The 576,716-nt window shown below is 39.0% G+C and overlaps 14 protein-coding genes and 1 long non-coding RNA gene across 25 annotated transcripts; 9 read left to right on the top strand and 6 right to left on the bottom strand.

Moving 5' to 3' along the window:
- The first annotated feature begins 120,992 nt into the window (after positions 1-120,992).
- Positions 120,993-136,229, top strand: LOC117306769 (metabotropic glutamate receptor 3-like). 2 transcript variants are annotated; one of them, XM_033791269.1, is made up of 5 exons: positions 120,993-121,014; positions 121,329-122,858; positions 123,459-124,531; positions 126,511-126,709; positions 132,656-136,229. In XM_033791269.1, exons 2-5 carry the CDS (start codon positions 121,496-121,498, stop codon positions 132,739-132,741), a joined length of 2,721 nt encoding a protein of 906 aa, XP_033647160.1. In that variant the 5' UTR covers positions 120,993-121,014; positions 121,329-121,495; the 3' UTR covers positions 132,742-136,229. The 2 variants fall into 2 exon arrangements, with proteins under 2 accessions (XP_033647160.1, XP_033647161.1); XM_033791270.1 differs by having other exon boundaries at positions 126,511-126,758; positions 132,656-132,746.
- A 53,840-nt stretch (positions 136,230-190,069) lies between these two features.
- LOC117306791 (metabotropic glutamate receptor 4-like) lies at positions 190,070-240,300 on the top strand. 3 transcript variants are annotated; one of them, XM_033791301.1, is made up of 8 exons: positions 190,070-190,881; positions 220,865-221,084; positions 227,062-227,355; positions 229,189-229,329; positions 233,420-233,617; positions 235,026-236,083; positions 236,581-236,830; positions 237,651-240,300. In XM_033791301.1, the coding sequence occupies exons 1-8, from the start codon at positions 190,387-190,389 to the stop codon at positions 237,692-237,694; spliced, it is 2,700 nt and encodes an 899-aa protein (XP_033647192.1). In that variant the 5' UTR covers positions 190,070-190,386; the 3' UTR covers positions 237,695-240,300. The 3 variants fall into 3 exon arrangements, with proteins under 3 accessions (XP_033647192.1, XP_033647194.1, XP_033647193.1); XM_033791303.1 differs by having other exon boundaries at positions 236,581-236,858; positions 237,744-240,300; XM_033791302.1 differs by having other exon boundaries at positions 236,581-236,858.
- An 11,509-nt stretch (positions 240,301-251,809) lies between these two features.
- Positions 251,810-252,925, top strand: LOC117307430 (gastrin/cholecystokinin type B receptor-like). Its single transcript, XM_033792176.1, has one exon. It carries the CDS (start codon positions 251,810-251,812, stop codon positions 252,923-252,925), a length of 1,116 nt encoding a protein of 371 aa, XP_033648067.1.
- Positions 252,926-262,040: 9,115 nt separating this feature from the next.
- Positions 262,041-263,255, top strand: LOC117307428 (gastrin/cholecystokinin type B receptor-like). Its single transcript, XM_033792174.1, has one exon. It carries the CDS (start codon positions 262,041-262,043, stop codon positions 263,253-263,255), a length of 1,215 nt encoding a protein of 404 aa, XP_033648065.1.
- A 9,183-nt stretch (positions 263,256-272,438) lies between these two features.
- On the bottom strand, positions 272,439-275,814 carry LOC117307080 (phospholipase A2 inhibitor-like). Its single transcript, XM_033791733.1, has one exon. It carries the CDS (start codon positions 275,790-275,792, stop codon positions 274,356-274,358), a length of 1,437 nt encoding a protein of 478 aa, XP_033647624.1. The 5' UTR covers positions 275,793-275,814; the 3' UTR covers positions 272,439-274,355.
- A 172-nt stretch (positions 275,815-275,986) lies between these two features.
- On the bottom strand, positions 275,987-276,620 carry LOC117307426 (biglycan-like). Its single transcript, XM_033792172.1, has 2 exons — positions 276,176-276,620; positions 275,987-275,991 (listed from the first exon to the last, which is right to left on the bottom strand). The coding sequence occupies exons 1-2, from the start codon at positions 276,618-276,620 to the stop codon at positions 275,987-275,989; spliced, it is 450 nt and encodes a 149-aa protein (XP_033648063.1).
- An 11,293-nt stretch (positions 276,621-287,913) lies between these two features.
- LOC117303737 (filamin-A-like) lies at positions 287,914-408,364 on the top strand. 8 transcript variants are annotated; one of them, XM_033788060.1, is made up of 45 exons: positions 287,914-288,125; positions 302,698-303,089; positions 330,899-331,162; positions 331,559-331,656; positions 332,206-332,334; positions 333,335-333,547; positions 334,436-334,598; positions 334,765-334,965; positions 338,566-338,703; positions 341,690-341,956; positions 342,621-342,814; positions 343,946-344,209; positions 345,162-345,279; positions 345,774-346,016; positions 347,430-348,305; positions 351,812-351,988; positions 352,530-352,853; positions 353,593-353,766; positions 353,980-354,103; positions 355,873-356,029; positions 356,782-356,971; positions 358,310-358,411; positions 363,341-363,588; positions 378,616-378,730; positions 387,523-387,612; positions 388,432-388,503; positions 389,108-389,281; positions 390,881-390,976; positions 391,654-391,719; positions 392,309-392,500; positions 394,556-394,696; positions 395,213-395,341; positions 396,267-396,440; positions 396,759-396,911; positions 397,198-397,401; positions 397,873-398,166; positions 398,965-399,129; positions 400,154-400,255; positions 400,899-401,036; positions 401,815-401,930; positions 403,073-403,205; positions 404,003-404,179; positions 405,027-405,245; positions 405,790-405,984; positions 406,513-408,364. In XM_033788060.1, exons 2-45 carry the CDS (start codon positions 302,717-302,719, stop codon positions 406,698-406,700), a joined length of 8,370 nt encoding a protein of 2,789 aa, XP_033643951.1. In that variant the 5' UTR covers positions 287,914-288,125; positions 302,698-302,716; the 3' UTR covers positions 406,701-408,364. The 8 variants fall into 8 exon arrangements, with proteins under 8 accessions (XP_033643951.1, XP_033643960.1, XP_033643942.1 ...); XM_033788069.1 differs by lacking the exon at positions 287,914-288,125 and adding an exon at positions 295,809-296,008 and having other exon boundaries at positions 389,111-389,281; XM_033788051.1 differs by lacking the exon at positions 287,914-288,125 and adding an exon at positions 295,809-296,008.
- On the top strand, positions 379,127-385,778 carry LOC117303771. Its single transcript, XM_033788124.1, has 7 exons — positions 379,127-379,513; positions 380,240-380,401; positions 381,088-381,219; positions 381,827-381,862; positions 382,628-382,777; positions 383,963-384,058; positions 384,577-385,778. The coding sequence occupies exons 1-7, from the start codon at positions 379,384-379,386 to the stop codon at positions 384,669-384,671; spliced, it is 801 nt and encodes a 266-aa protein (XP_033644015.1). The 5' UTR covers positions 379,127-379,383; the 3' UTR covers positions 384,672-385,778.
- Positions 408,365-412,384: 4,020 nt separating the features above from the next.
- LOC117307424 lies at positions 412,385-417,387 on the top strand. Its single transcript, XM_033792170.1, has 3 exons — positions 412,385-412,735; positions 413,415-413,851; positions 415,162-417,387. The coding sequence occupies exons 1-3, from the start codon at positions 412,385-412,387 to the stop codon at positions 417,371-417,373; spliced, it is 3,000 nt and encodes a 999-aa protein (XP_033648061.1). The 3' UTR covers positions 417,374-417,387.
- Positions 417,388-420,460: 3,073 nt separating this feature from the next.
- Positions 420,461-422,251, bottom strand: LOC117303480 (cytochrome b561 domain-containing protein 2-like). Its single transcript, XM_033787702.1, has 3 exons — positions 422,033-422,251; positions 421,354-421,391; positions 420,461-421,004 (listed from the first exon to the last, which is right to left on the bottom strand). Exons 1-3 carry the CDS (start codon positions 422,193-422,195, stop codon positions 420,486-420,488), a joined length of 720 nt encoding a protein of 239 aa, XP_033643593.1. The 5' UTR covers positions 422,196-422,251; the 3' UTR covers positions 420,461-420,485.
- Positions 422,243-448,216, top strand: LOC117303470 (GATOR complex protein NPRL2-like). Its single transcript, XM_033787691.1, has 11 exons — positions 422,243-422,420; positions 429,247-429,338; positions 432,576-432,744; positions 433,325-433,433; positions 436,523-436,659; positions 438,469-438,566; positions 439,973-440,009; positions 441,679-441,772; positions 444,483-444,603; positions 445,399-445,512; positions 447,907-448,216. Exons 1-11 carry the CDS (start codon positions 422,343-422,345, stop codon positions 448,019-448,021), a joined length of 1,164 nt encoding a protein of 387 aa, XP_033643582.1. The 5' UTR covers positions 422,243-422,342; the 3' UTR covers positions 448,022-448,216.
- Positions 425,070-427,140, bottom strand: LOC117303489. Its single transcript, XR_004520509.1, has 3 exons — positions 426,704-427,140; positions 425,820-425,883; positions 425,070-425,521 (listed from the first exon to the last, which is right to left on the bottom strand). It is a non-coding gene; the product is annotated as an uncharacterized LOC117303489 (long non-coding RNA).
- Positions 448,217-466,757: 18,541 nt separating the features above from the next.
- On the bottom strand, positions 466,758-544,431 carry LOC117307423 (extracellular calcium-sensing receptor-like). Its single transcript, XM_033792168.1, has 4 exons — positions 543,522-544,431; positions 479,529-480,196; positions 469,844-469,967; positions 466,758-468,777 (listed from the first exon to the last, which is right to left on the bottom strand). Exons 1-4 carry the CDS (start codon positions 544,429-544,431, stop codon positions 467,765-467,767), a joined length of 2,715 nt encoding a protein of 904 aa, XP_033648059.1. The 3' UTR covers positions 466,758-467,764.
- Positions 544,432-547,775: 3,344 nt separating this feature from the next.
- LOC117307421 (tyramine receptor 1-like) lies at positions 547,776-549,110 on the top strand. Its single transcript, XM_033792166.1, has one exon. It carries the CDS (start codon positions 547,776-547,778, stop codon positions 549,108-549,110), a length of 1,335 nt encoding a protein of 444 aa, XP_033648057.1.
- A 5,372-nt stretch (positions 549,111-554,482) lies between these two features.
- Positions 554,483-572,003, bottom strand: LOC117307215 (S-adenosylmethionine sensor upstream of mTORC1-like). Its single transcript, XM_033791902.1, has 5 exons — positions 571,911-572,003; positions 559,960-560,130; positions 558,432-558,636; positions 557,167-557,281; positions 554,483-556,011 (listed from the first exon to the last, which is right to left on the bottom strand). Exons 1-5 carry the CDS (start codon positions 571,993-571,995, stop codon positions 555,388-555,390), a joined length of 1,200 nt encoding a protein of 399 aa, XP_033647793.1. The 5' UTR covers positions 571,996-572,003; the 3' UTR covers positions 554,483-555,387.
- Between the last annotated feature and the right edge of the window lie 4,713 nt (positions 572,004-576,716).

The raw sequence follows: 576,716 nt of genomic DNA, 5'->3' as shown, positions 1-576,716 counted from the left end.
ACGCAAACGTATAGGGGAGATGGGAGACTGAATCTGAATCCAGTTGACATAAAAAACTCATGAGTTTGACCCCGTTGTGTGCAGACGAATATGGCCTGCAATATCAAATCACAATCAGTACAGAAAAAGATAAGCTCATAATAATTATAAGATGACCCTTGGAGAGGGACCTGGAGCCTGGGACCTGGGACCGAATCGTGCGTGGTTTTCTATTCTCGAGGCACTTCTTGTACCAACGAACCATTTTAGTGAAGGTCTACTTTTTCGTTTCGGCCCTAGGCCTACGAGAGAACAAATTGCATATCAAACAAGTCACCTATCTACGATAAACATCATAATGTATACCCATCTTATATATTTGCTTTAAGCGAATACACAATTTCAACCCGCGGTTGTCTGTTTTCGAGGCACTCCTTGTACCATCGAACCAATTTGATGAAGGCCGACTTGCCTAGAATGTGCTTAGCAACAAATGTTACAATCCCAAAACACGATGACATTCAAATTGTTAAGACCGGTGCCGCACTTACACCTCCCTTCCCCCTGCTTAACAAGTAGATGTAATTTGGCCCCGTTATTCAACACTGCTGGATATCGAGTGCTGCCAGTCGAGCACCACGCACACATAATTAACCGTAAGAAATATTGCCGGTTAGTGTAACTTAGCCATCCTTAGATGTGTCGAGTTTTTCCTTCCTTGAATAACTTAACCCCGTGATTAGGTATTGTATAACGCTGGTCTAACTTGAAATGAGTTAAACGCCAATACACCATCGGTGAAGGACCATGCTATGGTAATTACTAAAAGCAGAACGGAAACTTTGTTGTACCTTAACAATCTTAAACTGTATTCTCATATAAAGCACACGAGCAAAACACAGAAAAACCCGCACTATGACCCTAGTCCCAATAAAAAGAAACCCCGCAACCCTTAATAAAGAGCGAACAAAAAAAACCATAGTTTTTCTCAAATATCTGTATTAAACACGCAGTGTATCCCAAGGCCAAACACCTTCTAAATAAAAGTGAACGTGAAGGTGAACGTGATTGTGAACGTCAAAAAAATTGCGTCGTTAAAATTATACGTACAATTACCATTTTCACGTCAGATAGTACACACATCATATGCTAGCATGCAGTAAGCCAAAGTCGTGACGTCACCTTAAAAAACAAAACTACTGTGTACGTTTGCATTGTTTTACATCACAGAGTGTGGTCAGTTACGTCATGTGCAATCCACCAATAGGCGCATCACTTTGACGTATATAAAATATCACCTACCGCATGATATGAGATTGAGGCATCCCATTTTAATACTGATAATTGTTTAGGCTGGTTTAAAAATAGTCCAATATCACGGACTTGTCCGACGACCGTACTGACTTGGGAAAGAATAATACATCACAACTGCTAAGAGTAAGCCCCGTAGTTAAATCCCCCGTATAAAGGCTGATTCAAAATCAATACCGAAATAGTTTTTTTTTGTTAACGGTCATTTCTCTTTTTGTTCTGGCTTTAGAGCTCTCTTTTATCGCGGACCAAAACTAAAAAGAGTTGTATGACAAGGGTATTGTCCGTAAGGGGGAATCTTGCTGCAAATGAAATATAATGCTGTTTGTTATTGGTAGCAATAGCCGACGGGCATTAACACATGTCATACTGATTGAGGCACAAAAACAAAAACACGTTAAGCGTCCTCAAACGCTTCCTTTAATATAACAAAATGAGAGGAAAAAAAGAGTGGGATTTCAGACGAAATTTTTTTTTTTTTTTTGAAGAAAACAAACACACAAAAAAAACCCACAAAAAACGGTTGTCTTTTGAAATTTAGCGGGCGGCTATTCTAGAAGAAAGGAAAAGAAAAAAGGTCCGCCTTCTTCCCTTTTTCAAAAAGGCAAGACGCTAAACATGTTTCTTTTCGTTTTGGCCTTATAGTCTGGTTCCAGGGCTTCTTTTCTTCCATAGTTTATTTGAAGAGACAATGAGGACGAAACCACCGGGGTCAGAATGAACTATTTTGGACCGAGTTCTTGAAAATGATATCCATGCGTTTTCTATAATATGTTGACTGACCGGTTCAGCCTCGATATCTCCTTGTTAAAGGTGTAATACAATACACCCATTCGGTATCTTTTCCCAATAGATAAACCCATTTTAAATAGAACTGAAGTGATCCACCTAACAAGCGAAACTCTTAGTCCGCCTTTCTTCTTTTTTTTTCTCATTTTTTTTCTTTTCTAGACAGGTACTAAAATATTATTAAACGGAAATATTTCGAGACTGTTATTTTCCCAAGACATGTGCCCAAGATAGTTTAGTTCGATTTCACTGAGATGCTGGTTCCACAATACGAGTTGGGTGCGGACACAACATTGTTATCATTGAGCATCTTACTGCAAGTTCAAGGCAGTGGACACTATTGGTAATTACTCAAAATAATTATTAGCATAAAACCTTACTTGGTAACGAGTTATAGGGAGAGGTTGATGGTATAAAACATTGTGAGAAACGGCTCCCTCTGAAGTAACGTAGTTTTCGAGAAAGAAGTTATTTTCCACGAATTTGATTTCGATACCTCAGATGTAGAATTTGAGGTCTCGAAATCAAGCATCTGACAGCGCACGACTTCGTGCGACAAGGGTGTTTTTGTTCACTTTTATCTCATAACCTCGATGACCAATTGAGCTAAAGTTTCCACAGGTTAGTTATTTCATGCATATGTTGAGATACACAAAGTGAGAAGACTGGTCTTTGACAGTTACCAGTATTGTCCAGTGTCTTTAAACAAAACAAAAACTATAGCAAAATTAGAAGAAAAATCATTCAACACAATTTTTGAACAGAAAATTTGATCAGCATCTCTCGGTATGGAACTTTATAATAATAAAAACAAATTAATTTATATGCTTGAACTGTTTTATTCTATTATCATTTATATTTTTATTTAACTGTTTTCTAGGTTCGGTGTATTTCAACACCAACCAACGGGTTAGAAAACACTTATTCCTAGACCAAAACCAATATAATTTCCTCGATTCAAAGACGCAACTAATTCACTATTAGACGGTGAAACTACGTAATTAAGAAATCGATTTAAAGAGAATTTAATTTTACAAACATTTCTTAGATAGCTCTTGCATTAGTGGAATTACAGCCTTTGATAAATTACCCGGATGATGACGTACATTGGGTGCTGAAAGGAGATAACTCAGCAAAAGACAAAAATTGCGTAGGCAATAAAATTTGCCCACTGTCGTCTGTGTGTCCATGGACGAGACGCACTTCCTATTGGCTTTTAATTTCCTCGTACAAACAAAAAATGGCGTGGCTATATTTAAAAGTGGGGTCAAAATGAGGAGATATCGAGCAATACGATACTTTGGTCCGGTCAAACCGGCAATATTGATACCGCAAAAGGGAAGACCGTGTGCGTATGGAGGGATGGAGGGGGGGGGGGGGGTGCGAACTACCATACAGAGACGAAACTGACGTTCACCTTTTTAATCTACTCACTTGTGGAGCCTCAATGCCATTGCTCCAGTTAATGTATTTTTTAATGTTGGTGATAATGGTAATACTGACGTATGTTGTGACTGGTATCCTGCTCACTTCTGCTAAGCAGAAAAAAGTTAAGCAATATTTGTTGCTTAGGCAGCTCTAAGTGGGCCCAGATGGACAAAGTATGAGGAAGATTACTGGGGTATATTGTATTATATTCCAAAGGGTATACATAATAATTATTATTGTTATTTTAAATCAAATTACACACAGCAGAGATACAAAGATGTGGAGAAGGCAAGACGGAGAAGGAAAATGTGAATCTTCCTAAAACTATAAGGTTCATTCTGCCATATCATCACAAACAAGAGACCTTGGCAGCCATGATGTTGACATAAGAATGACATCATATTCAATATTGATGTTATGCTAAACAGGCAGTGGTGATCATCCCCCATACGTTCCATTCAATGACATAATGGAGCGAATTCAGACTTCAAACCTTGCCCTTGAGATCGCTGTGTTTACCAGCGCTAACCAAGTGGAGTATGATTGTCAATATACATCGATCTGACAGTCTGCAGGTGCGAAATATAGTCCTAGTCAAAAGCAACCCAAGCCAGTCTAAATAAACCAAACGTCTCATGCCAAAGGCCTAATCTAGATGCATGCTGGATTACATTGGTTCCCCATAAAAGGCAGTTGTGACTGGGGGGAAATGTAGGCATACACATCGATGATATTTAGCTTTTTCCCCTCTCAAATGATTGATGTTGCATTTTTGGTAATGCCTTTTTTAGCCCTTACCCCCAAAACCTGACTCAGTGATGAATTGCAAGAAAGAAGACTGAACTGCTCAAAGCTCACTTATATGTTAAATGTTATTCCTTCATTGTTTTTTTTCCCCAGGGCTGTGATCAGTGTTGTCTAGGTGTGCGCATTATTACAAGTGGTGTGGGGAAAAATACCGGTGAGAGATCGAGGTGAGAGCGGCAGAAGATTGGAGGTGAATTGAAGACAATTAACCTATAACAATCAAATGACTTTAACCTGTAAAATCGCAAACTGACACACTAACTAGGCACTTGGATTGTTCATATGCAAGTTCACTTATACAAACGTGTCTTGCTGGTGTTTTAGTCTTACGTGGGGCCGCCAGCTAACTAGGAAAGGTAAACATTTCGACACCGAAAATGTTTGCAAGATATCATATACCATTTCCAATCGTTAAAACCCAACGTTAATGGCATGCGCTCATAAACCGTGACTACTATTGTGAAGTACCCCAGGGGCAAAGTAAGAGATCGCTATGAATCGTGTCACCCCATGGTCGGGGTACCAGTCTAACTATACCAGGACACTGACCTCAGAGTGTGGTTTGCGAACACGCTTTATGTGTTGAAAAACGCATGCCATAGGCAAAGCAATGCAACGATATACAACTGTGACGTAAGCGGCAGCCATATTGACCGAGTTTCTCATGCTCGGATCTAATAACATATGTTGGTTGAATTGGAATAAAATTTGGCCGAAGGGGACAGTCTATTTTTTGCCACCCTGCATCAGCTAAGTATGATGAAATTGTATGGAATAAAAGAAACAGATGGAGAGGGTGTTCTAGATTCCCACCCAAGTGAGTCCAGTATCCCAATCCAATTAATGTCAACATAATTATAATCTAATTGTCCTGGCAGAAATAAATAAATACAACTTTCCCCGTTAACTCAGATCTTGTTTTTATTGAGCCAAATCGATGCAGTCTTTTTTGGTATTTTAACTATCACATACAAAACACAACACGACATTCTCTGTTTGCTGCAACCAAAAGTCATGCCAACAGGTTGTCGCATTTGTATCATTGTTTAAATGTTAGGCTGAAAGCTTAAAGCAATCGCACAACATCGGTAAACAGTATTGTCCAAAGGCCCACACTTCGTGTATCACAACTTATATATAAAATAACAAACCTGTCAAAATTTAGGCTCAATCGGTCATCGGAGCCGGGAGAAAATAACGGGAAAACCCATACCTTGTTTCCGCACGTTTCGCCGTGTCATGACATGTGTTTAAAATAAATCCGTAATTCTCGTTAGCGAGAATTGTTTTAATGTTTTCTCAAAAAGTAAAGCATTTCACGAAATTATATTTCAAGGGAATTCTTTCACCATGACCTTCTGTAAACACTTAAATTATTTGTAAATCTGTGAACTTTTAGTTTTTGTTCCGTGCAGAAACTGTCCAATGGCTGTCCACTCAATTGGTCATCGAAGTTGCAAGAGTATAATGCAACAAAAACGACACCCTTGTTGAAAATTGATGTGCTCTCAGATGCCTAAAATGTGTTCAGGCTTAAAGTATTTTAATAATTTGAGTGAAAATTATCTCTTTCTAAAAAAAACTATACTAATTCAGGCGGAGCCGCTTCTCATAATGTTTTATACTATCAACAGCTCCCCATTGCTCGTTACCAAGTAATATGCTAAGAACTTTCTTTTAGTATTTACCAATAGTGTCAGTGTCCTTTAATGAGTATGAAGCTCATAGTAAAACCTTGTTAGTGAAAGATTTCCTTTTGTAAAAGATAAAGTCATAAACTAAAGGCACGTACATAAGCGTGTAAGAAACAAATCATAGACGTAACAGAGTACATTTTTGCGTGTTTCTTTTGCACCGAAACACATGTTTGCTTATTGTAGTAATGGAAAACTGTGACCCGGACTTTGCTTTGCCAGAAATCAATCATATAATCATACTTTGATGATAATTGAATTATCAATGCTTACCCCATACGGCACGCGAATCCTGCTATTTATGGCAAATAGACCGATTTTTAAAACACTTTTATGTAAATGATTTCAGTGTCAGATACTGTGAATAATATCATCACGCTGCACGATCAATAATAACGTCAATTATAAAGATGCAATCCGGCGTATCTTACAAAAAAGACTCAAGGTCACGCTAACAAATACAGTCGTGGCGTTAAAGTCATGGACACTATTGGAATTTACTCAAAATAAATGTTATGCATGAAACTTATACTTGGTAACGAGTAGTGGAGAGCTGTTAATGGTATAAAACATTTAATGAAATGGCTCCCTCTGAAGTAGCGTAGTTTTTGAGAGAGGTAATTTCTGAAGCCTTTTACCATAGCCACCCGAAAGCACAAATTTTTACAGATTGATCATGTTGATCATATGTTGGGATAAACCAAGTGAGGACACTGGCCCTTGACAATTTACCAAAGGTATCCAGTGCCTTTAATACTTGCATGTGACGCAAAGCTCACGGATGGAGTAACATTTCTGTTCGGACGATAACGTGTTGATAACGAAGCAAGGTTGGTCAATTACTGTATACATGAAAACAATACACAGACAAACTCAAGTGCTTATTTCCTGTGGTAGGGACAACAACATACGACTAGGCGACTATGGATATAAAGAGCATGTTTGGGAGACATCTATCGTGTGAAGTTATCCACAGTGGGCTTGTGAGAGATGTTTGACCCTTTTGCAAAGTTCCAAATTTTGTGCACGATTTCATTCGAAGAAAAAAAACCCCATCAAACCTTAAACATCAGCAATTTTGCCTAAAATGCTTACTTACTCGCATGAAGAGATTATATCTCATTTTACATTCGCTTTTCACTCAAAATTACTTTATTGAGATTAAATTATACTTTATAGTTATACTTTATCTTAGACAACATGTTGGGTAACAAAGCAGCATTTTTCATCAGTTATTGTCAAAAAATAGGGACAACATGCAAATAAGGGATTTGGGGAATTAAGAAAGAGCAATTTGGGGGAACTGTTAATGCGTGAAGGGCTTTGAGAGAGATCGGTACCTATTATAAACATCAACATTTTGTGAGATGATTTCATACGATTTCAAAATAGAAAAGAAACAAAAAGGAAAACTAAAACATCACTTTCTTCGCACAAGTACTCACTGTAGTGTAATCTCATGATTAAATCTCAATTTAAATATTATTCGATTTTCATTCAAAATGGCTAGGCCTACCTTCTAGCATAATTTGTTTGTTATACTTAACGAAACAATCTTTGTCAAGTACTGTACATGCAAACAATATACTTGGAAAGCTCGAGCGCTTATTTCCTGGGGTAGGGGACAACAACATTGTGATTAGGAGATTTTGGACAAGAGCAAGTTTGGGGAACTGTTATCGCATAAATTTATCCGTATAGTTTAGGGTGTATGGTAGAAGTATAGGTGTAACTTCAAAGGAGATATTACATCTGGAAAGACCTTATGCATTGACGTCATCCAGCCGCCATCTTTGAGGTCAAACGGTGACGAAACAATCGAAACGCACATAGATTGGCCAATGAACAATCTCCTTATGACCTCAAGGCGAGGAAGCCGTACTGAAATGACGTCATGTGCATAAGGTCTATTTATATTTTCGCTTTCATTCAAAATGGCTATACTGTGAACATAATAGTTTGAAATATTTGTTTGTAATTATTGCTTGTATGAACAGTACTTGACAAGGATTGTTTCGTAACACTATGCCAAAAAATGAATACCCATGATGATTTTTGAAATTGGTGCACTGGTTATACATTTTGTAATTAGCTTTTATGCGATAAGAATCTTATTTCAACACTTAGGCATACACACAGGAAGCATGACTTGCCATTGTAAGCATATTCTTATATGTAAATATATCAACACCCTCAAGTAAAAATACATGTTGACCTCTACTCTTCCAGCAAATACAGGCTGATTGCTTTCCATGAAAAAAGAAAACCTAGGGTAAAACAAGTTGGGAGGAAATAACCTTTTGCCGAGTAAGAAAAGAGCAGTACATGCTCTCCACATGTTATTATATACCGCTTAAAGTGCACTTTCACCACTTGGTGTGCCTTGGTGTATCAGGCCTGGAGGGTCTAACCCGTCTTAGTTCCTGATTTGGCGACCGAGAGGGGCTTTTCGTGGCCACCTTACACCGCGGCAAACGTCGATCCGATCGGTAACTCTTCGTTTGGGTAGCTTGGAAGCCCACCAGCTCCCATTGATCTCTCGAGAGCCTAGGGCTTCCTCCGGAATCATTTACCGTGCATCGTAAGGCTGATCACGAACACCCCCTGTAGGGGTTGCAAACGGCTTGGCTTAGAACTTATATTGATTCCTGCTTGTGTAGACGGATAAAAAAATAAAACAAATAAGAAAGCATAATCAGTCGGCAGTATACCAGCTTAAAAACTAATTGTGTGTTTATCGTTCAAAGTAGAAATACTTTACTGATCAAACTCGATAGTGAAATTGGAATGCTAGCAGCGATTTTTGACCACAATAAAGCTAGCTAGCGTGGAACGGCAATGAGTGTAGAAACGCAGGCAAGGCATACAATCCAAGTTAATAGTTACAATTAATAAACTGTGTTTGTTTACAAGATTGGTTAATCATTGTTTACAGTTTTGCGCTTGGCCCATCAAAGCGATTTGATCTTTAGGTCTCGTTTAGAATATTATAAGTATTCAATTGAGGGTATAAAATGTTGAGGCTACATGAGGGTAAGGGAGTGAGGCTAATGAGGCTTTGAGGTGAAAGTAATGTGACGTTCAAGGCGATTGGAGTGAGTCAAAAATTAGTGCAAGACTTGGTTGAAGGAAAATGAATGAGGTTAGATCATGATGAGGCAAAGGACAAGTTAGTGTGTAGGTAATAAAGGCAAACGATTTGTGGATATGTATAGAAAAGATAAGCCGAATTATGGTGAGGATAAGGATTGGTTTAAGGGTGAGGTTAAAATTTAGGATTAGATGAGGACGAGGCTAGTAAGATGGCAATGATTAGTTTGATGGTATGTTTCAGATGAAACCGTTTCTCACAATGTTTTATACTATCAATATTTCCACTGCTCGTTAACCAAGTTAGTAGTTATGCTGACAATTATTTTGAGTAATTACCTCTAGTACCCCTGCAGTGCCTTTAAGGTTACTAATGTATGTGGTAATGGTCAAGTCCAAGGTTATTACGCACAGCACGAGTGTGCGTTTTTGCCAACGATCCAGCAAATTTGTTAATCTCCACACCAACGATGTACACGCTCTGTGCGAATGCATTTTGTGGATGGATGACAGCCAATATTGCACGCCGATCAATGGATGAGTAGCACGCACGCAATACGATCAAAAATCGGCGGGAAAGGAATGACAAGCTCGGGTCTGCACTGCACTTTTCGGGGATTTCCTGAAAACTGCGTCAATCCTCAAAATCCCAATGGTATAACCAGCGGAGTTACATCTATTCTGTGTTTCCTCAATTTGAGTTATCACAGGATTGTAGAATTTTGACCACAAAACAGGCTATTCCTCCAAAGCTAAGACCGCATGCATTGTTGAATGTGAAATCCACCCAGTAGAGGGAAACTTGATTGGGCAGGAAAATGTGCTGGCGTACTTTAATGCTAGATGGATAAATACAAGGTAACAGCCCCAGAAAATATAGTTAACACTAACATGCACACAACCCACAATTTTTTTTAAAGAAAAAATAATACCACACAACCACCCTCGCCGACAAACCACACCAAACTACCAAGGATAGATGTGTCTAAACCACAATCACTACAACCTGAACCTTACAGATCTAGTTTGTTGGGTCCTGCATGCTATTGTTGTAAATTCCTTTCTAAAGAATGTATCTGTTGGGTCCAGGTTAACATAGAAATCCCTTGTGGGGTACATTGTTCCATGTGAACAATACCCCACGACGGCACTACCGTACGGGTACTTGTTTTTGTATTAAAACAAAACTGTGTTAAAGGCAGTGGACACTATTGGTAATTGTCAAAGACTAGCCTTTACAGTTGGTCTATCTCAACATATGCATAAAATTTAGATGGTTGATTTCGAGGCCTCAAGTTCTAAACTTGAGGTCTCGAAATCAAATTCGTGGAAAAATTCTTATTTCTCCAAAACTATGGCACTTCAGAGGGAGCTGTTTCTCACAATGTTTTATACCACCAACCTCTCCCCATTACTTGTCACCAAGAAAGGTTTTATGCTAGAAATTATTTTGAGTAATTACCAATAGTGTCCACTGCCTTTAATTTATAAAGATGAGAACAACTCATGCTATACAAAATACGTAGTCTTTAACGTGGAGGAAACCCATATTGGGTTTAATTTTGTACGTATTTCCACAATTAAGTGAGCACTGTACATTCGATACCATGCGCATTTTGAGATATCATTTTGGTTGCTAGGCCGTGTCCGAAACGGCGACATCGGCTACAGCTCCGGCTAGATCAGTGCGTCTGCCAGTGTTGAAGAATAGGCAGACGTGCGCGATCTAGCCGTAGCTGTAGCCGAAGTTTCGACCACGGCCCTATTGACGGTCGGTAATAGTACACTCCCAAGAAGACCGTTATTTCAAACGCAAACATGTTTGTATCCAGAAAGTATGTAAGTAAATTATATTAATAAACTCAGGTAAAGCGATTCCGAACCCGTCATCAAATCTAATTCCGCATAATTCTCCACAGTCAATCCTGGCCTTTTATATGAGCACTGTTTGTAAATTTGCTTTTTACAGTCAGCAAATTTGCAATCACACCTTGACTGAGCTAGTTTTACCTCGACCCACATTATCCAATTGCTCCACTGTGCCATGTTCACTTAGGAGGAAGTGGCCTTTGCACGCAATTCAGCACGAGCAGAGACTGCATCTTTGTGTGCCCGTTACGCTTTCAAGGATGCAGGGACGAGGCTTCGGCTTCAACTTCCGATGGTTTGCATTGGTCAAGCTGGAAGTGGATACATTAATTCTATGTGGTAGGGGTGTGAATGTACGGAATGCACTAAAATTTTAGCAGACAAACCAGTGACAAGTCACGTAAATAACATTAGTTTTACACTTGGTAAACCAAAGCATTTCCGCACGGGCAGAGTTTGCATCTTTTGTATCCGTATTCCTTCAAGGATACAGACGAGGCATCAGCTTCACCTTCCGATGGTTTTCGTTGGTCAACTTGGAAGTGATACTTCGTGAACTAAGGTTAGCAGACAAACCAGTGTCCAATCAAAGCACATGTAAATAACTAGTCATACACTTGGTCAACCCAAGGAACCGATGAAATGTGGAGTATACGAGCCGTCTCAGATTTGACGATTGTGTAAAGCCAACAACATCAACGATCTTTGGTCAATACTTCAAGACTTGGATGCAGCAAGCAGAATTACTTGACTCAAATCAATATGAAAAAATACTAAGCACATGGCAGGGCGAGCGACAACTCCAAAGCAAGTACTACTAGCTAAAGGGAAGACTTAGTAACGAGCATTGGAGAGGCGTTGATAGTACAAAACATTGTGGGAAACGATTCCCTCTGAAGTAACGTAGTTTTTTAGAAAGAGGTAATTTGTCAGTAAAATAATAAAAGACATTAGCTAGAAGTATTTTATTCTTATTATCTGAAAGCACATAAATTTGCCCAACAAAGGGTGTTTTTTCTTTCATAATTTTCTCGCAACTTCGATGACCAATTGAGCCCAAATTTCCACAGGGTTGTTGGTTTTATGGTTATGATGGTATACACCAAGTGAGAAGACTGGTCTTTGACAATTACCGAACGTGTACATTTCATTTACCATAAAATAAGTGTAACAGTGACGAATACATCGACCTAAGACGAAGAATTAAAGCTTGATGGTGGGCCTTTGGAAGATACAGCACCCTTGTGAAAGATAACCTCATAATGTTCATGGGAAACCCCTTGGGCACTAATATCAAAAATGGAACTAAAACTGGCACCAACTCACCACAACTTGGAAAAAAAATATTAAAAATGACGTATACAAGGAGAGAAAACTAACACATAGATGGGGAGCAAGTAATGACTTGAAAATAAAACTTTGGCGGCGTAGAATGAGGTCAAAGTTGAACTAACCAACTCCTTAAGTGGCCGTTGCCTCACTCCTGCTAGCTTCGGAGCTGTATAACGTAATATCGTTGAACCAGCGGAAAAGGCACTAATTTCAGCACACCGATATACGTTCCAGGGAGTTTGCGTTTAACTATTTAACACCCTGCCTTGCTATGTCAATTACATTACCCATCTCGGCGTGGTAATCAGTATGACTTCGGGATTGCAATATGGCTAAGTATCGCAGCTGAGGGTGTCAAGGTTTATTACGGACTGACGATATTAAATCTGGAAGCTGATCAGGAGCAAGTGGTATTACTTCGACTTGGCAACAAAATCAAATGGGTAGGGGATTTGTCAAATTGAGCCGGGTTGAATTTGTTATGCAGAGGTGGCTAGGCTTCTAATGAACCATGTATATGACGGAAAACCCACAGATATGTGGACTTAGAGAAAGATTAGGAACGCAGGGAAAGGTTGAGAGTGCAAGGAAAGGGTGGATGCTTCGAATTGAAAAGTAATACAGTGCCATGCACAAAACAATGCTTAAAAGCACTGTACACTGTTGGTAGTTGCTCAAAATAATTATCATCCTAAAACCTTACTTGATAACGAGTAATGGGGAGAGGTTGATAGTATAAACAATTGTGAGAAACGGCTCCCTCTGAAGTAACGTAGTTTTTGAGAAAGAAGTAATTTTCCACGAATTTGATTTCGAGACCTCAGATTTAGAATTTGAGGTCTCGAAATCAAGCATCTGAAAGCACATAACTTCGTGTGACCATGGTTCGACAAGGGTGGGTTTCTTTCTTTCATTAATATCTCGCAACTTCGACGACCGATTGAGTTCAAATGTTCACAGGTTTGTTTATTTTATGCGTATGTTGCGATACACCAACTTTGAAGACTAGTCTTTGACAATTACCAATAGTGTCCAGTGTCTAGAAATCCCGGTTAATACTTCATGTGACTGTCGTATTAACTTCGTAACCATTAATTCGTAGACTAACAGTTGAAAATGTGATCTACTCCCGTGAAACATTCGCAACGTCAAAATTCGTATCGCATTCGAGTATGAACTGGGCCTACCTGTTTTACAGTGACAATATGAATTTGAAAATGATGTTGATTATTATGCTGCCTAGTTTTCAACGAACCCGTAGAAGACAGTGGACACTATTTGTAAATTGTCAAAGACCAGTCTTCTCACTTGGGGTATCTCAACATATGTACAAAATAACAAACCTGTGAAAATTTGAGCTCAATTGGTCGTCGAAGTTGCTATATAATAATGGAAGAAAAAACACTCTTGTCCTACGAAGTTGTGTGCTTTCAGATGCTTGATTTTCGGGGCCTCACAATCTAATTCTGAGGTCTCAAAATAAAATTCAGGTAAAAGTACTTCTTTCTTGAAAACTGTGTTTCTTTAGAGGGAGCCGTTTCTCACATTTTGTTTTACTATCAACGGTTCTCCATTGCTTGTTACAAGTAAGTTTTTATGCTAAAAACTATTTTGAGTAGTACTACTAATAGTGGCAACTGCCTTTAAAATGGCGCCCTTAAAAGCAATCAAGAATCTCCGTGCGAGCAGCAAATCTGTGATTAGCTTCAGACTAAACTTTGGTATCGTTTTCGAGTGGAGCAGTCGGCCAGGTCTCATTGCTTTCGGTAATTGTGAAAATCCCTCACGATTTCGCTATGGTTGATAGTCGAATCTTACGATTGCATCTGCAACAGTACCCACTCACCGGACTATTTATATTTTGCGTGTTTTTAACTTTTAAAAATAAATTAGGTTTGTCAACCACCGGTTCTTTTCACCACCAACACTTCTTTACAGAGATTTTTACATGGTGCTACTGAAAACCTCACTTAATTGTATTTCATAACGACTTTTATGCAATTACTTTTAGACAACAGTTTTGTGTGCCATATGAAGCATTAATAATTTTTTGATGACTGAACGATTACAAACTAATAACAACCAACAGAGTAACTAACCACAGTAGCATGGCAATGACAGTCAATGCTAATAACAATTATACAGCGCTGGAAAGACAACCCGACCACGTATCACAAACCGTCTCAAACAGTGACAGGTGTCAAGAGCGACAAGATATAGTTCCTTATAAAATGAGGACTATTACAGTTTAAAATATTCTGCAGGTCTACATCAATTCCAGCTGAACAAGCGCTTCCTGTCTGTGAAGACACTCACACATTATTTGAAGCTGCTTCCATGAATTGTAGGATCTGTCTTCATTATAGCTAAATTTAAAGGGGTGTAACAAGTGTATCAATGGGTGCATAAGGGCGTCATCAAAGACTTCATCTGAGGCAACGGGTGTGTTTTTATTTCATTATTCCCTTGCGCTAATTCGATGACAAAATGAGCCCAAATGTTCTCAGGTTTGTTATTTGATGCATGTTATATTAGGATACACAAAGTGAGGATACTTGTATTTGACAAAACAATTACCAAACGTGTCCGGTGCCTATATAGGATTTGAGGCATTGCATGTGGTGAGGTATCAATATATTTGGTTTGCGGTAACACCATGTGTGTACCTACTTGCCAGGTGGAGTTTGTTCTTCGAGAACTGTCTTGCTTTATTCTACTACCGCGGTGTTAGATTGTTCGGCTGTTCGGGAGCCTTCTCAGTTCTGAAAAGAACTGTCCTGCCTATTAATTATTACCTGCGGGCGGATGGTCCACAGTGCCCTAATAACTTGCAGTTGTTTTGATTTGGACGCATATGAATAATAACAATGTCATGTTTCCATAATCACACATTTATTTTTGTGATGAAGGAGAGTAAACAATAGTAAGCTAATAGGCAGCCTTGCAGTACATTAACCATTGGGACAATTTTAAAATTGTTCAGCAGATATGTTGTTATATCTGTTCGCTAAGCATAAATTACCAGGGTACCGATCACAACAAGGTTAGTTGCTTACTGTTCATAATGGCTCGGGCCCTCTCTCATCGGGTAACGATTGTCCCGTGCTAGTATACAAAACTGTTTTCACACGTCTGGCTCGTCCTAGTTCGTCATATATGAAATCAGTTCATATTGTCACAATCATTGTGAAAGAAAACAAGTCCACTTTGTGTGGGGAATTTATGTCTAGGGCATTAGTGAGTCACGACTTTTAGAAACTGGCGCACAATCCATTCTGTCTATTTGTCTTTTTGCTTAAAATCTAATCACGCCAACGTTCAGTCTATCTGTAGGGCTCTTTGATGTTATTTCACGCGCTCAGTCACCGTGCTTCTCAAATTGCAGTAAAACACGGTAGGTCTCACAAGACTTGGCAGCATACACCGTTACCTTTTGTTAAACAGCGAAGTGAGTAGCAGTCAGCCTATTTTAATCAAAAAGTCAACAGTCTTCAATCTCTCCCGACGTACGTATCCCCTTCTCCTCACGAATTCAGAAGGCTTTTTTAATATCCAGACAAGCTCTGTACAAACGTTCGTATGACAATATTGCAATAGTATGGGAGTAGAATACCCATCGTGTGAAACGCATGTTTATACAGCGAGTGCCACGGGAGTCTAGTGGTAGGGGGCCAGACGGGTTGGCCGCACTGCTGGTGGACAACAACCCGTCTGTTTCCGAGCGTTCGTCCGCAATTCATGCTTTGTAAGACCAGACAGACTATTTGATTCAATTTGGACCGTGGGGAGAGTTAATGAACTTGGTTAAACCTTACGGTTCGATTTCTTTACCCAAAAACTATAGTGCAATAACTAGCTTGAACACTGGTTTATTAGAATACTCGTTTGATGTAAAGGTATAAGGCAATTTTAGTAGAGCGCTTTATGAAGTCGGTATTGATCACGGTGTACTGGGGTTGCGTGACTTGTCTGTTGTGGAGTCTCAGATTCTACTCATAGATGTGGTTTATGATTATTGAATTCTGTACACGATTAAGGAACACCCGTTGGTGAGATACAACAAGATTCTCGTTACGTTTAACCAAACCGAGAAAACGATCCCAACTATCAGGCTTCCCCCACTACCTCAACCTCGTTCCTATGAGTGGGCGATATCACAGCATGCCTTGCTCGCTCATAACCCCCTGGAATTGGTTCATATATGCCAGAATTCGGCACATTTTAATAAGGTATGCGCCCGATCCACTCTTCGCTCAAGATGGTCCCCTCTTTATCTTCTTTGATCTTGTGATATGTCTAACGCAATGCATTTAAAGGTGACGTCATACAAAAGCATAATTTATTTGGAACTTATCGCGGCAAAAGACTTGCATTTTGATACGCGTGTACTGAGCGCACGTTAAGTAGTCACTTTTAGGAGCCAATAGATGAATTGCATATGACGTCATTGAACACCATTTTTGATGTCAACCAATGGAAAAAAGCACGCGTGTACGCTAAAAACGTGAGTTTTTAAGACACATTTTTCTGACGTTCACGTTCACATTGCTCACGTAACGTGCGTCTAATCCTCCCTATAGTGATACATGCATTGCACAACGCGCGGGACCAACGGCTTTACGTCATGTACGTCCTGTACACCTCTTGAACAGCCTACTAAACAACACCAGAACACCGACAGCAGTATGCCGCTTCCATTATCCACACAACCTAAATTAATCATTCAAACTCAATTCAACTGACACCGTCTTGGACTGGAGTACACTTGACGTGCTGGCATTCACACTAGCACTCTCAACACACTTTCACATTGGTATTCCCTACCTGCCACAGTCATGGTTCACTCTAATGTATTATGATGGGGAGCAGATCTCTATAAACAGCAATGTAAATTAGCACAGAGCTGCCTGATCAAAGAGTCCATCCGTTACTTCCATCGGCTGTATAGGTCAGTCGTCTCTTACTTTTGTTGGACATTATGGATGTGTTTGCTGGTTGGATACGACGTTGTATTCGCCTTAACTTCGTGTTTACAATTCAGGAGACGGTAATGGTGTCTAACAGGTTTTGCTGTTACATTTCTCGGAGTATGGGTCAAGCGAAGGGGTGTCAACAACTCAGTGGCATTCACTCCCGTCTCGAAATACAGTGACTTTTAGACTATTAATAAGAGTGAATACAACTAGTGTTTTGTTTAAGTACTATAAAGAAACAGTTCACCGTGTGTACTGTCGTTACATAATATATTCACGACATCATTGAGAGAGTTTGAAGTTCTTTCACATAATAAACTCCTGGTTCAGAATTAGCACGGGTTCCGGGCACCAGGGAGGCCCTGACCCATGTATGGGTGAGACTGACCCAGAAAGTGGTCACATATGTTCAACAAATCTTGTTTACCTGTGTTTCACTTGGCAATAAATGATTGTTTGTTATTTTAGAAACACCCCGCAAATGTGTTCAGTGCTTAACGCCCCAACCCATCACTGAGAGAATTTGGATCTATTTCTACACTCTCCCGGTCAGGAGCCACTGACCCATATCCGATTAAGGCTGACCCGGAAAGTGGTTACATTACGACTTAAGCTCCGGTGTTGCTAATTCTTACACCAATTTTCTGGGTCTGAAAGGCACTGGACACTATTAGTAAATACGCTGCCAAAGTTTTGTTTGTAATTCATTACTTGCTCCTCATCTATGTCTTTGCTTTCTCTCCCTGTATACGTGATCTTTAAAGGCAGTGGACACTTTTGGTAATTACTCAAAATATTTATCAGCATAAAACCTTACTTGGTACGAGTAATGGGGAGAGGTTGGTAGTATAAAACATTGTGAGAAACGGCTCCTTCTGAAGTGGAGTAGTTTTCAAGAATGAAGTAATTTTCCACCAATTTGATTTCGAGACCTCAGATTTCGAACTTGAGGTCTCGAAATCAACCATCTGAACGCACACAACTTCGTGTGACAAGGGTTTTTCTTCTATTATTGTTATCTCGCAACTTCGACGACCGATTGAGCTCAAATTTTCACATTTTTTTTTTTATGCATATGTTGAGATACACCAAGTGAGAAGACTGATCTTTGACAATTACCATTAGTGTCCAGTGTCTTTAATGACGTAGAATCCGGGTCAAACTGACTCACAAATAGATCAGGTCCCACGGGACCATACACCGTTCATTTCTGAACGGGATGTTTGTACACTACAATAATCAAAATACAACGAAAGACACAACAGAACTACACCAATCCAAGAGCCATAAGTCTACCCTGGCCAATGCATGCATCATTGCCTTGGCGACAAGATACACGTCTAAAAAACAAAGCTCTTGTTAAGGGATTGTAAATATAGGTCTATTGCAAGCTCCTTGCCTTTCTATATGCTATTTCTGATCACCATGTGTGCATGATTGCCAGGCAAATCTGATAGACGTAACAGAGGTAGTGCAGTAAAAAAATAACACAAAGAGATTGTCTCAACGTAGTGATTACGCTTTACCAGTTACCAAGGCAACGGTTATTCACGCTCTTCATCGTTTAGACAAAACGCCAGACTTAGGATTTATTTTTTATTTGTACATTTTTCTCTTCTCTCGCCAACGAGCCTGCAGGCTGTGTGCTGGGTTGCATTACAATACAATGGCAAATGAACGAGTCATTCTGTCTTGTTCATTCAAGCGCGATGTAACACGAGAATAACTCAAGATGAATTGGATATAAGTTTCTTCTTTTTTTGTTCCTTCCTATTTTGATAGTGGATTCAGAATGTCTTTAAGTATATACGTTGGGAAAATTGAAGTCGCGAAAGATGATTGCGTAAAAGAGAAGACAATTTCACTGGGTGTTGTCCACTTTGATCTTATACAAAGGAAAAAAAGTGCAATATGAATTACAAAGTATCAAAGTGCCTCTGCTTTCAGTATAACGAGACCGGGTGCACTATACTGCACTTTGTGCAAACCTCTGGATAAGAAAGCCGGATGCTCTTTTTTAAGGGATACCTCCTGGTAATTACTCAAAATCTTAAGGGCAGTGGTCACTATTGGTAATTGTCAAAGACTAGCCTTCACAGTTGGTGTATCTCAACATATGCATAAAATGCCAAACCTGTGAAAATTTGAGCTCAATCGGTCGTCGAACTTGCGAGATAATAGTGAAAGAAAAAAACACCATTGTAACACGAAGTTATGTGCGTTAAGATGGTTGATTTCGAGACCTCAAGGTTTAGTCTGAGGTCCCGAAATCAAATTCGTAGAAAATTACTTCTTTCTCGAAAACTGCTCCACTTCAGAGGGAGCCGTTTCTCACAATGTTTTATACTACCAACCTCTCCCCATTACTCGTCACCAAGAAAGGTTTTATGCTAATAATTATTTGGAGTAATTACCAATAGTGTCCACTGCCTCTAATGACCATACAAATTAAACTAGAGAGATGTTGATATTATAAACAATGTAAGAAACGGCTACCTTTGTAGAAATTTAGTTTGAATGCACACAGTTTTTATGCAACAAGGGTATTTAATTCTTTCATCTTTTCCTTGCAACTTCAATATTACCAATTGAGGATAAACCAAGTGAGGATATTTTGGGTTTGACATTAAATTACGTCAAGTTATACACTGCCTTTATAAAGGAAAATCAAGAAAATAAAAATTAAAAAAATCTGTTGTTAACTTGATCGATTTAAAATCGAGGAAATAGCATCAGTAGACCAATCAAAGCACGGTTAGATTGCCTGTTTCGATTTCCAATTGCAATAAGCAAAGGCTTACTTAAAAACAATTCCCCAAAAACTAAAAACAAAAGAAAAGAAGAAACAGAAAACAGATAAGTGCGCCACAAAATCTATATTACTATTATTACTATTACTAGTATTATTAAAAAGAAGAATTGGTATAAGAAGAAGAAGAATGACATGGCCGTTATTCTCCCACAAATAATTTTCTCATCCGTCACGTCATATGACACTTAATGCCTTCAGCAAGCTTATTGGGTCTCAACGAAATTTTGCCTTAGGGAACCAGGTTTTCATTTCGAGTTTAAAGGTATCAATAGGTAAAGGCATATTCACCTTTCAGTCTGAACACTTCAAGGGACTTGAAGATTTGTGATTGTCATGGGAGCTAACTATTGATTGTGTAAAATCCTGCCGGTTCAATGACGTAACATTTTCTTTGGGGAAGAAGTGGGGGCTAAGAGACGAGTCGAATTATTATTTTCTGTCAATCGTTCGATTAGCCTGCTAGGTGTATCTTCATGTAACTGGTTGGGTAAGGTATATGATGATCGGAGCAGTGGATCAAATTTAACTTTTAGAGAAACGTCCCCCAAGGCTCAACGACAAACCATGTCATGACCAAGCAGTTAAGCGCACCGGACTCAAGCTCCGGTGTTTCTGATCAGCAGTGTGGGTTCAAGTCCCAATCATGACACCTGTATCCCCAATTAAGAGATACACTTAACCATTGCTTCGTCCTTCGGATGGGACGTAAAGCCGTTGGTGATGTGTGTTGTGTAACGCACGTAAAGGAACCAAGTGCGAAAGGAGTAGGTCTCATAATTCAAACGTAGTCCCACATCACATTAGGAAATACCGTATGTTACAGCGCGTGGGGCGTTACATAGGTGACGATTATGCATTATGCGATATTATTATTAGCCAAACCGCCCCACTTTGAAAAGAAACCAAAAGAGCAACAAAATAAAGAATTCTCGAGATTGTGTTCGGCAGCCAACACAAATTACTTGACCCTCGCCTCGTATAACACAACGAAGCCAAACACCATGAACTAAACCTAAATCTAAGAGAGGAGTGTTGTTCGTAAGAAATTTGTAAGCATTGTAAGATCTACACCACCGACACAAATCAACTCAATTTGAAATGGCTGCACTTAACAGCGAAATAATATCTTCACGATCTGAAACACAGCGGTTTCATAACACAACGGTCAAGATCACACACTCAGGATCAAAATAAGACAATCCACTGAGCCAGAAACAACAAACCGGACTAAAAATAAACCGCTAACTGAATTACTTGTTTTAACCTTGGCAAATAGCGGACAAAGGATAAAATAGAAACAACCAAGGACGGCCAAGAGGATAGGAGAAACTCGTTTTGTGCCTGCTTGATATGGATTTATATTACGGCCAAGAGGATAGGAGAAACTCGTTTTGTGCCTGCTTGATATGGATTTATATTATGCCGGAAAAAAACATGAAAAGGATTGGCACGTTTGCTTTCAAGACGTTGGTGACTTTGGCCTAGTCACGTAAAGTAGAACAAAGATTCGCCATGGTATCGGCGTGCCACGTCAATGAGACACTAGTGGTGTGTTGTCAACCATATTCGTCGATAAAATGGCCGTCTTATGGTGTGCGGCACCATAATGTAGCCCGAGCCCTAAATGTAGCCTGGACCTAAATGTAGCCCCAAACATGTACCTAAATGTAGCCCGGACCTAAATGTAGCCCCAAACATGTACCTCAATGTAGCCCGGACCTAAATGTAGCCCCAAACATGTACCTAAAAGTAGCCCGGACCTAAATATAGCCTCAAACATGTACCTAAATGTAGCCCGGACCTAGGTCAGGCTACATTTAGGGCTCGGGCTACATTATGTTGCCGCACACTCGTCTGATTTATGGTATTAATAGTACGCGGGTTTGTTAAAGTATTTAAGTTGACATTTATATAGTTGGTGGGATATATTTATTTAGACGCGAGTACAATTCACGAATTTTGGTTGTACTTATGGTATCACTATGCAAGAAAAAAAACTTATTAATGTTCACTAGCCAATACAACTCACAGACCTGTGCAAAGTCGACATTGAAATAACAAATACAATAGATATTCAGACACAATATGGGCGCCGATGGCGACTTGGCACTTGTAGTAATTTGGTTGAGACGTCATAACGTGTCTTAGAGTCGCGACACTCAAACAAATCTTCTAACAGGGGGTGTCTATTACACTACATGGACGCTCAGAAAGTAAAATGTTACAAATCCAATTTCGCAATTTCGAGAGGGACTTAAATATTGAGGTTAGACTAAGAAGCATAAAAAGCTGTTTATTCTAGCGAAGAGTGCAGACAAGTTTTAATATATTTACCCGAGAGGTAAAACATGAAAGCGTTACATGTACTATGTCGTGCAAACATATTGGAAAGGAGATCTAACCCAATAATATAATCTGAACTAATCTATAAATCTTGTCATCTGTTGTTTTTGTGTGCTGCACAAACACTTATCTCATCACACTGTACAGTCGCAAAGAAACAAACAGTAGAACTACCAGTAAACAGTATTACAAAGGTCTACGTTTTTTTTAAAGCTACTTTATGTGCTTCAACAGCTCTACGAAATAGGGCCCTGATGTTCAAAGCTCGGCAAAACAAAACAACACAGATTAGTTTTGTCCAAGCAATAAGTGTTTGTTCCCCCTTCCATGCCCATGCATTTAACCTTTACCTAATGTGCCCCCCGCATACAATTTTTAATTGCATACAAAATATTGCCGGTCACACACCCAGACTTGAGGGGGTCTGGGGAATAAGCAATCCGGTGGCTCCCTTGTGGGAGATCTTGCCGCAGATTATCGATTAGAGATACACACAGACGAGATTCACATGAGTGGGCTTATCGTGTCCCTTAATGTGCTGAAATTGATATCGTTTGTGCATATTGGATTTTGGTTTTGTGGTTGAGTCGTGCTGGAAAAGGTGGGCAGGACGAAGGATAGGGAAGGATGGAAGTGGGGGACAAAAGCTAATAAAACAAAATCAGGAATTCATAAAATCACCCAAAACAAAAGAAGAACAAATAATAACAAACAATCAAACGTACACCCGAACGAGCCCCCCGCCCACCTCCAAATAAAAACACCTTATGAAACACAACACTAAACAATAATATTTCAAGTTAAAAAGACGTGTGGGACGGTGTGTTACATTATTGCCACATAACGAGTAAAAAATGCTTCTGAAATACGGAAGATGAACTTGCTTTAAGAGGCAATAACGACCATACCCAAGATTTGAAACACAAAAGATGATAGGTAATACCACAAGGTAACGATTGAAATGACTTTCGTACACAATCGTACAGAAAATATTACAAAGACAGCCCGAAAATACTTGCAACAAAATGTGTTGTGTTTTGATCGCAACGACGTTCCTTTTCAAGATAGACCATTCGTCTTACATTTATTTGCTTTTTTTTTTTTGGGGGGGGCGTGTGTTTATTTGTTGTTTGGTGTTGTTGCAGTCGTTGTTCTCGATCTTTTTGTTGATTTGTACTTAACCCTTTAGTCCCTGCACCGCCCGAGTTTGCTGAAATCCAATTTCTCAAGATTCTTGCAGTTAATTACTGGAATCGTAGTTCAAATTTTAAAAGATAGCCACGGCTTAATGTGTATGCACAATTTTGTACCCTTTCGGTAATATTTGTATAAAAGTACAAGTTCTCATGGGAACAATAAATGCCTCTTGTTAAACGGCTACGGTAATTTTTATGGCGAATATTTTTGTGCACGGATAAAATGATAGCTTTCAAGTCTTTTGTCTGGCTCAATGCTCATACTAATTATTTCGTCATCATTAGCTTCGACAAGTCAACTGTGAAGGGAGAATTAATAACGATCTATAACAACTAGATATAAAACAATTACAAATGCGTGGACCTACTAATGACTATCGAGTTTTCTTTTGATGTTCCTTTTTTTCTACAAACACGCTAGCGAGGTTTCCTCGTACCGCATACAGTGTATCGCTATATGCGGCTGGGCGGTACAGTGGCTAAATGGTTAAAACAAAATTAATTTATCATTCTTATTATTACTATGATTTTATTTTTTTTTAGGGGGGGGGCTGTACTACTTTCCAAAAACTGTTTTTTATTTATTTATTTGTTTTTATTTATTTATTATTCACCAGACAAGACAGCCAGAGCAATTTGCGCTTTGGCAATAGTTGTCTTTCAGGGGAAGATGTATTTATGAACATGTTTTTTTTTTCTTTCCGTCGGCGGAAAAACAAAATCAGTTCAAGTGAAAGGCAACTGTTTATGAGTGAGTTAATCGCATTAGGGAATCAAAGCAAAAGCATGGATGAACTGAGCTGATTGGATACATTGCAATATGTGACATGATTTTCAACACGGTGGGCTGATACAACGTTGTCATTTTAAAGGCATTGAACACTATCGGTAACAACTCAAAATAATTGTTAGAATAAAACTCACTTTTCCGGGCCATGGAGAGCTGTTGATAATATTAAACATTGTGTTTTGACCATCAAAGGTGTCCATAGTGTCTTTCATGTGGATTTAATTTCCTTGTTGATGTTATATGATGGAAGGTAACCACGACAACATGACATTGTTTAAGCCATTTTTGTCACTAATGTCCGGGTTGATTAAACTTTTTTTTTTAAATTAAGAACGTTTAGTGTTCTCACCGAGAACGTCCAACAAAAGGAATCTCACACTAATCCAGTCTAAACTCAGGACAATTTTGTTAAAGCTTAATCTGACGATTATATAAAACAGAATGTTCAGCCAACAAGAGCATCATCAGCCGCCATTGTTGCAAATACACCAGCCAAATGCGAAGGTCGGCGACTATAAATGTAATTCAATTTCCTTTTTAAAAGGATAACAAAGAGAAAGTAGCACTTTTCTTGTCTGAAGTTGAGGGAAACATTGAAAGCTTAGTCTGACAACGATGTGAAAGAATGTTTAAAGACACTGGACACTATTGGTCATTGTCAAAGACTAGTCTTCACAGTTGGTGTATCTATGCATAAAATAACACACCTGTGAAAATTTGAGCTTAATCGGTCGTCGAAGTTGCGAGATATTAATGAAAGAAGAAAAAAAACACCCTTGTCGCACCATGGCCACACAAAGTTGTATGCTTTCAGATGCTTGATTTCGATATCTCAAATTCTAAATCTGAGGTCTCGAAATCAAATTCTTGGAAAAAAAATTCTTTCTCGAAAACTATGTTACTTCAGAGGGAGCTGTTTCTCACATTGTTTTATACTATCAACCTCTCCCCCATTACTCGTAATCAAGAAAGGTTTTATGAGAATAAATATATTGAGTAATCATGCAATAGTGTCCACTGCCTTTAACAATGAGGCAACGAGTTACAATTCAAACCGAAACAAAGTATAGAGACATACTGAACCATGCCCTGAAATCATGACAGTATTAGAAAATGTTTCATTTTCATTTGGCGCCCCTTTGAAAAAACACAACCGAAATCAATCACGTTCGTGACTTTGAGTTTGTTTCGGTGGTCATACTTTCCTCTTTGCATGTCCTTGAACAGAACTTTTTTCATGATGCATGCATCGACTTCAATCAAATGTGTTTGTGGTAAAACTTGGTATCATCTCACGATTTGCTTGCACGCGGGTACGAATATTATTTCACTCCACCATCTAACACTATCTTTCAAAGGTTTACTATACATAAAAAGAAACAAGGTGTACAACTGCACTCGTCCCTCTACAAACATTTAACTTGGTGGGCCCTCTTAAGTATGCAGTTTCAATTGAAAGGCTCACGGAGGAAGGCAACCTTCCATCACCGGGGGGGGGGGGGGGTGATTCTGACCCTTTTTTGTTCTTAAATTAATTGAGATATTTAAAATATAAAAAGAATATAAAATGTAAAACATAAAAATGCTTACATCGGGGCCATAAAGATCGATTATGACTAACTATTATTGTTTTACCTTCCATCGATGTCTAATGCATCACATTTCACTGAGATATATTTCCAGGGGTCGATTTCACAAAGAGTTAAGACTAGTCCTAACTTAGGACTAGTCCTAGGAGATATACAAAGTGTATGCGTAGTCCTAAGTTAGGATGAGTAACTCGTCCTAACTCAAGATAAGACTAGTCTTAACTCTGTGTGAAATCGACCCCAAGGTCCTTTGGTAAAAACAAAACAAAATCATATCCATATCAATTTTATAACTGTTACTCTATATTTGTAAATTCATGCGATTTACAACAGTCTTAATATATATCATATTTCTTGTTGCGTGAAATGTCCCTTTAGCTATTTTATAGATGTTTTTATAGATGTTTTTTTGTTCCTGCGTTGGGTATATAATAATAGTTTAGTTTTGTTTTTGTCTGTATCGTTAATTATAAATAGCTTTAAACACTTCCTGTATATATTTTTCTTTCCTGGTTGTGGTTTCACCTTTCCCTATCAATTATCTTGCAGTGATTGATTTTTCCGAAGTACCAGTATAAATTCCATCATATCATCAGTTTTGAAGTATTGAACACAAGCTGCCTTTAATATCTAATTGAACAACACGAATGGCTCGGCACCCAGCACAAATGATTAACGTTTCAAACTGAGTCCAGCCAAGCGAAGTCAAATATCAGATTTTCTGCGCCGCCATGGAAAATACCCAACGGAGAATTCTAAATGGTATTATTTTATCTTTTGTAAATCTGCAACCAATGCGCTTAACTCGGCGGTTTATACAAGATCGGAAATGTCAAAAAAATATTGCGCTATTAATATCACCCGAGCGCGAGACACTTCATGCCACGGCGGGTAGCGGAGGCCGAGATTGTATCAGATCATAGCATATCGTTATTGCACATTCATGTGGGTCCAGCAGCAAACTGAGATCCTTGTTTGTATTTTAAAGCAAAGTATACCTCTTTTTGGGGCACCGTTCGATGGTTTTAATCCTATATATATAAATGGAAATATATGATAAAACCATAAAACTAACCTGTGACCATTTTCATTTTAAGTTGGATTACAAACAGTGCATGGTGTCAGTTTAACTAAGAGAGGTTTGCGGTAACATCATTATGAATATCTCTTTTTGAGCAGTGTTGTTTGTGAAAGACGGGTACCTCCTGAAGACGACCAGAGAATACTGATTGAAACGCTGAGTCGTTAGCCATCGGTTATTATCAGAACGAACACTACCCAAACTAGATAATGTGTTACCGCAAAACTCTCTTAATTTAATTTCAAAGCCGTTGGACACTTTCGGAACAGAACAAAAATTAAAAGTGCACAGATTTACAAACAACTTACAGGGTTTATAAAAGGTAATGGTGATAGACTTCGCTTGAAATATTATTCCATGAAATGCTTTACTTTTTGAGAAAACATTAAAACAATTATCAATTCTCGGTATAGAGAATAACGGATTTATTTTAAACACACGGGCGGAAACAAGGGTGGGTTTTCCCGTTATTTTCTCCCGACTCCGATGACCGATTGAGCCTACATTTTCACAGGTTTGTTATTTTATATATAAGTTGTGATACCCGAAGTGTGGGCTATTGGACAACACTATTTACCGATGTTGTGCGATATTGCTTTAAAACGTGTTAGCGTTTTTGAACAAATGCAGGAGGAATAATCCATAACTGGGATACACAACCTGACAAAACGTTTCTCAGATTCAGTTTTTTGGGGGGGATAAAAACTGATGTTTTTATTGTTACTTTTCCACATTACTCCGAAGTGAAATGGTTCTCGGAATGATTTATACATATCGAAATCTGCTACACTTCGAAAGTAAAATGTTCATGTCATTAATTTTTAAAGGCAGTGGACACTATTGGTAATTACTCCAAATAATTATTGGCATAAAACCTTTCTTGGTGACGAGTAATGGGGAGAGGTTGATGGGATAAAGCATTATGAGAAACGGCTCCCTCTGAAGTGCCATAGTTTTCGAGAAAGAAGTAATTTTCCACGAATTTGATTTCGAGACCTCAATATTAGAATTTGAGGTCTCAAAACCAAGCATCAGAAAGCACACAATTTCGTGTGACTAGGGTGTTTTTTCTTTCATTGTTATCTCGCAACTTCGATGACCGATTGCGCTCAAATGTTCACAGGTTAGTTATTTTATGCATATGTTGAGATACACCAACTGTGAAGGCTAGTCTTTGACAATTACCAATAGTGTCCACTGCCTTTAAGAGTATTTATACCAAACGTTCTTAAATCCCGATAAAAGAATAGCGCTGTTTAATTTCATTTTCCTTGTTGTGACGCGGCTTACAGATGATCATGTTTCTACAACGACATTTGGAAAACTACAACATACACCGTCATTTAGTTTTGTAAACCATTAGGTGTTACATTGGCCTGTCTTTGAAACGTATTGTGTAACTTGCTGTTTATATTTTGTTATGTCGTTATTATGATGACTTATTTTTTTATTTTATTTTTTAACTCATGAATTGAAAGGAAAAGTGTAAGATTTCAATTGCGATTTTGTCACCAGATGTGCTGTTGAGTGCAAAATATTGTGGGTCCAATCAGATGGTGGATTCTTATACGTTGCATGACAAACTCAAAGCAAATTCAAACTCATTTATAAGGCACAAACAAAACTATATGCCTGTTGTAAAAAAACAATTCCAGAGTGCTTTGCTAGAGACGAGTAGCCGGTTTCACAAAGAGACAAGAGTGCTGTTATCTTATCAATATAAATCACCATGGCAATAACATCGTCAACACACCTTAAGATGCATCTTCAGTGCTTTGTGAAATTGAGCCCAGAGTATCTCTTGAAGCGGACGGTAAAATTTGTTTGCTGTTTACTTCTTATATTTACAACAACTTCATATTAAAGGCACTGGACACCTTTGGTAATTGTCAAAAACCAGTGTTCTCATCACTTGGTGTGTCCCAACATTATCCTTAAAAATAACAAGTCTGTGAAAATTGACTCAATTCGTCATCGAAGTGTGAACAGCTTCAGTGCTTCTTACTAAAGAAGTCATCAAGATCAATAAAATAAATCAATTAACAACTCGGTGAAAAATTAGACTCGTGTGGTCATCGAAGTTGCAAGAGAATAATGAAAGAAAAAACACCCACAATTTGGTGTGTTTACAGATGCCTAAAAAGACTTCCGGCCCGAAGACTTTTAACATTTGAGTGAGAAATTACCTCTTTCCCCATAACAACGTTACTTCAGAGGGAGCCGTTGTTCATGTTGTTTTATACTATCAACAGTTCTACACTGCTCGTTACCAAGTAAGTTTTTATGCTAACAATTATTTTGTATATTGACTACTATAGTGTACAGCGCCATTTAATGCCCAATGAGGATTCAACCAGCTTTATACAACACCAGAGCCCTCATATAAGCCGTCTCTCTCCATTGTGAAGTATAAAGTCATATGTACTTTGCAAATTTGAAAAACAAGCAAACTTTGCAGGCCTATAGTCACTCTAAACATAGTGAATTTGTCAACGACAAGTTGTCATTGTGCACAGAACTTAATTAGCGATAAGAATAGAAAGTTGAAGAAAACAAGTGCTGCTCACTCGGGAATTTTCAATTTCCACAGGGAAACGCAGAGATTGGCCAAAGCAGGGATAGCTTATAACAAAAGCCATATAAAAAACATCTTCAGATCAACAACATTTTTTTGTCAATAAAACAAATAAAAACAAGTGGTTTGTTTGGAAACTCAACCATATCAATGAAAACACAGCAAGCTTAATATTAATATTTATTGTATTGGTACAAAAGGATACTTGCTTCATTAGGAAGATCTACCGAGAACCGCACGGCTGTTGTTTGTGAGTGTAAACCTCTAAACAAGAGGACACACATGGACTATATGTAGCATACACACTGTGGAGATCTAAAAACAATTATATGCACTAACAAATCCCACCAAAATCGTTAACTCTGTAAAACAAAATAGTGTTTCAAGTCCCTACTGTGTGGACTTCCTTTGTTCTCAAGTCCACACTTCATATTGCCCCAACGTGCAGTCACACACAACCTTACTAATCCAGTTTGTGGGGTTCGGTTATCATTTTATTCTTCCCCTTTCTTATGAATTCCCTTGTAGGGTCCAGGTGGAGCAAATTAAATTCCCTTGTGGGGTCCGTGGTTCTACTATGTAAAAGACCCCCGCAATGGCACTTCCGTAGGCACACGGTGTTGCACTCAGTCACTCTGTCGAAATTTCTTTGCTCTTTGCACTTAACAACAATCCTTATCTTCAACACAGTAAAACACACTGTGTGGACGTGTGAAAGTCCACATAGTGTTTCAAGTCCATACACTACGTAGACATGTTTCGTTCCCAGGTCCACACTTCATACGCAGTGTTAAAACAGGTGCACAATGACCTCTAATCTTAGCCCTCCCTTGCTCAACCCGTTGTCCTGACAACAATGAACCCCATTGTTTTCATTTGCGCACCAAATGTTCTTTCTATTAAAGGTCACTTCAGGTGCACACAAAATAAAATTAAAGGAATAGAAGTTCAGTTTTGTTGATTCTTTGCCTGTCTGATCATTTTAATAATCTTTTTATACGATTGGTTCCAAATCGGATTTGCTGTATTCGTGTATGGAAGGGTAACATTTAATAAGTTTACACGAGAGAGAAACGGCTATATATAGTTATCCCATGGTAGACATGCCAGCAAGCATTAGTTAGTATCTATATATATCCGCCTGTCAGAAATCATAGCTACATGTCCCCACACCAATCCAGTTATCACTCCCAAGTTTGATACTTTTGGCTGAGTTTATAATCCTATCTGCGTCGGCGAGTGCCAAGCTCTCAGATGCTTTTAGTTGAGAGTGAAATTTTTATCGTGGTTGGTAACCATGTTATGAGAACACAAGGGGCCCAATTAAACTGACCGCTGGACCAAAGGTTTTAGAGCTAGGCATATCTAATAAATGCATAACCATGACATTGAACTAATTACGCTGTGACGCGGAGAGAGGACTAAACAATTCTAGTGTGATTTTGAAGCCTTAAGATTCGAGAGTACTTCCTTTTGTTATGATAACATATGACGATATGCGAGCTGTGCCTGTACAAATGTAACCGCTTGAATTTTGTATCTTATGAAACATTGGAGTAAACATATTCAATACCTTTGCTTGGGTATGTAAGAACACTTATAAAACAAACCACTATGCGAGTGAACCTGACCCAATTCCGGGACAGGGCTGACCCGGAAAATGGTTTAACACTTGGTTTTTAACTAGGTTTCAGGGTCAGTTTGACCCATTACTGATATATTATTACTATACAGATTCCGGGTCAAACTGATCCAGAACATAGTCAGGCCCCATGAGACCCGGATCGGGGTTATCTCTGACCCGGAAATTTAATGAGTGAAGTATCCACGTATCCAATGAATTAATATAGATCAGTTTCAAGAATGGGCTGGGTTTACAGTTTGGCAATACAGTATTGAATAGCAAGGCTTAAATTTGGCCAAGTTTTACGAAATGTCTAAGTCATTATATCACCTTGTATATATTATGAGTGGGTTTACAAATTCAGAGCAAACACACAACAGGCTGTATATCAGTCACCATAGACTGGTTTACATTATAGATTTACACTTAAAATTAAAGGCAGTGGACACTATTGTTAATTGTCAAAGACCAGTCTTCTCACTTGCTGTATCTCAACATATGCACAAAATTAGCAACCTGTGAAAATTTAAGCTCAATCGGTAATCGAAATTGCGAGATAATAATGGAAAAAAAACCACCCTTGTCACACAAAGTTGTGGCTTTCAGATGCTAGATTTCTTAATCTGAGGTCTCAAAATCAAACTCGTGGCAAATTACTTCATTCTCGAAAACTACGTCACTTCAGAGGGAGATATTTCTCACAATGTTTTATACTATCAACCTCTCCCCATTACTCGTTACCAAGTAAGGTTTTATGCCAATAATTATGTTGAGTAATTACCAATAGTGTCCACTGCCTTTAAATAACAAGTGGGGATAAATTACCAGACTGGTTTAAGCTACGATATAACTTGTCGTTGAGTTTTGAGCTTTGAGCCTACACCAAGGCTATAGACCAGCTTACATTATGGGTCAGTTTACACCTTGAGGCAATGGGGGTATATCGGTAGTAATAAATTACTAGACTGGGTTACGTGTTGAGTCTGCTAGGTTAAACATTGAACCAATATACCTGACAGGCCCACGCTATTTGAGGTATCTGCGAAAGTCCCTGACCAGTTTACTTACACTATGGGTCAGCTTACACCTTGAACCAAAGACATAACTAGCAAGGATCCATACAAGGATATATACACGGTAGTTATACCATGGAGGTAGGTTATACATTACTGCGAAAAGCAACTTCTTCTTAATATAGTTAACGATAACTAGCAGCTTTATGAACTTAAATTGACATAATGACTCAATATTAAATTGTTAAGGTTATAGATGGTTATTTTTCTTTTAAATTTCATTTATTGACTAATTATGAATAATTATTAAATTATATTATTCAGTAAATAAACTACATATTGAATATTGCTTATTTATCTATTTTCAAAACTCATGATTATTTATGTATTCTGTTATATGTATTCTTTTTGTATGGGGCACACCCTGTACAATCCTAGGCTTTCTGTCTGCGACGTCCCCATACTGTTATTAAGTTCTATAATTAGTTTTCCCTTACATTGTACAGTACATGTATAAATGGTATGGAAAATAAACCTGACCTGAAACCTGACTTGCTAATGCATTGTGGGTCAGACCTTGAGCCAATGACACAACACGCCTATTTGCTGAAGCATCCAAACTTACATATCAGTTGTCAAAACAAAAAAACCGCCGCGATTGCAGACAGGGTGCCATACTAGACGCATATCGAGTTGTGCATTTTGGTCATCGAATTCGTCTTCGAGTTTCGGAAAGTCATTTATGATTTTGTGCTGCTTATGGTTCAACTATTGCCTGAAAATCACTTGTCTGGCTTAAGTACAACTTCAAACAACAGAATAATGTGGTGATATATACCACAGCAACATGCCCAGACACCTGACACACACAGATGGTTAAAGACACTGGACACTATTGGTAATTGTCAAAGACCAGTATCTTAACATATGCATTAAATAACAAACCTGTGACAATTTTAGCTCAATTGGTCGTCGAAGTTGCGAGATAAAAATGGAAGAAAAAACACGCTTGTCACACAACGTTGTGTGCTTTCAGATGCTTGATTTCGAGACCTCAAATTCTAAATCTGAGGTCTCAATATCAAATTCGTGGAACATTACTTCGTTCTCGAAAACTATGTCACTTCAGAGGGAGCCGTTTCTCACAATGTTTTATACTATCAACCTCTCCCCATTACTCGTTACCAAGTACGGTTGTATGCTATTAATTAGTTATTTGGAGTATGTACCAATAGTATCCACTGCTTTAAGAAAACACAATGGTCTCACTTACAATGACACGTAAGGCTTGAAATTTGTTTCCCCTAAGTTCAGCCAAATGTATTTTGCTAACAATTAATGGCAATTTCGCTACAGGTTAAAGAGAACGTCTTTAAGCTTAATTGAAAAGATCGATATGGACATTTGCATGCTTCAAACTGGAAATGATGGACGCTTTCAAATGAAGAGTCAAAATCACTTGAATTACGGATGCATATAAGTTAAATTGGCCGCTCATTTGTCGAAAAGGACGGGAAAAGTCGAGTTCTGATATTTAGCAGCGATTGCAGTTTGGGTGTATTCCCTTAAATTATTTTAGTTGACAATGTTTCACTCATTGGACATCAATCTGCCATTAATGTTAAGAACTGTTATTATTATTCTCATGCTCAATTTCAAAGGACCGCATGCAGCAAATTGTTTTTAAATTGTAAAAATCACTCGCAATTTATTCGAGCAAATTTGATAGGAAATAATTGTTGTTCTTTTGAGTCAGTGCGGCCGACATTTTAGTATGCTATGTTCTACTGAAGACGAAGAGGCCCCGGGCGGCAGATGAAATTATTCTGCACCATTTCACAATTTCCTGAACATCACAAGAAAATGAAATCAACCTCGTTATTTTGTTTTCCTCCTGCAATGCACACTGCTGATACAAACTTGAAGTTTAATTTTATGGAGGAAACGAACTGATTTGAAATGCATACTTTTGTAATCGACAAATGAATCACTATACTACTCTAAAAACAGAAATGTCCTAAATTACCCGGACCGTTAAATAAATAAAATTCCACAGACAGAAAATCTTCTCAGATTTCTCTCTTGAGAGTGTGAGAAGAAAAAAAAGACAAATAACATGAACATCGCGTGTGGCAAAAGTGTCGCTTTCACAACAATCCTTCAACATTCATGGACCAATTGAGTTCATCGAATGCTAAAAATACAAACCTTTTAACCCCATTGTCACAAATAGTCATTTCAATCTCAGCAAAGTGGTTCATTCTATAACGGGTACCAGGGAAAATGCAACAAAGGAAACCGTACTCGAAACATCTTGTCCTACGATACTGAAAACAGTGTTTGATCTATATTTATGGCTGTGTAATTTCTTTTTAATCGCTGGGAATTGTTCAGTCTTATTTGATCATTTCTGGGCAATTTGATTATGCTTTTCCCACCACGTGTACTTGTTTTTTTTTTATAGTACACTCAATTGTTAATTGATTTTATTTTATTGAGGGGTATCATTGCAAACTGGAACATCGATCCACGGATATTGATCCCATGCGTCAAGCTTCGGTCACCGACGAGCAATACCTCGGAAACTAACACAACCACAGGGAAATAAAGATTCCTGAGCCCGAAGCCCGCGCCGAACCCCATCAATAATGTTTTCAAAATAAGTTTCAAACACAAAAACGGCTACAAATCATTTCATAATACACATCATCAAACGACTATAATCCAATGTCAAAAAGTAATCACTACAAATAAAGAAATGCTTTAAGCTTATTTCACACGTTGGGTTTGCATCACTTTATTAGCAATTCGAGACAGTCTTTTCAACCCTGACCCGTTAAACCCTTAAAGCCATCAGACACTTTCTGAACAGAACAAAAATTAACAGTTCACAGATTTACAAATGACTTACAGCGTTAACAGAAGGCAATGGTGATAGACTCCTCTTGAAATATTATTCCACGAAATGCTTTACTTTTTGAGAAAACGTTAAAACAATATCAATTCTCGATATCGAGAATAACGGATTTATTTTAAACACATGTCATGACACGGCGAAACGTGCGGAAACAAGGGTGGGTTTTTTCGTTATTTTCTCCCGACTCCGATGACCGATTGAGCCTAAATGTTATATATAAGTTGTGATACACCAAGTGTGGGCCTTTGGACAATACTGTTTACCGATGTTGTGCGATCGCTTTAATGACGTTATTGTTCTGACTAAAATAAATACACTCGTAAAGCCGTTGGTCCCATGTGTTGTGTAACGCATGTAAAAGAACCCAGTGCACTTATCAAAAAGAGAAGGGGTTTGGCCCAGTGTTCCTGGCTGTGGCTGCTTAGTGCGCAAAAACACCTTGTAAACCCTTATAAGGTGCTAACTAATTGGGTCTCAAAATTCATCACTGCAATAACCTATCCTTCTGAAAGTTTGTATATACTCAGCGCCTTGAGTACCTTGTTTGGTAGATACGTGCGCTATATAAGACTTCAATATTATTATGTTTGTATATACAGCACGTTATCGACTACTAACGAAAGCTCCGGAGAAAGGGTGACGTATATACGGAACACAATTTCACAATCTAACAATTTGCTCAACAAGGCATGCTTTTTCCACGGAACTAACTGATAGCCCGAGGAGTACCCCTGTAACCGCAATTCATACACGTCCATCAACAATTATAGGATGAAAATAAAATAAAACACACCGAGGCGTTTAGTCTTCTTCAAAAACACACACAGCACACTTACTGTCACTGTGTGGACAATATGCTCTGACACCTAAATGCAGGACACTATTGGTTTATACTAAAAATAATTATTAGCATAAAGTTTACTTGGCAACGAGTAATGGTGGATAGTACAAAACACTATGAGAAACGGCTCCCTGTGAAGTGACGTAGTTTTCGAGGGAAGTAATTTTCCACGAATTTGATTTCGAGACCTCAGAATTATGATTTGAGGTCTCGAAATCAAGCATCTGAAAGCGCACAACTTCGTGCGACAATTAAGGGTGTTTTTTTCTTTCATTATTATCTTGCAACTTCGACGACCAATTGAGTTCAAATTTTCACAGGTTTGTTAATATGCGCATTGTTGAGATACACCAAGTGAGAAGACTGGCCTTTGACAATTACCAAAGGTGTCCAGTGTCTCTAAGGAAACTCCTATTCTTCAACACTGTAAATAACACTGTGCAGACGTGTGTAAGTCCATTTTCAAAGTCCCGCCTACATCACGTGGACCTCTTTTATTCTTAGGTCCACATTTCGTATGTAACGTTAAAACACAAACACGGATTTACAAATGGTGTGGACCGAGAGCACCCCTTTGATCTCCCATTGTTTTGACATTTTAGTGATTTCCCCATTGTACAGGAAAAAGCAAAGCGAGGACGTCCTCGATAGGACATTTGTTTTCCCGGATCCCTTTTGTTAAAGTCCTCGGTTTGATTGCGTAGTCATGCCAAAGTTGGATCAAAAGAACAGTGTTTAGTTTCAGCCTTTAAGCCTTAAGTTCAAACATTTCACAACAGTTCAAATTATCTGAAGAGATGTAGTTCCGGTCGGCTAGCTTTAAAACGAACAATTTCAACCCCTCACCAATAATATCAGTTGCCGCAGTCGAAGACTATGTGAAAGTGCAAAAAACAAACAAACAAAAAACATGAACACTGTCCATTATCAGTTGTTTAAAAAACTTATATCAGGAAAACTCGATTCAATGAAAATTTGACAGGTTTGCTCTACTGTGTCTTGTTTGAAAACTAGACAATTAAAATAAACTGCATCTTTAATCGCGGTTGAGTTTCTTGAACTGGTCTTAAAGACTCAATGATCGGAATGATTGCACTATGAAAAAAAAACCTAATGACAGTCAAACACTGTTATGTCACAAGCAATACCATGATGTCATGTTTCAGCGCGTTTACTCTTGCTAATATTTCTCACAGCAGTTGCACAGCATGCATGCAATGGCGGTCAATGATGTAGAAAACCCATTTCAAGCTTTTCCATGTTTGCCGCTCATATGATAATGGCTGTCATGCTTAAAGGCAGTGGACACTATTGGTAATTACTCAAAATATTAATTAGCATAAAACCTTTCTTGGTGACGAGTAATGGGAAGAGGTTGATGGTATAAAACATTGTGAGAAACGGCTCCCTCTGAAGTGCCATAGTTTTCGAGAAAGAAGTAATTTTCCACGAATTTGATTTCGAGACCTCAGGTTTAGAACTTGAGGTCTCGAAATCAAATATCTAAACGCACACAACTTCGTTTGACAAGGGTGTTTTTTCTTTTATTATTATCTCGCAAGTTCGATGACCGATTGAGCTCAAATTTGCACAAGTTTGTTATTTTATGCACATGTTGAGAAACATAAACTGTGAAGGCTAGTCTTTGACAATTACCAATAGTGTCCACTGTCTTTAAGAGACTGTCGAAGAAAGCAAACCGTGTAACCAAGGAACTAACGAACATCAAAACATTATAGTTCAATCACCCCTGTCCCCACTTGACATTGATAGCAACCAGGCAAAGTATTTACAACTATCCCAAGTCTCATGACGATGACTAGAGCAAGCTAGTCGAAACGTTGAGACCAATTTAACAACTCACTCCGCAGCAGTGCAGATAATAACGATCAAAAAAGCTGAAGTAGTAGTCCAAGCCAATTTTGCTTTACCTATACCACCAAGGTAGTAGTTAAAAAGCAGGACAGTTTTTTAAAAGAGCTTAGAAGTCTCCCGAACAATCCGATAAATCTACTCCACGGTAGTAGAACATACAGCTACCGGGCAAGTAGATACACACATGGTGCTACCGCAAACCAAATACCTCACCATGAAATGCCTCAAATCATATAAACCATCCCAAGTTTATGACATATGTCATTTCTTTCACGGAGATAAAGATGACATGACCCTTGTAGAGGGAAGAGGGTTGCACTTTGGCAGCCGCCAGATCAAGACAAGTGACAGGAAACATTCGTAAGATATCAACATTCCCCGAAGATGTAATTTATCATCTACGTTAATAGATGACTTCCAATCCGAAGAAGTGGCAAGAGTGGGATGTCTATCTACTAACTGCACGTTAAAGATGCTATGTCAGATTTTTGGCCCCAAACATTAAAAAATTGATTTTTTTTGGAGTGAATGGTATTTCAAAGAGTATCACCCGCTCTAAGGAAAAACAGTTTAACTTTTACTTTTAATGGTCAGGAACCATGACAAAAATTTAAAACGTTTCTTATAAAACACATAAAAATTGGTCACGTGATATATTGTCGGGATCCCGACAAAAACTAATTTTGAGCACTTTATTTCACTGCTACTAATAATTGGCGGATTTTTTCGAGCAAAGGCTCAAATGAAAGCTTCTAACTTTCTCGACCCCCATTGGCCAAATATCAGACATAGCATCTTTAAACTATGCTGAGATGAGTTTGAAAGTAAACAGTTACAACAAAATAACGAGTCACAACAACGATTTGTCTTTTAGATAAGCTTAACAAGACGGGTTTAAAGGCACTGTATTGAAACTGTTGGTAATTACTCGAAATAAATGTTTAGTTAGCATAATAAAATACACTTTCTTGGTAATGAGCAATGGACTCGGAGAGCTGTGGATAGTGTAAAACACTGTGAGAAACGACTCCCTCTGAAGTAGTTTTTGACAAAGAGGTCATTTCTCAAATACAAGGCATCATCTGAGGTATTTTATTATGCATCTGAGAGCACACAAAGTAGTGCAACAAGGGTGTTTTTTTCTTCCATAAATTCTCTTGCATTCTTTGAATACCAATTGAGCCAAAATGTTCACAAATTTGTTGTTGTATGCATATGTTGGTAACACCAAGTGAGAATATTGGTCTTTGAGAATTATCGAACGTGCCTTTAACTTAGTAGTGCAACTATTCAACCGCAGAAAGTCCACTCTAGGATGATATTGTGTTGCGACAGGAACCAGTCGGTATTCGGGGTTCGGTCTGGCCTAGCTGCCCTTTTTCAGAAGATTGTTTCCAATTCGTCCAGAACACTTAAACCTCACCTCTGGTATTTTCAAGCAGAGGCATCCCAGGCGTAAATGAGACTCCCATGAGGTCAGTAACCTGCCGAGAGATTGTCCATGATCGACCGTCGCGAATGTTTGAATCGTGCTCACAACAATGCTCCCTGATATGACGTCAACTAAAACAACGCCCTCGCTGTGGTCAAAAGAAGATTCACTGCCGTTTACCGAGCTTGCCTTTAACAACAACTGAATTTAATTATGCGGCTCTTTATGCGTCTGTTTAGTTTGTTTTCTTAATTTCTTCTGAAGGCCTCAAATTATTTTCATACAGACAACGGTTTCAGTATTTTTCAAACAAATTTTATTTTAAGTATATTTTAAATATATTACAAATCTTTTACGTCCTAAACCAATTTTGATGTGTCACTTTTGTAAACTGTGTCATTTATTATCTTCTTTTTAAGTTGTGTATCCTCTGTATATTTTCCTGTAATTTGACCATTGATCGCCGTGGGAAGTTTGTTCTAAAAAGAATAAACAAGAGTGAACAAATGAATGCACGAGTCGGCATCCCCTGCCGTTTTGCTCGTGGCTGGAGCAACTTGCCTACTGACCTTGTTAACGATTTCATATGTGCCCCCTTACAGGAATTTTTATCTAAGCTCAAAAACCATTTTGATGTATCGACTGGCTTTTTAAAGTTCATGTTTTGCTCGTTTGCCTTTTTTGTTCCTTGATTTGTATCATGTTCTATGCTTTTTAATTATTTTTATAATTGTTCAAATTGTTCCACCCCCTGCAGTTTTGCTCTTAGATAGAGTAACTTGCCTGTTTACAATGTCATTTCATATGTGTCCCCTTATCGGAATTTTGTTGTATTGCTCTTTAACCATTTTGATGTATAGACTTGCTTTTTTTACGTATATCATTTTATGTGTGTTTATCTGTGTATGTCTATGCTTGTCTGCCTTTTTAAATTGTTTAGTGTTTTGTATTATCTTCTGTGCTTTTTTATATGCCCCCTCTTGCCTTAATGTATTTTTAGGGTTTTAGGAGACATACGCCTTTTGGCGACAGTTTTTTTTTAAACTTTTATGCTCTCCTGGGCACCCCACTGTTGTTTTACTTTGTTTTCTTAAATATTTTTAATGTGTGTACATGTGCTTGTAAATGTGATTGCCCGAACAAATATTATTATTATTATTAATAAAATTCCAGTTGAGCCGTCAAATGTATTCTAAAAACATGATTGATAAGAAACCGGTGAAGATGAACAGCGGAAGGAAGAATTGTGGATCAAGACGAGCAACATTTCTCATAAGGGCAAGGATTTGTATTTAGGCATATATTTTCTTTTTAGAATAAAGAAAACAATCATCGTAAAGGCAGGTTAATATTTTCTTGTCATTTCCATCTATCGCAAAATAAGAAATGTTTACTGCCAATGAAAAAACAAATTCCAACTCGAAATGTTCGCAATTTGGACAAATCTTTTGGTAATTTTGACATATAATATTCCATACTGACACCAAAATTATCGTTCAGACTGAACGATAACCGAGTTGTGAGCTCGTTTACGGTTTTAGTTATGACGTCAGAAACAATTATTGGTTACAGCCGCCCCTGATGTAGGCTTCTATAACCAATTGTTTCTTTTGCTAGTAATTTTGAAGACACTAGACCAGTCTTCTCTCTTGGTGTATGTCAACATTATGCATATAAAATAACAAACCTGTGAAAATTTGAACTCACTTGGTCGTCAAACTTGCGGGAGAATAATGGAAGAAAAACGCCCTTGTCGCACAAGTTGTGTGCTTTCAGATGCTTGAAATCGAGACCTTAGCTGAGGTCTCGAATTCAAATCAAATAAGACAAAATAACCTCTTTCTCAAAAACTACGTTACTTCAGAGTGAGCCATTTCTCACAATGTGTCATACTATCAACAGCTCTTCATTGCTTGTTACCAAGTAAGTTTCCATGCAAACAATTGTTGTTTGAGTAATAACCAATAGTGTCCATAGCCTTTAAGGGTAATTACCTTCCCTGGAAGGCTTATAAAGGAGATGCAGAGTTATGGGAGGCACGCGAATTAAGGAAACGGTACGGGCAGGTGGTTAAACAACCGCTTTTTCATTAAATCTGTTAAAATTGCTACGGAAAATAAAGCCGACGGTCAATGTAATAAATCAGTAACTCATAGCCGCTTCCCCCCTTAGAAATTGGACCTGTACTTTCATCGTTGCAACGTTGTGTCTATTCAATTAAACAAACAATATATCTTAATGAAAAATGATCACAGTGCTGCTAAAATGCATAGCAAAACTCTTATTTTATAGTTTCGCTGTCATTGTTTACCTTGCAAACGGTTACCGTTGGCAAGACTGTAACAGATTACTGCCAAGCTATTAGCGTTGGGTCACTTAATTTAACATTAGAGACTAAAGCATTTTAAACTACCTATTGGCTGTAGAAAATTAGTCAACCTCACTAGATTTATCTATTTTTTAAACACAACCACTTGACACTAGTGGCGTTGTCAAGGATTTCCTGGGCTATATTAAGGTTGGTTGGCAACGGCGCCACACTGCAATAATGCGGCAATCAAGCCGAATGAACGCCGCTCACAAAAATTAACAAACCAGCATCCCACTGTATTATTAAATATGCAAAGATATTATAGCTCCACGCACTCGCAGTAGCTTTGAACAGTCGCAGTTTGAGTACATGTATACAGCACGCTGTGTGTCGGTGAGCGTATACGCCACTGTGTGTGTACACAGCAGCCTACCATAGACTGTTTCGTGCAGGATCTGTTCTGTCGGCTGCTATCTACTGACGATAGCTGATGAGTTCTCTGACCAGTCGCACGAGCCGCGCTTCGCTTCCACTCACACACCCTCTCTCCCAACTAGGCGTGTTTATTTGCTCTATGGTGGACAGGAAAAAAGGATACGGACTTGAGTTAACTGAATAAAAAAAGCATCTTTGGTAACTGATGACTTGACGTTTGGTTTACCCGGGTATCACGCATGGAGTACGAAGGTAAGTGCCCTTAAAACAAAACTGACAGTGGATGTTTGAAGTTTTCTTAGCCTTTGCGCGCGACACTTGACATATAAACGGGCCAAATATTTACTTGACAAATCAATGAATCATTTTTAAAACAAAATTGCTTTTTCCCATGTTGGCGAAAGAGATCTAGTGGTCGTCTAGGATCCGTACGCGTCTCGAAATGTGTTCGTCGCGTCACATTTTGTTTTTAATGTCTCAATTTTGGGAGTGGGTTGAGTTTGGCTAATTGCTTTAATGGTTCGGCGCAGCATGAACTCAAGTCAAATTGTATCGCATTGTCGTTAATCGTTTTTTAATAACAACCGAAATAGAGACAGCTGTAGTTCGTCCAGACATTTCGTTTGTAGGAAAGCACTCAGACATTGCCATTGTTTTCCAATTAACTAGCGTCCATGCTTGAATAGTTTTACGGCGATAATCAGTAATGAAACCGACATTTAGATAATGGGAATGGAGATTTGGGTATTGGTTCTAAGCAAACAAAGATGTATATTTCTTTATGTGGGTGACATTTTATGATCCGTGACCGCTATTTGCATTATGGTGACCAGTGATCTTTGAATACACACGTTTGGAAATATGCACATAAAAATGTTATCATTTGTGCCATTGACAACTTTTTTGAGGAGTTCGTTCAGTCGTAATATCAGTTGAGTTTGGTTGCTCTTTGTATATAGTATTATGAAGCTCAATGACAACAAAAACTATAATGATTCTGTCGAACATATTGTTACAGTCGAGTAGCATCTGAAGGTCCGCACAAATCACCGTTGGTTAATTCGATTGCCATAATAATAAAAAAACTAAAATTACATATAAAATCCAATGTTAACATGCACTCTCCTTTAATATTTGTGAGGCTGGATATAATAACAAAGCAATTACTACCATGTCACCTGTGTATAAGCTTTCTGTAGCAAGTTATCAAAACAAGACATTGTTCTCAGTTGTATTACGGTGTGTTTGTAAAAGCAAGTCCATTTAGATACACAGCAAGCCATTCCGATATCAATACGATCCTACAAACTACGTCAATTTCGAGCTCCACTCTATGAAGTTTGACTATTATGCCCATTACCCCAGGCAATCGATGAATGCAGTACTGTGCGCATGGTTTATTCATTTTTGTCCCCTTTGTATCTTGAGAAAATATTTGCGAAATGAGGGTTTGTTTTATTACAAAGCTGACGTTTATTCAACGTAAACAATTACTGCTCTTTATGTTATAGGCACTCCTTTAGGTCCTTATGCCACAATGATTTCATTAGCAAGTGTCGTTGCTCAATCTATAGGCTGGCTTATAGTTGGTGCTTAGTGTTTATTCATTTCGTTCCCCTCTGTGTCTTGAGAACATATTTGCAACTTGAGGGTTTGTTTTAAAACAAACCGGACTTTTTCAACGTAACTGCTCTTTATGTTTAGGCATTGCTTACACAGGTCCTTGTGCCACAATGCCTTCACGAGAAAGTCTCGTTGCTCAATCTAGGCAGGCTTAATGGGTGCATTAGACACGATCATCAAACCATGTTTTGTCAACTTGTCGACCTTAAGCTCAAGCTACATTAGCTGTATTGAATGCATACATGCTCAAATACCTGTTAAGAAGGGTTTTGTTGGTTTTAGTTAGTTGAGGGGAAGTATGAGAGCCATGTACGACTGCAATGTGTCACACTGTTATTCTGTGTGGCGCAATGGGTTTTGTGGAAGTTTTTTTGTTTCGTTATAAAACAAATAGCAATTGCAAAACAAAGCGCGGGTTTTAGATTTAAAATGAAATAGAAACTCCATTAATGTTTCACGTTCTTATTCTGTCTGATGACACATTGGGATTTTGTAGAAATTTGTGTCAAGACAAATTACAAATAAAACCTGGATTTCTGGCTTAGAATGAACTTGAAGAAAACTTATTTGGTCACATATCTGCCACAACACGATTTCGTATCATTATACTTTTTGACTGAGAAGTGGACTTCAGGCTAACATTGATTGTTTTGTTTTAATGAAGACGTTACCATCATGTATCTGAACTGCGTCCGAAATAACTTTCACGACTGTGCGGCACCTAAATGTAGCCCGAGCCCTAAATGTAGCCTGACCTAAATGTAGCCCCAAACATGTACCTAAATGTAGCCCTGACATACGACAGAAGTAGGGATTTTTTTGCTGATCGAAATGGTGCTGGTCGTTACTCATTATGATGCAAGAAACAAACCGTCTGCAGTAAATAAATTGTCTACAACAAACAAGTTAAGAAAGTTTAGAGGGGTTTGCGTTAAAGACACTGGACACTATTGGTAATTGTCGAAGACCATGTCTTCTTACTTGGTGTATGCATAAAATAACCAACCTGTGAAAAATGAGCTCGACTGGCCGTCGGAGTTGCGAGATAAACTATGAAAGAAAAAACGCCCTTGTCACACGAAGTTCTTTGCTTTCAGATGCTTGATTTCGAGACCTAAAATTCTAAATCTGAGGTCTCGAAATTAAATTTGTGGAAAATTACTTCTTTCTCAAAAACTACTTCACTTCAGAGGGGGCCGTTTCTCACAATGTTTAATACTACCAACCTTTCCCCATTACTCGTTACCAAAAAAGGTTTTGTGCTAATAATTATTTTGAGTAATTACCAAACGTGTCCACTGTCTGTAACATGCATGTGTAAATTTCTTTGTGAGTAGTGTAGGTTCAACGCTTCTATCGTCTACAAAACACACTCAAGCGGATTACGCTACTCCCTAAAACAATGACCACATTAGTCATGGCAATCTAAAAAGTATGTGCTACATTACGCAAGGCCGTTTAATACGTGTGTTCCTATACGAGATAGAAATTGAGCATCCCATAAAGGGCACTGGAATTTTTTTCAAAGAACAGTCTTCTCACTTGGTGTGTCTCAACAAATGCATACAATAACAAACCTGTTAGACCTTTGCTTAATTGGTCATCGAATCAATGTTACGCAGATTTATGTGCTTTCCGATGCATAATATTAATAAAAGGCTGCAGCTGAAGTCTTGAGTTATTTTGAGTATGAAAGTACCTCTTTCTCAAAAACTACGTTACTTCAGAGGGAGCCGCTTGCAATGTTTTATACTACCAACAGCTCTCAATTGTCCGTCACCAAGTTAAGTGGTTTTGCTTACAGTTAATTTCAGTAATTACAAATAATTTATAGCTATTTGCCAGGTAAATGATGTTCTTTAGAGAGAACTGTCTCGCTCTATATTCTACTACCGCGGAGTAGAATAATTATCGGATTATTCGGGAGACTTCAGACTTCTCAGTTCTAAAAAGACCTGTCCTGCTTTTTGAATACTACCTGGACGGAAGGTATAGAAAATAACTACCTCGCCATACAATGCCTCAAATTCTATATAATTACCAATGGTGTCCAGTGCCTTTTAAATCAAGTAAATTATGAGATGTTAAATTTAAACCGGGGATAAAGAACATTAATTTTGGTTGTTACCCATACACCGATGTTTGTTAGCACTGTTTACTCAGTACTTCCCCGAGTCAGTACTCAGTACTTCTTGAGTAGTGCTCTAGAATTGCAAGGGTCGTGGGTTCAAATCCCACCCGAGTAACATGCATGTGGTATTTTTCCACAGGACTCGGGGAAGTACCGAGTATACAGTACTAACAAACATCGGTGTATGGGTAAAAACCAAAATAAATAAAGTAGATTATGTTTCGAGTAACATTACTCCAAGATAGTTTGCCTGCATATGTGAGGAGGTAAAAGGGGCTAGGGGTGGTTGGTGTTATTAAACCACCAACATGATTTATGCCAAGAAGCTTTTTACTGTATAATGTTTACCGGTCATGGTTAACAATGGCTGTGTTCACTCACTTTGCTTTGGCCCATTGCTTGTCATGAATTAAAAATGAAACCGTGTCAAGGTCTTCTTGGTCATTGGCGCTGTCTGCTGATTTAGTGGATTACGAAAGGCACAGTCATTAGTGCACTATTATGTACATTGTATTGTTCAGAACAAAATTTGCATAAATTCCTACTAACGTTGTACGGAATGGAACAGAATTTGCAGTCATTTCTATAGTACTCATTTGCAGTGTATAGTTTGCAATTGCATAGTTCTGCTGAGCACAGTTTGATGTTTAGAGCAATAAATACATGGAGTGCTTTAGTGCTACCTAGTACATTGTATTGTTTCAAACAATATCGACGCAGAGTCTTAGTTTAACAGAGTAAAAATGTTTAAAACAATGACTTCGAACAGTGTCATTAGAAGCGTAAACCTCGGACACGACATAACATGACTCTACCTTAAAGACAGTGGACACTATTGGTAATTGTCAAAGACCAGTCTTCTCACTTGCTGTATCTCAACTTATGCGTAAAATAACAAACCTGTGAAAATTTGAGCTCAATCGGTCGTCGAAGTTGCGAAAGAAGAAAAAAACACCCATCCATTTTATTATGAATGTAAAACCCTCCTCTTTTTTAATAAATTGACAACCATTTCTTGGCTGAACAAACACTGTGCGTAAAATTGAATGGAGATACCATGATTTCATTATAAACACGATGAATATCGCATGTTTTAAAGATAAACATCCATAACGACACGGTGGCATATTCCAAAATTAAGAGCAAAACCACTTAATGTGTGGAAGAAACAACCGTTTGAGAGCAACCCGGAAGACCGAAATTCCTAGTGTTGACGTTGCTATGGCAACCAACTAACAGTTGATAATAATTATGGACATGAAGTTGTACAATCAAGCCAGGGTATTGTTAGCCGACCTTCTTCAGTAATGTATTCACATTCCTTCTTGGTTTCGGTAAGAATGTCTGGACATTTTTTGTTTTCCTAGTTTACTTTTCTCTCCAAATTTAGTCGCTGACCTTAAGATCTCAATTCAGTTTTACTATAAACGAACAAAAAAGGAGGATTCGCAATTACGGCAATTTCGCAATCAGCCTAGATTTGAAGGCATACAACATTCTGACTTCCATTGAAGGCTTTCCAAAGTGAGTCTATTGTTCTTATTTGCACTCAAATAAGAGATCCAACTATAGTTTCTCTCAGACATCTTTTCTATGTCAAGGAGAGACAATCCTTCATCTTGTTTACATTATCCGAATAGAGACCGACCTACTGCAGGAAATCACTTTTTTAAGATCAAAAATAAATCTAATAAGAGGAAATCCCTCAGTTCCTCTCTGTAAATCGGCTGGCTCTCCCCCCCCCCCCCCCATCCCCCCCCCCACTTTGAGTCTATAAAACCATTTCATCGGTTCAATTCTGATCGCTGATTAATCAGGTGACATCCATACCGCTCTGGGACTCCGTGAAGCCATCTTTACTGACTTGTGGTTAGACTTGACTCAAGTCCCAATCCCGTGCCATCCCCACGAAAATGCGGTTTTGTGATGCTCTGCGTTCCAAAACCTGTTCCGCATGCGGGACGGGGGTATATGCTTAGGGACCTCTTACACGAGAATGGGACTTGAATCAAGTCTAACTTGTGGTGGGTTGGCTTATTTGATTCGCACGTTCAACCTTCTTATTATTCACATCAAACCGTTTCAGGTTTCCTAGCAATAAAGAACGGAATCTCGTTTTCTTCTTCTTTCTAACGGCGTAGGGCGGGGGGGGGGGGTCGGGAGGTGACATGAGCAAAGTACAACTGACTCTTATTGACTTTCACCGCAAGTCACATTCTACAATATTAAATATAAGCATTTTTTTCATTCGTTAATTGTTGAAACTCTATATGAAAATGCAGGTGAATGTCTATTTTTAGGTAGATGCCTGCCTGATTCTGTGTGGATAAATCGGTTAAAAACGATTTGTAAAGATACGTACACAATTTCGTACTCATTTGCATTTGGACATAAATATGCAAAGGTGCAACGACGGCAAAAATCATGGCAGCGTCACAGACAATATTGTTTGCAACAATGATGTTAATTTTGCCTGAGTGACCGTGTTTGACCCCAGGGTTGCTTTTTTTATACGCGGCTCAATGCTTTTAAAGAAGGGATACGTTTTCTAATCACTCTTAAAATGAAGAGCAATAAAAACCTTTGATTCGAAGCCTTCAGCAGCTTTTGATAGTATAATTAAGCAATTTGAGGAGCATTTCATTTCTTGGTAACAATAGCTATGTATACAGGATTTGAGGCATTGCATGGTGAGGTATCAATGTATATTTGGTTTGCGGTAACGCCATGTGTGTATCTACTTGCCAGGTAGAGTTGTTCTTAGGGAACTGTCTTGCTTTATTCTACTGCCGCGGAGTAGATAAACGGAGGTTCGGGAGACTTCTCAGTTCTGAAAAGAACTGTCCTGCTTTTTAACTATTACCAGGGCGGATGGTATAGAAATTAGACTGGACTACTACTTTAGCTTATAGGAACGTAATTAACTGTACTGCCGCGGAGTCAGTTCTGAATTGGTCTCAACGTTTCGACTAGCTTGCTCTAGTCATCGTCAGAAGACTATAGCTATGTAAAAATATAATCAGATTTTATGCCCAAAACGGATATTCTTCCTATATATGTGAACGTTATTTGGTCCAGATTCTCAGCGATATCTCATAACCGCGACCACCTCTTAATTTAATAATCACTTAGCTGTAGTGTACAATATCTACATATAATTAAAACAATCGGACGGTTCCAAAAGCCAAATTTATACTTTGCCTTTAAAGCCAAAAATTAAAAGTTCACAGCTTTACAAATAGCTTACATAGTTTACTGAAGGTTAGGGTGAAAGACTTCCCTTGAAATTATATTATTCCATGAAATGCTTTACTTTTTGAGATCAATTCTCGATATCGATAAAAAAACGGATTTATTTTGACACGTCATGACACAGCGAAACGTGCGGAAACAAGGGTGGCTTTTCCAGTTATTTTTTTATATATAAGTTGTGATACACGAAGTGTGGGCCTTTGTACAATATACAGATGTTGTGCGATTGCTTTAACGGTGAATGTTGTTTGATACTTTTTGCTTATGTGCATTCACTTTATTAAATATGATATTAGTCAGGTTAGTTACTTGTCACACTACGTGAGGATAGCAATCTGTTTTTGGTTCGTCATAATGTTTCCCCGTTTACTCCAGAACATCATGAATCCAAAATTTCAAATCAGCGCAATCTTTTACCCACGCGTTTAAAATTACCGATTATCGAATTAGCTCAATCGGTCGAAATCACCATTGCTATAAAACTGCAATCGAAACAAAGAGTATAAGTAGTTCAAATAGTATTGACTGTTTTCCCCCGTTTCATAACATTTAATGAATCCAAATTTCCAAATCAGCGCAGTCTTTAATCAAACCGTTCGCACTACAGATTTGTTTTAACTAGCTCATTCGGTCGACGTCACCATTGCCGCAAAACCACAATCGAAACAAGAGATAAGTATTTCAGATAATATTGATTTAACATGTCGACTGCTGCTCCGGTCACACAGCAGGCAAGAGTGTTTGATCAAACATCTTCACCCCTTCCGTTGATTTACAAAGCAGTGTAATCAAACACATGCTCCACGAGCACCTAGCCTAGATTTACCTCCGATTCGTTCCCAAGTTGTTTGCTCTTTACACACACACAGGCTTTATGAATATCTGATCTACCCTGCAATCACGCCATACTGCAAATTAATTCCCCAAACTGACGAAGCGCTATTCTTTGGATAATCAGTTAAGACCGGTTTATAGTCGGTCGCGCGATGGTTGGGGGATGGATACATTGTGCGCGATTCTAAGACTGAGGCCTAAAACCTCTGTATTTTAAAGATTGCGCGTCAAGATGTCCATCGCGCGACCAACCGGCCTTTAAGATTCTATACAAAACCCATGTACTTTCACTCTTGACTTAAGGCAGTGGACACTATTGGTAATTACTCAAAATAATTATTAACATAAAACCTTACTTGGTAACGAGTAATGGGGAGAGGTTGATAAAACATTGTGAGAAACGGCTCCCTCTGAAGTGACGTAGTTTTCGAGAAAGAAGTAATTTTCCACGGATTTGATTTCGAGACCTCAAGTTTAGAATTTATTTTGAGGTCTCGAAATCAAGCATCTGAAAGCACACAATTTTGTGTGACAATGATGTTTTTTTCTTTCATAGTTATCTCGCTACTCCGACTACCAATCAAGCTCAAACTTCCACAGGTTTGTTGTTTTGTGCATTATTTTGTAAGGGCATCACACTCAGACCAGCAACATGAACATGGATTCATTCCTTAGAGGTCTTGTTCTACATCATTGGTGTCAGTTAGTTCAAAGATGCAGTATTCCTTTGGCTTGTTTGAACCTAACGATCGTTTTAATCCTATATCAATGTAAATGAACGGCTATTATTTTGTCTAATTGGAATAATAAATTCTGCCACTCACACGACAGCTACTTCTCTCAGATTCAAACTTTAGGCCATAAACACTGATATATTTTTCCATAACCACATAATTACTTCGAAGTTAAATGTTTTATGACAGGGCTTTGTGCCATCAACAGCTGCAGCAGGCGTCTAACCAAGTCAGTTTGATTGCCAATAAGTTTAAGAGTGATTACCAAACGTATACATCCCCTATAATTCTTTATCAATGTTAAGGTTGTGTTTTTTTCTCCCTGTTTAAGCACATACAATTTATTATCCGGTGACCAAGCCGTCTTTATACGCGCAAACACGAAATAATAAATGATGCAGTTTGATAAGTGCATCTGCCCACTTAAGAATGACTTGGTTCCTCACCAGAACACGATTAATGACACACAGTGGGGGTTTCTGCACTAAGTCAATAAGCAGACATGAGATTGTGTAAACCATTTGTTTATAACATCTCAATCTTGGAGATTTGATAGCTTTGAACTTGCACACAAACAGATTGACATACTACGTAAGTGGGTTTACGTGAAATAATGGTACCGGTGTGAGCTGATTTCAATCACTATGGGGGATCGTACTTGAAACTGACCGTTTTAGGAAGAGTCGATGTATCCGGCATTATAACAATATCTTGACTCAATATCAGATATTAGGCAACCACATCTGCAGAGTACAGATCAAGACTTCAGCTTAGCGATTGCCAGCCCCAAACACTGGGATATCATGTGCCACTTTTAATTTTTTAAAGGTTATGAGACAAAATAAACACTCAAATTTGCCCCAATTTTCACAGAAGTTAGTGTTATTATATAATATAATCTCCATTCTATATAGGATTAAACCAGAATCGAATGGTTCCAAAACAAAAGCTTGTAAACGTTACCATTAAGGAAAGGTTTGGGACTGTAGTAAACAAAAACAACAGTCTGTTTTTCTCTCTCCAAATTGGTACCTTTTATACTAGACCTTATACGACACTTACCCCTGTCACTACGAAACGGTGGTCAGTCGTTCACTTACCGCTGACATGGCATGGTCTGTATGAGAGGAACGTTCTTGGTTAAATCTTCCCAAGCCACTGATTGACAAGTTACATTAGTGAGCTAAGGAAACACTCCTTGCTCATTGATTAAAGGCACTGGCTGGACACCATTTTGTAATTGTGAAAGACCCATATTTTCACTTGGTCTATCCCAACATGTGCATGAAATAACAACTTTGTCATTTGTAATTGTGAATTTAATACCAGTATTCTCACTTGGTCTATCCCAACATAATTATACATGAAATAACAAATTTGTGAAAGATAAACTCAATTGGTCATCGAAGTTGCAAAAGAATAATGAAAGAACAAACACCCTTGTGGCACAAATTTGTGTGATTTCAGATGCATAATCAAAGGCTTCGGGCCTAAAGTCTTTATTTGAGTGATAAAAACCTCTTAATTTCTAAAAAAAAAACATACGTTACTTCAAAGGTAGCCATTTCTCACATTGTTTTATACTATCAACAGCTCTCCATTGCTCGTTAGGAAGTAAATTTTTTTGCCAATAAGTATTTGAGTATCTACCAATAGTGTCCTGTGCCTTTATTTTATTTGCCATTGCAGCTATCAAAAAACGCATAAGGCCGAGTAAAAAAAAAAAACATGTTTCACGTCCGGGTTTTTCAAAAAAAGGAGGAAGAGGGGCTTTTTATTTTGTATTTTTTAATTCAAGATGGCCACCATTCTTTATATCCATTGTTTTTTCTACTGCTGAAATACACAAAACATAAATGAAACAATTTAGTCAAGGCATTCAGACAAGACATTTCAGATTGTTGTTGCTGAGATCATTAAAAATAACCCTATTTAAAAAAAAAAAAAAAAAAAAATCACAATCTTGCAACGATAGAAACCAAGAGAAGAGCAAGTCAAGTCTTTCGCGGTCACTCGACCCGTAAAATCCCCACCCAACCTTTAAATATTTGCCTTTCAATTTCAAAGTCATTAAGGAGGGTAAGCTGATGATGGTCTTATCACTTTACCATCTGGAACATTAATATCGTAAGAAGACAACTTAAAGGTCAAGTTTGAGAAATGAATCTCGTTTTTTAAATAGTTATACTGGTGAATACCTTAATGTTATTTGCAGGTTGTTGTTTAATAGAGATAATACTGTACCTATTTGAACTTTATACTAACAGAGTTATATTAAATAGTGGAATGTTGCAGCATATAGCATACATTGAGTATACGCACTGCAGTATGTGTTTTCCCCTTAGCATTAAAGGATTTGGGTACTTTTTGTAACACAACACAACAGATTTACATTAAACTTACACAGTTTGAAGATAATGATAGTAGAAAGCTTCCCTGAAAATATTACTTGCTGAGGTGCTGTAGTTTTTGAGAAATGAGTAAAACAAAAATACGTTTTTACATGCTAAAATATTTTTCGTCTCATGATCAGTGAGACGAAAATTATTTTCATGACATTGTTTTACTCTTTTCTCAAAAACTACAGCACCTCAGCAAGTAATATTTTCAGGGAAGCTTTCTACTGTCATTATCTTCAAACTGTTTAAGTTTAATGTAAATCTGTGGACATTGTGTTTTTTGTCCTACAAATAGTACATAGACCCTTTAATGCTACGCCTGACTTGTGATTGCATTGAGCATAAGCCTGCATTGGGTTGCAGGTATCCCGTTTAATCACATGATGAACGTAGCTATAGGCTTTCATGCACTGGGTCACATTACCAAATATGAATGTTGCATTCATGCCAAATATTTTACAGTAGGCCTATTCAGAATTCATGTTTTATTAATAAAATAATAATATTGTGGTTTGCTTATCATTTAATTTTTTTTAGCAATTCCCTGCAAGTGAATTGGCACAATATTCACAAAAATAATAACGAAACGAACTAGCGTTTACAGAAGATAATACCAGTGGATATAGTGATAGCATCACTGTGTCAAGCCTTGATTTGAAAAGCTTTGATTTCAAACCTTAAAGCCTTGATTTGAAAACATTAAATCAAAGAGGGGTAATGCAAAACAGGTGTGCAATAAAGCAATGCATATGAACAGTGTTTAGGGTTTTCTCATGTATCTTGGCACAGTAATTAAGCGTTACATAAAAAGTGTGGACCTCCGAACAAAAGAGGTCCACACAGTGTAGGGACTTAACAAACTATGTGGACACACGTCAACACAATTTGTGTTGGTAAAGTGTTGAATAACGGAACATAACCGAATTGGTTTTGCTAGCAAAATAGTTGTTGTCAGTGTAAGCACTATGTATAATGCACCATATACATAAACCATATCTCTATGCATAAGCTGACAAACCTGTGGAAGTTTGAGATCGATCGGCCATCTGGGTCACGAGAAAACAGTGACAAAAACGATTACAAATTTTGCATTGCATCCGATGCCAAAACAAAAACGAATAAAACGCTCACTGAGCGATAAACTCCAAACGCGAAATCATAATATTTATTTCTCATCAAATACGACATTTCAGACAGAAATATTCCAAGGGATGTTTTCTACCATCATCATCATTAGACCGTGTAAGTTTTATGTAAATCTGTGATCGTCACGATTTTTGTTTCTTACCAATTCTGTATAAAGAACGACTGAATATCTTTCTACAGAGTGTATGTCTGTGTGTAGCAGACTGTTGGGGGGGGGGGAGCACGTGCAATCCTAAAGATTACATTATTCTGATCGCATGATGAAGTCAGTTCAATTGTTAAAGTGCAAAACAGAGAAACTGAAAACAGGTACAAATGTTCAAAATGTTCACTATGCTAGTGAGTGGCAAGGAGGGCAAGTGACCAGCACCTAAATAAGGATACCCTTCCACACAAATTCTCAACAATGACCCAACCGTCAGATAAAAAGAAAATCACTCCAATTCGACAACAGGGGAAACATCAGTGCGACACACGAGCACAAACATCATCTGCTAAGAAACCAGAGGCAATTTTTTTTTTATATAAAACTGTAAACTCTGAAGAAAAAAAAATGAATGAACTGCACTCTTCCGGGACAACAAATTATAATAAATGCAACAAAAAGTACTCGGACCAAAGACAATATCATCAGATTATCATCAGATTTTTCACAAATGAATGTACTCTGTTAAAGACAGTGGACACTATTGGTAATTACTAAAAATAATTATTAACATAAAACCTTACTCGGTATTGAACAAAGACAAGATCGTCAGATTATAAATTGTACACTTAAATACATTAAGATAAGATCTTGCAGGTTTGCGTATCACGTGGGGGAATGTGAATAATTCACACATATTAAAGGCATTGGAAAAGTTTGGTAATTGTCAAAGACCGGTATTCGCAATTGGTGTATCTCAACATATGAAGCCTGAAGTCTTTAAACATTTGATTGACAATTTACGTCTTTCTCAAAGATTACGTTTATGCTTCCGAGAGAGACGTTCATCACAATGTGTTTCCCAGTGAAAACTCTCCATTGCTCGATACTAAGCAGTCTTTACGCCAAAATTGATGTTTGAGTAATCACCAGTGCCTTTAAGGTTGAATTTTGCAGATTTCTATTCATTTATTTGTCTGCGATGTGATTTTAACATAGAACATTAACCTCTTCCGTTAAGAAACAAGTTTCTGAAAAACAAGTCCGTGTATTATGCACATTATCGATGTTTCTTGAAAACACGTGCCTCCACCTATCAGCGAGAAACACTTAATTAACCTGCAGTCATACAGAGGTGTTGATGAAGGGAATAAATTAATTCAACTCAAAATTCAATCAACTTCATTCAAGAGCGTTCTGTAACACTACGTTTGATCGTAAACAGCTGCTGCTCAAAGCTTCCCAGACCCCCCCCCCCGCACTACACCACCACCAAACATAATCAAAGAATAGAACACTGTCAGACTAAACGCGTATAAAGGATACCAGTGTGTTTTTATTGCGCTTGATAAACATTGGCAAAGAAATTAATTAAACAACTCATTAAGTAACCAATCGATATCAATTAAAATAATGGAATTGAGCGTTGAGGTTGTTTCTACAGTGTTTGAGCACTGACAACACAGACACATTACAAGGACTGGCAACTCGGCGCCATTTTTAATTTCTCAGGTGCAGTTTTTATTTTACTATTATGTTAAGTCCAATGTTCAAACTATGAGTACCTCACCATGCATTCATTATTAACCCACAACCCTTTTAGGCCTATACCAAGTCAACTAAGTTCACTTTTCGAGCTAGACTGGTGATATCTTGAAGAGACAAACTGGTTGGCTGGGGTGATTTAGGGCAGTCAAGGAACCAGACGTGTTGTCCGCGACTGTACTTTCGGCTTAACATATGCATGCAATCACATAGTAAAAACAGGTGGTATGAATTGGGCACGGTTGAGGTGAAATTACACCCGTGGGACATACCTATGAATTATGCAAGTACTAATGCAATATCAAAGTGTATTCAATAACGTAGGGTTATTGAGCATTTTGATAAGTACAAAGCAAAGGAACCCCTCTCCCGTGTGCAGTCGTTTGAGAACAAGGCAATGGTCTACATGTAACTTTTTTGAAAAGTTTGGTCTAAACGAGTTGATATGAGGCTACTATATAAGAAGCAAATCACGAGGCATAAATAACTTCTGAAAGGGTTCATGCTCTGCTTCATATTTCCATCCCAATCGCCAGTGCAATTAGAACTTTAGAATTTCAAGGGTCGTGGGTTCGAATCCCACCCGAGTAACATGCCTGTGATATTTGTTCACAGGACTCGAGAAAGTACTGAGTATACAGTGCTAAACACACATTGGTGTATGGGTAAAAACCAAAATAAATATTCTTTACCCCCGACACAAATTAAACATCTATTAAATTACATCCATTTCCTTGTTTTCTTTCATACAGGGCCTGTATAGTTTTAATTGTGATGTTCTGTATGTAAATAATATTATTTTCATGCAGTTTTGTATACTTTTTTTTGTGAGGTTGCCCTAGATGGCATTTAAAACCTAAATATTACAACTACATGCCATTTAAAATAACGTTAAAGATCCTGTCCAGTCGTCAACATATATAGTTGTGAACAAACTTAAACATACGTTGAAAGGAAAAAAAAATCTACCACCAACAACAAACAAAACATTGTGTTTCTAAGCTAAACAGCATAATTTCAGCTGTGTTTCATCCAGATGCCACATTGTCAAACCGAATACAATTGCAGGTTTTTGTTCACCTGTCACATTAAATACCGAATACAATAGCGAGGTTCTATCGCCAAAGGCTCCCGTCTTTATTTCCAGAGTTCATTTTGAGTTTACTGTTTAATCGATTCAGATATCGATGTTCAAAACGTGTCTGGATCGGTTACCAAAAATAGTTGCGTACACGTCCTTAAACTAGATCCAAATTTAGTCAACTCGATTGATTTAATTACAAGAACCAAGGACACTGTTTTAAAAATATATTTTTACTCATTATGTACTTATATGTACCTTGTTTGTGTACTTTTAGTATTTTTAAAGTTTTAAATTCAAAATGCATTTCGGTTGATGGACTGCAAGTTTTCAGTGAATATTTTTTATCGAGCCATAATTATACCATAATTTTTTTTACCAATTTTGGGTAGACATCCACTGTACAACGTTATATGAGTGTCCAATATCTAATATCCAATATTAATGTAAAGCGTTCACCGTAGAAACGTACGTGAATGTCCATTTTCAAATATCGATGTACAAGGTAGAAGTTCACTGTATAAACATACGGTAATGTCCAATATCCAATATCGATGTATACAAGCTAAACATGCAGTGTACAAGCCCACGGGAATGTCAAATATCCAGCATCCAATATTAACGTACAAAAAAGCACGTGAGGGTCTATCATTTTAATATTAGATGTACCAGGTAGACATTCAATGTACAAACATAGGTGAATGTCCAAAATCCAATATTTTAAAAGCAACATCGACATTTGCCGTGCAAACATATGCGAATGTCCAACATCCAATATCAAACTAACTTAATTGTTATCATTCATAATGAGTAAATTTGGCCACACGATGGATTGGACTGAAAAGAAAGGGGTGACTGGAAACGTTTATTGGCTTACCTGCAGCAGATGCTTCGACCCCGTGTTTCTCTGTTCAGTCATGCGCAGTAGGATTTAGGTGCTCCTCGTTATAGCACTTACTGATTTGCATCATTTTACCAGATACATCTCCGTCTGTGATAACCATTTTTGGTTGAATCAACATCTGGCATGCACATCTTATTACACCATTTAAATGAACTGCCTGGTCAGATCGTGATACATAGTTTTGTGGTCAGGTGCAATGGACGGGGAAGCCTCTCACACGAGGCTTCTGTTGATGAGATACTAAAGTAGACAAGACAAACATAACAAAAAGCTAAATTATATAACAATTAATGATATTATAGACAATTATATAATATTAAGAAAATTTTGCAATACCGCATTTGGACTAAAATTTCGAATTTGCAAGAGAATAATGAACACAGTTCTTGCACAATAATGTGTGTGCTTTCAGATGTCTAATAAAATGATTCCGGCCTAAAGTATTTGAACACTTGAGTGAGAAATTAATAAAATGATTCCGGCCTGAAGTATTTGAATACTTGAGTGAGAAATTACCTCTTTCTCAAAAACTTGCAGAGGGAACCGTTTCTCGCAATGTTTTTTTTACATACATGTAGTAAGGTTTTATGCTCACAGTTATTTTGAGTAGTTTCCAACAGTGTCCAGTGCCTTTAACGAATACTTAAATTACTGATACGAATAAAGACAGATATGGCAGTTGTTACGAGCAACAAAGGATTCTCCTCCATCGTTAGACTGGCAGCATCTTGTCTAAAACTTTAAACCCTGTCAAAAGCGAGATAGAAACAACGTCTAGCATTGCTGCATATTTGAGTATGATGGATATCTGGCTTATAACCCGTGTCATACATTCATAAAGTTTAAAGACCCTGGACACTATTGGTAATTGTCAAATACCAGTCTTCTCACTTGGTGTATCTCAACATATGCATAAAATTAAAAAAAAAAGTGAAAGTTTGACGTTGATTGGTCGTCGGAGTTGCAAGATAACTATAAAGGGAAAAAACACCCATGTCACACGAAGTCGTGTGCTTTCATATGCTTGATTTCGAGACCTCACATTCTAAACTTGAGGTCTCGAAATCAAATTCGTGGAAAACTACTTCTTTCTCGAAAACTACGTCACTTCAGAGGGAGCCGTTTCTCACAATGTTTTATACTATCAACCAAGTAAGGTTTTATGCTAATAATTATTTTGAGTAATTACCAATAGTGTCCAGGGCCTTTAAGCTGTGTGCATTACGTCGTGTCGTTTGAAGACTGGCATCGCAAGAGTGATATTTGTATGCAGGAATAGGCCACTTCAATCAGCTTTAAATGGGAGTAACAAAGCTCAAATTAGAAATATTGAACCATAACTATAGTAAATAAACTCGTGTAGGAAAATGAGGGTGCTTTTGTTACTCAGTTCATTGTCATTGCTGTGACTTAAAAGGCACTGGACACTAATTGCGTTTTCATTTAGCAAACAAACTATTACGTTTTCATTTAGCAAACAAACTATTGCGTATTCATTGACAAACAGGTATTCATTAAGCACACAAATAAATTTAAACAGGCAATATCTGCAAACAAACACACTAAGATAACCTAACGGACAACGTAGCGTTTGTCCCATCAAAGTGACTCATTTGAGGTATTTTTTAGAACTACTCGCCACTGGTTGCAACCAATCAACGTCTAGCACTTGATAACAAATCTAGAGGTAAAATAAACTGCAACACATAGTCTCCTTACGATGAATTGAGAAAGCTGGTCGAAACGTTTAGACGAATTAAAAACCCACTTCACGATAGTGAAGTTTCTAATGAGAAATCTCTGCGATCCACTACAACTAAAGAAGTAGGCCCGGCTGGTGTTCTACCTTCCGCCGTAATAGTTAAAAAATGAGACAGTTCCCGAAATCCGAAAGTCTACCTCGCGGTAAAAGAATACAAAAAAGAATACAAAGCGACACAAGTTCTTAAAATAGACACACGCACATGGTGTTACCGCACACCTAGTAATATTTTGATACCTCACAATGCAATGCCTAAAATCCCATAACTACACCATGTATTTGTCTCAGGCTCGATACCGTACGTAATATTTGCAGATAGAGGGGTCAGTGATATCCGATGCTTGGATGTGCAGCTGCATTCACAGCACGTACAGGCAAATGGCATTTACTCTCTAGTGTAAGATTTACTCACATTCCCTTTCAGGTATGGACCGCCGCCATCGGGGCATCAAAAAGACACATTTGCCTTATTGGGTATTGCCTGGCCCGATAGCGAGGTCAGTATACAGGGTATGACGATAAAGTCTACGTCACCAAGCAATCACACAACTACTTGAACTCATGCAAGCATTTTGTACCACGCTGCATAAGATAGAAATAAGACGAGAGGGAGAACATTGGTGCTAGTTGACAAAAAGGCAAAAAATAGTATGTATAGAGGAGTTTCTTTAAATGCTGTGCATGCATGACACAAGATGACACAATATAACCTGTTCCGCATCCGCATATTGCGAATTTCACGCACCCTTTCAGCACTGCAGTTAATTATTCCAGCCCATTACACATGGATGACAAGTCTTGCATTTAACCAATGGTTTTCATTTTCCCCATTTTGTTTTCATAACAAAATTGAGATGCCTGTCATGAGAGTTTTACCCCGTGACATACTTTTGCCTTGGAAATGTCAACTATACTCTACTGTATTGATTTAGTACTGTAGTCTGAGCGACCAACAACTAGCGATTGGAAACTGGGGGTGAATCGGTGCTATATATCTGAGCATATCTGAGCAGCGTAATCATACTGTCCCGAGGGGAGCGCAAGACAATGTTCCCAAAGGGCCTAACGTAATTCATGCACTATGCAAACTGCACTGACTCGAGCATCACGGAGCAATTAGCACATGACTTAATTTCCTTTTAGAAAGCGCTGGAAACCAAGTCTTAAAAAGACAGGAAAAACTCAACCTTTAAAAAGAAAAGGGAGAACAGCAACAACAACCACCATTCGCAGCAACAACATCTGCAACAAACGAACAACATCAACAGCAACAACAAGAGATACTGCAGTAGCAGCACAACCACCATCAGCAGCAACAGCATCAGTAACACCAACAGCTACAGCAGCAAATCAAGCAGTAGCAGCAGCACCACCACCAGTAGCACCACCACCAGCAGCAGCGACGGCATCAGCAAAATAAACAGCAACATCAACACCAACACCAACAGCAACAACAGCAGATACAGCAGTAGAAGCACCACCAACATCAGCAGCAGCAACAACATCAACAACATCAAAAGCAACACCAAAAGCAACAGCAGCAGATACAGCAGTAGAAGCACCACCAACATCAGCAGCAGCAACAACATCAACAACACCAAAAGCAACACCAAAAGCAACAGCAGCAGATACAGCAGTAGCGGGACCACCACCATCAACATCAACAGCTACAGCAGCAGATATAGCAGTAGCAGCAGCACCACCAGTAGCACCACAACCAGCAACAATAGCATAAGCACACAAACAGCTGCAGCAGCATATACAGCAGTATAGCAGTAGCACCACCACCAGAAGCAGCAACGGCATTGGCAAAATAAACAGAAACATCAACAGCTACAGCAGCAGATACAACAGTAGAAGCACCACCAACACCAGCAGCAGCAACAGCATCAACAACATCAACAGCAACAACAAACAAATACCCCAATCGAAGCATACTTTCTTTCTCCATAGTGCTATCATTATCACACAGCACAAGTCCACAACTTGTAGTGTTATTTACGACTTAATGACTAATGCGACCATTAGCCTTTTTGGAGTATACCTAGGACTGCTATTACTCTGGCGTAGTGACATTGCCAACGTCAAGATTAATGTACTTACTACTGCTAATAATAATGATAATAATATCGAAGTCTTATATAGCGCACGTATCTACCAAACAAGGTACTCAAGGCGCTGAGTACATACAAACTTTCAGAAAGATATGCTATTGCAGTGATGAATTTTGAGACCCAATTATGTAGCACCTTATAAGGGTTTACAAGGTGCTACGGCGCATACAGCAGCCACAGCCAGGAACACCGGTGCGAACCCCTTCTCTTTTCGAAAAGTGCACTGGGTTCTTTTACATGCGTTACACAACACATGGGACCAACGGCTTTATGTCCCATCCGAAGGACGAAGCAATGGTTAAGTGTCCTGCTTAAGGACACAAGTTAGTGTCACGGCCGGGGATTCCCAAGAGAGCATCCACTTCAAGAATAAACACTTAACTTACACACATTACATCATTTTATAGTGCCATTGTGTTGTGAGACTGACGGGGGGGGGGGGGGTGCAATTCATATAATGTGAGATCATGGCATATTCAGTCCTTTCATTTTGTTCCCCAACCCGTCAATATCTTGACTCCGTTTACGGAGCAGCCTTTGGGGTATCCCCCCGTGAATACCATTACCCACGCGGCGAGCCAGTCCAGTAAACGTGGCTTGATTGTCGTTTAGCTTCCAGCCTAAACGTGCTCCCGCTATTTGTGTACATATTTGATGTACTAAATTGTACCATGAACATTATTGTCCCAACGAAATTTTAAAGAGGTTAGCGGTTAAAAACAAAAATCGATTTGACTCCTCATCTCCTTCGAACTAGAAAGCAATTTACCAAAAGGTACTTTACATGTTATCTGAGCTTCATGATTGTTCAGTGCGGGAAATAACCTTTTACAAAGCAAACAGGTACACATAATCAGTACAATATCAGCAGAGGATGGTCGCAGTTCTAATGTTGAGTATGACTGGAAAACAGTTCGTCGGAAATTGAACCGGAGACTATCTGCTTTCGAGTATGTTTACCACTCATTTAACTGCTGAACGGTTAATGATCACACTGAAAAATCGTACGGGAATGTCCAATACCCAATATTGATGTACAATGTAGACATTCACTGTACAAACCTATGAGAATGTCTAACTCTCGATAAAAAAAAAAAAAAAAATCAACATTGATCTTTTCTGTACAAACATTATTTGAATAATCAATATCAAACTAACTTTACTGTTATTGGTTTATGCACGGTCCTCATATTCCCATGGTGATGCTGGATTTCAAGATATCAAAGTTGTGTTCATCAACAAAAAATCATTGGTTAGGTGATCATAAAGCGATGATTATTACATTAAAACCTGTAATGAATCTCATTCATTAAAAAAAAGAGCTGTGTACATTAAAAGTATTTGATCTGCCGCTGGATATAAAGTACATTGCCCAGCCGTGATTATCGAGCGCGGCCCCCACAGTGTAAGGTTATTCCTCGCATAGTTTCATCAACAGCCCAAACCCTTGCTGTGTCATATAACACATAGCTGTCGCGATAGGTGAGATTTAGTCACACGAATGGTAATGAGGTTAGAGTTTAATTAGGACACTCATAGACGCTGCGGTGGTGGGAGACTTTGCTTGTTTGGTTGCAGGGGGCTCTTTTTTCGAGCCCCCTCCGGGGGATGATGAGGGGGTGATATAGGCAACTGGCAATTAGTCAGTTACACCGGCCAATGGGTTTATTGGCTACAGGAAAAGAGAAAAAAGTAGCAGTGTGTGGTGTTTGGCGAATCTTGGCTTTCTCGGCTCAATGAATGTGCTCCATGTTCCCGTATTGGATTATATCTTGATCTAGATACAGACGTGTTTAATGTGTCAGGGAGAGGAGCATCGTTAGAAGTAGAGCGCGATGGAACTCGAAATAATTAAAATCCTTTGACTGGGGCGAGTTCAATCAATGCTGATGTACCGTACACCATACTGATTAAAGGAACACGTTGCCTTGGATCGGTCGAGTTGGTCTTTGAAAAGCGTCCTGTAACCGTTTGTTATAAAATTGATATGGTTAGAAAGATGTTGTAAAAGTAGAATACATTGATCTACACAAGTATGCCTCGAAATTGCGTGGTTTTCGTTTTACCTCGTCGACAAACACGGTCGGCCATTTATTTGACTCCCATAAATGGCCGACCGTGTTAGTTCGCGACGTAAAAGGAAAACCGTGTAAATTTGAGTGATACTTGTGTGGATCATTATATTCTACTTTTAAAACATCTTTCTAACCATATGCATTTCATAACAAACGGTTTCAAACGCTTTTCAAAGACCAACTCGTCCGATCCAAGACAACGTGTTCCTTTAATATTAGGTCTACAAAATTTACAAATAAAGCAGACCAACAGATAAAATATCCGTGAAAAGTTCATCTTGTTTAATGTATTTTCAAATTGTCATTTCAAGGAAAAAATTGCATCACTTAAAGTGAAGTTAAATTCGGTATTGGCAATAACAACATGTTCTGCTCACTACGAAGTATTGTGGTAAGCCTATGTAAAAAGATGTCAGATTTTATGCCCCCCCCCCAAAAAAAAAAAATATATATATCATTAACGTAAACATTTAGAAAGAAAATTTTCACATTTTATAAGATTTATTGTTTACAGCAATGTAAAACTAAAACAAGTCCAACGGCTCAGAAAAGTCAAAAGTATCCGTTGCCTTAAGACACCACTTTCGGACTTATTGTTAAGGCAGTGAACACTATTGGTAATTATCAAAGACTAGCCTTCACAGTTGGTGTATCTCAACATATGCATAAAATAACTAACCTGTGAAAATTTTAGCTCAATCGTTCATCGAAGTTGCGAGATAATAATGAAAGAAAAAACACCCTTGTCACACGAAGTTGTGTGCGTTTCGATGGTTGATTTCGAGACCTCAAGTTCTAAATCTGAGGTCTTGAAATCAAATTCGTGGAAAATTACTTCTTTCTCGAAAACTATGGCACTTCAGAGGGAGCCGTCTCTGACAATGTTTTATACCACCAACCTCTCCCATTACTCGTCACCAAAAAAGATTTTAAGCGTATAATTATTTTGAGTAATTACCAATAGTGTCCACTGCCTTTAAATAGTTTTATTTTCATTAGTTTAGTTTTTACTGTTTGCATCTTAAAGGTTAGCGATATCTTAAAGCTCTGAACCAGCAAACTAAAGATTCTTGTCGTGAATAATAATCACAATTTCATCGATTCGCTTGCGACAAAACAAATGTGATTTCTGTAAGGGCTACCTCACGCAATGTCCCGAAGATGTTCCGATTTAAGCAAACATTTCAAAATGGCGCCGTCGAGTCTTGGTGCTGCTTCGCCAGTGCTGTCCGGCAGCAAAACGTCTACATGTGGGGCCGTGCATGATGAAAAATGCATTACTGTACTACGTAAATGATGTATGGTTGTCCGCTTGGTGCATGATCAGGGAAGCTTGTTCGTGTGAGCTGAGTAATTAACGTTTGATTCAATGGCACAGATTTAAAACCGTGTATGATTTATCTCTGTATAGCTTGTCATTTTTTTATGCGAAGAAATATACTGCCAGTCAGCTTTCTACAAAATTTATAAAATTCATAATTAACTGCTATACATTAAATATGCCGCAACGTCCACAGAGTAGCCATGCATACAAAGACAAAACGTAGCAGGCAAAGAGAAATAAAGAATAAACCTTTGTAAAACATAAGCATCTCATATTTATTAAATGTGAAATATTGCAACAACAAAAATTATAAAAGGTAGGGCCTAAATTTTCTTTTAAACTAAATTAACAATTCGAATAAGTGAGGCGATCTGGTTTCAGACAGGATTTGAACCGCGGCCCACCTTATGCAGGAAACATGCCAATATGCCGACTCGATCTCCAAATAACATTTCGACTTTTATTGATAAAAAAAGAACTATGAAGAAAACACAAAGGTGTGGCAGTACTCGGGTGTTCGCAAGGTGTTGGAAACACCTCGATTAACGTTGAGCGGCTTGTTAGGGTAATGACGCTTTCATCATTTGAGAAAGAAAAACGATACTTGAAATAAGAAAACGATCACAGGAAATAAAATAGAACGAGCACAAGACAAGAAGAAAAAGAAAAACGCAATCAAAGTTCACTGGAGCGTGTTATTAAGTCAAATTAACAATGTGGCTCCGGTACGTGAGGTTCTGAAACGCATCCACGTGTGGCCAGTGATTCCACCCTTGATGTGAGTTAGAGACAGTTCTACCCTCCTCACAGTTTTAAGATATCAAGACGTTATGTCGAGTTTCCTTGTGGATGTACTATTTAATGGTGGGGTGGTAGCCCCCAAAATATTAGTGGTTCATTATATAGCGCCCATGTCCTCCACTCAGTGACGCTCAAGGTGCTTCAACAATCAGTATTTTGTTGCTGCGCATTATGCAGCCACTCAAACCAGAAACAAGCTCTCTTTACGATAGGTGCACTGGGTTCTTTCATGAGCTTTACACAACACACGGGACCAACGGCTTTACATCCCATCCGAAGCACGAAGCATCACGGTTAAGTGTCTCCCATAGGGTATGTTCAGACAATGTACTAAGTTAGACCCGAACCGGTTTAACTTTTACGAGCAGCAGGGGGTTATCTTAAAAATAAAACCCCTTTGCTTTCAGACAGCACTGAGTTAAACCCGATCCGGTTTATCTTTGGTTTTAGAGGTCAAAGAAAACGCGACCCCGTTACTCTAACATCCTGTTTATTGTCCTGTTCATTGGTCACCGTGTGTTTACGTAATGATTACGTAATGATTACGGAGGTCAATGGGTCGCCTGTTGTGAGTTAAACCGGATGTGGTCTTTTTTATTCTGTCCACACACAGTGTTAAAAGATAAACCCGAAGCGGTCTAAAGATAAACCCCCTCCCTGGACGGTTTATCTTTTGTGGGTTGAACTCAATTCGGACTAACTTTAGATCCGTTCAGACACACTGAGTTGAACTCGATCGAGTTGAACCATGAGTTAAACCAACTTTAGTACCGTGTCTGAACGCACCCTTAAGGACACAGGTGTCACGACTGGGAGTCGAACCCACACTATACTGATCAGAAACATTTAAGCTTGTGTGACACGCTAAATAAAACAAGATTAAACGTGTACACTCTCATCAGCTAAAAAAATTAACACTACGTTCTCCTCAAGTGCGTGCGGGCATTGTAAGACCACCAGGCACGTCACTTTATACCTGGGTACCCCACTGTCATTTAGTGGCAGTAACAAATAACGTACAATGCTCTTCCTCAATTTGTGTTGCCTCAACATTTCTTAGACCTCGATCCTATCTCAAGGCAAGAATTCCACAAGTCTTGTGCATAATTGGTCACTGACAACAAACAACATTCATAAGGACCTCAATCCAATAGCATTAAAAGAAAGTGTTAATGGCACGATCGTAACTGATCCGTTGTGCAATGTAGGTCAGTGTATAAGAAGTAAATGTTTCAATACCAGATGACAATTCCAGACGGCATTCCATTGGAATATCACTGAGTTCTGATGAACCTTCAAAATGACTTAAAGACACTGGACACTATTGGTAATTGTCAAAGACCAGTCTTCTCACTTGGTGTATCCCAACATATGCATACAATAAAAAACTGTGAAATTTGAGCTCGTTTGGTCATCGGAGTTGCGAGATAACTATGAACGAAAAACGCCCTTGCCACACGAAGTTGTGTGCTTTCAGATGCCTGATTTCGAGACCTCAAATTCTAAATTTTAGGTCTCGAAATCAAATTCATGAAAAATTACTTCCTTCTCGAAAACTACATTACTTTAGAGGGAGCCGTTTCTCACAGTGGTTTATACTAACAACCTCTCCCCATCACTCGTTCCCAAGTAAGGTTTTATGCTAATGTTTATTTTGAGTAATTACCGATAGTGTTCACTGCCTTTAAAGATATATGCGAGTTGAATGTGAAATATGTCTTCCTCAATGACTCGACAGAACACAAATGAACGCCCATTGTACATTCCTAGGACTTAAAGACAGCTTTGCTACATTACATGGTTCTTGGCAATAGTTTGCATAGCTACTCCCACCAGATGGGCAAAACCCCGGTGTAACCTTTATGTTCTCTACATACTTCACTGGGGGATTGTGTAATGGATGTAACTCATGTGCACAAGCTCTTCTTCAGTCGAAGGAATCCAAACTGAACGTCTCAACATTCACAACCACTTATAATAGAGAAGGTCAATTCTATACCCCAGACATTGTTCACAATCTTAAACAAACGGAATATATAACATTATAAATTGAGTTTTACATTCATCTACTGGATAACTTTCCGTATGGCGCCACCACTTTTTCATTCAATATGAAATAATATAGTATCTAATTTACCTCAATGAGATATCCCTTTTTGTAAAAAAGGGTGAAAAAGTGGTGGCGCCATACGGAAAGTTATCCCATCTACTGTGATCCGATACACATGCTATACATGAACCCGGAAAGGTCTTGGAAAGGTCGAACCCTCTGCAGCAAACCCTCTTTAAAGGCATTCATACAATAAATAAAATATATATGTTGTTGGATTGCTTACTCGGTAGCCTCGTTGTCTACTCGATAATCCATCCATTTACCTGCAATCCTGCACCAGCATCTCTCTTTTATTAACACACAAGCGAGAATCAAGTGCGAATCCTTCTTCCAAAAGTGTCTGCAGTCCACCGCGTCTATACTGCTTGAATATAAAATAGGCTTGTAAACGCGTAGTGACACGAAGACCAATATAACTCACCCATTGGACAACCAGGTTTCAGAAAGCAATGTGACCCCAAAACCCTCCAAACCCAATCGGTTAATGGCACTGGACACCTTTTGACAAATACAAGTATTCTCACCCGGTGTATCCCAAAATATGCATAACAAACCAAATCTTTGTTCCTAGACGGTAAGGAGGCATTAACAGCGTCAAAGATACATTGACAGTTTGACTTCGAAGTGTATTGTGGCATTCCGTGTGCTTTGTACAGTCATCCACCTATTCAACTCAACCATTTATGGCTATAAATGACGATAATGTGAAATGCAGCGTCAATTTAAACTGTACACGTGTGCATTGTCTGAAACCGGTTAAACCCTGAATACGAGCGGCAATTTACTTGCACGCGCAATGACCCCTGGTACATCCTTGTCGAACCGTTTTGAATTAGATGTTCTCCTTGGTTTTACACCACTAATTGTCACCTCACGTGAATACTGGAACATTGGTTGCCCCCAAATTCCATGTAAAAGTTGCCTTGTGTGACAAGGCCCTTACAACACTGTTATCGTACGTCTGGAAAACAAGCAGAGTAAAATCCATTTCTGATAGATGTAAAATTTGCATCGGGGATTAATAATAATAATTTTTTTGTTTAACCCATAATTTTTTTTTATAGTAAAATTATCAATGGATGTAAGTGCATATTACACGTCATACACCCCTGACATACCTTTTTTCTTTTTCTTTTTTCTTAGAAAGTTGCTTAAGTCTTACGATCCCTTCCACATTTGCGCTAACACGGGAAAAATACCTAGGGCCTATACAATAATGCATTACAAGTTAAAAAAACAATGTGTATAATTATATTTGTTCTAAAACCTAAAAAGGACGAATACTAGTATACTTGTGCCCAAGCAAATATTAACACAAAGTACGTAGTGCATGGTACATAACCGTTGGTAGCACAATTTTCTAACAATGTCTTACGATCCCAAAGAAAAATATTTGAAGATGCCTATTTGAAGATGCCTTTCCTCTTGGTCGGATGTTGCCTGGAACTGGTTCCATGTAATATGCTAGTTTGACAATAGCGACCAGTGTTCGCAACTAACCCGTCAGTCTTTCCCTTTTTGGTCTGGCCATCAGGCAGACTGGAAATAATTACAGCATAACCCTGCCTAAAGGGACTGGACACTATTGGTAGGTGTCAAAGAACAGTATTCTAACTTCGTGTATCCCAACATATGCATGAAATAACAAACATGTACAAATTTGGGCTCAATTGGTCATCGAAGTTGCAAGAGAATAATGTAAGAAAAACACCATTGTTGCACAACTTAGTTTAATTTCAGACGCATAACAAAAGGCTTCAGCTGAAATTTTTAATCATTGAGTGAGGATTTTTTTTTTCCTTTTTTTTTTTTTTTTTTTTTTGGGGGGGGGGGGGGTTACTGCGCTTTGAACACCCAGCAGGATGGATATGTGCGCATTACAAGTCTTATTATTATTATTATTATTATTATTATTATTATTATTAAACTATGTAACTCCAGAGGGAGCCGTTTCTCACAATGTTTCAAACTATCAACAGCTCTCCATTGCTCGTTACCAAGTAAGCTTCTATGCTAACAGTAATTTCGAGTAATTACCAACTAGTGTCTAGTGACTCTAAAACTACTTCCATAAATTACATTTTTTTTGTATGTTGGCGATTACCCCTGATCTTAGGAGCCGTCAGGTTAATTGACAAATCCACTTCAAATAAAACCAACAACGACCACACAGGCGCCAAAAAAAGGGATGCACATTTCCCCAATTTTTTTTTTTTAAGTCTGGCAATTTAACGTACAACTCATGCAATAAAACATCAAGATGTATAGATCGGTACTTTTCATGATGATTTGTAGTCCCAAATCAAGACTTGAACCCATTATTTTTGAGGATTTTGTTATGTGTTGCCATTTTGTATGTCCAAATTTATCATAGGCCCTGTTGATATTAGAAATTGTGTCACTAACCACAGTACTTCAAAGTGAAAAGTTTCTCAACAAATTCATGAAACTATCCGAAAGACATGTAGGCTTCTAGTGAATTAAGAGTTATGTGTAACAGTGAAGTGTTCTCACTTGGTGTATATCAACATATGCTTAAAATAACAACTCTGTGAACATTTGAGCTCAATTGATCATCGGAGTTGGGAGAAAATGATGAAAGAAAAAAACACAATTTTTGGACGAATTTGTGTGCTTCCAGAGAGGAATGAAAGACTTCTAGCTAGAAGTCTTTTATAATTTTAGTGAGAAACTATCTCGTTACCAAGTCAGTTTTTAAGTTAATATTTGTTTTGAGTAATTACCAAACGTGTACCTTCCCTTTATATTCAAGAGTGTTTACCAAACGTTTACCTCCATTTAATATTTATGGTAAATTAAAACACTGCAATAAATACAGTTGGCAAAAATATATATTTTTTTTTCTTCAAAAAAGAAACATCATGTCGATCACGAGACATTCTCTCAATGGTGAGGAGTAATGTTTCTTATAATGCATGGATTGCAATCAGGGGGGATGACCTTAATGTAAAACCACACATTCTCTTAAAATGCAAAGAGTGAACATCTCACTCTTGTCCAACTGGTGTCAATTTCATTCTTTTGAGAGTGGAGATCAGTGTGTGTCACTCTTTATGAGTAAAATTGGGACAAACTTCACTCAAAATTGAGTTGAGTTAAAGCACCCGTCTTTCACTCAAAAAAAGGTTGTCCGCCATATGGCTCTTTGCAAGAGTGGTATGGCGGACAAAACTCGCACGTTTTGAGAGAAGACTAGTTTCTGTGTGTGTCCTCATGTGAAGATATTAAGGCAATTCGCAAGTCATGTCCCGCAGGACACGAAGCATACCAATAGTCTTTCAACAGATCGCTTTCGTGTGTCATAATAACATACTATGACATTCATACTGAGTAGGCCTATACATTTATTTTAAATCAAGCGAGTATTATTTAAAGTAAGTGAGACAAATACTGCTCACATGGTCTCGAATTCGGGACATCTAAACTCAAAGGCTCAAATTACTATCAACTGGATTCGAACCCCAACCCCTTCACAAGGTGATAAAAGGCGATATGACTGAAGTACGGATAGTTTGGTTTAAAGACAGTGAACTCTTTTGGTAATTGTCAAAGACCAGTCTTCTCACTTGATGTGAGCCCAGTCGGTCGTCGAAGTTGCGAGATAATAATAAAAAGAAAAACACCCTTGTCACACGAAGTTGTATGCTTTCAGATGCTTGATTTCGAGACCTCAAATTCTAAACTCGAGGTCTCGAAATCAAATACGTGGAAAATTACTTCTTTTTCGAAAACTATGTCACTTCAGAGGGAGCCGTTTCTCAGAATGTTTTATACTATCAACCTCTCCCCATTACTCGTTACCAAGTAAGGTCTTATGCTAATAATTATTTTGAGTAATTACCAATAGTGTCCACTGCCTTTAAAAGCCAATATCCTTTGTTTGTGCAGAATGTTCAATACTTGTGTTCGTGATGACCCCCCCACCCCACCCCCAGCAAGTTTCAGACTCACGCCCTTTCTGAAGCAAACTGCGGCCTTTGGGTTATGAGAGTCACTTATTTTCAATTCTCACCACTTGCTTCCATTTCTAGGTTTATGTCCGAGTATAATGCAGTCTATTAGATTTACAGATGCAGCCAGACAATCTTTTCTTTTTGCAATTTGGCACAAGTGTGACTTCAATGACTGAGCCCACAGGCGTCTTATGGCGCGCCACAGATCGGCAGTCGACTGGTGGGCGTGGTATGTAACTTCTCTATACATTTTAGGACAGATTAGGTAAAACGAAAGCCACTGCAGATAAAAACACAATCCAAGACATCAGATCTGTGTAGATCGAATCTTCAGAGACGAATTCTGAGAAATTAGACATAGAGGCCTTTTCCGTCTTAAAATGCTAAATGGTTAAGGATTTGGAAGGTATAGTGATTGCATATTTTGTTGTACATGTGTTATACAATTTACCAGTTAGAAGTTTCAGCGTCGTTAGTCGTCAAGTTCTTGAGGAAAAAGGTGAACATCATAGAGCAGTGTGCTCAGTAGAGTCGCACAAGTCCGTTGTACATGCTTAACAATTTTCGTGAAAAGGTTTTACTCGTTTTTGAAACACTGCCGCACCTCAGCAAGTAACATTATGAGGGAAGCTTTATACCACCATTATCCTAAAACCGTGGAAGTTTAATGTCAATTTGTTGACTTGGTGTTTTGTGTCGTACAAAAGTACCCCAAAACATTTAAAAGGATTTGGGTACTTTTTCAAAATGCCCATAGATTTACATTAAACTTTACAAGGTTTGAAGACAATGATAGTGGAAAGCTTCCCTTCAAATATTACTTACTGAGGTGCTGTAGTTTTTGAGAAATTAGTAAAACAATGTCATGAAAATACGTTTGTAAATGCTTGAAATAATTTCCGTCACATGAGACCAAAATTATTTTCATGATAATGTTTTACTCATTTCCCAAAAACTACAGCACCTCAGCACGTAATATTTTCAGGGAAGCTTTCTACTATCATTAACTTCAAACTGTGTAAGTTTAGTATAAATCTGTGGACATTGTGTTTTTTGTCCTACAAATAGGTTATTTCGTTATATTGCATATCGCTTCATGTGACAGAAAGATGCTCCCAAATTTAAGCATTCCAAGCTTCTGTATTACCACATGAACCAGTCATTTGTCCCCGTGGATGAACATTCAACCAAAACCAATTTGCAAAACAAAATCGCTGCATACCCCTCGATCGAGTCGTGTCGAGGCATGTTTCGGGACCCCCGTCGGAATGTTCCGTACATCGCCCCTTCAAACTCTAATCTGTAAACTTAAACCGGGAGAAGACACCTTATATGAACTGGGGGAAAAAACCTAAGTTGTGAGGAGGCATCACAAGGGACTCTCGGCTTGGGGTGTGTAACGTAACACGTCAAAACGCTAAGCATCAACGATGGGTCTATGTCGCATAGTATAGTGGATAGCCAATGGGTTTGAGAACGCATTTACCGTAATGCTAGACTATTCGATACATTATATAGCCTAAGTCCGACTGCAAAGCAGTAATTCTCGCGTCTTGATATTGACGAAAGAGGAATACATTTGAAGCCCGTATTGTCGCGGTATTTCTTTAAGTGTTTACTACAACAACCGGAACTGCTGGCCTTATTGAACCTTCGCTTTTTAGGGGAATATTCCTCCCGGGCTTTAATTACGAAGCAAACTTCTTTCTCAATACAGGCTTTCCACAAGGTGTGACGGTGAATATTAAACAGGGTAACAATTTGCAAGTGTTAATCTTCTGGCAAGATGTGTATTTTGACACCCTGCGATTCGGTTTCGGGGTGAGTTGTTGCACCGAATCACCGTGTAGCTGTGCCGAGGAACTGTTTCATTAAAGTTCACACTAAAAAAAACTTCGAGTCTGTATAGACCCGGTTCAGGCTCCTGTGAAGATTGACCCACTTCTGGGTCAGAAAGACCCAGTGTCTTTTGACAAAATAACCCATAAACTGGGTTTACGGACGCAGAATCTTTTAAACCCGGGTAGGCCTGACCCAAAAAGAAACAGGCTCCTGGAATCTTAACATGGGTCAATTCTATAGTATGTGAGGTTGTGTATCAACTAATATGCACAGGTACGCCTATACGACGATTGTTTTCTTTGTTGACTTATCTACACTGCAAAAAAACAGTCACATGTTTAGATTATTGTGTGTGTTTGAATCATCCAAACACTTTGACCAAGTGTCAAAATTACAAGCATAATATTTAACATTTGAACGTGGACACAACATTTGTGTTTATTAAACTATACACTGTTTTTAGAGTCTAGTTAAACCTGAGTACCCAATCAAAGTTCCACATTAATGTTCCAACCATTGACTACTGATTTATGCTTCATGTTCACTGGTTGATCACCTCTATCATTGATCAGGTCGAGTTACAGTGCATCCGAACTGCATGACTGAGCATTGTACTATACACAACACATTCCTGGGATATTAGAGTCTGAATTATGAACACAGTCATTCCTTAGGTTTCATGATGTATGCTGTTTAAAGGAACATTACGGAGTTGGTGAGACAAAAAACCGTGAAGCTCACAGATTTACATAAAACTTCCACGGTGTAATTATGACGATAGTAGAAAACATCCCTTTAAATATTTCTGTCTCAAATTGAATATCTGATGAGAAATAAATAAAACTACTTCCCCGTTTAGAGTTTATCCCTCAGCGAGCGTTTTGTAAAAAAAAAAATTTAAATCGATGTCATGCAAAATGTGGAATCGATTTTCAATATTTTCGCGTGACCCAGATGGGCGATCGATCTCAAACTTCTACACGTTTGTCAGCTTGTAATTGGGTAGATTACATAAAGTGCTTACACTGCCAGCAACTGTTTGGTTAGCAAGAAAAACAATTCTGCAATTTTCCTTTAAGTCATGATGAAGCCTCAGTCTCGCATCACTCTCTTCACATATCAGTGTTTGATAAATCACGTTGTATGTCTGAATCTGAATATCAAATGAAGTTTGGGTTAATTTGCAGTTGGGATTCACAAGGGGGGAAACGGGCAGTGACACCACTATGCTGTTTACTGATTCATAGGCTATGGGCAGTCGTGTTCGTCTAATGACATTGCCCCTGGATCACATCCTCAATGTTTGGAATACCGCCTCCATCAAGCTGATTATTCGCATATCAATGCAACTTGTACATGTGGGACATTCCACCAAGTTGAGAAACAGTGTGGTTTTTGTGCAAGATTTGTCCATGTTAGGGAAAAAAAAAACATTTATTTGACTCAATTATTTCATGTAGTATTCTCATTTGTGTGTGAAAATGTTTGTTGAAGTGTAAATTGTTTTACGGGATTTTAATTGAAATTATTATGACTAATGAGTGGTTTAGTTGTAACACGGACATCGTGTCCGTGTAACTGGAGTTTTTATTTTCTCTTTTTTCTCCTCTTTTTTTTCCATTACTAAAAATAATACATCACTGTGCAAATTAACTTCGTGCACTAATTACAAGGTACAAAATGTACCATAGAAAACATTTGTTAAGATAGTCGGTGATTAAATGCAGCAAAAATAGGGCAGGACTATAATATCGCACACGTCATACGAACGTCACAAAGTGTGTCCCAACTTGGTGGAACGATCCGTAATTTATACACCCTTTTTTTTAAAACCAGTATCGGGACACGGATCATCCCATCACAGCAATAAAAAAACTCTTTTTGCAGAAAGTCTTTCTAATGATGACGGTGCAAAGTGTCAGAGTTGATTCGTTGATAATTTGTGTTTAATTGTGTTAAAGTTACTTTTTCGCGATAGTTTGAATTCCTCAAACCTAGTGTTTGTAAATGGTTCGCGAAATGCGGCATTTCTGTTTACATCACACGATTCACACGTTTACGTCACATCGAGTGCGCAAGAAACGCCCCGTTTAACTATGTGATGTTAGGCATACTTCGCGCGCCACCCTCATTTTACTATGGCCATGGTATTTAAGAACCCCCGCCCTTTTTTGTATTTTTTTCATTGAACAGTCTTCTTATCTCTTGATCGCCTGGAGATAACCTTGATCAAATAATGGTTTAATTCCTTGAATTGAGATTTACTTTTTCGAGGTTTGCCCGCGGACAATTTAAAAATATGAGGGTTCCTTCAAAATTTGTGAAGAATATACCCGAAATGAATATACTATATAAACTAAGGTCGTCACTGTCGTTTTCATTGGGGAAATCTTAAAAAATAATATACACATTTGGAACAATAAAACATCGATGAGTAGCCGTGTTTCTCCTTTTTATAACAGCTGAAGATTGGTGTCCAAACAATTTGGTCAAATTCTAATCCCGATTGCAGTTGTGTCCAAACTCTAATGGCCACATTTTTTTGCATTTTGTTTTTTAAACATCAATTTGCGTGTAGAACTAATAATATATTCAGTCCTAACGCGTGCATTCATCAGCTCTTATCCGTTTGCATTTTTAATGTATTATGTTGGGAGCACACGTAAATAAATTAATACATCAGTAGGGGATTTAATGCATTCATGTATTCATGCCGCGTGGTATCCCCATCGCATCATCAGCTGCATCAGAGCGGGACCGTCTTCAAGACAACGTCAAGACGCCGATGCCTTCCGATCCACGGAAGTTATTGACGAGCCCCACCCTTCGGTCTGTCGACACGGGTGTAAGATTGTAAAAAACAAAAATAGAGAAACTAATGCCCGGGGTTACACCAGCGTCTTGACGGAAGCAATAAGGGGCAAGTCTAATCAATGGTCTGGTATAATTCCACGAGCAAACATCTCATGAATGAATTAAACTTGCTGTATACGTCTGAAGTTGTTTATATATATTTTGCCGTAATTTAATCCCGGTTATTTTGTTATGTGTTGATCAGTGTTGGAGATGTCGTATTTGGTACTCGGTCTCGAGTATCCTTGTACAGGGAAAAAAAACAAAAAAAAAAGAGATTTAGCCTATACGTTACAACTGGTCATTTGCAAAAAGCTTAATCCAGATATAGATGCTGAATGAAAACGAAGCAAGGAGTAGGCCTTTTCAAAAACCTACAATATACTGAAAGGCTGAAATTAGCGAGGTTTGTCTGCACGTTTAATACGCAAGCAAACACGTGAACGTAAAAAGTTGTGGTGTTTCTGGGTGATGTCGCCACTTTGAGCTTATTGCATGCTCACGTGTGATATCTACGCGCACGTACGTACCTGACGTGAAAAATGGTAACTTCACGTATGCTGAAAACGTTAGGTTCTACCGACAAAATTTTGCTGACGTTCACGTTCACGTTCACGTTCACGCTCACGTTCACGTTCACTTTCAAGTTCACGCGGAACGTGCAGAACGTGCAGCTACACCTTCCTATTATTCATGCACGATGCAGGTTAATAATACTAAAATTGGCGAACTGGCGGCTATACCAGCTACGGCTGTTGCTAACGTGTTCACGTTACTGATGTCATACTTCAGCATACAGTGACGTGGAAAACTAGCCGTAACCCGTTCTATGCTTTTAGTTATTAGCTCTCACACGATCCACATCCGTTTGTAATGGTCCCCATTTTAATGCATGCTCAATGAGGGGCTACACGTCTCCCCTTTAATTAAGCAGCCTGATGATATAATTGCAGATGTACATGTCTTTGAGTGAGAGCTATTTATTTAATTATTTATTTCCTTTACTTACCCATGGTGAGTCTAATCAGTGTAAAGAAATTGTTTCCATTTGAAAATTATACTATGCGTGAACATGTACGGAGAATATGTCAACGAGCAATTAAAATCATAATAAACAAATAAGAATAATAAAACAAATTACAACATGTGTGTTATATATCACCGATTCCTCAATGCAACTGACAAAAGCAGAAGAAACACTTTCCAAAAACCTAGACAAGGTATCAAATCAGATTGAATAAAAACCATGTTGAAGCTATCCCTTTGCGGCTGCCTATTCTGATGAAGGCTTAATATGAAGGAAATTTGTATGCATCATAATCTATATGAAAAAGAGGTTTTAATAACAAAAATAACTCGAACAAAAATTAATGGAAAGAAAATCCCATTGTTTTTTCAGCTTTGATTGATTGTTATGGAATTAATTAAATACGACCCTGACCCAAAGATCAAACGCGATCCTTGAAATTTCAGTCACTCGTTATACCCGCAAACTATCATATGATACCTTATAATGGAAAGGGGTTGAGTAGAATGGCATTGTATATGCCATCACGTATAACCCTTGACATTCACAGGTTATAGCCTTTAATAAAGGACGGTACCAGCCTTTTCCCGCAGTTTGCTCCGAATTTAAAGACACTCAACGCAATTTATATTATTAAAAAAAGACTACGAAACAGAAAAAAAAAAAACACTGGACACTATATTATTAACTTAACTCATAATCATTGCTCGCATGTATACAAACTTACTTGGCATTAAGCAATATAGAGCGGTTGATAGTATTGTGAGAAACGTCTCCCTCTGAAGTAACAATTTATTTGAGAATGAAGTAATTTCTCACTCAGATAATTAAATATTATGCATCTGAAAGCACACAAAGTTGTGCAAAAAGGGTGTTTTTCTTTTATTGTTCTCTTGCAACTTCGATGATCGATTGAGCCCAAATGTTCGCAGGTTTGTTATTTTATGCATTTAGTTGGGATACACCAGAAAACTGGTCTCTAGCAATGCCAAACGTGTACAAACTGTCAAGCAGCCGGTTTCACGAAACACTAGGATTAATCCTAATTCGAATTAGTATGATAAACCCGTCCTCACTTTGGATGGGTTCAAGATGTCCTGAAGTCTTTGGATACGGAACTGAACTCGTTTTATAAATGCTAAGGTTAAGAGTTTGGTGAAATCGACGACTGCGCCTTTAAGTGAAAGATTGAATCGCAGCTTCTTCGTCTATCAAGTTTACCACGGCCAGCTAGCCCGGATAATAATTAAGCTCATCCCAACTCCTCCAGTGTTGACACGGTGTTACTTACTGCCCACTTAAAGTGAATTTGTGTACATTAGCCCGTTCCTAATGTGATCAAACACTGTTTTCCTTTGCCCCTTAATCCGTTGCCCCTTTTTCGCGCGCGCGAGGTCTATGCCCGCATTAGGTATCCTTTTTTTCGCAGTCGGTATTTAATTTCAGGCCCCGTATTAGAGTTAGTTGTGGGGACAACCGTGGGCAAGTTTAATCGCCTTAAAAGCTACATTACAGATTTATCCACTCATCAAAGACCCTTAGTGCCCCAAGGTCACTACCGACTGAAGGCTCGTCAGCCATCCCACAATTTGTATAGTGATACACTAGCCCGGGGCTCAAATCATCAATACATTGAGTTTTTATTCTCCATCTTTACAGCGGGTCCTACAACTTACGCCAAAGGGTACTAGATCACATTTTGTTTAGATAAAACTCAAACTCTTATGCGATTTGTCGTATTCGGGAAACTTGCCTCACTAAGTAGAAGAAGATGGGTTTTTTTTTTACAATGTAACATTTGAAAGAAAAGGTAATAAAAGTGAAACTTGAGTGCGAGAAGAGCAATTTACACGTGTTTCAAGTGCACACTTGCAATGTAGAAAAAGGGACTATTTTTTGAGCACTCGGTTCTTGAACAGCGGAACTTCAGCGTCAAAGCAACATATAGACCAGATTCCCTTCCAACTCTTAATTTTGATTTGACAACTTACAGGCAACCAGAAGGAAGAAAAAGCTCTCGGCAAACCAACGACCTCGCGTGTCATTTTATTATGACAGGATAGCTGTTCCATTGCGAGGTCTTCGCGGATCGAATATGTTTGTGTCCACTCGGTCTGAAAATCAATCTTTTAAACAAATATCTTTACAATAATTGTATTTTTTTTTTAAGGATTTGCTTTTGAAGTCCAGTTCGAAACCAACTTTTAAGTTGCTCCGCGATTTAGGCTTTACCTTAACAAAATTTAGATTTTTCTTTCATACTTCATTTACTGAGTTTTTTTTTTAGTTTTATTTATTTGTTATTTATCATGTGCAACTGATTTACGTGAAACATCGCTCTGTGATTCCCCCCACATACTGAAAACTTGTGAGGCTGAAACATCTACAGGTAAACTATATTACCACATCTTCATTCACAGTGAGTAGGGATTCATCATGACCAAAAAACTTGGTCCACAAAAGGTATCAGAACCCTTTAATCAATTTACAAGTTACTGACCAACGACATTCTCCGTCCTCCAACTATCTTCCACAATTAAACATTATTGATTCATACATTTTAAACTATTTCCTTAAAGAGATTTATTTGAGTGTTAAAAAACACAAGATTTCTCTTGAGTGCATGTTCCAAACAGTGTCACAAGGGAGCCATCTTAAACCACGAGATGAGCAAACATAATCCATGTGTCTTTCTTCTTCAGTCGTTGACATCCATAGGCTTGGCCATATAGATTGAAGGAGAGAGGGAAAAACTGCCTGGGGCTTCAATATAAATGCCAAAACCATGGAAGACAATCCCGACCAGAACAGCAAAAAAGAGAAGATGGCCCGGGGGCACAATTTCAGCCACTACGCATTAATCATGATGGTTCTTGACAACAATCAACTTAGTAACAATCGCAGGTCTCAGTATAAATTGTCATAAATAATAACGACTACTATAAAGAGTTTTGTCAAGAAAATAGCAGCAAAAAGCACGATCTACTCACATTGTTCCCATCCACCACAAAGAAATTGAATTCAATTGATATTATATGTTTTCCCGGTTGTGTTTCCACAGAGTGTTGAGTTGAATCAAAGTGAAACAAATTGTCCACACGACAAGCTTAAGCCTCGAGCCTTGCTTCTGGGGCCAATAATACCGATAAATGGAAATTTTGTGAAATCACAAACACTAGGTGTACGCTTTTTTTGATAGAAGACTTTGGAGTTTTGTCCTCTTTAATGCCAAGATTCATCAATTCAACAAAGATTGATAACTAAGGGAATCGAAGGCGGTGAAGAGGTTTTCGACTAGTGGTTTAAACCCGCTGAGGCCTGGTTCTTGATAATTTTACCGAGACGAAGTCGGGGGGGGGGGTTGATCTATTTAAAACACGTTGATGATTTTTAGATTGGGCTATTCTGTCTGCCGTTTCAGACAGCCAACTCAAAACATTTCAAACATGATGAACACATAATGGCGAGAATGTTGGAGCTACCCTAGTAGGCAAGACTTGTGTTTTTGACATGTATTGGTTTAACTGTCACAATACATATAATTAAAGTAAGACGAAGTCTAACCTCAAACTGAGCGCACATTTTCGTTTTTAAAAATGATTATAAGACCGAAAAGGTACCACTCTTGATCAAGTTGGTCAGCAACACACAGGGCCAGTCACAGACCCCTACCCCCTTTAAGAGAGAAGGCCTACACTATAGTTGCGCATCTTAAAGGCATTATCTGCGTGTCGTTATATTTACACTGGTCTCTTTAATAAACGTAGTTTTCGACCACTAACAAGCACAATCTTCCAAGAGAGTGAATTCGAAATCTTTAACACACCTCACATTATGGTATTAAGTGGTCTAAAGCTATACAAACTCATACAAGAAACAAAATTACTCTATTAACCCAGTTTCCTCATATTGACGCATCTTTTTGTCATCTTGATCTTGATTTGGGGGGGGGGGGGGCACACCAACAAATAATTACCCTATTAACCCACTTTCCCAAAGATTGACGAATATTTTGTTTAGTCATGGTCTTGAAAGGGGAGGGGGAGGGACGACGCGTGTGAAAGGGACTAAAACAGAGCTAATTCATGAAAAAAATACTCCACGTAGGAATTCAAGGTTGGTGTAAATTCTGCATGTCCATTAGCACTGTAAACGTGGGGAGGTTACTCTTCATACTGCTCGCAATTCGTTAAATGAGAAGAAGTTTTCAGATCGTCTCTTCCTCCATGTCGACCATTCCAACCGACCCCCCCCCCCCCCGCCCCAAATGAGTTCATGGTTGAAAATCAGTGGAAATCAACTATTGATTTGGGTCATACGGATCTATAATATTGTGCAGTGTCTTCCTCGGTATGCTATCATGTACACACACTATACCGGTATACACATGCAACGAGAGTTTAACTTAAAGGGTGATTGTAACTTTTTTAGGACAAATAACACAATGACCACAGATTTACACTACACTTACACAGTTTGAAGATAATGATAGTAGAAAGCTTCCCTGAAAATACTACGTGCTGAGGTGCTGTAGTTTGGGGGAAATGAGTAAAATAAGGTCATGAAAATAATGTTCGTCTCATCATGAGACGAAAATTATTTTAAGCATTTACAAACGTATTTTCATGACATTGTTTTACTCATTTCTCAAAAAAAAAAAAAAGCTACAGCACCTCAGTAAGTAATATTTGGAGAGAAGCTTAATGTGTAAGTTTAATGTAAATCTCATTTTGAAAAGGTACCCAAATCCTTTAAAGGGAGGGTAAGGGTATTCGTCTGGTAGTTACTCCAAAAATTAATGAACATCCATCTTTCTGGGCAAGATGCAGTTGTTGATCATGTATATTGCGAAACATCGCCCTCAAAGAAATCTGGTTTTAGAGGAGAGGGGTTTTAAATAATAACATGCAAATCTGGGAAGCAATTCTGAATAAAACGTTTCCTAGATTGTGCACTCCAATTGACATGAATGCTCCAGAATTTCGGCGAAATAGCAAAATACCGCCATTTTTTAAGGCAATTTCACATTATTTTGTTTTGCAATGTAGGACATGAACGAAGTAAAGGGATACAAAAGAAAAACAGTTTATAAAATGTAAACTTACCAGCTTACTAATCTACACAACTGATGCGATGTGGTCTAAATGAAATGGCGCTGTATAAAAACCCATTGTATTGTATTGTATTGTATTGTACCAACACAATGCCGGTAGGTCCCGGTATGATGTTTCCTACTACTTTTAATGTGTGAAATTAAATGAACAGTTTATTTTACTCGTTCATTACGAGGCTTCTTTTTTAGTTATATATGGTTCGTGTTTGAACCAAGGATCTCACCACTGAGCGAGCTATATTGTTTTAACCAACAAAGAACTATCTATGCACTCGAGCAATCACTAATGATTTAATTGGTGTAAACAGAAGCCCAGCCAAAATAACATCCTAAACTTAGCCAACCCTATACTAAAATATGCTAGATATAGAGTCTTATTCATGACCAGTTGTGACTACAATCCCGGCCATATCTCGTTGGGCCCCCCCCCCCCCCTGCCCCCTTTCAATGTTGCTCCTAATTTAAAACAGGAAAAAAATTACGAAATTAACTCAGACAATCCCGGCCATATCTCGTTGGGCCCCCCTGCCCCCTTTCAATGTTGGTTCCATTTGCCGACTGTCTTCCGAATTACAATCAACATTGAGCGGGGGCGGGGGGTGCAAATATCTTGAATGTGAATGTGAATGGGAAGTGCACAGGGAACTGTTGTATCAGGAAAGGATGGCCCAAGCATTTTGGCCGGGATTGTAGACTCGACCTTAAATCCAAAGTGTGTCGACCGTCCTCGATGTCTACTTGATTTCATAATTATGTACCACTCCTTTCAGACACAAAACAAACAATTAATTATATCATACGTGTAAATAGCATGTTTATATTACCAATATTTGTGTTTTCCCCACTGTTCATCCATCTGACCTGACACAGTCAATAGAATGTCGGCTCTGTGCTCTAAAGTCGTTAATTGCAAATTCATACACACACAAAACACAATGGCGTAAAGTGGGGGGAAAAAACGAGAAAAAAAAAAACATGAGTACGTTTTAAACAAATAAATCAAAATCCAGAAATAAATGTTTTTCTTCGAAACTGATGTATCCTTTTTCAAAACAAATACTTTGAGAACCCCCCCCCCCCCTCTTTGTCCATAAACTCCGTTTACCAGCAGCTCCAATTCAACAGGAATTGTGTAAAATCTATGCAAACTGCAGCAACGACCTAGTCATGCGCACACAGAATAGAGTTTCAACTTAAAGCCATTGGACACTTTCTGAACAGAACAAAAATTAAAAGTTTACAGAGTTACAAATAACTTGCAGGGTTTACAAAAGGTAAGGGTGAAAGACTTCTCTTGAAATAATATTCCATGAAATTCTTTACTTTTTGTGAAAACATTGAAACATTTATCAATTCCCGATATCGAGAATAACGGATTTATTTTAAAAACATGTCATGACAAGGCGAAACGTGCGGAAACAAGGGTGGGTTTTCCCGTCGTTATTCCGACTCCGATAACCAATTGAGCCTAACTTTTCACAGGTTTGTTATTTTATAGAACAGTTGTGATACACGAACTGGGGCCTTTGGACAACACTGTTTACCGATGTTGTGCGATTGCTTTAAACTCAATACCCAAGTAGTGTGGAAAGATATGTCAGTGTTTTTTTGTTTTTTTTACACATGGCAGAGAACAAGGTATGTGCATAATATGAGAGAATAGGTAACTCAGTTCACAAACATGCATTGCAGTAGAATCAAACGTTACCTCACAAGGGAAGGGGACAAATTATTTCGAAGTAGTAGTATTGAGAGATGTTTCAGTGTTTGTCCTAAACATGGGCATATTTACGTATGAGAGGAGGTATATACAGCCCTGCAGTTCACAACCATGCATAACAGAAGAGTCAAACGTTACTCCGAAGGAAGGGAACAATTTATTTCGTAGCAGTAATGAAAGATAATTCAGTGTTTTTTTTAAACACATGACAGAACAAGGTCTCTGCATATTTACGTATGAGAGAAGGTAGCCCCAGTTCACACACAAGAACAGAGAATGTTGATTTATCCATGAAAGACGGAAATGAAAAGTAAAGAAGAGGTAGAACCCTAGAGACGGCAAGATGAAAGTAGGATTGGACGAAAACAATAATATGAAGTCAGCTTTAACGAGACCTGTGCTCCTCGGACTAAATTGTGCTGGGCTTAAGGGGAAGGAGGGGGGTCAAATATCGATATACATACATATTTATGACAATTCTAGTAATGTCATCATTTTAGTAGTGTTTGGGGGGAATTATAAAATAAGTGAATGAATAAATAAGAAAATAGAGACTCCAAGCTATTTAACCCTTTTTCTCATGAACAATTATGTACGATCATAGTGTGTTGTTGGGGGAAACATTTTAGGCCCATTAAGTGAAAACTGCTTTAGGGCTGTCATTGGCAAATTAGGCTGGCTAAACTGAAGTACACCCCCGGGTTAGAATTGAACCCCGGGGAGCTTGACTCATTTCTGGGTCAATGTAAACCCGGGACCGGGGTCAAAATGAACCCAGAAATGGGTCAAACTGAACCCAGACTCTGAGCTCCATCTTTTGACCAATTACTGGCTCAGCCTGACCCAGACATTTGATTAAGCCCACTGGGACCCGGGATAGACCGGGAGGTTTCAGAGTGTACATATTTATTTTAAAGGGAGTGTAGCCTGTTTTGGTAATTTCTCCAAACATTAAATGACCAAAACAACTTGCTTGGTTGAATTTTGAGAAGCAGTTTGTCTAGACTACTCCCAATATTTATAAGTACTTAGAACACTCGATCGCATTTGTAACTCTGAACTTCAAAGCATTAGTGTGAGCTTAACAACATTCCGTGTTACTGTCATGTTACCATGAGCTAAACATGGCGGCGCCCTGTGCGTGTTTCGTGACGTCACTTAACAACCAATAGACTTGTGCAAGTCCCAACATCAATACATTACACAGTTCCCTTCAAAGGAAGGTGGTTTTAATACAGAGAGGGATTACAAATTACAAATTATTTCAATCTGGGAGACGTTTCTGCATGAATAGTTCTCATTATTTGGTATTCCAATTACGGATTATTCCTCTTGCGTGCTGGGCGCTACCGCACCTCAAAATTTCAGGCGATATCTTAAACAAGTGACCACTATTGGGCATTACTCAAAATAATTATTAGCATAAAACCTGACTTGGTGACGAGTAGTGTGGAGAAGATGATGGTATAAAACATCGTGAGAAACGGCTCCCTCTGAAGTGCCATAATTTTCGAGAAAGAAGTAATTTTCCACAAATTTAATTTCGAGACCTCAGATTAAGAACTTGAGGTCTCGAAATCAATCTAAACGCACACAACTTCGGGTGACAAGGATGCCTTTTCTTTCATTGTTATCTCGCAACTTCAACGACCAATTGAGCTCAATTTTTTTACAGGTTTGTTATTTTATGCAAATGTTGAGATACACCAACTGTGAAGACTGGTCTTTGACAATTACCAATAGTGTCCACTGTCTGTAACACTAACGAGCGGTTCCAAAAACCAAACTATTCTATGCCTTCAAAAGCCCCTGTTGTCACTGGAATCATAGCATTAGTTACTTCGTTTTATTTTAAACATTCTCGCACAAACCTTTACAAAACTAAACAAAAGTCTTATTCTTTCCTTCTTTCCAGTTCGCATACATGCAACAGTCGTCACTACGGTATATCATATTACGAGAAAACGGCCAAGGTATTGAAGGTAATTGCTTCTTTATTTTTTTTCTAATTCAAGATGACCTGCAGTTTCAGACGTCACTTGCTTTGTTATTTGTTTTGCAACGCTACCGTTTAGAGACATCGGAAGAGAAACAACCCACCTACGCAAGGAATTTGACATGCTTGCATTGTTCTTGGCTTAAAGGCAAAATCTTGTTTTGCCTTTTTCGATTAATGAAGTCCTATATTAATGTAGGCGTTTACAATCAAACTCATGCGTGAACATTTAATTTCAAAAGGTGGAAGCGTTTTTGAGATACTGCCGAAAAACTGGAGCGAATAATTATGTCCACACAGGGAGAATGCCCCCCCCCCAGGAAAACATTATCTGAGAAGCGTTACAGCCGTCTCGTTTTTCAGACTACAATTTGGAACAGATATTTTTTGTACATAACCACATAGCTTCGAAGTTAAATGTTTCTCAAAATGCTTTATACTATCGAAAACTGATGTAGGCTTTTAACCAATAGTTTGCATTAACATTAATTGAGTGATTATCGAACGAATACCTCCCCTTTAACTCGTATGTGCAATTTTAGGAGGGTTTGTAAAATTTGATTAGATTATTGTGACAACACAGTTTGAATTATGACTGATGGGATTCTGTTTCACAACGGTAGATAAATTACTCTTACTGTAATCCATCTGTAATGAAAATGTTTATCTCGATCATACTTAATTTTATTGTACCCAATTTTTAAACAGCCTTGAAGGCAGTGGACACTTTTGGTCATAACTCAAAATAATTGTTATCATAACACCTTTCTTGATTATGATTAATGTGGAGAGGTTGATAGTATAAAACATTTTGAAAAACAGCTCCATCTGAAGTGACATAGTTTTCGAGAAAGAAGTAATTTTCCACGAATTTGATTTCGAGACCTTAGATTTAGTATTTTTTTTTATTTATTCATTTCTTACCCTGGGGAAACCTCTCATGAAACACTGTTTTTCAGAGGTGCCCAGCAACTACATACACATTAAAAAAATTAATTGTATTAATATAAAAAATATCTTTATATAAAACGTTTGAGGTCTCGAAATCAAGCATCTGAAAGCACACAACTTCGTGTGAAAAGGGTGTTTTTTCTTTCATTATTATCTCGCAACTTCGACGACCGATTGAGCTCAAATTTTCACAGGTTTGTTATTTTATGCTTATGTTGAGAAACATCAAGTGAGAAGCCTGGTCTTTGACAATTACCAATAGTGTCCAGGGTCTTTAAATGATAAACATGCTTATCGTTGTGACACCTGCTCAAATTAATGTACAGTCAAACACACACACAGTCTAAACATGTTTTTAATAGGAGTGTACACTTTGGTACAAAACTTAAGCTGAGACAAGTGTTGTCATTCTAAACACTGTTTTTACAGTGTGTCATCCATGTTCTGTGCATACAGATTCCCAAAGAACACGATAAACAGAAACCATGGAGTTCCTTACGCCATGCAAAACATAACAGTACATCATAACTAACATAATGATGTTCATATTCAAAGCCAGATAGAGCTTTCTGCCGCTTTTTTCGCAAGTTAACACATTAAGTTCAAGGCTTGTGAAATGCACGCGTGTAGAGATGCTTTGATGATTAATCAAAGAATGGTATTTCTGATGAGGCCAATTACAAACAATTGTTCATTAGCGTCCATCAAACAAATTCCCCAGGGTTTATCGAATGGAATGAACAAATAAGCCTTCATTAACATGAATTATGTTTCTATTTTTAGTTTGTTTCCTAATTAGTGAAAATTCAGTTCGTTAGTTTGATCATGGGTTTGTTATCTGAACATTACGGAGATTATTTTCTGATGTACGTCTTTTCCAGATGCGTTGTGCAAGGGAAAGATAAATCGAATATTTTAGTAAAAATCTAGAACCTCCCAAACACATTTAGCCCTTGATTTTTTTTTTTTTTTTAAAGCTGCTATTACTGTCCTGATATTTTAACGAATCCACGACGCCTGTCATCAGTTTTTTTTTATACGTTTTCTCGCAACAATAATAATACAGAGTCGTTCCCTCGCAAGAATATTTTGAGGACACGAAACATAATTTCGAGGGGCCGAAAAACAACACCATGTCCCTATAATATGAATAATAATTTTAAAAACCTCCCACACCGATTCACCTCCAGTTTGTCTTTGTTCTATTAAGTTTTGTTTGTTGAAATATCCGGATATCTCTACGAAGCCCGTCTGTTTGTTTGTTTTCTCGAAAGAATGGTGTCGTCCCCTCGCAATCTTATTTTGAGGCAACGAAACAATGTTTCGAGGGACCCAAACACAACACCTTTATATATCTTTACGGGCTCTGTAGAGCTTTGAATGGATTCTTGTGAACAGTATTGTCCAGGTCGGATGCGTTGTGCAGAGGATAGATAAACCAAATCGTGATTTAATAGTAAACAATTCTAAAACAATTTTGTAGATAATTATTTAAAAAGGCGTCTTAAACAAATTCACCTCCCCTTTGTTAAGTTTGTTTATACCTGGCTAGACATCTTCACGGAGCCCGTAAAGTGGGCTCTGTTTTTCTACTCTCTTCAAATAACATTCTCGAGGAAACATAACAAAATTTCGAGGGAACGAAAAACAACACGTCTTTGATTGGTGACCTGAGATAGCATCCACTTCCTACACTACATTACGCACTGCTCCTAACAGCCCCAAACCTGTACAAAATGACTGTGTCCAACCTTACCTACTTGATAGCATTAAATCCACTTATAAGGTGGTACCATTTGTTTTCAGAGCCATGAGCTTCATCAAGGTTGAGCCTAACTGCCTGTGCTTGACTATAGCATTGCCCCTGGCCAGGTTTTCCATTCTTGATGTGTGGGTTTTGTAGCTCCAGCAATTAACCCACTCACCCGGTTGCAATGGCAGCTCGCGAGCGACCAAACCGTGCAATAAGAGAATTAATAGCTCTTTAAAGGCCCGCGGTCGATAGGCTGCAAGCAATTTATATTGGTAGTAGGCGCAAATTGAAGCAATTTCTGTTTGGGAAAAAAGGATACCTGTCCGGGAAATCGCAGCGTGGGTGAGAAGAGAGCTTGCTGATGTGAATTCAAGTGCGGACGGGAAGCCAGCCTGGCAAATTTGCCGTCAATAAAGAGGCTCTTTCCACGTTTTGAAATTAAAGGTTTAAAATACAAGACAAACCACTCCGATTTACTGACAACAAATCTATCATTATATAGGATTTGAGGCAGTCTCCTGACGATGACTAGAGCAAGCTAGTCGAAACGTTGAGACCAATTCAGAACTGACTCCGCGGCAGTACAGTTAATTACGTTCCTATAAGTTTAAGTAGTAGTCCAGTCTATTTACTACACCATCCGCCCTGGTAATAGTTAAAAAGTAGGACAGTTCTTTTCAGAACTGAGAAGTCTCCCGAACCTCCGTTTATCTACTCCGCGGCAGTAGAATAAAGCAAGACAGTTCTCTAAGAACCAACTCTACCTGGCAAGTAGATACACACACGGTGTTACCGCAAACAAAATATACAAATCTATCATTAAGAGTGTAAATTAAATCGAGGAATTTGTGTGCTTTGTCGGGGACACACTCTCATGGACAGTGTACTGTTTCCATTGCTTAATACACAGTGGATTGAAACAGTTTTCAACAAAGATCTATGCGTGCACAGACCGAATACATGTACAATATTTTAGACGTGTCTGTTATGCGCCATTACTCTTGAAATGGACCATTATGTCAGACAAGGTCTGTTGGACATAATGCACCTAATTGGCTGTTAGGCATGACCTTCCATAACACTCATCGAATATAAGCCGAAAACGCTGCCAGCTCGCAGTTTCCAAAGAAAACAATATTTAGGAGATTATTTTACTTTTTTGAGAAGTTGGTAGCATTTCTGAAAATGGAGTAGATTTAAATCGATATTGAGTGTGAAAATTGAAAAGGTTTGTTAATAATAACAGTAATAAAACGTCATATAGCATCCACATTATGCCGAATTAAGACTTATTTTACAGACAATAATAAGGTACAAAATACTTAGCAGATACCAATGTAAAGATATCAAACATAAAAATACTAATGTTCATCGCTCAACAACTCATCGGTTTCAAATTGGAAATGAAATTACTCAGCTGTGTGTTAGTTTGCGTACATAAAATTATCATAATTCCATGTAAACCACACACCAAAAATTGCTTGAAATAAATGCCCAGCTTAAGTCACACCATGAGCGTATTCGTTGAACACAGTATAATGAACTCAGGTGAAACGTCAACTGGCCTCTGCATTGACTGACGTTGTGGTTTGTAAATTGTAATATTATACCTCTTTTGGCAAGTCCCTTCGCTCTGCCTTTGTAGCGCTCTAAGGTATATCATTACGGGCTTACTTTCTCAATGAGAACAACCAATGACGTAGGTAGGAAACAGTCTAGCAACGCCCCCCCCCCACCCCCACCCCACCCGAAGGATCCGTTCCATGGCTGAGGACACTCTGCCTGTCTCTGGGTCTACACCTGCCCTGGATCCACGTTGTGATCAGCCCTTCATGCACAAGATGAACCTTGCGTTAGGGTCCACTATAATAGTATTGTGTCAAACTGAGTGGGAATAAGAAGTAGGAACCCCCCCCCCTTCTTAAAGGCACTAGACACTATTGATACTCAAAATAATAATTTGTTACCATCAGAACTTACTTTGTAACGAGCAATGGAGAGCTGTTGATAGTATAAAGCATTGTGCGAAAGGGCCCCCCTGTTATAAGTAACATAGTTTTTGAGAAAGAAGTAAATTCTTGCTCAAAATTTAAAATACTTCAAGCTACAGCTCTTTTATAGGCATTTGAAAGCACACAAATTCGTGCAACAGGGGTAGTTTTTCTTTCATTATTACAACTTCGATAACCAATTTAGTCAATTTCACAATTTGTTATTTTATGCATATGTTGAGATACCTTTAAGTGTCTGCCAATAAATAAATAACTGTCTAGCAGTATTGCCGTTTGAGCATCCATTACGGTCTCTTCATTAGGGTCCACCATTAGTATGTCATAATTACAAAATAAATAAGAATATTAGGAAGAGCCCCCCCCCCCCCCCCCCCCCCCCACATCCAACACCCACCCTTAGGAAAATAAGAATTCGTTTTAAACAAAGTCAGGTGTTCCGGAAACAAGTTCATTTTATGACCAAACACTGATATTAAGTATCTGACAATAAATACATAACTGTCTAGTGTCTATAGTGACTTTGCCCTTTGAGCAAACTGACTTTGAAGTAAAACATCTGCTTGGGATCAACGCATATGTTGCCAATAGCAAAGAATAATAAAGGCATGGTTCATTTCCTTAACAAAACAATCACCATAATAACAACTTAATGATATCAGTATAGTATTATTACTGACAACACACTTTTTTTTAATTAGGGGATTGAAGCGTTGCAGCATACTGCAAGCTTATTTACTATGTGAAAGCTTAGTGCCAGACCTTCTGAAACTGTCTCTTTAGTGTATGCCATCGAATAAGCCGCTAATTTATCTTTAGTCGAAACTTAACAGGGGTGAAAAACAATGCAGCATGTATAATGAAAGAAGATAAGTTCAAGGTTGTCGCCTGTTCAGTCAGTCGGTTCGATTACACAAAAAGGATGGCCACAACTCATGACTCTGCTCACTGAGGAACTATGCGCTTAGCATAGGTGTAGGGCAAATGGGCTGTAAGCACATAATTTAGAGGTAAGCAGAGGCATGAAATTGGGCACTGGTGACCACAAAAATTGAACACAAACAAAAGCAAAAAACTCAAAACAAAACACAACAAACAAGGGGGTACAGACCATACGAAGTTACCACATTATCTACAACCTTTGCGTTTTGCAGAAAATAATTAGTGCAACTTAAAGGATTTGGGTACTCTTTCTTACACAAAACACGATGTCCACAATTTTACATCAAACTTACACCGTTGAAGAAATGATAGTAGAAAGCGTACCTTAAACTTTTAGATGCTGATGAGGTGCTGTAGTTTTTTAAAAATGGGTACACAATGTCAAGAAAATACGTTTTTACATGCTAAAATGATGTTTAGTCTCATGATCACTGAGACGAAAATTATTTTCAAGACATTGTTATACTCATTTCTCAAAAACTACAACACCTCAGCAAGTGCTATTTCCAGGGAACCATTCTACCGTCATTATCTTCAAACTGTGTTAGTTTAATGTAAATCTGTGATGGACAATGTGTGTTTTTGTCCTTCAAAAAGTAGACATGGCGAAGGTTTTGGATTAAAGCAGTTTGTTTCATTCGCAGTTCTCAATTATTATACTACTCATACAAGTAACAAACCACTCATAGAACAATTCTCAATTATTTAAAACAAATCATTAACGGGAAAATGAAGTATGCTGCTGCAATCGTTTTTGAAAGCTAAATAACCAAACAAAAAGGTGCTCTAAGAAAGTCTTTGCTAGGGTCGAAACTTCAGGCCATTAACTATTTGTTATAGAAAGGTTTGCGGTAACACCATGTTATATCTCGAATGAGTTGAGGTGGTTCTGAAAAAAAACGGTCGATTTCAACGCGACGTTTCAATCAGTATGCTCTGATCGTCTTCTCCAGATCGTCTTCTCAGAGCATACTAATTGAAACGTCGAGTTGAAACCAACGATTCTTTTCAGAACCACCCTAACTCATTAGAGATAGTCATTACCTGGTGTTACCGAAAACCTTTCTATGTCGTATTTCCACCATGCAAAGTTTCGAATCCTACTTAACTATTGCAAAACGAATACAAGTAACAACCACTCACAGAAACGTCCAAAATACTCACTGCTCACTCAAGACTTAGATTGCCGCTAACATTACACGCAAACACACACAATCCATGACACTGGGCGAGTTTTTTGCTCTTCTCCCTCAAACCTGACAACTTAATTATATAACAAATTGTCACATGGTGGTTGAATTGTGCGTTTTTATTGACATCTTAACTGGATGGAAATGTATTTTTTTCTCCTGGTTCGGATGACCGGAAGCATACAGGGGGGAACTCTGTGTCAAAATTCCCTAACGTAATCACGCTAGAATTATCTGAGCCATCTCTTTTGGAGTTCCTTGACGTGCATATTCTAAAGCATTGACAATCAAGTATTTAGGCCTATAAATAAACACACCCAGGGAGACAGGAGTAGACAAATAAATCCGGCAGACGAGCCACTAGCCACCAATTTGTAAAGCTGTTTATCCAAACATTTTAGTTGAATCTGTTTTTATGTATGATACTTATATCTTGCTCAAGCAAAGCTGGGAACCAGACACATTTTTCATAATTTTCACAGTATTTTAAGCAGGGACACCTCCAATATAGGGCTAGATAGCTCAGTTGGTAGAACGCCGGCACGTTTCCGGAGGTCGTTGGTTCGAATCTCACTCTGGTCAATTCTTTGCTCAACCCCCAAAATCAGTACTTTAAGCTTGTAACTTTACTCTGCTGTGCCAAACAAACGCATAATAGGAGCGCGTTTTGTAACGCTGCATATGAAATGTGGACATGAGAACAGAAGTGGTTCACAGGTACCAAAAACACTATGTGGACGTATACACGTCCACACAATGTTTTTAAATTTTGGAGGATAGGGTGGGGTCGCCAATGTCATGGATTGTCATTCATAAAATGTCATTCTTGTACAAACATTTAGTATTCCTGTTTTATCCGGGGGGGGGGCAATTGATCGGGGAGGGGGTTGGGGTGCAAACTACAGCTCCGGCCCTCTAGCTACACCAATGCTACTATTCTGCTATTACATATTATTGGCCTACTATTCTAGAAGTGGTAATCAGAGTTAGTTAGGAGTTAAATAGTATATGATATACAAATATGCACATATGTATACACCACTGTTTGCAACGGGATCACGAGTGGCTTGGTTGTCATGATTTTATAAAGAAAACCATCGCTCGAAAACTAACAGAGTATGAATAATTCCTCTCTTAATAATCAATTTAAATCCACTGTGGTTAATAACGGGTTATGCAGATATTAACATAAATAACCGCATACACTGCCCTTTAATTATTGTATTATTCACACGCCACTGGCAGCCAACAATAGCTATTTATAGGTCAAAAAATAGTTGTTATTTCTGTCCACTTGTCTCTATCCTTGTCCACTTGTCACTGAGTTTTGTTTCCTTGGTTAGTGCCATAATGCAAATTTACAAAACTAATATAATTTTGAAGGGGAAAAGTCTCCATTTGATGAAGACCTTTAATCAAGAATGACTAGAACTGTGTCAAGGTTATTTCATATGTGCTAGTCTCGCGTGTATCAAAAAAGCGAGAAAAACAAGTCAAATTATAATGATTTTGTGTCATGAAAAAATATATTTTTAGAAAAAATTCCCAGAGAAAAAAATATATTCACATCATTTTTTTTATAATAATTTCAATTGTTGTATTATTGCTGGAGAAAACAAACTCATGGAAGTATAATGTGGTTACACATTATATATTATAATATTATATTTTACGAAATATAACCGCTCATACATAATGCACATTACGTTTGACGAACTGAAAAATATTATACGTAGCCCCAGAAGTGCCACATCACATAGTTACCACATGTTTATTCAATTCGCCAATTCGACTTACTGGTTTAGATCGTAACTCGATTTCTTAGATGGCACTCAAGGACATCCGTAGAATTCATCGCTACCATAAAATTGCACCGAACCATGGTAATTTGTGTCAACGAAAAGACCCTTTGTGAATTAAAGAAGCGCAATAACGTAAAATTGATGTTAAAACTACAGTGCTTAAACCCTATTAATTGGCAACAACTATTATTTATTGTTCAGATTTTTTTTCGAAGAGCACTTGCTCAAAATAATTGTTAATACAACATTGTTTGTTGATCGAGTGTCAGACAATGTCTACACCAATATCGCTTTCAATAAACCCAACGATCAACAGACCTCTAAAAATGTCATAATATTATAATGGGCCCGTTCAATGAAACATTTAATAATGGCCGCTGTTTTGTTACGAAAATTAGGAACGTTTCTCCTATGTAGTGTCTGTAATTAGCCAACGCGTAGCCTTCAATATTATGTGTTCTTGACTTTGATATTAATTTTAGACGGTACTTCTCTGGCGGATTGGTACTTATATGCATTTCATTATCGGTAAACTGTCAACTTGAAAATGGTTTTGTTGTTGTTGCACAAAACAGATCAGTTTTACTATAATGCCTTGCTTGAATTTTTGTTCTTGAGCGTGGATAGTCGTTAATCACATGTTGTAACGATGGAAAATGAAAGAAAAAAGACAGCACCTACACAAGAACCGGGTTTTCATTATAAGCCAAACTATATCGTATCGATGAATAAACTCTGTCCTATCACAATGGTAAGTGTTTATCCAGTCGGGTCAGAATTGATCCTGAGTCGGTGTTCAAGGGAGCCTGACCCATTCCCTGGTCAGGCTGACCCACAAACTGGTCAAACATGGGATGTCGACTCAGATTCTGCATTAGTTTTACCTATTTCCGTGTTACACAGTATCCAAGTCATACTGACCCAGCAATGGGACATACTGACCCATAACGGGTCATGCCTCACGTGACCTGGATCCGGGTCAGTTCTGACCTGGCAGTTATTGGAGTGTAAAAAAACCCAGCCCGCTGTCGAAAAAGAGAGATATCAATGACTAAATCTAACAAAAATCATATAATAACACGTGGAAATGTCATAAGCCGTTCATATTCTGCCTTCCTCGTTGGACACTGAACAAATAGGTTATCATAAGTGATATCTTTATGAAATTATTTCGGAAACGCCTCCACGTTTAACTTCATACCCACATCTCTGAAATGACGCTTTATGTACAGTCTGTCATATAAAGGCCCACCCTCTGGAAGTACATCATCCTTTTAACCCACATTGATGGTTATCACTCACTGACTTCGGCAGATTTACAACAAAGTATTGAGCATTGCTTGATTAAATGATAAATACATTGACGGGTGTCTATATTGAAGCTTTTGTTGCCGTACATGAAACAGCCGTCTGTTAGAACCCTAATGGTTCTTAGTTTGGAATACTAGTTTGGAATCCAACCTTAGTACACGCCTGGTATTCTTGCTTAGAGGAAAGTGAATAACGCACTGATTTGGTATTCCCCTATGATATACCAATTGCCCAGCTTTCGGGTAATAATTAGATTGAAAATAAGTTAACCCTTTTAGATAATAACTAAACTCATCTCTTCAGAGTTTAGAAAACAGCAAAAGGGTTAACCCAGAATCGTATACAAACAATAATAATATGAAGGATTATTATTTGTTTGTTTCATTGTCAACATTTCTCCTATCCAAAGTTATCAAACAAAGGTTTATTTTATCTGGGGAAGATAATTTCTTTCAAATATATTCTGTTTATTTCTTTTTCATCCGAAATATAAGTTTACTTTTACCACACACTATAACAATAAATTACCTACAGAAGGCCTCTGCATATACGAACTATAATCTAACTTTCAACAAGAAAATCTACGCGCTGAGATTTCGCGCCAAAGACCGTCCGTATGTAGGAGCAGGCTTCCCGTCATAACTTGTCGGCCCATCTAGCCAAACTCGAATATTTAAGAAATTTAATTTTTGAGAAATTAAGTTATTATAAGTGCTTTTTTTGGATGCTAGTATAAAATGGTCCTACATATTGCCTCTTTTCACACTTTCATTCAATTTTCATGCTTGTTATAAATTTTCATCCCGTTTATACAAAAACAGCTTATCTCTGTTACTTGGTTTTCTAATTTTTTTTTTTCGAGTAAGAGGGTTTTGCCATAGAGCCGCGCTAGACCCCAAGCTTGTATGTGGATAACACGGACATCGCGAAACTATCACGTAATATATAACAAGTTCATTCGTTAATAAAATGGTACTCGTTGACCAAGGGTCGAGTTTAGAAAAACACAGTACTTCAACTTAATAAAAGCGATGTGGCATTTGGTGATTCAATCTACGTTTTCATTGTGTGGACACAATTGTTCCCAATATATGTCATTGTTTGAGGAAATTGTGTCACTGGATCACTGTACCATTTGTACTATTCTTATTTTTATTTGTACAGAGTAGGCCTCAAATGTATAGATCAAATGTTTAAATCGAATTGGTAAGAACAGTCTTCTCACTTGGTGTATCCAATCATAGCCATAAAATAACAAGCCTGTGAAAGTTTGGGCTCAATTGGTCATTGAAGTTGCGAGAAAATGACGACAGAAAAAACACCCTTGTTGGACGAATTTGTTTGCTTTCAGATAAAAATAAAAGACTTCTAGCTAGAAGTCTTATATTATTCAAGGGAGAAATCACCTCTTTCTCAAAAACTACGTTACTTCAGAGGGAGTCGTGTCCCTCAATGTTTTATACTATCAACAGCTCTCCAATGCTCCTTACCGAGTCAGTTTTTAAGTTAATATTTGTTTTGAGTAATAACCAAACGTGTACCATCCCTTTAAAACAGGAACCTTCAAAATACCATATTTTACAATCTAACAAAGTCAAACAATCTGCAGAGATATATGGCAAAAACATATACATGAGAACATTGATATTTGTGTAGACCATAGACTTTAAATTGTGACAGTTTTATTATGAATCGTTAACTAAAGTACAGTGACAAGTGAACACACTTGAAAATGCATCACATTTTCTGTACGGCAAATAAATCCTATATTGCGTTGCCCTGTAGCATTCTCCCTTTGATTGCGTTAACTATATAAAATATAGTCTATAGTTTAATATATATATATATACAAAATTAATGTCAACATTATCCAATTGTTTTGAGCTTTCCTGGACAACAATGTCACATGTCATTTTAAAGGCAGGTGGTTGTATTTTATAATATTTGTATAACAAAAAAAACGTATAGATGGATCTGTTAGTCGTATGGAACTTGGTGTCACTATAAATATAGTGCAATGTAGATGCAGCTGCATTGGCAGAGACTAGTGTTTTTGTTCTGTTTAAAGGCAGTGGACACTATTGGTAATTACTCAAAATAATTATTAGCATAAAACCTTTCTTGGTGACAAGTAATGGGGAGAAGTTGGTGGTATAAAACATTGTGAGAAACAGCTCCATCTGAAGTGCCATAATTTTGGAGAAAGAAGTAATTTTCCACGAATTTGATTTCGAGACCTCAAGTTTAGAACTTGAGGTATCGTAATCAACCATCTAAACGCACACAACTTCGTGTGACAAGGGTGTTTTCTTCTTTCATTATTATCTCGCAACTTTGATGACCGATTGAGCTAAAATTTCACAGGTTTGTTATTTTATGCATATGTTGAGATACACCAACTGTGAAGGCTAGTCTTTGACAATTACCAATAGTGTCCACTGCCTTTAAAGAAGACAAATTCTACCTTACCCTGTTATTAGAAGAAAGCCATAGAGACAGATTGCTTCAAAGTGTATCGCATCTTATTTGTTTTAGAAGATACATGAGGCAGTTTCTTGGGAATGTCTTACCAAAAATAAAATACATCTGTCTAATGTGTGTTATTAGAGTATAATTTCTGCTCTCGACCGTCCAGAAGATGTCTCCACAGTCTTCTTAGATACACACATTTAAGCTTTGTATTTCCCAGAATTTTACATCCGTAATGTGCATTTTCACTTCAGTACAAAAGGGGGGAGTAATGTGCCGTCGTACTGTTTAAAGGCAGTGGACACTATTGGTAATAATTATTAGCATAAAACCTTACTTGGTGAAGAGTAATGGGGGGAGGTTAATAGTATAACACATTGTGAGAAACGGCTCCCTCTGAAGTAACGCAGTTTTCGAGAAAGCAGTAATTTTCCACGAATTTGATTTCGAGACCTCAGATTTAGAATTTGAGGTCTCGAAATCAACCATCTAAAAGCACACAACTTCGTGTGACAATGGTGTTTTTTCTTTCACTATTATCTTACAACTTCGACTAGTAAATGAGCTCAAATGTTCACAGGTTTGTTATTTTATGCATATGTTGAGATACACCAAGTGAGAAGACTGGTCTTTGACAATTACCAACAGTGTCCACTGTCTTTAAAGCCCCTGCAGGTTTTAACGCAGTAAACCGGTTGTTTTTAGGGCCCAGTGTAATATCTTTATCAATCTATATTAGTCATTGGGAACGTGGTGTCTATATAAATCTATTATAATGTTGCTGCAGCTGGATTGGCATGGATTAAAATATGGCCTTTTTACTTATATTATTATTCTGAATCCTGTGACAGCCATAGAACCAGATTGTTTCAAAGTGCATCACATTTTATTTGTTTTGGAAGAGATACCCAGAGCAACTTCTTTAGGAATGGCGCGCAAATATGTGTTAATATAGTATAATTTCTGTCAGTGGACGTCTGTATTAGATGTCTCTAGTCTTCTGAGATACACACAAGGGATTTGGATTTTGGGAGTCTTTAAACAGCCAATAAAGGATGATCTCAAATATATAGATATTACAGTTTTCTCAGGCTGCAGTCCATCCAGGAAACATAAAAAATATAACGAGTCTCTTACCTCACGTTAAACATGGTAAGCATGGGTTTTTCTCCAGAACGCTCCAAGCCAAGTTTCTGAAAAACGTGTGGTCAAACAAACCCGCGCGAAAAAGGAATCGTGACGTCAGTGGCGGCTATTTGGTGTGGAAATGCCATAGCTGGAGAACTGTTGTCAAAACCAATAGGGGAAATTCGTCACTGGCGTCCAGGGTCATTATAATAGATAAGCCGTTTTTGACTCTCGGCTGAAAAAGCCGCGCGGCCGGGTGCATTTTTGACTCGAGTTATTTATTACTAAATGCAAATTGTGAGAGTAAAATGGTTATTAACGGGTATCTGCGATGTCTATTTGGCCATAAAAAGGTAATGGTTGACATTATTGAGATCATCCTTTATTGGCTCTTTAAGGGACTCCCAACATCCAAATCCCTTGTGTATTACTCATACAAAGTGAGAGTAACATACCGTTTTGAATATGCTATACAAACTAACTGGTTGTTACACTGTAAACCTGTCGTGTCCAACCAGGCCAGTTTCAAAGAACTTCTTTAAAAAATGGATAATTTATGTTTATAGTAATGACTCTGAAAATCAATAGCAACAAAAACTTAAGTGGTAGGAAATACATCAGTGCTATCAACATCTCTCCTTTGCGCGTCACCAAGTAAGTTTGTATGCTAGTTTTTAAAATGTTGGTAATAGTAATTACCAATGTGACCAGTGCCTTTAAGAAACGTATACGGAGTCCGAGAAACACCACCCGGGTTTACACTTCTCTGACCAAAGGATGACCATGTCTGATATTAAGTCGGCTAACTTCTCGCATAGACTCTTCGTCTACAAAGCAAGGATAAGTAATTTTTCTTCAAAGTTGTTTGCGCTGTAAAAAGCAGTCAATATGAACATAATTATTAGGGTATCACAATGGTATGTTTGGGCATGGACACTTTTTCCGAGAAGATTTTTCCATTGCGGTGAAAACATAACCTTTATGATGGTAAATTAGTTTTCAAAATTAGGGGTAGCCTACAACCATGTTTACAACTCCTTTCAGAGAATTGTTGGCTACGATAAAAATAGCCAGTGTGGTTTGAACGTTTCGAGTTCTCATGAGAATTGTTCGAAACGTTGAGGTCACTATTCTCTGAGGGCACTGTTCTGTCGTGGCCAACAAACTATACTTTCCATGATGATCCACACTTCCACACTACAAGAAGGTCGACATTTGTTCAAAATGATGATTAGTGACTGTTACATGTGAACAGCCCTGTTAAAATGTGATGCATGACGGGAAATAAACATTAGACTTGAGTCAGTCTGCTAAGAGCATATTACTACACAATCCATGAAAAGCTTCAAACATAACTTGTTATTTTTGTATCAGTTTTTGGAAAAGTTAACTAAAATAATTATAAGAATGACAAATAAAATACACAAATATCATGAACTGCACCCACTGATTGTGTATCTCCATAAATTTAAAGAAATATGTTTTATGTGCTGTAAAATTTGTTGAGTCTGTCTCAGGACACTCAGGCATGTGGACACTATTGGTAATTGTCAAAGACCAGTCTTCTCACTTGCTGTATCTCAACAGATGCATAGAGTAACAAACCTGTGAAAATTTCAGCTCAATCGGTCATCGAGGTTGCGAGATAATAATGAAAGAAAAAACACCCTAGTCACCTGAAATTCTGTGCTTTCTAATGCTTGATTTCGAGACCTCAAGTCCTAAATCTGAAGGATTGACATCAAATTCATGTAAAATTACTTCTTTCTCGAAAACTACGTTACTTTAGAGGGAGCCGTTTCTCACAATGTTTTTTACTCAGCCTCTCCCCATTACTCGCTACCAGTCAGTTTTTTTGTTAAAAATTATTTTGAGTAATTACCAATAGTGTCCACTGCCTTTAAACATTTCAATTATCTATGGTATTTAGGGCGTTTAAACAAGTATACACCACAAGACCGATCTACGTCCTCTGATAACGGCGTCTTATGACGTCATGCGGTTGCTCGTTCTATCTTGTATGCTGATGTTTGATTTAAAAGCCAAAGTCAATATACATGTACATCCTGCGTTTGAAACAACTCAAGTGGCAGAAATAAATTTTAGGAAAATTAAAATTTATAATGGCTGATACTCTTGATGTAGCATCATTCTTTTGACACTGTTGCAGACAATATTATTAGATTGTTTATGTCAATAAATTCCGGTCGATAAGTACGTCAGTTAGAACTAAATGCATTGCGGTAAATATTGTTGCTTATTATTGTTGCGGTTTCAAAATTACATTAAGCTGTTTCTAAAAATATGTATTTAGCCTCGATAAAACCTGTTTCCAATCAGCTGTAAGTGGTTCTAATTGCTCATGTTAATCAATCAATCAATCAATTATGTGTTCATGCGTGAGTAGTTAGTCGTTGATTAAAATCGTCGTACTTCCCACTCAATCATACTTTGCATACAGCTTATATTTTACATCATTCTTTAGTTATGTTAAAAATCGTTTATAATTATTATGTCTTTGCTTTAGTTGAAAACAAGCAAAACGTTGTTGATACAGATAGCGGGGCTTCGAAGGACTCTAACTCAAATATTCAAGAACAAATGAGGTCTATGTTATTACTAAATTACTGCAATGTCAATTAAGCCTAAACGACTAAATTACCGTCTGATCAGGACTATCACAGTCGTTAGTGAAATTTGCAGGACACTCGAATATTAAAAGACCTCAGTCCTGAAGCCTTTTGGTTTTATTAGGCATCTGAAAGCACACACATTGTTAAAACAAGTGTTTTTTCCTCTTATTTGATGATCAACTGGTTTTTTTCCACACATTGGCGATTTTATGCATTATGTTTGGTTACACCAAGTGAGAATATTATAAATCTTTGATATCTACCGAGGATGTTCAGTGCCTTTAAAGGATGGTAACCTTTGGTATACAACTTGTAAGAATCATCACTTTTGCTGTTCATTAAGTATATCATTTTATGAAAAGATGGGTGCGGCTTTAAGAGAATGATTCAAAAACATTTCAATCTGAGAAACAACTCGTTGAGTGTGTATTCCAATGGGAGACTTTCTGGGACGATAGAGGGCAGCAGACTTACCGGGTAAATCCATTGTTATCAGAATTATGCGCATGTTCAGAACTACGTAAACAATGGAAATTTACCCGGTATGTCTGCTGCCGCCTAGCGTTGGAAAGTCTCCTATTGGAGACTTTGGAACGCTAGGTGGCAGCAGACTTATTAGGTAAATTGCAATTGTCTGGTAGTTCTGAGCATGCGCACATTCCCGAGAACAATGGATTTTACCTGGTAAGTCTGCTGCCACCAAGCGTCCCAAAATTCTCCCATAGCAGATTATTCTTCCTAGTTGGACATAACCGCTCCAGATTTTCGGCAGTATCTCAAAAATGCAACCCCTTTTGAAAGGATATTTCCACAGGTTAGTTTGATTGACCTTGTATATGTGTACATCGATTAAAACAATCGAATAAATAAAATAAAAATATTGAAAAATGTAGACTTTGCCTTTAAACACAGTCCGTGGACACTGAACTTCTAACAAAATGTTTGTTGAAATCCACACGTTTCTAAAACACACTTCAAGCGCACTGCTAGGACCTGTAACAAAACATTGTTAAATTTATTACAACATCAAGCTTATATTTATTTTAAGGTTTACGGCTGCAGTGAAACTAGACACCTGTTATTTGATCGCGAATAGCTCGCTCTAGCCTATTACCTACACGCGTTGACATCTATTTCAAACATTGTTCCGGTGGACGGCAAGAAGTCATTGCACTGTGGTTATAATGCATTGTGTACTTGATAAACTGTCGATACCAAAGTTCCGGGATCGGTGCGGGTAGTTCACGTCTATTTTTTACCCTTTTAGCGGCTTCACCCTCCCCTGGTGTCACGTCACCGAAGACGAAAGCGTCAATATGTTTTCGATCTGTATGTGTGCTCAATGTCTATGCTTTATCACAAAGGCCGTATTACGGGCGTGCTACCCTCTTTGGAAAGCGTCATGTCTTGCGGTAAACAGTCCGTGTGTAAACTGTGGGTTTCAAGTTTCAGAGAAGACAGTTTCATATTAAGTATGTATTTCTGGTTTCATGCGTGTTGAGTGACTATCGTGGGTCTAATTTTAAGCTTGGCTGCATCGGTGACAATGAGTCAACACGATTTCATCCACTGGAACTTTAAACACTCCCCCACGAGCCCTGTTCAAATAGACCTACATATAATATAAGAGCACACACTTGCAGAAGCTGTTTTAAATTCATCAGACTTGATTATCAGACTCCCTTTTAGGAATCAAGTATCAGACGACTTAAATTCCCGCAAATAGACACTGCTATGAAAGTCAGATGACCAGGCGTACCCTGAGCTGGTGCCCTGGAATGCATTACACAGGCCCATTTCGATTTGTATTTGAGTCCATTAGCACGTAGAGTCACATCCACAATATGGGATTTATGGGCTTTACCCTAAATGGCTACTACCCGAATATAAAAATCCAGCGACCGGAACATTAAGTGCTTGTAACCAAATTATATTTAATTCCGAAATGTGACACTTAGTTTGATGTTGTTTAAGGAAAACCCATGGATTTCAGGGGGATTCGTCGCATGATCCGGGGGGATTAGAGTCACCCGATCAAGCATTAAGTGCTAGTGGCGCTATGGCGCTCTGCCGTTACGTCCATCAAGTGACGGGTGCGTCATCCGTTCTACGAAGATCATTATTCGAGTGCTTTGCATTAATGCAAACCCCATTGGATGCACGGACACTGGATGCGTAATGGAGTGTTCGGGTATCCTTCTCTATTGCAATGGTATAACGGTCGATCGAACCTCGTCTCGGGCACCCTACCGGAAGAACAATTCACCCTAGTCCTTGAAGTATTTCACTTTACGCCTTATAAATAAGAGATCTTGTTTACACAACGGTTATATAAGGGAAAAATGTGGGCCTATTGAGTGGTCAAATTTGTTGATATACTGTGAAGGTTACAACAGTAGCCACGTCGTTTCTACACCGACCAAAAAAATTAACCAACGAATTGAAATTCGTTTTTTTTTTTTCCATTTTCGCAAAACGATATTCAAATAAAATACGCAGGCCTGGCGGTGTTTCCTATGCTTTACGTCACTCTCGCCGGGGCACCCTGTTTCTTTTATATTTGCATTTTTTTTTATATGTTATCACCTTTTATAGCCCGGGAACGTAAAGAGAACGTGTTCTAAATCCCAGTGGTACATGTCAGGCCTTAGATGCATAAACAATAGGGAGAAAAACCCCGCCAGAAAATCAACTTCATGCACTCAGACGTGAAATCGTCAAACAGAGGCGCCGGGGACGTTACTGCTCGCCTGAAACTGAAACCTTGAACTATAAAATATGGTCTCGGAAATTTAATACAGAATACAATTTTTCGCCCCAGGTGATGCCATATTTGATTTAATATTTTGTTATTGGAATTCTGGGCTCACGAATTTAAAGAGAGCAGTTCCAATTTTTTTTTACAAAGGAATCACCGAAGCATATTCATATTGCAGTTTTTATAAACTTTTAAAAGCACGTGTGTAATTTGTCACCTGTGCATTCTGTATCTTAGAATTTTATTATTTTCCTCGCCGTGCTGCGTAATACAGAAAATTGAAAGGATTTGAGGCAAATTGTGCATCAAACGTGCCAGTCAATAAGCTATCCGGTAAAATGTAATTCAAAAATGGGAGAAATGGTCGATATTCTTAACGCGTGTGTGGCGTTAAGACGTGGTGATATTTAACGGCACACGGTGTTCACGCTTTAAAGTCACTCTGGACACGTTTGGTAAATTGTCAAAGACCAGCATTCTCACTTAATTTATCCTAACTTTTTGGTCATCGAAATTGCAAGAAAAAAAACACCCCTGTATGTTGTACAAGTTTGTGTTTATAACAAAAGTCTTCCTAAAGTATTTTAGTATTTGGGTTAGAAATAACCTCTTGAAAAAAAAAATACATTTCTTCAGAGGCAGCCGTTGCTCACAATGTTTTATAATATCAACAGCTCTCCGTTTCTCGTTACCAATTAAATAATGCTGACAATTATTTTGAGTATATTTTGTAATAAGGAGTTGCGAACAGAGTGTTCAAACTTAATTTAATGACTCATTTAGTACCAGTCATCAATCGGTCGTTGGCACAACTGTCGTTCCTTTAGTTTGCTTTCCCTTCACACGTTACAAACAAGCTATACGTGGTAAACCGAGGTTTCGGCAAAATAATGTGTAAACACGAACCAACAGCCAGAAGGTCTTTTCAGCTGAAACTTGGGCCTTTTGTCAAACAAATGTTGATTTTTCGCGCTAAAAATTCCGAAACTATTTGAAAAGAAAGCCCAAGAAAACATCGATTACAGTGGAAAAAAAAAGTATGATTGATTTGGAATCCACGTCCCACGTGTATTCAAAATCAGAGCACCTAGTTTGCTGCCACTTTAATATCAATAATATCAAGACACATTAATGGTGTGTGGTGATAAGTTAAGTAAATTTGATAAAGATGTTAGTAACATGAACACATTCAAACACATTTTCAAGTAAATTGCGGTTTTTTAGGAAGAAGTTTGCCCGAGTTGAGTGGTGCAGTTAATGGCCAAGTATGCAACCAAAGAACAGTCTGAATTTAAAAGAACCAAGAACTCGCTAATCTAGACACCATCAATTGACCCAGTCTTCCACTCGTGGTTTAAAACGTGACACCCCCATTTTTACCTTAATACAAAGGAATACAAACCCAACCTAGAAGTTCAAGCCAAATTTGTCAAGTTTAGTGTACTTCAAGAGTTCCCGATTGCAAGAAAATACCTTTCCGTCGAGATACTTCGTCTCTTTACATGAATAAATGGATTGCACATGACGTCACTGACCACCATCTTCGATGGACAACAATGGATAAGTGCACATGTGTACGCGCTGTTCATGGCATCAGCCAATGATAGCCTTTCACGCGTGCACGATCCATCAAAGATGGCGGCCAATAAAAGAGGTCTTTGGTTAACAGCGTACTCTTCACAGTGGAGGTAACGGTCTTAGTTTGATTTTATATCCATTAATTTATACACGATCACGGTAGCTACTGGTTCACTGTTCGCAATTTTCGACAATTACAAATCACACGAGGGTTAGTAAAGTGCACACCAATAGGGTGAACATGAAGAACAGAAGTGTCTGCACTTGTTTTCAGACATGCGAGAGTCGTCCATGAATTAATGAGCGGGGTCGACCACAACATAATCACCTGTAGAACACTTAAATTTCTAAAATCAATTCTTCAAGAGCGATCCATTTTTAATTTTCTCTCGCATCACTTTAACGTAATGCATCAAGGCCTCCGAGGAAGGACAATGTAAAGAGTGCATATAGAGCCATTGACTTTATCAAGTAATGGAAACGTTGTTCACTCTAAAGCCCCCTTCACACGAGAGTAAGTTAGCAAGGGTCCCTTGCCAACAAGGTTGTATATTTCTTTTCACAATTGTGTGACAAGACAACAACTGTGTTCTTAATTCATAAGCCCCCTTCACACGATAGCAATTTAGCAAGGGTCTTGTGCTAAAATGTAGCAAGGTTGGATTTTTTTTCCCAAAAATTATACCTCGTGTGAAAAGACAACATTTTCGGTATAGTGTTCAATGTCCCTTTGAAATATTGTCCGCATACGCCGCACCTTATATTGATTCATAGAGCGTAAACGATAAAAGAGCGGTTGCTTTACCACATTGAGCACAGGCACGGGTGCTGCGTAAGAATGGCTTCATATAGCATTCATATCCGTCACTCAGTGACGCCCAGGGCACTTCAACATTCAATATCCAAAGATATATGACTATGTTTGAATTTTCAGACCTACTCCTAAACAACACCGTGTCATGGCTTGGACAAGGTGCTGTGGCGTAATAAGCTGTGTATCAAACAAGAATACCGGGGCAAACTTTTACGAACGTTAAACAAAACACGGGACCATCTGTTTTACGTCCCATCCGAAGGGCGAATCATTATGGTTAAGTGTTGTTTGTCACGACTGGGACTCGAAACCACGCTCAGCTGTTCAGAAACACCAGAGCTTGCGCCCGGTGCTTTTAACCTGTCGGCCATGACACGCCAAAAATAAATACTAGTAAATACCGTCAAATATTATGACTTGTATGGAATCATCACAATAAATGTACATCAATCAAAGACGTTTAGGTTCTGTATATATTTCCCACGCATTGTTTCTAATCCCCAATATAGCCATTAGTTATTACGTGCATCAAGACGAGACGCAGAGCAGTCTAAGTATAGCCACAACACAATATTGGTTTTGAACCAGATTCTCCAGAGGCCTTATGTAAATTGCTCATGTGCCATATTGCCGCCGCAAGCCACTACACATGCAAAGTGCTTTCAGAGAAAGGAAAACAAAATTATGAAGAAGTTGGATACATTATTTTTCCCCGTTTAAAGGGAATGAGCAATACCCCAGCTGGCAATTTGTTGTTTGTGCAGGGATGAGGATTAAAGTTTGCCCACTCACTAAAATCAGTCAAAACATCACATTTTTCATGTTTTCTAACTTGTTACCATTGCCCCACAACACTGGGATTAGTCTCCAATATTTATCAGGATAGAGTGGGCCCCTTCATAAAAATTGCTCTAAAGGCAGTGGACACTATTGGTAATTACTCAAAATTATTATTAGCATAACTCTTGGTTTCTTCAAATTGTGTGTCTCGTCACTACATACATAGATGCTGCATGTCTTGATTTTACATCTCATCGTGTACCAGAAACCCCTTCAAATCAAACCTGAATTCGAAGTGGTAATTTTCTTCCTATCTTTAAGGGAGTTCTTCAATCGGAATCCGGCATTAGTGGTAACTACACAACTGCTACAAAGGGAATAAAAACAATTTGCTACAACAACTCACGAGAGACAGTAGCCGGGTTCGGAACTTGTAAAAATTACATACTCGAAGATTATTCAATGCGTGCTCGCATTGGCATGTAACTTTTAAAGGCAGTGACACTATTGGTAATTACTCAAAATAATTATCAGCATAAAGTCTCACTTGGGAATGAGTAATGGGAGAGTTTGATAGTATAAAACATTGTGAGAAACGGCTCCCTCTGAAGTGCCATAGATTTTGAAAAAGAAGACATTTTCCACGAATTTGATTTCGAGACCTCAGATTTAGAATTTGAGGTCTCGAAATTAAGCATCTGCACGCACACAACTTCGTCTGGCAAGGGTGTTTTTTCTTTCATAGTTATCTCGCAACTCCAACGACCAATCGAACTCAAATTTTCACAGGTTTGTTATTTTATATGTTGAGATACACCAAGTGAGAAGACATTTACCAATAGTGTCCAGTGTCTTTAAGCATTGGACTGTCTCTTATATATGTATATGAGACATAAATAACAAACTTTTTACATTCAATGTAAGATGGGACTACAATACTGTTTTCAACGCACATCAATTTATTGTAGAGTAAATTCGTTTTGTTTGTTAGTAGGCTTGAATACAAATACCATGAAATGAAACAAATAATTTACAATAAATCCATATATATTTGTTTCCTACTCGGCCGTAATTGTTGTGTAACTTTCTGCATCTGAGACTGTCAAAGTTTGAGACAGCTGCGGGTACATACAAAATTATTTATTTTTTTATAGGCCTATCAATTTGTGAAAATAACGAGCATAACATGGTAAATGCTTTGTGATATTTTTAGCTTGCTTTACATCTAATCAAATTTGCCTCAAGTAAATTGCGTGCAAAATACAAACTAAGTTTGTTGTTTAGTCCAAACATGCCTGTACATCAAGACAATCAAGATTGCATGTTATTGTTCTTATAATTCAATCAAAAAGAGCAATAACCCTGCAGCATAGGCGCAGTCTAACCGTCTTAAAACATCGTTCCCGACCAAAATATAATAAAAGTACAAAACATACACAACATGAAGCCGTCAACAGAGACATCTATTGTTCTTTTAATTAAATCAACAGTATTACACCGAGCGTATAGGCGCAGTCTAACTGTCTTTAATATCATTCTCCACTCATTCTTAAATTGAATAGTTTTACACAAAAATACTATAAAGTACAAAAACATACGTAACATGTAGACGTCAAACAATACTTCTTTGCTTCTTCTAACTAACTCAAGAGTACCCTTCGGCTAGGTGCAGTCTAACTATCTTAAACATCCGTCAACACCCAGGTGCAGTATCTTAAACATCCGTCCACACCCAATCTCGAAGGAATAGATTTGGACCAAAATATAAAAAAGTATAACACATACGTAACATACCAAAAAAGGGCCAATATTACATCAAGATGTTCGCGAACCTTCTGTTATTCCCTCTTGGGTGGTAAGATCTGTTGATGAAAATGTTTTGCACATTAGTGCCGTGGTGTGCACCCCTAGGTGAACAAAAAATCAGCAATTTCACGAATTGAGTTTTCGAAATTGGATGCCGCAGACAAGAGTAAAGAAACAAGTTTATGACGCCATATGGGCAAGCGAAACAAAATAAAAAATACTTGAAATGAAAAGACGAGCGGTCATTCCCCACCACACAAGCTTACCAAAGTGTGCCCTAAAGGAATTGCAGAAACGAAATGGAGAACGGAGACTTTTTTTCTTGAAATGTTCAAGATCGTGGGGGTGTGGAAAGTGAGTTAGCACGGACTGCAGATTGTATCGGAAGGCAACCCTCGTATCGCAACTTCTTTTAAGCAGCAATCAAACATCTGGGAAGCCGATGGCGGTTGATGGTATCGTAATAACGCGTATTCAGAAGCGCAAATCGGACCCGTTCGTGGAGGCATACGAACACAACTGACTGAAAGTTAATTATTTTCATGTTCTTTGCGCCCAATTTCTGGTTCGTACCCAATCATTGAAGTGAAATCACTCCACTGATTAGGTAAAGGTGTTCTGTCATGTCCTTGTGCCCCATTGTTAACTCGCACCAAATCATGGAAGTATATAGACACCACTGACCCTATCATGTCTTTCTTGCCCAATTCTGATTTTTATCCAATTATATGAAAGTATAAACTCAAAACTCAATAGTAGAAGTTGATAGTGTTTTGCCATGTTCGATGTGCCAATACTCTTCACACCAACTGAGAAGAGTATTCTTTGACATTTGCCAATAGTGTCTACTGTCTTTAAACTTTACAACGGTTTGGTTTTTCGTTGTTGTTTATGCTTCAAGCTCTTGCTTCGAAAAGCAGTTGTATTGTAGCCTACACATTTCGCAGAGTGTAACTTTAGTGCTATAACCAGTTAGGCTATATGCTCTTAGACTATACGAAGGTACGCAACGACACAGGATTGATGGTTGAAGTTACTTTTAATATACGACTGTTGGCGGAGGCTCTCACTGTCCTCAACTTGAAATTACACGGGTTTATAAAGCAAAGAGCAAGATGCTTTCTTACACAAATTGTAACCATATAAGGGATTGTTTCCTACTTCATTAAAGGGACATTTGAGTAATTATACATACAGGATTATGTTTGGCTGGATTAAGAAGGGGGCCGTACTAAACAAATGAGGGTGTGGACGATTGCCCCATATTTGGACTTGTCTGTGCACTGACCACTACTTCTGTCATTGCTTAGGAATGTGCAAGGTGGTAGAGTTGGCCCTTCCCAGACTGGCCTCACACTCACTCCATTATAATGACTAAGAACAAAGAACTGATTATAAGGTGTATATGGTATAGAAATACTGCCACCAGAATATTAAAATTTTACATTAGTTTATAAAATGGCCCCGGTGATAGTACTCGTACACTTGACCCAAGGGAATTTGGTTGTACAAAACATGATTCAGCCTACACTGATGTCATCAAGTTACGCGCCTAAGCATTTTGTACAACTATTTTGTTTCTGTACCGAGTATTTCATCTCCTCTAAAGATCTCAGAATGTTCGCCGTTTTTAGTTTGAAAGATGACAGGCTGTAAAAGATTTTTTTTTTAATTATTACATTTTGGAGAAAAACAAAATTTTAAATCCATGTGCACTTTGATAGAACTATGATCATGCTAGAAGCCTACGCAGGCCCGGGTGACTTGCTATTGTGTTTGTTATCAGCCACATATATATTTACGTTGTAAATAAAAATCCAATTTAAAGTGCATGCTTTCAAGACTGCACTTTCTTTTCATAGAGGACAAACGCAGAGTGTTTACGCATAAAGTAAATTGGTACTTTTTACAATATTGCATCTTATAGGGTACTGGCAATGAATTACCAACTGCATAACGCACTTGAAATGCAATTTGGCGAATGAAGAAAAAATATGTCCATAAACTATGTACAAATACATAAATGGCTCTTCAGACCATCACATTCCAAGTGAAAGTACTTTAACTGAGTCGTGCGTCCACATCTGAAGTAGCATCACAAGCTCGCTAATAATTATCGGGGTGACGAAAGAGATTGCGCGCTGGATAAATAGGAGCAAAGTCCAAAATATACATTCATGACCAATAATAAATCTTGAGCAGAAAAGTATAAAGGTGTTTGACGCTCCACGCTGAACGTGCTGGGTTCATTGTTATTTTAGTGTGTGGTGCAGTACTTAACAATACACGAGTGTTGTTAATTTTCACATGAACGTAACTAGCTGTAAGTGATACTTGAGCGTTTTGTGTAACACCTTGTAAGTAAACATAGAAGGCTGGATAAATGAAAATAATAACAACATTCATGGAGATGATTTAATTACTGTTGTGTTATGATGCTTGTTGATAGAGCATTGACGTCACATTTTGAGTTGAATTGGTTTATATGCAGACATGGTGCTTGAGTAAAGCTGTACAGGAAGATGTTGACTACACTGTCAACACTCTGATGGTTATCCAAGCCAATGCTGAAACAGACCGCTTTGATTGACCGTGAATCAAAGAAAGTTAATTAAACACAATTAATTAATACCTCAGACAGTTTCGCTATTCCTATTGGAGGAGAGCGCGTCACGTGGGTGTGTATAAACCTTTGTTAATGGCCAGTAAAAAGTGTTGAAACATGGGCGCGACACGCGAGCAAGCACCTGTGCTTATAAGACAGTTTCTTCATTCTTATTGGTCGAAAGCAACGGCCGGGACAATTGTACCACATCACGCGATACGCGCGACGCGCACAGCAATCTCCTTATAAGGAGTTGTTTACCCGAGGGTATTACCATTTCATAGCTGGAGGGGTGTTGTGTTGAAAGAAATGATTGAACAATTATAACTTTTGCATATATTTTACTTTTTTACCAAAATTTTTGATCGAAAGGGTGTTTATGAATGGTAATCAAGGTGTGTTGAACTGGTTTCCAACTAGTGGTTTAACCCCGCCGAGGCTTGGTTCTTGATAGTTTATCTCGACCTCGTCTTGGTAAAGTTATCAAGAACCAGGCCTCGTTGGGTTTAAACCACTAGTTGAAAACCTCTTCACCACACATTGATTCCCTTATTAAAGAAGTATACTGTACGAGAAATATAGGCTGTGATAGCGTCTCACTGTTCCGGATACTGGGATGGGAAAATTCTGAGGTCACAGGAATGTGTTCGAAGAGATTGAACCTTCTCGAAACCGGAGTCAGTGACACTCTACTAATACTTTCCAACATACATGGTTGGAGGTGGCAATCCTTTGCAAGAAACGGGGTTAAAGTAATGTTTTCCCCCTTTTTTTTTAACACAAGACCATAAAGTAATACAGTTCTTGTTCTGATTTCTGTATCCTGTATAAAGATCTTTAAATAAATAATTAAACAATTAAATTTTGGTTTCCCCAAAACAAAGACAGAGGGATTCAAATTTTACCGAAAACCGGGTCAGTTTGAATCCGTTTGAGAAACGGAAACCGTTAGCGAAATGAGATCAGAGGGAACCCGAGTAACTGACGTTTCCCCCGAATGGCCTGGTCAGGCTCTGAGATGTTAACCTTCTCGAAACCAGAGACGGGATAACCTTCAGGATCATAGCAACCTCTGCCCTTGCTCAAAGATTACCCTGTCCCGACAAACACAGTAGAGTGTAGTAATACTTTGCTAGAAATTGGGTTAGATTCCTTAAAACAAAGACAGACGGATTCAAACCTTTCCAAAAAACGGGTCAGAGAGAGAGAAGTCTGGATTCCTGGAAAACCATTTGAGAAACGGAACCATTGAGTTGAGTTCAGAGAAAAACAGATTGATGCGGGGATGATCTGCTTCCACCGGGGACAGTAAGCAATGATCTTACGTCTCCCGAGCGGCTTGATGCGGTTTTCTGACCTTTTAAGAACAACCAATGGGTGTTGGAGCTTAAGATGCCTCAAGATGCCTATTGTCACGGCCAATCAGCCGCTAACCAACTAGAAATTGAGCCAGACACAGATATATAGAAATGGAATCGGAATTACATTTCGGTTGACCTGGTCTTGTGTCTTGTCTTCGATCAAGCCCGCTGGAATTTAAACTTTAATATTTGATCAAGGATTGCCCAACGGTTTGGCACTGTGCTGTCGTTCACGATAATAAAGAACAGACAAAGAAGATGAAAAAAGGCATTAGATTGTTATTTTTCTTTTTAAATATCAATGACTGTTCGGGAAAGGTTTATATTTGTGAGTGCATTTCCCACAGTTCTCACTCGATCAGTTATGATCATTATTAGGCAGATACCATATGCACCCAGTAAGTGGATTAGGCCCTAATCCATTTCCCCGTGTCCCTCGTGGCTGTTGCTCGCTTAATGAATCGTCATGGTGATAGAAGGGGGCGTGGCCATATCTATAAAGTCACATGACTGGGAACGGTTCTCGATTTGAGAGTGGGTTCTCCCCCTCGCTCTCGGTTTCGATTTACTAGACCACAGTATATCGCTGCGTCCGTACAAATTCTTTTAAGGCCTGCTCCAAGAAAAGTCAAGTACAACCAAACCGGAACTGTGGTGGGCACTTTAAGTTGGGTGCACATACATCAGCAATGTGTACAACATACCTCAGAAAGGCTTGAGTTGAACAGAAAAGGTAAACGTCATGAAGTCTGACGTCCAACTTCAAGGCCTGGTTAACGCCCGGCGACCTTGGAGTTTGCTGATTAGCAAATTAATGTAAACGCAAGTTGTGCGTGTATCCGTCACACACGCTCAATTGTGTTGCATCAGTCATTGAATGTCTACCCAATACAGCCATTGAATTTGTCAAACCATAATCTGACGGATAAAGACAAAAGACCAGTCTCAGGTTTTACTTAATTCCCACTATTTTGCCTCCCGTGCTTCTATACCGAGGGCGCCCTCTCTCGTTGATGGTGCGGGCTATGGTGGGCGAAATGTAGGTCAACATGTTCTACTTCACTGTATAGGTCACTGCACTAAACACTTAAACAAGACCATAAACATTATAGACTTGATTGGTTTTAAACATTAATGTTGTCATTTTGCAATTATTAAATTTAACTATAAGGCTCTCACGGAATTATGACCCTCCTATGGAGTATGGGTGACTTTTTAATTATAAACTCAGAGGGCGGTAAGTACAATAGCTTTTGGCTCCTCGCATATACAAGAAAAGTCGCTGTCAAGTGCAATTAGGTTCAAAAAGAGGAACGCATTGTGCGAGTACGACAGCGTGAATGGATCGCGCGGCATGATTTGTTTTGAGACAGTAGCGTGCCCTAACCACATAGGAGCCACACCAAAAAATAACAGACGAAACAATCTCCAGGCTTTTCGAAGAAGTGTCTTTTCCCAATGCACTTTAACTTGAAAGCGTAGCTAAGACATTATTACCATCTTACAAAGTCTGACCAGTACATGAACTGTATCAGCATAAAATCTTGAGAAGTGTAGTGATATATTTGAATTACTCCACACGAGAATGCAAGACCACAATAAAGAAAAAAGAAACACATTAACCACATAGCCACACCAGACGAACAAATCCCCAGGTTTTTCGAGGATGTTTCTTTCCCCCCCCCCCTACTTGGAAGTGCAACAGCGCCAATTTTACCATGTTACAAAGTCTGTCCAGCACATAAACTGTCTTAACATAACATCTGGTGAGGGAAGGAACGTAATTGAATTACATGCAGGAGCATGCAAGACTACAACAATTGAACTTTTTAGAAACATCTCAACCACATAGGAGCCACACCAAAACAGCCGAACAAATCCCCAGGATTTTCGAAGAGATATTTTTTTTAGCCCCCTGCGATTTACTCGGAAGTTCGGCAAGGCTATCTTGTACCGAAGTCTGATCAACACACAACGGTCTGAAAATGAACTATTGAGATCAAGAAGGAACATAATTGAATTAATCCACACGAGTATGCAAGACGACAACTGTACTTAGAAACACCTTAACCACATAGGAGCCACAAACATAACATTTGAACAAATCTCCAGGCTTTTCGAAGATGTTTCCTTTTCCATGCACTTTTACTTGAAAGTGTAGCAAGGCAATGTTTGCCATCTTACGAAATCTGATCAACACATAACATAAAACACTAAGAAAAAAGAACATACTTGAATTAATATACACGACGTGCAAGACTACATGCACATTTTGTACATAAAAACACAGGGGAAACATGACAAGTTATGGAGGTCCCATATAGCCATTTCAGATTGGACTTCAATTTAAGTAGATTTGTCTTAAGGAGATCCAAACACGTCCATCTGCTGTTCTGTTCTCACTTAAACAAACTTTGTTTAATATGACTTGCATTTTACGTTTCACTGTATGTGTGTACCTTGAAGGTAATACAACACAAATAAAATAATTCGATCAGCACAGAAAGAAATGAACATTTTTAAGGATTTGACGCAGTGATTTACTGTTAATCCATATCTATAAATATGTATTCATAAATACATTAGACAGTTTCGCTATTCCTATTGGTGGAGAGCGCGTCACGTGGGTGTGTATAAACCTTTGTTTATGACCAGTAAAAAGTGTTGAAACATGGGCGTGACACGCGAGCTTGCACCTGTTCTTATAAGACAGTTTCTTCGTTCCTATTGGTTGAGAGCAATGGCTAAAACGGTTGTGCCACATCCCGCGATACGCGCGACGCGGACAGCATTCCCTTATAAGGAGTTGTTTACCCGGGGACGGCGGAGGGCTTTACCATTTTATAGCTGGGGGTGTTGTGTTGAAAGAAATCATTGAACAATTACAATTTGTGCATTTAGTTTACTTTTTGACAAAAGAGTGTTGATGTTTTTGACCGAAAAAGGTGATTATGAATGGGAATCAAAGTGTGTTGAATCGGTTTTCAACTAGTGATTTAAAACCCGCCGAGGCCTGGTTCTTGATAATTTACCTCGACTTCGTCTCGGTAAAATTATCAAGAACCAGGCCTCTTTGGGATTAAACCGCTAGTTGAAAACCTCTTCACCACAAATTGATTCCCTTATTATACTATGGCCTTACTGGTGCAAATTGACACAATTGTCCCTTATCAAATTTAAGATCGCCCTTAATATTGGCTAAATGCCACTCTCGGTAAAGAAGACGACCAGAAGACGAACATGATTAAATTAACTCAGGGGAGCTAAAGGTTCTCTTACAAAGGTCTAGATTGTGGAATGTAGGAAATTATGCACCGACAAGTTCAAAGCTAGGCGAATCGCTCTTTTGTTCAATGATGTACGGAATAAGCTGCTTATATGTCAAATGGTGCTAATTTAAAACTAATCTGGACCTACAGACTGCGTTGGGTCACGGTCCGAATCTCGTCTTTGGTGCTCTGAATTATTAACCACGGTTGACCTGTGATTTTAAAGGGAGGGAGTACCGTTGGAATTTACTCCAAAAATCTACGGCCATAAAAAGTAAATTGGTAAAGAGAACTGGAGAGCAGTTGTTAGTAGAAAAGAATTGTAGAAACGACACCTTTTGGAGTAATAGGGTTAGAGGTAAATTTCAAGCCAAAATAGAACCCTAGAAAGGCTCCAGGCATGAAGCCTTTTTTATGCATTTGCACGCATTAATAGTGGAGTGGAACATTGTGGTATTTGATGGTATATAACATTGTAAGAACGAATTCCCTCTACATTAACATACTATTTTTGAGAAAGGGGTTATTTCTCAATACAATATTTGCACCTGAAAAAAAAAAACTCCAGGCTTAAAACTTTTCTCAAGCATCTGACTGGACTTAATTCTATATGGTTTTTTTTCTCCTTTCATCATTTCTTGCAACTTCGATGACTAATCGGAGACTTTTGGGACGCTTGGTGGCAGCAGACTTACCAGGTTAATTCCTTTGCTCTCGGTAATTTGCGCATGCTCAGAGCTACGTTAACAATGGAAATTTACCCGGTAAGTCTGCTGCCACCTAGCGTTCCCAAGTCTCCCATTGAGCTCAAATGTTCACAGATATGTTTATGTCAAGATACACCAAGTGAAAGTATTGTTCTTTGGAAACTTCGCCATGCCTCCGGGCTGCAGCCAGTCGTGCTTCAGACAGGCTTGCTGTAGCCAAAGAGTAATCTCTACAGCTGTCGACAATGCTTTTAATAATGTCAATCGATTGCAAATCTTAATATGAGGGATGTAATGCGTGAGGGTGGATTGTTTATGCTGTGTTATCATTCAATAAAATGCAATCAACTGAAACTAAACTTGCAGTTTCATCTGCTGGTAGTTTTCAATCAGCGAGGGAAAACATGGCGGTCATTATATGACATTGATGTTGCCATAATGCAAATAAATATTGTTTATTTGATGAAAGTCTGTGGACAATACAATGCACGGTTGTACATTGTATGTTATGTTGCAACTTTATGTTGCAAGCAATTACAACATAAAGTTCCAATTGCAAGAAATCAACAGAAAAATAAACCAATGACTTCTCCCAGTCCTCCATTGCTTTTCTGCACAGAAGAGAACCAGGATTGTACTTGGTTTGACAACGGCCTGAATCATATGCCAAGAATTCCCGACGTCTACGGTTAGACACACTCACATTCATTTTACGTGGACATTTCATTAATATGTACACTTGTGTTTAGGTCCACATAGTGTTTCATAGTGTTTCAAGTCCCTACAGTATGTGGGCCTCTTTTGTTTTCAAGTCCACACTTCGTATACAGCTTTAAAACACACGCGTGTGAACCATAATATGGTTTGTGGGTACTGCTATTATTAATATATGTTAAATGATTGCTATCATTGTTCTATCATTCCATGTTGGGTCCGGGTTTAACGAAGAACTATATAATGGGGTCCGTTGTTCCATTGTCTAAAATACCCCACAGGGGTGTAAGCCTACACATGTTTGTTGAACTAATAAAACGAGGACTATTCTTTGTTCTCCCATCGCTTGTTACACGAAAAGGAAGCGAAGACGTCCTCGCTCTGTCCAAACACCTGGATCCGTTTAGTTATAGTCGACGGTTGCAACTCCCTTTTCCTTTTTTTTTTGGAGGATATTCATTATCCCCTTATATTATTGACCATTTGGAGATTGGCGTATAAACACCGCCATGAGTACATGTTTTAGTCGTGTATTATATCAAAATAATAATCGTCCAAAAGTCCGTCAAACATAGAATTATGAAGACACGCTAAAGTTTTCAAATACATACTCAAAACTCTCTGCACTTTCCCCCACTTGCCCCTTTTAACAAAAGTCAGATGCCTCAAGCAATTGGAATTCTACTTGATCAATTTAAGACAAGTGTAAATCGCTTCCATTTAAAAGTTAAATGTCCAAATTGAGCGGTTTTCCCCCGCCATGAAAAGCCTTTTAACTCCCAGAAGTAAACATACACCGATACTGTGTGCTGCCTAAAAGAGATCAATTATTCGACACAATCCTTTTGCCTAGACGATTTCGGTTTTAAGAATGTTCACCGGACCTTTACAGTCTCTCTCTCTACGATCTATAAAAAGTCCCTGAGAATAAAAAAAACTGCATTTCCTGGAGAAGCAAGTCCCCGGACTCCTGTATTTATATTTGGCAAGTTATAATCAATACGGGGAGGAAACTGTAATATTTCAGCGGCATAGAGACAGGTGGCGACCCAGTCTGGCTAAACAGTCGATTTCACCGCAGACATATTTTATACTGAGATGCATTTTCAAAAACGACAGCTGTGATAAGATCGCGGAGACAAGACCCGTTTTTTGAATAAGTGATGAGAAGTGGAAGATTGGATTATTATTTTTTTCTTTTTTGTGATTTCATTTCCTTTCGGTATCGAATTGGCTGTGAGGATTGGAGAGGTAGTATAGGCTGAACGTTTTGGACCGGGGGCCGGGGAGGGAAGATGAGGGACGGATGAGGAGGAATGACGGATCAGTTTGCGGCGCCCCCTCTCTATACCGCTCTTTATCGCTCCATTCCACCTGCCTCTTTATCTTCTTAATGGTTAAAGTCAGTTTTACTTTGAATAATCGCACATCTTCACTCGTTTACTATTCTTCAATGGACTGCTAATGCTCGACTTTCAATCACTGTTGCTCATTACCTGTTTGACATCTGCAGTGAACAATGCACCTCAATCACTGTAACATTGTCTCCAGACAAAATAATGAGATATGTGTCACTCGTCATTTGTAAGTTACTTTAATGAGGAGGTACACAGTGGACGTTAATAGATACCAACGTTAATTAATTGATGAGTGGTCTATTAAACACAGACAAAGTGTCCATTTACGAAAGCATTACGCCGACTACAATTCTCGGACCGCCATCATTAGTAAACTCGGTTTCATGTTATAGCTCGGAGCCGCCAGTTATCATTAGCGAGATATACTCTTAGCACCAAACAGCCTTTAAAATAACCCGACAGGTGAGGTTCACAATCTGGTTGTATTGTAAACACTCATTCCAGATGAATATTTGGCTAGACTCACATAGGCTTTGCGAGAGAGGCCGGATGCCGCCTTTTTATTGTGTTTATTTTGAACACTATTTTTGTATTGTTATAGGTGAATAATTCACAGCCCAGTAGATGCAAATGTTGCATTCCTTGCTCAAACATTTAGAGGATTGGCTGTGATACATGTTTATGTTGATGTATTCGAACAGGTACAGGTATCTATAAACGTGTATGATATAAATAACATTATATTGATGTGTTTTTCTCTTTTCCTCTCAACACAGATTATGAGTGGGATGAACTTTAGTGTGTGGAGTCCTTCATCGATTTGGTGAATGTCGCAATTCCTTCGCTTAATGTTGTTTCTCATAACGGATTTAAAATGACATTTGATGGTCGACAACTTCCATGACGGCCTCTTTGCTAATAATTAAGAGATAGATGTAATACAATGGCCACAGTTTGGAAGTACTTAGTGGTACCACTGACAGTACTTCTGATTCTGTGTTACGCTGTGCTAGCCGCCTACCCGGACCTTACGGGGAAAGTTGCCGCCGGGCAAACACTGAGAGTCGACGGGGACATCGTGCTCGGGGGCCTGTTCCCCATCCACGAGAAAGGTAAGAATGAGAGTATCTGTGGAGATATTAACCAGGATCGTGGTATCCAGAGACTGGAGGCTATGCTTTTCGCAATTGATCTGATCAACAACGACACGAATATCTTGCCCGGAATTGAAATCGGTGCCGAGATCCGAGACACGTGTTCCAGCGACACGTACGCGCTGGAGCAGTCTCTGGAGTTCGTCCGGTCCTCCCTGACTACGGTCACTTTGACTTCGCCGGAGTGTCCACCGGAACATGTGCCTGTTAATCACACCGCTAATCCGGGAGTCGTGGCCGGAGTGATAGGCGGTTCGTACAGTACTGTGTCCATCCAAGTGGCCAACTTGCTCCGGTTGTTCCAGATTCCGCAAATCAGCTACGCATCGACAAGCTCGGAGCTCTCAGACAGGAAGAAGTTTGAGTATTTTGCAAGAACTGTCCCACCTGATAAGCTGCAGGCGAAAGCTATAGCAGACATTGTGGCTTCTTTCGGTTGGACGTATGTCTCAACGATCGCCTCAGAGGGAAACTACGGCGAATCGGGAATCTACGAGTTCCAGAAAGAAGCAGCATTGCGAAATATCTGTATAGCGAGAGCAGAGAAGATACTCTCTTCGGCAGACTCTCAAACTTACGATAAAATCATCACGCGGCTGAAGAAGAAACAAAATGCAAAGGTTGTGGTGTTGTTCACAAGGGTAGAGGACGCCAGGGACCTCTTGAGCGCCGCGATGCGAGCCAATCACAGCGAAAGTTTCATCTGGCTCGCCAGCGATGGATGGGGTGCACAGGAGACCCCCGTTAAGGGTAGGGAAATCGTTGCTGAAGGAGCGATAACTATCGAACTACAGACTCGAAAGATCAGACAATATGATAAATATTTTCTCAATCTTAATCCCACGAACAATGCACGGAACCCATGGTTTAAGGAGTTCTGGGAACAGAAGTTTAAATGTACTCTCCCGCCGGACGGCACGGGGAATGCAACCCCTGCTGAATTGAGGTGCCTGGAAAAAAGCCTCGACGACGGGTCGCATCTTCAGGAGAAGAAGACACAGTTTGTGGTGGACGCTGTGTACGCGCTCGGGAACGCGCTGGATCGCATGCATCGCTCAATCTGCAACGAGACTTCGGAACTGTGCGAAGGGATGGTGCCTATCAACGGACAACGACTGTTTAAGGAATACATCTTGAACATAGAATTTCAAGGTAAATTTACGGCAATGTTTTTCAGTATACATACTTGATATAATATAGGCTTCAGAAGATGTAACTGGTAATACCTGGTATTGAAACAGGCGTAATGCTTTGAAGGTGTGAATTGGAACTGGTCTCCATTTGCGGCATGACATGTAATTATTTGGTAATCTCATTCAAATATCGCAAACTGTTCTCGCATGAATGGTTTAGTCTTCATCAGTGAGACAGTGCGACTCTTATTTCCTCTGCATTTAAACTCCAGTTGTCTAAAAATGAAAACAAAAACAGAAGAATGAAACAGAAGAAGGTACCAGAAAGCGGCACATTACAAATATATATTGCTGTCTTGCTTTGGTGCTCATCGTACAATTGACCCTTATTAAGGTCAAAGTCAACTCTCACCGGTTAACTTTTACCATGAATGGTTCTAAATTCAATCTGGGGTTTCCCCTTTTTTTAATCGGTTGGAATGGGTTTATACAATCCTGTCTTAATTGTTGTGGGGATTACCAACATCCTAGTGGTGACAAATTTAACACCAGCTGTGCTATGCAATGGAGAATAGTAAGTTGTGTAATCAATATACATTCCTATGTTCTAACATTTCAGATATAGTTGGGTCTCTAGTCAGCTTCGATGAGAAGGGCGATGGTTTGGGCCGCTACGACATCTTCAACTTCCGGCGTGGTAGCGACAACCATTACAGTTACGTCCGAGTAGGGGAGTGGCACGGGGAGCTCGGGCTGGACCCGAACTCAGTTCAATTCCACCCATCGGTTCCGGTTCCATCGACAGCTGATCTGCCCATGTCACAGTGTAGTCTTCCCTGTAAGCGAGACGAGATTAAGAAACTACAGGACGACGACGAAGCATGTTGTTGGTTCTGCTCGGCCTGTAAGCCCCACCAGTTCGTCAAGGATGAGTTTACATGTACGGATTGCGCGCGTGGCTACTGGCCGCTCAGCAACCTTAGCGGCTGCTACAAACGCATGGAGGAATACATGGACTTCGCCTCCCCCTGGAGCATCATACCTGTGGTGTTCTCCCTGCTTGGGATCATGGCGACTTGCTTCGTCGCTATTGTGTTCGTAACCCACAACCAAACGCCGTTGGTCAAGGCGTCGAGCAGGGAGCTCAGTTACATCTTATTGCTTGGGTTCGCCTCCTGCTACGCCATGACGTTCCCGATTCTCGCAAAGCCGTCCGAGACAACGTGTTCTATACAGAGGATCGGCCTGGGGCTATCGTTTTGCGTATGTTACTCGGCACTGCTAACAAAAACCAATAGAATTGCTAGGATATTTGAAAGTGCTTCTCATTCAGCCCAAAGGCCGAAGTACATCAGCCCCAAATCGCAGCTGGTCATTTGTTTCGTTCTGGTCAGTGCCCAACTATTCGGGGAACTTATGTGGCTCATCGTGGTGCCGCCGGGAGCCAGTGTGCAACTGTCAAAGGACCGGTATCACGTTATACTCAAATGTAACATAACCGATACATCATTGGTGGTATCTCTAGCGTACAATATGTTTCTTATCATATGTTGCACTGTTTATGCATTTAAGACACGGAAGATTCCGGAGAACTTCAACGAAGCCAAGTTTATCGGGTTCACCATGTACACCACGTGTATAGTGTGGCTGGCGTTTGTTCCACTTTATTTTGGCACAACCGGCGATTTTAGGGTAAGTTCATCCGTTTGTATCTAACAACTTGTATGGATATACTCTACGCATAATGACATAAATTGAGTAGGGCGCCCTCCCTCGCCTATGTCAAAAGGAGGTTGGCCAATCACTAGAGACGTGCGTACCATTCTGCGCCTTACTGTTGTTTCATAATCGGTTCCCCTTTTAGGAGGAAGCTTGATGACGTCATGCATCGGGTATATTGTGTTCAACAAAATAATACTCCATTTGCATTCAAACAAAATCTGATGTTGATAAATGGCTACATTTCAATCATTGTTGAACAGTTGCCCTATTAAAAGGATAATCTATAGTTTATCGAATCCTACTAAGGGGCTTGGGGTACATAACATTCAAGTTGAACATTCAAGGAGTTATGAGCATAAAACAAACAACAAATTGAACCAAATGTTGTTTTTACCCCCCCCCCCCCCATGTACCGAGAGTGGCTAGTTGTTCATGAAAACCAGGGATGGAGAAATCGTTTAAAAATGTGTTTCTATTGGAAGTGTTACAAATGCAATTTACTGCAGAGGCCCCCGCTATCCGAGACCTTTGAGCGGCTCGGGTTGCAGACTAAAGCTGGTCTAAAGAAACACCTGCTGCTGAATAGGGTATGCGGATATTCCAAAGAGCTCAAAGTCTATGTATAAAAAAAGCTAGCTGTACAGTGTGTCAATTACTGTTGCAGCCAGGCAAAGTGTGACGAGTCGGTACATGGTCCACGCCCTATCTGACATAGCGCCATCTTGTGACATGAACATGACTTGTTTCCCCTTGTAAAAATAGAGGGCAGCATTGCGGAAAGTAACTCATCTACTACTACGCCGATAGTGAAGAGTAACCAACAGCCAGTGTTTTATTTCATGGTAGCTGCTGATGAAGCACAACAAATAGCTAGGCCCAACAACATTTTGCTTCAAAGTAAGGCTACCAGCCAAAATACCATGTCACATAATATACAAATTGTGGTGTCCTGCTCATTTCTGCTAATCAGAAAATTGTTAAGCAGTTGTTAAAGGCAGTGGACACTTTGGTAATTACTCAAAATAGTTATTAGCATAAAACCTTACCTGGTTACGAGTAAGAGGGGAGAGGTTGGTAGTATAAAACATTGTGAGAAACGGCTCTCTCTGAAGTGGAGTAGTTTTCGAGAAAGAAGTAATTTTCCACAAATTTGATTGCGAGACCCTCAGGTTTAGAATTTGAGGTCTCGAAATCAACCATCTAAACGTACACAACTTTGTGTGACAAGGGTGTTTTCTTCTTTATTATCTCGTAACTTGGACGACCGATTGAGCTAAAAATGTTCACAGGTTTGTTATTTTATGCATGTATTAAGATACACCAAGTGAGAAGACTGGTCTTTGACAACTATAAATAGTGTCCAGAGTTTTTAAGGCTTGTGGATATCTACATCCGTGTCAGGATTGAGGATCTTAGCTGGTGCTTTATTTAGGCAAAGGGAAACTGAATTTGGAGAAGTATGCCTTTGACGGTGCAAGTGCGAGTATGCAATTTGGCACACAGCCAGAGTATGTCACGACGAGACTGGTGTTTGCCTATAGGGCCATCATATAGGGTCACAGAGTCTCTGTGAGACTAGACTTGATTCAAGTCCCATTCTCGTTTGAGAGGTCCCTTAGCATAAAACAACACGTAGCATACACAGTACATTGCGCCGCTCGCCGTCAAAATGTGGTCCCGAGAATGGGACTTGACGTGGTCATTTTTTTACTCTGCACGTTGTTATTGGAACGGGTTTTGGAATGCAGAGCATGACACGGGGTTGGGACTTGAGTCAAGTCTACTGTGAGACAGAATCTCCTTCCACATCGATCCTTCCTCGTTGATAAGAAAGTCATTATTCGATGTGCGTAACGAACGTAAAAGCATCATACACAGAAATAGGAACAACTTATGTGCTAGGAAACGAGTACTAAACATTGATCTTTCCTATTTTCTTCCCGTTTTAGATGCAGATAACGACCCTATGTATCACAGTCAGCATGAGCGCCACGGTGGCCCTAGCGTGTCTATTCACTCCAAAAGTATACATCATTGTCTTTCAACCAGAGAAAAACGTCCGGAGGCTGAACACTACGTCCACCAGACGATCACACTACGATGCACCGCCTCGTGACATGGTCAACAATCATGGTCAATACCCACGAGGTAGTAACCTATAAAAGGGAAATGTCCACATTGGTACTTTTACAAAAACGTACGTTCAACCGAATCAAGTAATAGCTGTCAAAAGTAGCATATAGCAAGATTAAACCAATCATTAATCATTTTGGAAAAGAAAAAAAAAATCACACACAAGTATAGCCGTGTACTTTGCCTTTTGCATGCATCAAAAGACAACATACAAGAAAGTATGTTCAAAAAAAAAAGCTTACCAGCAAACTACCAATGTTGAGCCTTCCCGCTTTGAGGTCAAGTTTGTGTAACTTTTATCCAGATTTGAACTCAATGTAAATCCTCCCAAGGCACTCACAGAAAGTGTCGACGTTTTCTTGACACTTGACCACATATCTTCTATTGGAGCCATTTCGCATGGCTTAACAACTGTTAGATTTTCGCCCCAAACAGACTGCCTTAGAAATCGCTATTGAGCGATTGAAATGCATTGTATCACGCCCTCTATCGAAACTTTTTTCCTGGAGAAGCCTTTTTCCTTGGCGTTACAATTGAAATCACGACAGTGTGTGGCGGAATAGAGTTCAGCATTGCACCTTGTGATGGTGTAATCAAATTAATAAAACCGAAACGATGCCAAATGGTGAATATATCCGAATCATGTAGTTTCGCCACCACCAATTCTTATGAAAGAGAAGGGCCTGGCTTTATACAAAAATCACAATTGAATGAGTAAAGATGAAAATTTATTTTTTTTATTTTTTTTACGCGAGAAAACTTTATGTCAAATATAACACAGATAGAAAAACCTACATCAAGGAACCTTTAAAAACAAGTCTAGCCTGCGTTTCTTCACATCGGTCAATCGTAACACGAGATGTCATTTAATTAAAGTCAGACATTACACTGAGACAGACATGTATTCCTGAAATATTATAACAAGAAAAACGAAAACGAAAGTAATTGAACACCCAAAGTCTCAGTACCCCTCGGGCATTCCATATGATCATATCTCCAGTGTTTTTAATTGTAAAGTAGGAGCGGTTCATAATCTGTCTGATTCTCACTCAAGGACCAAGAGCAGCACTGTGGTTCTACCTCACGGTGTTGGAAACGACTACATGTACCGGGGAAACACATTACATGAATGAACCCATTTATTGTGTACAATTCGTACCAACATTCCTGTACTATTGACAAACAGAACAACAATTTGAACAAGACGTTGCTGGGCAACTTTAACAAGACGTTGCTTGGCAATTTTAACAAGACGTTGCTGGTGAATTTGAACAAGACGTTGCTGAGCAACTTGAACAGGACGTTGCCGAGCAAGGCATACGAAAAAGAAGGGGAAAACAGAAAAAAACAAAACATTCAAGATTTAAACAAAGAATTTCACCTTACTTCCTATAAGTAAAATGTTTGCATTTTTCTTCTTTAAGTCATTGTGGGGGCAAACCGACTGAAGATGTACACATTGAAAAGAAGATTGGTGCGGGTGGAATACTTGTTATGTCATCCATTTACGAATCCAGAAATCAGGAAATCATTCCATTTCCTCAAATTTTGGGAGTTCTTGATGCGGTCAATGGTTGAAAAACGTTCAATTGATCGTCTTAAAGCCACTGGACACCTCCTACTGTCAAAGACAGTATTCTCAAAATTTGTCATTATACGGCCGCAAGATTCGTTTGTTCGATTCGTTTTTTCCCAAAAGTGTAATACGCAAAATGTCAACGAATCAAGTATAATATTTCAAACAAATGTTTGAAATGTGTAGCCCTTCTTCAAGCTTTTACTTTAATTTAAGAACCCTTTTTATGAAATCGAGCAGATGAAAGTTTTCATTTTTTAGTGTTTACCTAAGATGACATCCTCGACCTTCGCTATGCATACACCCTTGTAGAGATTCATCACATCCTGCATGGTAATGGCACACAATCAGTTACGAGAGATAAGGAAAGTGGGTCAGTGTCAGGTCTCCCATAGTCACTGATCGTCCCGGCACAAACTGACGTGACCCTGAACAATTAAAAGTTTAAAATACGATTTCAAAATGAGTGTCATAGATGCGGACAATCAGAACAACGAGACCAAAGCTAGTTTCGAGTTGAGCCGACTCGTGTAACTCTTCTTTTTGGTGGAGAGACCGACGCTGCAAGTCCTGACCATAATACTTGAACTTCCCGGGTAGCAAGTTGGTCCCAACCATTGAGTTTTACGTGCACAGGATTCTGTTTCTGACAAAACTTTGGTTTAAACACAGTTCATGGCGACACAAATTATATAACATTGTGTGGGGAAGTCAAACTTAGCCATGGAATACAGACCCGAGAATCAGACTTGACCTCACTTTATGGTTAAGAATGATGTCTACCTGCGGTTCAAATTAAAATTCCACAACAATTATTGTGTAGTTGGCATATTTAGGTTTAACAAACATGTTTTTAAAGTTGTGTCTAGCACATGAAAACGATACTCATGAATATAATACAAAGACGCTTTGTGTATTAAAGTCCCGATAGATTTATCCTTACTCGAATGACGGTGTCATATCGATTACGACTCATTGAGGGTTGAGTCTACAACGTTTTTACTAGCCTGGGTAGACATCTTGAATTGGCCGCCAGCGCAAAGGTCAAACGAAGGCAACGTTAGGGGTATGCTAACCTGAACATCTGACGTCACACTTCGAGGCTCGTAAATAACGCCAGAGACCGGCCTCAAAAAATCGCAAAACCGGCGTGTAATTTAACCTCTTCTCGGTCATTTCACATAGAGATGCGCTGTCAACTTCTATTGCGGACGACAGCAGTGACTATTTGGGCATCTATGTCACTGCACGTTTATCAAACAATGATTGTATCCAATGAAATCAATGGATCTGACAGCGGGGATCTGTCTTTATCCTTGCGGATAAAGACAGAACCCAGTCTAGGGGTGTGCATGCCATTCGTATGTCTTCATTTACCTCAATGAGGGCGTTGTTTGCGTCTTCGGACGGATTCTATTGATTACGAGATTTGACGTAAAAAGGGGTGTGATCGTAAAGCAAATCATACCAAATACAGTACAGGGGAAAAAATGGCAAACCGACCGGACCCACACACTCGTTTAACACTCTTGAAACGTGACAAATAAACATACACGCGATGTACCTCCGTTTTGTCGTTGGTGCATATAGCCTACTCGTTAGTAACCCCCCCCCCCCCCCCACCACCACCACCACACCCCCTCATCCATTCACCCAACCTACTTTCGCGGTTCTTTAGAAATCGATAAAAAAAGCATCATGGTCATCATTTTCGAATCAAATTTATTTTGCGAATTTATTTATAGAAACTGTGACCTTAATTTTGATGATTTATGGATGACAAAGTGCGGATTTATGGATGACAAAGTGCGGACAACTTTATTCAATTTCCGGTTCAGTAACTGGGATTCAAAATACAGTGCGCCACCCAGCGTTTGACTAGGGATAATCTCTTCCCACTTAACATATCAAACATAACAGACGAGTGCACGATAATGTACACATAAATTCGATCTTATTATACAGACGGAGTTCGCTTTTGGAGAACGGGGTCTTACAAATGTTTTTCTGTAGGTAATGATGACATCTCTATGCGGGGCTTCTCAGAACGCTGTCTCGGTGCACCCTGAACTTTCAACTCTTAAATTTTGGGTTTATTGTTCAATATTAACAAAACTGCAAAAGTTAAACTGCGAAAGCTTGTAAAATTTAAATGACAACACAGCAACAACGCCATGAAATTAGAGTAATACTGCAGAGGAGCCAGGCACTACAGCACACAAACATCGTACAAAAATTTCGTTTGTTGAAATTAGTAATTAAGAAAGGGACCCACTGAACTTGTCAGCAAGATATATCAAACTTCTCGAAATAGCAATAATTCGGGTAAAATATATCTTTGAGATGTTACCGTTGTCAGTCATCAAAGGTGCATCCGACTCAACACCTTATGTGTCTACACCCAATGATTAAGAACAGCGCTGCCTCCAGATAGTTTTGGGGTTTCAACATCCATCCGCTCAGAATTAAGCAGTTCGTCATCGCAACGTCGGATCCAGGGTCCGTAGAAAGTGTAAACGAAGAGTAATATTAAAGGCAACTACTGGTAACTTCTTAAAAATAGCTCTTAGCAAACTTACTTTGGTAACGAGCAACGGAGAGTTGTTGATATTATAAAATAATGTTAGAAACGGCTCCCTCTATATAGTAACGTAGTTTTGTGTGAAACGGGTAATTTCTCACTCAAATCTTAAAAAACTTCAGGCCTGAAGCCTTTTATTATGCATCTAAAAGCACACCAGTTGGTGCGACAATGGTGATTTTTTGAATTTTTTTCCATTATTCTCTTGCAACTTCGATGACAAATTGAGTCCAAATTTTCACAGAGTTAGTACTTTAGGCTTTATGGCATGGGATACACCAAGTGAGAACACTGGTGTTTAACAATAATTACCAAAAGTGCAAAGCGCCTGTAAGGGGGCACTTTACACAAACACTTGCAGATCTTGGTAAATTCTATGCAATGGTGTTAAGACGAGGACATGGATGTTCTTGTTACCATCCTGTACACATCCATCGTCGACTTATCGTGGGAGGTTGGAGGGATTACAGATCTAAGCGTTTCTGACGCCTTGATGGATCTTAAAGACAGAGTGGGCGTGGTCAGATCGCATCAGCATTGCCTTGATTTCATGGCTAAACAAAAGAAAGAAACAAGACCCCAAAACAAATTCGCATAGAAGACTGATGATTAAGCTTTTGTTTAGAGATATGATATTACTAATGAGTAGGTGTTTACATCAAATACTTTTTATTTCCGTCTTTACTGTTTTGAAGCAATGATGTTTTTTAATGGATTGGTTGCAATTAAATTAATAGCAGAATGCCAGATAAAAATAAACAATTAGTTAAGGCATCCTAAGTTTGCACAAAAAAAATAATTAAAAATACTTAAACCGATCGTGTATCTCTTATTAGAAATAAATCATTGTGTATTTGTGTATTAAATAAAAATACACAGCGCGGAAATTGAGAAATTTGAATTAGCAGCACAAACTTGTTCACCAACTAAAATAACTTATCGTATAAATGCAAACAAAAAAAAGAAAACAAATTATCTGACGGGTTGACCCTTTGCTAACACTAACAGGTATATCGGTGTAACAGAAACACCAAAGCGTGAAAAATAAGTCCAAGATAAGAACTAATGTAGTAATAAAAATAATACTGTATTTATTTTAAAAACAAACAAAACAAAACAGGCATCCCAACGCGTGAAGCGTCTCGTATTGACCCACTCACATATACCCTTCCATTTTGATTGAGCAAACAGAAAAGTCATTTGTAGTTGTTGGTGCTGGAGGGGGGGGGGAGGTGTTTGTTGTCTTTTACACATCTTTGTTTTTATTTGGTTGTTTGTTTTATGAGGCATCTTGATCAAACGGCAACATGAACTGAAATTAGCATAATTTAGAACCGACTCTCATTTTACGCGTGCCTGGACGTTGTATTCACTCAAACATCAAAACGTTTCCATTAATAATCAGCTAGAAGCGATACAAAAATAAAGCCCACATCGCTCTTCCCTTCTCTAAGAAAATATGAGCTCCAAAAAATACCAGGGCAGCCTTCCGTCAAACCTTGAGTGTAATGATACCGTTATGGCCTGTGACGTTCTTACCCATAACATTTCATCTTTTCAAACTCCCCCGGAAGGGGGCAGGACAAAGGACAGAACAAATGTATGGCAGAAAAAAAAAGATGAAAGTGTTCACGAACAATTATCAAGTACCACCATTTACAAATTGGAGTGTCGATTCCAGAGAGATGCAACAATGACCTCCTTTGGTTTGCCTGTAACTCAATTGCTAGTGTTTTGTCCTTCCTCGTTCCTACGTTAACATCCCGTTTGTCTTGTTTTATTTTTCCTCCTTGTATGTCAACAGGAAGATACATCATGAGATTTAACAACCAGACGACACAGTACGACAGCCAAGATACGGAGGCCGAGACGAGCCAAGCATTTTTGTAGTCACGTCTTTTGTTTAAAATTATTGGTAAAACAGAGTTGCACATTCAACACGCAATAGATAGTTAAACGTGCATGTTGGTATGAAAGCTCAAAAACAACGACGACTATTTTGTCTCTGTTTTCTTGTAACTGTTATTTAAACAATGGAATCTACGAATATGTTATTAATAATTTGACACGATGATATTTGAGTTACAGTTGTTCAGAAGCAGTTTAAAGGACGTATTTGTACACAAGAAGCTTATTACAATACACCTAAAGTCAGAGTGGAGTATTTCCTTATTGCGGAACTTGTTACTGTAAAATCTTAGAAGTAGAAGAAAAAAAACTAGAAACCTTTAACATGGTGCAGCCATCTTATGTCCCCTCACGTTAAAACAAAACCGAAACCGGACTCCGAATGCACACATGCCACGGGGCAATGCCCTAATATTATTTGCACGTTTGGTACAAAAGACTTTTGACCTTCACTGAGGTCTAAAAAGACAGTGATTTATTTGAATAAAAATAAATCAATATTGTCATCACTGTTTATACCAGCAAGGTCTCAAACTCTTAACGCCCGTAGACACAAAACTTGCAAAGCACAAGTATTGCTAACAGAAATAGATTACCACTCATATTAAACAAGGTTGACATTGTAGTGACTGGTGCCCCACTCAAATGTTGCTTAGCAAAGTAATTTGCCAAGCAATGTGGGCACAGGGTCTAATTCCATTAAGCTTAGTATAACCAACTTGCTAGGCACAAAACAATCTTGCTTAAAAGAAACTGATAACCACTCAAAGTGTCGATAAGGTTTGCATTGTTGCAATATTGTGCCCCACTCGCTTGTTGCATATAGTAAAGACAATTGCCAAGCAGTTTTTTCTATACACCCAACAGCTTTATGGTATAGGGTCCACGTCTCTACCATTAGTTTGTACTATGGTGCCTTTGTCTCGGTTTCGAATCAACCCCGACCCCACCCCACTAAACTCACCTCTCCCAATATGTAAAGGGTCTTTGTCCTGGCATCCCCACTCCTCATGAGTTGGCCTCGCTCTCGATCTGGTTCCTAAGTGTCGAGTAAGCACTGGTAGAAGTTATTATGCAAATTGCTACCCGATCGTCCTAGGGGGAAAACAATCAGCTGATTAGTAACTTTTCCGTAATAGGAAGTGAAATCGGATAGTGATATGGTTTGGGGGCATAGGTTTTAGTTAGAGTCGATTTTAAGTCACTGGATATTACAAATTATTGAAACTACTCCAAACTCTAATCATAGTTGTCGGGCAGTACCTTCTTCTCTATTGGTGTTGTACCATCAAATCAGAAAAAGTGTTTTATTTATTAATTTATGTTAAATAGATTACAAAACAAAACATTTCTTTCTGTATCACAGCATATCTTTGCAAAAGATAAGCTGAACGGACCTACTAGAGTTGCTACAAAGCCTCGTGTGATTATTGACACGCAACATTGTTTGTATCTTCATTTTACATTATGCCAACTAATAAGCATGATAAAGGAACACGTTGCCTTGGATCGGACGAGTTGGTCTTTGAAAAGCGTTTGAAAATGTTATGAAATACACAAGGTTACACAGTTATTTGAAAAGTTATTTGAAAAGTAGGATATAATGATCCACACAAGTATCACTCGAAATTGCGTCGCGAACTAGTACGATCGGCCATTTTATGCTGTCAAAACTTGGACTCCACACCAATTGGCCGACCGTGTTTCTTCGCGACGTAAAAGGAAAACCGTGCAATTTCGAGGCATGTTTGTGTGGATCATTATGTTCTACTTGTAAATTATCTATCTAACCATCTAACGCTTTTCAAACACGATCTCGACCAATCCATGGCAACGTGTTCCTTTAAAGTGAACCAACAAACCAATGCGTTTGAAAGGATTTTGAGGATAATTCATGTCAAGGGTTTCTTCTGTCACAACCCATGCAGTGGCTCATTTTATTAAATAGAAAGGTACTCAATTAAAAGTTTGTAACAACTTAATCCGTGGAAAAATACCAAGGTTTCATCAATCTTTTTAAAAGTTAGTTTAGAATGCCCTCTTTTTGTTTGACTCGATCCACTTATGAATACGAGCAGTTTTACGTTGTTTATTTGTAGTTTATGATGAAGCAAACAAAGCAAGATGCTGTTGGAACGCCGGTAAAACCACGGCGCAGCCAGGCAATTACGTAATGTATGCATCTTTTCGTTCAGTTTTATTCGGAAATTTAGAATTCAAAAGGTAGTAAACATTGTGGAGTTCAAACAAGGACCTGTTTTTAAAAAGTCGGCTACATTTATAATGATGCGGTTTGAATTACGCTTCGCCTGCATGACTTATTTGGGTAACCTGATGCACATAACCTACGATACGTCATTAAAATCCAACCAATAAGAAAGTGTTCCAAGCACATACGTATGAATTATGCAAATTTTACCAGTCAGTACACATCGGGGGCACTTCTTATTACCACGCACTAACCTTTTTAGAATTTTAAACAAATAGATTCAGTTTAAAAAAAAACATAAACAGTATGACAGACGGACATTAGTTCATTAGAAATGATTAAAAATCCCGTACAGTGATGTCATTATCATGAGTGATGTCACTCATAACTCGCTTCGGTGACCCTTCGTCGGTCCTTGTCGTACCAGTGATTTGCCCAGTGGTCGTCTCTTACAAATCAATGAGTAATAAGATAATTAGTACAGACTCTTAAGGCACTGGACACTATTGGTAATTACTCAAAATAGTTGCTAGTAAGCATCAAACGTACTTGGTGACGAGTAACATAGAGCTTTTGGTGACACTTTAAGATAAACGGCTCCCTCTACTGAGAGGTGGCAATTGTTCACTTAAAATTTGTATTCACGTAAAAGACTCCAGGCCTGCAGCCTTTTTTAGGCAACTAACAAAAATTGGTCAAACATTGTGATTTTGTTGCTTCATTATTTTCTTGAAACTTCGATGTCCAATTCAGTCCAAATGTTCACAGATTTCTCATATTTATTAGCATATGCTGGGATAAACCCAGTGAGAATACTGGGCCTTGACAATTACCAAAGGTGTCTAGTGCCTTTAAGTGACAGTGACATTGACAACACAGAATACGACGATGACACAGACAGTGACAATGTTTCTTGCAATTGTCGATGATTGTCGATGATTGTCGACGATTATAGACATACGGGTTGTTAACATAGGCTGAAAATGCGACATGCGACAAGTCGAGTTAACGTTTTAAAAAAATGGGATAACTTATTATAAAGAAATTTATCTCGCAACATTTTTAATGTTTTTAAATTCGTTATCTGTTCTGTTTTGGTGAAGAAAATATGCATCAATTGCAACGACATTTGATGTGACTTTTAAAAATCAAAACACAAAACATTGTAACTTGTTAACATTGTATCCCTATACAATTTTTTAAACAACCCTATTACCGGTAATAGTTATGTACATTAAATGTAATATTGTATGAAATTTAATTAACTGATCACTTTAATACTTCATTATTAACACAAAAGCCGTCCGCTAAGTTTTGGTTTTGCCAATCAACGTTTTTATTGCAAGCATTTTGAAGCTTGTTATCGTTAAATTTGGGTTGAAATTTCACAAAGGGTTTGTGTAAGCACTAGAGTGATTGCCGTACGCCTCATTGATCGCCATGTTTGATGCTAAACAATGGACAAGTGTAAGACTCTCAGCCAATGATAGCGCTACACAAGTCATCAAAGATGGCAGCCAGTGACGTATATTGCAATCAATTTGCATGCAACGCTGCTGGAATGTTGAGGTCATGCGCATGTTCGACTTTAAGTGAGGACGCTGTTTTAGAATGTGACGTCATATGGGTCAATGTCTTTAGCCCTATGAAGGGCGTGCGTATTTATCGAATCCACGGGAAAATACCGACACCGTATGATTTAGCTTTGTGTTTCCTCAATTGTTCGTATCCGTTGCAACTGCAAGAGTTTGAGGAAGGCGGGGGAGGGGTGGGGCTGGAGGGGGAGGAGGCAATCAGAATGTTCTATATTGTACCATTGGTGGTACTGCAAACCTCTTTCCGTTATACTTCCACCATGCAAAGTTTCAAATCCTACTTCATACAGCAAAGTTTTCATTTACAGCGTCTTGCACTCAATGTTGAATAAGACGTTGAACTGCTTCGACTCCGAGCTCTGGTAAAATGTCATGGTGTGTTAAAGTTTACTTACTGGTATAATGCATGAATGCATGTCTAGTCAAATGAAAGGAAGATGATCAAAGATTTGGTTGGAATTCGATCGGGTCTGCAGTCTCTTTTCAGCCATTCCTTGTTGACGAATACGAGACATATCAAAGTGCATACGGCAATTCACAGAGCGGTTTCCTGCACAACCAATACCCAGTGTTGTACATTAATAACATTCAGGCGGATAGGTGACATTGTCGTGGATTCAGGGGTTTTCACAACTATCAACATCATGTAGCTAATCTTTAAGATGCATTTGATGATTTATTTGTTACGACAGCTAGAGTAACACCTTAAGATTCTCAGCTCAACGTTTATTTACCCATGCCGTAACAGGGTCGCTTAAGAGCAGCATCACCGTGGGCAGTGCGCCTACCGCCATGCAATGTTTGAAGGGGGCCTTTAATCAATTTGATTAATTTTGTTTTGCCTTCCACTTATGTGAAATATGAGACATTCTGAATTTATTACTAGCAAAGTATGTGACCCTGGGTGTTTTCATTTTGATAACCCTTCTTTCGCTGTTGAATTAAGCAGAGGTTGGGATGGGAAACGGGGTTTCTGGCTCGCCTGTTCCTGGGCGAACAATCCGATTAATATGATTGGATACGTCTAGCTGTGCGTCTAATTGAAACAGACGTTTGCTGTTGAGGGGGTAATAGTTTGGAGCATGGCATCCCGGTTATCACTCCAGATTATCATAAAGTGTGCGGATGGTATTGGCATGTTGTTCTTAAAGGCACTGGACACTACTGGTAAATTATTCAAAGTAATTGTTAGCATAAAAACTCACTTGGTAACTAGCAATGGAGAGCTCTTGGTAGTATACAACATTGTGAGAAACGGCTCCCCCTTAAGTAACCTAGTTTTTGAGAAAAAGGTTGAAATTCTCACTAAAATATTGGGCTTCCGGCCTATTAAAAAAAAAGTCATCTGAACGCACACAAATTTGTGCAACAATGGTCTTTTTATTTCATTATTTTCTTGCAACTTCGATGACGAACTGAGTCCGCATTCTCACAGATTTGTATTTAATGAATATACGACATTTTAATTTTTTATACACAAAGTGAGAATACTCGTCTTAGATAATAATTACCAAATGTGTCCAGCACCTTTAAGGGTTTTAAAGATGTATATGTAACATGTCGAAACAACCCGCACTTAACTTATATACATGAAAGCACGTTGAATTAAAAGGTATGATGCATTATTTGGTTTCGTGTGATTGCATTCCATATCATCTTTACATTGAAATGGAAACACTAAAAGCAAACTGTGATCACTGGTAACATCATTGCAATAGGTTGTCAATCTTTTCGAGGAAAAAACACCAAATAACGTTTTCTTAAACAGAACACTTGAGTGTGTATAATACGTTATATAACGTGCTACTAATAAAAGAGGACACGCGTAGTTGGACTGTGTTCACCCAAACGTCTGTAACTTTAGATGGAAATATCTCTAGGAAACCGTCACTGGTATTACACAAAAAAAAGTTGTTAAATCGTCAATGATTTTGTTCTCACATCATATCCAATCTTGAATCATACATTTTAGTGGCTTGCATTTTGTTCATTCAACCACAGCTAATAAGCCTTTTCGAGGTATGGCGGACGTGATTGGAGTGTTCTGTTGGTTTGGGTGTACACATACAGACTTAACCAAACCTTATAGTGTTGTAGCATTGTGTCCGCCATATCTCAAAAAGGCTTATGGAGATTGCTGTCCAAATTAATTTAGACTGGTTTTCTTATCATTAGTTTAGCTTTGAATCCGTGATAAAATGGTTATATTTAGTTATGTTAAAAGCAAGCACAATAAAAGGGCTTTAAATGACAACATGATTTCATTGAAATAGATATAAGTTCACCCGGATCTGAAACCTCTATTTGTTGAAGAATGTAACATGATATTGGTTTTTGAAATTGTAAGACCATACATCGATATGTCGGTGTCATTTACTTCACCTTTCGATAGTTATTTTAGGTATAAGTAAAGCAACTTACAGGAAAAATTTGTGACACTTTACTCTCAAAGACAAATAACATATTGATGACTTAAACTCAACGGACCTAAAATACCAGAACGGACGGATTGTGAGACCAAAAAGACAAGGCAAGGCGTGTCATACAGGAAATTACAACACTCATCATTTTTAACATAATGTCACCGTCTTTAGTTTTTGCCAAACAGAGCCAGTCTACCTTGCAACCGTCTTGTAGATCATTATTTCGAATGTTTATATCACATCTACATTAAAGGCGGTGTACACTATTGGTAATTACTCAAAATAATTATTAGCATAAAACCTCACTTGGTAACGAGTAATGAGTAGAGGTTTGTAGTATAAAACATTGTGAGAAACGGCTCCCTCTGAAGTGGTGTAGTTTTCGAGAAAGAAGTAATTTTCCACGGATTTGATTTCGAGACCTCAAGTTTAAAATTTGAGGTCTCGAAATCAAGCATCCGAAAGCACACAACTTCGTCTGTCGAGGGTGTTTTTTCTTTCATTGTTATCTCGCAACTCCGACGACCAATCGAGCTCAAATGTTCACAGGTTTGTTATTTTATGCATAGATACACCAAGTGAGAAGACTGGTGGTCTTTGACAATTACCAATAGTGTCCAGTGTCTTTAAGGGAAATGATGAGTTCCTTAAAACGTGAGTATTCAAGATTTTATCTCAAAGGAGACTTCCTTCAATATGGCAATACTATACTGTTCACTTAAGTAAGCCGCTCTTGTACTGATTTGGTTTGAATGAGTCTTTTTAAATACAATAGAACGTTTCCCTTTTTGAAATTATATTTTAGTTTGAATTGTTCTTGTTTTATCCAGCCGTAAATTTGTTCACTTTCGAAAAGATGTGGATTATTGTTTAAACCTAAAGTCAAACAGCACTTAGAAAAGCAAATAAATAAATAAACAAACAAACAAAACAACGAAATGACATATCAAGGCTTTTGCAAGTGATACGAATAAACACATGGCCAATCTACTTAACAAGAACAGCAAGGACAGCAACAACAACAACAACAACAACAACAAACAGACAAACAAACAGACAAACAAACAAACAAACAAACAAACAAAACAACATCTCACAACCGACAAAGCTTTTCAAGACTTGCCGACAATTGTATTTAACGTCATGTACATGTAGATGGACAGACAAACAGACAGACAGACGGACCAAATTTAACGATAAAGTTTAAAATAAGTATCTGTAATCATGTGATTGTTTAACAATAAATAACAAACAAACTTTTTTGTATCCAAATGGAAATAATTTCGCAGCCGAGATATTGATGATTCATTGTCTATGAAATAAAATAGCAAACCCGATCAGGAGAGGTACATTGCGTTGGTATTCAGTGTCATTGGTTGTATCGAGCGTGTCATTTGATACGTGATGAGAATATTGCTGTCACTGCCCCGGGGGGGAGTTGGCCATTTAAATGCCAGAGGGGGGTATCAGTTGGCGCACAGCTTTTCTAATTATGACCCCGTTCATAGTATCAGACAACAGTTGTTTTCTCAGCTCGGTAAGAAGTTAATGCCATAACGTGTGTATTAATCCTGCTGAGAGTAGGGATTTATCACTCACACTTATTATTTCGACTGTTCGTTGATATTAAAGGGATTATCTGCAGAATTCAAAGTAGTAGCTGTCTGCTTTTCTATATAGGTAGGTCCTACGTGCATTTTCCAGATTTTATTTTCATATTTTTCTTGATATTCTGAAGACCTGGGCAACTCATTCGTGAACAAAAATTAAAAAGACATCAAGCAAGAATGCGAATTGTTTCTCCTGAAGACGAGCGGAGTATACTGATCGAAACGTCGGTAACGTCAACGGCTCTTCTCAGCAGAGCCAACACCCCTTCCAGTAATGCACATGGTTGTACCCGCAAGTTCATATATATTTTATAAGAATGCAAAAGCCAACATTTTTTTTTTTTATACAATAACATGTTGTGTACCAATCGAGTTTCACTTTTGGGGTTTTTAGAAAATGGAAAAGAAAATGCAGCCAGTGGACATGGGCAACTCATTCAATACATATACTAACAAAATGTGAGGAGAACGCAATACAAAACACGTATGCTGTGTGCCAATAGTTTTGCAAAACCAATGAAGCACTTTTTAGTTTTCAGAAGAAAAAAATGGAAAAGAAATTGCAGACAGTAAAAAAAAGAGAGAGATGGCAGCGATGTTGACCTTTTACTATTTCAGGCTGAACTCCCCCAATCTCTCGCGAGTCACCACTCGAGCTGCCTCCCTTCCCTACCTTGCAATACACGAACGACATTATGTATTTTATTCATCCAAAGTAATCAAAGATGGTAATAAATGCCGCCAGTCGGATAGTATTCCTCAATCGAACTGGGGTCCCCACAGGAGCCGTCCTCAAGAAAAAGAAAGGGCCTCAACTTAAATCACATCATCACCCAAGACACTCCTTCATTGCCTCCTGCATCCATCCCCCAGTCACCCACTCGGCTCATCTCAATCTACCTTCTGCCTCTCCATGGTTTACCAAACCCTTAAAGGCACTGGGTGGGTTTCACACAGAGTTAATACGAGTCTTATCACGAGTTAAGTTAGGACTAGCCTTAAAGACAGTGGACACTATTGTATATGTATAGACTAAAAAACCTGTGAAAATTTGAGCTCAATTGGTCGTCGGAGTTGATAGAACTATATGAACGAAAAAACACCCTTGTCACACGAAGTTGTGTGCTTTCAGATGCTTGATTTCGAGACCTCACATTCTAAACTTGAGGTCTCGAAATCAAATTCGTGGAAAATTACTTCTTTCTCGAAAACTACGTCACTTCAGAGGGAGCCGTTTCTCACAATGTTTTTTACTATCAACCTCTCTCCATTACTTGTTACCAATTGAGTTTTTTTGCTAATAATTATTTTGAGTAATTAATATAACTTATAAGTCTTAATATAATTTATAGGACTAGTCCTTACTCTTTGTGGAATCGACCCCTGGACACCTTTGGTAACTGTCAAAGATCAGTATTCTCACTTGGTGTATCCCATTATTAATTACCAACTCTGTGAAATTTTGGACTCAATTGGGCATCGAAGTTGCAAAAGAATTATGAAAGAAAAACACCCTTGTTCCACAAATTTGTGCTTTCCAATGCCTAATAATAGGCCTCAGCTGAAGCCTTTTAGCATTTGAGTGAGCCTCTTTTTCAAAAACTACAGAACTTTAGAGGGAGCCAATTCTCATAATGTGTTATACTATCAACAGCTCTCCATTGCTCGTTACCATAAGTAAGTTTTTATGATAAAACAAATTTATTTTAGTAAATACCACAACTGGCCAGTGCCTTTAAAACAGAACCTCCCCTCCCTCCCTCTATTGCTATTTGTTTCTCTTTCTCTAGTCGAGTCAGTACGTTATTGTGCTAAAAATTATGTTCAGTAATTTCCAGCAGTGTCCTGTGCCTTTAAGCACATTCTTTAGTTTTAGAGAATATTTCCCCCGCACCAAGGTGAACTGAATATCGAGTCGCAAGTCCTGCGCTGTATTGATTCAATGTTGAGGTGGCCACATCAAGATTCCGACGACCACCATGCGAAAGGAAACCGATTAAAGAATCAGAGTTAAATTCAGATGTCACTATACGTGTAGCTAATGTTATTTAAATTAAGACTATAGCGCGAGTCCTTGAATGGAGGAACTGGAATTCGAAATGTACTGCCCTTGGTGCGAGTTTCACCTGAAGCCTGGCAACGCCCTCTATGTCAAGATACTGTATAGTCTTTTCTATGATAAATACGCCTACAAATAAAATAGACTGGTTCCCTCAAGGACAAAGACAGGCACTGGTTGTATAAGCCTAAAGATTTCATCTGGTACATCGATTTCATTTGATAAACGTACAGTGATGTAAGCTTTCCATATATTTGTAATGATTGGTCATAGATTATGTAATTTGTCAGCATCTAACGTGCACATATAAATGCTTGTACATCATGTAATGCTGTTGTATTCACTATGCGTTCATACGTGTGAATTGACTGCAAATCTCCGCCTAAAACTACTGCAAGGTCAATCTAGCAGCAAGCCAGGCAGATACCTGACGTTATCCTAGAGCCTCAAACTATGACGTAACATGTTTGGGCTACCTTAAACCCAATTATGCCAAAACCTTGCTGCGTGACCTTTTACTTTTCATGTTCACACTTATGCTGTATCTGTCAGACTATTAGCCAAGGACTACGTGTAAACATGGGCCTGCCTGCGTGCACTACATCCTTGACTTGAGGTTCACCGGAACAAATTTGATATTAAGTATGCTGAACGTTTCACAAAAACTACCCTAAGCGTTGCCTAGTTCACATCTAGGCTGTATCTGTCCGACTTTTATTATAGCCCAGGACGACGTGTAAACATAGCATTTTATGCATATGTTGAGATACACCAAGTGAGAAGACTGGTGTTTGACAATTACCAATAGTATCCAGAGTCTTTAAGCATTCCTATCAGGTATGGTTCAATTTTTAGTAGACATTATAAGCACACAATTACATTGTAAAGAAAAGGAGTCTTTGAATAACCACGTGCATCCGGGGATCCAAAATCTTGGAAACTATTCAATTGCTATTTACAAACCAGCCTAATTGTTATCAAATTGTTCACTCCTTTTTGATCTCCAATCGAGCAGTGCAGATCAGTTGACCATCGATACAAAGACAAAGGACCATGTACGGCCTACTGCTAGTTTCCGTGTAAAGCGACTGGTTATGGAGACTAGCAAGGAGAAACTGATATTTTAGTCAATAGATGCTGTTTTGATATCATTGTGTATCGAGTGTCTATATCAGTTTACATTGAATGGGGATGAGTCTGAGATTTCTTATGGCAAGACTTTCCATGTCAATTGTATATTGCTCCATGATGGCATTCTCCATGGCTACCTTTGTCAGCTTGCCGTTTCTTATTTTTTTCACATTTGAATAGGCTAGACCTATAAATAATTAACATTTAGTGCAGGTTTTGTTGCTGAATAGCAATTTGTCCCTGTAATAAGTGAGATTAGCTGAGTGGATAATTGAACTTCGGTTATAAAAAAAAGATAAATTAAAAAGAAAAGAAGAAGAAAATAAACACCCTGACAAAGCAAACAAACACACATAATATATGTTTGTAACCAAAATGTACTAGTTTACGAATATACCTTTCTAATAACAGCACAACATTCCTTTTTGACATATTTTCTTCTGAATTTACTAAATAGGTTTCAGGAAACTATTTCTGTTTTTTGGGGCATTAATGGGGGTCTACGTTGGTTTTGTTTTCACGTTACTGTGGCTTTCCTTCTATTCTGCGGAGCTACCAATTTGAGTTTTTCAACCAACATCTTAGACTATGGAAATCCTGCCATCGTCCTCACTCAAACATATACTAACATACACTTCAAATTAATGCCCGGGTTAAAGTTTTAAGGGACTTCGAAGGAGTAATGTGTTTCATATTTGCCGACAGAATGAAAACAAATATATTGGATACGATTTGACGTTTTGAATAGTCAAGAGGCGATGTAAATGACACAGAAGTGTAAACTGGTGGCTCGTGTCTACCCGTTGATATCGAGGACTTTAACAAATTAAGTGACAGAGAGAGGACGTCCTCGCTTCGCTTTCGTGTACAAGACAAATGGGGACGGCGCTAAAATAAACTAAGTCCATAAACAGTGGGAAAAGCAAGAGAAGTCCTCGATTAAATATGTTTTGTCAGATGTAAAATTCAATAGAATTGAATCGAGAAAGTAACAAGCTTTCATTTGAGCCATTGCTCGAAAAAGTCCGTAAATTATTAGTAGCAGTGAAATTAAGTGCTCAAAATTAGTTTTTGTCGGGATCCCGACAATATATCACGTGACCAATTCTTATGTGTTTTATAAGAAACGTTTTAAATTTTTTGTCATGGTTCCTGACGATTAAAAGTAAAAGTTAAACTTTTTTTTTCGTTAGAGCGGGTGATACTCTTTGAAATACCATTCACTCAAAAAAATATATTTTTTTAATGTTTGGGGCCAAAAATCTGACATAGCATCTTTAACAGGATTCACAATCATAGACTTGTGCTCATTATTGGTACCTAATGGAGAACGATGGGGACAAAATTCAAAGGGAAAATAAAAGGACTCCAAGGGGAAATTCTGTAGACTGGGGTGCTCCACAGAGAAAATTTGTTTACAAAGTCTATAGAAACAGTAAATGTGTCTAGTGCAGTGAAAAAGGAAATAACACAGGCATGTGAGTAACTATCCATGAAAAAAAAGAGGAAAGGAGAAACCCGGGCAAGAAAAAAAAAAGAAAATATTATATTCCTATACTTTTGTACACAGAAAAGAAAGTAAAAAAGAGGAAAATCAAAACCAAACAGAGGAAATCAGCTGAAAAGAGGAAGTCTCACATGCCTGATAACAAAACAATTCTCCACAGTTTTTGAGAATGTGGGTGTGTGTGTGGAAGGGAGGGGCTCCCCTTTGCCACCTTTCCACGTTGCACGCAACCCCAAGGGAAAACCAATCAACCACAAATCTAATCCCGAGCATCAGAACCAAAATCCACACCACACCACGAAGCATTACTCGCTCAGCCTGATTGACACGTATACTGCTTACACCAATCACATATCGCAATGTCAAGGACTAAATCATTATTCATCGGCTGGTATCTGTGGCCATATTATTTATAATCAGATGCGTCGATTCCAGGCGTGATATCACAGGTATAATATTGTGAGAATATTTAATTTATCAAACTTTGTGGTTTGTAATTTTTTCTTTATATATAAGCGCAACAGGTAATTGGGCGACCACTGGTAATATTTCCCTGTATTGTTTAAACAATTGTATTTTCTGTGTTTTTGACAAAATAATTTTGCAACATATCAAAATTTGCGTCTTGATTATAAAAGACTGGCAGAAATGAATCGTTTTAGATGGGTTTCTTTTCCCAAGAGTGTTCTAAATATTGAAAAATGTATAATATAAAAAGAAAAGTAAGATAACGATTACTATAAACTTTCTTTTGTTAAACGTTCTTGCAATTATGCAAGTATTTATGTAAAAGTGTTTGTGATGTTGATTTTTTGGGGTGGGGTTTGTCGCGTGTATAGCAACAACAACAGCAACACACATAAAAAAATATAAAAACATAATATTTTCTCATATATTTTGTTTGGTGCTGCTCTGCTGATGTTGTTGATGCCATTGTTGGTAATGTTGAATTAGCTGTTTTTGTAATTATTAATGACATTACAACTTGTTATTTTAACATAAAGCGCCAATTCCTTACACTTTGTTTGTGGTCAAATAGTCAACGAGAATAACTGACAATTCACATCTTTAAACCAACACTACCTCTGCAAACTCAATCAGGAATTCATAATTTCTGTCATGCTCTATACCGCTGCTTTCACAATCTTCAAATTGAGACCCATCTATCAAATTTAAAACAGCTACTTATTCTCCCCTAACGTCATTTAGATTCCCAGTTTAAAGGTAAATATTATTCTTGAGCATACTCTTGAAGAAATTCTTCACGCCAAATTGTAATTTAATTTTCTTCGCTGAGAGGCACTCTGACAAAAGCTGGCAATCGCTGGCAATTTTGTTTATACAGAGTTTGACTTCTTCATTAAAATTGAAAGATGGACTGTCGACGTCAAGTAACCGTTATGCATTTTTGTTATGTACTTATTTATTTGATTGTTGATTTGCTTATCAATTTTACTTAGTATTTTTTTTGAACAAATTGGTCAAAATTCTTTTTATACAAAAGTGCAGGTCACGCTGTGCTGAAAAGAAACAAAATAAGTTTTAATAAAGACAAACATTGGGATTTAGGAAAGTACATGAAGGACACGGCAGAAAGAAAACTGAAGAACATTGCTGAAATAAACCCAACACTTGCATTTTTTGTTTAAGTCACTTGTCTTTTAAATAATATGAACAAAATAACATAAATTAAGTATAACACCAAATAAAAAACAAACAAAGACTAAAAACACAAAAACACCCAAACAGAAACACACCACAAATGAATTCAGCGCAATCCATGTAACGATTGTTGGGTTGGGGGTCATTATGTGTGAAACTCAAGCCGAAGGATGGACCCAGTGTTGCTAATGGTGAAAGGCACATGATCAATACCACCACGGCTTGTATTCCAAGTCGTCTATTCCGCTTCATTAAAGGGACACGTTACCTTGGACGGTCGAGTTGGTCAGTGCAAAGCGTTTGAAACAGCTTGTTACGAAAAAGGCATAGGGGCAGTAGAAAGCTGTTTAAAAAAGTGGAATATAATGATCAACACAATTATGCATCAAAATTGCTGGGTTTTCCGTTCACGTCATGAACTAACACGGCACGCCAATTTGTTTCAACTGGTCAAATTTTTGACTCCACAAAATGGCCGACCGTGTTAGTTCGCAAAGTTAAAAGGGTACAACGCAATTTCAAAGCACATTTGTGTGGATCTCTATATTCTACTTTTAAAACATCTTTCTAACCAACGCATTTCATAACAAACGTTTTTCGTATACCACTTCCCCCGATACAAGCAAAATGTCCCTTTAATGAATTCAACGATGACGATGGACGCAAACGGGTGTCCCTTGTTTTTTCCTTCATCCCCGCCCGCACTGCAGGGGGATCTTGCCAGTAAGAGCTAGGGTTAGTACTTTCACAACGAATGAAGGGGAAACAGCGAGTCAGTGTGGAAGTCTACATTAGGAACTGCAGACTTTGAAGCTTGCGAGGAGAGGAGGAACTCAAATCAGAATTCCCAAACTGAACTTTTACTCGGAATACTTCTTGCTTTAAGTTGGATGGATATCTTTAAAATCGACTGGTCTAAAATGAACGGTAAGTCATTTTTAGATGATGGTGTTTTTGTTGTATTGTGTACTGGCATGCGACTGTACAAGCAATGAGATGTTATATCTGGTAACTTTCCAGAAAAAGGATGGGAAAGAAGTCATTTCCATTGCTTGGTTTCACCAACTCATGTTTAGATAAATTATACCACATTGAATTGTTTTGTGACATCACACATTGCTTAGCAACTGCAATTGATTTGCAGTTAAAATAATCAATCGCAGCTCTTTGTGAAATTGGCCCCCGGTTGCAAAACAAAACAAAAATAGCGTGCAAGACAATGTAGTTAAATTGTATTTCACTTGTTCAAAACGACAATTAATAAGTTTCACTCTCGATGAGAAACGTTAAAATCCTGCACAAACAGATTTAGACTAAAAATATAACCCTCTCTATAATGCTCCAATATAAATGGGTTCATCTGAAAGGGTATGTGTCATTTGAACGCTTTTGTTTCATACAAACTTTCAAAACGCTTGCTTTTTCTACGGAGTATTGTTTTCAAGATCATTTGTATACTGACGTTTGCAGTTTTTCAAAAGGATGGACTACTTTTCTAAGTTAATTAATGCATTGCATAGCCTGTCCTAGTGGTTGACCATTCTTCTGCAAAGTGTTTAAAAAAGTTTCACGTCACCCTGCACTAAGGTTTTCTTAGGAAATTCATGTCTTTAGGTAAGTAACAAGTTTGTTGTTTAATTATGTAAGTGTTTTAAAAGACACCCCCCCCCCCCCCATTAAGGCAAGTTGATCGTTTTGGAGATTTCTCCATAGGATTTCACTTTACAATTCATTAATTTAGTGACGTTTAATTAAATTCATTCATGATTTCATAATGTAATTTTGCTAAAAATTTAAAATTTTCTTTTACATTCACGTTTATCCGTGCTGCTGCTCTTCAACGTCTCTTCAAGGGACAAACCTCATAATTTGTGTTTTAGGACCCATTTAATAATAAACGGTACACGGAAATTGGTATCATTTATAATTCAGTTTGTATAACCATGCCTAACTGGGTGAACTACATATTTAAAAAGCACGATATTTCCTTCCGAGAAGAAGTCATTTTTTTTTAATAACCCTACAAATTGATCGTCTCGCTTCTTACAAACTGGACCACGATACAGTTACATTATTAAAATGTATTGATTAATTTTGCCTGTCGTTCGTGGGCAAACATTTTCTAAAATGGCGATACAGCGACTGTGTCAGTAATGTAAAGAAAACGTGTTGGATCGCAAACTATTTCACAAGATGTTTGTCCGAGTAGAGTTTGCTCATCCATAAAAGTCTAGTTGCGCTCGTTAAAATGTTTGATAAAATAAGCTTGTTTCGAGCCATTCCCAGAAACGACTGCAGATCCCCGATTGGTTTCAGCGCATTAATCTTCGGCGTTTAGACAACGTCAAAAATTTAGTTTCTCACCCGTGTTTTAATCAAGAAGAAATGTATATTCAAGTCTGTCAGCTACCAGCCGATAAACTGTTCTTGTTTTGTTCCCCTTTTTCCGTTTAAGCTGTATACTATAGCTATTAGTACTACACAGTTTTCTGATATGGTTGTTGAAAACAAATCATGCTTTCCTTTATTTGTTGTGCCTTTGCTGACCCGGGCAAAGGCCTGGCCCGGTTACATGTGAATTGTTAAGACTGGGTCAATTACTATCTGGGATACACGCAAGGTTTGGAAAACATAAAGTATAATTTGTGTGTTTTTGGTTGAAGTCAGTAATAGCCGTAGTAACGGCTTTACAACCAACGGTCATTATTGTTAATCATCAAATTAAATGAACTCAATTTTTTGATTGCTTTGTTAGGGGCGATTTTAAGAAACTTTCTTCAATTTGAAAACCGTTGTAAGTCTAAGGCTTCACACCGAATGTAATTATTGTTAATGATCAAACCAATAAACTTATTTTTTTTTACATTTTTTTTCATCGTACTTTATAAACTTTCCACACTATGAGAATCGTTCACTCTAAAAGGAAGTCTAACAATTTACTAGCATCTTTGAGAAGGTAATTTGTACCTTTTTAAGTTGCATACAAAAATTCACCAGTGAAAGCAACTTATGTGTAAAAAAAAAAAAAACATTTTCCTCGCTACAGGAACAAGTTGAAAAACCCAGCTAAAACAACAGCTAAAACAACAGAAAAACCAACAACAATGACGACTACAACTACAACAACAACAGCAACCACAACATCAAAGAGCTGTTGTGTTGTGTCTTCAGACTTTTGAGATTATACATATCCAAATGTAGAACACTCAAACGTCAAATTCACATTGCGATTTTCCAATTCAATGAGCCCATCATTTACGTGTATTGGTGTTCTACTACGAACACCATGTAGTGAATAATTAGCAGTTAATGAGTATTGTTGTTCTTTCGACTACCAACAAGTAATACATATCAATTTATCACAATCTATTTTTCCGGTTTATACTTTCTGCGAATGTGACACGAATTTTGATGTCACAAAGTCGCCACGGATAATTTGCATCAGTTGAACTGACCTCAACTCCTGCGATACGTTTCGCTGCGAAAACAATGTGCTGTCGAACTTCTCTTCGATTTCGCATGATTCGCAGGAAGTATTTTAATCGGGCTTTACTATCTCATTAATATGCATATCTGCATTCGATCGTCACACAAAGACAGCGGTATCATACTTGAATCTATAGTGTTTGCAATCGCTGAAACCGATGTGTCAATGTTTGTCAATGTTCTCAACATGTCACGTTAGAAAGAATTACTAGACCAAGATCTTGTCGGAATGCACACACAGTAATTTTAATTTACGTTTTCTCATTTTGGTTAAACATCTAAATGACGCTGATTCACCTTCATAGGCTGTTTGATTCACAATTCAGTCTTTGGATTAATGATCTGTAGTCATACCAACTTGTGAAAAACTCATTAATAGGGCAGTGATTATATTTTCGAGTAAATTAATGGCTTACGTTTTGTCAGGAATTGTGTGCAAAATGATACATGTTTCAATGTTTGAAAGTCATCTGACAAACTCATGTGTTAAGTAATTAATGGTTTATCAGACCTTGGGAAAATAATATAAGGTATACCACCCGGACTTATTGTAGGGTAAAACAATGCGATATCGTTTCGTAAACGAGGAACCAGACTATTCGAAAACGCCTATCGCGTCTGGTGGCCTTGGTCACAATGCTCACGATGGCTCCCTTTGCACACGGCGTTTCGAAAACGCCCACCGCGTAGCCTTGGTCACAACGCTCCTGATGGCTGCCCTTTGCACAAGGCGTTTCGAAAACGCCCACCGCGTAGCCTTGCCCACATTGCTCACGATGGCTGCCCTTCTTTGCACAAGGCTTTTCAAAAACGCCCACCGCGTAGCCTTGGTCACAATAGACCTTATGCACATGACGTCATTTCAGTACGGCGCCCCCGCATTGAGGTCAAAAGGAGGTTGTTCATTGGCCAATCTATGTGCGTTTCGATTGTTTCGTCACCGTTTGACCTAAAAGATGGCGGCTGGATGACGTCAATGCATAATGTCTATGCTCACGATGGCTGCCCTTTGCACAAGGCGTTTCGAAAACACCCACCGCATAGCCTTTGTCACAATACTCACGATGGCTGCCCTTTGCACAAGTTTTGTTATTCACTTATAGCTGTATCGAACCTTGACTTTTAAGTACACAAGAGTACGCTGCCAGTTGCTAGCAAGTTGGCACACCCCCCCCCCCCATTTTTTTTTAGAGACATTACTGTGCATGCCTACGTGACGCTAAAAACATGTAAATAAGATGTATTGGTAACCACATTAATCAACTTTAAGCACATTTCAGGTACATACAAAATAAAACTGTTATTTACAAAATGCCAACCCTTCGGGCACGCCATCTTTAAGTGTCAATATCCTATTGTTCCAAAACCATTGTTCGTGAGTTTTAGACGTGTCTGTAATTAAAATACATGTAAGGCTGGTTTTAGCCTGTGTGGACGTTTTGTACAAGAGGCAGTAAGAAGCAGACTCAGAATGGACGCAACGAATGATGACGTCATTACTATTAGTCAGGGCACTCTTTGCGAGTAAATTTTATTGATGCATAAGGAAACGGAATACAGCCGACAGTCTGTATTATACCAAGTCAGATTGCATTATGTTTCCCGTTACACAAGTCTGACTACCGCCTCTCGCGCGCGCGTCACTCTTGCCAACGGCACGACGTACACTGTGTGACGAGTAATCCGAATCATTGTCAATACTACCCCCCCCCCCCCCCCCACTCCCCCTTCCGCCCCTTGGTCGGCCACTTTGTTTTAAACCAAAGGCTGTGTCGTTCTTGGTTACTATATCCTCCCCCTTTCTCTCCGCATGCACTTGAATTTTATTCAAAAATCGATTCTTTAACCTTTAAGGTAAATAGCTCTGTCCGCGGTGCCGGCACGATCCTATCGGTGTATACGGAGTTTTCTACAGGAAGCCATTTTTAATTTGATCAATAACTAGGGCAACTCTGATGGTAGTATATCCGTATTGTCATTACCCACAAGTACACTATCTTGTCCAATGCTTTTTATAGCAGTCACATCTGAACAATACACGTAATAGAATCTAGGCTGGAATACTTAATGGAATAACAATGGCGTGAAACGGCAGATATGATTTGAATTGTTTGATAAAGGAGAGTTCGTCTGAATCAAAAATAGTAACTTTTAGCGATGGCCTCCCCTCTCTCCCTATAGATTCTGTGTATTGTTATTGATACCATTTTAATTGCTATTTCTATTTCTATTATCTAACAATAGCAGTATAAGTGCTCTTCATTTTAAAGAGCACCAATTTAAAGAGGTTCTGCTTATAAGGAGTACAATCTGAAGTCCCCACTTTGATTTCTGCGTTGTGTTTCTATGTTTTAGTGTCCTCATATAACAATATCGTTCCTTGTGTATTGTCTTCATAACATAAATGAATTGTGATTGCCATCGCTTTTGCCGACCTCGGTTTTGCTTTTATTGTGCTGTTAAAGGCTGTGGACACTATTGGTTATTACTCAAAATAACTATCATCATAAAACCTTTCTGTTGATTTACGAGTAATGGGGGTGAGGTTGATGGTATAAAACATTGTGAGAAACGGCTCCCTCTGAAGTGACGTAGTTTTCGAGAAAGAAGTATATTTCTACGAAATTGATTTCCAGACCTCAAGTTTAGAATTTGGGGTCTCCAAATCAAGCATCAGAAAGCACACAACTTCGTGTGACAATGGTGTTGGTTCTTTCATTATTATCTCGCAAATTCGACGACCGATTGAGCTCAAATTTCACATGTTTGTTATTTTATACATATGTTGAGATACACCTACTTTGAAGACTAGCCTTTGACAATTACCAATAGTGGCCAGTCTTTAATCTTCACCTTCCATTGCATAATATGCTTTTGATGGAGCACGATCCCTAGTTTTCCCCCGTTACATCCCCCTTTATCTTCCTAAAAGAACCACTCCCCTAATTAAGTTCCATTTCCCTCCAAATTTCCTGCTCTTTTTTCTTCTTCTTCCACTGGTCCTTTTTCCTCTTTATCTGTATTTTTGCCGCCCACTCAGTTATCATCCCTTCCTCTTTTTGTTGGTGATATCATTGGTAAATAACACACAACCTCCAGCTATATCATATTGCAAGAAGAAAACAAGGTTTTACCAAGCAGTTGCAGGTTACTAGTTTCGAGTGTTCGAAACTGGTTCCCCAATCTCAACTGGTTCCCCAATCTCCTTTTACCGGAGCTAGTGGCAAAGAGCCGGTAAGCACAACAACTCGCTCAGTACATAGTAGTATTGCTTGGCAGAAGCAGGATTCCAGCCCCAAATTACATTAAGTTTGCATTGTTGTACCTGGTGCCCGACTCACTTTTACTCAGCAAAAATCAGTGTTTTCTGCTTAAAGCCATTATACACTTTCGGGACAGAAAAGAAAGAAAAAAGTTCACAGATTTACAAATAGCTGACAGGGTTTTCAGAAGGAAATGGTAAAAGACTTCTCTTGAAATATTATTCCATGAAATGCTTTACTTTTTGAGAAAACATTAAAACAATTATAAATTCTCGACAACGAGAATTACGGATTATAGTAAACACATGTCATGACACGGCTAAACGCGCGGATACAAGGGTGGGTTTTCCCGTTATTTTCTCCCGACTCCGATGACCGATTGAGCCTAAATTTCCACAGGTTTGTTATTTTATATATAAGTTGTGAAACATGAAGTGTGGGCCTTTGGACAACACTGTTTACCGAAAGTGTATAATGGCTTTAACAGAGTTATGAAAAATTGCCCAGCTAATGTGAAATTTGAACATGTGTAGAAAATTATATTATGTTTTGTTTTGATGTGGAATTGTAGACTCTAGACTGATGCTTTATCAGATTTCAACAAAACATTAATAGTGAATGGACAAATAATCGAACTTGATAGTCTACGATATTTCGAATAGTCCGTGCTGTACCATTATTATACACACACACACACAAACACGTTTTACTGTTTAAAGGCATGGACACGTTGGGTAAATGTCAAAGACCAGTCTCCTCACTTGGTGTATCCAAACATATGCATAAACTAGCGAACCTGTGAAAATTTGGAATCAATTGGTCATTGGAAATGCAATAAAGTAATGAAGAAAGAAAAAAAACAGTGTTGTTCAAGACAATTCAATTTAACTCAATTGCATTACTTTGTGTTCTTTCAAAAACATTCTAAAACGCTCAACCTGAAGTCTTTGAATTATTGAAACAAAATGTACCCCTTTCTAAAAAAAAACTACGTTACCTCAGGGGGGGGGGCGTTTCTCACAATGTTTTATATTATCAATAGCTCTCCATTGCTTGTTACCAGGTAAGTTTGTACACTTCATCTATTTTGAGTAATTACCAATATTGTCCGGTGCCTTTAGCTGAAAGTTGTACTATTAAAAATGCCTTTATAATAGTTCTGATCAACCAAACATTCAACGAGCCAGCAATCCTATGGGATCAGACCAACCCCTCTGCCCATGCAATAACATGAAGGGAAAAACACATCACTCTTCAACCAACATTGAGATCGTTACATATTAAATTTCACACAGACACACTCGGATCAATTTTCAAAGACAGTAACAAAATATTTTCATTTCTGGAATGAAGTGCGGACTAGTAAAATGTGAGCAAGCGATACCATGTCTTGTAGCGCCCTGTTTATGGTACTCCATAATTAGAACTAAGTGCCCCCCTTCCGGTGAAATCATGAAAGGTAGATGAGAACGATAAAACAAAATGGAATACAACCCTCATTTTTTTATTGAATGTTTTTCAATGATCTAGGGCAACTTCTTTTATTTTTGCTTTCCCTTTTTGTCTTTTGATTAGTAGTAAAACAGACGCTCGTTCAATGTAGGCTGTTAGATGAAGTGTTGAGTGGTGTGAACATGTCACCAATGCTTTAGGGCGAATCGACCACTATTGCATCACTTTTGTCGAGTACCCTTATTCCAGGAAGGTTCAAAGCATTGTTTGAGTTTTCCTTCAAAAGAATAACATTTGTTGCCTTAATTATGAGTCAATGCAGATTTGCGTACACTGGTTATGTTGTTTGGAAGTCAACTGACAAGGAAGGTATATAGCTTACGTTAATTTGTTGTCACTCAAACGAATGGCAATTATACAAACTTGGTTAGAAGTATACAGCCTCTTTCGATGGTAAGAACAATTTCAGAAAAAAAAGTCGTTCCGAAGTAATGCGGCACGAATAGATACATAAGTTTGTAACCCCCCGTTATTGTCAGACACGTTTCACAGACTGTGTATTCCAATCACATTACTGACTATATTGCTCCTGCGTGGTCACAGCCGGTCCGGATTTTTGGCGATATTTACCAGAAAACCGCGACCACCTTTTTCAACATAAATTTGTACAGGTTAGTTTTATACTGTGTAATCTACATTGAAACAGGATTAAAACAATCAAACAGTTCCAAAAACCGAAGGTGTCCACTGCCTATAATTTCAAAAGTTTTATTGTAACCGTAATGTGTGCAATATAAGAGTAGCACCCTGAGATATTTTTGTAACATAATATTAGAAGAAGCTTCAGCATTCCCCCACCCCTTGGGAGGCTTTTTGCCAGTAGCTGTATAATCGTGTTTGTAAGTGTATCCCTTTCCATGCATGGAAGAGACGGGTGTCGCTCTTTATTCCATCATCGTCACTAAACAATTTACCGTTACGGCCGGGGAGTTTGTTTAATCGTTACCGCGGCAGAGGAGCCGGGGCAAATCAGCCGGCCCCTCTCGGATCGAATTCTCGCCAGTCATGGCGGGGTCCTGTTCCCGTGGATATGGGGTGGAGTTTCAATGTTCCCAGGCAAGCCCGCCAATTTGAAGGCATGATGGACAAAACAAAAAACCACGGGGAGATAAAGGCTGGCAGGAAAGGATCGATACAATAGGAAGCGGCTTGTAGTGCCGTGTTGCTGACATTTCGGGAAGAAATTGTGTAACTAGAAAATATACACTACTAGCGGACAAACTGCTTGGCTCCGTCTCTTCATGGGAGATCTTTGTTTGGTAGGAACACTGTGGGAGAGGAACTGCAGAATGCAGTATTCAAATCAGGGGTTCAAGGGTTGTACACCTTCAGGATAAGGAAGGTTGAATAGCAAAGTAGTAAGTAAAAAAAAAAATAAAAAAAAAAAAATCAATCGTTCACAAGTTCACATGCACTGCAAAACTCTTGAACTTCCAGTCACCAAGCAAGCCCAATCAAGGTCGAGCCAAAACAAGAACGGGCCCGATCAAGGTCAAGCCTACTCAAGGTCAAGCCCAATCACAGTCAAATCCGTTCAAAGTCAAGCCCAGTCAAAGTCAAGCCCAATTAAAGTCAAGCCCAATTAAAGTCAAACCCAATCAAGATCCAGTGCTATCAAGGTCTTGCCCAATCAAGGTCAACCCAATTAAGATCAAGTCCTACTAAGGTCAAGCCCAATCAATGTCAAGCCCACTCAAGATCAAAGCTCGTAGAAGGTCGAGCACAGAGAGGTCAAGGTCACCAGACCTATGGGCATACGCATGAACACTGGCTTTGTGACAACAGAGAAAGTGAAACATCTACAAGCAAGTACAGGGGAGATCTGAAGACACTTCTCTCGTGACGTCACTGGCCGAGGCCACCACGCGACAACCCCTTGGCAGAGCTTGTGCTCTGTGAGCCTAAGCAAGATTGTGCCCAAAGTGGTCAAGGTCGCCTGACCTGTTTAGACGTAATACACGGAGACATTGGCTTTGAGACTACTGATGAAAAATCTATACATGAATGGAGGAAAATGAGATATGGGAACACTTCTCGTGACTCGGTTGGGGACAACACTCGACCCAGAAGAAGAAGGTTTTGGCGAGCCTGTCCGTCGACGTTCAGGAGTACAGTATATAAACTTAATTTGCAGAAGTTTAACATTAAGACAATGTCTTTCCGGCAACTTCAAGACAATTAACGACCGCTGATGATGTAGCTTGAATGTTAACGGCAGTCTATCCAGGACACTTTAATAGAAGTGTGTTGACCGTCGCGATGGAAGTGCTGTCCGTCGGGCTGAATGTCTGTCTGTCGCAATAGAAGTGTTGTCTGCCGTACTAGAAATGTATGTTGACTGTCGCATAAGAAGTGCTCTCCGAAGTATGCACAGTGTGCCTAACAATGTTGTTCGAGTTGTCCGTCGCAATAGAAGTGTAATTGTCCGTCGCCATAGATGTGTTGTCCGTCGCTATAGAAGTTGTCTCTGTCGCATAATATAAAGAAGTGCTCTTCGAAGTGTATACACATGTGTCTCACCTACCGGCGCCGTAGAGGGCATACAGCACATCGTATCGGTGCCCAAGGCAGGCCCGGCAGTCAGCTACACGAAAACTGTTTTGCTCGTAGCAAGTCTTATACGTTTCTCTTCGCTAAACAACTTAGGCGACAACAAGCGGTATAAGTATATAAGCCGTAACAAAAACATCCTAACTTCCAACACTGCTCGTGAAAATGGAAACATACAGTGTTAATGTTACTAACTAGATCCATATCTTCGGAAATGAACATCAATTCTTATTGTAGAGCGACAATGTAGGCGTTCCCCAGGTTTTGTATATCATACAAATTCTTTAATCTTTTATGCTACCCCACAATGTCAAAACACAGCGCAGTTCCTTCCCACATTATACCCCACAATGTCTTATTTGTAAGCGCACACACCTCCACTCTTACGGACAGCATGCACTTCTATCGTGACAGACAATACTCATTTTGCAATAATTCCAGTGTCCTTTATAGAACACCGCATGAATGCGGCAGTTTGCCTCCTGAAGGGGAGTAGAGCGCAGAGTTTTATTCATGAACTCACTTGTTACGAGAGGCAGGGCAACATAAATCACGTGACAAAGAGTCCGGGAAATTCAAATTGACACAGAGACACGTGGACCTTTTATAATTGATTGATCGCGGACTGTTCACTCTGGACTCGCGCACAACTTAAAGCCAAACACATTCTGCAAGTCGTCTTACAAAGAAAGATAGTAAGACACTGGGCACTATTGGTAATTGTCAAAGACCAGTCTTCTAACTTCGTTGTCTCTCAACATATGCATAAAATAACAAACCTGTGACAGGTTGAGCTCAATTTGTCATTGAAGCTGCAAGATAATAATTAAAGAGAAAAAAACACCATTGTCACACGAAGTTGTGTGCGTTTAGATGGTTGATTTCGAGACCTCAAATTCTAAACTTGAGGTCTCGAAATTAAATTCGTGGAAAATCACTTCTTTCTCGAAAACTACGTCACTTCAGGGAGAGCCGTTTCTCACAATGTTTTATACCATCGACCTTTCCCCATTACTCATCACCAAGCAAGGATTTATTCTAATAATTATTTTGAGTAATTACCAATAGTGTCCACTACCTTTAAAACAAGGATAGCTTAACAAAGAAAATGAACATTATATCAATGCGGTATCAACATGTTGCCGGGGTATTGAATGTAGCCCCAGCTGAATGTGACTCGACCTTATTCAACCCAAACCCTGCATATAGATCTAGCCTAGGGATAAGTCCACACTTAGGCTTCGGATTCAATACGTTCACTGGGTCTCGGCTTTATTTAGTGCCGAACAATCGGGGTGAATTGTCCTATAGGCACGATAGCTTTAAAGGCAGTGGACACTATTGGTATACTCAAATAATTATAATAAAACCTTTCTTGATTACGAGTAATAGCGAGAGGTTGATAGTATAAAACGTTGTGAGAAACAGCTCCCTCTGTAGTGACGTAGTTTTCGAGAAAAAAACAAGAATTTTCCACGAATTTGATTTCTAGACATCAGATTTAGAATTTGGAAATCAAGCATCTGAACGCACACAACTTCGTGTGGCTATGGTACAGTGGTATTTATTTTCTGTCATTAATATCTCGCAACTTCGACTACCGAATGAGCTCAAACTTTCACAGGTTTGTTATTGTATGCATATGTTGAGATAAACAAACTGTAAAGGCTAGTCTTTGACAGTTACCAATAGTGTCCACTGTCTTAAACCATAGAGTTTTGTCAACAACGATTCAAACTGAAGGGATCATGGGTTGGCTTTGGATTAAATTAACAAAACAAGACTAAGCTGCTTTAGCTTAGGGGTTTCATGTCATGTAAGTCTAGCTTAGCGTAACTTCTTAACGTACTCTATAAATTCTTTTGACTTTTCTATAACAGTTGGCACATAAATCGGTATAACAATGTCATTAACGAAAGTCAACACAAGCACAAAATTGCGCAAACAAGCCGCGAAGTCAATCTAAAGACCGCTTTCTTAAATTTCGGATGAATGTTCCGTAAAAAGGTATGTTTATAGACAGAAAACAGAGCTTCATTTGAAAAGCACAAATTGGTCGGATCGATTGGAGCGTCTCTCCTGCAACTTCTCGTCGGTATGATCACGGGGGTAGCGATCGATAGACAACGGCAAAGAAACACACCGGTGGCCTTCTGGATTCATTAATGATGCGAAAAAGACATCATTGGATGTTTATACACAGGCTCGGTTTCTTTCATAGCATCGTTGCTTTGACTTTTTGTATATTTTTATTTTATTTTACAGAAACAGACATCAATATCGCCACTAATTATACATGTCTCTTTCATTCGGATGGTACATTTGTATTTGACCAGCCATCCACGTAATCTGATATTGGCAACTGGCCATGATACTGTGTGAAGCAGGTGGATTCAATTGCTTTAGTTTTGTCATTACGAGATGATGAAATAGATCGAAGTTTGCATCGGGGATAAAGCATATTAATTTTGGTTTTACACAATAAAAAAAAAACCGATGTGTATTAGCACTGTTTACTCAGTACCTACCCGAGCTCTGTGGAAGAAGGCATATTACTCGGTGGGATTCGAACCCTCGATCTTTGCAATTCTAGAGCATGTCTTACTAGCTATTTAGACCAAAGAGATTGCCCGGTGAAGGATGACACTTATACAATAAATCCAGTATCCGGATAACGACTACATGCTAACCGTCGAATATCTTGTGACACTCTCCTGCCCAAATATACAGTAGCCGACCCCTTACCTTATAACCCCTGAGCAAAACAACCCTGTGCACAAGCCTATCCTAACTTAACCCCAACCGGGATTCGAAACCCACCAAATCTTATACTACGTTACTTTCATGATCTATAGTGACTGGATAGTTTATAATGTCATGTAACCATATCAATTTAGACCTCGCTGTCACCAGATACGAGGCGTACTGCAACCGAAATAGCCCAGTGGCGCCTCAATTTAGTGCTAAACTGAATTACTCCCTAAACGTCAGCGATGGTCAGTAACAATTACAGCGACACACAACCTTAATTTCTGCCATAAATAGACAACCGACTTGCCGCTTGCATCAAAACAAGGAGATGTAAAACCTTTTCGGGTGTTGGGTACAGAATGCTTCCCTTCCCTTGTGATTCAAGAGGCAGGATAAAAAAAAGAAAAAAGGGAATGGCTCCGATTTGGCTCATGACTTTGTTGCACCATACCTTGTTCCTAATTCAGTACTTCCGTTACCCCGTTACACTGAGGGTCTCCATCAAACAAGCTTACTTTTAGGAAACTCCCACCAGTTAACAGGGAAGGTACACGTTTGGTAGTTACTCAAAAACAAATATTAACTTAAAAAATGACTTGGTAACGAGCATTGGAGAGCTGTTGATAGTATAAAACATTGTGGGACACACAACTCCCTCTGAAGTAACGTAGCTTTTAAGAAAGAGGTAATTTCTCACTAAAATAATAAAATACTTATAGCTAGAAGTCTTTTATTCATATCTGATGAAAGCACACAAATTCGTCCAACAAGGGTGTGTGTTCATTCATCATTTTCTCGCAACTTCGATGACCGATTGAGCCCCAATTTTCACAGGCTTGTTATTTCATGATGGGATGTACCTTCCCTTGTATCATGACATTGTATATAAAGTACCATAAGGTTGACCATGTTGTAAGCCAATCGATTGAGTGTGAATAAATTGAACTAAGCAGCGCCGCACAACGAAGGAGCTGCTATGTAGACATTTCTGTTAAAATAAAAACTAAGAGGCGATACAATAATTTGACTGGAAACTGCGTAGATTCTGTACTACTTAATTAGTTTCCATAAAAAAAAAATTAGAATTGATATCAAACTAAAACATCTTATATTTAACGGCCAATTGGTTGATAATGGTTTACTGTTTCCACTACATTATGATTGGTGTTTTTGGTCTTTGTTATAATTGTTCAAAATTCTGTGAAATCAGAATAAACTAAATTCTGTAAAATCAGAATAAACTTTCGTTACTGGTGATATCGAATCGAATCTCGGTCGTGACACTTATGTCCTTGAGCAAGACACTTTACTGTAATGGCTTCTCTTCACTCAGGGGTATAAATGGGTACCTGCGAGGGTAGAGGTTGATATTGTGTATGAAAAAGCCACAAGCGCCTTACAGGCAGCTCAGGGCTGTATACTCCCAAGGGAGCTGAGCAACATTACAGGGATGTTATTGGCCACATGACCAGGGCACTAATGTAAAGAGCATTGATACGGTTATTGTGAAATGCGCTATATAAGAACTTGTTATTATTATCAAATCACCTGTTTCCATTGAGCTGATAAAATAGTAATAACTGTATTTATACAACGCAAAATTGCCAAAGCGCAAAATAAATTACCAGAGAATGGTAGCAACAGAAACCGGTCAAATTAAAATAAACTTGACCACCAAACTTGTCTTCATTTACAAAAGGATGGTCATCCTAGTTCATAGATACAAACACCAATTACCATGGGGGAAACCAGAATGTCAAAGATCAAACAAAGAGGGATACGTATAGATTGTATCACCAAAACGGAGGCAATTATAGGGGGCCAAGTTCGCGGTAATTGCACGGGGTTAAACCCGCCAACGTTCGGTCTCTAGTTACAAACTCCGTAATTTGGGAGGTAAATAGCGAAAGGAATCAAAATGGGCGACCGTGTTCAGATTAAAGAGGCGACTGTGGTAGACGTGGTTGACACTCTTATCGTAGTTCCGTCGATGGAACGTGATATGGTTTGACACCACCTAGAACGGTTACTCTCTATGCACCAATGTAAGGAACGAAGGGTGTGGCATTGAAAAACAAAAAGAATTGTTACCATTTGAATCAAGATGGTGCATTTTAAGCAAGATAGCATTTAAGTATTACGAGACTGAGTCCATTGTTATTCTTAGGACAATCATATCACCGGAAATAATGTTGTCATCTGATGCTAAAGGCAAGGCGCACAACTGTCAACTTGTCGGAATTGGAACTAAAAATACACTTTAGTTGCAGTGTCCTTAATAAATTCCCAGTACCCCAAACTTGAAATATCGCACTTTGATGTCACAAACTTCTAGAAGAAAGTGAAATTATTCAAAGCCTTTACGTTAACAATGTATTAGTGTGGGTTTTTTGCTTTTTTATGTTTTTTTTACGAGCAGACAATGTTTTCTTTGTTTGCGTCCTCTAGATTATCGCACACAATAAGAAGGATGCGCTGCAAGAGACCATTTAAAGAACAAAACAGAAACTACTATTTTAATTGGCCAGAGGTGTCCCCCCCCCTCTTCCCAGGATATTGAAGCACCCTCCCCCCAACTTGTGCCCCCTAGAGATTTATTTCAACTTGGCCGCTGCCTGAGCCTCATACATGTTGTTTTGTTTACTCAATAAACCCATATCTTCACTTAAAGACACTGGACACTATTGGTAATTGTCAATGACCAGTCTTCTCACTTGGTGTATCTCAACATACATAAAATAACAAAGCTGTGAACATTTGAGCTCGATTGGTCGTCGGAGTTGCGAGATAATAATGAAAGAAAAAAATACCCTTGTCCCACGAAGTTGTGTGCTTTCAGGTGCTTGATTTCGAGACCTCAAATTCTAAACGTGAGGTCTCGAAATCAAATTCGTGGAAAATTACTTCTTTCTCGAAAACTACGTCACTTCAGAGGAACCCATTTCTCCCACAATGTTTTACACTATCAACCTCTCCCCGTAACTCATTACGAAGTGAGTGTTTTTTATGATAACTATTTTGAGTAATTACCAATAGTGTCTACTGCCTTTAATAAAACCCTATCTTCACTTAACCTTTACCCAGGCGGTCAATTCACTTTGTCCCCCCCCCTCTAAGGTCACCCAAATGCCATTTTAAAACAGACTTCCCCTCAGACATTAAGACTGGGTATCTCCCATTGATATTCTCTTCGTTGCGACACAAACATTTCCAATATTTGTTTAAGAGTAACACCACAAAAAGACATTTGGATGATTTGAATAGGTGCAGAGCGTGAAATTCAATTAGGTAAAAGATACATTGGAATTGAGGAACCAAGCTTTGGGGGTTCAGGTGTTCATTGGAATCCGTACGGGCTAGTTATGAATTAAGAAACGAACTATACAAGTGTGTCAAGACTCAAGAAATGAAAACACGTCACTCTGGTTATGTTATGCCTAGTGGTTTACAAGCAAGAGCTAGACATGCTTAATCAAGTTAGTCACAAAGTCAATTAATACTTCGTATTGAGCCGGGAAGATATTTAGATTGCAAAAGTACATAGTCTCCGTTTTGATACAGTAATGACACATTGATTCACAAGCATGTATTTTGTTGTTATGCGTTGGGCTGTAAATACCTATTATTCGCGCAGAAGAAAATAAGACATCGAATGTTTGAATGATTTGCGGTCGTTCTGTCAGTGAAAAAGACAAATCTAAATTCATTTTGTATTAAATTTTGTACTAAATTCAGTTTAGTTTTTTCTTTGGGTACCAAGTTTTTGTCGTCCGTTGTGCCTTTTATATTTACACGTATTTTTATATTTGTAGCATATTTATTCTATTAATTAAAACACGTATTAAATTCGGCCTCTTCCCGTGACTTTTGGAATGTTTTAAATCACAACACTTTTTTTTAAACACACGTGCTCCAAAAATATATATATAAATAGGTAAGTACATACCAAAATGATGTGCTGGTTTTTTTTTTTCTTCTTCAAAGTGAAGTAGACGGATCGCCGGTTAAAAAAAAGCCCTCGAAACTATTTTAATTGGAAATGGGAACAGCAATCCACACGGGCACGTTATGTTGTGTTGTGATACACAGCGTCGTGTCCCGTCGTGTCGCGTTGCGTCGCGTCATGCACTATTGTGTTTTCTTGCATATAAGCTTTGCTGATCTTTGACGAATGGAATTGCGCAGTTTCTAAATTGCTCCACTTAAATAAATAAATAAAAATGTTCAAGCTTGCAAACATTTGTTGGCAAATTGAACAGACGTTTTGGTACTGATCTGGTGACCAGTCGTGTTTCTTTATCGTTGTCTCCGATTCTGTGCATTCTATAATGTGTTATGTGCTTTTGTTCATTTTTTTATATATTTGAAACAAATTTGTTCGTGATCTTATTTATTTAACTTTTGTATGACCAGTTGTTGGGGACGAATCTTTTTGATGACAGTTTTAAAACATGTTGTATTTTCCTGAAATACTTCTGGTCAATATGTCTTAGTGTCAGAAATAAAAAATATGAAAAACAAAATATAGACAAACATCATACTTATTTATTAAATATTTTCAACAAACTATTCCCTTAAGGAAATCCTTTAGGAAGTTTTGTTCACCATGTGCAAATAGTGCCACGAAGACATTCAGTTAAAAACCGTTGTCTCGTTTCTTCAAAGCAACTGCTCCAAAGCCTATACACAGAATACATAGAAAGCATAACTGCATGTCTTGCAGTGAAGACAATAAATCATAAAGTCATACAAGGCTAACGCCACTGTGTAAAGTTCATGGATTATTTGGGCCATCCCATAATACAGCTGTCTAGTAAGCCGAGACCTCGTAACAAGACAGGCTTGTACGGAGGCTAATTAGTCATCAGCTGACATGGCCAGATGACCTTAGAACCCCCCCCCCCCCCCCAATGATGCTAGGTCGTACAGCTGTGCCCTTTTAACTGGTTGGATGATGTCCCCTGTTTACCTCTAAAGGCACTGGACATAACTATTGGTAATTACTCAAAATAATTGTTAGCATCAAAACTTGGTAACGAGCAATAGAGAGTAACACATTGTGAGAAACGGCTCCTTCTGAAGTAACGTAGTTTTTGAGAAAGAGGTAATTTCCCGATCAAATATTAAAAGTCTTTAGGCCTAATGTCTTTGCTAGACACCTAAAAGGACATTTTGTACAACAAGGTTGATGTTTCTTTCATTATTCTCATGCGCAACTCAGATGATCAATTGACTTCAAATTTTGACATATTTGTTGAGATACACCAAGTGATAATACTGGTCTTTGATACAAAATTAATACCAAAGATGCCCAGTGGCTTTAAGACCAACCTTGTCTGGCACAAGAGAGCCTTTAAGACCAACCTTGTCTGGCACAAGAGAGCAAGATTATTTTTCACGCCAGACGTAGTTGTGAAAATGAGATAGTACCGATTTCTGTTGTGACGGGATAATGTTCAGAATTGAACAATCCATGTATAGTTCTCACATAATTACAGTTCCCGGCGGATGAACAACTCAAGGTTAATTTCTGTGGAAATCTCTCCTATGTCTATGATGTCGTCATGTAATGACAGCGTATAGGCCAAGACACTGATACAGTGAATAGACCAAGACGAGCCATCCACTAATTACGTTACTCCCAAACGGTAGATTGATGCCAATATTGAAAAACGTCGCGCTGGAATTGAATGATGTACGTCAAGTGCGCGGCAAGAGGTCTAGATAAAACCGTATTGCAGAGTAGACCCATTGCGAGAATCAAAATCATAATAACTAAGTTTTTCTGGTGAATTGTTATTTTAATCAGCTTTTACTTGACTGATTCTGTCGTACTTAATCGTGGTTGATTTGTTCTGTCGTTGTATTGCCATAATAAGTACGGCTATCTATATTTCATGTTTTGTTTTCTTTCGTATATATTTGTGTGTTTTGTGTTTGTTTTTATAAACTATAAATATTCTTATATGTATAATAACAAATAATTAAACAAACTTAAGGCCTCTGGCTGCGATGACGTTTTATTTATAAATAAGCCATTTTATATACATGAATTTAATTTCAATTCAACTATCGAGAACACGAAAACCTATTCTCATCGCAATGGTCGGTCTGATTGAAGATATCATTTATATCAGTTGTACACCAAATATCAGAGACGAGACGACAAATAAATATTCAATATGAAAAGAAAAAATTGTACATTACTGCGATAATAGTATCATAACTGCACGAATCATAACTGTCGAGAATAAAAGAAACACTGCGGCTTATTCGGTCTGGTTTTTATCTATATCAGTTGTGCACTCACCAGAACCTTAAAATAACACAGACGAAAATAAATGATCACTAAAAAGACAAGTACATTTTGGTCGTTAAAAATCACAAGAGAAACTGACTGGGATTGGGTAGAATGTAAACATACGGTGTGTATACATAAGGGGACAAAGATACGGGAACCAACTGGAGTGGAACTGGAAGAGTGAACAGCGACACGACGACTTGTTTATCAAGTTCCCCTTAAACTTCTTACGAGGAAAGGAAATATTGAAAAATGGAAGACAGGGAGAGGGCTTTGAGCTCACACTTCAGTAGTTATACTCTCCGGAGGAATATGTTGCTTTTCAGTCAAATTCATCTTGGAAGCAATCCCACAAATCATCGGTCCTTATTTGCTCTTACTGTATGTGGATACTCAAGGGTGGTTTCTTTTGACACTGCTTTAAGTCTCTGATAACAACTCATTTGTTTGAAGCTGCTTATTTTGTAATCTGCTTACTTGTAATATATATTTCATTCCTGGCAAATTTCATTGTTCTCTTTATGCGCTTAGTGGTTTTTGCCTTAGGCACTTTACAAAAAAAATGTCTTTGTCATTTGTATTATATATTATTTCAATATTGCCGAAGTCGAAGTATTAAACTTGGTTGTTGGTGTTGTTTAAAGCCATTGTTGACTTTCGGTAAACAGTATTGTCCAGATCCCACACTTCGTGTATCACAACTTATATAAAATAACAAACCTATGAAAATTTAGGCTCAATCGGTCATTGGAGTCGGGAGAAAGTAACGGGAAAACCCACTCTTGTTTCCGCACGTTTCGCTGTGTCATGACATTTGTTTAAAATAAATCCGTAATTCTCGCTATCGAGAATTGATATTGTTTTAATGTTTACTCAAAAAGTAAAGCATTTCATGGAATAATATTTCAAGCGAAGTCTTTCACCATTGCCTTCTGTAAACCCTGTAAATTATTTGTAATTCTGTGAACTTTTTTTCCCTGTACCGAAAGTGTAGGGCTTTAAGTGTTCGGCCATCACTTGGTGTACCTCAACATAATTTTATGCATAAAATAACAAACCTGTGAAAATTTATACTATCAACCTCTCCCCATTACTCGTTACCAAATGAGGTTTTATGCTGATAATTATTTTGAGTAATTACCAATAGTGTCCACTGCCTTTAAGCACGATAATAGCTTGCTTATTTTTTACACATGTTACTGGCTAAATGTCATGCCACATACATTGCTTGTGACTGATATTTAGCTATTGTTTACTAAGCATAACAATGGGAGACTTTCTGGGACGATAGAGGGCAGAAGACTTACCGGGTAAATCCATTGTTCTCAGAATTATGCGCATGTTCAGAACTACGTAAACAATGGAAATTTACCCGGTATGTCTGCTGCCACCTGGCGTTGGAAAGTCTCCTATTGAGTCAAGTCTGGGCCGGCAATCTGATTTTACTAAGCAAGGATTTTTTTTGCTTAAGTAACATCCTTTGCTTCAGTAGCTCTATGTTTGGGCGCCAACCATTGTAGTATTACAAACATATTGTGTCGATTTGCAAAACAGTGTGCATTGGTTTACCTCGACTGCACGCTCGTAAAACCTTGTCCTTTGTTGGCCTAATTATCCTGACAAAAATCAGAAAACATAAATTCACTTTGAGATTTCAGTGGGCAATTATCCCCTTTAAATGTGACCACATTTTTCTTTAAACCATTAATTTAAAGGAAGCCGACGATACAAGTGAAACATTACAGTGTTGTTATCGCAAGATTATTCCCTTTTCAGTAGGCTGTAATCACCCATGAAAACAATGTCGGTAACAAAAGTAATTAATTAAAAAATAGCCATGCTAATTCATTTCGCCCTTTTTCGCGTGTTATGTTATCGATTACGGTCATGAATGTGGGGTGTTTTTCATATCATATTTATAACGTTTTAAATTCATCGATTAAAGTACTGAGAACTGGAATTGAATTATTTTGGGTTTTTACCCATTATACACTTATGTGTGTTGGCACTGTATACTCAGAACGTCAAGGAGCTCTAAAAAAAGAAATTATAGGCGTATTAGTCAGGTGGGACTCGAACCCACGACCTTTGCAATGAGCAGTGTATTCACACCCGGTAGAAGGTACTAAAGAAACGTTACAGAATTGGTAAGAAACAAAAATCGTGAAGATCACAAAGTTACATAAAACTTACACGGTCTAATGATGCTAATAGTTGAAAACATCCCTTGAATTATTTCTGTATGAAATTTCATGCTGATGAAAAATAATTTCGCATTTGGAGTTAATCGCTCAGTGAGTGTTTTATTCATTTTTATTTTTGCATCGATGTCACGCAAAATGTGTAATAATAATAATATCAAGGCTTATAGCTCACGTATCTACCAAACAAGGTACTCAAAGCGCTGAGTATATACAAACTTTTAGAAAGATATGTTATTTCAGTGATGGATTCTGAGACCCATCGTTTTTTTTCACTATTTTCTTGTGACCCAGATGGCCAATCGCTCTACAGCTTCTACAGGTTTGTCAGTTTATGTATAATATAGCGGATAACATAAAGTGCTCACACTGCCAGCAACTTTTGTTGCTAGCAAAACCTATTCTGTAATGTTTCTTTAAGCATACTGTGCTAATAAACATCGGTGTATAAATAAATATCCTTTATCCTCATGCAAATGTCCATCTACTTAAATCGATGCGGTACCCGCTGCTAAAATATAGGATTCGAACTGCCTCTAGCCACCGGGCAATCTCGGTAGTCTATTCGTTTAGACACTGCTCTAGAATTGCAAAGGTCGTGGGCTCGAATCCCACCCGAATAATATACCTGTGATCGTTTCCACAGAGCTCGGGACAGTACTGAGTATACAGTGCTAACACACATCGGTGTATATGGCTAAACCAAAATTAATCTGGTTTTGTATCCCCGATGAAAACTTCCATCTATGGAATGAAAATGTCAGTCTGGTAAATTGTTGATTACATCATAGACCCAAGTTCGTGGGTCTTCGGGGATAAATTACCGAGGACAAAACCAGCTACACAAAAACAAAAAGCTCCCGGTGCATTTTGCATGCAGGTAAAGAAGAGGTTACCAAAGACACTATAAGTAACGCTCACCTCGCAGCGTATAGGACATTAGTGCAACCGCTAACCCTTGTAATACTATATGCACCATTTCAAGGCAAGCATTCTAATTGAACAATGAAGAGCCGTGGCTGGTAGATATACGACACTCTACAGCTTTCAGTTCTAGAAACTATCAAATACAATATTAGAATCTAATTAAATATAGCCTGTATGGATACATACACTTGAAGGGTTTTGATACCTTTTGTATATCAAGTTTTTAGCCATGACATGAATCCTACTCACTGTGAATGAAGATGTATGTAATATAATTTACCTGTAGAAGTTTCAGCTTCATAATAGCCGTCAAGTTTTCGAGAGAGAAAAAAGGTGACCATCACAAAGCAATGGTTTTAGGAGAGTATGTTAATACGTTGTACATGCTAAACAAATGTTTGACCTCGCGGACGAACCTATTTCTCGTGACGCTACCATATTTGTGTTTTGTGTCGCATAAAATGTACCCAAACCCTTTAAAGTGTATGCATGTTGGGTATTATTGTTTGTAACGGCCATTGAAAAATCCTGTAAATATAGGCATAGAGACTCATGATAAATATGTTAGATAAGATCTCTTATATCGTTGCGGTATCCGCTGCCAAAAACATAAGATTCGAACTGCCTCTATCAGCTACCGGACAACCTCAGTAGTCTAGTTGGTAAGACACTGCTCTGTAATTGCATAGGTCGTGGGTTCTAATCCCACCCGAGTAAATATTTTGTTCTCAGGACTCGGGAAAGTACTGAGTATACTACAAACACACATCGGTGTATTGGTAAAAAACAAAATTAATACCCTATTTGTTCTTAGGCATAAAATTAACACTTACAGCACTGGGTAATTTTCAAGCAACTGGTTTCTTTCAACGAAAAAAAAAACATGCAGCTGACGGCGCTACTATAGTTACAACATTTCCCCCATTCGTCATGGCAGTTTTTTTCCCCGCGCTTTCGGCAGTTCCCTTTAAGGTGAGTCACTCTAAACAAGGAACCCTGGATAAAGATGACTGTATTTGGCAACGGAGCCTAACAAGTCAACACAGAGTGTCCCCTCCCCTTCCCCCATTCGGATAAAGAAATGACCGTACGGGCCCCGGGTTGTCCCTGGCTTCTATGTATGGTTCTGAAAGGAACTATGTGCCGGTTTACTCTACCTCTCATTTTAGTACGCTTCGGTGCAAGTGTGATGGACGGTACGCATTTTGACTAGGAAAGGACAGTAAAAGAAATGAAGTTTTGAAGAGCTGCTAGGCAGAGTTTTAAGAGAGGTAAGTGATATTGTGTCAAATCTAGGGGGACTTTGAACCGTTGTTAGCCGACAAGATCGTATTGCCCTGCATCTCCTTAGTACGGTGTGTTTGCAAGCGGCTGGCTAGCTGCGATCGTCCTCCCTAAAGCGCTGTTCACACGACCGCAATTCAACATGGGTCCCTTGCTTTATGTCTACCATGCTAGAAACACTATAACATTGCTCATAATGACACTGCTCTAGAATTGCAAAGGTCGCGCGTTCGAGTCCCACTCGAGTAATATGCCCGTGATTTGTTTCCACATAACTCGGGAAAATACTGAGTATACGGTGATAACACACATTGGTGTATATGGGTAAAAACAAAATGAATATTCATGTTAAAAAAGTTTGAGAGCAGCCAAAATCAGTTGTACATGCAATTAAAGTAGTACAGTCGCGGACTGTAGGAAATTGTCTTGGTGTGAATATGATTGGCACACTACGTCCATTTATAGGTAAAACACAAAAAATAGGCGGGAAACAGACCTTGACCATGCCGCCAAGGCGATGAATCTCAGCTGCCGACTTTGTTTTAATTAAAATAATTCTACGTGGAGCGTTTATTACAGGAAAGTCAATGTTGGCTTTCTACAGGTTGGATGGCAATAGGTGTTTGGCATAGCTTAGTCACAATGTGTTGTTTGGTGATTTTGATGTCCACGATGCAGGGACGACAATCAGCAATGCACAGTCAAATTCATTCCCTTTGATGTATAAGGTCGACTTTGTAAACATTAACTTTATTGTTCCTTAATTAAAGTCATTGGTCACCTTAAAGAGAAGTCTTTCACCAGTACCTTCTGTAAACCCTGTAAGTTATTTGTAAATCTGTGAACTTTTTTTCTGTTCCGAAAGTGTGTAACGGCTTTAAAAACCTATGCATCTACAATCAGTGTGCGTTGGTTTTGAAATTGAATATGAATTATGTTCGTTGAGCCGCTCGTACTGGCTGTGGTATGGTCATTTTGTAGATCGAGTGTGTGCAGTTAATAACGTACGTGTCCTTTTACAGTTTAAATTGTTCTACGGTGTACACAATTAAACCAAAGTAATAGATTCCGATGGACATATATTTCTTTGTTGGGCCAAAATTCAGTTAGGCACCAGTCACAGCAATTTAAACGTAGACAATCTTTGCCTGGTAACCTGTTTCTGTTAAGCAATACTTTTCTTTGCTAAGCAAGTTTGTGTGCTTAGACTTGACCTGGTTGAGACTAGCCCCTGGGTTGAACGAGGTAAAAGGCACTCGAGGAAAGTGCACTTTACGTCACCAAACCCGCTCCACGCAAACTGATACTTCCCTTTGCCTCCCTCTTTGTTTGTCCCCGTTTTCATTTTTTTTATTAAAGCGTACTCGACAATCGATCTCTTCTTTATATGAATGTGTTATTTTCAATCCTTTGCTCTGTATATAAACCTTAAAGGCATACATTACAGCATTCTTATGTTATGTCTCGACCATGAAATGAGAAAATTTAGGTTTTGCGTGTAAACTGAACTGCGTTAACTAAGGTGGCAAAATGTAGACCAATAGCGCGATGTCCCTGAAATGACATACCGCTTTTCTTCAAAGTGAGATCAATCAATAATTCTCATTCCTTCATCCATGGTCATATATGCAGGGAAAAAAATACTTATGGAAGAAGAGAAAGCAGAGTAAACAATGTGAAGCACTGTTGATATAAGGCAAGGGTTTTGGAATTCATCGGTTGAATCAACAATTAGGATTGTTATTTTTTTTCAATTGCTGTTTTTATTGTGTTATTTCTCTTCATAAATTCAATAAGATTATACCCGAACGATGTTATTGATTCTATGTTATGTTTGAAAGTGTCACTACTATTTAATCTTTCATATACTTGTATGTTTCATTGCTATTGTCAAAAACACACGGAGAAGGCTAGGCTAATGAGGACCATTTAAAATGGTTCAGTCTACCGATAGCAATTTATTTATTAAAGACAATGGACACTATTGGTAATTGTCAAAGACCAGTCTTCTCACTTGGTGTATCTAAACATAAAAAAATACATAAAATAACAAACCTGTGAAAATTTGAGCTCAACTGGTCGTCGAAGTTGCGAGCTAACTAGTCAAAAGAAAAAAAAACACCCTTGGCACACGAAGTTGTGTGCTTTCAGATGCTTTCAGATTGTGAGACCTCACATTCTAAACTTGAGGTCTCGAAATCAAATTCGTGGAAAATTACTTCTTTTTCGAAAACTACGTCACTTCAGGGGAGCCCTTTCTCCCAATGTTTTATACTATCAAGCTCTCCCCATTACTCGTTACCAAGTCAGGTGTTCGGCTGATAATTATTTTGAGTGATTGCCAACAGTGTACCTGCCTTTAAAGCTATCAGACACGCAATATACATGTACACAGAGGGACAAGGGTATAATAAGTTACACATATTAACAGCTCAAAAGTTTGAGTTGCGTGGGTTGAATCAAGGCTTCTGCTTTGAATAAAGAGACATAATATGTCAAACGACGGATAACGATGGGCAATGCGTTCCACAAAGCAGGACAAACTATGAAATAGGGAAAACTTTAAGCTCCATCTAGATGGCAAGAACTTTGTAATCAGGAATAGGTTAATATTAATTTTGGGTTTTACCCATACACCGATGTATGTTAGCACTGTATACTCAGTACTTCCCCGAGTCCCGTGAAAACAAAAATAGCACATGCATATTACTCGGTGGGATTCGAACCCACGACCTTTGCAATTCTAGGGCAGTGTCTTACCAACTAGACTACAGAGATAATAAGTTGTTGTTATTATTATTATTTAAAAAAATTACTGATACGGTGGGTAGTTTCTTTGGATGATGCTCTATGACCTTTTAAATTACACTGGTAAGATTTTACCCAGATCTGCGTCTTATGGGGCCTGACTATTAAATTGGTCAAAAGGGACCCATATATGGGTCAAAACTATGTATAATCCCAGTTCAATTCAATTGAATCAATATTGATTTCATATAGGTGAAAAATGAAGAATAATAAACAAATTTAGTACAATTAATTAAGTCAAAGAAAGTCATTAACAGATCAAGGAAAAACAATAAGTGAAATTCATAAGGTAGTGGAAACGGAGCAATTATTTACAGAAGCCAAAAATGCCTGACAAAGCCAAAACACAAGAAGTTGAAGCAAAAACATTGCAATTCATTTTCACCACTCTATCTGTGACAGTACAATTTGAACCAGGAATCCGGGTCAATTCTGACCCGGATGTTTTTAGAGTGTGGGTAAAATATTCCCAAGAACTCACCAAATAGTCAGTTGATCCAGTTTCGAAAGATTGTTCATGTTATTTATAGTCGTATTTGTACTTTATTGTTTCAAGTTGTTACAGTGTCAATGACGTATTTCCGGGTTTGTCCAGTGATGGGAAGCCTTTTGCGCATGTTTAGAAAATAAATGTTTGAACTACACTTCCGGTCTAAAGCTACGTCACATTATGACGTTATGGATCGCGTTGAGGGGGCCAAAGCGTTTACTCTTCGCCATGGCTCGAACGCACCGTGAGCAAGTATCAACCCCACGGGAGAGCGTGGGTGATGATTGCAGCCGCAGCCTAAAGCAAACTGGACTCTCTCTCCACGGACCCCTATCCTTTTCCATCCATGCCATAAAACTAGCATCCATTGATATGAGAACACTGCACCCAGTTTGCACATTGATCAACCTCCCATGAGTCTTCTCCCTTCTGCCGGGCCGTTTCTAGGCAACTGGGTCATATAAATTCGATAGGGGCAATGGGGACGTTATCACACATTTTAAAAACAACACTGAAGGCTCCCCTTGACACCCCTCGACCACAACATGATGCAGAAGAGAAAACAACACATTGATGACCTAGCACGTAGGCTACGCTGTTTTTATTGAATCAGTTTTGTATTTTTTCCGTGCTGAGCGAAAAGTTTGAGTTATATCAATGAGGATTGTACGCGAACTATTTACGACAAAAATAAAAAATAGTGAATCGATTTCCGTGTCCACACATTCTGGCATTCATAAAAGAAAATTTGCAATTACAGTTATGGTACTTTTAAGAGGGGTGGGTGAACAGTAATGCGACGTTGACATTTTCACGAAAGTTCACGTCGTCCCAAAATGATTCGGGTCAATGGGGGCATTGGAGAACACAATCTCAGAAGCGTTACTGCCAGTAACGGTTTTCATAGTTTCTCAAAAATGCTCTTTACTACCTACAGTTGCTGATTTTCTTACCCAAAAAACTTGTGTTGCCCATTATTTTCAAAGTGATTACCACACGTATGTCTTCCCTTTAAGTGATGGAGTGTCACTTTAACCACACCAAAGCTCGGTCTTCCCCACAAACTCTTTCGATCAATTCCCCTAAATTATACAAAACTGCCCAACGCCTTTAAGGGAAAACTTGCAAGTTTATGAGCAATCGCTGTGATAACGTGCATTTTTACGTTATTAAAAGTATCGCATTGCTACATTGTTGTGTTCCTATCTCCAATCTCAGTTAGTCCACGGTTGGTCTGAGGGCAATGCTGTGTTTTGCACAACTTAATTTAGGATGCAGAGATTTGCGGTGGTGCCCCTAGCGTGTAACGCTATCCTCGTGGGCTGGGCGCGTTCGCTTAAAGATAGATATAGGACAACATTGATTACTATCGGCACATTCTTCAGTCAAGTAAAAAACTCTATCGATGAACAGCCATTTGTTTTTTGTTCAATGGTGCATGCAATAATTAGTAAGGGTAGTTTCGAAATCTAGGGTCAATCGTTTTTTGTTGCTGAAAGGCCCTGGACACGTTTGGTAATTGTCAAAGACCAGAATTCTCACTTGGTGTATCCCAACATAAAATAACAAACCTGTGAAAATTCGGACTCAACTGGTCAAGTTGCAAGAAGAAAAAAAAATAATAGAAAAAATACCATTTTTGCACAGTGAAAGACAGGAAAGTGACAACATAGTCTTGAGCCTTGAATGATCAACATCATTGAAAAGTGGTGGTTTTGTCAAGTCAACCTCTGTTGGCAAATGTGAAATGTGAAATGTGGCATTGACTGCAAAACTAAATTAATGTAATTATTATCTCTACATTACAAATGCTCTGAAATTGCCCGTATCCCCCTGGTGTTACTGATAAATAAATTGAGCTCACTAAAAGCAAAACGGACACAGAATGATTCACTGTAAAAGAGGCTTACAATTTGGGTTCATTAAAAAGGGACAAATTTGTCTACGACGCCAAGTTTCAAATTTCAGTCTAAAAGGGTATCAATTAAAAATACACTAATTGTACAGGATTATACTGGAAGTTTATTTGTAATTTATCCCCACTTTAAAACCAAAGTCATCCATTGGGAAATGAGTGTATCACAAAAACTGAACTAAACCTTGGAGACGCCTTTGAAGTTGCTGTGTTTAGACCTGATTTATAAGGGCACCACTGCATTTTTTCATTGAAAGGGCACTTTTAGAGGAAATTGTACCTTCCTCTTGAAGTATATCAAGGGCACCAAGGCAAATGACCATGGGGCATGGAGGCAATTGTATCGTTGCCTATACGTGAAGTATCACTCAGGCATGGTGAGGCTGTGCACATCGGAAATAGCAATTAAGATAACACTTCCAATGTCGTGACTTATCTTGAGCAGAGGGAGGAGTAGTAGGTAAGGGAACAGCAGCTTCTAACCTTTACAATTGCTCAGTAGCTTATCTTAATTCAAAATGGGCACTCGTACTATTAACATGATTTCCTCAAATGTTACCAATACGCCGGTCGCTAAGTTGTCTGTTGTCTCAATTATGAATAATTGTGGCCACATTATTCGAAGGTATCAGGAATGATCCTGATCTTAGAAGAAAGTGATCAGGTTATGTGGTTTGTTTACACGTCTCTCTCAGACATTTCATACAGCTAATTAAAAATGTTTTGCTTAGTAACAAATAAACAGAATACCTGTCACAGTTTGCACATGATGGTATTTTTGGCTGGTAAGCATACTTTTGTTTTGCTTGGCTACTTTTGTTCTGCTTAGCAAAAATGAGCAGCATACCAGTCACAAATTGCAAGCGTTGTTACATATTTTGGCTGGTAATCTTATTCTGGTAAGCATAGTTGTGCTGATTGACACAATGCTAACAAGGATAGGGTTACCAGCCAAATTTGCATGTTATATGTGCAACCTGTAAATGGTATCCTTCTTGTTTTTTGCTTGGCAGAAGTACCGTGAGCACTATTTTCTGCTAAAGCAACTCTGTAATTTGGGCCCTGATTAAGTCAGTTGCCTAAATGGAGGCTCCCCCCAATAAATCGAATCAATGTAGATATGTGGTAGCGGTGTTTCCAAACATACGTGTCATAATACATTCGTGTTTCATAAGCTGTTTTTTCATAACCAGGAACATAACTATTTAGATTAATTTCGACTACACGCTACTTATGCTCTACGTCATACTTACTTTAGATTACACACATTTTTTCTGGGAACGCCCCCTAAGGTTGTAAAATAATCCCCCCGCGTACCATCGGCGAGTGATCTTAATCGAATCCACCACTGAGGTGGACCGTGGCGGTATACCCTCAAAAGATTTCTGGCGCAAGAAAATAATATCTTAATAATCATCGAGAGTGTGACTTGGAAAAAAGTATAGTTTGTGTTATAGGATGACAGAGAACGAGACAACACCTTGGTGCGGGGTGGGTGCGATCGATCGTTGCAGCGGTCCCTTTTGGCCTGCAGACGGTAGGGGCGATGCCTCCGAGTCGGTCTGTGCTAGAGGTATCTCGGTCATGCCACACTAAGCGGAATTGTTTATATTAAGGCAAAGAGTTGCAACCGTCGTACCTTCTTATTCTTTACAGATTTTTTTTTTCTTCATAACGCAGCAGCTATTTGTTCCAACTTTAAAGGGTTTTGATGTATTTTGTAGATCAAGTTTTAGACCACGACATGAGTCCCTATATGAACTGTTTACCCGTAGAAGTTTCAGCTTCTTTAAGCGTCAAGTTTCGAAGAAAATAAGTGAAAACCACTAAGCAATGTTTCCAGGAGAGTCGAGTAAATCCGTTGTACATGCTTACTGAGACAAAATATATATTTTTGACAATGTTTTACAAGTTTCTCAAAAACTACAGCACCTCAGCAAATTATAAAGTTGAAGTAAAAGCTTTCTTTCGTCATTATATTTCAACCATGTAAGTGTTGGTCCGGAAGGACTAAAATCATTCCCGTTCTTTCGGTTTCACTGATTGACACACCATCAAAACCAACCTCTGTAAAACTCATTAAGTGTCGTTGTCCTGTTCATTGAAAACAATTAAAGGAATCGAAACGAAACGAGAGGAAAAAATTCCTTGAATGTTGTACCGAGTTCATTAAGTGCACGATTGATTGGTGCAATCCGAATGAGTCATGATAGTTTTGGGGCTGCTTATACGTTTTCTGTTCACTCGGTTTACGGACGGAGTTATTTCAATAGTCCTGGTAGGTTCTTAGTCCTGGTATGAACTTTTGTAACGACTCGACTGATCCTTCAAATCCAAAATTACTGACAATACCTTGACGTTAAGAATAACACCACAGTTAACACACCCGGGTTCCCGGATATCTGGTCACTGACTCGGATACCCGGGTCAGAACTGACCCGGATCCGAGTCCTAAGTGGCTATTACCCGGAAACTCGTCAAACTAATGCTGAGTCAGTGTGAAAGGCAGTGGACACTATTGGTAATTACTCAAAATAATTATTGGCATGAAACCTTACTTGGTAACAAGTAATGGGGAGAGGTTGGTAGTATAAAACATTGTGAGAAACGGCTCCCTCTGAAGTGACGTAGTTTTCAAGAAAGAAGTAATTTTCCACAAATTTGATTTCGAGACCTCAGATTTAGAATTTGAGGTCTCGAAATCAAGCATCTAAAAGCACATAACCACGAAAGAAAGAAAAACGCCCTTGTCACACGAAGTTGTGTGCTTCCAGATGCTTGATTTAGAGACCTCAAATTCTAAATCTGAGGTCTCGAAATCAAATTCGCGGAAAATTATTTCTCTCTCGAAAACTATGTCACTTTGTTTGTTTGTTTGTTTGTTTTTTATTTTCCAAATATCACAAACTTTAGAGGGAGCTGTTTCTCACAATGTGTTATACTTTCAACCTCTCCCCATTACTCGTCACCGAGTAAGGTGTTACGCTAATAATTATTTTGAGTAATTACCAATAGTGTCCACTGCCTTTAAAAGGGAGAAAGGTGCGGTTATGGTGTGATGTATAACTAACTTACCGTTTACTCTTCGTTTCGATGAACCCACTACCATTAGGATGCTATATCGAAGAGATTCCTTGCGGTGTTGACGATGTGTCTGTACAAGAAAAAGTGATAATATTATTGGAAACTGTTAATTACAGAAAGGTATTTTAAATCATCTGCATCCATGAACTCCAAGTAAAAGGCACTGGACAACTTTGGTAATTGTCAAAGACCAGTACTCTCACTTGGTGTATCCCACCATCAAATAACACCTCTCGGAGTGTGGTCGTTTTGACTCATTTGCTCCATTCATAAGTTGCAAGAGAAAAATGAACACAAAAGCACCCGTGTTGCACAAATTTATGTACTTTCAGATGCCTTAAAGGACTTCATCCCGAAGTCTAATAAACATATTATTCGAGTGAGAAGTTACCTCTTTCTCGAAAACTATGTTACTTCAGAGGGAGCGGTTTCCCACAATGTTTTATTCTATTAACAGCTCTTCATTGCTCGAAGTTGTTGTGTAAGTTGTTGTGCTAACAATTGTTGTGAGTAATGGCCAAAAGTGTCATATATGCCTTTAAGATAATGGATTGTTCATTTATATAAGAAATTCTATGCTTCCTATTGAAATGATTTACTGGCATCGACACATATCATTATATGTGGAGTGAGTTCTAGATTAAGGTGATCAGTTACTTTCTTTCTCTCCCACACCCTACCCTTTCAAGCCAGGTGAAACATACCCGATACTTGTCATATATTACTGTTGAACACATTTCATATTACATTCTATAGATATTACCTTCCATGAGCGAAATGTCAAGCTACAGTCAGCACTCAACAGTGTCATATCAATATCTGAATTATAATTAGTTCGTCTTGGAAAACTACATTAAAAATAACATGTATCAATAACCCCCCAAAAAATAGTTTTAACTTTTAAGCAGAAAGACAAACAAATTAATCGAAAATATGATTTTGATTTGAAGAAACAGTAATTGTGAGAATGCTAGCCAAAACGTGTTTATATCTGTTAAAAAAACATTGTGAACTTATTGCTCGTGCATTTGGGTTCTACTTTTTAAAGACAATACATGTCAGGAGGGAATTTTCGCAGCTCCGCTATCTTTAAGAAAAGCTTTTTAGGTGATGATTTGTCCCCAAAATCGCTGAGAGGTAATTTGGGGGTGTTCACACTTGTCAATATCTGTTAAGAAATAACAATCATCTTTGTCTGGCCAATCACACATCTCTGTAGACAACTGGAAGACGACGACAGGTTTATATATGCCAGGGATGAAGGAATTGACGCCCTCGCAAAGGTCTCAAATGACTGCTGTGTATGGTTTCACTTAATTGGTTAGTCAAGAGAGATGTTCTAACTTCATGTTAAGAGAGATTTCCCGCCCTCCGGTCCGGACCACACCATAAACTTAACATATTAAATATTTTATAACATTCTCTGGTCACTGTTTTATATATTTATTTCATTAGTTTTTATACCGACTAATTAATAATATCATAGAAACCTATGTCAAATGCAAATAGTCAGGATTAACTCGACGCATTTTTAGAGGTCGCACAGCCTCATCAAATAAAAGACAAAATATTTAGAGACATTTTGAATCATTTATTCGGTTTAACCCTTGGAGCGTTAGCCCATCACAAGAAAAAGTTGTCGTTCCTTGCTGGTGTTTTTTTTTTAACCTCTACACGATGTATTATTCCCGAAGGTATTATTTGTGTTCTCATATTAATTACGTCTGGTGAAATAGAATCGAATAGTTAATGTGTGTGTTTTTGACAGCTTGATCACACTGATGGTAGACTTGACTCAAGTCCCAGTCCCATGCCGTCGCCAGAAATCTACTGTTTTGTGATGTTCTGCATTCCCCCAACCTGTTCTCCCATACCAACATTTGACGGCGAGCGCGCACTGCTATACGCGGTTTGCTTGCTAGTTTAACGGCAGTGGACACTATCGGTAAGTTTCAAAGACTAGCCATCACAGTTGGTGTATCTCAACATATATGCATACAATAACTAACCTGTGAAAATTTGAGCTCAATCCGTCATCAAAGTTGCGAGATAACAACGAAAGAAGAAAACACCCTTGTCCACACGAAGTTGTGTGCATGCGTTTAGATGGTTGATTTCGAGACCTCAAGTTCTAAATCTGAGGTCTCACAATCAAATCACCTCTTTCTCGAAAAATATGGCACTTCAGAGGGAGCCATTTCTCACAATGTTTTACACCATCAACCTCTCCCCATTACTCGTCACCAAGAAAGGTTTTATGCTATTAATAATTATTTTGAGTATTTACCAACAGTGTCCACTGCCTTTAACGATATGCTTAGGGACCTCTCACACGAGAATGGTCTAAACTGATAGGTACCTCAAGGCTCTCAATATCTGCGCGACAGGTGATCACAGCTATGTTTTGAACTATGAGGAACATTTAGGTGCCATTCCCGATATACGGAGAGCATATCAGTAATCATCGAAGCATAGTGCTGTGGGCTGGATTTCACAACGAGTTAAGACTATAACCTTAGAGTAATAATAATAATAATAATAATAATAATAATAATAATAATAATAATAATAATAATAATAATAACAATAATAATAATATTAATAATTTCGAAGTCTTATATAGCGCACGTATCTACCAAACAAGGTACTCAAGGCGCTGTGTATATACCAACTTTCAGAAAGGTAGGTTATTGCAGTGATGAATTCCGAGACCCAATTATTTAGCACCTTACGAGGGTTTACAATGTGTCTTGCTTAAGGACACAAGTGTCACGGCTGGGGATTCGAACCCACACTCTGCTAATCAGAAACACCAGAGTTTGAATTCGGTGCTCTCGCGTTAGGTCGAGCCTCATTTAGGACTATAGCCTTAGTTTTGAATAACCCCTAAAGAGTCCAAGGGCTAGGTATAATTGAGGACTATTTTTGTGAAATCGACCAGCTCTCTTAAAACCACGAACTCAAAAGAACAAAGAAGAGTTTTGCAAGATTTTCAACATTTTGTTCGCAGCCTCAAAATATTTGTAATATTTATTACGGAGCTTGAGTTGCATGCATTATGAGGTTGTGTTCAGACACATCAGCACACATATTATTCAGAAGCAGGGTAAAGGTTGAGTTGTATGCAGGGGTATAAACAAATATAAACTAGAAGAAGGGTAAATGTTTTTGTTTTTTTTACATCCTACAGAGGTAGACAATAATATCCAAATCATTTTCAATATTACGGAGCTTGTGTTGCTGATATCGTTCGAGGATTTGCATACATAATTATCAGCATATTAGCTCTGAAGAAGAGTAAAGGTTAGCCAAAGAGGTCTTTGTCCCCCTTCGTTTGGCAACCCAAGTTCCGCCACTGTATCGATCCCAAAGAAATACTGAGTCTCCTGTCCAACACGCCGGGAACATTCATTCCGAATTGTTTTGCTGCATGTCGTGGACCACACGTCCGTTGTTGCCCTTTCCAATTCCCTCTGACAGCTGAAACGGATGTTTTCCTTCGTCTTTGTGTAAGGAGGTTGTGAGCACTTTTTCTTCACATGCAGAGAAATGTGCCTTTTTAAAGGCCCTGGACTCGTTTGGTAATACTGTCAAAGACAGCATTCACACTTGGTGTATCCCAACGTATACATAAAATGACAAAACCTGTGAAAATTTGGGCTGAACTGGTCATCGAATTTGCAAGAGAATACTGAAAAACAATAATCCTTATTGCATAGCTTTGTGTGCTTTCAGATGCAATGATGCATCACATAAAAGCAGAGCTGAATTATATTATTTTTTGAGTAAGAAATTACCTCTTTCTTAATACTATGTTTCTCACAAAGTTTCTTGCGATCAACTGCTCGCTATTGCTCATTTCAAGTAAGTTTTTATGCAAGCATTTATTTTGAGATGTTGCGAGTAGTGTCCAGTGCCTTTAAACCACCGAGGCCTGGCTGGCTGGCTGCTGCTGTAGTGGTTAGGGGCAGACAATGTACTGGCATTAGATGAAGGACTAAACAAGTAAAATGTTACCGAAATACAGAACGAGGAGTCCATTTCTCTTGATGTGATGTATGCTTTTAATGGCGGCTGTCTCTCTTCACCCGTGCATGGTGGCGAGATGTCCTTCAGCATGTTCTCTGTTTTCCAAAAACCAAGGGTTGAGCATTGCTTAACCACAGTGCGATGGGCGAGGAAGGATATGACTTGTGATCAAGATGGTGTCGAGGACCTGGCAAGACGTAATACAGCTACGACCCATGGATATATGTTGAATGACTGCTATAAATGAGATGCAGTGCTGCGCTGGCCTAATTGCTGAAAGACATTTTTTAACCAAACCTTCGACACGTCGCGACGTCTCAAACAAATACAGGTTCGCACAATAAGTCTTCGTGCGTTTCCTTAGAAACAACCATGGGGACTAAGAGGCCTGTTAAATTATGGCAAAATATTACCAGAAATAGTTTTACCAGAGAAGCTAGATGTCATATTCATATCTCTGCGCAACTACTATTAACACAAACATTATAAACACAACAAACAAATCTATGAGCACGCATGCAGATTACAAACCATGGTGAAACCAGGCTTCGATTCAAATGCCCAACCTCAAGTTGCATGTCAAAAACATAACAAAATCTGTTTTGTTTTTTGTTTTGTTTTTTATTACTCCTTCGTTCATCTCCACGTATTTTTTTCTTCACTTTTATATAGTTTGTCTTGGTCAATAATAAAACAAAGTTGTTAAATGATACAAACACGTATTGCTTTTAAGGGTTTGGTACTTTTTGTAGATCAAATCGTTGGCCATTTCAATGATGTCACGAATCCCTACTCGCATTGAAGAAGATGCATGCCATGTAATTCACTTGAAGTCATAAAGTTTTTGAGAAAAAGGGAAAATTACAGCGATGTTCAGGAGAGTTGACTAAATCCGCTGTACATGATGAATTATTGTTTGTCTCACTGAGACAACAATTTAACTGTTTTACTCATTTCTCAAAAACTACAGCACCTCAACAAGTATAATATTTTAAGGGAAGCTTTCTATCTTCACTATCTTTAAACCGTTTAAGTGTAAACATAAATCTGTAGACGGTTGTGTTTTGTGTCTTACAAAAATGACTCATTATGACAAACCTTTTATGTCAATTTCAAGCCATTTGTCTGCGATTGCGATAAAGTTAGGGTTAAGACAATAATAAAATCTAAATCATTGTGAGGTGGACAGGAATAAATGACGTCTACCCATTACGAACATTCCCACCTGCCTCTAGGCAGTTTAGCAGGAAATGGGGTTTTTTCGTGCACGGTTTTCAAATAATGACACTCGAGCATTGGACACAATTATGTGAGAAACTACTTCTTTCTTAAAAACTACGTTTTCTTTAGACGGAGCCGTTTCTCACAATGTTTTATACTATCAACAGCTCCCCCTTGTTTACTCAATACCAAGTAAGGTTTTATGTTCACGTACTGAACCAAATTTCAGTACATGATCTTTAATGTTTATTAATTATTATATTTTCTTATAATAATCTTTCAGCACATTTTTTTATTAAGTTTACACCAGCATTACAATTGCGCAGAGAATGATTTCATTCTTACCTTTTTCTGTGCGTGAGAAATACATAGTCTCCAATCGCCCAGTCCCTATTATATGTTTGCCAAATTATAAACACACTGAAATAAAAACCTGATCAAACATAAGCCAATAGTCAAAGCTTTGTTGAAAACGTGGGCACCTAATTGAATAATGTTCTTAAAGGCACTGCACACTATTGGTAATTACTCAAAACAATTTTTTAGCATGAAACCTTACTTGGTTACGAACAATGATAGCTGGGTTGGGCTACAAATGTAGCTACGGATTACAATCTCGAGCTGCATTTACATAGGGTTGGGCTATACATTGAGATCAAGGGCACTGTGGGGTAAGCGATGACAGTTAAAGCGCCACATTTTGCACATCACATGCGATGTCTTCAAAGTTCAAATCGTACCGGTGTGCTCAGGGAAACGGTTTCTTAGATCATGGAAGATGCGCCTTCGAACTTCCTCGGATAGAGAGGGCACATTAGAAATGTAATAAGTTATTATCAATTATCTGTTTACTCATTATTGAAAATAACAATTTCAATGGGACAAATCAGCTGTCAAACGTTTGAATGCTTAAAATCATTAAAAGTGGTAATTCAAATAAATAAGAAAAATAAACGTTATAACTTACTCAAAAGATGTGTATGCATTTTTTATTAATGGTATAAGCAAACGCACTCCACATCTTATCACGCATTCATTTCCGTTTCTACCTTTATATAGCGCTGCGTTAGAAATCAACATTAATAGTAATGCTAATAATTTTAGCTCAACAACCGGCGTCTTCCGTGTGTTTCCCGCTCTAAATGTCTGCGTTCATCCCCCGGAGCCCTTTTGACTCGACCAGAGCAACGAAAGAAAGAAAAAGAGCAAGAGAGAGAGAGAGGTTCTGTTTTAAAGGCGCTGGGTACTACTGGTTATTTCTCAAATAATTGTAAGCAAAAACTTACTTTGTAACGAGCAATCGGGATCTGTTGATAGTATAAAACAGTGTAAGAAACGTCTCCCTCTGAAGTAACGTATTTTTTGAAAAAAGGAGGTAATTTCTCACTTAAACAAAAAGACTTCAGCTGAAGCCTTGTATTATTCCTCTGAAGGCACACAAAGTACTGCAACAAGGGTGTAATTTTCTTTCATCATTCTCTTTCAACGTTCGATGACCAAGTGAGCCAATGTTCACAGGTTTATTTATTTTGATGTAGGGATACACCAAGTATTAGCAAACTGGTCTTTGACAATTACCAAACGAGTAACTCGTCCTCGCTATTGGGTTCAATGCGTCCTCCTGGCGTCTATTGATACTCGTCCTAAGATTAATTCTAAAATTAATTAGGAAGAGTTTGTTGAAATTGACGGCAGTATTATTGGCACCTCGTACATGATGGGATTGATCGATCAGAAAGCTTTTTTTTTGGGGGGGGGGGTTGAGAGAGAAACTGAAGTAAAACATGTTTCGCAAAATAAAATAAAAACCTGTGTCGAGATTGCTGTATTTCAGCTACCGCTCCATAAATGGCTGTGTCGAGGATGAATCATGGGCTACTATAATAGTCACCCAATAGTGTCACTTAAGTTATTTCCGTTTTACGGCGAACCGAAATAGCTCTCGGAGTAGCGTTGCGGGGTAGAGTTGCCATCCGTTCTGGCCCTGGTTCGAGTATATCAGTGGCACCCTGATCGATGTAATCATAACACAACTTCATATAGTGTGTTCTGGCTGTGGGCTACATTTAAATGGTGCAGTCGATTCGGATGGGTACCGTTTCAAAGTGCTGCTGGAAGAGAAATATTGCTTAAAGGGATTTTGTTTCTTTTACTCTCTCTCTCCATCTATCTTTCTACAAGTGTACACTTATTCTAGAAGTTCAGAACTTAGGTAACACGTCATTAAATTGTGCATGTGCACGTTTCATCGACTCGCTCAGAAGGCATTTTGAAAACCCAAATGTAACGGATACATTTGTTTTTGTTTTCAATTAAAGGCAGTGGACGTAATTACTCAAAATAATTATTAGCATAAAACCTCACTTGGTAACGAGTAATAGGGAGAGGTTGATATGTATGGAACATTCATTGTGAGAAACAGCTCCCTCTGAAGTGGCGTAGTTTTCGTGAAATAAGTAATTTTCCACGAATTCGATTTCGAGACCTCAGATTTAGAATTTGAGGTCTCGAAATCAAGCATCTGAAAGCCCAAAACTTCATGTGACAAGGGTGTTTTTTCTTTCATAGTTATCTTGCAACTCCGACGACCAATCGAGCTCAAACTTTCACAGGTTTGTTTATTTTATGCATATATGTTGAGATACACCAAGTGAGAAGACTGGTCTTTGACAATTACCAATAGTGTCCAGTGTCTTTAAATGTGTGAAGTGTATTGACTTTGTTATCTTACAGCAAAGTAAAATATAAAGTTGTAGAAATGAAACCGTCATCTTAAGACACTAATTATTTTTCTGGAAAATAAAAATAGTTCAAAGTTTTGAAAAGTTAATGGGAAAAATAAAGTATCAATCAAAGATCAAAATGTAAAAGATTTAAACATAAAATCAAAACCCAACCTGAAGACCTAACTTTTTTCTCGTTTATGTGCATTTAGTACCCGACAAAACAATACAAAGGAAACTTTGTTATGACCATACGTTCCGCCACATTCAACACATCAACGCTCTTTAATATGCCCACCGTGATGTTGGAATCATGTGCTTGTCACTGGACAAATGCGCAAATAAACGAAAACGCAAATTTGAGCGCGCAGTCAACTGGAATATTTTAAGTAGAAAATGGCACGTTAAAAAAAAAAAAAAAAAAACATTTTAATTGTCTGGCCTTGGCAACTGAAATGTGATGTAATGTTTAACAACTATTTTTAGACTCTCTCTCTACCTCGTAAATCCTACTCTCTTCCTTTGGGACTTCGTTTTCGTTTATGGAAAAGCAAATTCGTGAAAATCCTCTAGCTTTCGATAAATAGACCTAAGGCCACATACAACAAAATTGTTGATCGTCCCCGCCCGACCGTTTTTTAAATCATTAAAAAACAACCTTTTCAGCTGATATTTTGTTCAAAATGTACAGGTTTAAAAAGATGTTTGAAGAAGGTTTTTATTCATGTTGGCAAAACAAGAAAAACTCTTCAAATATTTACTTGAGCTACACTGCGCTTAGTTGTTTGAAAAAGTTTACAGAAAATGTCATCTAGGAGTTAAATTTGTTTGACAAAACTATTGATAACATCAAAAACACACAAACCCTCTGTTTTATAGTGATTGTGATGATTTCCTTATTCTTGATTTCATATTTGGCATGTCAACAAAACTGTATAATAAAATAAAACAAAAATTAAAAAAACCTCCCTCCCTCCCCCCATCCGCAAAAAAAGGACGATCAACAATTTCTTTTTTTATGTGGCCTTACAACAACCTGTGAGATTGTTTTCAACATTAGCTTGTGAAGTACAGTGAGAAACGGCTCCTTCTAAAGTAACGTAGTTTTTGAGAAAGAGGTATTTTCTCACTTAAATATGTAAAGACTACAGGCCTGAAGCCTTTATTAGTCATCTGAAAGTATTTCAAGTGTGTTTTTCTTTCAATATTCTCTTGCAACTTCGATGCCTTTTGAATCAAAATGTTCACAGGTTTGTTATTTTATGCATTGTTAGGAAAGTATTTCAAGTGTGTTTTTCTTTCAATATCCTCTTGCAACTTCGATGCCTATTGAATCAAAATTGTCACAGGTTTGTTATTTTATGCATTGTTAGGATAAACACCACGTGAGGATACTGGTCTTTGATGATTATCAAAAGTGATGTGTTTGTCGTCACGGACACCAATGAAAATTGAAGTGAATCATATCACAAGTGTATTAAAGGTTATTTTTAAAAACAATTTTGAATAATCTTAAATGTAGTTTTGGAACTGGGTCACTGGTACCAATTAGCTTTCCGTGATTTAATTTTGCTAAACAAACAAATTAAAGAGGAGTTGTTTATTTTATTAATTTCTAACTTGGTCGACCTTCACGGCCGGAATTGGAGCAATGTAAAATGAAACCAAATTGAGAACGAGAAACGCTGTTTACGTGGACAAAAAGTGGCCAATTCCTGTTCGTTTTTTTTTACTATGATATTACAATCCCATTGATACTATGATATTACAAGCTCTTATGAAAACCAAAACACTGTGAACTTTGTTTTGTAATGTCAAGTATTCTTTCCCTGCCTGGGGAAAAGATTACGAAACCACATGGATAGGCAAAAGAAAACCGCATTGAGGGGGGGGGGGAGGTAATATAACCCCCAAACAAGATGTTCTTTGTGAATATTTTGTCCTTAAAGGCAGTGGGCACTATTGGTTATAACTCAAAATAATTATCAGCATAGAAACCTCACTTGGTAACGAGTAATGGGGAGAGGTTGATAGTATAAAACATTGTGAGAAACAGCTCCCTCTGAAGTGACGTAGTTTTCGAGAAAGAAGTAATTTTCCACGAATTTGATATCGAGACCTCAGATTTAGAATTTGAGGTCTCGAAATCAAGCATATGAAAGCACAGAACTTAGTGTGACAAGGGTGTTTTTTTTTTCATAGTTATCTCGCAACTCCGACGACCAATCAAGCTGAAATTTTCACGGGTTTGTTATTTTATGAATATGTTGAGATACGCCAAGTGAGAAGACTGGTCTTTGACAATTACCAATAGTGTCCAGTGTCTTTAAGTGACAACTATAACAAATTAATTGGAGCATGTAACTGTCGGACAAAAATCCATGACTTGCAACACCGTCAACGCGTGTGGTGTATTATTACATGTAAACGTGTTGATGTGCAGTGGCTAGTATTCTATTAGTTATCATATCACATGCAATGTACTCTCAAAATAGTCTGTATTTTTTAATTTAAATGAAAACAACATTTCGGTAAACTACCCATGCCTTGTCATTTCACACAGGAATCGGGTGAAGCTAATTTGCGTGAGTTGTAGCAGGGCCTGGCTGAGTGAACACATAAATACACCCGGAGCTTCTGATGACGACGACGTCGAAACCCAACGAGCCTGCTGTACATATCTGATGAGTTCACTACACCGTGAAAGGGACAGATGCGAGTGCGGATCTTAACTAGAAACTGACAACACACACCACTGGCGCGCACGGCGTGTACGACGAAAGGGATCCTTGTCTCACATCGTAACATGCCGTGGGGAGAGAGGCACCACCGGTAAGAGAACTCTCCCGCAATCCTGGGGTTTCACTACAGACTGCGGTCCGTCAAATGGCGCGTCCAGTCATGGGGGTTTACCAAGAGTTGTTGATGGTCCTATTCACGATCTATAACTTAGGGATTGGTAGGCACACCGTTGTGTCTATGCCTGTGGAGAGTGTACGCATCGATGGGAACATAATCCTGGGAGGACTCTTCCCCGTGCATGAGAACGGGATCAACGGGTGCGGGACCTTCGATCTGGGTGGATATCAGCGATTAGAAGCGATGGTTTACGCCTTGGAGAAGATCAACAACGATCAGGAATTATTGCCTGGTATAAACATTGGAGCTTTGATTCTAGATACGTGTAGTAGAGAGACTTATGCACTGGAGCAGACCATGGAGTTTGTAACATCTACGATGACGAGGATTGACTTAAATGCTTTCACCTGTCCGAATGGGAGCACACCGGACTACGAACCCCCGCAGCCAACCATCGGGGTGGTAGGTGCAGCGGGGAGCCCGGTGTCCACCATGGTGGCCAATATCCTTCGCTTGTTCAAGGTGAGTGAAGTGTAAACAATTCACGTTAATCCGGAAGTCGTTGGTTCGAGTCCAACCGTAGTCACCTTTTCCTTTGTTCAACCCCACAGCACATACAATTTACTAAGTCAGTTTCCCTAGTAATTTATAATTTTTGATAATGATAAAAACAAATAATCATCTCAGTATAGACGAGTCTTACATAAATTGATATGCTTATAAATCTAAGCTGTCGGTCGCCCGATAAAATAAGAGGGTGTGCCTTTTTTTTTAAAGTTGCCACAGTCTTTCAGCACTTGAATCTTTGCCATTACGTATTTTATTAATAATGTTAATAATTATTAATCTAATGTAATCAATTGTATGTGGGATAAAGAATAACTGTAGGGGGTCACTATACTCCGGTGTGTGACCAGTATTTGTCATGGAGTGTGTCACGGAGTAGTCACCACCAGAAGTGATATCGAAACAAAATGTGTCGGCCAAGTGAGCAGACACCTTTAATGTAACTACGACGTGAGTGTCACGTAGTTTGCAGTTGCAATGATACACACAAACATTAAAATCCTCTTGCGTACAACATGGAACCTCTGACATCGCATGTTGTCCAAAAGAGCCACTTTGCCTGGGGTCGATTTCGGTGGATTTCACAAAGAGTTAGGACTAGTCTTATATCGAGTTAGGACGAGTTACTAGTCCTAACTTAGGACTAGCTGTACGTTTTTGATATCCCTTAGGACTAGTCCTAACTCTTTGTGAAATCGAACCCTGCATGGATAGTCCTAAGTTAGGAAGAGTAACTGGTCCTAACTCGAGATAAAAGCAGTCCTAACTCTTTGTGAAATCCACCACTGGACATCCTGCCAGCAGATGTTGAACATTGGTCATTAGAAGAACATATACAAATACTTGCATTCCATGCAAAATTAAAATCACCTCGAAGCCGAAAATCTGCAAATGCTACCTTGATTTGATACGATAGTTTTGATACGAAAGTTTAACTAATACAAAACAATGGGTTTTTATATAGCGCCATTTCATTTAGACCACAGCGCTTTAGACAAACAATAACAATGCAAATAGTTCCACATTCTCAATAATGACAAGTGTGGTTCCTTGCCTGCCCGAAAATGTCATGGAGAGTATGAGGTAGGTCTTCATATGTGACTTTGTCTAATTGGACAATCTCACGATTAGTTGGTTTCGTACACGACATTGAAGACACAATTGTGGGATGGGCAATTCGTGTTTAAAAAAAAAAACAAATCTGGAAGCTCAATAAAAGTTTTAAAAAGTAGTATACGAAAAATGAAATGAGGAAAATAATAGAAAAATTGTATTTAAGTTGTTGGTATACTGTTCAGGTTCAAGAAAATGTGGAAGCTGAATAAAAAATAACAAAAAATGTGTAAAATAAATAGGAGACAAAAAGTGTTTGCCGTACTGCAGCTTAACAAACATAGCATTGGAGATCTCCAAAATAACCCTTGTTTTTGTCATAATGTAGTCCATGGATCAGCAAGTATTTCATAAAGCTGTTAAGCAGAAAATACCAATTGGCGAATGTCTTTGTTGAGCAATGTAAGCTTCATGAAATTATGGCTGGGACCTAATTATGTGTAGCAATAAATGCACGTGCTTAGCAAGTTTTTGTGCTTACATGCTTTATGGCATTGAACTCTGTTCTGAGTGCCAGTGATGCCCATGTCCAAATTTGTTTGTTTTCGCTCCGAGTTCATTCATGTGTGGATACGTACATGATGTGTGACCATTTGAATTCCTGTGTGCATGGCTATACGCCTTTGACATTTCCACTCCAGTCGATACATGTCGAGTTTCCTGCCAGAGCAATCTCTTGATACTCATGCAAGTTGGAAACTTCAATAACATTTGGCGAAACTACCCCCATTTCAAAGCGACTGGCCACACAATTGATTTTGACTTTCAATTATTGGCTATGCTGTAACGCGAAGCGCGACGAACCGCAATATGAAAGCAGTTGAGCATGCAGAAATCACACGTTGTAACATACAATGTAGCTGACATAATCTTTCGGAAATGATAAATAACAAGGGCATACTTTCTTTGAAAGCCTTGTATAATAACAAACCAAGGACAGAGACTGGCGTGAAACGCTGGTTTGTTTACCATTAAATCGCGACTTCCCATCGTAAAAAAGGCTACTGGCAAATGCTCTTCAATTTCTAGACACAACGGAGTGGAACTTGGAGTTAAGGACAAACGAGAGTTGAAACTCTACTGTAATGTGGTTGAGGTTTGTTCAATAGGCCTACAGCATTGATTTATTATCTACAATAACCTTTGACTTCGGGTGCGTTCATTTAGCTTCTCTGGGTCGACCCCTGGCAATCATGTGCTATTTAACCAACAACCTTGGATCAAAATGATGTTCCTGGAAACACTTCCGTTTTGTTTTAGCACACGATCGATTAGGTGGTCATATCACGGAAATTAAGTATATTGTAAACATGACATTTGCTCAAGGTCCTACCAACAAACAATGCACGCAATTGACAACTACATTTGGGGAAAATAAAAGCAAACTTTGTTTTCTCCCCCCATTTTTTTAGGGGTAGTTGTTTTATTTAACACAGTCACTTCTTTGAGTGGCAAAACTTCACTTTAACGATCAACTAGTTTATTGACCTAGTCTTTATCCCCCACTTGCCCCCCCCCCCCCCCCCCCATGTGAAAAATGTCTGGTTACGTTACTGCGGCTCGACAGGTCCTTGGTAAAGGCCCTGTCACACCATGGCGTATCGCGATTTTCAAAATGAGCGTGTTCAAAATTTCTCGGCGTACTGAACGTGTGCTTTATACGTTCTGCATAAGTTCCCCGTAAGTTCATGGTACGATAGACAAACGTTGACATACGCCGGCATACGTGAGAGGAACGTTACTCGTAGGTTGGTATACGTTGATGTACGTCGGTGACTATTTCTACTGTAAGGTGTTACCACTTTAAAAATCCACGAACAATATTTCGTTTATATCTCACTGCTTAGGCTTTAGGCAAACGTTACTCGTACGCTTGCATACGTTGTGATACGCTGTCATAACTTCGTTATTAGTTAGTGAAACGCTATCAATGCGTTAGTCATACGCTATGTATACGTTCAATACGCTATGGATACGCTATGGATACGTTCTTTCCAACACCGATGTCGACTTTTTCGAAGCAATTCGTTGGGAAGTTGGACGTTCTTGGACTTTTGTTGGCATACGTTCAGGCGATACGCCATGGTGTGACAGGGCCTTAACTAATGTAATGTGAATGTGTAATTATGGACATGGATTACTTCCGGCATGGATTACTTCTGAGTGAATTTTGTTGTGTTTTCAACATAGATTAGCTTTCGTTAATCAGTTTGCTAATTAAACTTTCAAACCGAACTTAGCTAATGAGATCGTTCATATGTTCTTGAAGACGAAGCAATAATATTGTATCCGGAAAACTATTGAGCTGCCCCTGAAATTCAAACTAAGCTTAAGATACACCAAACGGAAGGTGCGTCACTGCGTGTCATGATGCATCGAATTTAACCATATTGACAAAATACTAGAACTGCTACAGTTCCATCCTTAAGATAAAAGGCAGAGGATTGGTGAGATCGTGAGATGTGTTATACTTAGCACAAAAACGTACTTCGGCTCCCTTTAAAGTAACGTAGTTTTTGAGAAATATCTATAAAATGGTCTGCCACAGCATGTGGTTCTACAGGCGAGGTAAAAGAAAAACACGAATTGTTGAAGCATGTTATGTTTGGAAAGTTATATGTATATATTCTATACCTTGGAAAATCTTTCCAACAATATTCATTAAAATTTCAAACGCCTTTAAAATACCCAAATCGACAAATCCGACGGCAACGTGGTCCCTTTGAGTGCACAACGAAATTATTGTCCACAGAGTGCATGCAACCATGGAGCAACGTGCAACACTGAACTTTCTTTCAGAGTGTATGTGGGAGGGGAATGGTCAAGTATGACTCATATTTCGGTACCCTAGAAGACACAACAAAACGGGAAAAACAAAAGGTTTTCATACGGGAGTTACAAAGCCAGGGGTCCTCCACAAGGAAATTAATTTTTGTTCATATGGGAAAACAAGTAAATGACATAGGTTAATCACATCAGAGACAAAGGGAAACGCCAAAACGTCTCCATATTTTGTTTGAGATGTGTTGTGGGGGAAGGGGAGGGGGCGAGTACGTGCTCACATTCGGTTTCCCCCTGGAGACCGAGAACCAACAAAAAGGAACAAACAATATGCCTCCATACGGAGTTATAAAGCCTGATCCTCCACAAGGAATATTATGCAATAAGTTTATCTGATATAAAGTAAAGGAAAGGTGGTCAAGTACAGGGACAAAGGGAAATGCCAATAGAAGTCTCCACATTTTGTTAGAGAATGTGTATTGTGGGCGGGGGGGGGGGGGGGGGGTGTGCTCCTAATCGGTTTCTTTACGGCGGCCGAGAACCAACAAACGGAAATCAAAACAACTCCAAACGGGAATTCGAAAGACTGGAGGCCTCCACATGGAAATGTATGTCTGAAGTTTATAACCAAATTATTAAGGGAAATGGGTTTAGTTCAGGGACAAATGGATAGAAAACAATAAATCTTCATATTTTTGAGAATGTGTGTGGGCGGGGGGAGGGGGTCAAGATTGTTTCTGTGTCATCAGTAAGGTCTGCTAGAACAACCTTTGTCATATATCATTTCTCTTACTGTCTTTGTCTGTCCTCTATTCTCTCAAATCCATAATTGTTAGTATAACCACCTTGTTTTTAACCCGTCCTCACGAGTGCGTTCCCTCGTTAATAAAAAATTAAAATAAAAAAAAGGCGGACCTGTTGGGAAACACACAAGTGGGATTATGCTCCAAAACTGGGTTTTTAGACTCCCAAATGACATTAACGGCAGCGAGCATCCGTTTCAGTTATTTTTCAATCGGCCAGTCATGATGTAATTTAGCAGAAACGTGACTTGCATGTAATATTTGTAAACTGGGTCAGCAGCCGGCAATCAATTTATACATTGGAGAGCGCCACATTTTGTCAAAAGACATGGAGGATGTTTTTCTCAATTAAAGTGTCTGGCAGATTGTGGGGAGAGGCATCATGAATAGCTTATGTTTCTTTATTCTTCTACCCCGTTTTTAAAGACACATTGGTGATTGTCAAAGACCAGTCTTCTCCTTTGCTGTATCTCAACATATGCATAAAATAACAAACCTGTGAAACTTTGAGCTCAATCGGTTATCGAATTGCGAGCAGATATTAATGAAAGTCACTCCTTACCTAGAAAGGTTTTATGCTGATACTTATTTTGAGTAATTACCAATAGGGTTCACTGCCTTTAATGATGTAGTTTGACTATTGTTTAAACCAACATTCTCTTCCTCTTCTCCAGTGACGTAACTAGAGGGTGGGTTGGTGTGTGTGTGTATGGGGGGGGGGGGGGGGGGGGGGTGGGGACAGGGATGGGAGATGGCACGTGCCATTTATAGTGCCTACTCCCATTTGAAGTCTTGACTTTTGAGATTGAACATATCCAGACCTTTACAAGGGTCTGTATATATTTGGTATAATAACTGAAAGTCAATGGCAATACAAACTTATTTAGATAAGAAGTACAGCAGCCTTGGGTATTGTAATTGTATGTGTTTGGTGGTTCGACTTGGCACCAATAGAAGACAGCTTTCATACGGAGCTGATTTTACCAAGTATAAATAAAGTACAAATCAATCAATAAAACGGATTATATAAAGGTTTCTCGAAAGAAACAACCCGCAGCTACCATTCTATTGGCTGGAATGTGTATTGAAAAACGGCATGAGTTATATCTCTTTGTGTGTAGAGTTACCGGTGGTTAAGAACCGGTTCGAACCAACACTAATCAAAAAGAGATATTCACATGTTGTTACCTCAAACCTCTTTTAGTTATACTTCCACCATGCAAAGTTTCAATTCCTAGACTTTAGAGCTTTATCTGCATCCGTAAAGTCTTGCAAAGGTTAAATGTACTTTCTGATGGGTTCATGTTTAACGTAAACTGACCGTGCCGCCTACATATTTGAATCCAACACGCATAGAGCTAATTGATTGCGACTTCAAAGAACATCTATAAACGAAATAACATCAGGAAATATGGCCCTTTCATTAAGCTGTTATAAGCACAATGTTGCGCAGATAAATCTGTTAGAAAAAATGGGACACCGGTTAGAGTATTGTGTGTTGATAACAAACACATTTCAGGATGGAATTTCAGCTACTGATGAAGCCAACCTTTTATTTTAGTGCATGTGCTTGGTTAAAGACACTGGACACTATTGGTAACTGTCAAAGACCAGTCTTCTCACTTTGTGTATCTCAACATATGTATAAAATAACAAACCTGTGAAAATTTGAGCTCAAGTGGTCGTCGAAGTTTTGAGATAATATTGAAAGAAAAAAACACCCTTGCCACACGAAGTTGTGTGCTTTTGGATGCTCGATTTCGAGACCTAAATCTGAGGTCTCGAAATCAAATTCGTGGAAAATTACTTCTTTCTCGAAAAATTCGTTACTTCAGAGGGAGCCGTTTCTCACAATGTTTTATACCATGAACCTCTCCTCATTACTCGTAACCTATTAAGGTTTTATGCCAATAATTATTATGAGCAATTTTTACCAATAGTGTCCACTGCCTTTAAAACATACATGATTAGGGGCCATTAACGTAAGAATCTGAGACTTAAAAAGGTGTCGCTATCGTATTTTCAACCTATAATTTAAACTATGATATAAGGAAGGTATACGTTTGTTAATTACTTTTAAAATTATTGGCAATAAAAACTAAGTGGTAAATAAAAGTTTCGCTTTCGGCTGTGTTAAAACATTCAGTTTTCACAAAAAGCGCTTTACATTTTGCACGTGTGTTTCCCCTTTCGTCTTCGCCATCAGGCCCAATTTCATAGATCTGCTAACCACTAAAATTCGCTTAGCATGAAATTTCTTCCTTGACGAAAACAGGATTACAAACCAAATTTCCATTTGTTGCATATCGCTTGTTACTGGTATTCAGCTGTTGTTTGCTTATCATGAAAATCACGTGGAAATTTGGTTGGTAATCTTGTTTTTTGTCAAGGAAGAAATTTCATGCTAGGCAAATTTTTGTGCTTAGCAGCTCTATGAAATTGAGCAGCTCTATGAAATTGGGCCCTGAGCATGCAGTTCAGACGGAACTCTGTGTGTGTGACTAGATATTTTGCCCAATTCCAATAAGATGTTTAGCGGTAAGCGAACTTATGTGATTACAAGAGCCGTTATGAAATAATGGTGGTGTTTAACTCGTATATTAAATATGTTCACCTTTCGCAATAAATATAATGATTTTGATTATATTGACGCTATTTATCGAACACTACTCATCTATTTTCGGCGGCAGCTGTTTCCATAGCTCCCGCCTACTGACGGCATTTGATTGTTGTTGTACAACAATAGAAAGTGCCATATGTTATTTTGTCGTGTTTTACGACGTGTCACGAATAACACAATATAACCGATAATTCTTTGGTTTAAGAATCGAGGTTACTCTTGCAATAAAATGGGTTTCCGGATGGTGTAAAATCCTGCTTTTGGCTTTCAGCGTACAACCATGGTTTACACCTTTGTGCCAATATCACTGGCTAGGCCAGTCCCATTACAATACAATACCCTCTGTGCTAAGTACCAGATACCTTATGCTCATTCAAGTATCTTAAAGGCAGTGGACACTATTGGTAATTACTCAAAATAATTATTAGCATAAAACCTTTCTTGATTACGAGTAATGGGCAGAGGCTGATGGTATAAAACATTGTGAGAAATGCTTCCTCTGAAGTGACGTAGTTTTCGAGAAAGAAGTAATTTTCCATGAATTTGATTTCGAGACCTCAAGTTTAGAATTTGAGGTCTCGAAATCAAGTCCCATTCTCACCACACCACACATTTCTTTTCTAGGCGAGGCACCACACAAACACCACACAGTTGGTATCGAAAGTTTAAAACAAATAAAACAAAAACATTTACATAACTGAACAAAATAACAGCTGAACCAATTTCTGAGATGTGGCTCTTTTCTCAAATCAAGACACTGCAGTCTTCGTAAAATTTATTGTCAATCGAGATACAGTATACAGTGCAATTTCTTAGAAATTGACACTCTTTTTTATTAAGCTCACAAGAATTATTAAAGACGTATCGTGTCTGGAAGAGGGACCTCAGAATAAGTTCACGGAGTAGTGCATTTTTCCCAGCAAAATCTAGGTCGAGCACACTCCTTTCTGGCGTGTGGCCATAATCAATCGCAAATAAACGGTTTACTCATCGGAAGACTTGAGCCCAACTCGGACGAGAGACAAAATTAATATCCGGGGTTCGGGATTTATAGGGTGGCTCTGTGAGCTGTATATCTCGAGAGATGATTGTAGGGGAGGATTGGACGGTGTGGTTAAGAAGTGTTTATCAACTGAGATCTTATAAATGTTATGGCCAGGAAAAAAGGGGGGCTACTTTAATAAACGGCAATTGATGTGTCAAGGAATGGACTGTAGGTTTTTATTTTTGGTGCAATTAATTACTATTTCAAAATTGCTACCTCCATCGGCTCTGACAAGGAGAGTAAAGCCGGGGGTAGAGGTGTGGAAAGGTCGGCGGGGTATAAGACATTAACCCGCACACCCTCAAAATGAAATGGATGTGTGGACGATACCCCCCGATACTGTACGGTTAGGACTGACTCATCGAGAGAAAGGTGAATGACATCAGTGATTTCACCGTGGATAGTTGAAAGATGGAAGTGACAGAGTTTGTGTATTCTGAGGTCAACTATTCCTTAAAGTGGTACATCAGAAATTTGACGCTCGCAGTCGACACTACTGAAAAGATAGCAACTGACTGAAGGAATAGGGGAGATGGCAAACAGGATGGAAGCGTTTGAAATGTGGTGCTGTATTGATGGTTGTTGGGAGTTTCGTGGTTAGAAAATGGCAAACATAAATAAGATAAGATAGGAAAGGATAAGAATTTTGTTATAGAAAGACAGAAAGAAAGATTGGTAGTTCTCAGCATTCGTGACGGTAAACCATGAAGGCTGTCCAGATAGATTATCGAGAACCTATTTCGGGTAATGAACACTAGTGGATGTCAAGTCGACCTGTCAGCTTTTACTGAAGTTCTCCACATGTTTTAGCCTTATTTAATGATGTGTTTAAAGGCACTGGGTACTATTGGTAAATTCCTCAAAATAATTGTTAGCGTGAAAGCTAACTTATGGGGAGCTGTTGATGTTTTAATACATTGTGGGGCGGCTCCCTCTCAAGTAACGTAAAAAGACACCAGGCCTGAAGTCGTTTCAGGCATCTGAAAGCACATTTTGTGCAACATGGGTGTTTTTTCTTACACTGTTCTCCTGCAACTTCGATGACTAATTGAGTCAACCTTTCTCACAGGTTTGTTATTTTATCAATATGTTGGGATACACCAAGTGAAAATACTGCTCTCTGAATCACCTGAATTGTCCAGGGTGGATTTCACAAAGGTAGTCCTAACTAGTACTAGTCCTAGGCAATGCTAAGAGATAGGACTAGTCCTAAGTTAGGATGAGTTACTGGTCCTAACTTAGGACTAGTCCTATCTCTTAGCATTGCCTAGGACTAGTCCTAAGTAAGGACTACCTTTGTGAAGTCCACCCCAGTGCCTTTAAAGGAGCACGTTGCCTTGGATCGGACGAGTGGTCTTTAAAAAGCGTTTGAAACCGTTTGTTATAAAATGCATATATTGGCTTGAAAGATGTTTTAAAAGTAGAATACAATGATCCACACAAACATGCCTCGAAATTGCACGGTTTTCCTGTTACCTCGTCGGCTACCACGGTCGGCCATTTATGGAAGCCAAATTTTTGACTCCCATATAACAAACGGTTACAAACGCTTTTTGTAGACCAACTCGACCAATCCAATGCAACGTGTTCCTTTAAGTTGTACACCAAACGAAAATGCTTGAATGTGAACAGAACGAAGTTCAAGTGCAATGGGATTGTAATGAAACACTCATGGGAGATAGAGCCATCCTTCCGTTGTAGATAAGGTTAATCCGGAGATCCGGCTCTGGACTTATCTTAGCCGGGTCGTGTGTCTTAGCGGGAAGGGACTGACTCTTTTTCTTTAAGGAAAGTTAGGGATCGAGGTTGCACGCAGTGGTGTAAACAGAGTAAAGTGCCAAGGCATATTATACACGGCTGATATAACACAAGTTAAAACCATGTCACCTTGATAACAAAGTACAGAATCCCAGGGTTTTCCCCAACAAGCGGGATTATACTGTTGTTTAAAAAATATGAGAAGTTTAATAAAAATATGAGAAGTTATATGATATTTCTTACAGGAACTTCCTCGTAAATGAAGTAAAATGTGAGTAGTTTTCAATAAGAGCTTAGAGCGCTTTATAGCTTCTTGAAACTTTAGTTACTCGACGAGTTTATGATTTCTTCAAACGCTGAAATATCCGGTAAACAACAGTGACAGGCTTCAACAACTAACCTACGTTCTTCATCACACAACCTCTTTGGGTAACATGAAAACACTCACGCTGTAGACCGAGCCTTCTCCAATGCGGGCCCTGTCATGTGGAATTCACTTTTATTGACTGGCAAAACTTATAGCATTATTTAGGGGCATGCTAGAAATGAATGTGAATCAATTTGGCTTTATGACTAAGCTGCTTGGTGTCCAAAGATATTTCCATGTGCAAAGATAGTGAGTAATTAGCAAACAGTGTGTTATCACTGACGTCACGGGGCGCTTTAAGTAAGAGCAATCGCCAAAAAGTATATGAATAAATTAAAACCTCTTAGTATGCGTATTAGAGCAGATATGGTGAGTAATTAGCAAGCATTGTCTTAGCCTGAACATCTGACGTCACACTTCCAGCCTTGAGCCTTCGTCGAGATCCTGACGGTCACGCTGGATGTATGTACCGCTAATCTCGCCGTCATATTGCAGTCAAATTTGACATACGTATGAAACATCATGATATAGGCCCTCGATGTATTTTTTTGTTTTTATGCAATACGCCCAACCCAAAACAAGGCTTAAAGCCACTCTAGGTAAAGGGCTACAAGGAAGAAAACATAGACATGCTGAAACTCAGTGGAGCTGAAGGTAGGAATTGATATGCCTCTTCAAAGACTGCAGATCATAGGATGAAGGAAACATGCACCATGGCAAGGAGTTCCAAAGAGATGCAGTGCGAGGGAAAAAGCTACTTTTTGTAGACTTAAATGTACTGTGTAGTACGTTTGTTGTATCCAATGTTGTATCCAATGTATCACTGGTTCTGTAAAACCAATACCTGCCTAGTAATTAGCATGCATTGTCTTCCACTGACGTCACTCAATAGAGGGCGCTTTAAATAAGAGCAATCGTTAAGTAGTCAAAGTATATGAATAAATGAAAACCTCTAAGTAATACGTGTTGGAGTGCACGCTTCCGTATTGACCGTCATCATCGGTAGCTATCCGCTGCAGGAAAACAAAGCCACGTAATTAGGTCACAGTTCTGGAAATTATTGACGTTTATGGCAGCGAACCAAAAAAAAGATAAATATGACAGCCTGCATTCGACTAGATAAGAAGTCTGTTATTAAAAAATACTGTGTATTGTTTACAGGCGTGTTTCCGTTAGATGCACGTGTTGATGCGTGCATTGTTCCTGTTGGCTGTGGTATTGATTTCCTATACATATAGGCCTATAAAAAGGCCTATACAGTTCTTCTTTTTTCCATAATTAATTACGTGCTCTATCCGGGCAGACAAAATAAAACTGTAATAGTGGATTGTTTGTGTATTCTAACCACACCAGTACTAAACATGAAATTAACGTATAGAGAGTATACTAAACATATCATTGCGATGCTAATGCTGTACCTTATCTTGATTCATAGAGATTTTCTGTGTATTCTAACACCACCGATACTATACATGAAATAAACTTATAAAGAGTATACTAAACACATAATTGCGAAGCTAATGCTGTACTTTATCTTGATTCATTGTCTATGTATTCTAACACCACCGGTACTATAAATGAAATATATACGTATAGAGAGTATACTAAACGTAATCATTGCGATGATAATACTGTACATTATCTTGATTCAAAGAGATTGTTTGTGCATTCTTACACCACCAGTGTAAATTGGCACAGAGAGTACTACACATACTAAATGCGACGCTAACTTATACATTATCTTGATTCATTACGAATAAACACACTAGTGGCTAGACCCATTGCCAAAATTGCTACTTATGTGGTTTCGCCAAAATGAGAAAAATACACTCATCAACGCAGTTGTACTTTTTTTTCCTTTAAACAGCAGCATTTTTGTCCGCTTCTATATAGTACCGAAGAGGGTTTTTGAACTAAACACAAAAGTCAAACCAGTGCTGATGTCGCCTGTGCTATTCATTGCGTGCTTTATTTCAAGTCCATCAAAATATCCAGACTTTGACAATCAGTACTATTTAATGTTTTTTAAGTCTGAGATCTCAAGTGGGGTATATCGATTTGCGACAATGGCGACAGTCTAATACTCGTATGACAACAAGACGCCCGTTTAACACTTAGACATATCCAGTGTAATTTTTTGTATTTTTTTTTTTTTTTTTTTTTTTTTTTTTTTGGGGGGGGGGGAATATACAACGACAACAACAAAAGAATACTCTTTTTTGCCGAACTCCCCCGTCCCACTCGTTTGTCTTAATGGATTAGATGGTTTCACTGATGTGCAGTTTCCAACAAAAAATTGCTTGATATGAAACTGGAAGATATGACAAATCAAACATAAAGGCAGTGGACACTATTGGTAATTACTCAAAATAATTATTGGCATAAAACCTTACTTGGTGACGAGTAATGAGGAGAGGTTGATGGTATAAAACAGTATGGGAAACGGCTCTCTCTGAAGTGCCATAGTTTTAGAGAAAGACGTAATTTTCCACGAATTTGATTTCGAGACCTCAGATTTAGAACTTGAGGTCTCGAAATCAACCATCTAAACGCACATAACTTCAAGAGTGACAAGGGTGTTTTTTTTTTTTTCATTATTATCTCGATCAATGTAGCTCAAATTTTCACAGGTTTGTTATTGTATGCATATGTTGAGATACACCAACTGTGAAGGCTAGTCTTTGACAATTACCAATAGGCATACACGGAATGCGCACAAGGTATCACAAGCAAGTAACTCTGTGTTCTATCGACCACTAGATCGACGAAATGTTGAAAGGTAGGTTAATATAGGTGGTGAAGTTATCGCAAGCTTATGCACTCTTTCAAGAAACTAGAAGTCAAACGATCATGTATTAATTGTGACTCCACGGCCACGTGTGCGTACCGTTCTTCCAAGTTAACGAGTAACCCCTTAAAGGAACACGTTGCCTTGGGCCGGACGAGTTGGTCTTTAAAAAGTGTTTGAAACCGTTTGTTACAAAATGCATATGGTTAGATAGATATTTTAAAAGTAGAATATAATGATCCACACAAGTATCACTCGAAATTGCGTGGTTTTACCTCGTCGACTAACACGGTCGGCCATTTATGGGAGTCAATTTTTTGACTCTCATAAATGGCCGACCGTGTTAGTTCGTAAAGTAAAAGGGACACTACGCAATGTCGAGGCAAATTTGTGTGGATCATTGTATTCTACTTTTAAAACATCTTTCAAACCATTATGCATTTTATAACAAACGGTTACAAACGCTTTTTAAAGACCAACTCGACCGATCCAAGGCAACGTGTTCCTTTGACGATACAAGATCTGGCACATGTGCTCACCTACGAAGTTACCAAGTAACCCCTATGCAAGTAAACAATGTGCACGTATGCTTACCTAATTTTTTTATGTAAGGCATGATTGTGGACATAATGTTCACATAGTCTTTGAAGCTACCCATTATCATGTAAGACAATATTGTGCACACTGCACTATCTGTGTTCGCGTATAATGTTGTTGATCCTATACAAGTTATGGTTGTGCACAGACGGTTTGTTACCAAAATGATCATAAGGACATTTACAGGGTGCTTTCTTTTGTTTAGAAATGCGTCAGTTATCTTTACGGCAATCACCTCTAATACGATTTTTAGCTATCTCCTTAGCTTATCAATACTTTCATAAACATAATTATTGAATAAGTAAAAAGAGTTATTGAATAATATGTTTTTTTAAAGATTGTGGATGATATCAAAGGATTACAATAACACAATACTTCAAACAATCCAAACACGCGGCAAAGAAATCCCAACGATCCCCCCTCAAAACAAATAACAGGCACGGTATTTCATCGCCTCGGAGCGGATATAGTTGTTTACTTATCCGAGAAAAAACAATTCAGGTAAATATTTATAATGGCAGCATCCTTATTAATACAGCAGCGTAATACACCCGATCAATCTCGAATACCTACGGGGCACAAGACGGGGCAAGACCCCTGTCTTCCTCTCCCCGCGCTCCCCGAAAAAACACACACCATAACACATAACAAACCCCTCACAATGATAGTGTGCTTGGTTAGTAAATACAGCTCTGTGCTCTCATCAGATAGTCCCCAAAACAATCCCCCACTTCTCGATAGAAGAGGACTCTACTCCAGGGTTCTAATTGGAAATATGAAGACACCAAAACAATGTAAGAGAAACCACCTTCAATTCCAGTCTGGCATCCACAGTAATTCCGGGTTCACACTTTCCAGGACGCCTCATGTGTTATATTTCCTAATTCTGAAGCGTCAAAGCGTCGGGGGGAAAAGTAAAATATTGTGGCAATCTCAGTCCGAATGGCTTGTAAATAATTGAAATGCACAATGCTAGGGTAATCATTATTTTATTTCTTTGTATTGTATTGGCTCCTAAAAGTGTCTGTGCGCTATTACAAAATTCCCTCTCTTGGGACTGACGTTTGTTAGAGGAGACTACTTTATTTTTTATTTTTTTACGTCAACCAAAAAGAAGATGAACGCGGGACGTATCGATAACACATTGATTTACAGTAAACAGGGTACTACGGAAGGGCCATACAAAAATCACCGTCATAATACAGACTCAATGCTCTTAAAGGCACAGGGGTCGATTTCACAAAGAGTTAGGACTAGAGTTAGGACTAGTCCTATGGAGATATACAAAACGTGTGGCTAGTCCTAAGTTAGGACGAGTAACTCGTCCTAACTCGAGATAAGACTAGTCTTAACTCTTTGTGAAATCCACCCCAGGACACCTTATAGGTAATGGTCAAAGACCAGTTCCTTCCCGTGTGTATCAAAACGTTATGCATTAACGTAAATAAAAACTGTGAAAATATTGGCAAGAGAATAATACAAGAATTAACCCTTGTTGCAGACCATTGGGTGCTTTCAGATGCCTCACTAAAGGCTTCGGGCCTCCTGAAGCCTTTTAATAATTTGAGTGAGAATAACCTCTTACTCAAAAACTACGTTACCTCAAAGAGAGCCGATATAACAATGTTCTTTACCACCAACAGCTCTCCATTGCTTCTTGTTACCAAGTAGCTTACAATTATTTTGAGCAATATTCAATTGTGTCCAGTGCCTTTAAGTTTGCATTAACCATAATACAAAGCATCAAAAACACTAAGTAATTTTTTATCTCCACACAACCTTGGAACCATATTTTCCAAAAAAATCTGCAATATCCATGAGAATAACGAGTCCGACCTTGCATGATGTACATATGTTACACATTATCTCGTACAATGGAGCTACAAGGAAAAAACATGCAAGCGTGAATGAATGGCAAAGATTGTAACGAGATCTTTTTCTTACATCCCAATAAGCCGACGAGCTTGTATTTCTCAGATACATAGTGTGGGTAATTATCCAAGCTGGACACACTCGCCTTTTGTATCAATCTTCTTGATGCCGTCTGAAAATCACTTATGACTCATTTTTTGTACTCAATGAAGTGAGTGAAGTGAGGAGGCACCACGCTGTTTAACACAACTGGAACTCTCGATAACACAACTGGGACTCCCTATTTCTGATCGAGTGTGGATTGAAAGGAAATTAAGTCGTTCCAATATTCTCTCAATATGTAAAATAATGGACACACTATTAGTAATTGTTAAAGACCAGTCTCTTGCTGTATCTCAACATATGCATAAAATAACAAACCTGTGAAAATATGAGCTCAATCGGTCGTCGAAGTTGCGAGATATTAATGGGAAAACACCCTTGTCGCACCATGGTCACACGAAGTTGTGTGCTCTCATATGCTTGATTTCGAGACCGCAAGTTCTAATGTTCTAAAATCTGAGGTCTCGAAATCAAATTCGTGGAAAATTACTTCTTTCTCGAAAACCACGTCACTTCAGAGGGAGCTGTTTCTCACAATGTGTTCCACTATCAACCTCTCCCCAGTACTCGTTATAAAAGAAAGGTTTTATTATAAGTTATTTTTATTGGCTATTACTGTTGTTGAAATTGTTATGAAAACTGGAAATAATATTTTGAAATTCAAAAAGTCAGTCTCCACAACAGCAAAAAAACAATTCAGATCTCAGTAAGATGTGGGAATCAATACCATCCGGCACCAAGGCTAGAAAAAACCCGAGACCTGGTGAAAAAAACCACGTGAAGAGTGCATCAGTTGGCAACAAGGGAAGAGCACTGAGAGTGAAGAAAATAGCAATAGCCAAGCACGGGGCTATGTTTGCAACCCAAACTCTCGACTTGGGGTAATATGCAGGCCTGAAGCAAATCAAGTGAACGAGATGATGAAAATTAGGCCCGTGAAATGAGAGCAACGACACACGAGACCGCCTCTCGCTCCCGGGCTCTTTACTACCGGGTGCAGGGCAAGACGGGCCCTGATGTGTAAGCACTGATGATGTATAGATGAACTCGCAAACATTTCCAGTCGAATTAGGGATTTGATGATTAAACTTGCGAGAGTGAATATTTCTTCTGCAAGACTGTGTTGCATATGGTGGATGGATATTAAAGATAGTCCAAGGTGCATTTTACTTCCACAAATTAGAGGTTGGCGAAACTGTATGCCGTCATAACACTGTGGTCCGTTTAGCGCCATCGTTCTTCGTCTTTCAAATTTAACAATAGACATCAGATAGTGCACATCACCGTTAGGTCCCTATGCGCTTTAAGGGGGAGAAAGAAATATATTGAAAAAGCCAGAAAATAATGAAATTTACTGTGAGATATTGGTGTTAAACCGGTTATGAATTGAACATTAGTTTCAGCCCGTTTGACACTGTTTGAAACTGTTCCAAGTGCATAACAGCGCACTAGAACTATTAAACCATAGAATGGGAGACTTTCAGGAAGCTTGGTGGCAGCAGACTAACCAGGTAAAATCCATTGTTCTCGATAATGTGCGCATGCTCAGAACTACGCAAATAATGAAAATTTACCTGGTAAGTCTGCCGCCACCTAGCGCCTCAAAGTCTCCTATTAGATCCTGGAGATAAGGAAGGTGCTGTACCATGGTCTGTAGGCCCCGTAAATTAGTTGTCTTAGTTTCCTCTTTACAACAATCCGCAACCCATATACAAATTATCATAAAACAGCCCCGTGACGTTTCTGAACGAATGGTTTCATGTTTCCTGCAATTAGACTTTGCACGAGACATTACTGGGCCTGTGTCTCTCGATTGCTACTACATCGACGCCATGAATAACCAAGAGGGCGCAATATAAGCAGTTTGAATTGTTTTCGGTGGATGTATGTTACTGGTTCGTATACCTTGACTGTAATCATCACTATACATTTGGTTTGCGGTACATACACAATGTTGTGTGTATCTACTTGCCAATAATATGTTCTTTTGAGAACTTGTCTTGCGTGATATTGTACAACTGCGGAGTAGATTTTCGGAAATCGGGAGACTTCTCAATTCTGAAAAGACCCGTAAGGATTTTACACTACCTAGGCGAGAGGTAGAAAATCGGCCGGGACTACTACTTCAGCTTCAGTGTAACGAGGGGAATTCTCGTTTAATAAACTGCTCTATATAAAATACAGCGGAGTGAGTTCAACACATACGCACCGACGTCTTTTCTTCTCTGAACTGATTTCCAAAAACATTACTGCAAGTGGGCTCAAATGAAGGAGTCAATGTTTGATTAAAGACGACAATTAACGCGAAATAAGGAGGGTTATCTCGTGAATCGAAATAAAGTTCTACATAAATCATGATTTACATAAAACAAAAAGGAAAGGAGTCCACGTTATGAAAAGCTAAATGTTGTGATGAAACTTGAGAACAAATATGTTTTTAAAGTGTATTTCATATGTATACGTTTTACAAGTGCACGTCACCATCTGTTTCTGACTAACGCATTCGGCACTTCGTGATGAAACATAGAGAAGTCCTAGAGAGCCACGGTGTTCTATGTGGCAATAGGTTCAATTAGCTTAGGATTAAAAACCCTCCAATATTAAAAGTATCTCGTGATTGTTGTGCATGGTTAAATCAATACAATTCCGTTATTGGTTAAACTTGTTATTCCCTGCGTTTGCGGTCAGTTATCAATATTTTCCACTGGATAAACCCTCTGTGAAAATAGTTTCAGATTAAACTTGTGTTTTTATCACCTTCGCCTTCTAAGATCTTGAATCATTGGATATTTTACGGTTTCCCTGTGGTGTGAAAAGGGGACAAAATGGATGGGCACTCTTCACTGACCCGAATTATAGGACCCAGTGGCCTTGCTGGGTCAGAACTGACCCGGATTCCAGGACCCAGTGGAACTTGACTCTTCTCTAGGTCAGAACTGGCCCGGATTCCAGAACCCAGTGGAACTTGACCCCTGTCTAGGTCAGAACTGACCCGGATTTCAGGACCCAGTGGAACTTGACTCCTTTCTGGGTCAGAACTGACCCGGATTCCAGGACCCAGTGGAACTTGACACCTATCGGGGTCAGAACTGGCCCGGATTCCGGGACCCAGTGGAACTTGACTCCTTTCTGGGTCAGAACTGAACCGGATTCCATGACCAGTGTAACTTGACTCCTTTCTGGGTTAGAACTGACCCGTATTCCAGGAACCAGTGGAACTTCACTCCTTTCTAGGTCAGAGCTGACCCGGATTTCAGGACCCTGTGGAACTTGACTCCTTTCTGGGTCAGAACTGAACCGGATTCCATGACCAGTGTAACTTGACTCCTTTCTGGGTTAGAACTGACCCGTATTCCAGGAACCAGTGGAACTTCACTCCTTTCTAGGTCAGAGCTGACCCGGATTTCAGGACCCTGTGGAACTTGACTCCTATCTGGGTCGGAAAGTGGTTTTCAGTTTGATCCGTATTTGAATCTTGTTTACTTATAATGCATTTTTGATGTTGTTACCTTTCTATGTTCCGATATTCTCATAATTAAAACATTTCCCACAAAGAGTATAACGGAACAAACGTCAAGATGAATGGAATTGAATTGAATTTAATTAAATTGAGTTGAAAACCAAAAACGAGGAAACGATTGGCTAAGGCGATTGGGTTCCTTAAGGCACATACAACTAACGACACACCAGAGGATGAATAGTACACGCCAAACTAGATTGTTGTATTTGGTATCATCGTGTTTTCATTGTATTATTACATCTTCTCGCTTGGGATATTTGGGTTTTGACGCGACGTGGCGCCGAGTGTCTGCCATCATAGACACCTTTATAGCAAACTGAGCTGGATTCAAGTTCATTGTTATAACAGTATAACATTCCAAATGTATTTACATCCAAGTAGACCAATTTTCTGTCTGTATGTGGTTTTACAAAATCAGCTCTTGGGAGACACCACGTATTATACTGAGGCGATTAAATCAGTTTTTTAATGTTTTGTCGTCCACTCCATCCTTCGTGCATGCCCCTTTAGGGGTGCGTACTTAATTGGTTTAAATTCCTCCAGGCGATCCCAGCTAGAAAGAACTACTGCATGTTTTAAGATGGCGGCATCCCTCAATAACATACTCCAGACCAATCTAAGTCACGAGTATATCTGGAACTCAACCAAGCGCATACCTCGGCTCGGCTGTGTCGGCCCCCCTCGCTTTCATGAACAAATAATTGCGACACATTACTTCACCAGGCGATGTGATTTCCGCGGGCAATTTTATCTATTACTTACCACGCTGATAAATGAGGGAAATATAATTATATTAAATACTTGGGGTTACTTTAAACAGATTTTTGTTTGTGATATTGTTATATAAACCGTGTGGGTTTAAATCTGATAACCCTTTGGTCGAGAGACGCTAATTTACACCAAGTTGTCTAGAAAAGGGATCGGGGGATATCGCATAAAACGAGAGATTAACTTTTACAGTATACTTTCGAAAATGTGTTATACATGCAAATGAATATTTGTTGAAAGCGACGGGCGGATGATTATATTTACAAAGGGACAAGAGCAAACATGGCGGGCTATGTTGTATTGATTTGACGTATTCCGTGTGTGCCAAATTGTTGAAATTGATGTTTGTCGGTGCAAATTGGTAATACAGCTACGCAGGGACTAGTGTTTTCGTACGCGTTTTGTAAATAAGAAGCAAGTTTCAACAGCTGTTACGCTTTGTAAAAAAACTAATAATAATAATAATATAAAATGACATCATAAAAATGGAATTTGAACATTTTTATTTTTATTTTATTGTTTAAGTACCCGAACTCCCAAAATGAAGAGATTTTCACCATTCCATCTCAGTTTCTGATTGTACTAAAATGACAGAAAAACGTAACAAGGTTTGCTCATTCGGGTCATACACGAAACAAAAGCACACTTTCTTCTTCTGGTTTCGTTTATCCTTTATGTCACCACTGAAAATAAGATGATTTGCACGTCAGCCTAATATCGTACAACCTCCCTTAAACTGAAGCAGCTATTTGCAATCGGCGATTTTTATTTCTCCAAGGTAAAACAAAACGGTCGTTTATCATTTACCTTATTGATTTAGCGAATAACAATGTCAACATAAGCGTGACATTCAATCCGTTTGGCCCTGTGATTGTTTTATGAAGTGAAAATATGCACAGCAAATCTGAAGAAGGTCTCTACGGCACTATTTCTATCGAGACTGGTTGGTTTGAATAACACTCTCATAAATCGCGGGTCAATGCAGTCCATTCGTTGGTTTAGTCTGCCAGTGAAGTACCCAGCGCCTCTAACGTAATTAGCTAGTTTGCATTTACCTCTAATAAATTAAATTGTTGTTAATTCACTGTAAAATTGCGTTCGTTCGTCAAAACACGTGTGCGTTTTGTTTTGTTCATGTTGCGTAATTTTCCTGCTTCCAAATCTATGGTTTAGTGTGGTTATAATTGTATGATGTTTTGCAGTTCTGCGCACATTTCAGTGAATACAAAAAGTGTGAGTTTTTTTTTGTGTAGTTTGCATTAACCGTTAACCAATTAAATTTGTGTTGGTTTTCTGTAAAATTGCTTTCGCTCGTCAAAACACGTGTGGGATTTTTCCTTCTTAGTTTTGTGCAATGTTTTTACTTCCGAAAACAATCTAATGACGAGTTCAAATCTGAAGATGTTTTACAGCTCTCTGCAGGCCTTGATTTTTCATCTTTGAAAGGGCAAGGCCATTTTCCTTTTGCAAAGGGCACTTCAATTGCAAAACCTTAAAGTCAATGAGAAACATTTGAAGGGGCAAGACCAGGGCCCAATTTCATAGAGCTGCTAAGCACTAAAATTTGCTTAGCATAAAATTTCTTCCTTGATAAAAACAGGATTACCAACCAAATTTCCCTTTGAAGGATATTGCCTTTTACTGGTATTCAGCTGTTGTTGGCTTATCCTGAAACCACATGGAAATTGCGTTGGAAAACCTGTGTTTATGAAGGCAAAAATGTCATGCTTAGCAAATTTTTGTGCTTAGCAACTCTATGAAATTGGGCCAAGGGGGCAACGGGGGCTATGACCTCCATGGCCTGCGTGTAACTTAAAGCCTGGCTCTGCACCCTGTTTCAGTGAAATCAATAGCACACTCCAATCAAATATTTTAGTTTTATTAAAACGGTTTGTTAAAGCCATTGGACCCTTTCGGTAAACAGTGTTGTCCAAGGCCCACACTTTGTGTACCACAACTTCTATATCAAATAACAAACCTGTGAAAATTTAGGCTCAATCAGTCATCGGAGTTGAGAGAAAACAACGGAAAACCCCACCCTTGTTTCCGCGCGTTTCGCCGTGTCATGACATGTGTTTAAAATAAATCCGTAATTCTCGTTAACGAGAATTTATATTGTTTTGCTGTTTTCTCAAAAAGTAAAGCATTTCATGGAATAATATTTCAAGAGAAGTCTTTCACCATTGCCTTCTGTAAACCCTGTAAGTTATTTGTAAATCTGTGATTTTTTTTTTTTTTTCTGAAACAAAAGGGTCCAATGCATAACATTAAAAACATTTTAATTAGTAAAACAGCTTCACAAAAAAAAATCTTCATACACACTGAGTAAAACGACAAAAGGTTTCAAAACCATTTTACACGTTCGAGTGATCCAGCACAGCTGGTCATTTGGGGCCATCCATCAAATAATATGAACATACATCAGAGATAAAAAGAAAAATACAGAAAAGTGACAACTGGTTGTGGTAATTTGTGTTTGTATATATGAAAATGAGGAACCATGAATGAAATTTTATTTTGTATTCTATGGGTTGTGATTCCAGATTTGGTGCGACGGTCACTGTTTTCACTTGGTTAAACAGATCATTGCATTACTGTTGCTGTTTTGCGTACAGTTTTGTAATCAAGGTTTAATAAAGTGTGACAGTTTCTCACCATCAGACGATGTGATCGATCGCTTGAAGCGAACAAACGCGATGTTTCTAGGGTCAACACTCTCATTTCCCTCCCGACGAGATTAGCAGATGATTTACCAGAAGGAGTTATAAGGAAATCTATCACCACGGTTCACAAACTTTCGATTCCTAGATCATTACAAGAACTCACAATATAGTTGTATGATTATCAAAGCTTGATTTGATGATGGCATGCATACCAGTGGATTGTCCCGAGAAATATTCTCAACTACAACTCATCAGTTGAAAGATAAGACCATCCTATTTAGGACTGGTTGTTTGAGTTGCCTAACATTAAAAACACATAAGCCTGACAATTAAACCAACGAGGGTCCAGCACGAAGAAGACCATTACGTAGAAGTGGGCATGTGCTCCCTAAACAAAGCCCAAGACATAAAAGCAGGTAGACCTAAATGTAGCCCTACGGTACATTTAATAGTGCTAGACCTGTATTTGGGGACAGTATCATTGGGCTATATTTGGGACCGGGCTACAATAAGGTATCATGCTATGGGATGGGGCTACATTAAGGTATCTAGCTATTGGGCTAGGCTACACTTGTGTATCGTGCTATATTTGGAGTCGTGTTACAATCGTGTATCCTGCTACTCGGGGCCGGGCTACAATAAGGTACAATGTTATAGGGCCAGGCTACGTGTAGTTATAAAGGTTTTATTTGGTACCCGGCTACAATAAGGTATCATGCTATAGGGGCCAGGCTACAATTAGGTATCATGCTATGGGACCGGGCTATGCTATATATCGCGGCTGTCTTTGAGGCCGTGCGGTTGATAAAGGCTTCATTATTTTGATGATTTCTGCCTTCCAAATGCACACTAATATATAACACATGTCATTGCACTATGTATGAACAGGAAGTTCATTCACCATTTATGATTGTGTCTAATCAACAAATCTATGCTTCTGATTTGTACCGGCGAGAATGATGTAAGATTAGACACTTGTGCTAAGTCGAGGATTTGCACCCAAGTTAATATAGTGCCATTATTCGGTATAAAAAATCAAGTGAACGTGGCCCTAGGTCTATCTCCTAATGGAGGCATATGTAACTACACACGGTGCCTTATGAACCAAATGATGCGTGTGGGCGTTATATTGAATTTACAGCTTTCCCGCCTAATCTAATTCATACACTTCTACTAGCGTGTCAACAAGACAACTTTACACAACCAAATCAATCCAATAAAGCTAGTCAATCGTAACACCTTGAATACTATCCAAACCCACACAGCCTTATACTAACACGATGTGGTATAAATACATCTCCGAATTGATTTCCGAACATCATAATGTAATTTGCTTATAGACTTATACCCTAATGGGATATTGTGTGTGTTTTGCTGTCAGCTTCAAAGCAGATTTGTACAACACATGCAAATCTGATTCGTATAAATCTTCATTAATTGTGTAAGTATTGATAGAGCTGTATTTGTGTGCATTTATAATGAGATTAACAACTGTATTCTTTTCTGTCCCTATGACGTCTTTCAACTTTGTATTTTGTGTCCATAGCATTCGTATACATAACTGCAGTCAGTTTTGCCTGATCACCGTTAAAGGCAAAATGTACCTTTGGTTTTGGAACCGCTCGATTGTTTTAATCGTATAAATGTAGATGAGTGTATGCAATTAAACTAGTGGAAATCTCACTACAAAAGTTGGTCGCAATTTCGAAGTATCGGTGGAATTATCCCGAGCGAAAGTCCACACAGGACGAATAATGTTTAACAGGAATACACAATCCAAGAAGCGTTACTACAGTAAGGTCTCAAACATTCAAAAGTGTGGGGCATCAAAACTTTTCACCCAACATTTCTACGAAGTGAAATGTTTCCTCAAAATGATTGATACTATCGAAAGTTCTGTTGTATGCTTCCATCCAGTCAAAGGTTTTTATAATCAGTATTGTTAAGAGTCATTACCAAACGTTTAAATTCCCTTTAAAGGCACTGTACACGTTTGGTAATTGTCAAAGACAAGTGTTCTAACAACCCTGTGAACAATTTGGTAACTACGTTACTTCAGAGGGAGTCGTTTCCCACAATGTTTTATACTATCAACAGCTCTCTAAATGCTTGTTACCAAGTCTGTTTTTAAGTTAATACTTGTTTTGAGTAATTAACAAAAGTTTACATTCCCTTTAAAGGACTTCGTAAACTGACTCGATGTAGGAAGGACAATCATATATTATATTCAATATTTAGCTAATTTCTCGATTAGTAATAATACTAGTGCAAAACAAGTTTATATTGCCTTTTCTAACCTTTGGCAATATTAAATTGTTTCGGGCTTTCGTCTGCTGTGATTCGACTATTGTAATGACAACCCAACGATTTACATATTAAGTGTATAGTATCTTTGAGACAGCGCGAGTTCAAAATGAAAACAAAACATTCCTAACTGAGAGCGTTTGTTTCCAAAACATTCGTTTTACAATTCTTGACTTTTTAGTGCTCTTGTATGACTTAATGTCTGCGCCTTTTCCGGACACAGAGCGATACTTTCTGTCAAAGAATTCCCAAGAGTTAAACTCGTCATGCTCACCATCTCATCGTCAAAAACTAATATCTCATCACCCGTGGCCCTAGGCTGTGATTTAGATTGGCTTCAAAAACAATAACACTAACTCTTGAAAGATTTAACCTTTTTGCAATTCCGCTGTTTCTGTCTCTTTACAGTCAAACTGGGGCCAGTTTTTACTGCAGAGAAAAGCAAAGTTGCTTATAAGTTGAAAAACAGGTTACCAGGCAAGAAGAAGGTAGATATAGTGTACACTGTGCGTCACGGGTTCCCGACATGTTCTGATTAAGCTAAGCAGACGTACTAAGCATTTTTTAGTGTGTTTTTCGTCTTTTTGCTCAGCCGCTCCACGACATTGAGCCCTGGGGTGCCGATAGTCTCACGTAAAAACACGTGCATTTTTAACGAGATGGTCGCTATAATTAAGACAGCGTAAACATCGAGTGTGCATCTTATTAATTCCAATCCCGAGGGCTTGCAATACAAAATGTCATGAAATCCAAAGAAAATTCCTGGGAGACATCATCGAGTCTTGATTCCACAAAAGAGCTTTCTATATAAGATCCATCAATTTCCAATTTGTAGTTACATCCACGAACAAAAGGGTGACAAATGGGGGCTAGAGAGTGAAGATTTAAACGGATTATTTGAATAGACAATGCCGAGACGCAGAGTGGTCAAGCTGTCTTTCTCGCTCAAGAAGGAGGTTCGAGCCTGGGAACAAGAAGATTGGTCCCGGTCAAATGAATTGCACTTACATTAAGAACAATTTCAATATGGGCTGTGAACCTTTCGGGAGTTTATAACCTAACCTAGATAAACACAAATGAGCCTTTCAAATCTACATGGATGGTAAACGACCTATTCTTCCAGGTTTTCAAATCATCGGCTCCGAGACGGCTCTTACTATATGCCTCCTGAAAATATTACACAGCTGCTGTCTGTCACTATTATATATGTCTTTGTCCGTTTGAGATGACATAACATAAAATAACAATTACAATTTATAAGGCCCTATTCCACCAAGAGCATATAGCGTCTTTATAGAACTTTACAAAATGCAGATAGAGTAACAGATTCCTAATGGCAGTAGGGAGATTGTTTTTGTGACAGTAATATGCAAAAGAAAATGATTCTTTTTTATTTATGACACATTTGCAATTCGTCTATAATGTCTTTGTTTTTTTCTTATGTCCTGGTGCTACCAATCAGCTACTGTCTGCACCATTTAAAACCCATTCATAATAACTCTCAGTTATAGAGTTTTTTTACAACTCTATTTATTTTAAACTATGACACATTTGCTTTAACAAGTATTCCACTTTTGTTTGTTTTGTATTTTTCGTTGTTTTATTTGTACACATACAATGACCTTCAGTCTCTGCACTATTTTGAAGACGGTTGCTTTATAGGATCAGTCGTTGGAAGGAAAAAAAACAAGACAAATCAATGTAAGTTGTTCCCAATCCAACCATCAAATGCCATGGTTTTTATGAGATAATATGTCAAACTTACCACGGTGTGTACAGTAGTAATGCATGGTTTGCAGATGAGAGGAGAGCACTATCTCCACCCAGCTTTTCCTCATGACCACCGCTTCTTCACAGCATCTATACATTTCAGTTAAAGTCCCCTGAAGAAAAAACACACCAAAAATGACAAGTGATCTTTCCTGAAATTCATTTTAAATATATTCATTCGATAAGGACATTGAGTGTACATTAGATTAAACATAACTTTTAATTTGTAAGAAAACAGTAACTTTGAACACCCTTCAAACAGACTACAGTGTCATTTTGAGGCCCGCCTTCATTTGCAGGAGTGTAGCTGTTACAGGTTAGGGCACTTTTTCTTTTCTTTTTTAGATTGATTCATACGTGTCAAATTATGAAAACTATAGATAAATAATAAACAAATATACGAATAATTTAAAGTGGCATTGCCGTTAACAATGTATCGCTCACGTAGAAGTATGCATATAACTTCTTTTTTGATGTAAACGAATAACACATAGTAGCTTTCCCATTATAAAATATGTCGCCCAACTGTTTAAAGGCACTGTACACCTTTGGTAACTGTCAAGAGCGGTATTCTCACTTAGTGTATCTCAACATATAAGTATATAAGTCTGTGAAAGTGTTTACTCAATTGGTAATAGAAGTTGTAAAGTGTAATAATAGAAAAACACCCGGTGTTTTCAGATGTCTAACTAAAGGGTTAAGGCGTGAAGACTTTTGATAGTTGGGTGAAAAATTACAATTTTTCTAAAAAATACGTTACTTCAGAGAGGGCGATTTCTCACAATGTTTTGTACCAAGTATAAGTTTTTATGCTAACAATTATTATGAGTGGTATAACCAATAGTGTCCAGTGTCTTTGAACTTCCCTTTCGGTGTACACGAAATGCACATTTCCATTGCAGAGAAAAATCAGGAGTTGTTACCAACCGCTCGAGGCAAATCCATACACCCTAATCGAAGGATTCCAAAATATCAATTATCAACCATTGCGAGCAATAACTCTTAAGATGTCGATGGGAGGTTTCGCGTTGTGTGCCCGGGGGAAGTTCTAGAGCGATCGTGACACATTCACGCAGATGTTTAACTGCATGTTACTTTTGACTGAACACGATGACAGGCACAGAATTTTAAACGTGTTTGGGGAAATGTGCTGAGTTTTTATTTTGTATAATTTTATACCCTTTTCTAAATCTTTTGATTGACAATCGGCAAAAGGTGCATCTGTCGCATTATCTGGAAAATCGACGGCTGAAATTGTGAGCTTTTAAGAAACTGTCAATCGAAAAAGAGTTTTCTTCTTGTGCGAAGAAAAGGTATCTCGAGGTTGTAGTACTTCAATAATTTGCTTAATTATGAAATAGAAGTGAACGAACTCACGTTTGAGGGTACCACTATATGTAGAACTTGTTTCGTGCAGAGTTAGAATGGGGATATCTGAAGAGATGCGAGTCTCAGCATTTTACTTTTTAATCTTAAAAACGAACACTATTCCCTAAAATACTTCATTGGAACATAATATGTCTTTTTTTGCTGACAATGTTTCGAACATGAATTAGAATCGTCAAAGAGATCGTGAGGAAAAAAACGTCTGAAATATTTTCGGCTGTAACTGTCCTAAGTATAAAGATGGTAAGGTATACCAAATCAAACCGGTAACCCATAACAAAATAAGACAATAATTGGCAAGGGACTACAGTTGGAAAGTGGGCACACAACCAAACCAATGGGAGCTGTTGCCAAACAACTCAAGATCAAACAGGGACAATGGGAGACGTTCAGAACGCTTGGTGACAGCAGACCTACCAGGTAAAATCCATTGTTCTCGGTAATGTGCGCATGCTCAGAACTACGTAAACAATGGAAATTTGTCTGGTAAGTCTGCCGCCACCTAGCTGTAGCACCTCAAACTCTCACATAGGATGTTCACGCTTACAGGTAGCCTGAACGTCTGACGTCATTCTTCGAGGCTCGTGAATAACGCCAGAGACCGGCCAAAAACCGGCGTGTGGTGTGGACGACCGATAGTAAGCTTTCCATATCTGTGTTTTGATTGGCCAACCGAGGTGACCTCAGACCAATCAAAACAAACCCAGCTACGGTAGATTTCAGTCACTGCATTTATCCAATGGTATCATTATACCCAATAGAATCACTGGATCTGGATAGCTGGTACCTGTCTTTATCCTTGCGGATAAAGACAGGGGCCCAGTCTAGCTTACAGGTACTTTTAACAATGGAACAATGCTACCCATAACGTTGTCTTTGTTATAGTGGTACCCACAGAGGATTTCTTCAGAAAGGGGATTAATAAAACAACAATTACACTGTACAAATGTATTAGTCAAAACAACACTAATTAGTCGTACGAGACATGATTTTGATGTAAGTTAGTCAAAATCATGTCTCGTACGACTAATTAGTGTTGTTTTACTGCCTTAAAAAACTGTAGCGTTCGAATATGGTGTGCATCAAAAGAACGGTGCGTATGCGTGTGGGGGGGCTACCCATTAAAACCGAGGACTTACAAATAGGTTTCGAGATATTTCAAAAGCGAGGACGTCCCCTTGTCGTAGATATTGCTATAAACAAACTACATTGCAAACAAAACGAGGCCGTCGATTTAACGGGAAGAAACAACATAAAGATTTATAAGTCAGTGAATAACAACAATCAACGCCACTGAAAGTATTGGTGTCACTTCATGGGAAACAACAGTTATCCTTTAAACACAATGCGATGAATCTACAAACATTATACCAAACCATTGTTTTGGGTTAGGCTGTGTGCGCCCATGCGCTGTAGCAGAATGAGGAAAATAATCAAGGTTACAAACCGAATGAGCGTAAAAGGAGAAAAACAGGTCAGTTTCATCTGAATAAGATATCCTAAAAACGCAAACAGAGAAAGCGAACGCCCTGTGGGTGTCTCTTATACTCTCAGTGCGCCGACCCGAGTCTGCGAAAGGTGAAAGTTGTGGCAGTGAAGATTAGTTATTCTTTTAGTACAGAGGGAGTCAACAATGTCAACAATAATGTGTTACTGTTATCACATTTTGGTATCGTTACAGATTCCCCAGGTGAGCTACGCCTCCACGAGCCCCGAACTGAGCGATAAATCACGGTATGATTACTTCCTACGGGTCGTGCCACCGGACACCTACCAGGCCCAGGCCATGCTCGACATCGTCACGGCCCTGGGCTGGAAGTACGTTTCCACGGTGGCATCGGCGGGCAATTATGGAGAGGATGGGATCAGCGCCTTCAGGAATCTTACACGATTCAGTAACGGTTTGTTGTTTTTCTTTTTTTGTAGCCGGTTTTTTGTTTTGTCTGTTGTCCTGTCGTCGTCGTCCTATTCGATTGAGTCTGTGCAAATTGTTGTATGGTCTGTCTAAGGGTCTGGATACATTTTGAAGAACACAAAGTCCACAAAATTTACATTAAACAATCGAAAAGCTTCCCTTAAAATATTACTTGCTAAAGTGCTGCAGTTTTTGATTAACGAGTAAACAACATTCACGAAAGTTATTTTCGCAACGGTACGGTCAGAAATAGTTTTTAAGCATGCACAACGGACTAACGCGACTCTTAGTGGGAAAACTTTCATCTGTGATTTTCCATTTTGTTTCCCCTCAAAATCTTGTCGAAAAAAGAAGCTGAAACTTCCACAAGTAAATTATTTTACAACCTTAATTAACAGTGAGTAGTGTTTAATTTCAGGGCCAGAAACTTGATCTATAAAGGGAACCAAACCCTTTAAATGGAATTCCCGAATAATTGTAAAGTTTGCCCTACTTAAGTTCAATTTTGGCAAGACATTCTGTGTTTAAACCCTATAAATTGCGAATATTTTCGCAAACAAATTGATTGCACGTGAAAAGATCAATGAAGTATGGTTAAAGTCACCTAGAAAAAAATATAAATAAATTGAAAATAAGAGCATATGCCTGATATTAAAAATTAAACAATTTTGTTGGAGTAATTGTTTGTCATAATTTATATGTTTGAAAAATGTCTAAAGTTGTTTTGTGGGGTGACTCCGCCTATCCCCTTTTGTGACGTCCATCGAGGTAGACTTTGCCTCGATCGAACATCGACCCTCCTCGAATTTACAAGTACATGTAAGTCCAAGTCGTGAGTTTGTTCGTTTCGGGAAAAAACGGGATTTTCTTATTTTTTCGGACAATGCCGACCAGGTATATTGCTGCTGCAGGATGCAGCAAAACAACTAAAGATGGGTCGGTTTGCATCTGTTTCGTGCAGATCCCAAGTAAAGGCGGTTGTGGGCCACGTAAGTCAGACTAACAAGAGCAAAGTGAGTACGAGGTATGAGATAGCAAACTCGCTGCAAAAGAAATATAGTCGGGTTGTCTTGCGACACACAAAGATAAATTAAACGCTAAATGTCATTGCAAAATGGCTTACTTCTGGGTTTCGGCTGCCATAGTAAATGCTTGTACAGATCATAGACTTGCTCCGCATGCTTTTTAGAGCAGACGTTGATACGATCGACTCGTACGCTCCTAACTCACACACCATTCAAGCGACCCGTGTAAGCAATGATCACGGGTTCGGGAGAACACATTTGTTAACAGAAACAAAAACCAAAGTAATAAGAAGACCATCGAGAACAAATTTGTTAACAGAAACAAAAACCAAAGTAATAAGAAGACCATCGAGTTTTGCGTCTTTAAGACAAACTAGAAAGGTTTATCTTATTATGAATACTATTATCTTATGTGGTTTTGTTCTTATAAAATTATCTGTGTGAGTAAATCTTCCAGCCTGCTGATCCTCTTCGTATGATGCGAAAGGGTTTTTGTCACTTTGCATTTTGCTATTACCGCGTTAGCCACTCCACTTCAATATCGATGTGTTATCGTGAAATTAACCACACAAAAAACAAAAGGATTTGTGCTTGATTGATCTATTTAAAGCACATCATCGTAGTAGTCACCCAAACAGAGCCGGTTCGCCGTGAGTGGGTTTTTTTTTCACATGAGTAGCTTCGATGTCGGCAAACATTGTCCAGTAGAGTCTAAAGAGCTAGTGTAAATACTATTTGTAAATACATACTTAGTATCAGTCCTGTGTGCAGAGTGCCATAGGCTTTTGACTCTGAAGAGGGTTAAACACGGAGAGTGTTTTCAAAGCTCGTTCGGGCCTCTTGGGGTGTGAAATATGAACACTCTAAACGCTAGCCGATAATTGCTTGGCTTTGACAGTTGATTGATCTCGGCAGTGAAGCGAGGCTGAGAAAATGCACTGAAACGTCATCGATAACTTATTGCCATAGTATGATGTATTTTTAAGCTTTTCAATAATGAAACAAAAACTGGGGCGTCGGGATTAACTCAAGCATTAAATTGGAGCTGTTTTGTGGCGGGCTCGCGCTCATAAAGTTATTTATTTAAAGCGCGCTATACCGTTGGGTTTGACCTTGTGGATATTTTCCTTTTTTTATTTGCGAGTGTCAGTTCTCAAGTTTGGAAAGATGAGTGCAGTGCTGTTTGACTGTGAAACGTTCCCAGGCAAGATTGATGAAAGTGCCTCTGTATTTTACACTGGACGCGGCACGCACGGCTACCCGCAGGCAACAAGACGGGGGCCAATACACTTTTTCCCGCTCAACGTCTAGCTTTAGCGTTTGTAATTTTTTTAATGGTTGGCTGATTTTCAACGTTGGCTTTTGCTTCGGTTTATGAAGTATGTTGTTTGTCTGTTGGTGTTTGTTTGGATGTGGGTATAAGCATTACATAAACGAATTATAACCTGAGATCATAAGAGGAAGAAAAAAAAGATTGTCCTTATCTTAATTAAAGTACTCCTGGACACTATTGGTAATTGTCAAAGACCAGTCTTCAGAGTTGGTGTATCTCAAATATGCATAAAATAACACTGACCTGAGAAAATTTGAACTCAATACGTCGTCGAAGTTGCGAGATAATGATGGAAGAAAAAACACCTTTGTCACACGAAGTTGTGTGCGTTGAAGATGCTTGATTTCGAGACCTCAAAATAATTATGTGGTCTCAAAATCAAATTCGTGGAAAAAATCACATACCTTGTCTTGATTCAAGAGATCGTGTAGAAGTTTAATACAGAATGTTTTAACCATACATAAATTAGTTGTGCTCTGACTAAAACAAAAAAGCTTTGTACCGTATATTGATTCAATATTTACTTAGAAGAGTAACCATAACTGGCTTAGTTGTTCTCACTACTACAAAGCTATTGAAAATACCCAGTAGAAGTTGTGTTTCCAACTACACAACACCTCTCTATATTATTTAGTGTTTCAGACGAAGCTTTCTAAATAAGGGAATCAATATGTTTCAACACTTTTTACTGGTCATAAACAGAGGTTTATACACACCCACGTGACGCGCTCTCCACCAATAGGAATAGCGAAACTGTCATAGGTATTTATGAATACCGTATATTGACTCAAGATATCAAATGTCTGTGCTTCACCCTACCCCAACCAACATCATTCAAAGGGGACAAGCTGGTCAAAAGCAAATTCGCCCCTGTTAAAGGCAGTGGACACCATTGGTAATTGTCAAAGACTAGCCTTCACAGTTGGTGTATCTCAACATATGCATAAAATAACAAACCTGTGAAAATTTGAGCTCAATCGGTCGTCGAAGTTGCGAGATAATAATGAAAGAAAAAACACCCTTGTCACACGAAGTTGTGTGCGTTTAGATGGTTGATTTCTAGATTTAAAGTTCTAAATCTGAGGTCTCGAAATCAAATTTGTTGAAAATTACTTCTTTCTCCAAAACTGTGGCACTTCAGAGGGAACCGTTTCTCACAATGTTTAATACCATCAACCTCTCCCCCACTACTCGTCACCAAGAAAGGTTTTATGCTAATAATTATTTTGAGTAATTACCAATAGTGTCCACTGCCTTTAACAAAAATGCACTTCCGCTAGTAATGCAATGCCCAAGTACCTCATCAGCATACAAGAAGCCGTGACCAACTATACGCCAGACTCAAGCACCATGTAATTTACTTAAAGACGGTAAACACGTCAACCAAAGTATGTTTTACCAACCACGCTCCTCTAAAGTGAAAAGAGATTATACACAAACTTAGCTCTCCAAAAATGGCCTAGATTGTTTAGTTGCAAAAACATCCTTATGTCCTTAATGTTGCGACCCTATCCCCGGTCCTTTTCCAAAATAATATGACAGCATCTGAGGAAGACTGTGCTACAGATCGAAACGTCGTCAGGCGATTAACAAATTATTGCAAGGCCAAAAGAGTATAATGATTTCTAAAAGCACCGGTTCTGACATTTAGGGTTGACATTTATCTTGACTAGAAACCATACCAGTTAGAGGTATGTCCTGACATAATTATCAAATACACTTCCTTGGCTTGTCATTCCTTTAATGAAGCCAAACGTGTTCTATTCTTCATTCGGCAGAGTTAAACATAAAGAGTTCCCCTCACGTCCGGTTTAAATACATTCATGTACGTATCCACTTACACCACACTCCAACCTCATTCATTGTGCATTCGAAAGCCCATTTAAGCTTTTTCCAAAGTCCTTCAGCGTGCATTAATGATTGCCCACTGGGGAGGGGGGGCATATGGAATTAATTCACAAGCTTCTTCTTCTTCGTCTTCTTCTTCTTCTTCTTCTCCAATTACATTCTCCATTAAACATAATTACAGAATGAGTTGAAATATGGATATGATGCTCGTTGTAGGATGAAGCGGCACCCTGACCGCGTTTGTAGATACTGTGAAAGCTTACATCATTGACTCAATTTCAGAGACCTGCTTATTAAAAGCTGAAAACATTGCTTATCAATGTTGTCTGCTAAGCACCAATGAGCAGGATACCAGTCACAATTTGCATGGTGACATGGTATTGTGGCCGGTCAACCTTATTTTTGTAAGAATAAGATTGCGAATTTACGCTCACTGTCTAACAAACTTATAAACTTTGCACGGTGGAAAAACGATAAAGTAAGGTTTGCGGTAACACCATGCAACGATAATCTCTAAATGAGTTGGGGTGGTTTTGTAAAGAACCGTATAGGTTTCAAAATCGACGTTTCGATCAGTATGCTCAGATCGTCTTATGGAGAATAGTGTACTAACTGCCGAATTACGTCATTATGCAAGCAGCGTTCATTCATTACATCCTCTTGCCATTTTGTCTAATTTACACGAAACTGAAATATCTCCTTCCTTGTACAAATCAAGACAAATTATGTGCAGCGTACAGCGACGACGTTAATACGGATAGAACGAACTAATCAAAAAATCCAATCGCACACGACAAACACACGCAAACACCACCACAACCCCATGGTTGGAATCCGATCATTGGCTCTGATTCCAAATATACATCTGACTGACGTAGGACCCAATCACTGTTATTAATGATGGCCGGAGCTTCAGACGATGATGTGCGCCCGGGAAAAAACGCCGCGCTGACCGGCGACGCAGTTGCTGATTACCAGCCCAAGGCCGATTGGTGATCGTATACCAATCCACCTTTTGGACGGTCGGACGCCTTTAATTGGCTCGGAATTTAAACCTCTTATAGCAGATTACATTGATACTTTGAGCCTGAGAGTGACCGATAATCATATCGATATCATAATAGATTTATAGCTTATATGTTTTTAGATTTGGAGAAATAGAGCAGTCCACCCGATTATTAGTATACGATATTTTCCAGAGTTTAATTATTTATATGACGTATGCAGATGCATGTCCCGAGAAATACACTTGGCCGATTACATTCTTGATAATTTGAGCCTCAAAGAATCCAATATTCATATCAATATCATAATAGATTAAAAAAATACGCAGTTGATGTTGGTGTATTTTTTATCCTAAGATAATAAATACAGCAGTCCCTGATAAGTATTTCCAGAGTTGAATTAGTTAATTGACGTATACAGGGCCCAGATTCATAGAGCTGCTTACCCAAAAAGTGTCTAAGCAAAACAAAATTATGCTTAACAAAAAAAAATGTTACCAGCCAAACTAACATGACAGATGTATAATTTGTAAGTGGTATCCTGCTCACGTCTGCATCACGTCTGCTTTGCAGACAATATTGTTAAGCATTGTTTTCTGCTAAAAAGCAGCTCTTTGATGTACATGCATGTCCATAAGTATACGATATGTCCCAGAGGTGCAATAGTTATGTGGAGTAAGCAGTTGCATGTCTTAACCAATCATCAAAGTTATCATTTAGAATTAACCTTCAAATTATAATTTGCTCCAACAGACACAGGCCTGTGTTTGGCGCCCTCTGAAGTCATACCACGTGACGCCAACAAGGAATTCTTCGACAAACTGGTGGTTTACCTTTTGAACACCGAGCACGCACGTGGCGTGGTGACCTTTGCGTCGGAGACGGACATGAGGTCGCTGTTCGCGGCCGTCAGGAGGGCGAACCGAAGCGATCACTTCATATGGATCGGCAGTGATGACTGGGGAACTAAGCCCAACCCCGTGGAGGGGCAGGAGACTGTGGCCGAGGGAGCCATCACACTACTACCGGCCCGAATACCGGACAAAGGTAATCGTAAAAGGGACAATACAGTACTGTCAAAACAACACAATATACCTTTATCACACTGTCACAATCTTGGTCATGTTCACTGTTTCCAATAACAGTAATGAATGCTAACCCTCATTGGGCATGGCACCAGACTATTATTTAGTCCAGCCTCAGTTTGGTTACACCGAGTTGGAATGGAGTAAAATCAATATGGCCAGACCATTATAAAGGTATATACAAACATGTTTTTATATACCACCATTTCATCAAGATCACAGCGGTTTGTGATGATATACAGCAAAGGAAACATTGGCAACGATGCTACAAAATTTCAAAATAAAATCATAAACAACCAAACAATCAATGTGGGAACAGGTGTGATTTCAGATAAGATGCTTCTTTGAAAATATGAAGTGAATCAGCAGAGCGCAGAGATGGGGGAGACTAATCAAAAATTTAGGGGCGACAAAGGAGAAGGTTTGTCCGGTAGTCGAATGCAACATATTTGTGAAAAATTGTGTTCTCGACAAGACGGTGTGAATCGGTGTGAATTTTTACTTTTCATTTTCAATTTTATAAACAGAAAAAGAGGTAATAAGTAAGTGAAACTGTGAGATAAATTTGAAAGTACGATGAGCGAAGACTTTAAAAAGATAAATGTATATGAGAGGCATTTTTCTAATTACAATATGCATGCCTTTGTACGTAAGGCTACCAAGCTGTTTGTATTATGTTAGTGTTGTACATGTATCTTCAGACTCATTAAAAAAATATATTATCCTTTTACAATCTAGCAATTTGGCATGTTGCCACAAATGGAAGTAGATAAACTAGTACTTATATCAAATGTAGGATACACCTACATCTATAAGAAATTAAAGAAACCGGCCAAACACACAAAGATGGAAAGAAAGCCGACAAGCCATTTTTAAATAACAGGCACACCCTCCATGGGCAGACCACTATCAAAACAACAACACACGAAGAAGCAACGAGTTTCAGGGCTGCTGGAAATAGACGTCTTGAATATCGAACAAGAAAACAATTAGAGAGACGACCCAGACAAAAAGGTTTCAGTGTGAAACAACATTGGAAACTGTTTTTTGCATTTTTTTAATAAATCCTTTTAATATAAATCTAATTTGCATCATCGGGGTTTTTTTTCTTCTTCTTTTTTGTTTGAAGACATGAAAACACACTTAATATTCACTTCCCCATAACTATTCTTTACGTGATTTGAGTCTGCAAGACGTTTTTTTAAGGCCAAACATTATAAAGCTGCTTCAGCAGAAAATACTTCCCTTAAAAAACTTACTTAGTTACAATGAGCAGGAAGACAGTCGCAAAGTCGCAAATTGCATATGTGACCTTATAGTTTAGCTGGTGTTTTGGTAGGCCATACGGCGCAATGTTTAAAATGGCCATGCGCCCAACAGTGGGTGCGTTCGTTTAGCTTCCCTGGGTCAACCCCGGTGTGTAGCGTTTTTCTTTTCCAGGACGAACGTGTGCAGATAATAACCCACGTTCGTCCTGGAAAAAAACCGCCACTCACCGGGGTCGACCCAGGGAAGCTAAACGAACGCACCCGGTGAAGTGTTTGGGCGCCAATAGCTCAAAATTGACTGGCGTTTTTGTGGAGAACTTTTGGAACCGTAATCTTTGTAAAGACCGCAGAGTTCTCTAAGACCCACGGCGATCGGAACTGGATGAGAAGACAAGGCATGGTATTATTATTTGGTTTTGGTTAAAACATTTTTTTACTAAAAAGTAATCTTGATTTATTTGTAGTGAATTATACTCACGAATATGTAATTATAATTTGTTTATAATTTTTGGAATGTCCATTTGTAGGTTTCGATGAATACTTCACTTCGCTGACACCTTCGAACGGCTCCAGTGAAGTCTGGTTCCGAGAGTTCTGGGAGAGGACATTTCATTGCGTCTTTGATGAGACTAAAATAGAGGGGCCGAACAAGAATAAACTTTGCACTGGTACGTGTTGTGTATTTTTTCTCGAAAATCTGGCGTCGGTTTTGGTTTCGTTAAGTTTATGCTTCGTTCGCCTTTCTGCAACCCCAAATGCCAGAAGTGTATAAATTATAGCGTATTGTCTGATATAGTCTACGGAAACCTAAGCGCGGAGCCGATGACGAAACCAGAATTTCGAAAAGACCTGTAGGGTTTGAGACTGGCAAATGGTCAATACAGCAAAACAAAACAAAAACATAACTGTTGGATGGAGCGTTTTGATGATTGTGATTTATGGTTTCCTTTTGGCAATGGTTGCTGCTGTAGTAAACTGCTCGTTTAGTTCATTCCCCGCTTCCGTGCATGATCTTTTCGTTCAGGACGCATCAAAATTGCCACTGTCGTAGTGCTTTTCAATGGGGATTTTTTCTTTCAGTTCTAAATCGACTAAAAAATGAAATCCTTGAAAATAACATCAGGAAAATTGTTGAGGGTGGTAATTAGATGTACAGGAAAAAATGCGTCCAGGCCAATTGTCACGTAACCATAGGCAAACACTAACTTATATATTTCCAGCCTTTGCGACCTATAGAGCTCTTTCTTGATACAGACGCGATGGCTGAAAACCATTCAGTGAACCATTATACATAGCTGGATATTCCGGCTGGCAGTCCATTTACTGCTAAGCGCGGTTCTCAATCACAGCAATAACTGGCAACCATGTCATTTAGTGTGCAATTTCTGAGCCACAGAGGCGCCAATCAAATGCAAATGGCCGTGCTGTGTAATTCTTGGGTTTATAACTGTTATGTTAAATTGGACCCTGTGCGCAGTATTTTTGACCTATTTTCTGTTCTACATTGTATCAATTTTAACTCTATTAATAGAGCAAATTGACTATGCTGTTCTAATAATGGGTGTAATAAAGGGACAATTTCACGGTTGTGGTGGCGCATGGTGCGAAATGGAGGCGTTGTTAATCATGGTCGTAATGGGAAGGTGACTAAACGAATGGCGGTATTTCTCCATAAACTCAGCTTCATGGCTGTCGTAAACAGTAAGTATTTCGCTGCTGTTATATATGTCGGGTGTTTTCGACAGAGCAAAAAGCATCTAATTAAGCACCATAGCTGTGTGGGCGGCCACTAAATGTAGTCGAATCTCCAACTGTATTGTATTTTGCTTTATGTGTTATTGTAAAATGTTATGGGTGTTTTCTATCTGTAATGTAGTTGCTGAATTTTGCATTTTTGTGATGCGCTTTGAGGCCAATTGGGCGCCATACAAATATTAAAGGTATAATTTTTTATTTTTTTATTTACTGAATGTCGCCCGTTTTCAAATATTCCAAACTCTGTACATAATGTGAAGCGCTTTGAGGCCTATGGGCGCCATACAAATAGTAAAGGTTATATATTTGTCTTTGTTTTTATTTACTGAATAACGCCCGTTTCCAAATGTTTCCAAACTATATGTACCTATGTACCTTGATTCGGGTGTGGTCTACATTGGGGTACACAATTGGGACTATATACATTTTGGTATGGGAATCATTTAAATCTGAAGTTAGGTTTAAAAATGTACTACAACATGCTGGGTTTCAGTCTGTGATGGTCATTTGTGAACAATAATGGGGCAAAAGAAATCTCTAATGGTTATCTTTTTCAAAACACATTAACGAACCTATGTGATGAACGAACATCTAGCAGAAGTCTTTTGGGGGCTATATTTTTTGTTTTACGGTCTGTTTAGGAGTGTTTTATACGGTATATGTTTTTGTTTGTTTAGTTGTTTTTTGTTGTTGTCATTGTCGATGCTGTTGTTGTTATGTTGTTGTTTGTCTGTGTGTTTTATAAAGGGGATTTCTCTCTGTGTCTCTCTCGCAAAACTAAGCGATAAAAAAATGTAATCTTATCTTGCAACGAAGTGTAGCTTCAATGAAAGGTTCAAGTATAAATTTACTAAAATAAAAGCCAATGGTGCATCGTGTTTGAAGCAGTGCAGCTTTTTAAGGCAGTGGATATATTGGTAATTACTCAAAATAATTATTAGCATCAAACCTTACTTGGTAACGAGTAATGGGGAGAGGTTGATAGTATAACACATTGTGAGAAACGGCTCCCTCTGAAGTGACGTAGTTTTCGAGAAAGAAGTAATTTTCCACGAATATGATTTCGAGACCTCAAGTTTAGAACCTGAGGTCTCGAAATCAAGTATCTGAAAGCACACAACTTCGTGTGACAAGGGTGTTTCTTCTTTCATTATTATCTCGCAACTTCGACGACCAATTGAGCTCAAATTTTCACAGGTTTGTTATTTTATGCATATGTTGAGATACACCAAGTGAGAAGACTTGTATTTGTCAATTACCAATGGTGTCCAGTGTCTTTAACGGCCGTATGTATTAATCATTCAGTTTTGTGAAAATAAGCAAATTAACTTCGCCAGCCACACCACGCAGCCCAACCATTGTCAGACCGAAAATGAGCAATCAGTTAGCGCACAACTGCACAATCACTCTTCTGTGAGCAAATAATGCTTGCATTATGGTGTTTATTATTATCCCTAATAGTGCAGACGGGCGCAATGTTTGATGCCTATTTATTTAAGAAAGTCATTATGGCGGGGGTATTTTAAGAATGGGTCATCATTTATCACGGAGGACTGCACGCAATGTGTGCCTGCAAAGTACAGTCAATACAGCCATGCTTGGTTAATAATAAGAAAACATATTTAAGCATTAAAGAGAAAGTGTGTGGACTTCTTCGTGAAAGAAAGAGTACAGCTTCAAATTGTAACGAAAATCAGAATCAATGCCACGTGAAATTGAAAGACCTTTTCGTATGACGCGCCCGGATGCTAACTCCCCCTAAGTGGGTAGATCGACTGGTCTGATTTTGAAACGTGGATCTTTCTTTGACTTCAGAGTTCTCAAATTCAAGGACAGGATTTCGTTCAGATGGAAAATATAACAGGAAACGAGAGGAATAACAAAATGAGAAAAGTCCTAAAATGTTCACCATTCAATGCTCTGTCTGGATAATCTTCGATCACCAAAAAATAACGATTCCTTCTTAAAACGGGATAAAATGTGAGTTTGGTCGGTTGAACTACATGTTTGTAAGTGTCATCTATGAGGGTGTGGTTCTTTAAGGTTTCGGATTTAGCCTTTGTGAGAAGATTAAAGACAGGTATCTATTAGGAAAAACCGCAAAGTCTTACTTTTTATGCAAATGGCCATGCACGATTTGGGTCAAAAAATTGATATGAAGTCCAATGGAATATTTTGTACTATTTAGTTGTTGTCTTTACATTACTTGACTTCTATGTGGAGCTTGTTGTACGACGTTTAAATCCAAGATATAAGTATAGTTCAATTCCTCTCGTGAAATGCCAAATTATGTTTATAGTCAATGTACACATTCACAGATGGCATGGCAATGATAATAGTATAAAACATTTGTAAAGCGCCAAATTCCACCTGACTAAGGTGCTCAAAACGCATCACGAGAGGGAATCCTCACACAGTAAAGGAAAATCAGACAAGAACAATTACAGATAGAGACCAATTAAGAATTAACTCCGTTGTAGTGCAGTTTAAAAAAAAACGATTATTATCCAAAGTATTAAGCCCAGCCGATGTTCTACCTTCCGCCAATGTAGTAGTTAACAATCAGGACAGTTTTTTCAGAACTAAGAATTCTCCCGGAAAAAAAACCGAAAAATCAACTCCGCGGTAGTAGAATATAGCAAGAAAGTTCCCTAAAAAAACAACTCTACCTGCAAGTAAATGGTGTTTCCACAAACCAACTTTATAATTACAGACAAGCCAAGTTTATCAGGCCAGTTACAAACTTATCTTAAAAGTATCAACACTAGAAACCCCTCATAAAGCAAGACAGTTCTCTGAGAACAAACTCTACCTGGCAAGTAGATACACACATGGTGTTACCGCAAACCAAATATACATTGGTACTATAAACACTAGAAATATTATACGAAGTTGGTGGACAAGTGTCATACCATGATACAACCAGAGTATGATTAACAACAGGGGATTCTGGCCAACATTTTTGAGACTTTTCTAATCCATCTCCAACCTGTATGTCACCAGGACTGGAAAGCATTTCAGCAGCGAAGTACGAACAAGAGGGCAAGATATCGTTCGTGACCGACGCCGTCTATTCCTTCGCTCATGCCCTTCACACGATGCAGGCGGACCTGTGTAATGGGACATCGGGTCTGTGCCAGGAACTCCTACGGATCGACGGTAAACAACTACTGGATTATCTCAAAAATGTGTCATTCCAGGGTGAGTGAGTGTTACTATCATCCTTAATTTGCAATAAACAAAAATAGATTTGGTTAAAATAATGCATTGCGGTGCACTGAAGTGATGACAGCGAAAACAACTTGCTTAAAGGGAAGGTACACATTTGGTTATTACTCAAAACAAATATTAACTTAAAAACTGACTTGGTAATGAGCATTGGAGAGCTGTTGATAGTATGAAACATTGTGGGAAACGACTCTCTCTGAAGTAACGTAGTGTTTGAGAAAGAGGTAATTTCTCACTAAAATAATAAAAGACATTCTAGCTAGAAGTCTTTTATTCTGATCTGAAAGCACACAAACAAGGGTGTTTTTTCTTTTATCATTTTCTCGCAACTTCGGTGACCGATTGAGCCCAAATTTTCACATGCTTGTTATTTTACGGTTATGATGGGATACACCAAGTGAGAAGCTGGTCTTTGACAATATTACCAAACGTGTACCTACCCTTTAAAGACACTGGACACTATTGGTAATTGTCAAAGACCAGTCTTCTCACTTGGTGTATCTCAACAAATGCATAACAAAACTGTGATCATTTGACCTTAATTGGTCGTCGGAGTTGCGAGAGACTAATGGAAGAAAAAACACCCCTGTTGTATAAGTTGTACTGCTTTCAGATGCTTGATTTCTTAGGTCTCGAAATCAAATTTAAATATTTTAGTGAGAAATCACTTGTTTCTCAAAATATACGTTACTTCAGAGGCAGCCGTTTCTTACAATGGTTTATACAATCAACAGCTCTCCGTTGCTCGTTACCAAATATTTGTATGCTTACAATTATTTTTAGTAATAACCAATACTAATCGGTAATTACTCAAAGTAATAATATTGTTGATAGCATAAAGACTTACTTTGGTAGCTAGCGTTGTGCGTTGTTTCATGTGCACTATTAGTATCTGCCTTTTTGTAACTTTGTTGACACTCGTGGTGCTTTTAAGAACTTGTGCGAGCAATGTAATTTCTTCTTTGTGGAGAGTAATAAAGTTTTCTCATAATGTCTTATGTTAAAGACAGTGGACACTATTGGTAATTGTCAAAGACTAGTCTACACATGCAGTTGGTGTATCTCAACATTATGCATAAAATAACAAACCTGTGTAAATTTGAGCTCGATTGGTCGTCAGAGTTGCAAGAAAAACACCCTGGTCACACGAAGTTGTGTGCTTTCAGATGCTTGATTTTGAGACCTCAAATTCTAAACTTGAAGTCTAGAAATGAATTTCGTGGAAAATTACATCACTTCAGAGGGAGCCGTTTTTCACAATGTGTTATACTATCAACCTCTCCCCATTACTCGTCACCAAGTAAGGTTGTATGCTAATTCTTATTTTGAGTAATTACCAATAGTGTACACTGCCTTTAACACAACTTTATGTATCAACCAGGAAGTAGTGGCACAGTGCGTTTCAACAAAGATGGTGACAGGCCAGGTAGCTATCAACTCTACCAATATCAACGAAGAGGATCCGAGTACCGTTACGAACCCATAGGAACATGGCAGGACAAGCTTCGCCTAAACTGGAGCCACGTCAACTGGGGCGACAGTAGAACTGACGGCATACCAATGTCCGTATGCGCCCTGCCATGTGATATCTCCAAGGGATTGAAGCGCCAGAAATCACCGGCCGATGAATGCTGCTGGGTGTGCTCAAGCTGTGAGCCTTACCAATACCTGGTCAACGAGTGGGAGTGTAAGAATTGCACCGAGGGAGAGAGACCTGATAAAAACCGCACGGGATGCCAGGAGATACCAGTGGAATACCTGACGTGGGATTCGCCTTGGGCTGTGCCCCCTACCCTGCTAGCGGTCATCGGTATTGCGTGTACCACCTTCGTCATCGCTGTGTTTGTCCGCTACAACAACACGCCGGTCATTCGCGCGTCCGGACGGGAGCTGTGTTACGTTCTGCTCTTCGGCATCCTCGCCACCTATTTCGCGGTCTTCACTCTCATTGCCAAACCAACCACACTCACCTGTTGTCTTCGGCGGATCATGCTAGGCCTATCTGTTGTTATCTCGTACTCTGCACTTTACACAAAAACAAACAGAGTGTATAGGATCTTTAACAGTGGTAAACGCTCAGTGAGAAGGCCGAAGTACACGAGCCCCAAATCACAAATGGTGATTTGCTTTGGACTTGTGTCGGTGCAGCTCGTCGCTGCCGCCCTGTGGTTAGCAATAGATCCACCGAGACCAGCGAAAACTTTCCCCTTTTGGTACCAAGTCATTTTAGAATGTGCAGTAACAGACATGTCTTTAGTGTTATCATTGGTGTATGCAATGGTTCTTATCGTGATGTGCACTTTATATGCCTTTAAAACTCGCAAAATGCCCGAGAACTTTAACGAAGCGAAGTTTATTGCCTTCGCGATGTATACCACATGTGTAGTGTGGATCGCCTTCATACCAATTTATATTGGCACTTCTTCAACCGATTACAAAGTAAGTCATGCAGTACCTTCTCAAATAGAGTTTAAACAATCATTGTGTTATACGACGCTACGAGCGCTTTCAGATTTGAAAGGGAAACCACCCGAAGTACACTTTAAAAATGACCGGGATCAAATTGGTCCAAAGTTCAGACTCGGGGGGGCCTGGCTAATATCCGAGTAGACTGAAATTGTAAACTTTGGGTTGCAGCAGACTTACCAGGAAAGTTTCCATAGCTTGGGTATTCTGAGCATGCGGCCATTACAAACCGAGTGTATTTACCTGGTGAGTCTGCTGCCACCTAGCGTCCTGAACGTCTCCCATTGGATACTTCGAGTCACACTGGCACAGAAATGGGAATCAGAAATGGCCCTACGGATTCCCGATGTGCGCCAATTCTCGAGCCAAAGTAAAATAATTGCACCCTCAGAAAGTTAAAGCAACTTATGTATTTTTATATCATTGCTCACTCCAAACTAATTTTTAGCCATGTCATTCTCCCTTAACAGATTCAGCAGACGTTGCTGTGTCTGTGTTTTATTGTGAGTGCTACAGTCACATTGGGCTGCATCTTCGTGCCCAAAATCTACATTGTCTTGTTCGCGCCCCAGAAGAATAAAAAGCCGTCGGGTACAATGATGATGAACAGCCGTATGATGAGATCAACGTGCGGCTCCATCGAGGGCAAACCCAACGGGGAGATGAAAGCTCAAAATCTGAACGCTGGGGCGACGCCAGTCTCTAACACAACGTCCTCTGGTACGTTCACGCCGGAACATGAGAGACGGTGATTTTATTTCCGTTTACTTTCTATTGTAAATTTAATTTGAACGTTGGTGCGACGCCAGTCTCTAACACAACGTCCTCTGGTACGTTCACGCCGGAACATGAGAGACGGTGATTATACTTCCGTTTACTTTCTATTGTAAATTTAATTTGAACGTTGGTGCGACGCCAGTCTCTAACACAACGTCCTCCGGTACGCTCACGCCGGAACATGACAGATGGTGATTGATTTCCGTTTACTTTCTCTTGTAAAAAAATAACTTGAACGCTGGGGCGACGCCACTCTCTGACACAATGTCCTTCTGTACGCTCACGCCTGAACATGAGAGATGGTGATTGATTTCCGTTTACTTTCTCTTGTAAAATTAATTTGAACGCTGGGGCGACGCTCACGCTCCGTTTACTTTCTCTTGTTAATACTCCTTTTATGTAATGGTTTACAATGTGCTGTGGCACAATATGCGAACCCCTTATCATCTTCGACAAGTGCACTGGGATCTTTTACGTGCGTTACACTACACACGGGACCAACGGCTTTACGTCCCACCCAGGGACGAAGCATCATGGTTCAGTGTCTTGCATACGGACACAGGTGTCACGACTGGGACTCGAACGCACACTCTGTTGATCAGAAACACCAGAATCTGGTGCTTTTAACCGCCAGGCCACGACACGCCACAAATAAATGTTATACAAGCAGTACCCAATATCAATTCCAAAGTTTCAGAATTACTCCCTCGAAAATAATCTGTAAACATTAACTAATTAAAGTACCCTGCCTCTTTGTCTCCAGATTTTGAGTCAAGAACACCAGAAGAGGAGGCGACAAGATTCTAGAGACACACTAGAACGAACAATAATGGTATTATATTATGTTCTTGTACAGACAATAACTATATACCCAAGATGCAGTACACGGATACTGAAGACGTTTTTAAGACGATTAATTGGTGGAGGCTCGCCTGCAAATTTTCATGAGGACGCAGGAGGCAAAGTCGACCCGAAGAAAGAAGACTGTGTGACAATTCGATTCTCTCGACTGCGAATGCCAACAGGAAAAGTGACAGTTTTTAAAATCTACATTTTGTTTTTCTATCGCCTGCTTATTTCGAGAAGTAGCAGATAAAACAGGGTATACATGGACCGAAATTCAAGATATTTCTGCCGTGTTTTCACTTGAAGTTGTTACCTTTTCAACACTGTGACTCGGAGTGGATTTTGTATAACTCATTAGTCAGAAGTAATTATTCTAAAGGAAAGAAACAGATGTTGTATATCATTGTTTTTTTGGTTTTTTTTTAAACGGTACGCGACTGGAATTTTCATTTATTTTGCTCAAGCGTCTAACATATACCGAAAGTGGGTTTGCAAAACTGCTAAGGAAAGCAGGATTGGTGGACAATGGATAAGCAAAGTTTGTATTCGCAAACCCATCGGGAGGTGGTAAGAGAGTAGGAAATACACAACTGAAGAAATTTATTCAATATTTCCGTTGTCTCCGAGAAACTATGTAAACTAAGTTATATAAAAGGCGACCATGGGTCCGATTTCTTGCTTCAACAAGAGGCTAAGCACGACAAAGTTATGCTAGCCGGAGTATGGTTACCAGCCAAACTACAAAGGACAATCTGAGCATGGTATCCTGCCCATATCTGCTAAGCAGAAGTTTGTTCCGCAATATTTTGTTTTATTACACACAAGTGTTGATGGATAGACTGCTAAAAACTGGGGTGTTCAAGTATTCACAATGGGTGTTGTCACATATAGATACCCAAAAGAACATAAAATGCATATAATAGGGTTCGAAAATTACACTTATTTCTTTTTCCAACACATTTGCTTTCTCCAAAAGACGATCAGAGCATACTGATCGAAACGTCGAGTTTAAACCAACGGTTCTTTTCAGAACCACCCCAACCCTTTAGAGATAGTCATTACATGGTGTTGCCGCAAACCTTTCCATATCAACACATTTTCATAGGTGTTATATATCTGAACACCCCAGTTTTGCAGTGTTTAGACTTGCAAGCATGATTGCTTTTGTCCTCAACTTAGTTGCAGACATCGCCACTTTGCGGGTTTTTTTGGCTTCGCACAGCACGATCAAGGTAGACACATGATGACAGTGGTAGCCAAATTGGCCAAGACCACCAGGACAGGTTTCTAAAACTTTTTTATAAATCAGGTTAATCAGTTAAAAAAAATTGCAAAGCGTTGTAACCTTTTCTCATTCTTGTTAATAGTCCCAACAAATATTTTACTTTACTTTAAAAGTGCAATTATGACAATGAAAGCGCAGTACATGTACTTGAATCGGTATCTAAAGTGCATGCAAACAAATATATATATTTTTTAAAGACAACTAATAGTAACTTTTAAAGTATGTAAATTTAATCAACACAATAAGCTCACAAGGCCGTTATCTTGCCGCAAATAATTAACCAAGGGCTTGCATGCTACCTAAAAGTACTTAAGTTATATTTAGCCTTCGAGAAAGACTCTGCTAGGGTCGAAACGTCATGCCATTATCTATCCTTTTGCAATTTTACTACAGATCCTTTTGGTTTGTAAGCAGTTTGCCAAAAACAAATTCTATTTGTTAAACTGTTTTGTTTTAAAGGCGTGTACCGAACACCATTCTGTCCAGACACCTTGGCTATGACGTCAAAGGCCCAAACAACGCCCTCACTAGTGTCAAAGACAAATTAGTCACTAGCTGAAACTTTTCCACAGCGTGTACACGCTTGCAAGTTTCTATTGTGACGGTGGCCAATACCATGTTACTGTTTTGTCTTTCTTACTTTCCACGGAATTTCCTCTTCAGTAATTTTGTTTTGTTAATGATTGTTTTGGGCTGTATGTCAATAATAATGATAACAACACGAAAGAATTATCTAGCGGATGGAAAAGGTGGAGTAATTGATAAGTTTGAGTGAAGAGACAGGTTGTGAGATTTGGTATATTTTGCTTGAAAATTGAAATGAAGTTTAGATCGCTGAGTGTATCACATCGGTTTGGACGCACACAAAATGGCTACCGAGTTTGGTGCTAAAAATTATAAGTTGACTATAGTGATCAAAAGCTCTTCAAGTACCAGCTAGCATTGTGCTTTTTAGAAGAAAAAAAAATCAAATTGACAGTGTGTTTTGCATGTTCGCAAGTTTGACAAATCTCTTCACACCATTACAGACAATGGAATCACATGATCAGTGTAAACAAAATGGCGGCTCCAATACAATTTACGTATGTTCTCACGACGTTCCAGGAACGAAGGCACGACGCAATGTGACTTAATTGTTTTACAAAACAAAAGACCGACAGTGAAACAAGTGGTAATCACGACGACGACACCGACAACGACGGCTATTGCATGCTGCATTCGAATAAAACACTGAACAGTTGTTTCCTTTACAACGACTGATAAAGGCCACTATAGAGCTGAGGGCCACTCAACAGCGTAGCGAATGAAGTTCAACCACACGAACTCGGACATGGACTAAGACAGATTACAGACCCTGTTTAATGTTCACTTTTATAATAATCATAAAGGCAATATATTTTAAATGGTTGTAAGTTTTTCAGAGGGGGAATCAAACATCACAGATATGTTTTTTTTCCAAACAAACATTGTTTGTTTTTGCCGAGTAAATTATAAATTTATCAAACTGGGTTTGCTATTTAACAAAAGAGAGTTCATGAAATCATAATTAGCAAATCAGGTTGACATACATGTTGTTTTCGTCTTCTTCTGTCTTATATCCATTAGTACCCACACTACACTTGAACACTTTGGTTTAAACCTTACAAAAGTTATTTGCAAACATTAGTCAGCAAACAGAATTAAACCAATTTGTAGTTTATATACACGACAAAGAGTTGGATACCAGACCTCGTGTTAGATGGTGTATAAGAATACAGTTGAGCACAACGCGTATAGCTTAGATGGCATACTTATTGACATAGTCACCTTTTTTCTTTTCTCTTCAAAATTAGACAAACCTATAGGGGTATTGACATTTTTAAGTGACTGTTGACCTTTGACATTATTTTTGAACCCTTAGCCTAACAGTTTGTACGCCACAATCAGATAGGTGATTGTTGATTTACAAAATATTTTTGACGTACTGACGATTACTGTGACTAGAATGACAGACAGTTGATCAAAATCACCAAGAAGTTTCCCGAACTGATATAAACAAGGAAGCATTGATCAATATTACGGAGACAGACTGCACTGCTATCGAACTTATTGTACCGACAATGATCACACAAGGATAGTACAAAGACAGATGACTGAATGACACATACCAAACGTGTAGACCTCCAACGAATGAGATGATAGACACTGGACGCAATTGATACTCAAAATAATTGTTAGCATAAAAACTTACTTGATTACGAGCAATGGAGAGAGCTGTTGGTAGTTTAAGAGACTTCAGGCCCGAAGCCCTTTGTTAGGCATCTGAAAGCACCCAAATTTGTGCAACAAGGGTATTTTTCGATAACCAATTGAGCTCAAATTTGCACAGATTTGTTATTTTATGCATTGTGGGATACACCAAGTGGTCTTTGATAATTGCTAAAGGTGCCCAGTGCCTTTAAGAACAATCGTGGACGTAAACAGCGGACTACACGTACATGCCAAACAAGATGCACGAAGATACCGACAATAACACCATCAGACAGACCGCAGCATAAATGAATATCACATTAGACTAACTAACTGCCAACCAACAAGACATACATAAACCTCATGACCACTTTGTATCAAACAAATAGTGACAGACACACTGACATACAAACAGACAGGCGGGCGGACTGACAGGTACGCGAAGGGCAATACGTACAAGACTACTATTGATTTAATTTAAGGTAACGAAGCGAAAACTTTGCTTCGGACGTCATTCTCAGAAATGAGACATAACACTTTACGAAGACAAGGCCAATAACGAGCATCTGACAAGTCGGTTCTAATTGCTCCAAAATAGACAAACAGACAAACTGATAGGCCCAGTGACGGACTGACCAAACAATGACACAAAATCAACGACTTTGCTAAATGCGACCAAAGACAATAGATGGACAGATTTTTAGCTCTGCTATTCCTATGCAATATAAACAGAGGTTTGTTCATATCTTGATGGGGTTTGTTTCATCAAAAAGACAAGTAATTGATTGATGTCAGAATAAAAGAGGCATTGTTTAATTCGAGTAAAGGCTTAATTCTTTGATGTTGAAGTCTATACTGGTAAAAAATAATGGTTAAGTTCACATAGGAAATGTTTGGGCCCCGTCTTATGTATTTCCCACTACTTCGTAATTTTCCAATTGTCTAAAAGCCATATTCACGCGACCACAACTTAACAGGGGTCTCTTGCGAAATGTTTACTTGGTTGTTAAATATAGCAATATTTGGCAGGATTTTACAACTTGAAGGCACCGTGGTGGGTACACAATATTGTTGTCCTTTTATACACTTTAGCAAGGGACCCTTGCCAAGGTGCTGTCGTGTGAAAGGGGCTTTAACTGGATTTGTTTATTTACATTTTATTTTTACGAAGAAAAGTCCTTGAAATTGACTATGTTGTCTGTTGCTGTTACTGTTTAGCTCCATGCACTTTTGCGCCCCCCTGTATTGGCAAAAAGGTAAGACATTTTGATGCCCTAACACCCACTTTTCAACCCGGGCAAGAAGCACCTTCATTTTATTCTTGTCAACATAACTGTCACTACTAGAGCACATCGGAGTCTGAAACATTCTGTATATTAGTATAGTGCTGTTCTGCCATATGTTAATAAATTTTGTAAAAAAAAGTTACAATAACAATAAATAAATAAAAAACCAAACGTAAACACGGTTGTTATTTTGTTGTACATGTTGAATGAACGACTTGAACATGCAATGTAGATATATTTTAGTCAACGGAACGCATTAAGAAATAAAGTGTACAATAATATCATTTCATTCAGGATGTATTTGTCTCGTCTTTTCTATGTGATTTATATAGCAACATTTGAGTAAGTTGCTATTTTCTGATTTACCCAACCTCACCAAACGCTGACGAAAACACCGCTTTACGTTTTCTTTAGAGGGCTGTTACTTGAGAGCTGTAATTGATAACGCACTTTGAGAAACGGCTTTCTCTTAAACGCAGTGGACACTATTGGTAATTGTCAAAGACTAGCCTTCTCAGTTGGTGTATCTCAACATAGGCATAAAGTAACAAACCTGTGAAAATTTGAGCTCAATCGGTCATCGAACTTGCGAGATAATAATGAAAGAAAAAAAACCTTGTCACACGAAGTTGTGTGCGTTTAGATAATTGATTTCGAGACCTCGAAATCAATTCGTGGAAAATTACTTCTTTCTCGAAAACTATGGCACTTCAGAGGGAGCCGTTTCTCAAAATGTTGTATATCAACCTCTCCCCATTACTCGTCACCACGAAAGGTTTTATGCTAACAATTATTTTGAGTAATTACCAATTGTGTCCACTGCCTTTAAACAAAAAACTAAATTGTTTGAGCATGCAAGATAATTTCTTTCTCAAGTATGAAAATCCTTCACGACCGAAGCCCTTTTTACGCATCTGAAAGCACACAAATATGTGCACAATGGTGTCTTTTTTCACCATTGTCGTACAAATTCGAGGACCAATTGAGTCAATTAACAGATTTGTTATTTTATGCATATGTTGGGATACATCAAATGAGGATGTTGGTCTTTGACAATAATACCAAAAGTGTCCAGTGCCTTTAAGGTGTCCAGTGCCTTTAAGCGCAACAATTGTTTACAAGTTGAGATCAACATCTCTGTCGTCTGTACATACACACTAAATACGGCTGCACTCTAAACAAAAAAATCAATGTCAGAATTGACCCGGCTTCGGGTCCCATGCGGGTCTGACTTATTTCTTGGTCAGTAAAACAGGGAATCTTTGTCCAAAATAATGACCCAGATATAAGTCGACCTGACACAGAACCCGAGTTTAAACCCGTGTGATAACATTAATGCCCACGTCAACCTGGCCTGAAAGTGTGAATCCCCATTCCCCAGCCCCCCCCCCCCCCTCCTCCTCCTAAATCTAAATCGTCACATGACAACTACACAATATAGCAATGGGGTGTTCACAAACACTGCACAATGAGGGTAACATTCCGATTGTGTGTTCCTGTAAGATTGATGAATCTCCACTTGCAAAGTAATGCAACAATTGAAATAATGTGGAATAAGCAATAGGGATTTTTTTTTCCGTTTTCAGTTATTTAAAGTAAAATTGTAACCCCCCCCCCCCCCTTCCTAAATCGTCTCATGATGATTTTCTGTAGAGCACTTTTCGCAGACACCACACCTTTAACACGAGTTTAATTGAACGATTATTGTGTTCATGTTAAATTGATTAATATTCACATGCAAAGCCTTAAAACAAATATAGTGTGAAGAAGAGAAAACAAAAAGAAAGAGAATCGAGAAAGGGCAAAGTAGTACTAGAAGCCCAGGACAGCCTATCTCTTCGGATGATAGGGGTGATATTTCCGCCATAATTTTGCTGAAAGGGTGGTTGTTTGGGGAATATGAATTCCGAGTCGGTGAGGGTACACTTCTTCTCGACCGCTATTGACACAACCCAGCTGGCATTGTTCGGCGCACAGCCTAAGTACTATGCTTCTCAGCAATTTTAACGATTAAATATTGTGTTTCTCCCAAGCGGGGTCTGCTCCGAAAGCAATTTCCATGCACGACAGGCAACGGGAAAAAATGGCGCAAACAAGGGACTCCTTTAGAATATGCCACAAATATTGAAATAACATCTGAAGCTGCATGTCTTTCGGGCCGAACCTCATTATTATTGCCGTCTCCATGTGTCAAGGGTTTACACCATGGGGCCTATAGAAGTACATTTATTTTTAGCTGAAGTATTTCGGGTTCCTTTTTTTTATAGTTTTGAGATTCAAGTGCACAACATTTGTTTTTGAGAAAATCGAGATGTATGCTCATGTATTGTAAAAAATAAAATAAAATTAAAAAAAACGCAAACAGAAAGCCTAATTATCACAAGTTGGTTATTAAATTGCTACAGTTTGATTTCCTCTTTACAATAAATTTATTGAAATTTTATCCAGAAAGTTAGCTAAACTCACTATTTTTAAGGCCTATTTTTAAGGCCTATTTTTGTGCCCAAAACCTCCCTTTGCCTACAACTGCTCCATACTGCTCGCCTCTCCCCATCCCCCTTCCCAAAATCATCACCGCATGTTCAGAATGTCTTCGGTAAAACAGTAAATCTTCTTAAAGGGAGGGTACACGTTGGTAATTGTCAAAGACCAGTCTTCTCACTTGGTGTATCCCATTATTACCATTAAATAACAAGCCTGTGAACATTTTGGCTCAATTGGTAATCGAAGTTGCGAGAAAATGATGAAGAAAAAACACCCTTGTTGGACGAATTTGTGTGCTTTCAGATAGAAATAAAAGACTTCTAGCAAGAAGTCTTTTATTATTTTAGTGAGAAATTACCTCTTTCTCAAAAACTACGTTACTTCAGAGGAAGTCGTTTCCCACAATGTTTTATACTATCAAACAGCTCTCCAATGCTCGTTACCAAGTCAGTTTTTAAGTTAATATTTATTTTGAGTAATTACCAAACGTGTACCTTCCCTTTAATCAAGAGTCCATTAAAAACAGCCTCAATAATAATGCGATCACGGCAACAGGAATGGGCTGATGAGCACGACTGCCACATGAGGGCGCCAGAAGATCAATGCTGGTCAGTCTCTGACGCTTTCAACCGGACACTTTTGCGACAACTTAAAAAACACGTTCCTCTTAAAGGCAGTGGACATTATTGGTAATTACTTAAAACACTTCTTAGCATAAAACCTTACTAGGTAACGAGTAATGGGGAGCTGTTGATATTTTACAACATTGTGAGAAACGGCTCCCTCTGAAATAACGTAGATTTTGAGAAAGAAGTAATTTTCCACGAAATTGATTTCGAGACCTCATTATTAGATTTGGAGTTCTCAAAATCAAGCATCTGAAAGCACACAACTTCGTGTGACGAGGGTGTTTTTTTTTTTTTTCGTTATTATCTCACAACTTCGACGACCAATTAGTTCAAATTTGCATAGATTTGTTATTGTATGCATATGTTGAGCTACACCAAGTGAGAAGACTGGTCTTTGACAATTACCAATTACTAAGTGTCTACTGTCTTTCATACTGCCCTGCGACTATAACAAGTGTTTTTAGAGAAGAATGTCATAGAGGGCCTCATTGATTTTAAACCACTCAAAATGTTGCACAACAAGGGAAACGATACGATCCGTCATTCGTAGAGACAAATTTTGTTCCACACATTAGCGGGCTGTGTTCTGTTATGAAAGTTCACGAAAGCACGGCTTCGGAAATAATAAGCTATATGTGAATCGTAATTTTCTACTTCTTACAATATTTGTTGCCATAACCAAAATCGTTATGGCCCAAAGCGCCCCGAATCCGGAGGCAATGCACCTCTTTAAAGCCCGAGTCTGAGTTCTTCATTTGTACGACACAAGTCCATAGATTTATATTAAACTTTATATGCGGTTTTAGTTAGTAGAAAGCTTCCCTTTACTTGCTGTGGTGCTACAGCTTTTTAGAAATGAATACAAACTTATTCACAAAAGTCATTTTCGTCTAATTGAGACGTAAATTATTAATCATGAACAACGGGTTTGCATGATGCATAAAGACAGGTAAGTTTTATTACATACATCTGCATTCACAGCAAGTGAGGATTAATGTCATGGTCACAAACTGTATGTACGAAAGGTATTTAAGACACTGGACACTGTTGTTAATAGTCAAAGACTAGTCTTCACAGTTGTTGTATCTCAACATTTGCATAAAATAACAAACCTGTGAAAGTTTGAGCTCATACGGTCGTCGAAGTCGCGAGATATTAATGAAAGAAAAAACACCCTTGTCGCACCATGGTCACACGAAGTTGTGTGCTTTCAGATGCTTGATTTTGAGACCTCAAATTCTAAAGCTGAGGTCTCGAAATCAAATTCGTGGAAAATTACTTATTTCTAAAATACTACGTCACTTCAGAGGGAGCTGTTTCTAACAATGTTTTGTACTATCAACCTCTCCCCATTACTTGTAATCAAGAAAGGTTTTATGATAATAATTATTTTGAGTAATTACGAATAGTGTCCACTGCCTTTAAAACACTTAATTATACGCACTCACTCCATTTTTTGATCGCGTCATATTTGTGCATCAAACCGCACTTGAGCGAGATGAACCTATACAATTCCTAGCACCCCCTCAATAGCAGATCGTACATCTTGCATAGCGCCATCTGTTGTCGATGTGGCACTTTGCGATAACGGGCACCAATGGCATGCGTTCTGATTGGGCTATAGTACGAAATTTTTCACTTTATTAATATAGCAATCAACATCATCTCAATACCAATGATAACTTAGTTTAAAGTCAGATCACAAAGCTTGCATTGCGCCCTCTGCTGTCGATAGGACTCTTTGCTAAGTACACCAATGGCATGCGTTCTCATTGTGCAATTTTATTAAACCTCGCTATTAATAATACAGACATCAGCATGATCTTAATAGCATTAAAACTAGTATTATAACTAATTTTGTTTGTTTGTTTGTTTGAATGATCTTCCCATCAAGGGAACTCGGCAAACTCACACAAGGGATATAAACACCAAGCTGGCAAAAACAGCCAATCTCTCTCACAAACATTGGTGAAACGTCTATGATTATGAATTGATACAGCACTACATTATAGGCAGCCGCTCAGGAGACCCAATGCGCTCTTTATGTTGTTTATCGTCAAGAATGCAGAGCAATGTTTTTATTTACGAGATTTATTGACAAGGTGCAGTGCAATCCGCTCCCAACAACCGCAGGACAACCGGGGATGTACCCCTCTCTCAGCGTAAACACCACTGGGTTGATTTTACTTGAGTTAGACAACGGAATCCTAGTACAGTCCTATCCGAAGAAGAAAGCAATATTCGCTTTTGTACGTCAGCCACAGTGCTACGGATTTTACTATGTATGTCTGCATACGTGAAACCCGGATTCATCGCGAATACTTCAAAAACAAACAAAGCAATTACAAAGCAACTTGTGCAACTAAACAAAAAATGGCACGCGCCGCTTTTCCAACCATGTTGCAAGAAAAGCCGCTTTTCGCTTTCGGGTGAATTATGAATCAGATTTAATTATAATTGCAAGGCCAATGTGTAACGAGCAAGGCCCAAACAAACACTTTGACCAAAACATCAACTTGACGGCTTGCTCACGAAAATACCACGTAACTCTCGAAAGCTCTTTGCCGAAAAGTCAAGTAAACCTTTAAAACACATCATCAATCAATAAAACAGTAAGGTTTAAAGTGTTATAGTCTTTAAAACTTCATCGAGGTTTGGCAGTGAACATGTGCAAACAAGCAAAACCGTACGCATGGTGCGCCGTTACACACGCCAACTTACTTTTGTTTATAGAAAGGTTTGCGGTAACACTATATAATGACTATCTCTAACGAAATGGGGTGGTTCTGAAAAGAACCGTTGGTTTCAAATCGACGTTTCGATCAGTATGCTCTGAACATTGATCGAAACGTCGAGTCGAAACCAACTTTCAGAACCACCCCAACTCATTAGAGAAAGTCATTACATGGTGTTACTGCAAACCTTTCTATATCGTATTTCCACCATGCAAAGCTTCAAATCCTACTTACTTTTGTTTGTTGGGGACTTGGGGTGCAGCTGGGGTGTTTATTTGTTTGTTTGTGTTCGATGTTGTTGTTTTGAGATTTTTGTTCGGGGTCGTATATTTTGGGGCGGGGGGGGGGTCTCAGACTTTAGATCTGTCAGACTAAGAAATTAACAGTAAAACCAGATTTCTTTATTACATTACTCTATCAAGGAAGCTTGTGATGAACAAAGTATATGAGGGATTGTTAAACAATGACAAAGGAAAACAAATTCTCGAAAGGGATGCTCAACAAAACATGAATGTGTGAATATTATACATGCGTGTCTTAAATATTATTACCGTATGTGAAAAGTGAAAAGTGAATAACAAAATTTATTAACACTGGCCACTTTACTGGTTGTATTTGGACGCTGTGTTACAAGTTTAACCCTAGATTATTGTTTGATGAACACCAAGTTAATAGAACAGTTCTTCTCAAACCTGTCTGCATCCTTCCTGTGTATATAGTAGGTGTAAAACCAGAGACTGTCATGTTAATTGATCGTTTAATCATCGTCATCATCATCAGCAGCAGCAGCAGCAGCAGTAGCAGCCTCATGGTCGTCCTTCGGCTTCGGAGCTTGGGCAAGTCCTGCGATTGAGTGTGCTCGCAGCTTGCCCTCACTACCTCCAGTCCAGTGTGAACCATTGCCAGAAAATGTGTGTTCCAGGTGTTTCTCTAGTCCGCTTTTCTCAACTGAATCATTAGCCAATACTTAAAAGTTGAAAGCAAAGATTGGAGTTAAATGTGATCCAACAATGCTAGAAAAGCTGCTACCCGTTGACTCATTTTGCGTGTTACCATATTTTCATTTTCCTGAGGACTACCTGACAGTCTTTCCGAAACCGTCTGTTTGCGACACCATAGATTAATGGGTTTACAACGTTATTTATGTAGGTAGTTAGCGTACAGTACCACAAAACAGTCAACACGTTTTCGTCGATATCAGCACCGTCTAGCTTGGCAAGCAAAACACCAACATAGAGCCAGTATGTGAACCAAGTCAAAAGCAACACGACGCTGGTAATGAACATCATTCTTGTAGTCTTACGTTGAAGAAGTGACATCTCAGTTTCGCTGCGTCTGTCCTGGTTTGGGTTTCCTCTCACCGGTGGCCTGCCAATGGCAGTCGACCGATCATTTTCAACTAGATGTCGACTTAACACGTTTACTTTCACATGCTTTCGTATGGTGATGTAAACTTTCCCGTAGAAGATGCATATGCATAATATTATCATGATGTATACTACGAACTGAAAGACCAGAGTGGTTTTTTTTAGTGCATTTGAGTCGGGTATCCAGAAAATTTCCAACGTCTGTGGGATCACAACTATAATAGCAAGACCATAGGAACCGAGAATCAGCAGCTTTGCTCTGAAGCGATTTAGCCATCGGTTGTTCGGCCGACACACGCAGTCGTACCTGTCCACTGCAATGAAGCCGGTCAGCACAGCAGAGGCGAAGAGGCTCACCAAGCTTACCAATCGTATGTACTGGAAAGCAAATGGGGTCTCCTTGTTAGCCAGAAACGATATGAAGACGGCGAGGTTATGTACTCTCATCATGCAGACGGTGAGGTCCATCCCAGCCAGCCCCATGATCAGGATTTGGGTGCTTGTCTTATTAGGGTTGGGCCAATACACTCCGAGAATGAGACTGTTCCCAAACAGCCCGAGTAGCATCACGATAATATAGAAGATGATCTTCAGGATGGCGTTGAGGACCAACCCGACATCAGGTCCCTGCGGTTCATCCGCTATCCAGCCCGTGATGGAAGTTGTTGCGTTATCCATTTCTTTTTTTAACGTTAAAAGCACAGTTTTTCTTTCTGGCAAATGCAGTGGAGTCACACACAGTATCGATTCATAGAATACAATCAGACTCTTCAGAATGAACCCTCTCCCGTTTAATACCATACCAAATAATGATCAGCTAAGTCTTGCATGCCTTTTATATACAACAATGCAAGATGACGCAAATGGTGATGGAGAATACTCGTAACTACGTTAACTCCGCTTTTCATTCTTCGTTTCCACTTGACAATTTCTTGTTACATAAGCATTTTATCTATCACATGATTTAGTGTTGCCAATCAATGGCCAATAATTGTATTATAGGATATAATTAAATAAAGCTGATGTCATGCTTAAACTGATATTAGGTATTATCCCATTAGTTACGTGACGTGTTGTCAACTTTATGTTGCATTATATAAAGAAAATACAGTACTATACTACTATCTAATCAAATACAGCATTTAAATAAAAGTACATGCACTGAAGACGTTAGATTATTGACCAAAATTGGAAAAAATAAAATGAACAATAACGTTAGCAACCAAACCAAGTTACCTCGGGCTTGTATTTACAGATGATACTGTATGGGAGAGGACACGGAGAAAGGACAAAGCATATTCTTTTACTTTCTCAAGCTGTACTTAAAAAAACTTGATTAGTTGCCTGCCAGAGGGACATATGATATTCAGCACAAAACTGAATCGGGAACTTAGTTTACTCCGGTACTGAAGCATCTTGTGCACTCCCGGAAATATGAATCAATACTTATTTGACTGTTTGCATTGACGTCCCACATGGTGACTGTTACGCGATGATAGAGACATGTACTTGCTGTTCAGATCTAGTGTTTCAATGGATAAAATCATATCGATGAGTAGAGGCATCGACTTAATAGCTACCGTATCTGTGTTTTGATTGGTCTGAGATATGGTTGTGCAGCTGACAAACATCACCTCGGACCAATCCAAATACAGATAATTATGGAAGCCACTTTCAGGCGTTTGCATACTGTGTCCAAGTGCATATTATGCACACTACATGTGCATGTACATACTTGCATGTAATGTAGGTGTATAGTATTCGACTGCGTATGTGAATGTAGGTTACAGGTGAAGATACACGGGGATAGACCGATCCAGTAGGCTCCGCCCACGACGCACGTGTGAGCAAGAACATGTGGGGCTATCCAATGCCTTTCTGCACAACTCTGCCGCGCGCGCCAAGATACGCGCACGCATGTTGGACCTTATTTGTCGGACCTTTGTTGCTTTGTGATTGGTCAATACGCAATGGGACGGAGCTTAGTGGATCGGTCAATTGACCTACGCTAGAGGCCACTCTCTGGCGTTATATTCACGAGCTTCGAAGTGTATTATCGTGATGCTACTCGGGCTGTTTGGGAACAGTCTCATTCTCGGCGTGTATTGGCCCAAACCTAATAAGACAAGCACCAATATCCTGATCATGGGGCTGGCTGGGATGGACCTAACCGTCTGCATGATGAGAGTACATAACCTCGCCGTCTTCATATCGTTTCTGGCTAACAAGGAGACCCCATTTGCTTTCCAGTACATACGATTGGTAAGCATGGTGAGTCTCTTCGCCTCTGCTGTGCTGACCGGCTTCATTGCAGTGGACAGATACGACTGCGTGTGTCGGCCGTACAACCGATGGCTAAATCGCTTCGGAGCAAAGCTGCTGGTTCTCGGTTCCTATGGTCTAGCGATAATCCTTTTGATCCCACTGGTATTTTCAACATTATGGATGCCCGATTCAAACGCACTCAGAAAAGCGGGTCTGGTCTGTCAGTTAGTACTGTACATCGTGGTAATAGTCTTCATATGCATCTTCTACGGGAAAGTTTACATCACCATACGAAATCATGTGAAAGTAAACGTGTTAAGTCGACATCTAGTTGAAAATGATCGGTTGACTGCTGTAGGGCCACTAGGTGACTCTCGAAGTCGTAATGTGTCGTCCATTGCTGGCAATGTATCGTCATTAATGCCATCTACCAAAGTCAAACCATTAGACAAAGTGCAACACAAGAGTATGACGAAAGCCACTCAAAACACTCCTTCAACTTCAAGAAAGTCAGAAAGCCTTAGGTCAGAAAGCCTTACTTGTAGCGACACATCCATGGCTCCAACTGACGGTAAAGTTAACGCCACTGCCATTGGCAGGCCACCGGTGAGAGGAAACCCAAACCAGGACAGACGCAGCGGAACTGAGATGTCACTTCAACGTAAGACTACAAGAATGCTGTTCATTACCAGCATCGTGTTCCTTTTGACTTGGTTCCCATACTGGCTCTATGTTGCTGTTTTGCTTGCCAAGCTAGACGGTGCTGATATCAGCGAAAATGTGATTACTATTTTGTGGTACTGTACGCTAACTACCTACATCAATAACGTTGTGAATCCATTAATCTATGGTGTCGCAAACAGACGGTTTCGGAAAGACTGTCAAGTAGTTCTCAGGAAAATGAAAATATAGCAATGAAAACAAATACATGAGGCACCCATTTTCACCGCAGTACAAAGGCATCCCATTATCCACTGCACTGTTCTCCATACAGTTTACACTAAGGTACTCCTACTCGAGCACTAAGGACTCCCTAGTACGAGGCAACCCTTACACTATAGACACCGATTGTACTCCGTGAAGTGGGAGTTACACTGTACCCCCAGGCATCCCATGTACAATAGACACATATTGCACTCCGGGCAGTGAAGGACATTGTACTCCAGACATCCCTTGTACAACAGGTATTGGACACCCCTGTTAACCAGGTACCAAGACAACCCTTGTACTCTAGTAAGCAGGTAGTTACAATAGACACCTATTGTACTCCGGGCAGTGAAGGACATTGTACTCCATACATCCCATGTACAACAGGTACTGGACACCCCTGTAAACCAGGTACCAAGACACCCCTTGTACTCTAGGAAGCAGGTAGTTACAATAGACACCTATTGTACTTCGGGCAGTGAGAGACATTGTACTCCATACATCCCTTGTACAACAGGTACTGGACACCCCTGTAAACCAGTACCAAGACAGCACCCCTGGTACTCTAGTACACCAGATTTGCCCTATTTTTACCACTTTCAAAAATCATGAAACTTAATCCTCAATCAATGTCTAATGAACACTCAAGTCAAAACACCTTTGAAAAAAATATTTTTGAAGAAAAAGGACAAAAACTTAGCAATTTCCCAGGTTTATATATTTTGAACTTGTCGCATCGCTTTGCAAACGCTTTATTTAGGCACAACGCATGCATTGGCAATAGCTGGCATAAAAACTCCTGGATCTACGGCCGACAGGACTGACATTACGATTCCATACCGAACATCAACGATACTGTCCGAATGTTGACGACAACACGTTCGGAACATTTCGGATAACTTTGAAAAAGGAGAAATTCCTCCTTTTTGGTCACGTGATTTTGGGTGATACCGGACCCCTAAATTCGACAGAGCCTAGTCGGAGATTTTGGGGTCTGGGAACCAGACTATCCCGGCCGTTGCTCTCGACCAATAGGAATGAAGAAACTGTCTTATAAGCACAGGCGTGTCACGCCCATGTTTCAACACTTTTTACTGGTACTTACGTAACCAAAGGTTTATACACACCCACGTGATGCGCTCTCCACCAATATGAATAGCGAAACTGTCTGAGGTATTTATGAGTATGTAATTAAATGTAAACTTTCTCTCCGTTGCAAAACTTAGTTTCATGGAGTGGTACTTGTGTCCAGTAAAAACAATCATCCTCTCTAAATAAACTTGTGAGAGAAAACTTTACTACATTAGGCAAAAGTGATCATAGCGTTTTTTGGGGTTATTTATTACTTTTCCAAACTTTAAAGGGATTATTAATGCAGATTCTCCGTGTGGATCAGCTTTTGACTCCGCTCGTGTGTTTTTCTGAACCATCTATTCGTTGATTTCTATTTCATAAACAGAACCTCTGTATTTTTATTTTGACAGATCCTTCAATTTGTTTATTGTAATTATACTAATTATTGTGTAACAACAACATAAACTAATTGCTGGACAATAATTGCAGCATTTATCCCTAGAGGGGAGCCGCGTCTATTCACGTAGTGTGAGGCTATAAGCAGCACAAACCCCACCGGTCCGAAAACCCGCAGCGAATTTCAATGCTGTTCCAGTCCATTATCAAATTGAATTTGTATTTTTTTAATCACCTGACGAAGCATTGGCTTGAACTTAGAAAAAATGAAAGACAGGTAATCACAGTTAAAATTACGGATAGCATCAGGTAAACATGACTTGTTTAACCTAATATAATAACCCTAATAAAAAATACAGCAACGAATTATACTAAAAAATACTGAAATAAACCGGGGGAAAAAAAGCTATAGACCCCATAAAAAAAAAACAAGAATCGCCCGAGTATAAAAAAAACTATCCGTAGACCTCTGACTACTACCAAAAATAAATGCCTTACAAACCTGAAGCTGGATGAAACTCATCCCGGATTATAGATCCACATAAAGTCAAAGTTAAGACGTTTAAAGACCCTTTTAACGCCACACTTAACGACATTTAAGACCAACAGTAAATGAATAAAGCATGGGAGACATAAAACAATCTATGAAACCCTTTTTAAAGGCACGATTTGCTCGAGGATAAAAAAGCTATCAGTTAACCTCTTACTACAATAACAAAAGAAGATGCTTTAAAAGATATAAAACTGTATGGATGAAACTCATCCTAGATTATAGATCTGTAGTACCAACAAAAATCACATTTTGGACTTCTTAAGAACCTTTTAATGCCACCCTTGACAACATTTAAGAACAAGAGTAACTGAATAAAGACAAACAGCTCATATTTTAAAATAACGTTTGTTTTACATGCTGCGTAGTTCGGTTCTAATATGAGCTGGTAGGAAAATTCAGTACAGGCTTCATCCAAAAGCCAAATCACCGAATTGAATCCCTTTTAGAACTTTTGAATATTAGAATTTTTTAAATAACAAATCGGTGAAAGTTTGTACTCAATTAGTCATCGCAGCTACAATAGAACAAGGAATGAAAAAAACAACTTGCGAAAATGTGTGTTCTTTCAGCTGGCTCGTCTCGTAACAGTCGTCTAAAACTAATAACATCCATGCCGCTTAGATGTTTAAACACAAACTACAAAGTAATAAATGAACCTCACCCCTCATCTTGTTTTCTGTTGGAGTCCATGAGGTGAATTTGAGAAGCGTTACTGACAGTAACACTTTTCAGATTGTGTATTTTTGTGTCAGATTATTTTCCTGCGTGGACATAACCGCTCTTATGCTCAGCAATATCTTAAAAACGCTTACCAAACTTTTTGAATGAAATTTTCACAGGTTAGATTTATGGTATGTATCTACAACATGCCTGTCATTTGTGCCTACGCCCATAAGGGTGGGTACATAACCTGTTGCTGCACCCCGGACCTGGACGTTGCCATTTGCTTAAAGTTCAATTTGATATCGCTTGTGTAGAATACACATGGGCTTTTGCGATCTAAGTGTTTTCCGTCGCAATAGAAGCACGGTCGGGTTGTTTACTTTCTCTGTCTGTTCCAGAATCATAGTAGCACGGGTTTCTGGCTGCACGTTGCAAATAATATACCCCGGGGTTTGACCGCTTGCCACTACTCAAGAACTCTCCACCAATATGAATAGCGAAACTGTCTGAGGTATTTATGAGTATGTAATTAAATGTAAACTTTCTCTCCGTTGCAAAACTTAGTTTCATGGAGTGGTACTTGTGTCCAGTAAAAACAGTCATCCTCTCTAAATAAACTCGTGAGAGAAAACTTTACTACATTAAGCAGAAGTGATCATAACGTTTTGTTGGGTTATTTATTACTTTTCCAAACTTTAAAGGGATTATTAATGCCGATTCTCCGTGTGGATCAGCTTTTGACTCCGCTCGTGTGTTTTTCTGAACCATCTATTCGTTGATTTCTATTTCATAAACAGAACCTCTGTATTTTTATTTTGACAGATCCTTCAATTTGTTTATTGTAATTATACTAATTATTGTGTAACAACAACATAAACTAATTGCTGGACAATAATTGCAGCATTTATCCCTAGAGGGGAGCCGCGTCTATTCACGTAGTGTGCGGCTATAAGCAGCACAAACCCCACCGGTCCGAAAACCCGCAGCGAATTTCAATGCTGTTCCAGTCCATTATCAAATTGAATTTGTATTTTTTTAGTCACCTGACGAAGCATTGGCTTGAACTAAGCAAAAATGAAAGACAGGTAATCACAGTTAAAATAACGGATAGCATCAGGTAAACATGACTTGTTTAACCTAATATAATAACCCTAATAAAAAATACAGCAACGAATTTAGTAAAAATTACTGAAATAAACCGGGGGAAAAAAAGCTATAGACCCCATAAAAAAAACAAGAATCGCCCGAGTATAAAAAACTATCCGTAGACATCTGACTACTACCAAAAATAAATGCCTTACAAACCTGAAGCTGGATGAAACTCATCCCGGATTATAGATCCACAAAAAGTCAAAGTTAAGACGTTTAAAGACCCTTTTAACGCCACACTTAACGAAATTTAAGACCAACAGTAAATTAATAAAGCATGGGAGACATAAAACAATCTATGAAACCCTTTTTAAAGGCACGATTTGCTCGAGGATAAAAAAGCTATCAGTTAACCTCTTACTACAATAACAAAAGAAGATGCTTTAAAAGATATAAAACTGTATGGATGAAACTCATCCTAGATTATAGATCTGTAGTACCAACAAAAATCACATTTTGGACTTCTTAAGAACCTTTTAATTCCACCCTTGACAACATTTAAGAACAAGAGTAACTGAATAAAGACAAACAGCTCATATTTTAAAATAACGTTTGTTTTACATGCTGCGTAGTTCGGTTCTAATATGAGCTGGTAGGAAAATTCAGTACAGGCTTCATCCAAAAGCCAAATCACCGAATTGAATCCCTTTTAGAACTTTTGAATATTAGAATTTTTTAAATAACAAATCGGTGAAAGTTTGTACTCAATTAGTCATCGCAGCTACAATAGAACAATGAATGAAAAAAACAACTTGCGAAAATGTGTGTTCTTTAGCTGGCTCGTCTCGTAACAGTCGTCTAAAACTAATAACATCCATGCCGCTTAGATTTTTAAACACAAACTACAAAGTAATAAATGAACCTCACCCCTCATCTTGTTTTCTGTTGGAGTCCATGAGGTGAATTTGAGAAGCGTTACTGACAGTAACACTTTTCAGATTGTGTATTTTTGTTTCAGATTATTTTCCTGCGTGGACATAACCGCTCTTATGCTCAGCAATATCTTAAAAACGCTTACCAAACTTTTTGAATGAAATTTTCACAGGTTAGAATTATGGTATGTATCTACAACATGCCTGTCATTTGTGCCTACGCCCATAAGGGTGGGTACATAACCTGTTGCTGCACCCCGGACCTGGACGTTGCCATTTGCTTAAAGTTCAAGTGGATATGGCCCCGGGGTATGACCATTCGATTTAAGTTGTACTAATCTTTACAAACTATTGTGATGTATGGCAGTATTGTAATGAATATCCGCATTGCATGAAATGATCAGGTATTTAGTAGAAACTATTGAGTAATAAAACCACAGGAAGAATAAAGAAGTGAGGCAAACGGTGGGTGTCAAATTTGTTTTAAAGATCAACTATTGTTAACCAACGAAATGACCAGGAGGTATTGAGCATTGAGGCGAGCATCAAACTAACAAGATGGTACATTTGCGCACGCGGTTATCTGCAAACAACAATGAACGAACACGTCTGTGGAATTGCCTGTAGTTTCATCCCCAGAGTATTCTGGAAGAAGTGGTTTTTTACGGGCGTGATTTCCGTGAAGTGTTGATGGATGTCAGTGACCTACTTCACTACATCGATTCACAACCAACTTCGATTGTACAGACAAACGTTGAAACATCGTGAGCGCAAAGTCGTGGAATAACCAGCAAAAAAATACAACTTAGGAAGTCAATCACGCAAAATGGCTGTGTATTTAAGGAGTTGAAAACAGGGGAGGGGGGGGGTAATATAGTGCGGATTTACAGTGTTTACGGTATCGCTATACCGTTGGGAAAACGGGTGGATGTGCCCGACACTTCGAGACGCTCGGGTGGCATAAGGACATTGGACCTAGCGTAATCTAAACATGCGATGTATCATCGTTCCTATATATGATTAAAACATCTAACTGGTTGCAAATAAAATTGTCCACTCCTTTACACCGTCTATCTTAAAAAAGTGGACACTATTGTTATTGTCAAAGACCAGTCCATAAAATAACGGCTTTACCCGGTCGGATATCAGCGCTGGATTACGCCAACTTAACTTCAACTCCATCTGCGTATTATGTTCAAGCCCCTAGTTCGTGCTCCAGGCTGATTCAAATTCAAGAAAGCCAGCACGGGTGTTTACTTCATACGTCAACAATTGGTTGTCTTGGAAACAGTTTTCAGTCCCCGAAGCAAGGACAAGGAGCTGTTTTGCAACACTTGAATTCCCCTTTCCTAATTGTCAAAGTCCCTTTATTTCTTCAAACTACAATAGAAAAATTGTTAATACTTTTGTTAATTTCGAGAGAGAGTCGAAAGAGTCGAAAAAAAGTTTGCTCCTTGTGTGTGTTTTTGTTTAGTTTTAATAATCATTTTTCTTCAATGTGGTTTTAACTGTTTTTTCTTCATTACCTGTTGCTTGTTACGTTAATGATTTTTTTTTTCGTGTTAAGCGCTTGGGGCCAGGCATGAGGCGCTATATATAATACCTTTTCCAGTATTACTCGGAAATTAAACAAAATCTCTAAAACAAATAGGAAATGAATGACTCATTTAGGTGTTCGTCAGTATATTTTTAGTGAAATGTTAACCAAGCTCAATAGCTGAATTCAAAACATATGCTTTGTTCATCCATCATTGTTTGTTTTGGTCGTATTTAAAATTCAATTATGTTGTTCGATCTAGCAGAAAGCCAAATTTTGCCATCCTTATGGTCAATTTTCAACGTTAGACTGTGTATTAACATTCAACTCAGGGTTTCCGCAGACCCTTAAAAATAATAAACAAATGCTAAGTTGAACTATCACATATTAAGGCCTTAAAGGCACTGGACACTAATAACAATTTCTCAGAAGAAAGTATAGCATCAAAAACTTACTATAGGCAACGAGCAACGGGGAGCTGTTGATAGTACGTAGTTTTTGAGAAGGAGGTAATTTCCGAACTCAAATTTTTACATACTTCAGCCTCTATTTTTAGTCTATATTCTTGGACAAATCAAGTACAGCGTGCAGACTTAAATATATATTTAACAATAAAGGGCGGGGCAGCCTCCCACTTCGAATCGACTTATGGGGAAATAGAACCAAAGAGTATTTTGATCCTTCTCGGTATACAATATTGAAAAATGACGATATTAAAGTAAACCAAGTTGAAAGCAATTTAGTACTGAGACACACTGTACCTTGAATTATTTTTGAAGCACTTGGAAGTTTACAATTACAAAATCAAAGTAAAAACTTACTTAAAACTGTTACTCTGCAAACCCAACTACAGAAACCTAAAACAACCTACTTACAATATAACATAATGTTCAATATTGCAAGACAAAATGTCAATCGAAAAAGCTTTAGACACTTAAAGATTAACTTAAAGACTATTTGATTAACCAAAAAAGATAGAGTAAAACCAGGCTCACTAAAAAAAAGGGAAGACAGGCGGTGAACACTATTCTGTGGAGAATTAATGAGCTGGGCTTGCGCAGTCCCATATTTCCAAAGTGTAAAAAAAAAACGTGAAGAATAATTCTCGCAACTTTCCTCTGCCGGAGTCAAGCGGCCTGGGTATGGTATGGTCCCATTCCGCCTCGGTCGTACTTTAATAATTAACGGACCGCGTCTTCACGTAATGCTCGTGGGGCACGGAGCGCCGCTGGCCCCCACGAGATATAAACTCCAGACAAATCTTCCTCAAAGGGTTATATACTAAACAGCTACCACCCAAGCACCACATCTACACCTAACATCCACTCCTAGACCTGCCATTGTCCTATTTGGACATAATATGTAAACTAGTATTAAAATAGAATTGGGTGGGGGCTATCATTGCATTACGAAGATATTGTTTTTAATGGTCACAAGATCAGTCGAAATCAAATCTGCGACGAAACGGAGAACTGGGTTTATTTGATGGGAGACTTTTGAGACGATGGCGGCAGCACATAATTACCGTCCTTTTTGCGACTCTAAGCGTGCATGCACGTCTGGGCACGCGCACTACTGGCGAAAACTGTGAAAAAAAGGATCGCCCAAGAATGTCTCCAGATATTAAAAAGCAATCTATTGTCTTTCTTGCGTGCTCGATACAAATAATAATAACAGTATTTATAAAGCGCCAAATTGCCACACAAGGCGCTGAGAAAGAAAGAAGAGGGAAAAGACAGAACAAAGATAAAGACGACCAGCTACGAAGAGGCAAAAATATCCCGTGCATCCCATCCTGTCACGTGATGCATAAGTTAATACTTTTCACAATGATTGACATGTGCTTAGTACACCTTTCTCCTGAGAGACAGGGAGGGACGAGAGGAAAATAGGGAAAGAGAGAGAATATCAGTTGAATAAGTGAAGTCGCTTCCGATTGGCACAACTTCTCGGCTATGCGTTAGATAGCTCGTGCATCCCATCCTGTCACGTGATGCATAAGTTAATACTTTTCACAATGATTGACGTGTGCTTAGTACACTTTATCCAGCGAGACAGTGAGGGGCGAGAGGAAAATAGAGAGAGAGAGAGAGAATAATTTGTTGAATATTAGTGAAGTCGCTTCCGATTGGCACAACTTCTCGGCTACTGCGTCTGCGTTAGATACGATTCTGTTACGCATTATGTCTACACCTCGTTTGGTTTTTAAAAGGGTTAATGGGCTCGCGTTTAACTCCGTTCGTACTTCGGCAGTGCAATGAGGTAAGCTGTGTTCGCCTTTGCCGAACGAAGACTGGAATGAAAGTTTCTGGTGCATGCTACACACAGACGACAGACATCATTAGTGGCGGTAACCTTTTAAGTGGATCGACGAACCTTTTTTGTATCGCAGAAGACACTTCGAGCTTGACTCTTGTATGGGAAACTGCGACTCCTCCGCTAGTATTCCCCTCTCGTCAAATACGGAAAACTGAGCTTTAAACGCTGTGAAAGATACTGGCTCCTTCAACGGGTGAGAGCAGAGATTTAAAGTTTTGAATGTTGTCTTGGCTTTGTTAACTAAAGACTCGTGTTAAGTTATCTTTTGAGCTCCAGTTCCTGCCTTGTGCAGGAAGAGTTTGTTCTCCCGGTACTGAAAGTATCTCCATGAAATCGAAAAAAACAACCAACAGTGTAACAGTTTCTTCAAAGTAGTTTGCTTTATGCTTTAAAGACTTCTCCGTGACAAGTGACACAGACAGTCAGAAAAAACGAATAGCAGAAGCTCTCCAAGTCGAGAATTCAGTCCAGTCCTTGTGAGACATTGACAATTCATTAACTAAACAACAATCGTGATTTGCACCGGGCAAAAGAAAAATGAGTAACATGTCAGTCGAGTCCTCTACCACGGATTTAAGACCTGATGAACCACCGCATGGACCCGATGCAGGGCTACTCCTCAACGCAATCGCCAAAATTATCTTTTACTCTCTTGTGATGCTACTTGGGCTGTTTGGGAACAGTCTCATTCTCGGCGTGTATTGGCCCAAACCTAATAAGACAAGCACCCAAATCCTGATCATGGGGCTGGCTGGGATGGACCTCACCGTTTGCCTGATGAGAGTCTACAACCTTACCATGTATCTAATGTTTATCCAAAATAAGGAGACCCCGTCGGTGGTTGAGTACATCGGAGTGATAGGCTTGGTGAATATGTTTGCGTCTTCTGTGTTGACCGGGTTTATTGCATTAGACAGGTACGATTGCGTGTGTCGCAGACCGGCAGACCGTTTGCTGAACCGCAGCAGAGCCAAGATGATGATTTTCGGTGCGTATGCTGGGGCGATGCTCTTTGCTAGTCCGCGTATACTGGAGGTAATCTGGCTGCCAGCCACACTCGCGTTGCAGAAGACTTTTTTGGTGTTTCAAATTGTACTTTACATCTTGGTGCTTGGCGTCATTTGCGTTTGCTACGGGCAGGTGTATGTAACCGTGCGGAAGCATGTCAAAGTGAATGTTCTGAGTGAGCGCCATGCACACAACGATTTGTCGACAACGATGCGGGTACCCTCCTCGCGACACGGTGCGATACCAACCATTGCGGACAAGGTACAAGTCACATTGCCCAAAAGCAGTGACGGTGGTCCACCCTCCACATCTAGACGACCAGAGAGCAGCGAAGCGGTCGGCTTACCAGCGGGCGTAGCCATTGAGTCCCTTCACCGAAGTGACCAGCCAATGACTGCAACTCAGGGTAATGTTAACTCCGCCCCAACTGGCCGTCCACGGGGGAATGTGAACCCAAACCAACCCAAATGTGAAGCGGTCTCACTCCAACGCAAGACCACTAGAATGATGTTCGGCACCAGCGTTGTACTCCTCGTGACGTGGTTCCCGTACTGGCTCTATGTTGCCTTGAGTTTATTCAAACTTAGCGGCGCCCCTATCCCCATGTACGTAACGAAGGCCGTATACTACTGTACCGTCTCTGTGTTCATTAATAACATCTTTAATCCAATAATCTATGGTCTTGCGAACAGACGATTTCGGAAGGATTGTCTGCATGCAATGAAGAAAATTAAATTGTGTTGAAGAGAGAAAACCACATACAGCAAATACACAATTTTTATTTCGAATAAAGATTACGGTGTATGAGTGGAAGATCAGGTTCGAATCTTGTTTTGCATCTCAAACATGTTCCGTCTATTTTTCTTTCTCAGAGTGATTTTGTGTGCCCCCCCCCCCCCCCCCCACACACACACACACACACACCCTAAGCTACAGATAAAGCTCTGTAGCTTCCTGGGTACACTTATTTTACCCCGAAAGGGGATATGAATATTAACGATATGTATAGGACATGTATAGCTAGCTCGATAGTTATCTTAAATTAGAAGGTATTTAGAAGATGGAGAAGTTTGTTTATATATTAGGAGATGTTATTTTAGTGATTTGAACACTTGCTTATAATTCAATGAGTGCAAGCTCCTCTCTGTTTACATTCGGTCAACCTGTCCGGGCTGATTAAATTGACCGTAGGAAGTGAATGCGGTAGTCGGGTAACGGTATTGCTGCCATAAGTGCACACATCGGGGTGTTTGGAATATTGTTGGACTAGTTGATCAATCTTTGAGGGGCTTCAAATGTACACTATACGGGCATGTGGGATGGTCACGGTCGCGTTGGGGGTATGCACTCACCAACCATGTGAAAAGTACTTTTGTGTAATATGGTGCAGAACCGTCGAACAAAAAGTGCAGCATTGTTATGTGGTAAAGCCCCACGTAAGTTACTCGTGAAATAAGTGTCAGAACACTGTGTATATTATTGATAAAATAAAGTACAAATTAAACCGAGGAGTCGGTAGAATAATAACTTTGACTGAATGTAAATACTGCATGATAAACTAATGGGTTACAACACAAACCAGTATTATAAGCGCAGTTGAGGTCCCTAAAATAAGACGTTTAACTGAATGCAACGATCTGTTTATCTCGGGTATAAGTGTAGATTACGACTGTATAGAATAAGGACAATTCTGAATATAACTGGAACCGTGGCATTGTGAACTAATGGTTTACAGCACAAACTAATTGAACTCAGGTTTAAGCGCAGTTTAAGTTTGTGGAATATTTTTATAACTATTTATTTATTTATTTATTTATTTATTTATTTTATTTTAATTCTTCGGACGTTCAATAAAACAAGCACAGGCCGTCCAGGGAAGGGCAAAAGTATTTTAAAGTAACTGTCATCAAAAAAGATGTGCCTACCAGAACTCAGGTATAAGCGTAGTTTATAATAAGACAATTAACTGAATACAATTTTGGAACTACAGATCTTCACCCACAAAAATATTAAACTGAGGTAAACGAAGTTCAAGTCTGTATAAAGAGGTTGAACTAATCGGAATCATGACAGGACAGTTAACATATTACACTAAAATTAACTGACGTTAACTAACTTTAAGTGTAAAGTGTAAAAGTGATTTTCATAACAGGATGGTTTAAACGTAAATGGTTATGTAAATAAACTTCAGATTTAGTTGAGTGTAATGGTTTACGAACCTTAATGAAACCGAGGTAATCGCAGTTTAGTTTTGTGTTATTTTTAAGATGAACTGTAAATACTAATTGTATGTACTATGGAGCATAATTTCAGTTAAATCGAGGTAATTACAGTTTAAGTCTGTATAATAACAAAGTTTAACTGAATTAGAATTACCACTTGAAGAACTATGGTTTAAATCCAGCACAAATTATTTAACCGACTATGTATAAACAAGAACTTGAACTGTATGTAATAACCACAACATACTAATTATATCATAGATAATCAATCCGAAGTGAACGCGGTTTAAGTCCATATAAGATGACTTTTCAACTGAATAATAACTGTAACCATGACATGGGAACTATAAACATAGTCCCCCAAAAAGGTAAAAATTATTCAACCGAAATAAGACTGTTTAACTGAAAGTAAGTATCACATGAAGAACTAAATTGTTTACAGCAAACTTAACTAAACTGAGGTTAACACAGTTTAAGTCTGTAAAGAAGTCAAACTGAATGTTTTCAGGACACGTTTACAAGTGGTTTGCAGCACAGAGGGATTAAACTGACGTATACTCAGTTTAAGCATGGAGGGAGGAATTCTGTATGATAAAAAGTAACTTGCATGACAGGATGGTTTATAATGTCAGCTCAAATAAAACCGCGGTAGTGACAGTTTGTTAATCTATAGATTATGACGTTTAACTGTTGATATTACTAACTCTATGTACGGTGCAGAGAACCGTCATTGTTATTTGTTAAGTTATCTATATTATGTAGTACGTAACAGGTAATTTATAACACGTAAATTGTTAAAGGCAGTGGACAATAATGGTAATTACTCAAAATAAATATAAGCATAAAAACTTGGTATGGTAACGAGTAATGGGGAGAGGTTGGTAGTATAAAACATTTGGAGAAACGGCTCCCTCTGAAGTGACGTACAGTACACGTACATGTAGTTTTCGAGACAGAAGTAATTTTCCACGAATTTGATTCCAAGTTTAGAACTTGAGGTCTCGAAATCAAGCATCTGAAAGCACACAACTTCGTGTGACAACGGTGTTTTTTCGTTCATTATTATCTTGCAACTTCGACGACCGATTTAGTTCAAATTTTCACAGGTTTGTTATCTTATGCATTATGTTGAGATACACTAAGTGAGAAGACTGGTCTTTGACAATTACCAATTATGTCCAGTGTATTTAAATAATGTTCAAATTGAACCAAGGTAAACGCAGTTTTAAGTCTGTTGGACGCGCTTTTAGTCTGTATTAATTAAGTGTAAATGAATATCATTATCACATGATAAACTAACGGTGTACAGCACAGGGTCGCCGCAGCTGAAGAATGTCAAAATAAAAACAACTTTAGAGTTATTCATGAGCCTCGAAATGTGACGACAAAATCACACAACGAAGAGTCACCTTTGAACACTGAACACCAGCCCTGCAGGCCGCCGTGCCTGCCCTATTGCTTTTACAAGAGGGCCGTATGAGGAACAGAGGTGTGCCAGCTCATTTCTTAAAATAGCACAGGGCGCGCAGTATTTGAAACGCTCATTAAATATGCAGCTAGTCCTCGGTGCGGCACTTTGATACAAATGATACGGTGGCATGCTATTTGAAACGCTCATGACTGTATGTAGCAACTGTCGGTGTCTACATGGCATGCATGGTGTGTACGGTAGAATGTTGGTCGCTTACAATTGGATATAAAATAACAACGTTATTCAGATGCGAATAAGGCAACGAAAGTGCACAATGCTCAGTTCAAACAGTTGGGTTAATAGTAAAAAAAAAATGTATTACAAATAAAACAAGTCATTGACGTAAGCGGCACTTGAAGAAAATGAAAATCACATGCAATATTTTAACTACATTAAATTCACTTTGTTTATACTGACAAACGGAGTTCCAATTCCCCAAACTCAAAACACTAGTGTTCGGAATTCAATAAACGACACATGTTTAGTTACCCTTATTATAACAATTAAAGGATTACAGGATTGTTTTTTGCTGACAAAACAGTTGCTGGCAGTGTAAGCATGCAATCCATCCTATTTATACTGACAAACTCGTAATTGAGATCAATCGCCTATCTTGGCCACAGAAAATAGTGGAAACCGATTAGACGTTTTGATGACATCGATTCAAAAAATCATGAATAAAACGCTCACTGAGCGATAAATTCAAAACGGGTAATTAGTATTAATATTTCTCTTCAAATATTACATTTCAGACAGAAATATTTCAAGGGATGATTTCCAATATAGTCATCATTTTTAGATCGTGTATAAGTTTTATGTAAATCTGTGTCTAGGACGATTCTATTGTTCCTTAACTGAATGTAGTTATCACATGATAAACGACTGGTTTACAGAACAATTTAAAACGAGCTGAGATTAACCAAAAAGTAAGTATGAGATGATAGTTTACATGTAAAGTAAATTGTTTGAAGCACAAATTAAACAGATTTAGGTACACGCACCGAGCAACAAACCTCGGGGATACACGAATCCATCATCCGCACGCACACCGTGTGTGACACGGCAATTTACAACATGACAGATTACAAACTTGTAAAACCACAGACGGTCATCGGGTCACGATAAAATAGATTTAACAAAAAACTCTTTAAACTAATCCCAATTTGTGTATTCAGCATCGAAAGATCAAAACATTTGTTATAGTAATTCATCAGACAATAGGTCTATGACATTGAAATAAGGGAATCAATGTATGGTGAAGAGGTTTTCAACTAGTGGTTTTCCCAACGAGGCCTGGTTCTTGATAATTTTACCGAGACGAAGTCGAGGTAAATTTGGTCAAAACGTAAAATAAGTGCATAAAATTGTTCAATGATTTCTTTCAACACAACACCCCTCCAGATATGAAATGGTAAGGCCCTCCGCCGCCCTCGGGCAAACAACTCCTTATAAGGGAATGCTGTGCGCGTCGCGCATATCGCGTGATGTGGCACAATGTCCCGGCCGTTGCATGCTCTCGACCAATGGGAATGTGTCACTATCATAACCTGAGATAATTATGTGATGATTAATGTTGTGTCAATGTACTTGAATTCTGATTGATGTGGAATTGAAAAGCCACTGGTTACAAAAATACAGCCTCTCGGTGCACAAATGATAAGAATTCTGGACATAATCGACATGGGACAATATTGGGGGGGGGGTTAATGGAAAAAAATGCTACATTTAATTGAAACAAGTGGTCATCGTTCATTTAAATAAAATTATGTAGAAGTATAATTAGAAGGGTTGTATAGATCAATCAAGCAGGGTACATATGTAAATAAACCTTTTCTTTATCTAAGTGCGTTATTAACTCCCGTAAATATGATTTAAGCATGACAATTCCTGTAAATTTCATTGTTCAATTAATAATGTACATTCATTTCTTTTATTTTATTTTTTTATTTATAACAAAAATAGTATAATTTATGTTCCTTTAGAAGTGGAACTATAATTGGCTCGCACACTTTGGTTTTATGGCTAAGAAAAATATTTATCCATTTAAACTTAATTTATTCGTTTCCAACACGTTCTAAGCTGGCAATTTATTACATCGCAAGTTAGGATGTACTTGCAGCAACTCATTCCTCAACACGAAAAAGGTATGAACTGTCGTTGTTATTGTTGTGTGTTAAGTCCTACTTTTTAAAAATTTACTGATATGGGGAAAACGGGGATTTGATTAATAAGCATCAATTACGTCTCAGAAAATGTGTGGATACACGTGCTTGGGACACGTGTCATGCCGGGCGAGTTTTTATATTCGTGGGTTTATTTTAAGCAAGGGACGACAGAAAGTGTTCACAATACGCAAGAAGAAGTTCATTTGGAATTTCGGTAAACAAATTCGGAGTAACTTTTCACAAAGACACTACCGTCAAACAAATTGTTGTTCGCAACAAGATTTCTTTCCTCCATGTTCCCAAAATCCATCACTGACTAAAGAGATAATAAATTATACAATTGACTTGACTAAGTACGTTGTTCCGTTGTCCTAAATTTTAAAGTGGCGGGCCTGGAATTTTATCTTTGAGAGGGCAAGGCCATTTTCAACTTTCAAAGGATAGGCCCAGCCTACTGGAAAAAAAACTCGAAGTCTATATCATATGAGCACTTTTGAATGACCAGGACAACGGATTGCATTGCACCACCCTCTCCGTGCCCGTGACCTCCGTGTATTTCCAAGCCTGCAGTGGCCACTCATTACAATTTTAGGACGTTTTAAAACCCTAACCCAAATTCGGGTCCCTCTACATACCCTACGAAATACAACAGAATGCAACACAGCTGAAATGAGCACCATACCAAAATGCAACAAAATGCAACAAGCATTGTGCCGCCATTTTGTTTGTGTTGAGACTGAGCAAGGATATTTTCACTGCTAAATGCAACAGTTTGTGCACAAAAGTCGCTGTTGTTTAAATGTTGTTGATTATTATACAGTCTTTTGAATAATGATTTGAATTATGATTCTTACCTAATATTTATACATCATACTTCGCAATACTTTTCCCACAAATATTTTGTTTGAAACATCCATTGTAAAGTTGTTCAGACAACAGAAGCTCCACCAGCCTACATGAAGTCACTTCACTGCTAACAAATGCAACAAGTTAATCCAACAACAAGATGGTCTCCATTTGTTGCATTTTATCATGGTATGGGTGTTAAGGATGAAACGAAAATTCATCTTCCATTTTCTGATACTTTTATGAAGATTGAACTCACCTACTGCCTTTATCCGTTCTTCACCCTCGGTTACCTGACCGACATCCTGGTGCAGTTCACCGGGTAGCCACCGGGTAGATGAACGCTAATCGCCCCATGAGCCTTGTCGTCCGTGCACGGGTAGACAACTTGTAACTCCATCCACTCACGGTCTTACCAAAGATTAGACACTTCTTTTTCAAATGATACTCAAGTAACACCGTAGTTCCACACGCACACTTTGCTGGAAATGCTCCACTGACATTCAGTTCCTCCATTTGTGGACAAATGTTGCAGTTTTAACGACGGAAATCCAGTTAATTCGGTGTGTTAAAATGTCACTTTTTAACTTCTTCGTCCAACAGAACGAGCAGGTAAAAACACAGTGCTTGACTACATGTGTGAACTTTCTTTACGGCATGTACAACGTATGCACACGCTGCTCTTTGTTGGTACGCATTCCGTTACATTGCCAATTTGCACATGTGATTCTTTCATTACATAATCAGCATTGAAATTGACACAGTTACATTCTGTCAGTTGCGTGCAGCATTTTAGTTAGATCCAGTGATTTCATTGGCTACAATGATATCATTGGGTAGATCCAGTGGCTACAAGCTACCGTGACCGGGTTTGATTTGATTGGTCCGAGGTCACCTCGGACGACCAATCAAAACACAGATAAGGAAAACTTACTTTCGGTCGTCTGCATGCTGTGTCAACGCACGTGTGTATTGTATACAGTACTATGCATGTGCATGTACATGTACATGAACATGCATGTAATGTTGTGTAGAACTTGACTGTGTTTCTCTATAGGGTGCGTTCGTTTAGCTTCCCTGGGTCGACCCCGGTGTGTGGTGGGTTTTTTTCCAGGACGAACGTGTGCAGATAATTACCCACGTTCGTCCTGGTAAAAAAAACGCCACACACCGGGGTCGACCCAGGGAAGCTAAACGAACGCACCCTCTATGTGAAATAAATTTAGTTTAAAGGTGAAGACACACGACGGCTGGAGGCCAGTCTCTGGCGATTCACGGGATCGAAGTGTGACATATTCAGGCTACTTTTTAGTTTTGATTTGTAGCAATTTTCTCTGAGTATCGCCAACATCGAGACTTTTGTTAACAAAACAAGTGTCGTACTTAGGGTAGTCAATAATCTGAGAAAAAATAATATCTCGGGATAATGGCACCGTTTTAAAAGGCAGTGGACACTATTGGTAATTATTCAAAATAATTATCAGCATAAGACCTCACTTGGTAACGAGTAACGGGGAGAGTTTGATAGTATAGGTCTTGAAATCAACCATCTGAAAGCACACAAGTTTGTGTGACAAAGGTTATTTTTCTTTCATTATTATCTCGCAACTTCGATTACCGATTGAGCTCCAATTTTCACAGGTTTGTTATTTTATGCACATGTTGAGATACACCAACTATGAAGGCTAGTCTTTGACAATTACCAATAGTGTCCACTGCATTTAAATGTGTAATTCGGTATATTTTTTTTAAGATTGCGCGAGTACAATATATCGGCTACAAGTTAGTCTTACTTTCAAGTCTTAGATCGCGGTTATTCCTCTGCATCTCAGCCACGAAAAAATTATAAGCTATCACGCGCCCCAACTCGCAATCTAGGCTAATTGATGGATACAAGAGGGCGCTGTTTCAGTCAATAATGTAACGGCTATCGGGACGCAATTGTTTTCCCGTACCGCACAAGAGCCAATACCCACGCATAAGGTATGGTCGCTTTCCCGGATCCCTTCACTGTTAACCCCGTAGCCAGCGTGGGGTACGGAGAACAAAATTGCTATCATACTGTTTTTTTAAGCGTAATTATGTTTAAAAAGGGGCCGATCCGTTACTTTTTTATTGATCCTTTTTTCACATCCTAAAAAAATTACCAGATATTTTCTGTGAGGCTTTGCGATTATACAATGTTGTCGCACCAACTTTTTTTATTTAATTTCAAAACTTATAAATCTTTCAACTTTTCATTATTCCGAATTAATCTTGACAAAATTAATCAATATTGTAGAACGAGGTATAAAGTACACAATGGTAAATTATTAATAAGCAGCAAATTATTGACAATATTCATAACACACTGTATACAATTTAAGTATAGAAATGGCATTGCTTCCGTCTTTAAGTTTGTCTTTGAGAGAAAGTCGCAAGAAGCTGCACTTTGTGTCAACAACCTTGCCTCCCAGGCATTACAGGGCCAGGGGTCGATATCACAAAGAGTTAGTACTCAGTCCTAACTTAGGACTAGTCCTATGAGATATACAACACGTGTGACAAGTCCTAAGTTAGGACGAGTAACTCGTCCCAACTCGAGATAAGACTAGTCCTAACTCTTTGTGAAATCCACCCCTGTACCCAGTTCCGTAAAGACCCTTAGCATAAAACTTGCTAAACACAGAAAAAGTTTGCTTAACAGGAACTGGATACCAGTCAAAGTTCCATTTCGTTGTTGGAACTGGTGCCCTATTCATAATTTGCTTAGCAGTACTTTCTGCTAAACACCATCATGGCTCTACCACCTAATACTGCGCTGACGAAGTTGGGCCCTGTCCTGTATGTCCAATGTACATTCATATCAATATTTAGCAATGCTGTATATCAAAACTATGGGCCGCTTCAGTTTCCTTAAAGACCCTGGCCACTATTAGTAATTACTCAAAATAATTAGAAGCAATGGAGAGCTGTTGATAGAACAAAACATTGTCTGAAACGGCTCCCTCTTAAGTAACGTAGTTTTCGAGAAAGAAGTTATTTTCCAAGAATTTGATTTCGAGACATCAGATTTAGAATTTGAGGTCCCGAAATTTAGCATCTGAAAGCACACAACTTCGTTTGACGAGGGTGTTTATTCTTCCATTATTATCGCACAATTTCAACGCCCAATTGAGCTCAAACTATCACAGGTTCGTTTTTTATGCATATGTTGAGAAACACCAAGTGAGAGGACTAGTCTTTGACAATTACCAATAGTGTCCAATATCTTTAAACATGCAACCGATGTTATTATAATATTAATTTACACACTTGTAATTATCTACTAACAAATCAATTTACTACAAAGAAAGATCGTCTAATTTTTTTTTATCTTAAACAAATTATTATTTTTAAAGTCAAAAAGAAGTTTGTTATGCTAAAGTAAAACAAGGAACTTTCTCTTAAATAAACTCATTAGCACAAAAATAAAGTATTTATAACCCTTTTAATAATAGCATATTATTCCCTTTCAATAAGGAAATGATCCTACAAAAACATTCAATCTTTTTGCGCGATTAGTTCTAACATTTTTTTTACTATTTGTTATTGATCATTGCTGGTATGATACAAGGAATAATTTTTATGACCAAGAAAGTGTCAACATGGGTGTAAGCAACATGTGTGGGTTTAAAACCACATGCAACTCAGTCGGTATTCTAACCTACGACCAGGCTTGTTTAATATCAGTCTGCTGTCTTGACGTGTGATACCCTATTCCAATTGCTAGATAACTTCAACATTAGGTCTTATACTGGGTGCGTTCGATTAGCTTCCCTGGGTCGACCCCGGTCAGCCCTGGTACGTTCGAATAGCTTTGACATGGGCTCACCCGGGTCAGCCCCAGTGCCCTGCTTGTGGAGCGGGTCGCTTGGGGCTGGCCCATGGTGCAACGTCACCACGAGAGGGCGGGTGTGATCGTTCAATTAGCTCTTGTCAGGGGCTCACCCGGCCGGGTGAGTGGATGAGCACCGCGGGGTCGACCAGGGGAAGCTAATCGAACTTATCCATATACATATCTCACTCTTATGAAGGGTCTTCGTCCGAACATAGCTCTACATAGCCTGTAGAACCAAATTATGAGCGCCTTCAGACGCTCAACGGGTTTGATAAAACGCTATTGAACTGTGTTAATTGTAGGTTTCCCCGCCCTTTTCCCGGCAAAATATCGCCCACTTTCGTCTTTGAACACACACACGGATTCGTTCTTTTCACTCAGGTACGTTTAAGTCAGTCTCATTTATTGTATTCAAGACTTAATTTTGCACTATTCTACGGTTGAATTTCTACTATCCTTTTAGTTTTATTTGACCAGTGAATGCTGAACTTTTGAAATTGAATTACGCCTTTTCGACTGCTGCCTGCTGAGTGCTGATGCCATGGCGCGGGTTCTTTTTCAAACCACGCTGAATTGGCCGGGTGTTAAATTAAGTGAGTTTTTTTCCTTTAAGTGGTTGGGGAAACCTAATTTAATGTATAACACAATCATGCCGGTACTGCAGGAGATTCTGTCCCCCTGGAGATTCCGGGGTGCCCCCCCCCCCCCTCCCCCTCACTAATACGGTGAACTGTGTACTTATACTGCTAGCGCTCTCTTTTGAATCCTCCTCATTCAATATTCGCTCGGCTCCAGCTGGGATGGGCTAATTGCTTGCACCGATTCTTATTCAGGAAGTACGTCACGTATGCAGTGCACAGAAATATGGCGCAGTATGAGTGTGATGCATGATGGGACTGCGCATTATTTAACTAATGACAGTGGGAAGATACGTTTGCCCATCCCAGCGCCTTTGGTTAAAGCAAGGCGCTGGGGACGAGCGAACCTTCAATGCAGCCCATGGTACTGAACCAGTGATGTCATTGGATATAATAAACTCATTGGATAAAACGTGAAGTGACGGCAGCTTTCAATAGCTGTATTTTGATTGGTCCGAGTGTTTTGATTGGTCGGATGGCGACTAGACTTGACTAGAACCCGACTAGACTAACAAGAAACCATAAAGCACAGGGAGATTGACCATAGAACCATGCACTGGAGCATGGTCAATATGGTCAATTCGAGCGCTATCGTCACAGTTTCTGGTCAAGAGCACCCGATCTTGCTTAAAGTCGACTTGACCTAAGACCACACAATATCTACGTTCTCGTATACCTCCCTATCATCTACGATGTCATGTTTGCCTACAGTAGGTTCCTCGTAAAAGTCATCGTCGATCTGACAGGATGGGTTCTTCGTTGCAGGGGTGGGCACGTATCTATTCCGTTCAACCGGGGTGTCATCTGTGGTCCCGTCCCCATCGTTAGCGCTACGGAAGACGACTTTGACATCAGTTCCTCTCTCAGGTTTCTTGCAGCGTCGACGGAACACGATGACGAAAGCGACTACAGATAATGTCACAACAATAGCGATGAGTATGGCGGGGATATCGGTCACACCCGGTAAGAGAGCATTTACTGATGTGGCTGGAGACGTTGATACTGTAACATCAACCACAGCGTCGTTCATTTCACCCAGAACATTGTGTACCAGACACGTGTAAACACCTTGGTCGGATTTCTGCACTGGTGTGATATGCAGAATCCTCCCCTGGAGAATAGCGAATCTTCCTTGCCACTCGTGAGGTATCTCGGTGCCGTTTGGTGAGAGCCATGTTATGGTAGGAGCAGGAATACCCTTGGCTGTACATGCGAGAACTGTATTCTGCCCAGCCACGACTGTCAGACTCTTCCTATCCGCCACTACCTTTGGACGCTTGCAGGAGAAGTCTTTGATGTCCAAGTCTGTTATCACTGACCCATAGTGTTGCTTCGGTCCTTCACATCGAGGCTCAACGTACGGTGGGTTGTTACGCAGCCAGTCTCGCAGACCTGTGAGCCTACAGTCACACTGCAGTGGGTTGCCTTCAAGATCTAGGTTAGACAAAGCTTCGTTTCTCCCAGAAAGAGAATCACCGCGAACGAATCGGATCAAGTTATAACTCAGATCCAATTTTTCCAGGTTGCTGCAGTACCCAAAGACTTTATTGGTGTCATGAATCATATTGCGAGCCAATGAGATATTGTGTAGGTTAGGATTAAGGACACAGTCCTGCATGTCGATAAGCTGAAGCTCATTTCGGGATAAGTCCAAGGTAATAATTTCAGGCACCAGTTGAAACATCTGTGAGTTGACGCTAGTGAGTTGATTTCCTGCGAGGTACAGACGCTCCAACGACACCAGACCCATGAAGTAATGAGTATGTAACAAGGTGAGTCGGTTGTTGGTGATGGAGAGCTCAACTAAGTTAGACTGGTTGAAAAATACTCCTCCAAACAAAGACGTCAGGGCATTGTCGTCGAGATGCAATGACTGTAGCATGGGGAGTTGACTCAGTGCAGTGGGTGAGATGAACAAGAGACGATTATTGGCTACATGCAGTTCAGTCAGATCGACAAATCCTGACAGGGTTGTCGAGGACAGGTTTGCAAGGAGGTTGGTATCAGCGTTAAGGAACTCGACTTTTTCCGCCCAAGTTGGTTGAATCAAGGATTGGAGAGAGTTGTTGCTGACGTCCATTTTCTTCAAAAAGCTAGTGTCGCTTTCTCCAAAACCAGAATTGTCCAAGTGAGTCATACCATTGCTGGCTACATTCAACTCTTCGGGAAAAGGATACACATGCACATGTGATCTAATTTCATTATGACTAACTGAAATTATTTTAAACACTTTGTTTGCATTTGTAACAGCTGAACCGTGGAAGTGTAAAGTTTTCAGGCTGTTGTGATCCAAATATAAAGACACGTTTAAATCTTTAAAATCAAGTTCGATATAGAAGTACAAACTGCCACTTAGGCTGTTGAATTGCAAACTAATATTTAAGAATGGAGAAATGTGTCCCAAAAAAGACCATTTATTACTCCTACTAATTAAATTGAAATCTGCTGAAAGTTTTCGCAAACGTCCGCATTCAGGCACCTGGAAAGTTGTAATTAAGTTGTAGTCTACAAATAGTTTGGTGAGGGAACTAAGTTGACAGGTTGTCGGCAAAATGGAAATGACGTTGTGCCTCGCAGACAACTTCCGTAGACTTCGTAGCTCGCTGGATCCCAACAGTGACGTCACATCAGATATGTCATTGTAGTCGACGTACAGTTCAGTCAGCCTGGAGAAGGTGCCACTGAAATCGTCTGGTGACAGCTCTGAAATGTTGTTGTGGCTTAGGTCCATGATGAGGGCGTCTGGGTAGTTGACGGGGATGCAGTCGAGATGGAGCGAGGAGCAGTCGGCCTTTGCAGTGACGTAGTCGTAGTGACACTGCGCATGACTGCAGATTGATGATTGAGCGCTGTCGAAGCAAGCTCCAACTAGACAGGCAAATAACAACGCCCATCCAAGTGGTGCCATTTTAATCTGAGGAAGATGGGAGAAACATGTCAATCAAGTTGTGTATCGTCGACTCTTATACCGCGTATAAAGGTGAATGTTCTGGTGATCGACCAGATAGCGCCCTCTTTTGACTCAACTTTACCCCCGACTCGTGTATAGGGAGATTTTGATTTGGGAGGGGACGGAAAGTAACCGAACGCGGCGGTCCGGATGCTCACGCTCCCCCCTTCTATATTTGTAGGCTGTTGTGATTACGATGTGACAGAGTCACGGTTCAGTGCAGTGCAACGTGTACAAATGAAACCACTCGATCGTGGGGGAGACCGGACGATATTTCTCTCCGAGACCGTTCTCCAACTCTGCACTCTGCAGGACTGAGTCTTGTTCAGTTTCGCGGATGCGCAGATCGGTTTTACCGCTCCCTTACAGTCCCCTCCGGGAGAACACTATTTTGAATTGTGTCCTTCCAGCCCTTTCAAACAAAACTGACCTAACCTTTCGTGAAGATTGTGTAAAGGGTCACTTTAATTGATACTCATTCCGAGCGAAATTTGAAACGTGACGTCATGTTTTTTTTTACCCATACAACGATGTGTGTTAGCAATGTATACTCAGTACTTTCCCGAGTCCTGTGAAGAAATACCACAGGCATGTTACTCGGGTGGGATTCGAACGCACGACCCTTGCAATTCTAGAGCAAAATGGGTCTGTTAAAATTCCGATGATGAATTCCTGCGCCAGTAAAGGTTAAATTCAGTTTGATTGAATATTACAAATAAAATTAAAAAAACAATGGCTCCGCACCTCCGTATTTAAAAGCTTTTTAAAAGGTCAAAGTAATACAAACTAAAACCAAACATACCCTAAAAAGTGTTGTATCTTAACATGTTGTATCTCAACATATGCGTAAAATAGCAAATCTGTGAAAATTTGAACTCAATTGGTAGTCGAAGTTGCGAGAGAATAATGAAAGAAACACCCTTTTTACACAGTTGTGTGCATTCAGAGGCCTTGAATCCGAGACCTCAGCGGAGGTCTCGAATTCAATTCAAATTTTTGAGTGGGCAACTACTTCTTTCTCAAAAACTAAAGCTACTTCAGAGGGAGCCGTTTTCTCACAATGTTTTATACTATCAAAACAGCTCTCCATTTCTCGTTACCAAGTAAGGTTTCATGCTAATAGAGTAGTTACCAATAGTGTCCAGTGCCTATAAAGAGTATCTCTAAAAGCTTTATCACACAAAGTCCTATTTGCAGGGCTGCAAGATATATGTCGCGGCCATGTGAAATATTGTGTTGGCCGCAGGATTTATGTGAGGTTATTTGGTCTGCTTAAAGCCATTGGACACTTTCGGTACAAAGTTCACAGATTTACAAATAACTTACAGAAGGTGTGAAAGACTTCTCTTGAAATATCATTCCATGAAATGCTTTACTTTTTGAGAAGACATTAAAACAATATCAATTCTCGATATCGAGAATTACGGATTTAATTTAAACACATGTCATGGCACGGCGAAACGTGCGGAAACCAAGGGTGGGTTTTCCCGTTATTTTCTCCCGACTCCGATGACCGATTGAGCCTAAGGCGACTTCGGCTACAGCTACGTCTAGATCAGCGCGTCTGTCAGTGTTGAAGAATAGGCAGACGCTCGCGATCTAGCCGTAGCTGTAGCCGAAGTCGCCGTTTCGGACACGGCCTAAATTTTCACAGGTTTGTTATTTCCTATATAAGTTGTGATACACGAAGTGTGGGCCTTTGGACATACTGTTTACCGAAAGTGTCCAATGGCTTTAAATGTTAAAAGAATCCAATAACAATTTACTCACCTATTGAAATGTTTACCTTTCAGAGAATCGTAGTATCATCGACAGAGACTGGTTGTCTTTCGGCGGGAAACTCAACAGCACAAGCTCATCGACTGTCGATGTAGAAATCTCACAAGAAATGTCTGAGTTTAACATTAAGTGTTCCTCATTTATAGAGGGCTGCACAAAAGTACAGCCCATACTTCCCGTTTGTATGCGTGAACTTTTTGGCGACAGACCAATATTATAAGAGTTGGGGAAATACCTTTTATCTAATATATTTTTCTTCCCTGTTTTTTTTTAAAATATTACCAGTGGTTCTGTTTTTCTTACAAGTTAAAGGCAGTGGACACTATTGGTAATTACTCAAAATGATTATTAGCACGAAACCTTACTTGGTCACGAGTAGTGGGGAGAGGTTGGTAGTATAAAACATTGTGAGAAACGGCTCCCTCTGAAGTGGAGTAGTTTTCGAGAAAGAAGTAATTTTCCACGAATTTGATTTCGAGACCTCAAGTTTAGAGCTTGAGGTCTCGAAATCAACCATCTAAACGCTTACAACTTTGTGTGACAAGGGTGTTTTTTCTTTCATTATTATCTCGCAACTGTGATGACCGATTGAGCTCAAATTTCCACATGTTTGTTATTTTATGTATATGTTGACATACACCAAGTGAGAAGACTGGTCTTTGACATTTACCAATAGTGTCCAGAGTCTTTAAACTTGTATCACGCTGTTTTATGTGTGTGTGTTATTTTCTTTTATAATACGATTTTGCTTTATTTATAATTATGCATTTGTTGTTTTTAATCTAATTTGTTCTGACGGATTTGGTTGTTTATGTGCGTTATTTATCTATTTACTTTTTTCTTATGTTTGTTTTTATTTTATTTTCTATTTACCTGTTTATTTATGTATTTATTTATTTTGCCAATGTGTGTGATAATATGTTATACCTGCATATCATCAATTAGGGTGAAAGTTTACAATTTGACCTTTCCCAAACAGACGACCTTTACACCACAATGTTCTGATGCTATGTTCGTTTCACTCACAACGTGTGTACGGCTGTTTAACTTCAGACATTCCAAGCAAAAGATAACAAAGGTTAGAACTACTGTCTCTATCCTTGAGAAGTCTCTTGTCTCATTTAAAGGCACTGGCCAACTTTGGTAATTGTCAAATAGCAGTTTCCCGCTTGGTGTATCCATAGAGTAAGGACTTATGGTGTATCACAACATAAAATAACAAATCTGTGAAAGTTTGAACTCAATGTGTCATCGAAGTTGCAAGAAAATAATGAAAGAGAAAAAAAACACCCTTGTTGCATAAAATGTTTGTGCTTTCAAATGCTTAAAAAGGCTAATTACTGATAGAGTGTTCATTGCCTTTAAGTAATAGTTGCTCAGCAATCTAATCAACCTTTAAGCACTCCATTACTGTGTGTGGCTGACTTTGTGTTAAGTTGTGTGTGCGTCTTTTGTGTTCACTTTAACAGGCCCATGGTGCTTGGTTTGCCCCGGGGGCGTCGGTTTGGTTGTGCTAGTCGGAATATAATATAAAATACGTAGATTCTGCATGGAATGGTTAAATGGAGTTAAGGTGGATTATCAAATGCTAAATCACAGGGGAAACTGACATAAAACAAAACTAGATCGGGATTTGAAGCAGAGCGGAATTAGTCCACGCGCCCTTTGCGCTTCGTCGAGTGTTTCGAAAACAGAGAGCCGCCTTCTGGAGAGAAACTGCTAATTACGTTTAAAGACAGTGGACACCAATGGTAATTGTCAAAGACAAACCTGTAAAAAATTGAGCTCAATTGGTTTTCGAAGTTGCGAGATAATTATGAAAAAAAACACCCTTGAGACCTCATATCTAAATCTGAGGTCTCAAAATCAAATTCGTGAAAACATACTTCTTTCTCGAAAATTACGTCACTTCAGAGGGAGCTGTTTCCCACAATGTTTTATACTATCAACCTCTCCCCATTACTCGTTCCCAAGTTAGGTTTTATGATAATAATTATTTTGAGTAATTACCAATAGTGTCCACTGTTTTTAACTTCATGGTTAAAAACTTTGTAAATTTGAATGTTGTCGACCTTTTGGTTGTTTTTTATTCAGATTAAAATAAACCATTAACAATAATAATAAATGGTTAAAAAAATAGAGTTATAATTTATTTTTCTCACACGTTATCTTTTGGGCACTAGTGAGCATTGACAAACACTTACTGCAAGAGCAAACTTTTTGACAGCTTGTGATGAATAGTAAACGTTCATCCATAATTCACCATACAACGTATTCGAAATTTAACCGCTGAAATTGTACTATTCATTTGTTTGGTTTGATTAACATTGTCATGTAATCTTTGTTAATTAATCAACTTTCGATGACGGTTGATTTAAATATGCAAATATTCTCAAAGATTACACGTTATCTTACAGGCCGGTACAGTATAGACATCTCAGTAACCTTTGCAGCAACCAATGAAAATGCCTCACAGAGTTGACCACGCGTCGTGACTCGTGAACAAAGGCTTCTTATTGGATAATGAAGTCGCCCAGCATTCCGAAGGTCTTCTCAAGCAAATGAGGACCACCAAAAGAAGGGGAAAAAAAGAGATAAGTAAAACCTGTCACCATCCTCTTTACACTCCAGCACTCAATGATTATAGCTTCATTATTTGAGGCCATCTGATCATAGAGAGAGGACCCTGGTCGCACACAGGGACATTTTACACCAGACACAAAGTGGCCATATTTCAGGAGCGAAAATATTGGAAGAATTTACCAAGAACTGGGATTATAACTTTAGTACGTGGAAAGGAAAGTCAGCAGAACTTTGGAATAGGCTTTGTTTTGAGAGGAATTTTAAGTCTACTTGGTTTGCCGTCAATATGAGCTCCGGTATGCGAGCGGTTAAGGGCTCGGCTGCGCTCAAGCAGGTCAGAAGGTAAGCTCATAATAGGGTCCAAATCACCTTCATGTGTAATTATTTCCCATCGATGTCTTTCTTGGTTTCCTGAGAAAGTTGTACTCAAGTTACGTTCGGTTGCAAACGTAAAACTCAAAGTGTAACAAAACTGGATAAATTGACATCCACGTACTCTCTGAACACCGATAGACCTATGGGAAGTTATGAACTACTTTAGCATAATCAAAGCTGTGAATGGTTCATAGTTGGAGTTGAAATGACAACAATGTTTGGTCGTTAAGTCGTTTTAGGGTTTTTGTTTCTTATGTAAAGTTGAAATACTTGTTGAAAGAAGTCAAACCGATCAACCGCACTAAGCTTCAAGAATTTCCCCAGCTTCTTGTACTAAGTTATTATTAACAAAAGTGACATACTACTTACAATAATTATGCTTAGCAGCTTTCCGTCATTGGTTTAGCAAAGCGACGCCCACCCTGACACAGTTCCATGTTTAGAGAAAATCGTCTTTGAAGTTGGTCTAGTTTGACATAAATTGCTGTTTTGGGGACGGTTTGCCATTTAATCTTTATCATTTTCATTGTGTAATTGAAATAATAACTGCCGGCCCAATTCCCAATCACGCAGAACTTTTGATATTAATTTTGTCATCATCGAAACTTCTTAATTGAGTAATTAACTTATTCTGATGCTGTACACTTGCAAAACAAACTGTATGCACTGTGATGACGATTACGAAAGACAAATACAAATTGCATTTGACTATTTACCGACTATAAACTACGCATTCAAAGAAGTCACAAGATTTGTCCTGGAAGCAAACTCATCATTGAAAAGTCATAAATACCGAAAGGACTGCACAGTAAACTGAATACCTAAGCATCAACTTCATTTTACTTGACATTTCTATGAACTTGTTTCTGGACATGTGTCGGGAAAAAAAAACTTTTCAAGAAGAAGATATGGAAGGTTTTAATCTGAGATTAAGAGCTCCTTGATAATTAACATCACTCAAGGACCAATGCTCTTGCTGCTCCGTTTGAATGACTAAATAAGGTGAGAAGAAAAGTATTTGAAGACCCCCCGCGTCACCATTGTTTATTTCGATTGCTTTAATCGAAATAAGAAGCCTGAACCAAACTTTTTTTTTTAACTGTAACAGGACATCCCAATACTTGTTTTAATGAAAGTGAAAGTTTGAAAGTTTTTGTGTTTGTATTGATTGAAAACTATAATGGATGAGAATGAAGTTCCGCTCCAAAAATTATTTGATGCACTTTCTCCTTTCCAGTGTCTGGTACGGAAGAACTAAAGGTTAAGAACTTTAAAAAATATAATCTTCAAAGGTTAGACTAAAATGGCTGGTAATTATTGCCCCATGCTTTATAATAATGTGTGTGGACACCTTTTGTATACGGTTGAGGTAGTTCAACGCCAACTTCTTCTAGACGTGTGTATACAACAGATGTTAAAATCGTTTGTTCAGTAAGGCGTGCTTTATGGTTTCAGCACGGTGTATTTAGGTGCGATTACTTATGGGGATTCCAATTATAAAAGTTCACACAAGTATCGACCTTAAAAGTTATATATTAGAGAGAAATGTTGCCCAAGTTGGAAAAAAAGCGAGATGAAGCCCCACATTAACACAATTGCATATTTTGATTGCCACTGTCTAAATTAGCCACGTCCAATTGTCAAGATAGTTCGTGTTTGTTGGGTTGTACTTCTATATCCACGTGTTATAATCACTGTATACTAAGTGCTTGCTGGGCCCTCCAAAGAATGAAGGCTGAAGGCTACTCGAGCGGAATTCGAACCCACGACCTCCACATTCCATTCTTTTTCTTATTCCATGTTGTTTTAAGCCACACCGAATGTACCATCTGAAAGAAGTAGGAAATACATGTCATGTACTTCATCAAGGTTGACATTAGTTTGGAATCAGATGTGAAAAGGAGTCATAGTTCACATAATGTATATGTAATAAGCTCGTGACACCACATGATACCTTTTACAACTGGAAACACACAAAGAGTGTTTCTTTCATTATCTCTTGCAACTTTGATGACCAATTGACTTTGACCAATTGATAAAGATCTGTGCTTATTATGTTTGGATACACCAAGCGAGAAAACTGGTCTCTGACAATTACCAAGCGCGTCCAGTGCTCACTACCAAAGACATAATCATTTCGTAGTTTATAATATCTACCATCACACAGGAAGGAAATTCCAGCGATCGAACCATCGCATCCTCCTCTTCGTCCTCTCCAAACAAGGATAAAACTCCTTCTTCCCATTCTCTCCCTTCCCACTTTCTCCCCCTCAACTTCCGGGCAGTGACCGATGGCCGCAGGCCTAATCACCAGTATCATCAGTGGAAACAGACGTATACATAATAACATACACAGCTCTTTACCATCTGGTACTGGCCCAACGTGATGAGTAATTGGGCAGTGAACTGTGTAGGTGTTTCTGATCACCGCGGTAGGAAAGAAATATTGTTTTTTTCTTTTCTTTTTCTTATAAAGGGAGCATCAACAAGAAACTAATAAAGCAACTGACCCAATGGCTTTGACAGCTAGGAAAAAGAGCAATGCCCGCATAGGCAAATTGGCTCATTATTAGGAAACGTTTACGACTTATTGTCTCGCATAATATTTCAACCTACTTTCACCGTTTCCTTCCAAAAGTTCCTGTTTATGGTAAAGCACGCCCTCTTGTGGTGCTGACGGTTATTGCAATGAGGATTTCGTTCTCTTCCGTAAAACAACCCCAGCGATCTGAAGAGACGGAGGATCACATCAGCACTGATCTTAATTATTCAATACAAACAATGTATTGGCACATGTTCTTGACTTGTTGAGTTTGAACGCATTGTCTTTTATGAAAAGATGCTATCATTTTTGGAGAGTTGTTGCTCAATGACGTGGTGTGGTTACCCACACCCCACCCCCCCCCCCCTCCCTCCCTTGTCTGTATTCAATGTGTTCTGGGATCTCAGCAGAAATGTTTGTGCCAGACTGAAGGGTGTGTTAAAGCATAGATCAAAGTGTGGGAACATTTGGGAAAGAGAAATTTGACACATACCGGGCATGATATTATTTTTGACTTTCGTTAAAGAAATATTTGGTTTTAAAAAAAGCCTTGGTACCAATCAATGTAAATTTAAATCTAAAAAACTATCAATTTATCTCTTCCGGATTCCGTGTGCCAAATCAACCAAACTATGTCTTTAACAATGAACTTTTCGTCCCAAGGGACACACTGCACGTCCAGAGGTCCCACTGTTATACCAATACCTGGAAAGTCGTTCTCAGTTAATAGCTTTTCAATTTATTCAATTGATATTTCAGATGGCAAAGAAAGGCTGACGTTACATTCAATCAGACAAGAAAGAGCATACTTAAAGAACCAGTTCATCTGAACTCTGAAAGCTCATCTTAAATAATTATAAATGAAAAGTAAATAGTCATTGTTGGGGATTTATGTACATTGCTTAAACAAAGTGTTTGTGAAGAGAACCGGTCGGCCCATAATGACAGTCTCCATATGAAAATTCTTACACCAGACTGGACAAATATTAGCTGGCTTTGATAAACGTGCAGCTGTATTTCATAAAATACACGCCCTAGGGACATAAATGTCTCCGCCTCTCACCAAACATATCTAGATAAATAAAATGCTAAAACAACAAAGTAAACTTGTTTATGCACGTTCGGAGACGGCTTATCCAAATAAATCGGCATTTTTGTACCTCACTGACCCCGCCCCCCCCCCCCGCCCCAAGAATGGGCTCCTTGACAAGTTTTGTATCCAAGTGATAACGTTTGAGCATCGCATCCTGGCTCTGGTCATTACTTGGTCATTATTACACGAGCTGACAGACGGTTGGCAGATCCGATTTTAATTAATGGACAGAGTACATTTCGTCACCAATTCCTGTGGTCAGCGGCCCGCATCATGGCCCCGCAAATACATATCAACTTGGTTCTACAGCTGCCGAAAACCAATGCCAACCATTATACACAGCAGAATATAGCCCTGGTGGTCTTACACTTTCGTATTGTACTTGTATCTGTGTACAGAGGAAGAGTCCTATATAGGGCTATAAGCAGAATATAACTTATTGGTAGCGGTATACCCAGGAAGCAATGTGGCATAGGCCTTCCTCATTCGAGTACCGTAGATTGGATCTAACTGTTACCGGTCGAGTGCAACAGCGCCCTCAATCACATTTTAAGGTCAGTGCCTTAAAGAGGGAAATCAAGTCTTCTAGGTTCCTGTTTTCAAGTTGCGTATTTCCACACAATGTGACATCAAAACCCTTCCTGTATGTGTTCCGAATGCCATTTAAGAAAAACATCCTGCGCAGCAACCCATTGGATATTTTGTTTATTCCTGTGTTTTGATGATATACCACACGATGAAACATCCCCTCTCTCTCTCTCTCTGACAAACCACTTCCATTCTCTGAGATTGATGGTATTATTAAACTTGTTGGTTTGTGTATTTTATTACAAACATCATATCCAGGAAACATAAGCCGCAACATGAATTGGATGAACTCGCCAATGAAAAACAACCACAACTATTATTAATGTAATAGAGAATGATATAAGCGTTGGGGCGAACATGAAATATATCGGAGAACGTCCGTCAAATCGTTCACCTTTCAAAAAGATGCCACCTTAAAACTTACTGTATGCATATTTCATCACAATAAAATGTAAATTGGTGACGCTTTAAAAAAAAAAATTGAGGATGTAAAAGCCCACTTTGGAAGTAACAAGACATCATTTGACTTAAACTGTATGGTCATAAAAAATTCAACAACTGGTGAAAGTTTCATTGAAAATTTTTCTTCAAGTTCATTCTGTTTTATTTGCGTTTACGGTTTTTCAGACAACAATGAATTGTATGCGGTTCCAATTTTGTAATCATCCAGTTTTCAATTACTTACCCACCCCCCCCCGCCCCCCGCCCCCCGTCCCCCCCCCCCGAAAAAAGGGGGGATTGAGGTGAGTGTATACGTATGGTTATTATTTAACATGATTTATTACTCTGAAATTATAACTTTAACACTGTGATAAACGGCTCCCTTCTGAAGTGACATATTTTTCGAGAAATAAGTAATTTTCAACGAATTTGATTTCGAGACTTCGGAATTAGATTTTGGGGTCTCGAAATCAAACATCTGAAATCACACAATTATTTGTTGGACAAGGGTATTTTTCCTTTCATAGTTACCTCGCAACTTGGACGACCAATTGAGCTCAAATTTTCACAGTTTTTTTATTTTATGCATATTTTGTGATACAGCAAATGAGAAGACTGGTCTTTGACAGTTACCAATACTATATAGTGTCCCGTGTCTTTAAAATAATATGTGCACATTTCTGTTTTGAATTGTTCGTAATCGCTGTCTGTTTGTCATCCTTTTAACTTTTTCTTTAATAAAACAATGAGTAATTAGTTTCGAGTAATTATGATATAAATATTTCCAATAGGATCTGCTAAGAAATGTTTGGATGAGCGGCCAGGGATTCAATTAAGAAGCAACATTCGAACATAGTTCCGCTTCCCCATGGTCATAACTTTCATTTACAAAGATAGCTAAATATCACAATCAGCAAAAATTCCTTGGTTTTGGACATTTCATTCTCAGAAATTATGCGATTTGTTGACGATATTTAAAGAAGGGATCTTTTAAACAGATTTATAATGTTAGTTTTGATATTATTTGGTTTACCTTTACACATGTTTGAGTATAAACACTCTGTGTAGGCTACTCAGTACTTTTTCGAGTTCTGTGGGGTAAAAACCGAGGCATGTACAAAATAAAAAAGAAAGTCTACTTTGGGAACAAAAACTAACAATGTCTGGAAATACATGTTGTTAATATATGTATTGTTCTGTTTGTTGTGGTGTTGGGGTCGTTGTAAGTTGTTTGATGTTGTTGTTATTTTGTGGTTTCGGGTTTTTTTTTTGAGTCAGTGCTTTTGTTATCAAGGCAAACTACGTAGTCGCATTTATGTCATTTTAAAAACAAAATGTCAGCCAACTTTGGGCATAGAACACTTTGCAACACATAAGGGGGTCTTCAGATGACGAGCTTCAAATGTCTGATTTAATGCTATCCAATAAAAATGTCTTTTTTCCCGATCTCAGGGAGTGAACGACCTTCAGAAATGTTATTGTTGTGCCCAGCTATTTGTTTTACGCCCGGCTTCCTAAAACATTGTGAAGTTCCTTTGGTGTGGGCTTACGGTGTTGTATGAACCACACAGGGGAAAAAATAGTCAAAACCGTAACGTTGTTCTTCCTATATTCTCAATTTTCTATTTCGTAATAATTGTCATATTATTTCAAGAATCAAGAACCAAAACACCGTAGGCGAACCCTAGCCTTCCGTTTGTGGTCGCCCCCAACCAGGCTACAAAAACGCCTCGCAAGTGGCGCTCTGGCCTCGATATTTTCTCGGCTCCCCTTGGTCAACTCCTGTAAGGCGACACGCACGACGACCGTGGAATTCCTACCAGATTCTAAGCCGCTCTCTGTACCGTCTCACTGCTCGAGGTCCCCGCTGTCTTACACACAGCAAAGCTCCCGTTTGCTTCTCGTCACTCGTACTCCTTGTTCATTCGTGAGCAAACGGCTTTACTCCATCGCCAATTTCCTTGTTTACCACCCCCTAAAATCGTCAAAATCACTGGGGAGGACCAACTTTACGTGTGCAAAGAGCTCACTTCAATTGGCTTTACTTTCTCTGCTTTGTTTGGTAAGTTTTAAAGTTGCTTGAATTACTTGATTAATTCAATTTTTTTTAGCGATGGGTATATCTTTAATGTGATGGTTGGATTGTGGTGGGAAGAGAACACATTCCACGATTTCATATTCGTACATGTCGTCTGCATGTCATGGCTATTACCATATAGATACGGAATGTGTGTGGTGTCCATGCATAGCCGCTATAGCACGTCATGTGCTCAAAGAGGATCTCGGTTCATTTTTTTTCCTCCGTGGTTCACAGTAAGCCCAAATCGTGATAAAAAACGTTTCCCCAATTCATCTATAGGCCTACAGTGATTGCAAACTTGGGTGTTAGAGTGTATTGGATGGAGTGTGCGTTGAAAGCGAAATGATAGAAATAACCTACTTTAAATAGGCAGATTATAAATGCATATACACGGCTTCCAACTTCCATCTAGGTAATAAAAAATACAGAACTTTTTGTAACATGTGGTATGTTTAAAAAAATTGTTTTAAACAATGTTTAGAAACTCTTTTTTTAAATATGAGAATAATTTTTAATTTTATTTTTTCATGGTAGGCCCTAGACTGAAAAAACTGAGGTGTTAAAACTGACATCATGGTTGTTGTCTCTTAGGCCTATATATATACCGAAGAGAGAAGATCAAAATTAACATAATATGTGATTCTATTTTGGTATCTATAATGTGTCAACAATCCATGATGTCAATTTTAGCACCGTGTTTTTTTGGAATGTACATCCCTTTGTAAAATGTAAAGGCTATGAGACGTGAAAAGCGGGCTAATTTTTACATTAAATGTTCCAAATGACATGTACCCCTACTGCCGGCCTCTAGCACCACACCCTATGTAAAAATGCTGACCATTGTATATGTACACTGCAAACGTGGACACTTTTATGCAGGTTTTTTCCACATAGTGTCTTCAAGGTGGAAGAGTAAGAGAGTCTACAATGGTAGCCAGAGTGAGCGAATAACAAGTGACTTTTCCTCCATCTTAGGGGGGTATAGTCCTGCCCGGCCTGGCCTTGTGCCAGCCATGGTTAAACTCGCCGAAATGTCAGGGAATTTAAAGTATTTGAGGAACGTTTTGTTTTCGTTACTCCTGTGGTCTTCTTGTTGTGGATGTCTCCATTGTTAATCATCGTATAATAATACTTGACCAAAACAGAGACTGTGATTAAATTAGGCTGTCAAACCATGGTCAAACCGTGGTCAGACTGACACCCTGCCTCCTTAAAGGCACTGGTTAAGACTATAGTCTTATATCGAGTTAGGACGAGTTACTCGTCCTAACTTTATGACCCAGCCTTAAGTTTGTAATAAATCCTATATATTAGAGTTCTAGGACAAGTCCTACGTGAGGACTATCTTTGTGAAATCGACACCATGACACGTTTGGTAACTCACTTTGTGTATCCTACTACATTAATACGCATAAACTAACAAACCTGTAAAAAATATGAGCTCGATTTGGTCATGGCGAAGTTCCAAGAGAACAATGAAGAAGATAACAGTTGTTGCACAATTATTCTGTGTACTTTCAGATGCATCCATATCTGAAGTCCCTTGTAATTTGAGTGATTACCTCTTTCTCAAAACTATGAGGGAGCTGTTTCTCGCAATTTTTTATACTTTCAACGGCTCGCCAGCTTACCATTGCCAGCGCATTGAAGTGAATGGAACTTTTTTTTTATTAGCGTCAATTTAAAGCCAGTGGACACTATTGGTAATTGTAAAAATAATAATGAAAGAAGAAAACACCCTTGTCACACGAAGTTGTGTGCGTTTAGATGGTTGATTTCGAGACCTCAAGTGCTAAACTTGATGTCTCGAAATCAAATTCGTGGAAAATTACTTCTTTCTCCAAAACTATGGCACTTCAGAGGGAGCGGTTTCTCACAATGTTTTATACCACCAACCTCTCCCCATTACCTGTCACCAAGAAAGGTTTTATGCGAATAATTATTTTTGAGTAATTACCAATAGTGTCCACTGCCTTTAAAATCGTCCGGCTTTGCCAATGATGACCTTTCTAAGGCAAGTGTTCAGCCTAAAAGGTGTTTCCAGTACTCTTGTCTTGTTATCTTGTTCTCTGAAAATATACAAAATGAAATTACATTATAAACAAACTTCAGAATTTAGTGCCGGTAGGCCTACTCTACATTCTGTGTTTGTTTCTGTTACGTCTTTCGTTTTCCTGCAGTAAGCACCAGAAGGAATAGCATGTCTTTTAAATCTTGCAGTATGAGTAAGCACAGCATCGGCCGTACATTAGCAGCTCTTTGACACTAACGGAAAATGGGGAAACAGACGTGTTTGAAATAACTGATGGAATCCAAGCCGCAAGGCCCACAAGCCCAAAGCCGTGTTTTCGATAAGGCCCATAATGTTTGAGCACTTTCCTGAACTGTGTGTAGCGACACGTGACTCCAATAAGGTTTGTTGGTCTGGTGTCCTTGGTCCGTCTATGTTTTCTTAACATCAGGAAGGAAGCTTGGATGTTCCCCGACTGCTGGTCCGTGATTGAATGCAGAGTTTTGTTTAGCGACAAGGTGTGAATTTGTGATGAGGCGATCACGCTCTAGTGAGACTGTGGGGTGGTGGGTTAATAACACACGGCAGGGGTCCTGTTTGTTTTTGGTGTCGATGGTGCTATGTTGCCTTTGAACCCAGACGTAATTACGATACTTGTCAAAAGTGTTAGGTTTAGCACCTTTTTTTTCGTCTTGCATACTTCAACAGTTGTATCAGACGAGGAGTTAAATTGACGCTCAATCCAAAAGTGCAAAAGCAATATCCATGAATAATCTTATGTCCAAAACGATTTTGTTTTGAGTCCTGATATTGTAGAAATGACAGAAGTTATAAACAGCACTCATCTCGAACTTGTTTCTTTCCTCCATGACTCAACCTTGTCCATTCGAACTCAACCTCCAAAAAGCGGTTTCGCCAATCGCCCACCCGTGTGCTCTGGACATAGTTTCCCCGAACACCCAAGCTTGTTATTTGTATGGTTTTATATAAATAAAAACCCGCTAGTTATGTCAGTTTCTGGTATCCAACAGTCTGTAGTCATAAGAAGAGTTACTTTCATGGACTGATCCTGGATTTGTATGGGATGCGTTACGGCGCAACCCTTGACTTACTGGAGGAAGACTCTTTGGCAAAGTGACCCCTGTTTATAGAGGAGGATGGGAAGTGATAGACCTTTTCAAATTCCGTACTGAACATAGTATTCTTACTCAGAATACTCCTGTAAACCTGCACTTTTGTTAGCGAAAGAGTGACAGAGCAGTAGATTAAAACACCAAAATTGAAACTTCGAGATGTGGCCACAATTTGCTGTTACCGTGCCATCCTTTACAAACTAATGTTTCGTTTGTTGGTTTGATCATAGAGTCTGGTCATTGCTCTATGTTTTTTATGAAGCCAACGACCTTTAAAGGGAAGGTACACGTTTGGTAGTTACTCAAAACAAATATTAACTTAAAAACTGACTTGGTAACGAGCATTGGAGAGCTGTTGATAGTATACAACATTGTGAGAAACGGCTCCCTCTGAATTAGCATAGATTTTGAGAAAGGTAATTTCTCACTAAAATAATAAAAGACTTCTAGCCAGAAGTCTTTTATTACTATCTGAAAGCACACAAATTCGTCCAATAAGGATGTTTTTCCTCTCATCTGTTTCTCGCAACTTCGATGACCAATTTAGCTCAAACTTTCACATGCTTGTTATTTTATGCTTATGTTGGGATACACCAAGTGAGAAGACTGGTCTTTGACAACTACCAATAGTGTACCTTCCCTTTAAATTCCTTGAATTCATCGGGATAAACTAGGCAGCTAAACAGTCAGTTATGAGTTTTGTTCTGTCTTGTTGTTATACTTAAGAAGGCTTTATTGACCTATACAGGAGTCTTCTCAGTAAAGCGTCCCCGTAAAGTCCGAAACCAGCGTGAATCGAACAAACACCCGCCGGTACTCTGGCGCTGCGCTCGGTATTCCAATGGGCAAACAGCCACGGTCATGAAGCCTGCTATATTTAGATCTATCGGGCATGTAGTAATGTGATTTGCAAATTCACCTGCATTAATACTCAGGAGTTGCAGTTTACGATCGTCTCAATTGCCATGTTTACCATAAGTGTGACTTGATCACCAGAAGGCAACTTTATATGTTATATACCTGGCCATTGACCTTTTATGGGTTGTTTCGTGAAGGGGGTGGGTTCGCTGTGTCACCCCCCCCCCCTCCCCCCTCCCACACACACACACCGTATTAAAGACAATGGACACTTTTGGCAATTGTCAAAGACCAGTCTCCTCACTTGGTGTATCTCAACATGTAATGTGCATAAAATAACAGAACTGTGAAAATTTGAGCTCAATTGGTCGTCGAAGTTGCAAGATAACAATGTAAGGAAAAATACCCTTGTCGCACGAAATTGTATGCTTTTAGATGCTTGGAATCAAATTCGTGAAAAATTACTTCTTTCTCGAAAACTACGTCACTTCAAAGGGAGCCGTTTCTCATAATGTTTTATACTATCTACAGCTCTCCATTACTCGTTACCAAGTAAGGTTTCATGCTAATAGAGTTCCCAATAGTGTCCACTGCCTTTAATGTGTATAGCTAAAGCGCGTGTGTTTTCGCTTACAAGTTGAACATTTTATGAACGATTAGAATATTCAGGTATTTAAATAACATTTTAATCAAATTATATCAAACCTCAATCATTCAATCGTTACCAAGCCCTCCTTACCCTCCTTACATATCTCTATACATTCTGAGTCAAGAGTCAAGAAAAGAACAAGCTATCGCCAAGGTTTTGATTATAAGGCCAACGGGGTCGATATGCCCAAAGAGCTGAAGCTAGTCTAACCTTTTTGGATTCCCCAGAACCCGATGCCATTTCCCAAATAACCCTGGGCATTCTAGAGAGAGTCTAGCCAATGAGATGGATTTCTTCCAATCATTTAGAGTGATGGTGCAACTCTTTTTTTTTTAAAGGTATCTTCAAGAAAGGCACTGTATGGACAGTATTGTTAATTACTCAAAATAATTGTCAGCATAAAAACTTTCTTTGTAACGAGTAATGGGGAGCTGTTGATAGTATAAAAACATTGTGAGAAACGGCTCCCTCCGAAGTAACTAAGCTCCCACCAAGTGAGAAGAGGCGGTCTTTGACAATTACGAAAGGTTGTCAGTACCATTAAAACTATAATTTTGTGGGAAAGTATTGAATGAATGTCCTTCAAGATACAATTTTGGATCAACGTTTAAGGGCCATGTTAGTTACGCAAGAAACATTTCAGTTAAAGAAGTACTGTGGTATGGTAAAAAAGATCAGTTGTTATCCCCAAAGTTTGAATCTGTTAACGCTTATCAGATTGTGGTATTCTAATTACGGATTATTCTTCCTGTGTGGACATAATTCGCTCCGAAATGAAAGTTTCACATGGTTAGTTTTATTGTATACCATCTTCATTGGTAGTTATTTATACGGATTAAATTCAACGAAGGTTGGTTACGATGGATTCAATACAGTTGTCTCTCATTGGTTGATCTTGGGGGATTTAGGGTTTAGGGAGTTAGGGTTTAAGGCAGAGACTTCCAAACGAAGGAACTGTTAAAGATAGGGGCATAGAGGGGTCACTGGTACCCTGTTGACAAACCTAACGCCTCCAATGGTAGGCTTACTTGGAGGAATTCCCCATACATTACGTCATGGTCTATATATAGAATGCTCATGTCAATGGTATGGAGGGGTCTCTGGAGATATCATAGCGAATGAGTTCTGTAATAGTTCATTTCCGTCTAGAACGGCCCTCCAATCATCCATTGCAAATAATGTTCATGAAATATTTCATCCCTTGTTTGAGTTTTCACCCTGTTAAAATGTGACAACACCCGTTGTGTCGATTTTATCACCCCGGCTTGTCAGTAGGCTTACACGTCACGTTGGAGTTTACATTAAGTTGATATTCTGGCGTATATTTTAGAGAGTTTCATTGTACATAAATCTAAGGCCAGCATAAACCATTTCAAACCACTTTTTATTTTATTTGAGTAATCAAATCAGAAAAATTCTAAGTAGACGAAGTAAGTATTGTCAATACAAAATCACTTGGATGCCGTTCCGCTAGCTTTGATTTTGAATGTTTCACGAGATACATGTAGGGCATATTTATATCAAATTTAAATATTCTGTAATCTAGACCCCCCCCCCCCACCCCCCCCCCCCCCCCCCCCCCATCCCCGAGATTCCTTGCGTAATGTAAATGACATGTAATCAACGAGTTTTAACAGTGGGGCGTGGCAGCTGTTTCTCACATAAATGTTTATTACATTGTTGTTCTTTATAATGACATTATTCAACTTAACCGTTGCCTGTGTAATCGGTTTTTTTTTAACAAAACATATAAATGTTCTCAAATAGGAGCATGGTTGCAAAATATACATTATTAAAGTGAGGGTACCTTCAAACGCAAGAAACTCTTTCAGTGATATTGCAAATAATGTTATGCAATTAGTTCCTATCAAAATCACAAAATCTTATCAGATTTCAAGTAATTGAGTCGTCACTATACAAACAACAGTAATTCTACTGAATAACATTAATTATGACAAATGCTGACCTACTGCTCTCGTTCCAAGTTATACCCTGTCCGACTGCCTTTCGGAAGTATTTGTATCCTCGAGCCATATTCAACTTTCTACTATAATATACAGAGTGGTATCAGTTTGCGAAATCGAATAATCTCTACATGAAATTAACAAAGTTGACGAAGTCCCTTTCGATATTATTCAATCACCCAGAAACAAATCCATCTTGATGGGGGATAGACCCGAAGCTCATCATAATTGATTCAATTCGTAATATGTGATGTTGTGTGTGTGTGTGTGTTTACCGCTAAGCACTGCTAGTACACCCAGTCTATCTAGACGTCTCTATGTTGCCTTATTTGGAGCTGACATACATGCGACCTCCTCGCAGCATGTATGTGCGGTTAGTCGCTGTAGACGTGCCATATCATCGGAGTTTGCGCTCCTTGCCGAAATTCCCTTTACCGTCTGTGGTGTGGTGACGTTAAAGGCACTGTGCACTATTGTTAATTACTCAAAATAATTGTTAGCATAAAAACTTACTTTGTAACGAGATATGGAGAGCTACGTATAAAACATTGTGAGAAACGGCTCCCTCCGAAGTAACGTATTTTGTTCAGAAAGAGGTCATTTCTAACTCGAATAATAAAAGCCTTTTATTATCCATGTGAAAGCACAAAAAGTAATGCAACAAGGGTGTTTTTTCATGCAATATTCTCTTGCAAAGTTGATGACTAACTGACCCAAATTTTCACAGCTTGTTATTTAATGCATTTGTTGGGATACATCAAGTGAGACTACTTGTCTTTGACAGTTACCAAACGTGTCCGCGCCTTTAAAAAGGACCGCTACTACAACTTTTCCCCATCTCCAAGAGCAAAGGGGATGCCCTGTTTCTATGACGACCGAAGGGACCAGCTCCAGCCCAGCGCAGCCAGGGGTCATATTATAATTAATACGTCACGATAATTTGCGGCGATCTCATTTGCTAAACTTGGCCAGATTCCGCGCGCGCCTTTCGGACCCCCAGCGTGGCAGTGTGGGTCTCAGACAGCGCCGTAACACGTCACTTTTTCTCCCGTAGGCGAGTTGGTCTTTCACGCTCATAGGCAAAGCCTTTTTCCCTTCTCCTTGCATCTTAGTTTTTGGCTGGCCAAGCATAGCTTCCTGGTGTAGTTGGGGTTTATCTCTTGTCTCAACAGCGACTGGACTTATATCTTCACAACTTCTTTGTCCTTGCATTGAGGTCAACTTCGTTAGTCTTCTTTTTGGGAATAATTGTAAGTTTGTTTTACCAATATTTTGTTTATTGTTTGTCCGTTGTACATAATGACAGTTCCTAAACTATAACAACAAAAAACTGTATCTATGTTGCTTCGGGGCAGCGAAACCCATATGCACGTAGTAATATTAAAATATTAAAATTATTCAATTTTGAAGCTCAAGTTTTCTCACAGATGCAGCGTTTAATGCAGTTATCGTAATTAGGTTACTGACCATAACACCAGTAATCACATTGGATTAATTTAATCGCCTACCCATGTTTATAATAATCCCAGTGCGAATGTGGAATAGCACCATGAATATAAAACTAAGTGTCACTTGTCTATTAATTTGTAATAATGTTCATTCTTGCACTATAGACGGATGTAGATACTTTCCTTCTTCTTTATTTTGTGGTGACAGGAGATTTTGTTTTTTTCTTCATAATCTACGTGCTGCATGTTATTTTGTTCAATGTGTTTCTGTTGATAATTCAAGGGGCTACGTGGGACTGTTTGAGTTCATGTGATAAGTATTGTGATAAGTAGTTGGATAAAACCACGAGTAGCCTCGTTTTCAGTTATTTGTTGTTGTCATTGTATTTCATGAGGAAGATAGACTGTTTGGTTTTAAGTAGGCGGGGCATAAATCAAAATACTTCACGGATAGGTAGAGTTGACAAACCAGTATTGATGTTACACCAACATGGCTATTTTAGCATAAATTTGTTTCACTCACAATATAAAAGAAACGTGGAGAAGAATTTGGAGATTTAGTAGTAAAATTTGCTGTGTATTACATGTTCATTATTTTATGGATGAGGGAAATCCCCAAAAGCCGACAAACTGTAGGGACATTCTTTTATCTCTCGACAGTATCAAGTCACTATGAGTTTACAGACTTTCTACCAAATAATTAATTTAAACGAATCAGTTTGCCCTATTCGAACTCTTGCGAAACGACTGAGACATCACACAGCGCCCTCTGTTGAAATCACGCTGAAGGTGTGGCCATGTTAGACACTCCATAGTTGAACAGTTGAACAGAGGAATGCATGTTGATATCTGTCTTTAACACATGTTGCTTGAGAATGCGAATGTGAAGATGATGGTGGAATATGAGAAGACGAAGATGAAGATGCAAGACAGGAGTCTAGAACCAGGGCCTAATATCAGAAAGCACAAAAACTTGCTAAGCACAGAAAAGTGTTGCTTGACACACAATGCTTGACAGAAACAGCTTTCACCAGGTTATCTGGAAGCGTCGTGGCCGAGCGGTTAAGAGCACCCGTTAACAAACTCTGGTGTTTCTGTTCAGCAGAGTTTGGGTTAGAACCAACTCGTGGTACTTGTGTCCCTAAGCAAGACACTTAACCATTGCTTCGTCCTTCGGATGGGACGTAACGCCGTTGGTCCAGTGTGTTGTGTAACGCACGTAAAAGAACCCAGTGCATTGCGCCACAGCACCTTGCACCATTTTGAAAAAGACTGAGTTTTGTACGCCCCTTAAAGGCCGAGTTATAGTCGGTCGCGCGATGGTCGGGCGTCGGAAATCTTGACGCGCGATCATAAAAAGACACGGTTTTTAGGCCACAGTCTTAGGATTGCGCGCAAGATTTCCGTCGCGCGACCATCGCGCGACCGACTATAAACCGGCCTTTAAGGTGTGAAAATGCGCTCTGAAAGAACCGAGTATTAACCAAAACTACAGTAAGTTTACATTGTTGTCACTGGTGCTCCATTTTTGCTTAGCAAAGACATTTTGTCCAGCAGTATTTTCTGCTTAACAGCTTATGAAGCAGTCCACCTGGCCCATTAAAAAAACAGAGCACAATAATTGATTGACACGACGTCATCACCGACCATCACATCATCTTTGATGTAAAAACAGAGGGCACGCGTTTACGCACTGCGCGCAACTCTCATCCCAATGGTGGTGGTCTTTTACGCGTGCATGAGTTTCATCAAAGATGGCCGCCAATACAAGGGAATGACATTGTTTCAAATTCAAATACACATGATATTCACTCCTCTTGTAACTGTGGAGTCGTTTTTTAATCATCTGTCACATAAGTTAGATGGTTTTTACCGCTTCCACTTCCACATCCGACCTCATTTTTACCTGCTGGATATAGAACAGGATGGTGAGCAGTTCGACGTTATGTTACCACATAACAAAGCTCGATGGAAGCAGAGAGTTCGATGACAACTACATGAGCGGGTTTAGATTATTTTAGTATATTTGCGCGTATAGTATGTTCACCTTTACGTCCTCATTACATTCTCATGGTTCTAGAATGGCATTAAAGGGTGATTTTCAAGTAAATAACTGTGTCAAACCTCACTTTAAAAAGTCTCACTCAATGCGGTACACTAGCGTATTGGAATAGATATGGATTTTGTAGTTGTCGTGAACCACTGTATAGCGCCCTCTTTTGGCAAAATAATTTCACTCTAACTAAAGTTAGTTTTTTTCACCAGCCATACACTGCCGCTCTTCTATCGAATAAGATTTTAGCATTCTTATTTTTTTTAATGATCAGCAATTTAGTTACGAAGACCGTATACCCCCCGTACCATATGACAGACCTGTTATTTTCTTAGAACATGGTATTTTTCGACCAAAATGTTTCAGTTTTCACTAGCACGTAATATTTTGTGTACCGCATTTTGTTTTTGTTCGTGCTATACCGCAATCGCATTAGTACAAACAAACAGGGGTTGCTATGGTAATAACCCTGAGGCGTATTTTCTTTTGCACAGAATACACCTCCACGTCCTGTTTTGACGCTACAGATATCTATACCTATGCCCTATAGGTAATTTTAACTAGTAAAATTAACGTCGGCCCGTACCGGCCCGTACCGGCCCGTCCGTACCCGCAACACAGCTTTAACATGTAAAATGGAAGTGGTCATTATTTTTAGCAAACAAAATACAGTTGTCGGTTTTTAATTGTCTTTTGGTTTGTACAGTTAATGTGAATTGTTTTGTTTGTTGGAAATGTCGTCATTATCTGAAGAAATGAGTCTTCTGAATTCCACCCTTGTTTGTGTTAAATTGCATTTGGTAAACTGAACAAAATTATTTATGAACGTTAAAAACTCAATCGGTTTAAGAGCGCTGGATATCATCTGTTGATACTATAAAACATTGTTAATTTCAGCGGTTTTTTTTTATAAGCTGCCATCTGGCTGTCCCTTGTCTATCCTTCTTTATATTGTGTAAGCGCTGCATTCAAATGGAAAAAGGGCCGCATTGAAGTTTTGTGATGTCTGTTTTGTTTCTTTCATTATAATTCTCTTGCAACTTACTTTGATGACCCGCTGAGTCCAAATTTTCTCAGGATTTGTTATTATTTTATGCATATATGTTGGGATACACCAAGTGAGAATACTGGTCTTTGACAGTTACCAAAGGTGTCCAATGCCTTTTATTATTTCAAAGAGGTTTCTTACCGGATGTAATTCTATATACACTATCTGACAAACGTGTGAAGTATGCCTTGGTTGAGTTACTCAATGTGTCAGGACATGACATAAGATGCGTGCACTAAAACAAACAACAAAATAACCAACACAAGGTTATGCATCTCGACCAGAGGTCATCGAATCAATTGTCCCTCAAAAGTAGGATTAAGACATTTCGTTTGACCTCGGCAAATATTGATTAAATCACAGTTTGCTGAACACTTTCTAAGTATTCACTAGAATAAAAATGTGCTTAGCAAAGTACAAACATTCCCACACACAGTAAAAAAAAAAAAATCCAGAGAACGTTTGGTGATGACGAACATACATTTCTTCATCTTATGTTTATTTTAATACTTTTGTATTTTAATAATATTAATTGTGAAAATTTTTATAATTATAATATAGTTGAAACATTCTTCAATATAGACCCCAAACAATGACTCAAATCGTTCACACAGATACGAAGTCACACTTACTCACACCATAGTATAAACAAAAACAAAAAACAAAAACACACACACAAACAAACAACAACAAATACCTTAAAACAACAGATAAGACAACGTTAAGCGAGCAATCATAATAAAGAAAATGATAATTTGTGTCTGTATAATCCATAATGATCACTCTTTTAATATCAGCTAATGTCTTTCAAAGAAACATAACTCAAAACAAACTATTCAAGGTTTAGACCTAAACAGTACGTAGTGACTCAACTGTTTGTTATGAAGCCAGTATTATGTCACCTAAACTGACAATTGGAAATGGAGGTCGGCAAGAGTGGTAGTCACTCCATGTGGCATTTGTTGTTGAGAGACTAGATAATAATTGTGGCCTTTAACTAAACTTAAATAGTCAACAAATACAGACAATCAATAGGCCTACGACCTGTTTGAAATTGTTGTGTTTCTTGGCCATCACGGTTCATGTAACAGCCATTTATGTTGTCGTTCATGATTGTTAAACCGGGGTATATTGAAGTCTTCAGGAAAGTTATTTGGAATGTTTCTATTTTTGGAACACCCATTAAAGACAATGGACACTATTGGTAATTGTCAAAATCCAGTCTTCTCACTTGGTGTATTTCAACATATGCATAAAATGACAAACCTGTGGAAATTTGAGCTCCATTCGTCATCGGAGTTGCGAGACAACTATGAAAGAAAAAACACCCTTGTCACACGAAGTTGTGTGCTTTCATGTGCTTGATTTCGAGACCTCAAATTCTAAACTTGAGGTCTCGAAATCAAACTCGTTGAAAATTACTTCTTTCTCAAAAACTACGTCACTTCAGAGGGAGCCGTTTCTCACAATGTTTTATACTATCAACCTCTCCCCATTACTCGTTACCAAGTGAGGTTTTATGCCGATAATTATTTTGAGTAATTACCAATAGTGTCCACTGCCTTTAAACCATATTGGAAGAACGTTTCTACATTATGAATTTAATGTGTACTTGAGTTATTAGTAAGTTTCGTTTAATTAACATATGATAAGTTTCACCATTAGCCTCTCGTTCAGATTTGTTTTCAGAGGTTGTTTGAATGTTTTAAATAGGCCTACATAGTCGCTGTGACAGATTAAAAGAACATTTCTACGTTATTCATTTAAGGTGTAGGCCTACGTTGTTGACAAGTTTCGTACAATTAACAACAAAGAAGTTTCGCCTGTGCTCTTTATTTCAACAAATTGGTTCGCAATAATTATGTGTTCACAAGGCTGTTCTAAACCTAAAAATACTTCAGTCTGTGTCGTTCGTGACGTATTGTTTGGTCGTCCTTGGCTTAACATTTCTAATCTTGTAGGAATTCCACTACTGTCAAATCCAGTGGATACCCCTCAGACAGTATTTGACATAAATTTAAAGCCCACGCACCAATAACTTCCGACTCACCGCAGTGGCGGTCTACTTCAAGCTATGGGACCAGACCACCACCGCAATGCTGTTCACTCTGAGTGGTGGCGGTGCTTGAACAGGTGGCATGTAAGACACGCCCCCTAATTTCATATTCAAGGAGGACGGTAAGCTGGTTTCGAATCCTACTGCTCTTGCGGGTTTCGATACAGGCCAGCTTTTACATTCAGTATAGAAACTTATTCAAATTCAATAGGATATTTATTTCACATTGACATCCCCACAGTGAATAGAATTTGTCTAAGATCAAATTTAAGGGTCAGTTAGTTTGCAGAAGAATCAGTTTAGCATGTTTATTACAGTATAAGTACTTATACCGTTTAGTGATTAATATTACTTGAAGGGCAACAGATATACTTTACGATGTCAACATGTGGGAAAAGTGAGGCATAGCTTTTTGTACCTTCCCTAGAAAACTCGAGAACACTTCAAAACAACACAAACGGACATAGACAGGCAAATACACTAATGAGTGATACTCGGTACAATGTATTGAATGGCTAAACAAATTATATCATAAATTAAAATATAAAAAAACTCGTAGAGGTTACTTTTGTTAAAAGATAACTTAGTCGACATGATCTTTTCTATGCACAAACCGGCCCTTTCTAAAGAAATATCGTATCAGCCCAATTTTCTCTGAATATTTTACTCAAATTTTGAAAATTTGAAAAGAAAACTAATCGAATGAAGTGGAATATTTCATTTTTACACATACAACCACAAACAGAAGTGGGACAAGTTGAATATATAAATATTTAATAGATGTTATTTTGTATATGAATTATTATAATAGTTTTTTTTAATAACCAAAATTGAATGTTGATTCAAAAAGGAGCGAAGCACAGCTAACATTGTGCTTACCAGAATAATGCTACCAGCCGAAATACCATGACAATATTGTACAATCTATGACAAGTATACTGTTTATTTTTGCTAAGCCACAAAAAATAAACAATAATAATCAAGCAATATTTTTTTGTACTGCAGCTCTATGAAATTGGGCTCATTTTTTTCATTAATGAAACAGGTGGTTCTGTTTAAAAAAAAAGTAGCCATTTTGGAAATTAAATAATTAAAAAGATCTTAAATCGGAAAAAGTAACATATTAATAGACTCTCTACTTTCTTGTGTGTCTTCCTTTTTCGTGTGTTATTGTCGTTTTGTTGCCTTTTTTCTTCTTTTCTTTGCATAAACCCATCTTCTACTTGATAAAAAAAGAGGGGCGTGGCACTTGTCCCAGAAGCACAGTGGTTTTTCAATAATTAGTTCCTTTTTCTTGAATGACAATAACTTCCGTATGTTTTCAACACTGACAGGTCTGGGTCAAGGGGCACGATGAATACTAATGAGGATGGGGCTGCCGGTGGCGATCAGGAGTATGAACAGAAGCGTGATCCCGACGCCGAGGAAGACGAAGAGATGGCGCTGAAAGAGAAGGATCTCGCGGACGACGCTCCATGGAAGAGGATTCAGAAGAACACCTTCACCCGTTGGTGTAACGAGCACCTAAAATGTGTCAACAAGCACATCGCCGACTTGGATACCGATTTAAGCGACGGAATTCGGCTGATTGCGCTGCTGCAAGTGCTCTCTCAGAAGCGGGTTTCGAAGCACAACCAGAAGCCGACGTTCCGGTCGCAGAAGCTCGAGAATGTCTCGGTGGCGATGAAGTTTATCGAGGATCAGAACATCAAGATCGTTAACATAGGTAAGTGGCCACTATACGGGTTTATATGTAGATATGTATGAGAGGCAATGTCAGACTTCTGATGGGTTTGGTTTGGAAGTGCAAACAATTTTTATTAGTATTTGTACTCGTGAAAACATTGCAGCAGTTGTTGTTGCTATTGCTTGTTCTGGCATGTGGTTGTGGATGGTAAAGGCACCCGTCTATTTTATGTATAGTTTTTTCCAAAACTAGTGGCGCGGTGCCCAGGCTTCATCTCTGAATTTGTTGTTTTTGGCATATTTCGCTTTGCCACAGTCAACAGTGTTTGCAGAATAACACATTTTATAAATCCTGTCACTACCTAAAGGTGTACACAATCTTAATTGTCTCGGCTTATATAATTGATAATGATATTATTTATCAAATAAATTTAAATATATTATTATAGCAACAACAACATGATTCACGGCATAGATTGCAGAACATTGGTCTTTGAGTTTGACTAGGCTAGGGAGACCGATGTTAAAAATAAAGAGCTCGAGCCATAACAGCCTAACAAGGCAAGCTATAGTAGCCCTAGACCTAGTAACTGGGGTGCTGTTCCACTTTTCCCCAAAAAATGTTGTCATTATTGGTCGTACTAGCTACAGTATGATCGATACATTTCGAAAAAAGGAGTACTGCGCCCCAGTCACTTGAAATTTATGTTGTCATTACCGATAATGACAACATTTCGAAAAAAGGGGTACAGCGCCCCAGTTACTGGGTCTGCAGTAGCCCCTGGACCTTGGCCTGTGTGTCCCTCTCAAATGTTCCCAGAAATTAGAAGTGACAATGGTGGATTAGCCCCTATTCAGCCTGCACATTGTGGGTTTCTTTCTGTGTGCAGTTAATTGTATGTACGTATTGGATAATAGGGCCCAGTGTACATCTTTTGCTGTGAATAAGTAGGGTGTTGATTCCAAGAACTTAGCCAAACTTGGCTCTGCTTAGTGCAGTTTTGTACAGTCGACATTTAAAAGCAGTGGACACTATTGGTAATTACTCAAAATAATTATTAGCATCAAACCTTACTTGGTAACGAGTAATTGGGAGAGGTTGATAGTATAAAACATTGTGAGAAACGGCTCCCTCTGAAGTGACGTAGTTTTCAGGAAAGAAGTAATTTTCAACGAATTTTCACAGGTTTGTTATTTTACGCTGTGTTGAGATACAGCAAGTGAGAAGACTGGTATTTGACATTTACCAACAGTGTCTTTAAAAACTGCTTACAGGGTTTAGTAGCAAACTTCTGTGTACTGGAGAGCTTTCTTGTTCTCATGCTGGACCACCTCTTTGGAATGCTCTTCCACTGAACCTCAGTCTAGTGGACACTCTCACAAACTTCAAAACCTAACTGGAAATTGTCCAGTCATTTATTCTACCGTCATCAGCAGATTTGTTTTTGTTTGATGTGACAGCATTGTCTTTCTGACAGGCCCGGCGCTTCTTACTTGAAGCTGAAACTTGATTGTACAGTGGAAACGGATAGTATGGGAAAGTTTCTGGTAACACAATTGTTGCACACTCCTGTATTGTTACATACAGGTATGCCTACTACATACCAACCAATACATTGGTAAAGGTTTTGTGTCTAAGCCCCGCCTATATTTCTAGGGAATCCATATTTGGTTGAGCCTGCCTCGGCTCGAAAAGTCGGGTTTTTGTTCAGTTTACACCTGACTTAACCTTTATTTTATTATGAAATGAACCAGGAAACATAATTTGTGCTGGAAATACATTACATGGTACCTGCACTTGCATATTACCTTGCATCCAGGTCATACTTGTAGTGCAGCTACAAATAGTGCGCCTACAAATATTTATTTTGACGAACACTTATCGTAGTGGCTGCACTAATTTATACTGCCATGTGTTAGTGCAGTGTATACACTGTACGTTGTCATTTGACAGCCTACAGCGGCCATTTTCAACACTGTAGGTTTTTTGTAACGAGCTGAGAACCATAGTTATATTCAAATTCTGTTTTTGTACAATATACAATAGTATTGTTTTTGTACAATATACAATAGTATTAATTTCATTCGCAGAATATGTAGGGCCTACACTGTATGCTTACTACAACTTGTGGTTTTAAATTGGAAGAAAATTTATCATTATTGGGTTGGGAAAGCCGGAAGAAAAACCAGTCACCAAGTGAGTAAATTGTACCCAAGGATCCAAGGTTCAAGTTTTCTTTTGTCAACTTCACACATAACTCAAGTAACTTGTCTCTACCACTATACATCCATCGTTCTGAATAAAATTATCAGTAATTATAACTTTTTTTAAAGTGTGCACCTGTAGCGCCATTCACCATGGCAATAAAAGCTGTAGACACTCCACTAGCAACAATTTCTAAACATTTTGGGAGAGTTCAAAGCTCGAACCTTTGGAGTGTGTCTGGCTTGTGAGCTCACAACACATGACCTAAACTCTAAAAAGTCCACTGGAAAAAGCTGGAACCCTTGCTCTATGCTGGAACAAAATGGAGGCCTTTATAATATCAATTGAGAGGTCAAGGGTTGCATAAGAAGGCTTATATTTTCTTTTTAAGGTTGATTTTGTTTTTTGGCTGAATGAATTTATTTTTGGAGGGGGCATTAACTGTCTAGTATAGAGTCTTTCCTGGCCCATTGTTTAGCGGGCAACTCGTGGGGCGTGGAGTTTGTGTTCAGTTTTGTGGCACAGGGAGTGCCATACCCACCAGTAACCCTGTAAGAATAGCAACTGAGCTTTTAAGAGTGGAATCGAATGGCTTTTGTGCTGTGAAGGATTACCAGATTCACAGGTACACTGGTTGTACGGCAGGAACAGGGAGGCCTACCTGAATCATGGATAAGAAATAGCCATTCACAGAAGTATTTTCATTATGTGAACTGTATTAAACACAAAGAATCACACTTTGAATAGTTTGTTCGGAGCTCGGTTTCTCAAAGAGATCTGGTTGTTTCTCTTTATACCACTATCATATATTGTTTTATTAACCGAGCCCATGTTACACTAATAGTAATAAAGTTTGCAGGTTTTGTTGCATTTTTGTTACAGTTAAACATGTAGTACCATAGATCATTTTGGTTGGTAGGCAGTAGTGCAGAACTCAAATTGTACACTCGACCGAAGAATGGAGGCCAGTGATTTCAGGGTTGGGGCCAGTATTAACCCGTGACCTGACAAGTCATGTAACCCATGACCTGACAAGTCATGTAATGTTTTTCACTTTTTATTTACAACTGGAAAACAGAAAAATTGTGTTAAAACCATGAATCTGTCAAACATCTCGCAATTCTGTTCAGTACCAAAATATTACAAATTTAATTTCCTTCACATTTAGGGAACCAAGCTTACCAAAAAGTTCAACTAAAGCATGGTCCATAAATTGATTACTGAAAGACGGAAACAAGTTTTTTTATTTTTAGATGCTTGCATGTTATCTTTGGCACTTTCAGCTCAAGTTCATTCATTGATGAACTTTTATTCAATGAATACCGCACCGTGCCAGCATGGGTAGACCAGACCCAGTTATAAATGCCTGCACATTATAAAAGCTGTTTTTTTTTTCACTCCACTGGAGCTTGGAATCCAGGGGTTGTTTTTCGCTTTACTTCCACTGACCTCAGGCTTGCCGCACAGGAACAAATTGATTTACTCCTTATTGCAGGATCTTCCTTTGGAAGTGACAAAACAAGAAATCGTTGGACCTGTACACTACAGTTGTGTTTTTCCCCCTTCCACCTCCCTGATCCACCATTTGAAAGTTTTGCAAACAGAACTGTACATGTGAGATGTTTGACACTAGCACAGAAGTATGTGTTTCTGAAGGAATCTTTGTTCGTTAAAGGCAGTGGACACTATTGGTAATTACTAAAAATAATTGTTGGCTTAAATACTTGGTTACTAGTTCGGAAATGTCAGGAAGCAAATTATGACAAACTGAATGAAACACACCTTAAAGGCAGTGGAATATTGGTAATTACTCAAAATATTTATTAGCATAAAACCTTTCTTGGTAACAAGTAATGGGGAGAGGTTGATAGTATAAGACATTGTGCGATACGGCTCCCTCTGAAGTAACGTAGTTTTCAAGAAAGAAGTACATGTAAATTTCCACTAAAATATTTGAATATGATTTTGAGACCTCAGAATTAGATTTTGAAGTCCCGAAATCAAGCATCTAAAAGCACACAACTCTGTGTGACAAGGTTGTCTCAAAACTACTCAGTTGAAAACAAAAAAGGTTTCCTGTTTTGCACCACCCCTTTAACAGGCTAACTTTTGAGAAAACCCTCAAAAAAAAAACCTGTGATAAATTGACCGCAGACTGACTGTTGAACCTACATGCATTTCAGTCCCAGCTGAATTTAAACATAGTGCATGGTAAATGTAAAAATCTGTCATAAACTTTGGCTAGCCGGCTCACATTCACGGGGCTTTTGTGGGGAATCTGGGGGGGGGGGGGGGAGGGGGGTTAAATCATAGGGTACAAGGGCTAACTCACATTATACTAAAAAAGGTCTACATAGGTCAGAGACGTGGGAGTGCCAAGTCTATGGGGAGGTAATGTCTATGAATTGCTGCACAGTGCAAGTTCATGAGACTATGTGGAGACAGGTGGATTTTTCAATGGTGTGTGTCACAACTGATTGATCCAGAAAGTTATTTAGAGGGTGGCAAATTTTACAGGGAAGAGATATATTTGAATTTGTAACGGCAGGAATAGCTGCGTAATTAAATCTTTGATTGCATTGCACTTTTTCTCTGAGCCCATGCTTGGCTTGCACTACTTTTTTTCTTCTTTTACTTTGCCTCCTGTGAGCTAGAATCTTACGGTTGAAATTGGCTGACAGTCACACCCAGTGCCTTGGGGAAAACTTTTCCTCACTGTTCTTCGAAGGTGCGGTGTAAAGATTGAGGAATATTATTTTTTGTTACTACTGCATAATAATATTCTAGAATTTATAGGGTCTACATTGTTTGTAATTTGAGTGGATTGGTAAAACATAATTATATTTCAAATTAAAGATGTCTGAGTTAAAGGGAAGGTATTTAAGCATTTGTGAATCACTCTTAAAATTACTGCCAATGGCAATGAAAACATAATTGGTTAGAAGTACAGCAACTTTCGAACGTTAAAAGCCCTTTGAGAATCAATTCATTTCGAAGTAATATTGGATATATATGGAAAAATGTACCGGTAGTTTAATCCCCCAAAATTGTTTTACTGAGAATCGTTGTTGTCCGAGTTTCTCAGATTATTCCAACTACGAATTATTCAATCGTGTGTGGACATAACTGTTCCAGATTTTTGTCAATATCTCGAAAACTCAACCACCTTTTTTATAGGCATATAAGTAATATAATCCAACTGTTTTAAAAACCAAAGGTATAGGCCTACTGCCTTCAATAAGATATATCTCACTGAGTTATTTTTGTTAAAGGAACACGTTGCCTTGGATCGGTCGAGTTGGTCTTTGAAAAGCGTTTACAGTAACCATTTGTTATAAAATGCATAGTTAGATGTTTTAAAAGTAGAATACACTGTGTTCCTTTAAATGCGGTTTCAAATTCAATCCAGAGATATAACTTTCAGTGTTTGCCATTATATTTACTAATATTATAGTTCTCATTTGGCATGAATGAATCACCATGAAATTCCAATGGGTAGTAGTAGTATCTAAAGCTTAAAATTCTCTACGCAAACAATGGGTCCCATGTGCATACATATAATAGCATTATTCAGTTTCACACCTTCATTCATTGCAGTATAGGGTAGCCCCACTGCCTGTGGCAGCCATTGTTTACATTAGGTGATTAATGGCCAGGGAATTGGCCTACTTTGTGAAACTCATGGTGGTGACCTTGGCCAGGTCAAGCCTCCCATAGTATTATTACATGTATGGTACTTGTCATCATCTATTGTAGATTGGGTTTTGCTTTATTAGATTTGTCTGGCACAGAACGCTCAAGTGAGGTACCAGTGGCTTGGTATGCAGTGTTGTAGCCATGGTGGGCGGTGTCGGGCAGGCATGCCCTGAACTAGCCCACCTTGTTGAGCTGTTAATGGCTCCGCTTTTAACATTGGTCTCATCAGACAGTGATGAGACCGATTAACAGCTCAACAAGGAACTAACAAGTTTTGCCCAAAACTCTGAGCAAAATACACTGTGCTGCCCAGCACCGATTTCCCCAAGTTTGCGCTTCAACAATGATGGCCCCACTCTCTAAATGTAAAAGAGTGAAAAACACCACATTTTATATTTCGAGTTGTCCCTCATAATGGCTCTTTAAAAAAGAGTGGTGGTTATTTCACTCTTTTAAAGGGGTTTCACTCCTTTTTAGAGTGAAAAATCACTCAAAAAGATCATATGCAAACTTCAATCGAAAAGAGTGGAAGACCACTCGGAGAAGAGTTGTCCCTCATATGGCTCTTCAAAGAGTGCCTTTTCACTCTTTTGCATTTAGAGAGCATAACAATATCTGAACATGAATAATTTTATTGAACCATGAACCACCCGCCCTTGTAGTACCATAGAGTAAGGACCTGACTAAATTGGATTTAGAGACCACCACTATTGGTATAGCTACAAAACTGCCTTACATGTATTTCCTTCAAGTCCTTTGGTAGGCTTCACTCTCCCGAAACAATCAAGACCACAAGACTTTTTAAAACAAGACACAATAAACACTGGAGTGATCTACAAATAGATTAAAATTGCTTAGCCCCCTGGCTATTTTTATTTGAATAAAAGTATTGTATCCTCTAGTTTCCAATATCAACTTCAGGTTGATCTGTGTCTTATTATACAGCTTTTCCAATTGAAATAAAGTGGCCCTGTTCCTGTTGGCTAAGCAGGGATATTGTTCAGGTTGGTGTACGTGTTCTCATGCTTATCATCATAAATGGTTAAACTGGCATTTTGGTCAACTTTGAAAGTATTTCAGACAAAAGTAATTCATTTTTCATTTGAGGATTAGCGTGATATGAACTCTATTTTTTTGCCATTCCGTGTACTTTTTATTATAATTTAAATTGGCTTTTTTCGATGTTGTAAATTTTTGCTTGTTCCTTTTTATAGCTCATGGTATGACTCGCCTATATTTCACAACTTATATACTCTGGTCAAAAAACCTAAACTCAAATAACAGAGCTTCATAGACTGTTTGACGTTCCCTCTTTGGATTACTATAGTGTTTGTCTTGTGCATGTAGCCATGAATCTTCTCATAAAAGAAATGTTAAACATCAATTAAATTTGGACCAGTACATTTTTGATGTTAAAATTAATTGTTTTTTATTTACGGGTCTTCTTGCAATGTAGACTGCTTATAAAATGTGTGTCGCATTACAACCACACTCAGTTTTAATTAAATGTTGATTTTTTTTTTGGTAATAAAGGTTTCAACATTTTGGTGTGAAAAGAAACACTGCAAGATGACAATTTGACATACACCCCCTTCGCTGGTGTGAACAGTTTTTATTGCAAAGTTTTCCTGAAACATATTAAGAGACAACAACATTCTATTCATTTGTTAGGTTCCCTTTCCTCGCATAGTTGTTAGAGAAATACGCATTGGTCATATTCTGTACACCAGTGTTTCCACCATTACTGGGACGCAAACATGCGCAACATCAATTTTGTTAACGTACATTGGATACTTCAAACCTGTATGATGTTGGCGCAATAATTAGACTTTTGAGTTTTCTTTTTAATCATATCTTCAAAGATTTTTTATTTATATACAATTAAAGTTTTGGGATTAGGTTTGGCCTTTTTAATTTGTACCTTATTTTGTGGAGCACTTTGAGTAACTTTTTAGATGGAATCTGGTGTTATTTTAGTATTTTATCAAATTACTCAAGTCCAAAAGTCAATGGTGAATACTTGCGTCCAGTGTTAGATTGGCTGTGTACACATCAATTGTAAACAAACAAATATTGGTTGTGGACTCGAGGTACGTCTGAAATTTGTAAGTGATCTTTTTGAAGAAGCGAAACTAAAGGGAAAACTACATTGATGAAGGGTATGTGACCTACTTTGTGTCATTCCAACACTGCAATTAACTGCTATATCCGCATTTAATGGATTCTGCTCGAACGCTCTAAACTAGAGCCTGACTTTATTGAAAAGGCTTTTGACGCCACACCCCACTGAAGAAAATCTACCAGTGTGTGGTAGGCCTTTAGTATACACAATACATTGAGCTGTTCAACTATGTCAACTTTACACCAGCAAACCTACATTCTGCATGTATACTGTACAAGCCCATGGTTGTGCCAGAACATGGAGGACTGTTTTTGCCTCGGGACATTTTTCGATTGAAACTAGGCTATGAAGGGATATTCGTGAGCACTGCTTAAACTCAGGCCTGATACTTTCTGGAGGCAACAAAGGCGATTGCCTGGAAGCCCCCTGTCATTGCCTTGGTGCCCTTGAATTGCTCCAGTATTAGTGTCCTCATAGGGTGCCCTTTATCAAGGAGGAAATGCCTCAATTGCCCTGCCCTTTTAAAAACAAAGCATACAGGCCTGTAAATTCACAAATTCTTAATATTTTATCAAATATAGGTCATGATATCAAGTTTGGTTGACAGCTGGGAATATTTTCACAGGTGGTGGTACATTATACAATTTTTAGCTTCATGAAAATTTTAGAATTGTTTTGGCCTAGACAATAAAATTTGTTGTTATCAGCACAACTGTACGTACCTCAAAACACAAAATTTGTCCAAATTTTTATGGCCTTTTTCCTCACCTCATAAAAGATACTTTATAGGCATTCATACTCTTGAGATGCACCATTTGGAAGACGTTTGTCTTGACGTTTAATGCTTGATCCAAAAAATTCTACCTCTTAGGGTCTTTTTTAAATCTAGGCTTGTGGTCTGGCTTCAGCTCCGGGCTTTGTCATTGATCGTTTCTTTAAACATTGGCTTCGGCTGAGGCTGAGGCTCTACCCATGGTCCTTCTTGGCTTCGGGATTCTCAAGCTTGGGCTCTGGATTGGCATCTGGCTTGGGCTCTGGCTTGTCATCTGGCTTGGGGTCCTTCTTGGCCGCTGGCTTGAGCTCCTGCTGTGCTCCGGCTTGGGCTCCTGCTTGGGATCTGGCTTGGACTCTGGCTTGGCACCTTGCTTGGGCTCTGGCTTGGGCTCTGGCTTGAGCTCCTGCTTGGGCTCTGGCTTGGGCTCTGGCTTGGGCTCCTGCTTGGGCTCCTGCTTGGGCTCTGGCGTGGGCTCTGGCTTGAACTCTGGCTTGGGCCATGGCTTGGCATCTGGCTTGGGCTCTGGCTTGGCATCTGGCTTGGGGTCCTTCTTGGTCTCTGGCTTGAGCTCCTGCTGTGCTCCGGCTTGAGCTCCTCCTTGGGATCTGGCTTGGGCTCTGGCTTGGCATCTTGCTTGGGCTCTGGCTTGGGCTCTGGCTTGGGCTCTGGCTTGTGCTCCGGATTGGGCTCTGGCTTGGCATCTGGCTTTGGCTCTGGCTTGGCATCTGGCTTGGGCTCCCGCTTGAGCTCCTGCTTGGGCTCTGGCTAGGGCTCTGTCTGTTATTGAAAAAAAGTGCGGTTTGGGTATAGAAAGTCAGATGGAGCCCAAGCTGAGGGCGTGGTTTCAGAAGGGGACCATTGTCTTGATTGGTGATGCTAGTTTGTTTAAAGACACTGGACACTAATGGTAACTAAATGTCCAGTCTTCTCACTTGGTGTATCTCAACATATGCAGAAAATAGCAAACCTGTGAAAATTTGAGCTGAATTGGTCGTCGTAGTTGCGAGATAATAATGATAGAAAAAACACCCTTGTCGCGCGAAGTTATGTGCTTTCGGATGCTTGATTTCAAGACCTCGAAATCAAATTCGTGGACCATTACTTCTTTCTCAAAATCTACATCACTTCATAGGGAGCTGTTCTGTTAAGCAATATTTGTCTGTGCATAGCAAGTGTTTTTGCTGACAGGCTTTATGAAATTTGCCCCTGACAGAAATAGTCCTGCATTCCATTGATGTTTACCATCAAGGTATGATCACTTGACAGTATTAAAATGTTAGCCTAAAGGTTTCTGACAGATTTCTGTCTTTTTTTGTTGTGTGCAAGTTTTGACATGTTTTCAAAACATAAGAAAACTTGTTGATACCATTTCTATCTCCTGCAACAAAAACCCCTGTCTTCTTGATTTGCACCCTCTTTGTCCTTGCATAATAAGCTTCCCTGGTTCAGGTGACCTAGCCCCTGGGGTCACTGCAAGAGCATGTAGGTACTAAGCAGGAGGCAGGAGACCCTTTTTATTATATATACAAGGATACCAGTCATTGTCCATAACTTGACTGTGTGATAATAGTTCTGGTATGTTGATTTGTAGACAGACGACCCTGCTCTATAGTGACCCAATGATTCCCAAATCGTGACCTCATTATGAGGTCACGATTTGGGAGGCTACTTTCTAATCTTTTTAAATTTTTATGTGGAGGAAGGATGGGTGCTGTCAAACTCCATGGTCAATTCAGTCTGTTAAAAGCACTGGACACCTTTGGTAACTGTTAAAGACCAATTTGTTTACTTGGCTAACCCAACATATTATGCAATATAAAATTGACTCGATTGGTCATCGAAGTTGCATGAAAATAATGAAAGAAAAAACACCCTTGTTGCACAAATGTGTTTGCTTTTGAGATGCCTAAGTAAGTTTGTACAGTGTATACAACTGTTGGAAGACCAATATAAATTAGTATGCCTTTGGTAATAGTATGCATTTGGGTGCAAGGAAGAGTGAATTGTAGCCCAAACTGGAAACTGACAGAAGTTTCAGCCTTTGCTTTCAATGCCATCTCGAAATATGTGAGAAGTATGTGAGAAAATACAGGGAGAATTCTGACAACTAGGCCTACAGTACGTAAACGCAAATACTGCCGGACAAGAAGTACTGCAAAGTTCATTCATGGGGCGAGAAAGCCAAGATTTAAACAGCTTTCTGAAGACATGGTCTGAAGCCATCTTTATTCTTAAAGGTGCATTGTTCACCTCTCAGTGCTGAGAGAGGAGCTGTCTTCACATAATGCGGAGACAGTTCTAAACCTCCTGCTATAATGCTTAACTTCACCACAAAAGGACTTAGGTTTAAATGGCAGTGGCTTTAGGTAGAGGTATATCTTGGCATTTAATGATGAAAGTTTCTCATTAGAACGGCATACCGTTACACCATGGCAAATCTTGACCTCACGCAGTCTTGATTGTACTGCTAGGTGTCATCTGGTTGCACCTTGGTTGCACCGTGGTTTCACCATGGTTGCACACACAGCGGTATTGACTCCAAATCGTCATGGAAATCTTACGTTTATTTGAAAATAAGAAGAAAATGATGGCTGCTAGTACGTTGTGATTTAAAGGCAGGTTGTGTTTGGGGTAATAAGTCCACTTACAACTTGTTAGTTTATAACACTCTGTGAAGAGCACTGTTGAGTTGTTGATGTTATAAGGCATTAAATACACTGGACACTATTGGTAATTGTCAAAGACCAGTCTTCTCACTTGGTGTGTCTCAACAAATGCATAAAATAACAAACCTGTGAAAGTTTGAGCTAAATTGGACGTCGAAGTTGCGAGATAATAATCAAAGAAAAAACACCCTTGTCACACGGAGTTGTGTGCTTTCAGATGCTTGATTTCGAGACCTCAAAATTCTAAATCTGAGGTCTCTAAATCAGAATTTGTGAAAAATTACTTCTTTCCCGAAAACTACTTTACTTCAGAGGGAGCTGCTTCTCACAATGTTTTATACTATCAACAGCTCTCCGTGTAACCAAGTAAGTTTTTACGCTAAAAATTATTTTGAGTAATTACCAATAGTGTCCACTGCCTTCAATAACAACAAACATTTACTTTGTGAAGGACACTGAAGAGCCGTTTAGATGCAATTGAATTTGGAAAAGGCTCCTGGCCTTAAAACGCCTTCTGGGCATCTGGAAGCACACAGTTATACGCATCAATCAAGGGTGTTTTTTTCCTTACATTGCTTTCTTGCAACTTTGATAACTTAATACGCCCAAAAGGTTCGTTATGTTATGCATATGTTGGGATACACCAAGTGATGATACGACTACATACGTGTGTATGTATCCTTCCTTTAAACTGAGATATTTATATGAAGTTTTCTCCTGAAGTAACTTTACAGAGAATGGTGAGGTGGCTATATGCTATTGAAAGTGGCACTCTCCAACTCCGTAGAAACAACAATTTACCTGACAGGTCCTGTTGTACATGTCATGTACAAGGCCTGTATTGTACATTGGATAGGGATAGATCTTTGGTGTAACGCTGTGGGTACTATAGCTAGTCTATGGTGGGACACACCCATCTAATGTGTGGGAGGCATTGTGGTGAAACTTTCACCTGAGCGAAATATAGCCTATAGACTTCACAGGAGGTTTCAATGCTGGAGCTTTGGAGGCCTTGGTAGTTTCTACTGAATTAAAGGACACGGCTATTGTTGCAGTAAACTGGAATTGATCTGTGGTGTGTTCATAATGGTGCCAGCATGGCCCTGGCTGTGTGCTCTGACAAGTTGTCCCCTCAGCCCAATTTGATCAAGCTGTTAAGCAGAAAATTCTACTTAGCAAATCTATTTGCTATAAGCAAACAGATTATTGGGACACCAGTGGCAATAATGCAAACATTTAGTGGGAACTATAGACTAGTCGCAACAATGTAAACTTTTTGGCTGGTTTGCTAAGCAAGATTTTTCTGTGCTTAGCAAGTTTTTGGCTGCTCACTCACAGGCTGTATGAAATTAGGTTGTGGCCATGGCATTGAAGCTTGTACATGTAGTTGTTCACACATTTTGGTTTTTCAATCAAGTGTTCACTTACAGAATTCTCAATCTCTGGCCTGGGAAAGAAACTAAATGAAGGGGACGGAGTTTGAAAACATTGAGACTTTATCTCCCGTCTTTTCAGAAGGACTGCTTCAACAAAGAAGAGCTTATTACTTGGCTATTCATGTGTGGTTCTTCTTTCACCTTGAAGAGCTTTTAATTTGAAAAGCCATACTTGATTTGAAGGTAATTTAACAAGGGCCTGTATTATTCAAGGCCAATCTGAGTCAAATGAATGTACATGTATGTATATGACATGTATTTAGAGGCACTGGACACTGTTCAGGTAATTATTCAAAATAAATGTATGCATCAAAACTTACGACGGGGTAACTGAAAGCTGTTGATTGAATACAACATTGTGAAAACAGCTCCCTCTGAAGTTGACTAGTTTTTGAGACAGAAGTTATTTCTCGCTAAAATATTTGAATTGAATTTGAATATTTGAATTAGATTTTTGTGGCTGTTTTCATGTAAATATTGGGGTGTCGTGACAGAGTTGGTTAGAGCATTGGACTCAAGTTGTGTAGTTTAACAGTAGGCAGGTTTGAATCCTGGTTTGGGGACTCTGGGCAGTCACAACACTTGTGTCCTTTGGCTGTGCACTCTATCATAATTGCTTCTCTCCTACCAGAAGTACAAATTGGTACAGATTAGACCTATGGAGTCTCCTATGTAGGACTTGTATCCTCTGTCAAGAGAGAACAGAACAGTCGTTACCAAGGGAATCGCCTATTGAGTTGAATCCTGGTCTGGTGACTCTGGGCAGTGTATCCTTGAGGTGTGCACTTTATCATAATTGCTTCTCTCCTACAAGAAGTACAAATTGGTTCTGGCGCGACCTGTGGAGTTTCCTGTGTAGGACTGGTATCCGGTCAAGGGAAAATAGAACAGTCGATACCAAGGAAACCGAGTATATAAACACTGGTCTGATGAGCCATACTGTCTCAGGACAGACTTTACTTTTTCATTTTCTTTTTTTCATTTGAGAAAATGTGAGCAATGCTTTGAAAACCAGAAAGATCAAGTAGCCAATATCATGCTGCCCCCATTTCGGTCATGTTCCTCAAATTGAATAACAATAATGAATGCTAATAATCATTTTGAAAATAGGAACCAGACTATTTAGATTTTCCAGCCTCGGTTTGGTACTATTGATATCAATGGGAGAAATTCAAGATGGCCGCACCATGATAAAGGTCTACAGTGCGGCAGATTGCACTTCATTTACAGTGAACAGTGTATATCACCGCTAGATAGAAACCTCATAAAAAAAAACCTTATCAATCTTGATAACATAAATTGTCGCCCTATAAACGCATCTCAAGGGTGTCAAGCTCTCATAACTGTCCTCTGTTAATGATCCATATGTACAGAGTTATGGAGTCTGTTGGATCCAATTTAACCAGGATAATTCTGCTAAAGACACTAAATCATTGCATGCTTTGTTGCCTTTGTAGAGTTGAGAGAGAGTGAACAACCATGTTATTCGTCAAGCTGGCGTGAGGGTCATCAATTCTGTCTGAAAAATGATAATTTTTAAATAATCGGGTTCACCCAAGGGTTTTTTCGAAACTAATGAGCATTCTGTTCATCCAAGTTTTGGAAGTTTGGCTGAAACACTGTCTGATAACGAAAACAAGAACGATCAAAATGCAGGGCCTCAATTGGTTGAATGCTCCACGCATAATACGCCCACGCTCATTCAACCAATCGAGGGGGTGCATTTTTATTGTTCTCGTTTTGGTTCTCGTTACCTGTGTGACCGGGCCTTTCCCCAGTGTGGAAGTCCAGTGAAACTCAATTTCAAAAATTGTATATGGAATAGAAACTAGAGTTGTGCAAACACTGCTGTACTTCCCTTTATTAAGCTGTGCATCGACACCTTCCACATGGCTAGTTGCAGTACTCATGCATATTGTGTACGTAATTAGAATTTACATACCTAACTCTGAAAGTCACCTGCACTTTTAATTATCTAAGTGTGAGTAAACCAGTGTAGTTGGAGATAAATTAACACCGATGACTTGACCCATTTCAAGGTGTGCTGTGCACTTAGACCGTATCTTAATTGACGGCTTCGGCTACGGCTGTTGCTAAGGGTGTTGCTAAGGATGTCCTATATACTTCATGCATGATGATGCGGACATCTAGCCATAGCCGTGGTCGCCAGTTGAGACAGGGCCTTGCTCTCGCCTGTCCTGTTCGCCATTGCGGGAATCAAAATACTAAATGTCCAAAAGAATTTACTCTCTAAATAGCGGAAACTGTAGACACACATTGCGCAGGGTGTGTTCAACAGTAGTTGCTGCATCCATTATGAAGAACAGTTCATAAATACCTCAGACAGTTTCGCTATTCCTATTGTTGGAGAGTGCGTCTTGTGGGTGTGTATAAACCTTTGTATACGCGCGACGCGTACAGCATTCCCTTATAAGTAGTTGTTTACCCGAGAGCCTTACCATTTCAAAGCTGGAGGGGTGTTGTGTTGAAAGAAACCATTGAACAATTATAATGTTTGCATTTATTTTACTTTTTGACGAAAAGGTGTTGATGTTTTTTGACCGAAAAGGTATTTATGAATGGAATCAAAGTGTGTTGAATCGGTTTTCAAGTAGTGGTTTAAATCCGCCAAGGCCTGGTTCTTGATAATGTACCGTCACTTTGTCTCGGTAAAACTATCAAGAACCAGGCCTCGTTGGGTTGAAAACCTCTTCACCACACATTGATTCCCTTATTATTAGTTTTTGCGATCACACTTCTTCACTGGCAGGGAAATGTTCTCCCCCCCCCCACCCCCCACCTAAAAATAACCACCCAAATATCATGCCTGTTTCACCTGACGTCTAATTTCATTGAACAAAATTTTGCTCACTGAAGAAAAAAACATTTTGCGCATGATGCTTTATTCCTTGAAACTGTCTCTCAATGAGCTGGGGTGTGGTTTGCTACAAGTTATGGTTCAGTAATTTGACACCACACTCAGGTTGGCACGCTGTCTATGTACATGGGTACATACATGTAGTTTATTATTTCTTCTAAGGATCAGGGGTTAACTTTGGTATCATTTATTACATGTCTGTCTCTTAGAACATTAAAGGGAAGGTACACGTTTGGTAATTACTCAAAACAAATATTAACTTAAAAACTGAGTTGGTATCGAGCATTGGAGAGCTGTTGATAGTATAAAACAGCTGGAGAAACGGCTCCTTCTGAAGTAGAATAGATTTTGAGATAGAGGTGATTTCACACTAAATTAAAACAAAAGACTTCTAGCCAGAAGTCTTTTATTCCTTACTGAAAGCACACAAATAAGTCCACCAAGGATGTTTTTTCTCTTGTCATTTTCTCACAACTTTGATGACCAATTTAGCTCAAATTTTCACATGCTTGTTATTTGATTGCTTATATGTCGGGATACACCAAATGACAACACTGGTCTTTGACAATTACCAAATGCGTACCTTCCCTTAATTAAGTTGTTCATTTGGAGACAGCAGGATACACCTACTGCTATCTGGCAGTTCTGTTGACTCGAGTGTGTGACCGGGACTCAGTCTGACTCGTGTTACATCACTGCTACGTAGGTGGTGTAGTCATGCAGTGTGTTGGCCCACTGGCCAAAAAACACCAGTTAAAACACCTGAGGACAAGTCAAAATTCACTCTTAAGTGGTTCGGGTTGCAAGTTCAGTGTTGAAAAGATCCCCATTTAGTATGAAAATTTTTTGAATTTTGAGGTCTCAAAATCAAGCATCTCAAGCACACAAGTTGTGCAACAAGGGGGGGTTTTTCTTCCGATATTCTCTCGCAAATTCGACAACCAGTTGAGCTCAAACTGTCACAGGTTTATTTATTTATATGCATATAATGTTGAGATACACCAAGTGACGAGAAGACTGATGACACTTACATGTACCAATAGTGTCCAGTGTCTCTAAGGGCAAACCCTGCCATGTTATACCACAGTATTCAGAAGACTATTTGAGTGATGCCTTTGATACTGAACATAACAAAATGAACATTACTAAAAAAGAATAAAACACTACACTTTTGTATGGGTTGTTTTTGAAAAAATTCTATGAATTGAATTAACACATGCGTGTAGTTGTACTTCAAGAGAAGTGATGGGAGTTACCTCTAGTGACCTCGCTAGTCACTGTCTGTCTGTTCTCTGCCACACCTGCCAATCAAATCGTCATCAACGTTGTACCTTGACCAGACTAAAATCCATTCAGATAATCGCAGATAGCATTAAGTAGAGCATTCTTTGTTTGATTGGCAGATGACTCGGTGACAATGACCTTCCGTTTTTTAAAACACGGCTACTTAAAATTGATGAGGTCGCGCAAATTAAATCAACAGACAGCCCCTTGGACTATAGACGCTGATTTTGGAAGTTCAAACACTTAAAAAAAAACTTCATGTACACGTAACAGAAGTTTGTTAACTTCATTGTTGAAGAAGGGAAATATTTCGTCATTCTTTAAACAGCAGTTAAAGGCAGTGGACACTATTGGTAACTACTCAAAATAATTATTAGCATAAAACCTTACTCGGTAACGAGTAATGGGGAGAGGTAGTATAAAACATTGTGAGAAACGGCTCCCTCTGAAGTGACAGAGTTTACGAGAGAGAAGTTATATTCCACAAGTTTTATTAGAGACCTCAGAATTAGATCTTGAGGTCCCGAAATCAAGCATCTGAAAGCACACAACTTCATGTGACAAGGGTGTTTTTTTAGGAGACGGCCTAAAGCTAGATAGCTCAGTTGGTAGAGCTCTGACCCTTTAATCCAGAGGTCCTTGGTTCATGTCCTGCTCTAGGTCTTGAACGTCCCTCCTGAAGGGTGTGGCAGTTTTCCCCCAGACTAGCATTTTACCCCATTCAACTGCAAACATGCTTGCTGAAATGTATTGCGATGCAATGCATGACACCAGGCATACACATCCTAAGCCAGTTATATTATCACACACAAAGTTATTGAGCAAGGCCCAGAAATGTGCGCTGTTTGAGATTCTGAGTTTACCGTGAACCACAGGATTTTGGAAAGCTCAATCATTCAATTCTTAGAAGCTAGGATAATACATGTATTTTAGCTGTTGACGTTTCAATGGGCACTAAGGAAAATACTGCAGGCACAGCTTAGAAAATTGCTTTTTATTTTTTATATTTTTATTTTTTATAAATAAACAGACAATCGCAGTGCTTGGTATTGTTCATAATGAGCTTTCGAAACTAAGCACAAAGAAATATTAAAATGGTTACGAAACCCAAGTGTTGCATTCTAATGCCTTTTGCAGAATGCCCAGACTGGTCAGGCTAGCCGGTTGCTATGCAGAATATGTGTCAGCCATGTTAGGAATGTTTGGTGATTGACCAATCACAGGGGAGCTTTCATGTGGCAGTAGACCCAATGGTGATCTTAATGTGATAACATGATAACCAAGCAAAACCGGATTCAAGTTGAATAACATGTTGGAATCTAAAATTGCAAAAATTAAAATAAAATTAAAGGAACGTTACAGAATTGGTAAGAAACAAAAGTCGTGAAGTTAACAGATTTACATTAAACTTACACGGTCTAATGATGACGATAGAAGAAAACATCCATTGAAATATTTCTGTCTGAAATGTCATATTTGATGAGAAATAAATAATCTAATTTCGCGTATGGAGTTTATCGCTCAGTGAGCGTTTTATTCATTTTTGTTTTGGCATCGATGCAATGCAAAATTTGAAATCAGTTTTTCACTATTCTCTCGTGACCCAGATGGCCGATCGATCTCAAACTTCTACAGGTCTGCCAGTTTATGTATATGGTGGATTTCATAAAGTGCTTACACTGCCAGCAAGTCTTTTGCTACCAAAACCAATTCTGTAATGTTCCTTTAAGTGAATGGAAATGTATTTGAAACATTAATTAGGCCTGCAACCCCCTCTTCCCTGGTGAAACACCATCACTAAAGAAAAGGGGGTTTGTTCAGTGCGGATATTTGCTGACATCTTGCCAATTCATTGGTGCAAGGTCTTTAATTTCACTTTCTCATATCTTTATTGATCAAAAAGGCTTTATAAATAAAGAATGTACACGTGTATTTGAAAGACAAAATCAACAAGGCAACGAATAAACGTTGTCTGTTTTTGCGAAACAATTACTTTAGAGACCACTTTTGACCAACATTTACCAGGAGTCCAAAATATGCAAGACCGTTTTTGTTCACCTGTGATGTTTCTTGCAAACAACCTTTTGTAGGCCTATTTGTATGTTGTTGTTCATTGTTATTAATCCATATACCTAGGTGTGGAATGTGCCGTTTGGTTTTGATTCTGAAAGTTTATCTTTGCACACATTGCGTGCATTTGTTGTATACTAGAAAAAGGACCCAGGCCTACCGTTTGTTCTGCAATTTAATCTTGAAATTCAATAGCGCCCAAATCTTAGTTCTGCAGGAACTTTTCAGATCAATGGTAGGACAATTTGCTGTTGAGACAGAAACACCATGTTTTCTGTTTGTAGCTTTGTGTTCTTGATGAAATAATATCCGTGTAACCCTTATAAGGTATTTCATGAGATATAGGGAAAGAGACATCAAAAAGATTAAAAGTTTTATTATTTCAGTGGGAAAGTTTACCATCCTTCGGAAACCTTTCCTGTAAACCAGGTATGAGGTGGTTTTCTGAGGAACCACATGTGAGAACAGAATTGCTGGTTCTGGCTTGAAACTGGCTCACTTTTATGATAGATGCTAAATTTGAATCGGGGATAAAGAATATTAGTTTCGGTTTTTACCCATACACCGATGTATGTTAGCAATGTATACTTGGTACTTCCCCGAGTCCTGTGAAAAAAAATATATTACTCAAGTGAGATTCGAACTCCTGACCCTTGCAACTCTAAAGCAGTGTCTTACCAACTAGACCAGTGAGATTGCCGGGTAGCTAGAGGCAGTTTGAATCCTCTTTTTGGCAGCGAGTACTGCAATGTAATAGTACCACTTTTGCTTCTTATCAGACTGACCATTCCTTTACCGAAGAGAAATGGTGGTTTTCCATGAACTACTTTTATGTTACTTCCAACACCATGCAAACTTCAAAATGTACTTGTCAATAGGATACAAGGCCTTTGGCTTTTATGGTAACTCTGGTAGACTGTGTACAGGTGATTTAATTCAAATGCAATGAAAGGGCAATTTGGTTACGCACTACTGAGGCGGTACAATTAAACAAAATCTGATGTGGATTTTGTTATTAGTTGAGGTTAAAAGATGATTGATAGAATAAGGTTTTATGTAGGGTAAACTTTACCCTAAATCAAACCTTATTCTAACTTTACCCGGTAAAGTTACCAGTGTATCTTCCAATTTGAATGGTTTGGGATGACAGCGACCCTGGGACTTAGTGTCAATAACGGAAAATGCATCCAAGATATCATGACTCTGTGCAAGGCTGATTTACTTCCTAAATCTGTACACGTCTTCCTGTATATTACACACTTGATACATCATTACAACTTCCTTTTTGATTAAGGGGTGGTACATTATACAATCGCTGTGACGGGGTCCATGGCGTTTTGTACACCCAAGGGGGAAAATGGAACCCGAGGCGAAGCCGAGGGTGCCAATTCCCCTCGAGGGTGTACAAAACCCATGGACCCCAGTCACAGCCTGCAACATTTGTTTTGTTATACCTTTGTTTAATTGTTATTCCTCTTCTCGAAGTTGTGTTGTCATCTTCAAACATTTTTACGATGGACTATTCATTGTTAAATAAGCAGACGAACAAGAAACAAATCCCTCGAACCTGCGCTTGTTTCGTACACAGCGCTGGAAATCGACCATCGCTGGGAACGATCAAGGTGATGTACACCGGTGTACATCACTTTTTATGTTACCCGGCCCGTCCAGCCATGTAACATGCGTTTTTGTTGCGCGTCACGTGATTGGTTCTTGACCAATCAAACTTTACAGTTTGTTACCGAGGTATAATAATACGACATGAATCTTTTGAAGGCCATTATTCATACAAATTTCTCTGAAGTTATTTTTAAATCTGAATGTTTGCGGCTATGAGAAGTTGTCTTCAAACTTTGTTATTTCCATTTTGAGGAGCCAGCACTTACCAGAAACTATTCTTAATAACTGAGAAGAACCAGGTTTTGTTTAAAGGCAGTGGACACTATGGGTAATTACTCAAAATAATTATTAGCATAAAACCTTACTTGGTAACAAGTAATGGGGAGAGGTTGGTAGTATAAAACATTGTGAGAAATAGCTCCCTCTGAAGTGGAGTAGTTTTCGAAAAAGAAGTAATTTTTCAAGGATTTGATTTCGAGACCTCAGATTTAGAATTTGAGGTCTCGAAATCTGAAAGCACACAACTTCGTGTGACCATGGTGTAACAAGGGTGTTTTTTCTTTCATTATTATCTCGCAACTTCGACGACCGATTGAGCTCAAATTTTCACAGGTTTGTTATATGTTGAGATACACCAAGAGTGAAGACTAGTCTTTGACAATTACCAATAGTGTCCATTCCAATGTCTTTAATTCTCCACGAATGTGTGCAAAGCACAATTTGGTGTTTTCTGAAACTTTCAAGAAGCTGTTCTAGAATGTTGTAGAATGCATAAAGGGCCCTTTTACGGTGCAATTATATTTCCCAGATATATTATCAGCGGATCACGAAACCTTTATTCAGGAGTTTTTTATAGTGCCGTTTAAAACAATAATCGCTGACAAACATATCATTGCAGGTACCAGCCACAATCGTTTAAAAACAACAACAATAATAGTTTGTATGTACGTGTGTAGATCTCCCTGCCTCCAATTTATGAGCTATTTGGACCAAAAGAACCCTTGCATGTGACCTCAAAAGCCAAAATAGCGCCCTCTCTGAGGTCAATGAAGACTTATCATTGGTTGAGAGTTGTGCGTGGCATACACATGTGCGCACATTTCCAGTGTAACCATTTATTTGACTCCGGCGGTGGCAACCGATAAAAAGTGTCGAAATCAAGCATGGCTCAATTCTTCAAAATCTTTGAAATCCTTTGGATGATTTTGAAGGACTTGGGAACATTAAAGTTCTGAGAAACTATTGTTGTGCCTTATCTTGAAATACCAGTCACATGCTGTGAAACTCAAGTCATGAGCTAGTGTTCCTGACTTCCTCTGCTTTGAATCACCTTGAGTGTGGAAGTTTGGTGTTTGGTTTGTTTGATGTTTGTGTTACATGATGGGTCCTTAAGAATGTGGAACCTTCAACAGGGAATTAAGGTTGGGAAAAGTCTGAGGCACGGTTAAAGGAGCTGTGTTGTCACCAAAGCAGGTCTTTGAAAACGCGTTCATAAATCCATGTACAGCCACAGGTCTGCTTTGATCAGAACGCACAGCCCCTTTAAAGGCATTAGATTTAGATAATGAAACAGAAATGGGGCCAAATCTAAGCATGAAAAGCCTGAATTAGTTACCTGAACCGTCACTGATAATAAAAGAGAGATGTTGATGGTAAGGAATGGCCAAACTATTTTACTGGTGTTAGGCCTTTGAAAATGTCTCATTACCAGTGGTAATGAAAGATTTGTGATCTGTAATTGTGATAAGTCCGAATTAAAAAAACTTGTGAGAAATTATAATCAGAAGATATTTTTGTTTCATTGATTCATTTTAAAAGAAGAAAAAGAAACGATGGACTGAATGCATATAAATGTACATAATGCAGAACCACAAGCGTTTGCTTTGAAATTCTGTCAAAAAACCCTGGAATGTATGGGAGCCCTTTGGCCTTCCATTGAAGAGACAGGTATTCTGTTGGGTTGTTTACAAAGTCTGACTCTGAGGTGCAACCACACAAGGAGGGATAGCTGACCTGTTCCAGAAAACACAAAAGAGTGTGCCTGATAATGCTTCAACTTGCACAAGTCCCTGGGAAAGCATCAACTTGCCCAAGTCCTTTTTGGGTGGATGAGAGCCACCATTTACACACACACACACACACACACACACACAGCACTCCTATACATTAGAGGACACCTATTGTACGTGCTGTTGTTGAAGTATTGAAGCAGTCCCCATTGGTTTTGTACACAAATGACTAGTGAGGACCCATGAAAACAAAGTACCGACTAGTGAGGACCTATTGTCCCTATTGTAAAATGTCCTCGGACGTAAAGGCAATACAAACACACCAAAACAAGCAGGGCGTTTAGTTGAATGGTTTACTGCTAAGCAATATCAGCTACATGTACATGTAGAGCAGCTACTCTCCATACCTTAACTTCACAATTGCTTCTTTTACTGCAACAGGTTCTTGGCGTGTTAGTCTGTAGGCCTATTTAAAAGTTGGGCGAAAGTGTAGAGAAAAACACAGTTGACGAAAATCATGTTTGACTAGTGCTCACACACAATTCCACTGCGCTGGCTTTCTCTCCTGGTAATTGTACACATTGCATGAATGTGGAGATTTGGAAGTTGAACTCTGACATTCATTCTGGTGTGAGACAGAAAAGAATGTAGGCTCTATACTTTTTGCAAGAACATGTAATTTTGTATGTACTGTAAAAGAAAAAGAAATCGAACACTGTTGTGAAAGGAGTATAGAACGTTTACTTTGGAGGTTAGTAGTCAACATGTGTTTAAAGTCCTTTGCACCAAACTTGGAACAATCAATGAACTGGCACAGTTTGTTTTTGCCACCACTGTTAAATGTGACAAAATCTTGGTAGTGATACATGTTGTACGTAGGCCTATACATATGTACATGAACTGACATTGGTTTATTGAGGCCAATTTTGTCACAGGTTTTTTACCTCTTTTTAAAATCAAGAGCCTACGACGTGGTTCGATTAATAAGTCGGAAAGTTTGCTATGAAAGAAAATGCAACGGAACCATCCTACACGTAGCTGCATTCAGTCTTGAAATTGTTTTCTATCAATCAAATTTATCCACTTGGAAAGTTTTTCCTCCCAAGAACCACAACTTTAAAGCCATTGGACACTTTCGGTAAACAGTATTATCCAAGGCCCACACTTCGTGTATCACAACTTATATATTTGCAATAACAAACCTGTGAAAATTTAGGCTCAATCGATCATCGGGAGTCCGGAGAAAATAACGGGAAAACCCACCCTTGTTTCTGCACGTTTTGCCAAGTCATGACATGTGTTTCAAATAAATCCGTAATTCTCGATATCGAGAATTGATAATTGTTTTAATGTTTTCTCAAAAAGTAAAGCATTTCATGGAATAATATTTCAAGAGAAGTCTTTCACCATTACCTTCTGTAAACCCTGTAAGTTATGTGTAAATCTGTGAACTTTAAAACAAAATTCTGCACCGAAAGTGTCCAATGGCTTTAGTGCAAAGGACTCCTTCACAATCAGATTGTGTCACCAGTGTTACAATCAATCTAGGCAATGAACTTAGACTAAGTTAGTTACTGAGTCAGAGTTATATAGGCCTAAAGGGAGTGGTTTTAGCTGGTACTTCACTATAATGTATTGTATTGACTAATCCCTGGTGTCAGTATCCAGTATTTGTCGTTGTTTGATCCATTTTTGTACAATATTTCCTTGAACTCTGTCCCTGTGTGAACGCCAAGGAATGCTAGCCCTACATGGGTGGGTGCGTAATTATACAACGCTGTTCACGTACAGCTTAACATTCCCACTGTGCTTTTTGTCATTTCATACATACCCACAGGCACGGTATACAAACTTTGTGGTTTCTGTCAACGTTTTATGCTTCAACTTTGATCCTCAATTTTTACAATTCAAACTGAAACTTTCAAATGCCACTTTTATTACATCGATCGTGATAGTTCAGACTATAAATGACATTATATGTCGACAACAAATAAACTACGACCCTACATAAAGAAAACAGTTGAATAACAAAAAATTTGTTTAGAGAATGAAACCGGTAGCATATTTGCGAGAGTATAGCAAAGAAAAGTCACACGACCATCACATGAATGAAGTGACCTATTATAAGTGAAATATTTTCAATATTTATTTATCTTAGCTTCTCTACGGCCCATCCCTTTTCACATCCTCTCACTCTAGACCGTATGGAATAACCCCTTTGCTGCTATGAAAGTCGCCATCTTGTAGGGCGAACCGTACCGTATGCGCGTCTAAATGCGTACACCAAAGAAGCGCGCGCAGCATTCCCGGTGTGATTTCTACAGCACAAGCACGCACACGCTCACGGACGCCATGTTGTTGGGCAGATATTTGAACGGTGACGTCATATTCAATACGGTCTATAGGGCCTAAGTCTCGGACACACACTACTCCCTCCCCACTTCACTGATCATTAAGGATGTCCTTGTATTTTATAGGTAACCTTATGGTAACCTTATAAGGACGTTTATTGTGTTGACGCCTAGCACCTCAATAATTCCAATCTTCCTTGGTTTAGAATGCCATCTCATCAAACCACAGTTACCACAAATTACTGGTAAATATATTAATAGCAACTGAAAGTACCATAAGCTGCTAGAAAGCATCCCTTTATAGACATAAATCAAGTGCAGAGAATGTGGGTTTATTTTGCCCTTTAACTGGCAATTTCCAAAACACTCTCAACTAATTAAATCAGTCTCCTGTTGGCGAAATTCTTGATTAAAGGGAAGCTGTACGTTTGGGAATCATTCTTAAAACTAATGGCAGTAAAAACTTTGGTTAGCAGCTCTCTGTTTCGAGAGTATTGTAAAGACACTGGACACTATTGGTAATTGTCAAAGACCAGTCTTCTCACTAAAAAATGTGGGTAAAAATCCATTGTTCTCTGTAATGTGTGTGTGCTCAGAACTGCGTAAACAATGGGGATTAACCTGGTAAGTCTGCTGCCACCTAGTGTCCCAGAGTCTCCTTATGTGTAGGCCTACATGTACATCTACCTTTGGATAGGATTAAAATGATCGAATGGTTCGAAAAAACAAAGGTATCCTTTGCCTTTAAGCGAAAGTGAGCACGAAACCAATCACAAATGGTACAATAATGGCCTGGCATTTAGCCTGGCAAACCTTATTTTAGTATGGCAACTTAATTTGCGTTCACCTGGCTCTACAAATTTGGGCCCAGCGGTCGATTTCACAAAGAGTTAGGACGTGTGATTAGTCCTAAGTTAGGACGAGTAACTCGTCCTTACTCGAGATAAGACTAGTCCTAACTCTTTGTGAAATCCACCCCAGGTCTCTTTGTTCGCGTAAACAGTCCAGGGTTGTGGAAAACCATTAAATTAGCTTCGCCTGCGTATACATTTTAGTTTGACGTGTTCTAGAATTGCAGTCATCAATTTAATTGTCCCAAGCATGACATATGGTGCCCACTTGACATAAAATGTACATGATGTATTCCTTACACAGTATGTACATGTACAATGTATTCATTGGCTCAAGTTACTGACGTAAATTTATTCTGTAGCAAGTCATTGAGTATCCTTATCAAATATTAAGAGAGTTTTAAATTTTTTGGTGGCCTTCAAAATTGTGAAATAATATCACAGTTTGATTCCTGAAAGCTGGTGAAACTTATTTCACTTCATCTACTTGGGTTTTGATAAACGTAAGGTTTTGGCTCCGATAAATCAAATTTACATTTATTTTATAATATCGAAAAATAGTAATATCAAAGTCTTATATAGCACACGTATCTACCACACAAGGTACTCAAGTCGCTGAGTATACAAACTTTCAGAAAGTAGGTAATTGCAGTGATGAATTCTGAGACCCAATTATTTAGCACCTTTTATAAGGGTTTACAAGGGGCTTTATTTCTGTTTAATTTTTTTTCAGGATATAATATTATCAAATAATAAACCACAAGGGAAACTGACTGGGTACATTTTAAAATGATTTTGGGTTGAGCAAAGAAAAATTGACTAGAGCGGGATTTGAACCAACGACCTCCGGTTTAACGTGCCGGCGCTCAACCAACTGAGCTATCTAGCCCTATGTTGGTGGTCTCCCTAATTAGTCAATATCTTTGTTCGGGGGTGCCTGTCAGAAGCCATTCAACCGCAAACTGCCGTGTAGCCAGGGATCACACCCGGGTAACGAAACAACCTGGGAAGCGGCAGACAGGGGATCACCTTAAGGGGATGCGACTTGTTATAATAGTATGCGACTTTTTATAATAATATAATATTATGTTTAGACGCCATCTGCCAGGCACACACTATCTTGTATGTGTACACAAACAATGTATACAATATTTTGCTGGCCATACAGTATACATTGTCACAATGTCAACTTACTGTTAAACATCATCATGCCTGTGTCTTTATACATCATGTACATATACTTAACACTGTTGTTCAGAAATTAGTTGAACTGTCAATAAATAAGACCATATTGTGAGTGTGTTTGACAAGTCAACCAAAATAACAACGTAAACAATGTTTTACAACCGATCATAAAATAAAGGTTTTAAAAAAGAAATGTAAATAAGAAATCAATTTGGCCCACAGCATGCATACTTTTCTACATATATGTAGGATTAAAGGATTTTGGTACTTTTCGTAACAGAAAACACCATGTCCACAGGTTTACATTAAACTTACAACGTTTGAAGATCATGATAGTAGAAAGCGTACCTTAAAATATAAGTTGCTGAGATGCTGTAGTTTTTGAGAAATGAGTAAAACAATGTCATGTAAACGTTTTTACATGCTAAAATAATTTTCATCTCATGATCACCGAGACAACAATTATTTTCATGACATCTCAAAAACTACAGTACCTCAACGATATTTCCACTGAAGCTTTCTACTGTCATTATCTACGTGTAAGTTTAGTGTAAATCTGTAGACATTGTGTTTTTTGGCCTACAATAAGTCCATAGACCCTTTAAAACAATCGAACTGTTTCAAAAACCAAAGCTACACTTTGTGAGAAACCCAGCAACTGATTTCTTTGGTTTTCATCTATTTTCTTTTTGTTGCGTAGACAGTACAGATGTCGTAGACGGTAAACGAAAGCTGATCCTCGGTCTGATATGGCTGCTTATTCTCCATTACTCCATCTCCATGCCAATGTGGGACGACGAGGGGGAATTCGAGGAAGATACCACCAGGAAACGACCCCCAACTCCCAAGGAGAAACTGCTGAGCTGGATCCAGAACAAGGTCCCCGAGCTCCCCATCAAGAACTTCACCCGCGACTGGAACGATGGGCGGGCCATCGGCGCCCTCGTAGATGCTGTGGCACCAGGTTAGCAATCCAAAGTCCATGTTTGATGCGAACAAGCAAAATAAGTCGTCGGTCGTGGTTTTGATTATTCATAACCCAGAGCGCCGACATTTACTGCTGTGGTGCTCTGTGCATTTACTGTGGTACCCTTTGCCAATACAAACTTGCATTTTCCCTGGGCCCATTGCAAAATTGCTGAGCTCTCAAGAATAGAGCCCATGCTCAAACGTTTGAAGGGGCACCAAGACCAAGACTAGGGCAACGGAGGCCGTGGCCTTTGTGTAAATTCCTGGCCTGGATTAAAGCCCCCGAGAAAGACTCAGAAACATCAGACCATTAACTAATTTTTTTGCAGTAACTTTTGCAGTAGTAGTCATGATATGTGTTTTTCACTCTTGTTTTTTGTTTTTTCCTCAGGACTGTGCCCTGACTGGGAGGACTGGGATCCCAAGGATAATTTGAAGAATGCCAAGGAGGCCATGAAGCTGGCTCAGGATTGGCTGGATGTACCTCAGGTAAGTAGCCAATCATGGAACGGAACTCAATATCACGAGCCTTGGTTTCAGTAAGCACTAAGATTCGTCTTCAGATGAGTTGTCTATACTGCCATAGTGATTTGTATTCGGGCATAACAATTTGCTCAGCTGTAAGCAGATTGATGAAATGGGGCAAAGAAGACTTCCCAAACCTTACCTGCATCATACAACCACCATGCAAAGCTTTATACAAACTGTAAGTCTTACTTTAAAAATCTTTCATGGTAGAAGAGAGACCAGTTTTGACCTAAAAGCTCAGCTGATTTTAGTTGTAGCGTTCAGTGTTGTCCCCATGCACAAGCTCGCTTCCTCTACGCCCAAATACCGGCTCCGGATTGCACAGTTGGGACAAAATAGGCACAGAGTAGAAAGCAATTAGAAGACAGAATGCCCCACATTTTTGAGAGAAGACACTCCAGAGAGCCCTGAAGTTCATACCGGTACCAATATTCCAGAGAAATATTTCCTTCTGAATTAGTCCACAACTCAGCCTATGTTCCCCTTTTGTTCTTCCTTTGTATCCTGCAGGTGTTGGATCCCAAGGACATGTGCAACCCCAAAGTGGACGATCTCAGTATGATGACATACCTCGCTGAGTTCCCCAAGTGCAAAGTCAAGCCAGGTGCTCCCCTCAGACCCAAATCTAACGCCAAAAAGGTTAGTGAGAATAATAACATCAACCTGAATTGGTTTTTTTATATCACGCGTTTCTCACCTGAATGGCTTCTCAAAGTGCTCCAAGGTCATTACCCCTGGTCACTTGGCCATTTAATACATTCTTAAACCATCTCAGCTCCCTGGAGACTATACAGCATGTGCAACAACTAATGCGCTACTCGGCTAAATCAATCACAAGAACCAACTCTGCCCGTACAAGTACCCATTTACCCTACCCATGGGGAGTCTTTTACCAGGCCTTGAATTACATGGAGGCCATTACCTCTGTTGCCCCTAGTCTCGGCCTTGGTGCCCCTTCAGATGTTTCCTATAATACTTTCAGATTTTGCAATGAAAGTGCCCTTTTCAAAATAAAAATGGCCTTGCCCTCTCCAAGATGAGATTCAAAGCCTGTTATTAACAAGCAAAAGTAATAAGAATAGGAATTTATTCAGCTCAGCACCAGTGTCCTCCAATGTTGATGTCATGGTGCATGAACCCTATTATTGCGCCATTTGTTTCAATCTGTAAACCACATACCTGGGGAGTAGACAGCCTGTGCTGCCAAGTATGGATATGTAGCCACCCAACTTTATTCGTACACTATTTATACCCCTGTTCATTGTGCCCCAAGCCATCCTAAACCATCGCAACTCCTTTGGAGTATGCAGCACTGGCATAAACTGGGCTTACATGTTGCTGATTATTCAGTTCAACAATATCTACCCTCATATTCTACACTACTCTATTCTCCGGGGGGTAACCTGGGAATAACAATCGTCCCTTTCACACTTGGATCGTTTTCCTCTAATCTACCCGGGCAAATGGGCATACGATCATGAATAGCCACCCCTGCTCTGGGGTAGGGGTGAGTGCTAAAACCCTGGGGTATTCTTGAAACGGGCAACCAGCGGCACCCTATATATAAAGGCCACAGTGTGAAAGTGCGCTGGGGTAACATGGTTTTAGAAATTGACACAAATTTCTTTATTTACAACAGGTACGTGCATATGGACCTGGTCTGGAGAAAGGAAACGTGATCAGTGTTCCCACCAATTTCACCGTGGAGACGTTCTCAGCCGGCAGCGGCAAAGTGGAAATCACCATCCAGGGACCCGATGGCAAAACTGTTCCCAACGAGTGCAAGTTCAACAGCGACAAGAACAAGACGTACACTGTGACATACACAGCAATGATAGCTGGTACCCACACGGTAAGCTGTGGTAAAGTAATGATAATAGTGGCTTCTTATAAAGTGTGCATATCCGTCGCCCAGTGACGCTGAAGGCGCTGTAACACACAGTATTTGCCTTCAAGGTATAATAATAATAATTTGGGGGGCTAATCATCCTTACTCGCAGCTAAGAGCTGAATTGCGAAGGACGCGGCTACAACGTGTTCGAGAAGCAGGCATGCAAGGGCACCTTTGGTTGCCAGCCACATCAACCCATTATGACAAAGGAGCACAGCCAAGATCGAAAGTGTTTGATTTTTCCCGAGGGAGGAAAACCGGATTGTCTGGAAAACCCTCGTGGCACAGCAGAGAACCAACGCAGAACTTAACTCACATATGGCCCTGGCCAGGAATCGAACCCGGGTCACCTTGGTGAGATGCGAGCGCTTTAGGCACAAGCCAACCACGCCACCCATGTGTTGGGCTACATGTACATGTATGTTTGTTATATAAGACCTACTATGTATTCCTTTTACATAGCACCATGTTATGGTTTACAGGGTGCTGCGGCGCAATATGCTGCCAATCAAGCCAGGAACACAGGGGCGAACTTCTCCTTTCTATAAGTGCACTGTGTTCTGTTTCTTGCGTTACGCAACACACGGGACCAACTGCTGTATGTCCCATCCGCAGGATGAAGCTTCTTGGTTAAGTGCCCTGCTTAAGGACACAGGTCTCACGGCTGGGGATTCGAACCCACACTCTGCTGATCAGAAACACCAGAGTTTGAGTCTGATGCTCTTAAACCCCAGGCCATGACACACCACAAACTATTCATTGGCAATCTTTCAATCACGTAATGCTTATTCGGGGTAAGAGAAACGATAACTTTGAATAATTTTTTTCATCCACCTCCTTTGCCAACAGATAACCGTTCTCTTCAAAGGACAACAAATTCAGAAGAGCCCGTACACTGTGGAGATTGGGGATATGAAGGGCAATGCATCCAAATGCTCGGCCAAGGGCCCTGGACTGGAGGCAACTGGCCTCATTGTCAACAAACCCACCTACTTTGAAGTCTTTACTGCAGGTTAGAACCCAGAAAACAAAGTGCAATGAATTTGTTTTTGATGAATTGGACTTTATAGCTCAGTTGCTAGAGCATGGACACCTTTCAAGATGTTGTTGGTTTGAGTCCCACTCTTGTAAATGTTTTCTTTGTTCAACCCCCAAAATCATCTCTTTTTGATCATCAGGTGCTGGAGCCGGCACTCCGGACGTGACCGTGATCGACCCCAACGGTGTTACAACAACTTCCAGCGTCAAGGTCACAAACAAGGGAAAGAACACATTCTACGTTGAATACCTTCCAACTGTTGTTGGAAATTACACCATCGAGATCAAATTTGCTGGCCAGCATATTCCAAAGAGTCCCTACACTGTCAGGATATCTTACCGTAAGACTTTTATATTTCTTACGCTGGGAAAAGCTATCTTGGGTTGTGTGTTGTTTAAACGTAAAAAAAGCTGCAGAAATTTAAAGGGGCTATGTCGTCAGGATCAAAGCAGGGCCCAATTTCATAAGAGCTGGGCCCAGTTTCATGGCTCTGCTTACCCCCCGAATTTGGCACTTACGATCACGATTCCCTGCTTACATGCAAGCGCCGTATTACTGCGCTAGCCTTGTAAGTGTAGAATGCCTAGTAACATGTACTATCCAAAGATATGCGCTTACGATCACGATTCCCTGCTTACGTGCAAGCGCCGTATTACTGCGCTAGCCTTGTAAGTGTAGAATGCCTAGTAACACGTACAATGTACTAACCAAAGATATGATACGGGACAGGGTATACGAGGGCAGCTAATGGGTGCGTGTTCAGAATTCCATGTTCAGCCAAGAGCCTGCTGTGGCACATGACCACACAGCCCCTTTAACTACATAGTGAGAACCAATAGTCTCGTATTACAAGGCCAGAATAAGGTTACCCAATTTCATAGAGCTGCTAAGCACAAAAATTTGCTTAGCATAAAATGTCTTCCTTGGTAAAAACAGGATTACCAACCAAATATCAACGTGATTTTCAGGATGAGCACTTAACAGCTGAATACCAGTAACAAGCAATATGCAACAAATTGAAATTTGGTTGGTAATCCTGTTTTTACCAAGGAAGAAATTTCATGCTTAGCAAATTTTTGTGCGTAGCAGCTCTATGAAATTGGGCCCTGGTATTGCTAAGCAGAAAATTGACAAGCAGAGAATTGAGAAGTAATTTTTTTCTACTGAAGCAGCTCTATGAAATTGGGCCCAGATGTAGAACATGTAGCTGTCTAACGAAGAAGTGCAACGTGACTAATAAGTTGTTTCAATACTGAAATAACCATGTCGAGTCGGAACTTCTTAGAGTTGGAGGTGGAGAGAGAAACCAAATGCACAAACAAATATTCATAAATACCTCAGACAGTTTCGCTATTCCTATTGGTGGAGAACGCATCATGTGGGTGTGTATAAACCTTTGTTTATGACCAGTACAAAGTGTTGAAACATGGGTGTGACACGCGAGCTTGTACTGTGATTATAAGATAGTTTCTTCATTCCTATTGGTCGAGAGCAACGACTGAAACAGTTGGGCCACGATTCGCGCGACGTGCACAGCATTCCCTTATAAGGAGTTGTTTACCCGAGGGCCTTACCATTTCATAGCTGGAGGGGTGTTGTGTTGAAAGAAATCATTGAACAATTATAATTTTTGCATTTATTTTACTTTTTGACGTAAAGGTATTTATGAATGGGAATCAAAGTGTGTTGAATCGGTTTTCAACTAGTGGTTTAAACCTGCCGAGGCCTGGTTCTTGATAATTTACCTCGACTTTGTCTCGGTAAACTATCAAGAACCAGGCCTCGTTGGGTTTAAACCACTATGTTGAAAACCTCTTCACCACACATTGACTCCCTTATTTATGTTCAAGCTTCTTTTATTTCTCACTTGAGGATTTTTTTTCTATTTTTAACTTGAGTCGGTGAGACTCCGGGCGCTATTTTGCAAATTGCTAATGAAACAAGGAAATGAGTTGTATCCCTAGAGGGGTGAAGGCAGAGTTTTATTAGATGAGAGGGTAACCCTGTTTGCTCTGTGGGATGGGGGGGGGTTGAGGATAAGCATGTTGTTTGTTGTTGGGTTGAGTTTTTTTTTTTGGGGGGGGGGGGGGGCAGGTCGGGAGGGTAATCCTGTTTGTTCTATTGGGGCGGGGCAGGGGGGTAACCCAGTTTGCTCTGTTGTGGGAGGGGGTAGGCAGAGGGTGGGGAGGGGGGCATAGATTAGGTCTTATTAACCACCCTGACAGTTACACTTCACTGATTGGGTGGGCGTGGTTGTTTTGATTAACTACTTGAGGCATTCATGTAAGTGTATAGTTTTGGATATTTTTTTTTTTAATTCTGTAGTAACGGTTGCTCGATTTCATTAAAAAGCAGTCAAGTACTTAAAGTTGATCTGGCACAGACAAGTTTAAATTTGCAGAAACAGGTTAACCTATCCAAAATAACATACGTCTTATACTGCTTATAACTGGTTCTCTGCTTATTCTCGCTTAGCAGACAAGTTTGCCAAGCTTGGCTTTCTGCAGTTAACAGCTGTATGATATTTGACCCTTGTCTGTTAACAAATGGACATGAATGTGTCTGGTAGCTGCAGAATGTTTCTGAGACAGATAATGTGCGGACTGAAGTAAAATAAGCATCCCAGGGAAACGGCACATTCCCAGACAGTGAAATATTTGACTGAGACACATGTGCGCCAAGGTTTGCCTACAAATCTCCATGCAGACATGTTAATGCCTCTGAATTTATCCCCCTGACTATAGCAGGCCTAGAATTTCATCCTAAAAGGGCAAGGCCATTTTCTTTTTGTAAAGGGCACTTCCATTGGAAAAGTCAATGGGAAATGTTTAAAAGGGGCACGAAGGCCAAGACCAGGGGACACGGAGGCCATGGCATATGTGGCCTGCATGTGAGTCCAGGCCTGGAACCAGTTACGCCTCACTTCAAAAAATTTGATTTCAGAAGAAAATCATTCGAAAATTGAAATATGGAAAGGTTTGCAGTAACACCATGTAATGACTCTCTGTAATGAGTTGGGGTGGTTCTAAAAAGAATTGTTGGTTCAGCTCGATGTTTCGATCAGTATGCTCTGATCGCCTTCTGGAGATGATCAGACGATCAGAGCATACTGATCGAAACGTCGAGCTGAAACCAACAATTCTTTTTAGAACTACCCCAACTCATTAGAGATAGTCATTACATGGTGTTACCGCAAACCTTTCCATATCTTATTTCCACCATGCAAATTTTCAAATCCCACGTGAAAAATAAAGAAAATCATTGGTCTCTGGTTCTACTTGTGATTTTATGTTTGGCGCAACTTCGTTGGGACTGCTTGAGCAGAAATGTTTTCTTAAAAATTTTCTGCCAAGCAAAACTGAGCAGGGAACCTGTTAAATGCAATACATTTTATGTGGTATTTCTGCTGGAAACCTTATTTTTGTAAGCAAAATTCTTTGTGCTTAGCCTTTTTGTGCTTCAGCAGCCCTATGAAGTTGTCCCTGCTGGCTAGTCCTAGTACATGCTGTATATAGAATGACTAATTATACAATGTACTATTTTAAAATTCAACCACCGATTCTTCTCGGAACCAACACTTACTCAAAAGAGTTAACACATGGTGCTACCGCAAACCTCAACTTATCAAACTCCCACCACGCAAAGTTTCAAATCCAACCTATTCTACAAAGTTAGGTCGTGATCCATGGCTTCACGATTGTAAACGATTGAATGGCTTCTGACTGGCACCCCAAACAAAGATATTGACAAAATAAGACCATCAACATAGTGCTATACAGCTCAGTTGGTAATGTCCCCTGGCACGTTTCCGAATGTCGTTGGTTCCAGTGCACTCAAGTAAATTTGTTTGTGTTTCAACCCCAACTTATTTATTTATTGTTGTTTTATCAGAAACGAGCGCACTTAGTTACGAAACATTTCTCTGTTGTTTTTCTTGCAGCCTTCAATGCTCAGAAGGCGTTTGCCTACGGACGCGGAATCCAGAACAAGGGTCTACGCGTCAGGGAGGAGTGTGTCTTCTACATCAACACCAAGGAAGCCGGGGAGGCTGCCCTGAAAGTTCAGATAATCGGTCCTGGTGAGCTCAGTGCACTGCAAGGACGATTGTATATTGCTAAGTGTGGGATAACCATGCGTGCAGTCCTGTCAAACGATAAAGATGTCTGAAAAAAATGTGTGGTAAAATGAGTTGAATGTGATGAAGATAGAAAAGTGGAAAACCCCAACAGGGAAATATAATAATAATAATAATATTAATAATAATAGTGGTTTTTTATATAGCGCTCAGGTCCGTCACGCAGTGACGCTCATGGCGCTTCAACATTATTACCCCTGGTCACTGGGCCTTAAATCATTCCTTAAACCATATCAGCTCCCTGGGGAGTATACAGCCTGTGCCGCCAAATATGTAGCGCAATCAAGGCTTATCAATCACAATAACAAATATTTTCTTGTGAAAAATGTGCGTGTGATACTTGAAAAGTTACTTGAAAGAAAATTCAAACCATATTTTGATGTGTGAAAAATGAGTTGAAAGTGATGAAGAATAATTATGACACTGAGGACGACCCAATTGACCATTTCCCGGCTGATACCACCTGTATTTCCCCCGTCATATCATGTCAACCTCTATCCCAAACTAACCTCTGTATTCTTAGTCACTAATGAAACGTAACTCTTTTCGTACAAAGAAGCATGGTGTGTGTTCAGTCACCTGTCAGCTAACCTTTGCTGTCAACATTTGCTTGTTTGTCTGTCAATACAAATGGATAATAGTTTTGTGCAGTGGAGAGGGAGAGATTATAAAGAAAGAGGTGGATTTTGTTCCGTGTGACGATGTTTACTTGTCTGACAAATTTTCTAACGGTTTGTTTGTTCATAAAAAAAACATAACAAGCATGTGTCATGGTAGCAGTGTTTGAAGTTTGTGCAATATTAAACATGTGATGGATTTGCCGAAGTGCATTTGGTTACCATCTCTGTGAATTTAATACTCCAGAGGAATAAACACAGTGGAAGACCTGCCAAAGAACCGATGGATTGTATTATTAGAAGATTGTAAAACCATACAGCTGGTTGTTCATTTTTGGCGATCATTTGCCAGTGATAAACCAATGGTAAATTCAACCAAAGCAGTTGTTGGTTTAATAATAATAATACAAAGCATTTATGTAGCGCTCTGCGGAGAACAGAGCGCTTTACATGAGACAAGGACAAAACGAAAAACAAACGAACTAGGATGGGTGGGGAAACAGAAATGTCTTGAGAAGGCTTCTGAACACAGGCAACAAGATCGCCTCTCGCAGACCCGCGGGGAGCTCATTCCATAGGCGAGGGGCAGCTATGGAGAACGAGCTATCCCCAGCTTTCCATCTAGTTCTACGAACGGAAAGCCGGGTCTGATCAGCTGATGAGCGGCCTGTTACTGCATCAGCAGTCAGTATTAGAGTTGTGGGACTGTTGTGGGAAAACTAGCAGAAGCAGAATGGCTAAAAACAAAAAGGCTATGGATAATGGACCAGATGGCAAGGCAGAGTGCAAATGCATTTGTGCCGAGACCTTAAGTCGGGTCTTTAGTTGCATTACTTGGCCCTATTCATAAGACAGCCCTTTAACTGGGGTCCCTTGCTAAAATTAAGCATGATTGTAAAACATTGCAAAGTTTGACAATATTTACAAGGGAACTTGGACAGTAGAACATTGTTCATCCTTTCTCAATTTCATAACCATGCTACAATTTAGCAAGGGACACTCTTGTGCGAAAGGGGCTTTATTTGAGAAACTTTACAAGTGAACTTCAGAACTATTCAACAGTATCCCTTGTGCAAGAATCTACCAATTAAGAAATAGAAGAATGTTTCCAAATTCATTGTCAGACAAGACAACTAAATCACAGACCCTTTTGTAAACCACAGCTTTGGCTGATAAGGCTCAGGCATTTGGTTCGTTGGTGGTTTTGATAAACTTTTTTTTATACAAAACTTCGAATAAGCGGACAGTGCCTGAACCAAAGCTCCAATTTCATAGAGCTGCTAAGCACAAAATTTTTGCTAAGCATGACATTTTTTCCTTGATCAAATCAGGATTACTAACCCAATTTCCACGTGATTTTCAGGAAATCAAACAACAGCTGAGTACCAGCAACAAGCAATATGCAACAAATTGAAATTTGGTTGGTAATCCTGTATTTATCAAGGAGGGAATTTCATGCTAAGCAAATGTTTGTGCTTAGCAGCTCCATGAAATTGGGCTGAAGCCGAAGCCCTGGTTTCCAAAATGGCCACAGAGAGATGTCTGGTAATTTGAGTATAGAGTCTTGACTGAATGCATGGTTTTCACCAAGTAGCAATTTAACAGCGCCTGACTATTGCAGTGTCATTGGTTTCATCCGGTTTAATCATCCGAGTTTTTCTTGGCAAAACTCTTGTCTTAATTCATTTCATTGAGCTGTTTTTGTTGGAAACTTTACTGAGCAAATTTGTTTGCTTAGCAGAAAGTTACCAGGGGACCAGTCACAAATGACATGAATCATCAGCCATTTTTGATTGGTAACCTGTTCCTGCTAAGCAGAACTACACTGTGCTCAGAGTTTCTTCTCAGCAGCTCACTAATATTGGTGCCCATATGTTGGTAGAAATATAAAATAACAATATCAAAAGCTTTGAGCAAGTTGTTATTTTGTATGGCTATCTTCATTGGACTTGCAGTTGTTCATAGACATTAACCTTCGTAAAATGTATCAAACGTCCCAAATGTTGTTCTCCATGTTTGTTTGGGAGTGTTAATCGTCAAAAACAATTTTTTTTATAAATGCAGAGTCCCCATCGATAACTATCTTGCATAATATTAACTTCAGCAAGAAACCAGACCAGACAATGAGCATGGGTTAAAAAAAAAAAAGTTTGTAGAGATTTTTTAATAATTTGATTCCTGTTAACAAATCCTCTCCGGACCCCCCCCCTATTAAACCATTGTATTCATTGCCTCTTAACAATATTCAAAATATTATATTGCTGGTTTTTTTTTCTGGTTGAGTTTTTTAAAACCCTTTTTCAAAACCCCAGGTGGAATCGACGAGCCGTGCACGATCAAAGACAACGGGGATGGAATCTACACCTGTAGCTACCGTCCGTTCAAGCAGGGTCGTTACATCATCAACGCCATGTACGGCAAGAAGGAGATCAGCAAAGCGCCATTCACTGTCAACATTGCCCCCGAGGCAACCGGGCCTGTAGCACTCGTGCGCGCTTTCGGACCCGGACTTGAGGGCGGTGTTGTCGGCAAGTCTTGCGATTTCACCGTGGAGACAAATGGATCTGTTGGAGCTCTAGGTATATGAATTGTCCAATCATGCCCCTCTTAATTTGTTTGTTGAGTTTGCTGAGTTGGGCTATTAAAATATCAGCAGGAAAGTTCTTTTCAGAACTGAGATTCCTGAAAAATCTGCTCGCAGCAATAGAATATATATAGCAAGACAGTTCAATTCAATTCAAAATTGGTTTATTTTTTATTAAAAACAACACCAAATAAAAAAGAAACAGACTAATGGCATTTGGTTAACAATAAAATTACATCAAAAATATATGTACAAGAACATGTAGGTCAGCCGTTGTACTCAATAAAAACAAATTGCAACGACCAAATATCTTGATTTCAAAAGAGAGGGTACAAGGAACTCTTTGTTTTGTGCAAATATTAGAGCATTAAGTGCGCACTGAACTTATATCATTTTATAGACCCTCCTTTTTATATGTATTTTTGTGCCGCCATTTGGAATCATGAGGATCGCCTTTTAATAATAATAATAATAATAATAACAACCTGTTTTTATATAGTGCTTTTCACACCCGGAGGGCGTCCCATAGCGCTTCACATTATTACCCCTGGTCACTGGGTCTTAAATCACTCCTTAAACCATCTCAGCTCCCTGGGGGAGTATGCAGCTTTTTAGGTATCTGACTGTTTAACATTGTACACCAATTCTCAAATACCTAGGTTTCTCCATTGAGGGTCCATCAGAAGCCAAGATCAACTGCAAGGATAACGGAGATGGCTCGTGCGAGGTATCGTACTTCCCAACGATGGTTGGAGAATACGCCATTCACATCACGTGTGATGAAGAGGACATTGTCAACAGCCCTTACATTGCTCAGATCATACCCGACAAGGGTGGCTTTGATGCGTCTAAGGTAAACAAGTTTGACCATTCAGGGTGTGCCCTAGGGTGTGCCCTAAAAGGCCTGGTCCGACAGACACACAAGGCCGAAGGCCAATTCAAGGTGTGGGCTACAATTATTTTTTTCCAGAGGCCGTTGCCACCTACCCCTAGGGCTGAAATAGGGTTACCCCTTTTACAGTCCGTACGGATGTAGGCTTGGGTATCATCAGTCCGAAGCCTGGCCGGTAGAGCAGAAAGCACTACCTCCCCAATTTTGCGTAGCAAGTGTCACGACCGGGATTCGAACCCACACTCTGCTGATCAAACACCAAAGCTTGAATCCAGTGCTCTTAACCGCTCGTCCATGACATGCCACGATAACGAGAACGATAATGATAACGACGCAAAGAGAAGGCATTCTATTGGTTGAATTACTCCGCACAGATCATAAACACGCTTATTCAACCAATCGAGGGCGTTTTTTGATAACGTTTTTGTCTCGTTCTCGTTAACAAGGCCTGTGTGACCGCGCCTTAACTTCTTTTAGTGATTTCTAAAGTTAGTTTTTCTAGTTCGCAATTTGAAATGAAATGAAACGGAGGCTTTTTAACACTGAACGAGAGAGTTCTGACTGGTCCTCGGGTTATCCAAGTATAAATTATTTTTTGAAGGCACTGGACACTATTGGTAATTGTCAAAGACCAGTCTTCTCACTTGGTGTATCTCAACATAAAATAACAAACCTGTGAAAATTTGAGCTCAATTGGTCGTCGAAGTTGCGAGATAACAATGAAAGAAAAAAAACCACACTTGTCACACGAAGTTGTGTGCTTTCAGATGCTTGATTTCAAGACCTAAAATTTTAAATCTGAGGTCTCGAAATCAAATTCGTGAATAACTACTTCTTTCTCTAAAACTATGTCACTTCAGCGGGAGCCATTTTTCACAATGTTTTATATTATCAACAGCTCTCCATTGCTTGTTACCAAGTAAGGTTTTCTGCTAATAAATATTTTGAGTAATTACCAATAGTGTCCAGTGCCTTAAAACAAATCAAGAGCGAAATTTGAAGAAGTATGTGTGTACAGGTTCTTCTTAATATCTGTTTGAGAAGGAAAAAGTGAATAAAGTTAACAATTTGACTTTTGAATGATCCTCTTAGGTCAAAGCCTACGGCCCAGGTCTTGTAAAGGACGGCCTGGAACTCAACAAGCGCACCGAGTTCACCATTGACGCCAAGGCCCCTGGCTGCGGACAGGCTCCAGTCGGAGTCCTGATCGCTGACCAACAGGGCAACCCCGTCAAACCGGACATCAAGGACAACAAGAACGGGACGTTCACCGTGTCGTACACCCCAGTCAAGCCTCTGAAGCACAATGTGGCCGTTACATGGGGCGGGGTCAGCATCCCTGAGAGTCCATTCAAGGTGAGGTTTGGGGAGAAGGGGTAGAGTGCTTTTGTCAGACCACATCAGGGCCCAATTTCATAGAGCTGCTAAGCACCAAAATTTGCTTAGCATGAAATTTCTTCCTTCATAAAAACAGGATTATCAACTTAATTTCCATTTGTTGCATATTGCTTGTTACTGGTATTCAGCTGTTGTTTGCTTATCCCGAGTATCACATGGAAATTTGCTTAGCATGAAACTTTTGCTTAGATAACAACAGGATTACCAACCAAATTTCCACGTGATTTCCAGAACAAGCAAACAACATTTATAGACGATGCGCACATACCGCCGGGCAAAAACCTTTGTGTTTTGGCAGCCAGCTAGAAGGTGTATGCACTCGTACCATGACTACGCGTCTTTTTGCGCGGCGAAACATGACGTATACAGTGTTTTGTCAACAGAGGGCAGTTTGAATGCAAACATCGTCTATACTATTTGAGTTATATTATTTCTTTATTAGTACACAGGATAACGACTATTGGTACATTAAAGGGTCTATGTACATGTACCTTTTCCTAACTCAAAACACAATGTCCACAGATTTACATTAAACTTACACAGTTTGAAGATAATGATAGTAGAAAGTTTCCCTTGAAGTTTTACTTACTGAGGTGCTGTAGTTTTTGAGAAATGAGTAAAACCAATAATTTTCGTCTCAATTTTAGCATGTAAAAACGTACTGGTATAATATCAAAACTGGTTAATGGGATTTTACATGCTTAAATAATTTTCGTCTCACTAAGACGAAAATTGATTTGCGTCTTGTTTCACTCGTTTCTCAAAAACTACAGAACCTTAGTTAGTAATATTTGAAGGGAAGCTTTCCACTATGACTATCTTCAAACCCTGTAAGTTTAATGTAAATCTGCGGACATTTTGAAAAAGTACCCAAATCCTTTAATTACTAGTTCTTTGCATTTGTTTCTAGATCAACATTGGTGGCGGACTGGGCAAGGTGAAGGTTTACGGTCCCGGGGTCGAACCCAACAAGGTCAAATCCTCCAAGCCTACCCAATTCACTGTGGATTGCACTGAAGCTGGCAAAGGTAAGTGGTAGTTTATTTCTATGCATGATTTTCCGATAGAATTCTACACCCTTTGCAGTTGTGTTATTATAGAAACTGAATAAATACTTCCCTAAGATTTATTTGCAGTTAAGAACAGTCTCAGCTCTTAGCGAAATTGAACCCTGCTCTAGCAATGTAATTGCCCTGGGTTCAAAACCCACCAGAGTGATTTGCCTGTGGATTTTCTACACAGACCTCGGAAGTACTGAGTATACAGTTCTTTATACACATTTGTATAAGGGTACATTAAAACTAAATATTTGTTATCCCGGATGCAAATTTAACATCTATGAAATAACATCCTGTTTTCTTTTAACTGCCTCTAGCTACTGGGAAACCTCGCCGGTGATATTTTTTCACAAGAATTGGGAAAGTACCGAGTATACAGTGCTATTAAACACTCATCGGTGTATGGGTTAAAACCAAAAATTAATATCCTGTTTTCTTGTTAATTTTTTTTAAAATGCAAACAGCCCCAGTTACCTGCAGTGTGAAGTCCAAGCCAGGCGTCAACGGTCCAAAAGAGAAAGAGATCCCATGCAAGGTCAAGGACAATGGAAACAACACCTTCACCGTGGACTACGCTCCAGAGGCTCCCGGTGACTACAATGTCGGGGTCAAGTTTGGAGGCAAAGAGATCCCTCAGAGCCCCATCCCTGTCAAAGTCATCCCTGATGTCGACTTCAGTAAGATAAAGGTCAAGAATCTAGAGCCAAGTAAGTGGAGGTTTACTGTTTATTCAAATTGTTATGGCATCATTATTATTATTATTTTTTTTGCATGCAGTAGAATGGTCTGAAAGTAGAGAAATGTCCAACAAGAAAAAGAAAAAAAAGCTTTTTTTTTAAACAACTGATCCAATTTCATAGAGCGGCCTAAGCAGAGAGTATTGCTTAACAGTTTTCTGCTAGGCAGATATGAGCAGGATACCAGTCACAAATTGCTACTTGTGTCATGGTAGTTTTGCTGGTATCCTTATTCTGGTAAGCATAATTTTGTCATGCTTAAGCAGCTCTATGAAGTTGGCCCCTGGATAAGTGGCCATAAATTGGTTTCATTTTCTTTAGAGGGAAGTTAAAGGTAGGGTCATAGATTGGTAAACTATCCGACCATGAAAACTCAAACAGCTGTTCATGGTGTAAACTATTTTGAGAAAAGATTCCCTTCGAAGTAATATGGTTTGGATCTTTTTTTTCTTCACCCCAATACATTTGATGCTAAGAAACAATTCATGCTTGAATTGTTTTTCAGTTTTCTAAGGGTTGGTGTCGGGTCACGAATGGTGCAGCGGCCAGAGATGATGTTCGTACACTCGTACCCGCTGTCACCTCGCTAAAAATGTGGATTGATTCGACGATCTTGTGAAAATACAGTGACAGTTTTTTGCTGTATTCTCAGCATGTACATGTGGACCCTTAATTCAGCCGACTTTCATTGTATCTTACTTGATAATTGTTACCCATAAATAAGCATTGAATTGATAAAACCCAATCTGTGACCTTACCTTTAAAACATGAATTTTATTTTGAGATATTTTTGTTTACCCTTTCCCCTGCCTGATTAAATGCTTGCTAGATTGTGGATGTTGCTTTATATCTGAAAGCTGTTAATACTGAATATTGCATGATGTACATATAGTTTAGGTACATAAGTTCTCTTTGTTTTAAGGAAATGTGATTACCTTTGTCCACCAGTTTCATCAAGCCATTTAAACTAACAAAGCATTGGCCCATCCATGTCAAGAGATTTGATGAACACATTTGAACTCCAAGTTGATTTTTTATTTGATTTTTTGTGTGTGGAAACTTCACCTCCATGTCCATAAATTAGGACAACAAATTTACTATAGACGATGTGACCTATGTTCAAACCGCCCTCTGTTGACAAAACACTGTATACATCATGTTTCGCCGGGCAAAAAGACCTGTAGTCATGGTAAGATTGCATACATTTTCCAACTGGCTGCCAAAACACAAAGGTTTTGCCCGGCGGTATGCGCGCGAATCATGTTATTGTAATCGTGTAACGGCAGAGGTCACATCGTCTATAGTCATCATAACTTAATGGCCTCAGATCTGTAAGGAGATATGAATAATGCGTTAAACACTGGTTTTCTTATGGTCTCTCAGCTGTTAAACTGGGGAAACCATTCACCCTAGAGGTGGATACCAGTGAAGCAGGTATAACCAAGCTCGCCGTTTCACTCAAGAAACCAAACGGAGAGATAATTGAACCCGAGATTGAGCCGATCAGTGCCAAGTGCACCAAGGTAAGCTTCACGCCTGAAGAGGAAGGCCCCCATGAGCTTACGATGAGTCAGGCAGACTACGATCTTGGCCAAATAGTCATCATCATCAATGTTGTCGTGAAGACCGATCCTTCGATGTGTTCCGCTAGTGGTCCGGGTTTGGTCGGGGGCCATGTCAACAAGCCGTCCGAGTTCATGATTAATGTCGGCGGTGCGGGTCACGGCGGTCTGAGCGTCACTGTCGAAGGTCCCAGCGAAGCGGAGATCGAATGCAACGACAATGGGGATGGCACCTGTGCTGTGTTCTACACACCCATGATGATCGGCACCTACGCTGTCAACGTTCTGTTTGCCAATGTCCACATCCCTGGCTCGCCCTTCGCTGCAAAGGTCATCGACTCCACCTTGGTAGAATCTTGGGGGCCTGGATTGATCAAGGGGTACGCAGATTTGGCCTGTCCATTCGAAGTTGATTGCCAGGCTGCTGGCAAGGCCCCTGAAAAAGAGGGTGTTCTCCCGGTTGAGTGTTCTGTCGTCGGACCGGACGGTGAGGTCCTGGACACCTCAGTGAAGCGCGACCCAAGGGACGATGATCTCTACATACTCGCATATACGCCCATGGAGGAAGGACAACACACACTTCATGTCACCTACGGCGGTTACTCCATCCCGGATTTCTCCAGACGCGTCGATATCGACAAGCCCATCGATCTGAGCGGGGTGACGGTCAGAGGAAGGGGATTCGATAACAATGATGGTAAATGGCTCCCTCGTTGGTCACATCAACGTTGCGCTTTGTATAACATCATGCAATCATATGCTGTGGATAATCATCATGGTGGTGGGATAGTACTCTAACACTTTGTGTCACATTAATTTCCCCATGACAATAAAATAACTGAATGTTGTTCACTCCGAATTATTAAATTATCTTCCAGATGAAATGGTTATCAAGTTCCCCAAAAACATAACACGATGTAGTGAAAACAAGTTACTTGAGCAGCACTTGTGCTTTTTCAACAGGGAACTTTACCCTTAGTTTCCTTATATTTAATGATTAAATACATATTTGTATAGCAAGAACAACTTCTAGCAACAACACTGATTCTTTTCCATCAAAGATATTGCTCTAATCTAAACATTTATTAATCTAAACACAAAAATTAAGCTAAAACAGACCCCCCTTAAAGGCAGTGGACGCTATTGGTAATTACTCAAAACAATTATTAGCATAAAACCTTTCTTGATTACGAGTAATGGGGAGAGGTTGATGGTATAAAACATTGTCAGAAACAGCTCCCTCTGAAGTGCCATAGTTTTTGAGAAAGAAGTAATTTTCCACGAATTTGATTTCGAGACCTCAGATTTAGAACTTGAGGTCTCGAAATCAACCATCTAAACGCACTCAACTTCGTGTGCAAGGGTGTTTTTTTCTTTCATTATTATCTCGCAAGTTCGATGACCAATTGAGTTCAAACTTTCACAGGTTTGTTATTCTATGCATATGTTGAGATACACCAAGTGAGAAGACTGGTCTTAGACAATTACCAATAGTGTCCAATGTCTTTAAGTTTATTAGTGGAAAAACTTCTGTTCAAAAAGGAAGACATTTAGATACATTTAAGGCTGTATCGGGAATTAGCTTTCGGCATCTCTCTGTTTTCATCTTGAACCTCTCTGTGGATGCTTGCCCGTGTCATGGGGAGAAAATGAGACACTTAAAGGTATCTTCATCGGTGCTTTGACCATTCACAACTCCACTCTTCAGTCTACACGCTATGGATCTCCATCCATTATCTACCTTCAAATCATCAAGCAAACATTCTGCCAACTTTAAACTTTCTTATCAAAAGGCATTGGATACTATTGGTAATTACTCAAAATAATTGTTAGCATAAAAACTTACTTGGTAACGAGCAATGGAGAGCTGTTGATAGTATAAAACATTGTGAGAAACGGCTACCTTTGAAGTAACGTAGTTTTTTTTTCACTCATATATTAAAAGACTTCAGCTAAAGTCTTTTATTACACATCTGAAAGCACACAAAGTTGTGAAACATTGGTGTTTTTCCAGTCATTATGCTCCGTCAACTTTGATGACCAATTCAGCCAAAATTTTCACAGGTTTGTTATTGTATGCATATTATGTTGGGATACACCAAGTGAGAATAGTAGTCTTTGACAATTACCAAACATGTCCAGTGCCTTTAATAGGACAGGTTAGAAGAAAACAAATCATTGAACTTTAAGAAAATGTCAGTGTGGAGAGACCTTAGGGGGTCGTCTTCCATTAATGACCAATACTGCACCTTTTTATTTTAATAACACTTGTCTTACTTTTGTGACTAATATTGTTTTCTTTTTGGTACAGGTTTAATTAATCTCGGGTACAGAATTAAGGAAGATCATGTCTGTGTTTTTGATACCTGCACAATGAATCCCTTTTTATGTGCCTTTAAAAAAAAATTGTTTCAGCTTTTAGTTTCCTTTTTTGAGGAATCTCACTTTTTCGCCTCCAAACAGTATAACATTTTGTAGCACTGGGCCCACCTTCACAGCGCTGCTTCAGCACATACATGTAAACTTACTCAGCACAGAAAGTTTTCGCTAACAAGAATAAGGTTTCCAGCCAAAATTCCATTCAACATGTACAATTTGTGACTAGTTTCCTGCTTACTTTTGCTAAGCAGAAAATTGTTAAGCAGTTTAGTCTGATTGAGCAGGTCTATGAATATGGGCACAGGTTGTGAGAAATGTGCATAAAAATGTGTCTGTGTTCTTAGAAGAATTTTGAGCGCTAGACTCAGTTCTGTATTGCGATTTATTTGAAACTGTCCTGATGTATTTTGTGTTGATGCATGTTTTGCAACAAATAATTTGCAACAGTTGTTCAATTCTCCTACGAAACATTTGCTGCAAAAAAAATATGTGACAGCAAAATTTTATTTGCATTTACAGGAATTATGAACCAGGATTTAGAATGCACCTCAAATCATGTGTTTAGATTTGATAAGGGAATTTTATTTTAACTCTCTCACCTTTTTACTTTTTTTATTGTCGGGTGGAGTTTTTGGGAAACTAAAAATGAAGTTTATTTTAAGAGTACACCTAATATGATATGAAATTTGCATATTCCTTCCCTGTATTTTGTTTTCCCAATAACTGGTTTGTTCCCACACTAAAACATTGGTGTTATACTTTGTACATGTAAATTTGTTTTCAGTTTGGAAAACAAAGAAGTTTAATTGTCTTCAGTTTGCTCATTGTGACATGTTATTGTTACACTGACAGACAAAGTGCTTTTCTAATTCCATTAATTGTGAAGCGCATGTTGTTGTGGTAAAGGTTTGCTAACATAACGAGAAAAAAAACACAATCCCTTTTGAATTTGGCCATTTTGTTTATGAATATGTAGGAGTATTCATTGCAAGGGATCCATTACAGTTTGATAAGGGGGAAGGTTCAGAGAGAGGGACAGGGGTGATTAGCAAATGGAAAAAACAACAGCCAGGGGTGATTAGCAAATAGAAAAAGAGAAAGATTACAAATTAAACGTACAGTAGAGCAATCAGACATATTTTTATAGTTTTCAAATTCAAAAGGTGTGTAAGAACATACACACTTTCTGTGTTTTGTGTGTGGCATGGTATAATGGGTGCGTTCGTTTAGCTTCCCTGGGTCGACCCCCGGTCTGCCCCCGGTACGTTCGAATAGCTTTGATACATACCATTCCAGGGGCTCACCCGGGTCAGCCCCCAGTGCCCTGCTTGTGGAGTGGGTCACTTGGGGTGACCCGACGTGCATGATGTTACCAAGAGAGGGCGAGTGTGATCGTGATCGCACCCAATATTTGAAAAATTTAACGGGGGAACCTACAAAAAATTGTTAGTGGCCTGTTGTTTTTACCCTTTATCATTGGAGGAACACTCTACTAGGGTTGAAATGTCGGACTATTAACTGACTTGTTTGTTTGTATACCATAGGTAATTTTGGTTGGTAGCAGTTTGCATCAGCTTATTCCACTTTATCAGGGAGAATTTCTAACTTCATTATGGGATATAGTTGATATTTAGATTTTATGAACTTCAGAATGAAATGACTTAAAATTGTATAATAATAAGAAGAACACTTATGAAAGATAATAGAGGCAGAATGTTCCAAAGTAGCGGACCAGCATGAGAAAACGCCCTGTCACCTCAACAGAGCAGTTTTCAACAAGTAGTAACAAAGATATTTTTGGTTGCAAACTTTTTACTCCTGTAGCTGTATTTTGCGACTGTGCTGCTGAGTTCCAGGTTGACGCCAAACCCCTTGGCACTCCTCTGGACAAGGACCTACTGAAAACCGACGTGACTGCCCCTTCAGGCAAGAAGGTGAAACCCGTCATGAAGGACAACAAGGATAACACCTTTGACGTCAACTACACTCCAATTGAAAAGGGTAAGCTATCTTATAAGTTTGTCCAAAAGTGTTTGAAAATGTGGGTATTTTGTACTTACATGTAAGTGCACAACGAAGCTACATGTACTATCAAGAATAAACAGAGAAATAAATATATAGGGAGCCTAAAAATACATTACCTGTTACCTGTTAATACCTATTCCGTTGACTTCTGACCGTGGGGGCACGCCTTGAGGACCTGTCAATCAGTTGCCTCCATCCCTCTCGATCCTCGGATTTTCTCAGGGAGTTATTTAGCATCAGGCCCATCCACTCCATGATGTTGTCCTTGCACCTTTAGCTCTGTCTGCCTCTCTTTCTTCCACCATGTTCAGTGCCTAATGCAGGACTGCTTAGCAAGTCCTGATGATCGTGAAATGTGCCCATTTCCACACAATAAAGTAAACAGTAGCTTTCAAAGCTGTGATTCAATACCTGTGAAGACCAAAATTGCTTCTCAGAAACTTGGACTAATACATGGCCATAATTTTTTGTTTCCAAAGTGAAGCTGGAAATTAATTTTTATTGATTTTGTTTGCAGGTGAGCACACAGTTGATGTTTCCTTTGCCGGCCAGCCCCTCGGTGACTCGCCATACACCGTCGGTGCCATTCCGGGCCACGATGCTTCCCGCTGTAAAGCCTACGGCCCAGGCCTGGAGTCGGCCGTCACCAACAAGCCGGCTGTCTTCACGGTGGAGACCAAGGGCGCTGGTAAAGGTGGACTCGGTCTGGCCATCGAAGGGCCCTCGGAGGCCGCCATGGAGTGTGTTGATAACAAGGATGGTAGCTGTACCGTGACATACCTGCCAACTGTACCTGGAGACTATGAGGTTCACATCACCTTCGCTGATGATCCAATCCCAGGTGAGATTATTGCACAAATGGTTTTCCATATTTCTGTAACTGCCACTTCTGACAAGACACCCAGCAAGGGCGTAGAGAAGGTCAGTAAAGATGTTAATTTTACCATTTCCAATATACATGTACAAATGTATGGGTGAAAAATGGAGAACAAACTCACAAATTTTTCAGTGACGTTTCACCACAGCTAGGAACACTGGGGCGAATCCCTTCTCTGATCGATAAGTGCACTGGGTTATTTTACCTGCGTTACACAACACAAGAGAAGTGCATCTTAGCAAACAAGTTATGTGGTCCTAGAAGTAACAAAGTTTGTATCTATAAAAATAATTTGAATTCAATATTCTTTCTCACACTTGTTCACAGGTTTGTTTCCAATTGGTGTACATCACCAATAAGACTATACGTTTGGCGGGTTTACAGATTCTCTCGTCCCCAGCGCCTTGCGTTAACCAAAGGCGCTGGGATGGGCAAACGTATCAGGCACGCTCATTGGTCTATCCAGAAAATGTTCATTCCCATCATGCATCACACTCACACTGCACCATAGTAATAGCACTGCACGTTTGACGTACTTCCTGAACAAGAATCTGCCCAAGCTGATTAGCCCATCCCAGCGGTCTGGATAGCCTGGTCGCTGGGGCCGAGCGAAGTTAACAGAAAGTCCAAGAGTAGAAAGGAATTTACTCTTCCAAAGACCCATTGCCTTTAAATGCTTTCCTATTTTCTAAACACAATACAGGAAGTCCGTTCAGACCCACTGTCTGTGACAGCATTGATGCCAGCAAGGTGAAGGCAAGCGGGCCTGGCCTGGATAACAAGGGAGTCAAGGCTAACGCACCTGCAACCTTTAAGGTTGATGCTTCCAAGGCAGGTGGTAAAGCTCCTCTTGATGTCACCATCATGCCAGAGAGAGGTGAGTAATAAGAACAATAATAATAATGTTAATAATAATAATAATAATAATACCAATAAAGAAATTATTTGTAAAGCCCCTAATGCAAATATCTTGAAGCATCTAAAGAGAACAATAAAATATACAATCATAATATATATTTCAAAGAGAAATTTGACTGTAGTTTGTTGTCACCCTAAGTTATCGGTGTTTGTGTTATGTTCATGATTTCAGCGCCAATTGAGAAAGCGAAGGTAGTTGACAACAAGGATGGTACGTATGACGTCACCTATGTGCCCAAAGCTGAAGGAAAGCTGCAGGTTGACATCGAGTATGGAGGCCGACAGATTCCACAGAGGTGAGTGTGTCTAAAGTGATGTTATTTACTCATTAAAAAGTGTTCTTGTGTCCTTGGTTTTTAGATATTGGCCCTCCGAAAATTCAGCAAAATTGTATTGAATAGATCGTAAGCATACATGTATTGAACCATTTTTAAAGGTATAAAGGTCAACTCTTGTACTCAATATTATCTTCAAGCCGGCTTGAATCTTTGATTCTGATTGGTCCAAAGCAACAAGGAGTACGATATAAACAGTCCTTATCATACCTTGAGTATTGTGGGCTCTGCGTGTTGCGCTTTTGTAAGCTATATGCAAAACAAACAGCTTTATAAGAAGTTGATGTAAATTCAAAAGAGGTGCATTTACATCAAATGCTGATTGTCACACGCAGTGCTTGAAGCTTGCTTGAAGACAAATTCGTCATCACACATGGACAAATATAGCATGTCTGCATCCCATTTCCAACTCGGTCTTCAGCCTCGTTGGATATGGGACGCAGAAGCATAATATTTGTTCGTATTCTACTCGGGATTGTGTGATAACTGTTATTATATAACACCCAAGGAGATCCTTGCCATTTGATTGGAGGATTGTCCGTCACGTGATAGCAAATAAAAGTGCCATTGCACGCTGAGTCACTCACCGTGCTTTTTCGTTCCATCCGAAAAGTACCATTGCACGCTGCCAGCGTGCAATAGTACTTTTCGGATGGAACGAAAAAGCTGAGTAAACACATATCACTGCGTGAGCGTGTCTTTGATAACGCAGCAGTGTTACTGCAAGGTAGTAAAATTACTTAACATTCGGCTTCTACAATTAAAAATTGTAGGCCTACGTTTTGTTTGTTTTGAAAGTTGTATCTTTTAATCAAAATGACAAAGATCTACTTGGATGTTATATAAAACAAATAATGAATGTTTTTCATTCGTGCAATGGTGCGAAATGTTCATTCGTTGAAAGCTGGAATGTTCCATTCAACTCAGCTCCGCCTCAATGAATAGAACATTCCATCTTTCAACTCATGAACATATTCGCACCATTGCACTCATAAACATTCATTATGTGTATAATATTTTCCTACAGTTTTACAAGGGCAAAATATCTTAAGAGGGGTACATGTATCTCTGTTGAGTAGTGTTGGTTCTGTAAAGAACCTGGGTTGACAACTCCCATGGTGTTTCCGCAAACCTCTCTTGGCTTTCTCCAGAAGATGATCAGAGCATACTGTAAATTTTGTAAATTCAAATGTAATTTTGCCTATGGCAACTAATTTGAATGTTTTTAATAAACCATGAATAATAATACTGATCGAAACGTCGAGTTGAAACCAACGGTTCTTTTCAGAACCACCCCAACTCATTAGAAATAGTCATTACATGCCCAGGTAAAAATTCTAGTTGAACCAAGTTAAACTGTGTTTAACTGGAACTAGTTGAAAACCAGTTGATAAACTAGTTAAACACAGTTTAAACCAGTTGGTTTAATATGGAAAATGGACAGACACCAACTGGTTTATAATTTAAACCTATTTGAACACAGTTAAACCAAGTCCAAACCAGCTGGTTAATATGGAAAATGGACGAGTTTGGTTACTATCCAGTTGAACCAGTTGACCCCAGTTAACTGGGTTTAACTGCAATTTTGACCTGGGTGGTGTTACCGCAAAACTTTCTATATCGTATTTCCACCAATGCAAATTTTCAAATCCTACAAACCTCTTAGATGTACTTCCTCCGTGCAAAGTTTCATTACCTACTTACGTCTTTATTGTTACCTTTCCCCCCAGTCCCGTGTTCACCAAGGTGCTTCCCAACAAGGCCGATGCCAGCAAGGTCAAGGTCAAAGGTCCCGGAGTTGAGAAGGGAGTGCTTGCCAGTTTACCAGTGGAGTTCACCGTGGATACCAGGGATGCAGGAGACGCTGATCTGGAAATTACCATCACTGTAGGAATATTTTTATCATTAAAAAAAAAACCTTTTTGTTTAAAAAGTACAAATTGACCTACAGAGTGGAACATGAACCTGCCACCTTCGGCTTAACTTTGTTGGTGCTCAACCAACTGAGATATCTAGCCCTATTGTTGCTGGTCTCCCTTTTTGTTGAAGATTTTTGGTGTGGGTAACAGTCAAAAGCCACTCATTTTGAAAAAAAAAGCATAAGTTAGCAAAACATTCATGTACATGCAAGGTAACTTTATTATCCCATGTCAAGATGTATTAGTATGTGTAAACTCAACCAAGACCTTCGGAAAAATAGTTTTATGCATAGAGAAAGTTTTGCAATGTACCTATTGCTCTCAGTGAATCTATAGTCGGTAAGTTTACTCTGGTTCAAAATTTATACATTCAGTAATTCGGTGGAGAAATCGTTTCCATTGCTAGATCTTTCCGGAAGGCAGTTAGTTATCCTCTGTCATCACACAAGCTTTCTTTGGAAAATAAATCTTTGTTTTTAGGTATATTTCTGTAAAATGTATATTTTTGTTGATGATTAATGAGTAGGGTAGATGGTATTTTCGATCCAAACCAGACGCATAAACACATCCATTCATAGAAAAAAAGAGGGGAAAGGGATTAAGGGAAAGGAGTCAGAAGAAAGTAAGCAGGAAAATTATAGCAAATAAAAGTTTCTATTTGTGAAACTATTATGATTGATGTAATTATCACAAATGTCTTTGTTGTTCCCCCACCAACAGGATGGCTCAGGCAAACCAATCATACCCGAAGTCATCGACAACCAAGACGGTACCTTCAAGATCATCTACACACCCAAGGATGTGGATCGCTACACCATTAAGGTGAAGTACGGAGGAGTACAGGTCCCCAAGTCTCCCTGGGTCATCTCCACAAGCCCCACTGGAGACGCCAGCAAGTGCGATATCATCGGTGAGTTGTGATTGGTGGTGTCGTTATCATTCATATATAGCCGTGTAGATATTAACAACCAATCAGCAGTCATGTACTAGGATAGCCTGGTGAACGAATTGAAGAGCTAGTTTAGTCTGACTTGTTTCACATCAGACATGTCAGGGCCCAATTTCAAGGGCCTGTAAGTACAACAAACTGCTAAGCACAAAACAATTATTGCTTTAAAAACATGTTACCAGCCAAAACTATATTCATTTTGCATTGTTGGGGCTGGTGCTGCACTCAATTTCTGCTCAGCAAAGAAATTTGTCAAGCAGTATTTTCTGCTTAACAGATTTTTATGCTGAGAACGTGGCTGCAGTTTCATATTATAAAAAAAATACAAACTTGAGTCACTTTGAATTGAAACTTGCGTTTATTCGCAAGTCACACCTGCAAATAGTGCTTCGTTTAAAACTCCTTCACACTTTTCATCTCACTCGCAATATGATTTGAAAGTGTGAACTAAACTAGCTCTTTAATCGAGCCGGCTACCAGTGTAATGGTTACCAATGAAATTATAACCACAAAATGAGTCATCGAAAGGTAGTTTGACATGAACTTCATCATCCTATTATACGAAACCATAAGGACAGTACTACTGAGCATTCATTTAGAAGCTTAGCCCATACTCGCCTAGACTGTAGACCTAACCCCCTGGAAGTGCATCTGCCTAAAACGACGATCGCTCCTTTTTACCCGCATTAACCTAATCTTGGGACAAGGCAGACGTGTGAGCTTTTACTAAAGCTAAAAATTATCAAGAGTGCACTCAATCTTCCAGCGAAACATCTTGGACATCTGTTACTCAAACTATTTTTTTTTTTTTCAACCTTTTATTTTCTTGGACAGTTTCTTAGATCTACATGTAGTGATCTCCTGGTCCCATCTAAATGATATTTGTACGCTAAACGCATTGTAAAGGCTTGCATCATGATATCTGTAAAATCCATTGAGAAAAAAACTGTACAGCGTTTATTTTATTCCATTCAAAGCTACTCCTTACCACTAAAAAAAAAAGGTTTTTGTTATTTTTTTAAGTAGCAGTCAACTTTCTAGCAAATGGAAGCAAGAGTTGTAACACTTCATATTCATACACCAACACAATCTCAACTAACGATTTAGCTTTTGAAAAACCTTCCTGCCAAAATTTGCCAAAAGATAAGATCTCCAAGATGTTTGTTTTTCTGGAAGACCTTTAGGACACAAAAAAATCAATCTAAATCGGACAGAGTTTTTATTTCCCGGGAGGAAAAAATGTCTTTGCCCAAGGATTGGCATTAACCTTTTGAGATGACCCATAATTTTGGCTTTCAGGCTGCAAAAGCGGCAATTATGAGATTCCCGTCAGACGGCGTAGCCTTAGCTCTGAGAGTACCACGACAACACGTACCACCACCACACGCACTACAACAACAAGTAAGGGATATCCTGCAGGCATCGGCATGGCAACCAAAAGATCAAATTATTAACATAGAAAAGATACGCCAAAAACAAAAACAGTTGTTGCACTGCTTCTTGAGAGAGAAAGCATAGAAACCGGTTGTGCATTGTTATTGACTTTTGAATGGATATGTCTCCTGTAGCATGGCGCGTCGTCAATCGAAAGAATCTACATTCCCAAAGAGTACTTACTGATACTTAGATACTTGGGAGATGGGAAACCATATCAACTACAGACACTCTGTACATAGGTGTTTACAACCTTCAGTATAGACGATGTGACCTATGTTTACATTCAAACCGCCCTCTGTTGACAAAACACTATATACGTGATGTTTCGCCGGCCGGGCAAAAAAACACGTAGTCGTGGTCAGATTGCATACACTTTCCAGCTGGCTGTCAAACACAAAGGTTTTGCTCGGCGGTATGTGAGCGAATCATGTTATGGTTGTCAAATTTTGTGTTTGTTACTTTGCCATGCAACACCATAAGAGAAAAATGTGGTTCTTAGGGAAAACCTGAGGGAATATACTGTTGTGCCTCGTAGCTCAGTTGGTAAGAACTTCTGCTGCCCGGAGTATCAGGGGTCTTGGGTTCAAATCCCAATGAGGACCATCTGATTTTTTCTCTCATGTACCATGTTCGAAACTTTCAACATGATTTTGAAAAAAAGACTTAAAAATTCTAAGATTGTTTAAGTGCGATCGCCTCCATTGCAACAAAAGACATATCCATTCAAATGCAATTTCTAACATCTGATCCTTACCTCACCTGCCCCCTCCTCCCCCTGCCCCTACACCCCCTCTCCACCCTCCCCCAAATTGTTCCGCCCGCTTGTTGTTTTTCCAGGGGCCAGTTTCGTTCGTGTTTATAAGCACAGAATATGCTCAGTTAAAAATAATCAGAATGTTTTATTGGTAACCAGACAACTATAAAATAGAAATGCTCAAAATCTGTTCACAGCTGGTAGTCTTATAACGATTTGCTACTAAAAGTGAAATGTTTTTACTGAGTTTATTTTCTGCTTAACATCTGTTTGAAATCGAGCCCCTCCCCCCCCTTCTCATTGTTTTACTTCCCCCTCCTTTCTTCCTCCTGATGTCTAGGGGGCTGGTCACCATTCTTATTTCTTCTCTATAAAGTGAAGCCATCTTGCCATGAGTGACATGTTTTGCTGTGTTAGCAGAGTGTTTGTTTTCCCTGTTGGCTACATTCTTCAAACATTTCTAGGATTGCCACACAGACCTGGGCCAAATTTCAAAGAGCTGCTAAGCACAACAATTTGCTAAGCGTGAAATTTCTTCCTTGATAAAAACAGGACTACCAACCAAATTTCCATGTGATACTCGGGATAAGCAAACAACAGCTGAATACCAGTAACAAGCAATATGCAACGAATAAAAATTTGGTTGGTAATCCTGTTTTTATCAAAGAAGAAATTTCATGCTAAGCAAATTTTCGTGCTTAGCAGCTCTATGAAATTGGGCCCTGGAATTGTATGGAGGCCATGTTTTCCAGGGCCCAATTTCATAGAGATGCTAGCACAAACATTTGCTTAGCATGATATTTCTTCCCAGATAAAAACAGGATTACCAACAAAATTTCCATTTGTTGCATATTTCATGTTACTTGGTATTCGGCTGCAAATAGCTTATCCTGAAAATCATGTGGACATTTGGTTGGTAATCCTGTTTTTATCAAGGAAGAAATTTCATGCTAAACAAATTTTTGTGCTTAGCAGCTCTATAAAATTGGGCCCAGATATTTTCCAATTGACCATAAGATTTAGAAGTGCCCTTTGCGAAATGAAAATGGCCTTGCCCTCTTAAAGATGAAACTCCAGACCTGCCGCTGATTTCATGAAAATTTACGCAAGTGCGTAAGTCCAGTTGCGCAACGTTTATGGCGCAAGTTGCTCCATTACCGCTGCACAAGTGGACTTCCGCAGTTGCGTAAAGTTTCGTGAAATCGGCTGCAGGTCTCAATTTCTGAGCTTAAAAGCACCCAAAATTGCGATATTGCCAGTATTTTATCCAACATAATTATTGGTTTAAAGAGACGAAAAGTACCTGAAGAAATTCTTTCAGCGTAACACTGTTTCAAAAACGTCTGTAGGCTCATTGAATGGTCAATAGATCACACATTGAAGAAGATTTTCGATTGGATACAACCCCCTTACTCAGTCACAAAATGAAGGTGGACAGTTCGAGAGCATTTGGTTATCATTTTAACCAAATCTTATCCTTAAGTACAAGTTATAATAACAATGATAATAAAGGCTTGTAATGTGCACATATCAACCTTGATGGGTGTTCAATGCTCGGAGTCATACATACCATAAGTACCGCACATACCATAAACTTGAACATTTGTGTCAATGACTTTTAGAAATCAACACATTTTCGACCAAATTGTATTGGAATCATCAGATTTTTGATCAAAAAGTAAACCCTGGTTGTTGAACGGAATACACGTTTCTCTAAAGGCAAGAGGTTCACCCTCCTTTTTAAAAACTAAAGTAAGTTTTAAACTTCTAACCAAATACTTCTTCAACTGCCCACCTTTTCAACCCTACCGTCTACACACCCTGTTTGACCCCTTAACAAATAATCATTTCCTGTTTGAACAGGTCAAAGGTCAGTGTGAGCTTCCAGCATAGCATGCCTCAGCATGGCGGTTCATCTTTGCTCCGTCAAAATTACTAACCCACTTTTGTTTTTTTTACATCTGTGTTCATAATGAATGACCGTCACGGATAACTATGTCACTTTTTGGTTTCAAAATAATGTTTTTAAATGACAATTTACATGAAAGTGACTGATATTGCGGTGGTTCAAACATGACTTAAAATGCTACAGAATGAACAAATTCCTTTTTTAAAGGTTGTGAGTACTGCAGATAGATGTACAGATATTTTTTCAGCATATCACTTTTTACTTCTTGATGAATCTTTCATATAAATAGATTGAGTACATGTACTTGTATAACATCATTGACTGCCATATTAATGGAAAAGTGCATGCCTTTCACATGTGCACAATTCATCGTTTCACTGACGGTAGCCAATGATGATACACTCTACATATATGATACGCTTTATGGTTGAGTTTTAGGGACAGCATTTTAAAAAAAAGCGTTGAGGCAAGGCTTTCGTGTGAAAGTTTCAAAGCAAATACTTTTAGACGCATCACTTTATTACTAACCCATACTGCTTCATATCAAGACAGCAGATGCATGCCCGAGATTGCTCAACTTGTCCTGTGTGTGTTTGACCATGTTAGTTTGTCACTACTTTTTTATCATGTATGCTTGAAAAATATTCAAAATTATTATCCTGAGGTCTGTGTGTCCGAAAAGCTGGACATTGGCGGCCATTTTACCTTTTTGTTACAGTATATGAAATTGACGCTGAGATGTACTTGTCAGGAAGTTGATGGGAGGGAATTTTAACCAAATAACCACTGTTTAAATCTAACCCTACATTCGCACAAGTAAATACTTGGATTTCAAACAAAAACATTCTGGAAACCCCTAGTTGCCACCTTGACAATGCCATAAAATGTTCGCTTTCTGTGAGGTGTCTCTACCAAGATGAGAGACGTACAATAGCTTTATGTAGACTTTGGCTTGAAAGACATTGATTCCACAACTGTGACCATTTTCCTAAAACCAATTCTGCATTTTCCTGAATAGAAAAATCAACTCAGGAATTTTTGTTACTGAAGTCGAAACAGTACCCGTGTGAGATAAATATACCTACTTGTAAAGCAACTGATGCATCTGTTGTGACCGAAACCAAAAACAAGTTGATGGCTTGGTTTCAAAATGGCGGATTCTACAAACTAACTTTTTTGAGAACATTATCATTCAAGAGATGGGTCACCGACCCATTTTTACCTAGCTTTCAGAAATTGTTTCGGTAAATGAAAATTTTGTCAGAAAATTTGTCTTCTAGTCAGAGTCTCCAAAACACTCCAAAAGTTTGTGTTTTCTGACGTAGAGCCGGCCGCAGTTAGAGTACCACATGAACATGAATGAGAGCATATACTGCTCTTACATGTAGCACAGGGCTACCACGAATTCAGACATAGTCTTACAATGTATCCCAACCTTCTTATGCACTGTCTATACTGTCTAGAGCGCCACTTATAAGTATCCACTAGCAACTACCCTTAGTGCGCAAAAGGGTAGCAGCCATTTTTTAAACCACTTCACAGGCAACCATGGAAATGCCAAGGCCAAGAGCACTGGTTTCATAGAAGCTGCAAAGTACCTATGCTTTTATATGTGAAGTTTATTTCTGTATAGTGTCATGTACTTGTTTGTTGCGCTGCAAAAAAGTTAATAAACAAAAAGCGATTTTTGTATAGAAAAACTAAATCCAATTGTACTACATGTAATTATGTTCGTCCTATAGGCACTTTAACCTTGATACAATAGTCGCACACTTGATGTTGTTTTGAAATCTAGGTATTTAATGGTACACCACTTTCAACTGGTCTATTTTGAAATTGTTCCATTAACTTCGTTCACTTGTGTTGTTGATATAGTAATGTTGAACACAGCTAATTAATGAGGAGGAAAAACCTTGACACCACTAATTTGTTCTCACACAAAATTACATTTTTTTATATTAGTTTTGAGCCTTGTTTGCATTGTTGCTTTGCAGAGTTGTTTTGAGTGATACATGTAGACTTTGTGCATGCTGCATTTATGTAAAATAAATCACAACACGTGTGAGCCATCTATGGTGAAACACAATCAGTAGCCAGCCCAATGCAAGGTGCAACATTTGGCCAGTGAAGAAAATAAGATATCAAACTTTGGCCTTTTCATTCAAAAAAAAAAAGATTTTTATTTTCCTTTTTCGAAAATTTGACCATCTCCCCCTTTTCTCTAACGAAGAAACAATCACCAAGACAGTTACTGTTGAGGAGGAGACAGTATTCAAGGTGAACTCGCGCGACGCCGGTAAGGGTCATGTGACCTGCACCATCGTGGGACCTGACGGCAAAGAGGTACCCGATTGTTCCGTTGTTGACAACGGTGACGGAACCTTTGACATCATCTGGACCTGCCCTGCACCAGGAACCTACAATGTGGACATCAAGTTTGGAGGTGTGTCACTCACTGGAGGACCCATCACTATCAGTGTAAGTATCATTAACTCATTTTATTATATACATCTATAGATCATGTGACCTTTGTGTACATTCCAACCGCCCTCTGTTGAAAAAAAACACTGTATACGTCATGTTTCGCCGGGCAAAAAGACGCACTGTCATGGTAAGATTGCTAACGCTGTCTAGCTGGCTGCCAAAACAAAAGTTTTGCCCGCCGGTAGGTGCGCGAATGTGTTTTGGTTTTCAAGTGACGTCAGAGGTCAGATCGTCTATTGAAAGAACCATTAATCCTTTTTGAAAGGTTGGGTCGGGTTGGTGTAGCGGTATCTACCCTTGCCGTCCACCTCTAGAACCCCCCGGTGGGAATCCCTCCAGGTTTGCTTGGCTTCACCACCAGAATTAATAAATGAGATAAGTGGTGTCTTTCCTCGCCTTCCACCTCTTCGACCCCGGTGCGAATCCTGCGTAAGGCACTATGTGGATTGGGTTTTCAGTCCCTATTTAATTGCGTGGGTTTTCCCTGGAATTTTTCTTTGGAGTTTTTGCTCCAACATCTAAAACTGGAGGTTCCTTCCTTTTCTTCACTCCACCTGGTTCTTGGCCAGTGATTAAGTTTGCTTTTCTTTGAGTCGCTGGATTCACAACCAGAACTAATAAATAAGACAGATGCGAGCAACCACTGATATTGGGCACCCTGATGAAATGTGGGGTTATTTGTGCTAGAATGAATGCTGACAACATCGTGTCTTGGAAGTGTCGTGGCTGAGCGGTTGAGAGCACTGAATTCTAACTCTGGTGTTTCTGATCAGCAGAGGGTGGGTTTGAATCCCCAGCCGTGACACTTGTGTCCCTAAGCAAGACACTTAACCATTGTGTTGTCCTTCTGATGGGACGTTAAGCCGTTGGTCCCATGTGTTATGTAACACATGTAAAAGAACCCAGTGCGCACTTATCGAAAAGAGAAGGGGTTCGCCGAGGTGTTCCTAGTCCGATCGGCAGCAAATTGCGCCACAGCACCTTGTAAAGCATTACATGGTGCTATCAGAATTAGGTCTTATAATCCAAACGTAGTCCCACATCTAGAAGGAAATGCTGTATGTTACAGCGCCAGGAGCGTCACTGGGTGACGGACATGTGCGCTATATAAAAAGCCACAATTATATAGCGCCCCCGAGTTTCCCTTACTATCCAAGTCTCCAAGTGTGCAGAAAGCATGCGTGCACTTATTTGTCCCATCTGTGCTTGACTTTATGATTGAGAAAAAGGCATGATTTTTTGTTTTTTTGGACCTCTGTCAGATATGCATTTTCAGAAGTTTTAAGAGATTGTTTAAGAAGTGTTTACGTGCTGATGTACATGTATGAATGTCTAGACTATGAAAACCAGATTCACTTGGTGTATGCATTCAAACGTTGGTTGGACTTTTGGAGTACAAGTTTCATTCTAACCTCTGTCAGATACGCAGTTTCTGAAGTTTTTAAAAATTGTTTGAGAAGTGTGTACGTGCTGATGTACATGTATGAATGCCTACATGTATGTAGACTATTGACTTTGGTTTAACCCATAAACCCCTAAGGATCTTTGTGAAGATTCTTTTCTTAATCCAACACATTCCGATTCCATAGAGTTATTGAACCGCTAAGTCTGATTGAATTAGTCTGCCAACCTCTATGGGAACCAGATTCGCTTGGTATATGCAATCGATCATTCATTTCACAGTGGGGTTTTCGGAGGACATGTTTTGTTGTGATGTCTACTGATGATAGATGCTTGATTTGCTTATAGTTTCAAGACCGGACAGGCAGCCCGCAATAATGAACATCTACTTCTGTCTGTTGTTGTAGTGTACTGTAGGTTTTTATAGTACATTTTTTAAATTGATCTAATCTTTCAGTGTTCCGTTATTCTCCTTACTCTTTGTGGTTTGTGCTATGATGTAAGGCTCTTTGTGTATGTAAGTTTTAATATTCTTTATCCCGATGCAAATTTAACATCTCTTCTATCGTTGCGGTACCCGCTGCAAAAACATAGGATTGAAACTGCCTCTTGCTACCGGGCAACCTCGGTAGTCTAGTTGGAAAGACACTGCTCTAGAATTGCAAGGGTCGTGGGTTTGAATCCCACCCGAGTAACATGCCTGTGATATTTTTTTTTACAAGACTCTGGAAAGTACTGAGTATACAGTGCTAACACATCGGTGTATGGGTAAAAAAAAATGTTTATATTATGTAAGTTTTATTCAGTATGAAAGTGCACACTGTGAAGCAATGTACCAGGGAACCCACAAAATGCAATAATTGTACAAGAGATACTTTGAATTGGAGCATGCAAACTACAGAAAGGGGATAGAGGTTACTGACTTAACAAAGAAGCCCCCCCCCCTTTTTATCCACTCTCACCTGGTTCGAATGAGCTCCTTATATCTTAACCCTCAGAGCTGGGTTCAACACCCCTTCCCCCCCCCCCTCCTTGCATGCCATTGCGCCCAATCTGGCCCAATGAAACCAGGAATTTGGGGGTCTTTGTTAGATGTCTTGTGGCTCGTTGATCATCAATGATAACAACTTCCTGAGGTCAATGGTGACAGATGGCCTTGGTTCGGCATCTTCAAACAGGGAAAAGAAACTAATTGGTCGTTGTATCTGGACCTCTTGTTGAGTTCCCATCTCACATACTGTAAAGTGATTTGATCTTGGGCTACAGTCTACCGGATGGAAGAGCTAGTGTAGACATGAATGAACTAATCAATCTTATGTAAAATATTCACCTTGTTGCCCACTGAAATTCTTCCTTAAAGGCAGTGGACGCTATTGGCAGTTACTCAAAATAATTATCAGAATAAAACCTTACTTGGTAACAAGTAATTTGGAGAGGTTGATAGTATAAAACATTGTTAGAAACAGTTCCCGCTGAAGTGGAGTAGTTTTCGAGAAAGATGTAATTTTCCACAAGTTTGATTTTGAGACCTTAGATTTAGAATTTGAGGTTTTGAAATCAATCAAGCATCTAAAAGCACATACCTTTGTGTGACAAGGGTATTTTTTCTTTCATGATTATCTCGCAACTTCGACGATTGATTGAGCTCAAATTTTCACAAGTTTGTTATTTTATGCATATGATGAGATACATTGAGTGAAAAGACTGGTCTTTGACAATTACCAATAGTATCCAGTGTTGTGCAGGAGTGGTAAGGATAAAAAACTGGGAAGTCTCCCGAATTCTAAAAAGCTACTCCGCGTTAGTGTATAAAGCAAGACAAGTTCTCGAAAAGAACGCAATATACCTGGCAAGTAGGTACACACATGGTGTTACCTCAAAACCAATATGCAAAGTTCATACTAGAAACATTTTATTCTGTAAAGTATTTTCCTCTGAACTGAAGTCATATTCCAGAAAACTGTATCTGAGAACCTAAACATAACGCAGTAAGCTAGTTTCAGTAGCAAGACAAGTTCTCAAATAACAAAATCTACACAGCAGAGTAAATATGCACATGGTAACATTACTGTAAACCATATACATCATTGTACATGTGTACATGCAAAGAGTTTTTAAACCCACACATGTACTGTACATGACTCACTCATATATCAATTGGTCGACGCGAATCAACTCAATGTTTCGATCAGTATGTTCCAATCGTCTTCATGAGACTACCACAACGCACAAGAGAGAATATATACCTGTACTGTGTCTACCGCGACTCTTTAACTAGATTTCCACTGCGGTTAGTTGTTGAGGTCATTGATATTGGTTTGCAGTAAGTCTATTTGATAACGAAGATGCCACGGATTGTTTTGAGTGTTACTATGGGTCATTGATTTCAGTGAATGGGAGCATTACCTCCTGCTGCTAAGAGATAAATAACCACAGGCAATGATAGTCAGTTTTGATGAGAAAACAAGATGGAAATGTTTTCTTTACAATATTTTTAGCTTTCGAGAAACGTCAGGCCATTAAAAATTTTTTGCATTTATACCATGGTTTTATACCATCATTAGCACATGTACATGTAGCAGTTTGCAACAGCAAGTTCCATTTTCTGTGTTGACGGTTGTTTAAAAGAAGCTTTAAAAGCGTTCAAAATCTACAAACTGTATACAACTTGATGAACTTTGTTCTAGAATCAAAATTAGTTACCCATAGAATCATGTATCTGCAAGAGTTTAAGGCAACATTTTTATTTTGATGCTGTGGTTATTTTATCTCTTTGGTGAAAGGAACTGTTAAGCTTTGATATGGGATACTTTAAATATCTGATGGAACAAAATCTGCTGAAGTTTTCTTGTAATTTAGGGTAAAAGGAGGGGCCTTTTTAAGAATAATTTCTTAAATAACTTTTTAAAATAAATGATGATTCATACTACAAAGCCTGCTAAACCTCTCCTCAAGATATTTGAAAGATAAAGTCTGGAAACATTTTGAGGTGAGCTTGACGTTGCCCCAGTTGGAACATCTGAAAATACTATACATGTAGTTGCGGCTTTGTGCCATGCAGTGATTTGTTGGTTGAGTTCCCCCAAACTTACCCCAGATGGGGATCTTGTCTATAAGCCCTAATCCATTCCTGAAAAACCACAACAATTTTGACATTCATGATTCATGAATGTGTGCCTAACCAATATTGTGCATTTGTGTACTAGACATACTTTGTAGACTTTGTAGCTTAATTGGTAGTTGTCAAAGAAAAGTCTTCTCACTTGGTGTATCTCAACATATGCATAAAATAACAAACCTGTGAAAATTTGAGCTCAATTGGTCGTCGAAGTAGCGAGATAATAATGAAAGAAAAAACACCCTTGTCACACGAAGTTGTGTGCATTCAGATGCTTGATTTTGAGACCTCAAATTCTAAACTTGAGGTCTTGAAATCAAATTCGTGGAAAATTATTTCTTTTTTTAAAAACTACGTCACTTCAGAGGAAGCCGTTTCTCACAATGATTTATACTATCAACCTCTCCCTATTACTCACAGTTTAAAACATTGTGAATAACGGCTTCCTCTGTAAGTAACGTGGTCTTTTAGGAAGAAGTAATTTCTCACTCAACTATTAAAAGACTTCAGTCTTGAAGCCTTTAATTATGCATTTGAAGCAAGTTTGTGCTAGAAGGGTGTTTTTCCTTTCACTATTCTCTTGCAACTTCAAAGACCAATTGAGTCAAGATTTTCACAGATTTGTTATTTTATGCATATGTTGGGATATACCAAGTGAGAACAATGTTATTTGACAATTACCAGTGTCTTTACAGCATGCCAGCTCACTGCCATACAGTTTATCACTTTACAGGAAGAATTGATCGCATCATATGCTTTGGGGTTGGGCGCACAACTGGCAACTACAAAAAGATCCTAAATAAAATACTGCAGGATTTAATGACATCGTAGACAGAACACAGCTGTCCTCTTTGCATTGCTCTCGGCCACGATATTTAGCAGAATTATAGTTGAGAGTGCGCGACATTTGATTTTAATCTGAACTGAGCTCTTTAAATTTGCTGATGTCATTCATGTTGCTGCTGAGAGAAACCTTGCGATTTGTTTGCGATTGGTTTTAAAATTGGCAGAAAGTTCAAACAGGAAGAGCAAGACAATTTTAATGGATCTCTATTGACCCATTTCACCCGACGTCATCATCAGAAAAATCTTGAATGCGCCATACTGGTGGGCAATTTCACTGTTCGTTTTTATATATAACTCTATGCTGTGCGTTATGCAGGGAAGTGTGCATTTTAGGCGACGCAGCGTTAATCGTAAACCTAACTGCCCACCAACATGGTGAGCGTGGCATCAGTCGCCGCGTGTGACGCGCGTGCAAGGGGTCAATAGTGTTCACTTCTCAATCCAGGAATCCCTTAATGGAAAGTTGATTTCATATGTCAACAAAAGTTTCGGGGTTCTGGATGAGTGTTTTTATATATAATTTTTAGAAAAGCCTTTAAACGTTGTGCACATGCTTTGTTTAATTCACTTCGCAAGTGTATCCTGTAGTCCTTCTTTATTTCTTCCATGCAAAAAATAGTTAATGGCCTAAAGTGTCAACCCTAGCAGAGTCTTTCTCAAAGGCGAAAAGAAAGAAGTTATATTTGCCCCTATATTTTACCCAGTGAAGAGACAATTTTGTGATGTTATAGTATCATTCATGTAGAAAAGTTAGCTGTTCTTATTTACTGTTTAAATAACATGTATTTCAATCAGTTCAAAGGTTTTCCCTCATTTCTTGTACACAATGTGAGAATGATTAGATACTAAAGGCTGTTCCACAAAAGTGGCTATCTGTTTCATAAAAATTGTAATAATTTGAACATCGACATAGTATGCAGTATATGATCATCTGCCAATGTAATTCACAATACCATCTTATATCCAGTCCAGGGGCTCAGATAGAACTAGTGGATTATTGGTTTGAATACTCCCCCAATGCATAAGCTGAACTCTTTTCTTGGCCTGGCATTTCAGTTATGCAACCCTCACACTGCACACAGGCCCATTTATGGAGATGCAGTTGTCTGGTCGACCTGGGCAATGTGGAAGGCAGTGGGAAGCTGTGGTTCAGTGCAAGCCTGAGGTAGTTCATCGAAATTGTTTGCTGTCTACTGTACCAAGCGGTTGATATCTAACTGGTATACAAACACTTGGGTGCCTACGTGTGGTTTGTCATTTTATGTGCTGAGCTTTATTGCCACACGTAGGCAGTTTAGAAGCTTGATACTCCTAAAGCTGAAAACAGTTTTTATTTAATTGTAGACATAATATGTTCATCCTCTATCTGATGATTATTAATAATAATGACGTCTTCGATAGCGCCAATATCCACAAAAAAAGTGTTCATGGCGCTTGCTCCAATAAAAACGCTCCCCCTTGATTAGAAAGTGATTGGTGCTGGTAGATTTTTTTATTACTTCTTTTTTATCCTTGATGCAATTTTAACATCTGTTACTTCGTTCTTGGTATCTTGGACTGACTATTAAAGTCAACTTTTTCTTTCAAATCCTTATACTGGATATTATTGGTTGTGAGAAGAAATTTAGTAAAATACAAATTGGTTATTACACCTCGTTGAATTCTTACTAATTGCTCAACTGTCTCATCCCTCATCTCATACTCAGTCAATTAAACAGAAAGGTCGTGGAGGCATTGCTGGTAGATCTTGTACTACAAGATAATTTCTAGAATGAAAGCTTTTAATTGTGAAGTATGGAAATTTGATAATATTTCTCCTTGATTAACACACGCATTTTAACATATCTAATATTCTAAAAGAATCAAGCAAGAAACTGTTGCAATAATCATTGAGGCATTGCTGGTAAATATTGTGCCACAAAATAATTTCTAGAATGAAGACTTCGAGAATGAAGTCTTTTAATTGTGAAGTTGGGAATGTGGTATTTCTCCTTGATAAACACACACATTCTTGTATTCTGAAAGAAATAAGCAAGAAACTGTGAGAAAAGTGCAGATCAGTCAAAGTTTGTTTTTTTTGTACATGTTCCTTAATTTCTTTGAAAGTACAGAGGAATTTGCAGACATTCATGTGGCAAGGCTATCTGGTTTTCCAGTCATACCAAGAGTCTCAGCTTTTGAGCGTCTCCAGACGTTAACTTCATCCACATTGTTGGTACATAAGTAACAAATGATGAAATGTGATTCCCATCACCATAGTGTGATTACAAGACTGTTTCTTAGGAAGGGGGTCTTCATCGGTTTGTGGCGATTGTCACGACAGTGAACACTGCCTCTCCATCAGCAACACTATCAGAGATGTCCTACCGCTTGGTAACCAGGGGTTCATCTATTTATGTAATGCATCCTCTCACCTGTTACACATCCAGTGATGACGGAATACCAGTGTCCTAAAGACATGGAATCCTTTTTAATAGTGATAACTTATTGTTGATTTGATCATAAGAGCTTTCTTGATATAAAGTTGGCACTAACTCTTTACATAGGCCTACTGAGAATTTTTTTTTTAAATGCTATCTTACTTGTTCCACCCTTATTAGCCAACATTCTAAAAAGTTCATTCAGTCAGTTTCTGAAGAAGAAAAAGGACTCTATCAGAAACATATCTTGACAGCATTCTATTTTGTTTTTGGAAGCTAAAGTGGACTCTTCTATAATTTTTAATGATTTTTTTTTTCTGTGAGAAGCAAATCAACCCTAAACAAAAAGGCTGTCCTGCCAATTTTGTCAAATTTTTACCAACTTAAAGTTTTTCAACTAGAGTGTTCCAAAGTTCCCATTGTTTTGTACAGTATGTAGTCAAGGTATCTGTTCATTTTCTTAGTTACAATGGAATGTTTTCATAGGTAATATTGATCTCTTATATCACTCCCTCTAATCACACAACAAGCAAATTTGCCTGTTTTATGACTTCAAATAGCAACGTCTGCAACAGTTTGCCCTAGATAGCCGGAAACAGATCTGGCCAGGAGATTCAAAAAGCGTGGAATGCTCATAAACACACGTCATAACATTAGCAAAGATTGTCCACTGTTTACATACAGTAATGGTTTGAGTACCGGTTGGGTGCATACTTGGATTCCAATATGATCTTGTGATGAAATGCAATTCCTGGTGGATTGCGTGCCTACACGTGTGTAGGACTTATGTGTAGATATAGGTACATAAGTCTGTCTTATGGACACATTGAAGAAGGTGATACATGTATAGCCTGCCACCCTGGGAGAACCAACAGTCCTGCCTGTCAGTCACGGTTTGTTTCAAAATGGCCGACCAGGCGTTACTAGGTAACCAGCATCATTAAGAGATGGACAGAAATAGCCGAGGATGCGTGAGGGACATCATGATTGTCCCACCAGTGATGGGTCGTGTGTGCTCACATGCGCTGCTCTCCACTCCACTTTTCATGAGGCATTTGTGGCATTCCGAGGTGGTTTAAGCTTACTTGTAGCTCAACTGTCGCCTCCCCATCGCCTGTTTCCTGAAATACCCCGGCTGGACTTATTTGGTTGGCCACAAAATATTACAGACAGCGGTGACATTTAAACAACTGTGGTTTCCGTGTGTGTAGGAGTCTATATTCTTTCTCGTCAAATTTTTGACGGATGTTTAGACTACACTTGTCTTGAAGTACACCACGTGCTGTGCAGTGTTTTGTGTGTGGTTTTGCAGTCACTCTCGGACTTAACCACTCCTTGGATATACCGAGTACGTTTTGGATTGGAAACCTCCCGGATCGAGTCTCCAAAGTAAATTGCTCGTCTCTCAATATATTCTTCAAGAGTGTTGGAGATATCTTTTCTGTGGATCCACTCTGAACTAGGTATGTTTTCTTGGAGCGTGTTGTTTATCTTTTGGGTTTACTGTTGTTGTTGGAAGACCATGTGCTTTGGGTCATCAGGGTCATGGCAGTCACACTGTCCAGTAAGGATGGAATGATTGACATCTTGGGATGAATCCAAGGTACTGGCTTGAAAAGTATCATCGTGAGTATGATGGTTTTGCTATCGCTCTGGTTGTCTCGATTGATGATATGTATCATTGTATGATAGCCGTTTGTAGACATGTTTTTTTTTAACTATTGTGTTTTGTCTTTTTTTTTTTGGTGGGGGGGGGGAGGTGGCTTTTGTTGATTTCACTTGGTACACATGACCAAGAGTGGTCCGTTTTAGCAAATTGTTTCAGGTACAGGTAGGTTATGATTTTTTTTGAGCTGCTTTCAGAGTCGCCCGCATACATGTAGCTGTTGTCCGAAAAGCTTAATCTTAGGGAAGACATAACTTTAATTGGTTTTGCTTCCTTTCAGCGTTTGTCAGTAGCAAGTCAAAATATCCTTCCGTACATGTATATTTCTGACCCAATTGAGAATTTACAAGCCTTGAGTCCCAATTGAGAATTTACCAGCCTATAGTCCCAATTGAGAATTTACCAGCCTATAGTCCCAGTTGAGAATTTACCAGCCTATAGTCCCAATTGAGAATTTACCAGCCTATAGTCCCAATTGAGAATTTACCAGCCTATAGTCCCAATTGAGAATTTACGTGCCTATAGTCTCTTTCATACTTGGGAGATACTTCCAAGGCCCATTTTCATAGAGCTGCATAAGCAGACAGTTTGTGTGCTAAGCAAAAATAAAACTAGCGGGATACTAGTCAAATATTCTGCTTGTGACATGGCATTGTTGCTGGCCGTCTGATTCTGCTAAGCATATTATTCTTGTGCTGAGTAACTGGGCCTTGTTCGATATCTCAGCAGGCAAACCTGTTGGTGGAAAAACTATTCACTATCAACTGTTCGTGCACTTTGGCACCTGTTAATATCCACTTTGGTCAAACTAATTGGTTGTAATGTCAACACTGCTTCAGTACCCTCTTCTGTTCAAAAACAGAGATACAGACAAATTAAGCAACTTTACAAACTGCTTAGCTTACTCTCTTAGTTATTAACTGCATCGACATTTTTCTCTCTTCAATGACTTGTCAACTTTTAAGAAAACTAATGGTATTCCAGTGATAGCTGTCTTGCCTGGTGCTCAACAGATAATTTTGCTAAGCGAATTGGGTCTCCGGTTAGCATGCTCAGACACATCCAATAAATTGTTTCTCCAAGACATTTCAGGTATTTTCTGTTCTGATGTCGTTCCTTATGTCCACTCGACTCTCTAAGTGGGTCACGTTGTACACAAGAATCCTGCTGGATATAGATTTCATGAAGTGCAGTGACTGGGGAGTTATCTGGGCCAAATCTGGGCCAAATCGACGCTGTGAAGAAATGCAAAACAGCGTGACTGGAGAGCGGAGATGTGTTCATTGCACGATAGTTTCATCGCAATATATTGCTGTTACGTTTGTAGAAGAACTTTCACCCTATTAATAATGCTTCTTTACTCAAATGCAGACTCCATTTGTAAATCAATCACTAAAAGTTACTGTGTTGTTACATTATTAGCTTAATGTTTTCACACATTTGCGAACGTCCACTGTACTTTTAGAGAAGTAAGCTGATTTCTACAAATTCTACAATTGGAATGATGTTGCGCCTCAAGGTCAATGATAAAGTATATCCTAAATAACATGGAGGGATGCTTGTTCAATTTGACGATAGAAAATATCAAATTGAGCTTTTAACTAGTTAATCTCTGCTCTGCGATTGCATTTGCCAACTGTTCCTCAAGTTGCTTTTGAACTCCTCCAATATATATAAATACTCTTCCATAATGAGCTATCCATACAACCTTGCATCATTTTGATGTCCCTGGTAAACTTGGGGGCTTTTAGTCATTAAGAAGTGTGACTGTACTTTACTGTCTCTGTCACTGCTCAGCTGGTTGAATCAAATTGAATAGGAGACTTTCCAACGCTAGGCGGCAGCAGACATACCGGGTAAATTTCCATTGTTTACGTAGTTCTGAACATGCGCATAATTCTGAGAACAATGGATTTACCCGGTAAGTCTGCTGCCCTCTATCGTCCCAGAAAGTCTCCCATTGAATCGAATTGAATTGAATTGAATTGAATTGAATTGAATTGAATTGAATTGAATTGAATTGAATTGAATTGAATCGAATTGAATTGAATTGAATTGAATTGAATTGAATTGAATTGAGTTGAATTGAATGGTTTTGTCAAGTATATAAAAAATACATGAAATTTGCAACCCTATATTGTATAGCAGTATATAAAATATTAAAATGTAAAGTTGCACAAGTAAAACCACAATACAAAAGAAAACAATAACCTGAAGAAAAAAAAAATTGTTTTATATAAAACCAACAAACAAAACATGAAAGAGTAGTGGACCCCCCTCCCCCAAACTAAAAGAGGCCAAAAGAACAATACATTACATAGGACAGTACATAGGGCTGGATGCATTGTAGATCTAATAAAATCACAGTAAAATTGTGGATAAGAATAGGTACCAAAAAATTCTTAAAGGCAGTGGACACTATTGGTAATTACTCAAAATAATTATCAGCATAAAACCTTACTTGGTGACGAGTAATGGGGAGAGGTTGGTAGTATAAAACATTGTTAAAAACGGCTCCCTCTGAAGTAATGGAGCAAATGTTATGTTATTCCTCAAAGCACCGCCCTGTTTTCTTCCACAAAATGCAAGTTCAGCACGCATATTACATAACTGCTACAGTGGCCGTGAAATGTCTAAGAGAGGCGATAATATTTGAGAATGCTGGTGAGAAACGATCCCCGCTGTGAGCAGGATAACACTGTGTGATGCACCACTGAGATGCTAATGCTTGGAATGCTGTCGCAGCACTTGAGTTTCATCCTCTCATCTTAACCATGAGAGACGTATTGTATGTAATCACAGACCAAAATAGAGAGTAAGATACTGTGAAGGAGGAGACAAACAAGGACCCTGGAGCACTATCATGGGGACTTGAGCCCCTTTCACACAAGAGCAACTAAGCAAGGGTCCCTTGCTAAAATGTAGCATGGCTGTCAAATTTAACAAAACAGAGAGTATGATACTGTTGAGAAGGAGACAAACACAGGACCCTGGAGTACTATCATGGGGACTTGAGCCCCTTTCACACGAGAGCAACTAAGCAAGGGTCCCTTGCTAAAATGTAGCATGGCTGTCAAATTTAACAAAACAGAGAGTAAGATACTGTTGAGAAGGAGACAAACACAGGACCCTGGAGTACTATCATGGGGACTTGTGAGCCCCTTTCAGAGTGATTTAGCAAGGGTACCTTGCTAAAATGTAGCATGGCTGTCAAATTTTACCAAATGTACCTCGTGTGAAAGGACTCAACAAAAACTACTGTCCTAAGTTCTCTTGTGAAATCTTGTCGAACATTGCAGTTGCAGTTGATACCAACAAGTAATGAGCATAAGTTGTTTCCATTTAAAAATTATGGTTTATTACGCGATACAATTTTTAAAAGGTGATAGTTTTCTAAAACATTTCACACCTAGATTGGTGAAATTAGTTTGTAACAGACACGGCCAAATTCTCTTTCACCCTAAAGGCAAATTTGTCTTAGGTTTCCAGATAGATAACTGTCTATTTGTACTCGCAGCGTAATAACCCAAGTAGTTCAATCCGAAACCATGTCAGCCAAGAACGTTTGGCCTTACAATGATCGCAACACAATCAGGCAAGTAATAAGTAGATCGTTAAGTTCTAACCAGCCTAATTGGTGACCTGATTCACGCAAACAAACTACGAGGCGATGCAGTAAAATGATCCAAAAGGTTCACTGGTACCCAAATATTTGAGACATATTTCAATTAGCTGCTGTTGATCAAAGTTGCAGGGAGCCAGGCGCAAATCTCAGATCGTGATAAATTAATTTTGTCTTGAAGGGGTCATAGACCGACTATAATTTATTTGAGATACATTAGTTTACTGTATCGAAATGTCTTTTGTGCTTCAAAAACAAATTCCACTCTGCCGATTATGAAATTATTACCGCAGAATTATAAGAAGATTTATATGTTGGGGTTTGAGAAGTCAGAGCAACTATGTCAGAAATGTAATCAGTTGGCTGGTACTCCGGGTAGGCGTCAGCACCCTTTATTTTTGTTTTAGTCTTCCATGCTTTGCAGATCGTTCTTGTCCACATGGAATCACACCTCTTCATACATGTCATAAACACATACTATGACCATCTTGACTATGTTACATTCAACTATCATGATGTGACATGTGAAGAGCTGTTTCGCTTAAAATAGTAACCCCCCCCCCCACACTTAACACAATTGCTCTCCAAAATTTGTGGATGCTTATTTGTTTGAAGATATGTATGGGTTGCAAATTTTTTCTTTTTGTCTGTGGAGCGCCAAAGACATTCACATAGTGTGAACATCCTTTATCAATGTTGCAATACTGTGATTTGAATAAAAACAGCCTGGCCCCTCTTCCACATGATGGTAAATTGGTTGTCTTGTTAGCCGGTGTATATTGGGAACATGACACAAACTGACTGCAGTGTGGTGATAATATGTACACATGAGAGCTCCAATAGTAATTGATTGGACTCATTCATTTTACACAACTGTGTTTTAGTACAAACACAATCTCAATGGTCTTGGTTCAAGTTCATCATCGGGCATCTTTTCATTTTTGAAGCGATGTGCGCTACCATGTGTCTGGTGGTCTGTGGTTCGAATCCATAAGCTTTGTGCAAGAAAAAGTTACATGTACATTGTAACTGGGGTGTCGTGGCCGAGTGGATAAGAGCACCGAACTCATAAGCTCTGATGCTTCTGTTCAGCAGAGTGTGGGTTCAAATCCCGGTCGTGACGCTTGTGTCCCTAAACAAGACACTTAACTATAATTGCTTCTCTCCACCCAGGGGTAAATGGGTACCTGTGAGGGCAGAGATGGTTCTTGTGATTGGTTTAGCCGAGTAGCGCATATATTGCGCACAGGCTATATACTCCCAAGGGAGCTGAGATGGTTTAAGGAATGATTTAAGGCCCAGTGACCAGGGGTAATAATGTCGGAAGCACTTTGAGACACCCCTCGGGCGTGCAAAGCGCTATATAAAAACGGTCTATTATTACTATTATTTTTATTATTATTATAAACTATAAGGCTGTGAAAATATTTAATCGGCTGCAACTTTAGAGGTTAATATGTTAGATGAGTGACTGACATGTTAAGATACATCAGCACACAGGTTCCATTTTGTTGCATCCCTGTTAACAACACCTTGTCTTCTTTTCCGTTGCCGCTGTACTTAAGAAGCTCCCATGGACTTTGTACACAAATTTCCTTTCGGAGCACCCCAGTCTTTAGAATGTCCCCTATGAAGACCTTTTCTCTTCTTCAGGTTTCCATAAGGTAGTGAATATGAATAGACGATGTGACCTCTGACGTCACTCGAAAACCATAACATGATTCGTGCGCATACCGCCGGGCAACAACAATCTTACCATGACTACGCGTCTTTTTGCCCGGTGTTTTGTCAACAGAGGGCGGTTAAAATGTAAACATAGGTCACGTGGTCTATACACCATCATGTTATCAATTTTGTTTTAGCCTTTTTGAGAAAGATTCTGCTTGTATTCAAAACAACAGGCCATTAAATTTGTTTTTCTTTCAATTCTGTTCTTTTCCGTACACAGGGTGCAGAAGGCCCACCTGAAGATCTTATAGACTCCGAACAAATCATGCCACAAGAGTGCCGACCCCTCGAGCTCCAACTTCCAGTGTTGGGTGCTGGTCATGGTAACATCAATGGTAAGACCCTTTGTAGTACACGTTCGGACACTCACTTCAGTGAAGTACATTTTGTTTGACAGTTTCCAATAGGGCAGCACCGTCAGAAGGGGTGTACCACCCTCGAGTTGTTAGTTTCCAATGGTCGTCGGCATTTACTACTTTGGAAGCGTCCTTTTCTCGGACATCTGCGTAGCTCAAGGTGTGTTTGGTAAATATTACACAAGTGAAACTCAGCTTGAAGCCGTACTTCCAGTTCTTGAAAGACGTTCATCCTTTGGTTTTGTATCTTTGTTGCCCATCTTTTGTTCTTTCTCTTCATCATTATTGTGTGTGTGTATGTCACAATTTGTTTTCAATTGTTGAAATTGTTTCTCAAGTGTGTGATTGTTTTGTGAGTTTTCTTTGTTTGTGTTTTTTATGTCAGTGTAGTTTTTCATCAGTGATAAAGCTGGATTTAGGTTTAAACAAAGTGTTTGTTATCCTGGCCTATGGAATATCTGACCACTCAAGGAAGATGTGGCCAACTGCCAACTTTTCACTTTTTATTTTATACGCTGCTTTATTTTCAGAGACAGTTATTGCTGTAATGGACGTGTTATAGTTCCCAGCAGGTATATGTTTCTACAAAGATTCGTTATGGGGAATTTCTTTTTGTTCTGTTAATTTGTTGCATGCGATTAAACTTGCTCGTATATCTAGCAGATGATCAACATGTGAACGGGATTCAGTTAACCTCAACCTCAGCAGGGCCAACCGTCATGGTGCTTGATGTCCAGGCTTTACCATGGCAACCGGATGTAGGTACGGATTAAAAAGCCTTCTCTAAGTTTTCCAACCAGATCTCAAGGTGTGCATGTATGTCTATTAGGACAGGGATCAACGTTCAACTCTTTGTCAGACCATTTTCGTTTTACGCGATTACAAACGGTTATAATGTGAGAAAATAGCATTACTACCAGTGCCAACTACAGTTTTATTTGTAGCTGTTGTAGAAATTAATACTTCAGTTATGAAATAGTTTGTATATTGTATTAAATGAAAATACTTTTGATGGGGATTCTGTTATGTGCAATTTAGGTTCTTGTTGGCTCAAAAAGTGGAATGGTTTCAACGCTTCTGTAAATTTCTTTGTAGTTAGTTCAAGGGAAACTGTCGGACCCAATTCTCTTTTTCAAATGAGCATCAACTTCTACAATCACGGCCACATCTCGTTGCCCCCCTCCCCCCTCCTGCCCCCTTTCAATGTGGCTCTCAACGCACAGTCTTTTGCGTTCCAGTCAACATTGTACCGGGGGACGGGGAATATAATGCTGATTGTCAGGGGAAAGTGGACAGGGAATGTTTATTGCGTTAGGGTATCGGTTTTTGCTGGGATTGTCGCTATAGCCCTAGTTTGGTATATCAGCAGAATTAAAAGCATTCAAAATAAAATTTACCATGTACGTACAAAGCAAATTATTCACCCGTGAAAAATCATCCATCTCCCCCCCCCCCCCCCAAAAAAAAAAAACGACTCTGTATTTGCAGACGATAAAAGCAATAGCCCGAGTGAATCCGATGATGATCGGATCTATTACGAGGATTTTGTGGTGGTAGAGGAGGAAGCTGAGTATCTAGATGATGTTATAGAAATAACCGTCGTTGAGGGCCCTGGCAGCAGCGACGAATCAGAGCCATCAAGTCAACAAGGTAAGAAATCTGACAGAATCAATTGTTGTTAAATTTATCGTGAAATCTGGTTTACTACAACTAGGCCTATGCATTTTGTAGCTTATTTGCTACAAAGTTTACAGATTTTTAAAAACACTCAAATGTTCGTCATTGGTAAAATTATCAAGAACCAGGCCTCGGCGGGTTTAAACCACTAGTTTAAAACCTCTTCACCACACATTGGTTCACACATTGAATGCTATTGAAAGTACACAGATTAACTTGACTACTAAGTGGTCATGCACCTTACCCATTTTGTGTTTGCCTGTTCAAATTAGGGACTTTTCGTTTTCGACGACGGATGGTTCTGCGACGGTTGTTCAGCTAAACGTTGTCGTTTTCAGCACAACGAAGATTCATCCCAAGTACTGTCGTAGAAATTGAGGGACGACCGTCCTCAAAGCCGACGCATGCGCAGATGACGCCAAATGTCATCTTTACCGTCGCAGAACCATCCGTCGTTGAAAACGAAAAGTCCCTATTGTTATGTTTTAATACAACTGAGCTAAATTTTCTGCCAGCGCCTTTATTTTAAGTATGAACTATTGAACCGTTATTCACAAAGGATGACTGTCTGTGGTTGGTATTTTCTTTACCACTGTTAGGTTTCACACACTAATTGAGTGATTTGTGACTTATATTTTCCCCCTTTTTTTACCAATCAGAACCAAAAATATTCCCGAAACGGAAGAGCGTTGGTAGATCAATGAAAGATGCAATTAAGAAAAGAACATCAAGATCTAATCTAGAAACACCTGGCGGCAAGATCAAGCTCGTTGCACGCATTAAGTCTTCGGGTAAGTTCTAAATTTTTAACATTAATTTTTCAAAGTTAGTTGAAGGCAGTGGACACTCTTTGTAACTACTCAAAACATTTTTTTAGCATAAAACCTTACTTGGTAACCAATAAAGGGGAGAGGTTGACAGTACAAAACATTGTGAGAAACGGCTCCCTCTTAAGTGAACTAGTTTTCGAGAAAGAAGTAATTTTCCACGAATTTGATTTTGAGACCTCAGAATTAGGTTTTGAGGTCTCGAAACCAAGTGAGAAGACTGGTCTTTGACAATTACCAATAATGTCTTCTCTCCCTGGGGATCTTTTCCGAGGTGGAAACATTTTTAATGATTCACGGTTTTGATTTCAATAATTAATTGACTGAAAACAATTGTACAATATTAGTTGATTAAAAACAACAGACCGATCCATTAAGCTCCGCCCTATTGCGTAGTGACCAATCTTATGCTTGGCCCGCGCAGCAGAGTTGTGCAGAATGGATTGGAGAGGCTCACTCGTTCTTGCTCACACGTGCGTTGTGGGCAGAGCCTAATGGATCGGTGTATTGTACAATGTAGTTGATTAATTGTTTAGCCATTAAATAATTTTTTGACAACCTTGTTTTGTAGATAATGATGATTCGGCTAACGACCCTGTAGGCTCAGGTGAGATTTAGTTCCATATTCCACTAAGACTCATCTTCAGTTGTTAATACTGCCGTTGTGATTTGTTTCATGACATCACACTTTGCTGACTATGATTATTATTATTATTATTATTATTATTTCATTTTATCACAGCATGCAAAAGAAAGATCTCATTTTCCTTTGTGCCGGTAACTCCTCGAGCCGGGCTACGTCCCGTAGCCTTAGATCTCAAGGGTCTTTCTCAGGATCCTCGCTGTTCCCAAAAGCGCTGCCTTCTGTAACAGATCTACCCTCACATTTGTCCCTATTTCATCTAGATGTTTCCCCAGTGCTTTGGGAATGGTGCCAAGTGCTCCAACCACCACGGGGACTACTTTTACCTTTACCTGCCAAATCTTACGAAGTTCCCTGGCCAGGTCCTGGTACTTATTTATTCAGCCATTTGAACAATACATGACAATACAAAAATACTTCCAGATGGGCTAGGAGAAACAAAAGCAAAATAATTAACGATTAAGATTGATACAGAGTTAAGGTTGATCTTGGCTCTTTGTGAAATCAGCCTAAGGATCTTTTCTTGTACCTGAGAAGTTTTCCTCAAATAATGCATTCATTTTTCCTTGAGTCAATTTAACCACTTACTGACAGTAAATTGGTTAATTTGATCCATATTAAAAAGAAAAGTTTTGATAAATTACTCAATCTACTGTAAAACTAAACTCTAAACTCTAAAGTAAATTGTCCTTTCTTTCTTTCTTTTTTTCTTTTTTTCTTTCTTTACAGATTCACAAAGGGAACCCAAATATCTTAAGCGTGTAGACAGTGTTGGTTCCAGGTTGAAGGAAGTCCTGAAGAAGAAAAAGAGCAAGTCCTCCGTTTCATCAGACGTCTCGGAGACTGGAGATGAAGACGCACAGAAGAAAGATAAAACAGGTGGGAAATGTATAAACAATTAATAATAATAATAGTAATAACCAGTTTTTATATAGCGCTTTTCACACCCGAAGGGCGTCTTAAAGACAGTGGACACTATTGGTAATTACTTAAAATAATTATTAGCCTAAAACATTACTTGGTAACGAGTAAAGGGGACAGGTTGATAGTACAAAACATTGTGAGAAACGGCCCCGTCTGAAGTGACGTAGTTTTCGAGAAAGTAATTTTCCACTACTTTGATGAGACTGGTCTTTGAGAATTACCAATAGTGTCCAGGGTTTTTAAAACCCTTCCAACATTATTACCCTGCCACGACTACTACATAAATAGTCCAGACTACTGCAAAAATAGTTGCAACTACCTCTTCGGTGAACCAATTGTGTCGCTCAAAACTAGTCACGGCAACATAATTAACTTACAAAACACAATCAAACATCAGTGACACAATCTTTCCATCCTTTCAGCATGAGTTTGACTATATTGCGCCTGCGGTAAACATTTTGCTGCAATGCATCTTAGAATAAGTCGTGACTATTTTAGGTGCGACTAGTCGAGTAGTAAATTGTACTTCACTAGTCCCCCAGGCTTACTCATGATGTGATGCACTGGTGAAATAAGGAATGAACCAAAATAACTTAATTGCATTGCAACTATGCAGGCACGTACGAGTGGTAGCGTAAACGATTCTTAACATTTCTCATTTCACATGTGTTATAACTCATGTATTACAACATTAGCCAGGCTTGTACATTATGAGTTATTGACACTGTTTGACATGGTATAGGGACAATGTAATTTGGCACACCTCATGTACACGTAACCATTCTACCTAAGCTACATTATGAGTTATTGACACTGTTTGACATGGTATAGGGACAATGTAATTTGGCACACCTCATGTACACGTAACCATTCTACCTAAGCTACATTATGAGTTATTGACACTGTTTGACATGGTATAGGGACAATGTAATTTGGCACACCTCATGTACACGTAACCATTCTACCTAAGCTACATTATGAGTTATTGACACTGTTTGACATGGTATAGGGACAATGTAATTTGGCACACCTCATGTAACCATTCTACCTAAGCTACATGTGATCCTTGCATTTTAACTCATAAGTTTTTCCAATAATCTTTTCTTGTGTGTCTTTCTCAACGACTCAAAACCCAAACAGATAAAAAAGAGGCGTTCAAATTGTCGAAACGACTGAACCTTTCTAAGGTCATACGAAGCGGAAAAGCAAAAAGAGGTTCAGAGAGTGATGGAAATGGTGAGTTCAAAAAGTTTGAGGAATTAAAGGCAGTGGACACTGTTGGTATTTACTCAAAATAATTGTTAGCATAAAACCTTACTTGTTAACAAGTAATGGTGAGAGGTTGATAGTACAAAACATTGTGAGAAACAGCTCCCTCTGAAGTGACGTAGTTTTCGAAAAAGAAGTAATTTTCCACGAATTTGATTTCAAGACTTCCGAATTAGATTTTGAGGTCTCAAAATCAAGCATATGAAAGGACACAGCTTCGTGTGACAAGGGTGTGTTTTCTTTCATTATTATCTTGCAACTTCGACGACCAGTTGAGCTCAAATTTGTACAGTTTTGTTATTTATTCATTATGTTGAGATACACCAAGTGAGACGACTGGTCTTTGACAATTACCAAAGGTGTCCAGTGTCTTTAAATGAATGATTTCTTCTTTATCTGATAGTGTATTAATTTCTGAAGAAAACAACATTTAGTGAAATAAGTGGTTGTCATGTTTGTGTTTTTGTTTTTTCCTACTTTCTTAGGCAAAGATTTTGAAGTGAATGCAGGCTCGTCCAATGTCTCGCACAATGGAGGTTGGGTTTCAAATTTCTTGGTTATCAAAATACCTTTTAGATAGGTCTACAAGTCAGGGACAAAATTGTGAAATTTTTAAAGTTTTAGAATAGGATCTGTGTTTGAAAATTGGGGTGACTTTTTGGACACTAGGTGGCAGCAGACTTACCAGGTAAATCCTTTGTTCTCGGTAGTATGCGCATGCACAAACAATGTAAATTTACCTGGCAAGTCTGCTGCCACCGAGCGTTCCAAAGTTTCACATAACATTAACATACAAACATACGCATTATCCGAGCAGAAAAATGCTCATCAGATTTTATACAAAGTGAGGGAGACGCCAGCGTCTCGTTAACTACCATTTTATGTATTTTTCTGTGAATTCTGAAAAAAGAGACCTTTCCAAAGACATCATACACTATTGTTACAAACATTGCATTAACAGATATTGAATAAGCGGGCGACCCCAAAAGTAGGGCGGGATATCTCTTTTGTAGAACGATGGTATGTTATCTGGAGGTCGTTTGTTCAAGTCCCACTCCTGTAAATTTTTCTTTGTTTAAACCCAAAGCTGAACGTTAAATGTGGTAAAGATAGACTCATATCTTTTAATACAATTTGCAAGGTGAACCTCCTTCTAATGCAGGTCCTTTTTTCTTATTGAACTGTTTGACCAAAGATACACAGCCCATCCAATTTTCATTCATAAAATGTTTTACAAATTACACTTTTTCAGGAAACATTAATGATGTTTATAAGGACATTCCATTTGGATTCGATACTGAGTTCGGACTTGGTTTTGGAGGTGACAAATTTTTCACAATTTCTTAATGCACTTTCGGTGTCCCCTACTATTCTTGTACACCAGTGTTAATTCATAGAAGTTTCTATGTAATTATTCATGTTTTAATCTGTAATAACTTGTGTATATATTTGTGTTCATGTCTGTCTTAACTGTGTTAGAAAGTGTGAAAAGGAAGAGGGAATTATTAACTCAATGTTTTTGTCAAACCTACAAAATTATCCCCATTTCAAATTTAACATTTATATAAAAAAAACGTTGTGAACTAAATGTTTCTAATATTACAAGAAGTGTTTTTGGTAGAGGGTTTTTTAAGTATTGCCAGTCATTAAATCAAAAGACATTTAAGTCTTGCTATGATTGCAAAACGTTGTAATCGTTATCTAATATTACTTACCTGTTTTTTTTGTAACAATTGGTTGAGTATTCGTTGAAATTGATTTAGATATGCAGCAGTGAACAGCCTCAATCATGAGTACACAATATTTTTTGTGTCCAGTTTAAAAACCACTAATGTCACAGTGATTTTTAATCAATTAACAATTACAGTGTCTTTTCTTGAGTTTGTCAAATTACAAGATTTACAAAGATTTCCTGTTGTTTATTTGGTGTCTTTGATACAAAAAAAAAAGTACCCATAATTTTGGCTGTGCACAGCATCTTTACGAAAAGGCAAATATAGGAGTGTGTGTATTTCTTTATTTCCATGCCACTTCTTTTGACATCTCTGACATGAAGCCATGCAATGTTCATCGTTTGGCAAATCAAATGGTAATACTTTATCTTTTTGGTGAAGTTGAATTCAGAATGATGTACATCACCTTTTACCAGTAATGAAGAATCTGGTTTCCTGATACTATACTTATTGACAGATACAAAAAAATATCAACAATAGCACACAAAATTGTTCAACTCAATGATGTCATTTGAAGACCAGGGGTCAATTTCACAAAGAGTTAGGGCTAGTCCTAACTTAGGACGTACATCAAAAACGTGCAGCTAGTCCTAAGTTAGGACAAGTAACTCGTCCTAACTCGAGATAAGACTAAGTCCTAACTCTTTGTGAAACCCACCCCTGAGCTCGATTACATAAAGCTACTTTGGCACAACAAGTATGCTTGCCAGAGTAGGGGTACCAGCCAAATAACCATGTCACATGCTGTTTTTCCCGAGGAGTGAGTTTTTCAGCTCAATGAAATTGAAGCCGGGTCCATTATCTTTACCATTATAACTGTGTGTTGGTTAACAGTGAAATAAAACAGACTTGTTTAACTATTGATAAAGGAATCGCCTTTTATTTAATAGTGGTCACAACCCCCCCCCCCCCAAGATATCCAAATTAACACTAATGTTTGCTTTAGTGCCTCTTTCCTCCCACTTTATTCAAGCTTCAAATCGTCACACAAAGATATTGTCAAACTGTGTTCCCTTTAATGCAAATTTTTTGTTCTAACCACCACTGGATTATTATAACATAATATGTTATCCTCTTTTCACCCTGTTAAACATCCTAATCAATTTACACAAATCTCCGCAGGTTCTGGTGATATGGACGATACAGCTGGAGATTGTTCATGTGGAGTTATTGACCATCGTTTTGTTTTAACTTGGGGTATTTTCTTTAAAACCTTAACACACTTGTTGTTCTTATTGATGTTCAGTTTTAATGCACTTTCTAGTTTGAAAATAGCACAGGACTGATCAAGTTACTAATTAAAAAGTCGATAAGTTTTACATTTGCAGGTTGTACACGTAACTTACATATAGTAGAGAGCAGTTTCATAATGCATTGTTTTTAATTTCCAACTAGCCACCCAGCTAGCCAAGCTTTTGTGTATACAAAAAAAGTCCCTGTTTTTAGCAGGATGCTTGGTGTAAAATGGACAAACAAAATATGTGTGTCGAACATTTCAGACAATGGTTATTTAAACCAAATTTTAAATTTTCATAGAAAAGATTAATGTTCAAAAATACTCTTTAGGTGCCATTATTTATGGGAATGATTTGTGCGGTGTGCATTATATCAACATAATGACAAATAATGGCTTCAGTAGTTTTGGGGTGCATTTTTTCCTGTGTTAAATTAAAACATGTTGATTAATATTTGATGAAGGTAAACCAGGTGAGAATGGCCACCCAAGTGAGAACGATGATTTCATTGAGGAAGTTATTGGCATGGAGCAGGTTAAACCTGTTGAAGCAGGTGAGTGGGGGCCGAATTGCGGAGCAATTTTAAAGATCATTAAAGATTCTGTTGATAGCAATCTCGTACAGTATGTCAGTTCAGCTTTCAGCTGATTTCAACTTTCTCTTTTATAAGCCACTCTTAATATTTATGCATGAGGTACGTCACAATGCTAACTCAAAACGAGGCTATAGGCGCAGCCACTGCAAGTGATGGGGGACGTCCGCCCATAGCTCCATTTTGGGTAAGAATTATGACGTCATGCATTAATATCAAGAAAGGCGTATAACAGTACTATCGAAAAGCAGAAAACACTGTACAATGTTAGGTGTGGTTGACCATTTCCTCTCTTTGTTCTCTTTGTACATTATTAAGAGACATACAAAAGTAATGTTTTTTACAGAAACCACATTTTGGTTACGAGCAATAAAAATGCCTTCTACATAAGGAAATGGAATAATTATACTCTAGATATAAAAAAAACCCAAAAATAATTTAAATAAAACAGAAATGTAGATTTCAGTTCTTAAAACTGCATGTTCTTAGTAATAATTCCAAACTGGTCGGAAGTATGGGACCAGCAGTTAAACTCTGTGTGATGTCACTACACAGTTGATCCCACCTACTCCAACATTTAAAAGCAGACAATTTGCATCATCACATAGTTAATCCACCATTTAAAGCCAGACAGTTTTCATATTCTCATAGTATAAACAAAATACAAGTGTTTAAACAACGGCCGTTTAAGAACTCGTCGCTACCCTTTTATTCCCCTAGTTGTAAGTTCAATAAGTATTTACAATTGAGGCTAAGCTAGCTCTGTAATTTCATGGACAGGAGTAAGCTTTGGAGCTTTTGAGGATGAGCCAGGCTCTCTGGACAAAGATGCGGAGAACAAAGATGACGCAGGTGAACACTTTGGTGGAGTTTTTCATTCTTCTGACTTACAAATTGATCAACATTTAAAGACTCTAGACACTATTGGCAACTTTGAGTAATAACCAATAGTGTCCACTGCCTTTAAATTTAACATACTACCATGAAACCTCTAAATAAACCCTTAAAAAATTATGATTTTAATGGTAGATGAATTTGTTTCAAACATTTGGTAGAGATTTTAATTATTCTGACATAAATATTGATTAACATTTAATTTTTAACATACTGCCATGAAAGAACCCCTCACAATTTGGTATTTAAAAAAATAACAATACAATAATACGTATTTATTTTAAGCGCTATTTCATTTAGGTTGCAGCACTTTAGCAAGCAGCATACCTCATCAGATAGAAAGGAAATTCCAGAAAACGGGGGGAATGAAAAGGGGTAAAACAAAAATATAAAAAAAACTACTGCAAATTTGAAAGTAAAAGTGTAACCAAAACCTAAGGCTTCTCCGTCAAAATTATTGACGTGAATTTTTGTGTGCAATGATAAATCAATACATCCAGTAAATTAACTAAATAGGTGAACGATTATAAATGACACTTTGCGTAAAACATCTTGTCAACAGCAGAGCCAACCTCGCCTAGCTTTGCGATGGGCTTTTTTCAAAAGGTCACGGAGCCCTTCCGAAGGTTGGGCGATCGTTTCGGGGAAAAGGGCGACAAGGATGACAAGGATAAAGGGCCCAGTGACGACTGGGATTTTGCCTTGGATTTGGAAGGGGAGGTTGGAAAAATTGACGGTGAGCAGTGGTGCATGGATGATAAAGCGTTTATCTATTGATACCTTGCATGTAATCACTTCACCATTGCATACATAGGACTACTGTTGGCTCATCACATGTGGAAAGGCCATTCACTCATTCGCACTGTCCTTTAGTTATACTATGACTTGATTAGCAGTTTACTCTTAAGCTGGGTTTCGTTTCTTCCGCACTCATGGGATTAGATCGTTGCATGCCAATCTGAAGCAGCTCAGTGGTAGACATTTGATGAAACACAATATTCTCTTGTATTCATCATTCTTCTGTTTTAAGGTTCTTGGCGGGAAGTTAATTTGTAACTTTATTTTCTTTGAGGCAAAATAATCCATCACTTTTGTTAATCAGTGTACTTTTGATTTGCGGTAATGCCATTGGATAGTTTTTACTTTACCGTGTTTCATTTACAAATTTTGGTGGTGAACTCAAGGATTACTGTATTTAGCCAAGAACCCCAGGGATAGAAGACAAGGAAGGCTGTTTTTAGGGTCATGTCATTCTTGGTCAAACATTTCTACAGTAGTTACTTGCCATTTGTTGATTGTAAGGTGGTACGGTAGTGTTTTAATCCCACATTGTATGTCAGATGTGTAAATACAAGGTGTAAGGATAGCTAACACCGCACCAAGTCGTGTATTAGCGCACCGTTTGGTTTGTGACAGGTTTTCTAACCAGTTATTTATTAATCTATCGTAAAATTTACTGTCGTTTTTCTTTCAGGTGCTTTCCTTCCGCCAGAATTCATTGTGTAATAATTGCTGGGTAGTGTTTTTACCCCACACTTTTGATTGATCGTTCAAGTGAGTTTGATTGGGGAATTTACAAATTGGCTGACATTAACATGATGTTGCACTGTTGTAGATGCTTTTAAAACTACAGTCACATGCTTTGATTTTGAAAGGGCAAGGGCACCAAGGCATTTTCTCCTTGGTAAAGGGGAAACTATGAGGAAATTGTAAATTTCTACTGGAGCTTTTCAAGGGCACAAAGGCGATGACCAGGAGGAACAACAGAGGCAATCACCTCTGTTGCCTATATGAAATATAAGGCCTGCAGTCACAAACCGGGCATCTTTAGTTCACTTGAATGATCAGTCAGTTAAACTAGAAATAACACCCATACAATAGCGACCACTTGATTTTATAAGTTATCACACAAGCGCGAGTGGAATACAGAATAATATAGCGCGAGTTGGATTTGGGACGCAGGCGTGCTTTATTTTCCGTATTTCCACGAGCGCGTGTGTGACAACATAATTTATCTTCAAGCAAACTTGGCACGTGACATATAGAACACGCAAGACGCAGGTAGTGATATTAGCCGTGCAATATAGGTTTTTATCACCACTCCATTCTGCGAATCTGATTGGTGGATTACATGTAGCGCGTACTTGAAGATAATTCTCATTAGCACTTTTATTTGTTACAGAGGTATGCTGCAGCAACTGCTAACATTATTAATCACTTGCTTTGAAGCAATTGCCCCGTTAATTTGCTCACTAATTATTGAAGTTGTATTTTGCTTTTCAAATATTATTGACCTAAAATTGTTGTATGCGAATGATCCATGACTATTTTTTAGATGAAGGGAAACCAAGGAAGAATGGCGGCCCCAACGATAGTGGGGACGAGATTGAGGAGATTATCGGTAAACAGGAAACAAAGCCTGTCGAGGCAGGTGAGGCAATTGGATGTATTGAACAAAACAAGTCCAAAATGGCGGGCCTTTTTTAAATCCAAGATGGTCGCCATGAATTTCTGGTAGCCCCTGGACTAAAAAAGTTTGTATTGTGTTACTTTAACAATGGGCCAAGTTTCGTGCTTTTAAGAGAAAGTGAACAATTTATCAGCTGAACCGCCCCACTACATAGTCTAAAAATGAGTCGAGTGCGACCATAAATATGAAGTATTTACGTTACTTCCTGGCATAGTTTGAATACAGCCATTCTGGGCTTTCCACTTACAAAGATATTGGCAAAATAGGGGAGACCGCAAACATAGGGCTAGATAGCTCAGTTGGTAAAGCGCCAGCGCAATAATCCGGAGGCCTTGGTTCAAATCCCTGACTAAAGGCACTCAAGCCTTAATTATATATTGTGTTAATTAGCCTTCAGTCTTAAATTTGCATTAAAGCTGTTATGCCTGTACTTTTAACCTTCTCCAAAAGATGTTATTTCAAGTCAGAAGAGTTGCTCAACAAGAGTTGATTTAATGTGTTATAAACTGAACTGTGACGATTTGAATTTTTTTATTTTATTTTTTAAGAATGCATTCATCTTAAGTAGAATCCATGTTATAATTTAAGCAGAGGCACTGATTCTAATAGCGTTAACTGTCTGTTTTGTTGGTGTTTAGGAGTCAACTTTGGTGCATTTGTGGATACTCCAGAGGACGAGGGGGCTACCCCTGATGATGACGCAGGTGAATTGCAATTCACTAACGAACTACATGTATAAATATGGTTTTTATTCAAAATTCAAAACAAATGTTGGTTTTTTTTTTTTTTTTTTTTTTTTTACTACAAATTCTCGTTTTTTTTGCCTTGGATATGTAATTCATAGAGATTCCTACTTTTAATTGAAAAGCCACGAAACAAGATTACTACGCCTTGTTAATTGATCCCGGGATCCCATTTGGATATTCGGCCTGTTCAGGGGTACTTCCTGTAACTTTGAATGCGATTGAATGTTCAAAATCAAATAATAGAAATTTGCTTTTTTTTCTGCAAGGAAAAAAAAGTATTTATATGTATAAAGGGCATATAGTTCCCTGCATAGATCTCAATTGGATAATCTGCTGCATAAGGGTACCTTTTGTAAAGTTGAATGAGCTTGAAATATCAAAATAGAGCTGTAACAATTCTATTTTCTACACATAAACAAACACATACATGTACGAAAGTGCATGGTTCCCTTCACATTCTGTATCCGCCCCCGACCAGGATGCTGCGCTTTCGGTTCGTTCAGTCCAAAAATACAATGTATGAAATGTATTTCTACTTTAACAACAGGACGTCCGAGCTCCCCATCAGGGTCGGGTCTCAAGGGTCTCTTGAGAAGGGTCACTGATCCGATCATTCGGCGTTTCGGGGATAAGCCTGGGGAGGATCCCAACGGGGAAGTGTCCCCCTTGGGCACCCCAAATGATAGGAACTTCGCCGTGGAAATTCCCGATGATTTTGAGCGTAAAGGACCGTTGAATGGTGAGTCTTTGGAGGACTCGTGAGTAGTCGGCGCAACGAGTCGGAGTAACAAAAAAAAAAACATCTACTACTCTCACTGGCTACAAATAAACTACTGCAAGCTCATTGTGTTTGATTCTAACAGGGTCATCATCTTTAATTGGGCAATCACGGAATGGACTGATTTGTTCTTTTAACCGTTTAGCTCTAAATCAGCTATTACTTTTGGCACATTGATGTGACTATAATGATTTTTAACTTCATGAAACTTCAATGAGCTAATCCATTCAGATAATCCATTGGGAATTAAGGTGCAGGAATACTTAATATTAATCTCCTCTCAGATGGTATATTATCACTGGCACCAGCAACAACAATATTACAATTTCACAAAACCTGCCGGAACACTTGCCTTCGAGAATTTCCTGACTGCCAAAACCATCATAATAAATTGAAGTATCCACTCTGTAAATTGTGGAATGGATGAGGCTTAGTGTTGGTTTGAATCCTGTTTGTGGCACTGAATTGTGTCCTTAAACAAGATTCTTCATTACTGCTTCACAGAGCACCAGACTCTAGCTCTGAGGTTACTGGTCAGCTGAGTATTGGTTTAAATCCTGGTCATGGCACGTGTCCTGAAGCAAGACATGAAACTGTACTTACAAATTCTATGAACAGAATCCCCAAAAATGAATAGAAGTCAACTTCTTTTATCAGGAGTCAGATTTGTGTTTATTTAATTTACTTATTATTTGGGGTCATATAGATCACTAATACATGAGCTCATTGATTTATCTTGTTCTCTTCCTTTAACAATTTAACCTTTGACCTTTCTTTTCCACCAGATTATTAGAAGGGTAATTTATCACAACTAATATTTGACACAGACGACATGCTATGTTTTGTTAATCTATGAACATGCTTTTATCATTTTTTTTGAGAAGGGATTCAAATTGCTATTTTGGTAACGGAATATTAACCACTTGTTTTTTCTTTTTTGTCTCTCTTTAAATCATCACAGCTTAAACGAACTTCATCAAGAGTATTCTGACCTCTGACCTCCATCTTCTAACGCTAAACTTCTTTCTTCCAACAGTAATCAATTATTTCTCCCAACTCCATGTAACATATTTTTATCTGTATATTTTGCTCTTCTTTGTTTTGGTTGTTATCTAAATGTTTACAATTAATAATTATCACCTCTTTTTCTCCTGTCTATGCATCAACTTTACCATGCACATATATGTTAATCGTTCATTTTATTCATGTTGGTCTATTTCTGTTTCTCGTTGGTGAATTTGTTTCTGTCATTTCATAATAAAGACTATTTCTGTAGTCCATATACTTGAATTTAAATGTTGTATACTTAATTGTTGACATTGATGAAATACTGGGTTTTTTTAAGAAAGGTTTTGTTGCTGTTATTTTTAAGAAAGAAAAATATTATTTTGTATAGTTGTAAATGACTGAATGTGTCAAACTTTCTGTTTGCTAAATGCAAATGAAAACCCAAAATTCTTAAAAGCCTGTCACTTTTTGCTTTTCTTATTACTTGGTTACGAATGAGCTTCCTTAAAATTAAAGAATTTTTCAAAAATTTTTCAAATTACCTAAATTCTTTGTGATGTTGGCGAGCAATCAACACTCAACTTAAAGTTATCAAAAATTGATTGCAATTAAGCAATTGCTACAAAGGTAGTCGTTGCCTTGAATCGGGCAAGTTAGTCTAGGAAAAGCATTTGAAACTGTTTGTTATAAAATGCATACGGTCATAAAGATATTTTAATTTGCCTCGAACTTGATTGGTTTTCCTTAAACATCATGAACTAACACTGCACGCCAATATGTTAGTGTTAGTTCACAAGGTATAAAGAAAACCATGCAATTATGGTGAATATTTGTGTGGATCAATATATTCTACTTTTAAAACAACTTCTAACCGTTTCTAACAAATGGTTTCAAACGCTTTCCATAGATCAACTGGCCTGATCCAAGGTACCGTTTCCCTTTAAGTTTTGAACACCCTGTGTTCTTCATGTGACCTTTGACCGACTTTTCCCACAATGCTTTGTCAAGGTGAGGTCAAGAGACCATCGGGTAAGAAGGACATTCCCACCATCACAGAGAACAAATCTGGCACCATAACCGTCAAGTACGCACCACAGGAAACTGGCAAACATGAACTGTCTATCAAGTACGGAAGCAGCCACGTACCAGGTAAATCCTTAACAATGTTTTTGATTGCTCTGGGGTGGATTTCACAAAGAGTTAAGACTAGTCTTATCTCTAGGACTAGTCTAGGACTAGTCCTAAGTTAGGATTAGTCCTAGAGATAAGACTAGTCCTAAGTTAGGATTAGTCCTAACTCTTTGTGAAATCGACCCCAGATGTTTTGGGGAAGACCCACTTCAAGATATTCAATTACATTTTTATTTATTTTTGTATTCTTTTAAATCTTTAAAATACATCAAGATAAAACTCAAAAAAAAAAAGATGGGAACTACAAAACTGGGCATAAAGTGAAATCTTAAGTACTTCAAAAGACCTATTGTAAAAAAATAAACGAATCTAACCCTCCCCCTCCTTAATCAGCAAATCAAATACTGTACATAAAAATAACATGGAGACGACTGAACGACAGAGTGCGATAGTGAAAAAAAAACTTACAATTTGACCATGGAAACATATTGGTTGATATGAGTTCTATAAAGCGCAACTATTTTTCATTTTTAGGGAGTCCGTTTGAGTTCCACGTTGATGAGCTGAAGAGCGGTCAGGCTACAGCCTTCGGTCCCGGTCTGACTCATGGTATCTGCGGTGAGACTGCCACGTTCACTGTCAACACAAAGGATGCTGGACCAGGTATGTACATAATATTAATAATAAGACTTGTCATGCGCACATATCCACCCTGCTTGGTGTTCAAGGTGCAGTAAAAAAACAAAAAACAAAGCAAAAAACAAAACAAAGAAAAACAGACACAACAAAATTCAAAAGTATCATCATAAACTCAAGAACCAACTCAACTCATACTGTATCTTTCAACAAGGTGTTTCACCAAGGTTTTTCTTATTTGTATATTATGTTTCTCGGGTGTCAGTTTGGTGAAGGTTTTTATCTGCACATGGGGAGTCACTGTGCGACCTCATTCCAAGTGGTGTATGATCCTGCTGCGCCATTTTGTTTCTTTCCCCTGAATGCCTTGATTGATCTTAACCTCTGGAGTGCGTTTTGGCGACCCCCAACTAAAGCCCAACCGAGTCCACAAGTCAGTTACCGGTTGGTTTGAACAGCATCGTCACCGCGCTCAACCGAACACGCAAAACGCTTAACTGATGACAAATGGTTCTGGTTGGGGTCGCCAAAACGCACTCCATGGTTTACAATAGATCAATCAAGGCATTGTGGGAAAGAAAACAAAATGGCGCAACAGGATCATAAAATAACCCAATATATTGGATATTTTAATTAGTCCCGTGGTTGATCCATTCTGTTTTGGAGACTATGCGGAGATATAGGAAGTCGTAGAATAACTGGCCCTTCTCATTCTTTTTGATCTTGTGATTTGTCTAACTGTATGCAGTTTAGGGTGACCACATAAACACATGATTCATTTGAAATGTATCGAGTCGAAACACATTCATTTGTGTACACAGCATACTGAGTGCCCGACAAGAGCATCGTAATTAAATACCGTAACGAATACACCAACTGTTCTGTCTCCTATGAACAGAGAGTGTGGAATGAAGATATTTTACTGAGAAACTGTGATTTATTTTGTGCGTAGGTGGCCTGGCCCTGGCAGTAGAAGGTCCCTCCAAGGCGGAGATCAAGTGTGTAGACAACAAAGATGGAACATGTAACGTGACATACTTCCCACAGAAGATCGGCCAGTACGAGGTCACTGTCAAGTTCGCCGACAAGCATGTCCCAGGCAGTCCCTTTAAGGCTAACGTTGTCGGTAAGTTCATAAAGGTTGTCCTAAAGGCACTGGACACTATAGACCGTATTGAATATGACGTCACGCGGCTCAAATATCTTACCTATCTTTGTGAAATTGACCCCTGGCCTTCGCCAATTACGAAATGGCTTAATGACCTGGGATCGATTTCACAAAGAGTTAGGACTCGTCGTATCTCGAGTTAGGACGAGTAACTCAATCTAAATTAGGATTTCACAAAACTGTGATATCGATGGCAGGGCACATTGGTTCAGTTATTTTGAACTGCGCTATATATGAGAACTAGTGATTATTATTATCCTTGTGTTTTACCAACAGACAAGGCAGGCAGTATGATGTCAATCGGAGCAGCTAGCGATGTTCCTCTTAAGATCACGGAGACTGACATCACTCAACTCAAGGCTTCCATTACTCCACCCAGTGGAGGAGAAGAACCATGCACTCTGAAACGTCTTCCCAACGGAAATATCGGTGAGTCCTCAAGATGGAACTGCATTGAAAACCACTGTCAACAATGAAACATTTCCTTAGACAGCTTTCTCTGTCTAAATGGCAAAAATCCACATAAAAACAGTTCAAACCTGTGTGCTGTGGACGCACAGCATTCTTCTCCTTGGAAATTTAGACTTACAAAAAAAGTGAATTTCCAGCCCAAACATTGATCAAGATCGACACGAAACTCGGCGGAACATGTCTGACTGCCTGGCATTTTGATGTTATCAAAATGTTTAATAATCTGACGTCTTCATTCCAACAGGTATCACATTCACACCCAAGGAGGTCGGGGAGCATCTAGTCACCGTTAAGAAATTCAACCGTCAAATCCCAGGCAGCCCCTTCAAGATCATTGTCGGCTCCCAGGAGGTTGGCGACTCCTCTAAGGTCAAAGTCCGAGGGCGTGGAATCTCAGACGCCGACGCTGGCCAAATGGCAGAGTTTGTTGTTGACACCAGGGATGCTGGTATGTTGCTTTTTCTACATGAAATTCTGGAGTTTGGTTGATTAGATTGAAGTTCAAAAGAAGAAAATTGTGTTTACTGAACAAGTTAAATTAAATTCCCCAATTAAAATGATTTCTTTGTCCTAAAGAAATAAGCATGAAATTAAACGCATTCCAGATTCATTATAATCAAGAATACTAAATGCAGATTTCTAGATTCACATTTATAAAGGGAGAACTGAATAGAAATAGAGCACATTTTGCCCCTAAAACTTACTTCTTACTCCAAGGGCGGATGATGAAATTGCTAGTCACTAAAAGAAGTGAAGGGCAAACCCTACAAGGGAAAGTATATTGTAAAAATGTAGCGTTTGGTTTACAGGGCAAAAGTCAGCCCCCAAAAGTTTTAGTATGCTTTTGAGCAAGAGACTAATAGCAAGCAAAAGTCAGTGTATAGGATCGAGGATAAAACTGCCTCATTTTGTTTGACAGGCTATGGAGGTTTGGGTGTATCCATTGAGGGTCCCAGCAAGACTGAAATCAACTGCTCTGATCTTGGCGATGGTACGTGCGCAGTGACCTACAGACCAGCCGAGCCAGGCACCTACAAACTCAACGTCCGCTTTGCCGAGCAGGACATCCCTGGTAGCCCGTTCAACGTCAAGGTACACCCAGAGGATGGTAGCTGCATGGAACCACTGATGCAGGCTACATTGGACAAGCCAACCCGGGCTGCTCCCGTATCGCACATTGGCAGCGAATGCGAACTTGGCTTGAAGATTCCAGGTATGTCTCATTAGAACTAACTTCTCACAGAAATTTGCATCCGGATAAATAATATAATTTACTATAAGTGCATCGATCTGGGAAAATAATTTTTTTTAATGTTACCCTTAATACACTGATGTGTTTTAAGCACTGTATACATTTACTCAGTATTTACTATTAAATTGTAGCAGTATCCACTGCTAACACATAGGATTCGATCTATGTGGTCTAGTGGTAAGACAGCTGCTCTAGCAATGCAAAGGTCATGGGTTTGAATCCCACCTGAGTGATTTGCCTGTGGATTTGTTTCACACAACTCGATACTGAGTACTGATTAGTGTTTCATACACATAGGTATATAGGTAAAATTAAAGTCATAAGAAATGAAAATAAAAAATATAATAAAAATATATATATATATATAAACTAACTTCCTGTAATGAGTAGGGTAGATTTTTGTTTTTAATGCAAATCGCCAGACACTCAAGGCCTGAAGGCCACTTCAAGGTGTGGGCCACAATTATTTGTCCAGAGGCCGTTGCCACCTTCTCCTAGGGCTGAAACAGGGTTACCCCTTTTACAGTCCATACGGATGTAGGCTTGGGTATCATCAGTCCGAAGCCTGGCCGGTAGAGAAGAAAGCACTACCTCCCCAATTTTACGTAGCAAGTGTCACGACCGGGATTCGCACCCTTACCCTGCTGATCAAACACCAGAGCCTGAATCCGGTGTTCTTAATCGCTTGACCTTAGCTTCTTCAAACCGGACCTTCTTCAGAGGCACAAACTAATTGTCTATGATATATTCTTTGTCTAGATACTGATCCACTGGACATGACAGCACAAGTCACTAACCCTAAGGGTAAGACTGAAGATGCTGAGATTGTTGATGGAGCAGACTGCCGCTACGTCGTCAGGTTTGTCCCCACTATGGACGGGGTCCACACAGTCAGCGTTAAGAGCAGAGGCCTGCATGTGCCAGGTAACCATTCATTACCAATGGTTAAAAATAGTACAGTTGTTCATTTCATATGCTGGTAAAAAAGTGCTTAAATTTGTTTAATTGTATTTTGTCTTCAAATACTTAAAGACACTGGACACTATTGGTAATTGAAAGACCAGTCTTCTCACTTAGTGGATCTCAACATATGCATAAAATAACAAACCTGTGAAAATTTGAGCTCAATTGGTCGTCAAAGTTGCGAAATGGTAATGAAAGAAAAAACACCCTTGTTACACAAAGTTGTGTGCTTTCAGATGCTTGATTTTAAGACCCCAAAATCTTGTTCTGAAGTCTCAAAATCAAATTCGTGGAAAATTAGTTCTTTCTCGAAAACTACGTCACTTCAGAGGGGGCCGTTTCTCACAATGTTTTATACTATCAACCTCTCCCCATTACTCATTACCAAGTAAGGTTTTATGCTAATAATTATTTTAAGTATGTACCAATAGTGTCCACTGCCTTTAAGATGAGTTGTCATTGTTACACTTACATGTAGTAACACATTTTTGACATCACAATTAAATTCAAGCAGAAGTATTTAAGTGACAAATATGACATATTTGATATCATCAATATGAGTTTGCTACCAGCTTGCTCTACCTGTTTCCTTTATAGATTTTCTGTTGAAAGATAAGTTGACAGATGTCCATGATGTAATTCTGCCACTAGTAGGGCCCAATTTCATAAAGCCTTTATAAGCACAAAAACTTGCTACGCTCGGAATAATACAGCTTAGCAGAAACAGATACATTATGTTTGCATTGTTGTGGCTGGTCCCCTACTCAAGTTGTGCTCGGCAAAGAAATTTGTCAAGAAATATTTTCTGCTTAACAGTTTTATGAAGTTGGGCCTAGACCATTTTGTTACAAAGAGTTCACATGGCATTGCTGCAAGCATAAAGTCTGGACGATTTAAACCTACATTTTTGAAGAGAAAATATGTTCATTGATTGAACCTTAGGATAGTCTTATCATGGTTATATTTGTTTTGTGTGTATTAACAGGAAGTCCCTTCCAGTTCACTGTTGGTCCTTTCGGTGAGGGAGGAGCTCACAAGGTCCACGCTGGAGGCCCAGGGCTGGAGCGTGGAGAGATCAATGTACCAGGTAAAGCTGTTTGTTGTTGTTTATTTCGGCTGGTGTCCTCGAACTGTGATGGCTCTCCAGGGTTCAAAATATTTAAATACATTTAGGTCAACTAAGGTCTACCACGTTTCCTGCATCATGTTTTGGTTCTCAGTGGATGAGTTTTGATGCAGACTCTTGCTCCTTCTTAAGTGCCCAGCAAATCTTATTCCTCGATCCCTGATCTTATCACTCAATCTTGGCAAGTCTTCATACAGCTCTGCGTTTGTCATTCGCTGTTTCCAGTCAACATTTAGGAACATCCAAACCCTAACCTTATTCTCTGCCCCCCCCTCCTCCAACCTCAACTGTCCCCTTCCTTGGCCCTTAACCTATTCCCTATTATTTGCAGTCGCCTCTGAATTCCTCCTCTATATCTTCCACCAATAACAATGTTTATCTAGTCTTCAGAAACAACATGAAACAGATAATTTTAGTTCTGTTATAAGAAATTTTGATACTATGTTAACATACTTCATTGGTAAATTTCATATCCAGACATGAACTTGACTTTGACCTCTGTATGTAAATGGAAGTAGGTCAAACCTTGCAGCTGTTTGTAGCTGCTATGGGCATACTTATGATGGCGTACTAATGCTTCTCTTCTGTTTGTTGTCTGCCACAGCTGAGTTCACTGTCTGGACACGTGAGGCTGGTCCCGGAAAACTTAGCATCTCTGTGAAGGGTCCTGCTAAGGCCAAGATTGACATCCAAGACAACAAGGATGGCTCCTACCAAGTCATCTATACACCAACAGCACCAGGTGATTACAAACAAAATTCTTGGTTTTAAAATAAAAGCAAGAAATCTTCCCTCATTTTCTTGAAGGCAATGGACACTATTGGTAATTACTCAAAATAATTGTTAGCATTAAAACTTACTTGGTAACAAGCAATGGAGAGCTGTTGACAGTATAAAACAGTGTGAGAAACGGCTCCCTCTGAAGTAACGTAGTTGTTGAGATAGAGGTATTTTCCACTAAAGTATTAACAGACTTCAGGCTTGGAGCCTCTTTTAGGCATTTGAAAGCACCCACATTTGTTCAACCAGGGTGTTTTTTCTTTAATTCGCCTTGCAAATTTGATGACCAACTGAGTCAATATTTTCACAGGTTGTTGAGATACACCCAAAGTTAGAATACTGTTCCTTGGCAATAGCAATTGTGCACCATGCCTTTTTAAGGCATTAACTTAGCAATTGACGAAGATAGAAACTCAATCAGAAATGTACCCCGCTCAAACTTGTCTTTGCGTGACAGAAACCATTGGTCAGTTACCAAAGGTGTCCAGCCGTCGATTTCACAAAACTCTTCCTAACTTAGGACTTATCTGTACATGTAGGACGAGTCCCAACTCTGCACTGTAGCGTGCAGACCTTAAGATTAATCCTGTCCTAACTCGAGATAAGACGAGTCCTAGCTCTTTTTGAAATCAACGGCTGTGCCTTTAAAAAACTATCAGTTCTACCTTGTACATCACTCACAATGATTAGACAGAATAGACCCCCCAATACTAAGTTTCTATGATATCTCTTATTCACAGGTGAATATGTGATTGACATCATGTACAATGACCAGCCGATCCCTGATAGCCCCTTCAAAGCTATGGTCACTCCAGCCATCGGTGAAGCCAGAAGACTCAGTGTGTCATCTATCCATGTAAGTCTCTCAACAAATAGACCCCAAAATTATGCCATAAGCCTGAAACGGGAACCTCACTGAGGTCAATGAAAACCTACCATTGGCTGAGAGTTGTGCAAGACACTCACCGTCACCAGGGTCAAGTGGTTAGACTGTAGGACTTGCAATCACAAGGTTGTGGGTTCGAACCCCCCAGCTAACTGCTGATTTCACAATGACTAGAATAATTATTATCGTCTAGTTACTGAATCACAATTTCTTGATTTGTGCAACTCATAATCATAGACGTTAAACCAATGTTTGTGAGAGAGATTGGTTGTTGCCAGCTTGGTGTTTATATCCCCTTGTGGGAGTTTGCCAAGTTCCCTTGATGGGAAGATCATCTAAACAAACAAACAAACTCACACCCGTGCATGAAATCAAGACCCGGTCCCCTTTAGGCCTGGGCGAATAATTTGAATATCCGGTTAATGGCGAATAGGTTTTCCTATCCGTAACCGCGAATGCCATTTTTTTCTTAACCGGATATCCGCAATGGGCGCGAATACCTATTTATAAACCGGATAGTCCTGTAATTACAACCAAGTCACCGGATATTCTTTAATATCCGAATATCCGCGGATGTCGGGCGACAACTGATAGGAATGTTTTGTCTGAATCCTTATGAAACTTCTATTAAGACAGCATAAAACAGCATAAATTAAGTATTTAACTATGCTCACCTCCGTGAAGAGTTAAAACAATGACATTTCTGACGTAATTTGTTCAAAGATTACGAAAGTTTTCCTTCACGTAGAGTCAATCACGATCAAAAGAAAAGGCAAATCGCCATCTTTAAATTAGATCCGGTTATTTTTATGGATGAACCGAGTGACACTGTCTAAAACTAATATCAATCCGCCCATAAGGTCTCATTCACAAACGAACAGCGCCCTCTAGTGGAAATTGTTTTATTATTTTGTTTTATTATATTTTATTATATATATAGAAAGCGCCCTCTAGCGTCGAAAAAAACTATTCGAATATCTGGTTAATTTCGGATAGTTGGCCAGCGGTAACCGAATACCAAAATTTCACTATTCGGTCAAGGGTTCTATAAGCTCTCGTTGATTGTTTACAGTTTATTGATCAGGAAATGTCTTGTGATTTCATTGGTTCAGGAGAGTGGTCTGAAGGCCAATCAGCCTTGCTCATTCGCTGTGCAACTAAATGGTGCTAAGGGAGATCTTAAAGCTAAAGCTGTAGCGCCCTCTGGTGTTGAGGATGAGTGCACTATCACAGAGATCGATAACGGTAAGCAAAATTGTCCATCACTTTAACCATTTTAAGTCAATTATTCTCTCACAAGAAGCAAGTTGAGATTTTCTGTGCCATGTTCTATCCAAACTATATTTTCTTTGATATGTGTATTTTTAGTTTGTTATTACTAAAGAGAGGTTTGTGGTAACACCATGTGAATATCATTTTGGGTAATGTTGGTTCTGAAAAGAACCGGTGGTTAAGACCCGGTTCTTTTTAGAACCAACACTACTCAAAAAGAGATATTCTCATGGTGTCACCACAAACCTCTCTTAGTTATACGTACTTCCACCATGCAAAGTTTCAAGTCCTATAGACGATGTGACCTCTGACGTCACTCGAAAACCATAACATGATTTGCGCGCATACTGCCGGGCAAAACCTTTGTGTTTTGGCAGCCAGCTAGAAAGTGTACGCAATCTTACCATGACTATGTGTCTTTTTGCCCAGCAAAACATGACGTATAAAGTGTTTTTTCAACAGAGGGCAGTTTGAATGTAAATACATCGTCTATACTTTCTCTACTTTTTATGTATTTTATTATATGTTAAAATGAGTAGGGTTGATTGCCTTAGCTTTCGTTCCAACCGGACCATATTCAGAGACAAACACATGTCCATTTACAACAAAATGAGGGGGAAATCATTAAGGGAAGTGACCTAGAAAAAGAGTTTTTGGAAACAATTGGTTAATTTTTTAATTCACAATCTGTCAGCCATCAAGCAGTTTCAAATAAACCATTTTAATAAATCAATAATAAAATTTCACTGGTACCCTCTATGTCCGCGCAGAGAACTACGCTGTTCGCTTCTTGCCTCGTGAGAACGGAGTCCATCTTATCCATGTCTTCTTCAAGGATGCTCCCATCCCTGGCAGTCCCTTCAGGGTTCGTGTTGGAGGACCTGATGTCATCGGTGACCCAGGCATGGTCCATGCCTACGGCGACGGCTTGGATAAAGGACGAACAGGTACAATCTTGTTTAATATGCCCTGGGAATGTTCAATTTAGAAAAGCAATAATAGTTTGTTTACAATTTCTGTTTTAGGCACTATATACACATGGTACCTTCTCAAGTTCTCAAAATTTCATAAGTACAGAGTACTTAAAAATACAGTTTTATCCCTGAAACAAAAGTATACAAAATAACTATTATCTATTATAATTTGTTTGTATTTGTCAGTTTTCACAGAGAAATAACTAACAGCTTTTAGCTGTAAGCCTCAATGATAAAACTATACTTACATGTAAAACTACAAACTCACACACACGTAAGGGCCAAAGAGTAAGAAGTTGAATACTCAAACAAAACTATGTATACATTTCGGCGAGTTGTGGATTTGTTGATTTCCTGTATATCTCCGTGTCCAGAACATTGATCATGGGGGAATAATTTTGAACAAAAGTTGTGTTTTAAACAAGCTTTGCAGTTGCATTGCAAAAAATCATCCCAACATTTAAATTCAGGCATGCTTTTCTTTCTACTTAAGTCTGTTTTCCGATTTCCATTTTTTTTAAATCTCTAAAAATGTTGGATAAATGACCTGAAAAGTCTCTTAAAGCTTACACCATGTGAACATGCAGGCTAGCCCTTGTTCTCATTTGTTGTTTCTACTTCCCGTAACTTGTTTCCCAAGGTCACGTGCCTGATAAATGAGCATTGATCATGAGAGAATAATTTTGAACTAGGATTTTTTGTTTGACAAAGTTTGCAGTTACATAATAACAAAATCCTCACAAAGTAATAACACACAAGAAAAGAAAGGATGAAACTTTTACATTCTTTGATTGGTGTTGGTGTTTCTAACTAATTTTAGGTGAGCCCGCTGAGTTCATCGTGAACACATGTGGTGCTGGGGCAGGCTCATTGTCTATCACCATCGACGCACCTTCCAAAGTCAAACTGGATGTGCAGGAGATCGGGGAGGGCTATAAATGCATCTATTACCCCACCCAGCCCGGTGATCATCTCATCTCCATCAAGTACGCTGGGGCACACCACATCGGTGGCAGCCCGTTCAAAGCCAAGATCATCGGTAAGTACAAATTCACTGATGGTTTGTGGCAAACTTTCAGTTCCATCCTAAATCTTTTATCTTACTTGTTTTTGCTTTAGAATTGGTTTTTATAATACTTCCATATTTTTTTTTAGACTGAAGCCTGGGGATGTGAATGCAAAGCAAACTTGACCTCACAACTCAAAGTTTGCTCCAAATTGTTTGTTTAGTTCAATATTGTTTTGCATTCGTTATTTGTTGGTAGTTGGTTTGATCAGGTCAATTTTTTTATTCTCGGTGGCAGCAGACTAGGTAAACCCACTGTTCTCTGTAATGTGCGCATGCTCAGAACTGCGTAAACAACGGGGATTTACTTGGTGAATCTGCCACCACCTAGCGATCCAAAGTCTCCCAGTGTTACATTCACATAGGTTGCTTGTATTAAATTATTTAGTTTTGTAATAAAAGAATTTTGATTGATCAGCAAAAGAGCTACTAGTTTGAAAGCTTTAATTCTTTGCAATTATCTTTAACTGTTATCATTTTTCATCATATAAAACAAATCCGATTTTATTTTTGCCAGGCAAAGGAAAGGGACCCGTCAGCCACAAAGTAGAGCAGGCCAACGTGACGGTAGAAACCACCATAAAGACAACACAGACTTCATCCATGCCATGCTTCTCATCAGATGCTTCCAAGTGTACCGCCTCAGGAGCGGGTCTCAAGAAAGCCTTCCTCAGCAAGAAGTCACAGTTCACAGTCAACTGCTCCGAAGGAGGTGGGTGTCAGATTCTCATTTCAGGCTTTTCAGCTCAGGTTTAAACTTGATCTTTTAGAGGCAATAGACCATAATCGAATAACCCCTAAGGGCTGAAATGTGACATACGTGGCTACAACATGTTCGAGAAGCAGGCATGCAAGGGCGCCTTTGGCAGCCAGCCACATCAACCTCAAATGAGTTGGAGAAAATGCACAAAAGATTGATTCAATACACTTACATGTAATAGTGTTAGTCTTGGTGTCATTTGGACACCCTGTGTTTAATTTGCAGCAAATTTTGACACCATTTTAACAAATACCAGCTAAAATTACACTACAAACTCAAAAAACTATGTGTGACGATCATTATTGTTTGTGATTTCATATTTGAATATTTTTGTCTCAACTAAGATGTCGGTAAAAAATTCTTCCTTATACCCATTGTTGCACTTTCAAGAACAAATAAGAAAATTAAATTGTTTGACAAGATGTTGCCATATTTCATGTTTATGTTTGCTATAAAACATCTTCCTTATTTCCATTTCAGGTCAAAACATGCTACTTGTAGGCATTGCTGGTCCCAAGACACCATGTGAAGAAATCATCATCAAGCACATGGGCCGGCAACGATTCACAATCTCATATATACTGAAAGAAACTGGTAACTATAAAATGATCGTCAAGTGGGGGGAGGATCACATACCCGGTAGTCCATTTATGCTCCATTGTTCATAGTTTAATTAACATGAGAACCACCGTGTTACCAGTCGGGGAGGATAATGACAAAAGGGCTTTGGCTTATGGTCTGGTAACATACTTCACAATGTTCTTTTGGAGAGAACTTCCTAAAAGGTACCAGACTGTACTAGCCAATGGCTTATGGTATAGTAACATGCTTCACAATGTTACTTGGAGTTGACTCCCTAAAAGGTACCAGACTATAATAATAGCCAATTCACCATTAAGTTAGTGATGCTGGTACCATGCTCATGTGGTATGTTAATCTAATAGAAGTAAGGAAACCAGTGTTTTATAGTTTAGCCAGGGTAAACATTATATAATAAGCCGGGATCTGAAATTAAGTTCCAGAAAGAAAAGAAAAACAGTCAAAACAGGATGTGTTTGACTGCAGCAAGTTAGCAGGTGCTAAAATCTAAATACTTCTATCTTGCTTGCTGTAGCTAGATGAGACTTGTGCAAGTCTAGGGAACTAGAGTAGTTTTTTTTTCCCAGGAGCCTGTTGTTGAAAGACTAGGTTGAAATGTCATTCAACTGAAGCGTACTAGTCTTCCATAATATTAATAAAGTGCAAAGGGGAGCCATCTCTTGTAGAATTGTATAGTGGGGACGTTTGACGTGGACATTACTGTGTAGATGTAGAAGTGTGAACCATAAATTTTAAAAGAAAAAAAAAGGCGAAAAAAACAAAACAGGAAAAGCTATAAAAATTGAATTATAAAAATACCAATTGGGAGTTGAAAACTAACTAGATGAAAAAAAAGTGACTAATAAATTTTGAAAAATCATGAAAAACGATATGCAATTAATAATATCAAAAAATATAGTAGCTATTAGTATATCAGTTGATAACGAAATTTAATATAATCCGTTTTGTGGGGGAAAGTGTGAGCGATGTTTTAAAAACGTTTAATTTTGTGATTTGTTTATGTTATTGAAGCAACAATGAATCAAATTTGATTTACTTCCCCTATGTAATTTATGCTTTTTAATTAAATACAATTTATGACATTTACAATTAACAACGATAAAAATTAATCTCTTTATCTATGCCTGTTTGTTGAAGGAAAAACAAAATAACCTTATTGTGGGCACGGTTGATGCCACATGGTTGATTTGTTTAGTTGTTTATATATCTGCTTGCAAGGGAGGTATACATTTTAGTTATTGGTGATTTGCTTTTAATTAGAGAATGGACGAACAAATCCATGCAATGCGAGATTGCTTGGGTTAACTAGTACCAAGAGTGCCTTGGTGGACAAACAAGTCGCAACTATTCATAGACTCATTTTTTGAAATATGTATGGTTATAAACTACAATAATAAAAGCATTTTGAAAAGTTTTACAACAATACATAACTGAGTCGATACTGATTAGTAATAATATTGCAAGAAAGAAAAAAAAAAAAAAACAAGAAAAGAAACTAGCAGTGGGTGAAACAAACTATGTATCTGTAATATATTTCTGGTTGTGGTGTGGCTTGAGAAACATTCATGGCTTTAGTCTCGATTCTTATAGAAGTATGAGTAGTGATAGCATTTCCATGGCAACCGCCCTTTATAACATAATATAGTATATTTTGGGCATCTTTCAATAATGCATGACCGTTGGAATTAAGAAGAACGAAACAAGATTTTTTTAAAGTGTTATTGTAAAAAATTAAAAAAAATGCACTAACAAAAGTACTGAAAGCCAGTGATATGGGAATTCTAAAGCAATGTATTGTTCGAGCAAAACTGCCTATTGCTGTTTGATTTTGTTCAAATTGTTCATATACTACTATAGCCTGCTTTTATACTGTAGTTCATGTATTCAGATTTTTTTCCGGGGTATAGAACGAATCATGTCGCAATATGCCAAATTGTTTGGTGTAAACTGAGCATCAGTATAAGCATATTCTATAATCAATGGGAGACTTTCTGGGACGATAGAGGGCAGCAGACTTACCGGGTAAATCCATTGTTCTCAGAATTATGCGCATGTTCAGAACTACGTAAACAATGGAAATTTACCTGGTATGTCTGCTGCCGCCTAGCGTTGGAAAGTCTCCTATTGGTTTTGTGTTTGTTTTTCACCGCTGAATTAAACCTTTGTAGTCTCTAATCAACCCTTATTGTTAATTAGAATAATAATTATGAAAGTATCAACTTATGATTGAGATATTGTTCTCCTACTTATATTGGAACTTGTTAGTCACTCTACAGCTATAAGAAAAACAAGATATTTTTGTTTAATCATAGTAATTATAATGCAACATACATTTGATAGTTATGCGTACAATTGTTACTCATTTTTTATTAATGCTATAGATTCATCGCTAACTGGTTATAGACGCTTGCTTTTTAAGAATATCAGTGTCAAAGTAAATCATTTAAAATAAAATACTAAAACATATTGCCATATTATTACATAAACTGAGGTTTAATCATTCAAATTAAAACCGAAAATAGATGAGTATAGAGCTACAGTTGTTAGTACAAAAGTCTGTGTTTTAGTTTTGTCTTAACATCCATTTTCATTTAAAGTTTCTTTTTTCTATGCAGTGTGAACTGTTTTATGTCACATCATTTTGTTTGTGGCTATCGTGCCTATAATATACGTGGGGAAAAGTTGTGGATTTGATGCCTAACGAATAAGCACTCTCTACTGTGCCTTTTTCTATCTCTAGCACACAATGAGTTTTATATTACTCGTTTTGGTATATCCTAGGTTTTTATTCGAAATCATGGTTGGAGTTTGTATAACAGTTTAAGTGTCATAACCCGACTATGTCGGCAGGCTGTGGGTTTGAACTTAAATGTATATGTATTTTATTTGTTGTTTGTTTGGAAGGGGTTTGTGTCGGTTTACTAATTGCATACAGACAAAATAAACCTTCATTTTGCACAAAATTTAATTCCGCTTCTCGTTTCTCCTGTTTCTTGAGTAAACTGTGCAGGTAATTCTTCATTTTGGATAATACGTATTGGTTTATGTATTAAACACAAATTAAGTATCCCCCTTTTTTTTGGGGGGGGGGGATAGCTTCACTTTCACTGTTCACCTAACACACTGTTATCCACCTCCTCGCATAACATCAGCAAACACTGTGGACGTATGGTGGAATGACTCGCAGAGTTGGTTACCTCCATGGGAGAATGAGAGCAATCTAATAGAAGTATTTATCGATTCAAATGATAGCCGACCAGAAGAGCATTAGTTTTACAAAGTCACAAAATGCAAGCACAATAAAAAGACCCACCTTCACCACTCTTCAAAAACCGGCTCCACATGGAGTAAAGGATAAACCTTCCTCCATGGTTCGAGGAAGAACTTCTTCCAAAAACCGAGTTGATGAGTTGTCTCCGCAAATGTTGCAAATTTGAAGAAAGAGAAAACTTGATCAGTTTTTAAAAACAAAATGGATAAGGGCTCTTATCTATTTATTCATTTGTTATGTTTTACTCAGAAAACGCACACAACAAAATTAGTCTCCGAAAGGGCCCTGAGAATAACCCTCAAAAACATCAAGGAAAATCGAGGATATTGAAAAGCGTACATTAAAAGGAGGAAAATAGACAATAACCTTTAGATAAGTTTCTAGAGAATAAGATGCGGATACCTATTTTAAATCAGTCACCGTGGTCAAGTGGTTAGACTGCACTGGACTTGCAATCACAAGGTTGTGGGTTCGAATCCCCCAGCTAACTGCTGATTTCACAATTACTAGAATAAATACTGTCGTCTAGTTACTGAATCACAATTTCTTGATTTGTGTAATTCATAATGGACATTAAACCAATACATGAGAGATCGAGATTGGCTGCTGCCAGCTTGGTGTTTGTATATCCCTTTGTGATAGTTTGCCGAGTTCCCTTGATGTGAAGATCATGCAAACAAACAAACAAACAAACAAACAAACAAACAAACAAATAAGTAAACTTGGCCTTACCAATTAATTGAAAGGCTTTTGTATTGATATAAATCGCCAACCACTAATATCAAGGGTTATGCATGTTCACCACCAAGTTCACGAAACTGCCAAAATTACTACACCTTGGTGCCTTCACCATAAAAGTGTATGACCATATACATGTGATGAGATAAAAGTCAAGTGGTCCTCAATTATCCAATGGGCGTTTTAAAATGGGGCTCAAACAGGCCAAGCAGTGTGGTTTGGTCCTTATAATACAGGTATTTTAACACTGTCATGGAAGACTGATTGCAAGAAAGGTTAGCGTTCATTGCTCCATGCACTGTCATGTAACCCTTAATTTGATGTTGACAATAGTTATTGTTTAAAGTAATGACTTGCCCCGGTTTAGCCTAGGGGATTAATATTTGCATAACAAAATGTGTGAAGTCGATGATCCGTGAAAAGCTACCCGTGAATTGTAAGACATTCCCTGTTGACCAAGCTTGTTGGGATAAGGGTTGACTATCAGATTTCGTCCCAAGAAAATTCCAAGAAACTAGGAGTCAAAATCAAAATGGAACGATCTGGAATACCACAGTTAGCAGTTAAATCCACCTCTGGAAGTTTGTTGTAAAGAGCAGTATTTTATAAGATCTTCAAAGACATAAACTTGAAGACTGGAGCTGAGGAAGACCACAGAATGCCTGAAGGGTTGGAAGTATGGAAGTACACACGCTAACGCCAGGTCCATGCCAACACTGCATGCTACAATTTCTTGGTAAGGTCATTGTTAAAAGACAGTCAGTATAATCCGTTTCAAAGTTGAGTGTGGGGTGGGCATGTCTCGAAGAACTAGAGCTCACGTTCATGATGAACAATAAATACTAGCTTTAAATGTAATGAAAATCAAGGCACATTTTATATTTCAAAACGAGTTTACTCATATACATGGCAGAATATAGCATTAAGTGGTATTTAAAACTGTTAACTGCTGTTCGCCGAAGGCGCTAGGCATGCTAATTGATAAACAGTGGTTTGTTGTTGTTTTTGTTTTGCGTCTCAATAATTATTAAAGTTACATTATAGAACTCTTTGGCGAAAAATATCTCCGTATCTGGTCGCCATTAATTTTGTTCATTCATTATGAGTTAATATAATGTAATCTCATATTAGATTTTATCTATAGTACCCACAGCACATGAGGCAGTGCGGCTGGTAAAAATGTGTGAAAAGGTGGCGGCCGGTTACGGAAATTATTTCCCTTTTTTGTTTTAAAAGATGTCAGTCGGGAATGTTCTCGGAAAAGTTTCCAATGTTTTTTTTTTCTTCCCAATGTTTTTGGTGACAATGAGGGTGACTTGCATTATTTGTATATCATTCTAAAAATACGTTTTACCATAACCCATTAAAACAAAATTTTGCTTTCAATAATGGGTGCCGAATATGGGCCTTCAATATTATCACCGACGAAAAGGAACAAAACGTTTCAAAGTACATTATTTAAACTCGTTTGACAGTGACTGACATAAAACATAATTAAATAATTAAATTTTCTACCAAATTTGGCGATAAATGAATAACACATCCTAGTCAATTGCGTTTGTGTAAAAGTCAAAAATGAGTCTGGGTAAGTTTAGAAGTCACCATTAGGCCTAAACTAGATTCGGTATCGTTCCGTAATGCGGTTCGTCTTTAATTGTTCTTTTAAGAAAATATAATATCTTAAGGCCTTTGTTTTGCAGAGCGAACTATTGAATGAGACAAGCCAAACATCCCACACCAAGAATGAGTTCATACACCGGAACCACCGGTGAGGGCAGCACCAACCCTTCCTCTGCCTCATGCCAAGCAACCACCCTCTCAACAAACCAACCACCAAACCAAGGCAAGAACACCAACACCATCAAAATAGAGAAGACCGAACAAAATGGCAAGAAACGGAAGCGCGGTAAGCGAGACAGGCTTCCCTCGGACAACCCGACGTCGGCAGACAACAAACCACGGCGGGAGCGCGCCAATTTCAACGCTGCACAGATCGACGCGTTGGAGAGGCTCTTTCACGGCCAGAAGTACCCGGATGGTGACTTGCGAGCAAAGATTGCGTCACGACTTGACATGAACGAAGAACGAGTTCAGGTCAGTAATAATATCTATTCCTATTTTCACATAAAGATATGGATAACTTTCCGTATGGCGCCACCACTTTCATTCACTCATTTTTACAAAAAGAGATATCTCATTGAGGTTAATTAGATACTATATTTATTTCATATCCAATGAAAAAGTGGTGGAGCCATACGGAAACTTTTCCAAAGATATGTCCTGGAACTCAAAGCGTACTCGTTCGAATAATATGTTTTAGTATACCTTTTTGATCACGATTTTTCCAATAACAGTAATCATTGTTAACATTCATTGCGCGTTGCACCCACTCAGTTTGGTTACAATGAGTTTGAATGGAGCAAAATCAAGATGACCGATACCGTGATAAAGGTCTATAAAGTGAAGGGGCTCATGTTAATAAAGTATGCACAAAATGACGCTGGTATTTGTTCCTAATATAGATCCCCTCACATGCCTGGATCTACACGTTGCCCGGGACTAGTTGGCCTTGGTGCTCCTTCAAATGTTTCCCATAGACTTTAAGGTTTTCACAATGAGATTGCCCTGTAGCAAAGTTACATATAATATGGCCAATTGCCTTTTTAAAGATGACATTTTATGTCTGCCCTCTGGTTGGGGGGGGGGGGGGGTAAACAAAACAACAATGAAAGCTGTGTAATCCACAATTATTCTGACTTGTTTGGACTTGCAGATCTGGTTTCAGAATCGACGAGCAAAACACAAGCGTAGCCAGCGTGAAGGCGGTTCGGTTCCCCCGTCGAGCGAGCTTTCTCCCGGCCTAGCATTCGAGTTGCAGCCCCCATCCTCCGTCGATGAATACATACCGCCTCAGCTGGACGAAGAAATGCTCGGCCCTGGGCCGTGCACGGTGCAGGTGCTACCCCATCAGGTCACGGCAGCTGCTCCTCAAACCACTGATCAAATCCCCGGAGTTCTTCAAAAGTGCACAGTGAATGGTGGTCCAGACCTAACGTTCTCCAGAGACAATTATTTTGGACCTCCTCCTGACCAGTCGAATGGTACCAACCATTCTAAGTCAGAGTGGTCTATGGCTGGTAACCGCGATCTCGAAATGTTCAGCCCACTGTCTGTAGATGGGATGCTTTGTAACGCCAACAATATTCACAGGTATGGTGAACTTGATAAGTTAATTTTACTCCAAGGAGGTCCAATAATGTGATCTTTAATTTGTGTAAGCTAGGGATCCAAGGCAAATACTCAAAGCACTTATCGTGTACGTGTTAAAATGTACAGTTTGTGAAGGAATATTTGGGAAGCGGCAGTAGTGATCAATGTGTAAGCAACAATTCTCTGTTTTTGCTTTGGTTGGGGGCGCCCTATAAAATAATGTCCATCTGGAATCATGGTCGACTGGCATGATTTCCTCAACTAAATTTGGCATGTTTAAGTTGTTTTTATTTGTACACTTTTGCAAGGATAACACAAAATGCATACGGCTACCGGTACATTTTTCAAATAAAGAATTCTATGCTTAGAAGTTCTTGTTTATTTGTTTAGAAATAACTTACACCAACATGTAACCATAATAATTGTCCTCTGTGCAGTTATGATAATACTGGAATACCCACACTTTGTCTTGGTTTTATACCTCACAATCCAAAGTAATATCAAACTACAGAGAAAGCCATTTATGGTCGACATTATGAAGTAACTTCACGTTCATTGTGCATTACCAATGTCCCCCATCAAATGAAAAACAATACACACTGACATCCCAGTCGTCAGATAAACTGGGCCCAATTTCATAGAGTTGGTAAGGCAGACTAATTTGCTTAAAAATTCTTTGCTTAGCAGAAATTAACAGGATACCAGTCAGAAATTGTACATGGATTGTGACGTTGCTATTTGGCTGATATTCTCATTCTGGTAAGCATTTGTTTCCTGTGCTTAGCTACCTTTTGTGCTTAAGCAGCTCTTTGAAATTGGGCCCTGAAAGGAACTCAAATAGTATTATTTCAGTACAGAAATTAATCATAGTTTGCGTACTGAGCAATTTCACAACATCCGAGTTATAACAAGACAATGAAACATGGACATCAATTGGTTTCGCTTTAGAGGCCATAATTCTGTGGTTAGATTTGAGAAATTGCAGCATATCATCAGATTTTCTTTTCTCCTGCTCCCACAATACAATCCAACGAAATCGAGACCCGAAGGGGGTCGTCGATTCCCTGTACGATTGCGCAATTGCAGTCGTGTATTTATCTGCCGATACTTCCTATAGCAGTTTAATTATCATTGCCATTCACGTACAGCACGTCTGATAGGATACTCAGTTCAACTCTTTCCTGTTGACCCAGACAGGATGCTGTCTGTACTTTTATTTAGCAAGAGATAGTAGAGAGATGGGTCAAACAGAAAGACAAATAATCCATTAACTTTCCTATATACTTTTTTGTTTTTTTTATCACAAACAGTCAAAGCGTGGGAAAGTTTACCGGATTCGAGCCAGTCGAGTTCCCGCCGTCCACGGTCAATCACCACATGAATGAGACTGACGTGACTGGTCCGCCTGTTAATACTATGTGCCATGTTGATGAGGCTCCATGGAACACTGCGAGTCACCAGAGAAGCGTTGTTCAGATTAACGACAGTAAAACAAACTGTCTCCCTGTGCAACAGCATTCGTTCACCAAGACGGTTCATCATCAGAACCCATCGCAGCATCACAGTGGGGAGACACCTTGCCGTAAGGACAACAAGTGTCTCACTTGCCGGGAGAAACCACCCCCGAATCAGGTCTGCACGGCCTTACCGCCCGGTGAGCGAAACGAACTGGACGAAGCGCTGTACAGATGTGCCGTGGGATCTATATTCGGCATCCGTTCACTGACGCCTCGACCGACTGCTGCTGCTGAGCCTCCCACTAGAACTGCAAACCCATCAGCTGCGGATACCCCATCCATCGTTGCAATTTCAGTTGATGCGACGAAGCTTGCTCAGTCAAAGGCCGCCAAGAATTCCAAAGAGTCTTCGCTCTCATCTCAAAGACGAATGGCTTTGGCGAGGAAGCAGCGACAGCTGGAGGCCGGCTACCTTAGCTCATCCAGTGACTCGTCAACAAGCGACGGCGAGGGAGAAACACTACGAAGACGACGCCGGAAATGTGCCCGTACTGGTGACACCAACGGCTTGCCGCCAAACCGTGTCTGTACAGCCGTCCCATTGCTGGATAGAACTCTACCCCTTCCGTGCCTGACCAAGGACTTGGATCTCGATAGCTACCTTGAAGGGGATAAAACATTGGGTCATGGGGGGGTGGTAGTACCTCCAGGTGGATTCCCATCGTGTATGCCGAGCCCTCTCTCGCCAGACCGTCTGTCGTCTCCTGAACCACGCTCGTCGCCATCGGAACCACCGGAATTTTCTAGCTCTTCCAGCTCGAGTGACCTCTCGGATTTTGAATACATTCCTCCTCCCCCTGCAACATGTCGTAGTTTGCCGTCCACTGTTACGACGGCTTTTACTCCTGGATATGAATTCATAGGTAGGAACAAAGTTGATGGAGATTCGAATTTGCAACGCGGCAGAGAAGGGAAGGCAACTTATATGGCTGCCAATAAACATATTGTGAGCCATAGTCTTCCAAAACAAGATGGCGTTTCTACGGTACGCTGCAGGGTAGGACCACCACAAGCGGACTGTATACAACCACCATCCTGCTCGTATGCAACCGGTGGTCGGGCAGCAGCGCTAGAAAGAACAAACTTTAACAGACATGACGGCATTTTATCCTCCATCCCGCCACCTTTTGCAATGCAACTCAACCCCGCAACGCTATCTTTAAGTGACAATTCCAGCAAGCAAGTACACACCGGCAATGGGGCGTCCTCATCTGCTTGCGACGAGAAAAGGAAAAAACACAACTGCGAAATTCTAACAGAGTCGAGGATTGTTGGTGAAATGTGTAGTAACTCGCCCGATTCGCCGTGGTCTGATTCCGGACTACACTCACCGTACTTCAACCACACGTCACCCCAGACTGATCAGCTGTACCCAAGACTTCCGTCTGATTCTCGCCCTCCTCCGTTCCACCCTCATACCTCACACCCTCGTCATGAAGCACCCTACGAGTCCCAACAAACATTAGCAGTTCCGAATGGCATCAGCCCACATGTGAATCACAACGATGTCGGCTTCACCGGGATGACTTCCAAACATCTCCAGTTTCAACGACACAACCAACCAATCAACTCTCAACCCATCAACTCTCAACCAATCAACTCTCAACCAATCGCGTGCCACTATCCACCAATGACGCAGCACTTTGGGACGCCAATGTACAATCCGCCAATCAGCGTGCACCAAACAACCTACGGAGGAGGAAATGGCGGGGAAAGTTACCGTGAACGTTTGCCAATGAGAAGCTTGGAACGAGCACCAGTTGCAATGGGTGTGCCAATGACACAGAACGGAGCCCAGTTCACTCAGAATGGTTACGGTTTAAACTGCCGTTCGCGGACTCATAGCTACCCCAATTTTCACCCCACACATCCACCGCCAAACAGGTCGTGTATATCTGCAACTGACTCCAGACGTTATAATCCACAGCAGAAACCTGTAGGTGTAATGGGACACAATCAGCCCTTGCCTTTCAGTCGCATGTTTAGTGATACATGCAATTACTAAAAACTTGTTCAAATCGCTTACAGAAACCTTGGCTGCAGCGTATACCATTTGACACCACACGTTTGTAAAAAAAAAAAAGAGCCAAGTAGCCTGCACTTCCTGCGGACACGATTTGTTTACAGCCAAATGAAAGGAAACATAAAAACTTACAATACATGAAGAAAGGATGCCCATTTAAAAACTTGTTCCGCTTTTTTTATTTTTTTATTGTGTGAAATTATGACACCAATAACACTATGTAAAATATCCCATAATGGCCAGTGCAGTATCTTGCCTGCCATAAAGTCTATAGAATTAACAGGAGCAACCCTTTTCTTAACAAAGGTGTCTATAAATTTACCGGTAGGGCCGTTTCCGAAACCATGTCTAAAACTTGCGGCTCCGTCTTCGTCACCATTCACCTGTTTGATGATCCGTGCCGATAGCCGTGATTTCGAAAACCGAGTTGTACCTTTTGTCAACCCCATTGTGCCAACTTTTAAAACGTTTTACTTTGTATATATTAACATTTTTATTGAAATGCAATGCAATTTTTGTGCACAAGCCAAAGTATTTTTTTATACGAGCAAAAGTACAGTTTGTTTTTTTATGTATAAGTTGTGATACACGAAGTGTGGGCCTTTGGAAAATACTGTTTACTGAAAGTGTCCAATGGCTTTAAAGTGCTTTTTAAACACCTTTTTTTAAGTGTACGGTTTTAAAATATGTATGATATATCAGATGGTGTTTTACAAAGGATGTCAGTGTATGCCTATGTGATTGACCTGACAGTGAAGGTATAAGGATGTAAATTAATCCAACTCTTCCATAGATTGATCAATGGCGTCACACTTGCGGATACCTGCAATTGGTAAACACTATTTGCATGCAATAGAACACACAAAACGCAGTGCTGCCAATTCTCACTTATTATTCAGAAATGTCCCTGATAAAGCAATCTTTCAATGTTTGGACGGGAAAAAAATTGAAAATACCCGTGATAATAACCAACTTTTCCACTATTTTGTTTATTGTGGTTCAAAGAACCTCCCTGATTGCAAGATATAAATGTTGGCAGCTCTATAAACGTAACCAGTCCAATAATATATTCTACACTTGGAAAGAGAAAGAAACCAAATTGCATTTTCAAGATGTTCAATTTCTTGGATCATCGTATTTATTTTATGTAATTATTTCAGCACAACTTTGCACAAAGCTAATTAGATTACAGCTAATAATATATAATAATATGTTTTGACATAAATTCTTGAAACATCTTGAGAGTAAAAAACGAAAAATCGATTTTACAAATCACCGAGAGTAATGTCACAAAAGACAAAATGTGCAAATCAGGCAACCAACAGCACTGCATACAAACTGTAGCACAGTACACCTTGCTCAGTCTGCCACCATTATTGTGGTGTTCCCAGTCTGCAAATACGACAGTGAACACCCATTCTCATTATGACCAAAGTGGTACCAGACTATTTTCCCTTCCGCTAACAGTTTGGTCAGTAGAAGAATGGCTCTAACATAAAGATATACATGTACTGCTTTTCACGCAAACAATGTGTACTTTACATTTCAGAGTTGTTGCTTCTTTTGAGATTGCCTGGAACTGGTTGCCCATCATAATGTCTTATGCGACAAGGCCCTTGGATTATTTACTAATACACTTTAAGGCCGTATCAGATTTGGCGGCTGTGGCTATAGTCGTTTCTAAGGCTGTTGCTTAGGACATCCTATATACTTTAATGCATGATATGATGCGGTGATCAAGCCATAGTAGCCAATTCGGAGACAGCCTAAAGGCCGAGTCACACTGCAGCGATAACGAAAACGATACTGACGCAATGTTACCACTTTCTATTGGTTGAATTGCTTCACATAGAATACGCACACGCTCATTCAACCAATAGAAGGCACCCTCTTTGCGACGTGATCGTGATTGTTTTCGTTATTGCTGCAGTGTGACTCTGCTTTACAGTGTGACTCTGCTTTACAGTGTACAAACAACCAGCTAAGCTTCCTTATTATAATAAGCGTAAAGAAGTGTCATATGAGATCCTTTCCATATATACCGTGTACACCGCTAGAAAAATACACCATACAAATGAAAAACTCAAGTACCAGTCTATACTCCGAGGTGTGGAGAAGCACATTACAGCAATTAAGAGCCAATTTGCCAAGTCTGAATTTCTGTGTTGATTGCCTTAAAGTACACAGTGTAAATTGATTAACAATGTTTTACGAGAATAAAAAGTCATTAAATTGAGATACTTTTGCCTCCAGCTCAAAGTTTGATTCTTTTCAAATGTTATCACCAATCAGGGATGGGAGTAATTGCCGACAAAATCATCTGAAACAAGTATCCATCATTTTAGGAGGTATTTTTAAAATGGAGAGGTTTTGCAAGTGAGTGGATACAGATACATGTACAGATTGATAACCGTAGCCATTCACGTCGGCCGCGTGTTGGACTTGGTTCCGCAAACTACAGTATAGGTATGGTTCACTCGAGTGCGCTTGCATTCATCATGAGTGTTTTTCTGACAAACGTGACCGATAGAGACCCCGTGCTTTATACATTAGATTTATCTCATCGTTTTGCTCACCGTGAAACATTCTTTTCAGGTTTCTATGGCACTATTAAATCAGATAAATCAATAGAATATAATGGACGATTAGGCTGGTAATGTTCCTATACAGGTTTTGGTACAAATTTAATGCAAAAATACAATAGAGTTTATGAGAAAAGATAAATAAATGAGTGTTATTCAATGTCTCAAAGAAGTTTCTCTCAGAAGCTAGAAGATCCTTATCATTATTTCTGACTTGTCACAGAAGTTAAGTTGTATAAAATTGATCACTACTTGAGTACTGACTATTATAAAACTAACAGAGTATGGCCAGATTTTGTCAGTAGACTACACATGTCTTGTGAATTCTGAGGTTATAACAATAAACAACAACGATGCATACAAATATTCAGCGTAGAAACCAAGCTATTTTCATGCCTTTGCAGTCAGACTAAACTAAAAACAAGTATTGGAATCAGAGGACTACATTCTTCATCAAACAGCTTCCTCATCAAACAGTTCTTAGCGTCTTTGTTGATGGTCGTCGTTCAACATCAATACTGCTGTGAGGCTTTCTTAAGAGACTTCGGTAAGTACGCCTGGGTAACCTGGTTCATGATGACTAGAGAAATCCAGGCCACGATTCCGATACAGATATACCAGGCTGTTTCATGAGCGTTGCTGGTGAACCAGCTGGTGCAAAGGCCCAAGACTAGAGTCACACAGGCTAGAGTGAACAGCACCAAGCCTGAGGTGGCATGGTATAGCTTCAGATCGGCCAGTTTAAACATCTTAGCTGTCAACGCAGGGTAGAGGAGGGTCGTTCCGGCGCAGGCTTGGATGCAGGCGTACGCCACGGTGCTAACGCCCAATATCCCATGCCAGCTCTTCAAGTGCGGGTAGCCGTTCATTTCTTTATTGAGGACGATTATTACGAGGCCCGCTATGGCGCACAGGACGGCCGTCGTATTGGTGATCCAGTGGTAGGTGACTTTGGTTTTGCGGACGGCTTTAGGGACAAGGTTGCTGTCCGGGGAGAAGAAAAGGATGGCTTCTGTCATCAGGAAAGCAAACTGGAATGAAAACAACATATCATACAAATAATTATGACAGGTATTTATTCTATTTTTATCATTAACTCACTATGGACCTTATGAATTAAGGTCATCACGCCACCATATTTGAGTTTACAAGCCCAATGCTGAAAATAAATTGACCTGGGATCCACAGTAAAACCTACATTTACAAATGGTGTATGTTTTAGCTTTTTTCCGGACTATTTAATCAAATTTTTTCTTATTTTTCAAGGGGTAAACAAAATCAGACATCAGCCAGCAACATACCGTGCCTAAAATCAGGCCATGAAAATTAGATGAAGCTGTGTTTTTTTGCATTAAAAAGTGTTTGTTATGGATAACTTACCGCAATGGACATGAGTACTGGGTGCCATGAAAATAGACCTGAATGTGAAACATAAACAGAAAAATAGAGAGCTCAACTAGGAATTTGAAATCAGGATTCACAGTGGAGCCAGCAGAATACACTAATTTCACACACAACATTGTGTTCAAATGCTGGGATAACTTTCCGTATGGCGCCACCACTTTTTCACTCATTTTTACAAAAAGGGATATATCAATCAGGTAAATTAGATACTATATTTCGAATGAAAAAGTGGTGGCGCCATACAGAAACTTTTGCAAATGCTGGACTACTCGTTAATGTACACAACTGTTATGTTAGCTATGTTTCGACACACAATGAATAGATGTTACATTTTCAGAAACCTTATCCATTGGAAATGCCCAATTTAACAAAATGGCCTCTCAAAGATAAGTTGTGATAACGAGCCCCTCGTTACGCGTCCCCTCCTGCCGTCGGCAGGAGGATTACATTATCGCAACTACTCAAAGATGTGATAACTCTACTCAGTCATAGACCTGCATACAAACACGTAAAACTCACAAGAGGCATTTCTTTCTCAATAGAGGAGAGCAATTGATAGGATATATAACAAATACTATAAATAAACAAAGTCAAAACACACACACCCGACACAGGCATGACAATTGACAGGCAAAAACTTGGACATTCTACTTACTTGAGAAAGGCCAAGCCAGGTAAATCATGTAGGAGATGAAACCAATAGCCAGTAAGTGTGCTGCCATGCTGAAAAATGAACAAAGCTGCTGAAAATGTCCCTTTTTACCCTTGAAGTTTAGGTGAACCAGTTTTGCTGCATCAGCAATAACATCGGTCTCCATCACAAATGAAATAGCGCCATCAACGGCGAGCTGAAGCCAGTAAAAAAAAATGTTGAGGCGCAGTCGCGTACCCAGACGCCAGAATGAAGCGGTTACTAATTACTTCGATAGTAGACGGGTTCAAAAACATGTCAGTGCAGCAGAAACATGGGAGGCAGTGGAAAGTTAAAGTGCATTTTCTTCAGTGAATTTCACCCAACAGCCGGGCATAAAATCACATACCAAGTAAGCATACTTATTATATCATGTATAACCGCTTACTGATGCTAACATACTACTACTACTAGCTTAGGCCGTCGGGGGATGGAGGGTTACGTATTTTAAGTTGCAACTTGCTACCTCCCAGTCTCGCGGCCGGCCAGCTGACCAAGCCGCTGACCTGTCCACTCGGGAGTCATGCTGTCAAGCCGGCCACGTGGGCGGGGCTTTTTTTTATTTTGGACAAAAAGCTCCTTCCATCTCACAACATGTTTGATTTGGACTTGATTCCTCGACGTTGAATACATATAAATTTATAGGGCATATCATCATTCTACTCCATTTCGTCAGCGGTCCCACGAAGTGACACGAATGTCAAAAGGAGGGAAACTAACAATTATGAGAAAAACGACTTTGAACGACATGCACTTTTTAAAAACTGTTTTTTAATTGCATTTTATAGTCGCATCATTAAAATTTTAACACGAACTTGAAGCGTATGAGTCAGAATACCTATTTATCTCATTATTTAGCTTAATTTCTGTTTAATTAAAGCGTTATTGGCTCTGAAAGATTCGTGTCACTTCGTGAAAACGCGAAACCCGGATTCTGACATTCGCGCGCAGTTGGTGTCACTTCGTGAAAACGCGAATCCAGGATTCTGACATGCGCGTGCAGTTGGTGTCACTTCGTGAAACCGCGAAGATGCGCGTAACCCAATAGCATATTGCGCCGAACACCATCGTAAAAACTGGTACCCGCTGCGCTAAAAATAGTTTTTCTCTTAAAGTCATTAAACATAATGATAAAAGTATAGTTTGAAAGACAAACACTTTTAAAAAACGTTTTTTTATTCCTTTTTTTAGTCGCATCATTATAATTTCAACACATACTCCAAGTAATATGAGCCAATATACTTATTTGTCTCATAATTTTGCTATATTTTTGGTTAAATAAAGCGTCATTGGCTCTGAAAGATGTGTCACTTCGTGAAAACGCGAAACCCGGATCCTTACATGTACGCGCAGTTGGTGTCACTTCGTGAAAACGCTAAGATATGCGTAATCACAATGGTATGTTACGCCGATCACCATCGTAAAAACTGGTACCCGCTACCTTAAAAATACCTTTTCTCTCAAATTCACTAAAAACAATGATAAAAGTATAGTTTTATGATTATAACAAATATTTTCATGAATTATTGAATGTACTATTTTTTAGACATAGTTTAATAAAAGTGAATCAATTCAATTGTTAAATAAATAATGAAACAAACACACTTCTCAAAGTCATTTCAAGCTACACAATGCTGTGCTTCTGAGAGTTTTTTTATTGGATAAACAACAAATTAATCATAGAATAAATATTATATTAGGATTGGAAAAAATTGTTAAATAATCAATTAAGTTTATCCCGAAGACAGTTACAAGTTAAACTTTTTATATTTTCAAGATGTTGGCTTATTAAACCATACACAAATATCACACTGAGTTTTGGTGAAGAACTGACAAATTAATTACTAATTAAAAAACATACTTGTAAGCATGTTCTCACACTCATCTGTTTTCATGAAACTGCAGCAGACCTTCATACTAGATTGTTTTGCCACTAGGCATGTTTCACATCTACTAATAATGATAATATTACTAATCACCATAATAAACTATACATTTATAAAGAGCTTCATACGAAGTGCCTCACTGGTTTTTAACAAATTATATTAAATCATTTATTATTCATAGTTATGTCACACTTTGCTCAGTATTCACGATTGACTCGCACCTAAGATCAATCTTAGCTATAAGAGAGAGCCATACAATTTTGTCTTTGGTGCAGAATGAGGAATGCTTCGAAAAATGATGATTTTCATGACTTATCAATATCTGTTTCTAGCATGTTACATTATTACCACCTCAAACAAAAATCACTTGTTAAATACATATGAAACATTCCTTCATTTCATTCATGCACTCATAATTATAACAACCTTAGTTTAATGATAAAACAAAATAATAATTTGACATAAAAAACAAGATTTCATAGAAAATTAATTGAATAAAAAAAGTAGTTTGAAATGCAAATGAAACGAGCAGAATTTACAAAATAAATCACAAACAGTTGGCAGGCAGTTAAAAGCTTTACTTATTTTAATAAGGGTCTTGTTCTCCTGAACAAGTAAAGTTTTATGCTGATCATTCTATTTGCACTGTGAAATCGAGATTATCGCCAGAGTCTATTGTATAATCTTAACTTACTTTTTAACATCTGGGATAATATCACAGTTAATGTTTATGGGTTTGGGTAACTGTATGTATTACTGTTAAATCTTTCTATATACAAGTTGTCTTGGACATTATTTAAAACTAGTCAGTTTTTCAACCACACACTTACTTTATTTTGATAAAGAGCTGAATATAAATAAGTTTCCCTTTGTGTCAGTCATCAATAATTGCCATGTAGTTTGCTAATAAAGATTGCGAAAGGTTGGAGAGCCAGGATAGACCCAGGAAGTACCCCCTAACTCAGTGGTAGCACACTGAACAGGCAAACTAGATTGTGTTCAGAAGAAAAGAAAAGCGATTGTGGTTTATATCAGTCCATAAATATTGAGCAAGCTGCCCACAGGTGGCTGGAAGATGGGGGTCGTCTCGATGGGCTGTACTTGTTTAACTGCAATCAGACACATTAAAACAGAAAAACAAGAAAATATGAATACTCGACAAACAACATTTTAAAATGTATGCAAAACCTATCACGAGTGAAAAACGATATCATTGTTTTACGTGTTCCTGTGTGCTTTCATATAATAGTCAGTAAACAGTGTAAAACACACACTGGCTTTTAATTTCTGTTCACATAGTTAAGTCGGGGGGTTTGTTTTCAAAATAAGACCATTCAGCTGTTGTAAATCCACAAACTGAAGTCAACAGTTATGTACATGTAATAGACATGCAGCCAATGTCATGGTTACAAACCTGTATAAGTTATTGTTTTGCCCTCGTGCTCTTATGAAGTACTCATCTTCGGTTTGTCTCCGCTAAATTCCATGAAGTCCTTATATCTGCTGGGCCCAAAACTCACGACTAATCAAGATCCAAGACCAAGACCAAGGTCTGCGGAAATTAAACCTGAATAACAAAACAAATTCACAAAAATAAAAATAATTAAGGGTTTACTGTGTAAGTTTGTCATTTCACTTGAATTAAATATAAAGGTACACCCTTGTACAACCTACAGTTACCTATGTCCACAATTATTAAAGACTGGACACTAGTCCATTTTGGAATACAGGAGAAAACATTAACATTTGTAAATTTAATGTGAAAAAAATGTTGACAGTATTAAATGGAATGAATAACTGACACTGCAATAAAAGTCATATTCATAACGAAGGTAAAGTAACGTCTTAAAACATTATTAACGTACCTTTTGGGGGATGTAAAGTGAAGCCATTCCGTGTGTAGTATTACATCTGTGCACTTTGCAGAACCTATACAAAAATAATTACAAAACAAATTAAACTGTTAGTGTTACTGTTATGCCTTACTAAATTAAATTAAAAAATGGAATTGAATCATCAAAGGTTTCCACAATTTATCAATGCAATTGAGTGATATTAATGACAAACCTAAGTACTACAAATTTTTTGAACAAGCGCAGCTAACTATATTATCTTCTGATGACAGACTACCGACTAGTTTTCTACTACTGTACACTATATTACTGTAGGAGGGTCCACACTAGAAACTAGTTATTGAAGAAAGTGGGGTTAACTCATGTCATAATCATGTAGGTTCGAATCCCCCAACCAAGCCAACATTAAATTAATTAAAAAGGGCAAAATAGAGCTGTCAGTTTCATCAGACATCATTTATCATAAAAAGTTATTGGCATGATTTTTAATAATGTATGGACACCATACTATTATTACTACTACTAGTGCATAAATATAGAGGAACATCGTGGAGGAAGGAAGTATGGAAACACATACAACAACACTGTCCTGCTGTAATAAACTAGTAACACAAACATTTTATTGCATGTTTGCTGCCTGCATACCGTATGCAGTAAGTTACATGTACACAAAATGTACGATGCATGAGTTATGCGTACGAGTCTACGAGTTTTACGACTCACGAACGAAGGCATACTTCTAATTGCTGGTATTTCTATATTAGGCTGTTTTAATCTTACCACTGAATGAAGTACAATGGTCTATAAATTATAAAGGGTACTTTTACGTTTGTTTCAAGACTTATTTTCACTCGTTAATTTACAAAAAGTAAAACAAAACATCGTTCAGTACTTACTAAAATCACCATACACAACACGTTACAGCCTGCCAAGCCTTCCATGTGATCTGTGTTGTTGTCAAGCGGACAATGCACATGCGCGCAGCTCTTGTCCCCACGAAGACGAACATAATGCGCATTTTGCAGCGTGAGGGTTCGATCAGATTTGGGGATGAGTTCAGTTTGTGTCACTTCGTGAAACCGCCGGGTGGGCGCGCGCCGTTTTCACGAAGTGACAGTTATCTTGGTGTCAGTTCGTGAAAACGCAAACAGCGGTTTTCGACATGTATGTTACAAAACGTAAAACCTTTAAATACCATGGCAACACTTTTTTTGACTTTTAAACTCAATGAGAATGAAGATTTCCTTCAACCCTAACGGAATATGTAAAAAAAAAAAAATCCGAAAAGGCTTACTTTTTGACATTCGTGTCACTTCGTGGGACCGGTGACGATTTGAGTTAGTCTGTTTGTTATTGTTATTTTATTTTTATAAATTTATGGAGTATACATGTATTTTTTTTAAAGGATTGGAATTGGATATGGAGTTATTTTTAATTATTGATTTATGAATGTTTTAACTTTCGTGTTTATTTATTTTTAAGATTAAACTTAAATAAAGAAGGTTTGTCACATAGTCACAGTACACTCACCACACACAGTCGTAAATAAAATATAGTTTTGCATCTCACCTCTGTTTATTTTTCTAAGTGGACTCCCTTTGTATTATGGAGGTCCGACAAACTGGGCCGTTTTCCTCCTGTTATCAGAACCTCCTCTTAAAGGCAGTGCATTAGTACACGTACACTACAGCTACTTCTAGAAATTATAATCATATAAGGCTCCCCTGTGAGCCTTATTAAAATAGGGGTCTAATATTTTGTGCCTCCTTAACGCTATACGCTTTTAAAATCGGCGTTGATAGATGAAATTTTTTACGACCATTAGCCAGCCATTATAACTGAAGTTTCCTTTGTCCTACACAACCAAAACTTTTCCCACACACTCAATATACATTCATCATGCTTGCATTGCCTTTTTTCAAGAGTGAAATTAAGAAACATCTTCAAAAAATGAAATTTTCTGCTCGGTACTCACTGTTGTTTTTCTGCCGCATGGCCATTTTTTAATTCTCAATATGCTCAACGCTTTATATTTTTGGTCACCAAGCGCTGTATACGCGGGCACCAGCCTACTAGATCGACCAACTGCCAAGCCGCGGCCAACTCGGACTAGACCATTCTGTGAAAGGGGTGTTACAAGGTAGTGCAGGTCCTGCATCATTTTTTTGCAGAAATTTAGGCCTATTTGTGGAGAATTTTTTTCTTCAAAACGCATTAAAATACATCAAAGATGTAAGTCAATGACGCGTAGGCCCCTAATTACAACCCATCTCCGTATACCAGGCCTGCATTCTGCCTGGATAGTGGCTGGGGTTTATTTATTTTTATTGAAAATATAAATCGAGCTGCATTTTTCCTTTAATGACATAATTTCTTTATAATTCTGCAAAAGTTTTTATTATAGCAGTTAAAGATAGTGGACACTATTTGCAATTGTCAAAGACTGGTCTTCTTACTTGGTGTATCTCAACATAAAATAACAAACCTAAGAAAATTTGAGCTCAATTGGTCGTTGAATTTGCGAGATAATAATGAAAGAAAAAAACACCCTTGTCACACAAAGTTGTGTGTATCTGATGCTTGATTTCGAGACCTCAAATTCTAAACTTGAGGTCTCGAAATCAAATTCGTGGAAAATTACTTCTTTCTCGAAAACTACGTCACTTTAGAGGAAGCTGTTTCTCACAATGTTTTATACTATCAACCTCTCCCCATTACTCGTAATCAAGAAAGGTTTTATGATGATAATTATTTTGAGTAATTAACAATAGTGTCCACTGCCTTTCAATAAAAGCAAGGTAACAACTGTTGAAGTGTTCGCAGCAATGGTTGCACAAAGCCATATTTTTAATTATTGTTTTGATTTAGGCCTGGGCGAATTATTTGAATATCCGGTTAATGGCGAATAGGTTTTCCTATCCGTAACCGCGAATGCCTTTTTTTTCTTAACCGGATATCCGCATAGGGCGCGAATAGCTATTTATAAACCGGATAGTTCTGTAATTACAACCAAGTAACCGGATACTCTTTAATATCCGAATAAGGAATGTTTTGTCTGAATCCTTATGAAACTTCTATTAAGACAGCATAAAACAGCATAAATTAAGTATTTTACTCCGGTCACCTCCGTGAAGAGTTAAAACAAAGTTTTCCTTCACAAAGAGTCAATCACGATCAAAAGAAAAAGCAAAACGCCATCTTTAAATTAGATCCGGTTATTTTTATGAATGAACTGAGTGACACTATCTAAAACTGATATCAATCTGCCCATAAGATCTTATTCACAAACGCACAGCACCCTCTAGCGGCAAAAAAAAAAACCAAAAAACTATTTGAATATCAGGTTAATTTCGGATAGTTGGCCAGCGGTATCCGAATAAAACAATTTCACTATTTGCCCAGCACTTTTTTGATTTATTCTATTGTTCTGTGTGTACAGGTTCCTGAAGACTTTGTTTCCAGAGAATTATTTGACACATTGCATGTCTACATCATCACTAAACCAGAACTACAGAACAAGCTTATTACGATGTAAGTATCAATCAACTATCTTCTTTGTTAGTATTTCTTTGTAAAAGATCACTTTTTAAAGTTTTCTTAACAGTAGTTTTTTATTTGGAGAACTGTAATTGCTGAAGACAAACCAACTGGAACTCAATTGGTGCTGGGAACTAGACATAGTGCAAGTAAAAACTGGGCTGCTGCTTATAGGCTTGATGCAACTCCTCCCCTGGAGGCCTCTCAGGTTGGGGCGACCAACACTACAACTGGGAGCGTGTTCCAAAGTTTGACAGTTCTGGGAAACAGGGAACTGTCATATGGCTGGGTGGGGCTTGTGATAATCAGGAGTTTACGAGGGTGGTGCGGTCTGTTGGTGGAGGGCATCTCCACGAGGAAATTGTAAATTTCTAGTGGAACATCTCAAGGTACACCAAGGCAATGACCAGGTCCCCGTTGCCTCCTAAAGGCGGTGGACACTATTGGTAATTACTCAAAATATTTGTTAGCATAAACCTTACTTTGTAACCAGTTATAGGGAGAGGTTGATAGTATAACACACTGTGAGAAACGGCTCCCTCTGAAGTGATGTAGTTTTCGAGAAAGAAGTAATTTTCCACAAATTTGATTTTTAAATCTTAGATTTAGAATTTGAGGTCTTGAAATCAACCATCTTAAAGCAAGCACACAACTTAGTGTGACAAGGGTATTTTTTTTCTCATGAATATCTCGCAACTTCAACGACCAATTGAGCTCAAATTTTCACAGGTTTGTAATTTAATGCATATGTTGAGATACACCAAGTGGGAAGACTGGTCTTTGATTACCAATAGTGTCCACTGTCTATAAGTATCAGGTCTAGCTCTGTTATCAATAAATGCCAGTATCAATTGTAGTACCAGGGGTGTGCAAAAAAGCATGCCCCACTAGCCAGGAAAGTAGAAGATACTTGGCCAAGGTCTTACAGTTTGTTCCCCTGCCCTACCAGGGCAATAGTGTGAACTTTGCCAGGGTTGTATGCACTGCTCCAGACCTTCGTTTATAGAAATAGAAGGAGCTCTTTTAATCGCTCTCCTGAGAATACTCAGGAGCTCAATTTGAGCTCCTAAACAATCACTCTCTTAAGATTGTCCAGGAGCTCAATTTGTTTGACTAGCATACTCAGTTTATGATTACTAAATGGTCAGGTCGGATCGGACGTACACAAATAAAATTTACAGACAAAATAAAATAAAACAACCCCGATCCCAATCCCGTGTGACAAAATACCGCACGATTTTAAGGTTTTATGTTTCCTTTTTTCTAAAATGTTTTAACATTTGATATAAAGCATTAGAAAATACACATTTTCTTACGAGAAAATACGTCGTTGATCCATGGTTGATCTAGTAGTGTGTGTGTACGTCGTGTAGTAATAATGTACCTGGCTACGAGTTTGTAAAGCTAGCAATCTGTAATTGCGCTGCTCAATCTCGAGATTGCACAACAGATGTTCATTGAGCTACGTACGCCGACGGTATGCGCTTCGCCCTCGCATTTGCGCCGCCTGGAAATGCGCCAAAACTCCAACATGACACGTTTAGTCTTGTCTCAATGCGTTTATTGCTGGTTCGTGTAGATTTTACCAATAGAGGACGTTTAATATCACGCTAGTGCATCGTTCCAAAGCGACCTGTAGCGTTCAATGTTTCTTTTATTTATTGTCGCACGCAAAGTAACAACGACTGGCGTGTATTCTGCTTTTATGTTATAAATAAAATACACCGTAAATGATCGAGGAGGAGCGCTGTCGATCGCGCACCTGATTACAGCCCCAGGAGCGCGGTAGGAGCGCAAGCGCGATCGCGCTCCTCAAAAACAAAGGTCTGCTGCTCTCCAATGGACCGTTCCGGCTTTCCACTAAGCTCCGCCCACCGCACACGTGAGTAAGACACGTGTACGAACACTCCCAATGACATTCTGCATGATTCTGCCGCGCGTGCTAAATATACGCGCACGCATGACCGAGGTTGTCCGACCACAAACATTGCTGTGATTGGTCAAATGGGTGAATGCGCACAGTTTGATTGGTAGGCCGGATCGGTCCATTGTGTCGCAAAAAACATTCACTACTACTTAAATACTTAAATAGTTCACAACTCACACCAAGTATGAACCAGGCTTAAAGGCCGGGTTATAGTCGGTCGGGCGATGGTTGCGCGATGGAAATCTTGATGAGGCGATCATAAAAAAACACAGTTAATATGCCTCATCGATGACTACATGTATAAACTGTGTTTTTTTAGGACTGCGCGTCAAGATTTCCACCTATAAACGGGCCTTAATTCATGTCGGGCTTTGTCAAGTAAATAAATAAACTGCAATGGAAACGGACTCATTGGGTGCATATAAATACATTTTTGGTGGACACAGAAAAACTGATAAGAGCAGGATTGAAACCCTTCAAGTTCTGGATTTATCAAGTGCTCTAATAACTCAGGTCAGGTTGCGGTAGTGGTGTCTTGCTGTGCCTTCCTGTCACCTCTTACACCCGGTTCAAATCTACCAGGAGCACTAGGCGGATTGGATTTTCAGTCCCTGCTTGACTCACCCCGGTTCTTGTGCATAAAGCGCTCGCCTCTCACCAAGGTGACCCCGGTTCGATTCCCGGCCGAGGCCATATGTGACTTAAGTTGTGCGTTGGTTCTCTGCTGTGCCACGAGGGTTTTCCTCCCTCAGGAAAAATCAAACACTTTTGATCTTTAGTTGTTCTCCGTTGTCCTAATGGGTTGATGTGGCTGGCACCCTTGTATGCCTGCTTCTCGAACACGCTGTAGACGCGTCCTTCACAATTCAGCTTTTAGCTGCGAGTAAGGATGATTAGCCCCCCCTCTCCTAATTATTATTACAAATCACACCAGGAGCACTATGTAAATTGGTTTTTCAGTCCCTGCTTGACTCTGTGGGTTTTCCCTGGCATAACTCTCTCGGGTTTTCCTCCCACATCTAGAACTAATACTTCCTTCTTTGTCTTCTCGCCTCTGTGGGTTTTCCCTGGCATAACTCTCTTGGGTTTTCCTCCCACATCTAGAACTAATACTTCCTTCTTTGTCTTCTCGCCTCTGTGGGTTTTCCCTGGCATAACTCTCTCGGGGTTTTCCTCCCACATCTAGAACTAATACTTCCTTCTTTGTCTTCTCGCTTCCCACTTGGCTCTAATAAGAACATTGAGAATATATATCCCAATCTAACTGGCTATCTTGTTTCTTCTGTTTTGTTTGATCCACACAGAAATGCTCCCGGCCATAAGATCATTGGGTGTCCAGTCGGTATTCAGAATGCCAAATACTCTCGCAATGCTCTTCTCTTCAACCTTTGCTTCGTCTGCGATGCATCAACCAACACTGCCTGCTATGAGCCGCTTGTCAAGAAACTAGCTAGCTACCTAATAACATTAGAGGTACGTATGAAAATCATGTGGGCCCAATTTCATAGAGCTGCTAAACAGCAGATTTTGTGCTTACTGTGCGATTTCCATTTTATAGCACTGCTAAACTGTAAGCACACAAAAAAGGCATGCTAACCATCAGATGCTTAGGCCTACTGTATGAAAAGTAATGACGTAGCAGTGTAAATCAATAGTGAAGGTGTAAGCTGGCTGCCTAATTTTCTTGCCAACCTGTGGAATACACATATGATTAAGAACATTTTTCTGTATAAGAGATGTTTAATTTGCATCGGGGATAAAGAATATTAATTTTTGTTTTTTTACCCATACACCGATGTGTGTTAGCACTGTATACTCAGTACTTTCCCGAGTCCTGTGAAGAAATATCACAGGCATGTTACTCGGGTGGGATTCCAACCCACGACCCTTGCAATTCTAGAGCAGTGTCTTACCAACTAGACTACCGAGGTTGCCTGGTAGCTAGAGGCAGTTTGAATCCTATGTTTTGGCAGCGGGTACCGCAACGATATAAGAGATGTTAAATTTGCATCGGGGATAAAGAATATTAATTTTTGTTGTTTACTCACGCTAGTTGGAATGCGGCTTCCTGTCGAAGGAGGAGAGTAAGAATCGGTTACTGGGCATCCTGACCGACCTTCTGTCACAGCTTAACCAACACGGCAAATGCTCCATTCCTATCAGTAAGTATAGTGGCTTGGTTTTTACCCATATCAGGGATGAGATTTTTAAAGACTTTTATCTGAATTCAGACTTTTTCTGTCGGCCTGATGAAGAAAACCAAACAATTTTTTTTGTTGAAATTCAAAGAAATCCTGTTCTTTAGTCTGCTTGTATCATGCTGCGGACAATAATAATAATAATAATAACCCGTTTTTATATAGCGCTTTTCACACCTGGAGGGCGTCCCAAAGCGCTTCACATTATTACCCCTGGTCACTGGGCCTTAATTCACTCCTTAAACCATCTCAACTCCCTGGTGGGGAGTATGCAATGTTCCTGAAAGCTCCTTGGAATCTGTAAATCCGAGGGTTACCAAAAGGTGGCAATGCCATCATTTAAAAAAACCTACCACAGAGTTTGTATCCAAGTTTCAGACTCTTTTGTTTCCAATGACTCTCACATCTGCTACATACACCAGCGTCTGTTAGCACTGTTTACTCAGTACTTTCCCGACCTCTGTGAAAGAAAATCACAGGCATGTTTCTCGGGTGGGATTCGGACCCACGACACTTGCAATTCTAGAGCAGTGTCTTACCAACTAGACCACAGGGATACATGTAGCCCGATAGCTATAGGCAGTTTGAATCCTATATATTAGCAGCTGGTATCGCAACGATCCAATAGGTGGACATTATACAATTGTTGCACGCTGTGATTGGGGTCCATGGGTTTTGTACACCCGAGGGGGAAATGGCACCCTAGGCGAAGCTGAGGGTGCCATTTTCCCCCTCGGGTATACAAAACCCATGGACCCCAATCACAGCGTGCAACAATTGTTTTGTTATAGTGTACCTTGTGAACTTTATTATTCCTCTTCTCGAAGTTCTGTTGTCATCCTTAAACATTATTACCTAGTTCAAAACAATTTTGCACTATTCCCTCGAACCCGTGGTTGTTTCGTACTAAGCACTGAAAATCAACCAACGGTGGGAACGATCAAGGTAATGTATACTGGTGAACATCACTCAGCCATGGTACATTATACAATTGTTGCACGCTGTGACGGGGTCCATGGCGTTTTGTACACCCTCAAGGGGAAATGGCACCCTCGGCTTCGCCTCGGGTGCCATTTCCCCTCTCGGGTGTACAAAACCCATGGACCCCAGTCACAGCGTGCAACAATTGTTTGTTATACCTTTGTTTAATTGTTATTCCTCTTCTCGAAGTTCTGTTGTCATCTTCAAACTTTATTACGACGGTCTATTCATTGTTTAATAAGCAGACGAACAAGAAACAATTCCCTCGAACCCGCGGTTGTTTCGTACACAGCGCTGGAAATCGACCAACGCTGGGAACGATCAAGGTGATGTACACCGGTGTACATCACTTTTTATGTTACCCGGCCCGCCGAGCGATGTAACATGCATTTTTGTTGCGCGTCACATGATTGGTTCTCGATCAATCAAACTTTACAGTTGGTTACCGAGGTATAACAATTTGTTTTCACAGAACTTGGTAAATACAGTGCTACCTGTAACACATCGGTGTACATGTATATGGGTAAAAACAAAATTAATGTTCTTTATCCCCAATGCAAATTACCATCTACATGTATAATGGTTTAGATTCTATACATACACTGATACACAAGTAATGAATGTATATGAGTGCTAGGCCTGGGCGAATTATTCGAATATCCGGTTAATGGCGAAAAGGGTTTCCTATCCGTAACCGCGAATGCCTTTTTTTTCTTAACCGGATATCCGCAATGGGTGCGAATACCTATTAATAAACCGTATAGTTCTGTAATTACAACCAAGTAACCGGATATTCTTTAATATCCGAATATCCGCGGACGTCGGGCGACAACTGATAGGAATGTTTTGTCTGAATCCTTATGAAACTTCTATTAAGACAGCATAAAACAGCATAAATTAAGTATTTAACTATGCTCACCTCGGTGAAGAGTTAAAACAATGACATTTCTGTTGTTATTTGTTCAAAGATTACGAAAGTTTTCTTTCACGTAGAGTCTATCACGATCAAAAGAAAAAGCAAATCGCCATCTTTAAATTAGATCCGGTTATTTTTATGAATGAACCGAGTGACACTGTCTAAAACTAATATCAATCCGCCCATAAGATCTCATTCACAAACGAACAGCGCCCTCTAGCGGTAAAACAAATATTTTGTAAAAAAAACGTTTTTTTTTTTTAAATAGCGCCCTCTAGCGGCAAAAAAAACTATTCGAATATCCGGTTAATTTCGGATAGTTGGCCAGCGGTATCCGAATATCAAAAATTCACTATTCGCCCAGCACTGATGAGTGCAATGGTGAGAATATTTTTGTTTGGTTGAAAGATGGAATGGTCCAATTAACTATGCCCAGTAAGCACAACATCGGCCATTTAGCAGCTCCATGAAATGTGGCCCTGCTTAACGACCAAATTTGTGCTTACTGTGCAACTTCCATTTCGTAGTGCTGCTAACCGTAAGCACACGAAAGTGCATGTTAACCTTCTGGTGCTTATTGTACGAAAAATGAATGAGGTCACATTGCAAATCCAAAATCCATGGTGAATGTTTCGCAATAGCTTCTGCTACAGTATATCATGAACATATGCTTACCGTTAAGCAGTGCTATGAAATTGGGCCCTGGTTAGCAAATGGCAATAGTGCGTGTAACCCTGTCACCTGGGCCCAATTTTATGGCTCTGCTCAGCGCCAAACTCTGCGCTTACGATCACCATTCTCCCTGTACTATGTACGTGCAAGCACCAAATTTCTCTGTAGCTATGCTCTCCAACCTATAGAAAAGATGTGGCGCCCCGCCACGCTTTCTGCGGAGCGTGCCTAGCTTTAGAATCATCGCCAAGCTTTAAAATGTTGCCGCCACGTTTACATTTTTTATGCTACTGTTTGGTCTACTTATGTTGTGCTGCGGATACTGTTCCCCAAAGTTCATCTGAATCTATAACTGCTTGGTTTACAAAAAGGTTGAAATGCCATCATTTTAAACAAACCTTAGAATTTTGTGCCCCAGTTTCAGACTTTTTTGTGAGCAATGACGTGACTCGCCCCCGAACATTGTGGTGTTTTACTCTTGCAGATGAATCCAACACCATACACTTGAAGATTGTTTCTCCAACCAAAGACCCGCCTCCTGTACTGGAACATCATGTACCGATGTTCTTGACGGACAAGGAGTCGTATGATTCCAGTCAGTGGGATCTTACTACACAGCAGGTCAGTAAGCGTATGACAACATATTCTCAATAAATAGTACATTATAGGATTTGAGGCATTGCATGGTGAGGTATCAATATTTAGTTTGCGGTAACACCATGTGTGTATCTACTTGCCAGGTAGAGTTTGTTCTTTAGAGAACTGTCTTGCTTTATTCTACTGCCGCGGAGTAGATCATCGGAGGTTCAGGAGACTTCTCAGTTCTGTCAAGAACTGTCCTGCTTTGAACTATTACCAGGGCGGATGGTATAGAAATAGGCTGGGACTACTAAGGAGTCTCCTGAAGATGACTAGAGCAAGCTAGTCGAAACGTTGAGACCAAACCAGAACTGACTCCGCGGCAGAACAGTTAATTATGATCCTATAAGCTAAAGTGGTAGTCCAAGTCTATTGTCTATACCATCCGCCCTGGTAATAGTTAAAAGCAGGACAGTTCTTTTCAGAACTGAGAAGTCTCCTGAACCTCCGATGATCTACTCCGCGGCAGTAGAATCAAGCAAGACAGTTCTCTAAAGAACAAACTCTACCTAGCAAGTAGATACACACGTGGTGTCACCGCAAACTAAATATATATAAATAGTACATTAAAATGCTATAGAGTGCATTGATATGTGTTATTTTTAACCATAAAGCTACAAAAACTTGAAAAAAACTTCATCCCAAAGCAACCAATGTAATTTACCTGTAGCAACCAGTGTACCATACATTGACCTCATTTTGGTTCATTGTCTTGCAACAAATTTTCTGGTTCAGGAAAATTTTGGAGCTAAAAGCCGTGCAGACCAGGGCCCAATTTCATAGAGCTGCTAAGCACAAAAATGTCCTTATTATGAAGTTTCTTCCTTGATAAAAACAGGATTACCAACCAAATTTCCACGTGATTTTCAGTATACGCAAACGACAGCTGAATACCTGTAACGAGCAATATGCAACAAATGGAAATTTGGTTGGTAATCCTGTTTTTATCAAGGAAGAAATTTCATGCTAAGCAAAGTTTGTTGCTAATCAGCTTTATGAAATTGGGCCCTGCCCTGTACTACACCAGTATCAACCAGTTAAGCTACACTTAATAATATGTGTAGGATGTTACAAATTGTTTGAATGTTAAAGGAACACGTTGCCTTGGATTGGTCGAGTTTGTCTTTGAAAAGCGTTTGTAACCGTTTGTTATTAAATACATGTACATATGGTTAGAAAGATTTTTTAAAAGTAGAATACAATGATCCACACACATTTGCCTCGAAGTTGGTGGTTTTCCTTTTACTTTGCGAACTAACACGGTCGGCAATTTATGGGAGTCAAATAAATTGCCGACCGTGTTAAGAAAGAGATAATTTCTCACTCAAATATTAAAAGGCATCAGGCTTGTTTTTTATATATACATGTATAAAGTAGGTAATTGTCACACAATAAATTTTTTGATTTTTGGGGTTAAACAAAGAATTGATTAGAGTGGGATTCGAACCAACGACCTCTGGATTAACGTGCCGGCGCAATACCAACTGAGCTATCTAGCCCTATGTTGACACTGCCAACATACATGTAGGGCTAGATAGCTCAGTTGGTATTACGCCGGCACGTTAATCCAGAGGTCATTGGTTCGAATCCCACTCTAGTCAATTCTTTGTTCAACCCCAAAAATCATTTCAAGGTTTACCCAGTCAGTTTCCCTTGTGGTTTATACTGATACAATAATTTGTTTGTCTCTTTTTTGAATCAGCATTACGTTGACAAAAACCAGACTAAGCCCCAAAATTTCAAAACGGAATGGAACAAGACCTGACCAGTTTGAATTGTTTGTCTTTATAGATCTTGCCATTCATTGATGGAGTCAACCATGTACAGAGGATCGCCGCTGAAGCTGACGTGGACATTAACCTCGTCAAGATCTGTCTCCAAAACATGCTGTAAGAATTATTTGGCAATTCGAAAGGAAGTGTGGACTTGTCATAAAGAGTTATATATAGGAGCTAGAGGGCGCACTGGCCTTTATGCGCAACCCAGCATGCGCAAATGCAGCCATTTTGTAAGTTGATAAACAGCATTGCATAGCGTTTATTTATCATTCACACCGATGTGTAGGTCTTCTTCATATTCAACATGCATACAACAGTCATCTTACAAAATGGCACACAGCATCACTAGTGCGCCCTCTAGTTCTTATAATATTACTCCATGCATTGACATCAACAAATTGAAATACAATGTACATGGCACAAAAACAAATGAAAGCCAACAGTCTGTATTTTCAAGATTTATACTTGGATTAATGGTTTTGATATATTTTGGTACCACAAAATCGATGCAGCAGGTCTCAAGAAACACAACCCAATAAGTGCCTACACTTCTAGATCACGTGCCCTTTGGTTGCCTCAAATGAAGCGCCCTCTGTTGAAACACAGTTAGCGGTTTGAGTGCAGTTCTTGTTGCATAAACTTGTTAAGAAGAGAAGTCAAAAGTCGCATCATTCAAATGCTTTTTCGTGTTATACGTGTAGCATGTCAAAGTTGACGTGTAGTCCATACAATTCTTATTATTGGTTGCGTAGATGATCTAATTCATTGCTAGTTTTTTGACCTGCTTGAATAAGCCCTTTGCGAGTTAGACTTAAATAATGTCTGGTACAATGACTTGCTTAGTCACAAGTTAACGCATACATTTGAATTCCTCAGACTATAGAGACAGTTACTGTGTCAAATGGTGCGGGGCAAGCTTTTGTATAGCAACCTCCAGATGAGCAAACCCTGATACCATTCTGACATACACATCCATTCAGAATTAAGTATGGGTTTTTATTGTCTCTCGGTACATGTACTTAACTACGCACAAGTTTCCCCGATTTATGTGACATACTGTCTCCATAGTCTAATGAATTCAAATTTAGAGGGAGCCGTTTCTCACAATGTTTTATTCTATCAACCTCTCCCCATTACTCATTACCAAGTAAAGTTTAATGCTACCTTTAATTTATTTGATGAAACATGTACCTCAGTTGGTAGAGCACTTGGATGTTAATCTGCTGTGGTGAATTTGTCTTTTTTCAACCTTAAAGTACATGTATTTAAATTTACCTAGTTACTTCCCTTGTGCTTTATTGGTTTATTTTCAAATTCATTCGAGTGATGTTCAAAATGTGCTCTCAAAACCCACCTTTTTCCCTCTTCGTAGCTGGTCGTCTTTATCTTTGTTCTGTCTTTTCCCTATTCTTTCTTCAGGGCCTTTGGTAATTTGATGCTTTAAAAAAACTGTTATTATTACTGTAAGTTTTCATCCACACTCATGTTTTTTCGAACATGTCTCAATTGTTTTACAGGTACTACCGAGTGATCACAATTGTTCCTATATTTCAGGTAAGTCTTTGCACATTTTTGTTCAATTCACCTTCTCTCTAGTATCTTATACCGTGTGTCTAAAAAAAAAACTATACACTTTTGAAATGGCTGCCGAATGAAAAGTATATGATTCTGAAGGAAAAGGTTTAGGTGTATGGATAGCTTATGGTCTCAATTTTCACATGACACCATAAAGTCTGAAAATAATTCATGATTGTGTGAGCGATGCTCACTTTTGTGACGGGTTGTAAATAAGGCTGCACAGGAATTAGCCTTCCCTTTGTGAGAGGCAAGGTTCGTTGTAGTTTACACAATTCAATCCAAGATTTCGGCTACTTCAGGTCAATGGGTAATCTGAAGAATAAGTAGCCAACATCTTTGACATTCCTGTTTTCAAAAAAACATATTATTGAATAATCTTTGTACATAATCCCCATCTGATTATTAAGAAAAACCAATGAAATGTTTAACTCATCTTATAATAACTGAAATGCGGGATGAAGGTTTTATTCAAAGTCACAGATGTAAAAAAAAAAAAAACACAGTTTGTAACATGGAAATTGCTACATGTACCATCACCCCATCGCGACTCACATGAAGACACCACTGAGTCTACCAGGGAAAGTTACTATGCTACAAGAACAAAAATGCAATTCCTGTTCACTTATGAATATAAAAAAAATGGTTTAATAAACCATAAAATTTGAGCATGAATTTATTACATAACCCTCAATTTTGTAAGCTCTCAAATTGGAAGGCTTATTCCTGCGCAGCCTTATTTTCAACCCTTCATAAAAGTGAGCAGTGCTCACGTAGCCATGAATTATTTTCAGACTTTATGGTGTCATATGAAAGTTGAGACCATTAGCTATCCATACACACAAATCTTTTTCCCCAGAATCGTATATTTTTTATTCGGCAGCCATGTTTTTTTGAGACACCCTGTATAAGGATTTTGCAATATGTTTTCTCAGATTCTTGGCTTCACTAATCACAATCAGAATAAATAAATAACATAAATAAACAAGGGTATAATAGGGTAGCTACTAGTTCTTTCATGGCCGTTTAAAACAGGCATGGTCGAATTGTCGGTGACACGCACGGCAATTCGACCATGCAAGGTTTTAAACAGCCGTGAAAGAACTAGTAGCTACCCTTTTAGTCCCATTCATAAATACCTTTTTGGTTAAAAGGCGTAATGCAGTAAGAAACTCTGTAAAACTTATCCGTTTCCGAGTGCTTGAGCTCTGTATGTTTCCACCTCCATGGTATGTTCAGTATACATGTTACATGTACATGTACGACGTCTGTACGCGTGTGTTTTCCGATCATACGCATGCGCGTATAAACTTGGTGCATATTCGCTGGTTTTCCTTTCACACACAGCGCGGCTAACTCACCGACAGCGCCTGCATCGCCCGTAACAATAAACGTCTTGCATCGAGACTAGCGTGGAGTCTTCGCTCACAACCGGTTATAAACACTGGTCATTATCAAAGGTTTAAATACCCCCACGTGACGCGCTCTCCACCAATAGGAATAGCGAAACTGTCTGAGGTGTTTATGAATAATAAATAAGAAACATCTGTTGGTAACCTAGGAAAATAAACTACTTGCATTTTCTTTTGCAGGCGCATTGCCTAATAATCTAAATCACTTTATAGCCTTTTTGTGCATTTTGTTTCAGTATTCAAATGTGTACATCACCCAACCGGATATCAATAAAGTAGTGGAAGACAAAGAACTGCAGGAGGAATGTTTAAAGTATGTGAGAAGAAATGGTAAGCAAAAGTATTCCCTGTAGGATTCAAAACAGAGGTAGAGATATAGAGATAGAGATATAGAGATATAGTCCCGGTTCGAACTAAGTGAGAAGAAATGGTAAGCAAAAATATTCCTTGAAGGATTCAAAACTTTGCATGATGGAGGAGATGTAATCTCAGTAAGGCTTTCAGTAACACCGGTTCGAATTCACTGCAAAAGCGTAACCATTTGTCAAATCACATGGCTGTTCACGCAGCGAATGTTTCGCAGGAGCTAAACACAGTACAACTGTTGAGAATTATTCATTGCGAATCTGTGGCGTCAAATTTTGCTTCGCATTCGCAGGAAGTGGAGTGTCGATATACAATTTGCAGTAACCTACTGTGACACTCTCTACTTTGTGCGTAGGATTTTTCTCGTAAGAACAGTCTTGCTGCTAAATTTATTGCATGCTCTCTGAATGTATATATTTACACAGTGAAGTTTGCATTAGAATTGTGAATGTGTTGTGATTATTGCTCTATTTGTTGTACTTTCACTTTGTGATTTTCATTGTTGCAAGTAATTTTTTAATTTGTATACATATTTCAGTGCATTTTTATGACATCCATTGCATTTCTCCCAACTTGTATGATCTGTCTTACTGCTATTATATCTATTGCAAGCTCCATTGATGTAGATTTTTTTTTCAACAGGGAAGTGTGCATTACAACTGTATGAACATGTGTTTTGATTATTGCTCTATTTCTTGTATTTTCTCATTGTGATTTTTCTTTGTTGTAAATCGTGGCAACATTTTGAAACGTTTCAGTGCATTTTGAACTGTTTATGAACTCATTGCATTTATTCATTGGCTGCTATACATTGCTGCCTCCACTGAAAACTAACAAGATTGCATTTCTTTTGAATGTTGTTCTATTTCTTGTATTTCTCATTGTGATTTTTCTTTGTTGCAAATCGTGGCAACATTTTGAAATATTTCAGTGCATTTAACTATGTATGACCTCATTGCATTTCTCCTAATTTTCTTCCTGCTATATCTTTTGCGGGCTCACTGAATATATATATTTCAAAAGAGAAGTTTGCATTACAATTGTATGAATATATGTGTTTTGAATATTGCTCTGTTTCTTGTATTTTCACATTGTGATTTTTCTTTGTTGCAAATCGTGGCAACATTTTGAAATGTGTCAGTGCATTTTGAACTATTTATGAACTCATTGCATTTATTCAATGGCTGCTATATATTGGTGCCTCCATGCATTGTTCCCACTGAAAACTAACAAGATTGCATTAGAATGGAACATTTCTTTTGACTATTGCTCTATTTCTTGTATTTTCACATTGTGATTTTTTTTGGGGGGCAAATCGTTGCAACATTTTGAAATATTTCAGTGCATTTAACTTTTTATGACCTCATTGCATTTCTCCTAATTTTCTTCCTGCTATATCTTTTGCGGGCTCACTGAATATATATATTTCTACAGAGAAGTTTGCATTACAATTGTATGAATATATGTGTTTTGATTATTGCTCTATTTCTTGTATGTTCTCATTGTGATTTGTCTGTGTCTGTGCAAATCATTGTAGCATACATGTGTATTTATATATTTCGGTGCATATTCTCTATTTTTAAGACCTCATTGCATTCCTTCCATGGTTATTATCTTTTGCGGGCTCCCCCCCGAATATATGTTTCCGCAGAGAAAATTGCATTACATTTGTATGAACATGTGTTTCGATTGTTGCTCTATTTCTTGTGTTTTCACATTGTGATTTTTCTTTGTTTGCAATTTGCAAATCTTTGTAACATTTTGATATGTTTCAGTGCATTCTTACCTATTTGTGACCTCGTTGCATTGAACATTTTGTATTATTATTGTATGTACATGTACACCTTGTGTTTTCACATTGTCATGTATCTTTGCTTTGAAAATTTGATATCAGTGCATTTTCACTATTTATAACCACATTTCATTCCTCCCATTTTGGGCTCTGTTGTTATTCAGATGCATGTTTCCTTTGTTAATCGTTTCTCTTATTTTCCTCCCGCAGGTTTTTAAATGTATTTTGTGTTGTTCAATAGCTTAACTAGGTTAGTGTAGGCCTACTCTTCTGGATTTTATTTAACAGTACCCCCCTTGAAAAGTACATCTGGGTTAAAAGGGTTTTAATGGCTGGTTGAAACTGACAGGTTGTTGCCTTAAGGACTTACCCGCTTTTGATTGTTTTAATATGGATTACTTTTTTATAGTTTCATAATTATATTTTTTTTTAAACTGGAATTGTGTTAAATTGTTACGCGCTCTCGAACAGGCTGGTCCTGGACAGAGCGCAATAATAAGTTCAATAAATTATTATTAAATTATTATTATTATTATCAATGGGCTAGGTTATTGCAAGGCCACGACTCTGCAAGAACAAGTTTATCCTCATCTCGCCTTGAGTAATCTGAGTTGATTTTGTGTCCATGTTGATTGCTGAATAGCTCCTTGCACAAGTTTAGAACTTGTACAGAATATACAGAATAAAGGATAATAATTACAAATATACGAACAATAATTTATTGATGATTATAAAAACAATAATATAGGCCTAAATATTTTAAGTTTGACATTGTAGTAGTTAACAGGCCTAAGAAAGTGTTGACATAAAGTTCTTGTTGGCAAGTTTATAAAGATTGCGCCAAGTCCAGATGTTCATATCAGATGTTTTTCCTATCTGCAGAAAAGGCAGACGCACCAACCATCAGGTCCATTATGCATCTGTATGGAAGTTTGCGCTCCGATATCAGTGTTAAGGACCTGTGCCTACGATTTGACCCCAGGGCTTTGAATATTGATGAGAGGTTAGTTATTTTTCTGTCCCTCATTGTTCCAATGTTGGAGTGGAAAGCCTCTTTTGAGATACACCAAGTGCGAAGACTGGTCTTTGACAATTACCAATAGTGTCCAGTGTCTTTCAGTTGGTCCTTTTACTCATGACAATTTTCCTACTTTTTTATGTGGACGAAATATCATGCCTGCATCTTGTACTGCAAAAAATCAAACACATTCTACAAGTATTGGTAGTGTATGAGTGCTTTGTCGCATAGTATATCACTCAGTGAAATCTGAAGTACTCCATTTCATGAGGCAAAGCCGAGTGAAATGGAAGCCAGATTTCATGGAGTTAGTATATTCTTTGTCAATGCACGAATGAAATGCATTCAATATGTGTTTTAAATAACTCATGCCGAGATCCTCATTTGAAATAGTGTTAACAAAAATACAAAATAGACACAGAAACTTGTTTTTTTTATTTTATTTTTTTATTAAAAACTTATAAACAATGTGGAGGATTCCGTGTAGACACGACCTTGCCTTCTTTGGAAGAATACTTGGCACTAATTCTTGGGGGAACAACACTGAGAATCAGTATACACTGTCCTATATTTATTTTCATATAGGACAGTCAGCATCGCGGCAGTGAGATACAGGGCAAAACTGGTGATGACATTTGGCGCTTGTTCCACTAATCAAATGATAATGAACTACGTGGGTCATATAATGTTGTTTTTCCCCAATGCAAACTGTTGCAACAACAAATGTTCCTGCATAATTTAATGTTTTGTTTTTGGTGGTGTTTTCATTTCTATGGACAGACATTTGATACAGTTTGGTCTACTTCGAGGGTTAATCCGACGTCTTCATCAGTATCCAGTGCGAGTACCCAGACGGGGTGAACATCCCCGGACTCAGACCCAACCACTAGACAGGTATTATCTTAGATCAGGGCTCACCAAACTACCACAGCTATTTTTAGTTTATCCGAGAAAAGCCAACCATTGATGAGCGGCAGCTGTCCTGCCGAGCGTTCAAGAATCATGTTACAAAAGCCATTTTAATCAAAACGTGTCAATAAAATGGATGATCACATTTCAAAAATAGTCACATAAAGGCAGTGGACACTATTGGTAATTACTCAAAATAATTGTCAGCATAAAACCTTGCTTGGTGACGAGTAATAGGGAGAGATTGAGGGTATAAAACATTGTGAGAAACGGCTCCCTCTGCAGTGACATAGTTTTTGAGAATGAAGTAATTTTCCTGGAATTTGATTTTGAGAACTCGGATTTAGAATTTGAGGTCTCGAAATCAACCATCCAAACACGCACACAACTTCGTGTGACAAGGGTGTTTTTTTCTTTCATTATTATCTCGCAAGTTTGATGACTGATTGAGCTCAAATTTTCACAGGTTTGTTATTCTATGCATATGTTGAGATACACCAACCGTGAAGGCTAGTCTTTGACAATTACCAATAGTGTTAACTGCCTTTAAGCTTGGATTTGTTTTTGTAAAGCTTATTCAAATTGCCTGGCAATGCAAGTTTGAAACACAATGTTTTTCTCCTGATTTTGAACGATCACCCTTGCTATTGTATTACAAATCCTCTTGCAAGTCATAAAGTGCATTCGGCTAAGGCTCTGGGGAAGCCCAGTCAATCTAAAGTAGCGAAGCAACAAACTTGGTTATTCAATACTTTTGTTGGTCTGTACTTGCGCCAGCAATGAGCCTTTTTATGCAGCATCATCGTTATAAGATGCAATCATAGAGTTACATATAAGAACTAGAGGGCGCACTGGTGATGCTTCTTGCACAAATGCTACGGGATCGCAATGAGACACGCGCGCCATTCTGCATGCGCGGTGAATACGAAGCACACGTTGGAGTTTGTGTTTATTTAACGCTGACGCGATGCTGTTTTGTCAACTTACAAAATGGCCGCACAAACACACGCTAAGCAATGCCTGTTTGTTCAACTTTGAAAATGGCCGCCTGCGCGTTGTGCCCTCTAGTTCTTATATATAACACTATGGATGCAATCTTGTGGTGAATGGAACAGATAACAACTTCATTATAAATGTTCTCCAATTTCATGACTAAACATTGAAAGAAGATATTGCATAGTCCACAACTATACTATACCAACTTGTCTGTACCTGACTGCAACTTGAGAGAAATTCACTCATGTCTTATTTTGGATGTGGTTTTGGACTTGAACTGGGAACCCTTGCTCTGGTTTGCTTTGGTTAGCAGACTCTTTGAGGGGTCTCTCCAGCAAACGTTTTCTGAGAAATATATAAAAATATGTGTTGTTTCTCAGTGTGTTTGCAATTGTTGAGATCCACCAAGTGAGAAGACTGGTCTTTGACAATTACCAATAGTTTCCAGTGTCTTTATGACTAGTCTTATCTTGAGTTAGGATGAGTTACTCGTCATACGTCTTTTATATCTCCTAAAATGGACACCAGATTGCTGGATTTGCTTTCTCGCATGTTCATGTGATTTCTGTGTCTCCAATTTGCGATGAACAGAAATGATTTGTTTTATCTTTTCAACATGTGTTTGCATGCTTCTCCGTCAATTATTTTGTTTTTGTTCAGGTTGTTTTAGAACAAAGGTTTACACAGGCTGACCAGGTGTATATTGTTGACTTTAAAAGCTTTCAACCAATTTCTCTCTTTATTTATTAGGTAATTTGCGATAATTTAGGTAATCTCAGATGGCCTATATATTTTATATTTGTGATTTAATAATTTACATGTGCTTTTGTCAAATCTCTCTTTATTTGAGGTGATTTTAGATGTACACAGTTAGCTTATTAGTCAAATATTTTTTACATAATAAATTAATTTCTATCTTAACTTAGGTATCCTGTTTCTTTGCATATCTTGTAAAAGCAGATGAGGAACTTTTTGTTAAGAGAACATTTACAATTGTTTTTTTGCTGACACAACAGTTGCTGGTAGTGTAAGCACTTTATGTAAACCACCATATGCATAAACTGACAAACCTGTAGAAGTTTGAGATCGATCGGCCTTTGGGGTCACGAGAGAATAGTGAAAAACCGATTACAAATTTTGCATTGCATCGATGCCAAAAAGAAAATTAATAAAACGCTCACTGAGCGATAAACTCCAAACGCGAAGTTAGATTATTTATATCTCATCAAATATGACATATCAGACAGAAATATTTCAAGGGATGTTTTCAACTAACATCATCATAAGACCGTGTAAGTTTTATGTAAATCTGTGATCTTCACGATTTTTGTTTCTTGCCAATTCTGTCACGTTACTTTAATATCCTCTTTTTATTTTTCCTAGGTATATAAGTGGCCACCTGAACTTTGATGAGATCTGCTGTAAGACTGGTCTCAGTCACCAGGAGTTGGAAGACTACATCGAGAATGATCCTTGTGTACATACTATATGGAAGTGAGATACCACCAGGGCTGATACAAGTAAATCAGCCCAGAGGCAGAGACCATCTGAAAGGGAAAGGTACATGTTCGGTAACCACTCCTCAAATTTGGTTGTATAAAGCATTTAGAGAGTAATTTTATTATGATTATTATTTATTCAGCATAAAAACACATACAAAATACAATCGAAAACAAAACAAAAGCAAGGGACATGGTATTGAAAAGGAAAAAACTGTAGCCCGAAGGCCTTCAATTCCAATATCCTTGGCCATGAAAATATTACAAATTTATAATTATTTACAATAATTAAGTCTATAAAGACATTAACAGCTTTAGGCAACAATAGAAAGATGCTAAAAAGTAACAAAGCGGAATGAGTTAAAATGCAAAATAACCCCCAAGAATTAATCATACATATTATCTTGAAATAATGTGGTTATGGAGAAAGACATGTTTTTATCCCCTAAATTTGAATTTTAGAAACGTATCTGTCGGGTACATTTCTCAGATTGTGTGGTCCAAATAAGGATCAGTCTTCCTGCGCGAACTCAACCGCTCCAGGTTTTCGGCAAAATCTCAAAAAAATTCCAACTTTTGTGAAATTTAATTTGAACAGGTAATTAGTTTTAAAGAGGCACAGTTCAGCTTTGCATTCTGTGAGCAGTTTATATCAGCCTAGCAATTATTATTCTATTAAATATAATTTAATGTAGTTTATCGTACATGTAAACTTGCATGTGATTCGGGGCTACAACTGCAGTTTCGGTAGTATGGCTTCTGAATGGCTCCCCCGAGCAAAGATATTGACAAAATAGGGAGACGACCTAAACACCTGTCATGGAAGAGACGGGTTTCTGGTTCATTAGCAGGCATAGTGTTAGACAGAGGGATGTCTCGGTGTCTTTTTTTTTTTGCTTGAACTGGGAACCCAACACTTCGTCTGCTTTGGTATTGATCCAATTCACCTGACGTCATCATCCGAATAATCTTGGGTGCACCATTTTGGTGGTCAGTGTCAACGTGTGTTATTCAGTGAAGTGCACATTTAAGGCGACGCAGCGTTTACATGTAAACCTATTGACCACCAACATGATTAGCGTGGCATCAGTCGCTGCGTGTGACGTGCATGCAAGGGGTCAATAGTAGACACTTTAAACCTATTGACCACCAACATGATTACCGTGGCATCAGTCGCTGCGTGTGACGTGCGTGCAAGGGGTCAATAGTAGACACTTTAAGGGATCTCTCAGTACAATAACTGTGGTTGAGTTGCATGGGGTGGTTTTTCGTACACATCTGATGACCAAGCGCCCTCATTTGTTAAGCTTATTCTAGTATTGAGTAGGTAGTTTCCAAATCCAGGCATGCACCCTGTTTAGCTGGAAAGCTGAATTCGTTGTTGTGTTTTGTTTCTCAGCTGTGGAAATTGAAAGTCACAGTACACAGAGTTGCTGTTTCTGGAACTTGTTTTTTTTGTTAAAACTGCATTTGCATTGTATGCAATGCTAAAACGATAACCCGCCTTCTGATATGTAAATGTTTGTAAATATGGTATAAAAAATGTATAGTTTGTACAGTAAAGTCACTTTAATCCAGTGACAAAAATTATAAATAAACATTCTTGAAGTAAAACTGAAAGGTTGGTTCCATGGACACCTTTGGTAGCTTCAAGTTGAATAAATTGATTTTGTGATATGAGTTAAACTGGCAATTATTTTTGCAGTTGCGCCCTCTGTTTCCAACCTTAGTTAGTGACCACAGAATGCTGTAAAAAATATGGAGTTATTACTCTTTTCAGAACACCGCCAATCGACAGAGATATTTCATGAAGATTTCAGTTTGTCCTCCACCATTCGAAAATCAAATTCTGTGATCAGGGTATGCTTTAGTTGACATTCCAACTAACTGCACGGACACTGTTGGTCAAGTTCTCGGAGTTGCGAGAAAAAAGTGGAGGGAAAACTTAAATGGGTTCACTGTCTTTAGACATCGGGTGTTCGACGTGCGAGATTTTAACCAAAGGTTTACTCATTTTTTTAACTAGCATTTAAAGCATAACTCTGTCGAGGGAAGTTTTCCCACCACAACCATGCTAAAATTGTCTGCAAACCTGAAAACATGTTCAGTCTTGACTTTGTTGTGCACATTACATATACATGGTGCACGTTAACAAATGGTGTTTTCTTTGTGTTTGTTAAAGTATACGATATCCTTTCGAATTAGCTCGGCTGAGTTCATCTTATGCTTCTTCTGACTGTACTTCTTTCTTTCCCTACTGACTCTTCAGTTCTACGCTTGTGTGTTGTCATTTAATCGATGGAAAAGACTTTGCGTAGGATTGAAATAAAAGGTCCAAGGACATTACAAAATTGTGCATAATATTTTGGTTTTATAGCCAACACCTCAGAAGTTGTTACTGTAATTGGTGCTAATATTGTTGACAAAACCCACAAATATTTGTTGTCTTTCTCCCAGACACAAATGGATACATTGTGTGATAGTCTTCTGGAATATTGTTGTGACCAAAAGAAGTACATGTAGCATAGCAGGGGGGCTGCGTGTCGGTATATCATAAAGTTGTTGTTTTCTCAGCGCTGTATAATTTCCGCAGGTTCTTTTTATCGAAATACCGGGAGAGGTGTTTTTGTTTCGACTTTAATATCTATTTATTACTTCGGTAAACATGTCCTCTCTTTATTCTTGTTATACTCTTACCTTTTAGAAAGTCAGCTTTTGTAAAACCCACAATCTGATGATTTCCAAATTGAAATCTTCAAACAAAATGTGCCGATTGCACTTTTTCCCGCTTTGTTTATATGTTATTCTGCTGCAAACGGCCATAGGCTAATTTTGCTCCACATATTTCAGTTGTGCAGTAAACCGAAATAATATGGGTATTTGAGATTTGACTTGTAGATAGCCTTATTTTTTTTTCTCACGCTTCGTAATTCCAAACTTTTTTTATTCAGTTCCTGCCAGCTTTCCCCCCAATATCCTGTCTGACAGGCGACATGTGGATGTGTACTTTTTATCGGGTTCCGTCGGCCGATATTATTACCTAAACCGAAGACGACAACTGTTGGATATAGGGAGAGATTCTGGCTCTTGGAAACCTCCAGTCTTTGACAAATAATACCGGTTGAGAGGCAATGTAGTATGACTGTATAATGAAACTGAAAGATATCACTGTAGAAAAGTGCAGCTTGTGTAAATTAGCGTCAAACCGCGGTGAGTAACCGAGTCGACCGCCGCCTTCTTTTTCCTTTTTTAGTGCTGCTTCAAAAATTTGAAGATTACCGCACTGCGGCTGGGCGCACACGTGAAACCATGGGTGCAAAATATACATGGTGCAAATAAAAACTGGCCAGCAAGATTACTGACTAGTATGAGACCCTCAGTGCATTCTTTTATGCATCTAGAGAGGGTGAGAGGGCAGGGTCCTTCTTCAAGCAGTTCCAGTCCCTAATTGTGCGAAGAAAGATCGATGATACATAGACCTTGTAAAGAGACTATACTAACGAGTGGAATGGGATTACTTTTTGCAATGATAATAGCCCAGACACTAATTTTGTTATGCTTTTTTGAGGATGGAGATTTAGCCTCACAGTGAATCATTGAGCTAGTCGACCACCTTGTAAAAGAGACTATATACAAACGAGTATGGGTGTTTTGGGAATATAGGCCTATAAGTTTTTGTTTTCTTGTAATGATTTTCATTTTGCTGTCAAACACCTGTAGTGAAATAGAATAGCCAGACACTAATGTGTCATACCCTTTGAGGATAGAGATGTACACGTATACATACATTTACATCACGGTAACATGGGTGTTTGGTTTGGGCTCAACGAGCAAACCTGTTGGGGCTCAAGCTTATAAGCTTTGCTTTGTGAGCTCCCCTAGTCCCCTGCAGTGACCCAAATATGTATCTATTATAGGGATGTGATTCTTCCGTTTTAAAACGTCTTCCGTTTTAAAACGGAATTCCTTGGGGTTTTTTTTGCGCTAAAAATTTTAAGATCAAATTCCAAAAGAAATGGAGCTCATATAATAACGCCCTAGCCTGCAGAGTAGGGCTTTTAAAACTAAAGATACATGTTTATAATTGGGTTTCATGCTCGCAAGTTTTCGAGCTGGTACGCTTTCGTGCTTTGCGCTCGGAGTTTAGTCTTATTTTCTCAACGGCCTATTACATTCCTGATCTATACATAGCTTCCTGTGAACTTAAACAAATATTTTGGGGTACTGCCTTAAATGTACCTGGTCGCCGACGTCAGGAGTGACGTCACTTGCTGCAGTAAACAGGTATCCGGTGATATTTGCCCCTGGATTTGTATTACTCAATGTTAGCAAATTGAGTCCATGTTTTGAGTGTCGTCTCTTGTTGTCAGTTTATGTATATGGTGGATTACATAAAGTGCTTTCACTGCCAGCAACTTTTTTGCATGCAAAACTAATTCTGTAATGTTCCTTTAAGGAAAGGCTATGGTGGTCTAGTTCAGTGTTTAAACAGTCATGTACCACTTGGGGGAATAACAGTGTTCGTACCCGGTCTTCACTGCGTGGTAATGACCGGGTTGGTGGCTGGCGCTGTTAATGGACCAACCGGAGGCGAGGTCCGTTAACAGCGCCAGCCACCAACCAAGGTCATTACCACGCAGTGAAGACCGGGTACGACCACTGTTATTCCCATTAATAAAAACATTTTTTAGCGAATTAAATGGCTACATTGTCCAAATTTTGTGACTTTTCTCTCGGCGGTACTTCCAAACATGTTTAGGGGCCATATTTGAGCTTTTGATGGTTCCCATCTCTTTCGTGCGTTAATCACATTACTGATCTTAGAGACCAGTGACTCTTTGAAAAAATTATCTGTTCAGCGCCTTCACTGGGGTCAAAGGAGGCAGATGATTGGACGATAGCTGTTCCTTGTGCATTAAAACGCGCGCATGAGCTCGGCGTCAGTTTATACGCGCACATTACACGGCACACTCAAAATAGATACATTTTCAGCGCGTGTACGCGTAAGTGCGCGAAGTTGCAATGAAACTAACAGGGATATAAATAAGCGTGCGATACAGTGCAACGCGCAAGGTTTACACAATGTATGCTGATTTAGTGGCCACTTATTCGCTATTTTCCAAAGCCGGTCTTTATACCACCGTTAACACTCCCACACGTGACCGGGTTTTGACCAATCAGAGGTGTTTATTAATTTCTGATATCATGGAAACAAAATTAAACCTAGAGAGCATAGTTTAATCCCCGGAACTTGTTTGCTCTTTGCTCTACTGTCTGCAATAATTCTTACTAAAGTCTCTTCTTCTGGCAGCAGCTTCAGGCATCACAAAATAAAATGAAACATGTTTTACACAAATCTGCCCTTTTCAAAAAACAAAAACAAAAACTTAACAAAGAACATATGAGTAATTTTTGCTTTGGGTTGCACCATAATATTACTTTGTCAGTGATAAAGGCCTGTGGGTAATGTTTGATAGCATTATTGTATTAATCAATAAATTGTAACTTCAGACAAAGAGACTACACATGCTTTTGCAGGTGAGCCAAACTGACTTAAAGCCATTGGACCCTTTCGTTAAACACTATTGTCCAAGGCCCCCACTTCGTGTATCACAACTTCTATATAAAATAACAAACCTGTGAAAGTTTAGGCTCAATCGGTCATCGGAGTCTGGAAAAAATAACGGGAAAAACCCACCCGTGTATCCGCGCGTTTCGCCGTGTCATGACATGTGTTTAAAATAAATCCATAATTCTCGCTAACGAGAATTGATATTGTTTTACTGTTTTCTCAAAAAGTAAAGCATTTCATGGAATAATATTTCTAGGGAAGTCTTTCACCATTGCCTTCTGTAAACCCTGTAAGTTATTTGTAAATCTGTGAACTTTTTTTTTTTTTCTGTACCGAAAGGGTCCAATGGCTTTAAAGGATTTGAAACTTTGCATGGTGGAAATATTACAAGAGAGATTTGCGGTACCACCATGTGAATATCTATATTTGAGTAGTCGTGTTCTGAAAAGAATTGGTGGTAATGACTCAACGTTTCGATCAGACATGTCAGTTATGCTCTGATCATGCATTCCCAAATCTGTCCCAAATCTGATTCCCAAATCTGTCAATTTGAGCTCGATCGGTCGTCGGAGTTGTCCAAAGTTGTGTCACACAAAGTTGTGTGCTTTCAGATGCTTGATTTCGAGACCTCAAATTCTAAACGTGAGGTCTTGAAATCAAATTTGTGGAAAATTACTTCTTTCTCGAAAACTACGTCACTTCAGAGGGAGCCGTTTCTTACAATGTTTTATATACTACCAACCTCTCCCCATTGCCTGTTACCAAGTGAGGTTTTATGCTAATAATTATTTTGAGTAATTACCAATAGTGTCCACTGCCTTTAAAAAGAGCAAACCTCTTTCACTTTAATGTGAAAAGCTCATATTCGTTTTAAATCCCATGATATGAAGTAGACAGTTACATTATCAGTGCCGGAAATTGGAGACACATAGTTCACAACTGAAAGTATTAAATTCCTTTAAATTATTCAAAACTTAAACCCGGGATTGACTCTGTGCACGGAAAGTCATGTTGGTAGGGTATGGAAAAAAATGCTTTGAATTTAAATTAAGTTTTAAAGCAGGAATTTGATTCACCTTAAAGAAAATTTCAATGCTGTAATGTTGAATTTAATGTTTAGCGGTATTTGTTCATGGAATAAAAAAACCATGTGTAAACATGTATCATGTAGACAGTTGACATGTTAGACAGTTGACATGTTAGACTGTCTAAATGATACATGTTAGACTGCAGGAACTTGCAACCACAAGATTATGGGTTCAAATCATACCAAAGCCGTGTTCGCACTGGATTAATATTTTGGGTAACTTAACCATGACGCTGGGTAACATTCCGACGGGTTAACTTACCGAGACCGTGGGTAAACTAACCGAGCTGGCCCCCTGAGGTAACATTGAATAGTTTGATAATCACAAAAATCTTATTCTTCCATGACAAAACATGTCAGCTTCTTCGGGTCACGGACGGATGGGAGATTTAACCGAGTCGTTGGTCCGCTTTGAACTTTCTGGCTCGGTTAAACTGACCTGGTCAATCTTCCTGGGCACCTTTGGCTCAGTTAAATTACCCATTCGGGTCAGGTAATCTACCTGGGAGGAAAACTTCCTGGGCTGTTCGTATTGGACTTAAAATGGGTAAGTTACCCATTGGCTCGGTTAGTTTACCCAAATTAAGTCCAATGCGAACAGGGCTTTAGCTAGAACAATTATTTTCGTCTGTTAGGCCCTATATACTCATTCACAATTTCTTGATTTGTGCGATTATAATCATATGTTAAACCAATTTTTGTATGAGAGAGATTGGCTGTTGCTACATGTAGCTCGGTGTCCATATCCTCTTGTGGGAGTTTGGCAAATTCCCTTCACGGGAAGATCATCAAACAAACGAACACATTCACAATTTCAGGAGATTTAATTGAAATGTGCGGTACATCTATATGCATATGGTCTGTGGAATGTGACGTATAAATTAAGTATGTTTTCATCAGTGAACCTGTCCTAGTACTCATAATTGGATCCTCTTGATGTTTTTCCCCATCTGCAATACCGCTCTGTCATTAAAGGCAGTGGACACTATTGGTAATTACTCAAAATAGTTATTAGCATAAAACCTTACTTGGTGACGAGTAATGGGGAGAGGTTGATGGTATACAATGTACATGTAAAACATTGTGAGAAACGGCTCCCTCTGAAGTGACATGGTTTTCGAGAAAGAAGTAATTTTCCACGAATTTGATTTCGAGACCTCAGATTTAGAATTTTAGGTCTTGAAATCAACCATCTGAAAGCACACAACTTCGTGTGACAAGGGTGTTTTTTCTTTCATTATTATCTCGCAAGTTCGACGACCAATTGAGCTCAAATGTTCACAGGTTTGTTATTTTATGCATATGTTGAGATACACCAAGTGAGAAGACTGGTCTTTGACAATTACCAGTATAGTGTCCAGTGTCTTTAAAGCGGTGTAGTATTTGCATGTTATGGATACAAACCGGAAGCACACATAAGTGCAAAAAAGGTAGTGAGAAACAATTACTATATACATGTACAGCTTCTTCTATGGGGCACAATTCCAAAACAATGTTGTACAAAACTATAACAAAAAAGAAAACTACACTAATGTAATCAATTATTTTAAAAAAGAAGATGCATATTGCCTCGTACCCTTTTCTTGAACACTGCCTGCTGTTTTGATAATATTTCCACATGAATGTGAAAGTATTGAATTATGATAAAATAATTATAGCAAATAAGCCAGGCTAAAAACAATCACAATGTTGCAGCACTCTCGTTGACTTTATTATTTTGACATCTTCAAGAATTAAATCGGAATAATTAAAATTGGTTTCTGATTCATTACATTTTACAAACACATTATTTATAGGCAAACAGCAAATATTTATTAGACAATTATTATTTAATTATTTTACCATCCTTTCAATTGCACTCGATATTATAAACAAGTTCTCGTCAAGTTCTATTAGGGGGGGGGGGGACAAATATGGCAAACATTTTAAGTTTCTTGTTGTTTGGTTTTAAAATAATATGTAATTAAATTCATAAGTATTAAACTCGGTTTTCAGTTTGAACTCTGCCTCCTGATGGGAGAACAGTTCATTGACAACCGACTTGCTACCCTGGTTGATTATTAAGACAAAAAAAAATAAATGTAAATAAACTGCCTTTGTATATGATATTACAAACAAGGATTTGTATGGACATACATTTTTTTATTAGACGGAGCAAACATGATATAACAATGGTAATGTACGGCAAGATTCTAATAAGTGAATACAGCGCAGAGCAAGCGTAAAACAGCACCTTTAATTAAAGGCACATGGACACTATTGGTTATTACTCAAAATAGTTGTGAGCATACAAACTTACTTGGTAACGAGCAATGGAGAGCTGTTGATTGTATAAAAACATTGTGAAATTGGCTCCCTCTGTTAGTAATGTAGTTTTTGAGAAAGAGGTAATTTTCCACTCAAATAATACATTAAAAGCGCACAAATTTGTGCAACAAAGGCATTTTTTATTTCATTATTCTCGTACATTTTCGACGACCGATTGAGTCCAAATTTTCACAGATTTGTTATTTTATGCATATGTTGGGATACACAAAGTGAGAGTACTGGTCTTTGACAATTATCAAAGGTGTCCAAGTGCCTTTAAACACTTATAGTAACTGTTTGCTGTTCATTACTTGTTTGCTGGTCAAACATCAAAGTGTTTTTTTGTATATTTATTTATAGTTACTTTCCCTACTTCCTTTCCGTTGACTCATTTCGATTTTACTCTGCTACAATTGATGATTAGTGGCATCTCTTGAGTTCAATTAGATACACGTCATTATAGCGTGCTGGAGAGTTCTATTTTAGATTGTACAGCATGCGCGTTGCGTAACTTGCTCATGACAATGAGGAAGAATGGTCTCACAGCATAAGTGGGTCATTATTTTAAGGGGAGGTATTGTGTTTGCTTGTAACTCTTAAAATTAATGGCATTAAAACATTGGTGTAAGAAGCCTACCGCAGCTTTCGATAATAGGCTAATTGCATTAATGCACTCTGAGAAATGGATTATTTTTTTCTGCGTGGACATATTCGCTGCGGACTTTCGGCGATATCTTAAAAAAACGTCTACCTTTTGAAGTGACACTTTTTATGTACTACGCTATACATCTACATTACTTTTATATACGATTAAAACAACCGACTGGTTAAACAAAATGAAAGATATACTTTTTCTTTAAAAAAAGAAGTGTCTAAACTATGTGAGATGGAATTCCACCATTTTGTTTACGAGACCTGGTTTAGGTTCAATATTTCCCCAATCCATTTTCGTATTTGCACAGCTCTTGTAATTCTTTCTCACAATATAGGCTGGAATCAAGTTCAGATCAAGTTCCAACCCTGTTTATTATTTGTAGATTTATGTCATCGCCGTATCATGACCATCTAACCGTACACTGTACTATTTTAATTTACACTACATCGTCTTCCTCCATGGAATGAGTTTATGTTTAGTCTAGCTGCTAAAGGGGAAGGCACTCTGTGGAGAAACCTTATACCAGAAGGTAGAAGGATGTAGGGAAATTCTACTCTCGTTGTGTCTTGTGTGGTCTGTGATCTACAATGTTATATAGGCGTCCTGTGTTGTGAGTTCACATTGGTTGCAAGACCTTAGGGATTGTCATGGATGAGATTGTTCAGACTTTTGGCTAAATTCAGACTTTTTATGTCGGCCTGGTGAAGAAAATCAGACAATATTTGTTATCACAAATAAATAAATCCTGCTCGTTGGTCTACTTCTCTAGTGCTTTGGATACTGTTTCCAAAAGCTCCTTGAAATCTATAACCCCAGGGGTTACCAAACTGTAGAAATGGCATCATTTCAACACATCTTTGAATTTGTATCCAAGTTTCAGACTTTTTCGTTGGTAATGGCTTTCACCCCTGGATTGTGGATAGCTCTTAAACAGTCTTTTCAAAAGCCTAGGTTAGCCCTTGCTTAAGCCTAATGTAAGTTTGTGTGCTCGGTGAGCTTGTTTCACCTTTTTCATGTGTTCAACTATCGCGACGGTTGTCTACTATTTAGGGCTTTCCTGTTGTGAAATAATTTGTGACTTTTCCAGGATGATGTTACAGAGATCGACATGGTTTTTTGATGTATTTTAAAAGTTCACTGCCCTGCAGTGCTTTCATATTTTCTTGATTTGTTTTTTCTTCATGATAATTATGTTGGTTTTCCTGCAGAAATTAAATGACGGTGATAACTGAGATAATTGCAATTGATGTGGGAGCTCAGTGAGCTCATGCAAACAGAGCAATAAAAAAATATGGACACAATTTGTTTCAAAGTATCTTTTGACTCTGGTTAAAAAGAAACGTTGTCTTTCCCGTTTAAGAACAAAAACTCAAACCAAACATGCCTCAATCATTTCACTCGCCAGTTCACCGCACAATCTTTCCAATCATCTAATTTGCACAGACATGTTAATTTGTTACAATCCCTCTCTCCTCGGAAAAGTCATTACAATCCCTCTCTCCTCATAAAAGTCATTCCACATCTTCTCCCTTATATAATAACATCATTATCAAGTTAGTAAATTTCCGCATCATTCTCCTCAACTAGAGCGTTGACATTAATGACTTTACCTGAAGCTGATGAGTGTCCATTTCAAAATGATGTTTGAAACCGAATTCCCCCATCACACCGAACTCGTTCTTACTACGCTCTGAACAAAAATGTAGTCGAACAGGCTTGTGAACTGTGTGCTTTTAACAGTCTGTTTATGAACGTTCTGGAAGGGCTTGGAAGGGTTTAATCGGAAATGGTGTGCTTGAACTCGGTGCCCTCCTGAGACCCCTTGCATATGTTGTCACAAGCTCAAACACCGCCCTCACTGAGGTCAATATGGACCTATCATCGACTGAGAGTTGTGCGGTCACGCACATGTACGCATTACACGCCTGCAACTGTGGACCTCATTTTGTCCCTCTTTTAACAGCTCCCAGTGGTTTTGTACATGTTTTCCATCTGTGGACCTTTCCTGAACAATGGACTCTATTGTCCGCTTTTGTTATAGATCCCCGGTTTGAATGTGTAAACCAACTCATGAACACTTAATGTGTTTTAATATTGAACATGATCAACCCCGTCCACATAAGACTGGAGCTGCCCAAAGAAGCTTCAGTGCATAAGTAGTTCCAGACGAGACATTGCAATGCATAGACGGTGTGGAGTAGGTGTTTTATAACAACTCTCATCATCATTCTATCTACGTGCAAACACCCTTGTCGATCATTTTCACCACTGTCCTCCTAGTGTTTTTCTGTCTTGTTATATACACATTAAGTGTGTCACGCCTTCCTGCTCGCAACCACACTCGTAGCACACGACTTTGCACACCATCATGTGAGTGTTCCAAAAGACATGAATGTGGGTTTGCTAAAGAGCTCACCCGCCGTGCTGCACTTTGGACCACCCTGTACTTTGCTCTCACCCATCAACCAATTTGTTCAAGATGAATCTGTTCAAAGTTTAAGAGGAATTTGAACGGATATTTGCTCTCCGTTTAAAATGTCCCTTTATCTTCCCATAGGTTGGGCAGGTTCTCTTTTCTTTTTCCCGAAAATGGAAAAAGAAAAAAGGGAAAAAAAGAAAAATGGCAGCTTTCAATGACCTCTTGTTTACGACGTCGCAAGCTCAAACAGCTAGTGCCCTCTCTTTCTTTAGATCAATGAAGATCTATCTTCAATGGCTGAGAGTTGTGTGGTGGGACCACTCATATGTACTACATGTAAACTGATATAGATCAGTGGGTGTGGCGCACACATGTGTACGTATCCACTGTTTTCAACTACATTATCATTGTTGCTATAGTAACAGCACTGGAATCTCTTGAATAACAAAACTGTTGTAATAAGTAAAAGCCCTTAATCTAAAACCTACTTCCATATAAAACATCGTCCTAAATATTCCATTTTAATCACTTGCATACCTACCACTGTAGACTGCAAGTCTCCAGCTGAGGTCATTCGAACGTTTAAGTGCGCGGTTTATTTTCCCTCGTAGCAATGTGCACACAGAATCCCAAAGTTCCCCCCTCCCCCCACACCAAAGAAAAAAAATTCCAACAGCGCGCAAAACTCCCACATGGTCAATACTCTTCATACATCACTACTTCAATCGTAATCCTTTCCAAAACATTGCCCCTGGTTCAAATCTTCATTCAAAGCTATTGCAATGATGATTGTCTTCACGGTTACAGCTATACATCTGTTCTCTTATCAACAGCAAACACCACATCACTAAACACATATCATAGTCATTCAAGCACCAGTATACATCCACTCTTTCACTATCGTACCTTGCTCCACCATAATGTTTCATATCCATGTCATTCTCTACTTCTCTGCAATCACCTCCTCACTATACTTCCCGCCATAACACGTAAACGACTACCACTATCACCACAATACTCATCACTGTCTAATACCATTATTATACTTACTGGGAAGGTACACGTTTGGTTATTGTCAGAGATCAGTTTTCTCACTTGGTGTATATCCCATCATAAACATAAAATAGCGAGCGTGTGAAAATTTTGGCTCAATTGGTAATCGAAGCTGCGAGAAAATTATGAAAGAAAAAACACCCTTGCTGGACGAAGTTGTATGCTTTCAGATAGGAATAAAAGACCTCTTTCTCAAACACTGCGTTACTTCAGAGGGAGTCGTTTCCCACAATGTTTTATACTCAACAGCTCTCCAATGCTCGTTACCAAGTCAGTTCTTAAGTTAATATTTGTTATGAGTAATTACGAAACGTGTACCTTCCCTTTAATAAATAACTATCCTCATGGTCATGAACACATGTTTCTGTTAGTATTTTCAATATTAGTTACATGCTAAAAACTCTTGGGTCGCATTGACCCCAAAATAGGTCAGGATCTGGGTCAGTTCTGACCCTTAGTTTTTGGTATTATTGGCTGTCCATCACATCACGATACAATTCACACCACTATCCCTTGTAAGTTCTATTCGTATTATGCACCCACCTATCATTACTCACTAACAAAGTTCCTCACAATTCTTCAGAATGTATTATTAAAATTCGCCATGTATCATACCATTGCCATCAGCTTGTACATGTATATCTCCCTCAGTTACACCCAACATCAGTGATGAGCTCATAGTAAAAGAGGGCCGGCATTTATTGAAGTTTATGTCGCATTTCTTTTTAAGACACTGGACACTATTGGTAATTGTCAAAGGCCAGTCTTCTCACTTGGTGTACCTCGACATATACACAAAATAGCAAACCTGTGAAACTTTGAGCTCAATTGGTCATCGAAGTTGCGAGATAAAAATTAAAGAAAAAACACTCTTGTCGCACGAAGTTGTGTGCTTTCAGATGCTTGATTTCGAGACCTCAAATTCTAAAATCTGAGGTCTCGAAATCAAATTCGTGGGTAATTACTTCTTTCTCGAAAACTACGTTACTTCAGAGGGAGCCGTTTCTCACAATGTTTCATATTATCAACAGCTCTCCTTTACTCATAACCAAGTAAGGTTTTATGCTAATAATTATTTGGAGTAATAACCAATAGTGTCCACTGCCTCTAAGAACAACAAACAAGCATTATTATTTTTCCTGCTGGATTAAATGTCAATTGAATTGGGGTATTACCAATTCTCAATTAATTCCGAAAACGTAGCTTTAAGCCCCACCTGTCCTTTAACGGTGCTTGAGTACAGGTAGGGTTGGCATACTGCCAATAACCACTCAGTACTACAATATTATGCCTATACAACCAACATACACATTACTCGCTACCAACGCTACATCATTCAATACTCGACACCACCATCACTACCTTCACATCAGACATCAAACCTTATACCTCATTCCAATCTTTGTATCCACTTTGTTTTCTCTACAAACCCAAACAAACTGTTCATAAATCATAGATGTTCGCTTTAATTTCAAGATTTAGTTAGTTGCACTTTTGCACTTGTTGTTCACCCTTCGGGGCTAGGCCCCCATGTGCCCCCTTTAATAATATGATTACAATCGAGTGATATTGGAATTTATAGGACAATAAAATATAAAAAAAACTTCCCCTTTAAGATGGTGCCACTAGTTCCAAATTGACTTTAATACAAAATCGACGGAACTCAAGCGTCAGTGTCACCGCTGTTTGCTATAGTATCCCCCCTTACAATATTTTCCCCCAAGGGTGATAAAGAAACGCCTCTCCATAATTAAAGGAAATCCTGACTTACAATTATCAAGTGATATTGGCATTTATGTGACATTTATGTGAGAATATAATCAAAAAAACTTCCCCTGTTAAGATGGTGCCACAAGTTCCAATTTGACTTTAATGCAAAATCAACGGAATTCAAGCGTCAGTGCCACCGCTGTTTGCTATAGTATCCCTCTTTGTTGTGATGGCCCAGTTGAATACAAAATATTTTCCCCAAGTGATTAAGAAAATCATCTCCATAATTAAAAGAAATCCTGACTTATTATTCCCAGCACAAAAGTCAAACCTTGGGAGGGAACAAGGGTGTCAATCCTAATGAAAAGTAATCAGCAAATTTAAAATCCATAATCTGTGTGGGGACGAGGTCGCTCGGGATAGAGAAATGACGACCCTGGAGTGACTCTCAGCGAGAATTCTGTGTATACATTGTGCTGTGTGTCAAGCCTTGTCCAGCCTTGTGGGAAATCATGAGATTTAATGGAAAAACATCTCCATTACTTTATAGTGTACTTTACATTTTGAAAGTCAGTGTTTGGAATTGTCACCTGCCTTCAATTGAATGGACTTTCTTCGTGTCTGGCTGTACTTTACCTGGAGAAAGAAACACCGAATTACAAGTGCTGTGACTCTGCACGAGTTGGATTGATGGAGAACCAATTTTCTATTCTATATTTTTTTGTATCACTTCAAAGCAAGAGGCATGGGCCTACATATTTATTTTTTGTTATACAGGCCTACTTTTGCAATTGCTTGTGGCTGGTTTGAAATCAAGGTGCCCTAATTTGTAAAAAGCATTTTGATATAGACTCTACGAAACCCATCACATGGATTGTTCAGTGATTACAAGGGGCATGCTTTTCTACACACGTGAAAGAACTGTAATTATAACAGAAATGGCAATGAGCAGCCTATGAAACAATCAGCAGCTACGGCAACGGCTACATCCGCGGCATGATCGCTGCGTCATTGTGCGTTGGAATAAGGGAAGTCTTAAAGACACTGGACACTATAGGTAATTGTCAAAGACCAGTCTTCTCACTTGGTGTATCTCAACATATACAGAAAATAACAAACCTGTGAAAATTTGAGCTCGATTGGTCGTCGGAGCTGCTAGATAACTATGAAAGAAAAAACACCCTTGTCACACGAAGTTGTGTGCTTTCAGATGCTTGATTTCGAGATCTTAAATTCTAAACTTGAGGTCTCAAAATCAAATTCGTGGAAACTTACTTCTTTCTCGAAAACTATGGCACTTCAGAGGGAGCTGTTTCTTACAATGTTTTATACTATCGACCTCTCCCCATTAATCATAATCAAGAAAGGTTTTATGATAACAATTATTTTGAGTAATTACCAATAGTGTCCACTGCCTTTAAGACCAGCCTTAGCAACAGTCATACCGGTAGCCACAGCTACTAAATGGAGACTTCGGAACGCTAGGTGGCAGCAGACTTACCGGGAAAATTTAAAGCTGTTCTGAGCATGCGCACATAAAACAATGGATTTGCCTGCAGTAAGCCTGCTACCACCTTATGTCCTAAAAATTCCCCATTGGTACATAGCCCAAGCTTTGAAGCTTTGCATATTGTACAAAGTTAGCCATAAACTATTTTATTGGAGACAATAAAGTATTATTCTCCTCTCAAAATAAATGGCAGTTATGATGAGAAGAACCAGAGGAGGGGAAAGCATTGTCGTGAAGATGAACAGAACACACCATTCAAAACGTCAAGACTTTCCTTATGTTCCTTTTTGTTTATACTGATAACTCCCACTACTTTAGTTTTGACACAAGTAAACAAATAAAACAAACAAACTAAAACATCAACTCTGGGGTTATTCAGAACCACCTCTTCTTTCTTCAAGCTTATTACGTGGCCGTCTCCATTGGTCGCATACCCAAAGCCTGACACAAGTAAACACAGCAACTTGTACCAGATCAATGTACCTTCAACCAGATAACCTGATTACTGGTATACTTGTTGTTTTAGTTCCCCTAGATTGCTATAATTTGGTCTTCAATCATGGTGCTTCATCATGGAGTATGCAATTATTGTGTTTATAACGAGCTGGAACTCTAAAAGCAATCAGCCCATGCGTTGATGTAATGTCAACAAGGGACCAATAGTCAATAGATTATTGGCAGTTTAGCTTTTTGTCATTTAAAATCTTTTTTTGGAAGTGTAGGCGTAACCTTATACTAATGTTTTGGTGCCCCAAGATTGCATTGATAAACCAGGCTTCAATCATGGTGCTATACAGTATGCAATTATTGTATAACGAGCCGAGCTGGATAACGAGTGTAAAGGCAATCAGCCCATACATTTGTGTCATGGCCGATCATGCGTTAGGCAACAACAGACTGATTAGTCAATAAATCAGGAACACTGTGTTGCTTTTTGACATTTTTGTATAAATGCAGGCGTGAGGTAGGGATTGTAAGGCTACCGGTACACTTCTGTCCAATATTTTCTGTGATATAGGGCCTATATTGTATAATTTGGTGCGTCCTTTGGATGGGATGTAAAGCCGTTGGTCCCATGTGTTGTGCAATGCATGTGAAAGAGCCCAGTGCACTTTATTGAAAAGATAAGGGGTACGCCCTGGTGTTCCTGGTTTGATTGGCTGTGTATTGCGCCACAGCACCTTGTAAATTGTAATCAGGGTGTTCGATAGCTCCACAATACCATGCAGGAAATAATGTGCCTTGATCATGACTTAGTGACGGATATGAGCGGTTTTTTTTTTAAGAATCAATATTAATTAGGTGTATTTGTTTATAATGAAAAATGAGTAATTCACGGCAGTTTTGCTTTACATTGTCGACTCGTTATATGAGGAGACATAGTCAAAGATATTCTTAGAATGGATCCATTTTCATTTGAAATCGGAGCTAACATTCACTGAGGTAAAGCTAATATTTGTCCATTAGTGCGGATCATACTTACCCAGATGGGACGTTACTCCCGCAGCTGATGAACATGGAATGTTTTGAACCTGTTTATTTTTAGTCACTTATACTATTTTTGGAGGGAAAGAAACACCGTGAAGCCATACTAAATATTTATAAGGTGTGTTTTGGGGAAAATAATTCCCTCGGGGTTTTAGCCGAAATGAGAAGATGTAATTTTGTACACAGTTAGTTTGTAGAAGTGATTGTGCCTGATATATGAGTTTGGAGAGAAGATAATGAGTTTAAAACATCATGAACAGATAGGAAAGATTTAGAAAGAACAATTGCACTAGGTATACATGTATAGTGTAACATACATCAGGCCTGACACTTCACGGAGGCAACAAAGGCGATTGCCTCCGTTGCCCCTTGCCGTTGCCCCTTGCCATTGCCTTGGTGCCCTTGAAATGCTCCAGTAGAAATTTACAATTTCCTCATAGGGTGCCCTTTGCCAAAGAGAAAATGCCTTGGTGCCCTTGCCCTTTCAAAAACGAAGCATACGGGCCTGATACATATCGTTTGATTTTTTACATCCACAAACATACTCTGGATTAACAGCCAATCTCAAGCCAACTTGGAACGTCTTGACATAATTATCTAAAAAGCCCTTCGCCAAAGGTACTTGCCACATTTAGAAAGTAAGACCGACATCAGAGAATTGAGGACGCTTGTACCTTCAACCAAACTTTTTTTATTGCACTTTGAGCTGCTAAAGCACAAGCACTGGCTAAGCACAACAAGGTTACCAGCCAATGTACATGTCACATGTACAATGTTTAACTGGTATCCTGCTCCTTCTTGCTAAGCAAACAATTATTAAGCTTTCTCCTTTTCCCATTCTTTTCAAACATTGTGTATGTAGCTTTTCCGTTAAGATTTTGTTGTTTATTGTGCATTTCAGTTTTTGTAAGCGCTGTGATATAGTTTTCTATGGGGAGCGTCTCTAAATACCTGTTATTATTATTGTTAATATTGATATTATTAATTATTAAGCACTGTTTTTTTGCATGAGTAGCTCTTTGAAAATGGGCTCTGGTGACGTCTCAGGTACCTTTACAAACTAAACTCGTTGCTTGGGCTTTTTTGGTACTGAATCATAGGTTTAACACTGTTTTTCTGACTTAGAGAGACATGTCTAAATCAATGAAGTTGCTGGTATCCTTGAGCAACTTTTAACTTCATAGTACTGAATAAATAGGTTTAATTTAAATTCAAATGAAAATATGAGTTTTTACTTGCATTGCTTCCAAAGTTAAAACCGTAATATGCATTTGACCTATAAATCAGGACAGCATTTTGAATCCCAAAGACGAGTAACTAATTCTACTGTAAAACCTTGACCAAAAAAGTGAAACAAAGAGTTTTGCTATTAATTACACAACATGATTGACATATATGGACTGCCCATTGACCAAGTAACCATATTTTAGGGCTTTCCTGGTGGGAAAGTTACTACAAGGGTCCTATGGCACAATTTACATTACTGTCAAAATTTGCATATTATTTCAAGAGTTATAAAAACAACAGCTTAAACAACTTTTGAGATGTGCCCCATTTCTTGTTTTCGTAAGTGCACAAAGTGTGCCTACAGGGACTGTAGTGTGGCTCTTTTGTAAACATAATATGATGTGAATAAATGGATTATATTGGCTGATTAGTTCAACATGATTGGTAGAGCAATTGTTAGAAAGGTCACGGGTTAGAGTCCAGCATCAGTAATTTTGCTGCCCCCGTTTATACCTAGCATATTATATGATTTTTGCTTGATTAGAAAGCTTCATGCGCCAGCAATGAAGCTCATGCATTTAGGACAAAAAGTGCATATGAATTGACTAATATAATATTATAAATGTGTAAGATATAGAGATGGGCCTAAATGCTAATCTCACACTGAAAAAGGGGGAAAAACACCAGAATTTATTGAAATTTGAACAATATATACTATGAATGGTTGACCAGATGTGGTTCGGATCCTGACAGTTTGGAGGAAAGCCGTCTTCCTTCTCCGTCCATCTGCACAACAAGAGTGTTGTTAATCTCTCCCATTCGAAAACCGCATGCCTGTTCACGAATGGACTGGGTGGTATTTCTCTCCGGTGTGATAAATATAATGTAAAACTTGGGCACAAACATGAAGCCAAGGATCATATAGTTCGTCAGCAGGACAGAGATGATCTGCATTAAAGCTTGAAGTTTCCCCGTTGTCGAGAAATACGTGGGTAGCGACACCACCCATATGACCATGTAGAACAGCATCGTCACTGTGATGTACCGCGTTTCGTGGAAATTCTCAGGTATCTTTCTGGCGCGAAAGGAAAATACAAAACACACACACGACAAGATGGCGTTGTACGTGTACATAACCACGAAGGCTAGTACTTCGCTATCACACTGGGCGTATACTTTGGAGTTTGATATATCTTGGTCTAGGAGAACTTTAGAGGGTCGTATGACAAGGTAAACAGCAACCACGGTGCCTTGAATGAGGATCATGACCAAGATCAACAACACCTGAAGTCCCGTCCTACGCAGACGAGATCTCAACGAGAATCCTCTCCACGTGGTGTCGAATACGTCCAGAATTCTCCGAGTCTTGACGACAAATATCGCGAGAACTCCTGTATTGCTTAGACTGTGCAAGGCGATCCGGAAGTTGCAGGACCAGGTGACTGGCATGCCGATGTATAGCAATGGTTCCAGGAACGCGACCAGGAGCAGCGTCAGGAGGCAGTAGCTGATCTCACGATTGGAGGCTCGCACGATGGCGGTGTTGTGGTGAGCGCATAGGGTGATCAGCATGATTGAAGTTGCGATCCAACCGACAACGCAGATACACATGACGATGATGGTTACGGGCTCGTTCCATTGGAGCAGATCGGCTGTCTTTGGGTCACACGACGTGCGGTTCTCATTGGACCATGTTCCTTGCGGGCACTCAGTGCACAGCAGTTCACCTAAAAGAGATTAAACTGAGATTGTAAGAAATACAACGAGGAAACTATGGGTCATTTCACAAAGATAGTCCTTACTTAGGAATAGTTCCAGGACTCTTTATGGGTTATTACAAATTTTGAGGCTAGTCTTAAATTTAACTCGTCGAGATAAGACTAGTCTTAACTCTTGGTTAAATCCATCTCTGAATTGGTGACAAGAGAAAAATGGAGGTTGGTTAACATTTTGATGATTAATGGAAGTAAGACGAAGTTGAGAAGAAACTTAAATAAAATAAAATGATCTACTGTTGTTCTTCAAAGTTATTCAGCTTTCCAACATAACGTCGATAAATCAAGCACCATGATGCTTGCATTAATAAGGATATCACATCGTGCCTCGCCTTACGCCTCTGTGACCCCCTGGTTTGAATCCCACTTGGGACATTGTCAGTCCCTACATGACTGCGTGGGTTTTTTCTTGGATTAATTCTCTTGGGTTTTCCTCCCACATCTACAACTGAAATTCCTTCATCTTCTCTTCCTGTTTGGCTCTAAGGGTATTCCTCCCACATCTACAACTGAAATTTCTTCACCTTCTCTTCCTGTTTGGCTCTAATTTAGAGCATTGAGAATAACATTCAGTCCTTGAACAGTGGCGGAAAACTAACGGTAAGGCCTTCTCTATTAAACGTACCTGACCTGTGTTATAGCATAGCTCCCGAGTTAATCATGCTCCAAGGTACATTCATTACTGACTGGCAAATTCATACGATTAAAGCAACGTTCAGCTCAGAATTTTGCTGGCCAGGTTGTCGTTACACTGCTATGTTTGCTCTATGCAAGCACTTGAAACCATGTTGTGTGCTCATCAAAAGTTAGTGTGAAGTTTTCCCACAACATCAAAACAACTGGTTATTTTATCAGACATTATTGAAAATATTGTCTCTTGAGTGTTGTTATAGGAAACAGGGGAGCTCATTTTTAACAGGCAGTTCCATGGCCGGGACTAAGATCGTCATGGTAACCTATCTCGAACAGTGGTTACGTGCACATCGTCAACGAGCACTTTAGAAACACCTGTCTTTACCTGTAGTATTAGTGAATGATCCTTCCGGACATTCAGTGCATTCGTAGCAGCAGACTGGGAGCCCGTCTCGGCTAACCTTCCTAGAACCGGGCGGACACGGCGACTTACATACCCCGGACGGAGGCTGTAAGATAGGAAAATAAATCAATTTAAGCGTCAGAGTTGACAAAGAAGTATCTATAGATGGAAACTGCCTATAATATTGGTCATCAAAGTTGCAAGAGAATAATGTAAAAAGAAACACCCTAAATGCACAAATGTGTGTGCTTTCAGATGCCTTATGCTATGTTAAGGAGAATAGAGTGACGTCACAGAAAAAGTTTGAATTGCGCTAATTCACATTATGAGGTCTATCGTAACAATTATCTGTGTTGCGCCATCCCGTGTGCTAAACAGAGCGGTGCGCATTTTTAGGCGGAGCAGCGTTTAAGGGTGCACCCCACTAAAATAAACTCACAAGTGCAAAACGCTAAATATTAAAAAAAGTTACGAAAACCACTCGGAATTCTCAAATTAAATGAGAAGTTATTTATTGACTATTTGGCCTCAATACATTCTTATATGGGAAGTCACAGGGCCAGACGAGTTATTTTCCCTCAAAATTAAAACGCCCCTACACCGTTGTAATTTTCCAGACGTCTGAGCATCAATCTTTAAAAAAAATTCCCCGTACATCTCTTGGCAAATGAAACCATTTATTTCAGGGCATGTTAAATAATGTCATCCAAAATGCCTCTTGTTGGAAGTCAACAACCCCCCCTTCCCAAGTCACAATTGGGCAAAATGTGTGCACTACATGTATACCCCTTTCCGTGGGCTTTCAGATCTGTCTATACTAGAATATTAGTATAGGGTTGAATTTATAAATATTTAATGAGACCGACGCTTTGTTTTCTACACTTGCCATTAATTGAACGTAATATAATACATGTACATGTACTCTCAAAATTGCGTGCGTAGCAGACAGCAGCCTGTGTGACATTATAATAACATAACAACAAAAAAAACATTTATTAAGTGCCATATATCAAAAGTTGTGTTAATTATATTTTAATATACTTAAAAGTATTTATTTAGTTAATGAAGGGTTGTGTCTTATCTCAAGGGTAACTGCTTGTTATCCTGGTCTTACCTGTCTACCACACAGACATCGGGTACTTTATGGCTATTAATAAATGATTTTTGTTTATTGCGTTTCTTGTTAAATATTCAGTGGTTTTTTTCTAGTACAAAGCTAGGGGCTTAGCGTATGTGATGGGGCTTAGTCATATAAATTGACTAGTCATTTAAATTGTGCTCGTCAAAAAATAACTTTCATAAAATTTCCCCTTGACGGAAAACTGTTGTCTAGACAATTTTTTTTTTTTTGTCTAGACAAAATTTGAAATTACAATGAAACATGTGGGTATGAATTCCTTAGGGAAAAAAAAGTAGCTTTTTATGTAAGAGTTCCATACGCCAAAACTCCCTGGTTTTGGGGTGGTCTGCTATCATGGGGCAAAGCCATTTTGTATCAAGTTACAGGATAATTCAAATTGCCTATATTTTATAACCTGGGAATTGTTTTGAAAATTTTAAGTCATCTATTTTGTGTTTGCGACGTATTTTGAAACTTAAGATGTATATAAAAAAATTATAGAAGGGGTCGGGAAAACTATAGCTGAAAATAATGCTGTTAACGGGAGCATTGTCCTATTAGCCCGTACCGCAGTATCGCCTAATCACACTGTACACAATACGTGTGGTGACGGGAGACATTGTTGTTTCTTGTCACCCCCTGCCAATGGACTAGCTGAAGACAACTTTGGTATAATAGCGGCAAGACACAAGTACCCCCACGGACATAAAGTAACTCGAGCACTCTGAATACATTTTACTGTTATTTTCTTCTTTTGACGCCGGTGCCATTTAATCTCCATTTCTGGACGGGATTGGGGCGGAAGCTTTGAGTAGGTCTTCACAGATCCCTGGGGGCCGGGAGTCCCTTTTCCTTATACACACATACCGCGCTCCAATCCAGATGGATTAAGATTCATCTTTCTTCTGGTGGTGTATCTTTAGATTCATCTTGTATTCTCTTCGACGTGTTTATATTTTAGCAATGAGGCCTTGTACTCGCTTTATAACCTGTCTGCTCACAGGAAAAAAGACATTTGAATTCTTTGTTGTCACCGCCAAAGGAAGACATCCATAATCCTGGTGGGGAATATAATAACTTAATCTGGAAATTAATATTGATGTCCATTAAGAACTTCTCAGGCTTTAACCAAAATCGTCACCGACGTTTATTTTGTATGAAAATGTGGCCCATGTTTGTATTAATATTGTATGACCCATACATGCTGGATGAATAAGAGATGTACATGTAGCATGGTTCGATGGTTGGAACACATTGTCAGACAACCATAATGTCCGAGCAACTCTGTTCCCAGCCTCGTTACAACTTTTGCCTAATGCAGAATGGAGACGCGCAACCACAGGACTAATTTGAATACCACATATTATTTGGATATTTTTCATGTCAGGGGGTTACGATCGAGCAATGCATTCTGGAATAAATGAAAAGAAAATGACGCGGCGAGATCCAAAAGTAAAAAAACCTTGACTCAACTCTTTTTTTCTCGTGACTGATTGAGCTTAATTTTTTTATCAGGTTTGTTCTTTCATGTATTTGTGTTGGGTGAATAATTGTGAAAACTGGTCTTTGTCAATTATCAATGTTACGTAATTGTTAAAGGCACTGGACACTATTGGTTATAACTCTAGAAAATTGTTAGCGTTAAAAATTACTTGGTAATGAGCAACGGAGAGCTGTTGATAATATAAAACATTGTGAGAAACGGCTCCCCCTGAAGTGACGTTGTTTTGAGAAAAATAATTTCTCACTAAAACAATTATTTGAATTGATTTCGAGACCTCGGCCGTGGTCTCGAAATAAAGCATATGTAACCACACAACTTGTGCGATCAAGGCTGTCTTTTTTTCCATTATTATCTCGCAACTTAGACGACCAAATGAGCTAAGTTTTTCTGGGGTTTGTTATTTTATGCATACAGTATAATACACCTAGTGAGAAGACTGGTTTTTGACGTTTACCAAAGGGGTCCAGTGCCTTTACAAATAAGAATACAATATATAAGAGCAATCATGTTGTGCAACAAGATGGTTGCGTTGCATGACAGCATCCAGTTTAGATAAACTGGGTTGTTAGCGGCACATTCACGGCCCAAGCACCGAGCCCTGGGGTACTCCTGAGGCAATAGTGAGCCAAGTGGACGTTCCTGCCTCTTTGCAGGGCTACTCATCTTCAACGAATAAATTGATCAAATCCTGAGCTCTTCTTCTGATGTTGTAACGTTGACTTCAGATTATGAACTGAGATGCTGTGTGAAATTGATTCAAAAGATCGACCTTCAGACTAGTGGGAGGACATTCACAGTCAGAGACCCATGAATTTACTGCCTGCAGCCATCCAGATGTAGCGGAAACCAAAGCTGTGGTAAAGGATCGATTTACAGGGAGTTTGTGTCGTTTGGAAACTGCAGTGCCATTGTCCTAACAGTGGCAAGAAGCTGTTGCTTGACAATATTATTCAAGGGTCTTACATTATTGATGTCAATGATAGATCGTTAAATATGAAGATTGGTTGCAGCTTCCTGTTGTATAGACAGACGTTTGATGTACCCGCGCGTGTGCATTTCCCCACTCGGATTCAGGTTTTCTTCTTCATATTCCTCTTTGAGAATGACTTTGTTAAGAAGATTGCGTTCCTGCAAGATGAGCACATAGATGAGATCCTTGGCATGTAATACGAAATGAGATACTGTCACGGATGCATGAAAGGGAGAACATCAGACAGGGACTTGTCAAAGCAGCATCAATTAAGGAATCCTCATCAAAGTCACAAGGAGACGAACCGATCAAATGATGCAGGTTCTCAATCTTAATTTTGCGGCTGGAATAAAGTCGAAGCGTGGTGTAATTTTAAACTGTACTGGCGAGACAATTTGTGAAGGTGACCGTGGGGTGGTCTGACGTAGATAATCTTCTACTCAAAACATTGTCAGGACGAGATTGTAAATAGAAGGGCAATGACTCTCACGTTACAAGTGAGCCCCATCAATGATATGGTGTCATGGCTGAGCGATTTATTTCAACAAGTGAGTTCTGATATATTTTTGCAGGCTGCTGATAGTGAGTTGAGTAGGATACTGCCGGATAAATTGTTTCAGAGTTTTGGGGCAGCAGACATTAATTGTCGACAGTGGTAGTGCTGGTTTTGGGCACAACAAGTAATGTGGTATATCTTTGTAGAACATCTGTGGAATTGTAGATGACTTGAATGAGTTTCGTTTAGTTTAAAGGTGTAGAGTTGGTATTTGAAAACCGGGGGAAGTAATTTGAAGTTCTTTTGGTTGGAAGATCGGATAGAAGTGACGCTGTCATATCTATTAGCGCGATAAACCAGGGCCCGATTTAATCTGCTTTTGAAAAGAAAAAAATTGCTGAGCAATTGACTGCTACGTACGTAGACACATGAGCAGGATGTACAATGACATCATAGTTTGGCTGGTAACCTTATTCCATGATTTTGCTGTGCTTAGCTACTTAGCAGCTCTATGAAACTGAGCCCTGTTTAGCAGCACAACTTAAGATCAGTTGAAGGAAACACAGTCAGCATTATGACATCCCAAAGAACAATAATTTTGCATACTCAAGCCGAGTAGGGGCCTACATCATGTATAGATTATCAAATCAAGGGATCCAGTTGGATGTCCTAGACTCTATTGTACCAGTACGTATTGATGTGGGCAGTTGGTATAAACATCCAAACAGCCATCTTTATTGGTTATGATGCTCAACTTGAAGAAGAGACTTCCAGTCTGACCATCATGGCCCAGAGAATGTTGCATATCTGCAAATTATCCACGACCATCATTCCTGTGTCTACCTAAAGTGAACCATTGAGTCTGGTATCGTTGAGTTTTAAGGTTTTGGTATTGAGGACCGCGGATGTAGAAGCCTCAAAAGGTTGCAACTCCGACAATTAAGAAAACAATATGTTTAGCTTTCAAGAAAGCACCAGAAACAATAAGATTCACCTGCCTCCACAGTACTTAAGCAGCATGCAGCATCAGAGTCCAGCTTTCTCCAGAAGACGATCAGAGCATTCTGATCGAAACGTCGAGTTGAAACCAACGGTTCTTTTCAGTACCACCCCCAACTCATTAGAGATGGTCATTACATGGTGTTACCGCAAACCTTTCCATATCGTGTTTCCACCATAGAGTTTGATTTACCTGGTCTAAGCTGTGCCCTAGCCTGAACATCTGACGTCACACTTTGAGGCTCGTGATTTATGCCAGAGATGAACCCACTAATACATAATCTCCTGTGACCTCGCATCATTTCACATGGTTTTCATGATGTTGGTGATTCGCAGTTAAATCCGATGTACATGTGTATACATATAAAGCCAACACCTGTGTCCTTATCCTGTTTCTTGGGCCTGGAGCTTCATGGATTCATGGAGGGATAAAATGCACCGTTTCCTTGCCTCGTTTCCTTGCCTCATTTATGCGGTTGTCCTGTTTGAGCGTTAAACCTGGGGCTTTCTGCTTCTTCTCACCCAGCCAATCTTGCTTTGGTGAGATGTAGAATAAAGACCCACCAAAAGCTTTATTCCACGTTTTGCAACTCTCATGAATTTCTTGCCTGGTGTGTGTTTCACTCCATCCTACACTCTACACTGTTTTAAGAGGGAGATGAACTTGTTTCGTTCAGCTCCCCTGAGTTCTTTTTACCTTAAATATTTTTCTTCTTGCAGCCTCTACCAAAACCGGCTTTTGCTTTCTTTGGGGCAAACTTGCATACAAATCTTCTTCTTTTTATTTCAAGATAAAGGTTACGAAAGGACATGTACGTTGGTTACCTCAGAGCCTGAGAGTCATGTGACTCGTATATCTAGTTGTAATATTTAGCCTATAATAATTGCTTCTTTTCTTTCATATGATTAAATGTGGGTATCTGCAAGGGAACTAAAATAAGGGAATCAATGTGTGGTGAAGAGGTTTTCAACTAGTGGTTTATTAAATCCCAACGAGGCCTGGTTCTTGATAATTTACCGAGACGAAGTCGAGGTAAATTTTAAAGAACCAGGCCTCGGCGGGTTTAAACCACTAGTTGAAAACCGATTCAACACACTTTGATTCCCATTCATAAATACCTTTTCGGTCCAAAACATCATCACTTGTTGGTCAAAAAGTAAAATAAATGTTTCAGCTGTTGCTCTCGACCAATAGGAAGGAAGAACATATCTTATAAGAAAAGTTGCAAGGTCGCGTGTCACGTCCATGAATTAACACTTTTTACCGTCATTAACAAAAGGTTTATGCACACCCACCAATAGGAGTAGAGAAACTGTCTGGGGTATTTATGAATATAGGATAAGCCACCTGTGCATCCATTTGACAAATGATGCTGCTTACTTAGGAATTGTGATTGTTTTAAATGACATGGCAGGCCTTGATTTTTTGTTCTTGAAGGGGGCACATCAATTTCCTTCTGGCTAAGGGGCACATCAATTTCCTTCTGGCTAAGGGGCACATCAATTTTCTTCTGGCTAAGGGGCACATCAATTTTCTTCTGGCTAAGGGGCACTTCAATGAGGAAATTGTTTAGTTATTGTTTGTGCCACCTAAAATTGTATACATTGATGACTGATTGCTCCATGGGACTTTTGTGGTGAATTTGATGAAGTTGAACAAATGGAGTCGTATAACTCAACATCAAAAGATTTGCTCTTCTTCTGTTTATATTGCGGCTTAACAAAGGGCACCACAACAAAAGCACATGGCACCAATGCAATTGCTTCGGGTGCCATTGGTTATTTGAAGGCCTGACATGGGGCTAAAAAAATATTCCAATTTTGTCTTCTTCTTTTCGTGTTCTTCTATTTTTCGATTGAAATGGCGGCTTAAATGTCTGACAGTACCGGACGTTGACGTTGGATGCCTCAGAGGAATGGACCCTTCATCGTTGCTATCAATTGTCTCGTTTCAGAGAGTGTGTGCATTGCAAGTAATGAATACATTATTTATGCACAAACACCCCAAGTCCAAAGGTTTTGATACTATTTTTCCCCCACAAAAGTGTTTGTGTCGTATATACGATAATAAATAAATAAACATTGAGTTTAGAATGTCTGTTTTTCAAATGACTAGTAGAATGATTTCCTGAGCAGGAACATGTTGTTCGTTTTCAGCTCAGGTAACACCCCTCGGGTGTTTCTGACGGGAAATAAACAAAAAACTCAAATAAATCCCCTGGTGGATTCAGTTCCAGCCGTTCAATCACAGCTAGTGTCCCGGTCCTGTACGTGCCTTACGATACATCATTATTACCACCGAAAGGCTTCCATCTGCAACATGATAAGTTACCCGTCCATTCCCCCAACATAGCTTGAAGAACTTTGCAGTATACTCTTTGGACTGGTTTTACGTTACAAGAAAAATATTGAAAATATTTTGTTTCAGAAAAAATACCCGCAGCTTGTTTCCTCGCATGGTGTGACATTTCTCGCTTCACCAAAATAGCTCAGGCTTGAGATCCACTTGTCAAAATGATATGCTATTTATATGTCGTATCCCTATCATTTGTGGCTGAGAGAATTGGGGCAGTTCGACCAAGTAAAGACTTAAATTCGATCAGACTTGCTCACCGGTCTTTAGAAAGAAGTATTGAATTGTGGCATCTAAGCCTCTTTCTCCTGAAGACGATCAGAGCATACTGATCGAAACGTTGAGTGGTTAACCATCGGTTCTTTTCAGAACCAACACTATACTCAAAATAGATATTCACACGATGTTTCTGCAAAACTCTCTTACTTAATATTCTGCCATGCAAGGTTTCAAATCCTAACATAATAGCATTGAAAACACGGTGTGTCTGTTCGCTTTGTACACCATAATTGTTCCCCTCCACACAGGAGTACAATGATCGGTGACATAGATTGTCCTGCATAGAATGAAGCTTGCCTTACATTATATTGACTGCCAAGGGAAGTAATAGACGATAGATTTCAAATTAGACCAATAAAATGGGCCAGATATTGACCCACTATACACAAATTGCTCCTTAGGGCCAAGTGGAATCTAGTGTTTCATGCCAGTATCACTGGTAACAAAATATACTTGTTTCTCATCTTAATCTTCTCCTATTCCTTAAAGGCAGTGGACACTATTGGTAATTACTCAAAATAATTATTATCATAAAACCTTTCTTGGTGACGAGTAATGGGGAGAGGTTGATGGTATAAAACATTGTGAGAAACGGCTCCCTCTGAAATGACATAGTTTTCGAGAAAGAAGTAATTTTCCACGAATTTGATTTCAAGATCTCAGATTTAGAATTTGAGGTCTCGAAATCAACCGTGTGACAAGGGTGTTTTTTCTTTCATATTATCTCGCAACTTTGACGACCAATTGAGCTAAATTTTCGCAGGTTTGTTACTTTATGCATATGCTGAGATACACCAAGTGAGCAGACTGGTCTTTGACAATAACCAATAGTGTCCAGTGTCTTTAATGTAGAAGAGCGAACACTACCACTCTTGAAAGGAGCAATATTATGGGCATTTATTGTAAGAGTGAAGGACAGGTACTTCCGTCTCAATTTAGAGTGAAGTTCGTTTCAGGTTCACTCAAAGAGAGTGACACAGATCGACTTTCACACTCAAAAGAGTGAACCTGCACCACTCGGACAAAAGAGAAAACTCTGTAAAATAAAGAGAGTAGAGTATAAAATCACATCGAGGCTGGATGGAAAAGAATATTGGCTCAATTTGGTTAAAACAACCAGTATTCATGGTGCTAAACTCGTTAAACACAAAGTGTTAGCGTCGGATGTTAAGATATCATTATGATAATGGTTTAACATTATCTGACACATTTCATAATTTAAACTAATATCAAAATGGTGTTAGATATGTAACGCATGACGCCCGGTCTCTGGTTTTCTCCTTTGTTACTTATTTAATGTTATGCTTACCAGAATAATGTTATCGGTCAAAACAACATTTTTTGTTCTATGTGTATCCTCTTTGACTGATGTTGGTAATTGTTTGCTCAGCGGAAACATCGTTAAGCGTGTATATCAATTAAGAACTGTTAGTTGCTTTAGGCCCATGTTTTATCGAGCTGCTTGAGCAGAAAATATATTACCTACAAAACAAAACGATACTGAGTATGCATTGTGATTCGGCTGCACGGTACAGTAACCTTATTCAGTAGTTAAGGGATAATTTTGTTGCGTTAAGCTACTTTTTGTGCTTAATCAGCTGTAATGAAATTGGCCCCTAAAGGTTATAGCAGCGCTGTGAAATGAAAAGTGCGCAGTAAACTTTAGTACAAATTGTGCTTTTAACACCCTTCAAAAACTCCTTCGTGGAGTAGGCAAAATGTGGAGGAAATCCAACCAACAACCATAAGCTACATCATAGTTGGCAAACCACTGCTCTATAATTGCAAATATTGTTGGTTCGAATCCCACCCAGCTATTAATACGCCTGTCATTTGTTTTCACAGAACTCGGGAAGGAACTTACAGTGTTATTAAACACACATCGGTTGTTTGGGTAAAACTAACTTTAATAATGGTAGCCTACATCATAAAATGACTATACTTACCACATCGAGGTTAGTGTCGTCATTATACCATCTACTCCGAGTATCATTAATATGCAAAACACCATCCTTGTGGCGTCCAATCTCGACAAAGTTTACAACCTGGCAATCACTCATGCCATTCTCCTCACACCGTTGCCATTGAATTATCTTGAAGGTGTCCACAATGCCGCCTTCTTTGTTGAATGAGACGTGCCGACTGCCGTTGTTGCTGGTGGTGAAGTTAACGGACATCAAGTACTTCATGAACTGCCAGGGCTCCACGTCCTTTATAGTAGGACATCTCCCGTTGGCCAATAACCCCTGCGTATCAACGCAGTGCTGGATGTCCGCCAATGCTTGTGCCACTGCATAAACCGCCAAGTACACTCGATGTATTGTGAAGGACATGGCAGCATTCTCGATGTCCTCCAGATCCAGGAGCGTGTGGTGAGAGCAGGGCGAGTCCTGATCGATAGGGAACCCGACCTTGCAGCCAAACTCCCCCTCCCAGATCTCTCGGAGCCAGGGATCGTCTTGGAATTCTTTGTGGAATGGGTTGAGATCCCTGAGGTAGGATTGGAACCCTGGCACCTCGGTGTTTTCCACGGTAACCATCAGTACGTTTCCCATGATGCGAAAATCTCGGCTGGCAATGTCCGTCCACACATCGGCACTTATCCAAGTCAAGGCTTAAAACAAACAGAGACAATGATATCATTATCAACATAAACAGTTATTCTTATCTTTTAGCACTAGCTCTCTGCCTGAAAGACAGTTTAAAAGTCTCAGTAGTTTTACCTTGCCTACAAGCTCAGGTAGGCTACTTGGCAGCCATTTGTGGCTTTCAGTAAAAAGTTGTCACAACAAATAAGATTAATAACAATGTTCACACACATAAGAAATCGAGTGAAGAGTTTTTGAGAAATGAGTAATATAGTACGTTTTGCCTTTGGGGAAATACAACGCTCCGGGGATCACCTTGGGAGTCGTGTTTAAAACCATCACTCAACGTAGTCAATATTAATTTGTACACTAGTTGACTGGGTAAATTGATGAGTTGTCTTTGTTTATATCAACTATTGTTTTGGCTAAAATTGTGTAGTGCTGTTCCTTTGGGTATATGTTAGTCTTGGTGCAAGACGCTTTTGTTGAGTTTAATAGTCACCCTCTATGGTAATACCATCGAGTGATAACAAAAAACAATGTACACGACTACAATGTATCGGTCTGTGTACAAAGTCATACCGAGAATGAACTCGATCTGTCAAAACACTGGAATCCTTTTGTTAAAGTCCTGTGTATCGTTGCAGTTTGTGGGGGTCCTAATATTTTACTCAGAATGTTCCCTTTTCAAAATACTTTCTACAAAAACTATCTGTAACAAAGAAAAGACTGCTTGGCAGCTTTGCTCTACATAGTTGAGTGTAACCATCTATTCAGCCTATGTCGCTCCATTGCAGGAGGAAGGCCTCTTCATCATTGTTCCATCTCGATCTTTCCTGTGCGCGCCGCATCCATGTGACGGTTCCAAACTCTGTGATGTTGTCCATCCAACGCCTGCTTGGTCTGCCTCTTTGTCTCGTATGGGTTCTTGGGGTCCATTCCGTAATGCAATGTGTCCATCTTTTGTCATGGCGTCTTGCAAGGTGGCCTGCCCACCTCCTTTTCTTTGTTTTTATTTCCTGTATGATGTCCCTGGCATTTGTTTTCTTTCGTTAAGTCCTCATTTCTGACCCTGTCCTTCCTTGTAACTCCTACCATGATTCTTTCCATTGCTCGTTCTGTGACTCTCAGTTTCTTTTCCAATTTCTTAGTTGTTGTCCATGTTTCTGCCCCGTAGGAGAATAACCATGCGCCACGCAAAACAACAAAGAAGGGGAAAATTCGCAACCTTTATATACCCTATTTTAGTATTTTTTTTTGAGGTACACACTAATGTTACCGGAAACCAAGTCTAAATTTTTACCTCACCATCACGCTCACTGCCCTAATTCCTATATACATTTACCATGTATGTATTTCAAACAAGTAACAGGTTATGCTGGAGAAAACAGAGGGCAGTCTCAAACTGTCTTCTTTGATTTACATAGATTTGCACACCTTACAATAAGTATTCATCATTGTAGCCAGTCTCTATGTAATCCAGGACCCATTGGAACTAAAATATCACCTTTCCCGTAAAAAATATCCCCCCAACTGTACGCTGAGTCGGCATACAGATTACAATTTATATTATCTGTTATTTCATCTTCAAAGACATTTAACAAAGGGGTAAATACCCTTCTCCCCCGGTATTTTTCCCCATACTCTATCCACCTACCGCATTTCCGTAGACCACAACGAGAGAATGAGGATCTAGTTCATTGTAACTCGTCGTGGCTTCTGTAATACGATAATTTATCTTTCTAATGTACAACCGTACACTGTAATTCCCACGTGGTCAGGGGTCATCCCAGGACCCACGCATTGAGTACGGTTTGAGGGGAAATAATAATACATGTTGATGGTTGACATGACGAGTATAGTCACCCACGTCCGAGGCTGTTCACCTCGATTACTGCCTAAACAAGGGGAAATACGGGCTAGAAGTAAGGACGTCCCCTGGGGACGAGGTCGATACAGGTATCCATCGTGGCTTTACTACACACCCAGTCGCCAGTTCTGGGTCACATTAAATCACTCGGCAGATTACTTTATTTTGCATTCTGAGCTTCAGAGATACCTTTAGTTTGTACTTGGAAAATGCGAGGTTGCCTCATTATGCACAGAGGATCGGTAAGAGGCTGCCAACGCAATTGTGTTGGCGATACACCTTTAGTCTTATAGCCTCTACCCCACCCCACATCACACACACAAAACACCTGCAATTAATAATAATAACGAAGTCTTATATAGCGTACGTATCTACCAAACAAGGTACTCAAGGCGCTGAGTATAAACAAACTTTCAGAAAGATAGGTTATTGCAGTGATGAATTTTGAGACCCAATTAGTTAGCACCTTATAATGGTTTACAAGGTGCTACGGTGCAAACAGCAGCCACAGCCAGGAACACCGGGGTGAACCCCTTCTCTTTTGGATAAGTGCACTAGGTTCTTTTACATGCGTTACCCAACACATGGGACCAACAGCTTTACATCCCATCCGAAGGACGAAGCAATGGTTAAGTGTCTTGCTTAAGGACACAAGTGTCACGGCTTGGGATTCGAACCCACACTGCTGATCAGAAACACCAGAGTTTGAATTCGGTGATCGTAACCGCTCGGCCACCACACTTCCGCAATTAGGGACATCCACATTTTGTTCCTCTTTTTGTTGTACTTTTTGGCAAAAGCTCTCATTGGTTTTTGTATATTTCCAACACTTTAAAACACTGTGTGGATATGTTTACGTCCACATAGTGTATCAGTTTGGATCCTTTTCGTTCACATGTCCACACTTTTACAGCAAACAATGGGATATTTCAAAATAGTGTCTGGTAATTCTCTAATCTAGCCAGTGCGCCATCGCAGCTCTAGGCGCAGCTGCCCCTCGTTAGGAGTCTTGTAGACGAGACATGATTCACTAGACCACCATCTTAAGACAGTGTTATGTGAAATAACACAGATACTCCTGATTACTAGAAGATGGATGGATAATTAAGACTGAACCCTGCTGCTGTCTTGCATTATTAAATTAGTCTATGATCAAGTACTTCATCGCAGGCACATAAAGATTTGTCAATATCGTTAAGTTGTAGACACAAGACCAATCGCTCATCGTTAAACTAAAAGCCATGGCTATCAAACCGCCGAATTCAAGAGGTGAAATTTCAATTTGATTTCCAAAACATTTTGTTAAAACGGTCTTATTAGTGTTCAGAAGCGGGCTCTGCGTAAAAAAAGGAACCAGTCTGTTTAAATAGATTTTCAAGCTTTCCAAAAAAAGTTTACAAATTTTGATTTGTTAGGGATAGTGATGAACTTTCAGTGCAGTTTGTATTTAATATAAAACCAAACAACAAGAACACATAACTTCTTAGGTATGTGTTAGGTGGTGCCCGTGTACGTGAGAGGCCACCATAATTGTCAAAATGTGGGCCTGAGGTTGGGATCGTGTTGATAATCAACAGTTGGGATCACAAACCAGCCGTTACATAGTGGCAATATTATACATTGTGATGAAAACCGTTCTTTGGTGGATTTCTAGAGTCTTATCTGGAGTTAGGACGAGTTCATCGCCCTAACTTAGGACTAGCCTTAAGTTTTTTAATATCTCAGAGGACTAGTCCTAACTCTTTGTGATCGACCCCTTGTCTCTCTCATCATTCCATAATTATTTTTGAAATCGACAAATAGGCCTAAGGTGAATTGCAGAATGAAATTGTGATTGACTACTGCTTTACGCAATGACATATTATTCAAAGGAACCGATCTGTTCCATAAATCCGGCACTAATAAACAAAGATTACCATAATGAATATCACTGAAGCCAGTAAAGATCGCTCACTGAGATTCGTTTATTATTCTTGATTAGTGGCCCCAATTCTTCTCTGCAACTACACCGGAAAGATTACAATCAATGCCATGAGGAAAAGAGTTGCTTATCCATTTGATTTGGGTCGTTATAATTACAACAATAAATATGAAAACGTATTATTTAATATCTTTTATATTTGCGGGTCGACCCTGATCCTGTCCAAGCTGGACTTACGGCTGTTGTTTGTTGAATGGCGTCTCTATGAAAGCCAAAACACTCCCATACCTCACCACTTCTAAGACAACTGCACTGGCTCCCAATAGGCTAACGTATTGAGTTCCGCACGCTGGTCCATACCTACAAATCATTAAATCACAGTGCTCCAGATTATCTCTCTTCACTTTTTGAAATCCATGACTGTCCGTACTCCCTTCGAAGCTATGATGCGATCTCCCTCGTGGTGAACAAGTCACGCAAACAAGCCTGTCCCCATTAAAAACGCCGAGACTGTGTTGTCCTTCAAAAAGGGTCTCAAGACGCACCTGTTCTCCAACTCGTAGCTGGTTTCCCCATTCTTTTGTCTGTCTCCCTGTTAAGCGCCTTGCATCCTTTGGTAATTTGGCGCTATATAAATCCAGTTATTATTATTATTATTATGTGCAAATCTTTTCCTGTAATGTCTGTTATTGATTTAACCAGTTTGCTATGGATGTCTTCAGGAGATTTAAGTATGTGAGTTGTTTATTAAACTATTTTTGGAGGAGTAATTTCCTTTCCACTCACTGTTTCCAATGAACATACCATCGATTTAATCATCAGTAAGGTTAATCATCAGGCAAACATATCATCTGTAAATGGTCCCGTTTTTAAGGAAGAAATAAAAGTCCTAGGAATTGAGAATGCAATTGACTGAAAAAGCTGTATGTTTATTTAATAATGTGAAGTTAATATCAAGTTTACTCATAGATTGTAAACACACACACAATGCCCCTTACGTATGCCATGAACATTGGGTTCCCACATCGTGTAGTTGTAGTTGTACAGTATATGTATATTAAGATGGAAGCCTTCAAAGGCCACAAGCAAAGACAAACAAATGCTGTGGCAAGAAACTTGATTTTTGTTTTCTCGCTTGCAGGCCGTGTACACCTCCGTATTAAAGCGGTCTATACAAACAATAACACACAACCCCCTAAACTAAAATATATTATTATTAGCCGCTGTTGTTTTAATCCGCTGCACTTGTACCTAATTTGGGAGTGTTTGGGCCTTTTCCCAAACCTTAGCCACTGGCACCGGCTCCGGTTTATGGGCTCATCAGTCATCAAAACAAAGATAAATGTACCAGATAGACTGGAGATAGACTGGAGACAGCAGAGCTATAGGACGGCAATTAGCAATAGTGCTTGGCAGAACCATTCACAGTAAGAGCACACCTTCCCCGAAATGGAAAAACACAATAATCGTTCATTTTAGAGCAGTGTACATTGTGCGTTATGATTTCAACATCAAACAGAGTGAGGAGTGAGAGATTGAGCTAAGCTGAGGCTTGGGGAAAAAAAGAAGCAAATTGTTCCCTGTCCGATCCCATGCATTGCTGTACTGTTAAACGCAACGAAAACGCACACTCCAAACAATGCTAATAAAGCCACAACGCGTAAGCATAAAACAATTTGTCATACACGAATAAGGTTTACAGCAAAATTACCCTATCTATCACGTTAACAACCTAGTGCAGACTCTTTCTTGGGTGGAGTGTTGGTCTTGATGTTAGCTCTGCTTGTCTTTTTTTCCACAACATGCAAAGTTTCAAACATTTTTAGTCAGTTTGTGGCTGGTGTCCTGTTTCTGCTTTAGCAGCCCTTTGAAATTAGGCACTGGCCCCCATTTTGGCACAGGCCCCAAACGTTTGAATCGCTCGAGACTTGTACTTTATTTTGTCTCTGACCGCAGGGTTGAAGTTGTAGTCTTGGTTTCAGCAGATGGCGATAGGTATCGGGTGTTGTGTATAAAGCTTTGGACTCGGCGTTTATAAAAGTGCTAGCTGAATTATTTAGGTCTCCAAGATGAAATTTTTCTATTAACATCTACACAATTTGTCAAGAAGAGTTTTGATTGTCAAAGACGTGCGACAACGCAATTTCTAATGATGAATGGCCGCATTGGCGGCCAGAAATGCCCGAAGCTGTGCCATTGAGTTCTTCCTAACTATATGATGGTTTGATTTTACTCAGCATCAAGGAGCAAGGAGAGTCTCTGATTTTTGATTGAAAAAACATGTAACTTTTTGAGATTGGATATTTAACCTTTTGTCACGAAAAAAAACCCATATTTTTTACATATGCTTGGGGCAAACGAGAAGCAGGCTATTCGGTTGTGCTTGTCCTTTTTTCGTGGTCGGGCACGTTGGAATGATCATTGCAGCTCATGTGAAATCCCTGTTTAAAAACAAAAATCAAGAGTAAAGATGTCTTTGGAAGAAACATTTATTTGGACTCACTGTGTCAAGCTGTAATTGACCCGTGATGACTATTTTGTTCGGCACGTTGTACCAAGGTGTGCGTGTTGCTTTAAGACAGAGAAAATAAATTAATATTGCGCTATTTTAGTTTAACTTGATAAGCTCACCACTTGATAGTTGTCTTGGATGAGCACCTTTAAACTAAATAAGAAGACTTTGAATTAAAAACACAAATCTTTCACTCGGCTGTAAGTAATGTACGTTTCGTGCGAAGAATGTGTTTTAAGTCACAAACATCGTTTAAAACACACAGACGTATCTCAAGGCCCACGTTCAATCTCTGCCACAATTCCCTAATCGGATCATAACATTCATTCATTGGCTCTCACTCGTCCAAAATGTCCTCCGTATTTGCTAGTAATCTGCAACCACGAGGGGGGTGCGAGATTGAAACCTAATAGGTTACATGAGTGATCGAGTTCACAGAGCATTACTACGAGAAAGCAAAGACCGAGTCACGTTCCCAGGCTCCGCATTTGGAACGTGTTAATTACGAGCAGCACTGTACTTTGGACACATTGCCTCGGGTGAATACATCACTTGGTTTTGACATCGTGAACAGAGGATTTAGCATTTTGGGAATGATCTTTGAGCGTATGTGTGAGTGACACATTCAGAACTAATACATTATGAGAGAATGCACTTTCTGTCTACACTTATTAAATTTGTCGAGGAAAGCTTTCTTAAATTTAACAGCTTCTTGGGTGTAGCAGTGTAGATGGTCTCAACTGCCCTTCGTCACGTTGCATATCGCAGCTGAAGTGACATTGAATATTTTGTTACGTGTATCGTATTGGAGTTGGAACTTGTATGTTATTGTGGCAGCCTGGGCGTTCTTGATGTGGTATAGATAAAGTTTTGATCACAAAATTTCCAAATACGAGTACAGTTCTGACTCTGGGTATTTACGCCAAGCATAACCATGAACAATTGATAAGTAGTCCTCTATAAATTAATGGCATTTCGTGATGTCTAGGAGCCTTCTTTCGGTACCTCAGTCCGCGGCCTTCCCCTTACTTCGCACCTCAATTTTTTCTCTTGCCAAATAGGTAAGATTCTGTTGGGGATAGGCGTGTGTTTAGAATTGATCAATGGTTATGATCATCCAATTGACAGTTTGTAGTGCATGGACCATCCTTGCTCTATGATTGGACATTTTCACTGTTCGCAGGCCTCGATGTTTACCCCTTTATTAAAGAAGTGTTTATAAGTGCATGTCAACACCTGTCAGTTCCATCAACTTCATACAGAGACGAAATGTTTTTTCCCCTACTCAAAAGACTAAATTCCTGGAAAATGTTTAAACAAACACAAGAATCCGACTGTCGACCGAGTAAAAGAAGCTAGGTAAATAACTAAAGTATTATATGTTCTATCTGAGTGATCAATACAACTTCAAACATTACGACTGCAGATGTTGATTAATTTTCCCCTGGTGAAACATCGATTCCAGAGGAAGGAGGTTCATATAGGGGGAATTAAATGAATCTAGAGATTTTTCTGTCACATGCGGAGGGAGACGACTGGATTTATTAAATTTTTCATCTGGGGAACATCTTGGAGGAAATAGACAAAGTGGACTGTAGGGTGAGGAACATTAATTTGATGTTGTTGTTTTTTTCTTCTTTTGACATCATTTTCTTGTGAATTTTGTTTCTTAAGATTAAAGTAACCTTGTACGTACATTTTGTTATGTTGCTCAATTTTCTTTAACATAACAGTGCAGAAACAAAACGAGAGGTCTGTCTGGATTACAAATCTGCGGTTCACAATCTTCGAGTAAAAGTGTTGCGGCTCTAAAATCGCATTGGTGGATAATGTATCTTGCTTAGAGTCAATATAAACAAATTGTATCAACACAATAGGAATAAGGAAGAGACAAAAACTATGTTGTCCATTAGTCATTTCTCAACAGTATGCTCTCATCGATGAGACAACATCCTTAGACACCTATTCCCCGCCAAAACACCCGAGAGCTTAGTAAAAACACTGTACCCCATTGATTTACTCTGACTGCACTTTACGAAAGACTTTAGAACCAAACACGAAATGCACATGTCGAGTAAATCCTAGGTAAAGATATCCTACCCTCGATCGACACATAAGATGTTTACTGCGACGTGAAGGTTTTGTATTAAAGCTCAACGCGCCGTATCACATGCCAGTCGTTCTCGCTCTTAGCAATCTAGAAAAACGCTACATGGAATGCAAACATGCATTCGAAAGCACGCATTCATTCCGATTTAGCATAGCGCCCCACTGTAATTTGTTTTCAAGTGTCCCTAGGTAATACTAATATGAAGCCATTCGTTGAGAATGTTTTTTAAGCTCTTCACATTATGCTCGAATGAGGTGTTTGTGTTTTTTTTTAGAAGATGAAGTACACATGTTTGTACCACACTGTGATATCGAGCACTCTTGATAAGTCGTGCAGACGGGACGGAAATCTTGATAATCTCCTCCGAAATGCACACTCCAGCAACCCAAATCCTAATCAGAGAGAGAGAACAAATGTTGGAAAACAACCCTAATGGAATCTCAATTTAAGTCCTTCGTTATCGGTGATACTTGGGATCCGATACTGCCCGGTTTCAAAGAGCCAAAGGATTTAATTACTAAGGCGCAAGACAGGTCAAGGAGAAAGGTTATATCAACCCAAACATGAGTCCATGTTTCAAATTAAAATGTATTAAGCAAGCTTGTTCCTTAAAGGCAGTGGACACTATTGGTAATACTCAACAAAATTATTAGCATAAAACCTCACTTGGTAATGAGTAATGGGAAGAGATTGGTAGTATAAAACAATGTGAGAAACAGCTCCCTCTGAAGTAACTCTTTTTTTGAGAAAGAAGTTTTAGAATTTTGAGGTCTCGAAGTCAACCATATAAACGCACACAACTTCGCCTGACCAGGGTGTTTTTTCTTCTTTCATTACTATCTCGCAACTTTGACGACCAAGTGAGCTCAAATTTTCACAGGTTTGTTATTTTATGCATATGTTGAGATACACCAAATTAGAAGACTGGTCTTTGACAATAACCAATAGTGTCCAGTGTTTTTAACTTATTGAGGATTTGGTTGTGTGTGGTCATTATTTCGTCAGTTTAAAGGGAAGGTACGCTTGGTAAACACTCTAAAAATAATTGGCAATAAAACCTTTTAGTAAAGGAGACTGTAAAGCAGTTTTTGATAGTTTATAGCATATTGAGAAAGATTTCACTTCGCAGTAATTTGGTAGTGTTAAAAGATACCAGTTTTACGCCTCAAAAGCTTCTCAGATTGTGTATTCCTGCTATAGACGATGTGACCTATGTTCAAACTGCCCTCTCTTGACAAAACACTGTAAACGTCATCTTTCGCCAGGCAAAAAGACGCGTAGTCATGGTAAGATTGCATACACTTCCTAGCTGGGTGCCAAAACACAAAGGTTTTGCCCGGCGGTATGCGCGCGAATCGGGTTATGGTTCTCGAGTGACGTAAGAGGTCACATCGTCTATAGGGATTATTCTCTTGCGTGGCCGTAGATTCACTCTGGAAAAACGTAACCATGAAATGAAATGCCCACAGATTAGTTTTATTGTATACATTAAGATGTATATAAGATTAAAACAATAAAAAAAAATTAAAAAGCAATAAATAAAACAAGCAAAATATCTTCATCAGTCTTGCAACAACAGAGACGAAAAAAATAATTAAAAAATCCATGTTTGCCATCCCAGATTAAAAAGTCAGACAACCTGTTTGTGTAATCAATGCTGTACTTTCAACATGACTTCATCTATTACCCACTCATCATAAACACATAGCATGATCAATAATCAACTATTAAATTCACATCATCTCACGTGAATTACTTTGTCATTTGTAGTTATTTTAAGTACTGACTAGTCCATCACTATACAACTACGCAAGTCGGTCATCTATGATTCCTGTTGCAGCTTCCACAATCATCCCCGCCCGAAGACCTCGGGAGAATTTATTTAGACGCAATTTTATGGAAATGGGTCGACAACCTAAGGACATGGCTAAAGGAGGATATTTTGTTGAAAGTTTTTGTTACTAGCGACAGGTATAGCCTCGGATGTTCTGTATAGTAATGCTGTAAAATAGCAAGAAAACTACTGGCAGTGTTGCTGTCGTCGTTTAGGACAGTCAGCTGGTCTCTCTCACAGGTTTGTGATTTTATGCATGTAGAGATACACAAAGTGAGAAGAGTGGTCTTTGACAATTACCAATAGTGTCCATACTGTCTTTAAAGGTTACTAATTACCTACAAAATTTGCATGAGCTACTTTAGCAACAATACTATGACATCTCATAAATGCCATCCCAAAGGATTGCCCACTGTACATATGTATACCTCGCTGTTCCATGACATTGTGATGTTCACTCAGTAACAGACGGATATGTGTCCCGTACATTGTGTTATTAAGTTCCTAATCAGTGGAACGTGCCCAGTAAATGTCTCTCGTCATGTTCCCTAGTGTACATGTGTTGCGTGATGTTGGAGACAAGACTCACAGATGACATTTATGTTTGTAGGGTCCGTTTTAATGGTGGCTTAAAGAACGCTGATTGAAACTGAGAATATATCTTAAGGAGAGTCCCCCTGACGGTGTATTTCGCGTGAACCTTTAGCATTGCTAACTGTTTCTTTTGGAAACTGGCATTTACCGTGCAAGTTAGGAAAGGAAGAACTCGTGGGCCCAAATCCGCAGGGATCCTTTGTCAAAATTCGCAGGGGTCCTCTGTCGAAATTTGCAGGGATCCTCAGTCAAATAGTCAAATAACAGTGGTGGTAAACTTGATGCAATCCAATAGTTTTCTTTAGGCACATGCGTCTGCTGTGACGTCAAAGCATTGCTGGCTTACTGAAGTGGGTACAGGCATGTGCAAGTTTATTTCTTCCAAACACATTGAAAGATTGCGGTAAATTTATGCCAAGAAAACCAAAATACGCGCCATAAGTGCATCTAAAACCCTTTGAAAGTGTTTAAGTTTTGAATTGTTGAACTTAACGCTCATCATTTTTTCCTCCAAATCTGCCGATATAATTCTCTAAACACCAAAAGTTTAGTCGATTTAGGAAAATACCAATTTCCCTATTGAAAAGCACTACGACAGTGGTATTTTTGATGTGAAGAAAAAAATTTGCTATAAACCGGCCATATCACAATGAGTTGACTCCAGCCAGGTCCCCCTTTAGTGATTGTAAATACTGGTTAAAAAAACACCGAGAAGGCACAGTCACCAGACTTGGCTTTACTCGCAGCCTTTGTTTGATTAACTCAAACAAATGGGTGCATAAACACTTCACAACGATACAATAAAATCCATATTGCACTACATTGGCCGAAGTCAGTTTGAATTCATATTCGTGAAGGCAATCGGTACATCATGAATTCTTCATAAACGCTATTGCACCACTATTATTCATACCCCGTCGCTGATTGGATCATATGCTTAATGACGTGTGGCCGGTTCTGTAGTATTTTTGGTGTGAAGGTACTGAGCCAATACAAATCGATTATCATGCAATAACCACGACTGCTTTAATTGCTTCATCATTTGCTTTGTGGTGTTTTTTTTTAAACTGCAGATATAAAGTTGTTTGGTTTTTATGGCAATGCAGCTCACACTAGTGTCAGTCGCAAACATTGTCGTAAAGTCGAAGCAAATTCCACCCATCACACCACGTTTCCCGCCATAGGGCAAAGTCGTAAGATGTCATAACCTCATTACTATAATAAATCTCAGCAGATCAAAATTCCGTTTTCGATGCAAATCCGTCAGCTGGATCGGCTGCACTTCCATACATTCAATATTCTAAAAAGAGCTTGCATTGCGCTTCAAACAGCCTTAGTACCTTTGATATTCCTCCGAAGTGAATGGCAATAAAAACTATCTTGGTAAGAAGATGATTTAAAGGCAGTGGACACAATTGGTAATTACTCAAAATAATTATTAGCATAAAACCTTACTCGGTAACGAGTAATGGGGAGAGGTTGATAGTAAAACACATTGTGGGAAACTGCTCCTTCTCAAGTGAAGTAGTTTTCGAGAAAGAAGTAATTTTCCACGAATTTGATTTCGAGACCTCAGAGTTAGAACTTGAACTATCAACCTCTCCCCATTACTCGTTACCAAGTAAGCTTTTACGCTAATAATTATTTTGAGTAATTACCAATAGTGTCCACTGCCTTTATTAAGGTCTACTATTTTGAGGGACACTTTCTTTCAGAGGAATGTGGTTTTAGAGAGAGATATTCCAAAGTATTGCAATCTGAGAAACAAATCGGCATGAAAGGTTTCTCATGAATGTGGTTTTTGATGGAAGGGTTTCTCAGTGTAGATATCCCAATACCGGACTATTTTTTTTTTCTGTGTGGATCGACTGCTCCGGATTTTTGGCAATGTCTCTAAAAACGTAACACCTTTAAAAATTGAATCTTGATAGGATGTTTTTTCTGTTGGAAATCTTTTATATATATATATAATAATAATAATAATAATAATAATAATAATAATAATAATAATAATAATAATAATAATAATAATAATAATAATAATAATAATAATAATACAAATCCCGCTCTAGTCAATTTTTCTTTGTTCAATCCAAAATCATTTAAAAATGTTCCCAGTCAGTTTCCCTTGTGGTTTATTATTTGATATATATATATACCCAAACTTCCCTCAATTCTCAATAATAACATGCCTATACTTCACTCCTCCAGCAGGTTACACTCAGCAATCACTGAGGTTCCCATGGTTGCATTCCGCCGCCCTAAGAACCTTGGTGACATACTAGTCAGGGCCAAACTTCCCCCAGGTACAGTCCAAACACAACCCCGACAGATATACTGGGCTGTCACAAATGTACCCGTTCCAAATGCAAAACGTGTCTGCACATTAAGCCCTCACTTAAGGTGAAGAGTCATACCACTGGCTCTTCATACAACATCAAGACCGACTCTGAATGCAGCACGTCTAATGTAGTCTATGTCATATCATGTAAGAGATGTGGGCTACAATATGTGGGAGAGACTAAGACCAAACTTAGTCTTCGCTTTGCGAATCATGTCTCTTCCATAAAGACTAAGAAACCGTACCCAGTCTCTATCCACTTCAACAGCCCCAATCATAGTGTCATTGATGTTGAACTTCTGGTGATTGAAGCTTGCAATGGTGATGACACACACCGCAAGAATAGAGAATCACACTGGATTCACCAACTCAAGACAGTCAAACCCTTTGGACTTAACATAAACACTGGTGTTAAATAACTTCTCATTACCCTCCACTTCACTTCTGCCTAAGAACTTATATGTTGTATATATTCTGTACATAAAGTATAAATTAACCTAGTTTAAAGTTGTTTTTATAAATTCATCACTGTAACTATCTGATGTAAGTAACCCCCCCCCCCTTTTTCCACAGGTCCCTCATACCTATTTTTTAAAAATCATCATACCTTTGATCTTGCTATTCTTATTAATTGACCATTGTTAGTTGCATCATGATGCAACTTGCTCTCTAATCCTACCCTTTCATGTCTCCCTACATTGTTGTCGAACAATACTTTTACCACTTTTATGGTCCAGTAACCCTTCCTTTCATTCTAAACATCCTTTGTCCTCGCCACTCCACTCCTATTGGTTCATAGCCACCAATATTGGTTCTGAAATAGGAACTTTGATTGGCTGTTATTTTCCCGCTTCTTTCTGGATCCTTTCCTTAATCCCTTTCCCCCTCTCTTTTTCTATAAATGGATATGTATTTGTTTGTACTTGTTTTATGCCTCTGAAGAAGGTCCGGATTGGATCGAAAGCTAAGGCCATCTACCCTATTCATTATATATATATATATATGTATATGATTTAAACAACCGAACGGTTCTAAAAACCAAGGTATAGCTCTATTGATCTACCTTTTCTTTTCTTAATGAGTCAACGAGATTTTAAGAAGCCAAGTTTATTTGATTGTTGTTATTTACAAAAAGGATTGGCTTTTTCGTAACCGGAATTAATTTTTGCATGGGAAGAATATTTCCCTCTGAAGTTAAGAGAATGATAACAAGAAATGAAAGATCAAAATAGACAAAGTGTACAGGGGCCTCTCACAGGAGTTGGTCATGGTACAAATAAATCCTGAAAAGGTTTCAGAGAGAGACTGCTAGTCTGATTGCTTGATATTTGACCAGCGAAATTCAACCAATAAACAAGCCATTTTCCCTCAAAGCACTGAATGGTCACCCACGTGTTGAGCAAACATTCCTAAGTGCTTGCAACATATTTCCTTGATAAAAACACACTTAATGCATTAAACATAATTCAATTTAGGGAAAACACACAATGTAAAATTTCCCTTATGGCCTGTGCAGTGTAAGCATTGTATGCATGACGTATAGACGTATCCCCGGTTGCCTCCCCGGTTTGATTTCTACGGCACCAGCCCCCACGCACACGCGCACAGACGTCATCTTGTAGGGCAGATGTTTGGACGGTTACGTCATTTCAAATACGGTCTATTGTTGAACCTACAGCATCGTTCATAGTTAGCTAATAAGTTGGTTTAGCCAACCAAACTAGGAACACCTTCTCTTTTCGATAGGTGCACTCTGTTCTTTTCAAGCGTTAAACAATTTACGTGACCTTTACATTGTATGTGAGGGGCGCAACCTGAGTGTCTTGCTTAAAAGACACACAAGTGTCAACTGCTGGGACTTGGACCCACACTCTGTTTAACTTAAAAAAACATCAGAGCTAGGGCTGTGGTACTCTTGTCCGCCCGGTCATACGCGCCATATTCTGGGCCAGATAATGGTATCCGAATTGAGACAAAAACTATGAAAGTCTTGACTAATGCAAACTAAATCATTACAACAACCATGGCTAGCTGTAGTCTAACCGATTCCAGACCAACTATAATTAGGTCTTCTCGATAGTTCACCAAACATCAGGTGAGCGAAACAAACTTAAAGTTAATTTAAGTAACTATACATGTACACCCTTCGTGTATATCACATTAAGGGAATCAACGTGTGATGAGGTTTTTAACTAGTGGTTTAAACCCACCGAGGCCTGGTTCTTGCTAATTTTACTGAGACAAAGTCGTGGTAAATTATCAAGAACCAGGCCTCGTGGGGTTTAAACCACCAGTTGAAAACCGATGCAACACACTTTGATTCCCATTCATAAATACCTTTTCGGTCAAAAAGCATCAACAATTTTAGGTCAAAAAGTAAAATAAATGCAAAAATTTTAATTGTTCAATGATTTCTTTCAACACAACACCCCTCCAGCTATGAAATGGTAAGGCCCTCGGGTAAACAACTCCTTAGGGAATGCTGTGCGACGCGCGTATCGCTTGATGTGGCACAACTGTCCCGGCCGTTGCTCTCGACCAATAGGAATGGAGAAACTGTCTTATAAGCACAGGTGCAGGCTCGCGTGTCACGCCCATGTTTCAACACTTTTTACTGGTGTTACATCATCCGTTCAAACACCCCCACGTGATGCCCTCTCGACCAATCAGAATGGATAAACTGTGTTGTATTTAGGTATTTATGAATATATTTTAAATACCATTACTATCTGAAAATTACTGTTTAATCTATCAATTCTAGACATGTTTTCAGAATTGAATTATTACAGCCCTCTCCCATGCGTACTGCTAAAAAAGACGTCTTTTGATAACCAAATTGTGTTTGGCTGCCTTTGCAGCCTGAGGAAAATCTAGGCACGAAATGGCCAAGAGATATAGCACACCGTGCAGATGATTGATTGAGTTTGTTCGTTTTTCTGGAAAAAATAAAATAATAATCAACAAAGGAGAGTGTCCGGAGGTACTGTCTCTCTCCCTCACAGCCAAACATAACAACAATTAAGTCTTCATACCTCAGATTCTTTGTTTTACGCCATTTGAGCAGGGGAAATTAAAACTGGGAGCGTACCTGGTGGCCATTGCTGTCAAAGACTCTCTTTGGCCGGTTTGCGATTCAGCTAATAATATTGTACTAATTGAAATTCCCTATCCCGAGGGGAAAACTTGTCTGTTCAAAAAACGCATGGTCTTTCTCAACAGACAACGTCCACAACAACGTCCACAATAACAATAACAACAACAACAACAACAACAACAACATAAACAATACTAACAACACAATCCCCCTTGTAAAGTAAAACGATTGTCATTTTAAATAACTATCGAGTATCGACTATCTATAGGACAATTTAGGAACATTTTTAGATACTTTCAATTTCATTAATACTAACCTGGTCAGTTTGTGTAATCGTAGTACCTTAAATTTTCTAGGAAATGATATTAAAATAATTAATCAAAAGGGAAACTGACTGGGTTAAAAAAAAAATCTAATCAGAGAGTATATTAATAGTGCACAAACGTGTGTATGGACCTTAATGTAGCAAAATACCTAAATAATAATCCCAGGCTTAAAGGCAATTGACACTATTGGTAATTGTCAAAGACTAGCCTTCACAGAAAATTTGAGCTCAATCGGTCATCGAACTTGCGAGATAATCATGAAAGAAAAAACAGCCTTGTCACACGAAGTTGTGTGCGTTAAGATGCTTGATTTCGAGACCTCAAGTTCTAAATCTGTGGTCTCGAAATCGAATTTGTGGAAAATTACTTAATTTCAGAGGGAGCCGTTTCTCACAATGTTTTATACCATCAACCTCTCCCCGTTACTCGTCACCAAGAAAGGTTTTATGCCAAAGATTATTTTTGAGTAATTACCAATAGTGTCAGGCACCTCGGAGTTGGGCTCCTTTTAGGTACAGCATTTGGGATACATTAAGGGCTTCTTAGACATGTAATGCTTTTATGACTGAACAGTTTAGTTGAGGAATGTTGATTTCAGGGCCGAGGGTTAAGCCATTTTTATACTACAAAGACGATTGACAAATTTTCCTTTGAGACTTGAAACAAAATCACAAGCTAAACCAACAGATGCAAAAATGTGGCTCCCAAAACACCATTCCGCACTACCAACTCGATGGGTATGATTTCACGTGGTTAATTTGTTTTGAAAATCCATTAGACCACTGGGTGTTTTCTTCTTGTCCGAAGCAGTCGCACGCAAATTACAAACTAAACAGAGCATGGTCGTAAAGTTTACATTAAAAAGAAAACCCACAAAAACAGCTAGAACTTTATTTATACACGCGCCAAATATGCCTCGTTAATCACTCAGTGTTATTTTTTTTGTCCCATCTCGAGGGCGCCATAGGTTTGTTTGTTAATTAATATGTAATTTTTCATGAGCTTCATGCATCGATCGCTAGAAGGAATAATCATCACAGCGAACGAGGCAAATAAATCATTGCTCGATACAATGAGCCCTTAAAGGGAAAGGTACATGTGTGGTAATTACTTAAAACAATTATTAACTTAAAAACTGACTTTGTAAGGAGCATTGGGGAGCTGTTGATAGTATAAAACATTGTGAGAAACGGCTCCCTCTGAAGTAGCATAGATTTTTAAATAGAGGTAATTTCTCACTAAAATAATAAAAGACTTCTAGCTAGAAGTCTTTTATTCCTATCTGAAAGCACACAAATGCATCCAACAAGGGTGCTTTTTGTTTCATAATTATTGTCTCCCAATTCCGATGACCAATTGAGCTCAAGTGAGAACACTGGTCTTTGAAAGTTACCAATAGTGTACCTCCCTTTAAGTTGTAACCCTCTAAATTGTATTCAGCTATTGAACACAATATACCCATAAACGTTATTTTCTATTAAGAAATTAGTTGTTCTTAGTCTACGTACAGTCTACCGTCTGTTTATGATTTTGATATTGATCAATCTGTACAATGCGTCTGTCTGCTTAAGCTGTTAATTTTGAAAGCACTTGGGACACGGCAATTTAGATTATTATGGTCAGCTTCAGTTAACCACCATGGTTATATTCTCTCTACTTGCACTCCTGATTAGCACTTGTCGCTTGGCATATTAAAAAAAATTCATCTCACCTCACTCAAGCAGCTTACAGAAACACTGTGGGGCCAATCAATCCATTATTGAGCACCTATTATAAGCCCCCGCGGATCCCTGTTTTAATTTTGAATGGAGAGAAGCAATTTATGATCAATTGTCTTGCCCATGAGGCACACACTGTACATGCTTCGTATTCGCAAGCACATTCTGATGATTCATAGAAGATCTAGACTCTGGTGCTTGGCCGCGACACTCCAAAGACCTATTTAATTAAACCAGAACAAATTGTCATATAAGTGTCGTTCTGTGCGTGTTTAATGGCTGATAGAGAGCGGAGATAGTGTTGATGTCCACAAAATGTACCACAGTCACTCCGGTGTCTGTTTGAAAAACTATGGGCAAACATGTACAAAGCACCGCGGATTGCCGACATCCAAAACACAATGACCTGGGAATATACAAGCATATGAAGTCAAAAAGTTTCGAAATTCAGGTCATGGGTTCACATCCTGCCTTGCAAATCGCATGATATTCATATCTACATCTCCGAGATTAAGTATGTGGTTTTCTGTTGAGCTTTTGTCGTTAAATATTGAAGGTCATTCTGTCTGCCGTCGCAAAATACCGTGTATAATCAATGTAATGGGTAATCCTTTTGATACGCACACTTCGCAAGCTACCGATGTTGTGTGTTTGTTTGTTAGGGGGTGTTGGTCTGATTTTTGTTTTTTGCATGGTGGTATTTTTTTTCTTCTTTTTTTTTTCTTTTAGTGTGTTTGTTCATAGAGACAGGAAGAGTATTGCTAGGAGTAGTCCATATTTTGATACAAATGAACTTAATGCGGATTCACAAACCATCATTAGTATTAATATTTGTTTTGTTTCACATCAAACAGAGATTGTAGAGTCGGGGAAATAATTTAAAATGTACGGCATGAACCGTGCGTCAATCTGTCCTTCCCGTTGACAGATTTGCTTTCATGCGCTCGGTCGGAAGTTTGTCAATAACTGCGGAAGTGTATTTTAAAGGATGTCGGCCTACGCATTAAACTGACAATTATTTGAAAAAGCACACAAAAAAAGAATAATTGTTGGCACTGAAAAGAGACTGGTTGTTTTAAAATAGACAGTGGTTCTGTTTTAATAGGCCTTTTCGACTAAAAGCGGTGGACCCAAACTGTCAATGCTGGTAACCCCTCCATCAAGTTTTGTTGTAGGTTGCTTGCGATGAAACTATACACTTGGATAAGACGCAAGCAACCTAAGCGATGAGTACAGCCCTTTATCCCTGCAGGAGTTGAGTTGGAAAATTGTTTTTCGAGAGAGATACTGCGGCAATCATTGTAGATTATGAGAAACAAGTACTTCTGACCCTTGTCTACATACGGAATACTAGTTTCTCTGTACGGGATACTAATTCATGGTGTCCCTAGGTCAACGATCACATCGTAAATACATACAGAGCGATACATCGAATTGTTCACAACTGTTTTTTTTTTCTCCCAAAGATGTGTGTTCATGGCGTTATTAATGGCGTCTTTATTGCTGCTGCAGTTGTGATTATGGGGTTTGAATGCCTTCATTTAGCTTTCTACTATCAATATCTTCAAATGGTGTAATTTTAATGCAAATCTGTGGACATTGTGTTTTCTGATGTCGTACAAAAAGTACATATAGACCCTTTAAAATGGAAATATTTCTAAATTTAGGATTTACCTCCAAACTTTCTCTTATATGAGTGAACTCTTTTATTTAGGTTTAAACATAGCTTCTATTGATTGCTACTTTGTGGAGGTATTGACAGTTGCCAGTCAGAGGCCCGAGTCCCATCCAAAGTAAGATATCGTCATCACATGTTATAACTAGAAACTCAGTCGGTGTCACGTTGTACGTGTTTAATGGGGTCGATTTCACACAGAGTTTTTAGGACTAGTAACTCGTCCTAACTCGAGATAAGACTAGTCTCAACTCTTTGTGAAGTCCACCCCGGGGCTGCTTTTATTACATAAATAAAACATGGATCCTTGCAGGTAGATACAATTTCCCTGCGCAATGGGCTGTGTCAATTGGGCCGCACGACCCACCTCACTGACTTGACTTACACGGCACGTAAGTCTGTCGGGGTTGCCTCACTCTATGCATTTCTTAACACTTTGTTAAAGTATAGGGATACCAAGAATTCAAGTGTACTCATTCTTAGAACTATATGTAATTGGGTAATTTTTTTTAGAAACTAAATATTTAAAGACACTTGACACTAATGGTAATTGTCAAAGACCAGAGTCCTCTCACTTGCTGTATCTCAACATATATATGCATAAAATAACAATTCTGTGAAAGTTTGAGCTCAATCGGTCATCGAAGTTGCGAGATAATAATGAAAGAAAAAAACACCCTTGTCACACTGAGTTCTTGCTTTCAGATTCTTATCTAAAGTTTACTGTTTCAAACGTGTTTCTCGTGAGAATGAAAAGTTTAACCATAGATAGTCACTGGGCCACAAACCAAAATGTCCATGGACGCTTGTTCATTTTCCAAAGCTCAAATCACATTGTGATTATTTCGAGCTAGGATGTTGAACCGTAGTGACTACAGAACTGCAATGAATACACAAACCCCCAGCATCGTAATCTCCCCCAGTACGGATTGCAAAATGACCAAATCCCGGACTTCGCTCACTTAATAGATCGTTACTGATATGAAGTGCAGCATATTACTGGATTCGTATCAATAAAACAACGATTACCTGCAGAGACATCAGGTGAAATTGATAATAAAGGTCATGTCCGTGCCTTCACACTGGTCCCTCGATCCCCAGTGGTGATCCACATCCACTGGGTCATTGCGCGGACTTGAACCCCTCCCCCCCCCCCCCCCCGATAACAAACGGCCAAAAGCTCCCGTTGGCCTTTTGAAATTACCATCTGGTTACCCTTTCATCAAATTTCAATGTTTGAGGGGTAAAAACACAGGCCTATGATAGGAAGCAAGAAACGTATGTGATGGTTATACAGCCCTTTATCCCTGTAGGAATAGAACAAACAAAAACATGTTTTTTGAGTGAAAATACTTCATCAAATATTTATAGTCTTATTTGAACTAGGCTACCTCCAGCCGCGATTCGCCAGGTTGCAGTGTTTGCGTTGTGTTGATGCGACTCTATTTGAATTATTGATTGTTCTGTGTGTCTTTTTCGAGGGTATCCTTTGACATTTGGGGAGGAAAGATTTATTTTTTACTGAGCTCAGTGCCTGCCTTAAGATGATTTGTGCAAAGGTCTACCCACGCACTATAACCAACTGATCAAGTCGAGAAACAGAAAACGAACGTTTTCAGCTTGTTTTGTTTACGGTGTGTTTGGGGGAGTAATGTAGTCCAATCTTCTTCTTTTTTTTTAGAAATTGAATTACCGGCTGTCCATTAAAATATTGGTTTAACTTCATTTGTAACAATACACCTTTGCAGCGTAGATCAAACTTGACTTACATTTGCATGAGTGGCTATGCAAACTTGTTCATCCGACCTTTCACTTACTCTGTCATTTTCGTCATATTCGTTGCAATTCTGTTTTTAAATTTGGTAGCTGTAATTATGGATATAAGACCCAGCATGCGCGTTGTCGGGGTTGTGTGGTCGCTTTGCACTGATTGGCACTGTGTTTTTACATCAAGTTCAACCCCCCCCCCCCCCTGCCGTGTCTTTTAAGATTGCTGAATTAAGTGTGTTAACACATAGAGTTAGCTCGATGGTTAACACCACATCTCAAACTGTGTCAGTAAAAGTCATTTGCAACAATCGTGATCACCTTCTTGATGGCTATGTATAAACAATACTTTGAATGATGCACTTCAAGTGAACGACCTCAGAGGTGTAATTAGAAAGTTCAACTTACTGTCCTCTCTCTAAACCCGGGGTATGGGCTTCACGCTTCGAGCCTGCGTCCATTGTAGATGTTGTCACGTAAGTTAATCAACACGATAGCATCAGTGTGTGCCAACACTCTTCTGCTCCCAAATGCCTTATTAAAAACTATGCGTACTTCCATATGCTGGGGAATTTACACACTTTGGTGTTAAGGATTGAAAATGGGGTGTTAATGGCACGTCTGGGGTTAAGGGGTGCAGGCTGAATGAAAACATTATAGAGCTAAATATTACCCAACAGATACTTACATGAACAATTATTACCATGTAACCATCAAATAATACACTTTTTTTATTAGGGATGCACATGGGACTAATATTGTCCACAAAGCTCTCAATGGCAAGGCTCCCCACTATATTTCTGAACTGCTTCAAGTTTACACTCCATCAAGGAATATTCGATCTAGTTCCATGCTTCTCCTCATTGAACCCAAGTCTCGACACTCATGGGGTGACAGGTCTTTTTCTTCAGTCGCGCCATGCATTTGGAACTCTCTGCCAATTAATCTTCGATCTTGTCTTTGTACCGCAAAATTCAAGTCTCTTCTAAAAACTTATCTTTTGTCACAGGTTTTCAATGACTAATTTTATTGTGTCTGTTTTTCTTTGTGTTGTGTTTTGTTTTTGTTTTGTTTTTGGTTTTACTGCGCCTTGAACACCCAGCAGGGTGGATATGTTTGCATTACAAGTCTTATTATTATTATTATTATTATTATTATTATTATTATTATTAATTTTATTGTGTCTGTTTTTCTTTGTGTTGTGTTTTGTTTTTGTTTTGTTTTTGGTTTTACTGCGCCTTGAACACCCAGCAGGGTGGATATGTTTGCATTACAAGTCTTATTATTATTATTATTATTATTATTATTATTATTATTATTATTATTATTATTATTATTATTATGATTATGATTATGATTATGATTATGATTATGATTATGATTATGATTATGATTATGATTATGATTATTATTATTATTATTGTTATTGTTTTTGTTGTTGTTGTTGTTGCTGCTGCTGCTGCTGCTGCTGCTGCTGCTGCTGCTGCTGCTGCTGCTGCTGCTGCTGCTGCTGCTGCTGCTGCTGCTGCTGCTGCTGCTGCTGCTGCTGCTGCTGCTGCTGCTGCTGCTGCTGCTGCTGCTGCTGCTGCTGCTGCTGCTGCTGCTGCTGCTGCTGCTGCTGCTGCTGCTGCTGCTGCTGCTGCTGCTGCTGCTGCTGCTGCTGCTGCTGCTGCTGCTGCTGCTGCTGCTGCTGCTGCTGCTGCTGCTGCTGCTGCTGCTGCTGCTGCTGCTGCTGCTGCTGCTGCTGCTGCTGCTGCTGCTGCTGCTGCTGCTGCTGCTGCTGCTGCTGCTGCTGCTGCTGCTGCTGCTGCTGCTGCTGCTGCTGCTGCTGCTGCTGCTGCTGCTGCTGCTGCTGCTGCTGCTGCTGCTGCTGCTGCTGCTGCTGCTGCTGCTGCTGCTGCTGCTGCTGCTGCTGCTGCTGCTGCTGCTGCTGCTGCTGCTGCTGCTGCTGCTGCTGCTGCTGCTGCTGCTGCTGCTGTTGCTGTTGCTGTTGTTATTGTTGTTGTTGTTGTTATTGTTATTGTTATTGTTATTGTTATTGTTATTGTTATTGTTATTGTTATTGTTATTATTGTTATTGTTATTATTATATTGACCTAAAACGTGCGAAACGATACAAGCGAGTTTAACAAACAATTTCATACAGTTCTGGCTAAGCATGGTAGAGTCACCTCCCTTTAACTGGTAACTTTTACGGTGCTTCAAAATAACAATCTTGCCAAAATCATTAAATCTCACGAGTGCCGAAGGCGTTGGAAATGCCATAATGAGTTTCGATTTGTTGCGTGTGAATGTCCTCGAGATATTGCTGTAGCCCTTTTTAAAGGTTACTTTAAAAACAAATTCAGTTAAATTGTTTTCCTTGTCTACCTCCGTAACCCTATCTTGTTAACATCATTAATATTTCAATGTTCATCATGTCTTGACCACATCCAGTTTTGCGTTTCACATCGTCACACTTCTTTTGAATATGAATGCAAAATGGAACAACGGTGCCATTATTGTCACAATTTCAAACAGCGGGTTAACACAACATTTTGATTAGCACAGACAAAATGTGCTATTAGCACTAAAAAAGGTTACCAGGCATAATGTAGCTGTTGTTGAGACTGTACCCATATACTATCATTGTGTCCAAAGCTCAATGTTTTGGGTTTTTTAAATATAAATTTTACACCTCTAGGTCTCCTACTTCTTCACATGATCACCATTAAAACATATGCCCAGACAAGCAATTTGTTGTTACAGTATCACTCAGAAAACAATGGCAAAATGATGTAAGACAGTCGGGTGTCACTTGGTTTTTTTCTATAAAATATATTTGCACACCTATGTCAAGATTTGTTCTTCATACGGCACATAAGGACAAAGCTAAGCGTGTCCGAGATCAACATTGGTTGTTGCAAAAAAGCATTGACCCAACTATCCTTTTAGCATTTGTGAATGAGTTTGCTTATCCATCACTCCGTGCAACGGCGGGAAACCTGACAATCCACTACAAGCATGAATCGGTTCTAAGACCTGTCCATGTTTTAATGGGGTGGGTTGGGGGGCGGGGGATGGTGGCACTTTGTCTGGAAAACCAGAGTCTTTTTCAAATGCACCTTTTTTATTGCATAGATAAAATACAACCATAACGATTTTGTGAAGCTCATTTTGTGGTATCTTAATGTGCTTCCAGTTATAAAACCTATGAAGATTGCATTGCACTTAAGTGTCCTACTTGTCCCTTACTCCACGATTAACCCGAACCAGGTCTGCAAAATAAAGATCGTGGGGACGTATCAGTTCACTCTTGCCCCAGCATGTTTGTTGTGAATTATCGTTGATGTGAGTGAAGAAATCGATACTTTAGATCGAATGACTTTAGGCCTACACCCAAAGTGGCATTAAAGCAATCCCACAATATGGGTAAACAGTATTGTCCAAAGGCCCACACTTCGTATATCACAACTTATTATTATAGGCTCAATGGGTCAGCGGCGTCGGGAGAAACTAACGGGAAAACCCACCCTTGTTTACGCACGTTCCGCCGTGTCATGATGTGTTTAAAATAAATTCGTTTTCTCGAAAGTAAAGCATTTCATTGAATAATATTTCAAGGCAAGTCTTAATTCACCATAACCTTCTGTAAACCATGTAAGTTATTTGTAAAAAAAACTGTTAACTTTTAATTTTTGTTCTGTTCAGAAAGTGTCCAATGGCTTAAAAGTGAATCAGTATTAAGCATTAACAAATTTGCCTTTGTTCATTGCCTTAAATGAAAGTTGCAACATACAGTGACCATATTTCGGTCCCGTGGTTGCTGGTTGCGATTTTCGGTCCATTGGCAACGCAAGCCATTAGGAGACTTTGGAACGCTAGGTGGCAGCAGACTTACCAGGTAAAAGTCCATTGTTGACGTAGTTCTGAGCACGCGCACATATTACCTACCGAGAACAATGTAATTTACCTGGTCAGTCTGCTGCCACTAAGCGTCCCGAAAGTCCCCAATTGGCAGACATCTGTAACCATGTGTGCGTTAATGCGTTTTTTGCCCTTTCTTATACTTCACTTTGAAACGCACCTCGTCACAATTAGGTATTACTGGTTTCTTTTATAGCACTCATATCCGTTACTTTGTGACGCCCAAGGCGCTTCAACACTCAGTACTTTCCTGCTAGATATTATAGAGCTACGTCTTTGAAGTATAAGACATTTTTCCTCCCAATAAAACATTATTTTACGAGCTTGCAAAGTCCACTGAATATCTTAAGATCCAGCAAAGTAGAGTGGAGGGTGTCCTCCATTTAACCCTTTGTCTGTAATGTAAAATAATCTGATGACCAGAGCACCATCAAACTGCATGTGTGGAAAATCTTTTTCACGGACTTCAATAGCGTAACACTTCTCAATCAGTGACATTTTGCAAAGTGTCGGCTTACACGATAGCCTGTCCACTCGGTCCCTCTGGCCGTAGCCTGTAAAACGGCAAAGTCAAAGACTGCATTGCTTGATTTCACTTTTGTGGATTTAGGTTGACAACAATAATATCGAGTTTACCCAAGTGATGTTTGTACAATGACTTATACAATCGAAGGTTATGCAGGCTGTTACTTTTTCTCGAAAAATTGAATAAAAGTTATGTATATTTTTATATATTTTTTTTTAGATAAGAAAGGATTAGTAACTTCGATAATATGATCAGCGACACTAACCTCTTTGGAAATTGTCGAGAACGCCAAGGGACAACTAGTAAAATTACTTTTTAATTGAATTGAGAGTGTTGCTTTGTATAATGAATGTTGATATGAAACATTTGTCAGTAATTTTCCTGTCGATGTACGGAGGTACTACCGTTCAAATTTAGTCTGTGGTTTTGTAACAGCTCGGTGGGTTAAATCGTATGTAAATGTAGATAATATACATTCATAAATACCTAAGACAGTTAATTAATTCTGATTGGTTGAGAGCGCATCACGTGGGGGCGTTATAACGGATGATATAACACCAGTAAGAATTGTTGAAACATGGGCGTGGCACGCGAGCTTGCACCTGTGCTTATAAGACAGTTTCTTCATTCCTATTGGTCGAGAGCAACGGCCCAGACAGTTGTGCCACATCACGCGATACGCGCGAAGTGCACAGCAATCTCCTTATAAGGAGTTGTTTACCCGAGGGCCTTACCATTTCATAGCTGGAGGGGTGTTTTGTTGAAAGAAATCATTGAACAATTATAATTTTTGCATTTATTTAAGTTTTTGACCAACAAGTGTTGATGTTTTTTGACCGAAAAGGTATTTATGAATAGGATCAAAGTGTGTTGAATCGGTTTTCAACTAGTGGTTTAAACCCCGCTGAGGCCTGGTTCTTGATAATTTACCTCGTCTTCGTCTCGGTAAAATTATCAAGAACCAGGCCTCGACGGGTTTAAACCACTAGTTGAAAACCTCTTCACCACACATTGATTCCCTTAATCAAACTAACCTACCATCAATTCAAAAGATGGTAGTGTTTTTAAAATACTGCTCACGCAGGAATTTAAGCGAGTTGTTACCCAGAAATAGCTGCAGTGCTTCTTTAAAGTAAGTTTTATATTTACCAAATCGAGTATCTCTAACAAGCTCCACTTAATTACACATGCAAATCACATACTTCATTTAAATTACTTCACTAGATGAGATTATCATGCAAGCTAGCCCTAGAGTTCGGAAGGACTTAACACGTATCTCCCAAATAATTATTAGAGACCCGTGAGACTTAATTATCAAAGGATTTACCTCTAGATATCATATCAGTGAAAAGTGCATCAGCATTATATTGGTAGCTCTACTCTTCTATGAGTGGCTCGAGGCAATACAGCGCTATCGACGTTGCAAAACAGACATTAGATCATGTCAACTGTGTGATGCCTGCGTTCAAGGGGCCTGGGGAAATAGATATTGACAAATTCAATATTCTAAGCGTGCCCTTTTCAATAGCCGTACATTGAGGGAGTTGCCCTTGCTTAAATGTGTACCGGTGGGAGTTACACTTTGATTTTGATTTACCGGGCATAACATGTGCTGGACGCTTTTAAAGTCACCTGGGAAATTGTATTTTGTATATGTCACGCGATTTATATGTTAAAAAAATAGTTAAAGTTGTTTGGGGGTTGACTCCGCCTACCCCTTTTGTGACGTCAATCGAGGCAGACTTTGCCTTGATGCGTAGAGTAAACACACGTGCAAAGTACATGCAAGTCCAAGTCATTGAGTTTGTACGTTTCGAAAAAGTTTTTTTCTTGCATTTTTTCGGCAATGCCGACCAAGTGTATTGCTGCTGGATGCAGCAAAACAACTAAAGATGGGGTCAGTCTGCATGGCTGGTCCGACTCACAAGGGCAATAGTGCGTAGTGGTCCGGTCCGACGTCTTTTTCAGCACTGCAGCATTTCCTCTTCAAATATCGCGCCTCGATTGATGTCACGAACAGCGCCCTCTCGGGTCGGGGCCTACTCTTAAATTTGTAAATAAGATAAGAACTAATTTGTTAGAACCAAAATTGTTTATTCACATTCCACTCATCAAAACACATTTATTAGTGACAAAAGCTTTATTTTGACAAAATACCACTTCCAGGTGACTTTAAGGTTAAACAAAATCTTTATTTATCATTATAGAACACCAAAATTAACTCTCAAAATTTATGAAATATCTCATATCGATGGAGGAGCATTTGATTTGAGAAAGACTCTCAAAGGTCATTAACATGTTTTTGGCATTACCATAAGGTCATTCTGGTTATAAAGCAGTTCGCAATAGCTTATTCTGGTTTATCATTAACTAGCATCATAACATCAAACCAAACTATGACAATTACATAAAGTAATTTGCTCATTTTTGAGTGAGACTTGATTGCTGCGTTTTTCGACTTTGAAAATATTTCAGATGGAAATATTTGTATGGAAGGTTGACACTGGTACAGGTTCTATAATCAATGAAGATTTTTTTACAGAGTAAAACTTGTTTTCTTTTTCTTTTATCAATATCAGTGTTGTACTTGTCTTCAGGATTTAGCGTATAATCCCGCGACTTTACATCTTGAGCAACTTCTAAAGAAGAACAAAATTCAGATTTGAATGGTGTGTATCCCTTTTTCTGATGAACATTTGAAAGAAGGTTTTCTGTCTTTGTAATGATAAAAACACCCATTTACTCTCACCGCGGCGTTCACACTTGATCCTGCTAGGTGGATCAAATTAGGATATGATCTCGAAAAGGCGATCAAATGGAGATCACCGGCTAATGTGAACACGATCAGAATCAGGATAAGACCCTCCTCTTTGACCTTCCTTTATTGCGAGATCAAAGGGAGATCAGATTCCGCAAAGGCGATCCAAAAATAAGTGTGAACGCAGTTTGAGATCAATTCGAGATCACAGTGTGAACGCGGCACAAAAATGCTTGATCTCACTTTCGGGATGTTATCCTCATTGGATCCTTGTAGGAGGATCAAGTGTAAACGCGGTGTTTGTGACTCTCAGCAGATCATTTGCTCTTGAGTGACGTGTTGCGTTCTTATGTAGTACAGAGGTTTAGTATTAATCCCATAATACATCTTGCAGTTGTAGTTTAATAGAACTAAACCATAACTTGCCGCTGACCAGTTTTTAGAATCGTCCAGGGCATATTTAAGTGAGCTGATCATGCGGGAATACACAGCCGTGCCCCAAAGACTGACTTGGACCTTTTCGGAGCTAATGAACACACCCACGGTTCGGTTTTTTCGCAAACACTGCCTGAAGGCTGGCGAAGGGGGACGGAAGGATCAATCTCACGACTGGTGGATCTGTTTTGAAGGAGATAACAAAAATTGCCTAAAAGAGCAATCGTGAATGTGTTTTCATTTGCTCCTGAATGAGACGGGTGATCTGGAAGATGACATCTGTACCTCGGAGTGTTATACGCGGTTCACTTACATCAGAGTACGGAAGTGCTTTGGCAAGAAAGTGAAAATCGAAGTTGTGCCGTTTCTCTGGCGTGAGCTGGGAAGGGGTTTGATGGAGTCGGACCTTGAAATATGATGATGTTTTGTAACATTAAGGAAAGTATTTAATGATGGCAATGTATAAGACAACTTTAGAATGAAGCCCGGTTCAAACTTCTTCAAACGATTTTTTTGACGTCAAAATTTTGTAGGGAATGTTCGCAGGAGTTCAGCACCAGTCAACCCATGCGAATTATTTGTTGCGTATTTGTGACGTCTAAGTTCGTAGTGCATTCTTATTCGCAAGAAGTATGAACATGACTTAACAGTTCTATTTAATGAAAAGAAACATTAATAATACATTAAAATCCACTGGAATGAATGTGAAGAAGACTTCAGTTTACTCGACGGAGAAATAAGTCGGAAAGTAGAGAGAAGGCACAATATACTGAAAATAAACGCGATATTTGTTATTGACTTCGAGTGGGAGGGGGGTGACGTGCCATCAAGACACGCCTCGAAAGTCTTGTCACATTTAATAAACTTGGGTAGCTGACTATTAGTATTGCATTCCTGTCCGTCCTCTGTCATTTCCTAGAGCCACGGCTGAAACGTGACAATAATGCAGTTGTTTTCTTGTAACTTAACAGGTGCCTTTTCTGTAAGATGGTTTGTGCTCTCGGGGCTGATTCCCAGTGTCTTGTACTTTGGCTCCTGAAGAGGTCAACCAACCCTCCTTGTCTTATGCTGTGTGCTTATTAATTTTCTTACCAAACATTCTCTTTATGCACGCCGGTATTAGGGGTTTTTCGTATACATAATGCGCCATTATATTCACCCGTATCTGAAATCAGTGCGTGGATAGAGAAGAACATTCTTGGAGTTGTTTACTTTTGCGGAATAATAACAAAACCTGAATTGAAAAGTGAATGAATTTTGTTCAATTGAATCAGGACAGTATTGAGAAAGCAGTGCTTTTCACACATCAGTGTATGACTAAAACCAAATACTATTCTTTCTTCCTATCTATTTGGTAAGACCCCCTTATATACAACATACGTTGTTCTTAAACAACGCTCCTGATGTTTCACAAACACCTAAGGGGTGAACGCTCTCCTCCTCAAACTGTGGCTCTAAAATAAGACACTCGTCATAAAAGGAGAAGTTTTGAACATGCAATGTTCACACAAAGGTGTCTTGTGATTTATTGCTTGGTGGAAGTGCCCTTCTTTCTATATTTCTATATAGCGATTGAAGTTCCATTCGAGACCGGCTATTTCCGTCACCAAAACGGATGTCATTTAATACGGGTATTATTTAGACCCAACAATCCAACCTTCGGAAAGGAGAAGGTAGAATGGTTCAAGAATCTAAGTTGTACAAAGGGGGTTTACCGACTTCAAGCTACTTTTGCCAATTGTAAGCTCCCTTTTTAGAGGAAATGAAAAGTGTTGAGCAATTGAAAAAGACAAAATGCATTGCGAGACGAAAGCGGCGGAAGCTGCTGTCACCTGCCACTGCTGGCTCACAACAAACACACTATTGATTCGAAAACAAAACACTCGCCCCCATTTTTTAAAACCCAAAACAGGAAATGAAAAGGTAGCACGTGAGGTGGAAAGAAAGGCTGCGTACTTATAAGTAACAAAATGGAGGTTTAGCTGCACGTTCCGCGTGAACATGAACGTGAACGTCAGAAAATTGTATCATTACCATCTCACGTTTTTAGAACACGTGAAGTTACCATATTTCATACCAGGTACTGTACATGGGCGCATACGTCATACGTGAGCATGCAATAAGCCTAAAGTGGCGACGTCACCCAACTTGTCTGACGTTCACGTTCACGTATTTGCTCACACTAAACCTCGCGAATAAGAGACCACCCCTACCCCATTAACAACAAAAGAAGAAGAAGAAAATACACTAGATTTAGACCGAAGGGTTAATCGTGAAATTGATTTTTTGGCATTTACGACTATCCTTTTGTAGAAAACGGCAGCAGGTGTTGTGAGTATAGTGTTATTTTTTGTAAACCAAATTCCTTTAGTCTTTGACCTTTTATTTTGTGATGTATTTTTATAAAATAAACCGGTATAAAATTGAATTTGAATAAAACAGGTTTATAAGTTCGTCGTCATAACATCCCCCTCTTAAATGCAATGGGAGCATTATTTAGTCGAACCTCAAACTGATTGATGTGCGTGGGGCTTTTTAATATAAGAGGATTGTTGGATGTCTTCATTTCTGATGTAACTAAAGATGTAATTGAATGAAAGAACACAGAAAAGACACTAAAATAATTAAGACAGATGTTCGTGTTTATTAGATTGTGTTTAGCAGGCTGGTTTCACATGGATTACAATATCCAGATAACCAACCTTGAATTATATACGTAGCCTCAATGGAGCCACGTTTTGCCAAAAAATGGTCCAGACCTTTGAAAAAAAAAAGGTAATATCTTGCTTTGAGAAGAGTCTAATAATTATGTGCAGGGTTTCCAAGTAAAGCGCGTACTTCGTACTCACATCCCTACCATTTAGATTGATAACTGGCACACCCTCATTGCATACAAATATAGATAGTCCAGTGGATAAGAGTAATATTTTTTTATAATTTTTTTTTATACATAGATTTTGCCTAAAAAATCCGGAGAAAATAATATATCCACGCAGAAGTAAAATCATTATGATGCGTAGAAAGTTATTGCACCTGTCGAAAGCTGCTGCAGGCTTTAAATAAACAATTTGTATTGCCATTAATTCTGAAAAGTGGTGACCAAACGTCCCCTTTAATGGCCTTTAACTGTCCTTTCAGGATTTGTGGGAGTTTTGTCGTTAGAGAAACACAAACAAACCCATTACATTAAGAGTTTTTATTGCCATTAGATATAAGAGTGATAACCAAACGTATACCTTCCCTTTAATGGTCTTTAACTGCCCTTTCAAGGTATCTCTAAAGACTAGTGGGCGTTTTTGTAGTTGGAGAGACAAAAACAAACCCCAACCATGCGCTCCCTCTGGGGAGACACGGGCATACTCAATTGTCCCAAAATACTAGTCCTGCCGAATCCATAGTTCGGATGACCACCACAGGGATGTGTTCATCATTCTATAGATATGTCACCAAGCCGTCATGGAGACTTAACCTTCCTAACGGTCCATTTCTCAGCATAACATTTACAGATCTGCGACAGATTGTGGCAATGCTTGACGCCAAACTGTCCCGGAGATTCGGGGGGTGGGGGTGAAGCCCCCATGCTTCGTGATTGGCCGTCACCTCGCTCGCTCGTTAAGGATGAATATTAATAATTAGGACGACCATAAAATATCCGGAATGGTGTTCTGTTTCAGTCGAGTTGTTTCCGTCCTCGGGAGCGGAAACCTTATCTCCTAGGTTCTGTAGTACCCTACTCCCAAGTTGTTAAATTAACCTGCAGCAAGGCATGCTTGGTTGAACATAATCATTTTCATGTCTGAACGTGGCAATTTGACAAGAATGTCCGACTCTGACACTGCCTAGTAGGCAGTGTTTTTTTTGGTTAGTTATTGAAGAGCATTGATGGTAATAATAAATAATAACATCAAAGTCTTATATAGCGCACGTATCTACCAAACAAGGTACTCAAGGCGCTGAGTATATACAAACTTTCAGAAAGATAGGTTATTGCAGTGATGAATTCTGAGACCCAATTATTTAGCACCTTATAAGGGTTTACAAGGTGCTACGGCGCATTAAGCAGCCACAACCAGGAACACCGGGGCGAACCCCTTCTCTTTTCGATAAGTGCACTGGGTTCTTTTACATGCGTTACACAACACATGGGACCAACGGCTTTACGTCCCATCCGAAGGACGAGGCAATGGTTAAGTGTCTTGCTCAGCAAGGACACAGTGTCACGGCTGGGGATTTTACTTACTGCCTTATACCCTGGCTCTGTGATTCAACAGTTTGGTTTGAAATGTAGTACAAAAACACGTGACCACATTGAACATTGTCAAGACCAGTATCTCCAACTGGTTGTGGTGGCCCAACAAGAACCACAAGATAACAAACCTGTTTATACTTCGTGTTATTTCTCAAAAACTAAAGCTTTTCAAGCATAAGTATTTCAAGAAAGTTTTCCACCACGACCATCTGTATACCATGCGAGCTATATGCAAATCCATAATTTTTCAAATCTTACCAATGTTGTACACTGTCTGTGTTGTACCAACAGGTTTTTTGTCTTGCTATGTACCGGTACGTAATGAATATTTCTCTGAAGAAATATTTGTTGTTTGGGGTTCTGTTTTTGTTTGTTCATTTTATTTTTGTGACCCCACCTTGTTTAGTGAGGCCATCACCCTTACAGCCAACCATATGTGTAAAAGTGTCAACAAGTAATAAGAAGGTCACGTCAGAGATTTCTAAAGAAGCAATGGTAATTTGTAGAGTCTTCAATGAGCTATTTTCTTGACTTTGACATTATTTCAGCCTTCGATTCGCCCTGAAAGTCATAAGCAATGGGCGAATTTGGAATGCTAGGTGGCAGCGGACTTATCTGGTAAATTTCCACTGTGCACGTGGTTCTAGACACGCGCACATTTTCCGATAACGATATATTTACCTGGTATGTCTGCTGCCACCTAGCGTCCCAAAAGTCCCCCCTTAAGAAGCTGGCAGAACAAAGTTTACCAATTTTGTTATGTTAAATTACATTGTAACCAATCATGTACTTCAATGGCAGAAATGTTGGCAATTCGTATGGGTTACGTCCCTTTCTACAAAAATAGGAAATTCACATTCCAGACACGAACAATCTCCAGTAGGCCTACTATACATTTATTTTCACAAATTACCACATGGTGCCAGAATCATTTAGACTAATGTCAAACTCGGAATACATTTAGGGCCTATCAAATTCTACGCGTTTTTTATTATAGTATTGCTAAGTTTCGGCGCGGTATACGGGAACTTCACAATTTGTACTTGGCTGTCTGGCGTAAAAAGTATGATCCAATTGAAATTCAATTCAGGTATACATTTCGTCTATCACTGTCCGTGTTGCATTCAAAACCACCTCAGGGATAGATTTGGGCAAGTGGAACTACACTTTTTAACGGTTTCACATTACACCAAAATAGTTGAAGTTATTGAGAAATCCATGCAACATTTTCGATTGAAGAATTTGTGTTAAATTATATGGCTCTTTCTATAGAAGTAACACTTGGCTGAAAAACATTCTTTGCGAATTTTAGGAAAAAAACACGTACGCCATGTTCTTGTTGGTGTTTCCCTATGGCGTCGAAAACGAACAGCTGTAAAAATGTTAGGAGAAATGAAGTGGGCGCCATTGTGTAGTCTGGAGCAGCCATTATGTTGTCTTCCGGTTGTCCACACTTCGCTCACTTTTCCTTTATCTCGCTAGGACTCCAAATCATATATGGCTCGAGGAAGAGCCCCATCAATTTTCAAAAGCTTTTATTTCACCGTCAAGTTAAGCCGCAGATTAGTCCAGCAATCTAGTTGTTAACAAACTCATTGGTAACCATCGGAATTCAATAATTGAGCTGTATAAATTTGCCTTGGTTGAAAAGCTCAATGATTATGTAAATTATTCCAGTATATACCAAGTTTCTAGAGTGACCATATTTCCTTCTGAAATACTGTCACAAATGAGAAAAATTGAACGAGGAGTCCAGCTTTGTAATGGGTGCGTTCGTTGAGCGTCCCTGTGTCGACCCTGGACTGCCCCCGTGCGTTGGAATAGCTTTGACGTCACTCCAGGGGCTCACCCGGGTCAGCCCCAGGTGCATGACGTCACTACGAGAGCGGTGAGTGGTTGTTCGTTTAGCTCTTGTCATGTTGCTCATTGACCCATCATGTGCACTGCGCGTACATAGATGTGTGTTTTTCATTGTTTCATATCGCCTATGGCAAATTATTTGAATTGACAGCTACGGCTTTGGCTAAGTAAGTTTTATGAAGCAGAGATCTATAGAGCTATATAGCTCTATGGTGGTGACGTCAATGCATAAAGGTCCATTGCTTTAATTCGAATGCGGCATATGAACAAGGTCAAACTCCCTAACAAAACACAATTTTTTTTGGGGGGGGGGGGTGGATTCCCTATAGATCAAACAGATGTTTAAAAAAACAAGGACTTGAAGATAGAAAAAACCATCAAAAAATTATTAAACAATATAGGGCCTATATACCAGTAACAGTCAGTAACTGATGCAAGTAATGAAATTAATCCAACCATATGATCCAACTGCCCCGAATCGTTAGTGGAAAAAATCAAGCTAATGCCTAAGCGGAGCAACAGTGCATTTACATCTTCAACGAAGCTTGAACAATCCTCACGAGACCTCGCGAGATTGTCCCGGATTACTGCTATAATCTGTTGGAACGGTCAAGGATATTGGCTGGCGTTTTCTCTTTTATTTGTTTTAAATTTAGTTTCTGTCTTAGTTTCGGCAATCTGTTTGTCACTGCTATGACCATGGAGGAATAAATTATTCCTCCATGCTATGACATGGCATTTTACACATGACATATTATTTGAAGCTTTTCCTTGGCCTGTTCTGAAATGTAAAGAGAGCAGTGTATTGCACAGTTAACATCTGGCCATAAATTACTTGAATCTCAAGCCGTGTCTGGAATATGTGGTGCTTTATAAAGATCGCGAGATACGGAGAATTGACGAGAAAGTTCTCATGTAGATTTGTGGATAGAATGTACGAGCCGAATGAGAGTAAATTGTAGTCACGAATCTACACTTCAGAGTATACATCTCTTACATTGCCACCATCTTTGTACTTGTGGAGTGACGTTGCAACTATTTTTCAAAATATAAAAGCATAGTGCTTGCAACATTTAGGGCTTGTAAAAAAAAACTTAAAGTGCAAGCACCTTTTTTCAATTTCATACACAAATGCACTCGCAACAAATCACGAAAATCAAGAAACAATCAATAATTAATTAAACCGTAAACCTCTTGTAACATATTTGATCGAGTACTAAAATAATTTTGACTAAAGTAATTTTTACTAAAAGTAATTTGTTTAACTGGAACGTGTTTTTGGAAATTGAAATAATATGACATATTTTCAGCTGAGTTTTTCGTATCATATTATTTTGGGAAGACAGTCATTTTAAAGTTGAAGTATCACTTTTAAGTGTATACACTCAAAACGTAGAAATAGTTTAAAATCGTCTCACGCATCAGCATAAACTAAATTCCGTCTGATAACCGACTCTCAGTACATGTTAAATATTCACTGTGGATAACATGTTGAATTGATAAAATATAAATCTACTGTAAATTGTTCTTGGACCCGTGGGAGAGTAGAGTTTATCACTCCTAATAATCTTCTACCAAGCCGACTCACACACTTGCACAAAATATATGAATAAATAAATAAACAAATAAATAACTGCGATATGTGACATGTGAATTTCAAAGTCGACTTTTTATCGAGTGTCTCCCATCGTGTGAGATTTAATCAACCGGAGTGACATGTCAACTTTATGCAAGGAAGACGACAGCTTGGTGTCTAAAGTGGAGATTATAAAGCATGCATCTGCTCCAAATGAGCGCTCACATAAAATATATATTGCCAGGATCGGTGAGAATATAAAACAGTTTCTTCTCGGGAATAATTATTTGACAGCTGTGAAATTGCCACTTATTTATGTTCACTGCATTGCGCACCATTAGCCTATAGATGACGCATTGCCTAACGTTATCATGCATGGTTTGCAATGGCTAATGTTCGTGACATTTAGAGCTTTGTGCTTGTACCGAAAACAATTTGAATGTTACGCTCAGGTGATTCGGTTTAAATCAAACAGTTTGCTGATGAGCATTTCGATCAGTGTTCAAAGGTTCATCGAAGGCAAACTTTGACAAACTCACCACCTCATTAATGTTCATGTTATTCATGACTTAGCACGGAGTATATCGCGCACCAGACACATTTGGGACTTTCTTTAAATACCAACATTTTGAGAGACGAGGCAGGACATAATAGCTGACTCACAATGAGAAACTTTTCTCCCCAACTTATTCCCAACTTTTTGGAGTGAAAACAAGTTTCCCCTTGCTATGCAATTTTAATGTTCAGCTTCACTTAATTGTAGAAGAAACACATGCAGCCGTTTTTGTTTAGTTTTCCCTTTGTCCCTATATACTATGTTCCTCGACACAACATAGCACCAATATTCTGGAACTCACTTCCGGAATACTTAAGACAAATACACAACATCACTCTCTTCCAGCAGAAACTCAAAACACACTTGTTCTTGCTTGCTTTCCAACATCTTGACAAAACTTGACCGGCGCCTTTGAATGTTTCCCAATTTTTTTTTTTAGTAAAGTGCGCCTTATAAATGCTGTAGTTTATTATATTTTATTATATACTACACTTGTCATAAAAAACAGTACTTTTCGCAGCAGCTCTTCTGAATGCAAAACTTTAAGAGCTTGATGTTTTGAGGAGGGCCTTTTCAAGTGTGCTCAGACAATCCGACAGTTGCTTTTTTGATATTGTTTCATATCTCCTATGGCAAATTATTTGAATTGACAGCTACGGCTTTGGCTAAGTAAGTTTTATGAAGAAGAGATCTATAGAGCTATATAGCTCTATGGTGGTGACGTCAATGCATAAAGGTCCATTGCTTTAATTCGAATGCGGCATATGAACAAGGTCAAACTCCCTAACAAAACACAATTTTTTTGGGGGGTGGATTCCCTATATATCAAACAGATGTTTAAAAAAACAAGGGCTTGAAGATAGAAAAAAACATCAAAAAATTATTAAACAATATAGGGCCTATATACCAGTAACAGTCTACAATGCTGCAGTAACAGTCTACAATGCTACAATGCTGTAGTTTATTATATTTTATTATACTTTAAGTGTCATGTTGTGGTTGCATAGATTGGAGCGTGGTTCTAAACTAAAAATAAGTCCTTGCTTCAGGGGATAATTTTGTTTTAATGTTAACTTTAAAGGCAGTGGACACTATTGGTAATTGTCAAAGACTAGCCTTCACAGTTGGTGTATCTCAACATATGCATAAAATAACAAACCTGTGAAAATTTGAACTCAATCGGTCATCGAACTTGCGAGATAATAATGAAAGAAAAAAACACCCTTGTCACACGAAGCTATGGCGTTTAGATGGTTGATTTCGAGACCTCAAGTTCTAAACCTGAGGTCTTGAAATCAAATTCGTGGAAAATTACTTCTTTCTCGAAAACTATGGCACTTCAGAGGAAGCCGTTTCTCACATTGTTTTGTACCATCAACCTCTCCCCATTACTCGTCACCAAGAAAGGTTTTATGCTAATAAATGTTTTGAGTAATTATCAATAGTGTCCACTGCCTTTAACAACTTGTTGTGCTAAATAAAAAATAACCATGTATTTATATCAATATATAACCTATTCCCCGCAACCGCTTCAGGGAAAAGAGTACTTGGGTACCTCCTAAGAACCGAGATGTGTCTCTAGAGACATACATCAATTCGGTTAACTCCGAGGTTCTTAAGGCCCCCAGTACCCCTACTCCCAACAACCTCCCCCAAGATGAGCGTCACGCCCTTACACAACTCCGCCAATCACCAGACATAGTGATTAAACGGGCTGACAAGGGGTCCGCAGTTGTAGTCATGAACACACATGACTACATTGCTGAGGGCCTTAGACAGCTCAGTAACACTGATCATTACATTGAATGTGCTTCTGATCCCACTGAATCTTTCTCCCAAGATATCAGTGACACCCTGGTTAAGATTTATAATGCCAATGATATTGAGAAAGATACATTTAACTATCTCCTCCCACATGACCCCCGTACAGCAAGGTTCTACCTTCTACCTAAGATACACAAGCCCAATAACCCGGGGAGACCTATTGTATCTGGGAATGGTAGCCCCACAGAGCGCATTTCTGAGTTTGTTGATAGCTTCCTCAAACCCTTAGTCTGCCGTATTCCTTCCTTCATCAAGGATACCAAAGACTTTCTCCACAAACTAGATGAGGTCAAGCACCAAATACCTGACTCTGCTATTTTGGTTACTTTTGATGTTTCATCACTGTATACTAACATACCCCATCATGAAGGCATGAGTGCATGTGTCTCTGCCCTCAATGCTAGTAATCAGTCCCGCCCCTCAGTGAGTCATATTAAGGAACTCATGAGCCACATTCTAATGAAGAATAATTTCACATTTTCTGACAGGCATTTTCTACAGGTACAGGGTACTGCCATGGGTACCAAAATGGCACCCTCATATGCTAACCTATTCATGTCTCAGTTGGAGGACAGACTCCTGTCCTCCGCCCCCAACCGACCACTAGTTTGGTGGAGATTTATTGATGATATTTTCTCCATCTGGTGTGGTGACCAAGACAGCTTGGATGAGTTTATTGCCCATATCAACTCATTTCACCCCACCATAAAGTTCACTACCGAACAATCTCTCACCAGTGTGAACTTTCTAGATGTGACAATAACCAAGTCTCCTAATGGCCTTGTCACAGATGTTTACAGTAAACCCACCGACACCCACCAGTACCTTCTCTCCAATAGCTGTCACCCTAGTCACTGTAAGAAGGCAATTGCTTACAGTCAGGCCTTACGTATCAGGCGTATCTGTTCCACAGATACCCTGTACAAGAGGCGCTCATCAGAGCTAAGGAAACACCTTGTATCTAGGGGACACAGCGAACGTAGGGTCCAACTTGCTATCAACAGGGCTCTCAACGTACCTCGTCATACTCTGTTGACTAACACGGGAGCTAAAAAACCTCCTACCAATAGAGTTGCTTTGGTCACCACCTTCCACCCCAAACTACCCAAACTTCCCTCAATTCTCAATAATAACATGCCTATACTTCACTCCTCCAGCAGGTTACACTCAGCAATCACTGAGGTTCCCATGGTTGCATTCCGCCGCCCTAAGAACCTTGGTGACATACTAGTCAGGGCCAAACTTCCCCCAGGTACAGTCCAAACACAACCCCCGACAGATATACTGGGCTGTCACAAATGTACCCGTTCCAAATGCAAAACGTGTCTGCACATTAAGCCCTCACTTAAGGTGAAGAGTCATACCACTGGCTCTTCATACAACATCAAGACCGACTCTGAATGCAGCACGTCTAATGTAGTCTATGTCATATCATGTAAGAGATGTGGGCTACAATATGTGGGAGAGACTAAGACCAAACTTAGTCTTCGCTTTGCGAATCATGTCTCTTCCATAAAGACTAAGAAACCGTACCCAGTCTCTATCCACTTCAACAGCCCCAATCATAGTGTCATTGATGTTGAACTTCTGGTGATTGAAGCTTGCAATGGTGATGACACACACCGCAAGAATAGAGAATCACACTGGATTCACCAACTCAAGACAGTAAAACCCTTTGGACTTAACATAAACACTGGTGTTAAATAACTTCTCATTACCCTCCACTTCACTTCTGCCTAAGAACTCATATGTTGTATATATTCTGTACATAAAGTATAAATTAACCTAGTTTAAAGTTGTTTTTATAAATTCATCACTGTAACTATCTGATGTAAGTAACCCCCCCCTTTTTTTTTTTTTTTTTTTTTTTTTTTTTTTTTTTTTTTCCACAGGTCCCTCATACCTATTTTTAAAATCATCATACCTTTGATCTTGCTATTCTTATTAATTGACCATTGTTAGTTGCATCATGATGCAACTTGCTCTCTAATCCTACCCTTTCATGTCTCCCTCCATTGTTGTCGAACAATACATTTACCACTTTTATGGTCCAGTAACCCTTCCTTTCATTCTAAACATCCTTTGTCCTCGCCACTTCACTCCTATTGGTTCATAGCCCCCAATATTGTTTCTGAAATAGGAACTTTGATTGGCTGTTATTTTCCCGCTTCTTTCTGGATCCTTTCCTTAATCCCTTTCCCCCTCTCTTTTTCTATAAATGGATATGTATTTGTTTGTACTTGTCTTATGCCTCTGAAGAAGGTCCGGATTGGATCGAAAGCTAAGGCCATCTACCCTATTCATTAAATATATATTGGTATTTGTATTTGTATATAGAGCATGCGAAATAGAATATTGGAATTAATTTGTTTAAGTTCCTGTTTCTCGTTTTCTATACTGACAAGACTTGCACAAGTCTGTTATCGTATCCTTGTGTGTTTACATCACCAGTCATTGTAATTAGGACACATCACATCCCCTCACCTGGCTAAATTTCATCAAGCGCCAAGATTCACCTTCAGATGGGTTGTCTTGTCGTGTGGCATCACACTTTGCTTATCAATGACGATTTTTATCTGCAGTCATGCTCAATCTTAGCTCTTAGTTGTGAAATCGACCCCTAACTCTACCCAACAATCAAATTGTCCAAAGAGTCTCGTAGAACTTTAGACGAACCTACGGGCTGCCTGTGGCTCCTCATGCACCCTTCTTTTCATGAGGTTTAACAATGACTTAATTTGCAATCGAGCTGTTATAAGCCAGAACAACGTGATGCTCGCTGTTGCCAAAGGGCACCACTTTAACAGAGAACATCATTGGATGATGGAATCTAGAGTTGTGTTCAATTGGATCCTGTTCAGAAGTCGTCAGTAATGATAACACCATGAAGTAATGATGTAATAATGAACACGACTTGACCGATCCGCACTGCGCCAAATTGCACGGTGTGTTACACCCAATAGGGGGTGCGTTTCCGCGGTCGTAAAACCAATAACTGTTTCGCTTGAATTGGGCATTGGTTAACCACGAGCCAATGACCGAAACAGTTATTGACAACAGCCGCGAAAACGCACCCTAGGTTGATAACACAGACCATGGAGGTAGAATTAGTATACAGGCTCATGGATCGTTCAATTGGGGGGACAGACAGGAAGTTAACTGACACTTAGAAGACGAGCAGATACTCTGATTATATCGGTTCGAGTTAGTCAACTAAAGTCAAACGAATTAAACTGGACGTTTTTGGTCTACCTGGATGACAATTACTTCAGAGTTAAACCTCCTTAGACGCTAATACGGTCAGAGAGCAAGCTATTTTTAAACCTGACATTTTATTGTACATCCAGGAGTAGGATTTGAAATTAATGGTGAAAATATATCGTAGAGGGGTTTGCTGTAAGACCAAGTAAACATCTCTTTTTGAGTAGTGTTGGTTCTGAAAAGATCCGGTGTTGTACGACTCAACGTTTCGTTTAGTATGCTATAATCGTCTTCAGAGAACAGGAGAAGAGTTATAACTTTCATAGGAAGGGGACGAGCGAGGTGTGAAGTCGTTACGTGCGACTGATTTTGCAGCTGTGGCTACGAGCTCGTAGTCAATCTGGTTGTTGTCAACCTCGATCCCAGGTGATTTCCAGAGGTATTGATGCGGCGCGCTCCCATGGTAGCAAGGTTGGGTTGTTCTATAGGACAGGAAGTATAACATGAGGGGGTGGTTGGAAATGTGGTTTAAAAGACAAATGTAGGCTATGTCGAGAGGCAAGATGTCTTCTAATCGCAAGTTGTCGCAACTCTCTTGGCACATACGAGCTCTGGGGCACGCTTGAATCATGAGGTTCGGCACGGCGTGAGGCACAGTTTGGGGCATGATAAGAGGTACTTTGCGTGGTACCGACGAGCTCAACATCACGAGACGGTATACACTTCTGGACAAAACTGCAGTAAATAATAACACAGTTCAATGTTCTTGCCAAAACGAGCTCGGTTCTCGTCACCGATTTGAGTTTCCTGTTGTTAAATATGGCGTCAAAACTCTTGAGCCTCGGAAGTATGGATAGTATTCATGGTCTAGCGGTTGGGAGCAACGTATTCAAACTCAGGTCTTTCTGATCAGCAGAGTGTGGGTTCGAGTCGCAGTCGTAACGCCTGTGTACTTAAGCAAGACACTTAACCTTCGGATGGGACGTAAAGCCGTTGGTCCCGTGTTTTGTGTAAACGGATGTAAAATAACCCAATGCACGAAAAGAGAAGGGGTTGCAAATTGCGCCACAGCTAATACCTTATAAACCATTACATGGTGTTGTTAAAAAGGAGTAGGCCTAGGTCTCATAATTCAAACGTAGTCGCAAATACCTTGCAGGACAATACTGTAAAGTTAACATGCATTGAGCGTCACTGAGTGACAGATATGCACGCTACATAAGAAGCCATAAGTATGACAGTATAAATAGTAACATTATCTGCACGCTAGAGGCTTTCTACCGAGTTTACATACATTCTGATGGACTGGTCCCTGGAGTGAACAGTGACAACTCCAACATCGAAGAGAAACTCGACGCTTGCCTTAAGTCATTAGTAGGCACTGGTTTATTGGCTGTCGATGTATATAGATACAGCATGTGTTGCTTTGGATGAGTGACTATGAAACATGAGCACATTACCGTGATCTGATCAACCATGTCATTTTAACAGCCCGTGGCCTTTAAATTTTCCTTTTAACACTTAGACCCTCGGTATTAGGTAAAAAGTGGAAATGATCTATGATCAGGTGTAATGCATTTTTAAAGTAATACCAAACGAATCAAAAACTAATCAAAAGTTGGGTTAGTGCGCCAACCACTGTAAACAAAATGTGTCCACCTTTTAGGAAAACGATATGGCTGGCAAATGGTAGGTTTGCGTAGCGAGAATCGAGGCTGTAAAAATCTTCAAAAGGTCCGTTGGGTAATGAATGACTCTCTGAACATTAATGCCAATAAAAACTAACGTGCAGCAGCTTTTGGATAATATAATGCACTTGAAACATGTCACTATTTTTGAAGTGGGCCCGCCCCCTACTACAGATATGGAAAAATATATCACATTTTATTCCGCAAATGTTGATTATTGGTAACTCTACCCGTGTATTTGCACTGGGATATTATTCTTCCTGCGTGATGTGAACATTCGTCCGGACCTATTCCGGCGATATATCAAAAACGCGACTACCTTTTGAAATGAAATTTTCTCCTCAGGTTATTGTTATTGTCGGACGGTTCCGTAAACCAAATGTACCAGTAACTTTAAAGAACATCTTCAATTATGCCTATCCACCACATACTACAAAACCACGCCATTTGAATCTATTCTATCGTTGTCATAAAATATATGGATTGCACATGACGTCATCGACCACCATCTTTGATGACTTCTGTACGAGTGAAAGGCTATCATTGGCTGAGAGTTGTGCGTAGGGCGTACATGGGTGCACTTTTTCATTGGTTATCATCAAACATGGCGGTCGATGACGCTTTGTGTCATCCATTTATAGTCACGTGCTTGTTGAACTCTGCATTGTCACCGGCTATTCATCCTTACCATTCATAGTTTGTCCCCCTTTTCCTCTACGTGCTCCAACACCCCTACCTCAATACGACGCATCAGACCACCAACATTCTATTTTGTTCATCATTGTCTTCCTCAATATGCAAGGGAGCAGAACACTTGGTGGGTTTCCCCCCTGTATATCACTAGAACTAGACCCCTCTCAATGAACCGGGGACATTTTTTTCCCTGCAGGAAATGCAACAGGAGCGCCTTCGCATCCCCGTCCTCTTTAATAAATGACTCCCTTAAACGAAATGGACAGACAATCCAGGTAATTCGGTCGGCACAAGTCTCCATTTCGACATTTCCAAGATGATTTCTAAGACGGAAAGGAAACGCCGTCCGACGCGTGCGAGAACACTGACCCCGTCAGAGTGCTATTATAGATACAGTGAAGCGTCTTGATTATGTTCATTGATTTTGAAACAAGGGCCCCGTTTTAATCTCAAGTCAAAGCATGCCTTGGAAACACAAAACTGCTTCAACGCTAGTGAACATCTTATCAAAATACACCTGTTATGTAATTGATTGTGATATATGGTGTTTGCCTGTACTCTCTATGATATAAAAGGGTGCCATGTGTTGCCTGTACTCGCTTCGGAATAAAATAATAAAAATTGTGTTGTGTACTCCCTTTGGGATATAATGATACTGTACTCGGGATCAAATGATTCTATGTTTTTCCTGTCCCCCTCCCTTTCAATTCTGTTTTGAACTCCCTTCGGGAAAGAAGGATTCCAAATGTTTCCTGTGTTCCCCTCGGGATAGGATGATTCCATGTTTTCCTGTTCTCGCTTCGCGATAGAAGTAATTGCATGTTTTTCCTGTATTCTCTTTCGGGTAGAAGGATTCCATGTGTTTTCTGTAGTCGCTTCGGGACTCCATGTTTTTCCTGTTTACATCGTTTGGGATACAGTGTTTCAATGTTTTTCCGTACTCCCTTTCGGGATAGACGTTCATAATGTTGTTCATGAACTCCCTTTGGCATAGAAGGATTCCATGTTTTTCGGGATAGAAGGATTTGATGTTATACCCATGTACCCTCTGGGTAAAAAGGATTCCAGATTTTTCCCAGTACCCCTTAGGTTCCCTGTAGCCACACCTTTTTGCATAGAATGATTCCATGTTTCCATGTATTCCAAAGACGGTCAAGAAAGAGCATAAAAACCGACCGAAACCTGGTGCTTTGATTACGCCAACGCTTCACGATCATGGCGACAAATTTCTCTTTGTGGCCAACCTACTCTGCGAGGCAAATTTCTTTTCACTTTTTAGTAGTTTAATGGAACACTCATTTAAGATGCACTCCGTGAGGCAAGTTTCTTTTCATTTTGTGTAGTTAAATCGGACACTTATGGAAGATGCACTCAGTTAAACCGTAAGTGAAAAATAGTAGTAATAAATGTTTTTATTTTTTTGGGGGTATGGAAAGCCCTTAAATAATACTCTTTCCCTGAAGAAGCCACTCCTAAGCCTCGAGTCAGTTTCTGTAGATCAATTCAGCACACTTACATCTCATGGATGTGACTAGGCCTACGTTATATCAATGAAGGTAGAAATTTATTGGACAAACCTAAGTGACTGTCCAATATCCATTATCAGTGCACGTACATCCACTGTAGAAACCTTTGGGAATTTCCAATGTCTAATATCGATGTAAGGTAGACATTTACTGTACACACCCACGTAAATATCCAGTGTCCAATATCGATGCAAGGTAGACATTTAATGTACAAACCCTAGTAAATATCCAGTGTCCAATATCGATGTTCAAGATACACAATCACTGTACAAACCCAAGTATAATGTCCAATGTCCAGTGTCCAATATTGATGTACAATGTATACATTCACTGTACAAACCTGTGGGAATGTCCAAAATCCAATATCGATGTAAGGTAGACATTCACTGTACAAACCCAAGTAAATGTCCAATGTCCAATATCGATGTACAATGTATACATTCACTGTACAAACCCAAGTAAATGTCCAATGTCCAATATCGATGTACAATGTATACATTCACTGTACAAACCTACAGTAATGTCCAGTATCCAATATTCACTGTACAAGTAAATGTCCAATGTCCAACATTGATGTACAACGAAAGTCCAATGTCCTATAGCGAATTACGAAGGTGTTCGTTCACTCTACAAACAATTTAACGTCCAATATAGATGCACAAGGTACACAGTCATTGTACACCTATGTGAATGTCCAATTGCCAGTAGAAAGCTAACTTTATTGTAACTACATCATCTTTTAGCAGTGCTACATTAGCCTACGGCAATATCTTAACATACAATAATTAATTTACTTTAACAAAAAACATTGTCGGACTCTTAACCTAGATATATTTCGATTGAAGATTTGCTCTGACATAGTCAGCTAATAATTAACAAGAGGTCCTATTATCTGTATTCAATCTTTCATCGACGGACAATATTGAGGCTTTATTAAATTGTCTAAATGTAGTTATTAAATTAACCACTGTCCATCTCAACCTTAGTGGCCTTCGTGCAGAAACATTTACAAAGCAAGAGGGCATTGGCTTATTCCCAATAGTATTGGGGCACAGGAAATGTATTTATTCGCAATCAAATACGGTAGGTATACAAAAGTATTGCATTTTATTAGGATGGTACGATACGTGTAATTTTTTTCGATAGTACTGCGTTTTTGACACAAGGGTACTGCGAATATTCTTCGCAATAGAATTGTGGTATTTAAAAGGGGATGGGTTGGGGAAGTAGTTGTTCGAAATTCACAAGTATAATTCATTCGTATAATAGCTATTGTGATTAATTTTTGTGTGTGATGTGTATAATGGGCAATTCTATTACGTGTGTTTGTTAGCACGGCGTTTTACAGTATTGTATTTTTGGCAATAGTGTTTCGGATAATTCGCAATAATATTTCGTTTCTCGCAGTAACAATATTGTCCATATTTAGTGTTAGTGTTGCAACACTCAGTGTTGTAAATAGTTCGCAATAGTTGGCATATTGCGTTAATTCGTAGTTTGCAATGGTGTTTTACTTGACCGATCTAATTTAAAAACATTTAAAAATGATTGAAAATATTTTCTTTCGAGAGACAGAAAATAAATAGTTTACAATGTTTAGTGTATATATGCAAACATTTCTAGTGCTAATTGAAAATGCCTTAGGTTGTTATGACTTTAAGGTTTCCCAGCAGAAAGACTGTAATCAAATACCCTTAAATAACCAGTCGGTTGTGAGAAAGTGTCACTTTTCCCGCCAACAAACACTCGAGTTGAAAATAACCTTTATAAGTGTTCATTCGTTGCCTTGAGAGCTTTGTCATGGGGTGTGTGCTTAAGGCGGACGTCAGCAACTGTGACTGGAAAAGGGTGGCCATGAAATACATATAAGATGACTGACACTTCTTGTTATAGGCCTATGCGTTTTTCCTTGTAGGCCTATGCTTTCTTCTTGTCGGGCTTAGACTTGTGGACAAGTCGTTAATTGTCCCACGCGGTGAGATAGTCAAGTTGCAGCGGTGCTCTGTGCGAACTGCTGGTAGCGCGACTACTGCGCGCTGCTCGACTTCTACTCCACATAAATGTGGAGTAGAAGTCGGCAACCAGCAGTTCGCGCGAGAGCAGTGACAACTCGACTATCTCACCGCGTGGGACCATTAAAGACTTGTCCACAAGTCTATGTCGCTGCCGGGCTGTGCTTTCTTCTATGAATCTGCTCCGAATATCTAGCCCTCATTAAATATTACCCCAACCCACAATGAGTGAGTTCCTAGTCCATCAATCAGACCCTTGTATCCAGGTTATTTGACCGCTCGTCTGAACAGGGTTTACAAAAGGGGATTTCTGGTCAAAATGAGAGACTCTCGCCCCTTCGAGCGATCTGTATCACATTTCATATCAAGTTTTATTTGCTTTATCCAGAAGACGATCAAAGCATACTGATCGAAACGTCGAGTCGAAACCAACGGTTTAATTCAGAACCGCCCAAACTCGTTAAAGAATAGTCATTACATCGTGTTGCCGCAGACCTTTCCATATCAAGTTGTCTTCAGCAAAAAATTGCTGAGCACACTAGTTTAACAGACAGGTCCCAATTTCATAGAGCTACTTAAAGGCAGTGGACACTATTGGTAATTACTCAAAATAATTATTAGCATAAAACCTTATTTGGTAACGAGTAAATTGGGAGCTGTTGATAGTAAAAACACTATAAGAAATGGCTCCCTCTGAAGTGACGTTGTTTTCGAGGAAGAAGTTATTTTCTACGATTTTGTTTATTTATTTCTTATTTACCCTGGGGAAACCTCTCAGTGAAACACTGTTCTTCAGAGGTGACCAGCAACTACATACACATTAAAACATTTAAATTGATTTTTTTAAATTTTTTTTCGAGACCTCATATTATTTAGAATTTGAGGTCTCGAAATCAAGCATCTGAATGAGCGCACAACTTCGTGCGACAAGGTTTTTTTCTTCTTTCATTATTATCTCGCAACTTTGACGACCGATTTGAGCTTAAATTTTTACTGGTCTTTGAAAATTACCAATAGTGTCCTCTGGCTTTAAGCAGAAAGTATTGCTTAACAGATGCCTGCTAAGCAGAAATTAGCAGGGTGCCCGTCGATTGTTCGACATGTCACATAGTCGTTTGGCGGGTAACCTAATACTGGTGAGCATAATTTAGTTGTGCTTAGCGTGTTTAACCAGCTCTATGAAATTGACCCCTTGTTACCAGCCACGACTTTGCCTCAGATTCTACGTGTGTTTGAACCGATTCTTGATAATTTTGATAACAGATTCCGGGTCAAACTGACCCAGAAATGGGTTAAAACGGGACTCGAAATCCGGGTCAACTCTGACCCGGGTCCTTTTTATAGAGTGTATCATGAATTTAAAGTGCTGTCAACGCACCTGAGTAGGCCTCGACCAAATTTGTGTTCCATTTCGTCACTTAAAAAAACAGTCTTTCAACAATGCACAAATCAAAGGAGACGTTGTATGGGGAAGCCCGCGATTATCGTGTCACAAACAGTAAGTCAAGTTGCAATCCAACCCTGCCATGGATGTCAACATGAATCCAGTGGGCCGGGAATCATGAATGATTCATTTTTTAAATCTTGACTTAAGTTGATTGATTTAACGGAATCAATTCCAACGGGCGTATTTACTTCTCTGCTCCCGTCTGCTTTTTAAAAACCACAATGATATACTGTTTTCCCAGATTTCCATGAGCAAAACTGACTGCCCAAATTCTCGTGAAAATTACAAATTCCAAAGCTTAAGAAAATTGAGTCAATCACTAACGGTACAGTTTTGACATTTTTCCACAACAACGTAAATATTTATATCTGAAACTAGACTTGCCATCGATTAGTGAAGCCAGCGGTCATACTTAGAGAAGAATATTTCCATTCTAATCAGATTGCCATTATGATTATTCTGGACGTTGATTAAACTGATCTTTAAACAGTCTTTGCTTATTAATAGCGTCAGTTGCAGACAACATGGAACAAAAAGACTTAACGTATGGGATAGGCCTTTTTTCTTTTTTTAAAGTCTGGCATACTCTTTTGCTACACTTTTAAGCCATTGGACACTTTCGGTAAACAGTATTGTCCAAAGGCCCACACTTCGTGTATCACAACTTATATAAAAAATAACAAACCTGTGAAAATTTAGGCTCAATCGGTCATCGGATTCGGGAGAAAAAATGGGAAAACCCACTCTTGTTTTCGCACGTTTCGCCGTGTCATGACATTGTGTTTAAAATAAATCCGTAATTCTCGATATCGAGAATTGATAATATTATTGTTTTAATGTTTTCTCAAAAAGTCAAGCGATTCATGGAATAATATTTCAATAGAAGTCTTTCACCATTACCTTCTTTGTAAATCTGTGAAGTTTTTTTCTGTTCCGAAAGTGTCCAATGGCTTGAAAGACTTTATTTCTATTACCCTGTTTCTAATAAAGAATCAATACTTTACAACCCGCTTTTCAACGGGTTTTTTCTTCCACAGATATATATTTGATGACGTTCATGTCTGTGTGCTTAATTTATTTCGATGTTGGCAATCTAAATAAGTAATGACGGTTTAGGGGGATTACCGTTCAATTACTGTTTTTGTTATTGTCTCTGTATCAGCAGACAGAATTATTGACAGAGGGTACGTCTGGTACCGACTGTGTAATACCCACCGATCCTTCATGTTATAAATGAATCAATTGTTTTTCGACAATTATTGGGCGAATCTGAAGTTTTTTCTTTACCGTATAAGCCTGCACAAAACATATAAAGTGTAGTTATTCTCTATAGACTGTGCCAATAATAAATCCTGTCAACCGCGCCCAAAGTGCATAGAACCTTCCATAAAAATGTTAAACTCGTAAAAACATTGAACCCATATGGCGTACCTGTTTTTCGTTACTAGACAAAACAAGCTGCCGGTGTACAGTTTAACTATCTTGAACAGAGATACCTTTTCAGTAAATATTTTTTGTTATCAGCATATAGTATTAACAAATTTTCATAATGGGTGATTAGGTTTATGGTATGTATAGGAGAGGGTTACATGTACTTTTGATAAAACAATGATGCACCATCGCTAGTTATTAATGAGTAGTTCAGTCGATAGAGTCAAGGTAAAACAGCAGAAGAACGCGACCATATGTGCTCCAGATTCTGTCCTGTCTGATATTTATCTTTAACACGGGTCGTTAAAACTATACAGGTGCGCCTTTACGTGAATGTCGAGCTGTGGTCTTTATTATGACGTCAGAAAGCCAAGATCCAGAACACAATTAGAACCCGTGTATAAGATTAGGATCGCAATAAGCATGCGTGTTCTCTATTTTTGCCCGGAGTTACATTTTCAGGAAATAAGATTTTGTTGTGTAATTGCATTTCATATGTGCATACACAATTTTATGACGGGTAATTAGGTTAATGTTATGTAGAAAGAAAATGGTAAACTGTACTCCACAAAACAAGGATGCACCCTCATTGAAGTAATAATGCGTGTTTTAATTGGTGGATTCAGCGTAAAACAGCAGACGCGCACGGCCATATGCCCTAGACTCTGTCCTGTCCTACATTTATCCGAAATCCAAAGAGGTCTTTTAAAAAACCTACACTTTCATCTTTACGTGAATTTGGAGTTTGGGTCTTTATTAAGACGTCAGAAAGTCAAGATCCTAAACGAAATTGGAACCCGTATCTCCTAAACATGTACGATAATGTGAGATCGGGATTGCAATAGGCGTAGTTGGCACGAAGCAATACAACTTTATTTAGGCCTAAACTAGTGCAAAAAAAAAAGTTGTTATCTAAATTGCATCCCTTCATTATTCGTCAACACATTGTTATACAAAAGCAAGTGGTTTCAAACAAGCTAGGTTCATTATTCTTTGATCAAAGATTCAAAATACTCTACATAATTATTCAGATTAGGCACATCATTTTTTGACCAAAGATTTCAAATTACTTTATATTAATTATACAGTCCACAACGGGTGGCCTCGTTTCACACAGAAAGGTTTCAATATGGATAGATTTAGAAAGGTTTAACAATATATACATTCCGTACAATGTAATCTCCCATAAGCGGATTCAATATAAGTCCCAATGTCCTTGGGGCCTTTATGGAATATAGTGTTCTGTAAGTTGTAGTTTGTTTGATATCAACCGCGATATATTTTCTGCTTTTAAAGGAAACCGGCCGATCACAATCGGTGGTGTTAATGGTGTTTCCTGAGTATGCATACAAAATTCATCAAAGACCTCTTGCGTCAGCTGCTAAAAAAAAAACCTTCTCTTTCGTAGCCTCTAATTTTGAAACAGCCCCCCCCCCCCCTATCTTTCCGCTCGGCATATTTTCAAGAAGCATCTGAAATCACACATGTTCCCACAATGATTGTTTGGTTATTTGTGATTTTAGTTTTTAATTTTGTATCACAGTTGTTATGTTTCCATGAACCGCTGTGATCTTGATGAAATGTCGGTATATAAATTATGATCGTTTGTCAAATTATAATTAAACATGTCAACATTTTATACATAACTTAAGTTCTAAAGATGGGCCTGAAAAGTTTTCTGGGAAAAGTTTTGCTTGAAGTTTTGAGGGGGGAACACAAACTGGGTTAAAAAGCAGTGTTGCAGTCGCGAGACCAACACCCGATGCTTGAAATCATAAGTGCCGATGCTGGTTACCAACAGTGTCCAGTGCCTTTAATATCTGATCGCAGCATCCGGTTTTTATCTGTCGTTATTGTATTTTTTCTAGCACTTTTTTTTGTAGTATTATTTTGTTGGGGGGGGGGGGCTTTTTCCAGCATTTTTCATAATCCACTTTACTCTAGACATAATAATTGATTTATTTTAATTTTAAGTGCACCACATACAATAATTTCAACACACTGTCTCCGCCGAAATTAGGGTACAGTTTTATAGGAAACACTGGCCAATTAAAACGACTGTAGATTCCGCAATGCATTTTTCTTTTTTAACAAGCCCTATTTCAACACTCTTGTGATGCTGTTATCTTTTTGTTTATAGCTAGGGCCTCGCATGATCTGACATGAATGTACAAAATAATACCTTAATGCATCGTCTGTGTGTAAACGAAAAATAGTTTTAAAAACACTTTCATACGGACAAATATACAACTTTTTTTCATCTGTTAAACTTTAGTTCAATAGTCATGATTTCAAATTAGTTTCACTGGTGTGGGCGTCAACTGGGGCACCTACCCCTCCCCGTGCCCCCCCCTTCCCCCACCCCCCACACACCTTCAGTAACGCCACAGCACGTTCAAGGCAGTGGACACTAATGGTAATCACTCAAATTAACTATTAGCATAAAACCTTACTTGGTAACGGGTAATGGGAGAGGTTGGTAGTATAAAACATTGTGAGAAACGGCTCCCTCTGAAGTGGAGTAGTTTTCGAGAAAGAAGTAATTTTCCCTGAATTTGATTTCGAGACCTCAAGTTTAGAATTTGAGGTCTCGAAATCAAGCATCTGAAAGCATGACACACAACTTCATGCGACATGGGTGTTTTTTCTTGTATTATTATCTCGCAACTTCGATGACCGATTAAGCTCAAATTTTCACAGGTTTGTTATTTTATGCATATGTTGAGATACACCAAGTGAGAAGACTGGTCTTTGTCAATTACCAATAGTGTCCATTGTCTTTAATACATATTTATAAACTCAGTGTTGTTGAGTTTTTCCCTTTGGACAGACATAACATTTAACAATGAAAAGTCAAAACTGAAGAAGTTGTAAGGAGAACTGTTGTTTATTGGACGATTTTAACAGTGCACCTCGTCAGTTTATATTCTTATTTCAGAACAAACATACTTTACATTTCATATTACTAAAGCTGAAATAAGCGCTTGAGTTTTATTCGAAGTCTTGAACAGTGTACCTCGTCGGTTACATTTTCTTAATCCAGAGTAAACATGTGTGGGGGTTGAGTACATTAGCACATTAAAATGTATTGAGGTTATGAGATCGACTGGAAAGCCCGTTGGTCGTATATGACATCAGCCATCAGTCGCTGAGTGGGGAATTAAATCCCGAGACATGTGACGAGCCTGTATATATGATGTTTAACACCCTTAGAGCAGTCGAGGGGGCAGGCGGAAGAACCACCTCTATAATTTCTTTTAATAACTACAAAATGTGTGGATCAATTCCGCTGATTTTGTTTTTGATTTTACCCTTAAACATCACTCTTTCATATACGGTAGTTATTTCTGGGTTAGTAGAGTCAGAGATGACACATAGTGTGGGATGGCAGATCAGTCTATAATGGACCCATTATAACGTGCACGAACAAGCCCTAGAAAGTGCACAAAAACTGTTGAATTATGTGATCTTCACATGTGTAAAATGTTCAGATTGCTTTAATCTTTTAGTGTGTGGGTCAAGTGACATTTATTTATCTAGTTATAGACCATTAGAACAAGAACTGTGCCCATATTGTACACGTAAAGCAATCTGCCCGTTCCGATCGGGCCCCACGGGTCCTGCTTGTCATTAATGGGGCTGTTCGAGGAGTTGATTTGGCCAAATTCTCCGTATCTTGGAAACGCATCTCTGACTCTATGTTTTGATAAACGGCTCAGGAAGCCTTTGCGACTGTCTTCGGCACGCGGGGATACTGAAAATGTGTTTCAGAAGCAACAATTCAAAAACTTAAACATAGTGAAAAGGTAACAGCGTTTAAATTATATTCAATGATCAAGATTACGATCCAAATTTCTACGTCGATTAGTCTACAATTTGATTTGCGAGATTGTGAAACTTTGTTCTATCTACACCTCTAACCTGGGTATGTATATTTTTTTGCTATTTTGTGAGGAATCAGACGCCCGAGGGCGAGATCAGTTCGCAACAGATCAAAGTCTAGTATTGCACGGTGCTTCACAGTGCATTTTGATTACTGATTATAGAATATTCCAATTTCCAAGAACTTGAAATTCAATTCTTGTAATTGTGTCCAGTCGTTGCCGTGATTAGACGAGGACTCTTTATTTACCCAACGTAGGCAATCATCAAATCAACTCGCTGACTCACAGATGCATTACATAACTGTTACATAACATGATAATTATAATTTATAAGTCGCTACTCCATTAAGATCATAGTGCACTTGAAAAGACGAACATGGAAAAGTGCGAGTCTTTAGACTTTACGAAATGTAGATAGAGTAACAATTCCAAATTATTGGCCAAGCTCAACGAAATATTTGTGGCCTAGAACTTCGTTTGCTCGAGGAACACTCAAGTGAGTGATGTCACGCGGAGACCGAATTAATCCTGGAGGAGTACGTGTAATGTGACAGAAAGTGGAAATAATATCGAGGGGAAGTTTCGTTCAAGCCTAAAAAAAAAATAGCATTAGGATTCGAACTGTCTCTATAGCTACCGGGCAATCTCATTACACTGCTCTAGGGTGGCAAAGGTTGTGGGTTCGAATCCCACCCGAGTGATATGCCTGGTGTTTTTTTACAGAGCTCGGGTAAGTACTGATTATACAGTGCTAACACACATCAGTGTATATGGGTAAAAAAAAATTACTAAACTTTATCCCCGACTCAAATTTCCATATAGAGAAGCGAATTGAGCATCTTCCTCTCGTTTGAACTTTCAGTTATGGACACTTTATGTACAACCGCCCAACACACTGAGTGCAATCGACTTGTCGACAACTCGTCGCCTAATTTCCTTGCTGTAATCCACGGCTTAGTATGTTTTTTTTAGTAATAACCACATAACAACCTGGTTGGGAACTAATTAGGTTAAGTTGCCTGGAGTGGTTTTAAAAATATCAACACAAATTTATTTTGTTAAAGGAATACGTTGCCTTGGATCGGACGAGTTGGTCTATGAAAAGCGTTTGAAACCGTTTGTTATGGAATGTATATGGTTAGAAAGATGTTTTAAAAGTAGAATATAATGATCCACACAAGTATCACTCAAAACTAACACGGTCGGCCATTTAATGGGAGTCAAATTTTTGACTCCCTTATGGGAGTCAAATTTTTGACTCCCATAAATGGCCGACCGTGTTTGTCGACGAGGTAAAACGAAAACCACGCAATTTCAAGGCATATTTGTGTAGATCATTGTATTATACTTTTACAACATCTTTCAAACCATACCGATTTTATAAGAAACGGTTACAGAACGCTTTTCAAAGACCAACTCGACCGATGCAAGGCAACGAGTGTTCCTTTAAGGGTGTATCATTCCCTTGTTGCAGTCACATGGTGTATGTGTGTGATGGGGTTGGGGGGGGGGGGGGGGGGTCCAAGTCACAACTCTTGAAAATGTGGGTTTGAAGGAGACAATATTCAAAAAGAGGAATGAATAAAGGCTCACTGCACTCAGAAAAAGAATGGTAAAAAAAAGTTATGTTAAATGTGTTAAGTGAAAAAATACTTAACATAAGTAAAAATTAATGAAAAATTTAAACAAAATGTTTGTGTAAATAAAAAACTACTCAAATAGTTAGTAAAACTAATAGTTTACATAACTTTGCAACTTTATACACATATTATGCAAATTTTACTGAACTGGTTGTAAAAGTTTACATGGTGTTTAGTAAACCACGATATTTTACTCAAGTATTGTGCAAAATACGCAGCGTGTGACTTGTCTGCTGGGGTCGCGCTCTGCAGTATACCACAGTGTAACCACACACAACGTAACGAAATGGATCTCATGAAAAAAAACCTTCTTGAGTGGAACTTCCCTCATTTAGTTGAGACGTTTGAAGGTAAGTACTATAACATATTTCTGTATTGATGTTATTATCTGTAGTGATAGACTATACACGACTCGTTAGCACGAGTTAGCACAGATAAAGGGACAGTTGAACGTCATATTTTGACTGACAACACTTTTGAACAGTGACTTGAATATCACAAATACATACGTAGGTCTGATCAATGGTCCCCGTATTGTGCACATAGTACACGTACAGCATGCATCGTTGAAGACCATTGTACACTGTACATCGCCACTGTGTTAAAGCACCACCACTGCATACAGCCACGGTGCATCAGGCCAATGATTGGGCTAACTTTAATCTCTCATTTGTTCAGAAGAACAATCAAATAACTTTTCAACATTTTGTCTTTACAAGATACTGACAAATGATACAACTGACTTAAAATGCAAATTCTGGGAGAGGGGAATCGCACAAACACATCTACCCTTTGTTTATTTTAACCTGTTAAAGGAATTATTCAAGAAATCTCACCCCCCCCCCCCCCACACAAAAAAAAGGACGAAAGAAAAAGAACAAAAAGAAAAATCAGATAAAGATCAAGAAAAATCAAAGTTTTCAGGTAGCCTACTGTTATGTGGGATTGCATATATAGCACCAAAATTATCTCTCCTCCTGGGATCCTATCACCTTATTCCAGAACTGCAAGTCTCCATCATTGAACCTTTTGTTGATTTGTTTATTTTTTAAGCCCCTATGTATTTGTTTATTTATTTTATTTTATTTCAATTTGTATTTGTACTTTTTTAAATTTATGTGCATGTACATCATGTACAAATTGTATTGCACATACATTGCAGTACTGGAACGTTGTCTCTATTGATCTATAAGTGTTGTAATATGATAATTAAACCACTTTTGATATAAAATAATGGTTTAATCTGACATTGTGTGTACCCCATCCTTAAGACAATCAGATTAAATCATTATTTTACAGCAAAATTGGTTTAATTGTAATATTACAATACTTTAAGTTCATTACAGACAATATACACGTGTCATACAATTTGTACTGCACCCCCATTGAAATTTAACCTATTGTGTTTAATATTATTCCCCTTTATGCAGGAAAACACAAGTTTGGACCAGTATTTGAAAGACATCAACAGGGACACCAGATCGCAACCATGCTGATATTAGGTGGGTCTGCACTGGCTCCACAGCAAGTGTTCGTAATTTTTGAGCAAATGCATTTGAACAGTCATCCCTTGTGAAAGCACTGGATGTGTGTTTCAAAACACATTTTGTCTTCGACTTGAGCTACCAGGAGGAGTGTTCTGGCGTTTGGGAGTTCATTGAATTGGTTGTGTTTGAACTCAAAGGCGGTGTGAAGAGCAGCACTATTCGAGAGTTCAGGGCTTACTGTTCATCTCATGATGCATCTGATTAATGTTGACCATTCCATAAGCATTGTAGTTAAAGAAGTTCTTGCACAAAATGTTTGCAAATACGTATCAAAATCATAAGAGATGTGATAGTTGTGATAGTTTGGATTTATGGAACAACCTTACAGTTTAAATAGGAACTCAAAGGTCAAATTCAAATTTGTATTCAACACCCTTCCAGTTTTGTCAAATTTGTCAAAATGTCAAATTCAACGCCGTTTTGATTGCTTAGCGACAATGAGGATAAACCAATAATTCCCCATACAAATTGTTCAAACCCAAAATTGAATTTTTACCTTGGAGTTCTTCTTTAAGCTGTGTTAGCCTGGAAGTATTTATTCTGACCTTGCCAATTAATGTAATTTGACCATTCCAGAAGCATTGTAGTTAACCCTCTAGTCCCTGCACCGCCCGAGTTTCTGAAAACCAATTTTTCAAGATTCTTGCAGTAAATAACTGGAATCGTAGTTCAATTTTTAAAAGATAGCTTAATATTTATGCACAATTTTTTACCCTTCGGTAATGTTTGTATAAAAGTACAAGCTCCCATTGGGAACAATAATCGGCTCTCGAATATTTTTTTGGAAGGATAAAAGACACAATAGCTTTTCAAGGCTTTAATCTGACTCAATGCTCAAACTAATTAAATGCGAAGGCGTTAGTTTTCGACAATATCAATATTAATGATGAATAAATACAGTTTCCTTTGTGTTTACTAATTGGTATGAGCTAAATTATTTCATCGTCATTAGCTTCGATGAAATAATTTAGCTCATACTAATTAGTAAGCACAAAGGAAACTGTATTTATTCATCATTAATGATTGATGATATTGTCGAAAACTAACGCCTTCGCATTTAATTAGTATGAGCATTGAGCCAGATAAAAGCCTTGAAAAGCTATTGTGTCCATTTTATCCTTACAAAAAAATATTCGAGAGCTGATTATTGTTCCCAATGGGAGCTTGTACTTTTATACAAACATTACCAAAAGGGTAAAAAATTGTGCATAAATATTAAGCTATCTGTTAAAAATTGAACTGCGATTCCAGTTGTTTACTGCAAGAATCTTGAAAAATTGGTTTTCAGAAACTCGGGTGGTGCAGTGAAAGTTCTTGCACAAAATGTTTGCAAATACGTATCAAAATCATAAGAGATGTGATAGTTGTGATAGTTTGGGATTTATGGAACAACCTTACAGTTTAAATAGGAACTCAAAGGTCAAATTCAAATTTGTATTCAACACCCTTCCAGTTTTGTCAAATTTGTCAAAATGTCAAATTCAACGCCGTTTTGATTGCTTAGCGACAATGAGGATAAACCAATAATTCCCCATACAAATTGTTCAAACCCAAAATTGAATTTTTACCTTGGAGTTCTTCTTTAAGCTGTGTTAGCCTGGAAGTATTTATTCTGACCTTGCCAATTAATGTAATTTGACCATTCCAGAAGCATTGTAGTTAACCCTCTAGTCCCTGCACCGCCCGAGTTTCTGAAAACCAATTTTTCAAGATTCTTGCAGTAAATAACTGGAATCGTAGTTCAATTTTTAAAAGATAGCTTAATATTTATGCACAATTTTTTACCCTTTCGGTAATGTTTGTATAAAAGTACAAGCTCCCATTGGGAACAATAATCGGCTCTCGAATATTTTTTGGAAGGATAAAATGGACACAATAGCTTTTCAAGGCTTTAATCTGACTCAATGCTCAAACTAATTAAATGCGAAGGCGTTAGTTTTCGACAATATCAATATTAATGATGAATAAATACAGTTTCCTTTGTGTTTACTAATTGGTATGAGCTAAATTATTTCATCGTCATTAGCTTCGATGAAATAATTTAGCTCATACTAATTAGTAAGCACAAAGGAAACTGTATTTATTCATCATTAATGATTGATGATATTGTCGAAAACTAACGCCTTCGCATTTAATTAGTATGAGCATTGAGCCAGATAAAAGCCTTGAAAAGCTATTGTGTCCATTTTATCCTTACAAAAAAATATTCGAGAGCTGATTATTGTTCCCAATGGGAGCTTGTACTTTATACAAACATTACCAAAAGGGTAAAAAATTGTGCATAAATATTAAGCTATCTGTTAAAAATTGAACTACGATTCCAGTTGTTTACTGCAAGAATCTTGAAAAATTGGTTTTCAGAAACTCGGGTGGTGCAGTGAAAGTTCTTGCACAAAATGTTTGCAAATACGTATCAAAATCATAAGAGATGTGATAGTTGTGATAGTTTGGATTTATGGAACAACCTTACAGTTTAAATAGGAACTCAAAGGTCAAATTCAAATTTGTATTCAATACCCTTCCAGTTTTTGTCAAATTTGTCAAAATGTCAAATTCAACACCGTTTTGATTGCTTAGCGACAATTAGGATAAACCAATAATTCCCCATACAAATTGTTCAAACCCAAAATTGAATTTGACCTTGGAGTTCTTCTTTAAGCTGTGTTAGCCTGGAAGTATTTATTCTGACCTTGCCAATTAATGTAATTTGACCATTCCAGAAGCATTGTAGTTAAAGAAGTTCTTGCACAAATTGTTTGCAATAAAGTATCAAAATCATAAGAGATGTGATAGTTGTGATAGTTTTGATTTATGGAACAACCTTACAGTTTAAACTGTGTTAGCCTGGAAGTATTTATTCTGACCTTGCCAATTAGGTAGATTTTTTGTAATTTTTTAAATTCACTGAAATTGTTGACTGATTATGAAACATACAGAAAACCCCATTTTGCACATGTGATGTTTTGGATTGTTAATATTATTACCATTAAATTTTTATTAAAAAGTTGTTATCTTGAAATTCATGTTGTAGTCGCCAAGTCTCAGTATTTATGATGTGTCCATTTATTACAGCCCTAAACTCCATGAAATAACACTTTGCTAGTATTCAACACAAGCATTGTGTATATTATTACCAGTTTTAAAGGCACACAGTTTACATTAAAAATCGGTAAAATCTATACTTCAAAATTGAGTAATTATTTTACATGAGTGGATTTATACCCAGCAATTCAGTAAAAAAAATACCCAATATTGATGTAAAGTTTTACACAACTATTTACATTGTAAAGCGGTAAAGTCTTACGTCACAATTAAGTAATATTTTACATGAGTGGGTTTACCCAACAATTCAGTAAAGAAAACTACCCAATATTTATGTAAACTTTTACACAGCTATTAAGCAAGATATTACCCAACGCCTGTTGGGTAAAGTTTTACCTAATAGTTATGGTGTTCGCCCACTACATCTAAAACAGGTAATATTTTACACAAGTTGTGTAATCTTTCCTCTGTGTGTGGTGGTAATTTGAGCGGATGTTGATTTGGACAGCTCATAATCAACTGTAACTTAACATGACAATATTAATGATGCCCGTCTAAAAATACAATTCCAGAAATGAAGGAATAAATTACGCATTTGTAATTAGTAGCTATAGGGATTATGAATTTGTAATAAGGAATTGCGTATTCGTGATTACAATACCTAAGCTCCAATAAAATGAATTTTTAGTCTTTAATGCAAATTTAATTAATTTATTTATGTATGTGTTGTTCCATCTCTTTGCATGCTACAAAAAACTTCAGCTCAAAGGTTTTTCGCCTTATTGGCTAGTGTTTAAAAGAAATAGAACCGAACAAAAAAGTGATTAGGTCATTGTTGTTGACGTGTTTTCAAAAGCATCAATGGAAGATGCATTGTAGAACTTAGCAAGCCAAATAAAAACGATTACTCGAAATGTGTTTTTTTTTAAGTCTGTGATTCTCAATCATATCCGATGCAACTTTAACATCTCTTGTATTGTTGCGGTACCCGCTGCCAAAACATAGGATTCAAACTGCCTCTAGCTACCGGGCAACCTCGGTAGTCTAGTTGGTAAGACACTGCTCCAAATGCAAGGGTCGTGCGTTCGAATCCCACCCGAGTAACATGCCTGTGATATTTTTTTCACAGGACTCGGGAAAGTACTGAGTATACAGTGCTAACACACATCGGTGTATTGGTAAAAACCAACATTAACATCTGAAAGAACACAATTTTGAGGGTTTTTTTTCGTTAATATTCTCTTGCAACTTCGATGACCAATGAAGTCAGAATTTTCGCAAACTTGTTATGGTATGCATTAATGTTGGAATACACCAAGTGTATGTAACGGTCTTTGGCAGTTACCAAAGGTGTCCAGTGTCTTTAAGGCGTAGTTATTTATATGACATTTACGGTGTACTTTGACAAGGGCTATCATTTCGCGCGCCATTTAAGAAGTTTCAAATTGCCGTGACGAGTTAGGAAAGTGCTGCGACTTCAGGAGTATTGTATTGGCTTACGTTTGGGTATGCCTCGAAAGTTTGAGTGGCTTAACAAAGTATTCGTCTCAACTTGCCAAAATTACCATTATTTGGTGTAGAATTTCTTAAGAACTATAGACTATTTCTGAACAAAATATTTCTGTGGAACTTCCATCCATTTAAAAACGATGCCTCGGATAAAAGTTACCAAAAAACTCACCATTTGTTAGTGTGGAATTTCCTTAGAACTAATAGACTGTTTGTGAACTGAATATTTCTGTAGAACTTCTATCCATAATAAAAAACAATGCCTTGGATAAAACTCACCATTGTTTGGTGTAGAGTTCATCTCAGTCCTCTCCAGAAACGGCAAGAGAGTCTTGGAATAAGTGAAGGCGACCACCACCTCAAGTTCAGGAAAGGTCTCAAGATCTCTGAACAATCTCTGCATATCTCCATATCCCATGGTTTCCCCGACCACCAACTGAAAGGCCACACATATACCTCTTTTGGAGGCATGCAAAAGGAAATCGTTCATCGCAGAGCGACCATAGCTGTTGTCCACGGCAATGATTGCAATCCAGTTCCAACCATAGTGGCGTATGATATCAGCAATGACCACTGTCTGGTAGCCGTCGTCCGGAACCGTCCGAAAGAAAGTCCGGTACTTTTCCCGGTTGCTCAGTAAAGTACTCGTTGCGGAGTAACTTATCAACGGCACACCGAAAATCTGTAAAAAGTCCGCCATCGTAATGGCGGACTCTGAGGTATCGGGTCCGATGATCACAAGAGATGGTTCGTTAGTTTTAGGGAGATCTGCCGGTGAATATGTCTGGGGACCACTGCTGTTGACCAAACGGAGGCAGTCCATGCAAGCCTGGAGCCCTATGCTTTTGCGATTGCAGATATCGTGTATTTCGTAGGTGAGAGACACATTTGGGAGGAAATCGGATCTGTTGTTGATTTCCTCCACGGCGAACATCATGGACCTTGCCCGGAGGTAGGATAGAATGTGGTAGTTTGAGCACCGTTCGCGAATCGGTCCGGCCGTCAGGCTGGAGTCGTCCACCACGATACGGTAGTGGATTGAGAACAGACCACACAGATTCACCAACTCCCTTGTCTCGCCCAAATGACCAGGAGGACCCGATGTCAAAACCCGCGATATCATCATAGTAGATAGCACTAACGTTATCAAGAGGTTCGCCATAGGTAGCAGCCACGCCCTAGGCAACATTGTTATTCCACGATTACATGCAGATGTCGTACACGACTTGGTTACCAAAATCATTCGTTTTGAGCTCGCCGATTGAAATCGTACCCTCTCTTGCTGTGCTTGCCACTCAGGTGATCACGAAAAAACACCATGCATCAGAATCCAACGCAGATCACTGTGCTGTAGAGAGATCGCCCGCCCCTGAATGCTCGCGTAACTATAGACTCCACTTGATGCTCGTTCAGATTTAACATCAATCCCTGTTTCCCAACAGATAAGAGCGGCAGGCGATACGCACGCTGTCACTTCACCTGCGCCTCCACACTGTTACCCCCAACAACGCTCAGTTTGGGAGTGCGTTTCTTTTTGCTTGCCTTGGTCTCCGGTTTCCAATTCCCCCTGTGGGGTCGAGCACCACTTGACCACAGGGTGTTGAGGGTTTTTCTAATTTACTTGAAACGACACTATTGAACGTATGACTTTGACTCGTTGAGGTCTCTTACTCCTTCTCAGAGCAAGGACTCATCCCGAGATGATGACAGCAAAGGGAGGAGGATGCCAATAATACTGTTATCTTGCAGGCACGTCAGGCTCTATCTTGTCATCCGGGGGTGATGTGTTTATTTCCTACTTATTTTTAAGGTTTTGCCTCCCTCCGGAAGCTTTGGCGCAATAATTGCTTTTTTAGTATTCCACTGGCAAGAGTAATTGTCATCCTTAGACATTCATTGTCTGAGTTTGATTAGAAAAAGGCAGCTTTTAACACATCGATGCCTCAAACCGAAAAGGGGTAAAGATTGCCTCATAACAGCGTTCTGGTATTAGTGCAGTTAAGTCATGATTGCGACATCAGTAGATGTCACTGGAGAAGCCTTTTACTTTCTTTTCGAGAACGTGACAAACAAGCAAAGTATGTAATAGTCTGAATATTTCCAACTTTACATTTTATCCCATTTTAAAATCGGGTGGATTTTTGTTAATGAAAGTCGTTATGTTTTGCGGGTTGCTTGCACGGTCTCTGATCCCATGAGGGTTGTTTCTCCCTTTTCTAAACACTGTACTGAATGATGTTAAACACAGCAAATACTAAGTATCACGCAGGGCAGTATAATATTGCAACTATATTTCCAAAATAGTCATTTCAAATAGTGTACGAAAGAAGTACGAACTTCACGAAGACGTCAATTTAATATTTTAATAGAGGGCGCTGTGCATGCAAATCATGCACGGCTCTGAAACCAAGAATATAATCCGGGGAACGCCAAGTGAGTCATTTAAGCAGGAGCTTATAACAAGTTTCTGTAAAGCGCAGTTGAGCATGAAATCATTTACAAATTATACATCTTGGCTGTTGACCTGTTTGCGTTAACCATTTTTCCCCTTTCTGCTAGCTTCGATTGTGCTTATCATGGCAGCTCTATCAAACCATAGAGAATCAAACCGGACCAAGTTTAGTTGTGAAACAGTTATATTTTTGTATCCATGGATCATTATTGTTATCGACACAATGATATGACGTCTCGTTGGTTGCTACACATGCGATGGCCAGTGGTGATATGACCCCAAAAACCTTGGGAAATCTGTCCACTCTGTCCCCCATAAAAGTGCGGAATTTACATGGGCTGGACGAGGAAAATTCAAAAGAGGGCGCTATCTATCATTATATTAGTACACAGTTTCCCTTGTGGGGGTCATTATATCTCCTGCCGCTAGGGTACAGCATTATCTCCTGCCACACCGGCCATGTAAAACCATGGTAAAACATTACATATTCAAGTTGTTAATAAAACCATTATGTTTAGACAACTGCATAGGTTTTTAGTGATAGTACGTTGTGGTTATCAAAGTGGGTAACTAAACACCCTTGCGATGACATATGTGGCTTTGTTATATTATTCTCTGTCGTTATACAGACTAATTGTGTTATTGTTGATTCTTATAAGTGTATTGCTGATCCAATAACCAACATGCTTGTCATCACCTCATGTTTAACTTAGTGCAACCTCATGTTTAACCTCATGTTTAACGACATGATGTTCGTGTTCACTTTGACACACAGAAACCGTTTGAAACTAGTTTCCGTCAGTCCTTACGTCAGCTTCTTCCTTGCAAGTCCTATACCGGTAATACCGAAGCCTCTTTGTTTGTTGTTCAAGCCTTGTTAATTTGTTGGCATCCCACTCCCAAGAAGATACTGTGAGGTATCGCGTATCATTGCGTCAGTACATTCTAAATGCAGAACAACATTATCGGAACCCATGTGGATCTTTTTTATTCTACTTTAAAAATATCTTCACAACCAAAAAAAGTGCCGTAATCGTCACCGTTTGATTTTTAAGTTTGACATTTTGCAGCCCCGAGATAATAATGGGTTTTGATCACGACAAAAGGATCGTGAAATTGGATGGGCTACGGTTCTATGACCGGTAAACTGTAATGGTCTCTGCTTTCAATGACCACTTTCCACTTTCTCTCCCTCCCTCTTTCCCTCTCTTACGACTACTCATAAATTATTTTTATGACCCGATGTTTATGTTGTTGTTTGTTGTTATCTCGTGTAATTAGTGCACCCATTGTGGCTGTATGTGCACTTTTGCATTTATGGTTTCATATTGAGTCAAATGGCTAAGACTAGAGATGTTGGCATTCTGGCCGTAGCCATTGAAAGCCTTGACTGTTGTTGTCCGCTTGAAAAGAACAGGGCCCAATTTCAAAGAGCTGCTTACAAAACAGTGTAGATTTTCTGCTTACTGAGAAATTTTATTTATTTGACAGCACTGCTAACCGTTAGCAGCTTTCCAACATCGAGTTGTGACGTTGGAAATAAAAAGGTATTTTACATGCCTTTTGATGGTTATTTAGTAGTAGCACCATGGTCATGCAACCCGTGTTTGTACACTTCCAGTTCGTGCCTCTTGTCAGAATGATGACAAATCAGCCAACAGTGTGATGTGACCGAACGCGGTCAGTTAGTTATCAGTCAGTTGCGTCGGAGCGTGCGTGAGCACACCGGACCCGTCCGCTGTTCCTCCCGAACCGATAAAACTCTCTAAGCATTGTCGATCCGCACGGGAGTATCGTTTTCAATTTCCGTCTGTTGTTTTCAGCTAGTGGAGATACATCACTAACAGTTTTTGGATGGTGTTTTATTATCTCTCGTGAGAGAGAAGTCTTTAAAAGATTTCGTGGATCACTGAAACAATACCTAAACTTACGCAGAACCCTATTTCAATCTTAACAGAGGAAATCACAGGATCGGAGAGTGTTTTTCTCTTCTAAATAGGAGAGTGAAGTTCTCGAATTTTGTTGTGGATCACTGATCTAATTCCCAATTGTTTTCATAACTCGATTTGAATCTTTTCACGATGTATGAAACGCAGATAAATGACACCGTGGTTGTAGAACAGACATGTTCCCTTGTAGTGGAGATCTTCACGTTAGTGTTCTACCCACTGGTGATGATAGTTGGACTTCCTGGTAATTGTCTCATCCTTCGTGTGTACTGGGCTAAACCATTTAAGACCAGCACAACGGTGCTCATCATGGGGCTAGCCTGGGCGGACCTCTTCTCTTGTTTGTTCATGATCTTCAGGGCCGCCTCAAGCTGTCTTTTAATCAACCGACACATACGTCCTGAGTACAACGGTTGCACAGATTTGTTGTTATTTACCGCGATTGCGTCTTCGCTGATGATCACCAGCGTGATCGCGTTTGATCGGTACGACTGCGTCTGCCGACCACAACGGCGTTTCTTCAATCGAAAACGGGCGCACGTTGCAGTGGTATGCTGCGTTTTCTACTCGGCGACCATCAACGTGGCGGGAATTGTTGAACTTTTCGCGCCTTCACCGTTGACGGGTCAAATAACACTGGTGTTCCAGGTACTATGCTTCATGTCTGCATTATTTATAATCATTATATGCTACAGAAAGGTATACATAACCATAAGAAAGCATGTGAAAACTGGTATATTCCCCAAAAAGTTTGCAAACAGAAGACAGTCGTCATCAAAAACAAACATTATGGTGACATCGGTCATTGATGGTGTACAAAACAGTACTCCAAACACTAGCTCAAACTTAGAGGATGCACTTGATATGAGTGTCCATAGAATTGACTTTAAAAAGGGTACATTAACTAAGCAAGCTTGGATTCATGAACCTTCCTCAGATGTATCCACTGAAAGGAGAGTGACGCCAGCAAACTCAATATCTGTTCCAAAGGACAATTTCCTCATCAGAGAGCGCAACATTTTGGCTGCCAACAATGCTGGTACACATGCGAGTACAAGTACATTGGTAACCACTTCCGTGAAGCAAAGTATTAGGCCTGCAGTGAACCCCATTCAGGCATCAGGTGAAATGCCCGTAAGTGAACCCAGCCCATCTGCCGACAGAGACGAGAAACCCCCGACCGTCCCCAAAAGACCCGTCACAAGCCTACAGCGAAAGACCACGAGGATGCTGCTGATAACCAGCGTGGTGTTCCTCATCTCATGGCTGCCAAGGTGGGCGTACGTTGCCCTGCTCGTAGTGGACCAATCACCCATGGTAGTTGTCCACCCGAATGTCATGCTTGGAGTGGGTCTGAGCTCCCTGTTGGAGTATATCAACCACGCCATTAACCCGTTCATCTATGGCTTTGCCAACAGACGATTTAAGAAGGACTGCAAGATAGAACTGCAGAAACTCCGATGTTGATAGATCACAACCAAGTTTAGGTTAAACCTTGTTGAAGATGACTTGTTGACATTTTTATTAATCAGGGTATGATCCAAGCTTCTAATTTAAGTATGATCTACTTGGCATACAATGCTCGCACCTCACCATGGATATTATGTCACCTTTAAAGGCAGTGGACCTCAGAATAAGATTTTGAGGTCTCGAAATCAAGCATCTGAAAGCACACAACTTCGTGTGACAAGGGTGTTTTTTCTTTCGTTATTATCTCGCTACTTCGACGACCAATTGAGTTCAAATTTCACAGGTTTGTTATTTGATGCACATGTTGAGATATACACCAATTGAGATGACTGGTCTTTGACAATTACTAATAGTGTCCACTGCCTTTAACGATCGCACCTCACAGATACACAATACCTTTTTCCTGAAAAGGGTGTAACCTCACTTAGTGTACCCTTATAGAAAATAACAGACCTGTGAAAATTTGGGCTGAATAAATTGGTCGTCGAAGCTGCAAGAAAGCATATACAGTAAAACAACACCCTTGCATAGCGTTGTGTATTTTTTTTATGCCTTTCTCGAGGTGAAAACAAGTACCCATCTCTTTTAAACTGCATAAGTTCGAAGGGGAATATTTTGTCACAGTGTTTTATAATATCAACAGCTCCCCTGAGTGCTCTTAATTATTAAGTTATTAAGGTCATTTACTTGTTGGGTATTTGCCCAAAGTACTCCCTTCCTTTAACACCCACGTGCAATTATAATTCCAGGCACGACATTAGTCAGAAAAGAAAGAGGGAAAGTGCTATTTAGGCACAGTAAGACTTTGTATTGTGTTTTTAAATGTCTAACTGCACACTCTGTTAGAAACGAGAAAATATGATCGTCATCTGAAAACAATAATTTTTAAATTAAAATACGTTGCTTGCATTCTGCACAGGCTAGGCCTTCCCGTTTTCACACAAAAAACTGTTGAACTATGGTGCACAAAAAGCAAGACAGGCTTATATTCCGTTAAAAAAAAAAAAAAAAAAAAAAACTTTCACCAGCAACCCATCAAAATTCAGACAAAGGTCTGAAATTTCTCATCTAGTAAAATTGAATTGAGTTCAAATTACAAAAAACTCAAGCTTTTGAAAAACATTGTTAACTGACAGATAATTTGATTTCAAAGTCAAGTCGACCTGGATGTAAAGGAACTGGGATGGACGGTTGGCATGGTACATTACACTGCAACCTGGCAACGGATTTAGAGGGGAAATTCTAATGACGATATTTTCAACGGCCTTTCTAAAATAAAATGTATTCCTGGTAATACATCACGTGGATTCGGGATCCAGTGCCTCAGCACGACCTTTCTCATGACGTTTTTTTTTACTTGAAAAACTGCTACGTTTTCACAAGCACACATTTAAAAAGCTTGAACTCCGACAAAACACTGATATTTTTCGTCAATGATGGCTATACGTCGTTGTAAGACTATCTAAGCCATACTTTGGAAAATGTTATACTGTTCACGTAAAGAGCAAATAAAATTAGCTGTTGAAAACAACTTACCAACCAAATGGACCGCGAGTATAGATGCACAAAATAGTTAATGACCTGACGTTTCGACCCTAGCAGAGTGTTTCACGAAGTAAAGAGAGAAAGCCGTCGAGAAAGACTCTGCTAGGGTCGAAACGTCAGGCCATTAACTATTTTTTTGCACTGTTCACGTAAAGAAGCTAAGCACAACACAATTACTATTGACAGAATAAGGGTACACAATGCCACATGTTATATGTGTGGCTGGTATCCTGCTCATTTCTGCTAAGCAGTAAAGAAGCAATATATGTTCCTGTTTAAGAAGCTCTGAGAAAGTGGGACCAGCATTTAAGGAAGGAGGAGCTCTAGTCAAACCATTGAATAACAAACACAGTGAGGCATATTCATATCTGCCAAATGCTCAAATGCTTTATTTTGAAAATGTTTATTTACCCCATCAATATATAATACTACGACCGGCAGTCAAAGTATTTATCATGCGAGGCAAATTTCCTTTAACTTCCATAATATTCCATATCAAGACACCAACAAACCTATAATAAAACACCTGTCTAGTTTGCTGAATGATATTAGATATCAACAAAGTTATCCGGCTAAAACCGGATATATCCGGCTATGTATTTATCCTGCGAGGCAAATTCTTTCAACTTCCATAAGTTTCCCTTTTTATCAAGACACTAAAGAGCCTAATAAAACACCTTTTAAGTTGGCTGAATAATATTAGATGCCAACAAAGTTATCCGGTCTCTTTGAAGAACACAGCATTCCTTGATATCAGACATTGAAGTTGAGTCAACGCGTGCGTTGCAAGACGCGCAACGTATCTTACGCAATTGTACTTCCCCCAAAACGGCAGTCCATCATGGGTCCATGGGTAGCCAGGTTTATCTCTATTATATTGTCACTTTAAAAGAGATGAATGGCATGGGTAGACACGTCCGACGACATCAGAGGGTTCATTGCAATAGTAGTAACTCATCAAATTAATTAATTTAAATATCCCTGCTTGACCTTGGGTCAAAGGTCGTGTTGTTCCAGTTGACAGCACCATGTGTGTCGACGCACGGTAGTCGGTACACCCATGCTTTTGCTGTATGTTTCTTAACACCATTGTTACAGGGAACACGCACACTGTCAAAATGTGTGGTCGCCTGGCAGACACACATGGCCTTAAACCTGTACAACATTACAACCGAAAATTGGTCAGTTCTCCCGTTCACAAGTTATCACGAAGGATATGAAGGTCAAAGGTGGCTTTCCCGGTCTTTTTGAACTACCTACGGAAATTTGTCTTCATTGCCGGCAGTAAAAGGAGCTGGCAAAGACTTTACAAATGCAGCAAATGTCAAAGCAAAAAAGCAAAAAAGGTTAGTACATTATTTCCCCCGGTTTGGGTTATCCAGCCACATACAATTGAGGTTTCCTCAATATCTTATCTACAGTACACAAATATCTTGAAGCCCCACACAGGTTCAGTGTATCACACTTCATAGTTCATTACAATTCAACTTGTTTATTTTGATTTGTGAAAGAAACAAGGGTACTTTTTGTAGTTTTATTACATTGCTAAAGAACATGTCCGTATTTTAGACAGAATCATGATTTCTTAGGATAACTTAAAAGTTAAACAATGATAGTAATTTAAAAAAAAAAAAGTTTCATATCAAAATTATTTGGAGCTGAGGCAAATTACCAAGCATGTTCCATACCTAGAATAAAAGAATTAAGTGTACGGTTTGAAAGCTGATCCCTTTGTATGTAAAGCCTTTCATTAACAAAGATATCATCGCAACGAAAACATAGGCATACATGTACATATGTGTACTCTGCCTTTTATAACCCTTTCGTTTTTAATAGAGATCTTTGGTTTGCGCTATTATGCAAAATTGTCTATAAAAGCCACTTAGAATACACAAACTACACATTAAGGTCCAGGTTTCTGGAATAATCACCATTTATAATATTTAAAAAAGAGTGCTGCTAATAGAGTGTACTTTTCCACAAGATTGACTTGCTTGTATTAAGTATGGTGTCATCCGCACTTATATGTGGAGGTTCGGAAAGCTTTGACGATATCTGGGTGAACCATTGGTTGATCTTAACAAAACGGTATCAATGGGCTATACCACAACAGGACTAGTTTCAACAAGTTATGATTATGGTGATCATAAATTTGTGTTTGTGATTGCAAAAAAAAACAAGCAATGATGCGTGTACTTCCATCTGCGAACGTCAAAACTATACATTCTCGTAATTTCTGAACAAAACACAACAGCCTTCACTTTGATAAAGCTTGTCGACCCTGCCCCCAACATTCCGGATTTTGATACGCTTGACACATTACCATTTAACAAGCCTTGGTACCTTTAGCACATCAAGTTTTTTGTCATGACATGAATCCCTACTCACTGTGAGTGAAGATATTATCGAATATCGCGATACTAATTTGGAAACGATTTCGTTATCAGATCGATTTTGTTTTAATCAAAATATCGATATATCGTGCGATCGCGATATCGATTAAGTATCGCAATATCGGTTAAGCATCGCGATATGGATTAAGTATCGCGATGTATTTTGCACCCAATAGGTTTGGAGTAAAACCAGAAGAATAGGTTATTAGAACACCTCTGCTATGACTGTCTCTTCTTAAACTTTCACTGGGAGTTTAAAGACTGATGATGTCAAATTTAATTAATCGCGATAATATTGACCAACGCGATATATTGTAACTGATATATCGTGAATAAAATAAATTGATATCGCCCAAACTTAATGTAATTTACCTGTAGAAGTTTCAGCTTCATTAGTCGTCAAGTTTTTGAGAAAAAAAGTGAAAATCACAAAGCAATGTTTTCAGGTGTGACATTGTTTTACTCATTTCTCAAAAACTTCAGCACTTCAGCAAGTAATATTTTAGGGCAAGCTTTCTACTATCATTATCTTTAAACACTGTAAGTTTAATGTAAATCTGTGCACGTTTGTGTTTTGTATAGTACATGTATAACAAGAACTTAAACCCTTTAAAAATAGAGTTAACTGGTTTTCAAATCCCAAGATGCAGTTCATTAACCAATGGCCACTGTGTGCGTTGATTGTAGGCATACATCTTGTATTTGGTGTAAGATCAGAAGTGATGCCTGTCAGCCAAATTAAAAAAAAAACACTGCCATTGAACGCAAATAACAACTGAGGTTGTAAAACCCTAAGTCTTACAAAAAGAGTAGGAACCCTGTGCTAGACCCGAACAGCGACCCTGTACATCCACGACATGTATCACCAGTGATCAAGAGTTTGCGAAATGCATCATATATACAATGGAAACAATATTTGAACACATCTCTATTAAGCCTTTCTGGTCATGATAAATGAAGAACTTCTTTTTGTTCTAACTTTGTTATGAAAAATTTAAGCTTTTCCTCATTGGAATGTCATTGCATGGTGAGGTATCAATATACATGTGTATTTGGTTAGCGGTAACACCATGTGACAGTGTGTATCATTGGTTTTGTACACAAATTGAAATGGACAGCCCCGAACTGTCCGATTTCTACCTTCCTCAGTATTAGCAGGTAGACACTTTGTAAACTGATGGAGTGGACAAGATTAATAAATTGACGGTCGAATATGCACTTAAACGATGTCTTAGGTGTGTACACGTTTTGTCGTCCATCATCCAGAGTACATGCTTTTGACTTAATGTAATGAATTATTCATGAGTTTACATAGCCAACCATTATGGTGAAATATTAACCAACTGTGATCTCCATCAGGCCAAATCGTTCTCTGGTCTCGCTTACAGAGACAGATGACTATGTTTTACAAATGAGACAGGGAAATTAGAGTTTTGTTTACACTATCCTTCAATTGACTTGTTTATTACAACTTTGATCCGACACCGCACTTGGTACAGACAAAACCAGCTCAATCAAGGCATAATACTGTTAGTGATCAGAATATGTATCTTGATGTCATTTTGTTTTGGGGTGTACGGACCTCATGCATTGAGATGTTATCCCAAAGTCATCTTAGAGTTTAAGCGATGATGAATGGGAAACATGCAGCTAAGCACGCACAGCAAATAACGAGGGCAATGGCGACCTTTTCAAGCTTGATAATATGATGAATGCTTAAGGTGTATTACAAAGGGTAACTGTACCCTTATAACTACATATCAACTTCCAGTCAACAATTATTGTACACATGTCAAGCTTCAAATTATGGCTCTAGACCATACATGTAGGCAACTGTATCTATGTCCCAAATGGCACTTCGGCTTCGGCTACATCGCTGCATCTTTATGCGTTGAAGTACAGGATGTACTTAGCAACACCCTTAGCAACAGTCATAGCCAGAGCCATAGCCACCAATTCAAATCTGGCCCATGTATCTTCCGGCACCTCCCTTTTTTTCTTGACTCTTAGCCATTTGCAGTCACGAGTACCAGTGAACAGGTCTCAACCATGTCACTATACAGCACTGGAGGGTTTTCATTCCCTGGAGAAATGTCCTAAACATTTCAGTTATTGTCATTTCAATTTTTATATCAATTTTCATAGAAAATACTCATAATTTCAGGAGGTTTTAGGCACATATTTTGTTTACAGTAAAACTAAAAGAAAGCAACACCTCCATCTGCTCAGTAATTGTTTTAAATACAAAAATTATACACTTCAGTGAAGACAAAAAGGCGGTACTTTAAATTTGTAATGAAATAATATGGTAAAGGCGAGTTCCAAAGCTGAACAGTTCATGGATTCTCCTGCCACCATTCCTCAGAGCTATCATCTACAATGATCACTGCTTCATCATCGTCGTCATCATTCCCTATAGCACACTCCGGTAGTGCCAAAAAACCTTCAGAGAGGTTCCCAGCCTCCTCCTCAGTGCGGGGATAATTCTCATCGAAGACACTCTCCTCTGCCTCTTCGTTGAAATCCTGTGGGATGTACAAGAGATCAGGTCCAGCATCACACATATCCACCACCAGCTCAAGGGAGACCTTCCGGAAGGCCATGTAGTGGAGGTGGGTGTCCTTGACATAGAGCCACCGACGGAATCCCAGACCCTCCACTGCACGCTTCCAGCTCTTGATCATGGCAGCGTTGCGGTTCTGGTGAGAGGAATCCGGGGTGATGATCAGCAAGACACCGTTGAGTTGAAGCAGTTGATGTGCCTTCTGGCAGCAGATCCATCTTTGATAAGGCGAAGGGAAGTAGGAGAGTAGGAGAGAGAATACCACCACGTGGAAGCTCTCCCGAGGAAGGGTCTCTACTGGGCTTTTCAACGTTCTTAAGTAGGTGTCTACCGTGTCCGGTGCACACTCGAGGGATTGCTGGAGTTGTAAATTCAAAAAGTCGCACTTGTGTACACTCTGAATTAGACAGAAAGAAAGGGAACAAAGAAGTAACAAATGTGGTCATCTTAAAGTTATAGTTTTTCAAGATCTAAACATACAACAAATATTTTTGCAATCGAGCTTAAAGCTTCCACATGATGTTTTCAAGCCTGTATGTACAATGTGAGGTCACGAGTAAGTCTAGGATAGACTAGGCCCTCCCATCATTGAGGTCACATTTTTATGATGTCATCAGCGTCAATAGTGTTTTTTTTTACAAGATCTATAGAAGGCCAAAACGAAGGTTGCTTTGTTTTGACAAACCTTTCAAACAATAATTTCCATACATCCGCTCCTGAACACCTAGAATTTGTTTTTCAAACTCTAAATTTCTAGTTCATCCTGTTATTGTCACCAATTGGGCGGTTTGATGTAACAAACTTGCAGGTAAAAGTTTGCAGAAGGCTTACTTTTCCTCCCACATCTTGTACAAAACAATTCTACATCTTCTCATATTCGTCCAGTTAATGGAGTTATTCCATTGAAGGCTTATTTAACTAAATGAGGATATTTTGAGACAGAGGTGTTGTAATGTAGAAGCAGATGTAAAAAAATATTCCCTTGGAACTCGGGAAAGTACGGAGCATACATTGCTTAATTAATACACATCCGAGTAAGGATAAAAACATACTATGCCTGGAGGACCAGTGAAATTTACCACTCAACTAGTCGCGCCTCAAAAAGTCGTGACTAATTTTTATTTCCGAAGATACATTGCTGCATATTGTCTGCCGCAATCGCAATATAGTAACATTCACACACTGATTCAAGGATTGAAGGATTGTAGGATTGTGTCACTGATGTCTGATTGTGTTTTGATTGTGTTCCGTTATTTAATAATGTTGTCCTGAATAGTCGTGAGCGACACAATTGGTTCACCAAGTAGGAAGTCGCAACTGTTTTTTAACTAGTCGTGGCGGCACGATTAACCGAGTAGTTGAAAAACATGCCTGCTTCTCAAACACGTTGTAGCTGCATCCTTCGCAATTCAGCTCTTAGCTGCGAGTAAGGATGATAGCCCCCCAAATTATTATATTATTATTATTATACTAGTCTAACGTCTATCATACGTGTATCAGACTCCAGGAAGATAAGTTTTGGATTAATAATCTACCCACTGCTTTAACTTACATCTACTGCTGGTGAGATATCAATACCAACGGCTAGAAACTCGTCATACTGGAGAAACGGGTTAAAACAAGATCCCACATCAAGCAGTCTTAGTGGGCCAGAGACTGGCAAAGATCTGTAGTTTGTGTATAAGCAAAAGAAAAAAAAGGAAACATGTATTTTTTTCAAGATTTGTTAGTTTTTTCACAAATTACAATTGAGACAATCTTTTAATTATTCAAACCATATTCAATGGATGAAAACTATTTAAAATAAACAGCACATTGCCAGCTCCTTTTAAAAACCACATTGCCATTATTACACGTTGTAGCTGCTATGCAAAGTGTTCAAGGGTCAAGGCTATCGCAAAAACTTTGCACTTATGATGGCAACGAACAAATCTATTGTGAATCACCATCTTTTTGTTTTCAAACTTTTCATGTCAACACACAAAATCACTCAGAGTAACTAGTAAATTTCCTAAACAACTTGCGGTTCTGTTGTTTGAGTGACCCTCATCCAGGAGTTGAACAAGTAGAGGTCATGGCAAACATGACACGACCGTAGTAGTGGTCACACCCAGTTACTTAATAATTCTGAGTTCAAGACCAGAGTCTATTACCTTAAGATCTCGGCCGATTCGGACAGCAATTGAATTACACAGACCCTTTAAGTATTTCTGAAGTGATGACATGTTGCAGACCATGTACACAATGTTAGTCACAGTGATTCACTTCAAATCATTACAAGTACTGACTCAATTATTTACTAGAGTTGAATGACCTCATGGTGTCAGGACATTCAACTCTAGCAAACGCTTGAGTGGCCATTGCACACTTGGACAGACAGCATCTGTAGTTCATCCAGCGAGAAAAACCTACCCTTGTTGCAGTTTAAAGGCACTGAACACAATTGGTAATTACTCAAAATAACTGTTACATAAAAACTTACTTGGTAACAAAGAACTGAGTTAACTATAATGTGGTTCACAGCAAAAACAACTCAGTTCAGAAAGGTTTAACAAGCACATATTGACCCTTGCACGCACGTCACACGCGGCGACTTTCGTGCACTCACCATTTTGGTTGGCAGTTATGTTTATGTGTAAATGCCGCGTCGTTTAAGAATGCGCACTTCACTGAATAACGCATGGTGACATTGCCCACCAGTATGGCAGATCCACGATTATTCTATATGACGTCAGGTGACTTTGGTCACTACCCTCAATCATAAAAGGCATCTCTGGGTGACAACCGAGAGATGTTTCACTATAGAGCCATACTCACATTGTATTGTACTGATTGGAGGTGGGCAAAGATACACTACTGCTGCAATCACAGTCACCGCTGCAACCGATACAGCTGTTTAGCGTGTCTGTGTGGTGGTCACCTCTAGAGGTCATTGTGGCTTGACCTCTGGAGGTCAGAGGTTGTGACTTATCATGTAGATGCTGCCTTCGCCTCTTGTCTTTGGTTAGGGCTTGACTCATACCTATAAGAAATCAACATTCAAGATATAACGATATTTATGTATTGTTAGCATTAAGCATTGGCCCCTGTTTGAACCGTTAACCAATTTACTGCATGTATACTGGAGGTATACATGCAGTAAATTGGTTTACCCTAACCCTAACCCTAAACCTTTCAGCAGCTTTGGGCTGTCCAAGGACTAGAGTGTTCAAGAAACATACATGTATTAAATTAAGACATCAATGATAAATAATAATAACTAATTCTTATATTGCGCATTTTTCAATAACCACATCAATGCGCTTTACATGAGTGCCCTGGTCATTTGGCCAATAATATTCCTTTAATCTTTCTCAGCTCCCCGGGAGTATGTAGCCATGGGCTTCAATGGCCATTTGAAGGCTTTTTCAAACACACTATTAACCTCTAACCTTCACAGGTACCCATTTATACCCCTGGGTGAAGAGAAGCAATTATAGTCAAGCATCTTGCTCAAGGACACGTGTCATGACTGGAATTCGATCCCACACTCTGGTGACTGAGCACCAGAACTTGAATTTGATTCTCTAAAGCACTCCACACTTTTGAAAAAGCCTGTTTACATGGTTTGTTGATCAATATGTAGTTTTCATAGCCTTGCAACAGGATACTATTGTAAATAGTACATGGATACATTTTTTTGTGTTGAAATAAGGCATTTCAACCTTTTGGATTTCAATGAGGTTCTGGTTACAGTCTCTTAAGAACTATAGTGGATCCAAAGCATGATTTTGTTTATATTTGATGATAATATTTGCTACTTTCTTCACCTGGCATTGCTCATTCCTGGTATCAGAAGACGATCAGAGCATACTGAGCGAAACGTCGAGTTGAAACCAACGGTTCTTTTCAGAACCACCCCAACTCATTGGAGATAGTCATTACATGGTGTTACCGCAAATCTTTCCACCATGCAAAGTTTCAAATCCTACTTAGGAAAGTTGTGCTTGCTGCTTGCTTTGGCAAAAAATCCCGACAAATTAAATTCTTGATATGGGCGGTTGAACAAGGAAAATGACTTGGAGCTGAATTTTAACCAACTACCTCCGGATTAACATTCCAGCGCTGTACCAACTGAGCTATCTAGCCCTATACAGGTGGTCTCCCTATTTTGTGAATATCTTTGTTTGGCTTGCTAGTCAGAAGCCATACAAACATTAACTACCGGGTGGCCAGGGATCACCAAAGTTTAAGAAACAAGTTAGGTGGTAGCCAGGAGATGTGACCTTTAATTTCAGATATCAAATCAAAAAGAACAGAGGAAACTGAGTGGGTAAACAGTCAATATTATTGGTAATCCCCTTACCGCCACGGAAGAAGTAGTCCCTACAGGCGTGATGGCACCATTTGATACGGTCATCGGGATGCTTGGTTGACCAATGCTCCGTGGCAAGATGCTGCATAGCCAACGCGTATTCATCAAGACTCGCTTCATCTTCACAATGCTCCAACCAGATCCTCTCATAGTCACCGTCAGCTGCAAACCACAATAAATCACATTGACACATGAATAATTAGTATATTTAGCTGAAGTCGTTCTTTGTTTGTAGTCGGGGTTTACCTTGTGTGTTATTCTTCAGGGATGAGATTTGGAAACTGCAAGCCTGGGTTTCCCATTATTCAACATCAGTATGTTGCGCGGTAGCACCTTGTAAACCATTAAATTGTGCTATAAAGGGAACAGCCGTCGATTTCAGCAAACTCTTCCTAACTTAGGATTAATCTTAGGACTTAAAACGGGTTCAGTTCCATATCAAAATACGTAGGACGCACTGAACTCATCCTAAGTTAGGACGGGTTACTCGTCCTAACATAGGATAGGATTGATCCTAGCGTTTCGTGAAACCATCTACAGGTCTCATACTTCAAAAACGTAGCTCAACAAACCTTGCAGAGCAAAATACTGAGCGCTTTGATATGCCCTTAGGGTGTGATAAAATGCAAATAAGACACTAGTACTGTTTTTGTTATTATTTTCTAGACCCAGAACCTCTAGCACCATTGCCTAATATGTTGAGATGGCTAGACACAAATAGAAGATACACAAATGTACACTATGAGTGGTGCTTAATGATGTTTTTTTTTTATTCAGTGTAACTGATTGGAACATGCATGTTAATTATTGCTAACGAAGATTCAGCAAATAGTTAGATATAAGAAACTTCAGATGCTACATTTCAGGAGGTTTTTTTTAAAGTCTTCGCAAGACAAACAAAACTACAAGTTGTGACACTGTTTCTTTCTCCCTATGGAAACTGTGTTACTTCTTACAAGAATATTTGAAGGCTCAGGCAGATTCTGAGAAAATCTGGAAGAAATCCTGAAAAAACACAGGCCTAGATCTCCATTTACACAGAGATCAAAGTTGGCACTTTGTAAGCACCAGGGGCAAACTTCACTGAGCTGCTTAAGCAAAAAATTTGCTTAAGCACGAAAATAGCTTGTTTATTTAACACATGTTACTGGTTAAAAATTGTATGCCATACAATGCTTTTGACTGGTATTTAGCTGTTGTTTACCTAGCATAACAATTGATTGGAGTCTTGGCCGGCAATCTGATTTTACTGAGCAGCTCTATGAAATTGGGCCCAGACATGGGAAGCTATAAACAGGGGCAAAGGGAACAGAGTCTCCCTCTTCTAAAAAGATAGCTATTTTGCCCCATCATTTTACCAGGCTATTTTATTTCTTTAGAAATAAGTAATTGCATACATCCCGTCTCCACTGAACAAAGTGCTCATGATATTAAACTATTGATAATTAAAAAAATTCTGCAAGCCTGAAACATATTTCAGTATCCTCACAAGTTAAATTTTAATCTTTAGAAAGGTCAACTCAAATCTGAAGAACTAAAATAAAAAAGATATCACTACTAAAATACTACACAATAGTACGGTAAAAAGACTGTGTTTAAATCTTTTAAAACTAAGAACTTATGAAGTAGTTGCCACTGAATGGCAACCAGGCTACGTAAAACAGTACGTGCCATTTCAAGATGGTTTCCTAGCAACTAACACTTCCACAATATTCTCTAAAGAATCACGCTTTGGAACGGAAAAAGGATGGGTGGGTAACGTCTCAAAGCATGGGTACGTTTATCAGGTATCCAATCAGAAACGGGGGTTGGTTTCATTGCTTGGCAGGAGCAGATTTCTAGTCAACATGCATTAAAGACATCCTATTTATATTTTTTTTTTAACATCTGTTTTTGTCTTAAGGCATTCTTAATTGAAGGTAATAATTATTCAGAAAAGTCAAATATTTTTTGACTAACTATTTTATATCAACTACATATTGTATAAACCATGAAAGAAAATAGCAGAATAATTATAAATCAGTTTTGGGGTGACCCAAACAAAGGATTTGAACCAGCAACCTCAGGGTTTTCTTGCATGTTCTCTCTCCACTTAACTATTTTGCCAATAACTTTGTTCGAGGGGTGGGGGGGGGGGTGTAGATGAAGGGCGCCAGTCAAAAGTCAAACAGAAGTAAACTGCCATATAGCCAGGGATCGGAGCAGGACAAATTTATACTATCATTAAGGGGATGCGTATTTTTTTTCTTCCAAATATCAAGTAATAAACCACAAGGGGAATTTGCACTATCCCACCACTAAAGTAAATCGATCTTTTGTATCCCCAAAATTGACAAAACTTGTTATTTATCTATTTGTGTTGTTTAGCAGTCCGCTTTGGTAAATAGTTGTCAAAATGTCAAAAAAGTCAGGTAAAAAGGACCACAAACAGGGAATAAAATCAGTTGAATTAATTTTAATTTTAATGTGTCTGCTTTAATTTGAGGGAGGGGGTGGTGGCAAACCCGGCCAGCCAGCACCCCCTCACAGAGTTTGCATTTAAACCCGACCAGCCAGCACCCCCTCACAGAGTTTGCATTTAAACCCGACCAGCCAGCACCCCCTCACAGAGTTTGCATCCGTTGATTATTAATACCATTCCAAACCCCCTAGGTTTGCAGACATTTTGAGCCTCAAAGGCTTTTAGGAAACTGCAATTACATTTTGTTCGTGATACTAGTTATGTCTTAATGTTTGCCCCCACAACTGTCTACAATACACCCACTTTGTGGGTAGAAACATGTCGAGACTGGAGATCTATAAAACACTACAGTAAAACCATGGTCTGAAGAAAAATTTGATGAATTTGGGTATCGGGGATCTTATTTTATACTAAAACACAAGAACGAGGCCAATAGTTCCAGTGCCGGGCCAGTAGAAATATGACCAGACAAGTCCGATGGTCATGTTTTGTTTATTGAATAACAAAACAAGTACCTTACTGTGTACTAAGCGGAACCGAAACAATTGTTCATGGGTTTACTTTCAAATTCAAAGATACCTTTTTAATTCCATTATTAAGTAATATGTCTTTAAAACCTGATAAAACAGTGTAATAAGACTTACTCATTGATGTTTTTAAGACATGTTGTTAGGACTCAGTAATTTTTTCTGTTTTGATATTGTTCACAAAAACTGAAAAAAGTTTTATTGTACACTGTGTGCTAGTTCGTGGCATCTGTGAAGAAATTATTCTATTTTGAGCTAGATACAGCGGGCCAGAATTTCCTTGACTTTGTACCAGAATTCTATCCTTATTTCCTGTGATTCTCTGAAGCTTGATGCCGCACTTGGCCCACTGCTTTCATCTTAAATCCTTGTGACAGTTTGATACCATCGTTCACCGCTTTAAACTTGACACTGGAATTCTTGGTGGAATTCTTGACTCTGTTGATGAGGATGATAGATCTTACGAACAAAAGCAGCCAACTCAGCTCGTGCTTTTATCTTCCGTATTTAATATCGCAAGGGAGAATCACCAGACAATAATCAGGAAGTAGGATTGAAGGACCTATTTATGGAAAACCCAGTACCATCAATTAACTTTGCCCTGCGGGAAAACCCCACACTATGCTCCCGCTGGTTTAGTTAATTTTAAATTTAATAATATCTGACTGTAAATGGTACAGATGCCAATGACGGATTTTAAAAACCTGCTTGGTCCAATGTACATTGCTTTAACGTGTGAAGAAAATAGTAGACAGAACACAGGCTGAGTCATTATTACCACGCTACTCAGTTATCAGGCCATTTCATGGACATGGGGCCATGTTATCATGGCATGTTATTTTCACGTGTGTACGGCAATATGACTTTATGTGCTTACTCCATCATGTAAACCAAGTAAAAATCAAAAATGTGGGCAATGCGTGTCAACATTTTGCCATTTCTAACTGTCAATTGGTATTGAAAATAAAACTAAGGTATATATTATACAATTTGAACCATTGTGTTCGTTGGCCTCAGTTTGAAACTTTCCTGAAACCTTTGGAGTATGCAGCAATGGCATGCATATGGGCACAAAGGTTGCTGGTCATTCATTATCACCAATCTCTACCCAATTACTCATGATGAGAGGCACTTACATTCAAGTGTCAAACCCAACAACACAAGTGTCACAACCTGGATTCGAACCCTAAGAACTTTCACAACCTAAACCAATGTTCTGTGACATGCTCTGGGGACATGTAGTACAGTTGGTTGAGCTCAGCTCATTGAAGACATGTACCTTGAGGAGTCCCAATAGATGCCTTTGGCTATGGTTATGGCTATCCCACAGCCTCAACAAGACTGCTGAGCTGCAAACAGCTAAACAGGCTTACAAAGAACATTGTTATACCTCGGTAACAAATTGTGAAGTTTGATTGGTCGAGAACCAATCACGTGATGAGCGCCAAAAATGCATGTACCACGCGTAATGCACAGCACGGCGGGTAACATGAAAAGTGATGTACACCGGTGTACATCACCTTGATCGTTCCCAGTGTTGGTTGATATCCAGCGCTGTGTGCGAAACACCTGCGTGTGCGAGGGAACAGTAAGGAATTGATTCTTGTTGGTCTGCTTATTGAACAATAAATGCTCCGTCGTAATAATGTTTGATGATATCAAAAGAACTTTGAGAACAGGAATATTAATGTTACCAAGTTATAACAAAACAATTGTTGCACGCTGTGATTGGGGTCCATGGGTTTTGTACACCCTCGGGTGTACAAAACCACATGGACCCGTCACAGCATGCAACAATTGTATAATGTACCCTAGCCCTGGAATAACACAGAGGCCATGAAGGTCGTGGTCTATGTTGCCCCTGGTCTTGGCCTTGGTGCCCTTGCAAAAGTTTCCTATACACTATATTAGCGTCCTTGGCAAATTCAAAATGGTCCTGCCCTCTCAAAGATGAAATTCCAGACCATCATATCCTTCCTTTGCTATCAATCACATCATATCCTTCCTTTCCTATCAATCATTCAACATGTTCAAGAGGAGAATGAGGGGAGGTTGGGAACATGTCCTCAATGTTAGTGTGTGCTTGCCAAGTAATTTGCAGCTCATTTGTGTGAATGGTTCTGATTTTCCTTAAAAAGGAAAATTTTGGTTAAGTACTTTCTTTCATTGACCCCATGCTATTATACCCCTTGCACTATGGGCAGCGCACTCGCACCAATCCTGTCCCGCACGGATGTCAAAATGTGCACAAAAGCAGTTGACCCCCAAAATGGTGGAAATGGTAGATGCACATTTTGCGGATGTGTGTACCGCGGCTAGAAGGGCTCAGCACCTACACTTGCGTAACGTCAGCTGGTGGGAAATTCCAATCAGGATCATCCTGGCCTAAGAGTACCCAGCCAAATCCTGCCGACACTACAAATTAGTGAGTTTTAATTCTCCATGGGATAGAAGTTGTGTAGATAAGTGGATGCATATCAATCAGTTGTCATCGATTTCAGGCATTTGACCTTTGGTTCAACCCATATAACTGTAGCTTTCCTATAAACACATTGATCATAATTCATATCCCCTCTCTCGTTCACAAACTGTTTCCTTTTTACCCCCACCCCTTCTTTTTTGTTTAACTGTGGCATGACAAGGGTCGTACAACAAAAACCAGGAAACTGATTCTACATGTACCTTTTGGTTTGAAATTTCTTTTATAGGCCATGTGGTAAAATTTAGGTTGAGGGAGTTTGTGATGACAGGTCATACATGTATACATGTAGGTGGCAGAGTGTTGTGATGGAACGGTCTGGTGACCGGACTCGTGCTCAGGGCCACAAGCAAAAATAAGCAGGGTACAGTCACAGAAGCATACATTGGACTTGCTATTTTGACTGGTAACCTAAATTCTGGAAGCATCATTTTGTTTCATGCTTAGCTATTTTTTGTGCTGAAGCGGATCTTTGAAATGGTCCCCTGGTGTTGTAATTGTGTCGGTTTGGTTCCAGTTGTTGCAAGACACTGAAACATTATTACCTCATCAATCAATATGAGTGTAAAGCCACAGGGGCCGATTTCACAAAGATCTAAGATTGATCGTAACTGCAAATCAATTGTAGTTGCTTAGTAAAACGTGATGTCACAATACAAATCACTATGGTGAGACTGAAAATTTGTCTTGCGATGAATTTTATTGCTTTGTGAAATCGGCCCCAGGTCCAGTGTTTTGTAAAGTACACTAATGACCCCACCAGTACTAAGAGGCTCTCCTCCAATATTTCTTGCCTAACTGGCTGCAGATTTTGCAACGCCACCTTGTGAACTCTTACAAAGTGCTATGGACCTTCACTTTGATCTCATCCTTCCAAATAACTAATTGTTGTATAACTATAATAAGCACTTTTCCTAACAGCGCCTTATCGTTTGATAGTAAGCTCCCAAAGCCTTGAAACTTCATGAAATTGTAGGCTTTGGTTAACATTGTTTAAATGTAGAAAAAAACTGAAAACTAAAAAAAAAACTAATAAGAGATGCGGTACCCGCTTCCAAAACATAGGATTCGGACTGCCTCTAGCTACCGGGCAACCTCAGTAGTCTAGTTGGTAAGACACTGCTCTAGAATTGCAAGGGTCGTGGGTTCGAATCCCACCCGAGTAACATGCCTGCAATATTTTTTCACAGGACTTGGGAAAGTACTGAGTATACAGTGCTAGCACACATCGATGTATGGGTAAAACCAATGAAAAAAAAAAACTGTTGTAGACTGTGTGCTAGATCATGGCGTCAGGGACAAAATTATTATATTTTGAGTTAGATAGCGGGCCAGAAATTGCTTGAATTTATACGAGATGCTATGCTTATTTCCTGTGATTCTCAGAAGCTTGATGCCAAACTTGGCTCACTGCTTTCTTTCCAAATCCTTGTGACAGTTATGTCTAAGATATTCTGAGTGTGCGTGGCCTGGATATAGCGGGCAATCATGATAGTGGAGTGGTAAAGGAGTCTTGCACCAAGATTAAACTTATTACAAGGTAGAGGGTGAAGATACTACGGGGAGGGAATTTTACTGTATTGTATTTAGGTTCATGAAAAGTCTACCAGGGCCCAAATTATAGAGCTGCTTAAAGACAGTGGACACTATTGGTAATTGTCAAAGACCAGTCTTCCCACTTGGTGTATCTCAACATATGCATTAAATTACAAACCTGTGTAAATTTGAGCTTGGTGGTCGTCGGAGTTGAGAGATAACTATGAAAGTAAAAAACACCCTTGTCACACAAAGTTGTGTGCTTTCAGATGCTTGATTTCGAGACCTCAAATTCTAAACTTGAGGTCTCGAAATCAAATTTGTGGAAAATTACTTCTTTCTCGAAAACTACGTCACTTCAGAGGGAGCTGTTTCTCACAATATTTGTATACTATCAACCTCTCCCCATTACTCGTAACCAAGAAAGGTTTTATGATAATAATTATTTTGAGTAATTACCAATTGTGACTTTCCACTGCCTTTAATCAGAAATATTCCTTAAATAGTTGTTTGCTGAGCAGAAATGAGCAGGATGCCAATCACAAATTGTACATTTGACATGTTAGTTTGGCTGGTAACCTTTTTTTGGTGAGCTTAATTTTGTTGTGTTCAGCTACTTTTTGTGCTTAAAATTTGTTCCAACAGGTTGGTTTTGAGGATGCCCCGGGAGACCAAGCCATGTCCTCTCAAGTTTATTAGGTTAACTGAGGATAATGTGTCACCTGGCTTAATTTCCTTCTCATGTTTCATTTTAAATGTCAGCATGATTGACCTACTTAATAAGAAACACCAACAAGATGTGTTTGGCTTTGGCATAATGTCTGGGGAATATTACTGACTAGGATCTGGGGTCCGCCCTTTCCACTTTTACTCTTGTACATGTAGTACATGCATCCGGAATGTACATAAATCCCAATTTCGACGGAAAACTGGTGCAATCTGTTTGCATTGGGGTGGGCGGGGGAGGGGATTCAACAAATGTTCTGTTTTTTGGTCACGTGAGGGTACCTGTGAACCAAATCCACTTGATGCAAAAAAAAAGGAAACAAACTAGTTTGTTTTCATTGCTGTCATTACATGTTTTAAGTTTATTTGTGTATTTCGTCATATGCAAGAAACTACACACAGACATTATGGCAATTCAAATAACATAACACTGTGGTGCAAAAGTGACGTCTTAGTTGAACCAACATATGTCGATTAGGGGGCGCCTCAAAAGTCGGGCCTATCCTAGCGCAGAAGAACGTTCCTACGGGCAAATGCCCGCGATACTGTGGACTGCTGGAACGTTCCACAGGACCGCTGCACTGTGCCGGCGATTCAAAAGGAATGTTCCTGCTGAACGGGAAAATGTGCTTTGTTCGTAGATGGGCCCGAGCTGTTTATTTTATTAATGCTTGATTACGCGTGTAATGGATTCTCTTGGTATTTGTTCTTTGCTGTGATAAATTACTTCCTCTGAAGTGTCCATCATCGAGGAACGGTCTAGTTAATTAATATAACTTGAAAGGACAATGTCGTTTTTAACACATTATTCTGTTGCTATTATTTTTGTAAACACCAGGGGCGGGTGGGTTGAGCAGAAATATCCGCTCGCTCTCGTCGCAACAAACCAGTATAACTATTAGCATTTCGTTATAAATGTTTGGTGCGTTTGTTTATGCAAAAAATTGCTTACTGCTGTGCAGACTAATGAAGTTTGACTCGACTAGACCAGTCAAATCAACTGAGTATGTCCGATTGGGAGGCAACCTTTCTGATGTTAAGTTTTTTGACCCCACCTTTAACAAGTACCAAATGAATATGACCATTTGAGGCTGAGGAAAAAATGAATCTGGTCCCATTTTATGAAGTCATAATTAGATCCAGTAACTCAGCAATACCATGCCGAGTGCATGACATCTGCCATGATGAATGGCAAGTAATTTGTTGTTTCGTACAAAACCGGCAGGATGTGAAGTAGGTGGATGATTGGGTGAATCAGAAAATATACTTATTGCAAAATAAAGGTGGCCGATTGCAAAATAACAATTTTTAGTCTTTAAACGGTTTGATACCTTTTGGAGATCACGCTTTTGGCCATGACGTGAATCCCTACTCACTGTGAGTGAAGATGTGTAATATAATTATAAGTAGAAGTTTCAGCTTAATTAGTAGTCAAATAATAAAGTCAGCAATGTTTTCAGGAGAGTCACGTAAATTTGCTCTAAATGCTAAAATAATTCTCACTGAGATGAAATTTATTTTGGGAAATAGTTTTACTTATTTCCCAATTGCTACAGCACCCCAGCAATTAATATTTTAAGGGAAGCTTTCCACCATCATTATCTTTCAATCATGTAACTTTAATAACAAATCTGTGTACCTGTGTGTTTGTGTTATAAAAAGAAGAATCAGACCATTCACTGTAAGTCCTTAAGAAGATTGGTTTGTCATTGTATCTAGTACAGATTGTCTGGATTTTATGAGCCATAACTCCTAATCCATACAGTGCTTGTATATTGGTGTAAGAGTAAAATCAACTTTCTTTATCCCTGATGCAAAACTAACATACAGTGTATTATAAAACAATACAATAAATGTTCATTTGAATGCTACATGTAGTTAGTACAGTACTATACTTGATTACTCACAAAGTGTAAAGAAAACTCTCACACGCTTCTACTTGATTACTCACAAAGTGTAAAGAAAACTCTCACACGCTTCTACTTGATTACTCACAAAGTGTAAAGAAAACTCTCACACGCTTCTACTTGATTACTCAAAAAGTGTAAAGAAAACTCTCACACGCTTCTACTTGATTACTCACAAAGTGTAAAGAAAACTCTCACACGCTTCGCTAAATGTTAAATGAGATGTACAAATGATACAACTTACAAGATTTAAGCTAGACCCTTATGGAAACAAGCTACATAAAAGTCACTGACTTTCTTTGGGTTATCCCTGGGTATAGTACAGTGTAGTTCAATTGGTCGCATTGCATTTTTTTCCTTCAGATTGTATGGCGCAATGTTTTCTTGTTGGTTTACAAATGAATTCAAATACTTGGTAAATTTCTGAAAGAATGAGCTGCACGGATACCCAGCTGGTCAGCCACCCCTTAGCTAATAGTGTCGCAGTGGTCAAGTGGTTAGACTGCAGGACTTGCAATCATAAGGTTGTGGGTTCAAATCCTACCAAGCTAACCACTGATTTCACAACGACCAGAATAAATATTGCCTTCTAGTTAATGAATCACAATTTCTTGACTTGTGTAACTCATTATCATAGACGTTAAACCAATGTTTGTATGAGAGAGATTGGCTGTTGCCAGCTTGGCGTTTATATCCCTTTGTGGGAGGTTGCTGAGTTCCCTTGATGGGAAGATCATTCAAACAATAATATATCTCTCAAATATCTCTTGCTTATCACTCAAAAGCAGGGAACAGGATTGTCAAGTTATCCAACTGGCACAGCCTCTTCCTTGCAATGTACTACACATATTCACTTCCTTAACATGCTTGATGTAAAAAAAATAATATTGAAAACCTGCATTTTTTTATGCATATGTTTTTACTGGGAGTAGGAGTTTCTAGAGCCGATGAATGGACCAATATTTTGGACTTTGTCTTCGCAGGGCAGATTTGATTGGCTAAATTTATAATTGTTTTTTATTGGTTTACAACATATGGTGTGGCCTTAAACCGACCTCAATAAAAGTTTTATTTGTGACCAAAATAATATTTAGGAAGTCAGCTTTGAACTTATGCATACATGTACCTTGACTTAGTCAGTGTTTATAGAGTTTTTATTACAATTTCTGAAAATAATAATAGTCATTTATTTTGGATTTGAGGCATTGCATGGTGAGTAGCGTTAAATATTTGTTTGTTGTAACAACATGTGTGTATCTACTTACCAGGTAGATTAATAAATGTTCTTGAGTGAACCTGCTTGCTTTTATTTTCTACATCCGAAAATCTACTCCGTGGTAGTAGAATATAAAGGAAGACAAGTTCTCAACAGAACATCATCTACCTGGCAAGTAGAGACACACATGGTGTTACCACAAACTAAATAATAAGTCATTTACGTAAATAAAAAAACAGTATGGAACAAAACATATTTTACATAAGGTATTGCTACGGTTAAAATGCCACTTGCGACTTTGCATAATTAGCACTACGGAAACACAAGTTGCACTGTAAAGCTCGGTTCATACTTTTGAATGCGATACAAATTTTGACGTCATAGGGCTGTTTTCGCTGGACTTGAACACAAGTCAACTGATGCAAACTATTCGTTGCTTCGCATTCCCAGGAAATATTAACCGGGCTTCAATTTGTTGACACAAAAGCAAACAATTACCTTCCAAATCACATATAAGAAAAATTTAGACAATACAGCCAGCCTACAGACCAACAATCTCTGTAAAATTGTACGGTTGTAAAATTTTACCAAAAATGTAAGTTGTTTGACGAACAGCAATTTTTGTGCTGTCCAGGGTCGCTTTAAAAATGTTGTCAAACATTGGAACATTTTTGATGACAGCTTAGAATACCAGATAGTTCCTGAAAAAAAAGAAAAAAAAACATCTTCACGAGAAGCTTCTTTTGTTTGCTTTGAGCTGCATCAGCTGACATTCTAAATTTATTTATACGCAGAAAAGTTCATTGACCACTCGCGCAAGGAATGTAAGAAACAAAGTACCGCGTTTCCACACGGTACTTACACAAAAACGCACAGTTGTTTGCACAGCATTAAAAAAGCTAGGAGTTTAGGAAACAAAATACCGATGATTCCACACAGCACTTACGCAAAAACAGACAGCTGTTTGCATAGCATTAATAAAACATTTTTAATTATTGCCGGTAAAGATGGAAAACTTCACAATGTGTGACGTCAAAACGTCAATGTGGAAACTATACTACAGGGTGATCACCCTTAAATAGAAACTTACTTTCATAGAAGTACGTAACCCTTCGCGGGCATATGTATGAAATCCAGCTAAGCATGCTGTCACATGTAAGTAAACTCCCCCACATATATAGAATCCGTCAGCCTCCAAACTTAACCGGTGGACACCTCACGAGTAACAACTCCACTTTCAAGCCTATTTATACACACCCCCTTGTATCACTGCACACTGAACTTTTTTTTCTTTTTTTTTTTTCTTTTTTTTTTTTAGATGGGGGCATTTATTATGCTAAATACAGCTAGAGAGTGGCAAGTTTCCTGTTTGAATCAAGTCAAATTGATGGGGGCAAGGGATAAGGGATTGGGGACCTTGAGAAGGGGAGGGGGACTCTTGTGAAGGAGGGGGGGGGGTTGGTGATGATGGGTCTGGGGTTAGTGAAATGTGGGACCTGTTTGTGAGTAAATAACTTCCATATGATTAAAGGGCACTTGCTGACAACTCTGGGTGGGTAGAATATTACTTGGGAAACCTGATGGGACTAAATATAGCAAACTTACTTTCCTAGTAATTTTGCATACAGTTAGCTGGAAATCATGCGATTGTGAGTAAAGCCAGTTGGGTTACGTCACAGAGGTTTTGAGTTGCAAACTGATTAAAGTGGTAAGATCCGATCATTTTGTGGTAGAAGTGTACTGTATGCATGCAGAGCTGCCAACATTTCAGCATGCATCAGGGAAATTTTGTAAATCAATGATGTTTAGAATTACATTCAACATAACAGGGAAAATGTTTCCATGATAATGGAGATTTTCAAATTTGTTAATCAGAATATGGAAACACTTGTCTACTTTCAGGGAATTTTCTGAAGAGTCAGGGAGAGCTGGCTGCTCTGTGCATGATGTAAAACATAGGGTGAGTACCTCGCAAATGTAAATTACTTGATAGGTGCTTGGTAGATACGAGATACCAACTGGATTCCAATGTAATCTTGTGTTTGTGTAAACTCCTACTCCTAGGGAGACTGGCAACATAGAGCTAGCTAGCTCAGTTTGTTTGTTTGTTTGTTTTTATTTCCAAATATCACAGTCAATAATCATAAAACATACAATGAAAAGGAACAAATAGTGGTAAGAGGAGGGCACCAGGAAAAAGCCTAGGCTTATACAGAGCCTGGACCCTTTCAAATATAAACTAATTGGTTTTAGTTTATAACAAGAACAAGGTTGATTGATGAAATGAAATTACAGTGAAAGGTATAATGCATACAGTTGATAGCATGTCCGCTTTTTAACCTGGTGGTCATTGTGGTTCCAGTCCCACTCTAGTCAATATTTCTTTGTTCATCCCCAAAATCTACTAGAAGCACCTTATACGTAGTTCATATTTCTGCAACAGGCTGTAGGGGCAGTTGCTGTGCGGTTTCTTTCTTTTTGGGAAACTACAGGGGAAAAAACAACGTCCTGCTCCTGCCCCCTAAAAAGTCCACATTACTGTAAAAAGGTTATAGTTGACGTAGGCAGTATACATTGAGGTTAGCTGTCTCTTAAAGTTAAAGAGAAGAGTATTGGACCAGGTGCACATTTATCTCTGCCAAACAAATGTTTAGTGGAGAGGGGATGATAAGAGATTGCAAGAGTGCCAACTTTAAAGAATTAAGTAGCGTTTACCCTGTAGTCTCACAACATGCGGTCAGTATTATATCATTTCAGACTTGGTTACAATTTGTATTTTTCTTCTCTCTATGCCCCTTTATTTATTTAATTATTTGCCATTATTTGCAAAGCTGCCAGCATGTGCATCTTGCAATCAGGGAGGTTTTGTACACAATCAGAGAGATGTTAAGAATTAAATAAGAGCATAATAGGGAAAAACCTTCCATAAACCGGGACATTTTCAAATTCGTCAATTATTCCCAATGTGTTACAAATATATATATTATACTCAATTATAAATTGACATTGCGCTTTCTACATAAATATTCATCACAACAAACCTTTTGATTGATTTACTGAATGGGTTTTTACAGTAAGTGGAGTGAAGCGTGATACCAAACTATGCCAGAGTCACTATAAGACAACCCTTCATTTCCACAACTTTGGTGGGATTTTTACAGTGCATTACACAATTCTAGGCTTGTAGCCTTCACGAAAGACTTTGCTAGGGTCACAACATCAGACCATTAACTGTTTTTTTTTTTTTTTTAACCTAAGTACTAAGAAACAGATTTTAACAAAGTAAGCATTATGCATCGGTAATCCAACTCCATTCATGAGGATGACAGGCTTGTCAGATGGACTTAGTTATCAGGGCCTTCTTTTGGTATCAGAGTCACCTCAAGCTTTTACATCTCAGTCCGGTCTGGAATCGAAAATGTCTTGGCCTTGGTGTCCCTTCAAATGGAAATCCCTCTGACAAAGGAAAATTGCCTTGTCCTCTCGCTCTTGTGTAGTTTTAATCACCTACAGGAGGACATCATACCATGTCTTTGAAGTTTGATCTTTACCACCCACCCTAATCCCAAGCAAGTTCAAGCAAATTTCAAGGACACAATTTTTAACAAGATATCCTCTCACATATCCTGCCTTAGTGAGCAGCAGAGCAGCCCCTGGGTTTGACCTGATCCACGTCACATCCTCAGGGGAGACACTAACGAGCTTACATTAATCATGTATTAAGCACATCATCCCGAACACCAGTTGTCATGGCTTTAAATTGAAATGATGAGTTTGCAGCGCTCAAGTATATAAAACTTCTAGAAACTGTTTGAACACACATATGGAAACATTGTCTCTTTTTCTTGTCAATGACGCCCACCTTCATAATAACACACAAAAAGCATACTGCATGATACTCTTCTTTCCTTTGGCACTTCACTACAGCAAAACGAAATACTTTTGGAACTTGGGGCACTCGGCAGTATTTGAGGTATATAATTTCCTTCTTCATATGAAAGTTTGATTGAATTCTGACATGAAACTTCACCGATCATCAGTATATAAGATCACCTTTTAGTCTTGTGAAATGGTCTGTCTAACCAAAGGGTTTCAGTGCCATCAATTTTACGAGTGATACCTTCGTTTTAACAGTTTGGGGGAGGGGGGGGCAGAAACTTGCTGGATTCCTTTGGAGAGACCTTCCTATAGGTTAGGTCTTCACAAATCTTCCCCGTTCCTGGGCATCAGACGGTTTCCTCCAAGAGGCAGGGGCTGAACCCAGGCGACGAGAGATTGAATAACCGCTATCTACATTGGATTAGGACTCCTTATGTTGTTAGTGCTGCCTCTCTGACAAGAATAGACATACAGATACTAACAGCTGGTCCACAGAAAGATTTTCTTTCGGGGGTGGGGGAAGGAGGTTACATTCTCCATCACAAAGATGCAAGGTGCTTCTTGAAGATGACTACCAGCATGTTGGTGGGAAATTGGGAGAGACAAGAGCTGTACTCTTGTCCGATGGAATGACAGAGGGTTAGGGAGGGGGGTTGTCCGTACCTAGATATCCCTGAAAATTTCCCTGTGGTTTCGGTCGTAATGATTTGAGGAGTAAGCCTAGCTCAAAATAACTTTTTTTTCTCAATAAGGTGGTAAAGATGGTTGGCAAAAGCTATCGTGAATTTGTTTTATGTAACACAAGATGTACGGTATTCTATATTCAAGAAAGTAGTGCATGTAGTACTAGACATGTTTGTACATGCATGTAATGTTGTGCTATTCACAATGTTGTGTAAGAGTGTGTTAACTGTGAGTCTCCGTCCATGTGATTTGGGATGCGGCGTCAAAGCTACATCTGGCAGGCGGGCAAGCCTGGCATCCGTGCGTTATTCACGAGCCTGGAAGTGTCACACCAGATATTCAGGCAGGCTACCTGAAAGATCACGTACATCCAGGCGTGGTTACCGCGCCTCTTGTCATCAAAACACAATGATGATTGATGTAACAGTGCATTGTATCTAGTTTCACTACCACAGTATCCATTTGTTTGTAGCTCTGTATAGAGACATCTCTTGCTCTTTCCTTTGTCCCTAGTCTAAGCAAACCTCACAACCACAGTATCCATAGCAGACCAACCCACTGAACCTGAGCAGTTTTAACCCCCAGTCTATCATACCAAAATTAGATCCAGCAACACTGCCCCTTTGAACACTCACTCAGCGCCTGTTATTACGATCCAGGATACAATCCAGGTAGTGGGTGTGACACCCAGACCCTGGCCAAAGCAGCTTTCCGTCAGTCAACCAGCTCGCAGCTCCTTCAGTAGGATAACATCAGCTCTGTAATACTTGACATTCAACGGCAGCGGAAACGCAAAGTTGCTCAAAAGATATAAGAGTACCTGTTTTGCAAGCTGCATTGTATAGAGTGTGTATTCTGCACGCTATGTACAACATGTAGAGGGGAGGGTACAGTATTGATTACAACCATGAGATCTCGAGCTCCATGTCTGTCAGTCAACTCTGACGATAAACAATCCCCTGATGTTATCAACTATGCTGTCATCTTTGAAAAAATTTATAAAGTGCAACTCCATCTACCCTTCACAGTATGCAGCTCAAACATACACCATACCTTACAGGTAATTTAAAGGGTTTGGGTACCATTTGAATGGTACAAAACACAAACGTCCACAGAATATTAAACATTGAACTTAATCCGGAGGTTGTGGTTCGAATCTCACTCTAGTCAATTCTTTGTTCAACCCCAAAAATCATTTCAAAATTTACCCAGTCAGTTTCCCTTGTGGTTTATATTGATATCTGAAACAAAAAGTCGCATCCCCTTAAGGTGATCCCCTGGCTGCCACTTCCCAGGTTATATCGTAAAGATATTGACAAAATAGGGACACCGC

Source organism: Asterias rubens, chromosome 2 (assembly GCF_902459465.1).
Source record: "Asterias rubens chromosome 2, eAstRub1.3, whole genome shotgun sequence".
In the NCBI taxonomy this organism is placed as follows: domain Eukaryota; kingdom Metazoa; phylum Echinodermata; class Asteroidea; order Forcipulatida; family Asteriidae; genus Asterias; species Asterias rubens.
The sequence above is the reverse complement of the archived record's forward strand: the minus strand, read 5'-3'. Positions and strand labels throughout refer to the sequence as shown.

Bases quoted from the DNA above. Each gene is read 5' to 3' on its own strand.
- LOC117306769 (XM_033791269.1), top strand. From the start codon at position 121,496: ATGGCCACAGTTTGGAAGTACTTAGTGGTACCACTGACAGTACTTCTG. The intron at 122,859-123,458 runs GTAAATTTACGG...CTAACATTTCAG, and splicing joins CTTGAACATAGAATTTCAAG to ATATAGTTGGGTCTCTAGTC. The intron at 124,532-126,510 runs GTAAGTTCATCC...TTCCCGTTTTAG, and splicing joins GCACAACCGGCGATTTTAGG to ATGCAGATAACGACCCTATG.
- LOC117306791 (XM_033791301.1), top strand. From the start codon at position 190,387: ATGGCGCGTCCAGTCATGGGGGTTTACCAAGAGTTGTTGATGGTCCTA. The intron at 190,882-220,864 runs GTGAGTGAAGTG...GTATCGTTACAG, and splicing joins ATATCCTTCGCTTGTTCAAG to ATTCCCCAGGTGAGCTACGC. The intron at 221,085-227,061 runs GTTTGTTGTTTT...TTGCTCCAACAG, and splicing joins TCTTACACGATTCAGTAACG to ACACAGGCCTGTGTTTGGCG.
- LOC117307430 (XM_033792176.1), top strand. From the start codon at position 251,810: ATGCTACTCGGGCTGTTTGGGAACAGTCTCATTCTCGGCGTGTATTGG.
- LOC117307428 (XM_033792174.1), top strand. From the start codon at position 262,041: ATGAGTAACATGTCAGTCGAGTCCTCTACCACGGATTTAAGACCTGAT.
- LOC117307080 (XM_033791733.1), bottom strand. From the start codon at position 275,792: ATGGACGTCAGCAACAACTCTCTCCAATCCTTGATTCAACCAACTTGG.
- LOC117307426 (XM_033792172.1), bottom strand. From the start codon at position 276,620: ATGGCACCACTTGGATGGGCGTTGTTATTTGCCTGTCTAGTTGGAGCT.
- LOC117303737 (XM_033788060.1), top strand. From the start codon at position 302,717: ATGAATACTAATGAGGATGGGGCTGCCGGTGGCGATCAGGAGTATGAA. The intron at 341,957-342,620 runs GTATATGAATTG...TCAAATACCTAG, and splicing joins TGGATCTGTTGGAGCTCTAG to GTTTCTCCATTGAGGGTCCA. The intron at 398,167-398,964 runs GTATGTCTCATT...TTCTTTGTCTAG, and splicing joins ACTTGGCTTGAAGATTCCAG to ATACTGATCCACTGGACATG.
- LOC117303771 (XM_033788124.1), top strand. From the start codon at position 379,384: ATGCGATTAAACTTGCTCGTATATCTAGCAGATGATCAACATGTGAAC. The intron at 381,220-381,826 runs GTAAGTTCTAAA...CTTGTTTTGTAG, and splicing joins TGCACGCATTAAGTCTTCGG to ATAATGATGATTCGGCTAAC. The intron at 381,863-382,627 runs GTGAGATTTAGT...CTTTCTTTACAG, and splicing joins TAACGACCCTGTAGGCTCAG to ATTCACAAAGGGAACCCAAA.
- LOC117307424 (XM_033792170.1), top strand. From the start codon at position 412,385: ATGAGTTCATACACCGGAACCACCGGTGAGGGCAGCACCAACCCTTCC. The intron at 412,736-413,414 runs GTCAGTAATAAT...TTGGACTTGCAG, and splicing joins TGAACGAAGAACGAGTTCAG to ATCTGGTTTCAGAATCGACG. The intron at 413,852-415,161 runs GTATGGTGAACT...TATCACAAACAG, and splicing joins AACGCCAACAATATTCACAG to TCAAAGCGTGGGAAAGTTTA.
- LOC117303480 (XM_033787702.1), bottom strand. From the start codon at position 422,195: ATGGAGACCGATGTTATTGCTGATGCAGCAAAACTGGTTCACCTAAAC. The intron at 421,392-422,032 runs GTAAGTAGAATG...TTTCACATTCAG, and splicing joins CCTGGCTTGGCCTTTCTCAA to GTCTATTTTCATGGCACCCA. The intron at 421,005-421,353 runs GTAAGTTATCCA...TTTTCATTCCAG, and splicing joins CAGTACTCATGTCCATTGCG to TTTGCTTTCCTGATGACAGA.
- LOC117303470 (XM_033787691.1), top strand. From the start codon at position 422,343: ATGGGAGGCAGTGGAAAGTTAAAGTGCATTTTCTTCAGTGAATTTCAC. The intron at 440,010-441,678 runs GTAAGTCTTTGC...ATTTTGTTTCAG, and splicing joins CAATTGTTCCTATATTTCAG to TATTCAAATGTGTACATCAC. The intron at 441,773-444,482 runs GTAAGCAAAAGT...TCCTATCTGCAG, and splicing joins AAAGTATGTGAGAAGAAATG to AAAAGGCAGACGCACCAACC.
- LOC117307423 (XM_033792168.1), bottom strand. From the start codon at position 544,431: ATGTTGCCTAGGGCGTGGCTGCTACCTATGGCGAACCTCTTGATAACG. The intron at 480,197-543,521 runs GTGAGTTTTATC...GTTTGTTTTAAG, and splicing joins GAACTCTACACCAAACAATG to CCTTGACTTGGATAAGTGCC. The intron at 469,968-479,528 runs GTAAGTATAGTC...CCTATCTTACAG, and splicing joins ACGACACTAACCTCGATGTG to CCTCCGTCCGGGGTATGTAA.
- LOC117307421 (XM_033792166.1), top strand. From the start codon at position 547,776: ATGTATGAAACGCAGATAAATGACACCGTGGTTGTAGAACAGACATGT.
- LOC117307215 (XM_033791902.1), bottom strand. From the start codon at position 571,995: ATGTGGGGGAGTTTACTTACATGTGACAGCATGCTTAGCTGGATTTCA. The intron at 557,282-558,431 runs GTGAGTATGGCT...CACAAACTACAG, and splicing joins TCCAATCAGTACAATACAAT to ATCTTTGCCAGTCTCTGGCC. The intron at 556,012-557,166 runs GTAAGTTAAAGC...TGTCTAATTCAG, and splicing joins ATATCTCACCAGCAGTAGAT to AGTGTACACAAGTGCGACTT.